The following is a 460,885-nucleotide window of genomic DNA, read 5'->3' on the forward strand; positions in this document are numbered from 1 at the left end:
AAGAGTGTCAATTTCCAACATGGTTATAAAAAGTTTTAAATGATATACCTAAAATTAAAATGTCAAGTCATGAAACATCTAGTCTTTACATTTTACCTCCTTCTTCCACGAATAAAGCCTTTTCCCCAACTGGTAGTTTCTCTGGTTCATGGCCTGTATGTGCTATAAACTTTTCGTCCTTGAAAAATTCAGTTTTACATAAGCATTGCATGCATAAGACAAATTATATGTTAAACAATTTTTCTTATATAACTCAAACAAAAGTTTAAAAGATTAATTTTTCTTTTTACTGCATAAAAATTCTTTATTGTTAGTTTATCTAGCTACCTGGCTAGCTGTCTAGCCAGCTATCTAGCCATCTGCATACCTACCTACCTACCTACCTACCTATCTAAAGTTAGGAAAGGGTTCATATACTCTAGACATATGATTGATTTATTCATAACTGGCAACTTGCCATGTGCCAATTTGGCACTATTTTAAATGCTTTTACACATTTTAACTTAAATCTCAAAAACAATACTTGACATGACTATAGAATAATGTACTTCATTTTCTCCTGTAGCTTATCAGTTTTCTAAAGGCAATTTCAACAGCCCCAAAAATGTTTTAAAAGCAGCAATGTTAAAATAAATATCTAGCCTCCCAAGATAGTACATATGTATTTATACTGATCCTCCCTAAAAGCAGAAGAGTCATTGCACCTTCTCTACAAAGCGGTATGCTTTATTTTAAGCATTTTAGACAAAAGCAAATGAAAGTTGGCCCAGTAAAATATCAACAAATATTCCTTTAAATTAATAAATTTTAAAGCTGAAAGGGATTCGCATGATTTTATAGTAATAAATTCCACATCTCACAGATGAAACTATTCCCTAAGAGGCATGGTGATTGCCAACATGGTTAGCAAATTAGTGGCAGAGCCAGGAATAGAACCCATGGCTTTTGTCTTCTTCCAACTTGTGTCCCTTCTTATCAGTGGTTAAGATACTACTATCCTTACCTGTGGTTTAAGAATAATACCAAAAGGGAGACATGGATTCATGTTTTCCAAACACTTTAGAAAAATCATCCTCTAATCTAGGGTATGTAATTTACTGCTCAGTCACCGATTAACTAAGAAAACATACACTAGGTGGGACCTATTATATCCCAATATTTAAATGAATAATTTAAGTATCATTGAATTGTGCTTAGAGTCATATGCTATAGGAACAGATAAACTGTATTAAAACTAAATGCCACCAAAATAAAAGCATACATATGCATATATAATAACTTGAGTATCCAAATTAATGTAAAATATCTCTAATTCTGGGAATTTTGGTTTGAAAATAGACCACACAACTTGAACAGCTCATAAAATTTCAATTCAAACCACTCACAAGAAATCCAAATGTCCATTGAATAACAGGATGTTTCTTAAAAAAAGATTAGTGAAGGTATAGAGCATCTTTTATAAACATTTTGGATCAAAGTATTCATTCACAAAAACATGAGCCAAAATTCACATAAAGGCTTATTACTGTGCTGTGCTATAAGGGAATGTATTTCAGCTGCAGTTATGTATTTGGGTTTGCTTACCAAATTTATATATCTCAACATTTGCATAATTAAAACTTTTATGCCAGAACATGTCATTTTCCCTCATGATAATGAAGCTAAATAATTAGAATTGAAATTTGGGAGTCATTTGTCCTTTTTTAACTTCATATAAAGTACTTTATAATCTTGGTTTTGGTTTGTCAAACAAAAAAATATGAAAAATTTTCAATTAAAAAATGCATGCTGCTTTCTTCCTTACCTATTAATAGGCAAGTTTAATAGGGAAATAAGTTTTTCAATGTAACATCTGATTACTAAAATACCTCAAACTGGCATCAGGTAAAAATCTATAGTGAAACATGGCTGAGATATGACTAGATTAGACTGCTATTAATTTTATATATCAGTAAGGAAAAAAATGGATGAAGAGAACTACAAAATACAAGTACTTACGTGAAATTTCAAGTGCCCTAAATATCTTTCAGATTGGATAATTTTAAATTGCATTTAAAGATGACTTGTTGGAGGAAAATATTTTGTACAAATCACTTCATCAAAACTCAAGAATAGTAAAACTTACTTTTCAGACCATCAAATAGATTTTTTTTTAAAATCTGATGACATGAATTAAAATGAAAGAACAATCTCAAAATTTTAAAAGTATACCACTTATCATCAAATATATAATTTATTATTTACAATAGAGTTTAATATAATCACGACAACATATTTTTACAGCTTGTCAGATAAGTATTATTACCTAACACTAGGGAACACACCTTTTATTTTTGGAAGGTAACTGCTGAACATCCTTTATGTCCATATCATGAGTTTTTCCCAGTTCCAATTTGTTTATACTAGTTCTTGTTTTTACATTACCATCAATGTCAATGAATTTTATTTTCTTCAGTACTCATGATTGTATTCAACTTTGTGTCTGTGCAATCTTCAGCTTTCATTTCTCTGATTGAATCCACTCCTTTCACAGTTCTAATCTCAAAAAGGTCTTCTGCTAAAATGTAATTTGATTTATTAGTCAATCTGTTCCCCATTTCAGTTTCAACTAGTTCATTTTTCTCTTCATTGGTATCTTCAGGATCATAAAGTTCAGGTGTAAAATAGATAGATTCATCTTCTGCTTCTGTTTCAAAGCTCCCATGTGAAGTGGAAAGTTGAACTTCTTCATTGACTAGAGACAACTCAATGTCTGGATCCAAGGCTTCTTCACAGCAGAGCAGCTGTTTGGAATGATTTTTTTTAGTAAGAGCAGTATCAAGCTGCATTGATGAAACAGTAGTTTCTGATTGAGGGCATGGTCCAAATGATGTGTTTATAGTCAGAGATGGGGACTCACATTGATCAATGAGTGGCAAAACAGTTTTACTTTCCATCGTTTGTATTTTGAAAGTGGAAGTACTAGAGGGGCAGTCTTCTGATGACCTGAGCTCTGGTGTTACAGTTAGTATTTGACCAGGAAAATTCTGTCCCAGAGAATTCAAGATAGACCAACTACCTTTCTTTGTTTGTTTGCTGAAGGTTGGGCTTGTGGATCTGGAAATCGCAATTTTTTCTCCATTCATTGCCTGGATGGATTCTTCCAATAATATTGGATCATCTATGAATATAAAAATTTAAGAGCTTTAATATCCTGTTGCTAGCTAACATAATAATTGTTATATTAAAATGATTATTCATTAAAATATTTAAATATAGGTATAGGACACATAATCTACAGTTCATAACCAGTAGTAGTAGGACTTCCATCTTAAGACTTAAAACTTATTATGTTAACTCGAAAAATCTTAAGTCTCCAGTGTTTCCTAGCCTAGGTTTTAAAGCTGTCTGGTAAACTATCATATTCCACACCAGGGACCTCAGGACTGAATGAGAAGTGGAGGCAAAAAGGAAGAGGAAGAAAGCTGAGTAATGAGGGAAGAGGCTATAAAAATTTGCCTGGAAAAGCCACTAACCAGTGATTAATAAATAAGGAAACTGACAACCAGAAAGGTGTAGTTATTTGCCCAAAGTTATAAAACTGGTTAGTAGTCAGACCAGGAAGAGACCTAGGTTTCCTTACTACAGTATAATGGCCTCGAATTCACTATGAAATTTATTTAGAAGTATATACTACAAAATAAATATTTTTTTAAAAAATCAATATATAAAGCTACCATGATATATGAATTAAAACAATCAAAAATATTTTCAATGATACAGACCAGGGGTTAGGCAACTTTTTTTTTTTTTTTCTGTAAAGGGCCAGACAATAAATATGTTAGGCTTTCCTGGATGTATTGTCTCTGTTGGAACTATTCTGTTCTGGTTCAATACATACAACAAATCAACTCTGCTGTTATGTAAATAAATGGGCATAGTTGTGTTTCAGTAAACTTTAGTTCAAAAACAGCAGGCTGTATTTGGCCCATGGGCGATAGTTTGCTTACCCCTGATATGGCCAACCATTATATTCTAATATATTTTTTTAAAATACTACATTTTATCATTTAGAATAAATCACTCTCACTTCTCAAATTTAAGAAATTCATTTAAGATAAGTATCTATAAATTAGATCAATTAAAAAAATAGCCTTTAGAATAACACCTACAATCTACGTAGTACTTTACAATGCCGTCACATTTGTTATCTTACTTGATCTTCACAACCTGGAGGGATAGCTATGTAAATATTACTTTTTATTAAGACTCAAAAAGGTTAAATGATGATACTGGTCACAAAGCTAGTTGGTGGCAAAGCAAGTTAGTGGAAAAAACCCTGAAAATATGCACAGGTGTTTTGAAAAAAGTATGTTCTAATTCCAATACACCATATTACATCATAATTTTATGACAATACCTTTTATTAAAAATCAACATATTTAAGTAAGTTAATCTATACCAAAATATTTCAGTAAACATAATGAAAAACTTCTCTATCAAATTTAAACACGCAGAACTTTTCATACTTTTCTCCTTTTTGGAGATGATGCCACTTGGTAGAGATGGATTTCTAGTGATTATTTTAGGACACTGATGTTCCTGGACACATATTTTTGCTTTGTCTTCCCTAGGATTTTCTGGTGATAGATGACTTGCTGCTTCCAATAAAGAAGTTGGGGTGTTGTCCTTCAAATGGGTCACTTCAAGTATAGACTCATTGCTCTGTGTAGACTTTCTGTCCTCTATGGATATATCTATGACCTTTTGGTGCTTTTTGGAAAATTCAGCCAAGGACTGCAGTGCACTTTCAAAAGATGAATGGTGTTGAATCTGCTGCCGTACCCATTTAGAAAGTCCTAAGGAAAAAGTAAAGCCAGGGAGGATATTTTGATATCTTAGTTATTAAGATATTATATATTAAGATAAAACTTAGATAAGTTTTTCTAATAAAGTACTCTTCATTTAAAGTATATAGAATCGTTCTCAATGTTTTTCCTGCCTTTTTACCTTCATATGTACAATATGCTAATATATCAGTAACATTTCTCTTTACAACTGGAAGGAAGGAAGGAACAGTGAGAGGAGATTAAAGAGGGAGAAACATATTATCCAGTGGAGAATAACTGGGAAGTATAGCAATTTTAATCTCATCATTATTCTCCACAAAAGTTGTCTGTCTTTTTCCTGTGGGGAGACTAGAAGTAATAAACAACACAATCTTTTATTCCAACTTTCCAAATTTGACTCCTTTAACAAAAATAAATTTAACATTCCAGTCTCAGTTTTTTGTTGTATTCCCTTCAAATTCCAAACATATCTTAAACTGTTCCAGGGGTAAAAGAAACAGCACTATTTTATGGACAAGACAGGTCCTATCTGAATTTCTATTAAATAAATATTTTTAATATATAAATAGTCAAGTTGTAAGGGACATGATTTGACCTTTGGTGCATGGAAACTGCTAAAAATGAACCATATTAAGAGTATACAGTATTTGATAGTATGGCTCTCTTCAGACTGATATTCAGAATCAGATATTTGGATTCTTACAACATAAATATTCCCTATTGATGCTGCTAAAACTATCCTCACCTTTTGGAATAATTAGTTTTAAAACTCCCTATGGTATTATAAGTTCAGAGATAGATAAAATAGGGCTTCAGGTGACTTGAACTACTAAACTTTCATATCAAATACACTGCTTTAGCCTTTTTTATGGTGTTTTTCTATTGATCTAAATTTATTCAAATTGAATGTAAACAAAAATTAGACACCAGGCATTTGTAATTTAGGCCCCACTCCATCAAGATGGCAGAGGGAGACACTCCAGGGTTCTGTCTCCACACAGGTTTGAACAATAAGCAAGATAAGACAATTGAAATCATTCAATCTGAGCAGAAAGAAAAAATAATGAAGAAAAGTGAACAGAATCTGAGAGATCTGTGGGACACCATCAAGCTTACCAATATATTGCATTGTGGGAGTCCCAGAAGGAAAGAGAGGAAATGGTAGAAAGAATATATAAAGAAATAATGGCTTTCCATTTTCCCAAATTTAATGAAAGGCATGAATAGACACATTTAAGATGTTCAGTGAACTCCAAAGAGATAAACTCAAATAACTCCAAGACATATTATGATCAAACTGTTGAATGCCAAAGATAAAGAGACTCCTGAAAGTCACCACAGAGAAGAAACATATCATATATGAGGGAGCCTCAATAAGAGTAAATGCCAGATTCTCATTGGAATGAAGCAGTAGAATTAGCAAGAAGGCAGTGGAATGATATATTTAAAGTGCTGAAAGGAAAAAGTTGCCAACCAAGAATTCAATATCTGGCAAAACTGTCTTGAAAAAATGAGGGTGAAATTAAGACATTCCCAGATAAACAAAGCATAGGGAGTTGTCACCACTAGACTGGGTCCTATAAGAAATGCTAAAGGAAGTTCTGTGGTTTGACAAGACAGTACAGTAGACAATAGATCAAAGCCACAAAAAGAAAGTTCTCTGGTAAGGGTGATGACATGGGTAAATATAAATGCCAGTACTATTGTATTTTTGGTTTGTAACTCCACTTTTTACTTACTACAGGATCTAAAATACAAATGTGTTAAAAGTAAAGATAAATCAATGTTTGGACTCACAATGTATAAATAAGTAATCTGTGACAAGAACTACATAAAGATGGGGGGATGGAGAAGTATAGGAACATAATTTGTATATGCTACTGAAGTTAAGCTGGTATCAATGCAAATGAGATTGTTACAGATTTAGGATGTTAAATTTAAGCCCCATGGTAACCACAAAGAAAATATCAGAACAATATGCACTGAAGGAAGTGAGGGTTCACTACAAAAGATCAACTAAATACAAAAAATGGGTAGTAATGGAAGAATTGAGGGAAATACAAGACTTACACAAACCAGAGTAAAATGGCAGAAGAAAGTCCTGCATTATCAGTAGTTACTTTAAAAGTAAATAGGTTATATTGTTATATTGTTAGTGGGAATGTACAATGGTGCAACCACTCTGGTGGTTCCTCTAAAAGTTAAACATAGAATTACCATATGATCCAGCAATTCTACTTCTAGGTGTATACCCCCAAAAATTGAAAACAGGGACTCAGACAGACACTTGTACACCAACATTCACAGCAGCATTATTTATAAAAGCCAAAAGGTGGAAGCAACCTAAATGTCCATCAGCAGATGAATGGATAAACAAAATGTGGGAAATAGAGACAGTGGACTATTACTCAGTCTTAAAAAGAAATGAAGTTCTGACACATACCACTACATGGATGAACCGTGTTGAGTGAAAGAAGTCAGACACAAAGGAACAGATAATGTGATTCCACAAATATGAAATAGCTAGAATATGCAAACTCACAGAGACTTGAAGTAGAGTATAGGTTACCAGGGGTGGGGTCGGGGGGACAGGGGGAATGGGTTGTTAATGCATAATTGGTGTGGGGTTTCTGTTTGGGGTGATGGGAAAGTTCTGGTAATGGATGGTGGTGAGGGTAGCACAACACTGTGAATGTGAATAATGCCACTGAAGGTATGCTTGGAAGTGGCTGAGATGAGAAAGTTCATGTTGTATATATGGTTTCCACAATTAAACAAAAAAAGAAACTAAGAGACAATGACAACTAGATGCAATACATTATGCTGGAATGGATCTAAGAATGGAGAAAAGGCTCAAAAGGACATTATTTGGACATGTGAAACAATTGAAATATAGACTATATGCTTTATATCTGTTAAATTTCTTGAACTCAATAACTGAACTTAAAAAGTGACTACTTAAGTGAATATCCTTGTTATTAGGAACTGTACATGAAACTATTCAAGAAGCATTATGTATACAAACTACTCTCAAATATTCAGAGCTAGACAGATAGATGGATCAATGGATAGACAGAATGATACGGCAAACGGAAAAATGTTAAAATTGGTGGATCTGGGTAACTGGGGGGAGAGGTGGCATTTGCTGGAATTCTCTATGGGTTTTGTGTTATTTTTACAACTGTCCTATAAGTTTGAAATTATTCAAAATAAAAAGTAAAAAAAAAAAAAAAATAAAAAGGTATTTGTGTGTTGAAGTGCCAGTATTACAAAGATAAGGAAAGATCACACACTTTATGAGTCTCAGAAAATTTAAATGAAAAGCTTACATAAATAAAATGCAAAATATTTAATTCAAATCTAAACCATGGGTTACATTTAGATTCTAGATTTTTAAGCAAGAAAAATAATTTTAAGTAAGCATTTCCTTTAAAATTCTTTGCTTTGCCTTTTTTTTGGGGGGGGAGAGGGAAGAATAATTACACCAAACAAAAACATGAAATTCTCTAAAATTGACAAGCGTTAGTATTATAGTTACCATTTAGTTTCTACTTTTTTGTAGTCAAAGAAAAAGCCTTTTCAGTTGAAAATGTCATTATCTGCTTTTTTTTTTTTTTTTTCATTATCTGCTTTTGAAAACTTGAAAGAATCTGAGCTCCATTTGCTGACTAAACATTAGCACTTAACATTTTTGCCTTTAAATATGCCTTGATGTAACCAACTTTTACATGGAAAGGAAAAAAAATAAGCAATATGTTTAGTTTCAGTGCATTTGCATACATGTTAATATCAAATGAAATACAGTAATTAAGCTATGAAATGGCTAAGGCAGAGTCCATATCCACAGACAGCTAATCTGAAACAAATTTAAAATTTAGCATCTCTTCATTAAAGTATGATATAAACATTTTAGCTTTAAAAGTAATAGTAGAGATGCAAATGTATTCCTCAGCTCTTTGATAACATATGGATTCCTGGTATTGATTCTGAAGGGACTATGTTACTGATGGATAAAAGCCATAGGCGCATAGTATTTGCTGATTTGAGTGGGGAAAAAAACACACCATCTACTTCATCTTGCCATGTGCAGTGGTGCCCTTTCCTTTCAGAAAACACTATCACCAACTAACATAACTTCTAAAACAACTGAAGCATTTCTAAACAAAGTCACAAACCTAAACATAAAAAAAAAAAAAAATGAATAATGAATCCTAAGCAACCAAAAGAGATGTCCTTGTGTGCTTAACTGTAAAAGCTTCAAACTTCTTGGGAAATTCATTTCTGTGGAATAGCTTTTTCCCTGGCAATGCAAAATAAGTGTTACTATGTTAGTGTATAATCCCACATTCTATGAAATTGAAGGATTTTAATTAATTTAATATTATTTTGATAAATACCCAGATTCTTCCCTTAAAGTTTGTTTTTGTAAACATATAAGCACTAAAATGCTAGATTTCTACAATGTAAATTTTTCATGTTTGATCTAGCAATTCCAGTTTCCCTGTTACCTTATCTTTTCAGCTAATAAATACCAATGACTGTTACTAGTTCTTACTATGAGCTCAGGTGAGATCTTACCAGATATATAGCGACTTGGGTTACTTCTGAAGCGATCATCTACTAGAATAAGAGCTCCCCAATCATTTTTATGTCGAATACACCTGTAAGAAAATAGAGGGAAAATCAATTAAAAATAACATTGGAAAAAAGCCAGATAGAAAATTGAGACAAATCAATGATGTGTCAGTTATATGTTCCTTTAATCATAGTCATTATTATGAGGAGGGTTATAGAAGCTACTCAATACTTTAAAAGTAGGTGTACCAAAAAATCCCCCAATCCTACCAACTGTTAATAACATATATCCAAGAATGTTATATACATACCACTTTCAAGATTATTATGGAAGAAATATTTACCAAGGTGTACTTCCTTCACACAGACTTTTTTACCTTAAATATTACATTAGTTGTAGGTGTAACATAGATTCCCTCTGTTCCTAGAGGATGGGTTTTTAAAATCATGGATGTATGTTGAATTTTGTCAAAATCGTTTTTTGCATAATAGATATGATCATGTAGTTTTTGTTCTTTAGACTAATATGGTAGATTACTTTCAAATATTGAACCAGCCTTGCATTTCCTAGAATAAACTACCTGGGGTCTTGGTGCATTATTTTTATCGGTTGCTGGGGTCGATTTGCTAGTATTTAAAACATTTTTATAGTAAAGTTATTACTATTATTTAAAAAGATTTGAAGTGTATAATAGTGTTTTTTGTATATTTACAAGGTTGTGTAATCTATACCACTCTCTAATCGCAGAACATTATCATCACCTCAAAAAGAGGCCCTTTACCCATTAGCAGTCACTCCTCATTTCCCCTTTCCACAGCCCCTAACAACCATTAATCCACTTTCTGTTTCTAGAGATTTGCCTATTTTGGGCATTTCATATAACTGGAATCATAATATGTGGCATTTTGTATCCACTTACTTTCACTTAGCATTATGTTTTCAAGGCTCACCAATATTGTGCCATCAATCAGTACTTTATTCCTTTTTATTGCCAAATGTTCCATTCTATGTATATTACCACATATTGTTTATCCATTCATAAGTTAATGGACATTTGGGTTGTTTGCACTTTTGGCTATTATGAATAATGCTACTATGAACATTCATGTATAAGTTTTTGTGTGAACACGTTTTCAATCCTCTTGGTATACACTAAGGAGTGGAATGCTGTGTCATATGGTAACTTCTTATTGAATTCTGAAAAACTGCCAAGATGTTTTCCAAAGCAGCTGCACAATTTTAATTCCCACCAGCTATGTCTAAGGGTTCCAATTTCTTCACATCTTCACCAATACTTGTTACTATCCATATTTTTTATTGTATCTATCCTACCTAGGTATCTCACTGTGGATTTGATTTCCATTTCCCTATCTTTTTGGAGAAATGTCAGTTCAAATTATAGGTTCAATTTTAAATTGCATTTTTGTCTTTTTATTGTTAGGTTGTAAGAGTTCTTTAAGTATGCTGGAGACTAGACTCTTATCAGATGTATGATGTTCAAATATTTTCTCCCATGTGTGTTGTCTTTTTCTTGTTAGTGTCCTTTGAAGAACAAAAAGTTTTGACTTTGGCAAATTCAAGTTATCTAATTTTCTTTAAATACTTGTACTTTTGTTTTCAGATCTAAGAAACCACTGCCTAATATAAAGCCAGGAAAATTTACATCTCTGTTTTATTCTAAGAGTTTCATTTAGGTCTTTGACCTATATTGAGGTAATTTTTATGTATGCTGTGAGGGAGAGATCAACTTTATTCTTTTGTGTGTAGCTACATGTTCCAGATCCATTTGTTGAAAAGACTTTACCCAATGAACTGTCTTGACACTCTTGTCAAAAATCAATTCACCATAAATGTATAGGTTTATTACAATTCTATTCCATTGATCCATATTTCTATCCTTATCCCAATACAACACAGCATTGATTACTGTAGCTTTGCATTAAGTATGAAATCAAGAAGTATCAATTCTCCAACTCTGTTCTTTTGCAAAATTGTCTTGGATATTTTGGGTCCCTTGCATTTCCATCTGAATTTTAGGAAGAGGTTGCCAATTTCTGCAAGAAAGGCAACTGGGATTTTGATCAGGATTGTGCTGAACCTGTATGTCAACTTGGGGAGAGTTAATATTTCAACAATATTGTTTCCAATCCATGAATATAGGATTCTATTTACTTAGAAATTTCTTTCCACAATGTTTTGTAGTTTTTAGTGTGAAGTCTTGCATTTCTTTTGTTAAATTTAGTCCTAAGTATTTTATTCTTTTCAATGCTATTGTAAATGATATTGCTTTCTTAATTTCATTTTTGGATTCTTCCTTGCTAGTGTATAGAAATGCAAATGATTTTTGTATATTGATCTTATTTCCTGCAAACTTTCTGAACTCATGTATTAGCCCTAATTGTTATTTTTTAGGAATTCAAGATACTCTGTGTAGAACATAATTTCATTTGCAAATAGTTTTATTTCTTCCTTTCCAACTTGACACCTTTTATTTTTTTTCTTGCCTAATTGTCATGGCTATAACCTCCAATACAATGTTGAATAGAAATGGTGAGAGTGGACATCCTTGTCTTTCTTCTGATCTTAGGGGAAAGCTTTCGGTCTTTCATGTTTCAGTATGATGTTAGCTGTGAGATTTTCATAGATGCCCTTTTGAAGGTTGAGAAGATTCCCTTTCATTCCTAGTTTATCAAGTGTTTTTATATTGAAAATGAGTTGGGTTTTGTCAAATGACTTTTTTGATCACATGCTTTTTGTCTTTTATTGTATTAAATGGCATATTATATTGATTTTCATATGTTGAACCAACCTTGCATTCCTGTGATAGATCCCACTTAGTTATAGTGTTTATTTCTTTTAATATATTGTTGGATTCAGTTTGCTAATATTTTGTTCAGGATTTCTGTATCTATATTAATAAGTGATATTGATTTGCAGTTTTCTTTTTTTGTGGTATCTTTGGTTTTGATATCAGGTTATACTGACATCATAAAATGAGTTGGAAAGTTTCCCCTTCTGTTGAAAGAGTTTGTGAAAGATTGATGCTAATTCTTCTTTAAATGTTTGGTAGAATTCACTAGTGAAGTCATTGGGTCTTATGATTTCCTTTGCGGGAAGTTTGATTACTAATTCTGTGTCTTTACTTGTTATAGATCTATTCAGATATACTGTTTTTTATTGAGTCAGTTTGAGTTTTTTTGTCTTTCCATGAATTTGTCCAGTTCATCTAAGTTATTTAACTTGTTGCCATGCAATTGTTCAACGTATTCTCTTATAATCCTTTATATTTTCTCTAAGATTGGTAGTAATGCCTCTTCTTTCATTCGTAATTTTAGTAATTTGAGTCCTCTTTGTATTTTTCTTGGTCAATTTAGCTAAAAATTTGCCAGTTTTGTTGGTTTCATTGCTTTTCTTTATTGCTTCACTATTCTCTATTTCACTCATTTCCATTTGTTCTAGTTTGCTAATGCTGCCGGAATGCAAAACACCAGAAATGGATTGGCGTTTATAAAAGGGGATTTATTTGGTTACACAGTTACAGTCTTAAGGCCATAAAGTGTCCAAGGTAACACATCAGCAATCAGATACCTTCACTGAAGGATGGCCAATGGTGTCCGGAAAACCTATTAGCTGGGAAGGCACGTGGCTGGCATCGCTCCAAAGTTCTGGTTTAAAAATGGCTTTCTCCCAGGATGTTCCTCTCTAGGCTGCAGTTCCTCAAAAATGTCACTCTTAGTTGCACTTGGGGTATTTGTCCTCCCTTAGCTTCTCCAGAGCAAGAGTCTGCTTTCAACAGCTGTCTTCAAAATGTCTCTCATCTGCAGCTCCTGTGCTTTCTTCAAAGTGTTCCTCTTGGCTGTGGCTCCTCTTCAAAATGTCACTCACAGCTGCACTGAGTTCCCTCTGCCCATCAGCTCATTTATATAGCTCCAATGATCAAGGCCCACCCTGAATGGGTGGGGCCATGCCTCCATGGAAATAATCTCATTAGAGTTATCACCTATAGTTGGGTGGGGCTCATTTCCATGCAAACAACCTAATCCAAACATTCCAACTTAATCCCCAGTAATATCTCTGCCCCACAAGATTACATCAAAGATAATGGTGTTTGGGGGACATAATACTTTCAAACTGGCACACCACTCTAATCTCTATTCCTTCCCAGCATCTGCTTGCTTTGGATTTCATTTGTTTTTCTTTTCCTAATTCCTTAAGGTGTAAGGTTAGATTACTGATCTGAAATCTTCCTTTTTTTTTAAAATTAAATTCAGTTTTATTGAGATATATTCACGTACCATACAATCATCCATGGTGTACAATCAACTGTTTGTTGATATGAAAGTAAAAAAGAACATCCAAATCATCCCCCCATCCCACCCTATTTTTCATTTAGTTTTTGTCCCCATTTTTCTATTCATCCATCCATACACTGGATAAAGGGAGTGTGATCCACAGGGTTTTCACAATCACACTGTCATCTCTTGTAAGCTACACTGTTATATAATCATCTTCAAGAGTCAAGGCTACTGGTTTAGAGTTTGGTAGTTTCAGGTATTCTAACTATTCCAATATATTAAAACCAAAAAGGGTTATCTATATAGTGCGTAAAAATGTCCACCAGAGTGACTTCTTGACTCCATTTGAAATCTCTCAGCCAGTGAAACTTTGTTTTAGTTTGCATCCCCCTTTTGGTCTAGCAGATGTTCTCAATCCCACATGCCGGGTCCAGATTCATCCCCGGGAGTCATATCCTGCGTCGCCAGGGAGATTTACACCCCTGGGAGTCAGATCCCACGTAGGGGGGAGGGCAGTGAGTTCACCTGCCAAGGTGGCTTAGCTAGAGAGAGAGGGCCACATCTGAGTAACAAAGAGGTACTCAGGGGGAGACTCTTAGGCACAATTGTAAGCAGGTTTAGCCTCTCCTTTGCAGTAACGAGCTTCATAAGGGCAAGCCCCAAGGTAGAGTGCTCGGCAGTCAGTCCTCAATGTCCGTGCGAGCATTAGCCAGGTGAGGAAGTCCAACACTTCCGCATTTTCCCCCAGCTCCTCAGGGGGGCCATGCATATATATTTTTATTCTCTGCCCAAATTATGAAATCTTTCTTTTTAATATGGGCATTTACAGCTATATATTTTCTTCTAAGCACTGCCTTCAGTGCATCCCCTAAGTTCTGGTATGTTGCATTATTGTTTCCAATCATCTCAAAGTATTTTCTAATTTCCCCTATGATATCTTCTTTCACCAATGGTTGTGTAGGAATGACTTGTTTTATTTCCACAAATTTGTGAATTTTCCAGTTTTCCCTAGTTTACTGATTTCTAGTTTCATTTCACTGAAGTGAGCTCTTCTGGTTGGTAATATTTCACATGTGGTGTCACAACTCATTGCTGGGGGGAATTAAGCAATTAATTACTGTGTGACTTCAATGGAAGAGTACCTTTGGAAGCTTACATGTGGTTTCTCCTGGATGTTGTCTCATGCCTCTTTTTCTCTTTGTTGATTGTGCTTGGTATCCTTTTGCTGTAATAAATCTTAGTCACAAGTAGGACTATATGCTGGATCCTGTGAGTACTCCTAGCAAATTAACCATCCTGCTGGTGGTCCTGGGGACCCCCAAGGAAATGCCCTTCACTACAGATTTATAATTATTGCTTTATGCAGTTTTTTGTTTTTTAAAAACCAACAGGAGAAAAAAGAGTTATAAACTTGTCTAATACGGCATTAGACATGGTTTCCTTAGTTCTTTGAACATATTTAAAACTGCTGATTTAAAGTCTTTGTGTAGTAGGTCCAATGTCTGGACTTCCTCAGGGACAATTTACAGTGATTGTTTTTTTCACATACATATGGTCCACACTCTCTTTGTTCTTTCCACGTGTCATGGTTTTTGTTGAAAATTTGTTATTTAAAATAATATTGTGTAGCAACTCCACAAATCAGATTCTTCTGTCTCAAGGTTTTTTGTTGTTGCTGTTTGTTGTTATCTGTTTAGTGACTTTTCTGAAATAATTCTGTAAAATCTGTATCCTTTGCAATATGTGGTCACTGAAGACTCTGCTTGGTTAACTTGATAGTCACCTAATGAACGGAAAGAGATATTCTTAGATGTCTAGAACCAGTAAGTTGTGCCTTCTTTTCTGAGGGGCTGTGTGTGTGTATTGGGACACGACTTCAACTCTTAGCCAGGCAGGTAACAACTCAGTCTTAGTTATCACATCTTGTTTGTACAGAGCCTCAAGGTCAGCCAGAAGTGAGAGCTTAGGGCTTTCTCAGGTCTTTTCTGAGTATATATACATCCTGGTCATGTGCACAGTCCTACACGTACACATGGCCCACTCTGAGGAATATGTCACAGCTTTTCAAAGCCCCCTGTGGACACCATTTCCCAGATTTTCCTTTTAAGCATTTTTGGTTAGTCTGTTTTTTGTCCCATTTTCATCCTTTGTCTCAGACAGCCATGAAGTTAAACAATTGCCTCGGTAAGATCTGAGTTAGGTCAAATAAAGAAAATTTTGCAACTGGGGTCTTCCAGGAAAGTACCAGACAGGTCAAATGATGATAATTCTCCAAAAATGAGCTCCAGTCCCATTCTGGCCCTCCAGTGGCTGCCAGGTTTCTAGTGTTAACTGTGATTGCAGGCTTTTGGTTTTCAAGGCTACCTTGAACCTGGAGAGAGGGTTATGGGAATAGGGCAAGTTAAAATACTGCACAGCAAACAGTTCTTACTAAGATTCAGCTAGTTTTCTTGAATAAATGCTTCCAAGAATGCTGCAAGCCATTGGTTAACTTCCAGAATTTTAAAAAAAGTTGATGTTGACAATATTTGCTTATTTTTTCATTGCTTTTATGGAGAAAATAATTTTCAGAGGTCTTTACTCCACCATTTTCACTGACCTCACCCAATTTGCTGATCTTTTGTTGAGGATATGTTCACCTATATTCATGAAAGATACTGTCTGTGGCTTTCATATTTTTTCTTCATTTTTCTCTTTTCTCTCTCTTTCCTTCTTTCCTCTGTCTCTTCCTTTCTTCTGTCTTTGTCTGGTTTTGGTACCAAGATAATGCTAGCCTCATAAAATTAGTTGCAATGGAGTTCATCCTCTTCATTTTCTGGAAGAGATCAGGCAAAACTGGTGTTATTTCTTCTTTATATGTTTGGTAATATTTGCCAATGAAACCATCTGGGCCTGGATATTTCTTTTTTGGAATGTTTCTAACTATAGGTTCAATTTATTTAAGAGATATAGAGGTATTCGGGCTACATATTTCAACTTGGGTGAGTTTTGAGAAATTGATCCATTTCATTTAAGTTGTCAAATTTATGTATGTAGAGTTGTTCACAGTATTTCCATATTATACTTTTAGTACCAGTGGGGTTTGTAGTAACATTATCCCTATAATTCTTAATATTAGTAATTTTGCATTTTCTCTTTTATTCTTTGTCAGTTTTGCTAGAGGCTTATCCATTTTATTGATCTTTTCAGAGAACCTGCTTTAAGGTCCATTAATTTCCTCTACTGTATGTTTTAAGTTTCACTGATTTATACTCTTATTTTTATTATTTCCTTTTTACTGTTTTCATTGGCATTGGATTTACTTTGCTTTTCTTTTTCTAACTTCTTAAAGTAGCTTACACTATTGATTTGAGATCTTTCTTTTCTAATATAAGCATTTAATGATATAAAATTTCCTCTGAGCCCTGCTTTAGCTGCACCCACAAATTTTGATATGCTGTATTTTCATTTTCACTCTGCAAAATATTTTATTTTCCTTGAGACTTCCTAGTCAACTAATGAATTATTTGGATGTATGTTGCTCAATTTCCAAATATTTGGAGATTTTCCTCTTATTGATTTCCAGTTTGTGTTTATTCCCATTATGGTCAGAAAACATACTTAGTAGGATTTCAATTCTTTTAAAATTTCAAGGTTTGTTTTATAACCTGGGATATAGTCTATTTTAGTAAATGTTCCACGTGCACTTGAAAAGAATGTGTGCTGTTGGGTAATCTATAGTGTTAATTAAATTCATTTAGTTGTTAATATTCAAGTGATCTATATCTTTATTGGTTTCCTGACTACTAGTTCTATCCATTACTGAGAGAGGAGTTTTGAAATCTTCAACTAAAATTGTGGATTTGTTTCTCCTTTCAGATCTGTCAGTTGTCACTTCTTCATGTATTTTGAAGCTGTTTTTAGATGCATACAAATTTAGGATTGTTGTCTTCTTAGTGACTATCATTATGTAATATACCTCTTTATCCCTAGCAATTTTCTTTGCTCTGAATTCTACTTTGTCTGATATAAAACTACTCTGGCAACTTTGGCAGTATTTTGAATTCTGGTCTTCTTCAACAATCTGCTTGCTACGGTTTACTTTTCACAGTCTTCATATAGATGCTTTATGTACACTGTCTAAAAGGTTTGATACTTTAATCAGTGGGAGGGACAGTATAGGGTGTGCTTATTCCATCTTACCTGGAACTGAAACCCCCACAGTATTTAAAAAATAATTTACTTTTTATCAAAATAATATACAAACATAGTTTAAAGTACAGTAGTATTAAAATACTTTAACAAAAAAACAGAACTCTCTTACCTACCCACCCCCATCTTTAATTCCCATTCCTCAGAAACAATTACTTTTATTTTATTTATTTATTTATTTTGTGGTAAAATTGAGCATGTATTTTTTTTTCCTTCTTTTTTTTTTTTTTTTTACCCTTTTTTCCTTTTTAAATCAACTGTATGGAAAAACAAAAACAAAAACAAAAAAGAAAAACATACAAAAAAAGAACATTTCAAAGAGACCATAACAAGGGAGTAAGAAAAAGACAACTAACCTAAGATAACTGCTTTACTTCCAACCTGTTCCTGCTTTACCCCAAGAAAGTTACATAATACAGCAACATTTCTGTGAACTTGTTCCTACTATATCCATCAGAAATTAACAGACCATAGTCATTCCTGGGCATCCCCAGAACGTTAAATAGCATATCTGTTCTTCTTGGATTACTGTTCCCCCTTCCTTAATTGCTCTCTATTGCCAGTTCCCCTACATTCTACATTATAAACCATTCGTTTTACATTTTTCAAAGTTCACATTAGTGGTAGCATATAATATTTCTCTTTCTGTGCCTGGCTTATTTTGCTCAGCATTATGTCTTCAAGGTTCATCCATGTCGTCACATGTCCCACGAGGTCGTTCCTTCTTACTGCCGTGTAGTATTCCATCGTGTGTCTAAACCACATTTTCTTTATCCACTCATCTGTTGAAGGACATTCGGGCTGCCTCCATCTCTTAGCAATTGTGAATAATGCTGCTATGAACATTGGCGTGCAGATATCTGTTCGTGTCACTGCTTTCCGATCTTCTGGGTATATACCGAGAAGTGCAATCGCTGGATTGAATGGTAACTCTATTTCTAGTTTTCTAAGGAACTGCTAGACTGGCTTCCAGAGTGGCTGAACCATTATACAGTCCCACCAACAATGAATAAGAGTTCCAATTTCTCCACATCCCCTCCAGCATTTGTAGTTTCCTGTTTGTTTAATGGCAGCCATTCTAATCGGTGTGAGATGGTATCTCATTGTGGTCTTAATTTGCATCTCTCTAATAGCTAGTGAAGCTGAACATTTTTTCATGTGTTTCTTGGCCATTTGTATTTCCTCTTCAGAGAACTGTCTTTTCATATCTTTTGCCCATTTTATAATTGGGCTGTCTGTACTATTGTCATTGAGTTGTAGGATTTCTTTATATATGCAAGATATCAGTCTTTTGTCAGATACATGGTTTCCAAAAATTTTTTCCCATTGAGTTGGCTGCCTCTTTACCTTTTTGAGAAATTCCTTTGAGGTGCAGAAACTTCTAAGCTTGAGGAGTTCCCATTTATCTATTTTCTCTTTTGTTGCTTGTGCTTTGGGTGTAAAGTCTAGGAAGTGGCCACCTAATACAAGGTCTTGAAGATGTTTTCCTACATTATCTTCTAAGAGTTTTATGGTACTTTCTTTTATATTGAGATCTTTCATCCATTTTGAGTTAATTTTTGTGTAGGGTGTGAGGTAGGGGTCCTCTTTCATTCTTTTGGATATGGATATCCAACTCTCCCAGCCCCATTTGTTGAATAGACCATTATGACTCAGTTCAGTGACTTTGGGGGCCTTATCAAAGATCAGTCGGCCATATATCTGAGGGTCTATCTCTGAATTCTCAATATGATTCCATTGATCTATATGTCTATCTTTGTGCCAGTACCATGCTGTTTTGGCAACTGTGGCTTTATAATAAGCTTCAAAGTTAGGGAGTGTAAGTCCTCCCACTTCGTTTTTCCTTTTTAGAGTGTCTTTAGCAATTCGAGGCATCTTCCCTTTCCAAATAAATTTGATAACTAGCTTTTCCAAGTCTGCAAAGTAGGTTGTTGGAATTTTGATTGGGATTGCATTGAATCTGTAGATGAGTTTGGGTAGAATTGACATCTTAATGACATTTAGCCTTCCTATCCATGAACATGGAATATTTTTCCATCTTTTAAGGTCCCCTTCTATTTCTTTTAGTAGAGTTATGTAGTTTTCTTTGTATAGGTCTTTTACATCTTTGGTTAAGTTTATTCCTAGGTACTTGATTTTTTTAGTTGCTATTGAAAATGGTATCTTTTTCTTGAGTGTCTCTTCAGTTTGTTCATTTCTAGCATATAGAAACATTACTGACTTATGTGCATTAATCTTGTATCCCGCTACTTTGCTAAATTTGTTTATTAGCTCTAGTAGGTGTATCGTTGATTTCTCAGGGTTTTCTAGATATAAGATCATATCGTCTGCAAACAATGACAGTTTTACTTCTTCTTTTCCAATTTGGATGCCTTTTATTTCTTTGTCTTGCCGGATTGCCCTGGCTAGCACTTCCAGCACAATGTTGAATAACAGTGGTGACAGCGGGCATCCTTGTCTTGTTCCTGATCTTAGAGGGAAGGCTTTCAGTCTCTCACCATTGAGTACTATGCTGGCTGTGGGTTTTTCATATATGCTCTTTATCATGTTGAGGAAGTTTCCTTCAATTCCTACCTTTTGAAGTGTTTTTATCAAAAAGGGATGTTGGATAATTTCAATCTTTTTAAATTTACTGAGGCTTGTTTTATGTCCCAGCATATGATCTATTCTGGAGAAAGTTCCGTGAGCACTAGAAAAGATGTGTATCCTGGTGATTTGGGATGTAATGTTCTGTATATGTCTGTTAAATCTAATTCATTTATCAGATTGTTTAGGTTTTCAATTTCCTTATTGGTCCTCTGTCTGGTTGATCTATCTATAGGAGAGAGTGATGTGTTGAAGTCTCCCATAATTATTGTGGAAACATAAATTGCTTCCTTTAGTTTTGCCAGTGTTTCTCTCATGTATTTTGTGGCACCTTGATTGGGTGCATAGACATTTATGATTGTTATTTCTTCTTGTTGAATTACCCCTTTTATTAATATGTAGTGGCCTTCTTTGTCTCTCAAAACATCCCTGCATTTAAATTCCATTTTATCTGAGATTAATATTGCTACACCTGCTTTCTTTTGGCCGTAGCTTGCATGAAATATTTTTTTCCATCCTTTTACTTTCAATTTCTTTGTGTCCCTGTGTCTAAGATGAGTCTCTTGTATGCAACATATTGATGGTTCATTTTTTTTGATCCATTCTGCGAATCTATATCTTTTAATTGGGGAGTTTAATCCATTTACATTCAATGTTATAACCATGAAGGCATTTCTTGAATCAACCATCTTATCCTTTGGTTTATGTTTGTCATATATATTTTTCCCCTCTCTATTAATATCCTTTATTGTACCCATACCGAATCTCTTTAGGACTGAAACATTCTCCAAGTCTCTCTGTCCTTTCTTTGTTTCTCTGTTTGTAGGGCTCCTTCAGTATCTCCAGTAGGGCAGGTCTCTTGTTAGCAAATTCTCTCAGCATTTGTTTGTGAAAAATTTAAGCTCTCCCTCAAATTTGAAGGAGAGCTTTGCTGGATAAAGTATTCTTGGTTGGAAATTTTTCTCACTCAGAATTTTAAATATATTGTGCCACTGCCTTCTTGCCTCCATGGTGGCTGCTGAGTAGTCACTACTTAGTCTTATGCTGTTTCCTTTGTATGTGGTGAATTGCTTTTCTCTTGCTGCTTTCAGAACTTGCTCCTTCTCTTCCGTGTTTGACAGTGTGATCAGAATATGTCTTGGAGTGGGTTTATTTGGATTTATTCTATTTGGAGTTCGCTGAGCATTTATGATTTGTGTATTTATGTTGTTTAGAAGATTTGGGAAGTTTTCCCCAATAATTTCTTTGAATACTCTTCCTAGACCTTTACCCTTTTCTTCCCCTTCTGGAACACCAATGAGTCTTATATTAGAACGTTTTATATTATCTATCATATCACTGAGGTCCATTTCGATTTTTTCAATTTTTTTCTCCATTCTTTCTTTTATGTTTTCATTTTCCATTCTGTCATCTTCCAGGTCACTGACAGGTCCTGTAGTCTTGTACTATGAGTGTCCAGAATCTTTTTAACTTGGTTAACAGTTTCTTTAATTTCCATAAGATCATCTATTTTTTTTATTTAGTTTTGCAAAGTCTTCTTTATGCTCTTCTAGGGTCTTCTTGATATCCTTTGTATTATGTACTATGGTCTCATTGTTCATCTTTAGTTCTTTGAGTAGCTGCTCTAGGTGCTGTGTCCCTTCTGATCTTTTGATTTGGGTGCTTGGGCTTGGGTTATCCATATCATCTGATTTTTTCATATGCTTTATAATTTTCTGTTGTTTTTGGCCTCTTGGCATTTGCTTAAATTGATAGGGTTCGTTTAGGATGTGTAGACCAATTGAAGTCCTTATCTCTAATTTATCAGATCTACAGCTTCGTGGAGTACACTTTCTCTAACTAACTAGCAGGTGGCGTCCACGAGCCACCTGTTCTCCACAAGCCAGTTCTTCCCTGCTTTGCCTTTGTGGTGAGTGGGGGAGTGAGTCTTGTGGGGTCCAATTGGTGTACCAAGCTTGCATGTGTAGTTGGTGTTGCCCACCCTGTATATGGGGCGTGTTACTGGGCAGTCAGGGAGTGGGGGTGGCTGTAACAATCAAATCTCCCTGGTGATCCTGGAGTTTTAAAGCTGCTGCAATAGTCTAATCCTTCAGTTCAGTCCTGCCACAGTTTGTCTCTGCCACTGACCCAGAAGTCCTTGGTATTGGCGTATGGCTCCTGAGACTTGCGAGTGGGTCCCTCTTCCAGGTCGTGCACCCGCTGGTCCTCTGTTGAGGGATGACTGTGCTATGTCACAGGTGAGTGCCGTCCCCCCAGGGCGGTTCTGGGCTCCTGGGCTTTGTAGGGAGGCTCCCAGTCTGCTGAAATGATGGCTGAATGGGGCTTTGTTAATTCACACTGCTCCACCTTCCCAAGTCTGGGACAATCAGCTGAGGTTGCAGGGAAGGCTAATGTCCACGCCCAGTTTTGTGGAGTGTGCCTGTTATTTGAAGCACTTCTGTCACACTGGGTTGTGTGGGGCAGGTCTGGGCTATGGGGCTGGCGATGGGCAGGAGTGTTTCCTGTCCACCAGGATGGTGGCTGTGAGCGGACACCTCCCTTTTCTTGGGAAGTTGTGGTGTTTAGTAAAATTTCTCAGCCACTGGATTATTGCCTTTTGTCTCAGAGCTCTCTTAGTTCTGCTCTTGTCTTGACCTGCCCAAATTGCAAGTCTTTGAAGCTTTCTGTATTGGGCTTCTTAGAGTAATTGTTTTAGAAAAAGAAAAAAGGATTAAAAAACAAAAATGGGCCCTCCTCACAGATCTAATGGGTTATTGAAATGCTAAGAGACAAAGCAATTAGGGCCATTAAGGAAAGGTCCACAGGGCAGAGAGATCAGCTTTTCTTCGGGATTTGCATATGAGCCTGAGGGCCTGAGCTCTGCCCTTCCCCTTTCTATGTTCACCAGAACTCCAAAAATCCTCCGCTTTTATTTTGGAGTTTTTCGTGTTGTTTTTTTTTCTCTATGCCTGTCTCCTCTCTGCTGGGCTGGCTGCTCTCAGATTCTCTGGTGTCTGGTCTCAGTCTATCTATGGTTGGAGTTTGGATCAGTAGAATGAGTTTCCGATAAGGGCTGCCACTGCAGTTCTCCCTTCTCCTTCCCGGAGCTGACAGCCCCTCCTCCCACGGGACTGAGCCTGGCAGGGAGGGGCGCGGGTCCCCTGGCTGCAAAAACTTACAGATTTCGCTGATCTCAGCAGTTCCACGTTTTCATGAGTGTTGTATGAAGTATGCCCAAAGTCAGATTGCTCTGTGGTGTCCAGTCCACGTAGTTCCTGGCTTTCTACCTACTTTCCTGGAGGAGTAACTAAAACATACAGCTCACCAGTCTGCCATCTTGCCCCACCCCACAATTACTTTTAAATATTTTAGATTGTTCTTCTGGTTATTTACCTCAATATTTCTAAATAACATTTACATCACTCCTACTTCTTGAGTTTCCAACTTCAGAAATTATGTATTGTCTTCCTACTGTGGAAGATGTTTATTTCTCTTATACCACTGATATTTCACCATTACCTCCACCATTCTAATACAGTTTCACCACAGTTCTTACGTAAATCAGTATTCAGTGGAATACCATTTAAATCTGAGCCACATTGTGCTGGTTTGAATCTATTATGTCCCTCAGAAAAGCCATGTTCTTTAATGCAATCTTGTGGGGCAGACTTATTAGTCTTTTGATTAGGGTAGAATCTTTTGATTGTTTCCATGGAGATGTGACTCACTCAACTGTGAATGAGACCTATTGATTAAGATCATTTCCATGGAGGTGTGGACCCTGCCCATTCTGGGTGGGTCTTAATTGGATCAAAGGAGCCCTTTAAAGAGAGCTCACACAGAGAGCCAAAAAAGAAAATACGCCCTGAGAAAGAGATTTTGGAGAAAAGCTAAGCTATGTAATCCCCAGTTTGCTCCTGGGAGAAGCTAAGAGCCAACAAAGATCCTGATGCTTGTTGCTGCAGACAGGAAGACGTCTGAAGATGCTAAGCTACAAGATGAAGCCCAGAGTTTGTCCCTGAAAAGCTAAGGAGGGACCCACAGATGCTTAGAGAGAAACACCCTGGGAGAAAGAAACAAGGGCACACAGGAGCTGAGAGAGAAAATTTCAATTTTATTTTCCAAGCCCTATTCTGCACTTAAATTTATTACTGTCATGTTAATTTCCAAAAGCTTTTTCTTATTTTCCTTAGGCAACATGTTACCTTCCTACGGATATTACTCATACATTTTTGAAGTTTTCGTCTAGTCATGGGTTAGCAAATTACAGTTCACATGGCAAATCTAGCTCATATCTTATTTTCGTACAGTCATAAGGTAAGGATAGTATTCCTGTTTTTAAAGGGTTAAAGAAAGAACAAAGAAGAATATATACAAAAGACTGAATATGGCCTACCAAGCCTAAAATATGTACCACCTGGCTTTTACAGAAAAGTTTGAGTCTTCTTCATCTTCTGAGTTTTTCATCCTGTTGTTTTCTTGTTGGTATGGTTTTGTTATTGTTGTCTTCCTGTCTTTCATGTTAGAGACTTTCATCAACTATCTGGTGAAGATTCTTTGTGCTAAGGCACCAGCAGACGCCAACACCTGCCACCACAGTCCTTCACCTGCCACCACAGTCAACCCCACTGTGTTCTTCGACATTGCCGTTGATGGTGATCCCTTGGGGCTGCATCTCCTTCAAGCTGTTTGCAGACAAAGTTCCAAAGACAGCAGAAAGTTTTCATGCGCTGAGCACTGGGGAGAAAGGGTTTGGTTATAAGGTTCCTGCTTTCACAGAATTATTCCTGGGTTTATGTGCCAGGATGGTGACTTCACATGCCACTAACAGCACTGGTGGCAAGGCTGTCTATGGGGAGATGTTTGATGATGAGAACTTCATCCTGAAGCACACAGGTCCTGGCATCTTGTCCATGGCCAATGCTGGACCCAACACAAATGGTTCCCAGTTTTTCATCTGCACTGCTAAGACTGAGTGGTTACATGGCAAGCATGTGGTCTTTGGCAAGGTGAAAGAGGGTATGAACATTGTGGAAGCCATGGAGCACTGTGGGTCCAGGAACAAGAAGATCACCATTGCCAACTGTGGACAAGTCTAATAAATTTGATTTGTGTTTTGTCTTAACCACCAGACCATTCCTTCTGTAGCTCAGGAGAGCATCCCACCTCCCCTGGTCTGCTCTCAGTATCCTATCATGTTTGTGTTCTACCTTATCCTCCCCCTTCCAAATCTAGCTAGATTGCAGAGTTAAGTTTATGATAATGAAATAAAAAGTTCAACAACAACAACAAAAGAGTAAGGCACCAAAACATTGATTGGCAGCACTGTATGTATGGTTGTGAGGGAAGGGAGCCTTATAGACTGGCAGGCTTCACTGTTCTAAAAGGAACAGAGTCACTGTGTTGCTATATGTTGGACCTTTCTCTTGGGGTGGTCAGTTTCACTAGAGAGGAATACTATACTTTCCTGTCTTGGAGATGTAAGAATGTCAGCCTACTCAGAGCTGAAAAGAAAAGGGGGATGAAGATCTCACATGTATGGAGAATTTGTTTTATCCCCCATCTTTAATACAGCCCTAACTGTGCCTTATGTTGAAGAATACAGAGCCTCTGTGATTCAGTCCCTCCAGAGTAAAAGCTGGGTGGCAGGAAAATGTCTAACTGCTTCTCACACTAACTTGCAATCAATCTTCCAGTTTCTAACCCTTTCTCCACTGACACTTTTAGAGAGCCCTCAAATCCTAAGATTTTCTAGGCAAGAAAATGGAAGCTTCTTGTGGCTTTCACCAGTGTAAGTTTAAATTTCAGCTTTCTCTTGCCTGCTAAGTCATTCATTCATTCATCTGCTTTCTAGCTTTCAAAAATTTGTTGTCCTCTCTTGTCTGCTATTTTCTCTTTTCCCATGCTTTTTATTTTGTATGTTTGACATTTTTATTTCTTTACTACAGTGGTATTTGGGGGTGGGGTTGGAGATCAACAAATGTGTTAATTTTTCCACAGAGATTATAAAACTCTAAATTTAAAGTAATCTGTAAGTTCCAAGGTATCAGACCATAAAATTGGACAGGACAGGAAGATGGATATTGCCAGCATTATAGAACACTGTTGAAAAGCAATAGAAAGTTGTGGTATTACTCTATTTTGGCCCCACCTTGGTTTATATTTAAAGTGTCTTATGGAAGAAAGGCATTTAAGTTAACAAAACAGTTAACAGAAAAAATAGTTTTACCTTTTCTTTTTTTCCATTGTTTTCAGACTGCCTGGCTCAAATGAATTATGTCCACTTGAGAAAAAGATTATATTTTTAGTGGAGCAGACCACTTAGAAAATTCCTAGTACAATTGAAACCTGGTCACAAAACCATCTGGTATATTCCCAAAGGTTGTTATTACATTACATAAACTTACATTACTTCAGATACTCTGAACAGTCCCACATCAGCTTAAAAAAAAAAAAAAGATAAAAATTTTTTTAAACTCATTTTGTTTCTTCATACTTTATACTTTCTAGATGTAGGCCTCATAACAAGAGTAAAATCAGAGTACAAGCACCTTTTCTGCCAATCAATACATATTATGAGTTTTATCAAATGTTGTAAAACATCTGTTTGACTTTAAAAATGATATACTCTAGGGCGGGGCAAGATGGCGGAGTGGGGAGGAGCAGAATTTCGTCTCTTCCCTAGAGCAGCTGGCAATTACCCAAGAACTATATGAAACAGTGTTTTCAGGGTCTCCAGTCACCAGTCACACATTGGACGCAAGTTTGGAATTGGAGGAAAAGCTGAGATAGCAGTGAACATTGTAAGTTCCCCGGACCAGGGGTCTGGTGCCCTTCCCCACCCAGACCTCACAGACTGTCTTGCTGCCAGCTCCCTGAAAGGGGGGGGTGGGGACCCAAAAAACAGCAATCTGCTGAGGGCAAGAAGGGAGGCTCAACCCAGCCTCAACTGCAGAATTAATTAACAAATTAATTAACTAATTTTGGGAGCTGGGTTGCTAAAGAAGGGCTGGGCTCCGAGAAGTGGGGGCACGTAAAAGCGAGCACCCATTCCCAGACTCCAAAAAAGCCATTTTTTTTTTCCCCTACATTTTGTCCCTTCTGGCTTCTCACTGATCCCTTATCTTTTTGCATTTCAATAGAACCAGGCAGGGGTGGAACTGAAGCTGTTGGAGAGTAATTATCAGACAATAGCCCAAAGCATATCTTTAAATGCTCTCTTCTGACACTGACAAAACTTCCAGGCTGGGGAAAGACTTTTAAAAGAGACTTTTTTTTTTTTCTTTTTTCTTTATCTTGTTTTTCTTTTCTATTTCTTTTTTTTTTAATCTAAAAGTAATATATGTGGTTATTTTCTATTGGAAAGCCCAGGTTGAGGGACTAGGCTGGGCTTGGGGGGAGACAGAGTACCCACAGTGTCTTTGAGTTCCGTACTCACTACTGAAGGCCTCCACCCCTGTCTTTAATTGGCAACTCAGGCTGACCAAGGAATCTACCTGCAGAGGCCCCAAAGAGGAGAGGGGAGAAGGGAATAGTGCCCCTGAGAGACAACTGGAGTTCTGAGGATTGGGAGAGTGGAGGGAGGTCCAGCTCAACTGGCAGTCCTCCTTCTGGGAACTCAGACCCCAGGGGCTGGAATTCAGATTCCGGCTTCAGTCAGCCACGCCCCCGACAGGATCAGAGTCACCAGGAGAACTAAAGTCTACATACCTCCTTACACTGGTGGGGGAGCTGCGGGCTGGCCAGCGCCACCTGCTGGACAGAAGAGGAAAAGCACCAATTCTAAAGGCCTCATAGGAGGGTCTCATTCTCAGGAAAACTCCATACCCTCCCAATGAGACCTGGGTCTCACTAGACTGGGAAAATCTGACTAGGGTCGACCATATCTGAGGAAACCCCCTCACAAAAAGGTTACACAGAGGCAGAGCAAGAAACAGAAAAAACAAGAGGGGAAAAATTCTGATCAAGTAAATAGAACCTAAGTTAGAGGTCTAGAATAAGTTGAACTGAATAACAGAGGCCAGAGAACAAAGCCAACCAGCAAGAAAACCACTAGGTAAAAGATAGAAGAGAAGCTCCAAAATAAACTAATCAAGAAAATCAGATGCCTAGACAACTTAAGATAACAAGCCATACCAGGAAACATGAAAACATGGACCAGCCAAAGGAACAAACTAATAGCTCAGCTGAGACACAGGAGTGGGGGCAACTAATGCTAAATAAATTCGATGAAATGAAGGAAGATATAGCAAAAGAGCTGAAGGATATAAAGAAGACACTGGATGACCATAAAGTATAATTCATAAACTTAAAAAAACAAATGGCAGAACTCATGGGAATGAAGGCCACAATGGAGGAGATGAAAAACACAATGGAGGGACACAACAGTAGATCTGAAGAGGCAGAAGAAAGGATCAGTGAACTGGAAGACAGGTCATTCGAATTCATACACACAAAAGAACAGATGGTGAAAAAAATGGAAAAATATGAGCAGGGTCTTAGGGAGCTGAGTGACGAAATGAATCACACAAATATACGTGTTATGGGTATCCCAGAAGGAGAAGAGAGGGGAAAAGGGGCAGAAAGAGTAATAGAAGACATATTCACTGAAAATTTCCTGACTCTTATAAAAGACAGAAAATTAGAGATTCAAGAAGTACAACGTACCCCAAATAGAACAGATCCCAATAGACCTACTCCAAGACACTTACTGGTCAGATTGTCCAATGTCAAAGACAAAGAGAGGATTCTGAAAGTGGCAAGAGTTAAGCAATCCATCACATACAAGGGAAGGTCAATAAGACTATGTACAGATTTCTCCACAGAAACCATGGAGGCAAGAAGACAGTGGCATGATATATTTAAGATACTGAAAGAGAAAAACTGCCAACCAAGAATTCTATATCCAGCAAAACTTTCCTTCAAAAATGAGGGAGAGATTAAAACATTTTCCGACAAACAGACACTGAGAGAGTTTGTGAATAAGAGACCGGCACTACAAGAAATACTAAAGGGAGTGCTACAGGCTGATAGGAAAAGACAGGAGAGAGAGAGTTGGAGAAGAGTGCAGAAATGAAGATCATCAGGAAAGGTAAAAGGAGAGGAAAAAATAAGATATGACATATAAATTCCAAAAAAACAAAATGGTAGTAGAAAGTACTGCCCTTACAGTAATAACGCTAAACGTAAATGGATTAAACTCCCCAATAAAAAGACGCAGACTGGCAGAATGGATTAAAAAACAGGACCCATCTATATGCTGTCTACAAGAAACTCACTTTAGACACAAGGACAAACATAGACTGAAAGTGAGAGGTTGGAAAAAGATATTTCATGCAAACAACAACCAGAAAAAAAGCGGGAGTAGCTATATTAATATCAGACAAGTTAGACTTCAAAAGCGAAACAAAAGAGACAAAGAAGGACACTATATATTAATAAAAGGGTCAGTTCATCAAGAAAACATAACAATCATAAATATTTATGCACCAAGCCAGAATGCCCCAAAATTCATGAGGCGAACACTGTGATCACTGAAAGGAGAAATAGATACCTCTACAATAATAGTTGGAGACTTCAATACACCACTCTCATCAATGGATAGAACATCTAGACCGAGGATCACTAAAGAAACAGAGATGTTGAATTGTATGATAAATGAACTAGACTTGACAGACATTTATAGAACACTACATCCAACAACAGCAGGATACATTTTTCTCAAGTGCTCATGGAACATTCTCTAGGATAGACCACATGTTGGGTCACAAAGCAAGTCTCAACTAATTTAAAAATACTGATATTATACAAAACACTTTCTCAGACCACAATGGAATGAAGTTGGAAATAAATAAAAGGCAGGGAAAAAAAAAAAAAAAGGCAGAAGGTCATAAAATTCACAAACATATGGAAGCTAAACAACACCCTCTTAGAAAACCAGTGGGTAAAGGAAGAAATTACAAGAGAAATTAGTAAATACCTTGAGGCAAATGACAATGAAAACACAACTTATCAAAACTTATGGGATGCAGCAAAAGTGGTGCTGAGAGGGACATTTATTGCCCTAAATGCCTATATTAAAAGAGAAGAGAGAGCAAACATCGAAGAGTTAACTGCTCACCTGGAGGAATTAGAGAAAGAACAGCAAACTAACCCCAAAGCAAGCAGAAGGAAAAAACTAACAAAGATTAGAGCAGAAATAAATGCAATTGAGAACAGGAAAACAATAGAGAGAATCAAGAAAACCAGAAGTTGGTTCTTTGAGAAAATCAGTAAAATTGATGGACCACTGGCTAGGCTAACAAAAAAAAGAGAGCAGATGCAAATAAATGCAATCAGAAATGGGAAAGGAAATATAATTACCGACCCTGCAGAAATTAAGGAGACAATGAGAAGATACTATGAGCATCTATATGCTAATAAACTAGACAACTTAGATGAAATGGACAACTTCCTAGAAAAGCATAAACAACCAACATTAACTCAAGAAGAAATAGATGATCTCAACAAACCAATCACAAGTAAAGAGATTGAGTCAGTCATCAAAAAGCTCCCAAAAAGGAAAAGCCCAGGTCCAGATGGTTTCACATGTGAATTCTACCAAGCATTCAAGAACAAATTAGTACCAATCCTGCTCAATCTCTTCAAAAAAATTGAAGAGGGAAAGCTACCTAACTCTCTCTATGAAGCCAACATCACCCTAATACTAAAACCAGACAAAGATACTACAAAAAAAGAAAATTATAGACCAATTTCTTTCATGAATATAGATGCAAAAATCCTCAACAAAATACTCGCAAATCGAATTCAGCAGCACATTAAAAGAATTATACATCACGACCAGGTGGGATTTATTCCAGGTATGCAAGGCTGGTTGAACACAAGAAAATCAATTAATGTAATACACCACATCAATAAATCAAAGCAGAAGAACCACATGATCATCTTGATCGATGCAGAAAAGGCATTTGACAAAATTCAACATCCTTTCCTGATGAAAACACTTCAAAGGATAGGAATGGAAGGGAACTTTTTGAATATGATAAAGGCAATATATGAAAAACTCACAGCTAACATCACACTCAATGGGGAGAGACTGAAAGCTTTTCCTCTAAGATCAGGAACAAGACAGGGATGCCCACTATCACCATTGTTATTCAACATTGTGCTGGAAGTTCTAGCTAGAGCAATTAGGCAAGAAAAAGAAATAAACGGCATCCAAATTGGAGAGGAAGAAGTAAAACTTTCACTATTTGCAGATGACATGATTCTATATGTAGGAAATCCAGAAAAATCTACAGCAAAGCTACTAGAACTAGTCAATGAATACAGCAAAGTAGCAGGCTACAAGATCAACACGCAAAAATCTGTAGTGTTCCTATACACAAGTAATGTGCAACAAGAGGAGGAAATCAAGAAAAAAATCCCATTTACAATAGCAACCAAAAGAATCAAGTATTTAGGAATAAACTTAACCAAGGACACAAAAGACCTTTACATAGAAAACTATAAGAAACTGCTAAAAGAAATTGAACAAGACCTGAAAAAATGGAAGAACATACCATGTTCATGGATGGGAAGACTAAATATAGTTAAGATGGCAATTTTACCTAAACTGATTTACAGATTCAATGCAATACCAATTCAAATCCCAACAACTTACTTTACAGAAATAGAAAAACCAATAACTAAATTTATTTGGAAGGGTAAGGTGCCCCGAATAGCCAGAAATGTCTTGAGAAAGAGGAGTGAAGTGGGAGGTCTCACACTACCTGACTTTGAAGCATATTACAAAGCTACAGTGCTCAAAACAGCATGGTACTGGCATAAGGACAGATATACTGATCAATGGAATCGAATTGAGTGTTCAGAAGTAGACCCTTACATCTATGGACAACTGATCTTTGATAAGGCAGTGAAGCCAAAGCAACTGGGAAAGAGCAGCCTGTTCAATAAATGGTGTTTGGAGAACTGGATATCCATTTCCAAAAGAATGAAAGAGGATGTCCATCTCACACCTTATACCAAAATTAACTCAAAGTGGATCAAAGACCTAAACATTAGCACCAAGACCATAAAACTCTTAGAAGAAAATATAGGGCAATATCTTAAAGATCTTGTGATAGGAGGTGGTTTCTTAGACCTCACACCCAAGGCACGAGCAACCAAAGAACAAATAGACAAATGGGATCTCCTCAAAATTAAACACTTTTGTACATCAAAGAACTTTGTCAGAAAAGTCCAAAGGCACCCTACACAATGGGAGATGATATTTGGAAACCACATATCAGATAAGGGTTTAATATCCCGAATATATAAAGGAATCCTGCATCTCAATAACAGAAAGACAATCCAATTAAAAAATGGGCAAAAGACATGAACAGACATTTTGCTGAAGAAGAAATACAAATGGCTCAAAAGCATATGAAAAAATGCTCAACTTCACTGGCTATTAAGGAAATGCAAATCAAAACCACAATGAGATACCATCTCACACCTACCAGAATGGCCATTATCCAAAAAACAGAAAATGACAAGTGCTGGAGAGGATGTGGAGAAAGAGACACACTTATTCATTGTTGGTGGGAATGTGGAATGGTGGAACCACTCTGGAAGACAGTATGGAGGTTCCTCAGGAAGCTAAATATAGATTTTCCATATGACCCAGCTATTCCATTGCTAGGTATATACTCAGAGGAACTGAAACGTAAGACACAAACAGACGTTTGTAAACCGATGTTTTTTGCAGCATTATTCACAATTGCCAAGAGATGGAAACAGCCCAAATGTCCATCAAAGGACGAGTGGATAAACAAACTGTGGTATATGCACGTGATGGAATATTATGCAGCTGTAAGACAGAACAAAGACATGGATCATGTAATAATGTGGATGAACCTTGAGGACATTATGTTGAGTGAAGTTAGCCAGAAACAAAAGGACAGATTCTGTATGGTCTCACTAATATGAACAGACATTAATGAACAAACTTTGGGAGTTAAAAGCTGACAACACAGGCAACCAGGAGATAGAAAGAGGGCAGAGATCAGCCATTTGATGCTGAAGGACTACAGAATGTTTAGGATTGATTGCATAGATCCAGAAATAGATAGCATAGTACTGTGTGATGGTAGCACGGTATTGTAAGTACACTGAACAAAGATGTCTGTGAGTAAAGCTGAAAGAGGTGGGGTAGGAGAATGTATGACACCAGAGGTAAAGATAGATGATAAAGACTGGGACTGTATAACGTGGCAAAAACTGGAGTGGCCAATGACTGTTACTAAATATACAAATATAAAAATGTTTTTGCATGTGGGAAAGCAAATGAATGTCAACCATGTAGAAATTTGAAAAGGGGATGGTATTCAGGAAAAAACATAATCAAAGCAAACTGGAGTCTATGGTCAACAGTAACATTGTAATATACCTCCAATAAATGTAACAAAGGCAATATGCCAATGCTAAATGTATATGAGAGGGGGATATAGGGGAGGAATATGGGATCTTGGTAGTGGTGTTATTTGCTCTCCTTACTAGTATATTGTATTGTATGACATGTCATTTTTGTTTTAATCATTTTTTTCTTATTGCTAAAAAAAAAACAATTTTTATTGTAATCAGTATGTACAAGTGCTGATTGTGGTGATAAATGTACAACTTTACGATGATACCATGAACAACTGATTGTACACTGTGGATAAATGTATGGTATGTGAATATAACTCTAAAAACTTGTAGGAAAATATATATATAGGAGTAAAAGTGTTGGAGAAAACATGGTGAGAGGGATGATGCCTCACCAATATGGACTAACTACAATGTGTAAACTCAGAATTGAATCTTAGAACATAGCCTAACGTGGACATAATAATTGTAATAGTCCCTAGATTGTAAGCTCTTACAGCAGTTAACTTTATCCCTGAATTGTAAGGCCTATCTCTAAACTTTGAGATGCTGATCCCCTAGCATATAACCTGATTGGTCTCTGGAACAATGCATATCTTGGAGACACCTGAAACTCAGAGCTAGAGCTCGGCAGATATATATGTCAGTATTAGTGCATACAGCCACTGTCAAAAAAAAAAAGCTGAAAAAGAGCCCAGACTTCAATTAGTGATATGAATGAAGCAGGTCTGGTTAAGACCAGGGCAAGCCAGGCCAAAGGGTAAAGGCTGAAACTGATTGTGTTTTAAAACTTCAACTTACATATGAGACCAAGGGAATAGATATCTATTTGGTACAGGATCTAAATTTTCTAAACGGTACAACTCTACAGTCGATTTGTTCAAACACCACAATTGCATGGAACTTTGAATAGGAAGTGAGATACGGTAGGTTAGTATAGGCTGGAGTGAAATAGTGACACATCCCAGAGTAATTTGGGCAGATAATAAAAAATATATTTATAGCCTCCACCTCTCCAGCCCCGAGGATCTGGGGGAAGGTGCGGATATGTTGGACATCCTCACCTGGACTGGTGTTGATGTTGTCACAAACATTGGGACTGGTGGTTTGATGTGCTGAGCCCTCGAGCATGGGACTTGCCCCTATGAAGCTCATTACCACAAAGGAGAGTCTAAACTTGCATGTAATGGTGCCTAAGAGTCTCCCACTGAGTACCTCTTTGTTGCTCAGATGTGGCCCTCTCTCTCTCTAACTGAGCCATCTCGACAGGTGAACTCGCTGCCCTCCCCCCTATGTGGGACCCGGCTCCCAGGGGTGTAAATCTCCCTGGAAATGCAGAATATGACTCCCAGGGATGAATGTGGACCCGGCATCGTGGGACTGAGAGTATCTTCTTGACCAAAAGGGGGATGCAAAATGAGATGAAATAGTTTCAGTGGCTGAGAGATTTCAAATGGAGTCAAGAGGTCACTCTGGTGGACATTCTTATGCACTATATAGATAACACCTCTTAGGTTTTAATGTATTGGAATAGCTAGAAGTAAATACCTGAAACTACCAAACTCCAGCCCAGCAGTCTGGACTCCTGAAGACAATTATAGAATAATGTAGATTACAAGGGGTGACAGCGTGATTGTGAAGACGTTGTGGATCACACCCCCTTTATCTAGTGTATGGATGAATAGAAAAATGGGGATAAAAACTAAAGGACAAATGGGGTGGGATGGGGGGATGATTTGGGTGTTCTTTTTTCACTTTTATTTTTTATTCTTATTCTGGTTCTTTCTGATGTAAGGAAAATGTTCAGAGATAGATTGTGGTGATGAATACATAACTATGTTATCATACTGTGGACAGTGGATTGTATACCATGGATGATTGCATGGTGTGTGAATGTATTTCAATAAAACTGAATTTAATAAAAAAAAAAAAAAGTGACCTGGAAAAAAAAAAGTAAATAAGAGGTTGCTTCATTAAAAAAAAAAAAAAGATATACTCTTTAAATAACAAGTTCACAAATTTCCAAATGTTGATACTGTTTCCCTGATAATCGGTCAAATTATATTTGGATCTAAATATTTTGAAAATGTCATTAATAAAATAAGTACAATATTATTTATCAATATAACAATTACTCCTTATTAAATTCTAAAAGAGCAGCATTTGAAGCTCTAGAAGCTATCTGGGCAATGTGGTAAAGTGGGAAAAGAAGTGAACTTGGCATTTTTCACTAATTTGACATGCATTTATTGAGCACCTATGTCCCAAGCACTTTGCTTGTTGCAAATGCAAAAAAGCATAACATATGTTTAGGAAGGGAGAAAGAGATATAAACAGACTGTAATAACATGAGATATATTATGATCAAGATAATGTGCAAAATGCTATGGGCTTGGTCACTCTGGTGGGCACTCTTATGCACAATATAGACAACCCTTTTTAGGTTCTAATGAATTGGAATAGCTAGCAGTAAATACCTGAAACTATCAAACTACAACCCAGAACCCATGAATCTTGAAGACGATTGTATAAAAACGTAGCTTATGAGGGGTGATATGTGATTGGGAAAGCCATATGGACCATACTCCCCTTTGTGTATGGATGGATGAGTAGAAAAATGGGGGCAAAAAAAACCCCACCCAGTGTTCATTTTTACTGTAATTGTTCTTTTTCAATTTAATTTTTATTCTTATTATTTTTGTGTGTGGTAATGAAAATGTTCAAAAATTAATTTTGGTGATGAACGCACAACTATATAACGGTACTGTGAACAATTGAATGTATGCTTTGTATGATTGCATGGTATGTGAATATATCTCAATAAAAATGAATTAAAAAAATGCTGTGGGCTTACTAAAAAGTAAATAAGTCTAAAAAAATAAAAAGTCCTCCCAGAGGTCATGAGCTTCAACTAGGGGTGTGTGTGTGTTTAAAGCTTTTATTGAGGTGACATACACATACACACAGCAATATTTCCCATTTTACCACTTTCATGTGTACAATTCAGTGATATTAATTACATTCATAGTGTTCTGCTACCATCACCAACACCCATTACCAAAACTTTTTCATCATCCCTGACAGAAACTCTATACCCATTAAGCAATATCCCATCCCCTCCTTCCCAGCCCTTTGTAACATGTAATCTACTTTCAGTGACTATGAATTTGATTATTTTAGGTATTTCATGTAAATGGTATCATACAATACATGGCTTTTTTTTTGGTGTGGCTGATTTCATTCAGTATGTATCAGAACTTCATTCCTTTTTATGGCTGAATAATATTCTACTGGTGGAATAATATTCTACCAAATTTTGTTTATCTAGTCATTTCTTGATGGACATTTAGGATGCTTCTACTTTTTTGACTGTTGTAAATAATGCTACTATGAACACTGATGTATAAATATTGTTTGAGACCCTGCTTTCAATTCTTTGGGGACATTACCTAGAATTAAAATTGCTAGGTCATATGATAATTTTATATTTAACTTTATGAGGGAATGCCAAACTTTTCCACAGTGGATGCACCATTTTAAATCCCACCACTAGCCATGTATGAGGGTTCCTATTTCTCAAATCCTCACCAAGACTTATTTTCTGTTTTGTAAAAATAATGGCCATCCTAGTGGGTATGAAGTGGTATTTCATAGTTTTGAGATGCATTTACCTAATGGCAAATGATGTTGATTATCTTTTCATGTGCCTATTGGCCATTTTTGTATCTTCTTTAGAGAAATATGCATTCAAGTCCTTTCTTGACTTCTGAATTGGGCTGTTTGCCTTTCAGTTGTTGAGTTGTAGCAGATCTCTATATATTATATATGATTTGCAAATATTTTTTCCCATCCTGTAGGTTGTCTTTTCACTTTTTTTGATAGTCTGTTGATACACAACAGTTTTTCATTTTGATCAAGTACAATTTTTTTTTTTTTGCTGCTCATGATTTTGGTGTCATATCTAAGAATGCCTAGCCTAATACAAGGTACTGAAGATTCCACCACACCCCGCCCCATTTTCCATCTAGGGGTTTTATTGTTTGAGGTCTTATATGGCGTAAGGATACACTTTCATTGTTTTGCATGTGGATATCCAGTTTTTCCAACACCATTTGTTAAAGAGATATTCTTTCCCTATTGAATACCCTTGGCACCCTTGTCAAAAATCAATTGGCCATATATGTGGCTTTAATTGTGAACTCTAAATTCTATTCCATTGGTCTCTATATCTTTCCTTATGCCAATAACACACTGTTTTGATTAGTATAGCTTTGTAGGAAGTTTGCAATCATGAAATGGGAGTCCTTCAACTTTCTTAATCATTTTTCAAGATGTTTTTGGCTATCTGGGGCCTCCTCCCTTTCCATATGAATTTAATGATGGGCTTTTCCATTTCTGGAGGAAAAAAAAGGCTGCTGGAATTTTGGTCAAGATTGCATGGAATCTGAAAATTGCTTTGGATAGATGACACCTTAACAATGTGAAGTTTTCTAATCCATAAACATTGTATGTCTTTCCATTTATTTAGGTCTTCCTTCACACTGTACATGTCTTTTACATCCTTGGTTAAATTTATTACTAGATATTTTAATCTTTTAGATTCTATCATAAATGGAATTATTTTCTTGAATTCCTTTTTGGATTGTTCATTGCCACTGCATAGAAATGCCACTGATTTCTGTGTGTTTATCTTGTAGCTTGCAACTTCACTGAAGTCATTTATTAGCTCTAGTAACTTTCTTGTGGATTCTTCAGGATTTCCTACATATAGGATCATGTCATCTGAGAATAGACATAATTTTACTTCATCTCCAATTTGGATACCTTTTATTTCTTTTTCTTCTTAATTGCTCTGGTTTGAATTTCCAGTTTAATGTTGAATAATAGTGGTCAACATGGGCATCCTTGCCTTCATCCTCATCATAGGTGGAAAGCTTTCAGTTTTTCACTGTTGTTCATGATGTTAACACTGAGGTTTCTTTATCATGTTGAGGAAATTCCCTTATATTCCTAGTTTTTTTGACCATTTTTATCAAGAAAAAACGTTTGTCAGTTTTATTGATATTTTCAAGAACCAGAGTTTGGTTTCACCAATTCTATTGATTTTGTATCCTCTATTTCATTTTATCTCAACTCTAATCTTTAGTATTTACTTGCTTCTGCTCACTTTGGGTTTAGTTTGCTCTTCTTTTTCTAGTTCTTCTATGTGTGAGGTTACTGATTTCGATGGTCTTCTTAAAAGTAAGCATTTATAGCTGTAAATTTCTGTCACCATTGCCTTTGCTGCATGCTATAAGTTTTGGAATGTTGTGTTTTCATTTTCATTTGTATCAAGGTATTTTCTAAATTTCCTTTTGATTTCTTCTTTGAGCCACTGGTTATTTAAGAATGTGTTGTTTAATTTCTACATATTTGTGAATTTTCCAGCTCTTCTTGTTATTAAATTCTAGCTTCATTCCACTGTGAAAGAAGATGCATTGCATGATTTTCATCTTTTTGAATGTATTGATACTTTTTTTGTGACCTAACAAATGGCTTATCCTGAAGAACGATCTTGAGGAGAATGTGTAATTTGCTGTTGTTGGCTGAAGTTGTTACTATATATGTCTGTTAGGTCTAGTTGCTATTTGGTATTGTTCAAATCCTATTGATCTGCTGTCTAGATGGTCTTCTATTATTGAAAGTGGTGTATTGAAGTCTCCTATTAAGGTACTGCGGTCTCCTATTATTAATGTAGAACCATCGATTTCTTCTTACAAATCTGTTAATATTTTCAATTATTTTAGGGCTCTGTTGTTAGGTACATATGTATTTACTGTTGTTAGGTACATATGTATTTACAGTTGTTATATCTTCTTTATTCATGTAGTGCCCTTCTTTGTCCCAAGTAACAGGTTTTAACTTAAAGTCTACTTGAACTTATATTAGTATAGCCACCCCCACTGTTTTTAAAATGTAGTTTTATTGAGACATATTAACACACCACACAAACCATCTGTAGTGTACAATCAGTGGCTCACAGTATCATCACATAGTTGTGCATATAACCCCATGATTGATTTTAGAACATTTTCATTGCTCCAGAAAAGAAAGAAAAAAGGAGATCTAAATCCTCCCATACCCCTTATCCAGCCTCCCCCCATTATTGACCCATTGTATTGTCGAAGTACATTTGTTCCTGTTAATGAAAGAGTATTAAAATACTACTGTTAACTCTAGTCCATGGTTTGCAATAGATATGTATTTTCCATATACCCCTTGAGCTGGTTTGGATGTATTATGGCCCCCAAAATGCCATTATCTTTGATGCAGTCTTGTGGAGGCAGATATATTAGTGTTGATTAGGTTGGAACCCATTGGTTCAGTGTTTCCATGGAGATGTAACTCAATCAACGGTGGGCGAGACCTTTCATTGGATTATTTCTATGGAGGTGTTGCCCCACCCATTCAGGTTGGATCTTTATTGGATCACTGAAGTACTTTAAAAAGAGCCATACATGTGAGTGACATTTTGGAGAGCAACTGAGAGACACATTTTGAAGATGGCTGGGAAGCGGACACTGACATTTTGGAGAAAGCCATTTTGAAACCAGAACTCTGGAGCAGACGCCAGCCATGTGCCTTCCCAGCAACAGAAGTTTTCTGGATGCCACTGGCCATCCTCCAGTGAAGGTACCCAGTTGTTGATGACTTACCTTGGACATTTTATGGCCTTAAGACTGTAACTGTGTAACCAAATAAACCCCTTTATAAAAGCCAATCCATTTCTGGTGTTTTGAAAATGGCAGTATTAGCAAACCAGAATACCCCTCTATTATTAACTCCTTGTGATAGTGTTATACATTTGTTCTATTTCATGAAAGAACTTTTTAAAATTTGTACAGTTAATTATAGACATTGTCCATCAGAGGATTCACTGTGTCATACATTCCCATGTTTTAACCTCCAACTTTCCTTTCGGTGATATACATGACTAACTTTCCTCTTTCCTCCACATTCACACACCATTCAGCACTGTTAATTATTCTCATATAATGTGCTACTGTCACCTCTATCCATTTCCAAACTTTTAAGCTCAACCTAGTTAAACATTCTGCACATATTAAGCAACCACTCCCCATTCTTTAGCCTCATTCTGTATCCTGGTAACCTATATTCTATATTTTATGTCTATGAGTTTACATATTATAATTAGTTTACATCAGTGAGATCATACAATATTTGTCCTTTTGTGTCTGAGTTATTTCACTTAATATAATGTCCTCAAGGTTCATCCATGTTGTCCTGTGCTTCCTTCTTACTGCTGAATAATACTCTATTGTATGTATAGACCACGTTTTGTTTATCCATTCATCTGCTGACGGACACTTGGGTTGTTTCCATCTTTTGGCAATTGTCAATAATGCTGCTGTGAACATCGGTGGGTAAATGTCTGTTTGCATCCCTGCTTTCAGATCTTCTGGGTATAACTCGAGTAGAGGGATTGCTGGGTTGTAAGGCAACTCTATACTTAGCTTACAGAGGAACCACCAAACCATCCTCCACAGTGGCTGTACCATTTTTTTTTTTTTTCCCAATCCCAGTGTCTACTGATTTACTCTGTGTGCATCAGGTGAGGATTCACTTTTGAGCTACAAGTTGTAGGTTTACAGAAAAATCACGTGGAAAAGACAGAGTTCCCATATAAACCTCTATTATAAATACCTTGCATTCGTGTGGTACATTTGTTACAATTGATGAAATCAATATTATTTTTTATTTTTATTTTCTAAATTTTATTTTGAAATAAATTCAAACTTACAGGAACAGTTGCAAAAATAATACAAACCCCATACACAGAACTCCAGCATACCCTGACCCCCCTCCCCTGATATCCCATCCATCAACTTTAACATCCTGTCACACCACCATTTCTTTCTTTCCCTCCCTCCCTATCATCCATCATCTATTGCTCTGTCCTCTGAACATGAGAGCAAGCTGCACACATCCTTGAACAAACAATATAATTCACATATACCTTTCCCATGAAAAAGAACATTCTTTTATGCAGTTCCATTAAGCACAGCTAAGAAGTTCAAGAAATTCAACATTGATACAAAGCTTACATTCTATATTTCCTCTTTTTTTTTCTTATGTCCCATCTGTGTCCCTTTGAGCCTCCTCTACTCCATCCTTAGATCCCATCCAGGATCATCCTTGGCATTTAATTGTCATCTATAAAGATTGTCTTTTTTTTTTCAATTGTGGAAACATATCTACAGCCTAAATCTTCCCATTCCACCCCCTCCCTAGCATTCCATTAGTGGGATTAATCACATTTAGAATGTTGCAATGCTATCACTTCCCACCATCTATTACTAGAAATTTCCCTTCACCCTGAACAGAAACCCTACACTCATTTCTTAACTCCCCATTGCCCCTTCCCCCACGTCTTGTAAACCCTACGCTAGTATTCATCTCTACGGTCATATTCTCTGATACTTTCTTTGTGTTTACCATGGGGCTTAAATTTAACCTCTTAAATCTATAACAATCTTGTTTTTCTTTGATACCAACAACTTCAACAGGACACATGAACTATGTTCCTATACTCCATCATTCCCCCACCTTTATGTAGTTCTTGTAAAAAATTACATATTTTACATTGAATCCAAAACCACTGATTTATCATTACAGTTTATGTATTGTAGATCCTGTAGGAAGTAAATAGTGGAGTTACAAATCAAAAATACAGTAGTAGTGGTATTTATATTTACCATGTGATCTTTACTGGAAATCTTTATTTCTTCATGTAGTCTTAGTCAATTGTTTAGTGTCCCTTCTTTTCAGCCTGGTCAACTCCCTTTAGCATTTCTTATAGGACTGATCTACTGGTGAAGAAGTCCCTCAGCTTTTGATTATCCATGAATGTTTTCATCTCCCCCTCATTTTTACCCTCCAGGTGTTTGTGAATTCTCCAAGTCTCTGATGGTTATTGACTTCTATTTGTATTCCATTGTGGTCACAGAATGTGCTTTGAACAAATTAATTTTTTTTTTTTAATTTATTGAGGCTTGTTTTATGTCCCAGCATACGGTCCATTCCGGAGAAAGATCTGTGATCACTAGAGAAGAATGTGTGTCCCGGTCACCTGGGATGTAATGTTCTATACATGTCTGTTAAAATTCTCTATATCTCTCTCTCCTTTCTTTGTTTCTCTGTTGGTAGGGCTCCCTTTAGTTTCTGAAGTAGGGCAAAATCTCTCAGCATTTGTTTGTCTGTGAAAAATTTAAGCTCCCCCTCAAGTGTGAAGGAGTGTTTTGCTGGATAAAGTATTCTTGGTTGGAAATTTTTCTCTCTTAGTGTTTTAAATATGTCATGCTACTGCCTTCTTGCCTCCATGGTGGCCGCTGAGTAGTCACTACTTAGTCTTATGTTGTTTCCTTTCTATGTGGTGAATTGCTTTTCTTTTGCTGCTTTCAGAACTTGCTCCTTCTCTTCAGTATTTGACAGTCTGATCAGACTATGTCTTGGAGTGGGTTTATTTGGATTTATTCTATCTGGAGTTCGCTGCGCATTTATGCTTTGTGTATTTATATTGTGCAGAAGGTTTGGGAAGTTTTCCCCAACAATTTCTTTGAATACTCTTTCTAGACCTTTACTCTTCTCTTCCCCTTCTGGGACACCAATGAGTCTTAAATTTGGATATTTTATTTTATCTATCATATCCCTGAGATCCATTTCGATTTTCTCAATTTTTTTCTCCACTCTTTCTTTTGTTCTTTCATTTTCCATTCTGTGGTCCTTGAGGAGGCTGAGTTGTTGTTCAACTTCCTCTAATCTTGTATTGTGAATATCCAAAGTTTTTTTAATTTGGCCAACAATTTCTTTTAGTTCTATAAGATCTTCTATTTTTTTAATTTACTCTTGCAATTTCTTCTTTATGCTCTTCTAGGGTCTTCTTCATGTCCCTTTATATCTTGTGCCATGCTCTTCTTTATGTCCTTTATATCCTGTGCCATGCTCTTGTTGTCTGTCTTTAGTTCTTTGATTAATTGCGCCAGGTACTGCGTCTCCTCTGATCTTTTGATTTGGGTGTTTGGGTTTGGGTTCTCCATATTGTCTGGTTTTATCATATGCTTTAAGATTTTCTGTTGTTTTTGGCCTCTTGGCATTTGCTTTACTTGATCTCTAATTGTCAGAACTACAGCTTGGTGGCATACACTTTCTTTAACTAACCAGCAGATGGCGTCTGTGAGTCACCTTCCCCTCAAGTCTGTTAACCCCACCTTTGTCTTTGTGGTGTGTGGGGATCTGATTCTTGTGGGGTTCAATTGGTGCACTAAATTTGGGTGTGTTGTTGGTGCTTTCTGCCTTGAATGTGGGGTATATCTGGGTGGTTAGGGAGGCAGGGCAGCTTTAATAATCAAACCTCCCAGGTGTTCCCAGAGATTTAAGGCTGCTGTAAGAGCCTAAGCCTTCATTTCTGTCTTGCTACAGATTGTCTCTGCCGCTGACCCACAAGTCGTTGGTATTGGCATAGGGGCCCTGGGATTTCCGAGTGGGTCCCCCTTCTCAGCCCTGCTCTTCCGGGACCTCTGCTGAGGGAAGGTTGTGCCACATCACAAGTGCATGCTGGCCCACCAGGGAAGGCCTGGGCTGCTGGGCCATGCAGGGGCATTCCCAGCCTGCTGTAAAGATGGCTGAATGGGACATGTTAATTTCCCCCTTTTCGCACAGCTCCGCTTTCCCAGCTCCAGGACACTTAGCTGTGGATGTACTAAAGGCCGCTGTCCACGGCCAATATTGTGGCGTGTGCGCGGTGCTGCAGGGAAGACTCCCTGTCACACTGGGTTTCTTGGCGCGGTTCTGGGCTGTGGGTCCAGCCCTGGGCGGGAACGACCCCAGGCTGCCGGGGAGATGGCTGCAAAGGGCGCAGTTTCTTTCTCCTTTTGGCTCCCCTTTGCTCCCCTGGCTCTGAGACAATCAGCAGCGGGTGTGGGAAGGGCTATCTTCCATGCCAGACACTGAGGCGTTGGCCCAGCCCGCTCCTGCCGTGTTTCACTGCGTGGTTCTCCCAGTCATATCCGCAGTCACTCCCGGGTTTTTTGGTTTTTTTGTTTAAAAGAACTAGTCCATCTCCAAACGCCAACCCACCGTTTCCCCACACCGCAGCATGGCCATCAGACTTTCAGCCAGCTCATTCACTCGTTTCAGGATGCAGACTCCCAGTTTCACCAAATGCACGGTCCGTGTGGATTTAGCAGACCTTGTCTGGCTGGTGCATTGCTGGAACTGGTGTTCTGAGTCACTTTCTGGTTTTTATCTAGTATTTTTCACGGAGGTGTTTTTTTGCCCTGTCTCATCTAGCCACCATCTTCTGCCCTTCCAATATTATTTTAATGGTACGTTAATTATAGTTTCCATGGTACTTTTAAGTCCACTGCACAGATGAGGCAACCAAGACTCAGAAAGGTTGGTTAGCTTGTCCATGGTGAGCAAAGCTAGTACAAGGGGGAGAAAGGATTCAGACCCAGGCCTGTCTGATGCATGCCTTGGTCTCTGCACTCACACCCTCCATAGCAACTTAGTTGTATCAGCTACGTCTTGACCTTGAAAAGGTGTTGGCTGTACCATTTTACATTTCCACAAGCAGTGAAAGAGTTTTCCTATTTCTCCACATCCTCTTCAACACTTGCAGTTTCCTGTGTGTTTAATATGGCCATTCCGGTAGGTGTGAGATGTTATCTCATTGTGGTTTTGATTTGCATTTCCCTAGTAGCCAGTGAAGCTGAGCATCTTTTCATGCGCTTTCTAGCCATCTGTATTTCTTCTTCAGAAAATTGTCTATTCATATCTTTTGCCCATTTTTAATTGGGTTGTTGTATTTTTTTGTTGTTGAATTGTAGGATTTCTTTATATATTCTGGATATCAAACCCTTATCAGATATGTGGTTTCCAAATATTTTCTCCCATTGAGTCAGTTGTCTTTTCACCCTTTTGACAAAGTCCTTTGAAACACAGAAGTATTCGATTTCGAGGAGTTACCATTTATCTATTTTTTCTTTTGTTGCTTGTGCTTTAGGTGTACAGCCTAAGAAATTACTGCCTATCGCTAGATCTTGGAGATGTCTCCCTACATTTTCTTCTAGGAGTTTTATGGTTACTGGTTCTTATATTTAGGTCTTTGAGCCATTTTGAGTTAATTTTTGTATAGGGTGTGAGATAATGGTCCTCTTTCATTCTTTTGGTTATTATACCCAGTTCGCCTAAAATGAGTTATTGAAGAGACTGTTCTGTCCCAGTTGTGTGGATTTGGGAGCCTTGTCAAAAATCAACTGACCATAGATATGAGGGTCTACTTCTGAACTTTCAATTCAATTCCATTGATCCATATGTCTATCTTTGTACCAGTACCAGTTGCTGTTTTGACCACTGTGGCTTTATAATATGCCTTCAAGTCAGGAAGTATGATGCCTCCCACTTCATTCTTCTTTTTCAAGATGTTTTTAGCTATTCGAGGTCCCTTCCCCTTCCAAATAAAATTGATAATTAGTTTTTCCAAATCTGCAAAGTAGTCTGTTGGAATTCTGACTGGTATTACACTGAATCTGTAGATCATTTGGGGTAGAACTGACATCTTAAAAACATTTAGCCTCCCAATCCATGAATGCAGAATGTCTTTCCATTTATTCAGGTCTTCTTTGATTTTTCTTAGCAAAGTTTGCAGTTTTCTGTGTTGGTATGTCTTGGAGTGGGTCTATTTTGATTTATTCTATTTGGACTACACTGGGCTTCTTGGATTTGCATATTTATGTTTTTTTTTTACAAGGATTGGGAAATTTTCAGTCATTTTCTCCTCAAATATTCTTCCTGACCCTTTACCCTTTTCTTTTCCTTCTGGGACCCCCCCATAATGCATATAATTGTGCATTTTGTGTGTGAATCATTTCTCTGAGACCCAGCTCAAATGTTTCCATTTTATTCTCCATTCGTTCTTTTGTGTGTTTGAGTCTGGTTGCGGTTGCTCTATCCCCTCTAGTTCCCATATCCCTTCTTCTGCTTCTTCAAGTCTGTTGTTGGGTGTCTGTAGTATATTTTTAATTTCACCAACTGAATCTTTCATTTCTATAAGATCTGCCATTTTTCTATGTAATCTTTCAAATTCTTCTTTATGCTCTCTTAGTTTCATCTTAGTATCCTTTATTTCTTTAGCCATCTCACTGAAATTATTTAGGAGAATTTGTTTGATCATCTTTGATTAGTTGTTCCAAATTCTGACTTTCCTCAGAGTTTTTAATTTTATAATTTGATTTGGCCATATCTTCTTGTTTCTTAATATATCTTCTTGTTTCTTAATGTGCCTTGTAATTTTTTGCTGGTTTTTGGGCATCTGGTTATCTTGGTAAGATTATTTTGAAAGTTGGTTTCCCTGTTGTCTAAGATTTTATATTGGGTCGTGTTGAAGGTTTTCTTTGGCACTAGGTTTCTTTGGCACAGTATTTCACAGCCAAACCAGGGCCACTATCCCATGCAGCAGGTGCAGACCCATACCAAAAGGCCACACAGATAAAGGGTTAGGAAAGTAGCTTCTCAGACTGCATGTTCCCAGCCTTCCCAGCAAATGGCGCTTTTCAGTGACCTATTCCCCACAGTCCTACAAAGGTAAGTTATTTTTTTTATCCCTCTGACCCCTGTTTCTACAGTGAGGGGGATAAAGGACCCGCAGTCCTGTGGGCACCCCTCCAGAGGGGCTCAAGACTGTGCCCCCGCCCTCCTGCTGTCCTATTTCACTGGCCAACAGTTGAGACATGGGGCCTCCCTGTCTCTCCCAGACCACTGCAGCCCACTGGACAAGATTTAGGCACACTTGGGGCTGCAGTGGAGCTCAGTCACTTGCCACAGCTTCTCTGTTTGTGGAAATAGTAGGGATGCGAGTGCTCTGGGTCCCCCTGTGTAGGCAGGTTCAAAACTGCAAGACCCAGAGTGCTACTCTCTCCGGAAGCAGCTGGAACAGGGTTATGCCGTGCCCCCCACTTTTCCTGAGGGTAAGGCTTCCTTGTCTCTCCCGCCCACTACAGCCAGCTGGATAAGAGCCAGACTCACCCACATTTGCTAGCATCTGGGGTGGAGGATGGGTTCTGGACCCTCTGGTGCAGATCAGTATCTTGCCATGTGGTGTTTCTGTTTGTGGAACCAATGGAGCCATTGGCTCCTTAGCTGCCATGTGGAAAAGTTCTAAGCTGCGGGACCAAGAGGGTCAACTTCACCAGCCAACAGCATGCCTGGTACTGCATCAGCTGTTGGTCTTCAGGGTGGGGGATGGGTGACGGGAAACATAGTGGAGACCGGTCCCTCACTGTAGACTCTCAGCTCATGGGATCAATGGAGCTGCAAGCTTCCCAGCTCCTGCATGAAAAGGCTCTAGGCTGCGGAGTCAAGAGGGCCACCTCGTTGACCCTCAGAGCAGGACTGTGCTGTGTCTCACCAGCTGGTGAGAACAAAGCTGTCCCACAGCCGCCAGGCTCAGTGGGGGAGAAGGGTTGCTCAAGTGCCATGGTTGAGCTCACTCACAATTTCTCAGTCATGTTTCTCAGTTTTTTGTCCAGCTCCTCTTCATATGTTGCAGGGGTCCTTCCTTGGTCTCCTGAGCCCCACAACTGCTGCTTTGGATCATTCCTGCTTGTTCTCTAGGTGCCTTTGACAGAGGAGTGACGTTTGCCTGTCCTTATTCCACCATCTTACCAGGAGTCTCTTCCTACTGTTTTTAAGTTGCCTTTTTCTTGATTTGGTGGTTGCTCAGTTATTGCAACCCTTTGTTTTCCAGAGCTCTGATAAAGTTGTTCTGCCACTTTATACCGGTTGTCCAATGTTGTTGTGGGGGGGATGGAATATGGGATTTTCTCACTCTGCCATCCTACTCTCATAAATCCCAAGATCTGTTCTTCTTTCACCTAGGTTTGATTGGTAAATTTGCCAAATGAAGTATATGGGAACATATGTGCAAAGGAAGAGAATAATGAACAAATATGGTATGTTTAAGGAATAGTGAGAAATTTAATGGATAGAGCGTAGGATATAAGAGTGAAAGAGCAGATTGTGAGGTTTTAGAATAGGTGGGGCCAAGCAGACAACTAATTTAATCTCTCACAGACTTTTTTTTAAAAAGCAATCAAGTAAAACATAGAATACTGATGTGTTGCTTTTGGAAGTGACCAATAGAGGTAACATATGAGATAATATGTGAGAGAGGTTTATAAATGACACAGTAGGATACAAATGCAAATAGGCTAATGTGAGTGCACAAGATACAAAATCTAAATTCTCGATTTAGTTAGGGTAGATCATGGTTAGTTGGGGGTGGGGGTGGTTCCTCTGGCTTAATTGCAAATATGTCAAATGGTCATGTTTTCATGATTTTAACTCTTAATCTGTGTTCTTTTCTTTGAATTATCCGAATGCCTCATACTTTCACTGGGAAATAATTATTAAAATGTTAGAATCTGATTATTGTAGTGTTTAAATAAATTGGATGCTGATGTTCTACAATATGAAATTATGGCATAAAATGTTTAAAAAACTGTTCAATAGAGAACAAATCTTAATGCACCAGAATTCTTGGAAAATGGAATATTATAATTAATTTTATGGTTTTTCTTTAGCAAGACCATGGTTTATTTTAACCCTTCTTGAATCATTTGCTAAAATACTTTACTCTCCATTCCTACTTTTAAAAAAAGTAATTATTAATTTATCTTTTCTTTCTTAAGTTGTTCAGTATCATTCAGTTTCAATATTATCCATTAGCAATGATCATTATAGGGTAAAATAAATGTAGATGGCATTGGAAATTATGGATTACAGTCATACTTATCTAGACCTTAGAAGTGACATTAAAATGAAAATGATACAACTTTTTTTGTTATTTGCTTTCTTTATGTAGAAGTAGAATAAAAAACTGTAAATTTGCAAGACTTCACAGGGTAGTATAATAGATTTTGTTTGTATTTGGTATAAGTAATTTCACAGATAATAGAATTCCACTCACCTTCAGTGACTGAAAGTACACTTTGCAAATAGAATATCTCCTCACACTGACTGGTATATCTTTTCTGTTTCCTGACTTCTTTTTGGGTAGGAGGAAGGTATCAATCATCTGAGTACCGATGTTCACAAGAAAAAACTTTCATGGTTTGGTGATGAACTACCTTCAGTAAACACCTACTGAGCACCTTTGTGCGCCACTCATTGTTCGCTACATTTTAAAGAAGAGTTATGATTGGTCAAACTTTGTGTTTCGTTCTGGGTCTGATTTATTCTCATTTCTTTTTTCAACTTTCCCTTATGACATCTGTCACTGAAAATATACCAGTTCCTATGGTTCCAGTTAAATAAGGTATTACACAAGTTATTGTAAGGAGTAAAATACCCAGATTAGCTCTACATGTAACCCTGGCCACAGATAGAACAATATCATTATATTAATTTCACTTACCTACCTAGGGCCTGGTTTAAGGCCCTGTATGCTTGAATTTCATACCATTGACGACCAGGTAAAAGCCCTCTCAATTTTGAATGTTGGTCATTGTAGTTTCGTTTTAGTTCAACCTAATAATTTAAAAAGATAGAAATATTGCAAAGTTATTAGTTTTAAAAACCATACTAATTTCTATTATACTGAATATCATTTTATTACAGTAGAGGAATTTTATTTAGTTTTTTAGTACTGAATTTCTTTCAGTTCACTTAAAACATTTTAATTCAACCTTAGATTCACTAAATTTCCTCATGCATATAATTAGCTGTATAATTATTCCAATCAGTTTTATTGGTGTATAACTTACTGTGCCAGTTTGAATATATTATGTCCCCCAGAAAAAGCCATATTCTTTGATGCAATCTTGTGGGGCAGATGTATTAGTGGGGATTAAGTTGGAATGTTTTGAATAGGTTGTTTCCATGCGCCCCACCCAAATGTGGGTGATAACTCTGATTGGATAATTTCCATGGAGGTGTGGCCCTGCCCATTCAGCATGTGCCTTGATTAGTTTACTAGAGCATTATAAGCTCAGACAGAAGGCGCGAGCTTGCTACAGCCAAGAGGGACACTTTGAAGAATGCACTGGAACTGAGAGAGGAGCTTCAGTTTATAGACATTTTGGAGACAGCCTTTGAAAGAAGACTTGTGTTCTGGAGAAGCTAAGAGAGGACAGACACCCCAAGAACAATTAAGAGTGACATTTTTGAGGAGCTGAAGCCTAGAGAGAACGTCCTGGGAGAAAGCCATTTTGAAAGCAGAACTCCAGAACAGACACCGGCCACGTGCCTTCCAGCTAACAGAGGTTTTCTGGATGCCACTGGCCATCCTCCAGTGACGGTACCCAATTGTTGATGTGTTACCTTGGACACTTTATGGCCTTAAGACTGTAACTGTGTAACCAAATAAACCCCCTTTTATAAAAGCCAATTCATTTCTGGTGTTTTGCATTCCAGCAGCATTAGCAAACTAGAACACTTACCTGTAATAATTTAATAAAATTCATAAATTTTTAGTATTCAAGATGAGTTTTAACAAATGTATAGTCATGTAACTACCACCACAATCCTAATATAGAATCTTTTTATCACCACAAAAAGTTCTTTAAACTTCTTGAAACTGTGGGCTAGTAGTTTCAGTTAGCTTGGGATTTTTTTAAGCTATTATTTCTTTGAATATTTTATTTCTGCTTCCATACACCCAGTGACTCATTCTGGAATTCCAATTACACATTTATTAGGTCACTTTTTATTGTCCTACATGCTAAAGATGCTCTGTTCATTTTTTCCACTTTTTTTCCTCTGTTTAATTTTGGAAAATTTTTATTGCTATGTTTACAAACTCACTGAACTTTTTCTTCTGCTTTCTAATCTACTACCAATCCTAATCAGTATATATTTTGTTTTATATATTGTACTTTACTAAAAGTTCCATTTAGGTTCTTTTTTAAAAAAAAATTTTTTTCTGTTTTTCTCATTGTACTCATGTTTTCTTCTATTTTCTTGAAATATGGAATGTTAACCATAGACATTTTAACATCTTTGTCTGCTGGTTCTAACATCCCTGTCATTTCTGGCTTTTTTCCTATTGATTGATTTGTCTCCATGTTAGGGGTCATATTTGTTTACTTTCGCCTTCCTGCTAATTTTTGATTAGATGCCAAGTACTGTGAGTGTTATGTTGATGGCTACTGGATTTTGTTCTATGCATTCAACTAGTGTTATATTTTGTTCTGCAGTGCAGTTAAGTAACTTGAATCATTTGAATTCTTTTGAGTCTTGTTTTTTAAGCTTTTGTAGGACTGGCTGAGAGAAGCCTTTAGGCCAGGGCTAATTTATCTCCATACAAAAGTAATACTATTCTGAGAATTATATCTGTTGCCACATTTATTATGAGGTATTTCTACTCTCGCTGGTGGGAACAGATACTAACCACAGCCCTTTGTGAGCTTAAGGTTGTTGTGCCTACTCATTTTCTTGATCTTGGGTAATTTCTGCTCATGCATGTTCCAGTCAGTACTCAACTAAAGACTCAATACTTGGAGATTTCTCTTTGAGCAGCTCTATCCTCTGCATTACTCTGCTTTGCAAATTCTACCTGTCTTGGCCTTTCTTAACTTTTATCTTTGTCTATTCAACTCAGTGAGACTGCCAGGCTGTTTTGGGGCTTGCTCTCCTCTGTGGCCTCAAAAGTGCCTTCAAGCAATAATCTGTCATAATTGTAGGGCTCACCTTGTTTCTTTCTTTCCTCTCAGGGATCTGAGTTGAATCTACCTAATATTCAATTCTGAAAACCACTGTTTCATAATTGTGTCCAGTTTTCTTGTGCTTTTAAGCAGAAGGGTAAATCTGGTCTCTGTTATTCCCTCAGTATTGAATTATATTTTCCAAAAATGTTTTGTTATGGAAAAATTTACATATAAATAGAAAGAGAAAATTGTTTAATGTACTTCCATTGGCCAAATATTGTCAATATTTTGCCAATCTTGTTTAATATTTATACCTACTCATGTTTTCTCTATGTGTATGTATGTTAGGGAGAAGGAACAAAGAACCAAATGGAAATTCTACAACTGAAAAGTACAATAAATGAAATCTGAAAATTATCATTGAATAAGGTTAACAGTTGGCTGAAGGGGCATTAAAATTAATGAGTAAATCTTAAGAGTGATCAATACAAGTTTCTCATTCTATAGTAAAGAGAGAAACAAAATTGAACAGAGGTTTTGAGACATGTTGGACCATATCAAATGGTCTAACATATGTAACTAGAGTCACAGAAGGAAAAGTGTGTTAATGTGGCAGGAAAAAAAAATATCTGAAGAAATAATGGTTCAAAATTTCCAAATTTGTTGAAAAACATAAACCTCTAGATCCCAGAATCTCAACAAATTCCAAGAGGATAAAATACAAAAGAAACTACAGCTAGGCACATCAAATATTCAAACTGTGAAACCAAAGATAAAGAGAAAATCTTGAAAACAGAAAAGTTATCTTATGGATGGTGGACTAATGATAACCATCAAGTCTGACTTACAATTGGAAACTATAGTGGTCAGAAAACAATGGAATGACACCCCTAAAGTACAGAAAGTGAGGAAAACCCTTTAACTCAAAATTCTACATACAGCATATATATCCTTCAAAATGAGAGTGGAATAAAGACATTTTCAGATGAACAAAAGCTGAGTACTTGTTACTAGCAGGCAGGCACTACAAGAAGGATGTTCTTCAGGCTGAAGGGAAATTATATCAGATAGGAATGAAGAATATTAGATATGGTCAATAAGTAGGTATACATAAGATTTTATTTTTCTTCTCATAAATGTATGGAAAGACTGACTATAAAATTGTAAGGTGGATTTATAACATGCATAAATTAAGGACATGACAACAATAAGCACAAAGGTGGGAGTGGGTGTGAAGTATGAAGTGCAAAGTGCAGGTATGAAGTATAAATAGAAGTGTAAAGTGTAGGTATGAATGTGAAATGGTACAATATTGAGTTTAAATAAACTTTGATAAGTTAAGGATATACCTTGTTAGCTGTAAAACAACCACTGGAAAAAAGGAATAAAATAAGCCAACAGAGGAAATAAAATGGAATACCATAAGTAATTTCACTTATCCCAGAAGACAGTAGGAAAGGAGCAACTGAAGAACAAAAACCTGAAGAGATGTGAATAACTAGAAAGATAGTAGACTTAAACCCAACCATATCAGTAAGTACTTTAAATTTAAAAGAACAAAACATTCCAACTAAAAGGCACAAATTTTCCAACTAGATAAAAAAGTAAAACTCAACTAGATATTGACAGCAAAAGAAGCACTTTAAATAAACAACAGTAATAGGTCAAAAATAAAAGAGAAAAAGATATATTACGAGAATAGTAGCTTTAGAAGGCTGGCATGGCTATATTAATCTCAGACAAAGTATCTCAAGAAAGAGTGTTACAGGAGATAGAGTAATATTTCATGATGATAAAAGGGACAATTTATCAAGAAAGTGTAATAATCCTAAATCTATAAAAGAATAATACTTTCAGATGTGAGAGAAAATGGAAATAAGATGCCTACATTGTAGCAGGGTTTTGCAATGTCTATTAAAATTTTAAATGCTATATCTGTAGACCTAGAAATCTCACCCAGAATTATCATAGATGCAGAAAGATACACATATAAAATGTTCACCATACTGAATGTTTGTAAAAAATCATAACAACCCAAATATCACACATAGAGGACTGGTTAGATAAATTATGATACATCAATGGAATAATATGCAGCAGTTAAAACTCAGGGAGGAAATGCCTGTCTTTATCCATGGAAGATAGGATCCCTTCTGAAACTCTAGGGGAACAAAGCCATGGATAGATTCAATATTTTCAAAACCAATTTTTCTTCTTTCTACCAAAGGTAATATAATTAGTCAATCATCTAAGACCACAGTTTCTCTCTACTTTTGGAACATTTTTCCAAGATCCTTTATACTAGTAACTACTGCTTGATATAAATCCTTTTTTGGATATATATTTACAAATGTACACATAAATTTATATCATTTCTAGTGGAATCATACTGAGATGATATCAGTATTATATTGATATAGAAAGACAGCCAAGATATATCAAGTGGAAAGAACAAGTTGAAGCATAATGCATGTAGAATAATTTAAATAAAAATTATGTGATTTATAAAGGCCATGAGATTCATTTAGATTAATATTCTAAGAGAGTGACTGCAGAATATATCTTGATATATATACTAGATTATCAACAATGATGGAATGGAGTAAGATAACTCTTTAATACTGAATGAATGTTTGTTAGGTGCTAAACTCAATATTAAGACGCAACTGCTGATAGAAAAAAAAGTATTCATGGCCAGTGTACTTATAATGAAAAGGAAAACAGTTTTTTCTTGTCCTGGGGAAAACGCCTTTATAAGTCTAGTAGAAGCTGAGACTCCAAAGCTGGATGTCAAAGTAGCAGGGATGCAGAGGAAGGGGGGCTATTTAAAATAATAAAGGTAGGCATTTACAGTTGATGTATGGGAGGGGGAATGCTGTGAAGAGGAGACTGAAGTTAAGAAAGGGACAGTGAGAAATCTGAAACCTCCTAGGCCTCTAAAAATTTTCACTTAAATCAATAAAATACTTGGTGTCATTGGATTTCTTATGGAAAGGCTTGAACAGACAGACTGAGTTTTGCATCTGGGCTGACAAAGAGGTGAAGCTGGGATGTATGACTCAACAGAGAGACCCTAAGGTAAGCCCATGGATATTTATAGAAATCTTGTGATGAAAATATTCTCATGCCATGAAAACTGGGGATAGTTGAGGGCAGACAAGGAGACATTCAATGAAATTTCATCTGTAATGCAGGGATCAGGAAAATCTTTCACTGGCTTAGAGTTACATCAAAAGGGGTAGCTAAAATACTTAAAATAAAAGGGAATATAACACATTGATAACTTCATACACATGAAAGACATTGATGCCAAATAATTAAAGCATATAAAAGCATTCAGTGATTATCTAAACAAATATAAAATTCAGAGTTGGGAACAACTAATAAACAACCAGGAACTAGTAAATAATCTGGAATAACTGCGGGGGGACAAACGTGACTCTCCAATCATCATACAACAACCTGAATTGGGAGGAATGCCCGAGATCGCAGCATAAAATCTGTAACTAAAAACTGCGGATCCAAGCCGGGAGCACCCTCCCCCCATGGCCTGAACTACAAAGCCTCATGGTGTTAGAGAGCAGCACTCTCCAAGCAAGTGAATATAGCTCAGCTGAGCTCCAACTGAGGTTTTAATTAACAAATATGGACTGCTCAATAAAAGTTACTAATCCCCAATAAGCAGACAGAGGCTTTTGATGATGACTGACCTTGGAAAGCTGGAGGGTGGCCGTGGACTGGCCCTGAGGGGGGCTTTCTGTCCCTTTTTCAGCTCAGTGGAGAAAGCCTCAGCCGTTTTCAGTTCCCAGCGCTCTGACCCAGACAAGGGTGGGTACAGCACAGGCAGAGAGACTATTCAAATGTCAATGACCTCTCCCTAGGGGGTGTATCTTCCCTAAGAAGAAGGTGGTGCCAAGCTATATTACCCGCCTTTCATTCAGAACCAGACCCCACAGCCTGGGGGAAAATAGCCACGGGTCACACCTCCTTACACCAGTCTGGAGTGACAGGCTGACAGGTGCCACCTACTGGGCAGAAAAGCACAGTGACTTGAGTCCACACAGGGTGTACCAATCTTCTAAGACAAACCCCCAGGGAGATGTGATCCTATTGCCTCATTCAGAGACCTGAGACCATTCTGGTCTGGGAAAATCTGATTGGGGTAACGAAGGAAATCAGATGCCTAGACAACAGAAAACTACAATCTACACTAAGAAAAATGAAGTTATGGCCCAGTCAAAGGAACAAACTTACACTTCAACTGAGATACAGGAATTTAATGATACTAAACAAATTCAAAAAGTTTAGAGAAGATATGGCAAAACAGATGAAGCGTATAATAAAAAAACACTGGGTGTACATAAGGTAGAAATCGAAAGTTCAAAAAACCAACTGGCAGAATCTACGGAAATGAAAGGCACAACACAAAAGATGAAAGACACAGTGGAAACATACAACAGCAGATCTCAAAAGGCAGAATAAAACACTCAGGAACTGGAGAACAAGGCACCTGAAAGTCTACGCACAAAAGAACAGATAGAGAAAAGAATGGAAAAATATGAATAACATCTCTGGGAACTTAAGGACAAAATGAAATGCAGGAATGTACGTGTCATTGGTGTCCCAGAAGGAGAAGAGAAGGGAAAAGGAGCAGAAGCAATAATAGAGGAAATAATCAACGAAAATATCCCATCTCTTATGAAAGACATAAAATTACGGACCCAAGAAGCACAGCATATCCCAAACAGAATAGATCTTAATAGGCCTATGCCAAGACACATAATAATCAGATTATCAAACGTCAAAGATAAAGAGAGAATCCTGAAAGCAGCAAGAGAAAAGTGATCTATCACATACAAAGGAAGCTTGATAAGACTATGTGTGGATTTCTCAATAGAAACCATGGAGGCAAGAAGGAAGTGGGGTGATATATTTAACATACTGAAAGAGAAAAATGACCAACCAAGAATCCTATATCCGGCAAAGCTGTCCTTCAAATATGAGGGAGAGCTTAAAATAGTCTCTGACAAACAGACAATGAGAGAGTTTGTGAACAAGATACCTGCCCTACAGGAAACACTAAAGGAAGCACTGCATACAGAAAGGAAAAGACAGGAGTGAGAGGTTTGGAAAACAATTTTGGGAGACAGTAGCACAGCAATGTAAGTACACTGAACAAAGATGACTGTGAGTATGGTTGAAAGAGGAAGGTTAGGAGCATGTGGGACACCAGAACAACAGACAAAAGCTGAAGACTGGGACCGTATAGTTCAGCGAAACCTAGGGTGCTCAACAATTGTAACGAAAGGTACACATATGTTTTTCCATGAGGTAGAACAAATGAATGTCAATGCTGCGAGGTGTTTAAAATAGGGTGGATTGGGGGGAAAATACAATCAATGCAAACTAGAGACTATAATTAACAGAAACATTATATTAGCTTCCTTTATTTTTTTTTAACTCTATTGTTATTTTTATTTTTTTAACTTTATCAAAAAATTAAAACAACCAAACAAAACACATTTTAAACAAAACAAAGGATTAAGAAAAACAAATAACCTAAAGTAACTACTTTGCTTCCAACATATTCCTACCATACCACAAGAAAATTAACAAACCATAATCAAACAAAGGTATAAAAAAAAACCCAAATAACCTAAAATAACTACATTGCTTCCAACATGTTCCTACCATACCCAAGAAAGTTTGGAAACCATAATCATTCCTGAGCATTCCCATAACATTGAGATTACCCTCAATAGCTTATCTGTTCTTATTAGATTATCACCCCCCTTCACTAGTTGCTGTCTATCTCTATGGAAGAACATTCTTATATTTGTACTATTAACTGCACTCATCGTCCACCACAGGGTTCACTGTGTTGTACAGTTCCTTGTTTCATCCTCTAGCTTTCCTTCCAGTGACATACACAACCCTAAAATTCCCCTTTCAACCACAATCACACCCACAATTCAGTGCTTTTAATTATGCTCTCAGTAATGTGCTATCATCACTTCTATCCTTTTCCAGCCATTTACAATCAACTATTAAACATTATCCTTTGCCTACATTTAACTGGGTCATTAGTCTTTTTTTTTTTTTTTAAGTAAAAGGAAGTAATTAATATAGTCAGAAATCAATGAAAGAAAATACAAAAAATAGAGTTGAGCAATACACAAAAAAACTGCTTCTTTGCAATGACCAACAAATTAGACAAATGTTCTTTCTGATAAAGAGAGGGGAGACATAAATAATGATAGGAATAAGCTTCAGCTCCAGATTAGATTTTTTAACAAAGAAATTTTCAAAACAGAAACATAATTATTTGGTAGGCAATCATAAATTACCAAAATTGTGTAAGAAAAGGTATAGAACTAGTATGGACCAATAGCCACAGAAGAAAGTGGAAGGGTAGTCAAAGATCTACCTTTAAAATTTGTTGCAGGCAGCCTACAAAATAGCCCATAATAGCACCTACTGTTATTCACACCCTTGTGTCATCTCCCTTTGAGGGTGGCTGGACTAGCAACTTGCTTCTTCTAACCAAAAGACTGCAGCAAAAGCGATGGGATATTACTTTCAAGGTTAGGTTACAAACAGTCACTCCAGTTTTGCGACATGACTGTCTCCCTTAGTGAAGCCAGTTGCCAAGTTGTGAGCTGTCCTGGGGAGAGTTCCATGTGTCAAGGAACTGAGGGAGCCTCTGGCCGATAGCCCATGAAGAACTGAGGTCTTGAATCAGACAACCCACAGGGAACTGCACCTGGCCAACAGCCATGTGAGTGAGGTTGGAAATGTATCCTCCCTGTAAATAGCCCTAAGATGACTGAAACCCAGCCAACACCTTGATTGCAGCCTGTGAGAAATCCATGCTTAGTTTCTTGATCTACAGAAATTATGAGGTAATAAATGTTCGTTGTTTTAAACCATTAAGTTTTGAGGGGTAATTTGTTATACAGCAATATATAGCTAATACAAAACTAGGTCCTAGGCCCAGATGATTTTCTATATTATGTAAACACTTCCTGAGCATAGAAAAAGATGGACGGCTATTCACCTCGCTTTTGGAAATTAGCCAAACCCTGATACCAAAGGTGGACAAGAACAGGATATATAAAGATGATGATAAGCGAATCACTTCACAAACACCAAAGAAAAAGTCATAGACATTTAACAAGTGAAATCTAACAACATGGTAATTGAATACTGAATTGTAACCATGTAGCATTTACTTCCAAGCGAGGAATACTTTAAAAAATATATATTTAGTACTTATTATGTATGAGGCTCTGTCATAGGTGCTTTACATGTATTAGTGGTTTAACCTGCATAATAACCTAATGAGGTAGCACCTATTGTTTAAACCCAATTATATATCTGATGAGACTGAAGGGGAGAAGTTACACAAGTCCCAGCATTACCCTGATGATAAAACCAGATAAAGACATTACAAGAAAGGAAAACTACGAACGAATATCTCTTATGAATATAGATGCTAAAATTCTCAACAAAATATTAGCAAATTGAATCCAACAATATATTACTGAACCTTTCTCCATCTCTCTCCTTTCTTGTTTCTCTGTCAGTAGGGCTCCCTTTAGTATCTGAAGCAGGGCAGGTCTTTTGTTAGCAAAATCTCTCAGCATTTGTTTTTCTGTGAAAAATTTAAGCTCTCTCTCAAATTTGAAGGAGAGCTTTGCTGGATAAAGAATTCTTGGTTGGAAATTTTTCTCTCTCAGAATTTTAAATATGTCGTGCCACTGCCTTCTCGCCTCCATGGTGGCCACTGAATAGTCACTACTTAGTCTTCTGTTGTTTCCTTTGTATGTGGTGAATTGCTTTTCTCTTGCTGCTTTCAGAACTTGCTTCTTCTCTTCAGTATTTTTCAGTCTGATCAAAATATGTCTTGGAGTGGGTTTATTTGGATTTATTCTATGTGGAATTCACTGGGCATTCATGCTTTGCGTATTTATGTTGCGTAGAAGGTTTGGGAAGTTTCCCCAACAATTTCTTTGAATATCTTTCTAGACCTTTACCCTTCTCTTCCCCTTCTGGGACACCAATGAGTCTTATATTTGGATATTTTATTTTACCTATCTTATCCCTGAGGTCCGTTTCGATTTTTTTAATTTTTTCCCCAGTCTTAATTTTGTTCTTTCATTTTCCGTTTTGCCCTCCTCCAGGTCACTGATGCGTTGTTCAGCTTCTTCTAGTCTTGTACTATGAGTATCCAGAATCTTTTTAATTTGGTCAACAGTTTCTTTTATTTCCATAAGATCTTCTATTTTTTTATTTACTCTTGCAATTTCTTCTTTATGCTCTTCTAGGGTCTTCTTTATGTCCTTTATATCCTGTGCCATGCTCTTGTTTGTCTTTAGTTCTTTGATTAATTTCTCCAAGTACTGCATCTCCTCTGATCTTTTGATTTGAGTGTTTGGGTTATCCATATTGTCTGTTTTTTTCATATGCTTTAAAATCTTCTGTTTTTTTTTTCGCCTCCTGGCATTTGCTTAACTTGATAGAGTTCTTTTAAGATACGTAGGCTAATTCAAAGACAAATCTCTAATTTGTCAGATCTACAGTTTGGTGGTGTACAGTTTCTCTAACTAATCAACAGGTGGCGTCCGCGAGCCACCTATTCCTCTCAAGCCAGTTCTCCCCAACTTTGTCTTTGTGGTGTGTGGTGGTCTGATTCTTGTGGGGTTTCAATTGGTGCACCAAGTTTGGGTGTGTTGTTGGTGTTGTCCGCCCTGAATGTGGGGCATGTCTGAGTGGACAGGGAGGTAGGGCAGCTTTAATAATCAGACCTCTTAGGTGCTCCTGGAGATTTAGGGCTGTTGCAAGAGTCTAAACCTTCAGTTCAGTCTCTCCAGATTGTCTCTGCTGCTGACCCACAAGTTCTTAGTATTGACATAGGGTCCCTGGGATTTCCGAGTGGGTCCCTCCTCCAAGCTGCGCCCTCCTAGGGCTTCTGCTGAGGGAAGGCTGTGCTACATCACAGATGAGCGCCATCCCCCAAGGGAAGTTCTGGGCCACCGGACTGTGTAGGGGCATTCCCAGCCTACTGTAAGGATGGCTGTATGAGGCATGTTAATTTCCCCCTTTCGCACAGCTCCGCCTTCCTAGTTCCGGGACAGTTAGCTGTGGGTGCGCGAAAGGCTATTGTATTGTCCATGTCCAATATTGTGGCATCTGTGTTGCCGGAAACATTTCCTGTCACCCTGGGTTTTTGGCGCAACTCTGGGCTGTGGCCCCAGGACCAGGCAGGAGCGTTCCTAGCCCGCCGGGAAGATGGCTGCAAGGGGCGTGGTTATTTCCCCCCTTTTGGCTCACCTCTGCCTGCCTTGCTCTGAGACAGTTAGCAGCGGGTACATGAAAGGCTATTGTCCATGCCAGATAGTGAGGTGTTGGCACAGCCCGTTCCTGCTGCGCTTCACTGTGTGGTTCTCGCTGCCGTATCCGCAGCTGCTTTTTGGTTTTTTAAGAAAGAACTAGTCCGCCTCCAAAACGCCAACCCACGGTTTCCCCACACCGCAGCGTGGCTGCCGGATATTCAGCAGACTTACTCACTCATTTCAGAACGCAGACTCCCAGTTTCACCAAGTGCACGGTCCTTGTGGATTTAGCAGACCGTGTCCAGCTGGTGCATCGCTGGAACTGGTGTTCTGGGTCACTTTCTGGCTTTTTTCTAGTATTTTTCATGGAGGTGTTTTTTTGCCCTGTCTCTCCTAGCCACCATCTTCCGGAAGTCTATGCTTCCTTTAATATAACAAATGCAATATACCAAAGCTAAATGCATATGGGGGAGGGGGGACATGGGGGAAGGGCATGGGACTCCTGGCATTTGTGATATTGTCTGACTGTTTATTCTACTTTAGTTTAATGCTATCTTTCCTTTTGTTGCTTTCTAGCTGTCATTTTTCTCTTTCTTTTAACTTTTTCTTTTGGCTCTCTACCTTCTTTGACTTTTCATCCTTCTTTGTGGAAGAAATGGAAATGTCCTTATATAGATAGTGGTGATGGTGCTGAATACATAAATACGTGACTATACAGGGAAACAATGATTGTTTTCTTAGGAGGATTGTTTTCTTAGGACGGAATGTATGGTGTGTGAACAAAACTGTCTTTAAAAAAGTGGGTTGATGAAGAAACTTTGAGGGCACTATATTGAGTGAAATAAGACAGACACATAAGGACTAATATTGCAGGGTCTCACTGATATGAACTAATTATAATATGTAAACTCACAGACATGAAATATAAGGTACCAGGATAAGAATGAGGCTAAAAAATGGGGAGTCGTTGCTTATTATGAGCAGAATGTTCAACTAAAGTGTATTAAACGTCTGGAAATGGACAGAGGTGATGGTAGCATGTTGTGAGAATAACTAACAGTGCTGAATGGTGTGTGAAGGTGGTGGAAAGGGCAAGCTCAGAGTCACGCATGTCACCAGAAGGAAAGATGGAGGTTAAAAGATGGGAATGTATAAAACAGTGAATCTTGTTCAATGTCTGTGATTAACTTCACAAATATTATAAATCTCTCTCACGAACTAGAACAAATGTATGTCACTATAACTAGAGGTTAATAATAGAGAGGCATATAGGGAAAAAATATATACCTATTGCAAACTATATACTACAGTTAGTAGTATTTTAACATTCTTTCATCAACAGTAACAAATATACTACACCAAAACTACGAATCAATAATGGAGGGGTGTGTGTGGTTAGGGGTATGGGAGGATGTGTTTCCTTTTTATTGTCTTTGTTTCTTTTCTGGAGTAGTGAATCTTTGGTGGACAATGTCTGTGATTAACTGTACAAATATTAGAAATCCCTCTCATGACCTAGAACAAATGTATGATACTATAACTAGAAGTTAATAATAGAGGGGCATATAGGAAAAAATAAATACCTATTGCAAACTATATATTACAGTTAGTAGTATTTTAACATTGTTTCATCAACAGTAACAAATGTACTATACCAAAATTATGAATCAATAATGGAGGGGGGTAATTAGGGGTATGGGAGGATTTAGTTTCCTTTTTTTGTCTTTATTTCTTTTCTAGAGTACTGAAAATATTCTAAATATTCTAAATATTGAAAAAAAAAATTGTGGTGATGGATGCACAGCTGTATGATGGTACCGTGGGCAACTGATTGCACACTTTGGATCTTTGGATAGTTTTATGGTATGTGAACAATCTCAATAAAAACTAAAAAAATTTTAAAAATTCAGAGTTGAAATTCTACCAATGCATTTGCTATGCAGATTAATATTTAATGTCTCAAAGGCTCCACTTTTAAAGGATGCCAATAATCTCACTTTTTCAGCTATTAAATCTATATTCTTTTTCTATCTAAGTACTAACACAGAGATACTGTATTAAATTAAACATCTACATGTTTGCTGGAAAAGAAATAATAACAAAGTCTGTTATCTAGTCATTAAGTTAGATATAATCATATCCTTCCAGTCTTAGTTCCATAGGCTGCTATGCCAAATACCACTCAATGGATTGGCTTAAACAATGGGGATTAATTGGTTTACAGTTTCAGAGGCAAGGTTTACTTCCTCCTTGGGTTGGTAATTTTCTGGCTCATTAGCAATCCTTGGGTTCCTTGGCTTTCCCATTACATGGCAGTGTCCTCTCTTTTCTCTTCTTGATTTTGTTGACTTCGAGCTTCCGACTCCTCCCTGTGGCTTTCTCTTTATAAGGACTCCAGTAATAGAATAAGAATCATCTGGATTCAGTTAGCCACATCTTAACTAAAAATAATCTCTTCAAAGAGTTCTGTTTACAATGCGTTCATACCAATAAGAATGGGATTAATATGAAGAACTTGTTTCTTCTGGGGTATATAACTCAATCTACCAGCATCTACATTAGAACCCAAAAAGGCTTGTTCTTCCCACATGCAAAATACATTCACTCTACTATAACATCCCCAAAGCCGAAAGCCAATTTAGACCACCTCTAAATCCAAAGTTTCATCAAAATCAGCTTTGGGTATGGTCTTTCCAAGGGCAAAATTCCTCTTAAAACACAGGAAACAAAGTATCTGCTTCCAGAAAACAATGATGGGATAGGTGTAGATAGACATTCCCATTCCAGAAGGGAGAAACTGGAAAGAAAACAAGTCCAAAACCCAGCAGGCAAATTCCATTAGATCTAAGAATCATCTGTGGATCAATGCTTTGTCCTCTGGGCCTGCTAGAGTGGCAACCCCATCCTTAACAAGCACTTTCACAAGTAGACATGCTCTCGCTGAATGATTCGATCTAGACCCCAACCTTTCTGAACAATGGAGTAGTGGCCTTGTTATTCTTAAAAACTGGAGTGTAAGCCCCCTTCTCTCAAAGCATTGGGGTAGTAGCCAAACTTTCCCCAACATGAGGCAGTGAAGCCTGCTCCATCCAAGCACTGGGGCAATTTGACTGCCCCCTCCAAGCAAGAGGTGGACCTGCCCTTTCCACAAACAGTGAGCCAGTTCCCTTGCCTGGGATCTTTTTGGTCTAGATATCAGCTTCCATGGTTCTTCCCTTGAAGTCATTCTTCCTTCAATTCATTCCTTCTCTGTTCCTTTCAACTCAGATGGCAGTGGTTCTGCTCACACAAATTTTGCAAAAATCCTGTCGGCTTTGTGTGCAGTTTAAAGGGGTCCAAACCATCAGCTAAAGGATTTCCTATAGATCCTTCCTGGATATCTGCATTTTCAATTCTGACTTCCTCTGAAATGGCTGACTGAATCCATGTTCAGACACACTATCTTTTGCAAAGGATTGTTTAGTTAAGCCCTCACAAGGAACTCTGTTCTCTGGCAACTCACTTCCTGGAAGCTTTAGGAGGGACCTACTAAGAACTGCTTCTGGCTGAAAATTTTCCAAATAATCAATTACTGGTTCCTTTGTGCTTAAGAATTTAATTCTCAGCTAATTCCTTTCACCTCACATTTTTACTATAAACTGAAAGGAGAAACCAGGCTGCACCAGCTTGGAAATCTCCTCAGCTAAATATCCAAGTTCATCACTTGTAAGTTCCACTTTCAATCCAACATTAGGACACAATTTAGCCAAATTCTCTGCTACTTTATAAGAAGTTTCACCTTTCCTCTAATAATGCTTTCATCATTTCCTTCTAAGACCTTATCAGAGGTACATTTAACATTCATACTTCTAATGACAGTTTCTTCAAAGCAATCCAGGCTTTTACTATCAAACACTTAACAATTTTTCCAGCCTCTACCCACTACACAATTACAAAGCCATTTCCATATTTTTAGGTATCTGTCATAGCAGCACTCAACTTTCTAGTACCAAAAATTGTCTTCGTTTCCCAGGCTGCTATGACAAATACCACATGATGGGCTGGTTTAAACAATGAGAATTTATTGGCTCATGGTTTCAGAGGTTAGAAGGCTTACTTCCTCCCCCAGTTAACAGCATTCTGCTTGGGGGCAATCCTTGGTTCCTTGGCTTTCCCATCACATGTTGATGTCCTCTCCTTATTTTCTTGACTCGTTGACTTACAGTGTCCAGCTTCTCCCCATGGCTTCCTATCTATAAAGCCTCCAGTCACATGCCTAAGACCCATCCTGATTCAGTTGGCTACACCTTCATTAAAAATGTTATCTTCAAATGGTCCTATTTACAATGGGTTTGCACTCACATGAATGGGATTAAGAACATACTTTTCACTGTGGTGCATAACTCAATTTATTGTATCTCCCCAAAGAGACTCACAATTATAAGGCATAAAATGATGGTATTCCTATTAAAACCAGTGCCACAATAAAGGGGACTACATGCCAACCTTTATCTAGTCTTCAGAAAAATCTTTATTGTTACATAATCACCAAGGGTGAACTTTTATACTAGGGCAGAAGGTATGGCATATTTAATATGACCTATTAAAATACATAAGTTGAGTTTTCCAAAAGTACTTTATACAGGAGTAAAAAGCACTCCTGTATAAAGAAAAATGCAAATACTAAATGAAAGTTAATAGTGTATTATAATTTTAGATTTTCACACTAATTGAATGGAGATATGTAACTTTACTATAAAAAAATTCATATAATGGGAAGAAGAAAATTTGAGTAGCTTAAAGAAACACTATATATATTAGGTTCAATATTTAGAGTTTGTACTAGGAATACAAAGATGAGTTAAAAATTTGTTCTGCCAGGAAGAGTTTACAATGAACAAAAAGGATTATGAACACAAATAGCAATCAAATAATTTAAAGTGTCAAAATAGTAACTCTGACTACACTGGTGGAAGTGCAGGGAGCTCAGGAGTTAAAACATACTATGAATTTGGTGGAAGAGTAATAAGGACCAGACCTGGAGAGACAAAGAGAATGGAAAGGAGGCTGAGTTTAGAGCATATTATGGAGCTACAGGACTTGATTGACTAAGTAAATGTGTGGCTTATCAAAGAGGGAAAAGCTAAAAATGATTCTAAGTTGCCAGCCACTGTGAGACGGAGTCTAGTAATCAAGCCACTGAGAGAAGACAAGAAGGGAAGTAGGTTTTAGGAAGATTATAATTTGTCTTGACCCATGTTAAAGAAATAATTTCTAAACCCAAAACAGGAATTGATAACCAAAGATCTTATTAATAATAACATTTACTGAGCTCTTATAATATTCCATGCACAATGCAGTGCTTAACAGTTATTATCTCATTTAATCCTCACAACAATCCCAAGAGAGAGATATTATTATCCCATTTTAGTGATAAGAAAATTAAGATATGAAGGATTAAGTAGGGCCTTCCCCAATCAAGATGGTGGAGTGAGAAGCTCCAGGGCTCTGTCCCCAAACAGAAATTTTGACAACAAGCAGAACTCCCCCCAAATCCAAAAATCTTTCTCATAGCTCCTGAAAACAGCAAAAACATTGCAGGAACAGGGCAAGCCCAGAATCAAGAAACAGGCAATTTAAAAACAGTAGGATCTCCCAGCACCCTCGCTGGCCTATCCTCCATTCCCTCACTGGTTGTCATGGAGGTGGCATGCCCTTCCAGTGTGGGTCCCTGGACCTGGTTCCAGAGGGAGCACAGTAACAACTGTGCACATATTTGGGTAAATGTATGTTGTGCAAATCTATCTGAGTGTAGCCTGAAGGACTGAACCAGGATATCATTGCAGGCTTGTCATCCCAAAAATTGCCCTATGCCTACAGCCAGCTCCTGGAGCACTCCTACAGAACACTGTAGGAGAATAGTCAAAATGCAGCTGCCTGCGATAATGGAGTGCCAGCTGTGGGAAATACAATGTAGCACTAAGGAACATGACAGAACAGTTTCCTAAGGAAATTTGGACATTTATATCAGTGTGAACAGGGGAATTCATAGGGCCATATGCACATGCCCAAGACAAGATACATGCACAGAAAAGAGTGGGGTGCCCTACACTTTTGCCTTAGGCTGTTTTCTAAATTCAATTAATGGCTAATAAGCTTTGAAGGAGAACACTCACACATGCCAATATGTAAAGACTGGGAAAGGCGGTGTTCTTTTCTATCCTTTTTGTTTTGTTAGCTCGTGGCATTCAAGGAAATCTCTGTTATAACACTAGCTGGATACAATCTTAAGGAACAGAAGCCTCAGAGTCTAAATCACAGCAATATCATATTAAAATATCAAAATGTCTACCTTGTGACAAAAGATTACAAAACATACAAAGAAACAGGAAACAATGGCTGATACAAAGGAGAAGATGAAAACATTAGAATCCATCAACAAGGAGGACCAGACCTGACATTTATCAGGCAGACTTAAAGAAAAAGGGGGGTGGCTAAATATGCCCAAAAAGCTAAAGCAAAACATGACAAAGTGACAAAGAAGTAAAGGACATTAGGAAAACAATAGATGAAAACAAAGAAAACACCAATAGAGACAGAAATAATGAAAAGGAACAAGAGCTGAAGACCACATAACAGAAATGAAAAATTCCTTAGAGGACTTCATCAGCATATTGGAACTGAGAGAAGAAACAATCATTAAACTTGAAGATAAGACTATTAAAATTATTCAATCTGTGAACCAGAAAGAAGAATGAAGAAAAGTCAACAGAGCCTGAGGAACAATGAGATACCATCAAGTGTACCAATATATGCATTGTGGGAGTCCCAGAAGGAGAATAAAGAATGAAAAGGGCAGAATGAATATTCAAAGGAATGATAGCTGAAAACTTCCCCAATTTAACTCAAGACATGAACAGACATATCTAAGATGCTCAACAAACTCCAAACAGGATAAACTCAGACCTTCACTGTACCATGTTACAATCAAACTTTCAAATGTCAAAAAGAGTTCTGAAGGCTGCAAGAGAGAAGTAATGTGTCACATACAAGGAAGCCTCAGAAACCCCAGAGCCAAGAAACAGCGGGAGGATGTTTAAATTGCTGAAAGCAAAAAATTCCCAATGAAGAATACTTACATCTGGCAAAATAATCTTTCAAAAATGATGGAGCAATTAAGACATTCCCAGATAAACAAAAGCTGAGGGAATCTGTCACCACTAGCCCAGGCCTACAAGAAATGATAAAGGGAGTTCAGCAGGTTGAAAGGAAAGGACACCAGAAAATGGACTGAAGCTGCATGAAGAACTAAAGATCTCTGGTAAAGGTAATGACATAGGTAAATATAAATACCAGTACTATTATATTTTTGGTTTATAAAGCACCACTTATTACTTCCTACAAGAAGTATGCAAATGCTTAAAAAGTAATCATAAATCAATGGTTTTAGACTCATAATGTATAAATATATATTTTGTGACAGAACTACACAAACGTGGCAGGGACAGAGAAGTATAGTAACACAGTTTGTGTATACTATTGAAGTTAAGTTGGTATCAAACCAAACAAGACTTTTATAGATTTACAATGTTAAACTGAAGCTCCATGGTAACCACAAAGAACATACTGGAAAAAATATGTACAGAAGGAAGTTAGAAGAGATTCTAAAGAGTTCACTACAAAAGTCAAACTAAATATAAACACAGGCAATAAGGAAGGAAATGAAGGACAAAAAAAGAGATGATACTTACAAAACTAAAGAGTAAAATGGCAGAAGAAAGTATTACATTATTATTAATTACTTTAAATGTAAATGGGTTAAACTCTCTATTAAAAAGGCAGAGACTGGCAGAATAGATAAAAAAGCATTAGCCAACCATATGCTGTATACAAGAGACAAGAGATGCACCTTAAATTCAAAGGCACAAGTAGTTTGAAAGTAAAGGATGGAAAAAAAAATCCCATACAAATAGTAACCAAAAAGAGATTACTATCAGACAAAATATACCTTAAGTCAAAAATTGTAAAAAGGGAAAAAGAAGGGCACTATATACTGATAATTATAAGGATCAATTCATCAAGAAGATAAAATGATTATGCATCCCTAATAAGAGAACACTAAAATATAGGAAGCAAACATCAATAGAATTGACAGTAGAAATAGACGGTTCTGCATTATTAGTAGGAGAATTCAATATACTACTTTCAATAATGGACAAAATATCTAAACAGAAGATCCATGAGAAAATAGAGGACAGCAACTAGACAGAGTAGATATAAACAGAACACTTCAAATAACAGCTGAGTGCACATTCTTCTTCAGTGCAAACAGATCATTCTCTAGGATAGAGCACATATTAGGTCACAAAACAAGTATCAAATATTTAAAAAGATAAGACTCATACAACATATCTACTCCTACCACAATGGAAAATTCACATATATGTGAATATTAAACAATACACCCTTAAACAACACTTGGTCAAAGAAAACACAAGGGAAATTAGGAAATATTTTGAGAGAAAAGAAAGTGAGAACACATCATACCAAAACTTATGGTATGTGTGCTGGTTTGGATATAGTATGTTGTCCTCCAGAAAAGCCATATTCTTTAATGCAATCTTGTGGGGGCAGATGGATTAGTCTATTGATTAGGGTGGAACCTCTGATTGAATTATTTCAATGGAGGTATGGACCCTGCCCATTCAGGGTGGGTCTTAATTAGATCACTGGACACCTTTAAAGAGAGCTCACACAGAGAGCAGAGAGGACAAAATGCCCCAAGAGAAGCTGAGAGAGACATTTTAGAGATGGCCATTGAAAGCTGATGTTTGGAGATGCTTGGAGATGCAGACAGAAGGACATTTGGAGATGCTAGCCCAGAGTTTGCACTGGAGAAGCTAAGTGAGGACCCCCAGATGCTTAGAGAGAAATGCCCTGGGAGGAAGAATCAAGGACACACAGGCGCTGAGAGGAGCTGAAACACAACTTGGGACCAGCAGATGCCAGCCATGCACCTTCCCAGTTGACAGGGGTGTTCTGGACGCCATGGGCCATTCTTCAGTGATGGTATCCTCTTGTTGATGCCTTAGTTTGGTCACTTTTATGGCCTTAGGACTGTAAATTTGTAATCTAATAAATCCCTTTTATAAAAGCCAATCCATTTCTAGTATTTTGTATAAAGCAGCATTAGCAAACCGGATCAGTATGCATCAAGACAACTGACACGAAAATGTATAGTTGTAAATGCCTACATTAAAAAAGAAGACCTCATGTAAGTAATCTAACCACACAACTGGAGGGTCTAGAAATAGTATAGCAAACTAAACCGGAAGTGAGCATAAGGAAGGAAATAACAAAGATTAGAGTGGAGATAAATGAAATAGAGAATAAAAAAAGAGAATCAACAGAATCAAAACTGCTTTTTGAAAAGATCAATAAAATTGACAAAGCTTTATGTAGCATGACAAAGAAAAAAAGAGGACATAAATAACAAAAACCAAAAATGAAATGGGGTCATTACTACTGACTTTCCAGAAATAAAAAGGAGTTTAAGAGGATATTATGGACAATTGTATGCCAGTAAACTACACAATCTAGATGAAATGGAGAAATTCCTAGAAACACACAAACTGCTTAAACTAACACAAGATGAAGTAGATCTCAAAGGACCAATAAAAATGTTAGAGATTGAATCAGTGATCAAAAACCTCCCAACAAGTAAAGTCCAAGATCAGATGGCTTCGCAGGTGAATTTTATCAAACATTCAAAGAATCAATACAATTGCCTCTCAAATTCTTCCCAAAAATTGAAGAGGAGGGAAGGCTTCCTAATCCATTTTGTGATGCCAGCATCACCCTGATAACCAAAGCCAGATAAAGATATCACAAGAAAACAAAACCACAGACCAATATCCCTTAAAAAAAAAAAATATATATATATATATGTGTGTGTGTGTGTGTGTGTGTGTGTGTGTATATATATGTGTATATATATATGTGTGTATATATATATGTGTATATATATATACAACCTTCAACAACATACTAGCAAACAAAATCCAACAGCACATTGAAAGAATTATATACCATGATCAAGTGGGATTTATCCCAGAAAATGTGAGGGTGTTTCAACATAATAGAATTAGTGTAATACACCACACATTAATAGAATGAAAGGAAAAAAAATACACTAATAATCTGAAATGACACATAAAAGGCATTTGACAAAATCCAGCACCCCTTCTTGATAAAAGTGCTCAGAAAAAATGAGAAATTGAAGGAACTTCCTCTACATGAAAAAACTCACAGCTAACATCATACTCAATGATGAAAGGCTTAAAGCTTCCCCCCTAAAATCAGGAAAAAGACAATGATGCCCATTTTCACCACTGTTATTCAATATTGTACTACAAGTTATAGCCAGAGCAATTAGGCAAGAAAGAGAAATAAAAGGCATCCCAATCAGTAAACAAGTAATAAAACTTTCCATATTGGCAGATGACACAAGCCTGTATGTAGAAAATCCTGACAAACTGACAACAAAGCTACTATAGCTAACAAATACAGCAAAGTGGCAGGGGACAAGATAAATAAGCAAAAATTAGTGATATTCCTAAACACTAGCAATGAACAAGCTTAAAAGGAAATCAAGAAAATAATTTCATTTAGCAACTAAAAGAATAAAATATGCAGGGATAAATTTTACCAAGGATGTAAATGACATTTTGGCTTCATTGGCTGCTCAAGTAAATGGGTGGGCTTAAACAACGGGGATTTATTGGCTTACAGTTTCAAGACAGGAAAAATCCAAAGGTGATGCTTTCTTCCTGAAGACTGGCGTTCTGGGGCTGGCTCTTGGTGATTCTTGATCCTGGGCTCCTCTATCACATGGCAATGAACATGGAAGCCTCTCCTGACCTCTCCCTTCTCTTCTAGATTTCACTGACCTTCACCTTCTTGCTTCCTGTGGCTTTTTCTTTATCTGTCTGAATCTCATTCTGCTTATAAAGGACCCCAGTAATAGGATTAAAACCCATCCTGATTGAGTTGTGCCACACCTTAACTGAAGCAGTCTCATCAAAAGGTTCTACTAACAATGCATTCACACCCATAAGAATGGATTAAATTAAGAATATGTTTTTCTGGGATACATCACTCTAAATCACTACAAGGTGTATACAAAACATTACTGGAAAAAAAAATTAAAGACCTAAATAAATGGAAAAATCCTCTGTGCTCATGTATTTATCAACTTCAAGATGTCAATACTTCCCCAAACTACAGATTTAACAGAATTCCAATCAAAATTCCAATACCCTTCTTTACAGAAATATAAAAGCTCATCAATTTCATATGGGAGGGTAAAGGGACTCTGAATAGCCAAAACCATCTTGAAAAAGAACAGCAAAGCTGAAGGACTCATATTTCCCGATTTTGAAACCTACTACAAAGCTACAATAATCAAAACAGTATGATACTGGCAAAAGGACAGATATAGAGAAATAGAATAGACTGAAAACATAGAAATAAAGCCACACATCTAGAGCCAATTTTCTGACAAGGGAGCCAAGTCTACTCAATGGGGAAAGAATCGTCTCTTCAACAAATAGTGCTGGGAAAACTGGATACATGTGAAAAAGAAGGAAAGTGGACCCCTATCTCACATCATATACAAAAATTAACTTTAAGAGTTAAAACCATAAAACTCTTAGAGGAAAATATAGGAACCTGGGTTAAGCAATGGAATTTTAGACTTCACACAGAAAGCATAAGCAAGAAAAGAAAAAATAAGTGGGATTTCATCAGAATTAAGAACTTAATTTATCCTTTGTGCATCAAAGGATATTATCAAGAAAGTGCAAAGACAACCCACAGAATGGGAGAAAATATTTGGAAACCATGTCCCAATGGAAAGCAGTTTGTTCCTCAAAAAGTTAAACATACAACTACCATATGACCTGGCAATCCTACTTATAGGTATATGTCCCTAAAGAAGTGAAAGCAAGCACTCAGACACCAATGTTCATAGTAGCATTATTCACAATAGCCCAAAGGCAGAAGGAAACTAAATGTCCATAAGTAGATGAATGGAAAAATAAATGTATATATACTCAATGGAATATTACTCAGCCTTAAAAAAGGAATGAAGTTCTGACATTAGCCACTGCATCAATGAAACTTGAAGACATCATGTTGAGTGAAAGAAATCAGACACAAAGGGACAGGCAGTATAATGACTTTACTTATATACAATAGCTAGAATATGCAAACTCATAGAGACAGAAAGTAGAGTGCAGGTTTCCAGTGCAGGGGCCAGTGGTATGGGGTGTTAATGCATAATTGGTGTAGGGATTTTGTTAGGGGTGATGGGAAAGTTCAGGTAATGGATAGTGGTGAGGGTAGTGCTACATTGTCAATGTGATTAATCCCACTGGATGGTATGCTTGGGAGTGATAGTATATATGTATATATGTTTCTACAATTAAAAAAAATAAAAAACTAAAGAAGCAAATATAGTTAAATATATGATTCTGGATAGGAGCTAAAAATGAAAAGGCTCAAAAGGACATTACTGGGACATAGGAAAAAATTAGAATACAGACTGTAAGCTTTGTATCAATGTTAAACTGCTTGAACTTGATAATTTTACTTTAGGTGGTTACATGAGGGAATATTCTTGTTTTTAGGAAATGTACACAGTATTATGTATTAAAGGAACATTATGTATACGTCTACACTCAGATGTTCAATAAACAGGTAAACAGATGGACAGGCAGGCAGAAGGACAGGTAAAGGGATAGCCAGAATGATACAACAAATGTGGGAAAATGTTAAAATTGGTACATCTGAGTATTTGGGATGGTGACATAGTTTGAGTTCTCTGTATGGGTTTTGTATTATTTTTGCAACTGCCTTGTAAATTTGAAAAGATTTCATAATAAAAAGTTTGAAGAAAAAAAATTAAGTAAAATATCTAAGGTCAACTAGCTTGTCAGGTGTAGAGCTGGGATATGAACTCATGGTTGACTGACTCCAGAGCTTGGTCTCTTAAGAGAGTGAAAACTCTGGAGTCAGGCACTAGATAGCTTCTAAATGACCTTGGGCAAGTCAATTAATCCTGCTGTGCCTTACTTTCCCTGTGTAAAAATGGAATGGATAAGAAAATATTCTAATTAAGTGAAAAATGGTTCTCAAATTCAATGACACCAATTTATCCATCTACAACAAACTGCAAGTATTGGAAACTCACAGAAATGGATTATGATTCCTAGCAATGAGGAATCAGTCTTTATCTTTCCTCTTTCCTTCTGGTGTCTCACATGCTCCTAACTTTCCCCTTTCAGCCATACTCACAGTCATCTATGTTCAGTGTACTTAAATTGCTGTGTTACCATCACCCAAAACTGTGTTCCAGACTTCTCACTCCTGTCTTTTCCTATCTGTCTGTAGTGCTCCCTTTATTATTTCCTATAGAGCAGGTATCTTGTTCACAAACTCTCTCATTGTCTGTTTATCAGAGAATATTTTAAACTTTCACTCATATTTGAAGGACAGTTTTGCCAGATATAGGATTCTTGGTTGGTGGTTTTTCAGTTTCAGTATCTTAAATATATCACACCATTTCCTTCTTGCCTCCATGGTTTCTGCTGAGAAATCCACATTTAGTCTTCCTTTGTATGTTATGGATTGCTTTTTCCTTGCTGCTTTTAGGATTCTTTGTCTTTAATGTTTGATAATCTGATTATTAAATGTCTTGGCATAGGTCTATTCCTGGAACTGTAATTTTATGTCTTTCATAAGACATGGGAAATTTTCATTGATTATTCCCTCTATTATTGCTTCTGCCCCTTTTCCCTTCTCCTCTCCTTCCTGACACCCATGGCATGTACATTCATGCGCTTCATGTTGTCATTTAATTCCCTGAGATGTTGCTCATATTTTTCCATTCTTTTCCCTACCTGTTCTTTTGTGTGTAGGATTTTAGGTGTCTTGTTCTCCAGTTCCTGAGTGTTTTCTTCTGCTTCTTGAGATCTGCTGTTGTATGTCTCCATTGCGTTTTTCATCTCTTGTGTTGTGCCTTTCATTTCCATAGATTTTGCCAGTTGTTTTTTAAAACTTTCAATTTCTACCTTTATGTTTGCCCAGTGTTTTCTTTACATCCTTTGTCTCTTTTGTTGTCTCTTCCCTGAACTCATTGATTTGGCTTTTGATTTGATTTAGCATATTTATTTGAAAATCTTTAATAGATTGTTTCATTAAAGTGAAACAATATCTCAATTGTATCTTGATTGGGGTGTAAGTGTGTTCCTTTGACTGGGACATGTCTTCATTTTTCCTAGTATAGATTGTAGTTTTCTGTTGTCCAGACATCTGGTTTCCTTGGTTACCCCAGTCAGATTTTCCCAGACCAGAATGGGTTCAGGTCTCAGAAAGGGGTTATATTCAGGTATATCTTAGAGGAATGACAGACTTTCCTGTGAGGTTTCCAGTCGCTGTGCTTTTGCTAACCTCCCCAACAGGTGGTGCCTGTCAGCCTGTAGCTCCTGACTGGTATAAGGAGGTGTGGCCTCCTTAGTTTGTTTGGCTATTTTCCCCCAGGCTCTGGGGTCTAGTTCTGAAGGGAAAGCTGGGCCCCACATCCTTACTCTTAGGGAAGATACACCCCTAGGGAGTTATCATCTGCATTTGAATAGTCTCTCTGATTCTGTTATCTCCACCCATCTGGGTCAGAGTGCTGTGAATTGAAAATGGATGCAGCTCTCTCTTCTGAGCCCTTCAGGTTGAGAGAGAGCCCTTCAGGTTGAGAGACAGAAAGCCCCCTTTTAGAGTCAGTACACGGCCCCTCAGTTTCACTCGTCAGCCAGAGGTAACATCTGGTCTTTTGGGCTTACCCTCCCAAAACAGATGAGTCTTCAGGTTCTTTAAGGTCCGTCGTCACTAAAAGCCTCTGTCTGCTTGTTGGGTGTTTGTAGCTTATAATCAGCAGTCCACATTTGTTAATTAAAACCCCAGTTGGAGCTCAGCTGAGCTATACTGGCTTGTTTGGAGAATGCTGCTAGTTTCTACCACAGTGAGGTTTTGAAGTTTAGCTTGCTGGGGGAGAGGGGGCTCTCAGCGTGGTTCCGCAGCTTTTACTTACAGATTCTATGCTGCAATCTCAGGCATTCCTCCCAATCCAGGTTGGTGTATGATGTGTGGACAGTCATGGTTTTCCCCAGCAGTTATTCCAAGTTATTTACTAGTTGTTCCTTGTTGTTTATTAGTTGTTCCAGGGGACTGACTAAATTCCATTCCTCTCTGCTGCCATCTTCCAGAAGAATACACTTTTGACAAGTAGCTTTTTATTATTTCATATCATCTCAAAAGAACCTATCAAATTTCTAAATTAAAACTTTATAACTAGAATATGAAGGAAATAAACTTTCCTTTAAGTGTCATAGATGATTTTTGAAGTAATACAAATAGTAAATAATATGGCACCATAAGAAACATTAGTTAATAATTTTTTGACAATTCAATTTAAAAGCATGTTAAGGAGAGGCGGGGCAAGATGGCAGACTGGTGAGCTGTAAGTTTTAGTTACTCCTCCAGGAAAGTAGGTAAAAAGCCAGGAACTGCGTGGACTGGACACCACAGAGCAATCCGTCTTTGGGCATACTTCATACAACACTCATGAAAATGTCAAACTGCTGAGATCAGCGAAATCTGTAAGTTTTTGCGGCCAGGGGACCCGCGCCCCTCCCTGCCAGGCTCAGTCCCGTGGGAGGAGGGGCTGCCAGCTCCGGGAAGGAGAAGGGAGAACTGCAGTGGTAGCCCTTCTCGGAAACTCATTCTACTGATCCATACTCCAACTATACAGAGACTGAGACCAGACACCAGAGAATCTGAGAGCTGCCAGCCCAGCAGAGAGGAGACAGGCATAGAAAAAAAAAAAACAACACGAAAAACTCCAAAATAAAAGCAGAGGATTTTTGGAGTTCTGGTGAACACAGAAAGGGGAAGGGCGGAGCTCAGGCCTTGAGGCGCGTATGCAAATCCCGAAGAAAAGCTGATCTCTCTGCCCTGTGGACCTTTCCTTAATAGCCCTGGTTGCTTTGTCTATTAGCATTTCAATAGCGCATTAGATCTCTGAGGAGGCCCCCCCCCTTTTTTTTTTTAATCCTTTTTTCTTTTTCTAAAACAATTACTCTAAGAAGTCCAATACAGAAAGCTTCAAAGAAGTGCAATTTGGGCATGTCAAGTCAAGAGCAGAACTAAGAGAGCTCTGAGACAAAAGGCAATAATCCAGTGGCTGAGAAAATTCACTAAACACCACAACTTCCCAAGAAAAGGGGGGTGTCCGCTCACAGCCACCATCCTGGTGGACAGGAAACACTCCTGCCCATTGCCAGCCCCATAGCCCAGAGCTGCCCCAGACAACCCAGTGTGACGGAAGTGCTTCAAATAACAAGCACACACCACAAAACTGGGCGTGGACATTAGCCTTCCCTGTAACCTCAGCTGATTGTCCCAGAGCTGGGAAGGTGGAACAGTGTGAATTAACAAAGCCCCATTCAGCCATCATTTGAGCAGACTGGGAGCCTCCCTACACAGCCCAGCAGCCCAGAACTGCCCTGGGGGGACGGCACTCACCTGTGACATAGCACAGTCATCCCTCAACAGAGGACCCGGGGTGCACGGCCTGGAAGAGGGGCCCACTTGCAAGTCTCAGGAGCCATACGCCAATACCAAAGACTTGTGGGTCAGTGGCAGAGACAAACTGTGGCAGGACTGAACTGAAGGATTAGACTATTGCAGCAGCTTTAAAACTCTAGGATCATCAGGGAGATTTGATTGTTAGGGCCACACCCCCTCCCCGACTGCCCAGAAACACGCCCCACATACAGGGCAGGCAACACCAACTACACACGCAAGCTTGGTACACCAATTGGGCCCCACAAGACTCACTCCCCCACTCACCAAAAAGGCTAAGCAGGGGAGAACTGGCTTGTGGAGAACAGGTGGCTCGTGGACGCCACCTGCTGGTTAGTTAGAGAAAGTGTACTCCATGAAGCTGTAGATCTGATAAATTAGAGATAAGGACTTCAATAGGTCTACAAACCCTAAAAGAACCCTATCAAGTTCAGCAAATGCCACAAGGCCAAAAACAACAGAAAATTATAAAGCATATGAAAAAACCAGACGATATGGATAACCCAAGCCCAAGCACCCAAATCAAAAGACCAGAAGAGACACAGCACCTAGAGCAGCTACTCAAAGAACTAAAGATGAACAATGAGACCATAGTATGGGATATGAAGGAAATCAAGAAGACTCTAGAAGAGCATAAAGAAGACATTGCAAGACTAAATAAAAAAAAAATGATCTTATGGAAATTAAAGAAACTGTTGACCAAATTAAAAAGATTCTGGACACTCATAGTACAAGACTAGAGGAAGTTGAACAACGAATCAGTGACCTGGAAGATGACAGAATGGAAAATGAAAGCATAAAAGAAAGAATGGGGAAAAAAATTGAAAAAATCGAAATGGACCTCAGGGATATGATAGACAATATGAAACGTCCAAATATAAGACTCATTGGTGTCCCAGAAGGGGAAGAAAAGGGTAAAGGTCCAGGAAGAGTATTCAAAGAAATTGTTGGGGAAAACCTCCCAAATCTTCTAAACAACATAAATACACAAATCATAAGTGCTCAGCGAACTCCAAATAGAATAAATCCAAATAAACCCACTCCGAGACATATACTGATCACACTGTCAAACACGGAAGAGAAGGAGCAAGTTCTGAAAGCAGCAAGAGAAAAGCAATTCACCACATACAAAGGAAACAGCATAAGACTAAGTAGTGACTACTCAGCAGCCACCATGGAGGCAAGAATGCAGTGGCACGATATATTTAAAATTCTGAGTGAGAAAAATTTCCAGCCAAGAATACTTTATCCAGCAAAGCTCTCCGTCAAATTTGAGGGAGAGCTTAAATTTTTCACAGACAAACAAATGCTGAGAGAATTTGCTAACAAGAGACCTGCACTACTGGAGATACTCAAGGGAGCCCTACAGACAGAGAAACAAAGACAGGACAGAGAGACTTGGAGAAAGGTTCAGTACTAAAAAGATTCGGTATGGGTACAATAAAGGATATTAATAGAGAGAGGGAAAAATATGGCAAACATAAACCACAGGATAATATGGCCGATTCAAGAAATGCCTTCACGGTTTTAACGTTGAATGTAAATGGATTAAACTCCCCAATTAAAAGATATAGATTCGCAGAATGGATCAAAAAAAATGAACCATCAATATGTTGCATACAAGAGACTCATCTTAGACACAGGGACACAAAGAAACTGAAAGTGAAAGGATGGAAAAAAATATTTCATGCAAGCTACAGCCAAAAGAAAGCAGGTGTAGCAATATTAATCTCAGATAAAATAGACTTCAAATGCAGGGATGTTTTGAGAGACAAAGAAGGCCACTACATACTAATAAAAGGGGCAGTTCAACAAGAAGAAATAACAATCGTAAATGTCTATGCACCCAATCAAGGTGCCACAAAATACATGAGAGAAACACTGGCAAAACTAAAGGAAGCAATTGATGTTTCCACAATAATTGTGGGAGACTTCAACACATCACTCTCTCCTATAGATAGATCAACCAGACAGAAGACCAATAAGGAAATTGAAAACCTAAACAATCTGATAAATGAATTAGATTTAACAGACATATACAGGACATTACATCCCAAATCACCAGGATACACATACTTTTCTAGTGCTCACGGAACTTTCTCCAGAATAGATCATATGCTGGGACATAAAACAAGCCTCAATAAATTTAAAAAGATTGAAATTATTCAAAGCACATTCTCTGACCACAATGGAATACAATTAGAAGTCAATAACCATCAGAGACTTAGAAAATTCACAAATACCTGGAGGTTAAACAACACACTCCTAAACAATCAGTGGGTTAAAGAAGAAATAGCAAGAGAAATTGCTAAATATATAGAGACGAATGAAAATGAGAACACAACATACCAAAACCTATGGGAAGCAGCAAAAGCAGTGCTAAGGGGGAAATTTATAGCACTAAACGCATATATTAAAAAGGAAGAAAGAGCCAAAATCAAAGAACTAATGGATCAACTGAAGAAGCTAGAAAATGAACAGCAAACCAATCCTAAACCAAGTAGAAGAAAAGAAATAACAAGGATTAAAGCAGAAATAAATGACATAGAGGACAAAAAAACAATAGAGAGGATAAATATCACCAAAAGTTGGTTCTTTGAGAAGATCAACAAGATTGACAAGCCCCTAGCTAGACTGACAAAATCAAAAAGAGAGAAGACCCATATACACAAAATAATGAATGAAAAAGGTGACATAACTGCAGATCCTGAAGAAATTAAAAAAATTATAAGAGGATATTATGAACAACTGTATGGCAACAAACTGCATAATGTAGAAGAAATGGACAATTTCCTGGAAACATATGAACAACCTAGACTGACCAGAGAAGAAATAGATGACCTCAACCAACCCATCACAAGAAAAGAGATCCAATCAGTCATCAAAAATCTTCCCACAAATAAATGCCCAGGGCCAGATGGCTTCACAGGGGAATTCTACCAAACTTTCCAGAAAGAACTGACACCAATCTTACTCAAACTCTTTCAAAACATTGAAAAAAATGGAACACTACCTAACTCATTTTATGAAGCTAACATCAATCTAATACCAAAACCAGGCAAAGATGCTACAAAAAAGGAAAACTACCGGCCAATCTCCCTAATGAATATAGATGCAAAAATCCTCAACAAAATACTTGCAAATCGAATCCAAAGACACATTAAAAAAATCATACACCATGACCAAGTGGGGTTCATTCCAGGCATGCAAGGATGGTTCAACATAAGAAAAACAATCAATGTATTACAACACATTAAAAACTCGAAAGGGAAAAATCAATTGATCATCTTAATAAATGCTGAAAAAGCATTTGACAAAATCCAACATCCCTTTTTGATAAAACACTTCAAAAGGTAGGAATTGAAGGAAACTTCCTCAACATGATAAAGAGCATATATGAAAAACCCACAGCCAGCATAGTACTCAATGGTGAGAGACTGAAAGCCTTCCCTCTAAGATCAGGAACAAGACAAGGATGCCCGCTGTCACCACTGTTATTCAACATTGTGCTGGAAGTGCTAGCCAGGGCAATCCGGCAAGACAAAGAAGTAAAAGGCATCCAAATTGGAAAAGAAGAAGTAAAACTGTCATTGTTTGCAGATGATATGATCTTATATCTAGAAAACCCTGAGAAATCAACGATACACCTACTAGAGCTAATAAACAAATTTAGCAAAGTAGCGGGATACAAGATTAATGCACATAAGTCAGTCATGTTTCTATATGCTAGAAATGAACAAACTGAAGAGACACTCAAGAAAAAGATACCATTTTCAATAGCAACTAAAAAAATCAAGTACCTAGGAATAAACTTAACCAAAGATGTAAAAGACCTATACAAAGAAAACTACATAACTCTACTAAAAGAAATAGAAGGGGACCTTAAAAGATGGAAAAATATTCCATGTTCATGGATAGGAAGGCTAAATGTCATTAAGATGTCAATTCTACCCAAACTCATCTACAGATTCAATGCAATCCCAATCAAAATTCCAACAACCTACTTTGCAGACTTGGAAAAGCTAGTTATCAAATTTATTTGGAAAGGGAAGATGCCTCGAATTGCCAAAGACACTCTAAAAAAGAAAAACGAAGTGGGAGGCCTTACACTCCCTGACTTTGAAGCTTATTATAAAGCCACAGTTGCCAAAACAGCATGGTACTGGCACAAAGAAAGACATATAGATCAATGGAATCGAATTGAGAATTCAGAGATAGACCCTCAGATCTATGGCCGACTGATCTTTGATAAGGCCCCAAAAGTCACTGAACTGAGTCATAATTGTCTTTTCAACAAATGGGGCTGGGAGAGTTGGATATCCATATCCAAAAGAATGAAAGAGGACCCCTACCTCACCCCCTACACAAAAATTAACTCAAAATGGACCAAAGATCTCAATATAAAAGAAAGTACCATAAAACTCCGAGAAGATAATGTAGGAAAACATCTTCAAGACCTTGTATTAGGCGGCCACTTCCTAGACTTTACACCCAAAGCACAAGCAACAAAAGAGAAAATAGATAAATGGGAACTCCTCAAGCTTAGAAGTTTCTGCACCTCAAAGGAATTTCTCAAAAAGGTAAAGAGGCAGCCAACTCAATGGGAAAAAATTTTTGGAAACCATGTATCTGACAAAAGACTGATATCTTGCATATACAAAGAAATCCTACAACTCAATGACAATAGTACAGACAGCCCAATTATAAAATGGGTAAAAGATATGAAAAGACAGTTCTCTGAAGAGGAAATACAAATGGCCAAGAAACACATGAAAAAATGTTCAGCTTCACTAGCTATTAGAGAGATGCAAATTAAGACCACAATGAGATACCATCTAACACCAGTTAGAATGGCTGCCATTAAACAAACAGGAAACTACAAATGCTGGAGGGGATGTGGAGAAATTGGAACTCTTATTCATTGTTGGTGGGACTGTATAATGGTTCAGCCACTCTGGAAGTCAGTCTGGCAGTTCCTTAGAAAACTAGATATAGAGCTACCATTCGATCCAGCGATTGCACTTCTCGGTATATACCCGGAAGATCGGAAAGCAGTGACACGAACAGATATCTGCACGCCAATGTTCATAGCAGCATTATTCACAATTGCCAAGAGATGGAAACAACCCAAATGTCCTTCAACAGATGAGTGGATAAATAAAATGTGGTATATACACACGATGGAATACTACACAGCAGTAAGAAGGAACGATCTCGTGAAACATATGACAACATGGATGAACCTTGAAGACATAATGCTGAGCGAAATAAGCCAGGCACAAAAAGAGAAATATTATATGCTACCACTAATGTGAACTTTGAAAAATGTAAAACAAATGGTTTATAATGTAGAATGCAGGGGAACTAGCAGTAGAGAGCAATTAAGGAAGGGGGAACAATAATCCAAGAAGAACAGATAAGCTATTTAACGTTCTGGGGATGCCCAGAAATGACTATGGTCTGTTAATTTCTGATGGATATAGTAGGAACAAGTTCACAGAAAGGTTGCTATATTATGTAACTTTCTTGGGGTAAAGTAGGAACATGTTGGAAGTTAAGCAGTTATCTTAGGTTAGTTGTCTTTTTCTTACTCCCTTGTTATGGTCTCTTTGAAATGTTCTTTTATTGTATGTTTGTTTTCTTTTTAACTTTTTTTTTTCACACAGTTGATTTAAAAAAGAAGCGAAAGTTAAAAAAAAAAAAAAAAGAAAAACAAGGAAAGAAAAAAAGATGTAGTGCCCCCTTGAGGAGCCTGTGGAGAATGCAGGGGTATTCGCCTACCCCACCTCCATGGTTGCTAACATGACCACAGACATAGGGGACTGGTGGTTTGATGGGTTGAGCCCTCTACCATAAGTTTTACCCTTGGGAAGACGGTTGCTGCAAAGGAGAGGCTAGGCCTCCCTATATTTGTGCCTAAGAGTCTCCTCCTGAATGCCTCTTTGTTGCTCAGATGTGGCCCTCTCTCTCTGGCTAAGCCAACTTGAAAGGTGAAATCACTGCCCTCCCCCCTACGTGGGATCAGACACCCAGGGGAGTGAATCTCCCTGGCAATGTGGAATATGACTCCCGGGGAGGAATGTAGACCCGGCATCGTGGGACGGAGAACATCTTCTTGACCAAAAGGGGGATGTGAAAGGAAATGAAATAAGCTTCAGTGGCAGAGAGATTCCAAAACGAGCCGAGAGATCACTCTGGTGGGCACTCTTACGCACACTTTAGACAACCCTTTTTAGGTTCTAAAGAATTGGGGTAGCTGGTGGTGGATACCTGAAACTATCAAACTACAACCCAGAACCCATGAATCTCGAAGACAGTTGTATAAAAATGTAGCTTATGAGGGGTGACAAAGGGATTGGAAAAGCCATAAGGACCAAACTCCACTTTGTCTAGTTTATGGATGGATGTGTAGAAAAGTAGGGGAAGGAAACAAACAGACAAAGGTACCCAGTGTTCTTTTTTACTTCAATTGCTCTTTTTCACTCTAATTATTATTCTTGTTATTTTTGTGTGTGTGCTAATGAAGGTGTCAGGGATTGATTTAGGTGATGAATGTACAAGTATGTAATGGTACTGTAAACAATCGAAAGTACAATTTGTTTTGTATGACTGCGTGGTATGTGAATATATCTCAGTAAAATGATGATTAAAAAAATAAATAAATAAAATAAAAAATACAAAAAAAAAAAGCATGTTAAAAACTTTAGAGACTCTAAGAAAAAATATTTTAAAAGTTGTATCCAATTGAGAAAAAATACACATGTCCTACTTATCTTTCAAAATGTAACTAGAACAGTTTCTTTATATTCTTAAACAGTATTTTCCTCAAAGAAAGTGGCACCCACCTTTTGTGAGACATAATATCTTAGGAGTTTTCAAAATTTTCTATAACATGGATGGATTAATACTTAATAACTATCATTCTTCCTTTGATAATAGTTGGTGTAAGAAGTATTACTCATAAATGAAGTATTTTGAGATAAGATAGCAACTACTAGATGAAATAGTTCCCTCTCATTGGTCTCTTGCTTTTCATTAAAATAAGTTACCCTTTGTGTATGACTAAATAATTTCAATTTCTTGCAAATTTTCAAATACATTTTTTACAATCCAAATGGCTTTTTAAATACTGCCAGTATTTTCCCCAGGGGAATTATGTTAGGTGAGGGTTACAAAAAAAAAAAAAATCATTTGAAATAATGTTTAAAGGTTATCTTTTAAATATATTTTATTATATAAAGAAACAGATTTTTTAAAAATAAAGAATAAAAAATTATCTTTGGGGAATCATTTAATTAGGGAAAACAAAACTAAGGGTTTAGAAAAGGTAGAAAGCCAGTACACCTCATTTTAAAGATCTCAGAATCTATTTCCTTGTACACTTAGGGATTATCAGGCATGAAAATCCATACCCAATTAAAAATGACATATAGCATATTTGAAAAAGCCAGTTTTCCCTGCCAGCAAATAGCTTAAATATTAAGTAAACCAAAGGCTGGAAGGGATTAGCTGAAATGTCAAAGGACAACCTTTTACTACTTACTCATCCTTAAAAACACATTCTTATCCCTCAGGCATGCTTTTCAAACAAGTAGTTTCAATGTGCAGCAGCAAAAACGCCCATGGCAAGCTCTGCCATATTGTAACTGTCAAAAAGGTTTGTCTTTGATCTATTTGGGAGGTCACGCCCACATTCACATTAGCTACCTAGTCTATCTACATTATACCTGTTGCCCAATGCTTCTTTAATGCCTAATGAGACAGACATTTTTTATTATGGAAGTTAACTGTTAATGCTTTTTCTAAGTTTTGACAGAAAGTAAACACCATAAACCAAGCTCAAGTGTGGTTTGGAAAGATGATCTTTTAGACCAGTTACATTACTTTTCAAAAACATTTTACAAGGCTTTCTCAAAATAGAAAGCTATATTTAATTGTACATGCTGGAAGGAGTTTAAAACCCAATAAATTAGCATATGTTCAATTTTGGAGGGGTGTGTGAACATCAGGAGGAGGCAAACTATTTTACCAGAGGTTGCAAATTGAAGGGCTACAGTTGTGTTTTGTGTGGCCCTTACTGTGGTCTAAAATGTGGCTATTTCACAAATGTCCTTAACTAGCTCATTCATTTAAATTAACTTTAGTCCCTAAAGTTGTTTGAGATTGCAACCCATCAGTTCAGATATTGCATTGATTCACAAAACTTCTTTTCATAATTGGAGGTCAAAGATCACACAAAATGAAAAGCACCCTGAATATGGTAGTTTCTAGACAATTCAAATAATGTAGATCAAAAGCTAACCTGACTGACATAAGTTTAAGTGAGATCCTGAGTAGCACAGACACAATTAATCAAAGCTGAGGTGGTAGTAGCACAACACACTGAATTATATATTTGAATGTGGTTAGAAGGGGAAAATTTAGGTTGTATATATGTTACCAGAATAAAAATTAAAAATATTTGGGATGGTACAGGTCAAGCAGTGGACCCTAAGGTAAACCATGGACTAAATGCTATCATCGTTACAAATGTACCACACTAATGCAAGGTGTTAATAATAGGGTGGTATAGGGGAACCCTGTATTTTAAGCATGATTTTTATGTAAAATCACAACTTCTCTAATATTAAAAAAAAAAAAAAACCCACAAAACTGAGGTAATATTTATGGAATCCTATAAAAATAACTGGTAGATAACATTCAAGCAGAAGGTATATGGTTTTGGATTCTGATTTTACCATCATATTGTAATATACTTCAGATCAAATAATAAGTTTCTTACGTCCTCCATGCCTCAGTTTTACTGGAGAAAATAATCTTATCCTACTTATAGCACTAATAGAAGACATAAAATAAGCAAAAAGATTATACTGTATATGTCAACAAGAAATATAGTTCACAATTTTGAATCTTATTTTTTCAACTTAGGCAAACCCAACAGTGTTGGTTTTCATGTTGTTTAAGAATAGCCTTCCATAAGTTTTGTAAATAGCTTCTGAAGAAATAATTGGTGTGATAATTAGCTAGAACTATGACAAAAGTTTAAGCCTCCAAAGAAGACTAAGAACAAATAATCAGCTGAACTTACTAATTAAAAATATTAAGAAAACTTTGCTCTATTAAAAATAAACACACTGCCTAGCAAACACTCATGAGGAATATTTTTATCTTTAAAAAAGGTATGGGGCCTAAAACCTAAACATTACTAGCAATCCAAATCTGGAAGACAGTGTGCACTAGAGACATATACTGCTTCATATCACCATGGTGTAAACACTTTTATCAGAGTATCACAATATAAATTCCAATGGCTAGCGTTCTAAACTCAGTATAAGATCTTGTATGTGAAATAACTTAGCTAGATAAAAGGAATATAGCTAGTTTTACTTCATCTGGCATATTTTCAAGGTTTCTGAAACACCATGTTAGCCAAATATAGTATAATTTTTTTTTTAAGTAGGGAAAAATGGGTTTCTGCCAAGACTTAAGAAGCCAGACTCTCTTTAAAATTTTTTTTTTTAAAAAAAGCACATTAGAAATGGTTTTCAATTGTTACATACTTTCTCTGCTACGTTAGGACTAGACCACAATTAATCTACCAAGAAATGAGAATCATGACGTAGAAACTGACACAGTAACAGTGATATAACTTATCTCTCATATGCTTTAAGGGTGCTTTAGATTATACATTTGTTGTTTAGAAATCTATATTAAACTTTGTGTTGTAAACTGTTAGGGTTTTAAAAGAAATAGCCTGAAATCTTTGATTATAAGAAATAGAACAAAATATATTGACCTCAAATCAGGTATCTACTGCTTTCAACATGTTCAACCTCAGCTGGTTTTAATAATTTAGCTTGTAGCTACTACCCAGTATAGCAGTTTGTCTTAGTAATATTTAAACACTCCTGAATAAATGCTTTAGATAAAAAAACAATGTGAAAACATGCCTTTGTGAGTATAAGAGACATTAAATCTTAGTTGGTTTTAATTGTGAAAACAGTTTGGCAAGGTAAGAAAAGAGCAAAAGAAATAAATAGAAATTAACATTTTCCTTTTAAAAGAAAACAGTGCAAGAAACCTTAACTTTATAATATGTTTACTCTGTAAAGAGCTAAGTTTTTAAAGAGTAAATAGGTTTCATGGTAATTTAGTTAGGCTATCTATGATAAAATATTGTTCAGATAAGTCTGAAAATGCTTAAATTATCATCTTTAGGAAGTGCCACCATTCATGCTATGCATGGAGGTCTAGTGGGAAAAGCACATGGCTTGCAGTCAAGGCTTTGACACTTATCAGTTGTGTGACCTTGGACAAATCACAGTATCCTCATTAAGTTTCCCTTTTCAGTTTCCTGTTCTGTAAAATGAGGAAAATAATTTCTGCCAACATTACCTTATAGAGCTGGCTGGAGAAATAAAGGACAATGAACATGAAGCAGTAAGGATCATATATTAGAAGTAAATAGGCTGGAAAGGCATTACTTATGCCATATTATTATTCCATATTTCTAAAACCCGATGTAGGTTTGGGTAGGCTTTACATGCTGTCATAATACATTGTTGCATTATGTGATAAAAAGCCATAGGACTGACAGATTAAGTGGGTCATCTAGCCATGGCTTTAGGCTCTTTACCCCAAATCAGGGTTTTTACACCTGGACTAACTCTTTCTGAAGGCTCTTTGACTATACTATTCAATACACAGGCACACTATTTTAGGAGACCCATAAAATATGTTTCTTCTGTTAATGGAGTGGCTACTTTTCAATCAAATATCAATGAAAATATGTAGATTGGCAGGACATACAGAGAACAGTGTTCAAACAGTTTAGAAACAAATCTTATAGGTAACTTCTACACTTTATCTTAAATGTTCATTTTTTTTTTTATACTAACATTTATACTCTTGAATATCATTCAAAGTACTCTTTGGTCACTTTGCAACCTATGAGCTGTTTTTGAAAGCAGAACTATTATATAAAATATGTCAGTGTATAATCCATGAGAACTAGTGCATGACTGGGTCCCAATTAGTCTAAATATTATTTCATTCAAATATCTTAAAATTTAGAACTTCCCTTGTTAAAGTTGCATACCAAGGTCCAATAACTACAAATAAACCCTTCTAGCAATAGCAACTAACAAAATGAAATATACTTAATGGTAGAAATCAGTATGAGTCTATAAATGGAACCACAGGTCCTTAAAGGAATAAGTCAATATGAAAAAGCTTTGTTAAGGGGACTGCGTTATACCGTTTTCAGGTAATTGACAAAGACTGGTACCTTCACCTATATAGCCCTAGAATATGGCAAAATCTCTCATAGAAGAGGCTTGTGGATGCTGGGAGATACAATGGTAAGCACGAGACTACATAGATGAACCTTGGGGACATAATGTTGAGTGAAATAAGTCAGACACAAAAGAACAAATATTGTATGATCTCACTAATATGAATTATTTATACTATGTAAACTCAATAGATATAGAATCTAGACTATAGGTTACCAGGAGATAGAATGAGGCTAGAATATGGGGAGTGGTTGCTTAAGATGCACAGAATTTTCAATAGGTTGAATTTAAATGAGGGGAAATGGATAGAGGTGATGGTAGCACATCATTATGTATATAATTAACAGTGCTAAATAGTGTATGAATGTGGTTGATAGGGGAAGTTTAGAGTCATGTATGTCACCAGAAGGAAAGCCAGAGGTTAAAACTTGGGACTGTATAACTCAGTAAATCGTGTGGTACATGATGACTGATTAACAGTACAAAAATAAAAAACTTCTTCCATGAACTAGAACAAATGAACGAAACTATTACAAGGAGTTAATGATAGACGGTATATGGAAAAAAAAAACACCTATTGCAAACTATGGATTATAGTTAACACTAATATCTTAATATTCTTTCATCAGCAATAACAAATATACATACCAATGCTAAGGATCAATGATGGGGGGGGATAAGAGGTATGGGATGTTTTGGGATTTTTTTCCCTTTGGTGTCATGAAAATGTTCTAAAAATGATTGTGGTGATGAATGCACAACTATGTGATGATACTGGGAGCCACTGCTTGTATATTTTGGATGGTTTGTATGGTCTGTGAATTTATCTTAATAAAATTGCATTTAAAAAAGAAGCTATCTACTGTATTTAGTATGTATTAGTCTTAAATCTTTATTGGACTTTTTTCAACTTGATATAAATAACCTAAAAATAAATGCAAATTTTTCATTTTAATTGTGACATACACTTATGTCTTACTATAAAGCAGCAGTTTTCAACTGAAAGTGATTTTGCCCTCCATGGGACTTTGGCAATGTCTGGAGACACTTTGATTGTCACAACTGGAGAATGGGGATGCTACCACCCATCTAGTGGGTAGAGAGGCCAGGATTCTACTAAATATCTTACAATGCACAGAACAACCCCTTACAACAAAGAATTACTCTCCTGAAAATGTCAACAGTACCAAGTTTGAGAAACCCTGCTATAAAGTAATTTTAAGCCACAAATTTGGTAAATTTGATGCAGTATGAATATACATTATGATTTATGTAGCTTATTACTATGTAATAGTATTAACTATTGCTCCCCCCCCATAACTTCTTGCACAGTTAGAAAGCATAAACTGAACTCATTCCCCAAGGCATTAAACCTTTAATCTAAGTTAAAAATAAACAGGAAAAGGCTGATGTCATAAACACTAAATAGAGAGGTCTTCTGACCTTGAAGCATTATAATTGGAAGAATCAAGTGACACACTCACCAGAAGCCAATTCATCAACCCTGTGACCTGTAGGCTTTAAGGGGATCTGAATAAGTAAATTGATTAAAATCCACTGTGCCAGTTTGAATGTATTATGTCCCCCAAGAAGGCATTATCTTTGATGTAATCTTGTGTGGGCAGATGTATTAGTATTGATAAGATTGTAATTCTTTGAGTGTTTCCATGGAGATGCGACCCACCCAACTGTGGGTGATGATTCTGATTGGACGGTTTCCATGGTGATGTTGTCCTGCCCATTCAGCATGGGCCTTGATTAGTTTACTAGAGCAGTATATAAACACAGACAGAAAGAGCAAGCTTGCTACAGCCAAGAGGGACACTTTGAAGAATGCACAGGAGCTGAGAGAGGAACTGCAGTTTACAGAGACATTTTGGAGATGGCCTTTGAAAGCAGACTTTTGCTCCGGAGAAGCTAAGAGAGGACAAATGCCCCAAGAGCAAGTGGAAGTGAAATTTTGGAAAGAAGCTGAAACCTGAGAGAGGAATGTCCTGGGAGAAAGCTATTTTGAAACCAGAACTCCGGAGCAGATGCCAGCCACGTGCCTTCCCCACTAACAGAGGTTTTCCCGGACACCACTGGCCATCCTCCAGTGAAGGAACCCGATTGTTGTGTTACCGTGGACACTTTATGGCCTTAAGACTATAACTGTGTAACCAAATAAACCCCCTTTTATGAAAGCCAATCCATTTCTGGTGTTTTGCATTCTGGCAGCATTAACAAACTAGAACATCCACTATAACTAATAAAATTCTCTTTGAAGAAAAATAATAATTTTCAGAGAAGTTAAAAAATAACACCACTACTTCCCTAATGATTATGCTCTGTGCTAACAGAGGTAGTTAAGTGTCAATCAACTTTACAAAATGGTGGTCATTTCACTTTTAAAACCTTCAACCTACTTTGAGAGCAAAACTATAATTTAAAGTTATCAAAATTCTTTTTGACAAAAACAATATCAACATAAGAAAATAACTTCAGAAATTTTCAAAAATCAAAACAAAATTTTTATTTGTTTTATTAATTATCCAAAGGTTTAATTTGTAGCTATATTCAGGCATGGCTTTCTTTCTAAGGTAATTCAATGGCATGAATATTGGGATAAAAAAGGAAAAAGGCTAACCAAACTTGCTTAAAATTTTGTGATTTTAAATGTTTCCTCCCTTGATTCTAAAACATGGGGAATAAAAAATAGGGGGATGGGAACAAAGAATTTAAGTGTCTTATTTTTCACTGCCCAAGACAAATAAATTTATCAAATTTGTCAAACCAAACAGCTTAGTAAGGTTTAAATCAGAGTTTAACTTTGCAATTTCAAAATGTACTTAGAACCTTCTTTTAATAATACTTTTGGCCAAACTATCTTTTTTAAAAAGCTGAAAAGTATTCCGAGGAGGAAAAAAAGTTTAAGTAATTGAAGATGAACTGATTCTAGACCTTTCAAGGTAAAGGTGACAAGGTTTTCCTTCCATATCTGTGATTCAGCCTAAGTGTTTCCAACAATTCCAACAGGAAGTTGCTGGACTCCTAAGTGGTAAAGACTTTAGTATTACAACCCTTTAAGTTTATATATAAGGCTGTTTACTCCAGGTAACCAAATGTTATGAGGGCTAGACCCAGGTGGGATTCTGTGTTAGATGCTATACTAATCTCTACTCCATTCTGACCTCAGGCTTTCTTCCTAGGCCTGGTTTCCCACAGTTTAGAATAAAGTCCAAAATCCTTAACATGATGTTCAGGATCCTAAATGATTTGGCTCATCCATACCCTCTTCTAGCCTCTATTCATGCCATTTTCCGCAATTCACTCTCTATCTACCTTTGAATTCCTGGAACCTGCTATCCTCTTTTTTACCTCAGGGCCTTAGCATATGCTGTTCTTTCTGCTGAGAATACTCTTAACTAATCTGTTCACCTACTTACTCCTAGCCTCTTTTCTGTGTCAGCTTAAATACCACATTAGGAAGCCTTTTTTGACCCCAAAGGACTAGATCAGGATCCTATTATAGACTCTCATGGTTCCTGTGATTTTTCTTATTGCCTTCATCACAACTCTAATTTTTTCTTTATTACCTCAATATCAATACTCCTTGCTAGACTGTCAGCTCTATGAGACAAATGGCTCTAATCTATTCAGTGTATCACTAAGTCTCCAGAGTCTATCATAGTACCTGGTACTCCAGACAGGTACTCATAAGAATATTTGTTTGTTGTTATTCTGAATAATCTGAATAGTCTTGTTGTATATTTGGCCTTTGATAGGGTCATTCCATTTTATCAAATGTTTGTATATTTGAATCTTAATGCAAACTAGATCAGATCTCATGTCTCTGGTCCCCCCATCTCTTTCAGGCAAATCAGTGAAAGTAAATGGATACCTGGATGGGAAGTAAAAGGTGTTGCTCTACTTCATTTTCCCTAAGCTTCTGAGCACCCAGATTCTATATTCCACCAAAACACCCTGTTACATGTTCATGTCCTTCACTAAATTATAGATACCACTGTTGTGGACAACATGTTATTCATTTTTGCATCTACTGTATTTAGTACTAATTAGGCTCTTAGTAAAATTCTATTAAATGAATTAATAAACAAATGCTGAAACACACAAGATCATTAATATAATTATGACATAAAAGTAATTAAAAAGGTGTTATTGGGAAAGCCATATGGACCACACTCCCCTTTGTCGTGTGTATGGATGGATGAGTAGAAAAATGGGGGCAAAAAAAAAAAAAAAAAAAAAAAAGGCACTCAGTGTTCTTTTTTACTTTAACTCTTCTTTTTCACTTTAAATTTTATTCTTATTATTTTTGTGTGTGTGGTAATGAAAATGTTCAAAAATTAATTTTGGTGATGAACGCACAACTATATAATGGTACTGTGAACTGAATGTACGCTTTGTATGACTGCATAGTATGTGAATATATCTCAATAAAATTGAATTTGGAAAAAAAGTAATAAAAAGGAATATATGAATCTCCTCAAAATAATTTTAAAAGGTTTTTGTTTTTAAAATCAAGTTTCTCTTGATATATTCTAGCCTTCTGCATTCCTGAGTTTGTCTTGATATTCTATAAACTTATGCATTCCTACTCTTATTCATCTGCTCATGAATATTCACATTGCTATCAGAACAACAGGAATAATGAAGGAACAACATCATTCTCCTTAAGAAATCTGTCTGTTGGCCTTAAGAATCCCAGTACTTCCGTTATCTGATAATATTGTGAGAACTGAAAGCACCAGCTTATTGTGATTTAATGTGCACTCTATTTTAAAAGTAGTGTTATCCTATAGAGCAAGAACCCTATCTTTTTCTGTGGTTTATAAAATGCCAACTATGCATGGGAGCCTATAAATTTAAATGTGTGGTTGCTTTAAAGTCATTAATATAACAAAACTAATATTTTTCAATCATGGTTCAGTACATTTAGAGCAAAATGAAGTTTCCTAAAAAAAGACAGGAATTCACAATAGTTACTGTGTGCCAATACTAAGATAGCGAATTACATTACTACCTGAATTTTGAATAGTTTCAAAATGAAATCTCTTGTGGTAACTCAACATACTCATCTACTAAAGGGAAATAATACACAAATATTAAATTTATTATCTTAATAAATTATTTTAATCGTAAGAACACTTCTAACATGGAATATTATGATCAAATTTTATTAAACCAATTTTTAAAATATAACATCACTTCAAATATTTTGAAAGTTTAAAAATTTTTACATCTTGGTTTTATGAACTTTTCCTCAGAAGAGTAAAGGACCAAAACCCATGAAAGGCAAATATTTTTACATACTACTCAGCTATGGTAAGGAATACAGAGAAAAAGCAATTTTAAAATATAAAATATTGTACTTCATTATGTTTCATGAACTATGTCCTTGCTACCAATGTGAGATGTTGATGCCTGAATTATAAAGCTGAAGGCTTCTGTAGTTATTAGATCATAGTAATTGGCCAAAGGATTTGCTTTAGCTATTCATAAAAAGGGCAGCCTTGTTACACTGTAACTTCATTAACTGCCTTAAACGAAAGCAACTTTTTTTTGGTTACACTCTTCCTCCAGTGTCTAGTCACATAAAGGACTCAGTTCACTTTAACACCCCTCACATAATTTGGTGTAGTATACAGAGTTTTGTTTGTTTGTTTTTCACTATTACACGATTAAGTATGTCTTTATAGAATGATCAGAAGCATCTGGGAAAGGTGGAAGTGGGGGAAAAAAAAAAAAAAACCTCACTGGGAAAGTTAGCTTAATATTTGCCCTTCAGAGTGGCCCATTATCAACATTTCATAGTGGGTTTCTTTATTTTCAGGTCCCTGAGGCATGTGCAATAAATTACGACTTGAACTGAACAAGTCGCACTTGGCTCCAAAATGAAATTTTCCTACCTCTACTTTCTAGTCCCCAAGGTGGGAAAAGGAAATCCTGGTCACAGCCAAAGAAGTCATTTTTTTGGCTCTAAAATACATTTTCCTGTTTCTCTAAAAGCCAAACTCTGTTATTCCAAGAGAAGAATCTTAAATTAGTATTTTAAAATGTATTTTAATATTTACTCCTATAATCTGTTTCTCAAATTCAAGAAACAATTTTAGTACCATAAAATTAATGTCACTGCCCCCTTTTTGCCACTCAAATTACTTCTCTAACTTTGACATTGATCTTAATCTCTTAAAATATGAATTCAATTGAAATAGAGAAAATGATATAGAAATAGATTGTTTCATGTCTTTAAAATAGAATAAAGTTTTCATTTATAAATAACTTCTACTTATTCCTGCATGATAGATTGGGTATTAATATGAAAGAAACATATAAACTAATTAAAGGTACAGTAATTTAAAACACAGTTTTAGTTTTCCAACAGTCATTTATGGCAATCATTTAACCTATCATCTCATTTTAGAAGACAAATAAAGCAGACACACCCTGTGGTGACCACAGAGAATAAAGCCCTTTTATAATCCTCTTCCCCTGAGTGTGGGCAGAACCTATGACTTGCTCCTAGCCAAGAGAATATGGCAAGGGTGATAGGATAGTCATCCCCTTGATTATGTTACATTATACAGCAAAAGTGAGGGGACAGTTACTCCCATGATTATGTGAATAGCCTCTAAGAGTCAAGAGTGGCCCATGGCAGAATCAGCAAGAAAACTCAATTCTACAATCATAAGGAAATGAATTCTGCCAACAACCTAAATGAGCTTGGAAGAAGACAACACGCTCCAGAAGAGAACACAGCTTGGCCAACACCTTGATTGCAGCCATGTGAAACCCTGAGCAGAGAATCCAGCTGAGCTATAACCATACTCTTGACCCATGGAAACTGTGAGATAATAAATATGTGTTGTTTTAAGTCTCTATGTTGTGGTAACTTGTCATGCAACAACAGAAAACTAACACAAAGAATGACAGCTAGAATAATCAATCAGAGACACCTCCTCCATTTATTGTGTTCCACTGTGTATTAGGTAGAGTGTAAAATGCCACTGGGGATTGAGCATTTCCTTATAACTCTGTAATTTCTATAAATCTATGACCCAGTTTTGGCCAATGCGATGTGAAGGAGAGGTGTGCAGAGGGGCTTTTTAGGGAAGGCTTCCTTGCTCTTAAAACAAGAACCTTTGGAAGAAATGGATTCTTCTTCCCTCAGATATTGCCATTTCTGGTTGTAGTACTTGGAACTGTGGAAGCTATTAAGTGAGTAAAAGGAAAGTTAATAAAAACTAAACTGATACGTCCATCTATAGCATGGGGCCAACAGCCTCCAATAGAACCCTAATTTAGAAGTAGTTTCACATCATAGCCACTGTCTTCCATTTTAAAATAAATTCCTAAACAGCCTTAATTAATTCTATCTCTGGCAATGAATTTTCAGACAAAAGGTGTCATTAGGTTATACCTTCTGCCCAACAGAGGCAGGATTATATTTTGTCTTATACACAAAATAGAAATACAAATAGAAATTTTCAATAACTTGTTTGACAAACATTTATGAATATTTTAAGACATCATCCATAACTGGTATATCCTGTTAAGATGATGCTGTCATATGTCAGATATTACCTGTTATATTTTGGCCATTTCCAAATGATAAAAGGCCTTCTTTATCTTTATAATAGCAGGATACCTACACTCATTTTTTTAAAAATTAGTTTTATTGAGATAAATTCACATACCGTACAGTCATCCACAGTATACAGTTGTTCACAATACCATCATATAGTTGGGCATTCATCACCACAATCAAATTCTAAACATTTTCATTACTCCAAAGAAAGATAAAATTAAGAAAAAAAAAAAAAAAAAGAATACTGTAAACATCCCACCCCATTTTTCATTTAATTTTTGTCTCCATTTTTCTACTCATTTGTCCATAATGATGGAAAAAAGGAAATGTGAGCCACAAGGTTTTCACAATCACAAAGTCACACCGTGTAAGCTACAAAGTTTTACCATCGTCTTCAAAAATCAAGGGTACTGGGTCCAACACTTCTTTGCATATGGTGTTTGATCTGCCTCTAAGCCTTCTAAAATCACCTGTAAAACTCCTCCTTAATCCTTTTGAAACTCAGCTGGGTGTTGACCTCATTGATCTTTTTTTTTAATTGAGATTGTTCACATACCATATGATTACCCAAAGATCCAAAGTGCACAATCAGTTGCCCCTGGTACCATCATACAGCTGTGCATCCATTACACAATTAATTTTTTTTCAATTTTTAGAACATTTTCAGTACTCCAGAAAAGAAAGAAAGACAAAAAAAGAAAACTCAAATCCTCCTATACCCTTTTCCACACCCCCCCCCCATTATTGATTCACAGCATTGGTATAATACATTTGCTACTGTTGATGAAAGAATGTTAAAATACTACTAACTGTAGTATATAGTTTGCAATAGGTATATATTTTTTCCTATATGCCCCTCTATTTTTAACTTCTAGTTATAGTGTCATACGCTTGTTCTAGTTCATGAGAGAGATTTCTAATATTTATACCATTAATCACAGACATTGTCCACAAGATTCACTGTTTTATACATTCCCATCTTTTAACCTGCAACTTTCCTTCTGGTGACATACGTGACTCTGAGCTTACCTTTTCCACCACCTTCACACACCATACAGCACTGTTAGTTATTCTCACAACATGCTACCATCATCTCTGTCCATTTCCAAACTTTTAAGGTTACCCTAGTTGAACATTCTGCTCATAACAAGCAAACCACTCCCCATTCTGTAGCCTCGTTCTTTATCATGGTAACTTACATTTCATGTCTATGAGTTTACATCTTATACTTAGTTCATATCAGTGAGACCCTGCAATATTTGTCCTTATGTGTCTGTCTTATTTCACTCAATATAGTGCCCTCAAGGTTTCTTCATCAACTCCTTTCTTTTAAGACAGTTTTGTTCACATACCATATATTCTGTCCTAAGTAAATCATTGCTTCCCTGTATAGACACGTATTTATGTATTCACCACCATCACCAGTATCTATATAAGGAAAACTTCATTTCTTTCAAAAAGACGGAAGAGAGAAAAAAGACAAAGAAAACAGAGAAAAACAAAACAAAACAAAACATGACAACTAGGAAGCAACAAAAGGAAAAGACAGCATTAAACTAAAGTAGAATAAACAGAAAACATCACCAATGCCAAGAGTCCCATACACTCCTGTATGTACCCCCCTCCACATGCATTTAGCTTTGGTATATTGCCTTTGTTACATTAAAGGAAGAAAAATACAATGTTTCTGTTAATTATAGTTTGCATTGATTGCATTTTTCCCCCAAACCCACCCTGTTTTTAACACCTTGCAATGTTGACATTCGTTTGTTCTCCCTCATGTAAAAACATATTTGTACCTTTCATCACAACTGTTGAGCACCCTAGGTTTCACTGAGTTATACAGTACAAGTCTTTATCTTTCCTCTTTCCTTCTGGTGTCTCACATGCTCCTAATCTTCCTCTTTCAACCATACTCACAGTCATCTTTGTTCAGTGTACTTACACTGTTGTGCTACCATCACCCAAAACTGTGTTCCAAACCTCTCACACCTGTCTTTCCTTTCTGTCTGCAGTGCTCCCTTTAGTGTTTCCTGTAGAGCAGCTATCTTCTTAACAAACTCTGTCATTGTCTGTCAGAGAATATTTTAAGCTCTCCCTCGTATTTGAAGGACAGTTTTGCCGGATACAGGATTCTTGGTTGGTGGTTTTTCTCTTTCAGTATCTTAAATATATCACACCACTTTCTTCTTGCCTTCATGGTTTCAATTGAGAAAACAGCACATAGTTTTACCAAGTTTCCTTTGTTTGTGATGGATTGCTTTTTCTTGCTGTTTTCAGGATTCTCTCGTTATCTTTGACGTTTGATAATCCTATTATTAAGTATCTTGGCGCAGGCCTATTCAGATCTATTCTTTTTGGGGTAGGCTATGCTTCTTGGAACTGTAATTTTATGTCTCTCATAAGAGATGGAACATTTTCATTGATTATTTCCTCTATTATTACTTCTGCCCTTTTTCCCTTCTCTTCTTCTGGGACACCAATGACACATACATTCCTCCATTTGATGTTGTCATTCAATTCCTGGAGATGTTGCCCATATTTTTCCATTCTTTTCTCTATCTGTTCTTTTGTGTGTAGGCTTTCAGGTTCTTGTTCTCCAGTTCCTGAGTGTTTTCTTCTGCTTCTTGTGATCTGCTGTTGTATGTTTCCATTGTGTCTTTCATCTCTTGTGTTGTGCCTTCCATTTCCATAGATTCTGCCAGTTGTTTTTTTGAACTTTCTATTTCTACCCTTATGTACGCCCAGTGTTTTCATTATACACTTCATATCTTTGCCATATCTTCCCTAAACATTTTGAATTGATTTAGCATTTGTTGTTTCAATTCCTGTATCTCAGTTGAAGTGTAAGTTTGTTCCTTTGGCCATAACTTCATTTTTCTTAGTGTAGGTTGCAGTTTCCTGTTGTCTAGGCATCTTGTTTCCTTGATTACCCTAATCAGGCTTTCCCAGACCAGAACGGACTCAGGTCTCAGAAGGAGGCAATAGTATCAGGTTTCCCTGAGGGTATGTCTTAGAAGATTGATATACCCTGTGAGGCCTCAAGTCACTGTGCTTTTCTGCCCAGCAGGTGGTGCCTGTCAGCCTGTCACTCCAGAGTGGTGTAAGGAAGTGTGGCCTGTGGCTGTTTTCTCCCAGGCTCTGGGGTCTGGTTCTGAATGGAAGGCAGGTAGTAGAGCTTGGCACCACATCTTTCTTCTTAGGGAAGATACACCCCCTGTGCATCTGCTATGTCCACCCTTGTTTGGGTCAGAGTGCTGGGAACTGAAAATGGCTGAGGCTTTCTCCACTGAGCTGAAAAAAGAACAGAAAGCCCCCTGTGCCAGTTTGAATGTATTGTGTCCCCCAAATGCCATTATCTTTGTGGTTTTGTGGGGCAGAAGTTTTGGTGTTGGTTGGATTTGTTTGGAGTGTGCCCCATCCAGCTGTGGGAGATGATTCTGATGAGATGTTCCCATGGAGGCGTGGCCCCGCCCATTCAGGGTGGGCCTTGATCGGTGGAGCTATATAAATGAGCTGACTCAGAGAGAGGGAACTAATGGAGTGCAGCTGGGAGTGATGTTTTGAAGAAGAGCAAGCTTACTAGAGAGGAACGTCCTGGGAGAAAGCTGTTTTGAGGCCAGAGCTTTGGAGCAGACGCTGGCTGCCTTCCCAGCTAACAGAGGTTTGCCGGACGCCGTTGGCCATCCTCCGGTGAAGGTACCCGATTGCTGATGTGTTACCTTGGACGTTTTGTGGCCTTAAGACTGTAACTGTGTAGCGAAATAAACCCCTGTTTTATAAAAGCCTATCCATCTCTGGTGTTTTGCATTCTGCAGCATTAGCATACTAGAACACCCCCTTTCAGGGCCAAAGCATGGCCACCCTCAATTTCACCCATCAGTCAGAGTTAGCACCCCATCCTCTGGGCTCCCCCTTCCTCCCAGAGCTCCTTCTCAGAGAAGTTCTCTGGCTCTTCAAGGTCAGTCGTCACCAAAAGCCTCCGTCTGCTTATTGGGGATTTATAGTTTGTATTGAGCAGTCAACATTTGTTAATTAAAGCCCTAGCTGGAGCTAAGCTGAGGTATATTCGCTTGTTCACAGCAAGGCTTTGAAGTTTGGGCTGCCGTAGGGAGAAGGGCTCTCAGTGTGGGTCCACAGTTTTTACTCACAGATTTTATGCTGGGATCTCGGGCATTCCTCCCATACACATTGGTGTATGATGTGTAGACAGTCACGTTTGCCCCCCAGCAATTATTCCAGATTATTTACTAGTTGTTCCTGGTTGTTTATTAGTTGTTCCATGGGGACTAACTAGCTCCCACTCCTGTCTATGACACCATCTGCTTCCTTCTCCAACCTACACTCTTAAAGCTTATAAACATCAGTGTTATGGATAGATAACTTACAAATATCCTTTAGTTATTTTAAAAAAAATGTAATGAGTAGGGACTACTTTTGAGTCCTGGTTCTAAGTCCTTTGCCACATGATTCCACAATTCCTCTGCCTCAATTGGTGGGAATACACCCCCACCCCCTTGACTTTGGGCTTGGGCAGGTGATACATTTTGGGCGACTGAGTCCAACCTAGACCAGCCAACCCATAGCAGGGTGAATGAGCCCAGGTGAAATCAGCAGAACTGTTAAGACAAAGCTAGCCAAGATCATCGACCTCCCAGCCACCCCGTAATAAATGACTGTTGTTTTAAATCACTGAGTTTAGAACTGTTTATTATGTAAGAACTGATACATATGCAGGGCAACAGGAAATAACCTTCTTTTACATCTGCTGTTCCCAATAAAGAATTTCTCATTTTTTATGTCCTTTCTCCCTGCAGATTGGAATACTCCTGGGCACCCCCACCCCCTGCTTTTGCACCTTTTGGGAACCACTAGGGAAACTCCTTTAAAACTACTTTCCTCCTCTCTAACCAGAATGATTTGACACTTTTGTTATTTTGTTTTTTTTTTTGCAACTGGAACCATTGGGATTCAGACAAGGAGAACTTAAGACAAGCAGGAATGTGACTTCCAAGACAAGAATGCCCACTGTCACCATTTTTATTCAACAATGTAGTGGTATTTCTAGCCAGAACAACTAGACAAGAAAAATAAATAAAAGACATCCAAATAGGAAAGGAAGAGGTAAAAGTCTCCCTATTTGTAGATGACATGACCCTATAAATAGAAAATTGTGAAAAATCCAAAGCAACACTTACTAGACCTAATAAATGAATTCAGCAAAGTGGCAGGGCACAAGATCAACACTTAAAATCAGTAGTGTTTCTATACACTAGTAAAAAACAATCCAAATGGGAACTCAAGGGAAAAAAATGTATTTACAATAGCAACTAGAAGAAACAAATGTCTATGAATAAATTCAACCAAGGATATAAAAGGACTTGTACATGGAAAACGATAAAGCATTCCTGAAGAAATCAAAGAAGACCTAAATAAATAGCATGGCATTCTGTGGTCATGGACTGGAAGGTTAACTATTGTTAAGATGTCAGTTCTACCCAAGGCAATATACTGATTTAACAGAATTCCAATAGACTTCTCTACAGGAAATGGAAAAGCCAATCATCAAATTTAGATGGAAAAGTAAGAGGCCCCCGTTAGTTAAAACGATCCTGGAAAGAATAATAAAATTGGTGGACACACACTTCCTGATCATGAAATTTTTCAAAAAAATCAAAACAGCATGATACTGGCAAAAGGAAGACATAGACCAATGGAATCAAATTGAGAGGTCAGAAATAAAACCCCACATCTTTGGCCAATTGATCTTTGACAAGGGTGCCAAGTCCATATAGTGAAGAAAGAATAGTCTGCTCAACAAATGGTGCTGAGAGAACTGGATAGTCATATGCAAAAAATGAAGGTGAACCTCTACCTCACACTCAAAATGGATCAAAACACAAAAAGTAAACTACAGATCAATCTCTACAATGAATATAGATGCAAATATCCTCAAGAAAATACTTGAAAAGAGAATCCAACAGTACAGTAAAATTTATACACCATGACCAAGTGGGTTTTATTCCACGTATGCAAGGGTGGTTCAACACAAGAAAATCAATTAATGTAAAACACCACATTAACAAATCAAAAGGGAAAAACCACACGATCATCTGGATTGATGTATCTTGATAAAAACACTTCAAAAGACAGGAATAGAAGAAACTTCCTCAACATGATAAAGGGCATTTAACAAAAACCCACAGTTAACATCGTACTAAATGGTTAGAAACTGGAAGCTGTCCCTCTAAGATCGGGAATAAGACAAGGATGCCCACTGTCACCGCTGTTATTCAACATTGTGCTGGAAGTTCTAGCTAGAGCAATTAGGCAAGAAAAAATAAATAAAAGGCTTGCAAATTGGAAAGAAATAAGTAAAACTTTCACTCTTTGCACACAACATGATCCTATATTTAGAAAGCTCCAAGAAAACTATGACAAGGCTACTAGAGCAAATAAATGAGTTTAGCAAAGTGGTAGGAAACAAGATCAACATGCAAAAATCAGTAGGGAAGATGGCGGCTACGAGAGACAGAGCCAAAAAACACCTCCATGAAAAATACTAGATAAAAGCCAGAAAGTGACCCAGAACACCAGTTCCAGCAATGCACCAGCTGGACAAGGTCTGGTATATCCACAGGGACCGTGCACTTCGTGAAACCAGGAGTCTGTTTTCTGAAATGAGTGAGTAAGCCTGCTCAATATCCGGCAGCCACGCTGAAGTGTGGGGAAACCATGAGATGGCATTTGGAGGCTGACTAGTTCTTTCTTAAAAAAACCCAACAGTGGCTGCGGATACGGCAGCAAGAACCGCACAGTGAAACGCAGCAGGAATGGGCTGTGTGAACGCCTCAATATCTGGCATGGAAGATAGCCTTTCATGCACCCACTGCTAATTGCCTCAGGGCAAGGAAGGCAGAGGTGAGCCAAAAGGGGGAAAATAACCACGCCCCTTGCAGCCATCTTCCCAGTGGGCTGGGAACGCTCTTGCCCGGTGCTGGCACCACAGCCCAGAGCCATGCCAAAAAACCCAGTGCAATGGGAAGTGTTTCCAGCAACACACACACGCCACAATATCGGGTGTGGACAATAGCCTTTCACACACCCACAGCTAACTGTCCCGAAGCTGAGAAGGCGGACCTGTGTGAAGAGGGGGAAATTAACATGCCCCATACAGTCATCCTTACAGCAGGCTGGGAAAGCCGCTACATGGCCTGGCAGCCCAGAACTTCCCTTGAGGGACGGCGTGCACTTGTGACGTAGCACAACCTTCCCTCAGCAGAGACCCTAGAAGGGCACGGATTGGAATAGGTACCCACTCGGAAATCCCAGGGACCATACGCCAATACCAAGGACTTGTGGGTCAGGGGCAGAGACAATCTGTGGTGAGACTGAAATGAAGGTTTAGACTCTTGCAACACCCTTAAATCTCCAGGAACACCTGGAAGGTTTGATTTTTAAAGCTGCCCTCCCTCCCTAACCGCTCAGACACATGACCCACATTCAGGGAACAAAGCATCAACAACACACCCAAACTTGGTGCACCAATTGGATCCCACAAGAATCAGACCCCCACAAAACACAAAGAATAAGTGTGAGAACTAACTTGAGGGGAATACGTGACTCGTAGATGCCATCTGCTGGTTAGAGAAAGTGTACGCCACCAAGCTGTAGATTTGAAAAATTAGAGATTCGTCTTTGAATAATCCTACATTTCCTAGAAGAACCCTATCAAGTTAAGCAAACGCCAAGAGGCCAAAAACAACAAAAAATTTTAAAGCATATGAAGAAACCAGACGATATGGATAACCTAAACCCAAACACCCAAATCAAAAGATCAGAGGAGACACAGTACTTGGAGCAATTAATCAAAGAACTAAAGACAAAGAATGAGAGCAAGGCACAGGATATAAAGTACATGAAGAAGACCCTAGAAGAGCATAAAGAAGAAATTGCAAGAGTAAATAAAAAAATAGAAGACCTTATGGAAATAAAAGAAACTGTTGACCAACTTAAAAAGATTCCGCATACTCATAGTACAAGACTAGAGAAAGCTGAACAACGAATCAGCAACCCCAAGAGCCACAGAACGGAAAAGGAAAGAACAAAAGAAAGAATGGGGAAAAAAATAAAAAAAATCGAAATGGACCTCAGGGTTATGATAGATAAAATAAAAGGTCCAAATATAAGATTCATTGGTGTCCCAGAAGGGGAAGAGAAGGGTAAAGGTCTAGAAAGAGTATTCAAGGAAATTGTTGAGGAAAACTTCCCAAACCTTCTACACAATATAAATACACAAAGCATGAATGCCCAGCAAACTTGAAATAGAATAAATCCAAATAAACCCACTCCAAGACATAGCTGATCAGACTGTCAAATACTGGAGAGAAGGAGCAAGTTCTGAAAGCAGCAAGAGAAAAGCAATTCACCACATACAAAGTAAACAACATAAGACTAAGTAGTGACTACTCAGTGGCCACCATGGAGGCGAGAAGGCAGTGGCATGACATATTTAGAATTCTGAGAAAAATTTCCAACCAAGAATACTTTATCCAGCAAAGCTCTCCTTCAAATTTGAGGGAGAGCTTAAATTTTTCACAAGCAAATGCTGAGAGATTTTGCTAATAAAAGACCTGCCCTACTTCAGATACTAAAGGGAGCCCTACCGACAGAGAAACAAGGAAAGGAGAGAGAGATATGGAGAAAGGTTCAGTACTAAAGAGATTCAATATTGGTTCATTAAAGGACAATAAGAGAGAGAGGGAAAAAATATATCTGACAAACATAAACCAAAGGATAGGATGGCTGATTCAAGAAATGCCTCCACAGTAATAACATTGAATGTAAATGGATTAAACTCCCCAATTAAAAGATATAGATTGGCAGAATGGATCAAAAAATATGAACCTTCAATATGTTAAACACAAGAGACTCATCTTAGACACAGGGACACAAAGAAATTAAAAGTGAAACGATGGAAAAAATATTTCACGCAAGCTACAGCCAAAAGAAAGCAGGAGTAGCAATATTAATATCAGATAAAACAAACTTTAAATGCAAGGATGTTATGAGAGACAAAGAAGGCCACTACATACTAATAAAAGGGGCAATTCAACAAGAAGAAATAACAACCATAAATGTTTATGTACCCAATCATAGTGCCACAAAATACATGAGACAATCACTGGTTAAAACTAAAGGAATCAATGGATATTTCCACAATAATTGAGGGAGACTTCAACACATCACTCTCTCCTATAGATAGATCAACCAGGCAGAAGACCAATAAGGAAATTGAAAACCTAAATGATCTGATAAATGAATTGGATTTGAATTTGATTTAACAGACATATATAGAACATTACATCCCAGATCAACAGGATACACATTCTTCTCTAGTGATCACAGAACTTTCTCCAGAATAGACCATATGCTGGGACAAAGAACAAACCTCAATAAATTAAAAAAAATTGAATTATTCAAAGCACATTCTCTAACCACAATGGAATACAATTAGAAGTCAATAACCATCAGAGACTTAGAAAATTCACAAGCACCTGGAGGTTAAACAACACACTCCTAAAATAAATGGTTTATAATGTAGAATGTAGGGGAACTAGCAATAGAGAGCAATTAATAAAGGGGGAACGATAACCCAGTAAGAAGAGATAAGCTATCGTGGGTAAATTTAACATTCTGGTAATGCCCAGGAATGACTATGGTTTGTTAATTTCTGATGTGTATGATAGGAACAAGTTCACAGAAATGCTGCTATATTACGTTATTTTCCTGGGGTAGAGTAGGAACACGTTGGACTCCCTTGTTAAAGTTTGTTTGAAAAATTTTTTATTGTATGTTTTTAAAAAATTTTTTTATATACTTGATTAAAAACAAAGAGTTAATTAAAAAAAAAAAAGAACAATGAAAAATATGCACAGCTCCCTTGAGGGTTTCTATACAGTAGTAATGAGCTAATCAAGGAAGTACTTAAGGAAAACATTCCATTCACAATGGCAACTAAAAGAATCAAATGCAGGGGTGTTGGGCTCCCCGACTTCAGTGGTTGCTGATGCGCTCACAGACATATGGGGACTGGTGGTTTTGTGGGCTGAGCCCTCTATCACAGGACCTGCCCTTGGAAAGACTGTTGCTGCAAAGGAGAGGCTAGGCCTCCCTATAATTGTGCCTAAGAACCTCCTCCCGAATGCCTCTTTGTTGCTCAGATGTGGCCCTCTCTCTCTACCTAAGCCAACTTGAAAGGTGAAATCAATGCCCTCCCCTGCTATGTGGGATCTGACACACAGGGGAGTGAATCCCCCTGGCAATGTAGAAGATGACTCCAGGGGAGGAATCTAAATCTGGCATCGTGGGATGGAGAACATCTTGATCAAAAGGGGGATGTGAAAGGAAATGAAATAAGCTTCAGTGGCAGAGAGATTCCAAAAGGAGCTGAGAGGTCACTCTGGTGGGCACTCTTACGTACAATATAGAGACCCCTTTTTAGGTTCTAATGAATTGGAATAGCTAGCAGTAAATACCTGAAACTATCAAACGACAAACCAGAATCCATGAATCTTGAAGACAATTGTATAAAAAAGTAGCTTATGAGGAGTGACAATGTGATTGGGAAAGCCATATGGACCACACTCCCCTTTGTCTAGTTTATGGATCGATAAGTAGAAAAATGGGGGAAGAAAAAAAAAAAGGCACCCAGTGTTCTTTTTTACTTTAATTGTTCTTTTTCACTTTAATTTTTCTTCTTATTATTTTTGTGTATGTGGTAATGAAAATGTCAAAAATTAATTTTGGTGATTAATGCACAACCATATAATGGTACTGTAAATAATTGAATGTATGCTTTGTTTTGTATGACTGCATGGTATGTGAATATATCTCAATAAATATGAATTTTAAAAAAATCAGTAGGGTTTCTATACAGTAGTAATGAACTAATCCAGGAAGTACTTAAGGAAAACATTCCATTCACAATGGCAACTAAAAGAATCAAATATCTAGAAATAAACTTAACCAAGGACTACCATGCCTTGTGCTTAAAGTCAATAGAAAAGTGCTGCAACCCAATCCAGGCAGGATGAACAATGGCCAAGAAACTTCAGGAATGAAGGTTTGGGTCATCCCACCAGGCAAAGAACCATGGCCAGCTGAAGTGCTTGCTGAGGGTAAAGAGAACATGGAATGGGAAGTGGAAGAAGGCAGTGATAAACATGAACTACGACCATGTGACCAGTTACAGAAATGAGGACTATGATGGCATGAATATTTCCTCATTTTGTTATGAGTATGTTTATATTTGTCTGTAAAGCAAATATCTTTCTTTTCTTCTCTATCTTATCCCCTTATCATAGGACATAAACTGTATTGTTTATTTTGCAGTATTTAAGTTAAAGGAAATCAAGTTTAAGAGTTCATGTCACCCAAGAATTTGTACCCTATTCTGGAGAGATTTAGTGCATTTCTGGTTGTACGCAGGACAGCTGATTTAATCCAATCAGTTGAAGACTTAAGGGAAGAAAGATAGAGGACCTTCACTACTTCATCTAGCCAATGAAGCGTTTCCTGAGGAGTTCACTGAACACCTTCATCGGAGCTGCCAGTTCGCTGCCTGCACTACAGAATTTGGACTTGTGCATACCCACAGTTGTGTGAGACACTTTTATAAAATTTTATAATTATAGATATCTCTTGTTGATTCTGTTTCCCTAGAGAACCCTGACTAATACAGATCTGTACACAGAAAACTGCAAAACATTGCCAGAAGAAATCAAAGAAGACCTAAATAAATGGAAAGGCATTTCCATTTATGGGTTGGAAGGCAAATGTCATTAAGATGTCAATTCTGCCCAAATTGACATATAGATTTAATGCAACACCAATCAAAATTCCAACAGCTTACTTTGCTGAAATGAAAAATCTAATTATCAAATTTATTTGGAAGGGTAAAGAGTCTTGAATAGGCAAAAACATCTTGAAAAAGAGGAACAAGTAGGAGGACTCATGCTTCCTGACTTTAAAGCATATTGTAAAGCCACATTGGACAAAATAGCATGCTACTGGCATAAAGAAAGACATAATGACCAATGGAATTGAATTGAGAGATCAGAAATATGGTCAGATCTTATGGTCCAATGATTTTTTTTTAATCACAATTGTTGAACACTCTAGATTTCAACAAGTTACACAGTCCCGGTCTTTATCTTTCCTCCTTTCTTCTGGAGTCTCACATGCTCCCAACCTTCCTCTCTTAACCATATTCATAGTTATCTTTGTTCAGTGTACTTACATTGCTGTGCTACCATCTCCCAAAATTTTGTTCCAAACCACGCACTCCTGTCTTCTCCTATCACTCTGTAGTGCTCCCTTTAGTATTTCCTGTAGGGTGGGTGTCTTGTTCACAAAGTCTCTCATTGTCTGTTTGTTGGAAAATATTTTGAGCTCTCCCTCATATTTGAAGGACAGCTTTGCTGGATATAGGATTCTTGGTTGGTGGCTTTTCTCTTTCAGTATCTTAAATATATCACACCACTTTGTTCTTGCCTCCATGGTTTCTGCTGAGAGATCCACACATAGTCTTATTAAGCTTCCTTTGTATGTGATGGATTGCTTTTCTCTTGCTGCTTTCAGGATTCTCTCTTTGTCTTTGACATCTGATAATCTGATTATTAAGTGTCTTGGCGTAGGCCTATTCAGGTCTATTCTTTTTGGGGTACACTGCGCTTCTTGGATCTGTAATTTTATGCCTTTCATAAGAGATGGGAAATTTTCATTGATTATTTCCTCTATTAGTGCTTCTGCCCCTTTTCCCTTCTCTTCTCCTTCTGGGACACCAATGATATGTATATTCTTGAGTACTTTGTTTCATCCGTAAGTTCCTGGAGAAGTTGCTCATATTTTTTCATTCTTTTCTCCATCTGCTCCTTTGCATGTAGCCTTTCAGGTGTTTTGTTCTCCAGTTCCTGAGTGTTTTCTTCTGCTTTTTGGGATCTGCTGTTGTATGTTTCCATTGTGTCTTTTGTCTCTTGTGTTTTGCCTTCCATTTCCATAGATTCTACTGGTTGTTTTTTTGAACTTTCGATTTCTGCCTTATGTATGCCCAGTGTTTTCTTTACAGCCTCTATCTCTTTTGTGAAATCTTCTGTAAACTTTTTGAATTGATTTAGCATTAGTTGTTTAAATTCCTGTATCTCAGTTGAAGTGTTCCTTTGACTGGGCCATAACTTCATTTTTCTTGGTGTAGGTTGTAGTTTTCTGTTGTCTAGGTATCTGACCTCCCAGGCCACTCCAATCAAGTTTTCCCAGACGAGAACAGGCTTAGGTCACAGAAGGAGGAAATATTCAGTATCCGGTTTCCCTGATGGTTTTTCTTAGAGGGCTGACACACCTGTGCTTTTCTGCCTGGCAGGTGCACCTGTCAGCCTGTCACCGGCTGGTGTAAGAGGGTATGGCCTGTGGCTCTCCTCCCCCAGGCTTTGGGGTCTGGTTCTGGAAAGGCGGGTGGTAGAGCTGGGCCCCCCCTTTTCCTCTTGGGAAGCTATGCCCCCTCCAGAAAGGTCATCTGCATATCAGTAAGTTCTTTGTTTCTCTGACTCTGCTGATCAAAGTGTTTTGATTTTAAAATGGCTGAGGGCTTTCTTTACTGCAAAGCATTGTGGGCTGAAAACGGCTGAGATTTTCTCCACAGAGAGATCCTCTGGGCTCCCCATCCTGAGACAGATATGTCCCCCAACTCTCCCACGGCCAGCTGTCACCAAAAGCCTCTGTGTGCTTGTTGGGGATTTGCTGTCTATATTGAGCATTTTAATATTAAAACCCCAGTTGGGGCTGGGCTGAGGCCCACTTGCTTGCTTGGAGAGTGCTGTTGTCTAGCACCGCAAGGCTTCCATGAGGGAGGGGATCTCGGTTCTTGGCTCTCAGTGCGGGTTCGCAGTTTTTACTTACAGATTTTATGTTGCGATCTCAGGCGTTCCTCCTAATTCAGGTTGGTGGATGATGCGTGGACAGTCACGTTTGTCTCCCCGCAGTTATTCCAGGTTATTTACTAGTTTTTTGGTCATTTATGAATTGTTCCAGGAGGGACTAACAGTCTTCCACTCCTGTCTATGCCGCCATCTTAGCTCCTCTGGTCCACTGATTTTTGACAAGGCAACCACATCTACTCAACTGGGACAGAAAAGTCTCTTCAATAGGCGGTACTGGGAGAATTGGATATCCAAAAGAATGAAAGAGTACTCTTATCTCACTCCCTATACAAAAATTAACTCAAAATGGATCAAAGACCTAAATATAAGAAGCACTACCATAAAACTCCTAGAAGAAAATGTAAGGAAACAGCTTCAAGATCTAGTGATAGGCAGTAGTTTACAAGCCCTTACACCCAAAGCACAAGCAACGAAAGAAAATATAGATAAATGGGACCTCCTCAAAATTGAATACTTCTTTGCTTCATAGGACTTTTTGTCAAAAGGGAGAAAAGGCAACTGACTCAATGGGAGAAAATATTTGGAAACCACATATATGATAAGGGTTTGATATCCAGACTATACAAAGAAATCCTACAACTCAACAATAAAAAGACAAACAATCTAATTTAAAAATGGGTAAAAGACATGAATAGACATTTCTCCAAAAAGAAAATACAAATGGCTAAAAAACATATGAAAAGATGGTCATCTTCACTAGTTATTAGGGAAATGCAAATCTAAACCACAAGGAGATATCATTTCACAACTATTAGAATGGCTGTTAAACAAACAGGAAACTACAAGTATAGGAGAGGATGTAGAGAGAATGTGAAGAACAGAAATACTTATTCATTGCTGGTGGAAATGCAGAATGGTACAGCTGCTATGGAGGATGGTTGCCCTACGAACCAGCAATCCCACTACATGTTATATACCCAGAAGAACTGAAAGAAGAGACACAAACAAACATTTGCACACTGATGTTCATACAGGCGTTATTCACAATTAGCAAAAGATGGTCACAATCTAAGGGTCTATCAACCGATGAATGGAGAAGACAAAATATACCTATGATGGAATATTAATCAGGAGTAAGAAGGAATGAAGTCCTAAAACATGGCAACATGGATGAACCTTAAGGACACTATGTACCAACAAGGCAGACACAAAAGGACAAATACTGTATCACCTCACTAATACAAACTACTTATACTATGTAAACTCATAGACGTAGAATCTAGAATATAGGTTACCGGGAGATAGAATGAAGCTCAAGAATGGGAAGCGGCTGCAAGATACGCAGAATTTTTGACTAGGTTGAATTTAAACAAAGGGAAATGGATAGAGGGCATGGTGGCACATTAGTATGCGTATATAATTAACAGTGCTGAATTGTGTACAAATGTGGTTGACAGGGAAAATTTAGAGTCATATATGTCATCAGGAGGAAAGCCAGAGGTTAAAACATGGGACTATATAACTCAGTAAACCTGTGGTGGATGATGACTGTGATTAACAGTACAAATATAAAAAATTTCTTCTATGAACTAGAACAAACGTACAATACTATTATGAGGAGTTAGTTAATAATAGAATGGTATATGGGAAAAATGCACCTATTGCAAACTATGGATTATAGTTAACAGTGATATCTTAATATTCTTTCATTAACAGTAACAAATGTACCACACCAATGCTAGGGATCAAGGATGGGGGCAGATAAGGAATATGCGATGTTTTGGGTTTTCTCTTTTTTTTATTTTCTTGGAATAATGTAAATGTTCAAAAAATGACTGTGGAACAGATATTTGCACACTGATGTTCATAGCGGCATTATTCACAATTGCCAAGAGACAGAAACAATCTAAATGTACTTCAACAGATGAGTGGATAAGCAAAATGTAGTATATACACACGATGGAATACTACGCAGTGGTAAGAAGTAATGAGGTTGTGAAACATATGATAACATGGATGAAACTTGAGGACATAATGCTGAGTGAAATAAGCCAGACACAAAAAGGGAAAGATTTTATGTTACCATTAATGCAAACTCTGTGAAAAAATGTAAAATATATGTTTTATATTATAGAATGTAGGGGACTTAGAGATAGACAGCAACTAGTGAAGGGGGAACAATAAGAAGAACAGATAAGATGTGGAGAGTAATCTTAATGATATAGAAATAGTCAAGAATGACTATGGTGTGTTAATTTTCTTGGGGTATGGTAGGAACATGTTGGAAGCAATGTAGTTATTTTAGGTTATTTGTTCTTATTTCTTTGTTTGAAATGTTTTTCTTTTACTGTTTGATAAATAAAGTATAAAAAATACACATCAGATTTCAAAGATTTAGTATGAAGAACATAAACTATTTCATTAGTATTTTCATATTGATTATATGTTGAAATGACAATATTTGAGATGTACTAGGATAAATAAAACCTATTATTAAAATTAAAACAATATTGATTGTGGTGATGAATGCACAATTGTGTGATGATACTGTGAGCCACTGATTGTATATTTTGGATGGATTAGTATGGTATGAATAAGTCTCAATAAAATGGCATTAAAAAAGAAAAAAAATGGGACCAAAGACCCAAATATAAGAACTAAAAATATAACTCTCCTAAAAGAAAACATAGGGAAACATTTTCAGGACCTTCTGTGTAGGCAGTGGTTTCTTAGACTTTATACCAAAAGCATGAGCAACAAAAGAAAAAAATACATAAATGGACTTCATCAAAATTAAAAACTTTTGTACATCAAAGGACTTTATCAAGTAAGCAAAAAGACAACCTACAGAATGGGAGAAAATATTTGGAAACCATATATGTGACAAAGGGTTTAATGTCACAAATATATAAAGAACTCCTAAAACTCAACAACAACAAGACAAACAACCCAATTAAAAAATGGGAAAAGGACTTGAATAGACATTTCTCCAAAGATTATATACAACTGGCCAACAAATACAAGCAAGACGTTCAACATCATTAGCTATCAGGCAAATGCAAATCGGAACCACAATGAGATACTATCTCACACCTACTCGAATGGCTACTATTAAAAAAATAAAAAGAAAACAGCGAATGTTGGAGAGGATGTGGAGAAATAGAAACACTTGTACATTGTTGGTGGGAATGTAAAATGGTGTAGCCACTGTGAAAAACAGTTTGGTGATTCCTTAGAAAGCGAAGTATAGAATTACCATATGACCTGGTAATTCCACTTCTCAGAACTTTTTAGTTCAAAATATTTGAAAATGATAAATGCATAAACAAAATGTGTTATATACATACAGTGGAATATTATTTGCCATAAAAAGGAATGAATTTCTGATGCATGCTACAACATGGATGAACCTTGAAGATATCATGTTGAATGAAATAAGCCAGACACAAAAGGACAAATACTATATGATCTAACTTGTATGGAAAAAGCAGAACATGCAAATTCATAAAGCCAGAAACCGGCATATAAGTTACTGGTGGACTGGGTGGGGTAGGGGAGTGGGGAATTAATATTTAATTGGTATGGAGTTAATTCGGGGTAATGGAAAAGTTTTGGCAATGGATGACAGTGTTGGATGCACAACTTTGTGAATGTAATTAATACCTTTGAATTGTATATTTAAAAAGGGATAAAAAGGAAAATTTTAGGTTGTACATAAGTTATCACATGCACACACACAAAAACCACATAGAACTTACCACCTGAAAGTTGTAATCCCAATGTAAGCAATGGGCTCAAGTTAATAGCATAATTATAATAATATTGTTTCATCAATTGTAACAAATGTATAACACTAATGCAAAATGTTAATGATAGTGAAAACTGTGTGTGAGAGAGGGATATGGGAATTTCGTACTTGCTGCATGATTTTTCTGTAAACCTATAACTGCTCAAAAAACAACAAAAACCAAAAACCCTAGATTGTGCAATAAGAATGGCCAGAATCATAGCTGGTAGGAATGGGAGCGGAGAAAGTAGAAGGCAGTATGATTTTTTTTCTTCACAAGTAACTTACTTTTAAAATTTTAAGAATTTAAAGCCAAAATTAAAATAACAAAGAATAACATAATAAGCATCTATTTTCTCACATTTTCTTAAAGCTTATTTTTACCTTAAATTAAAACATGAAGGAAAAAGTTAAAGTCCCTTTTGATAACTACTCCCAATATCATTCCCTTCTCTTCTCTTCAGATGTAAGCACTATTATGATTTTGATATGAATCCTTTCAGGCTTTGTTACTTTGCGAGTGTACTATTTAACACATTCTGGTATTAGTCATGAAGTTTATCTTCTCTTTCAGCTGTCAAAAACATGTCTACATCCAAGAAAGAGAAAGGGTACAAGTAAAAATTGAAAGAGCTAATTTTAAGGGAAAAATTTACATATGACATTAGAAACAATGCAATAGAATATGGTAAAAAGAGGGGAAAAGGGATTGTCTCCACTTTAACAAAGCAGCATTAGTATAATAATGTAGGCCGAGGGAAAAAGGACAAAACATCAAAAGGAGACAGTACCAGTGTCAACAGGAGTGCCATCCGCTTTGGTGGAATGCAGCATAAATGCTGCTGATGGGGAACACAATAGTTTTTCTTGAATGCATCTTAACTGTTTCAGCAGTAGCAGTAGTCAGAGGCAGCATAAGTCATTTTAGAATAGGTGACAAGGCCCTGAGAATGGCATTCAGTGCCCTGAAGAAATTTTTAAAATTGTGAAGAAGTCTAGAGTTTATAGAAAGAGGTAGTGGCTAACCAAAGAATACTGCTTATTACTGTTAATATTAATGATACCCAAATACTGCTAAAATCTAGACAAATATAAGTGAAAATTATATAACTCACAGTGCCTAGTAAAACACTGATAATTAAAGCTGATAATTGCCAAGTGAAAGAACTCTTGTCTGGAATGAGACCATAACAGGTTGCACCCTGGGAGGAGAGATATGGACTGTATTTACTGGGGTGAGCTTAGTTGCCAGAAAACCTCAAACTTTGGTTGCAGATGGATAGCACTTTCAAATGCCTGGAACAAATAAAAGAAAATCCTTCCTATTTATTTCTATAAATAGTTTTTCAAATATAATATTTAGAGACAATCAGCAATAATGAGGCATAAGTCCTGTTTCTGGCCAAGATAGTATAACTGGTTCCGGAATGATTTCCTCCTACTATAAATAACTGTAAAATTGGACATAACAAATAAAGCAACTGCTTCCAGAGTGTAGTTAACAGGCAGCACAACAGAGTATAGTCAACAAGACTGCAATTCTGGAGATAAGGGAGATTCATTAGGTGAACTCCATGATTCGCAGCTGTCTGCCTGAGTATACTTTCTTGACAACATTGCAGAGAGTTGGAGTATAAGCAGAACAGAGGGGTCCTGCTGAGCTGAGGTAGAAGAGTTCAGAGTTTGGAGCTACTGAAATGGCTGACATCTGCAGAGTAGGGCATTGTAGAGAAGGGTAGAGAAGGACCCTAGAATTTCCTAGGGGATCTCCATGGGTCTGTGGCTGAGAGCTTGATACAACACAAATTGCTGGACTCAACCTCTAAAGTTTCTGATTTAGTAGGTCTGAATGGAGCCCAAATATTTCATTTCTATAAGTTCCAAGATGATGCTAATGCTCCTGACCATGGGACCATACTTTGAAAATCACTCTTCTTGAGTAAAATATAGGGTAAGTTAAAAATAAAATGAGCCTATATCTGCTAAACCTTTCTCACTCATTCAGATTCAGCAAAGGTTTAAAGTAAAATATCTCAGGATACAAGGAAATGTATAATTAACTTTACACAAAATCAACAACTTCTGTGATAAATAAAATTTCGTAAGGCTTTGATGACTTACTTACCTGTAGATCTTTCACATTTGGAAAAGGAATTCCTACTGTTACGACTGCACGGGCATTGTCATCTGAGAAATCCAGGCCCTCACTCACTTTACCACGACATACTGCTACCAGGAGGGCTCCATCTTCAGCAACAGAAAATAAATAAGTTCAAAAGTACAATTGAAATTCCCAGAAATTGCTTATTCTTATCATTATGAAAATACTTGATTAAGTAATCATAGTAAATTTGAAAAATCAAAATGTGTGTAAATAAAATTTTTAAAAATCAAAATATTTATTTGCATTATGAGACAAAATTTTTAAAGTTAATGTCTTTAAATAAACCAACGAAACAAATTATATTTAGATGCAACACAGTAGTAAACAAATGTATAAACTGTGAATCTCCCTAATAACTTGACACAATAAGGCAAAAAAAAAAACTTACATATGAACAGAATAAATATGAACCAATGGTTTTATCTTATAAAAACTGAAACTTCAGTCTTTACCTATAACACAAGAAAGTAAAGACGACTTAATTTAAATAGCTTTAATTTATACTATATACCATATTGAATCAATATTACATTCCCATGTAAGCTTCAGCTAGATATCCCAAATGGCCACGGTATGATAAGCCCAAGTCAACAGTAGTCCCCAAAACCCTAAAGAATACCTGGGTCCCTATCTGAGACTTATAAAAGTTTCATTCACTAATTTATTCTTCAGAAACTTAAATCTTCTAGAGAGCTCCTATGCCAGCTAAGTCCCCAAACCCAGAGGAAACAGCCTCTACAAGAACATCAACGAGTCGCATCCCCTTTTCCCATGTTGACACCCCTTCTCTTTTTTTTTTTTATAATAAATTTTATTTTGAAATAAGTTCAATCTTACAGGAACAGTTGTAAAAACAGTATAAACCCCATACATACAACTCCATCATACCCCGACCCCCCTCCCCCGATACCCCGATCCACCACCTTTAAGATCCTGTCACACCACTGTCTCTTTCTTTCCCTCCCCCTCTCCCTCCCTAACACCCATCATCTATTGCTCTGTCCTCTGAACATATGAGAGCAAGCTGTACATATCTTTGAGCAAACAATATAATTCACATATACCTTTCCCATGAACAAGAACATTATTGTATGCAATCTCATTAAATGCAGCTAAGAAGTTCAAGAAATTCAACATTGATATAAAGTTTACATTCTATATTTCCTTTTTTTTTCTTTCTTGTGTCCCATCTGTGTCCCTTTGAGCCTCCTCTCCTCCAACCTCAGATCCCATCCAGGATCATCCTTGGCATTTAATTGTCATCCATTTAGACTGTCTTTTTTTTTTTTTTTTCAATTGTGGAAAGAAAAATATAGCCTAACACCCCTCCCTAGTATTCCCTTAGTGGGATTAATCACATTTAGAATGTTGCAATGCTATCACCTTCCGACCATCCATTTCTAGAAGTTTCCCTTCACCCCAAACAAAAACCCCTACTCTCATTTCTTAACTCCCCATTGCCCCTTCCCCCACTTCTTGGAACCCCTACTCTATTTTTCATCTCTTTGGTCATATTCTCTGATACTTTCTTTGTGTCTACCATGGGGCTTAAATTTAACATCTTAAATCTATAACAATCTTGTTTTTCTTTGATACAAACTTAACTTCAATAGGACATGTAAACTGTGTTCCTATAGTCCTCCATTCCCCCACCTTTATGTAGTTCTTGTCAAGAATTACCTATTTTACATTGAGTCCAAAACCACCGATTTATCATTACAGTTTATGTATTTTAGATCCTGTAGGAAGTAAATAGTGGAGTTATAAATCAACAATACAGTAGTATTGGTCTTTATATTTACCATGTGATCCTTACTGGAAATCTTTATTTCTTCATGTGGTTTCAGTTAATTGTTTAGTGTCCCTTCCTTTCATCCTGCTTAGGACTGATCTACTGGTGATGAAATTCCTCAGCTTTTGATTGTCCGGGAATGTTTTCATCTACCCCTCATTTTTATCCTTAAGGTGTTTGTGAATTCTCCAAGTCTCTGATGGTTAATGACTTCTATTTGTATTCCACTGAGGTCAGAGAATGTGCTTTGAAGAAATTCATTTTTTTATTTTTTATTTTATTCAGACTTGTTTTTATGTCCCCGCATACAGTCCATTCTGGAGAAAGATCTGTGATCACTAGTGAAGAACGTGTGCCCCAGTGACCCGGGATGTAATATTCTATATATGTCTGTTAAAAGTCTCTATATCTCTCTCTCATTTCTTTGTTTCTCTGTCAGTAGGGCTCACTTTAGTATCTGAAGTAGGGCAGGTCTTTTATTAGCAAAATCTCTCAGCATTTGTTTGTCTGTGAAAAATTTAAGCTCTCCCTCAAATCTGAAGGAGAGTTTTTCTGGATAAAGTATTCTTGGTTGGAAATTTTCCTCTCCCAGAATTTTAAATATGTCATGCCACTGCCTTCTCACCTCCATGGTGGCTGCTGAGTAGTCATTACTTAGTCTTCTGTTGTTTCCTTTGTATGTGGTGAATTGCTTTTCTCTTGCTGCTTTCAGAACTTGCTCCTTCTCTTCAGTATTTGACAGTCTGATAAGAATATGTCTCGGAGTGGGTTTGTTTGAATTTATTCTATTTGGAGTTCGCTGGGCATTTATGCTTTGTGTATTTATATTGTGTAGAAGGTTTGGGAAGTTTTCCCCAACAATTTCTTTGAATACTCTTTCTAGACCTTTACCCTTCTCTTCCCCTTCTGGGACACCAATGAGTCTTAAATTTGGACATTTTATTTTATCTATCATATCCCTGAGATCCATTTCGATTTTTTCAATTTTTTCCCCATTCTTTCATTTTCTGTTCCATGCTTCTCAAGGAGGCTGAGTCGTTGTTCAACTTACTCTAATCTTGTATTATGAGTATCCAGAGTCCTTTTAATTTGGCCTACAGTTTCTTTAATTTCCATAAGATCTTCTATTTTTTTATTTACTCTTGCTATGTCTTCTTTATGCTCTTCTAGGGTCTTCTTTATGTCTTTTATATTCTGTGCCATGCTCTTCTTCAAGTCTTTCATATCCCATGCCATGCTCTCATTGCCTGTCTGTAGTTCTTTGATTAATTCTGCCAGGAACTGTGTGTCTTCAGATCTTCTGATTTGAGTGTTTGGGTTCGGGTTCTCCATGTCATCTGGTTTTATCATATGCATTAAGATTTTCTGTTGTTTTTGGCCTCTTGGCATTTGCTTTACTTGATCTTTAATATGTTAGAATTGCAGCTTGGTGACATACACTTTCTCTAACTAACCAGCAGATGGTGTCCGTGAGTCACTTATTCCCCTCAAGTCAGTTATCCCCAACTTTGTGGTATGTGGGGATCTGATTCTTTTGGGGTCCAACTGATGCACTTAATTTGGGTGTGTTGTTGGTGCTGTCTGCCCTCAATGAGGGGCATGTGCCTGAGCAGTTAGGGAGGAAGGGCAGGTTTAACAATCAAACCTCCCAGGTGTTCCCGGAGATTTAAGGCTGTTCTCTGCCGCTGACACAAAAGTCCTTGGTATTGTCGTAGGTTCCCTGGGATTTCCGAGCAGTTCCCCCCTCCCTGCTGTGCTTTTCCAGGACCTCTGCTGAGGTGGGGAGGGCTGTGCCATGTCACAAGTGAGCGCCGGCCTCCAGGAAGCCTGGGCCACTGGGCTTTGTAGGGGCGTTCCCAGCCCGCTTCAAAGATGGTTGAAGGTGACGCGTTAACTTCCCCCTTTCCGCACAGCTCCGCTCTCCCAGCTCCGGGATGATCAGCCGTGGGTGTATTCAAGGCCACTGTCCACAGCCGATATTGTGTCGTGTGAGCGGTGCTGTGGGAAAGACTCCCTATCAGGCTGGGTTTCTTGGCTCGGCTTTGTGCTGTGTGTTCGGCCCCGGGCAGGAGTAGCCCCGCCTGCTGGGGAGATGGCTGCAAGTTGTGCGTCTCCCCTTTGCTTCCCTGGACCTGAGACAATCAGCAGTGGGTGTGGGAAGGGGTATCCTCCACCCCAGACACCAAGGCGTTAGTCCAGACCACTCCCGTCTTATCTGCAGCTGTTCCCGGGCTTTTTTTTTTTTAAAAAAAAAAAACGCCAACCCACCGTTTACCCACACCTCAGTGTGGCCGAGGGATTCAGCCTACTCACTCACTCATTTCAGAATGCAGACTCCTGGTTTCACCAAACGCACGTTCCCTGTGGCTTTAGCAGAATTTGTCCGGCTGGTGCTACTCTGGAAGTGGTGTTCTGGGTCCTTTCTGGTTTTTTATCTAGTGTTTTCCACGGAGGTGTTTTTTCTCTGTCTCACCTAGTCGCCATCTTAGGTTTCTCTCCCCAACACCCCTTTTCAACATGAACAAGTTAGGGTGGTCACTGCCTAGACATCCCTGAAGATAGGGAAAGTGATTAAACTGGAAGAACGGGTAGTGTTCTAGTTTGCTAATGCTGCAGAATGCAAAACACCAGAGATGGATTGGCTTTTATAAAAAGGGGGTTTATTTGGCTATACAGTTACAGTCTTAAGGCCATAAGGTGTCCAAGGTAACACATCAGTAATCAGGTACCTTCACTGGAGGATGGCAAATGGCGTCCAGAAAACCTCTGTTAGCTGGGAAGGCACGTGGCTGGCGTCTGCTCCAAAGTTCTGGTTTCAAAATGGCTTTCTCCCAGGACATTCCTCTATAGCAAGCTTGCTCCTCTTCAAAACGTCACTCACAGCTGCACTGAATTCCTTCTCTTTGAGTCAGCTCATTTATATGGCTCCATTGATCAAGGCCCACCCTCAATGGGTGGGGCCATGCCTCCAAGGAAATATCCCATCAGTTATCATCTACAGTTGGGTGGGGTGCATCTCCATGCAAACAACCTAATCCAAACGTTCCAACTTAATCCCCACTATTATGTCTGCCCCACAAGACTGCATCAAAGAATATGGCTTTTTCTGGGGGGCATAGTACATTCAAACCAGCACAGGTAGCAACAGACAAGATAGAATTTAACAAAGGATTATGAGGCCCAGGCAGTCACTGGGGAACAGGTAGCCAGAGCCACAGACAAGCAGGTGAGTGTTCAGCCCAGAAAGCCACCAGGGAAGAGGAAGCCACAGCTGCAGATGAGTGGGTAAGTGTTTGGTCTGCAAAGCTGCTGGGGAATAAGCAGCGAGAACCACATATGAGGGACCCCTGGCCAAGAGCCCCCATGCCAGAGACTGGCCCTTGCTGCAAGCAGACAAGCATGGAATAGGGTAGCTTTCCACATCCTGTGCAGTCCTCTTTGCGCTTGAATGGGAGACACCCTTCACAGCATCACGGCCGAAAGCTTCCTTGAGGGAATTTGGGATTTGGCAGGCTTGTGATGGCGTCCGCCCCCCATCAACAGATGCCAGTGGTGTGCACAGCCTAGAGAAAGGGGTGCTGCACAAAAGTGCCAGGAACCCTCCCCCAATCCCAGGGACCCATGGGCAACCTACAGAGAGGGACTGTGGGGCATTTGAACTGGAAGGGGAGACATGCAGGTTGGCCCCAGGTATGCTACCTGCAGCCCTGGCAAAAGCTGGGATCACTGTGTCCTGGAGCAGTCTCCCTGCCAAGCTGCATAGGACACGTCCCCCATCTACAGGGCTGGTGGTCCCCACACACATGGAAAATTGGTGCACTGATAGGCCTTCCATATGGTTTGGACCCCCACTTAGTGCATAGATGAAGTTGGGGAGAACTGGCTTGAGGATAAGAATTGGCTCAGGAGCACCATCTGCTGATGGGTCAGGGAAAGTGCACTCCACCAAGCTGTAGCTCTGTCAAATTACAGATAAGTGTTCACATAAGCCTGCATATCCTAAAAGAATGCTATCAAGATAAGCAAATACCAAGAGACCAAAAACAACAGAAAATTGTAATACATATGAATAAGCCAGAAGATATGGATAATCCAAATGTCCAAATTAAAAAGCCAGAGGAGACACAGAATTTGGAGCAATTACTCAAAGAAGTACTCACAAAAATCAATATCATAGCTCAGGATATAAAGGATATGAAGAAGACCCTAGAAGAGCATAAAGAAGAATTTGCAATAGTAAATTTAAAAAATAGTGGGTCTTATGGAAATAAAAGATTCTGTTGATAAAATTAAAAAGATTCTTGAGACACATAAGACCAGATTTGAAAAGGTAGAGGAAAGAATGAGTGAACTTGAAGATAGCGTGACGGAAAGTGAAGGCACAAAAGAACGAATGCTGAAAAAAATGAAAAAATTTGAAGTAGATCTCAGGGTAAATGACAGACAACATAAGGCATACAAATAAAAGAATCATCAGCGTTCCAGAAGGGGAAGAAAACTGTAAAAGTCTAGGAACAGTATTCAAAGACATTGTTGGGGAAAACTTCCCAACCCTTCTAAACCAACATAAATGTGCAAATCATAGTTGCTGAACGAACTCCAAATAAAATGAATCCAAAAAAATCACTCCGAGACATTTTGATTAGATTGTCAAATGCTGAAGAGAAGATGGCTGATTCAGCAACTGCCTTCACAGTAGTAACACTGAATGTAAATGGATTAAACTCCCCAATTAAAAGATATGGATTGGAAGAATGGATTAAAAAATATGAACCATCAATACGTTGCTTACAAGAGACTCATCTTAGACCCAGAGACACAAAGAAATTGAAAGTGAATGGATGGAAAAAAATATTTTACGCAAGCTACAGCCAAAAGAAAACAGGGGTAGCAATATTAGTATCAGATAAAATAGACTGTAAATGCAAGGATGTCATAAGAGACAATGAAGGCCACTATATACTAATGAAAGGGACAATTCAACAAGAAGAAATTACAATCATAAATGTTTATGCACCCAATCAAGGTGCTCCAAAGTACATGAGAAAAACATTGACACAACTGAATGAAGCAATAGATATTTCCACAATAATTGTGGGAGACTACAATACATCATTCTCCTATAGATAGATCAACCAGACAGAGGACCAATAAGGAAACTGAGAACCTAAACAATGTGATAAATGAGGTAGACTTAATAGAAATATATAGAGCATTACATCCCAAACCACCAGGATACACATTCTTCTCTAGTGCTCATGGAACTTTCTCCAGAAGTCATATGCCGGGGCATAAAACAAGCCTCCATAAATTTAAAAAGATTGAAGTTATTCAAAGTACATTCTCTGATCACAATGGAATACAACTAGACGTTAACAACCATCAAAGATCTAGAACATTCACAAATATCTGTAGGTTACACAACATACTTCTAAACAATCAGTGGATTAAAGAAGAAATTGCAAAAGAAATTGTTAAGTATCTAGAGGATGAATGAAAACAAGAGCACAACATATCAAAACTTATGGGATGTAGTGAAGGCGGTATTGAGGGGGAAATTTATAACTCTAAATGCATACATTAAAAAAGAAGAAAGAGCTAAAATCAAAGAACTAAATGAACAACTGAAGAAGCTAGAAAATGAACAGCAAACAAATCCTAAACCAAGTAAAAGGAAAGAAATAACAAGGATTAAAGCAGAAATAAATGATTGGGAGAACAAAAAAAAAAGAAAAAAGAAAGTAAACAATAGAATAAATAAAACCAAAAATTGGTTCTTTGAGAAGATCAACAAGATTGACAAGCCCTTAGCTAGACTGAAAAAATCAAAAAGAGAGAAGACCCTAATAAAATAATAAATGAGAGAGGGGACATCACTGTGGATCCGGATGAAATTTTTTTTTTTTTTAATCATCACTTTATTGAGATATATTCACATACCACGCAGTCGTACAAAACAAATCGTACTTTCGATTGTTTACAGTACCATTACATAGTTGTACATTCATCACCTAAATCAATCCCTGACATCTTCATTAGCACACACACAAAAATAACAAGAAAAATAATTAGAGTGAAAAAGAGCAATTGAAGTAAAAAAGAACACTGGGTACCTTTGTCTGTTTGTTTCCTTCCCCTATTTTTCTACTCATCCATCCCTAAACTAGACAAAGTGGAGTGTGGTCCTTATGGCTTTCCCAATCCCATTGACACCCCTCATAAGCTACATTTTTATACAACTGTCTTCGAGATTCATGGGTTCTGGGTTGTAGTTTGATAGTTTCAGGTATCCACCACCAGCTACCCCAATTCTTTAGAACCTAAAAAGGGTTGTCTAAAGTGTGCGTAAGAATGCCCACCAGAGTGACCTCTCAACTCCTTTTGGAATCTCTCTGCCACTGAAGCTTATTTCATTTCCTTTCACATCCCCCTTTTGGTCAAGAAGATGTTCTCCGTCCCACGATGCCGGGTCTACATTCCTCCCCGGGAGTCATATTCCACGTTGCCAGGGAGATTCACTCCCCTGGGTGTCTGATCCCACGTAGGGGGGAGGGCAGTGATTTCACCTTTCAAGTTGGCTTAGCCAGAGAGAGAGGGCCACATCTGAGCAACAAAGAGGCATTCAGGAGGAGACTCTTAGGCACAAATATAGGGAGGCCTAGCCTCTCCTTTGCAGCAACCATCTTCCCAAGGGTAAAACTTATGGTAGAGGTCTCAACCCATCAAACCACCAGTCCCCTATGTCTGTGGTCATGTTAGCAACCATGGAGGTGGGGTAGGCGAATACCCCTGCATTCTCCACAGGCTCCTCAAGGGGGCACAACATCATTTTTTTTCCTTGTTTTTCCTTCTTTCTTTTTTTTTTTTTTTAACTTTCGCTTCTTTTTTAAATCAACTGTATGAAAAAAAAGTTAAAAAGAAAACAAACATACAATAAAAGAACATTTCAAAGAGACCATAACAAGGGAGTAAGAAAAAGACAACTAACCTAAGATAACTGCTTAACTTCCAACATGTTCCTACTTTACCCCAAGAAAGTTACATAATATAGAAACCTTTCTGTGAACTTGTTCCTACTATATCCATCAGAAATTAACAGACCATAGTCATTTCTGGGCATCCCCAGAACGTTAAATAGCTTATCTGTTCTTCTTAGAATATTGTTCCCCCTTCCTTAATTGCTCTCTACTGCTAGTTCCCCTACATTCTACATTATAAACCATTTGTTTTATATTTTTCAAAGTTCACATTAGTGGTAGCATATAATACTTCTCTTTTTGTGCCTGGCTTATTTCGCTCAGCATTATGTCTTCAAGGTTCATCCATGTTGTCATATGTTTCACGAGATCGTTCCTTCTTACTGCCGCGTAGTATTCCATCGTGTGTATATACCACATTTTATTTATCCACTCATCTGTTGAAGGACATTTGGGTTGTTTCCATCTCTTGGCAATTGTGAATAATGCTGCTATGAACATTGGCATGCAGATATCTGTTCGTGTCACTGCTTTCCGATCTTCCGGGTATATACCGAGAAGTGCAATCGCTGGATCGAATGGTAGCTCTATATCTAGTTTTCTAAGGAACTGCCAGACTGACTTCCAGAGTGGCTGAACCATTATACAGTCCCACCAACAGTGAATAAGAGTTCCAATTTCTCCACATCTCCTCCAGCATTTGTAGTTTCCTGTTTGTTTAATGGCAGCCATTCTAACCGGTGTTAGATGGTATCTCATTGTGGTTTTAATTTGCATCTCTCTAATAGCTAGTGAAGCTGAACATTTTTTCATGTGTTTCTTGGCCATTTGTATTTCCTCTTCAGAGAACTGTCTTTTCATATCTTTTGCCCATTTTATAATTGGGCTGTCTGTACTATTGTCATTGAGTTGTAGGATTTCTTTGTATATGCAAGATATCAGTCTTTTGTCAGATACATGGTTTCCAAAAATTTTTTCCCATTGTGTTGGCTGCCTCTTTACCTTTTTGAGAAATTCCTTTGAGGTGCAGAAACTTCTAAGCTTGAGGAGTTCCCATTTATCTATTTTCTCTTTTGTTGCTTGTGCTTTTGGTGTAAAGTCTAGGAAGTGGCCGCCTAATACAAGGTCTTGAAGATGTTTTCCTACATTATCTTCTAGGAGTTTTATGGTACATTCTTTTATATTGAGATCTTTGGTCCATTTTGAGTTAATTTTTGTGTAGGGGGTGAGGTAAGGGGTCCTCTTTCATTCTTTTGGATATGGATATCCAACTCTCTCAGCCCCATTTATTGAAAAGACCATTATGGCTCAGTTCAGTGACTTTGGGGGCCTTATGAAAGATCAGTCGGCCATAGATCTGAGGGTCTATCTCTGAATTCTCAATTCGATTCCATTGATCTATATGTCTATCTTTGTGCCAGTACCATGCTGTTTTGGCAACTGTGGCTTTATAATAAGCTTCAAAGTCAGGGAGTGTAAGTCCTCCCACTTCGTTTTTCTTTTTTAGAGTGTCTTTAGCAATTCGAGGCATCTTCCCTTTCCAAATAAATTTGATAACAGCTTTTCCAAGTCTGCAAAGTAGGTTGTTGGAATTTTGATTGGGATTGCATTGAATCTGTAGATGAGTTTGGGTAGAATTGACATCTTAATGACATTTAGTCTTCCTATCCATGAACATGGAATATTTTTCCATCTTTTAAGGTCCCCTTCTATTTCTTTTAGTAGAGTTATGTAGTTTTCTTTGTAGAGGTCTTCTACATCTTTGGTTAAGTTTATTCCTAGGTACTTGATTTTTTTAGTTTCTATTGAAAATGGTATCTTTTTCTTGAGTGTCTCTTCAGTTTGTTCATTTCTAGCATATAGAAACATTACTGACTTATGTGCATTAATCTTGTATCCCGCTACTTTGCTAAATTTGTTTATTAGCTCTAGTAGCTGTATCGTCGATTTCTCAGGGTTTTCTAGATATAAGATCATATCGTATGCAAACAATGACAGTTTTACTTCTTCTTTTCCAATTTGGATGCCTTTTATTTCTTTGTCTTGCCGGATTGCCCTGGCTAGCACTTCCAGCACAATGTTGAATAACAGTGGTGACAGCGGGCATCCTTGTCTTGTTCCTGATCTTAGAGGGAAGACTTTCAGTCTCTCACCATTGAGTACTATGCTGGCTGTGGGTTTTTCATATATGCTCTTTATCATGTTGAGGAAGTTTCCTTCAATTCCTACCTTGTGAAGTGTTTTTATGAAAAAGGGATGTTGGATTTTGTCAAATGCTTTTTCAGCATCTATTGAGATGATCAATTGATTTTTCCCTTTCGAGTTTTTAATGTGTGGTAATACATTGATTGTTTTTCTTATGTTGAACCATCCTTGCATGCCTGGAATAAACCCCACTTGGTCATGGTGTATGATATTTTTAATGTGTCTTTGGATTCGATTTGCAAGTATTTTGTTGAGGATTTCTGCATCTATATTCATTAGGGAGATTGGCCGGTAGTTTTCCTTTTTTGTAGCATCTTTGCCTGGTTTTGGTATTAGATTGATGTTAGCTTCATAAAATGAGTTAGGTAGTGTTCCATTTTCTTCAATGTTTTGAAAGAGTTTGAGTAAGATTGGTGTCAGTTCTTTCTGGAAAGTTTGGTAGAATTCCCCTGTGAAGCCATCTGGCCCTGGGCATTTATTTGTGGGAAGATTTTTGATGACTGATTGGATCTCTTTGCTTGTGATGGGTTGGTTGAGGTCTTCTATTTCTTCTCTGGTCAGTCTAGGTTGTTCATATGTTTCCAGGAAATTGTCCATTTCTTCTACATTGTCCAGTTTGTTGCCATACAGTTGTTCATAATATCCTCTTATAATTTTTTTAATTTCTTCAGGATCTGCAGTTATGTCACCTTTTTCATTCATTATTTTGTTTATATGGGTCTTCTCTCTTTTTGATTTTGTCAGTCTAGCTAGGGGCTTGTCAATCTTGTTGATCTTCTCAAAGAACCAACTTTTGGTGATATTTATCCTTTCTATTGTTTTTTTGTTCTCTATGTCATTTATTTCTGCTTTAATCCTTGTTATTTCTTTTCTTGTACTTGGTTTAGGATTGGTTTGCTGTTCATTTTATAGCTTCTTCAGTTGATCCATTAGTTCTTTGATTTTGGCTCTTTCTTCCTTTTTAATATATGCGTTTAGTGCTATAAATTTCCCCCTTAGCACTGCTTTTGCTGCATCCCATAGGTTTTGGTATGTTTTGTTCTCATTTTCATTCGTCTCTATATATTTAGCAATTTCTCTTGCTATTTCTTCTTTAACCCACTGATTGTTTAGGAGTGTCTTGTTTAACCACCAGGTATTTGTGAATTTTCTAAGTCTCTGATGGTTATTGACTTCTAATTGTATTCCATTGTGGTCAGAGAATGTGCTTTGAATAATTTCAATCTTTTTAAATTTATTGAGGCTTGTTTTATGTCCCAGCATATGATCTATTCTGGGGAAAGTTCCGTGAGCACTAGAAAAGTATGTGTATCCTGGTGATTTGGGATGTAATGTCCTGTATATGTCTGTTAAATCTAATTCATTTATCAGATTGTTTAGGTTTTCAATTTCCTTATTGGTCTTCTGTCTGGTTGATCTATCTATAGGAGAGAGTGATGTGTTGAAGTCTCCCACAATTATTGTGGAAACATCAATTGCTTCCTTTAGTTTTGCCAGTGTTTCTCTCATGTATTTTGTGGCACCTTGATTGGGTGCATAGACATTTACGATTGTTATTTCTTCTTGCTGAATAGCCCGTTTTATTAGTATGTAGTGGCCTTCTTTATCTCTCAAAACATCCCTGCATTTGAAGTCTATTTTATCTGAGATTAATATTGCTACACCTGCTTTCTTTTGGCTGTAGCTTGCATGAAATATTTTTTTCCATCCTTTCACTTTCAGTTTCTTTGTGTCCCTGTGTCTAAGATGAGTCTCTTTTATGCAACATATTGATGGTTCATTTTTTTTGATCCATTCTGCGAATCTATATCTTTTAATTGGGGAGTTTAATCCATTTACATTCAACGTTATAACCGTGAAGGCATTTCTTGAATCAGCCATCTTATCCTTTGGTTTATGTTTGTCATATTTTTCCCCTCTGTCTATTAATATCCTTTATTGTACCCATACCGAATCTCTTTACGACTGAACCTTTCTCCAAGTCTCTCTGTCCTTTCTTTGTTTCTCTGTCTGTAGGGCTCCCTTGAGTATCTCCAGTAGGGCAGGTCTCTTGTTAGCAAATTCTCTCAGCATTTGTTTGTCTGTGAAAAATTTAAGCTCTCCCTCAAATTTGAAGGAGAGCTTTGCTGGATAAAGTATTCTTGGCTGGAAATTTTTCTCACTCAGAATTTTAAATATATCGTGCCACTGCCTTCTCGCCTCCATGGTGGCTGCTGAGTAGTCACTACTTAGTCTTATGCTGTTTCCTTTGTATGTGGTGAATTGCTTTTCTCTTGCTGCTTTCAGAACTTGCTCCTTCTCTTCTGTGTTTGATAATGTGATCAGTATATGTCTTGGAGTGGGTTTATTTGGATTTATTCTATTTGGAGTTCGCTGAGCATTTATGATTTGTGTATTTATGTTGTTTAGAAGATTTGGGAAGTTTTCCCCAACAATTTCTTTGAATACTCTTCCTAGACCTTTACCCTTTTCTTCCCCTTCTGGGACACCAATGAGCCTTATATTTGGACGTTTCATATTATCTATCATATCCCTGAGGTCCATTTCGATTTTTTCAATTTTTTCCCCATTCTTTCTTTTATGCTTTCATTTTCCATTCTGTCATCTTCCAGGTCACTGATTCGTTGTTCAACTTCCTCTAGTCTTGTACTATGAGTGTCCAGAATCTTTTTAATTTGGTCAACAGTTTCTTTAATTTCCATAAGATCATCCATTTTTTTATTTAGTCTTGCAATGTCTTCTTTATGCTCTTCTAGGGTCTTCTTGATTTCCTTTATCTCCCGTACTATGGTCTCATTGTTCATCTTTAGTTCTTTGAGTAGTTGCTCTAGGTGCTGTGTCTCTTCTGGTCTTTTGATTTGGGTGCTTGGGCTTGGGTTATCCATATCGTCTGGTTTTTTCATATGCTTTTTAATTTTCTGTTGTTTTTGGCCTCGTGGCATTTGCTGAACTTGATAGGGTTCTTTTAGGATTTGTAGACCAATTGAAGTCCTTATCTCTAATTTATCAGATCTACAGCTTCGTGGAGTACACTTTCTCTAACTAACCATCAGGTGGTGTCCACGAGCCACCTGTTCTCCACAAGCCAGTTCTCCCCTGCTTAGCCTTTTTGGTGAGTGGGGGAGTGCGTCTTGTGGGGTCCAATTGGTGTACCAAGCTTGCGTGTGTAGTTGGTGTTGCCTGCCCTGTTTATGGGGCGTGTTTCTGGGCAGTCAGGGAAGGGGGGGTGGCTCTAACAATCAAATCTCCCTGGTGATCCTAGAGTTTTAAAGCTGCTGCAATAGTCTAATCCTTCAGTTCAGTCCTGCCACAGTTTGTCTCTGCCACTGACCCACAAGTCCTTGGTACTGGCGTATGGCTCCTGAGACTTGAAAAGTGGGCCCCTGTTCCAGGCCGTGCACCCTGGGTCCTCTGTTGAGGGATGACTGTGCTATGTCACAGGTGAGTGCCGTCCCCCCAGGGCAGTTCTGGGCTGCTGGGCTGTGTAGGGAGGCTCCCAGTCTGCTGAAATGATGGCTGAATCGGGCTTTGTTAATTCACACTGCTCCACCTTCCCAACTCTGGAACAATCAGCTGAGGTTGCAGGGAAGGCTAATGTCCACGCCCAGTTTTGTGGTGTGTGCCTGTTATTTGAAGCACTTCCGTCACAGTGGGTTGTCTGGGGCAGTTCTGGGCTATGGGGCTGGCGATGGGCAGGAGTGTTTCCTGTCCACCAGGATGATGGCTGTGAGCGGACACCCCCCTTTTCTTGGGAAGTTGTGGTGTTTAGTGAATTTTCTCAGCCACTGGATTATTGCGTTTTGTCTCAGAGCTCTCCTAGTTCTGCTCTTGACTTGACCTGCCCAAATAGCAAGTCTTTGAAGCTTTCTGTATTGGGCTTCTTAGAGTAATTGTTTTAGAAAAAGAAAAAAGGATTAAAAAAAAAAAAAAACAAAAAAAAAACGGGCCCTCCTGAGAGATCTAATGGGTTATTGAAATGCTAAGAGACAAAGCAACCAGGGCCATTAAGGAAAGGTCCACAGGGCAGAGAGATCAGCTTTTCTTCAGGATTTGCATATCCGCCTCAGGGCCCTTCCCCTTTCTATGTTCACCAGAACTCCAAAAATCCTCCGCTTTTATTTTGGAGTTTTTCGTGTTGTTTTTTTTTCTATGCCTGTCTCCTCTCTGCTGGGCTGGCTGCTCTCAGATTCTCTGGTGTCTGGTCTCAGTCTATCTATGGTTGGAGTTTGAATCAGTAGAATGAGTTTCCGATAAGGGCTGCCACTGCAGTTCTCCCTTCTCCTTCCCGGAGCTGACAGCCCCTCTTCCCCCGGGACTGAGCCTGGCAGGGAGGGGCGCGGGTCCCCTGGCCGCAAAAACTTACAGATTTTGCTGATCTCAGCAGTTCCACGTTTTCATGAGTGTTGTATGAAGTATGCCCAAAGTCAGATTGCTCTGTGGTGTCCAGTCCACGCAGTTCCTGGCTTTCTACTTACTTTCCTGGAGGAGTAACTAAAACATACAGCTCACCAGTCTGCCATCTTGCCCCGCCTCTGTGATTACTTTTTGGAGCTGGGGATGGGCCACCTTCTTTGGGCAATTGGGATGATAGATATCCAAACAGAATTATAGGTCTCTAGCAAGAAAGAAGAGTAAGGAAGGAATATTGAGTAGGGAACCAGCAGTGTTTGCTGCAGGGATTCATTGAAGCATTTTGATCAAGGGACTAAAAGGATTAGATTTGTGTGCCATAGCACTCTGGTAATGGTATAAAGCAGGGATCAGCTAGCTCTTCTTGTAAAGGAAAGACAGTAAATGTTTTAAGCTTTGTGGGCTTTACAGTGCTTGTCGCATCCACTCAACTCTGCTGTTGTCATGCAGAGTTAGTCAGAGACGATACTCAAATGCATGGGCATGGCTGTGTTCCAATAAAATTTCATTTACAAAATCACATGGCAGGCTGGATATGACCTGCAGTGCTAGTTTGCTGACCACTATATAGAGGTTAGATGGAAGGAAACCAAGTCTAGAGCCTGATAGAAAAAGGAGGCTTTGCAGTCTCCAAGGCATAGCTTCCTCATCACCAGTCCTTGGACCTGTAACAGTCCATTTCGAACTGTTCATCCATTCTTCTGAAATTGGTAAGTTAGGAAGATAAATTTTTTCAATGTAAAATACTGATCCTTTTCTTAGCATTATGTCTTTTTCATTGTTTTGCTTAAAAATATTTTCATCAAGTAAATCACAATAGTGGTTAGTGTTTCTTTTTCCTGTGAAAGTCATCAGTTAAGGATCCATGTTTAACTGTGGAATTGGCAGTGGAAATATAAAGCAGAGACAGAGGAACAAGGTGCAGTCACTGTGATGTATTGCTTATTGAATAGAAATCTAAGGTGGTTTATAGGTTTCCAGTTTGTGCATGAGCGTTTAAATTGGACATAAGGACAAGTAGGAATTAGTTGGCTGAATAGGGAACAGCAAGATCACAGGGAAGACAAGCTTTTTTCTAGATGTGTTGAGAAATATCTAGAAGTGTTCTTTTTTCTAAAAGTGTTGATGGAATATCTAGGTAGAGATTTTGAGTAGGTAATTGTATAATAGAAGTTTATATCTGGAGGCAGAGCCCTTAGGTTGAAGATACAGATTTGAAATAATCCGATTATAATTATTAGGCAGAGTCATAGGCCTGAATGAGGTTATCCGTGATGGGGAACATGGAGAATGAGAAGAACAGTGACAAAACCCTGGGGAATATCAACATTTAAGAGTTAGACAGAGGAAAAGGACTTAATAAAAAAAATTGAGGACTGGCCAAAGAGAAGTAGGAGGGAATCAGAGGAAATGATGTTGCAAAATTTTAAAAAAATGTATTTCCAAGAGGAAGTATCAACTGTGTCAAGTAACATTACTGAAAAGTAAGTTGCATTTTTCTTTTAAAAGTTCTTTGTTGATAACCTTTTGAAAAGAACAATTTGAGAGTCATTGTAAGTTCTCTCATTTATGTGATTGGTCCCTCTGATGCCCAAATATGGAAAAAATAAATCACATCACATCTAACTAGGTCTTGCCTAACTTTTTTGTAAATCAACACATAGGTATTTGGACATAAATTCATGTGGCAATATTAGGTAATTATAATCTGTCCTTTTTATGTGATTAATCTTAACGTACAATTTTGGGATAAATAGGCCCATGCACATTAATCTCTGATTTAAAACTAGAAGAAAAATGGTTGTTTATTTTAATTATAGGGATGTTGCAATATTGATTTATATTATGCTGAATTCTTATTTATAAAACATGATAAGCTAGTCAGTCATTTTTATCAGTTTTGATCTTGCCTAAGTATGCAATTACAATTACTAGCTTTATGTATTTTCATACACTTAAATTTTGTCAGTAATGTACATAATTAAAGATAATGCCTTGATCTTTAATTGTCTTTAATTTTCAAGGTAACTAAGTCTTGCTAATTTATTATTACATTATATGGTAATAGCAAGTTCTGTGGCTACCTTTTTGAAATTTAAAAAATTATGAACGTTCCAAGATAATTAAATGTCATCATTTAAGATGTTAAAAAAAAAACTTTCTCTCTCATAATTTTAATGCCACTGCCTTCTAGCCCCCATGGTGGTCCCTGAGTAGTCACAACTTAGTCTTACGTTGTTTCCTTTGTATGTGGTGAATTGCTTTCCTCTTGATGCTTTCAGAACTTGCTCCTTCTCTTCAGTATTTGACAGTCTGATCAGAATACGTCTCGGAGTGGGTTTATTTGGATTTATTCTATTTGTAGTTCACTGGGCATTTACGCTTTGTGTATTTATATTGTGTAGAAGGTTTGGGAAGTTTTCCCCAACAATTTCTTTGAATACTCTTTCTAGACCTTTACCCTTCTCTTCCCCTTCTGGGACACCAATGAGTCTTAAGTTTGGACATTTTATTTTATCTATCGTATCCCTGAGATCCATTTTGATTTTTTCGATTTTTTTCTCCATTCTTTCTTTTGTTCTTTCATTTTCTGTTCTGTGGACTTCTACGACACTGAGATGTTGTTTAGCTTCCTCTAGTCTTGTATTGTGAATATCCAGAGTCTTTTCAATTTGGCCAACAGTTTCTTTTATTTCCGTAAGATCTATTTTTTTATTTACTCTTGCAATGTCTTCTTTATGCTCTTCTAGGGTCTTCTTTATGTCGCTTATATCCTGGGCCATGGTCTTCATGATGTCCTTTAAGTCCTTTGCCATGTTTTCATTCCTTGATTGTAGTTCTTTGATTAATTGTGTGAGGTACTGTGTCTCTTCTGATAACTTGATTTGTGTGTTTGGAGTTGGATTCTCCATATCGTCTGGTTTTATCATATGCATTGAGATTTTCTGTTGTTTTTGGCATCTTGGCATTTGCTTTGCTAGACAGGGTTTTTTCCAGTTGTAAAAAAAAAATACCAATCTAATTTTTCAGAAACACAGTTTGGTGGCATACACTTTCTCTAACTAACCAACAGATGACGTGTGTGAGTCACCTATACTCCTCAAGTCAGTTCTCCACCTTGTCCCTGCGGTGTGTGGGGAAATGATTCTTGTGGGGTTCAGTTGGAGAACTCAGTTTGGGTGTGTTGCTGGAGCCGTCTGCCCTGAATGTGGGGTGTGTGCATGGGTGGCCAGGGACGAAGAACAGCTTTAATACTGAAATCCCCCAGGTTCCTGGAGATTCAAGGCTGCCGCAAGAGTCTAAGCCTTCATTTCATTTCAGCCCCAGACCCTCTCTCTCGCTGTCCCACAAACCACTGGACTTGGCATAGTGTCCCTGGGTTCTCCGAGTGGGTCCCCCTGCCCAGCCGCTATCCTCCAGGACCTCTGTCGAGGGAATGCCGTGCTACGTCACCAGTGCGCGCCGTCCCTCAAGGGAAGCCCCGGGCCACCAGGCCATGTCAGGGAGCAATCAGCCTGATGCAAAAATGGCCGAACGGGGCGTCTCAACAACCCCTCCTCGCACAGTTCCTCCTTCCCAGCTCCAGGACAACTTCTGGGGCTCTGGGCTGTGGGCATGGCCCTGGGCAGGAGTTTATCCAGCCCTCCAGGGAGCCAGCTGCGAGCAGCGGGGTTTCTTTCTGCTTCCGGCTCTCCCCTCCCTTCCCCCGGCCCCAAGGGTATCTGCAGTGGAGTATCCTCCAGGCCAGACACCAAGAGGCTGGCCCAGCCCCCTCTTGCTGTGTTTTACTGCATGGTTCCCACTATCACAGCTGCAGACGCTCCTGGGTTTTTCTTTTCTTTTTTTTTTTTTTAAAAGAGCCCATCGGTCTCCAAACGCCAAACCCTGGCTTCCCCAGACCGCCGCGCGGCTATGGGTCTTCCAGCCAGCTTACTCACTCATTTCAGAATGCAGACTCCTGGTTTCACCAAGTATACGGCCCCTGGGAACTAGCAGAACTCGTCCAGCTGGCACATCGCTGTAACCGGTATTCTGGGTCTCTTTTTGGTTTTTATCTAGTGTTTTTCACGGAGGCATTTTTTGCCCCGTCTCACCTAGCCGCCATCTTAGTTTCTTCTATATAATTTTATAAAATGATATTGACAGTTATATAACAGTAGCTTTATGATGTTGCATGGCTCATAAATTATTACTATTAGCCCCTCTATAAAACTTCGTGGACATTTTCTAACTTTAAAATTGATTTTTCAGTTATTTTTTGGGAAAGCTCTAGTTTACCTTATCCAGCTAGTAGAACATGATATATTCTATAGAATATATAGCAATAGAATCTGAGCACAAAGGATATTATTTGCATAAAAATATACAGCTCCTCTTACTAGTAAGGAAGATATTTATGCATATACCACCTGTCATCTTCAACAAAATATTTCAGATAGTGTTAAGAAAGACTGTGGGGTAACACCTGATTGCACGCCATCAATGTTGAATTGGCACGCTGAAGTGAAAACATTCATGGGAGAACTCTTAATAGAAGAATTCCTTCAGCTAACATTTTCTTTTCACCTAGGATTCTAAAATACAATTTTTCTCTTAAGTGCTATTCATTTAAAAAGATGACATAAATAGAATTCTGACAGCACCAAACTCTTTTTACTTTATAATAAAAAATGTTTTCATTGGCCATGAAATAATTTCTAATTACCTTTCTCTTTGTACTTGATTGCGTCATAGTACACCTGTAGTAATTCATCAAAATCAGTTTTGTCTCCTCCCTGTGGTTCTACAATGATCGTCTTCACCAATTCCAGATTATGCCATAAACCAGTGTACAGCCAACGTTCTTTTAATTTTTCTAATAACTAAAAGCAGGAAAGAAAAATTATTTTTGAATTAGAAACAGATTGTTGATTTCTAAAAAATGTCAACAGCAGCACTGTTTAAATGGCAAAACATATACAGAAACAAGAAAACTAGAAGCAACCCAAGTATCCATTAAAGGGAATATATAAATTGTGCTATATTCATATAATGGGTTATTACAATAGCAATGCAAATAAACACACTTCAGCCATGGATTAAGTGAAAAAAGCAAATGGCAGAAAACTACAGAAAGTATCATACCATTTTTCTAAAACTCAAAAAGAGGTAAAACTAGTATCATATTGTTTAGGAATACATGTATATCTGTGGTAAATCATTTTAAAAATATCAGTGATAAACACTAACTGAAGGCCAGTGGTTACCTCTGTGGGGGGGTATGTAAGAGGATGAGATTGAGAAGGGGCACCCAGACAGCTTTAACAGTAATATTTAGTTATTAAGTTGAGTGGTAGTGTGCCAGTCTGAATGTATTATGTCCCCCCAAACGCCATTATCTTTGATGTAATCTTGTGTGGGCAGAGGTATCAGTGTGTGGATTAGATTGTAATTCTTTGAGTATTTCCATGGAGATGCACCCCACCCAACTGTAGGTGATAACTCTGATTAGATAATTTCCATGGAGGTGTGGCCCCACCCATTCAGGGTGGGCCTTGATTAGTGGAGCCATATAAATGAGCTGAGAAACAGAAGGAACTCAGTGCAGCTGTGAGTGACATTTTGAAGGGGAGCTACAGCCAAGAGGGACACTTTGAAGAAAGCACAGGAGCTGCAGATGAGAGACAGTTTGAAGACGGCCGTTGAAAGCAGACTCTTGCTCTGGAGAAGCTGAGAGAGGACAAATATCCCAAGAGCAACTAAGAGTGATGTTTTTGAGGAACTGCAGCCTAGAGAGGAACGTCCTGGGAGAAAGCCATTTTGAAACCAGAACTTTGGAGAAGACATCAGCCACATGCCTTCCCAGCTAACAGAGGTTTTTCAGACACCATTGGCCATCCTCCAGTGAAGGTACCTGATTGCTCATGTGTTACCTTGGACACTTTATGGCCTTAAGACAGTAACTGTGTAACCAAATAAACCCCCTTTTATAAAAGCCAATCCATGTGTGGTGTTTTGCGTTCTGGCAGAATTAGCAAACTAGAACAAGTAGTTTCACTATGTTCATTTTATTAATATACTTCATAACACACATGTGACAATGATCTTATGTAAGTACAAAATATGTTCATGCAAATGGAGCAACGTTTATTACTGGTGAATGTTTTCAGCAGTACCAGCACGTGCTGTTAGAGGGATGAAGGTAAGGAAAAACAGCAACAGCAGAAGACGGCGTAGTGGATGAGGCAGAGTGGGCTTCTCCTCCATGAAAGAAACTAGAGAGGGGCTAGAGGACCCAGGTAGGCAGTTTTCCCTACAGTACATGGTGGGGCCATGGTGAAAAAAAAACAAACAAATGTGGAGAGATGGCACCTGGAGGGATGGGGTGAGTTTGATTGGCAGGACTGCCTCCTGGGGCTGGCATTGGCCAGAAGTCTGCTGGGCAAGGGACTGAGCAGCAGCTCTCCACTCCTATGTACCCATCTTGGCAATTAGCCGGGGAGGTAATCCTCCACAGCCATATGGCCAGGAGCTCCTATAAGGGAACCCAAAAGGCAGTATTTACTCTTCCCCCATGAAAGTCCAGGGTGTGCACCAGCAAGAAGTGGGAATAGGAGAGGGTGCCATACTGCAGGCATCAGGAAAGCCTCCCACACCCTAGAGGCTCATGGGCACATACCAGGCAGGGAGCATGGCACGTCTGTGCTGGAGGGTACCCTTGAGTGGTCTCCCTACCAAACTGCACAGGGCCCACATTACACTCTCAGGGCAGGCAGTCTCCAGTGCACACAGAGAACTGGTGCACTGAATGTTCCCCACCTTATTTAGAAACCCCCACAACACACAGGAAAAGTTAGGGGAAGGACGGCTTGAGAGTAAAAGGTGGTTCAAGGGTGACACCTGTTAGTTGGAAAGGAAAATTGCACTACAGCAGCTGTAGCTCTGCCAAATTATATATAAATGCTTAAATAATCCAGCATTTCCCAAAATAACCTTATCAAGACAAGGAAATGCCCCTAAGTCAACATAAAATCACAAAGCACTTGAAGAATCTAGAAGATATGGACAAGCCAAACGAACAAATTAAAAAGCCAGAACAGAAACACAACTAGAGCAATTAATTAAAGAAGTACACACAAATCTCCAAAACAGTTTCAACAAGATGGCTAAACACATAAAGGACATCAAGAAGACTCTAGAAGAGGATAAAGAAGAATATGAAAGAGTAAATTAAAAAATAGCAGATTTTATGGAAATGAAACACAGGATCATATTAAAAATATACTAGAGACACATAACAGATTTGAAGAGGCAGAAGAAAGAATAGATGAACTAGAGGACAGCAACTGAATGCAAATGCACAAAAGAAACGGTGAAAAAAATCGAAAAATTTTAAGTGGATCTCAGGGAAACGATGGAGGACATAAAGTACACAAATATAAGAATCAATGGTGTCCCAGAAGGAGAAGAGAAAAGGGCTAAGAATAATGTTTCAAGACAGAGTTGGGGAAAATTTCCCAACCCTTCTAAACAACATAAATATGCAAATCAAAGATGCCCAATGAACTCCGAATAGAATAAATCCAAATAAACCCACTCTGAGACATTTACTGATTGTCAAATGCTGAAGAGAAGTAGAAAGTTCTGAAAGCAGCAAAAGAGAGGCGACTCACTGCATACAAGGGAAACCACATAAGACTAAGTACTCAGCGGGCATCACGGAGGCAAGAAGGCAGTGGAATTACATATTTAAGATTCTGAAGGAAAAACATGTTCAGCCAAGAATTCCTTACCCAGCAAAACTCTCCTTCAAAATTGAAGGAGATTTTAAAATTTTCACTGACAAACAAATGCTGAGATAATTTGTTAACATGCCCTGAAAAAAATACTAAAGGGAGTTCTACTGGCTGAGAAATAAAGAAAAGAGAGAGAGGTCTGGAGAAGTGCACAGAGCTGAAGAGTATTAGTAAGGTACTTAAAGGAAAAAGAGGGAGGGAATAAGGGAGGGAATAAAAACAACTAAAAACCAAAGGATAGCTGGTTCAAGAACTCTATTCACACCAATAACTTTGAATGTGAATGGATCAAACTCTCCAATTAAAAGATACAGACTGGTAGAAAACGAAAACACAACATATCAAAACCAATGGGATGAAGTGAAGGTGATGCTGAGAGGGAAATTTATAGCTCTAAATGCATACATCAGAAAGCAAGACAGCTAAAAGCAAAGACCTAACTGAACAACTGAAAAGGCTGGAGAATGGTCAGCAAATTAACCCTAAAGCAAGCAGAAGAAAAGAAATAACAAAGATTAAAGTGGAAATAAATGAGCTGGAGAACAAAGAAATATAGAGAGAATAAACAAAACCTAGAGTTGGTTCTTTGAGAAGATCGACAAGATTGACAGACCCTTAAGCTAGACTGACAAAGTAAAAAAGAGAGAAGACCCGAATAAACAGAATCAGAAATGACAGCAGGATAATTACTATGGATACCGAAGAAATAAAAAAAATAAGAGGATACTATGAACGGTATGTCAACAAGCTAGATAATTTACAGGAAATGGACAACTTCCTGGAAACACATGAATAACCTAGACTGACCCAAGAAGAAATAGAAGACCTCAACAAACCAATAACAAGCAAAGAGATCCAACCAGTCATCAAGAATCTGCCTTCAAATAAAAGCCCAGGGCCAGATGGCTTCACAGGGGAATTTTACCAAACTTTCCAAAAAGAATTGACACCATTCTTGCTCAAACTCTTTGAAAAAGTTGAAGAAAAAGGAACACTACATAACTCATTTTATGAACCTAATATCACTCTGATACCAAAACCAGATAAAGATACCACTAAAAAGGAAACATAATGGCCAATCTCCCTAATGAATATAGATGCAAAAATTCTCAACAAAACAGTTGCAAAGTGAATCCAAAGGCACATTAAAAGAATTATACATCACGACGACCAAGTGGGGTTCATTCCTGACATGCAAGGGTGGTTCAACATAAGAAATCAATCAACGTAATACAACACACTAACAAATGAAAAGAAGAAAATCAAATGATCTTCTCGATAGATGCTGAAAAAGCACCTGACAAAATTCAACATCCTTTTTTGATAAAAACACTTCAAAGGGTAGGAGTTGAAGGAAACTTCCTCAATATGATACAGGGCATATATGAAAAACCCACAGCCAGCATAGTACTCAATGGTGACAGGCTGAAAGCCTTCCCCTTAAGATTAGGAATAAGACAGGATGCCCACTGTCAGCACAATTATTCAACATTGTGCTAGAAGTTCTAGCCAGGGCAATTCACCAAGACAAAGAAATTTAGTTATCCAAATTGGAAAGGAAGAAGTAAAACTGTCATTATTTGCAGATGATATGATCCTATATTTGGAAAATCGATGACATATATATTTGAAAATCGATGACATATATATTTGAAAATCGATGACACAGCTACTTGAGCTAATAAATTCAGCAGAGTGGTGGGATATTAGATTAAAGCACATAAGTCAGTAATGTTCTAACTGAAGAGGCAATCAAAAAAATATTCCATTCACAATAACAACTAAAAAATCGAGTACCTAGGAATAAACTTAAGGATGTAAAAGACCTCTACACAGAAAATTACAAAACTTTTCTAAAAGAAATAAAAAGGACCTAAATAGGTGGAAAAATATTCCGTGCTCATGGATAGGAAGGCTAAACGTCATTAAGATGTCAATTCTACCCAAACCGATCTACACATTCAATGTATTTCCAATCAAAATTACAAAAACCTACTTTGCAGACTTGGAAAAGCTACATATCAAATTTACTTGGAAAGGAAAGGGGCCTTGAATTACCAAAAACATCCTAAAAAAGAAGAATGAAGTGGGAGGACTTGCACTTCCAGACTTTGAAACCTACTATAAAGCCACAGTGGTCAAAACAGTATGGTACTGGCACAAAGATAGAAATATTGATCAATAGAATCGAATTGAGAGGTTCAGAAATAGATCCCCAGATCTGTGGCCAACTGATTTTTGATAAGGCCCCGAAATCCACTGAACTGGGACAGAATATAGTCTCTTTAACAAATGGGGCTGGGAGAATGGAATATCCATAACCAAAAGAATGAAAGAAGACCCCTACCTCATACCCTATACAAAAATTAACTCAAAGTGGATCAAAGACCTTAATATAAGAGACAGCACAATAAAACTCTTAGAATATAATATAGGGAAACATCTTCAAGACCTGGTAATAGAAGGTAGTTTCTTAGACCTTACACCCAAAGCACAAGCAACAAAAGAAAAAATAGATAAATGGAACTCCTCAAATTCAAAAGCTTCTCTTCCTCAAAAGACTTTGTCAAAAAGGTAAAGGGGGCAGCCAACTCAATTGGAGAAAATATTTGGAAACCATTTATCTAATGAGACTGATACCATGCATATATAAAGAAAGCCTACAACTTAACAACAACAGTACAAACAGCCCAATTATAAAATGGGCAAAAGATATGAAAAGGCATTTTTCCGAAAAGGAATACAAATGGCTAAAAAACACATGAAAAAAATGTTCATCTTCACTAGCTATTAGGAAAATGCAAATCAAAACCACAATGAGATACCACCTCACACCAATAAGAATGGCTGTCATTAAACAAACAGGAAACAATAAATGCTGGAGAGGATGTGGAGAAATTGGAACTCATTCATTAATGGTGGGAATGTATAATGGTATAGCTGCTGTGGAAGACAGTTTGGTAGTTTCTCAGAAAACCAGATACTGAATTACCCTACCATCTGGCAATTCCACTTCTCACTATACATCCAGAAGATCTGAAAGCAGGGACACGAACAGACATTTGTACACCGATGCTCACAGCATTATTGTTCACAGTTGCCAAGAGATGGAAACAATTCAATTGTCCTTCAACAGATGAGTAGATAAACAAAATGTGGTATATACATATGATGGAATACTAAGCAGCAGTAAGGAACAAGGTCCTGAAACACATGGCAACATGGATGAACCCTGAAGATAAAATGCTGAGTTAAATAAGTCATACCACTACTATGAACTCCCTGAACAATGTAAAATCAATGTCTTATAATGTAGAATATTGGGAACCTAGTGATAGACAGAAGCTAGTGGAGGGGGAATGATAAATCTAATAGGTTCAGATATATTAATGAGGGTGAATTCAAAGTTATGGGAATGGATAAGGGTGACAATTTTTTGTTAATGGGATTATAAGGGTCAGAGCTGTATTGATGGCGGATAGGATTGAAAGGGGTTGTTAAAGGCATATATCCCTCAGATCAGCACTACAAATATAGATAGGTGTTTGCGTGATACATTTCTAAGGTATGACACTAGTACAGAGAATTGATAACAGAATGGTATATGGAAACAATCTATCTATTACATATTAGGGACAATAATTAATAGGAATACCTTACTAGTACCACACAAATACTTGGGACAAATAATTGAAGGCCGAAAAGAGCTATGGGGTGTTTTAGGTTATGAGAATTGTTTAAAACGGAGAGTGATGAAGATTGTACAATGAAGTGATGATATTGTGAGATATGGATGAATTATTGTGGACATAACATTATATTATGTGAATTTACAAACTCCCTACTTCGAAAGTCAAGCCCTCGATCATGAGGCTTGCTCTTGTGAAACTTATGGTTGTAAAGGGTTGGCTAAACCCACCTATAATTATGCCTAGGAGTCACCTCCAGAGAACCTCTTTGGTGCTCAAATGTGGACTTTCTCTAAGCCCAACTCTGCAAATTAATTCATCACCCTCCCCCCAAGGTGGGATTGTTCCCTTAGGTGAATGAGTCTTCTGGGAAACGTGTGACACGTTTTCCAGGAATGAGCCTGACCCTGGCATCAAGGGGTTGAGAATCCCTTTTTGACCAAAAGGAGGAAAAGAAAGGCAACACAATAGGGTGTCAGTGGCTAAGAGAATTCAAAGAGTCAAGAGGCTGTCATGGAGGTTACTCCTAAGCAAGCTCCAGCTAGATACGCTAAATGGCCACCGTATGATAAGCTCAAGTCAACAGTAGTCCCGAAAACCCTAAAGAATACCCGGATCCCTAACTGAGACTCTATAAAAGTTTCACTCACTAAGTTTATTCTTCAGATACTTAAATCCTCCAGAGAACTCCTACGCCTGCTCAGTCCTAAAACCCAGAGGCTGACAGCCTCTTCAAAAACATCAACCAGATGTATCCTTTTCCCATGATGGTGACATCCCTTTTCAACATGAACAAGTTAGGGTGGTCACTGCCTAGACATCCCTGAAGATAGGGAAAGTGATTAACCTAGAGGAAGGGCTGAAACTATGGTGCTGTAATTCATAACATTTTTGGAAATTTCCTATATAACTACTTGTTAAATCGTACTTTGAAAGTTATTACCTTTTTGCATATGTATTTCACACAAGGAAATAACTGGAACTGTAGACCTGTAACCCATAACACTCTTTGTAATTTGCTCTTTACTTGTTAATTTGCACTTGGAAAGTTATTGCTTCTATGTATATGTGTTACATTCCAAAATCCACAACAACAACAACAAAAATATTCATTAATCCCCTACAATGTGCTAGAATCAACATTAGGACTCTAGAATAAAGCAGGGAACAGCATTGAAAAAGTCTCTTCCTTAATAGCTTATATTATAGTGGGAGAATACTATATTCCCAAAAGATACAAAATACATAAGGCCTGAAGCTTCCAAATTTGTATCTGTTGCCCAGATCTATACCCATTTGTCCAATGTCTTAGTCAGGATAACATATCTCAAAGGCACCTGAAATGTCTTATACAAAACCATATTTAAAATATTCCCTTAAAAACTAGTGCTTTTCTGGTATTTGCTCTCTCAGTAAAGGATATCACCATTCATTTAGTTACCTTTGCTAGAATCCTGAGTCATCCTTAATGATTTCCTTTGCTCCCTCTCCCTCCGTATTCAATCTATTACCAAAACGTGTTAATTTTTATCTTTAAAACATCTTTCCATCTCTAGAGCCACCATACTAGTCCAAGCCTTCACAACCTCTTGAAATTCTAACTGAATTCCTTGCTTTTTATCTATAACTCTTAGGTCCTCACATTTCAGCCAGAGCAATATTTTCAAAATACACATCTTATCACATCACCCCACTCACACCCTAACCTTAAAAATTCAGTGAGTATCTGATGCTAAGATTTAAATCCTTAACACATTGTATGAGACAATGCAAGGTCTGGCGTAGGTATCCAGTCTCAAATCATACTTCACGTTACAACGACTCGGGTCTTCTTTCAAACTCTCTGACATGCTAAGCTCCTTCCTGATACACTGCTTTTGCACCTAATTTCTCTTCTGGAATGATCTCCATTATCATACCCCACCCCCATCATGGTTAATGCCTAATCATTTTTCAGATCCCAGCTCAACTGACACTTCCTGAAACATATTAACAATAGCAGACCAGCTCAGGTCCCCCTAATGTACACTGTATCTTTCCTTCATACTGCTAAACTCAGCTTATTATATTATACATTCACCTTTCTGTTTATTTGATTAATATCCCTTTCCTGTAGTAAACTATTTAGAAGGGGACTAAGGCTGTGTCTGCTTTTACTCACTCCTATATCCCTGCACATAGTAGCATCTGATATTTAGTGAGTGAATGGATGGGTGTACAAATCAATGACTGATTAAATGGAAAAGGCATAGAACACTTAGGTTCAAGGCAGCCTGTCTGACTCTTAAAATAAATTTTACTTTAGAATAATTTTAGATTACAGAAAAGTTGCAAGAATATTAAACAGTTCCACATAACCCATACCCAGTTCCCCTTATTGTTAACATTACTCTGGTACATTTCTCACAACTAATGAACCAATACTGATGCACTATTATTAACTAAAGTCCATAGTTTATTCATGTCTCCTTAGTTTTTACTTAATGTCCTTTTTCAGTTCCAGCTTCCCATCTAGAATACCGTATCACATTTAGTTGTCATGTTTCCTTATGTTTCTCCAGACTGTGACAGTTTCTCAGCCTTTTCTTGTTTTCTGTGGTCTTGACAATTTTGAGGAGCACTTGTCAGATATTTTGTAGAATGTCCTTCAATTTGAGTTTGAAGTTTTTCCAATGGCTAAATAGGGGCAAGTGGTTTGGTGAGGAAGACCACAGAAGTGAAGTGCCAGTTCTCATCACATCATAGCAAGGGTACATGCTATTAACATTAATTATCAGTACAATGCTAACATTAATCCCCTGATTGAGGCAGCATTTGTTTCTCCACTGTAATGTTACTCTCCTCATCCCCTTTTTATAATGTATTCCTTAGAAGGAAGGGTGAGGAATTACGGCAATTATTTGGAGTTCCCTATTCCAGATATTAGTCTATTTTCACCCATTTATTTATTTATCCAATCATTTATTTATATCAGTATGGACTCATGAATATTTAAATCTCATACTTTGGGTTATAATCCAATACCACATTATTTTGTGGCTCAAATTGTTCTAGCTTTGGCCATTGGGATCTCTTTCAGTTGGCTCTCTTGTTACTTTGATATGCCTCTATCATTTTGTGTTTTCAATACTTCCTTACTTTATGGCATTTCAAGATGTCTCAGGCTCATCTTGTATATTTCCTGTCCCCATCTTAGAATCAGCCATCTCTCCCAGGAGCTCTGGTTCCATTTACTGGAGAATAGTATTAGAAACCAAGACCTAAGCACTGGGTGTGCTCATTGTTACTAGAATGTTATTGTATTGCTCTGGCTCTCTTGGCAGAGCTAGGAAATATGTGTATATACTACCCTGTGAATACACACACACACACACACATCCATCTGTACACTGAGCAAAGTATGAGTCCATACTGATGTCTCCAACTTTCATCCAACACCATATGGATTATTCAAGTCTTCTCCTCTAGCCTGTCTGTAATCTCCCTTTCCAACAGTGATAAACCTGGCTCCCACCATCCATCATCCATTTCTTGAATATTCAGTTCCAGCATATGTGGATAATGGTTTCAGAGATATTAACCTGTATCCTCATGGGAAATAACTTCATCAGTTATATACGGCTCTTTTCTCAACTCATTTCCAAAGTTACTTAGGTCAGTACCTTTCATCCTCACTTCCTTCAGTGAGGTATGCCATAATTCGTAATACAGCTAGGGTCTTTTGCATAATCTGCATTCCATCCTGGGGTCCCAATATCCTAATTTTTAAAATTTGTATACATTTATGATTCACTCTTTGTGCTGTACGGTTCTTTGGGTTTTGACAAATGTATGGTGTGGGGTGACAACACTACATTATCCTACAGAATAGTTTTACCACCCTAAAAAAAATCTGCTATGGAATGGAGTCAGTGGATGGCAATGCAGCCCCTCCTCCTCAGACCTGCAAAGTACCTTCCTATTGAGTGACCTAGGGGAGGTGGTAGAGCGGGTGCTCACATTTTTGCCCACCAAGGCATTGCTAACAGTGGCCAGCATGTGCTGCTTTTGGAGGGAGTCTGTGCGTAGGGTATTATGGACCCAGTGGAGTGTAACCTGGATCTCTGCTGGACTGGAGGAGGCCAGCCATCTGGAGGGGCACTGCTTTGTCTGCATGGTAGCAGAGGAGCTTGAGGCAAAGGAATTGGGTCTTCCATGCTCAGTGTCACACAACCAGAAAACAAAGAGCCAAAACAAACCTAAATATTTCAAACCCTGATTCAGTTCTCTTGTTTGCTTCTCTGGGCCCCAGTTACAAAACGCCGTGTAATGTTTCAACATGTACTGTTGAAACAGAAGGACGGCATCTTGAGCACAAAATATTTACATCTTTCCACGGACAGTTCTCTCTGATTCAGAAACTTTCATTAGTCTAGAAAAGTGTCGTGGCCACAAGAGAGCAAGGTAAAGAAGCAGTATGGAAAGAGCATTTGCCCCTGAGAAGCAATGCCAAGTCCTTGGAATTGTGACCTTAGGAACTGTAGTGACTCCAAAGGGATCAGGCAGCAATCGAACTCAAGAAATAGAGATCAGAGAATCTGGTTTTGCTCTTTAATTTCCTCAAATTGAAGGAATAAAATTATAGTCCTTTCATTTTATTATGGATCCAAAGAATGTAACACTACAAAGGCATCAACTGACTGAAGTGGGTCTTTTAGATAACCCTGAACTTTGGGTGGTCCTTGTATTTGGCTATCACTGCTGTAAGGTGGGAGCCAGTAATTATCTGCATCATGTAGTCAGCACTTTCAGTGATATGAAGATCATCTTGGCTAAAGGCCAGGTGGACAATCTGTCATCATTGACTTGGGAAAAGAACTCTTTGGATACTGATATAACCACTGGTGTGATTAGACTGTCATTTAGTGGACACTAATACAGAGTGCTACAGTGTTCTTCAACAAGGATGTCAATGAGAGAAGACTGCTGAGGCTATGATGCAGTGTCTCAAAGCAGCCAGCATTCCAGAACCATTGGCTTCGTGTTTGTATGCATTGGTAGGGACTTTTAACATTACCGAGTGAAGGAGAATGTTAAGGCTGGTCCATTTAGAAAGTTCTTTCCTGGTGTTCCCTTATTTGGCTTCTTTGGAAATGGAGAAACTGGATGTGACTGGATAGTCACTGGGAACGTTATATTGAGGAAATGTAACAAAGTAAAGGATGATGATCTGTTTCATAGCTATACAACAACACATTAATCTTGGGTTATCTAAGTAAAGCCACTTTAAAGTTGTCTTTCACCACATATAACTTTTGGGCTCTGTTTTTTCCAGAAAATGGAAACTTGGGATCAAACAAAAATTACTTCAGATGTATCTGTTTTGTAGCTTTGATTAGTGCTCTATAAGATCATATTCGAGTAGTTTTTAATAAATTAGGTGGACAACTTTGCATGTTACAAAATGCTGACCAAGAGTTGAAGGCTTCTGCGTCAGACACAAGCAAGGTGATTATGGTTATATTCCACTTAGACTGCTTAGCTGCTGTGTAATGTGACTGTAAAAGTCTTCCTGCATAGGAATATTGAAAGGAGACTCATCAATGGAATAGAGATTTAAGACATTCCACTACTACCTCTTTGCATTGTTAGGTGACCTTTTAGCAGAATCATGAAGACTTTTTTTCTCCCTTAATAAAGGAGAAAAATATGCAGATAGTTTGAGAAATTTGTCTCTGCTTTTCAATTTTACCAGTTTTTTCAGAAGTCACAATAAAGTTATTAAAGAACTATTTTTGTTTTAGTATGCAAAAAGTTGCTCAGTCAGATAAACTGCAAATAGTATCAGGATTTTACTACTTTTTAAGTAAAAAATTTTCCCTTTTTTCACTAATAAAATTGTAAGAGGAAATTTTTTTTTTCACTTAGTTCTGTATAGCTAATTGGTGACAGAGAATTATGCCACCCAATTTTATTTTTATACCAATAATACACACCTTGGGAACTCGAAAAAGAAAAAGAAAAAGAAAAAAAGAAAAAGAAAAAAAAATCTACTATGCTATTTATTCACCCCTCTTTCCTCCCCATGTTCATTCAATTTTAAGAAATGTTTATTGATGATGATGGCTATGATAACTAGTCACCAGAGAGATCACTCAAGAAATTTGGGTAATTATGCAAATCACCAAAGAGAAGAGATATACTTTTTGTATGATCATGAGGTACTTATTTTACCAAAATTTCAAAATACTTTTGAAAAAATTTGAAAGCATCTTTAATTTAAATTTTATTGAGATAATTGTAGATTCACATGTACCTATGAAGAAACAGCACAGAAATTCTGTATATACTGTATCCAGTTTCCCAAAATGAGAATATTTAGTAAAACTACAGTATAATATCACAACCAGGATACTGACATGATTCAATCCACTGATCTTATTCTGATTTCCTGTTTTATTTGTACTGATTTATATTTAGTTCTAGACAATTGTATCATGTAGATTATTATATCCACCACCAGAGTCAAAATACTGAACATATCCATCATCATAAGGAGCCCTTGTATTGCTCTTTTACAACCAAACCCACTCCCTTCCCCATTCTCTCTTTCCCTCAGCCCTTGAAACCACTAATCTGACCTCCATTTCTAAATTTTGCCATTTCAAAAATGTTATATATATGGTATCAAATTATATAACATTTTGAGATTGTTTTAATTTGTTGTCTTTTATTACTGAGTAGTATTCCATGGTATGCATATACCACAGTTTGTTTAACCATTCATCTACAGAAGGACATCTGGGCTGATTCTGTTTTTTGGATAACAATAATTTTTTTAAAAAGTTGCTATGAACAGGTACAGGTTTTTATACAAACTTAGATGTTCATTTCTATGGGATAAATGTCCAAGACTATATTTGCTAAGTCATATGGTGATTGCATGTTTAGTTTAAGAAACTGACAAACTATTTCCCTGAGTAGCTGTTTCACTTTATATTCCCACCAGTAATGTATGAGATCCAGTTTCTCTGCATTCTTTTCGGTGTTTAGTGTTGTCATTATTTTTTTATTTTAGTCGTACTGATAAAAGTGTAGTGATATTTCATTGTGGTTTTAATTTGCATTTCCCTGATGGCTCCTGATGTTGAACATCTTTACATGTGCTTGTCATCTGTATATCTTATATGGTGAAATGTCTCTTCAGTCTCTTCCCCATTTTCAATTGGATTGTTATTTTTCACTGTTGAGTTTTGAGAGTTCTTTATATATCCGAGATACTAGTCTTTTGTAAGATATGTGCTTTTGCAGATATTTGTCCCAGTCTGTAGCTTATCTTTCCATCCTTTTCATATGGGCTTTCACAGAGAAAAAGGTTTTAATTTTGATGAGGTACAATTTATCAGTTTCTCTATATGAATCGTGCTTATGGTGTCAAGTCTAAGGACTTATTGCCTAACTCTGGACCCTGAATTTTCTCCAATGTTTTTTCCTACATGTTGTATAGTTTTAAGTTTTATATTTAAGTACATGATCCATTTTGAATTCATTTTTGTATAAGGCATGAGATTTATGTCAAGGTCCACTATTTCTGCCTATGGATGACCAATTGCTCTAGCATTTGTTGAAAGCAATTCATTCCTCCATTGAACTGCATTTTCAAATTTGTAAAAAAATCAGTTGAGTACATTTATGCGGGCCTATTTCTGGATTCTTTGATCCATGTGTCTATCTTTCCAGCAATTCCATACTATCTTGATCATTGAAGTTATAAACTAAGACTTAATACTGAGTAGAGTGATTCTTCCCACTTGATGTTTCTTTTTCAAGATTGTTTTAGCTATTCTAGGGCCTGTGCCTTTCCACATAAACTCTAGAATTCTTTTAAAGCATTTTCCATCAAACATTTTAACTCCTTCCCTCACATGTCTCATACTGGGTTACCTAAGTGGGGCTCTTGATGTCACACTGCGTTGACAGCACAAGAATGCTATTGGCCTAGACCAATTAAAAAAAAAAAACACCACTTTACCCATAACTACTTTCTTTTTAAGTTTCTATATAGTACAGAAGAAAATATAACAGCTATTATTTTGAATAGATTATAGTCAACTTTTCTGTTACAATCTAGGTGTGACCAAAGGCCAGAACTTAGACTAAACAGTGATCATCCATGCAAAGTAAACAATTTAATGGATTTTGAAATGGCCTCATAAGTTTCTGTCCAGAATATATAAAAATCACCTATGCATCAATAAAAAAAAGAGGCAACACTCAGAAAATAGGCAAAGAATTCATGATACTTTACAAAAGGTGATATCAAATAGCCAATTAATGTAAGAAAAGGTGCTTGTCATCAGAGAAATGGAAATTAAAACCAGTATGAGATACCACTACATACCCACCAGAATTGACAACACCAATGTTGGTGAAGATGTGGAGCAACCTGAGGTTTCCCATATTGCTGATGCTAAATGTAAATTGTTACATACAATTTGAAAATCGTTTGGCAGTATATCATAAAATTGTGCATGTAAATACCCTTTTATCCAGCAATCCCATCATAAAGAGACATACATATATGTTTACTAATAGACATGTACAAGTATATTGACAACAGGACTATTTTTAAAAGCCCCAAAGTGGCAGATAATTCAAATCATATCTAAAATTGAGTGAATTAAAAAATATAAAATATACTTATATAATGGAATACTATTCAGCAATAAGAATGACTTAACTACAACTACACACAACATGAATGAATCTCACAAACTTAATGTTGAATGGAAAGAAACTAGAAGTAAAATTCCACTTATATAAGAAATAAAAACAGATAAAACTAGTATACTGTGGTGTTGGATGTTAGGATAGTGAAACAATAATGGGAAGAGGTCAATCCCAATGAGTACTTTTGGGATGTGGGTAATATTTTGTTTCTTAATTTGGATGTTGATTATATGGGGATTTACTTGGTGAAAATTCCTTGAATTGTGCATTTATGATTTACATACTTTTCCTTATGCATGCTATAATCCAATAAAAAAGTTCAAATAAAAATGTAAAAATTAAAACATGACCCACTATTATAGAAATAACACACTCCCACACACAAAGATAGTAATGCATAACCAGAATCTAATCATAAGGAAACACCAGACTCATCACAGTCTATAAAATAAATGACCTGTACTTTCCAAAATTCAAGTTTTACAGCCAAGATGAATATCTGTCATTTTAAAAAACTGAGTTATTTCTTCTTCTGATTTTTAAGTCAGAAGCCAACTGTCATCAAGAAAAAGTCCCTCAGAGGGCAACATAACACATATATGTGAAGACATTCTTCAACACAATATACACTTTGATTTATTTTTCAGGCTCTTGCCCTGCCTCTGCCTTGAGACAAGCAAATTATATTGTTGAGATGGATGCTTGGGCAGAAATACACATTGACCGCTTTGGTCTTATCTGGTTGCTTTAACTTAGAAAATTAATTAATGTGATTTACCACATTTACAAATTAAATGAGAAAACTCATATGCTTATCTTAATAGATGTAGAAAAGCATTTGATAAAAATAAATATTCATCAGTTTAAAACAAAACAAAACAAAACAGCTAAGTAGGAAAAGAGGAGAGCTGACTTATCCTAGTAAATACTACAGAGGAAAAAAATCCTAAAGTAAGAATAATATTTCTGGATGAAATAACAAAAGCATTTTCTTTAGTATCAAGAACAAGAAAACAGTGCCCACTACCACCACTTCAATTTAATATTGTATTGACGGTCCTAGCCAGTACAAGATAAGAAAAAAAATTATGATCAAGGATTGTAAAGAAACAAACAAACAAAAAAATCTCTTAGAGATGAGATGATTTTCTACACAGAATAATCTAAAAAAATCTACAGATAAATTATTAGAATTTTGGAGGATTTTGTTGTTACAATATTTAGAAATATTACACAGATACACATCCACACACTCCCACACACAAAGATAGTAATGCATAAACAGAATCTAATCATAAGGAAACACCAGACTCATCACAGTCTATAAAATAAATGACCTGTACTTTCCAAAATTCAAGTTTATGAAAGACAAAGATAGAGGAACTGTTAAAGGAGACTAAACTAAATGTAACATGTGATCCTGGATTTCATTCTGGACCAGGAAAAAATACAAACATTTTTCTTTTACTCAAAACATTAGTGAGATAATTGGTAAAATCTGAATAAGGTAAATAAAATAGTAGTGTTGTATCAATGTTAACTCTTGATTTTGAAAACTGTACTGTGGTTATATAAGAGAATGCCCTTGCTTTTAGGAAAGTATATGAAGCATTTAGTGGTAACGGGGCATTTGTCTGTAACTTACTCTCGAACAGTTTTAAGAGGAAAACAGTACTGGTGCTGAAAGACTAACACAAATATAGCAAATGTTAATATTTTGAGAACTTACAGAAATTCTTCATACTATTTTTGCAGCTTTTCTGTAAATGTAAAATTATTTCAAAATAAAAAGTTTGAAAAATATACAAAAATAAATTGCACTTTCAAACAACAGAAACACCAGTTTTTAAAAAGTTACCATTTACTGACTCTTTCTAGGAATAAATATAACAAAAGATTGGAAAAGCCCCTGTATGGAGCAAAGTATAAGGCTTTATTGAAAAAGACTGAAGACCTAAGCTCTATGTTCATATATAGGTAGATTGTTTATAGAAAAGATGTCACTTTACTCCAAGTTATTCATAGATTCATTGAAACTGTAATAAAAATCCAAAGATTTCAGAACATGGACAAATTAATTCTGACATTTATATTAAAGAGCAAAGGGGTCAAGAATAGCACAACAATCCTAAAGAATGTGAGAGGACTTGAATTTCCAGATACCAGGAGTTATCATAAAATTATAATTATTGGAGCAGTGTAGTACTGGCCAAACAGAGATAAACTGACCAATGGAAGAGAACAGAAATTCCAGAAACATACCTTTGCATACATGGGAACTTTAAAAGAATAATTAATTTAGATCTCTGTGGAAGAGTGAATTACCTGTTCACCGAACAGTGAATTACCTGTTCATCAAACAGTAAACCTGATTAACCACATGGGAAAAACTAATTGGATCTCTACCATAAACCATACACAAAATTCAATTCCACAGATTAAAAATGAATATTTGGAAGAATATAACTTTTTTAAGAAGACAAAAAAAGCACTACCCATAATAGAGAAAATGACTGATGAATTCAACCACATAAAATTAAGAACTTTGTTCATCAAAAGACATCATGGAGGAGGATCTAAGATGGCAGCATAGAGAGGAGTAGAAACTAGTTAGTACCTCTGGAACAACTAATAAACAACCAGGAACAAGTAGTAAATAATCCAGAATAACTGCAGGGGGACAAACGTGACCATCCACTCATCATACACCAACCTGAATTGGGAGGAATGCCCAAGATTGCAGCATAAAATCTGTAAGTAACAACAGCGGATCCAGGCCAGAAGACCCCTCCCCCCACAGCCCAAGCTTCAAAGCCTCCTGGTGCTAAAGAGAAGCTCTCTCCCAGCAAGCAAATAAAGCTCAGCTGAGCTCCAACTGGGGTTTTAATTAACAAGCCTGGACAGCTTGCCATGAGCTATGAATCCCCAACAAGAAGACAGAGGCTTTGGGTGACGACTGACCTTGGAGAGCCAGAGGGTGGCGGCGGACTGGCCCTGAAGAGAGCTGTCTGTCCCTGTGTTGGCTCAGTTGAGAAAGCCTCAGCCATTTTCAATTCCCAGTGCTCTGACTCAGACAAGGGTGGAGACAGCACAGGCAGAGTCTATTCAAATGCTAGTGACCTCTCCCTAGGGGGTTTATCTTCCCTAAGAGGAAAGGGGTGGGGCCCAGCTCTACTTTTCCCACCTTCCATTCAGAACAAGACCCCAGAGCCTGGGGGAAAACAGCCACAGGCCACACCTCCTTACAACAGTCTGGAGTTACAGGCTGACAGGCACCACCTGCTGGGCAGGAAAGCACAGTGACCAGAGGCCTCACAGGCTGTACCAATTTTCTAAGACCCACCCTCAGGGAAACTGCATACTGAATATTCCTTCCTTCTGGGACCTGAGCCCGTTCTGGTCTGGGAGAAGCTGATTGGGGTAACCAAGGAAACCATGCCTAGACAACAGAAAACTACAACCTACACTAAGAAAAACAAAGCTATGGCCCAGTCAAAGGAACAAACGTACACTTTAACTGAGATACAGGAATTGAAACAACTAGTGCTGGATCAATTCAAAAAGTTTAGAGAAGATATGGCAAAAAAGATGAACTGTATAATGAAAACACTGGGCGTACATAAGGTCGAAATTGAAACTTCAAAAAACCAACTGTCAGAATCTATGGAAATGAAAGGCACAACACAAGAGATGAAAAACACAATGGAGACATACAACAGCAGCTCTCAAGAGGCAGAAGAAAACACTCAGGAACCGGAGAACGAAGCACCTGAAAGCCTACACACAAAAGAACAACAGGGAAAAGAATGGAAAAATACGAGCAATGTCTCCAGGAACTTTAGGACAAAACAAAAAGCAAGAACGTATGTGTCATTGGTGTCCCAGAAGGAGAAGAGAAAGGAAAAGGGGCAGAAGCAATAATAGAGGAAATAATCAATGAAAATTTCCCATCTCTTATGAAAGACATAAAATTACAGTTCCAAGAAGCGCAGCATATCCCAAACAGAATAGATCTGAATAGGCCTACGCCAAGACACTTAATAGTCAGATTATCAAACGTCAAAGATAGAAAGAGAATCCTGAAAGTAACAAAAGAAAAGCAATCCATCACATACAAAGGACATTTGATAAGACTATGTGCAGATTTCTCAATAGAAACCATGGAGGCAAGAAGGAAGTGGGGTGATATATTTAACATACTGAAAGAGAAAAACCACCAGCCAGGAATCCTACATCTGGCAAAACTGTCCTTCCAATATGATGAAGAACTTAAAAATATTCTCAGACAAACAGACAGTGACAGAGTTTGTGAACAAGTTACCTGCTCTACAGGAAGCCCTAAAGGAAGCACTTCAGACAGAAAGGAAAAGACAGGAGTGAGAGGTTTGGAAAACAATTTTGGGAGATAGTAGCACAGCAATGTAAGTACACTGAACAAAGATGACTGTGAGTATGGTTGAAAGAGGAATGTTGGAACCATGTGGGACACCAGAACAAAAGACGAAGGATAAAGACTGACACTGTGTAACACAGGGAAACCTAGGGTGCTCAAGGATTGTAATAAAAGGTACAAAAATGTTTTTCCATGAGGTAGAACAAATGAATGTCAACATTGCAAGGTGTTAAAAATAGGGTGGGATGAGGGTAAAATACAATTAATGCAAACTAGAGACTATAATTTATGGAAACATTGTATTATACTTCCTTTAATATAACAAAAGCAATATACCAAAGCTAAATGCATATGGGGCGGTGGGGAATAGGGGAACGGTATGGGACTCCTGGCATTGGTGATGTTGTGTGACTTTTTATTCTACTTTAGGTTAATGCTATCTTTCCTTTTGTCACCTTCTAGCTATCAAGTTTTTGTTTGTTTGTTTTTCTCTTTCTCTTGCCTTTTTCTTTTGCCTCTCTGCCTTCTTTGACTCTTCTTCCGTCTTTGTGGAAGAAATGTCCTTATATAAAGAGTGGTGATGGTGCTCAATACATAAATACGTGACTATATGGGGAACCGACGATTGTTTACTTAGGACAGAATGTATAGTGTTTGAACAAAACCATCTTAAAAGAAATGGGTTTATGAAGAAACCGTGAGGGCACTTTATTGAATCAAATAAGACAGACACATAAAGGCAAATATTGCAGGGTCTCACTGATATGAACTAATTATAATATGTAAACTCATAGACACGAAATATAAGTTACCAGGATAGAGAATGAGGCTAAAGAATGGGAAGCAGTTGCTTATTATGAGCAGAATGTTCAACTTGGGTGAACTTAAATGTTTGGAAATGGACAGGGATGGTTGGTAGCATGTTGTGAGAATAACTAACAGTGCTGAAAGGCGTGTGAACGTGGTGGAAAGGGTAAGCTCAGAGTCACGTACATCACCAGAAGGAAAGCTGGAGGTTAAAAAATGGGAATGTATAAAACAGTGAATCTTGTGGTAGACAATGTCCGTGATTAACTGTACAAATATTAAAAATCTCTCTCACGCACTAGAACAAATGTATGACACTATAACTAGAAGTTAATAATAGAAAGGCATATAGGGAAAAAATATATACCTATTGCAAACTATATACTACAGTTAGTAGTATTTTAACATTCTTTCATCAACAGTAACAAATGTACTATACCAAAACTATGAATCAGTAATGGAGGGAGTTGTGTGGTTAGGGGTATAGGAGGATTTGTTTCCTTTTTTTGTCTTTATTTCTTTTCTGGAGTAATGAAAGTGTTCTAAAAATTGAAAACAAAATTAATTGTGTTGATGGATTCACAGCTGTATGATGGTATCATGGGCAATTGATTGTACACTTTGGATCTTTGGATAGTTGTATGGTATGTGAATAATCTCAATATATATATATAAGACACCATGAAGAGTTAAAAAAAAAAAAAAGATAAAAAAGAAGATGAGCCACAGAGTAGAAGAAGATATTTGTAATAAATATAACCAATGAAGAAATAATATCTAGGGTAAATAAAGAAATCCTAAGAATGATCAAGAAAAAGACAAGTAATCTATTTGAAAAATGGGTAAAAGACATGAAAAGGCATTTCACAGAAAAGGAAACATGAAGGGACTTTAACATAAAAAGATACTAAATACAGAAAGAAAAAAGGAAAAAAGAAAATGATATTAAATAACATAAAATTACAAATACAATAATCCGTAAAAATTAAAGTAAGGAAATACCAAGTATTGGTAAAGATATTGGGAAATGGTGGGAGTGTAAAGGGTTTCAGTATTTTAGAAAACTGCTATGACATTACCTAGTAAGGATGAACATATGCATTCCTTAAGACTCAGCAAATCCACTCTGAGTTACATATCACAGAGATATGTACATTTGCATAAGGAGACACAAACAATGAATGTTCATAAGAGCATTCTTTTTCATAGCCAAACAATGGAAACAACCAAAGTCCCATCAACATAGATTGAATAAATACGTTGTCACATATTCACAAAAGCAAACACTACATAGTAGTAAAAATGAGTAAATTAGTACCACATCTACCATTAAGGATGATCAGAAGATATTGAGTAAAAAAAGCAAATTACACATGAATTACACATGATTCCACTTATTTAAAATTCAAAAACTTGTTAAGAATACATATATAAAAATTTTTAAAACAAGCAAAACTAATATCTCTAGGGATGGGAAATGTGATTGGTGAGAGGCACACAGGGACTTCTAATATACTTAATGGTAATGTTCTATTTTTTAAGTTATGTGGTGGATATTCATATCTATTTTATTATTTAAAATGCTCATACTAGTTTTATATACTTATACACACATGTATCATATCTCACAATTTAAAAATTTAAAGATTAAACAGCCTTGCTCTAATATTAATATGGATGAATTAGAGTAGGTACATTTAGGCTACTAAATCCAGAAATGGAGATAGCTTGAATTAGAAAATGGTAAAAAATATTATCCAAAACTTAAGAATAAGGCAAAACCAAAAATACACACACACAAAAATAATAAGGCAAAAAAGTAGGTAGCACAATCTTTCAATTTCATATGGAGGCAAAGGCACACCCCAGGATTATTTATGGAAATGCATTGTGTTCAACTGACTATTAACTCATGATTAAGGTTTCAGATTTAGTAAGATTACATTTTAATTTGTATATTTTTTAGCCCAGTAGAAATGCAAATAATTTCAATCCAGGAGAAAAGATAACCCCAAAGGTTATGGTTTATTGACCTATCATACTTTTGCCAGATTTGTAGCCAAGCCAGCAATCTTATCTATATTCCTTTATTAATCGCCTATAAATACCTATCTTTTTAAATGCACTCTGAGTTGACCATGATGTCATACTTGCTCCCTCATTAATTAATGAGTTGAATAAAATCTTTGACAGGTGTACATTTTTATATTTGTATGTAAGTCATAATTTTGCCTCCTTGAAAATTATACTGTAGGTAAAGAAAAGTGAACAGATTATAAAAATATTTAAAATTTAAAATGAACAAGGTGTAGCATATTGGATATGACAAGAAAGGGATAAAAAGGTTAAAAAAATGCCCCCTAAATAAATGATAAAGTCCATAAATGGATTATGGTACCATTTACTCATATAGGCAACACTGGAAAAGGATCATGATTGGAGCAAAGACTACAAGTTTGTTGCCTATGAGATATCAAAATTGAAATGTCAATCTGACAGTTCAATATGTGGGTATGGTACTTAGAGAAGAGGTCAGAATTCTATTACAAATTGGAAAATCAAGACGACAGATGTAACTGGAAGAATGCATATAGATGAGATTGACTAGCCAGGGAATACAAGTAAAGAAAAAGGTCCAGTAAGAAAACCTTACTTCCTCTTTCTTCTGTCATACTGTGCATCCAATCCATCAGCAAATCTTGCCAGTGCTACTTTCAAAATATTTCTAGACTCCAAACATTTCTCACCATATTCACTACCACCATGGTGGTCGAAGCCACCACCATCTCTCACCTGGATTTTTTACAATAGACTCTTAGTCACCTTATTTCTTTCTGTGCTCTCTAAGACCCACTTTACACATAGCAGCCAGCACAATCCTTTTAAAATGAAGTCTGATGTCTCCAATGACTTCCTGTTGCATTTAGGATAAAATCCAAATCCTTGAGGAGGATCTAAGATGGCAACATAGAGAGGAGTGGAAGCTAAGTAGTCCCCCTGGAACAACTAAAAAAAACCAGAAACAACTAGTAAATAATCTGGAATAACTGCAGGGGGACAAACATGACCGTCCACTCATCATACACCAACCTGAATTGGGAGGAATGCCAGAGATCACAGCATAAAATGTGTAAGTAAAAACTGTGGATCCAAATCTGGAGAACCCTCCTCCACAGCCCAAGCTACAAAGCCTCCTGGTGCCAGAGAGAAGCTTTCTCCCAGCAAGTGAATATAGCTCAGCTGAGCTCCAACTGGGGTTTCAATTAGCGAGTGTGAACTGATCACTACGAGGTACGAATCCCCAACAAGTAGAGGCTTTGGGTGAGACTGACCTTAGAGAGCCGGAGGGTCACCTCGGACTAGATCTGTTCCTTTTTCGACTCAGTGGAGAAAGCCTCAGCCATTTTCAGTTCCCAGTTCTGTGACCCAGACAAGGGTATAGCACAGGGAGAGAGAGACCATCGAAATGCTAATGACCTCCACCTAGGGTGTCTATCTTCTCTAAAAGTAAAGGGGTGGAGCCCAGCTCTACTACCTGCCTTTCATTCAGAACTTGGGGAAAGAGAGCCACACCTCCTTATAACAGTCAAGAATTACAGGGTAACAGGCATCACCTGCTGGGCAGAAAAGCACAGTGACCGGAGGCATCAGAGGGGGTACCAATTTTCTAAGACACACCCTCAGAGAAACCGGATACTGAACATTTCTTCCTTCTGGGACCTTAGCCCATTTTGGTCTGGGGAGGACTGATTGGAGTAACCAAGGAAACCATGCCTAGACAACAAAAAACTACAACCTACACCAAGAAAAATGAGGTTATGGCCTGGTGAGGGGAACAAACTTGCAATTCAACTGTGATGCAGGAATTGAAACAACTAATAATAAGTCAATTCAAAAAGTTTAGGGAAGATATGGCAAAGGAGATGAACCATATAATGAAAACACAGGACCTACATAAGGTAGAAATTGAAAGTTCAAAAAACCAACTGGCCGGAATCTATGGAAATGAAAGGCACAACACAAGAGATAAAAGACACAGTGGAAACATACAACAGCAGACCTCAAGAGGCAGAAGAAAACATTCAGGAATTGGAGAACAAGGCACCTGAAAGCCTACACACAAAAGAACAACAGGGAAAAGAATGGAAAAATACAAGCGACATCTCCGGGAACTTAAAAACAAAATGGAAAGCAAGAATTTACATGTCATTGGTGTCCCAGAAGGAGAAGAGAAGGGAAAAGGGGCAGAAGCAATAATAGAGGAAATAATCAACAAAAATCTCCCATCTCTTATGAAAGACATAAAATTATGGATCCAAGAAGCGCAGCGTACTCCAAACAGAATAGATCTCAATAGGCCTATGCCAAGACACTTAATAATCAGCCTATCAAACATCAAAGATAGAGAATCCTGAAAGCAGCAAAAGAGAAACGATCTATCACATACAAAGGAAGCTTGATAAGACTATGTGTGGATTTCTCTATAGAAACCATGGAGGCAAGAAGGAAGTAGGGTGATATATTTAAGATACAGAAAGAGAAAAACCACCAACCAAGAATCCTATATCTGGCAAAACTATCCTTAATATATGAGGGAAAGCTTAAAATATTCTCTGACAAACAGACAATGACCGAGTTTGTGAACAAGAAACCTGCTCTACAGGAAACACTAAAGGAAGCACTGCATACAGAAAGGAAAAGACAGGAGTGAGAGGTTTGGAAAACAATTTTGGGAGATAGTAGCACAGCAATGTAAGTACACTGAACAAAGATGACTGAATATAGTTGAAAGAGGAAGGCTGGGATCATGTGGGACACCAGAACAAAAGACGAACGATAAAGACTGGGACTGTGTAACTCAGGGAAATCTAGGATGCTCAATGATTGTAATAAAATGTACAAATATGTTTTTCTATTGGGGGGAAAATACAATCAATGAAAACTAGAAGCTAGAATTAACAGAAACATTGTATTATGCTTTCTTTAATGTAACAAAAGCAATATACCAAAGCTCAATGCATATGGGGGGGGGTGAATAGGGGAAGGGTATGGGACTCCTGGCATTGGTGATGTTGTCTGACTCTTTATTCTACTTTTGGTTAATGCTATCTTTCCTTTTGTCACCTTCTAGCTATCAGGTTTTTTTGTTTGTTTGTTTGTTTTTCTCTCTTTCTCTTGCCTTTTTCTTTTGCCTCTCTGCCTTCTTTGACTCTTCTTCCTTCTTTGTGGAAGAAATGTCCTTATATAGAGTGTGGCGATGGTGCTCAATAAATAAATACATGACTATACAGGGAACCAATGATTGTTTACTTAGGACGGAATGTATGGTGTTTGAACAGAGTCGTCCTAAAAGAGAGGAGTTGATGAACAAATCTTGAGGGCACTATATTGAGTCAAATAAGACAGACACATAAAGGCAAATATTGCAGGGTCTCACTGATATGAACTAATTATAATATGTAAACTCATAGACACGAAATATAAGTTACCAGGATAGAGAATGAGGCTAAAGAATGGGGAGTGGTTGCTTATTATGAGCAGAATGTTCAAGTAGGGTGAACTTAAATATTTGGAAATGGACAGGGGTGATGGTAGCATGTAATGAGAATAACTTAACAGTGCTAAAAGATGTGTGAACGTGGTGGAAAGGGTAAGCTCAGAGTCACGCATGTCACCAGAAGGAAAGATGGAGGTTAAAAGATGGGAATGTATAAAACAGTGAATCTTGTTCAATGTCTGTGATTAACTTCACAAATATTATAAATCTCTCTCACGAACTAGAACAAATGTATGTCACTATAACTAGAGGTTAATAATAGAGAGGCATATAGGGAAAAAATATATACCTATTGCAAACTATATACTACAGTTAGTAGTATTTTAACATTCTTTCATCAACAGTAACAAATATACTACACCAAAACTACGAATCAATAATGGAGGGGTGTGTGTGGTTAGGGGTATGGGAGGATGTGTTTCCTTTTTATTGTCTTTGTTTCTTTTCTGGAGTAGTGAAAATGTTCTAAAAATTGAAAAAAAAAATAATTGTGTTGATGGATACACAGCTGTATGGTGGTGCCGTGGGCAACTGATTGTACACTTTGGATCTTTGGATAGTTGTATGGTATCGAAAAATCTCAATTAAAAAAAAAGAATCCAAATCCTTACTGTGGTATGGTTTTACCCGAGCTACTCCTCTGATCTCATATTCTAGTACTACCCACCCCACCCCAACTCTGCTTCAGCCACACAAGCCACCCTGTTGCTCATAAACAGGTACTCTTCTACCTCACGGTTCCTTCTGTCTGAACATTTCTCCCTCAGAAATCAGAATGATTTGCTTCCTGCTCTCCTAATTTAGGCCTTTGTTCCATGTCACCTTCTCAGAGAGGGCTTCCATAACCACCCAATTAAAATTCTAAACCACCTCTCTCCACTTCTCCAGAATTTGCCTTTCCCTGTTCCTTGCTTTATTTTTCTACATGGCACTTATCATCATCTAGAATATTATCTATCTTTCTTATATATCTGGTTTATTTTCTCTCTCTCGCTCTTGGAATATAATCTCCATGAGGACAATTATTTTTGTGTTTTTCTCACTGCTGTCCAGTGCCTAGAAGAGTATACAGCCCATAGAATGTACCCAATAAATATTTGTTGAATGAATTTAATAAGTGAACAAAGAAGGAAAGACCAAAATAATGTAAGGGGGGAGGGTGACTTAAAATTAAGTACCAAAGCCTTTATAAAAGAGTAATCAGGTGGGTTGTAAGATGGCAATAAAGATGAAGGTAACAAGATATGATTAAAAGACATGAACTCAAGATACTAGGGTTATTTGTTGGTGAATTGGTTTCTTTCTTTTTCTTTCTTTTTTCAAGCACAAAATGGAGAGGTAAAGGTTTAGAAAGAGTGGTGGAAAGCACACAAGACACCAAACCTGAGGTACTATGGAATAGGAAAGAAAAAACAATCACAGCTTCAAAGGGCTGACAAGACAGTGGCATGTCCTCTGGTTATATCCAGATTATAGTTCAGTTAAGGAGGTACAGGGAACCCTGAAAAGGGGGGGAATTGGGTGATTATGAGACACAATTTCCACAAAATACAATATGTTTATTTTAATCTCTTAAGTGGAGATTTTAAACAAGTACCTTAAAAGCCTTCGGTTTTATATTATACACTGGCTATGTGCAAATTTAGAGTGTACCCCTATAGCAAAAACTTACTTATTATTTTAGTGAAAATAGTCTGCACCAAACTTTCAATTTAAAATAACAAAATATTTAGGTCTGCAGCTTTTCTATTTTCATCGCAGGTGACACTCAAATTGCACATTTATACTTTATTATTTCCACCTTCCTAGAGAAATATCACAAATAACAACCAAATAAGTAAACAGATATTTACATTCTCTTAAGTAAAACCAACTAAACATCTAAATATCAAGTATCTTAGAGGAAAGTACACTGACACAAATCCATCTCCCAGGTTTTAAAGCTTGCTTGTATGAAAAATATGAGCTTTCTCCATTATAAAACATTTTACTAAATAGTTCATAAAGGGCACATATTCACATACAGAAGTCTAGTTCACATATAGTGACATAGATTATTTAATTATTATTTAATTTACTATTTGCCATTTGCATCACTTAGATTTGTTAACCTCAGAGATAATTTTTTTCAAGTCATATCGCATAAATTAAAAAACACTTTGGAATGTTTATGCCTTATCTGGATATTGTCATTTTACTTTTTCAAACTTTCAAAGCAATATCTCACTAGGGAGGCAATCAGTAAGAATGCAACCTGGTGGGGAAATCCTGCATTTGCTCAATGTCCATAGCTTTTACACAGTTCCAGATGTTCAGTACGTTAATAATGCACTAACTCAAAATCTCTTTTTGAAACTTTAGAAAGTGCAAATTGCATTAAGAACTCTTTTCCCTCATTAATGGTATTGTTACAATCCCAGTCCACTGGAAAATGTTTTTGGGCATGTGTTTAACTTATCATAGTGCCATTTACTAACTTTAAGAGCCAGTTCTCAAATCTTAATGCTTTTAATAGTCCTGTCTAAACAGACTACCATCTTTTCTAATATTACTCACATAATTTATTTCATAGGTAAAACCTGTCACATTTTTCCATCTGAAGAGGTTTCTTCACTACAAATCATCTTAGTACATGAAGTATATTATTTTTTAAATGTTTACTTTTTTCTGTTGATATGTACCTGCAAGTATAATATATTAGAAATAAAATAAAGTTCCTCTTAAAGAGTAATAAAATGGAAAATAAAGTAGTAGTAGTGTTTTCATAATCTTTTTAGTTATAGTAAAAATGGGTATACCCTTAATTCTTGCTGTATTCAAACATAAAATATGAGAAAACCAAAAATATTAATTTCTATCGAAACAACTTTCTATACTTTAGTTATTTGGTAATGTCTGACTCAGTAACTTCACCCTCAAGAGGCGAGGTTATATTTCAGAATAAAACTTGCAACCAATATAGATATAGTCAGTAGTGAACTTTGGGAAATATTATTAAGGAATACTATCCTGAAGTGAAAGTAAGATCCCTTGGGGTAGCTGGCTATCTAAATGGAAATGAACGATCTTATTGACCTTTCTAAAAAGGAGCATTTTGTCTCAATAAACTGGTTAAAAGATTAATGACTCTATGAAAACGTTAAAGCTGCACTACTGATAACGACACAATGTTCCAACCCAGATTAGCCCCAAGACCAAAGAACATGCCTGGGAGAGAGATACCCGTGAGTTTAATTAGGGACTTAAACACAGGAGACAAATCTTCCCAGTTACAGTGGTTCAGGAACAGTGAAGTCAATGTTCTGCACACACACACAGAGAGAGAGAGGCGTGCCAAAGCAGGGCTTTATAAAGGTTTGTAACAACCCACGTGATTTGGATATGACAAGGTCTCATGAGGTTAGGTTACAACAGGATCTCGAGAGATTTGGTTACTAACAGTGATTAGGGGTGGGAAGTTTTAATGCTTTCCCCCCTGAGATGGGGGGGCGCCTGTTGCCTTCTCATGTAAGTGGCTGTGTGTATCTCAGTAATGTAGGAGGCGGCGGGGCTCTTGGCCCTGGGTCCTCACATTCATTTACATAGGCAAAGACTAATATTCTGATAAAAATACACAATATATTTACGATATAAACATTTCAAATAAGAAGGAATTTCAGAAATAATGCATACATTTCTTCATGACAATCTACTTTGTTGAAGTCCCTTGAAAACAAAATAAGAATACCCAATAGGTATTTACATATGGAACAAATTCTTAATTCTTTGAAACATGAATTCTAAACTTTGTGTTGACTGATCATTGTCTGAAGTACTATTTAGATAAAATGTATATGTTTGACCATTTTTTGCTGTTTCAGAATCAAGAACTATTGATTTAGTAAATGTTGCCTGAATGAAAAAATATATTCACACAAATTCACCTGTATGTTTCATTCCTTACCTGAGATTAACTGTAGGCAAAAAAAAAAAAAGGCGGCTCAATTTCTATATTTCTGTAACAAGGTTATTTATTAAAGTAACTGTACTATAATGAGATCAGTGCACTAGCACTATTAAAACCTAGGGAGAAACTAGGCTGAGAGAAGCAAATGAATAAAAAGCAACCACTATAATGTTTCCTAAAAGTTATTACTACTTTCAAGTATTGCCAATGTGAACCTGTTGTAAATCTCTTGCTGTAAAATTTGAAGATGAAACACTTTGAAAAAGTAACACTTCACAATCTAGTGGAAGACCCAAAAGAAAAATACGTAAAATACAATGGTAAGGGCTCTTGTAGATGTAACAGAAGTTAGGATGTAAACTTCATGAAACCGAGAAGTTAGGATTTAAGGGATGATTACGACTGCTGAATCATAAGATAGATATTCCTTTTTGCTTTCTGGTATACTGGAGTAGACAGAGGGAAATACCTGAAATCTTTGAACTGTAACCCTTGATCTCTGATAATCATTGTAAAGCCTTTATCCTGTGTCTTTTTGATTGTAAAAGCCTTTTGATGGACCTTCACTTATACCCATTTTATCCGTTGTTTTTGCCTTTGGAGTTCTGTGATCACTAAAGACAGCCCCTAATGTTTATTAATGAAGGGCCCTGAGTCAGTCCAACACTAAACCATCCAATTCCAAAGTTGTCCTGATAACCAAAACTGTATCTAACCAAAATGGGTCCACTAACATGCACAGTAGCTTAGAGTTTAACCTATATGTGACCTATACTCCAATACAGTACTAAAAATCATGCCCATCATCGTATCAAGGCGGCCCTTTTCTTACAGTGTGACTAAGCATGTTATCAATCTGCGCATGCTCAATAATTAGATCACCTCTAATTACATCACCTAGTGCCACTGTGCTTATTATCCAGAAACCTGCCCATCTTTTGGTACTATAAAACGATCAGAATTACTGCAGTACAGGGAAACAGATTTTTAGGCCACTAGGCCATCTCCTCTCTTGCTTTGCACTTAGCAATAAACTCTCTCTTTGAAGCCCCAGTGTCTCAGGAATTGGTTATTTGAGCACACTGGACAAAAAATCCAATGCCTTTGTCCAGTAACAGTTAGGTAGAGGAGAGAGTGACTAACTTTTGCCTGAGGGTTAAGGATAGCTTTATAAAATAGAAGACCTTTGAGCTGGAATATAGAGTACAAAATTTCTGCATATTAAAAACGTCAAGATTGGGGTCAGGGCAAGATGGCAGAGTGGTGAGGTGTGGGTTTTAGTTACTCCTCTGGGGCAGCTAGTAGGTAGCCAGGAACTGCGTGCAACAGACATCACAGAAGAATCTGTGTTTGTACACCCGTCATGAAACAGTCTCGAGTCCGTGGAGTAGCTAAGATCAGCGAAATCTGTAAGTTCTTGTGGCCAGGGGGCCTGCACCCCTCCCTGTCAGGCACAACAGACTGTTTTGCAGCTGGTTTCCTGAGAGAGGAGGGGCCATCAGAGCTGGGAACCAGGAGGGAGAACTGCAGTTGCAGAACTAATTAAAAACTCAGGCTGCTGAACAAAAACTCCAACCACAGATAAACTGAGACCAGACATGAGAATCTGGGAGAGGTCAGTCTAGTGGAGAGGAGACAGAGCTAGCAAAAACATCAAAACAAAAACAAAAACAAAGAATTTTAGAGTTGGGGGTGAATGCACTATGGAGAAGGCCTGGGCTCAAACAGAATCAGGCACATATGCAAACCCAGGGGGGCACGGCCCTTCTCTGAAAGGCCAGTTTTTCTGGTTCCTTATTCACTCCTCAGTTGTTCTCCAACTCCTTGTCTTTTTCTATTTCAATACCCATCAGAACTGCAAGCACGGAATTAAAGCTCTTTTTCTAAATAGTCTATACTGACAAGAGATGGAAACAACCCAAATGTCCTTCAACAGATGAGTGGATAAATAAAATGTGGTATATACACACGATGGAATACTACACGGCAGTAAGAAGGAACGATCTCGTGAAACATATGACAACATGGATGAACCTTGAAGACATAATGCTGAGCAAAATAAGCCAGGCACAAAAAGAGAAATATTATATGCTACCACTAATGTGAACTTCGAAAAATGTAAAACAAATGGTTTATAATGTAGAATGTAGGGGAACTAACAATAGAGAGCAATTAAGGAAGGGGGAACAATAATCCAAGAAGAACAGATAAGCTATTTAATGTTCTGGGGATGCCCAGGAATGACTATGGTCTGTTAATTTCTGATGGCTATAGTAGAAACAAGTTCACAGAAATGTTGCTATATTAGGTAACTTTCTTGGGGCAAAGTAGGAACATGTTGGAAGTAAAGCAGTTATCTTAGGTTAGTTGTCTTTTTCTTACTCCCTTGTTATGGTCTCTTTGAAATGTTCTTTTATTGTATGTTTTTTTTTTTTTAATATATTTTTTTCATACAGTTGATTTAAAAAAAAAAAAAAAAAACAAGGAAAAAAATATGTAGAGCCCCCTTGAGGAGCCGGTGGACAATGCAGGGGTATTGGCCTACACCACCTCGATGGTTGCTAACATGACCACAGACATAGGGGACTGGTGGTTTTGATGGGCTGAGCCCTGTACCATAGGTTTTACCCCTGGGAAGACGGTTGCTGCAAAGGACAGGCTAGGCCTCCCTATAATTGTGCCAAGAGCCTCCTCCTGAATGCCTCTTTGTTTCTCAGATGTGGCCCTCTCTCTCTAGCTAAGCCAACTTGAAAGGTGAAATCACTGCCCTCCCCTCTACGTGGGATCAGACACCCAGGGGAGTGAATCTCCCTGGCAACGTGGAATATGACTCCCGAGGAGGAATGTAGACCTGGCATCGTGGGACGGAGAACATCTTCTTGACCAAAAGGGGGATGTGAAAGGAAATGAAATAAGCTTCAGTGGCTGAGAGATTCCAAAAGGAGCCGAGAGGTCACTCTGGTGGGCACTCTTACACACAATTTAGACAACCCTTTTTAGGTTCTAAAGAATTGGGGTAGTTGGTGGTGGATACCTGAAACTATCAAACTACAACCCAGAACCCATGAATTTCGAAGACAATTGTATAAAAATGTAGCTTATGAGGGGTGACAATGGGATTGGGAAAGCCATAAGGACCACACTCCACTTCGTCTAGTTTATGGATGGATGAGTAGAAAAATAGGGGAAAGGAAACAAACAAACAGACAAAGTACCCAGTGCTCTTTTTTACTTCAATTGCTCTTTTTCACTTTGATTATTATTCTTGTTATTTTTGTGTGTGTGCTAATGAAGGTGTCAGGGATTGATTTAGGTGATGAATGTACAACTATGTAATGGTACTGTGAACAATCGAATGTACGATATTTTTTGTATGACTGTGTGGTATGTGAATATATCTCAATAAAATGAAGATAAAAAAATAAAATAAACACACACACAAAAAAGTAGTCTATACTGAGCCTTTCTTTTTCCTTTTTCTCTTTTTCTTTCATATATATATATATTTTATTGAGATTGTTCACATACCATACAATTATCCAAAGATCCAAAGTGTACAATCATTTGCCCATGATACCATCATATTGCTGTGCATTCCATCACAACTTTTTTTCAATTTGTAGAACCTCTGCATTACTCCAGAAAAGAAATAAAGACAAAAAAAGGAACACAAATCCTCCCAACCCCTAACCACCACCCCCATCATTGATTCATAGTTTTTGTATAGTACATTTGTTACTGTTGATGAAAGAATGTTAAAATACTATTAACTGTAGTATATAGTTTACAATAGGTATATATTTTTCCCTATGTACCTCTCTATTATTAACTTCCAGTTACAGTGTCATACATTTAATGTAGTTCATGAGAGAGATTTCTAATATTTGTATAGTTAATCATGGACATTGTCCACCACAAGATTCACTGCTTTGTACATTCCCATCTTTTAACCTCCAGCTTTCCTTCTGGTGACTCTGAGCTTACCCTTTCCACCACATTCACATACCTTTCAGCACTGTTAGTTGTTCTCACAACATGCTACCACCATCCCTGTCCATTTCCAAATGTTTAAGTTCACCATAGTTGAGCATTCTGCTCATAATAAGCAACCACTCCCCATTCTTTAGCCTCATTCTCTATCCGGATAACCTATATTTCATGTCTATGAGTTTACATTTTATGATTAGTTCATATCAGTGAGACCCTGCAATATTTGCCTTTATGTGTCTGTCTTATTTGATTCAATATAGTGCCCTCAAGGTTTGTTCATCAAACCCTCTCTTATAGGATGGCTCTGTTCAAACACCATACATTCCGTCCTAAGTAAACAATGGTTGGTTCTCTGTATAGTCACGTATTTATGTCTTCAGCACCACTGCCACTATCTATATAAGGACATCTCCATTTATTCCACAAAGAAGGAAGAAGAGTCAAAGAAGGCGGAGAGACCAAAAAAAAAAAAAAAAAAAAAAAAAAGAAGAGAGAGAGAAAAAACAACAATAACAAATGACAGCTAGAAAGCAACAAAAGGAAAGATAGCATTAACCTAAAGTAGAATAGAGTCACACAACATCATCAATGCCAGGAATCCCATATCCTTCCCCTATTTCCCTCTCCCCTCCCATATATATTTAGCCTTGGTATATTGCCTTTGTTATACTAAAGGAAGCATAATACAATGTTTCCGTTAATTATAGTCTCTAGTTTGCATTAATTGTATTTTACCCCTATCCCACCCTATTTTTAACACCTTGCAATGTTGACATTCATTTGTTCTACCTCCTGGGAAAACATATTTGCACTTTTTACTACAATCCTTGAGCACCTTAGGTTTCCCTGAGTTACACAGTGTCAGTCTTTATCCTTTGTCTTTTGTTCTGGTGTCCCACATGGTTCCAACATTCCTCTTTCAACCATACTCACAGTCATCTTTGTTCAGTGTACTTACATTGCTGTGCTACTATCTCCCAAAATTGTTTTCCAAACCTCTCACTCCTGTCTTTTCCTTTCTGTCTGAAGTGCTTCCTTTAGGGCTTCCTGTAGAGCAGGTAACTTGTTCACAAACTCTGTCATTCTCTGTTTGTCTGAGAATATTTTTAAGTTTTCTGTCATATTGGAAGGACAGTTTTGCCACATGTAGGATTCCTGGTTGGTGGTTTTTCTCTTTCAGTATGTTAAATATATCACCCCACTTCCTTCTTGCCTCCATGGCTTCTATTGAGAAATCCACACATAGTCTTATCAAACGTTCTTTGTATGTGATGGATTGCTTTTCTGCTTTCAGGATTCTCTCTTTATCTTTGATGTTTGATAATCTGATTATTAAGTGTCTTGCCATAGGCCTATTCAGATCTATTCTGTTTGGGGTATGCTGCGCTTCTTGGAACTGTAATTTTATGTCTTTCATAAGAGATGGGAAATTTTCATTGATTATTTCCTCTATTATTGCTTCTGCCTTTTCCTTTCTTTTCTCCTTCTGGGACACCAATGACACGTACATTCCTGCATTTCATTTTGGCCCTAAGTCCCCTGGAGATGTTGCTCGTATTTTTCCATTTGTTTCCCTATCTGTTCTGTGTGTAGGCTTTCAGGTGCCTCGTTCTCCAGTTCCTGAGTATTTTCTTCTGCCTCTTGAGATCTGCTGCTATATGTTTCCATTGTGTCTTTCATCTCTTTTGTTGTACCTTTCATTTCCATAGATTCTGCCAGTTGGTTTTCCAAACTTTCAATTTCTACCTTATGTATGCCCAGTGTTTTAATTATATGGTTCATCTCTTTTGCCATATCTTCCCTAAACTTTTTGAATTGATCCAGCACTAGTTGTTTCAACTCCTGTATCTCAGCTGAAGTGTAAGTTTATTCCTTTGACTGGGCCATAACTTTGTTTTTCTTAGTGTAGGCTGTAGTTTTCTGTTGTCTAGGCATGGTTTTCTTGGTTACCCCAATCAGGTTTTCCCAGACCAGAATGGGCTCCGATCCCAGAAGGAAGAAGTATTCAGTATCTGATTTCCCTGAGGGTGTATCTTAGAAAATTGGTACACCCTGTGAGGCCTCTGGTCACTGTGCTTTTCTGCCCAGCAGGTTGCGTCTGTCAGCCTGTAACTCCAGACTGGTGTAAGGACGTGTGGCCCATGGCTGTTTTCCCCCAGGCTCTGGGGCCTGGTTCCGAATGGAAGGCGGGTAGTAGAGCTTGGCCCCACCCCATTCCTCTTAGGGAAGACAACCCCCCTAGGGAGAGGTCATTAGCATTTCAATGGTATCTCTCTGTCTGTGCTATTTCCACCCTTGTCTGGGTCAGAGCACTGGGAACTGAAAATGGCTGAGGCTTTCTCCACTGAGCTGAAACAGGAACAGAAAGCCCCCTTCAGGGCCAATCTGTAGCCACCCTTCAGCTCTCCAAGGTCAGTCTTCACCCAAAGCCTCTGTCTGCTTGTTGGGGATTCGTAGCTTGCACCAAGCAGTCCACACTTGGAGCAGTCCAGGCTTGTTAATTAAAACCCCAGTTGGAGCTGAGATGAGCTATATTCACTTGCTTGGAGAGAGCTTATCCCCACACAGTTATTATGGATTATTTACTAGTTGTTCCTGCTTGTTTATTAGTTGTTCCAGGGGGACTAACTAGCTTCCACTCCTCTCTAGGCCACCATCTTAGATCTCTCTTTTTCTCTTTTTTTTAAAAATAACTGCTATAAGGAGCCCATTACAGAAAGCCTCAAAAACTTGCAATTTGGGCCCAGGCAAGAGCAGAGCTAAGATAGCTCTGAGAGACAAAGCAATAAGTCTAGTGGGGGAGACAATTCTCTAAAGGCCAAAACTTCCCCAAGAAAAGGGGGATGTAGTCCAGCTCAAGTGACAACCCTCCTTCGGGGAACTCAGACCCCAGGGGCTGGAATTCGGAAACCAACTTCAGTCAGCAATGCCCCGAGAGGGTCAGCGTCACTCGGAGAACTAAAGGCTCCATACCTCCTTACACTGGTCAGGGAGCTGTGGGCTGGCAAGTGCCACCTGCTGGACAGCATAAGAAAAGCACAGAATCTAAAGACCTCACAGGAGGGTCTCACTCTGAAGGAAACTCCATACCCTCCTTCTGAGACCTGGCCCTCTCTGGACTGGGAAAACCTGACTGGGGTTGACCATATCTGAGGAGACCTCACACAAAAAGGCTACATAGAGGCAGAGTAAGAAACAGAAAAACAAGAGGTGAAAAATTCAGATCAGCTAAATAGGACCAAAGTTAGAGGCCTAGAATATGCTGAACTGAACACTACAGGTTAGAGAACAAAGCCAAGCAACAAGAAAACCCTAGGTAAAAGAGTGAAAAATGAGCTCCAGAATAAAGTAATCAAGACAGTCAGATGCCTAGACAGCTTAAGATGATGAGCAATACTAGGAAACACGAAAATATGGACCAGCCAAAGGAACAAACTAATAGTTTAACCAAGATCCAGGAGTTGAGGCAATTAATGCTAAATCAATTCAATGAACTGAAGAAAGAACTAATTAAAGATGTTCAAACAAATTTCCTAAATCAACTAAAAAATCAAGTCAATGAACTGAGGGAAGATATAGCAAAAGAGATGAAGGATATAAGGAAGGCACTGGGTGACTATAAAGAAGAATTCATAAATTTGAAAAAGCAAATGGCTGAACTTATTGGAATGAAGGGCATAATGGAGGAGATGAAAAAAACAATGGAGGGATACAACAGTAGATTTGAAGAGGCAGAAGAAATGATCAGTGAATTGGAAGACGAGACATTTGAATTCACACACACAAAAGAAGAGACGGTGAAAAGAATGGAAAAATATGAGCAGGGTCTTAGGGAGCCAAGTGACGACATGAACACACAAGTATACGTTTTATGGGTGTCCCAGAGGGAGAAGAGATGGGAAAGGGGCAGACAGAATAATAGAAGAAATATTCACTGAAAATTTCCCAACTCTTAAGAATGACGGAAAATTACAGATTCAAGAAGTACAGTGTACCCAAACAGAGTAGATCCCAATAGACCTACTCCAAGACACTTACTGATCAGATTGTCCAATGTCAAAGACAAAGAGAGAATTCTGAAAGCAGCAAGAGAAAAGTTATCCATCACATTCAAGGGAAGCTTGATAAGACTATGTACAGAAATCTCCACAGAAACCATGGAAGTGAGAAGACAGTGGAATGGTATATTTAAGATACTGAATAAGAACTGCCAACCAAGAATTCCATATCTGGCAAAACTGTCCTTCAAAAATGAAGGAGAGATTAAAATACTTTCAGACAAACAGACACTAAGAGAGTTTGTGAATAAGAGACCAGTGCTATAAGCAATACTAAATGGAGTGCTATAGGTTGATAGGAAAAAAACAGGAGAAAGAGGTTCGGAGAAGAGTGTAGAAATGAAGATTATCAGGAAGGGTAAAAGAACAGAGAGGAAAAAATAAGACATGACATATAAAATCCAAAAGACAAAATGATAAAAGAAAGTACTGCCCTTACCGTAATAACACTAAATGTTAATAGATAGCAGAATGGATTAAGAAACAGGACCCATCTATAGGCTGTCTACAAGAAACTCACTTTAGACACAAGGACAAACATAGACTGAAAGTGAAAGGTTGGAAAAAGATATTTCATGCAAACAACAACCAGAAAAAAGCGGGAGTAGCTATATTAATATCAGACAAACTAGACTTCAAAAATAAAACAATTAAAAGAGAAAAGGACACTATATATTAATAAAAGGGTCAATTCATCAAGAAAACCTAACGATCATAAATATTTATGCACCAAGCCAGAATGCCCCAAAATTCATGAGGCAAACATTGAGAACACTGAAAGGAGAAGTAGCTAACTCCACAACAATAGTTGGAGACTTCAACACACCACTCTCATCAATGGACAGAACATTTAGACAGAGGATCAATAAGGAAACGGAGACACTGAATTGTATGATAAGTGAACTAGACTTGACAGACATGTATAGAACACTACACCCCACAACAGCAGGATACACATTTTTCTCAAGTGCTCTTGGAACATTCTCTAGAATAGACCACATGCAGGGTCACAAGCCTCAACAAATATAAAAATATTCATATTATAAAAAACACAATCTCGGGTCATAATGGAATGAAGTTGTAAATAAATAACAGGCAGAAGATTGTAAAATTCACAAACATATGGAGAATAAACAACACACTTAGAAAACCAGGGTAAAGGAAGAAATTACAAAAGAAATTAGTAAATACCTCAAGGCAAATGACAATGAAAACACAACATATCAACACTTATTGGATGCAGCAAAGGTGGTGCTCAGAGGGAAATTTATTGCCCTAAACGCCTATATTAATAGAGAAGAGAGAGCAAAAATTGAGGAATTAACTGTTCACCTGGAGGAACTAGAGAAAGAACAGCAAACTAACCCTAAAGCAAACAGAAGGAAAGAAATAACAAAGGTTAGAGCAGAAATAAATGAAACTGAGAACAGGAAAACAATAGAGAGAATCAACAAAACCAGAAGTTGGTTCTTTGAGAAAGTCAACAAAATTGATGGACCCCTAAGTAGGATAACTAAAGAAGAAAAAAAAAAAAAGAGAGAGAGAGAGAGAGAGAGCGAGAGAGGATGCAAATAAATGCAATCAAAAAACAGGAAAGGAAATATAACTACTGACTCTGCAGAAAGGAGAAAATGAGAAGATACCATGAGCAACTATATGCTAATAAACTAGACAATTTAGACGAAATGGATAACTTCTTAGAAAAGCATAAACAACCAACATTTACTTGAGAAGAAATAGACGACCTCAACAAACCAATCACAAGTAAGTAGACTGAGGCAGGCACCAAAAAGCTCCCAAAAAAGAAAAGCCCAGGACCAGATGGTTTCACATGTGTATTCTACCAAGCATTCAAGAAAGAATTAGTACCAATCCTGCTCAAACTCTTCAAAAAAATTGAAGTAGAGGGGAAGCTATCTAACTCACTCTATGAAGCCAACATCACCCTAATACAAAAATGAGACAAAGATACCACAAAAAAAGAAAATTATAGACCAATCTCTTTAATGAATATAGACACAAAAATCCTCAACAAAATACTCTCAAATTGAATCCAGCAGCACATTAAAAGAATTATACACCACAACCAGGTGAGATTTATTCCATGTATGCAAGGCTGATTCAACACAAGAAAATCAATTAATGTAATACACCACATCAATAAATCAAAGCAGAAGAATCACATGATCATCTCGATCAATGCAGAAAGGGCATTTGGCAAAATTCAACATCCTTTATTGATGAAAACACTTCAAAGGATAGGAATAGAAGGGAATTTTCTTAATATGATAAAGGCAATATATGAAAAACCCACAGCCAACATCGTACTCAATGGGGAGAGACTGAAAGCTTTCCCTCTAAGATCTGGAACAAGACAGGGATGCCCACTGTCACCGTTATTCAACATTGCACTGGAAGTTCTAGCTAGAGCAATTAGGCAAGAAAAAGAAATAAAAGACATCCAAATTGGAGAGGAAGAAGTAAAACTTCCACTGTTTGCAGATGCCATGATTCTATATGTAGAAAATCCAGAAAGATCTACAGCAAAGCTATTAGAACTAATCAATTAATACAGCAAAGTTGCAGGCTACAAGATCAACACGCAAAAATCTGTAGTGTTCTTATACATAAGTAATGTGCAACAAGAGGAAGAAATCAAGAAAAAAATTACATTTACAATAAAAAACAAAAGAAACAAGTGTTTAGGAATAAACTTAACGAAGGCCACAAAAGAAAACTACAAGAAACTACTACAAGAAATCAAACAGGACCTAAAAATAATGGAAGAACATACTGTGCTCATGGATTGGAAGACTAAATATAATTAAGACGGCAATTCTACCTAAACTGATTTATAGATTCAAGGCAATACCAGTTAAAATCCCAACAACTTACTTTGCAGAAATAGAAAAATCAATAACCAAATTTATTTGGAAGGGCAAAGTACCCTGAATAGCCAAAAATATCTTGAGAAAGAGGAACGAAGTAGGAGTTCTCACACTACCTGACTTTGAAGCATACTTACAAAGCTACAGTGCTCAAAACAGCATGGTACTGGCATAAGGATAGATATACCAACCAATGGAATCAAATTGAGTGTTCAGAAATAGACTCTCGCATCTGTGAACAACTGATCTTTGATAAGGCAGTCAAGCCAAAGCAACTGGGACAGAGCAGCCTCTTCAATAAATGGTGTTTGGAGAACTGGATATCCATTTCCAAAAGAATGAAAGAAGACTCCTATCTCACACCTTATACAAAAATTCACTCGAAATGGATCAAAAACCTAAACATTAGCGCTAAGACCATAAGAGCCTTAGAATAAAATGTAGGGCAGTTAATTAAAGATCTTGTGATAGGATCTTACACCCAAAGCGCAAGCAACCAAAGAACAAATAGACAAATGGGATCTCCAAAATTAAACACTTTTGTCCATCAAAGGACTTCGTCAGAAAGGTAAAAAGGCAGCCTACACAATGGGAGACAATATTTGGAAAGCACATATCAGATAAGGGTTTAATATCCTGAATATATAAAGCGATTCTACAACTCAACAACAGAAAGACAAACAACTCAATTAAAAAATGGGCAAGACATGGACAGACGCTTTTCTGAAGAGGAAATACAAATGGCTCAAAAACATATGAAAAAATGCTCAAGTTCACTGGCTATTAGGGAAATGCAAATCAAAACCACAACAAGATATCATCTCATACCTACCAGAAAGGCCATTATCCAAAAAAACAGAAAATTACAAGTGCTGGAGAGGATGTGGAGAAAGAGATACACTTATTCACTGTTGGTGGGATGTAGAATGGTGCAACCACTCTGGAAGACGGTGTGGTAGCTCCTCAGGAAGCTAAGTATAGATTTGTCATATGACCCAGCTATTCTATTACTAGGTATATACTCAGAGGAACTGAAAGTTAAGACACGAACAAACAATTATAAACTGATGTTTATTGCGGCATTATTCACAATAGCCAAGAAATGGAAACAGCCCAAATGTCCATCAACGGACAAGAGGATAAACAGACTTGTACATACACATGATAGAATATTATGCGGCTGTAAGACAGAACAAAGACAAGGAATATATACTAATGTGGATGAAACTTTAGGACCTTATGTTGAGCGAAGTTAGCCAGAATCAAAAGGACAAATACTGTATGGTCTCACTAATATGAACAAACATTAATGAGCAAACTTTGAGAGTTAAAAGCTGATAACACAGGCTACCAGTAGATAGAAAGAGGGTAGAGACTGGGCATTTGATGCTGAAGGACTACAGAATGCTCAGTAGGATTGATTGTATAGATCCACAAATAGATAGCATAATATCGTGTGACGGTAGCACAATATTGTAAGTACACCAAAGATGTCCATGAGTACAGCTGAAAGAGGTAGGCTAGGGGCATGAATGGCACCTGTGGTAAACACAGAAGATAAAGACTGGGACTGTTTAACTTAACAAAAACTGGAGTGGTCAACGATTGTGACTAAATATACAAATATAAAACTGTTCTTGCATGTGGGAGAACAAATTACTGTCAACCATGCAGAGTGTTAGAAGCAAACTGGAGTCTATGGTCAACAGTAACATTGTAACATGCTTCCATTAAATGTAACAAAGGCAATATACCAAAGCTAAATGTGTATTAGAGGGGGATATAAGAGTGATATGGGATTCTCGATCGTGGTGTTGTCTGACGTTACTATTACATTGTATTGTATGATATTTTATTTTTCTTTTTATTATCTTTTTTATTAGTTGCTTAAAAAAAAACTTTTTTTTCGCAGTAATCAATATGTTCAAGTGCTGACTGTGGTGATAAATGCACAACTTTATGATGATACTGTGAACTGAGTTTACACTGTGGCTAATACATGGTTGTGAATATAGCTCTAAAAAATTGTATGGGAAAATATAAACAGGTATAAAAGTGCTGGAGAAAACATGGAGAGAGGGATATATGTATTTACTGTTGGTTAGGAGGCAGAATGGTGTAGCCTTTCTGGAGGACACTGCGCTGGTTCCACAAGAAGCTAAGTATGTGGGTGCCATAAGGTCCTGCAACCTCATTGGGGGCACTTACTTGGAGGATCTGAAAGCAGGGACATGAATGGACATTTGCACACTGGTGTTTATGGAAAGAGTATGCATGATCTGCAATGGGTGGAGGTGGCCTAAGGGTACATCTACTGAGGAACAGGATGGTGAACTGTTGTGTGTGCATACAGTGGAATATTGAGCAACTTCAAGGAGTGAAGCTGTGAGAACACAATGAGGTGAATGGAACCTGTAGACAGCATTTTGAGTGAACTACGCCAGAAACAAAGGCAAACACTATAATGCCTCATTATATAGATTAACTACAATGTGTAAACTCAGAATTGAACCTTAGAGCACAGCTTATCAGGGGAACACTTATTATAACGGTTCCTAGACTGTAAGCTCTTACAGCAGTCACATCTATTCCTGAATTGTAATGGCTATCTACGGATTCCGAGATGCTGAAACCTTTGTGTATAACCTGATCAATTCCTGGAACTTTGGGTATCTGTGTGACACCTGAAACTCAGAGCCAGAACTCAGCAGATATGAATGTCAGTATTAGCACATATAGCAACTATTTAAAAAGGCTGAAAAAGAGTCCAGACTTCAACTAGAGACATGAATGAAGCAGACATGGTTAGGACTATGGCAAATTGGGCCAAGGGTAAAGGACAATACTGACTGCATTTTAAAACTTTAAATTCCAAGTGAGACCAAGGGAAGAGATGTTTAGTTGGTGCAAGATCTATATTTCCTAAACAATTTAACTTGTACAGTTTGTTCAAATACCATAATTACATGGAACTTTTAATAAGAAGTGAGACCTGGTAGGTTTGCATAGGTTAGTGTGAAATACCAACACATCCCAAAGTAAATTGGACAGAGAATAAAAATATATATGCAGGGCCCTCTAAGGAGCGGGGGGAAAATGCAGAGGTTTTGGGTTTCCTTGCCTGGATTGTTGCTGATGTTCTCACAAACACTGAGGACCGGAGGTTTGATGTGCCGAGCCCTCTATCAGGAGACTTGCCCTTATGAAGCTCATTACTGCAAAGGAGAGGCTAAACCTGCTTATAATTGTGCTTAAGCATCTCCTCCTGAGTACCTCTTTGTTGCTCAGATGTGGCCCTCTCTCTCTAGCTAAGCCACCTCAGCGGGTGAACTCACTGCCCTCCCCCCTACATGGGATCTGATTCTCAGGGGTGTAAATCTCCCTGGCAACATGGGATATGACTCCCAGGGATGAATCTGGACCCAACATCATGGGATTGAGAACATCTTCTTGACCAAAAGGGGGATGCAAAATGAAACAAAATAGTTTGACTGGCTGAGAGATTCCTAATGGAGTTGAGAGGTTACTCTGGTGGGTATACTTATGCATTATATAGATAATACTTTTTAGGTTTTAATGCATTGGAAGAGCTAAAAGTAAATACCTGAAACTATCAAACTGCAACTCAGTAGCCTTGACTCTTGAAGACGACTGTATAGCAAGGGGTGACAGTGTGATTGTGAAAGCCTTTTGGATCACAATTCCTTTATGCAGTGTACGGATGGATGAGTAGGAAAATGGGGACAAAAACTAATTGAAAAATAGGGTGGGGGGTGGATGATTTGGGTGTTCTTTTTTACTTCTATTTTTTATTGTTATTTTTACTTCTTCTGATACAAGGAAGATGTTCAAAAAATAGATTGGGGTGATAATGCACAACTATATGAGGATACTGTCAACAATTGATTATACACTTTGGATGACTGTATGGTATGTGACTATATCTCAATAAGAAAAAGTCAAGAGAATGGATTCCAAGCATACAGAACATTATGAGCAAATGCATAGTATTAGTTTTCTATTGCTTTGAAACACAAACTTAGTGGTGTAAAACAACACCCATTTATTATCTCAGTTTTTGTAGGGCAGAAGTCTAGACACAGATGGATTCTCTGCTCTGGTTTTCACTGGACGGGAAATCAAGGTGTCAGTCAGGGCTGCAGTTCCTATCTGGGACTCTGGGTTCTCTCCCAAGCTCTTGATTGTTGGCAGAACTCATTTCCTGTTAGTAGGACGAAGGCCTACTAGCTGTCGGCCAGGGCCTACTCTCAGCTCTAAAGGCTACCTGCAATTCCTTGCCAAGTGCCTCCTCTCTCCAACACTCATGCACCAGTCAGTTCACAACATGGATGTTTGCTTTCTTCCAGGCCAGCTAGCACCTGTATCTCCCATTTCCACTTCCGCAACCAGCCTGAGAATACACACTGCTTGTAGAGGGCTCATGTGATTAGGTAAGGCTCAACTGAATAATCTTAAGGTTAATTGATTTCATATGCAAAATTTATTCACAGAAGCACCTAGATTAGTATTTGATTGAATAAATGAGAGAAGGGGCATGTACATAAGGGGCCAGGAATCTTGAGGGAACATTTTAGAATTTTGCCTACCACATATATGTAGGTGTGAAAATGCACGGCATGCTTAAGGCACTCATAACAACACAATATACTTGAAAAACAGGTATACAGAAAATGGGGGAATGTTAGGAATGAGGCCAAAAGGTAACTTGGGCTTCTAGGTAATCCAAGGATTTTAGGTTTTATCTTTTAGATAATAAGGAATCCGTACAGGATTTTATCCCTTGGTATACTATTAGGGACCAATGAATCCAATTTTCATTTTGAGTTTCTGTTTTGAATGGTTCTTACTATCCATAAAGATTTATATTTCATGACTTGTATGTCTTTCTTAGAGGTCTTCCAAAGAACAGAGAGAAAATCTACTTTAAAAAAAATACAATAAAATACATTCTCTCTTGCAATTACCATATGGGTCAACTGAACTTTTATAATCCTAAGATAAATTATGGGCTCTTACTGATATTGTTTTTCCTATATCTTGAAACATTTGGATATTTCAATATCCTATTATTCATCAATTATTCCCAATTACACAAATGTGAAAATGTTAAAAGTTGATGTATCTGAGTGGGGGAAATATTGAAGTTGTCCCTATGGATTTTGTATTATTTTTGCAAATGCCCTGTAAATTTGAAATTATTTCAAAAGGAAAAGTTAAAAAAATAGGAAAAACATTTTAATAGAATTTCCAACACTTATTTTATTTTGTTATTGGTATTAATGTATATAGTTCAATGCTATTAACTGTTCACAATGTTGTGCTACATCGCCACCATTCATTACCGAAACATTTCCATCATTCCAAAGAGGAACCCTGTACATTTTAAGCCTTAACTTCCCATTCCCTATTCCTACCCTGTCTCCTGATAACCTATATTCTAGATTCTGGCTCTATGAGTTCACTTATTCTAATTATTTCATATCAGTGAGATCATACATTTGTCCTTTTGAGCCTGTCTTATTTCACTCAACATAATGTCTTCAAGGTTCATCCATGTTGCAGCATGTATCAGAACTTCATTCTTTTTTATGGCTGAATAATATTCCATTGTATATATACACCACATTTTATTTATCCGTTCATTGGTTGATGGACAGGAATTGCTTCCATCTTTTGGCAATTTTGAATAATGCCATTATGAACATCGGTGTACAAATATCTGTTTGAGTCCCTGCTTTCAATCCTTTGGAGTATATACTGAGTAGTGGGATTGCTGAATCATGTGGTAAGTTCTATCCTCAGCTTTCTGAGGAACTGCCAAACTGTCTTCATAGCGGCTGCACCATTTTACATTGCCACCAGCAACAAGTGAGCATTCCTATTTCTCTGAATCCTCTTCAACACTTGTTTTATTATGCTTTTTTAATAGCAGCCATTCTAATGGGTGTGAAATGGTATCTCATTGTGGTTTTGATTTGCATTTCCCCGATGGCTAACGATGTTGAGCTTCTTTTCATGTGCTTTCTGGTCATCTGTGTATCATCTTTGGAGAGCTATTTGAGTCTTTTGCCCATTCTTAAAATTGGGTTGTTTATCTTTTTGTTAAGTTGAAGGATTTCTTTATATATTCTGGATGTTAAACCTTTATCAGACATGTGGTTTCCAAATATTTTCTCCTGTTGGGTATGCAGGTTGTCATTTCACTTTTGTGATAAAATCCTTTGAGGACCAAAGTTTTTAATCTTGATGAGGTCTCATTTATCTATTTTGCCTTTTGTTGCTTGTGCTCTGGGTATAAAGTTTAAGAAACCAATGTACCTGGCCATTTTTTACTCTAGTTTAATTTTAACTTCCCTGCATTTATTCTCACTGTATTTTGCACCCAAAAAATTATAATCAATATATTTTTACAAGGCTTTTTTTGGCATCAGATATGGTACAAATGTATGCATGCTATTTGCAGATAAGGGATATGAATGATTATATACATGTATACATATATGCAAAAACAAAATTAAATTTTAAAAAACCAAAAAAATAGCTACTTTCCAAATGCCCTACTAATTTTCAGAATATTCAATCACTCACTCATCAAAGCCAGCTTTTCAGGATACCCCTTCAGAGTAGCTCTCACATCTATCTTCCTAAAGATAACAATTTAGCTCACAAGCAAAAACAAAATTTGGAAACAAAACATAAATACAGATATACCAATATATAAGTATTTGTATATATGTGTATATTCTTTTAAACAAATATAATAGATCGACCATATTTCATATAATAAACCCTAGAATGCTATTATGAAGATAGCATTGGACTAGAAAATCAGGAGTTCTAAGGCAAATATTTTTATTAAACACATGACCTTGAGCAAGTCATTTGGATTGTCTACCAAAACATTTACAGTGCACCCAGTAAATGTATGAATGAACAAATGAATTAATGCCTATTGTTTAATCACAAAGGCAGACGTTTTCAAGAACTACAGCTAACTTCTCAGAAATGTACAACCTCCCTACCACAATCCCAGAGGCCTCAGTGCCATGAAATTCCTTCTACTTAACATTGTAGAGAAAATGCTCCTTGAAATGACTCAGTTGAACACTTCAAATAAGGCAAATCTATAATCTATGGAAATTTCAAGCCTCTAAATAAAAAAAGAAAAATCTTTTAAATGTAGCAATTTAATTTCTCCTTTAAAAAAAGGGTAGTATAGCTTAAATATGACAAACACATCAAACCAGTAGCATGGCAAATTTCTCAACATACAAAATTAATTCTGAATAATACTTAAGAAAATTGTAACTAGAGACTGAATGGTGGAAATATTGCATTTTATTCCTTATCTGACATTCAGTAGTGAATGCATTGTTCCCTTAGGGAAAATGGTCTATGCATTTTAGTCATAAAAATAAAAAAGAAAATCAGAGTCTGAAATGTACAAACAAAAAGATTCAAGTTGCTGCTTTGGCACCAGACATTCTCTTTTCAAAATGACTTAATGGAAACTTTTCTATCCATAAGAACAGTTCAGAAACTCTTCTACCCATAAAAACGATCTCTCAGAGAGTGCTAAAGAAGTGCTACTAATTACATGACAATAGTCAAAATCAAATTTATCTTAATGGAGGAATGGCATTCCTGACAAAACTATTACAATTTATAGTAACTTTAGAAGGTTGTGAAGAAACGTGTGTGGGGGGGATCTACAACGACAGCTTTCTCACTTTTATCCTTACACAATTGTTGCAGTTCGTAACAAAAGGAAATTAGTTTTATTTCTCTCGGTGAGAAGAAAGTTTTAGTAAATCAGTCATTCTAATTATCTAGAAATAAAGGGAGAAAGGATACTTAACATTGAAATGTCTGGTTAGAAATCTTTATAATTCATGCTATGTTCCTTTTATGAAAAGCTACAACCTAATTTCCAGTTGTATTACCCATTATGTTCTTTCACACAAAATAAGCTCAACTCGCTGTGACTATAAAAATATTTTGTTCCTTTGCTAATATGGTCCCCTCCATCTAGAATGCTATACTCCTCACTCTCATACCTACCAATGAAATCTACCTACCTTTCTTCAACACCTGCTGAAATGCTAAGAAGTGTTAGCATTCATCCATTCATGTGTTCATTCAACAAGCATTTATGGAGGGCTTATAATATGCCAGTCATTATGATGCCTTTCCTACCTGACTACATTTCAGAAATATCATTCCACTTTTATTAATTTACCTTCCCTCATATACTACAGTAGCAAATCTTTATTGTAGTGGTTCTTAATAACTGTCTTACTCTGAAAATTAATCTTTGTGATATGCAGAATTCTAAAATTGCCCCCAATATTTCCCCCTCCTATGTGCATCTTGTATAATCTCCTCCCCTTAAGAGTGAGTGGAATCAATGAAAATGATAAGACTTCATGCCCAAGATTTGGTTATGTTATTGTAGCAACGATGAAGGGGTTTTGCAAATGTAATTAAGATTCAAATCAGTTCATTTTTTAGTTAATCAAAAGGAAGATTATCCTGGGCAGACTTGACTTAATCAACTAAAAGCCCTTAGAAGACAGACTGGCATCCTCCTGAAAAGAAATACCCTTGTTGGCACTGAAGGAGTTGCTATGTTGTTGAGAGGGACATGTGGCTAGGACCTTAAAGCAGCCTCTAAGACCTAAAAGCAATTCCTCACCAACAGCCAGTAAGAAATTGGGTTATCTCAGTGCTACCACTGCAAGGAGATGAATTCTGCCAACAAACTGAGGGAGATTGGAAGTAAAACAAGCTTCTAATGAGAATGCAGCCCCAGCTGACCCTTCATGGCAGCTTTGCAAGACCCTGAATAGAAAACCTAGCTAAGGAGTACCTGGATTTCTTATCTGCTTAAAAAGTTAAGATACTAAATATGTGTTGTTTTAAGTTGCTATGTTTGTAGTAATTTGTTATGCAACAACAGAAAACTAATATAACCTCTCTATTTATAATTCAGTCCTGGTACCTAGTTTCTCCCTGAAATAAATTCTAATGCAGATTATTATGAATTCTAACTGTCCCATGTCAAACCCCTTCAAAATTAAAAACAGATTACATGAAAAATTTAATAACTCCAGTCACTGTGTAAGAGTTGACAATGGTAATCACAAAAGACTATTATAATATATTGGTTGCTATATCAAGTAAATTATATATTCATTCTAGATTCATTAAAATACATTTTTAAATATAATAAAATTAGGTGTTCCAGTTTCAGTTACAACATGTAAAGCATTTGTAAGTCATCACTTCTGTCTTACAACTAGAAAAAAGCAAAATGAACTAAAAATCAATTGAAAACAAAGAGAAAAGTCACATAGGAGTGACTTTGCTTGGACTCAGAGAATAGAGGTTACAGGGCAAACCACTCTGAAATCTGGAGAGACAGGTGAATACAGAGAATAACAGCCAAGATCTTTCTGTTTACCAGGAGCAGAAGAAACTACTACAGACATAAACTTTAGTAGAATACTTAGAAAACATCTTTGACAAATTACTAGAGGCAAAGGTAGGCTGGGGTGAATGTGAGAAACTCCTGGGAGCAGCAGTCTTAAGGAATCTCACATTTTCATGGGTTTTAGGTCCAGGAACCCCACTAGGTTCTCACAGTGAAGAGCCAAGACAAACCCTCCTTTTACTGGCAAGGGGAGGGAGAAATAATCATTTTGAAATATGCTCAGAGTCTTTTACATAACAAAGGAAGGGTGACCCAGCCAGGGAAAAAACTTTACCAGAATCTCATCTGATGGAGAAAGGGAAATTACCCAAACTCTGGGCCCCTCTAGCCTCCCATACTCACCTAAGCGCAAACATAAAAAGCATAGAAATACTTGTGAAGTTCACAGTCCAGAGACATGGGCCCACTAAAAAACTTAATCAAAGGATAGGGGACCTCCTCTGTGAAAAAAACCTAGAGAAAAGGCAGAAAATGCCAGGGTCAGCAGTTACAGAGTACAAGCAGCCAGAGAAGGACCTCTACAATACACAGTGGGGACTTAGATGAGAAAGTAAGTCTGAAAGGACAGGGTGAGCTTATTCAGCTGGAACCACCACAGGGAGGCTGGCAGTTGCAAGCCAGCCGCCAAGCGGGGGGTGCAGTTCTCCACTCCTGCGCATCCATCTCAGCAATTAGCTGAGGAGATAATCTTCTTCAGCCCCTTGGCCGGGAGCTCCCATGAGAGAACTCGGAAAACAGCGGACCTTTGTCGAACCCATTTACTCTTCCTCCACGAAGTTCGTGGTGTGCACAGGCAAAGAGGTGGTGATAAGCAAAGGCGCCACACAAAAACATCAGGAGCCCCTCACCTACCTCAAAGGCTTGCAGGCGCAAGCGGTAGGGGACTGGGACACATTTGAGCTAGAGGGTGTGATGCACAGCCCAACAGCAAAAGAGTGATCCACTCGGAGGCCTGGAAATCACCAGAGCTTCTGTAACCTTAAGTGGACTCCCTGCCGAACTACACAGGGCCCACCCCCCAATCCTGGGGCTGGCAGTCCCCAATGCACAAGGAGAATGGGTGGGTCGACGGAATTTCCACCTGGTTTGGACCCCAGAGCTCAGATTCAGTTGGGGAAAAGCTGCCTTCAGGGTAAGAGGTAGCTCAAGAGAACCATCTACTGGAAGACAGGGAAAGTGCACTCCAGCAAGCTGTAGTTCTGCCAAATTTAAAATAAGTGTCCATGTAGTCCTGCATTTCTGAAAATAACCTTACCAAGAGAAGGAAATGCCAAAAAGTCAACAGAAAATCACAAAGCAAATGAAGTCCCAAGAACATACGGACAAGCCAAAGGACCAAATTAAAAAGCCAGAGGAGACACAGAACTAGGAGCAATTAATCAAAGAAGAAAATACACATCTCTAAAACAATTTCAATGGGTTGGATAAAGACATAAATGACATCAAGATACAGAGATCCAGTTCTCCCAGCACCATTGTTGAAGAGGCTCCTCTGTCCCAGTTAGGTGGACTTGGCAGCCTTGTCAAAGATCAACTGACCACAGATGTCTTTGTCTTTGGCATGTGACAATTTGGTTATAATGTGAAACTCGATGAGTTTATCCTGATTGGAGTTAGTTGAGCTTTTTAGATGTGTATATTCATGTCTTTCATTAAATGTGGGAAGTTTTCGGTCATTATTTCTTTGCATATTTTTTCTGCCCATCTCTCTTTCTTCTCCTTCTGGGAATCTCACAATGAGTATATTTTTTTCATTCTTTACTGAATGATTTCAATTGTCATATCTTCAGGTTCACTGATTTCTTCCTATGCTGTTGAACCTTTCTAGGGAATTTTGAAATTCAATTGCTGTGATCTTCAGCTCCAGTATTTTTGTTAGCTCCTTTTTATACTTTCTATCCCTTTATTGAAATTCTTTTTTGTTCATCTATTGCTTTCCTAATTTCCTTTAGTTCTTTGTGAATGTTTTCATTTCTTTTATCTCTATGGGCATATTTTAGACGATTTTTAAAAATTCTTTGCTGGTACATCCAAAGTCTGTTCTTCCTTATTGATGGTTTCTAACGCTGTTCTTGTTCTTTGCATCAGCCATTATTTCCTTTTTCTTTGCATGCCTTGTGATCTTTTATTGCACACTGTACATTTAAATATTTTAATATGTTACCTCTGGAATTTAGTCACTAAGGTATCTGTTCCTTAAGCAGTATTCAGCCAGTATTATATGGAGATCTTCTTGAATGCCGGGTGCTAACAAAGAAAAAAGACCTTTCCCAGCCTGTGCAGATTGCCCTATTCAAGTGCTTTCCTTTATAACTTGGCCATCCTAACAGTGAGTCTAAAGAAGAGCCTGAGGCAAAAGTATAGAGTCCCCCCAGTCTTTTCTGTGTAGTTCCTGGACATGCTTGCATGGTCTTAAGAATTGCCCCATTTACAAGAATCTGAATGTACTTTCTTCCCTTAAGAAATAGTCTTTCCTCCTGGTTCTGGGTACTTATATTGCACATCTTAAAACTGGCAATCATTTGTCCCAAGCAGCTATGACTTGACTGCTTTCTTATAGCGTATTAGCTGCTCTGCAGGCCACTTCTATGTGCTGTGCAAATTCTGGAATGGTGAGCCAGCAACAAGAGTTTTGCTTCCATCCTTCTAGCTGCCACCAGGTTAGCAAAGACATACATGTACCCTAATATGTGCCTAAGAGTTATTCTGCTTCCTCTGGAATTGGAACCAGTGTTCTGCTCTGAGAGTGTAGGCCAGCTCTTCACTGAGCTGGGAAGGGTGTGCAAGAAGGGCCAGCATGGATGTCACAAGATTTTTCTATCATTTTTAAATTACCTTTTCCTTGATTTGGTGTTTGCCCAGTTCCTGAAACCCTTTAACTGTTTTCTGGAGCTCTGAAAAAAATGATCCTGCCTGTTTTTGTTTGTTGTTTAGAACTTCTGTGGGGAGGGGCAGAACCCTGGAACATTTTAGTCTGCCATTTTGGTTACAATGGTTGATTTATGAAGCCTGAAATAATCTTGACTTCCTGGGAGGAATCCCACTTGGTCATGATGTTACCATGGATCCAATTCATTAATTTTTTGTTAACATGCCTGCCTGGTGTTCCCACTGCCTCTATTTTCCAAGTGTGTACAGGATTGTTGTTTTTTTTTCTCTTGTAGAATCCACCAATGAAGCCATCTGAGCTTGCACTTCTCTTTGTTGGAAGGTTTTTAATTACTACTAAATTTGTCCAACAGATGTAGGTTATTTGAAGCTCTTAGTTTCATTGATTTTTCTATAATTAATCTGCTTTCTATTTTATTGATTTTTGCTCTTATCTTCATTAGTTTCTTCCCTTTGCTTACTTTATGCTTTTTTTTTCCTTATTCTTTGTCTACCTTCCTAAGGTGGAAACTTTGATTATTGAATTTAAGATCTCTCTTTTTTAGTAATTAGCAATATAATCATTAAAAGCTATAAATTTCACTTTAGGCACAACTTTAGCTACACTGCAAAAATTATTATATTTTGTATTTTCATTAAGACTTGATTCAAAATATTTTCCATTTTCCCTGTGATTTCTTCTTTTATCCATGGGTTATTTTGAAGTTTCTTGTTTGCAAATAGTTAGAGAATTTCCATGTAGCTTGGTACTACTCATTTCTACTTTAATATCATTATACTTAGAGAAAACTGTACGATTTCCATTCTTGTAAATTGTGTGAGGCTTATTTTACAATCCAACATACGGTTGTGGAATGTTCCATGTGCAATTGAAAAAAAAAGTGCATTCTTCTATTGTTGGGTGTAGTGTTATATAAATGTCAATTAGGTCAAGTTGGTTGTATGAAACCTCTTTATGTTTAAAGTAGGTTTCTGCAGATAACATATAATTAGATCATACTTTCTATCCTCTCTAACAGTGTTCTGCCTTTTAACTCAAGAGTTCAGATCATATACAATTAAAGTTATTATTGATATGGCTGATTTTAAGTGCTACCTCCTTGATATTTATTTTCTGTTTGTCCAATCTCCCCCAGCCTTTTTTCCTATTTTCCTGGTCCTTTCGGATTTGCTAAATGTTGTGGTTTTTGTTTTTTCAAGTTTTTCTGATTATCTGCACTATGCTTATTACCTATATATTTTTTTAAATGGTTGCTGTAGAGTTTAAAATATGAATCTCCCCAACTTATCAGTGTCTACTTTCAAATAATTTTAAACCACTTTACATATAATGTCAAAACCTTACAACAGTGTATTTCCATTAACCCCCAGGATTCTTTGTACTATTATTGTCATACCTTTCACTTCTACATAAAAGGCACAAAGTACACTTTTAATATTTTTGCTACAAATAGTCAACCATCCTTAAAAGAAATAAAAACACAGGAGAAAGAGCATCTCTGCTACTTACCCACACATTTAGCATTTCTACCATTCTTCATTCCCTTGTGTGAATCGAAGTTTCTATTAAGTATCATTTGCCCTCTGCCTGAGAGCGTCTTTTAACGCCTGTGGTGCAGGTGTTATGAATTCCTTCATCTTTTGTTTGTCTGAAAATGTCTTCTTTTCTCCTTTATTTTTTTATTGTGCTAACATATATGTAACATAAAATCTATCATTTCAACCATCTTTTAATGTACAACTCAGAGACATTAATTACATTTACAATGTTGCACTGCCATCAACACCATTCATTATCAAACCTCTTTCATCCCTCAAACTAGAAACTGTATACCATAAAATAATAATTCCCCTTTCTCCCTTCCTCCAGCCCCTGGTAACTTCTAACCTACTCTTTGTCTCTATGAATATGCTTATTGTAGATATTTCATATAAGTGGGATCATACAATAGTTGTCCTTTTGCATCTGGCTTATTTCATTTAGCATAATGTTTTCCAGGTTCATTCATGTTGGAGCATGTATAAGAACCCCATTCCATTTTATGACAAAATAGTATTCCACTGTACATATATAGCACATTTTATTTATCCATTCTTCTGTCAATGGACTCTTGAGTTGTTTCCACCTTTTGGCTACTGTGACTAATGCTGCTATGAAGTACAGATATCTGTTTGAATCACCACTTTCAGTTCTTTTGGGTATATTCCTATGAGCATTATCTGATTAAATTTCTTCCTAAAACAATTCATTTAATTTATCTACAGGAGGAATAACTGCTTTAGTGCATCTCTGGCTAACAAAGTATGCATATAGGTAGAAAGATGGTAGGAAAGTAGAACACTGTCATTCAAATGTATTACTTATTCTTTGGTGCTTAGATGTACAACTTCCTGTGAAAACAGAAAAGGGAATGCCACTTCTCTATGTCAGAATTTAGCTTAGATTTTGAGAAAGCAGTACATTACTCTAGGAATTACATGTAGTTTCAATGCTTTAGTATCAGGAGGACCATAAAATAATAAATAATTTCAGTTTAACTCAAGGAAATATTAAAAATCAGAGTGACTAAAAAAAACAAGAAAAAATATTTTTTTTCCTGGCCAAAAGCATGAAGCAAAAAGAGAGGCAACAAAAAAAGTAGGGCTTTGGATTCAGATTACTGAAGTATTCCAAAGTATTTATGAAGTGAAGAAGAATGTTCCTTTTAACTTCAACTATGAAAATATCAAATTACTTCTAAGAATAAAAATCATGTACATATAGGGTCTGTGTGCATGAGTGGGAGGTGGCAGGCTTCAGACTCAGGCCTTCCCTACTGACTGTTCCCGTGTTACTTCTTCAGTCGTGAACTGGTTTAGTACCTTGTTGGTGGGAGCCATGGCAGCTCTGCCGCCACCACCAAAAACCGCCACAATGCAAATTTTGACAAAATCAGTACGTCTTTCAAGGATATAATCAAGTTGAATTGAAAAGAAATAAAGCAACAGAATTTTCCAAGACTAAATAGAAGACTTTAACAAAGCAGAACCCGGAAATTCAAGATGAGAATATGATGGGAAATCCAGCAAGAATTCTGGTTTTGTTAAGAATAGTCTGAGCCATAGAGGAAGAGGCATGCCTGGAAAGAGACATCCTTATGGGAGTATCAGTGGACTTGCAGCAAGGAAAGCAAGTGGAATTCAAAAAGGAATTAGTTCTATGAATCAACCACCTCTAAGTAACAAGGATATGGAGCGATATATTTTTGTATTAAAAAGGAAGGCAGGAGAACCTAAGATGGTGGCTAGGTGAGACAGGGCAAAAAAACACCTCCGTGAAAAATACTAGATAAAAACCAGAAAGTGACCCAGAACACCACTGCCAGCAATGCACCAGCTGGACAAAGTCTGCTAAATCCACAGGGAATGTGCATTTGGTGAAACCAGGAGCCTGCATTCTGAAACGAGTGAGTGAGCTGGCTGAAAGTCCCGCAGCCGTGCTGTGGTATGGGGAAACGGTGTGCTGGCGTTTGGAGATGGGCTAGTTCTTTAAAAAAAAAAGCCCGGGAGTGGCTGCAGATACGACGGGGGGAGCCGAGCAGTGAAGCATGGCGGGAACAGGCTGGGCTAACGCCTTCGTGTCTGGCGTGGAGGATACCCCTTCCCACACCCGCTGCTGATTGTCTTGAGACCAGAGGAGCAGAGGTGAGCCAAAAGGATAAAAAAACCCGCATTCCTTGCAGCCGTCTCCCCAACGGGCGGGGGACGCTCCTACCTGGGGCCAGACCCACAGCCCAGAGCCACGCCAAGAAACCCAGTTCTTCTTTCCCGCAGCACTACACACAAGCCACAATATTGGCCGTGGACAGTGGCCTTTAATACACCCACAGCTGATTGTCCCAGAGCTGGGAGGGCAGAGCTGTGTGAAAAGGAGGAAGTTAACGCGTCCCATTCAACCATCTTTGAAGAAGGCTGGGAGCACCCCTGCATGGCCCAGCGACCCAGGGCTTCCCTGGTGGGCCAGCACGTACTAGTGACGTGGCACGGCCCTCCCTCAACAGAGGTCCTGGAAGCACACAGCTGGGAAGGGGGAACAGCTCGGAAATCCCAGAGACCCTACACGAATACCAAGGACTTGTAGGGTCAGTGGCAGAGACAATCGGTGGAAAGACTGAAATGAAGGCTTAGGCTCCTGCAACAGCCTTAAATCTCCAGGAACACCAGGGAGGTTTGATTATTAAAGCTGCCCTGCCTGCCTAACCACCCAGACACATGCCCCACATTCAGGGCGGACAGCAACCAGCAACACACCCAAACTTGGTGCACAAATTGGACCCCACAAGAATCAGACCCCCACACACCACAAAGACAAAGTGGGGGAGAACCGACTTGAGAGGAATAGGTGACTCACAGACGCCATCTGCTGGTTAGTTAGAGAAAGTGTATGCCACCAAGCTGCAGTTCTGTCAATTAGGGATCAAGTAAAGCAAATGCCAAGGGGCCAAAAACAACAGAAAATCTTAAAGCATATGATAAAACCAGATGATATGGAGAACCCAAACCAAAACACCCAAATCAGAAGACACACAGTACTTGGCACAATTAATCAAAGAATTACAGACAGGCAACAAGAGCATGGCTCAGGATATAAAGGACATGAAGAAGAGCATGGAACAGGATATAAAGGACATAAAGAAGACCCTAGAAGAGCATAAAGAAGAAATTTCAAGAGTAAATAAAAAAACAGGAGATCTTATGGAAATAAAAGAAACTGTTGGCCAAATTAAAAAGACTCTGGATACTCAAAATACAAGATTAGAGGAGGCTGAACAACAACTCAGCCTCCTCGAGGGGCACGGAACAGAAAATGAAAGAACAAAAGAAAAGAATGGGGAAAAAAATTGAAAAAAATTGAAATGGATATCAGGGATATGATAGATAAAATAAAACGTCCAAATTTAAGACTCATTGGTGTCCCAGAAGGGGAAGAGAAGGGTAAAGGTCTAGAAAGAGTATTCAAAGAAATTGTTGGGGAAAACTTCACAAACCTTCTACACAATATAAATACACAAAGCATAAATGTCCAGCGAACTCCAGATAGAATAAATCCAAATAAACCCACTCCAAGACATATTGTGATCAAACTCTCAAATACTGAAGAGAAGGAGCAAGTTCTGAAAGCAGCAAGAGAAAAGCAATTCACCACATACAAAGGAAACAACATAAGACTAAGTAGTGACTACTCAACGGCCACCATGGAGGTGAGAAGGCAGTGGCATGACATATTTAAAACTCTGAGAGAGAAAAATTTCCAACCAAGAATACTTTATCCAGCAAAACTCTCCTTCAAATTTGAGGGAGAGCTTAAATTTTTCACAGACAAACAAATGCTGAGAGATTTTGCTAATAAAAGACCTGCCCTACTTCAGATACTAAAAGCAGCCCTACCGACAGAGGAAAAAGCTGAGGGACTTCACCACCAGTAGATCAGTCCTATAAGAAATGCTAAAGGGAGTTGAGCAGGCTGAAAGGAAGGGACACTAAACAACTGACTGAAACTACATGAAGAAATAAATGGTACCACTAAAGATCACATGGTAAATATAAATACCAATACTACTGTATTTTTGATTTGTAACTCCACTGTTTACTTCCTACAGGATCTAAAATACATAAACCGTAATGATAAATCAGTGGTTTTGGACTCAATGTAAAATATGTAATTTTTGACAAGAACTACATAAAAGTGGGGGAATGAGGGAGTATAGGAACATAGTTTATATGTCATATTGAAGTTAAGTTGGTATCAAAGAAAAACAACATTGTTACAGATTTTAGATGTTAAATTTAAGCCCCATGGTAAACACAAAGAGAGTATCAGAGAATATGACCATAGGGATGAAAAGTAGAGTAGGGGTTCCGAGAAGTGGGGGAAGGGGCAATGGGGAGTTAAGAAATGAGTGTAGGGTTTCTGTTTGGGGTGAAGGGAAACTTCTAGAAATGCATGGTGGGAAGGTGATAGCATTGCAACATTCTAAATGTGATTAATCCCACCAACGGAATGCTAGAGAGGGGGTGGAATGGGAAGATTTAGGCTGCATATATGTTTCCACAATTGAAAAAAAAAGGAAGGCAAACCTTCTGAGATAAAATGAAGTACAGAGGAAACTAGCTGCAGTCTCAAGAGACCTAACCAGTTAAACAGAAAAAATAACATTCCAGCCAATTTTGCCAGAAGTGGAAATAAATTAAGCCATCAGAAAGACAACTCTTCTTTTCAGTAGAGGCCTGAAGGTTCAGACCCAGTTAACACAGAACAACTGCTAGACAATGTAATAGCAAAGAGAACCTGTCAATAGTGGACTTTCCACCAGAATTGGAGGAGTTTTAACTGTATCCATTGACAATCCTGGAGCAGTACAGTGCCCAGTAACTCAGAAATCAGGACTAATGCATACTGCTGTATCCTCATTCTTGGCAAAGCAGGAGCAATCAGATATAAAGAAAGTTCCTAAAGGTGTACCCCTACAATTTGACACAAACAGTGTGGAAAACAGACAGGAATGACTTTTGACTGAGCAGTTTGGGATCCTGAAGGACAAGAGCCACTCTCACATTCAACAAAGGAGGAAGCCGCTTTGTAACAATGTAATAGAACCCATGTCAAAAGGACTTTTGAGTGACGTCTATCTGAAAAGTTGTATTGCTTGAAGAGTTTATTATAGAAATTCAAGGAACTAATGCAAAATATTCACAAGGCTAAATAACTCTATTATTTTTATTTTTGAAGTTTTTTTTTAAAACATGTAAAATAATGCCCTGAAGGAATATATCTATCGGTTCTTAAAGTTTTCATAGTTGGCTCAGCAGAACAATCCTCTATTTGACTTCTTTGGTTCCTCATGGAACAGAAGAAAGACAAAGATAGAAACTGATTATTTTTATGATAGTGGTATTTGGTATCACATCTCCTTTGTCTGTTTTTTAGATCTTGCCATGGTAAATCTTGGTCTTTGGAAATATAAGTAGGTCCCTTTGTTGGTGTCACTTACACTTCAATAGTGTTGATGTAATAAGTGCAGTTGCCTTTTTTTTTTTTTCAGTAGAAATAGTTTTTTAAAAATTCATTAGAATTCCAGTTAGGGGTTTTACGATTTACGGGAATATCTGTAACTCGGTTATTTTTTCAGGTAGTGTTACGTTAATCCTCCAAAATGGTAAATCTTTAGTGACAAACTTTTAACAAGAATATGGCTCTAGTCATTAGTCGCAGTTTAAGATTTTGGTGTTTGAAGACTGTAAATGCACATTTGCAGACTTATCTGATAAGGCCCTGGAGGAGAAGGTCCAATGTAAAAAACCGCACAGTTTGTGTCTAGTAAATTAAGAAAGCATGAGAGGAAGTAGCACGTTGAAGAATGGATAATTGAGGTGATAAACTTCAAAATCGGGGTCATACACCCAGGGGAGTGAATCTCCCTGGCAACGTGGAATATGACTCCCGGGGAGGAATGTAGACCTGGCATCGTGGGACGGAGAACATCTTCTTGACCAAAAGGGGGATGTGAAAGGAAATGAAATAAGCTTCAGTGGCAGAGAGATTCCAAAAGGAGCCGAGAGGTCACTCTGGTGGGCACTCTTACACACACTTTAGACAACCCTTTTTAGGTTCTAAAGAATTGGGGTAGCTGGTGGTGGATACCTGAAACTATCAAACTACAACCCAGAACCCATGAATCTCGAAGACAGTTGTATAAAAATGTAGCTTATGAGGGGTGACAATGGGATTGGGAAAGCCATAAGGACCACACTCCACTTTGTCTAGTTTATGGATGGATGAGTAGAAAAATAGGGGAAGGAAACAAACAGACAAAGGTACCCAGTGTTCTTTTTTACTTCAATTGCTCTTTTTCACTCTAATTATTATTCTTGTTATTTTTGTGTGTGTGCTAATGAAGGTGCCAGGGATTGATTTGGGTGATGAATGTACCACTATGTAATGGTACTGTAAACAATCGAAAGTACGATTTGTTTTGTATGACTGCGTGGTATGTGAATATATCTCAATAAAATGAAGATTAAAAAAAAATAATAATAAATAAAGCAGATATAGATCTAGCAAATAAAAAAAGAAAAAAAAAAATCGGGGTCATAGGTATTCTGTTTTTAGTATAGTCTTGGGTCTAAAAAGACTTTTTTAGTGTCCAAAAGAACTTTCCAAATGATATTTAAAAGAATTATAATTACTAAAATGTATTGAGCCCCTTAGATATTTTGGTAGTAAAAGTAATAACCATAAAGTCCTAGACTTTTTTCTTATTCAAAAAATTAAATTTTATAAGCTTTTAAAATTGCTAAGTTAAGCAGTATCCAACACCAAAAACAAAAATATACTTGTCTATGTCACAAATGAAAAACATGCAAAAGTGATAAGAAAGTTATATTATAACCTTGTTTTATACTTCTTACTCTGATTTATTTTATGGTATAAAGCTCAGGCATTTGTGGGGAGAAAATAATTTGGGTTTTCTCCTTCTGAGGTGGTAAGGGGAGTTAGTTTGTTATGCCAAGATCTAAGAGTCCTCAGAGTTGTATACAATATGTTATGGTACAGCGCCAAAATGCAGCAAAATATTTCAGCCACAAGTTATAACTTTGGTCATTATGAAGTGTGACCTTTTGGTTTGCTATGATGTTCAAAACCTCCTTTAAAAAGCTATTACTTTCTATAGAGTATAATATTAGAATTGGCTTTTCTTATTCAAAAGAAACACTTTATTACTTTTGCCTGCCTTGCACTGTATACTAGATTTCATTGTCACTCATGCTCCTTTGGTTTCTTAAGAAGCCAGCCACAGAAAGCTGAAAATAACAGTTTCATGCTTACACCAAAGAAATAAATCTGATCCTCAATATCTGGTATTTTGCTAGTACTTCTGATAAGGGACTACTGGAAGTCAGTAACAGTTTTTAAACAACTCTAGTCTCTCTCCTTAGCTATTTTATGCTTTTTGTAGAGACTGAGGTACCATTGTAAAACATTTTTCAAGTATGAATGTTTGCATTTGGTCCAGGAACAATACATTTTAAACTGTTTAGAATTACTGGTAGCTTATTTTAAAGCAAAGGAAAAAAACAACTGAACATGAGTTTGCTGTGAAAATATGATATAAAGATAGTTTTCATTTTCCTATGGAGTTATTTTAAATATTATTGTACAACTATTATTAATGCCCTTTTTTTAAAAAAACTCTAAAAATCACCCCACATATTGACATTAAATGCATCAAAAACAAAATGTCTTTGGTATATTAGATTTTTGTTCTTTGTGCATTTGTAATTTAATTTTCTTTTTAAATATAAAACTTTGCCTTTGTTACAACTAAATTAAAACTGAGTGCTAATATGTATATATAACCAAAAGAATATGCTTTGTTGGGGGAAAAATTTCCTTTCTTGGAAGTTTAGCTGCTAATGTGGTTGCAGTCATCATTTTATAGTTCTTAAAGTTTTTTTGTTTTTGGTTTTGTTAAACAGGATGCAACTTAAAATTCCCTTTGCATCAAGGAGAGGCTAAACTTGCTTATAATTGTGCCTACGAGTCTCCCCCCGAGTACCTCTTTATTGCTCAGATGTGGCCCTCTCTCTCGCTAACCCATCTCAGCAGGTGAACTCACTGCCCTCCCACCTACGTGGGATCTGACTCCCAGGGGTGTGAAACTCCCTGGCAATGCAGGATATGACTCCCAGGGATGAATCTGGACCCGACATCATGGGACTGAGAACATCTTCTTGACCAAAAGGGGGATGTGAAATGAAACAAAATAGTTTCAGTAGCTGAGAGATTCCAAATGGAGTCGAGAAGTGGGCACTCTTACTCACTATATAGATAATCCTTTTTAGGTTTTAATGTATTGGAATAGCTAGAAGTAAATACCCGAAACTATCAAACTGCAACCCTATAGCCTTGATTCTTGAAGACTACTGTTTAACAATGTAGCTTACAAGGGATGACAGTGTGATTGTGAAACCTTCGTGGGTCACACTCCCTTTATCCACCGTGTGGATGGATGAGTAGAAAAATGGGGACAAAAACTAAATGAAAAATAGGGTGGGATGGAGGGGATGGTTTGGGTGTTCGTTTTTACTTTTTTTTTAATTCTTATTTTTACTTTTTCTGGTATAAGGAAAATGTTCAAAAAATAGATTGGGGTGATGAATGCACAACTATATGATGATACTGTGAACAGCTGATTGTATACAAAAGATGACTGTATGATATGTGAATATATCTCAGTAAAACTGAATTTTAAAAATTCCCTTTGCATCAAGGTGCATGCAAAACATTGATGCAGTGCATCACAAAATGAAAGTCTGTGTTTAATGAGGAGGTGCTTTTTATACTGCACTTTTTGATGTTTTCTGGAAAAGTTACATTTAGATATATTCTGAAGCTGTTCATTTTAAAAAAATAAAACGTTACAGGTTTCACATGATTTATTCTTTAGAAAACCATGTACATATAAACAGTACTTTTATATAACATTGAAGACTTTTAGTCTTTTAGACTTTTAACTAAAGCTGATAGAAAAATCAAACAATATCTTAGTAAATAAGTAAACAATATATGATGTTTAGAAAACTGTAATATCCCCTTATTGCTTCTGAACCTAGGAAGCTTATCTTGATAATTCCACTATTTTTTTTCTTTTTTAAATGTGATTTATTGAGATATATATACACAAGCCATACAATCCATCCAAAGTATACAATCAGTGGCTCATAATATCACATAGCTGTGCATTTATCACCACAATCAATTTTAGAACACTTTCATTATCCAAGAAACAAGAATTAATTAATTAATTTAAAAAAAAAAAGAAAAAGAAAAAAAGAGAACACCCAAAACATTCTGTTCCCCTTATCCCCATCATGATCCCTAGCATTGGTGTAGTTCATTTGTTACTGCTGATGAAAGAATTTTAAGATATTACTGTTAACTATAGTCCATAGTTTGTAGTAGGCACATTTCTTCCCATATACCACTTTATTATTTTTTTTTCAGATGATTAAAGCATTTATTTATGTAGCAAATTTGCATCTGAATTTCTTTGTCTCTGCCTTGATCTCGGTCTCTTGCATGCATACAAAAAGAGGGCCATTAATGGAAACTACCATTAATTACCCAGGCACAGTATTTGCAATAGAAGCAGAAAGATAGAGGCAAAGTCTCTTGAATAGGATTGTTATTTCAGATACAAGGTGAATGGAAACCTCCAGATGTTACAAATCACCACAAGCCATTGAAATGAAATTGGCTACCTACAAAACAACTTGTAAATAAAAACCTTTTCCCTCAGAAAGGGGAAACAAGATGCAATTATTTATCTTGAGTTGCTCTTAGGTCAGCTGATAACAATTCCAAGGTCTTTTTTTTTTTTTTTTTTAAATTCATTTTCATTGTACCACTCTATTATTGACTCCTTGTAATAGTTTCATATATTTGTTATAGTTCATGGAGGAAATTTTTTACATTTGTACTGCTAATCACAGTCATCATCCACCACAAGATAGTATTACTGAGTTATACATTCCCATGTTTTAACCTCTGGCTTTCGTTCTGGTGACATATATGACTCTGAACTTCCCCTATCAACCACACGCACATACAGTTCAGCACTGTTAACTGTACTTAAATAATCACCTCTATCCATTTACACTCATTTAAATTCAGCCTAGGTAACAATTCTGCATCTCTTAAGCAGCAGCTCCCCATTCTCTAGACTCATTCTATCTCCTGGTAACCTATATTCTAGACTCTATGTCCATGAGTTTACATAATGTAATTTGTTCATATCAGCGAGATCATACAACATTTGTCCTTTTCACATGATTTTTTATAGGCAAAAGAAACAATAAATTCCCTTACCTTGTAAGATGGCAGGAAACACAAAATTCCTTGGCTCACAGTCTGGCACACAGATAACAAAATTGCTCCCACTTCATCCTGGAACTCAAATGTTTCAGTGTGCTGGAAGGTAGCACAGAGATTCCGACCCTTGGGGCCTGACCCAATGGTGCCAACCCAAACCTAGAATATGAATATTCAATATCAGAGTTAGGCAGATAAATTAGCACTTAGCTGGGATCATTAATTATATATTTGTCACATAATTAAAAGATCAAGTAGCAAGTTTAAAAGAAATCTATTTAAAAATTGCTAGTATTTTTCCTTTTACCTTTAGAAAATTTTATACAGATTTAATTTACAGAAGTTTTGCTTTACACAGATCAAGGAATTCTCTTAGTATGAAAGTTCTTTGAGGGCAGAGTTTTACTTTATCTCTATTTCCTCAATAGTTTTGCAAAATTAACCATGTAACAAATTTTTCTTGGATGAATAAATGGACAAACAAAATGTATACATTGGGTCTATATACCAATAGCAGAATCAGGTAATTATACAATGTTAGGGGGTAGAGTCAGTATGATCTGCTAGAGATAAGTCTCCAAGCTTCCACAAGGGCAGGAACTACTTTTTCACAAATTCACTCATGCTCAAAGATCTATGCTAACTAGTTACAGAAAACAGATTTGCCAAAATTTACATTTATTTGCCATTCTGCTATATTCATACAGATCTAGGCTTAGTCTAGTTAATTTGACTAGGAGAAAGAACAAACTGTATAAGAAATCTACAGACAATGGAAATTCTGCAGATCATTGAAAAAATATAATAGCCCTATAGTATTTTGAAGTGTTTTGAAAGATTGACTAAAACTTTGCTTTCTATTAGAGATACACTTAGTTGCAGTCAGTTTTATCACTCTAGAAAACATTCTGGTCTCTGAAAATCCCTTAATAGAACCACAAATTGAGACAATGAGAAGACTATTTTCACAAACATTAGCCAATGTTGGCAGAAAGTTTAACCTTATATATTTCTCTCTGTAGCTACTTTATATTTACATATACAGAACTCCACAGGACTCTGACTGAATGTAAATAAGGGATCCTCATTTGTTTTTATTACATGCCGAGCAACTGGACTTAGAGGTCATAGCACAGAGTTGGGGAATATTCTTTTCACTTCATTTGGGCAGACAGAAGGCTAAGCATATATCTTAGCCACATCAGTAAAATAAATATTTCCTTTGCTGCCCTGTTCCTGATCAGGGGGAAAATTTGTTTCCAAAGAAATGTTAATTTAAAAATCCTATATCAAGTAGAGATTTACAGATGATCCACATATCTCACTTCTAGGTATATATCCAAAAAAAAAAAAAACTGAAAACAGACTCAAACAGATATTCGTATACCAAGGTTCATATCAGCATTATTCACAATTGCCAAAAAGTAGAAGCAACCTAAGTGTCCATGAACAGATGAATGGATAAACAGAATGCGGTAAATGCACAGAATGAAATACTATTCAGCCAAAAAAAAAAAAGAAAGAATGAAGTTCGGATACATGCTATAACATCATTCAACTTTGAAGACGTCCTATAGAGTGAAATAAGTCAGACACAAAAGGACAGATATTGTATGACTTCACTTACATGAAATAAGTGGAATAGGCAAATTAATAGACAAAGAAAATAAGAGTATTGGTTACCAGAGGTGGGAGGTGAAGAACGGGGAGTTCATGTTTAATGGGTACAGAGTTTTTGTTTAAGGGGATGGAAAAGTTTTGATAATGGATGGTGGTGATGATAGCACAACACTGTGAATATAATTAGTATCACTGAATTGTATACTTGAAAGTGATTAAAATGGATGTTTTATGTTGTACTTACGTTACCACAATAAAGTTTTAAAAACAATTTTAAAACCTAGAGCAAAGGGACAAGAATGGATGTGAGATTTTCTTGAATATACTTTTTAATATCGTTTTTACTTCTGAAGCACATTATGACTGAGGCATTCAAAAAACATACTTTAATGAAAATGGATGAAAAAAGTAAACAACGAAAGAAATTATTTGCATTGTACATCCAATTAATTACCTAATCACATAGGGAAAAAAATTCAAGTAACTTTTGAACACTGTTTTGTTTTGTTATTTTTTTATTGTAGAATATAACATATATACATAAAAGTGACAACTTTCCAAGTGCAATTTAACAAGTAGTTAGAGAACAAATTTCAAAGAATATTATGGGTTACAATTCCAGTTTCAGTTATTTCCTTATTTTGAAATATAACATATATAAAAAAGGTAGTATCTTTCAAGTAATATCTTAACAAGTAGATACATAGGAAATTTCCAAAGTTATTTTCAGTCATAATACCATAGTTTCAGTTATTTCCTTATTGTGAATTACAAGATATATACAAAAAGGTATAGCTTTCAAATTACTATTTAACAAGTAGCTATAGAATAAATTTCAAAGGATGCTATGGGTTACTGTAACACCATTTCAATTCTTTCCTAACTATTCTAATACCCTAGCAACTAGGAAAAAGAAAATTATATAAATATTCAGTATTCATAGCCTTTGATAAATTCCATCTTATCTGTTGCTACCCCTTCCTCTAGTTCAGTCACTTTCCCGATCTTCAGTGATGTCTAGGTAGGGACCCCTGCTCAATCTGCTGATGTGAAACCAAGTCTGGTATCGTGGCACTTCTTTCAACTGCCAGTGCTTGATACATCTGTATTGCCACAGCTTAAAGTTCAGTTCCTCAAAAAGTTCTTCCCTGCAAAAAGTTCTCAATCTCAACTATCCCTCTTGCCCTCTGTCACACCCTCTCATGGCACCCTCTTTTTTCTGTCATAGCACTTGTCACAGTTAGAGACGGTATTTATATTTTTATTACTTTTTGCTTAGTATCTTTATACCCTTCCACATCCTGGATGACTTTAAACTAAATAAAGGTAGGATTTACCTGTTTTCTTAACCCTGGTGATCTAGAATCCAGCAAAAATGCTGGGATACACTATTACTGCTACTAATGTCTAATAAATACTATATTTATGTGCCAGGTACTTCAAATGTGCTTTTCATAAATCATCTCACATTACCTTCATGTCAACTTTAATTTTTTAACTTTATCAAAAAATTTAAAAACACATTTCATACAAAACAAAACAAAGGAATAAGAAAAACAAATATCCTAAAATAACTGCATTGCTTCCAATATATTCCTATCATACTCCAACCAAATTAACAAACCATGGTCAGTCCTGAGTATTCCCATATCATTAAAGATTACCCTCAATATCTTATCTGTCCTTATTAGATTATCATTCCCCCTGGACTAGTTGCTGTCTGTCTTTAGGTCCCCTATATTCTACAATATAAGACATATAACCTCCAGAATGACCTCTTGACTCCATTTGAAATTTATCAGTCCCTGAAACATTAGTTCATTTCATTTCTCTTCCCCCTTTTGGACAAGAAGGCTCTCTCAATCCCACAATGCTGGGTCCAGACTCATGCCTAGGAGTCATTTCCCACAAAGCCAGGGAGATTTACACCCTGAGGAGTCATGCCCCACATAGAGGGGACATTGTGTTTCTGACTGGCATTTCCCTGATAGCTAGTGAACATTTTTTCATGTTTTTTTAGCCATTTTAATTTCCTCCTCAGGAAAATGTCTTTTCATATCTTTTGCCCATTTTATAACTGGACTGTTTGTACTATTATCACTGATCTGTAGGATTTCTTTATATGCTGGATTTCAGTCTCTTATCTGATATATGGGTTTTTTTGTTTGTTTTGTTTTTTGCCCTAGTTTTTCTACCCATCCATCCATGCACTAGACAAAGGGGAGTGTGATCCACATGGCTTTCCCAACCACATTGTCACCCATCATAAGCTACAGTGTTATACAACTGTCTTCAAGATTCAAGAGTTCTGAGGTGTAGTTTGATAGTCTCAGGTATTTACTGCTAGCTATTCCAATTCATTAGAACATAGAAAGGGTTATCTATATTGTGCGTAAGAGTGCCCACCAGAGTGACCTCTTGGCTCCTTTTGGAATCTCTCAGCCACTGAAACTTATTTCATTTCATTTCACATCCCCCTTTTGGTCAAGAAAATGTTCTCCATCCCACGATGCCTGGTCTAGATTCCTCCCCAGGAGTCATATTCCACATTGCCAGGGGTATTTACACCCCTGGGTGTCAGATCCCATGCAGTGGGAGAGGGCAGTGATTTCATCTGCCAAGTTGGCTTAGCTAGAGAGAGAGGGCCACATCTGAGCAACAAAGAGGCATTAAGGAGGAGACTCTTAGGCACAATTATAAGCAGGCCTAGCCTCTGCCTTGCAATAACAGTCTTCCAAAGGGCAAGTCCTGTGATGGAGGGCTCGGCACATCAAACTGCCAGTCCCCAGTGTCTGCAAGCACATCAGCACATCAGCAACCATCAAGGTGGGGAAGCCCAACACCCCTGCATTCTCCATCACCTCCTTAGGGAGGCTCTGCATATTTTTTTCATTGTTTTTTTTTTAATTAACTATTAACTGTATCAAAAAATTTTTTAAAAATACAATAAAAAAACATTTCAAACAAACCAAAACAAGGGAATAAGCAAAAGACAATTAACCTAAAATAACTACTTTACTTCCAACATGTTCCTACTCCACCCAAGGAAATATACAGACTATAACCCAGCAAAGGAATAAGAAAGACAGATAACCTAAGACAGCAACATTTCTGTGAACTTGTTCCTACCATACCCACCAGAAATTAACAAACCATAGTCTTTCCTAGGCGTTCCCAGAACATTAAATTTACCCATGATAACTTATCTGTTCTTATTAGGTTATCATTCCCCCTTCACTAATTGCTCTCCATAGCTAAGTCCCCTACATTCTACATTATAAGCCATTTATTTTACATTTTTCAATGTTCTCATTAGCGGTAGCATATAATATTTCTCTTTTTGTGCCTAGCTTATTTCGCTTAGGTCTTCAAGGTTCATCCATGTTGTCATATGTTTCACGACTTCGTTCCTTCTTACTGCCACATAGTATTCCATCATGTGAATATGCCACATTTTATTTATCCACTCATCTGTTGAAGGACATTTGGGTTGTTTCCATGTCTTGGCAACTGTGAATAATGCTGCTGTGAACATTGGCATGCAGATATCTGTTCGTGTCACTGCTTTCAGATCTTCTGGGTATATACCAAGAAGTGCAATCACTGGATCGAAGGGTAACTCTAGTTTTCTAAGGAACTGCCAGACTGTCTTCCAGAGTTACTGTACCATTATGTACATTATACCAACAATGAGTAAGAGTTCCAATTTCTCCACATCATCTCCAGCACTTGTAGTTTCCTGTTTGTTTAATGGCAGCCATTTTAATTGGTGTGTGATGGTATCTTGTTGTGGTCTTAATTTGCATCTCTCTGATAGACAGTGAAGCTGAACATTTTTTCATGTGTTTCTTGGTCATTTGTATTTCCTCTTCAGAGAACTGTCTTTACATATCTTTTGCCCATTTTATAATTGGGCTGTCTGTACTCTCGTCATTGAGTTGTAGGATTTCTTTATAAATGCAAGATATCAGTCTTTTGTCAGACACGTGGTTCCCAAAAATTTTTTCCCATTGAGTTGGCTGCTTCTTCACCTTTTTGACAAATTCCTTTAAGGTACAGAAACTTCTAAGCTTGAGGAGTTCAAGTTATCTGTTTTTTCTTTTGTTCCTTGTGCTTTGGGTGTAAGATCTACAAAGTGACCACCTAATAAAAGTTCTTGAAGATGTTTCCTATATTATCTTCTAGGAGTTTTATGGTACTTTTATACTGAGATCTTTGTCCACTTTGAGTTAGTTTTTGTGCAGGGTGTGAGGTAGGGGTCCTCTTTCATTCTTTTGGATATGGATATCCAACTCTCCCAGCCCCATTTGTTGAAAAGACTGTTATGTCCCAGTTCATTGGCTTTGGGGGGCTTATCAAAGATCAGTCAGAAGTAGATCTGGGGGTCTATCTCCAAATTCTCAATTCAATTCCACTGATCAATATGTCTATCTTTGTGCCAGTACCATGCTGTTTTGACTACTCTGGCTTTATAATAAACTTCAAAGTCAGGGAGGGTTAAGTCCTCTCACCTCATTTTTCTTTTTTAGAATGTTTTTAGCAATTTGAGGCATCTTACCTTTCCAAATAAATTTGATAACTAGCTTTTCCAAGTCTGCAAAGTAGGTTGTTGGAATTTTGATAGGGATTGCATTGAATCTGTAGATGAGTTTGGGTAGAATTGACATCTTAATGAAATTTAGCCTTCCTATCCATGAATATGCAATATTTTTCCATCTTTTAAGATCCCTTTCTATTTCTTTTAGTAGAGTTATGTCGTTTTCATTGTATAGGTCTTTTATATCTTTGGTTAAGTTTATTCCTAGGTACTTGATTTTTTTAGTTGCTATTGAAAATGGTATCTTTTTGTTGAGTATCTCTTCACTTCATTCATTTCTAGCATATAGAAACATTACTGACTTATGTGCATTAATCTTGTATCCAACTACATTGCTAAATTTGTTCATTAGCTCTAGTAGCTATATCATTAATTTCTTAGCGTTTTCCACATATAAGATCATATCTGCAAATAATGTCAGTTCTACTTCTTCCTTTCCAATTTGGAACCTTTTATTTCTTTGTTTGCTGGATTGCCCTGGCTAGCACTTCCAGCACATGTTGAATAACAGTGGTGATAGCGGGCATCCTTGTCTCATTCCTGATCTTACAGGGCAGGCTTTCAGTCTCTCGCCATTGAGTACTATATTGGCTGTGGGCTTTTCGTATATGCTCTTTATCATATTGAGGAAGTTTCCTTCAATTCCTACCTCTTGAAGTGTTTTTATCAAAAAGGGATGTTGGATTTTGTCAAATGCTTTTTCAGCATCTATTGAGATGATCATTTGATTTTTCTCTTTTGATTTATTAATGTATAGTAATATATTGATTGATTTTCTTAATGTTGAACCATCTTTGCATGTCTGGAATGAACCTCACTTGGTCATGGTGTATGATTTTTTTAATGTGTCTTTGGATTCAATTCGCAAGTATTTTCTTGAGAATTTCTGCATCTATATTCATTAGGGAGATAGGCCTGTAGTTTTCCTTTTTTGTAGCATCTTTGCCTGGTTTTGGTATTAGATTGATGTTCGCTTCATAAAATGTGTTAGGTAGTGTTCCATTCTCTTCGATGTTTTGAAAGAGTTTAAGTAAGATTGGTGTCAGTTCTTTTTGGGAAGTTTGGTAGAATTCCCCTGTGAAGCCATCTGGCCCTGGGCATTTATATGTGGGAAGGTTTTTGATGACTGATTGGATCTCTTTGCTTTTGATTGGTTGGTTGAGGTCTTCTGTTTCTTCTCTGGTCAGTCTAGGTTGTTCATGTTTCCAGGAAATTGTCCATTTCCTCTACATTATCCAGTTTTTTGGCATACAGTTGTTCACAGTATCCTCTTATAATTTTTTTAATTTCTTTGGGATCTGCAGTAATGTCACCTTTCTCACCCATTATTTTGTTTACTTGGGTCTTCTCTCTTTTTGATTTTGTCACTCTAGCTAGGGGCTTGTCAGTCTTGTTGATCTTCTCAAAGAACCAACTTTTGGTGTTATTTATCCTCTCTATTGATTTTTTATTCTCTATGTCATTTATTTCTGCTTTAATCCTTGTTATTTCTTTTCTTCTACTTGATTTAGGACTGGTTTGCTGTTCATTTTCTAGCTTCTTCAGTTGTTCCATTAGTTCTTTGATTTTGGCTCTTTCTTCCTTTTTAATATATGTGATTAGTGCTATAAATATCCCCCTCAGTACCACTTTTGCTGCATTCCATAGGTTTTGGTATGTTGTGTTTTCTTTTTCATTTGTCTGTCTACATTTAGCAATTTCTCCTATGTCTTCTTTAACCCACTGATTGTTTAGGAGTGTGTTGTTTAACCTCCAGGTGTTTGTGAATTTTCTAAGTCTCTGATGGTATTGACTTCTAATTGTATTCCATTGTGGTCAGAGAATGTGCTTTGAATAATTTCAGTTTTTTTAAAATTTATTCAGGCTTGTTTTATGTCCCAGTATATAATCTATTCTGGAGAAAGTTCTGTGAGCACTAGAGAAGAATGTATAACCTGGTGAAATGGGATGTAATGTTCTATACATGTCTCTTAAATCCAATTCATTTATCAGATTGTTCAGGTTTTCAGTTTCCTTATTGGTCTTCTGTCTGGTTGATCTATCTATAGGAGAGAGTGATGTGTTGACGTCTTCCACAATTATTGTGGAAACAACAATTGCTTCCTTTAGTTTTGCCAGTGTTTGTCTCATGTATTTTGTGGCACCTTGATTGGGTGCATAAACATTTATGATTGTTATTTCTTCTTATTGAATTGCCCCTTTAATTAGTATGTAGCGGCAGCTTGGTGGCACACACTTTCTCTAACTAAAAGCATGTGTCATCTGCGAGCCACCTATTCCCCTCAAGCCAGTTCTCCCCAAGTTTGTCTTTGTGGTGAATGGGGGTCTGAATCTTGTGGGGGTCCAGTTGGTGCAACAAGTTTGCGTGTGTAGTTGGTGCCGCCCACCCTGAATGTGGGACGTGTGTCTGAGCGGTTAGGGAGGGAGGGCGGCTTTAATAATCGAACCTCCCAGGTGTTCTGGAGATCTAAAGCTGTTGCAAGAGTCTAAACCTTCAGTTCAGTCTTGCCACAGATAGTCTCTGCCACTGACCCACTAGGCCTTGGTATTGGTGTATGGTCCCTGGGACTTCCAAGTAGGTCCCTCTTCCAAGCCGTGCCCTCCTAGGGCCTCTGCTGAGGGAAAGACTGTGCTATGTCACAAGTGAATGCTGTCCCCCAGGGAAGTTCTGGGCCACAGGGCTGTGTAAGGGTGTTCCCAGCCTGCTGAAAGGATGGCTGTATGGGGCGTGTTGACTTCCCGCTTTTTGCATACCTCTGCCTTCCTAGCTCTGGGATAATTAGCTGCAGGTGCACAAAAGGCTATCGTCCACGCCAGATATTGTGGTATGTGCGCGTGTTGCTGGAAACACCTCCCGTCACGCTGGGTTGTTTGGCGCAGCTCTGTGTTGCGGCGCCAGTGCCAGGCAGGAGCATTCACAGCCCGCCGGGAAGATGGCTGTATGGGGCATGGTTATTTTCCCTTTTCCCTAACCTCTGCCTTCCTAGCTCTGAGACAGTTAGCAGTGGGTGTGCAAAAGGCTATCATCCATGCCAGATATTGAGGCGTGTCCACAGGTTGTGGGGACGCAGTTCCCACCACGCTTCACTGTGCAGTTCTCACTGCCATTCCCGCAGCCACTTTTGGGTTTTTAAAACTAGTCCAACTCGAAACGCCAACCCCGTTTCCTCAAACTGCAGCGTGGCTGCCAGTTATCCAGCAGGCTCACTCACTTGTTTCAGAACACAGACTCCCAGTTTCACCAAGTACACAGTCCCTATGGATTTAGCAGAGCTTGTCCAGCTGGTGCATTGCTGGAACTGGTGTTCTGGGTCACTTTCTGGCTTTAATCTAGTATTTTTCAAGGAGATGTTTCTTTGCCCTGTCTCTCCTAACCACCGTCTTCTAGAAGCCCCAATACTGTGTTTTTTAACATACCCTTAAAGAAATAAAATTTATGAATGAACAAGCAATAAGCTATAAAGAACTTAGATTTGTATTAGAAGTGGTATGGGTGTTAATATTGGTGCTATATTGGTGTTTTGTATATAATTTAGGATAGAAAAAATAAGTAAGTATATTGACGATATGAGGAACCCAAGTTCTTACAAGGGAGAAAAGAGGCAGAAATCTGGAACAGATGGAGATGAAGAAGGAAGTTGTTATGCTGGATTTCAATTGGCACTCTCCATGATTTAAAATAATATATATATTTCCTAAACCCGTCCACTGAACAAACCTAGAAGCAATGACACCATAGTAGCAATGAGTATTCCTACCACATAGATCCTGGTTTCTAAATACCATTTGTAATGGCTGAATGTATGTGTCAATTTGGATATGTTTTGGTGTCAAGCTGTTTGGTCAAGCAAGTACTTGCTTGATTGTTAATTTGAGGAAATTTCATGGATTTAAATAATTAGTTGATTGCATCTATGGCTGATTACATCTACAATCTAAGGAGATAAATTATGTTCAGCAATGAGGGAAGTCTTATCCAATCAGTTGAAGAAGGCTTAAAGGGATAACTGATAATTTCAGCAGTCAGAAAGAAGAGTTTCTATCTCTACTTCAGCCAGCTTCTTCTGGGGAATTCATTGAAACCTTCACCGAATTCCCAATTTGTGACCTGCCCTGAAGAATTCGGACTTGCCAATCCCAACAGTCATGTGAGCCAATTCCTATAATGAATCTCTTAATATTGACACAAACACACGCACACACACACACACACACACATTGGTTCTGTTTCTCTGGAGAATCCTAATTTACTATTCCCCATTAAAAATAACCAAGGCTCTTTAGAGAAACGGCTGATTCTCCAGCATCAGGGACAGGGAAAAATAGAAGACAAGCCTTTCTTGTAGAGAAAGTAAAAAAGTTCTCAAAGACTAAGAAGGACATGTCAAAAAGACACAGGAGCTTTTGTGAAGGAAATCCCAGTGACCAAATTTAGGACATTTTCTAAACAACCAAACTTTTTACAAAATCATGATAGTGGATTATAATATTTTGAATAATAATAAAAAAAACAAACACAAAATTGTGAAGCCCTACTGGTACTTATAAAAAGAGAACAGCATTTTATGTGTGATTAATCCCACTGAACGGTATGCTTGGGAGTGGTTGAGATGGGAAAATTTATGTTGTATATACATTTCCACAATTTTAAAAAAACAGAGCAAATAAAGAGACAATGACAATTAAATGCAATACATGATCCGGGACTGGATCTAATAATGGAGAAGAAAAATGCCCAAAAGGACTTTATTGGCGCACATGAAAAAACTGGAGTATAGACTGTAAGCTTTATATCAAAGTTAAAGTTCTTGAACTTGATAAGTCTATTTATGTTGGTTAGATAAGTGAGTATCTTTGTTTTCAGGAAATGTGCATGTAAGTATTATGTGTTCAAGGAGCATAATATATACAACCTACTCTCAAATGTTTAGAAAATTGATAAATAGATACACAGATAGATGGAATTAATGGATGGACAGACAGAATGTAAATGTGGCAAAATGTTAAAACTGGTGGATCTGGGTATTAAAGGTGGGGGTGTACTGGAGTTCTTTGTATGGATTTGTATTATTTTTGTAACTTTTTATTGTAAGTTTGAAATTATTTCTAAATAAAAATTTCAAAAAAGAGAGAAAGTAGGAGAGAGAAGGGGGCTTTTCCTCACATAAGAATGCCAGATAGATGTAGAAGGAACACAGGCAGAATGATGGAATTAGAAAATTACCACTTTGCAACCATCAGCGTAATAAACAATACAGGTGTGGATCATCAATGGGTAAAAGGATATTCACATGGTCTCAAAGTATCAACCCACAGAATACTTACAAATTACAAAGGGAAAAATGTACCTTTACATTACAGAGATCCGACTGATACCACCTTAACCAAATAATCAACCAGTAATGGGACAAACTGATATTATATGTCTCCTGATAGGATGCAACGGAAAGTTACCATATCATCTATATAATACTCCTGCCAAACTGTATAACCTGAATCTTACCATGAGGAAATAAACAGACAAATTCAGATTATAAGACAACTCGTGACTGGGTTCTTCAAAAACATCAGTCACTAAAGACCTGAAAAATAGGGCAAGAAAACAGATTCAAGACTAAAGAGATATGAAAACCAAATACGCAGTATGATTTTTGATTGAATCCTTGATCAAAACTAAGAAAATAAATAGCTAACAAGGACATTTTGGCAAATATGAATATTTTCTATTGTATCAATATTAAATTTCTTGGGTGTGATCATAATATTGTAGTGATGTACAATAATGTCTTTTTCTTAGGAGAGACATGCTAAAGTCGTGAAGGGCAAAGTGTAATGATGTCTATAAATTACTTTCTAATAGTTTATCCATGCATACATGCATACATATAAATATACATGGAGAGAGAAAGAGAGAAGGAAATATTACAAAATGTTAACAATTCATCAATCTCAGTGAAGGGTATTAAGATGTTCATTACAGTAATACTATTCTTTCACTTTTTGTAAAGTTTATAATTTTTCAAAATAAAATATTAGTTGGGGAAATATTACAGTATAACAGAATACAGCTGAATAACTGGCATTATGATTATAATTCAGTGCATTACAGGTTAATTTGCCTTGAGAACACAATTATAGCCTATAATAACATTCTTTGGAGAAAATATATGTTGAAATTACAAATAATTTCCCATATTTATTTTTACCTCTAAAGAAAACAAATTGAAAATGTGGAATATGTATTTTTCTTTCACTATTGTTTATAGAAATGGTTCTCAACAGAGCACTTTGGCATTTGGGGAAGCACAATTAAGTTATGTAAGAAGTCTGAGAGCCCTCTTAAAGCACACTAACCTGTGAATTATTAATGACATGATTAGCCTCCAGTTGGATAGTAAATGTAACACCAAGTTCTGATGAAAAGGATTTCATTGGTGATAATGTACCAGATGTCAAAACAATTGTCCGAACTTTGCCATTAATATCTGAAAAGGCCTAAAAAGAAATATCAGATACATAAAATCATGTATAAAGAGTCAAATACATTCATTTAATTATTGGTATTGAGCAAAGAGAAAAAAAATTTCATTTACAACCTAATAAGCTTACCACAGCTGGATTTAAGCACCAGAAGTGTAGCACATGAATTGCAATTTTCTGTTGAGAACGTTTCTTATTTTTGAGTAGAGCCAAGAACCCATTTTTATCTAAAATATCAGTCTGATTTGTCCAAGAATAAGTCTGTTGAATAGCAACTTTATAATCATCAGCAAATCTAGATGAAAATAAACGCTAATTAAATGGCGAAATTTTATCACACAATAACACCGCAACTACGTACAATATAAAAATGGATTATTTTAAAACTCAATTGAGAGTGCTGATATCTTCCCACTCAAAGATAGCAATCTTCCCATCAATGACCGTCAAAACTAATTCAGTTCAGTAATTCTGATATAAATTAAGATATTAAATCATAGAATCAACCTATTCTTATAGGGAATATTCGAAATCATCTCTCTAACCATCCTCACCACCCACCTCCCATCCCCATTTTGAAACATTACATGAATCATGGCAGAGGCAGAATTAATATCTAGGCTTCCTAACTCTGAGTCCAGAGCTCTACTATTACATGATTAGTTATACAGTAGAAACGGTATTATTGTTAAAGAAACTAAAAAGTGGATTATACTTTTCTATTACATGAGGAAATGGAATTTTTATGGAAAGTTAAGAAAGTATTAAGAACTAATTATAAAATTTTAAAGTTCTTCTAAAATCTGTGCCTCAGACTTAACTATTTTTAATGAAAATGCTGAACCAGATGATCTCTATAATCCCAACCAACTCAAAACTTATTTTTTTATTCCAAGACTACCAGTTGCGAAGACTTAAACCGAATAAATATGGTATTTTATACTATATCTTCAGTACAATATTTTACTGTAAATTTCACCTCTGAAATGATGAGATATCAATGTTCAAGTCAGAGACCTAACAATCTGTGGAGAAATTTTATGAAAATACTAAAACCAGGTAGTATAATTTAACAAGAAGTAAGGAGGGGGAGCTGACTGCTTTTCATTTTCCACTTCACTAAATAGAAGCTTCATATAATAGGAAAGACACTTGCTGACAATAGTAGAAACATAGCTAAGCTATAAGAAAAAGAAAATTTATAGTCTCAAATGCTTAAATTTAGTACTGAAGGACCACAAATTTTATGCTGAATTAATTCAAAGTTTAATTTGATGATTTCAATACTCATTTTCATTAATAAAGACCAACTCCAATTGATCTGAGTCTGTGCCAATAAGCAGTAAAATACATCATAATATGTGTACTACTTGCTTATGATTCTCCTATTTACTCAGCAACAATCAGTATGTTTTACATACATACTAGCATCCAATTAGGCTAATATTTTTAAGAAGAAAAACACAAACCAGATATTTTCACTTACCTGCTATTTTGCCTAAAAAGATAGTCAAGCACCATAAAAAGTCCTTTGAGCACTATCTGAGTTGAAGCACTAATAACAGGTATTTCTCTCGCTTCTACTTTACCATGAATTGGTGAGACTTTTTCCTCTTTTTGAAGGACAGCAGAAAAATGTCCCTTTAAAAAATTACCATATTAAGTAAAATTGGAGGAAAGGAGAAAGGGAAACTTTTCAAAACTATAATGAAATATGCACTGAAATTTTAGGTGAATATTATTAATAGACAAGGGCCAACACTATATTTTTGTATCCATATAAGCCAAACTCTCCTTAGAGTCAAAGACTTTAATAATAAGTTAAGACATTTAGGAGTTTCATTCCCTTTTCAAGCAATTAGGGTATTATTTAGTGCCCTTCAAAAGTAATAAACTAAACAAAAATGTATCAAATTGTTTCTTTAAGGGACTTAAAAGAGTTCAAGTTCCTTCTAAATGTCTGAATTATATCCAGGGAGTAACTCTGATACTGAGAACAATCTGATTATATGACAAGGAAAATGAAAACAAAGACTCAAGGAAACAACTGAATGCTAAATACAAAATGTATGCTATCTGGCTCATTACTTTTTACATGGCTCACAAGTTTTCATATGGTTGGAAGTATGGACTTTAAGACAAATAAGAGAGAACAGAAAAGTATGCTTCCCCACATAAAGGAAAAAAATTCTGAAGAAATAATAGAGATTGGCAATTTCTCTGGTGTCTGACAATAAAATGTATTCAATGAAAACAGAATGGGGAAATAGTTAAGATAAATAAGCCAAATATTCAGATATATTATGAATTTCACTGTCCACTGAAAGAATACAAGCAGGAAGATTTTTCTAAAGAAACGAAGAACAAAAGAGAAAGAAACAAAATGAACTTGGAAAAACATTCAGTCCTGCAAATTATTAAAGAAATACACATATTCTTTTTTAAAATATCAAGTCCCCCAGAAATACCTTACATCCAGGTTACTATTTCTTTCCAATACTACTAGAATTGGCAAAACACTGCAATTTACTCATTCAAAACTACACAGACTCTGAACCACTGAAGGTGAGGCATTGTACTGAAAACATGACTAAACGAAATTCTACATAATGAGTCATAAGACTATCCCTAGTTCTCTTCCAGCTAGATTGGCAGTTGGATTGGAGTGTAGGTAAATAGAAAACAAAGCACATGAAACAATAACAGCAGCTAATTATTACTCCATAGGAAACATAAGACTGTATTAAAAACATAATCAAGTAAGTTACATTATATCACAATCATGAGCTATGGTGATATATACACATGATAATATATACATTCCAAATACTGATATAATTTCAGCTGAAAGAATGAAGAGTGGAGAAAAGGAAGGAGGAAGGGAAAAAAAGACGGACAGAAAAGAGGGAGGATAAGAGAGAGAGAATCTGTATGTGTGTGTGTGTGTCTCCATGGAAGCTAAATCATCATCAGCCTTAATAGGGAGTCAATAGAGAACATCTAAAATTGAAAACTCAAAAATAGTGGAACCTATGTGTGATTTATAGAAATAGGGATAAATCCTAGAAAAAAGCACTTAAAGAGTTAAAAGTGCCACTTAGGAAGTAAGAATTGGGAGTGAAAAACAGTAGTGCAGAAGAATGCTTTTCTCATTAGAACCGACTCTTTAAATTATATATATATATATATATATACACCTCACTTTGGAAAAAATAATATTTTGAAACTTCAATAATCACAATGATAAATGAAACCTAGGATTAGGGAAATTTCCTTAACTTAACAAAATAAGTATAAAAAACCTGTAGCACTCACAGAACATGAGAAAGTACCTGCAAATCATATATCTGATAAAGGATTTATATTCAGAGTATATATATAGAACTCTTACACTCCACAATAAAAGACAACCCAATTAAAAACTGGGCTAAGGACTTGAATAGACATTTCTCCAAAATATACACAAATGAACCCTATGCATATGAAAACATGCTCAACATCATTAGCCATCATGGAGATGTGAATCAAAACCATAATTAGATATCACTTCACTCAATTAGGAAGGCTATAACAATAAAAAAGACAGACAATGACCAGTGTTGGTGAGGATGTGGACAAATCTGAACCTTCATACATTGCTGGTAGGATTGTAATTGCTGGTAAGGCTATAATGGTGCAGCCTCTTTGGAAAACATCTTGGCAGTTCCTCAAAAAGTTAAAGATAAACTTATCATATGACCCAGCAATTCCATTCCTAGGGACATACCCAAGAGAACTGAAAATACGTGTTCACACAAAAAACTACATGAATGGTGAGAGCAGCATTATTCATCATAGCCCAAAAGTGGAAACAACCCAAATCTCCATCAACTGACAAATGGATAAACAAAATGTGGTATATCCATACAATGGAATATAACTTGGCAATAAAAAGGAATGAAGTAATGATATGACTTGGATGAACCTTGAAAACATCATGCTAAGTGAAAGCCGCCATTCAAAAAAGGCTGCATATTATGTGTTTCCATTTACATGAAATGCCCAGGATAGGAAAATTCATAGACACAGCAAGTAGGTTAGTTGTTTCCTCGGGCTAGAGAGAAATGGGGAAATAGGTATGAGGTTTCTTTCTGAAGTTGTGGAAATGTTCTGAAATCAGATAGTAGTGATGGTTGTACAATTCCATGAATAAACTAAAACCACTGAATACTGTATACTTTAAAAGGATGAATTTTATAGTATGTGAATGTCTCAATAAAGCTGTCAATAAAAAATAAAAGTAAAACCTAAAGCAAACATCTTAAGGGTGTAACATTAGTAACATTCCGTTTAATTCCCATTAAAGTGAGTAACAAGACCAGGACATCTGATTCACACTGCCTGTGATCAACATTATACTGGAACTCTTAACTAGCACAGTAAGGAGTAAATTAAATGTAAAAGAATTAGAAAGAAAGAAAACGATGAGTATTCATAAACAATATGTTTAACAGGAAAGAAAACGGACACTATTCATAGACAATACCATTATCTACACAGAACATTTAAGGTAATCTATGAACAAACTTAATCTATGAACAAACTTATAAGACCAGCAAGATGGTTGACTACAAAATAAATTAAAATCAACTATCTTATATACCAGTAACAATTAAAAAGTCTTTAAAATATACCATCTGTAGTATCAACAGAAATTTTAAGTTACCTAGGAATAAATCTAACCACAAACATTCAAGACTTTCAAAAATAACATTACAAAATTTTATTGAGTGATAATAAGAAAAGTTAAATAAATGGAAAACTATATCTCATTCATGAATGGGAAAGCTCCATATTGTAAATACATCAATTCTTCCCCCAAATTAATCGAAAAATTCAATGGAATTCCATTGAAAACTCCAACAGAAGTTTTCATGTAAATTTACAAGGTAATTCTAAAATTTAAATGGCAGAGTAAGGCCAAGAATAGACAAGATAATTCCAAAGGAAAGAACAACGTGAGGAGATATGCCCTTCCAGATATTAGCATTTTTCTAAAGCTACAGTAATTACCAAAAAAGACAGCTTAGTACTGGCAGAAGGATAGATGAACAGATCCTTGGAACAGAATACAGTCTAGAAATAAATCCACACATATATGAAAATTACATAGTGGCAGGGGTAGCTTACAAATTAGAGAAAATGGATGGAATATTTAGTATATAGTGCTAGGATAATTCATTATTAATATAAGGGGAAAAAAACTGGATTCTTTACCCACAACATAACAAAAATAAATCACAGGTTGAATGAAAATCTTTATTAAAATTAAATACTTTAAAACTTTTAGAAGAAAATATAGCCCAGGGTAAGGAAAGATTGCCTAACTAAACTCAAAAACCACAATCCAGAAAGTAGGTAAAAAGCCAGGAACTGCGTGCACTGGACACCACAGAGCAATCTGTCTTTGGGCATACTTCATACAACACTCATGAAAACGTGTAACTGCTGAGATCAGCGAAATCTGTAAGTTTTTGCGGCCAGGGGACCCGCGCCCCTCCCTGCCAGGCTCAGTCCCGGGGGAGGAGGGGCTGTCAGCTCCAGGAAGGAGAAGGGAGAATTGCAGTGGCTGCTCTTATCGGAAACTCATTCTACTGATTCAAACTCCAACCATAGATAGACTGAGACCAGACACCAGAGAATCTGAGAGCAGCCAGCCCAGCAGAGAGGAGACAGGCATAGAAAAAAAACAACACGAAAAACTCCAAAATAAAAGCAGAGGATTTTTGGAGTTCTGGTGAACACAGAAAGGGGAAGGGCGGAGATCAGGCCTTGAGGCGCATATGCAAATCCCGAAGCAAAGCTGATCTCTCTGCCCTGTGGACCTTTCCTTAATGGCCCTGGTTGCTTTGTCTATTAGCATTTCAATAACCCATTAGATCTCTGAGGAGGGCCGTTTTTTTTTTTTTTTTTTTTTTTTTTAAATCCTTTTTGCTTTTTCTAAAACAATTACTCTAAGAAGCTCAATACAGAAAGCTTCAAAGAATTCAAATTTGGGCACGTCAAGTCAAGAGCAGAACTAAGAGAGCTCTGAGACAAAAGGCAATAATCCAGTGGCTGAGAAAATTCACTAAACAACACAACTTCCCAAGAAAAGGGGGGTGTCCGCTCACAGCCACCATCCTGGTGGACAGGAAACACTCCTGCCCATCACTAGCCCCATAGCCCAGAGCTGCCCCAGACAACCCAGTGTGACGGAAGTGCTTCAAATAACAGGCACACACCACAAAACTGGGCGTGGACATTAGCCTTCCCTGCAACCTCAGCTGAATGTCCCAGAGCTGGGAAGGGGGAGCAGTGTGAATTAACAGAGCCCCATTCAGCCATCATTTGAGCAGACTGGGAGCCTCCCAACACAGCCCAGCAGCCCAGAACTGCCCTGGGGGGACGGCACTCACCTGTGACATAGCACAGTCATCCCTCAACAGAGGACCCGGGGTGCACAGCCTGGAAGAAGGGCCCACTTGCAAGTCTCAGGAGCCATACGCCAATACCAAAGACTTGTGGGTCAGTGGCAGAGACAAACTGTGGCAGGACTGAACTGAAGGATTAGACTATTGCAGCAGCTTTAAAATTCTAGGATCATCAGGGAGATTTGATTGTTAGGGCCACCCCCCCTCCCCGACTGCCCAGAAACACGCCCCACATACAGGGCAGGCAACACCAACTACACACGCAAGCTTGGTACACCAATTGGGCCCCACAAGACTCACTCCCCCACTCACCAAAAAGGCTAAGCAGGGGAGATCTGGCTTGTGGAGAACAGGTGGCTCGTGGACGCCACCTGCTGGTTAGTTAGAGAAAGTGTACTCCACGAAGCTGTAGATCTGATAAATTAGAGATAAGGACTTCAACTGGTCTACAAACCCTAAAAGAACCCTATCAAGTTCAGCAAATGCCACGAGGCCAAAAACAACAGAAAATTATAAAGCATATGAAAAAACCAGACGATATGGATAACCCAAGCCCAAGCACCCAAATCAAAAGACCAGAAGAGACACAGCACCTAGAGCAGCTACTCAAAGAACTAAAGATGAACAATGAGACCATAGTACGGGATATGAAGGAAATCAAGAAGACCCTAGAAGAGCATAAAGAAGACATTGCAAGACTAAATAAAAAAATGGATGATCTTATGGAAATTAAAGAAACTGTTGACCAAATTAAAAAGATTCTGGACACTCATAGTACAAGACTAGAGGAAGCTGAACAACAAATCAGTGACCTGGAAGATGACAGAATGGAAAATGAAAGCATAAAAGAAAGAATGGGGAAAAAAATTGAAAAACTCGAAATGGACCTCAGGGATATGATAGATAATATGAAACATCCGAATATAAGACTCATTGGTGTCCCAGAAGGGGAAGAAAAGGGTAAAGGTCTAGGAAGAGTATTCAAAGAAATTGTTGGGGAAAACTTCCCAAATCTTCTAAACAACATAAATACACAAATCATAAATGCTCAGCGAACTCCAAATAGAATAAATCCAAAAAAACCCACTCCGAGACATATACTGATCACACTGTCAAACACAGAAGAGAAGGAGCAAGTTCTGAAAGCAGCAAGAGAAAAGCAATTCACCACATACAAAGGAAACAGCATAAGACTAAGTAGTGACTACTCAGCAGCCACCATGGAGGCGAGAAGGCAGTGGCACGATATATTTAAAATTCTGAGTGAGAGGAATTTCCAGCCAAGAATACTTTATCCAGCAAAGCTCTCCTTCAAATTTGAGGGAGAGCTTAAATTTTTCACAGACAAACAAATGCTGAGAGAATTTGCTAACAAGAGACCTGCCCTACTGGAGATACTAAAGGGAGCCCTACAGACAGAGAAACAAAGACAGGACAGAGAGACTTGGAGAAAGGTTCAGTACTAAAGAGATTCGGTATGGGTACAATAAAGGATATTAATAGAGAGAGGGAAAAATATGGCAAACATAATCCAAAGGATAAGATGGCCGATTCAAGAAATGCCTTCACGGTTTTAACGTTGAATGTAAATGGATTAAACTCCCCAATTAAAAGATATAGATTCGCAGAATGGATCAAAAAAAATGAACCATCAATATGTTGCATACAAGAGACTCATCTTAGACACAGGGACACAAAGAAACTGAAAGTGAAAGGATGGAAAAAAATATTTCATGCAAGCTACAGCCAAAAGAAAGCAGGTGTAGCAATATTAATCTCAGATAAAATAGACTTCAAATGCAGGGATGTTTTGAGAGACAAAGAAGGCCACTACATACTAATAAAAGGGGCAATTCAGCAAGAAGAAATAACAATCGTAAATGTCTATGCACCCAATCAAGGTGCCACAAAATACATGAGAGAAACACTGGCAAAACTAAAGGAAGCAATTGATGTTTCCACAATAATTGTGGGAGACTTCAACACATCACTCTCTCCTATACATAGATCAACCAGACAGAAGACCAATAAGGAAATTGAAAACCTAAACAATCTGATAAATGAATTAGATTTAACAGACATCTACAGGACATTACATCCCAAATCACCAGGGTACACATACTTTTCTAGTGCTCACGGAACTTTCTCCAGAATAGATCATATGCTGGGACATAAAACAAGCCTCAATAAATTTAAAAAGATTGAAATTATTCAAAGCACATTCTCTGACCACAATGGAATACAATTAGAAGTCAATAACCATCAGAGACTTAGAAAATTCACAAATACCTGGAGGTTAAACAACACACTCCTAAACAATCAGTGGGTTAAAGAAGAAATAGCAAGAGAAATTGCTAAATATATACAGACGAATGAAAATGAGAACACAACATACCAAAACCTATGGGATGCAGCAAAAGCAGTGCTAAGGGGGAAATTTATAGCACTAAACGCATATATTAAAAAGGAAGAAAGAGCCAAAATCAAAGAACTAATGGATCAACTGAAGAAGCTAGAAAATGAACAGCAAACCAATCCTAAACCAAGTAGAAGAAAAGAAATAACAAGGATTAAAGCAGAAATAAATGACATAGAGAACAAAAAAACAATAGAGAGGATAAATATTACCAAAAGTTGGTTCTTTGAGAAGATCAACAAGATTGACAAGCCCCTAGCTAGACTGACAAAATCAAAAAGAGAGAAGACCCATATACACAAAATAATGAATGAAAAAGGTGACATAACTGCAGATCCTGAAGAAATTAAAAAAATTATAAGAGGATATTATGAACAACTGTATGGCAACAAACTGGATAATGTAGAAGAAATGGACAATTTCCTGGAAACATATGAACAACCTAGAATGAACAGAGAAGAAATAGAAGACCTCAACCAACCCATCACAAGCAAAGAGATCCAATCAGTCATCAAAAATCTTCCCACAAATAAATGCCCAGGGCCAGATGGCTTCACAGGGGAATTCTACCAAACTTTCCAGAAAGAACTGACACCAATCTTACTCAAACTCTTTCAAACATTGAAAAAAATGGAACACTACCTAACTCATTTTATGAAGCTAACATCAATCTAATACCAAAACCAGGCAAAGATGCTACAAAAAAGGAAAACTACCGGCCAATCTCCCTAATGAATATAGATGCAAAAATCCTCAACAAAATACTTGCAAATCGAATCCAAAGACACATTAAAAAAATCCATACACCATGACCAAGTGGGGTTCATTCCAGGCATGCAAGGATGGTTCAACATAAGAAAAACAATCAATGTATTACAACACATTAAAAACTCGAAAGGGAAAAATCAATTGATCATCTCAATAGGTGCTGAAAAAGCATTTGACAAAATCCAACATCCCTTTTTGATAAAAACACTTCAAAAGGTAGGAATTGAAGGAAACTTCCTCAACATGATAAAGAGCATATATGAAAAACCCACAGCCAGCATAGTACTCAATGGTGAGAGACTGAAAGCCTTCCCTCTAAGATCAGGAACAAGACAAGGATGCCCGCTGTCACCACTGTTATTCAACATTGTGCTGGAAGTGCTAGCCAGGGCAATCCGGCAAGACAAAGAAATAAAAGGCATCCAAATTGGAAAAGAAGAAGTAAAACTGTCATTGTTTGCAGATGATATGATCTTATATCTAGAAAACCCTGAGAAATCAACGATACACCTACTAGAGCTAATAAACAAATTTAGCAAAGTAGCGGGATACAAGATTAATGCACATAAGTCAGTAATGTTTCTATATGCTAGAAATGAACAAACTGAAGAGACACTCAAGAAAAAGATACCATTTTCAATAGCAACTAAAAAAATCAAGTACCTAGGAATAAACTTAACCAAAGATGTAAAAGACCTATACAAAGAAAACTACATAACTCTACTAAAAGAAATAGAAGGGGAGCTTAAAAGATGGAAAAATATTCCATGTTCATGGATAGGAAGGCTAAATGTCATTAAGATGTCAATTCTACCCAAACTCATCTACAGATTCAATGCAATCCCAATCAAAATTCCAACAACCTACTTTGCAGACTTGGAAAAGCTAGTTATCAAATTTATTTGGAAAGGGAAGATGCCTCGAATTGCTAAAGACACTCTAAAAAGAAAAACGAAGTGGGAGGACTTACACTCCCTGACTTTGAAGCTTATTATAAAGCCACAGTTGCCAAAACAGCATGGTACTGGCACAAAGATAGACATATAGATCAATGGAATCGAATTGAGAATTCAGAGATAGACCCTCAGATCTATGGCCGACTGATCTTTGATAAGGCCCCCAAAGTCACCGAACTGAGCCATAATGGTCTTTTCAACAAATGGGGCTGGGAGAGTTGGATATCCATATCCAAAAGAATGAAAGAGGACCCCTACCTCACCCCCTACACAAAAATTAACTCAAAATGGACCAAAGATCTCAATATAAAAGAAAGTACCATAAAACTCCTAGAAGATAATGTAGGAAAACATCTTCAAGACCTTGTATTAGGAGGCCACTTCCTAGACTTTACACCCAAAGCACAAGCAACAAAAGAGAAAATAGATAAATGGGAACTCCTCAAGCTTAGAAGTTTCTGCACCTCAAAGGAATTTCTCAAAAAGGTAAAGAGGCAGCCAACTCAATGGGAAAAAATTTTTGGAAACCATGTGTCTGACAAAAGACTGATATCTTGCATATACAAAGAAATCCTACAACTCAATGACAATAGTACAGACAGCCCAATTATAAAATGGGCAAAAGATATGAAAAGACAGTTCTCTGAAGAGGAAATACAAATGGCCAAGAAACACATGAAAAAATGTTCAGTTTCACTAGCTATTAGAGAGATGCAAATTAAGACCACAATGAGATACCATCTAACACCGGTTAGAATGGCTGCCATTAAACAAACAGGAAACTACAAATGCTGGAGGGGATGTGGAGAAAGTGGAACTCTTATTCATTGTTGGTGGGACTGTATAATGGTTCAGCCACTCTGGAAGTCAGTCTGGCAGTTCCTTAGAAAACTAGATATAGAGCTACCATTCGATCCAGCGATTGCACTTCTCGGTATATACCCGGAAGATCGGAAAGCAGTGACACGAACAGATATCTGCACGCCAATGTTCATAGCAGCATTATTCACAATTGCCAAGAGATGGAAACAACCCAAATGTCCTTCAACAGATGAGTGGATAAATAAAATGTGGTATATACACACGATGGAATACTACGCGGCAGTAAGAAGGAACGATCTGGTGAAACATATGACAACATGGATGAACCTTGAAGACATAATGCTGAGCGAAATAAGCCAGGCACAAAAAGAGAAATATTATATGCTACCACTAATGTGAACTTTGAAAAATGTAAAACAAATGGTTTATAATGTAGAATGTAGGGGAACTAACAGTAGAGAGCAATTAAGGAAGGGGGAACAATAATCCAAGAAGAACAGATAAGCTATTTAACGTTCTGGGGATGCCCAGAAATGACTATGGTCTGTTAATTTCTGATGGATGTAGTAGGAACAAGTTCACTGAAATGTTGCTATATTATGTAACTTTCTTGGGGTAAAGTAGGAACATGTTGGAAGTTAAGCAGTTATCTTAGGTTAGTTGTCTTTTTCTTACTCCCTTGTTATGGTCTCTTTGAAATGTTCTTTTATTGTATGTTTGTTTTCTTTTTAACTTTTTTTTTCATACAGTTGATTTAAAAAAGAAGGGAAAGTTAAAAAAAAAAAAAGAAAGAAAAAAGACAAACAAGGAAAAAAAAAAAAAAGATGTAGTGCCCCCTTGAGGAGCCTGTGGAGAATGCAGGGGTATTCGCCTACCCCACCTCCATGGTTGCTAACATGACCACAGACATAGGGGACTGGTGGTTTGATGGGTTGAGCCCTCTACCATAAGTTTTACCCTTGGGAAGACGGTTGCTGCAAAGGAGAGGCTAGGCCTCCCTGTATTTGTGCCTAAGAGTCTCCTCCTGAATGCCTCTTTGTTGCTCAGATGTGGCCCTCTCTCTCTGGCTAAGCCAACTTGAAAGGTGAAATCATTGCCCTCCCCCCTACGTGGGATCAGACACCCAGGGAAGTGAATCTCCCTGGCAACGTGGAATATGACTCCCGGGGAGGAATGTAGACCCGGCATCGTGGGATGGAGAACATCTTCTTGACCAAAAGGGGGATGTGAAAGGAAATGAAATAAGCTTCAGTGGCAGAGAGACTCCAAAACGAGCCGAGAGATCACTCTGGTGGGCACTCTTACACACACTTTAGACAACCTTTTTTAGGTTCTAAAGAATTGGGGTAGCTGGTGGTGGATACCTGAAACTATTAAACTACAACCCAGAACCCATGAATCTCGAAGACAGTTGTATAAAAATGTAGCTTATGAGGGGTGACAGTGGGATTGGGAATTCCATAAGGACCAAACTCCACTTTGTCTAGTTTATGGATGGATGTGTAGAAAAGTAGGGGAAGCAAACAAACAGACAAAGGTACCCAGTATTCTTTTTTACTTCAATTGCTCTTTTTCACTCTAATTATTATTCTTGTTATTTTTGTGTGTGTGCTAATGAAGGTGTCAGGGATTGATTTAGGTGATGAATGTACAACTATGTAATGGTACTGTAAACAATCGAAAGTACCATTTGTTTTGTATGACTGCGTGGTATGTGAATATATCTCAATAAAATGATGATTAAAAAAAAACAAAAAAAAAACAAAAAAAACACCACAATCCATAAAGGAAAAATCCTGGTAACTTTTAATGCAATTAAATTAAAACCTTGTAAAAATCATAAAAAAGCAGACAAACCATATATACAAAAATGTGCATGCAATGCAATAAACGACCAAGTATTAATACTGAAAATACATAAAGGAAATAATCAGAAATAGGTACAAAGATATACTTTCAAGGATGCTCACATCAGAACTGCTTATTATATTGGGAAAACTGGCAAAAACCTGTTTCAAATATCAAATTAATAAGATAATTTAGAGTATGTACACTCACAAAAATACTACAATGCAATTAAAAATCAGATGAAAGAATGTTTATAAAATAGGAAAGTACTCATATTGTTAAATGAAAAAAGGCTACAAATAAACATGTATCATATATAAATAAACTTATAATAAGCAAACATATGCATTGAAGGCATTGGTAGCCATATATCAAAATGTTAATAATGATTGTCTGGGTTTATGAATCATTTCTTTTCTTTCTGCCTTTCTGTATTTTCCAAGTTTTCTCCTTTGAACATAAGTTTAATTTGTACATTTTTATTGAAGTAGAATATATCTAATAGAATGCAATAATCGTTAAGTGCACAATTCACTAAACATATACATAAAACACATGTGTGTGCACACACACACACACAAATATCTCCCATGTAACTAACATTCAATCAAGATATAGAACATTCCAAGAATTCTGTATGGTTCCCTTGTGCCCCTCCCAGTCCAAACTGTCCCTAACCCCAGTGGTAACCAGTACTCAGAATTCTATCACCATAATTATATTTGTCTATTCTTGCACTTCATGAAACTGGAATCATACAGTTTGTACTATTTTCCTTCTGATTTCTTTCACACAACAATATGTATGTTAGATTCTTCCATATTGTTATAATGGCAAGTAGTTCATTTTTTATTGCTGTGTGCTATTCCACTGTATGAATATACCACAGTTTATCCATTTCATATCCATGTTGATACCTTTTCACGTTTTTTCACAATCTTTTGTGAAAAGATGTTACAATATGGAAAAATACAGCTGATACCATAACGCAGGGCAAAAGTTTTAAGTAGAGTCTAATTAAAAAACATTTTTTAATATTCACATGCCCAAAATGCTAGTAGTGATCATGTTAGTAACAGTTCTTACCATTTTGGTCTAATAATCTCTGAAAATATGATGAAAGTTGTGAAACCTTTACCCAGAATAATGTACAAAAGTACATACATACTCATAGAATTTTACGTAAAACTTCTGACAAAGCCCACTTAAGATCTCTGTCCATGAACCTGCTTTATAATTACAAAACTAAGGTTAACAAAATACAAATGTCTTATCTGTTTTATTTTCCAAAATTTTAACATACCTTTTTAACTGACAAAATAAATTTACAAACTAAAATATTGACTTCTCTTAACTCTGAAAAAAGCAATTAATCTCTTTAAGCATTCTTAAAGATTAACAAAAATAATTCCTACACTTTTTTTTCTCTGGATTAACATATTTTCTAGTAAAATCACTTCCAAATCATTTGAATGAATTTTACTTGTGGAAAAAGAAATCTTACCTGTAAAATGGGAAAAGTAGCAGTGGTGATGCCCATTTTGTGTAAATTAAAGACCATTTCATTTCCACTCCATATTTTACAGGATGATTCATAATCCCTTTCTACAAGTTGTTCAGTGTTTGCTTCTAACCAACTAAAAAAACAAAATGAAACAATTCCATCCACTAGTATCATCCTTACGTGCACTATTTAAAAAGAACATACAGAATTGTCATTATTGTCATATATTGCTCTGTATTTCTTAAAGCTCTTAGAACATTCAACATGGATTAAGACAACTTTTAAAAAGCATGCGTGTTTTATATTGTAAAATAAACCCATATATAGTAAAAAGGTTACTCTTATTCAGAAAGAAGAAACATGCATATGATTTCCCAACTGTGTTTTGTGGATTCATACTCTTTAACTCAATGGAAGTATCCCCAAAATATCTCAGATGCATATAAAAGGAAATGCAAAACACCCTAGTGAAAAAATTAAAATATTACATCTTAACATGAAAAATTACTAGAAAATATATACATTCATACATATACATACATACAGTCAGTATGTGTTTGTGTCTCTATTTTATGATAGACAGTATTCTGGGGGTGGTGGAAATACAGCAGAAATTAAAATAGGGACAGTCCCTATTCTCATGGAAATTACATTCTATAAAATAAGAGACAAATAAATATAGAAAGAAATAAACAAAAAACCATTAGGTTTCTTGAAAGCAAATTAGGTTAATATAACCTAGTTGCTACTTTAATTTGAACGTCAAGGATGCTCTCCCCAAGGTGACATTTATTTATTCTAACAATCAAATGCATAAAAATGCCAGTAATAGAATGTTGAGTGAAGTATGCCAGAAACCAAGGCAAACACTGTAATGCCTCATCAATATGGACTAACTACAAAGTGTAAACTCAAAATTGAATCTCAGAGCACAGCCTACCAGGGAAATGATTATTGTAATGGTCCCGAGATTGTAAGCTCTTACAGCAGTGAAATCTATTCCTGAATTGTAATGGCTGTCTCCAAACTCTGAGATGTTGATCCCTTAATGTATAACCTGATTGGTCTCTGGAACATTGGGTTATCTGTGTTACACCTGAAACTCAGAGCTAGAGCTTGGCAGATATGAATATCAGTATTAATGCATACAGCAACTGCAAAAAAAAAAAAAAAAAAAGCTGAAACAGAGCCCAGACTTCAATAAAGCAGATCTGGTTAAGACTAGAACAAATTGGGCCACAGGGTAAAGGTTGAAACTGACTGTGTTCAAACTTCAAGTTCCATGTGAGACCAAGGGAAGACATGTTTATTTGGGGTAGGATCTGTATTTTCTAAACAATATAACTTCTACATTCAGTTTGTTCAAACACTACAATTACAAAGAACTTTGACTAGAAAGTAAGCTATAATAGTTCTGTATACATTAGAATGAAATAGCAACACATCCTAAAGTAATTTGGGTGGAGAATAAAAATATATACTCGGGGCCCCTCTGAAGAGCTGGAGGAGAATGCAGAGGTGTTGGACTTCCTCACCTGGCTTGTTGCTGATGTTCTCACAAACACTGGGGACTGACAGCTTGATGTGCTGAGCCCTCTGTCTTGGGGCTGGCTCCTATGAAGCTTGTTGCTGCAAGGAGAGGCTAAACCTGCTTATAATTGTGCCTAAGAGTCTCCCCCTCAGTGGCTCTTTGTTGCTCAGATGTGGGCCCCTCTCTCTAGCTAAGCCAACTTGGCAGGTGATCTCGCTGCCCTCCCTACTACGTGCGACCTGACTCCCAGGGGTGTAAATCTCCCTGGCAACACAGGATGTAACTCTCGGGATGAATCTGCACCTGGCATCGTGGGATTGAGAACATCTTCTTGACCAAACAGGGGATGCAAAATGAAACAATATAAAGCTTCAGTGATGAGAACCTAAGATGGCAGCGAGGTGAGACAGGGCAAAAAAACACCTCTGTGAAAAATACTAGATAAAAACCCGAAGGTGACCCAGAATATCAGTTTCAGCAATGCACCAGCTGGATAAGGTCTGCTAGAACCACAGGGGCCATACGCTTGGTGAAACTGGGAGTCTGCATTCTGAAAAAAGTGAGTAAGCTGGCTCAAAGACCCGCGGCTGTGCTGCGGTGTGGGGAAGCCAGGGTTTGGCGTTTGGAGACGGACTGGTTCTTTTAAACAAAAAAAAAAGGGAAAAACCCAGGAGCAGCTGCAGTTGCTATGGTGGGAACCATGCAGTGAAGCACAGCAGGCGCGGGCTGAGCCGGCCTCTCGGTGTCTGGCGTGGAGGATAGCCCGCTACAGATTCGCTCAGGGCCAGGGAAGCAGAGGGGAGAACCGGAAGGAGAAAGAAACCCCGCTGCTTGCAGCTGGCTCCCCGGCGGGCTGGAGACACTCCTGCCCAGGGCCGTGGTTGAGATGCCCCCTTCAGCCATCTTTGCATCAGGCTTAGAGCACCCCTGTATGGCCCAGCGGCCCAGGGCTTCCCTTGAGGGACGGGGTGCACTTGTGACGTAGCACAGCCTTCCCTCAGTAGAGGTCCTGGAAGATCACAGCTGAGAAAGTGGGGCCCACTTGGAAAACCCAGGGATGCTACGTCAATGCCGGTGGTTTGTGGGTCAGCAACACAGAGGGTCTGGGGCAGAACTGAAATGAAGGCTTAGACTCTTGCAGCAGCCTTGAATCTCCGGAACACCTGGGGGGTTTGAATATTAAAGCTGCCCTGCCTCCCTAGCCACCCGGACACACGCCCCACATTCAAGGTGGATGGCTCCAGCAACACACTCAAACTGAGTTCACCAATTGAACCCCACAAGAATCATTTCCCCACACACCACAAGGACAAAGTTGAGGAGAACTGACTTGACGGGTATAGGTGACTCGCAGACGCCATCTGCTGGTTAGAGAAAAGTGTATGCCACCAACTTGTATTTCTGAAAAATTAGATTGGTATTTTTTTTTTTACAACTTGAAAGAACCCTATCAAGCAAAGCAAATGCCAAGAGGCCAAAAACAACAGAAAATCTTAATGCATATGATAAAACCAGACGATATGGAGAACCCAATCCCAAACACCCAAATCAAAATATCCGAAGAGACACAGTACTTGGCACAATTAATCAAAGAACTACAACTGAGGGACGAAAACATGGCAAAGGATTTAAAGGACATGAAGAAGACCATGGCACGGGATATAAGCGACATAAAGAAGACCCTAGAAGAGCATAAAGAAGACACTGCAAGAGTAAATAAAAAAACAGAAGATTTTATGGAAATAAAAGAAACTGTTGGCCAAATTAAAAAGACTCTGGAAACTCATCATACAAGATTAGAGCAAGCTGAACAACGACTCAGTGTCCTAGAAGTCCACAGAACAGAAAATGAAAGAACAAAAGAAAGAATGGAGAAAAAAATTGAAAAACTCGAAATGGATCTCAGGGATATGATAGATAAAATAAAACGTCCAAATTTAAGACTTATTGGTGTCCCAGAAGGGGAAGAGAAGGGTAAAGGTCTAGAAAGAGTATTCAAAGAAATTGTTGGGGAAAGCTTCCCAAACCTTCTACACAATATAAATACACAAAGCATAAATGCTCAGCGAACCCCTAATAGAATAAATCCAAATAAACCCACTCCGAGACATATTCTGATCAGACTCTCAAATACTGAAGAGAAGGAGCAAGTTCTGAAAGCAGCAAGAGAAAAGCAATTCACCACATACAAAGGAAACAACATAAGACTAAGTAGTGACTACTCAGCGGCCACCATGGAGGTGAGAAGGCAGTGGCATGACATATTTAAAATTCTGAGAGAGAAAAATCTGCAACCAAGAATACTTTATCCAGCAAAACGCTCCTTCAAATTTGAGGGAGAGCTTCAATTTTTCACAAACAAATGCTGAGAGATTTTGCTAATAAAAGACCTGCCCTACTTCAGATACTAAAGGAGCCCTACCAACAGAGAAACAAAGAAAGGAGAAAGAGATATAGAGATTTTTAACAGACATATATAGAACCTTACATCCCAAATCACCAGGACACTCATTTTTCTCTAGTGATCACGGATCTTTCTCCAGAATGGACCATAAGCTGGGACATAAAACAAGCTTCAATAAATTAAAAAAAAAAAAAAATTGAATATATTCAAAGCACATTCTCTGACCACAATGGAATACAAATAGAAGTCAATAATTTTTGAATTGTTACTCCACTATTTACTTCCTACATGATGTAAAATACACAAACTCTAATGACATCAGTAGTTTTGAACTCTATGTAAAATATGTAATTTTTGACAAGAACTATATAAATGTGGGGGAATGGAGGAGTATAGGAACATAGTTTATGTGTCCTATTGAAGTTAAGTTGGTATCAAAGAAAAACAAGATTGTTATGGATTTAAGAGGTTAATTTTAAGCCCCACAGTAAACACAAAGAAATTATCAGAGAATATGACCATAGAGATGAAAAGTAGAGTATGGGTTAAGAGAAATGGGGGAAGGGGCAATGGGGAGTTAAGAAATGAGTGTAGCATTCCTGTTTGGGGTGAAGGGAAATTTCTAGTAATGGATGGTGGGAAAGAGATAGCATTACAACATTCTAAATGTGATTAATCCCACCAATGGAATGCTAGGGAGGGGGTGGAATGGGAAGATTTAGGCTGTAGATATGTTTCCACAATTGAGGGGAAAAAAAAAAAAGAGTCTAAATTGATGACAATTGAATGGCAAGGATGACCCTGGATGGGATCTGAGGATGGAGGACAGGAGGCTCAAAGGGACACAGCTGAGACATAAGGGGAAAAAAAAAAAAAAAAAAAAAAAAGGAAATAGAGAATGTAAGCTTTGTATCAATGTTGAATCTCTTGAACTTCTTAGCTGCATTTAATGGGATTGCAAAAAAGAATGTTCTTGTTCACGGGAATTGTGTATGTGAATTATAGTGTTTGTTCAAGGATGTGTGCAGCTAGCTCTCACATGTTCAGAAGACAGAGCAATAGATGATGGATGATAGGGAGGGAAAGAAGTAGCAGTGTGACAGCATGTTAAAGTTGGTGGATTGGGGTATCAGGGGAGGGGGGTCAGGGTATGCTGAAGTTCTGTGTATGGGGTTTATATTGTTTTTGCAACTATTCCTATAACTTTGAATTTATTTCAAAATAAAATTAAAAAATCAAAAAGCCTCAGTGGCTGAGAGATTTCAAATGGAGTCGAGAGGTCACTTTGGTGGACATTCTCACGCACTATATAGATAACTTTTTAGCTTTTCATATATTGGAATAGCTAGAAGTAAATACCTGAAACTACCAAACTCCAACCCAGTAGCCTTGACTCTTGAAGACAATTGTATAACAATGTAGCTTACAAGAGGTGACAATGTGATTGTGAAAACCCTGTGGATCGCACTCCCTTTATCCAGTGTATGGATGGATGAGTAGAAAAATGGGGACAAAACCTAAAGGAAAAATAGGGTGGGATGGGGGAGGTGATTTGGGTATTCTTTTTTATTTTTATTTTTTATTCTTATTCTGATTCTTTCTGGTTTAAGGAAAATGTTCAAAAACAGACTGGGGTGATGAATGCACAGCTGTATGATGGTACTGTGAACAGCCGACTGTATACCATGGATGACTGTATGGTATGTGAATATATCTCAATAAAACTGAATTAAAAAAAAAAAAAGCCAGTCATGTAAGAATCAGGAAAAAGAGCATTCCATTCTGAATGAATAGCTAGTACAAAGATCCTGATGTGGTCAAGAAATTTTGCTTATTTGAAGACCTTAAAGAAAACCAGTGTAGTTACAGCACAATGGGCAAAAAGAAATCACTATCCTTTTATATATAAAATGTTAGAGTGAAAAGCAGGAAGCACATCATGTAGAGCCAGGATAAGAAATTTGAATTCTAGTGAAAGTGTAATGGGAAAGTTTTAAATGGTTGTCACAGTTTGCCACGGCTGCTATAACAAAGTACCACAATCTAGTTGGCTTAAATTCATTGTCTCACAGTTTTAGAGGCTAGAAGTCCAAAATCAAGGTGTCAGTCATGCTTTCTCTGAATTCCTTGGTGTTTTGGTGGTAGATTGCAGAAAATCCATAACTTAATCTCTACCTCCACCTCCATCACACGGCTGTCTCTCTTCCCATCTGTCTTCTAACCATGTGTCCAAATTTCTTCTGATTATAAAGACTCCAGTCATATTGGATTAAGGGCCACCCTAATTCAGTTTGTCCCACCTAAACTAATAACATCTTCAAAGATCCTATTTATAAATGGCTCACATCCACAGGACTGTGGGTTAGGACTTGAACATATCTTTGCGGGGAACATGACTCAATCCATAACCATGAGGGGTTTTAATAAAGGGAGAGACAATCTATTTTAAGTTTGTAAAAGATGACTCCAACTTCTAAGCCAGAATGGATTGTAATAGAAAAGCAAGAGTGAAAGCAGGGATACCTATTCTAGGTGAGAGATGATTCTAAGAAAGATATGGAAATTGAAATAAACTGATGGGCTTGGGATATAATGTGCAGGTGGCATCTCTGACACTTACCGATGAATTGAATGTAGTGAGATAGTAATCATGGATAACACAGATTTTTTCTTTGAGCAATTGGTACTATCTGCTTAAATGGCAAAGACTGGAGGAAAACAATAGATAGGGGAAGAGAAGAGTTCTGTTTTGAATGTAAATGAAATGTCTATTCAGTGTCAAAATAGAGATACAAAGTAGATAGGCAGATATGTAAGAATGGCAATCCAGGGGGAGGTTGAGGCTATAGACAGAGACTTGCGTCTTGCCAGTACTGCAGATTATGTTCTAGGCTATGGTACTGCATTATGTAATTCAGGAAAAGTGCAGAGATAGAGAAGAAATGAGGTTCCAGGACCAAGTCCTGAGAGACTCAAGGGACTCCAATATTTATACATCAAACAAAAGAAGAACGATCAAAAGAAATTGAGAAAAGAACTGCCTGTGAAGAGGGAGGAAAATCAGAATATGTCATGGAGCCAAGACAAAATTGCTTTTCAAGGAAGTAGTAGTCAATAATGTTCAACAATGCTAAGAAGCTACATAAGAACAGACAAATAACCTTTGATTTTGGCAAAATAAAGATTGTTGGCAACCTTGATAAAACAGTTTTGGTAAAATCGTACAGACAGTAGCACTACTGGGATGGATGAGGAAAGAACGTGAACTGACAAAATAGAATCAGCAGCTACAGACAACTCTTTCAACAAATTATGCTTTGAAATAAAAAAATGACAAACTTATACATGGCAAAAACACATAAAGACAAAAGACAGATGGCAAATAAGGAAAAAAGTATTTGCAATTCTTATCATTAGGCAAGGAGCTTTCACAAATGAAAAAGAATCGTAACAATAACAACAAAAAAAGGGCAGATATATCAACACACAGTTGCCAGAAAAGAGAAACACAAACGGTTCTTAAAGATGTTTAATTTCACTCATGTTAAGAGAAATGTAAATGAAAGCCATACTGGGATACCACTTTTCACAGGCCAGGAAAAAACAATTTTCATATTCTCATATACTGTTCTTAGAATTATAAATTCCTCACCCACATATGGTATAAATTTTAACACTATTTATCAAATTATAAATACATCCATGCTTTGCCCAATAATTCCACTTCTACGAATTTTCCTATAAATTCAAATACATATGAAATGGCATATATTCAAAGTTATTCATTATGATTCAATATCTATTATCTATTAATATCTATTAATCTCTATTAATAGAGGCTGGTTAAATAAAAGACTTTATGTCTATACTGTGGAATTCTGGGCAACGATTTTTTTTAATTGAGAAAGCTTTTTAGGTCTTAATATGGAAAGATCCCCCAAGATACATTGTCAAGTGAAAAAAAGCAAGATACAGAAATGTATGTATGTATAGTAGGCCATCATTTGGGTAAAAAAGGAAGGAAAAGAGAACACATCTATATTGGCTTATATATACATAAAAATGCACTGAATGATAAGCTTGTTCAGGAGGACAGGAACTAAGCACATGGTGGCAGAGGGGTGAGAAGGAGGTTTTTTTTTGTTTTTATATATATATTTTTAATTGAGATTGTTCACATACCATAAAATTATCCAAAGATCCAAAGTGTACAATCAATTGCCCATGGTACCATAATACATCTGTGCATCCATCAACACAATTTTTTTTTTCAATTTTTAGAACATTTTCATTACTCCAGAAAAGAAATAGACAAAAAAAGGAACACAAATCCTCCCATACCCCTAACCATGCCCCCCTCCATTATTGATTCACAGTTTTGGTATAGTACCTTTGTTACTGTTGATGAAAAAAGGTTAAAATACTACTAACTGTAGTATATAGTTTGCAATAGGTATATATTTTTTTCCTATATGCCTCTCTATTATTAACTTCTAGTTACAGTGTTATACATTTGTTCTAGTTCGTGAGAGAGATTTCTAATATTTGTATAGTTAATCACAGACATTGTCCACCAAAAGATTCACTGTTTTATACATTCCCATCTTTTAACCTCCAACTTTCCTTCTGGTGACATATGTGACTCTGAGCTTACCCCTCCACCATAAGAAGGAGGTTTTTACTGTATAAATTCATACATATTTTATGTTCAAACTATGTAAGTGTAAAACATTCAAATTTTTAAAATTATTTTTTAAAAGTATACTGTGAAGGGAATACAAAAATGCTGTAGTAAATGGTATGGGATGTCAGCTCAGGGCAGGTTTCCAACTTATTGACTAAAAAGGGAAAATAAAGTAACTTTTTAATTAAATTAGTACTAAATCTATTATTTTAGATTATTGAGATCTTGATTAATTGAAACCCATCAAACCAGATTCCTACTTCAAACTGGAAGATAAGGCAATAAATTAAAGCCACAATCCAGAATTTAAAAATACATTAGGTAGAACTATGGTTAGTTTATATTCAATCCAATGTCCCAGGCACATTCTATGAGGCTGTTAAATTTTCCTTCTAAATTATTAGATTCACAATTATCAATAAAGAAATTTAATTATGTTCATTATATTGTTTTGAACAAAACAAAAAGCAAGACTGGCCTTTTTAAAAATGTTTAACTAGAAGGAAAAACTCTTTTCCCAAGTAGCACAGTTAATCGAAGTTTACTAACTTTAAAATACTCTAACATAATAAAGCATGTTTTAATACAAAGGCAGCACAAATGACACTTATAGACAAATATTCTTACTTAATGAGGCTATAGCATACAGCTCGCAAAGGTTCATGGTTTTTCTTCCTTATATTATTGTTGACCATACTATCTAGTTCATCCCGAGCAAACCGAAGCTGAACTTCTGTTACATTGTAACTTGCTGATTCCCGAGCACAATCCTCAATGTTATGAGCTTCATCTAAAATAACAACCTGTTCTTTCAGATTGATATCCATCTGGAAGACAAAAGAATTTTCCTGTAAAACATTCAGCAGACTGCCTAATTGAATAGCAGCAAACAAGCTATTTCATTTTTTTTAAAAAATCACACTACAGGCCAATACTGCAAGTCCAACTATGTAGAAACTGATTTTAGGCCTTAAATAAGACTTCTGAAGCATTAAAGCCAATCAAATAAGATCAGCTCTACATTACAGAGTTTGCCATATTTTACTCTCAAAATACTTTGCAAACCTGTCAGCCAAAACACATACTAAGTAAACCTGAGTCAAGGCACTGCTGACTACACATAAGTATAAATCATACTATGAAGGAGTCTCCAACATCATTTTAAAAGCACAGTAAAAACCTTTAAAACTAAAACAACAAGATTCAAATGATGCTCAAAATACTAATACAATGTACTATATATCTGTTTCATTTTAGTCTGTCCTGCAACCCTTCTTTTTGAGAATCGCTCTTCCTCAACTCACATGTGATGCTGGTAAAGCTGTTAATCTGTTAATCAAGGGACATGCCACTTTCACAACAGGGTAGATTCTTTAATCCAGGCTTGTCAGTAAAATTAAGTATTCTATCCCTTTGTGGTCACAGTGACTAGTCCAGGAATGGATATGTGATCCAAGCTAGGCGAATCTGAGTAATTTCAGGGGACTAATATGGGATCATGTTCTTTTCCAGGTTAGTTAACTGCTCATATTGTCTTTGTTCCCACATTGAAAAAACCTGCCTAAGAATAAAGCCATCACAATGAAAGGAGAGTAAAGTATTTTTTCTCAAGCTCTTTTAAACTGGGTTTGTGTTACTTGCAATTGAAAGAGTTCTGACAGATACAAGGAAATGTCACAAAGCAATTACCAATAAGTTATTTTGAGGAAGTCATAATACATAGACATATAAAGATGATTGAGAAAAACCACAGAAGAGTAGGAAATATACTGGGATTTAAAAGATAAGTAGGATTTGGATCTGAGAGGGCAGAGCATTCCAAACAGAGGTGTTACTAAAGGCAGAGAAACAGGAAAGGACAAGGTATTCTCAGGGACTTTGAAGTAATTTTTAAAGAGTTCAAGTTGGGGGATGAAAAAAAGCAGAGTAAGGTCAGGCTACTGTGCACCTTGAGTGTAAGCTTAAGAAATACAGACTTCAGGGGAAAGATATAATAAAAGTAATACTAGGAGGACTACGTGTCATGGAGGGAAGCAACCTCATTAAGCTACAACCGAATAGGAAGTAGACAGTATGGATAGTAAATAAAATGCCTATTAATATTGAACTTAAAAAAACAAAAAGCTAATGAGAGTTGTGTAGTCAGTACGGAGTATACTCCAATATACCAAGTTTCTCACTTTTTTTCTTATGATGTAACAACTGATGTCTCTAAGAAGAACAAGTCAAACACATATCAGAAGTTCACTTCTCAAAAACTCACAGGCATAATTTACATATGTAAGCATACACTCCCAACATAAGTTCTTCAAAACATAGTTTCTTCAGGGAAATGTTTTTAAATAAGTCTTTCTAACTATTTATAAATGGAAAGAGTGATAGCTATAGTCCAAGGAGTCTTACTCAGGAGAGATTCTGCCCCCCAGGAGACATGAAGAGACATTTTTGATGGTCACTATTGGCATCTAGTAGTATGCTAATAAACATCCCACAATGCAAAAACAGTTCACCACAACCAAGAATTACCCAGACCAAAATGTCAATACTGCTGAGATTGAGAGGTTGCCATAGTCCCACTTCAGTCACTGGGTCCCTAAATGTACTTATAACTTTGGAAATTAAAATGACTAGGTGTAAAATTCAGTTTGTAAATACACCTTAGAATATGTTTTCAGTAATCCATTTATAAATATGTATGTATGTACACACAAATTAAATATAAAGGAAAACATAAAGTAAAAGACATTAAAACATCTAAAAGCATTTACTTCACACTTATATCCCAATAAGAAAAGTTCTCCTGATTTATATATACATATACATATATACTCACACTTTCCCTTATTTGTGCATCTAGAAGATAGTTGTAGGGACAAAATACTATGTCAGCATCTTCTAATAGTTCTCGTGCTGTGTAATATGGACATGCTTTTAATTTCTTCCCCAGGCTGACAAGTTCTTCTATATCCCATGCCATGCACTTCCCTTGGAGAGTCTGGAATGTGTGTTGATCACTCATTTTATGAACACCATGATAAAAATAGCAGAATCTGCCCTAAAAACAAACATGCAAAACTGAAATGCAAACCAACACTGAAATGGAATAAAACAAGCTTATCTCTCTTAGAGTTTTAGGAATATGATTAAAACCACAAGGCAAAAATTTTACAGAGGAGACATTACACCACATCTTTAATCACAACAATTTTAAAGCAATTGTATTCGTTCACTCAGACAGAACTCCAGATTAAGTTGGGAAAAATATTTTTAAATTATGTTTGTTGTAGCTTTGTTCTGATTAAAGAGATGTTGTGTATAAAATATTTCTTGAAGGAGTCACAAGAGCATTAAGTAACAAGTAACTTAGGGACAGGAGTGGGAGAGATTTTTCTCTAGAGACTTTTTGAATTGCATGTGACAGTATTACTTATTCTACTCATTCAAATATACATAAGTGAAAAAGGAAAAAGAAAGGAAGATTGGAAGGTCCTGGGGAGGTAGAAATAAAGTAAAAATGTTCACTACAGAAAATTTGGAAAATACAAGGTGTGGGGGGGGGAGGGGTACTAAATTACTTACACATCTATCACACAGAGAATGTACATTTTAAGTGTTTTGGCTTTCATATTTTTTCTATGCATATGTATTTATGGATTCTCTCTACAATGTGACCCAATGTTAAAATAATGAGAACAAAACCAATTTTTCCCAGGCACTGAGGATTATTAACAATCCGGTCACAATAAATAAAGTTTTTTACAAAACTGGGATGACTTTTTTCCCCCCTCTGGCTATTTTATTAAAAATCATATCAGGAACATTTTCTCACATCAGTAAGTATTCTTTTCATGACTGCCCATATATTTACATTGAATTAATGTGCCAAAATTGATGAGACAATTTCCTTATTCTTAAGCATTTGGACTGTTACCAATTTTTACTTCATAAGTCATGCTGCAGTAAACATTTTTATGCCCATTTCTAAATATTTTCTTAGTATACATTTTTAGAAATGGCATTAGGGGATCAGAGAATATAAAATACTTCTAAGGTTCTTGCAAACAAACCACCAAATTATTCTCCAGAAAGTATATACCATTTTATATTGCCCCATTTTCCAGACCTTTATCAACATTATCTCTTTTATCTATTTTAAAGGTGAAAAATAGAATCTTCTTGTTTTAGTTTATATTTTTTATACTTTCTAACCAGGTTCAAAAATATACTGTATGCATTCAGTAACTTTCTTCTTTTATGAATTATTTACTAATTTTCTTTGACATTCTAGTATGGGAAATAAAAAATTTTATTAACATACATTAATCCAAAATTAAGACATTTGCAAAAACCCAGTCCTAACAAGGGTGTCTCATATACTATTAGAAGATACATAAAAATTAGTAGAAATATAAACATAAAGTATAAATATCTACTTCTACTAGAAGTATACAGGCAATTTGTCAATAACTATAAAATTTAAAATTTTCACCATGAACGCAAATATATATACACACTGCACTGTTTGTAATAGTCAAAAGATTGGCAATAACCCAAGTATCTACCAACAGAGGATATGTTGAGTAAATTACAGAGGATATGTTAAACATTCACAAAAAAAAGATGCAGCCCTTAAAGAGTTAGATCTGCCTGTGTGCTGATGTGTTAAGCTCTCTAAGATATGTTAAACTAGAAAAAAAAAAGATGTTGAATAATGTGTACACAATGATTAATTTTATCTAAATTGCTTTTTTAAAAAGATACATACCAGAGAGCTGCTCACTGCCCAAATCAAGATGGCAGAGTCAGACACTCCAGGGCTCCGTTGCCTCACAGAAACTTTGAACAGGCAGCAAGAACTGGCAAAAATATCTTTCTCAAAGCTCTAGAAAGCAGTTAAAGGACTACAGTAACAGGAAGAATGCCAAATCAGGAAAAAAGCTACTTAAAAATGATAGGATCTCCTGGTGACATGTCTGGTCCCTCCACCATCCCCTCACCAGCTTCCCTTTGGTCCCAGTTCGATCCCAGTTTGGGAGGGAATAGAGTAACCCTCAAGCACATACTGGGAGCATGTATGTCTGGCTCAATCTGTCTGGTGGTGGCCTGGAGACTTGCTGCCCCCCGAACTTGCCCTGAGCATAGAAGGTGGCTCACAGAGCTTTCCTACAGAACACTATAGGAGAGCACTCAAGCCATGCTGCCTAGCACAAGGGATTGCTGGCTATATAACATTCAGTGCAATGCCAAGACAGTGAAAAAAATTGTTTCCTAGGGAAGAGGGATCATATCTGTGTAAATAGGGAAATTCCAAGGGCCACACATACATGCCAAAGACAAGAGGCATGCTCAGAAAGAATCAGGGAAGCCCCTACACTTTGACTTAGAACTATTCTCCAAACTCATTGTATGGATAAGCCCTGAGGAAGAGCATTCTTCACAGGTCAGTCTGCAAAGACTGGGAAAGGTGTCTTCTTTTGTGGTTTCTTTTGTTGTTGTTAGCTCCTGGCATTCAAGGAAAGCTCTGTTATAACTAGCTGAATACAAGCTTAAGAAACAGATGTTTCAGTCTAAATTCCAGTGATAACACACTAAAATATCAATATGATCAGGTTTCAACAAAAGATTACAAAACATATGAAGAAATAGGAAGCAATGGCCCAGGCAAAGGAGAAAATTAAAGCATAAGAACCCACCAATGAGGAAGATCAGACTGGGACATACTGGACAAAGAGGTTTAAAAACTGGTTCTTAATATGCTCAGAGAGCTAAAGGAAACCATGGACAAAGGACTGAAGGAAATACAGAAAATGACAGGTGGAAACTTATGACAAGGTACCAAACACAGCTGAAGACCACAGTTAACAGAAATTTAAAATTCCCTAGAAAGGTTCAACAGCAGTTGGAGCTGGCATAAGAAAGAATCAATGAACTTGCAGATAGAACAGTTGAAATCATCCAGTCTGAGGAGGAGAGGAAAGAATGAGGAAAAGTGAACAGAGACTGAGGACTCTTTGGGGTCACAATTAAGCATACCAATATACACATTGTGTGAGACTCAGAAGGAGAAGAAAGAGGTAGAGAATATATTCAAAGAAATAATGACTGAAAACTTCCCAAATTTAACAAAGACATGAACACACATATCCAAGATGCTCAACAGACTCCGAACAGGATAAGCTCAATAAAACCCATACCACACGACATTATAGTGTTGAATGTCAAAGATAAAAAGACAATTCTGCAAGTCACAAGAGGGAAGCAATGTGTCCTCAATAATATTAGATGCCAGTTTCTCACTGGAAACCATGGAAGCAAGAAGGCAGTGGGAAGTCATGTTTAAAAAACCGAAAGCAAAAAACTGCCTATGAAGAATTCTATATCCAGCAAAACGATCTTTCAAAAATGAGGGAGTGATGAAGACATTCCCAGATAAAAACTGAGGGACTTTATCACCACTACACTTGCCCTACAAGAAATGCTAAAGAGAGCTCTGCAAGTTCAAACAAAAGGACACTAGACAACTGACAGAAACCATGTGAAGAAATAAAGATCTCTGGAAAGATAATGATGGGAATAAATATAAATACCAGTACTACTGTATTTTTGATTTGTAACTCCACTTTTACTTCCTACAGGATCTAAAGGGCAAATGCATAAAAGGTAATGATAAACCAATGGTTTTGGTCTCATAATCTATAAATATGTAATCTGTGACAAGAACTGCATAAAGGTTAGGGGTCGGATGGGTAAAGAAACATAGTTTATGTATGCTATTGAAGTTAAGTTTGTATCAAAGCAGATGAAATTGTTAAAGAATTAGGATGTTAAATTTTAGCCCCATGGTAACCATAAGGAAAAAAACAGAGAATATGCAAACTCATACAAAGTAGAGTACAAGTTACTGGTGGGGGGTGGGGGGTGTTTGTGATGGTGAGTTAATGTAAAATGAGTATAGGGTTTCTGTTTGGGGTGATGGGAAAGTTCTAGCAATGGATGGTGGGGAATGTGATTAATCGCACAAATGCTGTCAAGGAAGGAAGGGAGGGGGAGGAAAGGAGGGGGAGGAGGGAGGCAGGGAGGGAGGAGAATCTAAAGAGATAATGAAAATTAAATGCAATACACGATATTGAATAGGATCTAAGAATGGAGGAAAAAAGGCCCAAAAGAACATTATTGGACATAAGAAAAAAATTGAAATATAGACTGTAAGCTTTAATCAACAATAAATTTCTTAAATTTGATAACAGCACTTAACGTGGTTACACAGCTAGCCAAGGCAGATGAAGAGAAGGGAGCAACCTGAGTGGGTCTAGCCTGGCATGCACTCCGCACCTCAGGAACATTATTGCACGTGGAATGGCTGCTTTTGGAAGACTATCGCCCAGAAGAAAAGATGTTTGGTTTTCACAAGCCAAAGATGTACCAAAGCATAGAGGTCTGCTGTATTTGCAGGGCTAAGTCCTCCAGTTCTCAATTCACTGACAATAAACACTATGAAAAAAGACTTCCAGAGCTGTTTTGGGTTGCATGAGACTCGTTCAGGAGATATCTGCAATGCTTGTGTCTTGTTTTGTAAAAAGACGGAAGAAACTGCCAGCAGGATTTAAAAAAAAAAACAAATAAAAACTGGAATCACGTGGTAGATCCAAGGGCAGGACCCAGTCTAAAGACTACACTGAAACCAAAGAAAGTGAAAACTCTGTCTGGTAACAGGATAAAAAAGCAATCAGTTCAGAAAACTGCAGAAAGAATGTAAACGTCAAAATTCTGATGCTCAAAGTACCACCTCAAGGGCCTCCCCAGCCCAATCTCCTGAGCCAGTCAAATGGCTGAGATACTGAGATGGCTTCTGGTTCTAACAGAATACCAGTCTTTTCCTTTTTAGATCTCACATACTGGAAAAGACAAAAAATATGTCTTTATCTATAAAGGCTGTTTTGGGGAAGTCCTCATTGACACACATCTGTTGAAGCCTTGCTGCAGCAGTAAGAAAACAATTGCTGAGAAGCGGGAGCAGGGCCAGAGCCTCTACCAACTCCACTCAGGAGTCGTGACTGAGGTTTGTGTAGAAGGAGAACAAAAAAAATAATAATTTTGGAAAGACAACAAAGCAACAAAGTAACCCTCCCATTTTTAACTTGGATACTTGCTATCCTGCCAAAAGACAACTTTTAGAATGGTTTTGAATGGTTATTTTTCCCCCCAGTTTCACAAACTCTGAAGCCAGTGTCTAGCTTACTAAAAGAAAAAGAGAAGTGTATATAATATTTAAGATGCTGAGTATTTCATAGGAAAGCTGAATGCTGCTGTAAAGTGCTCTTTAAGTCTTTTTTTAAAATCCCCTTCTCATAAATGAAAGTAGGGGAATTTCAGAGGACAGAAATGGGATTTGCTGTAAGATAAACCATATATAGTTTTAGTCTTTTCTATATTGAGAAGTAGTGGTTGGGGCATTTTTAAAGATGACTGGCTACACTTTGTTTTCCCTCATGATAGTAAATTTGTCATAATTCAATAATATAGGCCTGCCCCTAGAGGAACTGGTTTATAATTTTGAAATATTAAGGTCTTGCCAAGGTTCTGATGATTCAACCTGTACTACTGAAATATTAAACAGGACAGACTAAGCTTTCTGGTGCAAATACCTTGAAAGAAAAACTAATTACTAAATATACAGAGAGGTAACTTGACTGTTAATGTTGCATCCTGTGTCATCTCCCTTCATATTAATATTTGATAAAGATTTTAATTTATATGAAACTTCTAAAGCAGAATCCAAGCTCCTCTTAGGGAAATGGCAAGGCTTCAGGATAAGTGATCTTATATGAATAGTACCAAAGCATTACCACATGGTAGAGAACACACACTATTAAAAATGTCTGAAGAATAAAGTGTACAGTCTTCAAGATGGCACAAAACAAAGCTTAATTTTTCTTGGGGCACATTTCTTAGTGTGTATATAATTGACTTTTGTTTGTGTTATAGGAATGTTTGGTGACTTCATTGAAAATCTGCACAATTCAGTTTTAGCTCTGGATTACTTCAGTTGACCTTTGTGAAGGTTTTATCCGTGTAGAGTGGGTGTTAGACTTGTTTAAACCTATTAGGGTTTTTTTTTTCTTTTCAACATTTAAAGTAAAATTCTACTAGAAGAAAAGAGGTGTGTGTTAATGCTGAGTGGGTTGGTTTTTGGTTTGGGTTCTTTTAGTCAGGCTTTCTAAACATTGACGTGTTAGGTGATAAATAAATCCTGAACATGGAGCTCTTCAATTCTAAAATCTCTATCAAAAGCCTCTTATTTGAATCCAAATCAGAGTACTCTCATTGCCTCATTTCTAAAATTTCAGGAAAAAAAAAATCACTTTTTATGAGGGGAGGAGCATTTTTGCTTATCTTCTTATAATAACATGACTCAGCGCTTATTTTTAAAACTGGATTTTAAAAATTGGACAGTATGAATAACAAGGAATGAGCCACTGTTTACAGACACCCTATATTTTTATAGTTCTTAATCTAAACTTAAGATTCTGTATTTCTTCCTTTTGGAAAAACCTACATGCTACATGCCACCAAATGCACAGACTACACAGTGAGTTGGGTCGGCTCTCCCACAGCCTTTGAGGTTATTACAAGAGTCCCAGCCATTATCATCTTCCTCCTGAGTTATATTTCAAATGTTTTTTTAAAATATTTTTTGTACATTTTGACTGCAGTATTGGTAGTAGAATATATTATAATATGGATCATCTCTACTTCTGTATTTATTTATTACTAGACCTCAATCACAGTCTTCTTTTCCCCCTTCAACCTTTCTTTGCCTGTAGGATGTACTATATGTATGCAGTCATGCACTTTATATTAATATATTAGAAATCTACAAATCTGTTTTTTACTTTTTATATTGCTGGATACTTATAATCAAAACTTTTACTAGGTACTGAATAAATTTAGTCTTATTAGAAAATTTTAAAAAGGTGGTTACATAAGTGACTATCCTTGTTCATAGGAAATGTACATGAAAGTATTATGTGTTCAAGAAGTATTATGTGTGCAACCTGCTCTGAAATGTTTAGAAAACAGATAGATGATAGAAAGATAGAATGATACAACAAAGGTGGTAATATATTAAAATTGGTGGATCTCGGTATCTGGCGGGGAGGAGGTTGGGGATATGTTGGAGTTCTTTGTATGGGGTTTGCATTATTTTTGTAGCTGTCCTGTAAGTCTGAAATTACCTCACAATAAAAATTGTTAAAAGGATATATATATACATATTATAACAACTACATTTTTAAAATGTTCTAGAAGAATTCACATAAAAGTTTATAGTATGTAGTTTCCTTGAAGGATTAGGTGTATGGAAGAGGCTGGAAAGAGACAGCTTCTCTTTTCATTCTATGCTTTTCTGTAATTTTGAATCTTCTAACTATGTATCTGTATTTCTTTTCTTTTTCAATTGTCATTTGGGACTAATAGGTAGAATAATTGGCCATTTATTTTCATTAATTCTATGTACCAAAAACACAATGTGATTTTGAAATCAAGATATTTATTATTCCCAGTTTGCCGTTATAGTCCTCAACAAGTGAAAAAATTATATATATACACCTATATATATATGTCCTATATATGTATATATATTTGTACTTTTACATATTACCTAGAAGAAGAATCTGTTTTCAAAACATACATCACATGCACAAATGTATTTAGAAATTGCTAGAAACAGAGTAAAACACAAAAGGTTCATAACCTATAAAAGAATACCAACAAATCAAATCAAAGGACAGGCATGATCAGCTAAGGACTACTCGTTTCTGCTAAAACTTTCTATTCAGCCCTCAGGCTCACCATACTTTATTTAGTTCATTTTCTACATTATTTTCACTTACTTTGTCTATTCTCTACTATTCTCTTTTAACCTTCCATGCTGCATTAACTTCCCCATGCCATAATGCCATCTTTTGTTTTTGTTCCTAGAATAATCAAAATAGCAATGTATGAGGAATGAGATAACTTGGGTTCTGGTCCCTCCTCCTTCCTTGCTAATTAGTTATCTGACGTAAGGGAAACTTGAGGGCTCATTTTTCTCATGTGACTAAGCCTTATAGGATTCCTTCCGACTCACTGACTATACCATCTCTAAGGTTTCTTCTAACTCTAAAATTCTATGATTCTAGAAGCCAGAGACAGGTAGATATGAGCCAAGTATCTTTTATAAATTATCTACATTGAGTTTAACAATATGACATGCACCATTTCCATTTCTTCATTCCAAGCATTTTCCCAGTTGCTTACTGTTATTGAAGCTTATCTTTGTACAAAATGATCACTAGGATGCCTTCAGAGTCTATAATGATGAACCTTTAAGTCTCATTTTAATTAAAAAATAGTTATTCTTCTATATCTAATCTTTTAGATTTGTCATTTATGGCTCACAGATATTTTTAAATTGAAACAAATTAATTTTTAACAAATAAGTGCATTACTTTTCAAGTATAGGTCACTTTAGTAAAAGAAATGGTAAACAGAAACACATGTGCCTTCAGATCAAGCCAAAAAATCAGAAAGTTTACACTTTAAGAGCACTCAGAATGACACCACTGTACAGACTGATAGCAAAACCAGAAAGCTCATTTTAGCTGTGTAACAGAACCCTAAAGGGAGTCTGTCAGTTGAAAGCGTTATCACACTTTAAGCTCTTCCCAAACTGTCAGTTATCTATCATTTCGCTTTGATAATTCAGCCTCCGTAAACATAGACGCCTATGGTGACTTTGTAATTGGCCCTCATTACAATACCAAATTACCCCAAGGGCTTGGAAACAAGAAAAAGAATTTTCATGTAGGCCCATGATGTAAGCATTCTAAGGCAACAAATAGGTCAAGACAAACAACCACAAGAAGATATCTTCAATGATTTATATCACTAACATTCAAAAATAAAATCTTAGTCACTTTAAAATTGAAACTGAAGGCCAATGAAAAATTCTGAACATTCAAGTCTATTGAATTATTTTTATTTTTACACAGTCTACACTTGTGACATTAAAGACCAATGAAAACACATGACCAACTCTGCAAGATTCTAAAAGATTGCATAAAGTAAGACTATTTATGCTTAATATACAATCTTCAATTATATAATTGCCTTTACTAACAGGATGAAAAATAGATAATAAATTTCATAATAATTTTCCCAATAACAAGTTATAAAAAGATAAAAAGATAAAGACACAAAGACAATGCCCGCACCATCTTCTTGTATAGACTATACAGGCAAAAGCATTTTAAGAATTTGAGGAATTCAGCAGATATGTTACCCACTTGTGAAAAGAAGTCTACTAAGCATAAAATGTCTAGGCATGAAGAGCTTTTCTCTATTTCATTATTATTTTTTAACATTTTGACTTTTTAATGTTTTTATCTTTCTTTGAAGAAAACTTTTTAAATCTATTCCTCAGTTAGTTACAAAGAACTCATAAGGAAATAAATATGACCATATAATTTCAACAACAGTTTGGATTCAGTAATTTTGTATTCTCCTCCCGGCTCTAAACAAGTCACTTAAGTTTTTCCAGTGGCATTCCTTAGTACCTATACTTCATTATTCTCATAATGTTTGAACATCCATTAAAGTGTCTTTTGAATATCCCCAATTTAAGCTTGAATAAATTCTCATCTAATAAAAGAAAGCATTGAGAAAGAAAAGTATAACACAAAATACTTTATTCACCTTACATGGTAATGAGGTGATAAATCAATGATATGAAATTCTAGGGACTACAGCTCATAGTCTCTTGTGTAGAACCAACTCTGCTAGATATTTAAAATACTAGTAAAAGAACTTTAAAAAATTGATCATTTCACATATTACCAATTTATAGTTCACTAATGATTTCTGGGTATAATTTCAGACTTGAGACTTTAATTTTAAATTAGTTATCATCCCAGTATACAGTTTCCGAAACCAATACTGCCAAATTACCCAGTCTGAAAACATTATTCTAGATTTCTTAGACAAATTTCAAAACCTCCAATGACATCTCTTTAAAGTTAATAATTTAATACAATGTTTTGAAGGAAAAGTTTATAGTAATCAGAATTAAGAAACGATAATCATTATATTTCTCATTCAAGTAAAAAACATTTCAAAATTTGCTTGGAGTCTAAACTATCTTCATTTAAAGATTTTATGTAAAATATATTAATTAGGTCTCTTCATATGACATGTTCCATATGACTATTTCTGGTAAAGGGATTTAAAAGAAGAAAGTAAGAAAACATTTTTCTACAATGAAAGTTTCAAGGAATTAAATATTCCCAAGCTTTAGAGCCAAACTCATAATTTCATACTTGAATAAAGATTTTTGTATGATAAATTATTTCTCAAAAATTAGCAATACTAGCAGTTATTTTGATTTTCATAAGCTAATTATCACTGAAAGTATACATATAAAGTAAATATTGTGTAATTTGAATCTTTCCAGCTTTATTTTCTCTAAAACAAAATAACTTTACTCACATTTTTTCCATCTAGAAATTCCATGCACTTTTCATTTCTGTTGAAGTTACCAACTACTTCAGGATGGACACAAGTATGATCCCTGCTGGAAAGAATAGTCATTGGGACTCCCGAGTATGCTGTTCTCCGGAGCTCTTTGGTAATCTGAGCAATCTGCTTGTGTGTGCGTGTTCCAAAATATATTTTGGGTATCTTGGAATTCCCCCCATTATCCTTCTTAACAGTATTTGAAGAATCTTGACTGTTTCCTTGTTTAGTAGAACAGCAGCACCTAGAACAGTGGCCAGGGGGCTGTGGCAAAGGAAAGAGAAGATAATGCTTGCATTACCATAAAAAATGTTATCAAATCTTTCACAGAATCAAGACCAGTAAGTTATGAATCATAAATGTCAAATAAAGAGAAATTTCAAAATATTACAAGTATTTTAAATCTGCCTTTTAAAAAAACACTATGAATTACATTTCAAATTGGTTTTCTTTTCATGCTTTTAAAAGCTATAAATGATGTTTCTATGTTTGCAATGCTTTCTAACATATGAGTCCCATTCACAATACCTAATTTTAGCTTTAAGGACATTTCAACTCTCCCATTTCATAAATTATAAAAATTGTAAGAAAAGGGGTGATTTTAATTTTTGCTTAGGCTTCATGTGAATTTTTTGATCTTATACTGTAGTGTTGATAGTGCTATTTTTGTTCACAGGATAGCCCATTTATATCCTATAACTTATAAATTAAAAATACTTTAAATATAGTTTTGCAAAAAATATAAATTTCAAGTTGAATCTAAAGTATTACTAAAAAATGAGTAAAGAAAAGAAAATTCTTCCCTAGCAAAGGTAAGAAAAGTAATGCAAACTATTAATATTTACTATGACGGCAGATTGCTTGTGTGAAACAAGTATATCTGAAATTCAATTTCCTGTCATGGAATGCAAACCCATCAGTGAAATTATCATTGCGGATAGCTTTTCCTTGACAATTTTGCCCATAACTCAGTTCCATAATTGAAATAGTTATATAAACATCACCTAAAACACCATATGGAACATCAGGAATATAGTCTAATATTTACCTAGATTTTTCTCTGCCACTTCTAAATTCTAAAATAAAAAAAGCTTAATACTATATATTGGAACCCACAGATTCTTAATAATTACTCCTTTCTCAGCCTTGATTATTATACAAAATTAGACAGAATGAATCCTCATTTAAAAGAAATACTGTGAAATAATAAGTTTATAGGAGTGGTCATTGATGGGAAAAAAGCTAAATATAGTACAGTAGCTTAAAACAATTTGTACTGGAGAGTTTTAGTTTAGTAGAACAAATACTCTACTTGAATGAAGACTTTTTTTTAAAATTGTAATCAGTAATATTAGCCTTCATAAACAAATGCTAAGTCATAGCATGTTACACCACAATACTGGGGACCAAGCTGTCTTTTAGCCTCAGCTCAGTAGAAAAGCAAGTTCAAATTACTCTCAGTCCCATTCAACCTTGTCCACCATTAAATATTACAATACATGATAGAATGGATGTAAATGTGACCCTTCTGGAGCTGTCACTCACTGGGATAAAAGGTTCACTGATGTGCCAAATAAACAGTCAGTCAAAGCAGGTAAAGTTACAGCCATGCTGGAATTGTTACATTCCCCTCTCAGGTTGCCAGTAACAGCAGATTTCATTACTGAGTGCTGCCACTTTAAATAGCTAGTTCCAAATATCCTGCCTTCTATATTGAATAATTACTTATTCACTGAAAGGATAAAAAGAAGAGTTATGAATGGGGCTCTTGTCAACAGTAAGGTAGGAAACAGCTGACATGTGGTGTATGTTACATATGTTGCAAAATCCAAAAATGTATAGTCACAGAAAATGGAGTTCAAATTATATCACATTTCTGACTAAATTTATTTTTGACCTTTGAAATCACATTAATTAACAAAACTAAAAGAATTAACATATCTAGGTAGTAAAATTAGTTTACCTTATTATACTCCCAATATTTTCATTTAATTACACTTTTTGTCTTCCTCATGGTATAGTTAATCCTGAATATTAGACTGCTAGGGCCCAAGGCATCATATATATGGAAATATATCTGAGCAAAAAAGCAATCCCAATTAAATAGTCTTTTTTCAAGGCTTGGAAAACCTACTTTTTGATGCAATACTTTCGACATCAATTACGTCTAATTATTTTTCCACAGTCTTTTTATTTTAAGTATACTATTTTCCCCGAACAAAAACTTCAAATGAAACAAATACAAAAACAAATCAACTGTCTACAATAAATAAGCGTATGACTGAAGACCTTCATACATATGCTTTCAAATGAAAAAGGATACTACTCGACAATTTTATAATCAACTACTTTGTATTTAAAACTTAATAAAGTGAATTTGGCACTAATATAATTTAAATGAGGGATCTGCTGATCTTAAAATGTTATGCTAGTAGCTGTACTAACAAAAACAAAAGATCAAGAATTAGTTTCAGAAAACTTTTCCCACTAGAGCAGCTTTATCTAGGTAACTTACATTTTATTTTTCATTCCATAGTTGAGATAATTATAAACCATGGCAGATTTTATATTAAACATATTTTGGTTTGGAGTGCTCTGAAGTAATTACGCCATTTATAAATTCAAGAGATACTTCTCAAGGCAGTGGTTTTTCAGTGGGGGGTTAGGAAAATAGAGTAGAAGATGGAAATTAAGAAAATTGATTTCTTTTTCCTTTGCACTATTAAAGAAAAATTACTTCTTTGGAACGGGATCTTCTATTGAAGTTTCCATTTAAAAGGGTTGGTACAATCATATTTAAAAATGGAATAAACTGAATATGGCAGATAGACCACAGCTTCAAAAATTTTTTCATATAATAACAAAAGAGAAGTATTTGTTCCAAAAACAGCAACTTTCAATGCTGGAGAAAAACTAGAGAAACAATCCTTTTGAAGTAAAGACAGGAGGTCAGAATACTCCCTAATCCAATTAATAGGTTAACACTTTATGGCCTCTCTGTCTCTCTGTGAAACCCTTTGACCTAAGGGCTTGAAACAATTAGATGAATTAAATTAAATAATTTTATACCTCTCAGAAGTTCTCCTGGTCAATAGCACCTATTAACAAATGATGAAGTTTATCTTTTATATCTTTTATAGAGATGTTTTTCTTTTGTTTCTGTTCTTTAAATTTACAGTGATTAGATGAGGACACTGGAAACAAATTGAAAAGTATTCCCTCTTGGTCAATATATCAGAAGGTCAAGAGAGATAAAACACCTGGCCTCCCCCAAACCTGTGATTTCTTAGAGCTATGCTGAATAGCAGAATCAAACTCTTTTTAGAGATGGTTTCCTCTTGGCAACCTAGACTATCTAAAGTGCTTTTATTTCAACAAAAGGCAAAGAAACTCAATCAAAGAACAACAAAACACATCATCTTTTAAAGAGAAACACGAGGAATACATGTTGAGACTGCTATATTATTTCCATATATAAGAGTCAGTCGTTTAAAATACATTTCAAATCTACAGTAGCCAAACTGTTCTTAAGTCAGCAACCAAGGATTTTTAGAATATTTTCCTTATGTTTAATAATTTCTACTCTATAGGAACAGATATTTAATTTTTTGAAAGGATAAGGATTAGAAGATTTGATCTCGAAAAAAAAGTCCAACTGCTGAGTCCTTGCCACTGTTCCTTTTATAAGCTATAATTAGAAGTTCAAATAGATTAAATACTACAATGTCAATTTCTAAAGTTTCGTAACTTTCTCCAACCTTTCCCTACCACACACACACACACAAATTATTATGCCTAAATACACTTGAAAAATAAAGTGATCATGATACTTACATATTTTTTTAAATTGGAAAATGATAAAGGAATAGTTAGAAACTAATTTCATTGCCAGAGAAGAAGTTATTTTATTAATCAGCAAATCAGGAGTACTTCTAAAAGGATATGAATTGAATTCTGAAAGCAGGCATAAAAGAGTATATTTAATATGACAAAGAAGTATATAAAGAAGTTGACAGGAAAAAAAAAAAACTGAAAAAAAGAAACCTAATTTCATCCTTTACATGGAATAAGGAGAAACTAGTTTAATGAAATAGTAACTTGTACTTTCCCTTAACTTTCCATATGTAAATGTATTATCTTTTCAAACAAACTGCAAATTCCTTAAGGACAAAAATTATGTTTTACGTTTCTTTATATAAGCCATTCATTGAACATGAAATTTACATAACTGTAAACTAAATTTTTGAAACTGATGGATTGTGACTAATGACACTGAACCAACAACTGTACCCATGTATCACATTTTATTTATCTGATAGATGCTTAAATGATGTCTTGATTTGAAGTTCTTCACATTTCAAAAAAAGTTACTTCAAAAACAAACCTTTAAAAGAAAAAGTACAGGACAATTTATTTTTCCAGGCCCAAAAAAATCATTTTGTTATGCTAGTATCTAGTCATGTTAGCTATGACAAACACATAGTCTGATACATATGCTATTAATAATAGCTATGACTTATTAAGGTTGTCCTTGTGCTTAGCATTTTATATGCACTATCTTCATTCATTCATTCATTCATTCACTCATTCAAGAAACATTAGAATCTAGAATACAACAGGCCAGGTAGAAGGCAATGACAAAGTCTCTCATCACCCACTGACAAAAGTCGCTTCACTTTTTAATTGTCCTACAAAGTAGTTTTTGGAGTTTATCACTATGAATTTCTCTCCTGAATTAAGGAATTTTTTTTAACATTAGTACTCTAAGTACATTATTTTCAGAATGCAATTACAAAATATTCCTAAAGGCAAAATATATATAAACTTTACTTCATAAAAACTATTTCAACTTACTATTAGTTAACCTTTAAATCAAATATTTTCTAACAAGATTCATGTTATATCACACTAGGGAAAACAAAACAAAATAAAGCAAAACTCAATTAAGAGACTCTTTAGAGCAAAAGTCAGCAAACTTTTTCTGTAAAGGGCTGGAAAGTAAAAATTTTAGGCTTTGTGGGCCAAATGGTCTTCACTGCTGTATAGGAAAACACTTTTACAATCTAAAAGGAGGGAAAGATTTCTTAAACAATACACCGAAAGCACAAACGACTGAAAACATAACCTCATTAAAATGTAAAACTTTGATTTAAAAAGACTCCTGTCCAGAAAAAAAAAAGGCAAAAAGAACAAAGATCTGAGAGAAGATATGGACAATGCATTCAACCAACTAAGAACAATAACCATAACATTTAAAGAACTCCAAAAAAGATCAATTTTTAAAAGACAAACCTAACAGATGACCAAAACAGGCAAAGGGAAAAGATGACATGATGTTTGACCTCATCAGTAATTAATAATTAGGAAAATTAGAGGAAAAGTTAGGAAAATGCAAATTAATATCATAATTAGACTCCATTTACATGCAGCAGATTGGGTTTTGGAGATGATATGCAGCAACTTTCACACTGTTGATCCAAGTGTAACCTGGTATATTCACTTTGGAGAGAAAATTGGTAATCCAGTAAAATCAAAGATACATACACCGTTTGATCCAGAATGCCAATGCTGGTAATACATGCTAGAGAAACACTTGCATGTTAAGACAGACACAAAAGGACTATTCATTGAAGCATTTTTTATGAAGAAAATATAAGCTAGGTATCTCAACAGAAGAATAAATTGTGGGGTTTATTTTTTCAATCAATGGAATATGAAAAAATACAAACCAGAGTTGCATATATCAGCAGAGATAAATACCAAAAAACAATGTTGAAAAGGATAAGTGTGACTTAATATTTTATTCTCCTCATAAGATCCCAAACAACTTGAGGACAGATATAAAAATACGAAAACTTTAGGCAATTAGAAATTCTCACTATGGTATTGTGCCAGTTTGAATACATTGTGTCCCCCAAACGCCACTATCTTTGATGTAATCTTGTGTAGGCAAACGTAATCAGTGTTGATTAGATTGTAATTCTTTGAGTGTTTCTTTGGAATGCACCCCACCCAGCTGTGGGTGAGGACTCTTAATTGGATAATTTCCATGGAGTGTTGGCCCGCCCATTGGTTGGGCCTTGATCAGTGGCGCCATATAAATGAGCTGATTGGCAGAGGGAACTCAGTGCAGCTGTGAGTGACATTTTGAAGAGGAACTACAGCCAAGAGGGACACTTTGAAGAATGCACAGGAACTGAGAGACGAGCTGCAGATGATGGGACAGTTTGAAGATAGCCGTTGAAAGCAGACTTTTGCTCCGGAGAAGCTAAGAGAGGAAAAACGCCCCAAGAGCAACTAAGAGTGACATTTTTGAGGAACTGCAGCCTAGAGAGGAACATCCTGGGAGAAAGCCATTTTTGAAACCAGAACTTTGGAGCAGACGCCAGCCACGTGCCTTCCCAGCTAACAGAGGTTTTCCGGACGCCATTGGCCATCCTCCAGTGAAGGTACCCGACTGCTGATGTTACCTTGGACGCTTTATGGCCTTAAGACTGTAACTGTGTAACCAAATAAACCCCCTTTTATAAAAGCCGATCCATCTCTGGTATTTTGCATTCTGGCAGCATTAGCAAACTAGAACAGGTATATAATCCTTGAAGCTAAGGGTTACAGCTAACAATGTACTTGAAAAACGCTAGATGTACTGCAAAAAAAACAAAACAACAAACATACTCTATTCTGGTTTCTCTTTAGCTGCTTAATGCCCAAGATAAAACAGATTAGCTCTCATCTTAATCCCTCCATACCAAAAAATTTCAAGCTACCTATTAGGACAGATGTTCCTAAATTAGGGTCCATGGACCACTACAAAGGGTCTAAGATAACCAGAAACTATACACACGAGTTTGTATGCCCTTCTAGAAAGGGAGTACATAACTTTTCAGGTGCAAAAAGGGTATAATGACTGATTTTGGTCAGGAATTTATTCCAGAATTTGTCAGATTTTATACTGGGAAACAGCATTTTTAAAAAAATCTAACTTGACCAGAACACATTTATTCTGTGAAGAAATAAACAAGCTGATAGTCAACAGAACCTAATTTTATAAAGGTTCTTCCATGATTGTAAACTCATTTCTACTTAAATGTTTGTTAATTATCTAATATTAACGTAAGGCTAAAATACTTAGATAGTTCACAAATTTTTATTTCTAACTCCACTTTACAGATTTTAAAAAGCAAAACCTAAAAAAGTTCTTCAAGTTTCCACAAAATACATGATAAATTTGAGGAGAAGTTGAAACTCATAACCATAAATCTTTGAAACCAAAGCTGTAACATTTTCCTCTACCATTTTACTAGGCAAAAAGGGCAAAATATAGCTCTTTTTTTAATTCAAAAGTCATGGACATAAAGAACTAATGGTAAAAAGAAAATGAACATACAATTTTATTATGATCTTTGAGGAATAAAAAAAGGTTTTATTGTTAATCTGTATCAATCATTTGCTATTGTTCAAGCCATCTAATAGGTACTGAACACCTATTGTGCAAATTCTCACATAAACACACACTCCAGTAAGATAGCAAAAGTGACATAACTATAGCTTTTCAACTATTGTTTTTTAAAAATTGAAACAGTAGTAGTACTCTGCCACAGTTTCATGATTCAACTACACAAAGCAGCTGTTTATCCACTCACAGCAACCAGCAGGTGAACCTGATTCAATATTTATCACAGGCTTTCACAGATCACTGCTAACCAAGCAAACGTTTTAATTAAGCTGGAACTGCCTTCAAAGAGCTCATTCAAGATGTCAATCAGCAGGTAAGGGATCAGATACAGTGTCAGGTGAGAGTATGTAATACAAATCCACAACTTACTTCATCCCATCGCTGTAAATTAGCCTGCTGTAAAGTTCAGACTCTGATTGTAACAGACTGCCAGTCTCCTGGAATGTGTAACTGAAGTCACTCAAATTCTATTGTGAAGGTTGTAAGCAATATGTTAAACTGCAATGGCTAGCACATTAAGACAGATCCTTTTCACGGTTGTTTTTTGATACCATAAGTGTTTGTTACCCTACTCTCCACTTACTGTTTACTTTCTTGCCTAGTGTAAATGGGGGATTCCTTAACATAGTTACCCCAGTTTCTGAAAAGTTTATGTTTCAGTAAAATTAATCAAAAAAGATCCAAAGTGGTATAATTTTCAACAAAATTTATACTAAAGCAATCTCAGTCTATAAGAATTCTCAGTTTAAGAACATATAGATGATCAACTTGCTATAAAACAAAAAATTCTCCTGGTAGAATAGCACTATACACAGATGTTATTACAGCAATCAATCTCGAAGTGTAGTGATGAGTCACACTAAACAACTTCATGAGAAACAGCTGGGGTGTTTAAGCCAGAAAAAAAGAAAAAGAATCAAAGAAGGGAAAGGAAGGTGGGGAGGAAATTTCATTCTTAAAAAAGACTGCCAGCTAATAAATGTAAACAGAATGACAGAAACTTTTAACTTACCATTTTACAACTCCTATGTAATAACTGATTCAGGCAAGTTGTACAAATGGATGCTAAAATCATTGGGGAATAGGGTATTCACATAGTCTCCAAATATCACCCCACAAATTACTTATTAATTACAAAAAGGAAATGTGCCTTTACCATGAAGAGACTGCCACTTTAACAAATGATCAAACTTAGCATTATAAGTAGTGGGACAAACTGGCATTATGTGTCTTCTGATACGATGCAAAAAGAGATATACTTATGTGTCCTTCTTGAACAAAACTCCATAATTATGAAATCCTGACAAAAGAATGAATCAAGAAGAACGAGGGATAGAGAAACTGTGGTAAAAAAATATATATATATTTACACACACACACACACGTTTTATTTAGTTGGCGAAAACTAATCCAACTGTACACCTATGTACACTTGTATAGAATACCTCAGAGGCTTTTAGAAATCCTATTCTTTGGTAAAATTTTTAAAAAAACTATAGGACTGTACAACACAGTGAACCCTAATGTAAACCATAGATTACAGTTACTAGTACAATTATAATATTGTCTTATCAAATGGAACAAACATACCACAGTAATGCAAAGTGTTAATAATACGGAAAACTGTGTGTGCAAGGAGTGGGGAATATGTGGGAACTCAGTATTTTCTGCATGATTTTTCTGTAAAACTACAACTTCTATAATAAAAAAAAATTTTTTAATCCTATTCTTTGAGATTGCTGATGGATTTTTATTTTCTCCTTTATGGTATTTTGGTATTATGGCATTTTCAACCTTTCTTCAATGAGTCTAATTTTTAAAATAAGAAAATAAAAGTTATCTTCCACATATTGACCAGAATGCTATTTTTAAAAACCTATATAAAATAGAGGTTTTTACTTCTTTCAGGAGCATTAAAAATCCAATAACTAAATTATATTAACATACAAGCCTTGAAGCAGATCTAACCAGTAGAACTTTCTGCAATAATGGAAATGTTCCATATACGCACTATCTAATTTACTTGTCACTAGCCGCATGTGGCTAATGAGCACTCAAAATGTGATTAATGAAACCAAGAAACTTAATTTTTAATTTTAATTTAAATAGCCACATGTAGCTAGTAACTACCATATGAAACAGCATAGCTCTAAGGTATTACCAGAGGTTCTCAATTCAATAGAGTCGCAAAGGCCACTGTGAGTCTGTGTGGGAGAAATGTTTATCTTAACTCTCTTGTTAAATTCAAAGTACAGAAGATATAGCATAAGTATACTATAAAAGTCAGGTTGTATGTTAAACAGGCTCCTCAGGAATACAGCTTATGAAAACTAGGTCCACAGTTTTTGTAGATTAGAAAACTTTTTTCCCTAATCTTTGTCTGAATTCCAATCAGAATACCAGAAAGATTTTTCTTTTTTGTAATCTAAAAAAATGTTTCTGAATTTTATCTAGAAAATAAACTAGTGAAAATAACCAAAATTTTTTAGAAAAAGAATGCAGACAAGGAGGGTGTTTATTCTTACATATTCAGAATTTAGTACATATGATAAAAATGCTGTATTAGGTACCTCTTCAGCCATGTGCTGAGACTTTACTCTAAAAACAGCTCATCATCTACAGGCCCTGCTGAAAGGGTGGGCCTAATATCCACATTAATAACACATGATAACATTGGTCCAATCATATTCCCAGGAATAGCTGACTGGAACAGGAAAGGATACCTTCCTGCTAAGACCAATTAGATTCACTTTCCTAGAATTTTTTTTTTTTTTTGCCTACCCCTCTCTACTCCATCACCTTCTCTCTGTTCCACATCCAGCTCCTCCTAGTCTCTTTTTCTCCATTAACAATCATCCATGCCGTTTCTCCTGCCTAGAATGGCCCCTCACCTCTGCCTCAGTGGTTCTCAAACTCTGTAAGTGAAGGGCCAGTTTTTATTTCCAATCCATTCGTCTTAGACTGATACTTCTATAAAAGACAATAAAACTGTCATGGCATTGTTAATTGCTACATGAATTTCTAAACATTTAACCTCAAATTTTGCAACTCTTTCCAGACTAGTCCTGACTAGTCTGCAGACCAGCACTGGTCTCCAGCCCACCCTGGAGCCTATCCTAGGTGTGTCCTCAAAGTCCCTTGACTTCAAGATCAACAGGAACACATAGAACTTTCCCTTTTTAAACTTTTGCTCTAAACAGTCGATACTATACAATTTAACATTTTACATTTCTCAGTGTTTCCTCTATGCTAACATCACCTAGAAATTTGTTTTTGAGGCATTTAAACTGTGTTGATTAACTACAGGAAACAGACATAGAACATTTTGTATACTTTAAAGCTTTCATTTTGAAATGTCATAATAAGGTCATATGAAAGAGGACAAGCAAACAGAAAGAACTATGCAGACAGAGGCAGAGGTAAGACACAAAGTACCAAGTAGCAGAGAAAAACTGCTTAAAAACTTTTGAGATCCCAAGACGACAGTTGTATCTCCTATTCCATCTTTCTTTTCTTTTCTAGTTCTTAAAAGAAAATCACCCCTGATTAAGTCAGGTGGATTTTAAATCAGTGGGGAAATAAATCAATTAATACTTAAACAACTGAACTATTTGGGGAAAAAATTAGTTAGCTCTTGCCTCCCACCTTACATAAAAATAACTTACAGATGAATTAAAGATTAATACATAAAAACTGAAACCATGAGTCTTCCAGTCCAATATGGCAGATATACGCACAAACATTTGCCTTCCATCCCACTGAAAGTACCACTAAAATAAAATTACTTTGAAGCTGAATTGGCAGCCCACAATCCATATCTAGTTGACAATCATGTTTTAAGTGGCTGCATAGTGTTTTATAAATTTGAACCACTTAAAACTGTGAGATGAAAATCCATAGTCTTAGCTTCTTTGGGGAAAACAGATAATCAACAACACAGGGCCCATATTCACACAGGTCAGCAATCAGCCAATGCTAAGTAGACTGCTATCTTTAAACAGGGCATATACTCTCCAGATATCATAGTCCCTCCTACCTCTTAAACAATGTAATCATATGCACTTATACTTAACCTCCTTAATTCATTAATGCCCCCTATCTGGTAGTCATTTAAGTTACCAAACCTTGGTATACAAGTACAAAAAGGAATAAAGCCATAACAATAAGGAGTATGGAAGAGGGGTTCACCAATAAATGAAAGAGTTAAACAAATATCTGGAAATCTGGAGAGCAGATGACAGACTGATAAAACAGGTAAAAAAACCTACAGCAAAGAATCCATGACAAGTAGGCCAAAGGGGAGCTGGGAGCCAACCTGCCCAATGGAATGCTACTCAGTCAGCAGGTACAACAGAAGAGAGTGGTGAGTTGGGCTGAATTCACCAGGATCATCACAGATTTGAAAAAAAAACAAGACAACTGACCCAATCAGCATCTATATTCATTTCTTCCACTGAATACAAAAAGAGATGCAGATAGCAGACACCAGATGCCTCTGCTCTAAAGAAAGTGAATAAAATATGTGGAAAAGCTACACTTTCTAGGGTGCACGCAGACTTAGATGTTGGATTCTCTGAGTAAAGTCCTCATTCTGATTTGTGACAGGCACAGAGCCTCATAGCCAGCTCCCTGCCCAACGAAAGAAGGTCTTTCCCCTCACCAAACCCAATACTTAGATAGAAAACATTCAATTTACACATAAGCTGAAAACCCACCGCTTAAAAGGGTGAGCAAAATAAAAAAATGAAAATTGACTATGGAAGAAACCATGTAATTTAGGGGTCATTATAAAAATAACTAAACTTGCATCCAAGAAAACAGTACATTCTTTGAAAAGCAAACAATCATAGTATAAGAAAGAACTCTTTGAGACTAAAACACTAATTGCTGAAAACAATAAAGGGGTTGAAATTATCAAAGAAATAATAAAAGAGAATTTTCCTAAATTGAAGAAGGCCCTGAACCTTCGATATTATAAAAATCCACTGAGTAACTAGAGTAGTGAATGAAGATGACCCTCACCTAAACATCTGGCCACAGGAGATTAAAACCACAGAATTACAGAACAATCACACAATAGAATGCAGAGCAGTCATGTAAATTATTAAACAACATAAAAACAATCCTGCTGTGTTATTACTAAGAGAGTCAATTGAACATTATTTACCTCCTGAGTGATGCAACAGTAACTATATACCACCATCTCCAAGTTATTCTTGAAAACTACAACAATAACAAAATCAAAGTTGAATCTAAATTCAACCTCTAGATCTAACTTCCTTTACTGAAAATATGGCAATAGAGGACGATCTTAAACAACACTATAAGGATACATTCAACCAAACCTGCATATGGGAAATTCTACAGGATAAATAATGCAGTTTTTTTCCAACAAATGGATAACATTTCTCTTGTTAGAAATATAAGGCATGGACTTGGCTGGATTCAGATTTTTTTAAACAGCTAACTGTAAAATAACACTTTTGAAACAATCAAGGATGACTGTACAAAGACTGGGTATCACATAAATCAAAGAAATGCTGTTAGAAGGGGCAAGATGGTGGCATTAGAGAGGAGTGGAATTTAGTCAGTCCCCTGGAACAACTAATAAACAACAAGGAACAACTAGTAAATAATTTGGAATAACTGCTGGGGGACAACTGACTATCCACACATTGTACATCAACCCAGATTGGGAGGAATGCCTGAGATTGCAGCACAGAATCTGTAAGTAAAAGCTATGGAACCAGGCTGAGAGCCCCCTTATCTCACGGCAGACTAAACTGCAAAACCTCTCTGTGGTAGAAACTAGCAACACTCTCCGAGCAAGTGAATATAGGTCAGCTGAGCTCCAACTGTGGTTTTAATTAACAAATGTGGACTGCTGAATACAAGCTACAAACCCACAACAAGGAGACAGAGGCTTTTAGGGACAACTGACCTTAAAGAACCAGAAGAAACATCTGTCCTGGAAGTGGGGGTCCAGAAGACCAGGTGTTACCTCTGGTCAAAAAGTAAAACTGGGGGGCCGTGTACTGGCTCCAAAAAGGGGCTTTTTGTCCCTTTTTCTCTCTCTCAACCTAAGAGGCTCAGAAGAGAGAGCCGTAGCCATTTTCAGTTCACAGTACTATGACCCAGATAGGGGTGGAGATAACAGAGTCAGAGAGACTACTCAAATGTAGATAATTCCCTAGGGAGTGTATTTTCCCTAAGAGTAAGGAGTGGTGCCCTGCTTTCCCTTCAGAACCAGAACCCAGAGCCTGGGGGAAAAAGCCAAAACAGAAACTAAGGAGGCCACACCCCCTTACACCAGTCGGGAGCAACAGGCTGACAGGCACCACCTGCTGGGCAGGTTAGGAAAAGCAAAGCGACAGGAAACCTCACAGTAACGTCTGTCATTCTTCTAAGATACACCCTGAATATAACCCCATTCTGAGACCTGAACCCATTCTGGTCTGGGATAACCTGACCAGGGTAACCAAGGAAACCAGATGCCTAGACAACAGAAAACTAAATCTATACTATGAAAAATGAAGATATGGCCCAGTGAAAGGAACAAACTTACAACTCAATTAAGATACAGTTGAGATATTGTTTCATTTTAATGAAACAATCTATTAAAGATTTTCAAAGAATTATGTTAAATCAAATAAAAAACCAAATCAATGAATTCAGGGGAGATATAACAGAAGAGATGAAGGCTATAAACAAAACACTGGGCAAAAAAAAGGTAGAAATCAAAAGTTTGAAAAAACTGACAGAATCTATGGAAATGAAAGGCACAACACAAGCAATAAAAAAACACAATGGAGACATACAACAACAGATCTCAAGAGGCAGAAGAAAACACTCAGGAACTGGAGAACAAGATACCTGAAATCCTACACACAGAAGAACAGATAGGGAAAAGAATAGAAAATATGAGCAATGTCTCAGGGAATTAAATGACAACATGAAATGCATGAATGTACGTACATGTCATGGGTGTCCCAGAAGGAGAGAAGGGAAAAGGGGCAGAAGCAATAATAGAGGAAATAGTCAATGAAAATTTCCCATCTCTTATGAATGAAAGACATAAAATTGCAGACCCAAGAAGCGCAGCATACGCCAAACAGAATAGATCTGAATAGACCTACACCAAGACACCTAATAATCAGTTTATCAAACATCAAAGACAAAGAGAGAATCCTGAAGGCAGCAAGAGAAAAGTAATCCATTACATACAAAAGAAGCTTGATAAGACTATGTGTGGATTTCTCAGTAGAAACTATGGAGGCAAGAAGGAAGTGGTGTGATATATTTAAGATACTGAAAGAGAAAAAACGCCAACCAAGAATCCTGTATCTGGCAAAATTATCCTTCAAATATGAGGGAAAGTTTAAAATATTCTCTGACAAACAGACAATGACAGAGTTTGTGAACAAGATACCTGAGCTACAGGAAATACTAAATGGAGCACTACATACAGATAGGAAAAGACAGGAGTGAGAGGTTTGGAACACAATTTTGGGTGATGGTAGCGCAGCAATGTAAGGACACTGAATAAAGATGACTGTGAGTATGGTTGAAAAGGGAAAGTTAGGGGAATGTGGGACACAAGAAGGAAAGAGGAAAGGTGGAGACTGGGACTGTATAACTCAGAGAAACCTAGAGTGCTCAACAATTGTGATAAAATATACAAACATGTTTTTACATGAGGGAGAACAAATGAATGTCAACCTTGCAAGGTGTTAAAAATAGGGTAGCACTGGGGAAAAAATACAATCAATGCAAACTAGGGACTATATTAACAGCAACTTTGTATTATACTTCCTTTAATGTAACAAAGGCAATATACCAAAGCTAAATGCCTATAAGACAGGAACATAAAGGAGGGGTATGGGACTCTTGGCATTGGTGATGTTGTTTCTTTTATTCTACTTTAGTTTAATTCTGTCATTCCTTTTGTTGCTTTTTAGCTGTCATTTTTTTTTCTCTCTTTCTTTTTCTCTTGTCTCTCTACCTTCTTTGACTCTTCCTCCTTCTTTGTGGAAGAAATAGAGATGTCCCTATATAGACAGTGGTGATGGTGGTGAATACATAAATATGTAACTATACAGGGAACCATCAATTGTTTACTTAGGATGGAAAGTATGGTGGGTGAACAAAACCGTCTTAAAAAAAAAACAGGTTGATAAGAAACCTTGAGGGCACTATGTTGGACACATAAGGACAAATACTGCATGGTCTCACTGCTATGAACTAATTAGAATATGTAAACACATAGACATGAAATATAAGTTAACAGGATATAGAACGAGGCTAAAGAATGGGGAGTGGTTGCTTATTATGAGCAGAATGTTCAACTAGATTGAATCTACGTGTTTGGAAACGGACAGAGGTGATAGTAGCGCATTACTGTGAGAATAACTAACAGTGCTGAATGGTGTGTGAATGTGGTGGAAAGAGGAAGCTTAGAGTCACATATGTCACTGGAAGGAAAGCTGGAGGTTAAAAGATGGGAATGTATAAAACAGTGAATCTTGTGGTGGACAATGTCTGTGAGCAACTGTACAAATATTAGAAATCTCTTTCATGAACTAGAACAAATATATGACAGTATAACTAGAAGCTAATAATAGATGGGTATATAGGGAAAAACATATACCTATTGCAACTATGTACTACAGTTAACAGTATTTTAACATTCTTTCATGAACAGTAACAAATGTACTGTACCAATACTATGATTCAATAATGGAGGGGGGGCTGGTTAGGGGTAGGGGAGGAAGTGAGTTTTCTTTTTTGTTTTTATTTCTTTTCTCGAGTAATGAAAATGTTCTAAAAATTGGGGAAAAAAAAATTAATTGTGGTCACAGAGTATAGCTGCATGATGGTACCGTGGGCAAATGATTGTACACTTTGGATCTTTGGATAATTGTATGTGGTATGTGAACAATCTCAAGAAAATAAAATTTTTTAAAAAAAGAATTGCTGTTAATTTTCTAAGCAATGACAATGTTATGTTTGAAATGACAATGTTATGTTTGAAAAGGGTGGGGAAGTGAGACCCAGATGGAGGGGTAAAAAAGAAGATGGAAGATCCTGGCTAATACTATGAATTGGAAACCAATTCTCTTAGACACCAGAGATACAGACCAAGGAAAGTGGTCTCGTCTCCCTTCCCCCCCTCCTTCCTCTCTTCAGCCTTACTCATGTCTGAGGTAGTGGCCTGTGAAAACAGCCCCAGTCAGGGCCTAATCATCAAACTTGGGAAATGAAAGCCAGAGAAAAAGGTGGAATGGTCAAGTGACTCTGTGGTCAATAGCACATGGGATCGCTACTCATCAAAATGTTGCTGTAGTGCTTGTTTCGGCGGCACATACACTAAAATTTGAATGATACAGAGAAGATTAGCATGGCCCCTGTGCAAGGATGACATGCAAATTTGTGAAGCCTTCCATATTTTTAGAGGGAGGGGTAGCAATAGACAAGATGGAATTTAACAGAATTATGAATACTGAATCTTTATATAATTTGCTTTTTCTTGGTTGCTAGGGTATTAAAGTAGATAGAAGGAAAGAACTGAAATGGTAGAACTGTAACCCATAACATCCTTTGAAATTTGTTCTATAGCTCCTTGTTAAATTGTAATTTCAAAGCCATACCTTTTTGTATATATGTTATATTTCATAATAAGGAAATAACTGAAACTATGGTACTATAACTCATAATAACTTTGGAAATTCTCTATATATCCACTTGTCAAATCACACAAAGATTTTACTTCTTTCTATATATATTTAATAATAAGGAAATAACTGAAACTGCAGAATTGTAACCTAATATTATTTGAAATTTGCTAACTACTTGCTTAATTACACTTGGAAAGTTATCACTTTTATGTATATATGTTATATTCTACAATAAAAATATATGAGAAATAAAATGCTGAGGTATTTATGAGGAACCTCGCACCTTTGAGTGAGAACTCCATAGGGAGTAATGAGGAAGAGAGCTATCTTCATATATGCAGTGTCTGACATAGCTGTAAAGGATGGTGTCCTGCAACCCTGAAATCGAGCCCCACTATCCCCTCCAACCTAATTCCTCTTTCCTCCACTATACTTTGTCTGTCTGACCCTGAATGTATCCATGTCGCTACTTGGGGATTAAACCCATGGTTTGATGCTTTATCCAGTCCCTCTCCTTCCCTCTCCTCTACGTTAAAGAGGGAAGTGGGAAAGAAAGGTGGACAGAGATCCTGGAATTCTGACTTGCTGCTATTTCAGAACGCTGGATTCCATGTTTTTTCTCCTCATTTCTCCTCCCTATATACATCCTTCCCTCTCAAGGCATCAAGGTACCTTGTCCTAGTCTCTTCCCTTTGTTCTCACTGCCAAACTCCCTGTCCTGGGATCCAGTTATCCCAGTCCCTTGCTTTAACTACTTGAGTCCCAAACACTTAAACTGGGTTTCCAAAAACGCCAGCTTTCACTGCCAGGGTCCCAGTCAGATTCCAGGGAATCTTGCCCCAGCTATGTGGGTTAATACTGCCTTAGGGCTCTCCCACTAATGTATTTATACAACCCTGATTCTTAATAATTACCTGTGGGATGTAAGGTCTTGTGGGAGACCTCAGGCCTCCCAGCCATTCCCTTCCCTTCCTGCCCACACCCTTCATACTCTCAAGAGGAGCTAAGAGAGATCTTTGTCATCCTTACTCTAGTGGAAAATGGAACAAGAAATAGCCATGTCCTCCTTCCCCACCCTTCTTGTGTCATCTAGGATTTCTGACAAAGCTGTCTTGGAAATGTTCAGTTAGAGCCAACTATCTCCTCAGTCTTTGGTCTTTCAGCTTCCAAGATCTAACACAGTCTCAGGAGCCTGGGTCCCTGAGGGAAGAAGGAAAAGAGAAGAAGCAAAGAGATGGAGGTATGTTCCTACACTCTTAACCAACTTCCCTCCTAGGCTTTGATGACTCTGCCAACCCAGACACCCAGCTCTCTCAGCCTTCCCAACCCTTACAGGGATCTGGGTATCTATCATTTCCCAGACCTCTTGCCATACAGTTGCAGAGATCAGTTAAATCCACACCATTGCTGAGATCTCATTTATTGCCACAGATGCACAAAGTAAGTAATCCAACATCACAAAAAAAAATATTAAAAATTTTTTTAATTCATTGCTATTTTTTTTAAAGCTTTATCGTGTGTGTGTGTGTGTGTGTGTGTGTGTGTGTGTGTGTGTGTGTGTATAAGTATTTATGGGTGAAATGACACGTATGATACTTGCTTTAAAGTACATCAGACCCTATTCTCTCCACCCTTCGATCGCTCTCCATACAGAAGAAGAAGAAAATTGGCTGGGGGTAAATAAAACAAGTACGGGAGGTTAAATGATAGAATATTGATAATTGTTAAAGTTGAGTGATGAGTACAAGGGGGATTCATTATATTGTTCTCTCTGCTTTTGTGTATGAATTTCCTAGTAAAAGTTTTCTAAAATAAGGAAAGCTTACAAATACTTTTTTATAAAGCAAGCATAACATTGATCCAAAACCAGACTTAGACAGACTTTCCCTCACCAAAAATATCAAGGCAGCAATCTTATTAATGAATACTGAAATGACAAATTCTAAATGTACTAGCAAGACTCTTGGAAACACACACACAAATAATCAAAAAGCCAAGATCAAAAGGGTAATTCATTATTAGGACATCTATTAATATAATTTAATATCATTAAAAAGAAAAAAAATCGTATTTATCCCCATAATTCACCATTTTTTTTTGAAATAAATTCAAAGTTACAGGAACAGTTGCAAAAACAATACTAAACCCATACACAGAATTCCACCATACCCTGACCCCCCTCCCCCGATAGCTCAATCCACCAACTTTAACATGCTGTCACATCGCTATTTCTTTCCCTCCCTCCCTCCCTATCTAACATCCATCATCTATTGCTCTGTCTTCTGAACATATGAGAGCTAGCTGCACACATCCTTGAACATACACTATAATTCACATATACACTTCTCATGAACAAGAACATTCTTTCATGCAATCCCATTAAGCGCAGCTAAGAAGTACAAGAGATTCAACAATAATACAAAGCTTACATTCTATATTTCCTTTTCCTTATGTCTCAACTGTGTCCCTTTGAGCCACCTGTCCTCTATCCTCCAATCCCATCCAAGTTCATCCTTGGCATTCAATTGTCATCTATTTAGACTGTCTTTTTTTTTTTTTCTTCAATTGTGGAAACATATATACAGCCTAAATCTTCCCATTCCACCCCCTCCCTAGCCTTCCATTAGTGGGATAATCACATTAAGAATGTTGTAATGCTCTTTCCCACCAGCCATTACTAGAAATTTCCCTTCACCTCAAACAGCAACCCTACACTCATTTCTTAACTCCCCACTGCCCCTTCCCCCATTTCTCTTAACCCAAACTCTACATTTCATCTCTACAGTTATATTCTCTGATAATTTATTTGTGCTTACTGTGGGGCTTAAAATTAAGCTCTTAAATACATATCAATCTTGTTTTTCTTTGATACCACCTTCGCTTCAATAGGACACATAAACTATGTTCCTATACTCCTCCATTCCCCCACATTTATATAGTTGTCTAAAATTACACATTTTACACTGAGTTCAAAACCACTGATTTGTCATTAGAGATTGTGTATTTTATATCATGTAGGAAGTAAATAGTGGAGTTACAGTTCAAAAATCATTGACTTCCATTTGTATTCCATTGTGGTTGGAGAATGTGCTTTGAGCATATTCAATTTTTTTTTCTTTTTAATTTCTTGAGCCTTGTTTAATGTCCCAGCTTATGGTCCCTTCTGGAGAAAAATCCATGATCATTAGAGAAAAATGAGTGTCCTGGTGATTTGGGACGTAAGGTACTATATACGTCTGTTGAAATTCTCTATATCTCTTTCTCCTTTCTTTGTTTTTCTGTTGGTAGGGCTCCCTTTATTAGTATCTGAAGTAGGGCAGGTCTTTTATTGTCAAACTCTCTCAGCATTTGTTTGTCTGTGAAAAATTGAAGCTCTCCCTCAAATTTGAAGGAGCGTTTTGCTGGATGAAGTATTCTTGGTTGCAGATTTTTCTCTCTCAGACTTTTAAATATGTCATGCCACTGCCTTCTCACCTCCATGGTGGCCACTGAGTAGTCACTACTTAGTCTTATATTCTTTCCTTTGTATGTGGTGAATTACTTTTCTCCTGCTGCTTTCAGAACTTGCTCCTTCTCTTCAGTATTTGAGAGTTTGATCACAATATGTCTCGGAGTGGGTTTATTTGGATTTATTCTATTTGGAGTTCGCTGGGCATTTATGCTTTGTGTATTTATATTGTGTAGAAGGTTGGGGAAGTTTTCCCCAACAATTTCTTTGAATACTCTTTCTTTTTTTTTTTCTGTTTTTTTTTTATTAAATCTTCATTTTATTGAGATATATTCACATACCATGCAGGCATACAAAACAAATCGTACTTTCGATTGTTTATAGTACCATTACATAGTTGTACATTCATCACCTAAATCAATCCCTGACACCTTCATTAGCACACACACAAAAATAACAAGAATAATAATTAGAGTGAAAAAGAACAATTGAAGTAAAAAAGAACACTGGGTACCTTTGTCTGTTTGTTTCCTTCCCCTATTTTTCTACTCATCCATCCATAAACTAGACAAAGTGGAGTGTGGTCCTTATGGCTTTCCCAATCCCATTGTCACCCTCATAAGCTACATTTTCATACAACTGTCTTCGAGATTCATGGGTTCTGGGTTGTAGTTTGATACTTTCAGGTATCCACCACCAGCTACCCCAATTCTTTGGAACCTAAAAAGGGTTGTCTAAAGTGTGCGTAAGAGTGCCCACCAGAGTGACCTCTCGGCTCCTTTTGGAATCTCTCTGCCACTGAAGCTTATTTCATTTCCTTTCACATCCCCCTTTTGGTCAAGAAGATGTTCTCCGTCCCACGATGCCGGGTCTACATTCCTCCCGGGGAGTCATATTCCACGTTGCCAGGGAGATTCACTCCCCTGGGTGTCTGATCCCACGTAGGGGGGAGGGCAGTGATTTCACCTTTCAAGTTGGCTTAGCCAGAGAGAGAGGGCCACATCTGAGCAACAAAGAGGCATCCGGGAGGAGGCTCTTAGGCACAACCATAGGGAGGCCTAGCCTCTCCTTTGCAGCAACCGTCTTCCCAAGGGTAAAACTTATGGTAGAGGGCTCAACCCATCAAACCACCAGTCCCCTATGTCTGTGGTCATGTTAGCAACCTTCGAGGTGGTGTAGGTGAATACCCCTGCATTCTCCACAGGCTCCTCAAGGGGGCACTACATCTTTTTTTTTTCCCTTGTTTTTCTTTTTTTTTTTTTTTTTAACTTTCCCTTCTTTTTTAAATCAACTGTATGAAAAAAAAAGTTAAAAAGAAAACAAACATACAATAAAAGAACATTTCAAAGAGACCATAACAAGGGAGTAAGAAAAAGACAACTAACCTAAGATAACTGCTTTACTTCCAACATGTTCCTACTTTACCCCAAGAAAGTTACATAATATAGCAACATTTCTGTGAACTTGTTCCTACTATATCCATCAGAAATTAACAGACCACAGTCATTCCTGGGCATCCACAGAACGTTAAATAGCTTATCTGTTCTTCTTGGATTATTGTTCCCCCTTCCTTAATTGCTCTCTATTGCTAGTTCCCCTGCATTCTACATTATAAACCATTTGTTTTACATTTTTCAAAGTTCACATTAGTGGTAGCATATAATATTTCTCTTTTTGTGCCTGGCTTATTTCGCTCAGCATTATGTCTTCAAGGTTCATTCATGTTGTCATATGTTTCACGAGTTCGTTCCTTCTTACTGCCGCGTAGTATTCCATCATGTGTATACACCACATTTTATTTATCCACTCATCTGTTGAAGGACATTTGGGTTGTTTCCATCTCTTGGCAATTGTGAATAATGCTGCTATGAACATTAGCGTGCAGATATCTGTTCGTGTCACTGCTTTCTGACCTTCCGGGTATATACCGAGAAGTGCAATCACTGGATCGAACGGTAACTCTATATCTAGTTTTCTAAGGAACTGTCAGACTGACTTCCAGAGTGGCTGAACCATTATACAGTCCCACCAACAATGAATAAGAGTTCCAATTACTCCACATCCCCTCCAGCATTTGTAGTTTCCTGTTTGTTTAATGGCAGCCATTCTAACCGGTGTTAGATGGTATCTCATTGTGGTCTTAATTTGCATCTCTCTAATAGCTAGTGAAGCTGAACATTTTTTCATGTGTTTCTTGACCATTTGTATTTCCTCTTCAGAGAAATGTCTTTTCATATCTTTTGCCCATTTTATAATTGGGCTGTCTGTACTATTGTCATTGAGTTGTAGGATTTCATTATATATGCAAGATATCAGTCTTTTGTCAGATACATGGTTTCCAAAAATTTTTTCCCATTGAGTTGGCTGCCTCTTTACCTTTTTGAGAAATTCCTTTGAGGTGCAGAAACTTCTAAGCTTGAGGAGTTCCCATTTATCTATTTTCTCTTTTCTTGCTTGTGCTTTGGGTGTAAAGTCTAGGAAGTGGCCGCCTAATACAAGGTCTTGAAGATGTTTTCCTACATTATCTTCTAGGAGTTTTATGGTACTTTCTTTTATATTGAGATCTTTGGTCCATTTTGAGTTAATTTTTGTGTAGGGGGTGAGGTAGGGGTCCTCTTTCGTTCTTTTGGATATGGATATCCAACTCTCCCAGCCCCATTTGTTGAAAAGACCATTATGGCTCAGTTCAGTGACTTTGGGGGCCTTATCAAAGATCAGTCGGCCATAGATCTGAGGGTCTATCTCTGAATTCTCAATTCGATTCCATTGATCTATATGTCTATCTTTGTGCCAGTACCATGCTGTTTTGGCAACTGTGGCTTTATAATAAGCTTCAAAGTCAGGGAGTGTAAGTCCTCCCACTTCGTTTTTCCTTTTTAGAGTGTCTTTAGCAATTCGAGGCATCTTCCCTTTCCAAATAAATTTGATAACTAGCTTTTCCAAGTCTGCAAAGTAGGTTGTTGGAATTTTGATTGGGATTGCATTGAATCTGTAGATGAGTTTGGGTAGAATTGACATCTTAATGACATTTAGCCTTCCTATCCATGAACATGGAATATTTTTCCATCTTTTAAGGTCCCCTTCTATTTCTTTTAGTAGAGTTATGTAGTTTTCTTTGTATAGGTCTTTTACATCTTTGGTTAAGTTTATTCCTAGGTACTTGATTTTTTTAGTTGCTATTGAAAATGGTATCTTTTTCTTGAGTGTCTCTTCAGTTTGTTCATTTCTAGCATATAGAAACATTACTGACTTATGTGCATTAATCTTGTATCCCGCTACTTTGCTAAATTTGTTTATTAGCTCTAGTAGCTGTATCGTCGATTTCTCAGGGTTTTCTAGATATAAGATCATATCATCTGCAAACAATGACAGTTTTACTTCTTCTTTTCCAATTTGGATGCCTTTTATTTCTTTGTCTTGCCTGATTGCCCTGGCTAGCACTTGCAGCACAATGTTGAATAACAGTGGTGACAGTGGGCATCCTTGTCTTGTTCCTGATCTTAGAGGGAAGGCTTTCAGTCTCTCACCATTGAGTACTATGCTGGCTGTGGGTTTTTCATATATGCTCTTTATCATGTTGAGGAAGTTTCCTTCAATTCCTACCTTTTGAAGTGTTTTTATCAAAAAGGGATGTTGGATTTTGTCAAATGCTTTTTCAGCATCTATTGAGATGATCAATTGATTTTTCCCTTTTGACTTGTTAATGTGTTGTAATACATTGATTGATTTTCTTATGTTGAACCATCCTTGCATGCCTGGAATGAACCCCACTTGGTCATGGTGTATGATTTTTTTAATGTGTCTTTGGATTCGATTTGCAAGTATTTTGTTGAGGATTTTTGCATCTATATTCATTAGGGAGATTGGCCGGTAGTTTTCCTGTTTTGTAGCATCTTTGCCTGGTTTTGGTATTAGATTGATGTTAGCTTCATAAAATGAGTTAGGTAATGTTCCATTTTCTTCAATGTTTTGAAAGAGTTTGAGTAAGATTGGTGTCAGTTCTTTCTGGAAAGTTTGGTAGAATTCCCCTGTGAAGCCATCTGGCCCTGGGCATTTATTTGTGGGAAGATTTTTGATGACTGAATGGATCTCTTTGCTTGTGATGGGTTGGTTGAGGTCTTCTGTTTCTTCTCTGGTCAGTCTAGGTTGTTCATATGTTTCCAGGAAATTGTCCATTTCTTCTACATTATCCAGTTTGTTGCCATACAGTTGTTCATAATATCCTCTTATAATTTTTTTAATTTCTTCAGGATCTGCAGTTATGTCACCTTTTTTCATTCATTATTTTGTTGATATGGGTCTTCTCTCTTTTTGATTTTGTCAGTCTAACTAGGGGCTTGTCAATCTTGTTGATCTTCTCAAAAACCAACTTTTGGTGATATTTATCTTCTCTATTGTTTTTTTGTTCTCTATGTCATTTATTTCTGCTTTAATCCTTGTTATTTCTTTTCTTCTACTTGGTTTAGGATTGGTTTGCTGTTCATTTTCTAGCTTCTTCAGTTGATCCATTAGTTCTTTGATTTTGGCTCTTTCTTCCTTTTTAATATATGCGTTTAATGCTATAAATTTCCCCCTTAGCACTGCTTTTGCTGCATCCCATAGGTTTTGGTATGTTGTGTTCTCATTTTCATTCGTCTCTATATATTTAGCGATTTCTCTTGCTATTTCTTCTTTAACCCACTGATTGTTTAGGAGTGTGTTGTTTAACCTCCAGGTATTTGTGAATTTTCTAAGTCTCTGATGGTTATTGACTTCTAATTGTATTCCATTGTGGTCAGAGAATGTGCTTTGAATAACTTCAATCTTTTCAAATTTATTGAGGTTTGTTTTATGTCCCAGCATATGATCTATTCTGGAGAAAGTTCCATGCGCACTAGAAAAGTATGTGTATCCTGGTGATTTGGGATGTAATGTCCTGTATATGTCTGTTAAATCTAATTCATTTATCAGATTGTTTAGGTTTTCAGATTCCTTACTAGTCTTCTGTCTGGTTGATCTATCTATAGGAGAGAGTGATGTGTTGAAGTCTCCCACAATTATTGTGGAAACATCAATTGCTTCCTTTAGTTTTGCCAGTGTTTCTCTCATGTATTTTGTGGCACCTTGATTGGGTGCATAGACATTTACGATTGTTATTTCTTCTTGCTGAATTGCCCCTTTTATTAGTATGTAGTGGCCTTCTTTGTCTCTCAAAACATCCCTGCATTTGAAGTCTATTTTATCTGAGATTAATATTGCTACACCTGCTTTCTTTTGGCTGTAGCTTGCATGAAATATTTTTTTCCATCCTTTCACTTTCAGTTTCTTTGTGTCCCTGTGTCTAAGATGAGTCTCTTGTATGCAACATATTGATGGTTCATTTTTTTTGATCCATTCTGCGAATCTATATCTTTTAATTGGGGAGTTTAATCCATTTACATTCAACGTTATAACCGTGAAGGCATTTCTTGAATCAGCCATCTTATCCTTTGTTTTTGTTTGTCATATTTTTCCCCTCTGTCTATTAATATCCTTTATTGTACCCATACCGAATCTCTTTAGTACTTAACCTTTCTCCAAGTCTCTCTGTCCTTTCTTTGTTTCTCTGTCTCTAGGGCTCCCTTTAGTATCTGCAGTAGGGCAGGTCTCTTGTTAGCAAATTCTCTCAGCATTTGTTTGTCTGTGAAAAATTTAAGCTCTCCCTCAAATTTGAAGGAGAGCTTTGCTGGATAAAGCATTCTTGGCTGGAAATTTTTCTCACTCAGAATTTTAAATATATCGTGCCACTGCCTTCTCGCCTCCATGGTGGCTGCTGAGTAGTCACTACTTAGTCTTATGCTGTTTCCTTTGTATGTGGTGAATTGCTTTTCTCTTGCTGCTTTCAGAACTTGCTCCTTCTCTTCCATGTTTGACAGTGTGATCAGAATATGTCTCGTAGTGGGTTTATTTGGATTTATTCTATTTGGAGTTCTCTGGGCATTTATGATTTCTGTATTTATGTTGTTTAGAAGATTTGGGAAGTTTTCCCCCAACAATTTCTTTGAATACTCTTCCTAGACCTTTACCCTTTTCTTCCACTTCTGGGACACCAATGAGTCTTATATTCGGACGTTTCATATTATCTATCATATCCCTGAGGTCCATTTCGATTTTTTCAATTTTTTTCCCCATTCTTTCTTTTATGCTTTCATTTTCCATTCTGTCATCTTCCAGGTCACTGATTCGTTGTTCAACTTCCTCTAGTCTTGTACTATGAGTGTCCAGAATCTTTTTAATTTGGTCAACAGTTTCTTTAATTTCCATAAGATCATCCATTTTTTTATTTAGTCTTGCAATGTCTTCTTTATGCTCTTCTAGGGTCTTCTTGATTTCCTTTGTCTCCCGTACTATGGTCTCATTGTTCATCTTTAGTTCTTTGAGTAGCTGCTCTAGGTGCTGTGTCTCTTCTGATCTTCTGATTTGGGTGCTTGGGCATGGGTTATCCATATCGTCTGGTTTTTTCATATGCTTTATAATTTTCTGTTGTTTTTGGCCTCGTGGCATTTGCTGAACTTGATAGGGTTCTTTTAGGATTTGTAGACCAATTGAAGTCCTTGTCTCTAATTTATCAGATCTACAGCTTTGTGGAGTACACTTTCTCTAACTAACCAGCAGGTGGCGTCCATGAGACACCTGTTCTCCACAAGCCAGTTCTCCCCTGCTTAGCCTTTTTGGTGAGTTGGGGAGTGAGTCTTGCGGGGTCCAATTGGTGTACCAAGCTTGTGTGTGTAGTTGGTGTTGCCTGCCCTGTATATTGGGCGTGTTTCTGGGCAGTCAGGGAGGGGGGGTGGCCCTAACAATCAAATCTCCCTGATGATCCTGGAGTTTTAAAGCTGCTGCAATAGTCTAATCCTTCAGTTCAGTCCTGCCACAGTTTGTCTCTGCCACTGACCCACAAGTCCTTGGTATTGGCGTATGGCTCCTGAGACTTGCAAGTGGGCCCCTCTTCCAGGCTGTGCACCCCAGGTCCTCTATTGAGAGATGACTGTGCTATGTCACAGGTGAGTGCCGTCCCCCCAGGGCAGTTCTGGGCTGCTGGGCTGTGTAGGGAGGCTCCCAGTCTGCTCAAATGATGGCTGAATGGGGCTTTGTTAATTCACACTGCTTCACCTTCCCAACTCTGGGACAATCAGCTGAAGTTGCAGGGAAGGCTAATGTCCACGCCCAGTTTTGTGGTGTGTGCCTGTTATTTGAAGCATTTCCGTCACACTGGGTTGTCTGGGGCAGCTCTGGGCTATGGGGCTGGCGATGGGCAGGAGTGTTTCCTGTCCACCAGGATGGTGGCTGTGAGCGGACACCCCCCTTTTCTTGGAAAGTTGTGGTGTTTAGTGAATTTTCTTAGCCACTGGATTATTGCCTTTTGTCTCAGAGCTCTCTTAGTTCTCCTCTTGACTTGACCTGCCCAAATTGCAAGTCTTTGAAGCTTTCTGTATTGGGCTTCTTAGAGTAATTGTTTTAGAAAAAGAAAAAAGGATTAAAAAAAAAAAAAAAAAAGGGCCCTCCTCAGAGATCTAATGGGTTATCGAAATGCTAAGATACAAAGCAACCAGGGCCATTAAGGAAAGGTCCACAGGGCAGAGAGATCAGCTTTTCTTCGGGATTTGCATATGCGCCTCAGGGCCTGAGCTCTGCGCTTCCCCTTTCTATGTTCACCAGAACTCCAAAAATCCTCCGCTTTTATTTTGGAGTTTTTCGTGTTGTTTTTTTTCTATGCCTGTCTCCTCTCTGCTGGGCTGGCTGCTCTCAGATTCTCTGGTGTCTGGTCTCATTCTATTTATGGTTGGAGTTTGGATCAGTAGAATGAGTTTCCAATAAGGGCTGCCACTGCAGTTCTCCCTTCTCCTTCCCGGAGCTGACAGCCCCTCCTCCCACGGGACTGAGCCTGGCAGGGAGGGGCGCGGGTCCCCTGGCCGCAAAAACTTACAGATTTCGCTGATCTCAGCAGTTCCACGTTTTCATGAGTGTTGTATGAAGTATGCCCAAAGTCAGATTGCTCTGTGGTGTCAAGTCCACGCAGTTCCTGGCTTTCTACCTACTCTCCTGGAGGAGTAACTAAAACATACAGCTCACCAGTCCGCCATCTTGCCCCGCCTCGGTCTTCCTGACTGTTTTTGCTGCTGCACCAACCCAAGCTTTGGCAGCTCTGACCTCATGAATTAAATATTGCAATTTAGAAACCCCTAGAGTCTGCCTGGGTAATTACTTTTCCTTCATGTATGTGAGAATAGCACTACAACTCCCCACAGTAGCTAATGGCTCAGGGAAGCTGGTCACAGTTGTTTGCTTTTGTTAAGAGCTGAATACTCTTTCTAGACCTTTACCCTTCTCTTCCCCTTCTGGGACAGCAATGAGTCTTAAGTTTGGATGTTTTATTTTATCTATCGTATCCCTGAGATCCATTTCAATTTTTTCAGTTTTTTTCTCCATTCTTTCTTTTGTCCTTTCATTTTCTGTTCTGTGGACTTCTAGGACACTGAGACATTGTTCAACTTTCTCTAGTCTTGTATTATGAATATCCAGAGCCTTTTTAATTTGGCCAACAGTTTCTTTTATTTCCATAAGATGTTCTATTTTTTTATTGACTCTTGCAATGTCTTCTTTATACTCTTCTAGGGTCTTCTTTATGTCGCTTATATCCTGGGCCATGATCTTCCTGATGCCCTTTAAATCCTTTGCCATGTTTTCATTCTTCGATTGTAGTTCTTTGATTAATTGTGCGAGGTAGTGTGTCTCTTCTGGAATCTTGATTTGTGTGTTTGGAGTTGGATTCTCCATATCGTCTGGTTTTATCATATGCATTAAGATTTTCTGTTGTTTTTGGCCTCTTGGCATTTGCTTTGCTTGATAGGGTTCTTTCAATTTGTAAAAAAAAAAATACCCATCTAATTTTTCAGAAACACAGTTTGATGGCGTACACTTTCTCTAACTAACCGGCAGATGGAGTCTGTGAGTCACCTATATCCCTCAAGTCAGCTCTCCACCTTCTCCCCGCTGTGTGTGGGGAAATGATTCTTGTGGGGTTCAGTTGGAGAACTCAGTTTGGGTGTGTTGCTGGAGCCGTCCGCCCTGAATTTGGGGAGTGTGTATGGGTGCCCAGGGAGGAAGGAAAGCTTTAATATTCAAATACCCCAGGTTCCCGGAGAGTCAAGGCTGCCGCAAGAGTCTAAGCCTTCATTTCACTTCAGCCCCAGACCCTCTCTCTCTCTGTCCCACAAACCACAGGACTTGGCATAGTGTCCCAGGATTCTCCGAGCGGGTCCCCCCGCCCAGCTGCAATCCTCCAGGACCTCTGCCGAGGGAATGCCGTGCTATGTCACCAGTGCACGCCATCCCTCAAGGGAAGCCCTGGGCCGCCGGGCCGTGCTGCGGCGCTTTCAGCCTAATACAAAGATGGCTGAACGGGGCGTCTCCACACACCCCTCCTCGCACAGTTCCTCCTTCCCAGCTCTGGGACAACTGGCGGGGCTCTGGGCTGTGGGCACGTCCCCGGGCAGGAGTTTATCCAGCCCTCCCGGGAGCCAGCTGCTAACTGCAGGGTTTCTTTCTGCTTCCGGCTCCCCCCTCCGTTTCCCCGGCCCCAAGGGTATCTGCAGTGGGCTATCTTCCAGGCCAGACACCGAGAGGCCAGCCCAGAGCCCTCTTGCTGTGTTTTACTGCGTGGTTCCTACTATCGCAGCTGCAGCCGCTCCTGGGTTTTTCCCCTTTTTTTTTTAAGGGGCCAGTCCGTCTCCAAACGCCAAACCCTGGCTTCCCCAGACCACTGCGCGGCTGCGGGTCTTCCAGCCAGCTGACTCACTTGTTTTAGAATGCAGACTCCTGGTTTCACCAAGTATATGGCCCCTGTGGAACTAGCGGACCTCATCCAGCTAGCGCATCGCTGTAACTGGTATTCTGGGTCACTTTCTGGTTTTTATCTAGTGTTTTCCACAGAGGTGTTTTTTGCCCTGTCTCACCTAGCCACCATCTTAGTTTCTCCCCCCATAATTCACTTTCTATTCTTCATGAGAATGCTAAATAGGAATAGATGGACTCTTCCCTAGCATGATTAAAAAAATATCACACACTCAAAGGTCAGTATCACACTTATTGTAGAAGTACCAGACTATTCCCATTAAGGTCTCAAACAAGGCAAAGATGACCATACTTCCCCACACAATTCCAATTTGTACCTGGTGTTTCAGCTTAATTATTAGTAGTGCCATCCCTCAACCATTATCACAAAAGTGTACTGGTTTGACCAATACATTATATGGTCATTCTATCTATTACCGTAATGACCTAACATTTTTTCCTGGAGATGTTATCCAACACAATCCAAACTGAAAATTAGAGGCATAAAATTACAAGGAGGGGGTAAAATCATCACTACTTGCAGAATATATGATTATATACTTGGAAACCCTCCCCCCAAATTATTTAAAACTATTACAAGCAATAAAAGAATTCAGTAATATGGCTAGGTACCAAATGAATACCCAGAAATTAATATTCTTCATATATAAAACCACAGCTAATTAGAAAATATACTAGAAGAAAATTCCAATTACAATAGAAACAAAAGATAAAATATCTAGGAATAATCTTAAAAATAAACTAACAAAATCCTTATTAAGAAAACTTGAGGGGGGGGATGGTTGTGGGAAGACGGCAAAGTAGGAAGCTCCAGGAAGCAGTCATCTACCTATTAAACAGGAAAGAAATGTCTGAATCAACTATTTCAAAACTCCGGAGTCCAAGAGAAAACCATACAGCATCCAGGAAAGAGCAGGAAGAAGAGGCTGGTAAATTACTGTAAATACCAATAAATTGCTCTTTCCATGTAGAAGTTACCAGCACCCGTCTGATACTCTTGCCATAGGCAGCAGTTGGGTCTGGCCCCTGGAGTACCTTGCAGGTGCTAGAGAAGGAAATAAAAATCTACTTCCCCTAGGGGGCAGAGGTGGATGGGTGGCAGTGGTTTTCAGGCCAATTGCTGATCTCTGTTTTTGATTAGCTACGTTGGATCACTGATGGCCCAGCTCTAAGGGCAGGCATTGTTCCAGCCAGCCCCAGACAAAGGCAGCAGAAGAGGCTTCAAGAAGGTACACTTTGTCAGAGCTGTGCAGGACCTCTGTAGACTGTGTTGGTTGGACAGGGGCCAAGTCAACAGAGCAGAGCTTTGGGGAGCCATGGAAGAAAAGCTACTGGCCTCCTTCATGGCCCCTCCCTAATCCCCTCCTCAGGGCCATTTGGAGCTGGACAGCATTCCCTCTGTGGGTCCCTGGACTTATTCCAGCTGGGAAAGACTGACTTCAGGTTGACAGACACTTAGGGTGCTTCCATCTTTTGGCAAATGTGAATAATGCTGCTATGAATATCAGTATGCAAATGTCTGATCACATCCCTGCTTTCAGATCTTCTTGGTATATACCTAGTAGCAGGATACTGCCAAACGGTCTTGCACACTGGCTATACCATTTTACATGCCCACAGGCAGGAATATGTATTCCTATTTCTCCATATTCTCTCCAACACTTGTAGTTTTCTGTCTTTTTAATAGTGGCCATTCTAGTAAGTGTGAAAGGATATCTCACTATGGTTTTGAGTTGCATTTCCCTAACAGCTAGGTATACTAAGCACCTTTTCATGTGCTTTTTACCCATTTGTATTTCCTCTTTGGAAAAATGTCTACTCAAGTCTTTTGCCCATTTTTAAACTGGGTTGCTTGTCTTTTTATCATTGAGTTGTAGGATTTCTTTATATATTCTGGACATTAAACCCTATCAGATATGTGGTTTCCAAATATTTTCTCCCAATGAGTAGGCTGGCTTTTCACTTTCTTGACAAAGTCTTTTGAAGCACAAAAGTATTCAACTTTGATGATGTTCCATTTATCTATTTTTTTTTTCATTACTTGTGCTTTGAGTGTAAAGTTTAAGAAACCACTGCCTACCACAAGATCCTCAAGATGCTTCCCTAAATTTTCTTCTAGGAGTTTTATGCTCCTGGCTCTTATATTTAGGTCTTTGATCCATTTTGGTTTAATTTTTGTATAAGGGGTCCTCTTTCATTGTTTTCAATATAGGTACCTAGTTCCCCAACACCATCTGTTGGAGAGACTGTCCTATCCAGGTTGAGGGGTCTTGGCAGACTTGTCAAAAATCAATTGACCACAGATCTGAGTGTCTGTTTCTGAACTCTTAATTAAATTCCATTGGTCAGTGTATCTATCTTTATGCCACTACCATGCTGTTTTGGTCTGTGTAGCTTTGTAATATGCTTTCAAGTCAGGAAGTGTGAGTCCTCCAACTTCATTCTTCTTTCTCCAGATGTTTTTGGCTATTCGGGACCCTTTACACCCTTCAAAATAAATTTGTTAACTGGCTTTTCCATTTCTACAAAGTAGGCTTTTGGAATTTTGACTGGGATTGAACTGAATCTGTAGATCAGTTTGGGAAGATTTGATATCTTAACAACATTTAGTCTTCCAATCCATGAATCTTTCCATTTCTTTAGATCTTTTTCATTTCTTTAAGCAATGATTTGTAGTTCTCTATATACATGTCCCTTACATCCTTGGTTAAATTTATTTCTAAGTATTTAATTCTTTTAGTTGCTATTGTAAATGGAATTTTTTTTCTTGGTTTCCTCCCCATATTGCTCATTACTAGGGTATAGAAACACCACTGATTTTTGCATGTTGATCTTGCATCCTGCCACTTTACTATATTTGTTTATTAGCTCTAGTAGTTTTGTCACAGATTTTTCAGAACTTTCTAAATATAGGATCATGTCATCTGCAACAGTGAAAGTTTTACTTCCTCCTTTCCAATTTGGATGCCTTTTATTTCTTTTTCTTGCTTAATTGCTCTAGCTAGATATCTAGCACAATATTGAATAACAGTGATGACAGTGGGCATCTTTTTCTTGTTCCCAATCTTAGAGGGACAACTTTCTGGCTTTCCCCATTGAACAGAATGTTAGCTGTGGGAATTCCATATACGTCCTTTATCATGTTGAGAAAGTTTCTTTCTATTTCTACTTTTCGAAGTATTTTTTATCAAGAAAGGATGGTGGATTTTGTCAAATGCCTTTTCTGCATCAATCGAGATGATCATGTGGTTTTTTTCCCTTTCAGTCTGTTAATGTGGTGTATTACATTAATTAATTTTCTTGTGTTGAACCACCCATCCATAACAGGGATAAAACCCATTTGATCATTGTGTACAATTCTTTTAATGTGCTGCTGGGTTTGATTTGCAAGTATTTCACTGAGGATTTCTGCAACCATATTCATTACAGAAACCGGTCTGTAATTTTTTCTTTTAGTGTCTTTATCTGGCTTTGGTATTAGTGTGATGTTGCTTCATAGAATGAGTTAGGTAGTGTTCCTTTTTCTTCAATTTTTTGGAAGAGTTTGAGCAGGAATGGTATTAATTCTCTTTGAACGATCAGTAGAGTTCACCTGTGAAGCCATCTGATACTAGGCTTTTCTTTCTTGGCAGGTTTTTGATGGCTGATTCAATCCTTTTACTTGCAATTTGTTGAGGTCTTCTATTTCTTCTAGAGTCAGTGTAGGTTGTACATGTGTTTCTAGAAATTTGTCCCATTTCATCTAAGTTGTCCAATTTGTTAGCATACAGCTGTGCACAGAAACTTCTTGTGATCCTTTATATTTATGGGGGGGGGTCAGTAGTAACGTACCCCCTTTCTTTTCTGATTTTATTTGTTTGTATCTTCTTTTTTTCTTTGTGAGTCTAGCAAAGGGTTTGTCAATTTTATTGATCTTCTCCAACAACCAACTTTTGGTTTTGTTGACTCTGTTTTCAAATTCTCAATATCGTTTCTGGTCTAATCTTGGTTATTTCTTTCCTTCTGCTTGCTTTGGGATTAGTTTGCTGTTCTTCTTCTACTTCCTCCAGGTGTGCAGTTAGGGCTTGTATTTTAAATCCTTCTTTTATAATGTAGGTATTTATGGCTATAAATTTCCCTTTCAGCACTACCTTCGCTACGTCTCAGAAGTTTTGATATGTTGTGTCCTTATTTTCATTCATCTTGAGATTTTTACTGATTTCTCTTGTAATTTCTTCTTTGACACTCTGATTATATCAGAGTATGTTGTTTAACCTTCGTATATTTGTGAATTTTCCAGCTCTCTGCCTGTTGTTGATTTCCAGCTTCATTCCATTATGATCAGAGAAAGCACTCTGTATAATTTCAATCTTTTAAAATTTATTCAGAACTGTTTTGTGACCCAACATGTGGTCTGCCCTGGAGAATGATGCATAAGCACTTAAGAAGCAAGTATATACTGCTGTTTTGCCATGCTATGTTCTGTATATGTCTGTTAGGTCTAATTCATTTATCATATTATTCAAGTTCTCTTTTTCCTTATTGATCCTCTGTCTAGATGTTCTATCTATTGATAGCAGTGATGTATTGAATCTCTAACTATTATTATACAGTAGCCTATTTCTCCCTTCAGTTTGCCAGTGTTTGCCACATATATCTTGGGGAACCCTGGTTAGGTGCATAAATATTTATGATTGTTATTTATTCTTGGTGGATTTCCCCTTTTATTAATATGTAGCGTCCTTCTTTGTCACCTTTTCTTATAGGAATATAAAGTGTATTTGTTCATATGTACTTCATGCATCCAACACTCAAAATATAAACACAAACACACACGCACACATACACACACAGAGTATTCTCTCAAGTTTAGAGTCACCTTCACAAAAAACTCCCATTATGTTATCTGAACACATGTACCAGACACATACAGGAAATACATGTAGAGAGTACAATTTTCACTAGTGAATAATGTATTTATATAAAGGAATTCTGCCATTGCTAAAACATTCTTAAGAGTCAAAACTTTTTTTAAAATTAAACTGTTTGTCCTACCATCACCACTGTTAGTCAACACTGTGTTGGAGGTTCTAGCACAGCAATCAGGCAAAGAGAAAGAAATAAAAGGCATCCAAATTAGAAAGGAAGAATTCAAATTATCCCTATTCACAGATGACATGATCCTATACATAGAAAACCCCAAAGAATCCACAATTAAGCTGCCAGAACTAATATACAAGTACAGCAAAGTTGCAGGACACAAGATAAAGACGCATAAGTCGTTTGAGTTCCTATATACCGGGGTAATGAACACTCTAAAAGGAAATCCATTTACAATAGCACCTGAAAGAATAAAATATCTCACAATAAATTTAACCAAGGAGGGGGAAGATCTGCACATTGAAAACTACAAAATATTGCTGAAAGTAATTAAAGAAGACCTAAACAAATGGAAAGACATCCCATATTTATGGATTGTAAAACTTAATGTTGTTAAGATGTCAATATTGCCTAAAGTGATCTACAAATTCAGTGCAATCCCTATGAAAATTCTAGCAGCCTTTTTTTGCAGAGATGGAAAAGCTTATCATCAAATTCATATGGAATTGCCGGGGCTATGAATAGCCAAAACAAGCTTGAAAAATAAGAACAAAGTTGGAAGACTCACACTTCCTGATTTCAAACTTACTACAAAGCTACAGAAACTAAAAGGATGGCATTGGCATAAGGATAGATTATAGACAAATAAAATAGAATTGAGAGTCTAGAATTGAATCCCCACATCTATGACCAGTTGGTTTTCTACAAGGGTGTAAAGTCCATTCAATGCAGAAAGAATAGTCTCTTCAACAAGTGGTGTTGGGAAGACTGAAAATCCACATGCCAAACAATAAATGTGAATCCCTCCCTCTCACTATATACAAAAATTAATTCAAAATGGATCAATGAACCAAATACAAGAGCTAATGCTATAAAACTCTTAAGAGAAAACACAGGGAAATATCTTCAAGATCTTGGAGGATTTTTGGATTTTACACCAAAAGCACAAGGAACAAAAGGAAAAGAATAGATAAATGGACTTCATCAAAATTAAAACCTTTTGTGCATCAAAGGATGTAAGAAAGTGAAAAGACAATCTACAGAATGGGAGAAAACATGTGGAAGCCATATATCGCATAAAGGTTTAATATCCAGAATACATAAAGAACTCCTGCAACTCAAACAAACAAACAAAAGACAACCTAAATGATAAATGGGCCAAGGATTTCAATAGACATTTCTCCAAAGAACATACTGAATGGCCAACACGCACATGAAAAGATGCTCAACATCAATATCCATCAGAGAAACGGAAATTAAAACTATAAGGAAATACCACTTCATACCAACCACAATGGCTATTATTTATGAAAAAAACAAAATAACAAGTTTTGGCCAGGATGCTGAGAACAGGAACCCTACCTAGCACATTGTTGGTAGGAATGTGAAATGGTGCAGCCACTGTGGAAAGCTTGGTGGTCCCTCAGAAATTAAACACAGAATTACCATATGACCCGGCAATTTCACTTCTAGGTATATACTCAATAGAATTGAAAGCAGGAACTCAAACAAATATTTGTACACCAATGTTCATCACAGCATTTTTCACAATAGCCAGAAGATGGAAGCAACCCAAATGTCCATGAACAGATCAAATAAACAAAATGTGGTCTATGCATACAATGTAATATTATTGTATGATTTCTCTCATATGAAATATTTAGAATAAGCAAATTCATAGAGACACAAAGTAGAATAGTAGTCAGAAGGGGTGGCAGGAGGGAGGAATGAGGAGTTATTGCTAAATGAGTATGAGTTTTGGGTTAGAACGATGAAAATAGGCTAAAAATAAATAGTTGTCAAAGTTACACAGTATTGTCAGTGTACCTGATGTCAAAGGTTGCCCATAAATGTTAAACTGATTTTTAATGCTACGTTTATTTTACCACAATAAATTTTTTTTTAAATTCCAAACTATTTGTAATGGTGAAATCTTTCAAGATACAGTTTGTTGGGGACTGAACCACGTCCCACACAAAAGACATATTTAAGTCTTAATATGCATTCCTGTGGGTGGGAATACCATTTATAAATAGGTCCTTTTAGAGATATTATTAATAAAGATGTGGACAAATTGAATCAGGGTGGGTCTTAATCTCTACGACTGCAGGCCTTGGATAGAAAGCAAACTGAAGGCAGTCAGAGAAATCAGAGGTCAGCAGAAACTAGAAGAGCAGAAACATGGAGAGAGAGATCATCATGTGACAGAAGGTAGAGATGCAAGCCAAGGAAACCCTAAAAGAGGGGTAAGCCAGAACCAGAATACTACAGACTTCAAGAAGAAAGCATTCTGCTTTGCCAACACCTTCATTTTGGACTTCATTAGCTCCTCAAAGCATGACCCAATAAATTCCCGTTGTCAAGCCAAGTCATTGTGTAGTATTTGTTATACTGGCCCTGGAAAACTAAGACATTCATTTATAATGGCTACTGATAATTGCTATTTATAATAGCAAAAAAAAAAAAAAAAAGAAAAGAAAAAGAAATGCCCTAGGTATCCAGCAATAAGGAAGAATTACTGAAATTATATACAAGGGGAGAGGCGGGGCAAGATGGCAGACTGGTGAGCTGTATGTTTTAGTTACTCCTCTAGGAAAGTAGGTAGAAAGCTAGGAACTGCGTGGACTGGACACCACAGAGCAATCTGACTTTGGGCATACTTCATACAACACTCATGAAAACGTGGAACTGATGAGATCAGCGAAATCTGTAAGTTTTTGTGGCCAGGGGACCTGCACCCCTCCCTGCCAGGCTCAGTCCCGTGGGAGGAAAGGCTGTCAGCTCCAGGAAGCAGAACGGAGAACTGCAGTGGCAGCCCTTATCGGAAACTCATTCTATTGATCCAAACTCCAACCACAGATAGACTGAGACCAGACACCAGAGAATCTGAGAGCAGCCAGCCCAGCAGAGAGGAGACAGGCACAGAAAAAAACAGCACGAGAAACTCCAAAATAAAAGCAGAGGATTTTGGGACTTCTGGTGAACATAGAAAGGGGAAGGGAAGAGCTCAGGCCCTGAGGCGCATATGCAAATCCCGAAGAAAAGCTGATCTCTCTGCCCTGTGGACCTTTCCTTAATGGCCCTAATTGCTTTGTCTCTTAGCATTTCAATAACCCATTAGATCGGCGAGGAGGGCCCCCCCCCCTTTTCTTTTTCTATTTCTAAAGCAATTACTCTAAGAAGTGCAATACAGAAAGCCTCAAAGACTTGAAATTTGGGCAGGTCAAGACAAGAGCAGAACTAAGAGAGCTCTGAGACAAAAGGCAATAATCCAGTGGCTGAGAAAATTCACTAAACACCACAACTTCCCAAGAAAAGGGGGGTGTCTGCTCACAGCCATCATCTTGGTAGACAGGAAACATTCCTGCCCATCGCCAGCCCCATAGCCCAGAGCTGCCCCAGACAACCCAGTGTGACGAAAGGGCTTCAAATAACAGGCACACACCACGAAACTGGGCGTGGACATTAGCCTTCCCTGCAACCTCAGCTGATTGTCCCAGAGTTGGGAAGGTGGAGCAGTGTGAATTAACAAAGCCCCATTCAGCCATCATTTCAGCAGACTGGGAGCCTCCCTACACAGCCGAGCAGCCCAGAACCGCCCTGGGGGGATGGCACTCACCTGTGACATAGCACAGTCATTCCTCAACAGAGGACCAGGGGGTGCACGGCCTGGAAGAGGGACTCACTGGCAAGTCTCAGGAGCCATACGCCAATACCAAGGACTTGTGGGTCAGTGGCAGAGACAAACTGTGGCAGGACTGAACTGAAGGATTAGACTATTGCAGCAGCTTTAAAACCCCAGGATCACCAGGGAGATTTGATTGCTAGAGCCACCCCCCATCCCTGACTGCCCAGAAACATACCCCATATACAGAGTGGGCAACACCAACTACACATGCAAGCTTGGTACACCAATTGGACCCCACAAGACTCACTCCCCCACTCACCACAAAGGCAAAGCAGGGGAGAACTGCCTTGTGGAGAACAGGTGTCTCATGGATGCCACCTGCTGGTTAGTTAGAGAAAGTGTACTCCACGAACCTGTAGATCTCATAAACTAGAGGAAAGGACTTCAATTGGTCTACAAATCCCAAAAGAACCTTATCAAGTTAAGCAAATGCCAAGAGTCCAAAAACAACAGAAAATTATAAAGCATATGAAAAAACCAGACGATATGGATAACTCAAGCCCAAGCACCCAAATCAAAAGCTCAGAAGAGACACAGCACCTAGAGCAGCTACTCAAAGAACTAAAGATGAACAGTGAGACCATAGTACGGGATACAAAGGATATCAAGAAGACCCTAGAAGAGCATAAAGAAGACATTGCAAGACTAAATAAAAAAATAGATGATCTTATGGAAATTAAAGAAACTGTTGACCAAATTAAAAAGATTCTGGACACTCATAGTACAAGACTAGAGGAAGTTGAACAACGAATCAGTGACCTGGAAGATGACAGAATGGAAAATGAAAGCATAAAAGAAAGAATGGGGAAAAAAATTGAAAACATCGAAACGGACCTCAGGGATATGATAGATAATTTAAAACGTCCGAATATAAGACCCATTGGTGTTCCAGAAGGGGAAGAAAAGGGTAAAGGTCTAGGAAGAGTATTCAAAGAAATTGTTGGGGAAAACTTCCCAAATCTTCTAAACAACATAAATACACAAATCATAAATGCCCAGCGAACTCCAAATAGAATAAATCCAAATAAACCCACTCAGAGACGTATTCTGACCACACTGTCAAACATGGAAACGAAGTAGCAAGTTCTGAAAGCGGCAAGAGAAAAGCAATTCACTACATACAAAGGAAACAGCATAAGAAAGTAGTGACTACTCAGCAGCCACCATGGAGGCAAGAAGGCAGTGGCACGATATATTTAAAATTCTGAGTGAGAAAATTTTCCAACCAAAATACTTTATCCAGCAAAGCTCTCCTTCAAATTTGAGGGAGAGCTTAAATTTTTCACAGACAAACAAATGCTGAGAGAATTTGCTAACAAGAGACCTGCCCTACTGGAGATACTAAAGGGAGCCCTACACACAGAGAAACAAAGAAAGGACAGAGAGACATGGAGAAAGGTTCAGTACTAAAGAGATTCAGTATGGGTACAATAAAGGATATTAATAGAGAGAGGGGAAAAATATATATGACAAACATAAACCAAAGGATAAGATGGCTGATTCAAGAAATGCCTTCACAGTTACAACGTTGAACGTAAATGAATTAAACTCCCCAATTAAAAGATATAGATTCGCAGAATGGATCAAAAAAAAATGAACCATCAATATGTTGCATACAAGAGACTCATCTTAGACACAGGGACACAAAGAAATTGAAACTGAAAGGATGGAAAAAATATTTCATGCAAGCTACAGCCAAAAGAAAGCAGGTGCAGCAATATTGATCCCAGATAAAATAGACTTTACATGCAGGGATGTTTTGAGAGACAAAGAAGGCCACTACATACTAATAAAAGGGGCAATTCAGCAAGAAGAAATAACAATCGTAAATGTCTATGCACCCAACCAAGGTGCCACAAAATACATGAGAGAAACACTGGCAAAACTAAAGGAAGCAATTGATGTTTCCACAATAATTGTGGGAGACTTCAACACATCACTCTCTCCTATAGATAGATCAACCAGACAGAAGACCAATAAGGAAATTGAAAATCTAAACAATCTGATAAATGAATTAGATTTAACAGACATATACAGAACATTACATCCCAAATCACCAGGATACACATACTTTTCTAGTGCTCACGGAACTTTCTCCAGAAGAGCTCATATGCTGGGACATAAAACAAGCCTCAATAAATTTAAAAAGATTGAAGTTATTCAAAGCACATTCTCTGACCACAATGGAATACAATTAGAAGTCAATAACCATCAGAGACTTAGAAAATTCACAAATACCTGGAGGTTAAACAACACACTCCTAAACAATCAGTGGGTTAAAGAAGAAATAGCAAGAGAAATTGCTAAATATATAGAGACGAATGAAATGAGAACACAACATACCAAAACCTATGGGATGCAGCAAAAGCAGTGCTAAGGGGGAAATTTATAGCCCTAAATGCATACATTAAAAAGCAAGAAAGAGCCAAAATCAAAGAACTAATGGATCAACTGAAGAAGCTAGAAAATGAACAGCAAACCAATCCTAAACCAAGTAGAAGAAAAGAAATAACAAGGATTAAAGCAGAAATAAATGACACAGAGAACAAAAAACCAAAAGAAAGGATAAATATCACCAAAAGTTGGCTCTTTAAGAGGATCAACAAGATTGACAAGCCCCTAGCTAGACTGACAAAATCAAAGAGAAGACCCATATAAACAAAATAATGAATGAAAAAGGTGACATAACTGCAGATCCTGAAGAAATTAAAAAAATTATACGAGGATACTATGAACAACTGTATGGCAACAAACTGGATAATGTAGAGGAAATGGACAATGTCCTGGAAACATATGAACAACCTAGACTGACCAGAGAAGAAACAGAAGACCTCAATCAACCCATCACAAGCAAAGAGATCCAATCAGTCATCAAAAATCTTCCCACAAATAAATGCCCAGGGCCAGATGGCTTCACAGGGGAATTCTACCAAACTTTCCAGAAAGAACTGACACCAATCTTACTCAAACTCTTTCAAAACATTGAAGAAAATGGAACACTACCTAACTCATTTTATGAAGCTAACATCAATCTAACACCAAAACCAGGCAAAGATGCTACAAAAAAGGAAAACTACCGGCCAATCTCCCAAATGAATATAGATGCAAAAATCTTCAACAAAATACCTGCGAATCAAATCCAAAGACACATTAAAAAAATCATACACCATGACCAAGTGGGGTTCATTCCAGGCATGCAAGGATGGTTCAACATAAGAAAATCAATCAATGTATTACAACACATTAAAAATTCGAAAGGGAAAAATCAAATGATCATCTCAATATATGCTGAAAAAGCATTTGACAAAATCCAACATCCGTTTTTAATAAAAACACTTCGAAAGGTAGGAATTGAAGGAAACTTCCTCAACATGATAAAAAGCATATATGAAAAACCCACAGCCAGCATAGTACTCAATGGTGAGAGACTGAAAGCCTTCCCTCTAAGATCAGGAAAAAGACAAGGATGCCCGCTGTCACCACTGTTATTCAACATTGTGCTGCAAGTGCTAGCCAGGGCAATCCGGCAATACAAAGAAATAAAAGGCATCCAAATTGGAAAAGAAGAAGTAAAACTGTCATTGTTTGCAGATGATACGATCTTATATCTGGAAAACCCTGAGAAATCGACGATACAGCTACTAGAGCTAATAAACAAATTTAGCAACGTAGCGGGATACAAGATTAATGCACGTAAGTCAGTAATCTTTGTATATGCTAGAAATGAACAAACTGAAGAGACACTCAAGAAAAAGATACCATTTTCAATAGCAAATAAGAATAACAAGTACCTAGGAATAAATTTAGCCAAAGATGTAAAAGACCTCTACAAAGAAAACTACATAACTCTACTAAAAGAAATAGAAGGGGACCTTAAAAGATGGAAATAATCCATGTTCATGGATAGGAAGGCTAAATGTCATTAAGATGTCAATTCTACCCAAACTCATCTACAGATTCAATGCAATCCCAATCAAAATTCCAACAACCTACTTTGCAGACTTGGAAAAGCTAGTTATCAAATTTATTTGGAAAGGGAAGATGCCTCGAATTGCTAAAGACACTCTAAAAAAGAAAAACAAAGTAGGAGGACTTACACTCCCTGACTCTGAAGCTTATTATAAAGCCACAGTTGTCAAAACAGCATGGTACTGGCACAAAGACAGACATATAGATCAATGGAATCAAATTGAGAATTCGGAGATAGACCCCCGGATCTATGGCTGACTGATCTTTGATAAGGCCCCCAAAGTCACTGAACTGAGCCATAATGGTCTTTTCAACAAATGGGGCTGGGAGAGTTGGATATCCATATCCAAAAAATGAAAGAGGACCCCTACCTCACCCCCTACACAAAAATTAACTCAAAATGGACCAAAGATCTCAATATACAAGAAAGTACCATAAAACTCCTAGAAGATAATGTAGGAAAACATCTTCAAGACCTTGTATTAGGAGGCCACTTCCTAGACTTTACACCCAAAGCACAAGCAACAAAAGAAAAAATAGATAAATGGGAACTCCTCAAGCTCAGAAGTTTCTGCACCTCAAAGGAATTTCTCAAAAAGGTAAAGAGGCAGCCAACTCAATGGGAAAAAATTTTTGGAAGCCATGTATCTGACAAAAGACTGATATCTTTCATATATAAAGAAATCCTACAACTCAAGGACAATAGTACAGACAGCCCAATTATAAAATGGGCAAAAGATATGAAAAGACCGTTGTCTGAAGAGGAAAAACAAATGGCCAAGAAACACATGAAAAAATGTTCAGCTTCACTAGCTATTAGAGAGATGCAAATTAAGACCACAATGAGATACCATCTAACACTGATCAGAATGGATGCCATTAAACAAACAGGAAACTACAAATGCTGGAGGGGATGTGGAGAAATTGGAACTCTTATTCATTGTTGGTGGGACAGTATAATGGTTCAGCCACTCTGGAAGTCAGTCTGGCAGTTCCTTAGAAAACTAGATACAGAGTTATCATTCGATCCAGCGATTGCACTTCTCGGTATATACCCGGAAGATCGGAAAGCAGTGACACGAACAGATATCTGCACGCCAATGTTCATAGCAGCATTATTCACAATTGCCAAGAGATGGAAACAACCCAAATGTGCTTCAACAGATGAGTGGATAAATAAAATGTGGTATATACACACGATGGAATACTACATGGCAGTAAGAAGGAACGATCTCGTGAAACATATGACAACATGGATGAACCTTGAAGACATAATGCTGAGCGAAATAAGCCAGGCACAAAAAGAGAAATATTATATGCTACCACTAATGTGAACTTTGAAAAATGTAAAACAAATGGTTTATAATTTAGAATGTAGGGGAACTAGCAATAGAGAGCTATTAAGGAAGGGGGAACAATAATCCAAGAAGAACAGATAAGCTATTTAACGTTCTGGGGATGCCCAGGAATGACTATGGTCTGTTAATTTCTGATGGCTATAGTAGGAACAAGTTCACAGAAATGTTGCTATATTAGGTAACTTTCTTGAGGTAAAGTAGGAACATGTTGGAAGTTAAGCAGTTATCTTAGGTTAGGTGTCTTTTTCTTACTCCCTTGTTATGGTCTCTTTGAAATGTTCTTTTATTTTATGTTTCTTTTTTTTAATCTTTTTTTACATATAGTTGATTAAAAAAAAAAAAAACAGAGAAGGCAAAAAAATATGTACAGCCCCCTTGAGGAGCCTGTGGAGAATGCAGGGTTATTGGCTTACCCCACCTCGATGGTTGCTAACATGACCACAGACATAGGGGACTGGTGGTTTGATGGGTTGAGCCCTCTACCATAGGTTTTACCCTTGGGAAGTTGGTTGTTTCAAAGGAGAGGCTAGGCCTCCCTATAATTGTGCCTAAGAGCCTCCTCCCGAATGCCTCTTTGTTGCTCAGATGTGGCCCTCTCTCTCTGGCTAAGCCAACTTGAAAGGTGAAATCACTGCCCTCCCCACTACGTGGGATCAGACACCCAGGGGAGTGAATCTCCCTGGCAACGTGGAATGTGACTCCCGTGGAGGAATGTAGACCTGGCATCGTGGGACGGAGAACATCTTCTTGACCAAAAGGGGGATGTGAAAGGAAATGAAATAAGCTTCAGTGGCAGAGAGATTCCAAAAGGATCCGAGAGGTCACTGTGGTGGGTGCTCTTAGGCACAATTTAGACAACCCTTTTTAGGTTCTAAAGAATTGGGGTAGCTGGTGGTGGATACCTGAAACTATCAAACTACAGCCCAGAACCCATGAATCTCGAAGACAACTGTATAAAAATGTAGCATGTAGCTTATGAGGGATGACAATGGGATTGGGAAAGCCATAAGGACCACACTCCACTTTGTCTAGTTTATGGATGGATGAGTAGAAAAACAGGGGAAGGAAACAAACAAACAAACATACAAAGGTACCCAGTGTTCTTTTTTACTTTAATTGCTCTTTTTCACTTTAATTATTATTCTTGTTATTTTTGTGTGTGTGCTAATGAAGGTGTCATGGATTGATTTAGGTGATAAATGTATAACTATGTAATGGTACTGTGAACAATCGAATGTATGATTTGTTTTGTATGACTGCGTGGTATGTGAATATATCTCAATAAAATGAAGATTTAAAAAAAAAAAAAAAAAAAGCACTGCATCCCTTTATACCACTGGGGAGCTCTGGGCTGACAAGCGCCACCTGCTGAGCAGGACAGGAAAAGCACAGAGTCCAGACACCTCACAGGAACGTCTGAAAACCTGCTGGATCTCACTCTCAGGGAAACTTGAAACTGATCACACCCTCCTCTGGAGACCTCGAGCCATCTGGTCTGGGAAAACCTGATTGGAGTAATCAAGGAAACAAGATGCCTAGACAACAAAAAATTATGACTCACACTAGGAAACATGAAGATATGGGCTAGTAAAGGAAAAAATTTAGACTTCAAATGAGATACAGGAGTTGAAACAATGAATTAAAGATGTTCACACAAGTCTTCCAAACCAAATCAAAAAGCTGATGGAAAATGTGGCAAGAGAGATGATGGATAAAAAGAAGACACTAAGGGACCATAAAAAAATTCATAAGCTTGAAAAAACAATTGGCAGAACTTATGGGGGAAAAAGGCATAATAGAAGAGATGAAAAACACAATGGAGACATAAAACAGAAGATCTGAAGAGGCAGAAGAAAGGATTCATGAACTGGAGGACAGAACATCTGAAATCCTACACAAAAGAAGAGATAGGGGAAAGAATGTAGAAATATGAGCAGCGTCTCAGGAAACTGAATGACAACACGAAGTGCACAAATATACGTGTCATGGGTGTCCCAGAAGGAGAAGAGAAAGCGAAAAGGGCAGAAATAATAATGGAGGAAATAATCACTGAAAATGTTACATCTCTTATAAAAGACATAAAATTACAGATACAAGAAGCACAACATATCCTTAACAGAAAAGATCTGAATAGACCTACTCCAAGACAATTAGTAATCAGATTATGAAATGTAAAAGACAAAGTGAGAATTCTGAAAGGAGCAAGGTAAGCTCAATAAGACTATGTGCCTATTTTTCAGTAGAAAGTATGGAGGTGAGAAGGCAATGGTATGATATACTCAAGATAGTGAAAGAGAAAACTGCCAACCAAGAATTCTATATCCGGCAAAACTATCCTTCAAAAGATGAGGGAGAGTTTAAAATATTTTCAGACAAAGAGACACTGAGAGAGTTTGTGAACAAGATTCCTGCTCTATAAGAAATACTAAAGGAGCACAACAGGGAGATAGGAAAAGACAGGAGAGAGAGCCTCAGAGAAGAGTACAGAAATGAAGACTATCAGCAAGGGTAAAAAGAGAGAGAAAAAAATTAAAATAAGGTATGACACATAAAATCCAAAAGAAAATGGTAGACAGTACACACAATGTTGAGTGAAATTAGGTAGAAACAAAAAGACAATATGAACTCACTAATATGAACTAACATTAATGAGTGAACCTTGAAAGTTAAAGTTGAGAACACAGGATATCAGGAGATAGAAAGAGGGAAGATATCAGGCACCTGATGCTGAAGGCGTACAGAATGTTCAACAGGATTGATTGCATAAATCCAGAGATAGATACCACAATAACATGTGATGGTAGTCCAATATTGTAAGTACTCTGAACAAAGAAGAGTTTGCGTAAGGGTGAAAGAGGAAGGCTAGGGGCATATATAATACCAGAAAGAAAGAGGGTAAACACTGGGACTGTATAATTAGTGAAACGTACAATGGTCAAAATGGTGATTAAGTGTACTAATATTAAGACTGTTTTTACATGAGGGAGAACGAATGAACATCAACATAGCAAGGTGTTGAAACTGGCTGGTATAGGGGAAAATATACAATCAGTGCAAACTAGAGTCTACGGTTAACAGTAACATTATAATATGCTTCCATTAACTGTAACAAAGGCAATATACCAAAGTGAAATGATTATGAGAGAGGGATATAAAGGAGTGATATGGGATTCTTGGCAGTGATGTTATTGTCTGACCCTACAATTGTATTGTATAATGTTTTATTTTTCTTTTTATTATCTTTTCTATTATTCATTAAAAAGAAAACCTCTTTTATTTTGTAGTAATCATTATCTTCAAGTGCTCACTGTGGTGATAAATGCACAACTGTATGATGATACCATGAACAACTGATTGTATTCTGTGGATAATTATATGGTATGTGAATATAGCTCTATAAAACTGTATGGAAGGGGAGGCGGGGCAAGATGGCAGACTGGTGAGCTGTAAGTTTTAGTTACTCCTCCAGGAAAGTAGGTAAAAAGCCAGGAACTGCGTGGACTGGACACCACAGAGCAATCCGTCTTTGGGCATACTTCATACAACACTCATGAAAATGTCGAACTGCTGAGATCAGCGAAATCTGTAAGTTTTTGCGGCCAGGGGACCCGCGCCCCTCCCTGCCAGGCTCAGTCCCGTGGGAGGAGGGGCTGCCAGCTCCGGGAAGGAGAAGGGAGAACTGCAGTGGTAGCCCTTCTCGGAAACTCATTCTACTGATTCAAACTCCAACCATAGATAGACTGAGACCAGACACCAGAGAATCTGAGAGCTGCCAGCCCAGCAGAGAGGAGACAGGCATAGAAAAAAAAAAAATCACACGAAAAACTCCAAAATAAAAGCAGAGGATTTTTGGAGTTCTGGTGAACACAGAAAGGGGAAGGGCGGAGCTCAGGCCTTGAGGCGCATATGCAAATCCCGAAGAAAAGCTGATCTCTCTGCCCTGTGGACCTTTCCTTAATGGCCCTGGTTGCTTTGTCTATTAGCAGTTCAATAACCCATTAGATCTCTGAGGAGGGCCCTTTTTTTTTTTTTTTTAATCCTTTTTTCTTTTTCTAAAACAATTACTCTAAGAAGCCCAATACAGAAAGCTTCAAAGAATTGCAATTTGGGCAGGTCAAGTCAAGAGCAGAACTAAGAGAGCTCTGAGACAAAAGGCAATAATCCAGTGGCTGAGAAAATTCACTAAACACCACAACTTCCCAAGAAAAGGGGGGTGTCCGCTCACAGCCACCATCCTGGTGGACAGGAAACACTCCTGCCCATCGCCAGCCCCATAGCCCAGAGCTGCCCCAGACAACCCAGTGTGACGGAAGTGCTTCAAATAACAGGCACACACCACAAAACTGGGCGTGGACATTAGCCTTCCCTGCAACCTCAGCTGATTGTCCCAGAGCTGGGAAGGTGGAGCAGTGTGAATTAACAAAGCCCCATTCAGCCATCATTTGACCAGACTGGGAGTCTCCCTACACAGCCCAGCAGCCCAGAACTGCCCTGGGGGGACGGCACTCACCTGTGACATAGCACAGTCATCCCTCAACAGAGGAACCGGGGTGCACGGCCTGGAAGAGGGGCCCACTTGCAAGTCTCAGGAGCCATACGCCAATACCAAGGACTTGTGGGTCAGTGGCAGAGACAAACTGTGGCAGGACTGAACTGAAGGATTAGACTATTGCAGCAGCTTTAAAACTCTAGGATCATCAGGGAGATTTGATTGTTAGGGCCACCCCCCCTCCCCGACTGCCCAGAAACACGCCCCACATACAGGGCAGGCAACACCAACTACACACGCAACCTTGGTACACCAATTGGGCCCCACAAGACACACTCCCCCACTCACAAAAATAAAGGCTAAGCAGGGGAGAGCTGGCTTGTGGAGAACAGGTGGCTCGTGGACGCCACCTGCTGGTTAGTTAGAGAAAGTGTACTTCACGAAGCTGTAGATCTGATAAATTAGAGATAAGGACTTCAATAGGTCTACAAACCCTAAAAGAACCCTATCAAGTTCAGCAAATGACACGAGGCCAAAAACAACAGAAAATTAAAAAGCATATGAAAAAACCAGACGATATGGATAACCCAAGCCCAAGCACCCAAATCAAAAGACCAGAAGAGACACAGCACCTAGAGCAGCTATTCAAAGAACTAAAGATGAACAATGAGACCATAGTACGGGATATGAAGGAAATCAAGAAGACTCTAGAAGAGCATAAAGAAGACATTGCAAGACTAAATAAAAAAATGGATGATCTTATGGAAATAAAAGAAACTGCTGACCAAATTAACAACATTCTGGACACTCATAGTACAAGACTAGAGGAAGTTGAACAACAAATCAGTGACCTGCAAGATGACAGAATGGAAAATGAAAGCATAAAAGAAAGAATGGGGAAAAAAATTGAAAAAATCGAAATGGACCTCAGGGATATGATAGATAATATGAAACGTGCAAATATAAGACTCATTGGTGTCCCAGAAGGGGAAGAAAAGGGTAAAGGTCTAGGAAGAGTATTCAAAGAAATTGTTGGGGAAAACTTCCCAAATCTTCTAAACAACATAAATACACAAATCATAAATGCCCAGAGAACTCCAAATAGAATAAATCCAAATAAACCAACTCCAAGACATATTCTGATCACACTGTCAAACATGGAAGAGAAGGAGCAAGTTCTGAAAGCAGCAAGAGAAAAGCAATTCACCACATACAAAGGAAACAGCATAAGACTAAGTAGTGACTACTCAGCAGCCACCATGGAGGCGAGAAGGCAGTGGCACGATATATTTAAAATTCTGAGTGAGAAAAATTTCCAGCCAAGAATACTTTATCCAGCAAAGCTCTCCTTCAAATTTGAGGGAGAGCTTAAATTTTTCACAGACAAACAAATGCTGAGAGAATTTGCTAACAAGAGACCTGCCCTACTGGAGGTACTAAAGGGAGCCCTACAGACAGAGAAACAAAGACAGGACAGAGAGACTTGGAGAAAGGTTCAGTACTAAAGAGATTCGGTATGGGTACAATAAAGGATATTAATAGACAGAGGGAAAAATATGGCAAACATAAACCAAAGGATAAGATGGCCAATTCAAGAAATTCCTTCACGGTTTTAACGTTGAATGTAAATGGATTAAACTCCCCAATTAAAAGATATAGATTCGCAGAATGGATCAAAAAAAATGAACCATCAATATGTTACATACAAGAGACTCATCTTAGACACAGGGACACAAAGAAACTGAAAGTGAAAGGATGGAAAAAAATATTTCATGCAAGCTACAGCCAAAAGAAAGCAGGTGTAGCAATATTAATCTCAGATAAAATAGACTTCAAATGCAGGGATGTTTTGAGAGACAAAGAAGGCCACTACATACTAATAAAAGGGGCAATTCAGCAAGAAGAAATAACAATCGTAAATGTCTATGCACCCAATCAAGGTGCCACAAAATACATGAGAGAAACACTGGCAAAACTAAAGGAAGCAATTGATGTTTCCACAATAATTGTGGGAGACTTCAACACATCACTCTCTCCTATAGATAGATCAACCAGACAGAAGACCAATAAGGAAATTGAAAACCTAAACAATCTGATAAATGAATTAGATTTAACAGACATATACAGGACATTACATCCCAAATCACCAGGATACACATACTTTTCTAGTGCTCACGGAACTTTCCCCAGAATAGATCATATGCTGGGACATAAAACAAGCCTCAATAAATTTAAAAAGATTGAAATTATTCACAGCACATTTTCTGACCACAATGGAATACAATTAGAAGTCAATAACCATCAGAGACTTAGAAAATTCACAAATACCTGGAGGTTAAACAACACACTCCTAAACAATCAGTGGGTTAAAGAAGAAATAGCAAGAGAAATTGCTAAATATATAGAGACGAATGAAAATGAGAACACAACATACCAAAACCTATGGGATGCAGCAAAAGCAGTGCTAAGGGGGAAATTTATAGCACTAAACGCATATATTAAAAAGGAAGAAAGAGCCAAAATCAAAGAACTAATGGATCAACTGAAGAAGCTAGAAAATGAACAGCAAACCAATCCTAAACCAAGTAGAAGAAAAGAAATAACAAGGATTAAAGCAGAAATAAATGACATAGAGAACAAAAAAATAGAGAGGATAAATATCACCAAAAGTTGGTTCTTTGAGAAGATCAACAAGATTGACAAGCCCCTAGCTAGACGACAAAATCAAAAAGAGAGAAGACCCATATCAACAAAATAATGAATGAAAAAGGTGACATAACTGCAGATCCTGAAGAAATTAAAAAAATTATAAGACGATATTATGAACAATTGTATGGCAACAAACTGGATAATGTAGAAGAAATGGACAATTTCCTGGAAACATATGAACAACCTAGACTGACCAGAGAAGAAATAGAAGACCTCAACCAACCCATCACAAGCAAAGAGATCCAATCAGTCATCAAAAATCTTCCCACAAATAAATGCCCAGGGCCAGATGGCTTCACAGGGGAATTCTACCAAACTTTCCAGAAAGAACTGACACCAATCTTACTCAAACTCTTTCAAAACATTGAAAAAAAATGGAACACTACCTAACTCATTTTATGAAGCTAACATCAATCTAATACCAAAACCAGGCAAAGATGCTACAAAAAAGGAAAACTACCGGCCAATCTCCCTAATGAATATAGATGCAAAAATCCTCAACAAAATACTTGCAAATCGAATCCAAAGACACATTAAAAAAATCATACACCATGACCAAGTGGGGTTCATTCCAGGCATGCAAGGATGGTTCAACATAAGAAAAACAATCAATGTATTACAACACATTAAAAACTCGAAAGGGAAAAATCAATTGATCATCTCAATAGATGCTGAAAAAGCATTTGACAAAATCCAACATCCCTTTTTGATAAAAACACTTCAAAAGGTAGGAATTGAAGGAAACTTCCTCAACATGATAAAGAGCATATATGAAAAACCCACAGCCAGCATAGTACTCAATGGTGAGAGACTGAAAGCCTTCCCTCTAAGATCAGGAACAAGACAAGGATGCCCACTGTCACCACTGTTATTCAACATTGTGCTGCAAGTGCTAGCCAGGGCAATCCGGCAAGACAAAGAAATAAAAGGCATCCAAATTGGAAAAGAAGAAGTAAAACTGTCATTGTTTGCAGATGATATGATCTTATATCTAGAAAACCCTGAGAAATCGATGATACAGCTACTAGAGCTAATAAACAAATTTAGAAAAGTAGCAGGATACAAGATTAATGCACATAAGTCAGTCATGTTCCTATATGCTAGAAATGAACAAACTGAAGAGACACTCAAGAAAAAGATACCATTTTCAATAGCAACTAAAAAAATCAAGTACCTAGGAATAAACTTAACCAAAGATGTAAAAGACCTATACAAAGAAAACTACATAACTCTACTAAAAGAAATAGAAGGGGACCTTAAAAGATGGAAAAATATTCCATGTTCATTGATAGGAAGGCTATATGTCATTAAGATGTCAATTCTACCCAAACTCATCTACAGATTCAATGCAATCCCAATCCAAATTCCAACAACCTACTTTGCAGACTTGGAAAAGCTAGTTATCAAATTTATTTGGAAAGGGAAGATGCCTCGAATTGCTAAAGACACTCTAAAAAAGAAAAACGAAGTGGGAGGACTTACACTCCCTGACTTTGAAGCTTATTATAAAGCCACAGTTGCCAAAACAGCATGGTACTGGCACAAAGATAGACATATAGATCAATGGAATCGAATTGAGAATTCAGAGATAGACCCTCAGATCTATGGCCGACTGATCTTTGATAAGGCCCCCAAAGTCACTGAACTGAGCCATAATGGTCTTTTCAACAAATGGGGCTGGGAGAGTTGGATATCCATATCCAAAAGAATGAAAGAGGACCCCTACCTCACCCCCTACACAAAAATTAACTCAAAATGGACCAAAGATCTCAACATAAAAGAAAGTACCATAAAACTCCTAGAAGATAATGTAGGAAAACATCTTCAAGACCTTGTATTAGGCGGCCACTTCCTAGACTTTACACCCAAAGCACAAGCAACAAAAGAGAAAATAGATAAATGGGAACTCCTCAAGGTTAGAAGTTTCTGCACCTTGCGGGGACTGAGCTTGTGCCTCGACTTACCAGGCCTGGGCCAGGGGACCTGATCACCCCCTGGGGAGGGTAGTAGGTACGGGCGTGAGTGCCCTCTGCAGCCCCCCCCGAGCCTGAGGAGCGAGGTCAAGGCAGCTCCCTTTTCCTCACCCAAAATGCCACTGGCAGGGGAGGCTTGCCGGAGGAAACCGCCTTTCTCCCAACTGCCCTTTCCCCACTTCCTTATCTTACCCACATACTCCCTGGTGCCAAGGCCACTCCTGCCACCGCCAGCGCGCATGCCCCATGGCCAGAACAACCCCCGCCCGCTGCAACGGCTCCTGCGTCCTCTCAGAACCAATCCTAGCCCCTCTCCCTTCATTATTGCCATTTTAGGCTACTTCACCTCCTTTCCAGCCCTGCCCCTCTTACCAGCCTATATAACCTGAAATCACCCCTGAATAAATCTCTTTGGCGCCTACTCCTACTGGATGAAGAGTGTTTTTTGTCCTTATCGCCGCCCTCCACACCTTGCACGCCTCTCGCCGAGGACCTTGGCCACGTCCTCCGCCTCGCCCTCGCCTCCGGGAAAGAGCCCCCGCCGCCGGTACCCTTTAAGCAGCCCCGAGAGCTGAGGGCTCGGCTACCGGCCGCCACTCCCCCTAGAAGCAGTAACCCCGACCGCAGCACCTCAAAGGAATTTCTCAAAAAGGTAAAGAGGCAGCCAACTCAATGGGAAAAAATTTTTGGAAACCATGTATCTGACAAAAGACTGATATCTTGCATATACAAAGAAATCCCACAACTCAATGACAATAGTACAGACAGCCCAATTATAAAATGGGCAAAAGATATGAAAAGACAGTTCTCTGAAGAGGAAATACAAATGGCCAAGAAACACATGAAAAAATGTTCAGCTTCACTAGCTATTAGAGAGATGCAAATTAAGACCACAATGAGATACCATCTAACACCGGGTAGAATGGCTGCCATTAAACAAACAGGAAACTACAAATGCTGGAGGGGATGTGGAGAAACTGGAACTCTTATTCATTGTTGGTGGGACTGTATAATGGTTCAGCCACTCTGGAAGTCAGTCTGGCAGTTCCTTAGAAAACTAGATATAGAGCTACCATTCGATCCAGCGATTGCACTTCTCGGTATATACCCGGAAGATCGGAAAGCAGTGACACGAACAGATATCTGCACGCCAATGTTCATAGCAGCATTATTCACAATTGCCAAGAGATGGAAACAACCCAAATGTCCTTCAACAGATGAGTGGATAAATAAAATGTGGTATATACACACGATGGAATACTACGCGGCAGTAAGAAGGAACGATCTCGTGAAACATATGACAACATGGATGAACCTTGAAGACATAATGCTGAGCGAAATAAGCCAGGCACAAAAAGAGAAATATTATATGCTACCACTAATGTGAACTTTGAAAAATGTAAAACAAATGGTTTATAATGTAGAATGTAGGGGAACTAGCAGTAGAGAGCAATTAAGGAAGGGGGAACAATAATCCAAGAAGAACAGATAAGCTATTTAACGTTCTGGGGATGCCCAGAAATGACTATGGTCTGTTAATTTCTGATGGATATAGTAGGAACAAGTTCACAGAAATGTTGCTATATTATGTAACTTTCTTGGGGTAAAGTAGGAACATGTTGGAAGTTAAGCAGTTATCTTAGGTTAGTTGTCTTTTTCTTACCCCCTTGTTATGGTCTCTTTGAAATGTTCTTTTATTGTATGTTTGTTTTCTTTTAACTTTTTTTTTCATACAGTTGATTTAAAAAAGAAGGGAAAGTTAAAAAAAAAAAAAAAAGAAAAACAAGGAAAAAAAAAAAGATGTAGTGCCCCCTTGAGGAGCCTGTGGAGAATGCAGGGGTATTCGCCTACCCCACCTCCATGGTTGCTAACATGACCACAGACATAGGGGACTGGTGGTTTGATGGGTTGAGCCCTCTACCATAAGTTTTACCCTTGGGAAGACGGTTGCTGCAAAGGAGAGGCTAGGCCTCCCTATATTTGTGCCTAAGAGTCTCCTCCTGAATGCCTCTTTGTTGCTCAGATGTGGCCCTCTCTCTCTGGCTAAGCCAACTTGAAAGGTGAAATCACTGCCCCCCCCCCACTACGTGGGATCAGACACCCAGGGGAGTGAATCTCCCTGGCAACATGGAATATGACGTCCGGCATCGTGGGACGGAGAACATCTTCTTGACCAAAAGGGGGATGTGAAAGGAAATGAAATAAGCTTCAGTGGCAGAGAGATTCCCAAAGGAGCCGAGAGGTCACTCTGGTGGGCACTCTTACGCACACTTTAGACAACCCTTTTTAGGTTCTAAAGAATTGGGGTAGCTGGTGGTGGATACCTGAAACTATCAAACTACAACCCAGAACCCATGAATCTCGAAGACAGATGTATAAAAATGTAGCTTATGAGGGGTGACAATGGGATTGGGAAAGCCATAAGGACCAAACTCCACTTTGTCTAGTTTATGGATGGATGTGTAGAAAAGCAGGGGAAGGAAACAAACAGACAAAGGTACCCAGTGTTCTTTTTTACTTCAATTGCTCTTTTTCACTCTAATTATTATTCTTGTTATTTTTGTGTGTGTGCTAATGAAGGTGTCAGGGATTGATTTAGGTGATGAATGTACAACTATGTAATGGTACTGTAAACAATCGAAAGTACAATTTGTTTTGTATGACTGCGTGGTATGTGAATATATCTCAATAAAATGATGATTAAAAAAAATAAAAAAAATAAAAAAATAAAAAAATAAAAAAAAAACTGTATGGAAAAATATAAACAGGGATAAAAGTGCTGGAGAAAACATGGAGCGAGGGATGTATGTATTTACTGTTGGTTAGGAGGCAGAATGGTATAGCCTTTCTAGAGGACAGTGGGGTGGTTCCACATGAAGCTAAGTATGTGGGTGCCATAAAGTCCTGCAACCTCATTAAGGGGCACTTAGTTGGAAGATCTGAGAGCAAGGACATGAATGGACATTTGCACACTGGTGTTTATGGAGACAGTATACATGATTTGTAATGGGTGGAGGTGGTCTAAGGGTACATCGACTGAGGAACAGAATGGTGAACTGTTGTGTGTGCATACAAGGAAATATTGAGTAACTGCAAGAAGGAGTGAAGCTGTGAGACACACAAGATGAATGGAACCTGTTGACAGTATTCTGAGTGAACTATACCAGAAACAAAGGCAAACACTATAATGCCTCACCAATATGGAATAACTACAATGTGTAAACTCAGAATTGAACCTTAGAGAACAGCTTATCAGGGGAATGCTTATTGTAATGGTTCCTAGATTGTACGCTCTTACAGCAGTCACATCTATTCCTGAATTGTATTGGCTATCTCCAGATTCAGAGATGCTGATCCCTTTGTGTTTAACCTGATTGATCCCTGGAATTTTGGGTATCTGTGTGACACCTGAAACTCAGAGCTAGAACTTGGCAGATATGAATCTCAGTATTAGCATATATAGCAACTGTTAAAAACGCTGAAAAAGAATCCAGACTTCTACTAGAGATATGAATGAAGCACATGTGATTAGGAATAGGGCAAATTGGGCCAAAGGGTAAAGGACAATACTGACTGCATTTTAAAACTATAAATTCCATGTGAGACCAAGGGAAGAGATGTTTAGTCGGTGCAAGATCTATATTTCCTAAACAATTTAACTTGTACAGTTTGTTCAAATACCATAATTACATGGAACTTTTAATAAGAAGTGAGACCTGGTAGGTTTGCACAGGTTAGTGTGAAATAGCAACACATCCCAAAGTAATTTGGACAGAGAATAAAAATATATATGCAGGGCCCTCTGAGGAGCTGGGGAAAAATGCAGAGGTGTTGGGCTTCCTCACCTAGACTGTTTCTGATGTTCTCACAAACACTGAGTACTGGCGGTTTGGTGTGCCGAGCCCTTTATCACAGGACTTGCCCTTATGAAGCTCGACACTGCAAAGGAGAGGCTAACCTTGCTTATAATTGTGACTAAGAGTTTCCCCCTGAGTACCTCTTTGTTGCTCAGATGTGGCCCTCTCTCTCTAGCTAAGCCACCTCAGTGGGTGAACTCACTGCCCTCCCCCCTACATGGGATCTGACTCCCAGGGGTAAAAACCTCCCTGACATCACAGGGTAAGACTCCCAGGGATGAATATGGACCTGACATCGTGGGATGGAGAACACCTTCTTGACCAAAACTGGGATGCAAAATGAAACAAAATAAAGTTTCAGTGGCTGAGAAATTCCAAATGGAGTCGAGAGGTCACTCTGGTGGGCATTCATATGCACTATATAGATAACCCTTTTTAGGTTTTAATGCTTTGGAATAGCTAGAAGTAAATACCTGAAACTATCAAACTGCAACCCAGTAGACGTGACTCTTGAATATTATCATATAGCAAAGTAGCTTACAAGAGGCAGCAGTGTGATTGTGAAAGCCTTATGGATCACACTCCCTTTATCCAGTGTATGGGTGGATGAGTAGAAAAATGGGGATAAAGGACTAAATGAAAAGTAGGGTGGGGGGGTATAAAGTTATTCTTTAATTTTATTTTTTATTCTTATTTTTGCTTTTTCTGGTAGAAGGAAAATGTTAAAAAAAATAGATTGGGGTGATGAATGAACAACTATATGATGGTATTGTGAACAACTGTTGTATACTTTGGATGACCGTATGGTATGTGAATATATCTCAAAAAATTGAATTAAAAAAATTGATTGTGGTGATGAATCCATACCTGTATGATGATACTGTGAACAACTGTACACTTTTGGATGACTGTATGGTACATAACATATTTCTGTAAAGTTGCATTTAAAAAATGCCAACATACTACTTGATCACAGAGAGAAGGAGAACAAAAGATGAATGTTATCATCTTACTTCTACAAATCAATTGAAAAGAAAAATTCACTGGATGAGATTAACACCAAATTAGACACTGCAGAAGAAAAGATCAGGAAACTTGAAGAAATAGCAATAGAAATCACACAAAACAAAGTACAGAGAGAAAAACTGACATGAAAATTAACATAAAGCCAGTGATGTGTACATCAATTATTACTTTAATTAATATAAATGCAATTAAAATCCCATAAATGAAAGGGGAAAAGGGAGACAGAAAAAATCTTTTAAGAAATAATGGCCTAGTTTTTTCCAAAGTTGATGAAAACTGTAAATCCACAAATTTGAGAATCTCAATGGACCTCAAGCACAGTAAACACAAAGAAAACTACAGCAGGACACATCATATGGAACTGCTGAAACAGAGCTAAAGATAAAATCTTAAAAGTTGTCATGCACTACTCTTCAGAAACCATGCAAGGCAACACATTAAAAAAACAACTTTGACGTGCTGAAAGAAATTGTACATATAAAATTCAATAATCAGTGAAAATGTCATTCAAAACTGAAGGTGAACCAAAAGGTGAGAAAATGTGTTGCCAGCAGGCTTGCACTATAACAAATGTTAGAGCTCTTCAAGCTGAAAGAAAAAGTATACAAGATAGAAATTTGAATCTACACAATGGAACAAAGGGCACTAGAAATGGGAGATTGGAGGGTTAGGGAAGAATTTTCCTCAGTTGTACATTTATTTAAATGATAAATGATTGTTTAAGACAAAACTATTAACAAAGTATTATCCCCAAGTGACATCATCAACATGAAAACCTCTACTGCAAACCTCGCCCAAGCAATTCAGTGAAAGAAGGCTAAATCGCACTTGCTTAGAACTCTGGAGGAATGTAAAGACTGGAGAAAGACCACATAAACATTGAATCAAAGAAAGAGAAAAATATCAGGTAGGAAATTTCTGTGCCAAAAGAGGCAGTACCCTCCCCTCCCCCTCATTCCATCCCATGCAGCTGGGAAAGGGCCCAGAGACAGAGGCCAGAAGGCATTCCACCTCCCACCAGGGGCATGGACTATAAAATATGTCACAGCAGTGAGACAGACCCCATGTATATCCAGACACAGAGATGCAAGTCCAAACCCAGGAGAGGACACAAGACACAGGGGAGTGTGAAATACAAAGGGCCCCAAGGAGGAGCTTCCAAAGTGGACGATGAGGGAGGGAACAACATAACCTACTTTCCCAAAAGCAGCAAGGAGCCAGGAAATAACTATCAGAATCAACTGTTTGGGGACCCAAGGGACAGGGAAGAACACTGCAACACATAGGTCCATGCAGGACAAAGGAACTGAGAAAACATGGGAAGAGACCATAAATCCGGCTGAGCATCCTGGTGTCCAACCTCAACCCTTGAGAAAAGCAGCAGTGGGTAGCTCAATCCTAGTCTGGGGAATGGCGGTAAACAGGGGTGGCTGTGGGGCTGTGGGGCCCTTCACCCCAGGTAAAGAGGAGACACAGCACAACATTGAGCTAGGTACTGGCAGGAGAAATGAGAAAACAGAATACCTGCAGTTTCAGGCCCACCCGGTCAGATGTTTCGAATGTCCAAAGAGTGCCAACTGTTCAGCAGGAAGGAAAACACAGGGGGAGAAACAGGCCTTTTTGTAGCTTCTCTAGACCCTATCTGCAGCCATCAGAGCTGCTCTACACCCACTGCAAGGGTACATGACCCTGTTTCAGCTGGGAAATACTGACAATCCAACTGCTAAGCACTGCCCTAATACAAACCCAAGCAAATAAATTCGAGGCAAGGGTAAAGTGACCTTCAGAACAGACCCATCGAGATAACGAGATGACCAGATATCAGCAAAAAATCACAAGGCATGCTAAAATGTAAGAAGCTATGGCCCAGTCAAAGGGAAAAATTGAAAAGTCAAAGGAGAAATGGAATTTGGAACAACTAATCAAAGATGTTCAAACAAATCTCCTAAATCAATTCAAGATGAAGACAAATATGCATAGAGAGATAAAGGATACTAAAAAGACACTACGATGCTCAGATGTGGCCTTTTGCTCTCTAACTCGGCAAATAAATTCATGCATTAACCTCCCACCCACCTGGGACATATCTCCCAGAGGAATGAACTTCCCTGGCAATGTGGGAAATGACTCCCAGGAATGAGCCTAACCCTGGCAGCAAGGGACTGAAAACACCTACTTGACTAAAAGGGGGGAAAGAAAGGTAACAAAATAAGGTTACAAGGGCTAGGGGAGCACAGAGTCAAGAGGCAATCCTGGAGATTTTTGTTATGTAAGATCCAGCTAGATATCCCAAATGGTAACAGTATGCCATGCCTTGATCAACAGTAGTTCCAAAATCCCTACTTGAGATTCTATAAAAGATTCACTCATTAAGTTTATCTCTCAGAAACTTAAATCCATCAGAGCTTTCCTATGCCAGACAAGTCCCAAAACCCAGAGGCAATAGCCTCTTTAAGAGCAACAATCAGATACAGCCCCCTTCCCCATAGTATCAACAACCCTTTTCAATATAAACAAGTTAGGGTGGTCACTGCCTAAACACCCCTAAAGATAGAGAAAGTGATTAAACGAGAGGAAGACATAGCAACAGATATGATTTATCAAAGTATTACGAATACTGAAACTTTACATAAACATATAAATATGGAGAACTTACACCAGTCAAGAATTAAAGGCTAATCTTTGCATCAGGCAGAGAGCACCCCTGCACGGCCCAGGGGCCTGAGCCTTCCCTTGAGGGACGATGCGCACTACTGACATAGCACAGCCTTCCCTCAGCAGAGGTCCTGGAAGATCACAGCTGAGAAGGGGACCTGCTGGGAAAACCCAGGGACGCTACATTAATGCCAGTGGTTTGTGGGTCAGTGACAGAGAAAATATGGGGCAAAACTGAAATGAAGGCTTAGACTCTTGCGACAGCCTTGAATCTCCGGGAACACCTGAGAGGTTTGAATATTAAAGCGGCCCTGCCTCCCTGACCACCCAGACACACGCACCACGTTCAGGGCAGACAGCTCCAACAACAAACCCAAACTGAGTTCACCAACTGAATCCCACAAAAATCATTTCCCCAAAAAACCATACAGAGTTGGGGAGAACTGACTTGAGGGGTATAGGGGACTTGCAGAAGCCATCTGCTGGTTAGTTGCAGAAAGTGTACGCCACCAACTTGTATTTCTGAAAAATTAGATTGATTTTTTTTTTACAACTTGAAAGAACCCTATCAAGCAAAGCAAATGCCAAGAGGCCAAAAACAACAGAAAATCTTAATGCATGTGATAAAACCAGATGATATGGAGAATCCGATCCCAAACACCCAAATCAAAATATCAGAAGAGACACATACTTGGCACAATTAATCAAAGAACTACAACTGAGGGATGAAAACATGGCAAAGGATTTAAAGGACATGAAGAAGACCATGGCATGGGATATAAGCGACTTAAAGAAGACCCTAGAAGAGCATAAAGAAGACATTGCAAGAGTAAATAAAAAAAATAGAAGATCTTATGGAAATAAAAGAAACTGTTGGCCAAATTAAAAAGACTCTGGAAACTCATCATACAAGATTAGAGGAAGCTGAACAACGACTCAGTGTCCTAGAAGTCCACAGAACAGAAAATGAAAGAACAAAAGAAAGAATGCAGAAAAAAATCAAAAAAATCAAAAAGGATCTCAGGGATACAACAGATAAAATAAAACGTCCAAATTTAAGACTTGTTGGTGCCCCAGAAGGGGAAGAGAAGGGTAAAGGTCTAGAAAGAGTATTCAAAGAAATTGTTGGGGAAAGCTTCCCCAACCTTCTACACAATATAAATACACAAAGCATAAATGCCCAGCAAACTCCAAATAGAATAAATCCAAATAAACCCACTCCAAGACATAGTCTGATCAGACTGTCAAATACTGAAGAGAAGCAGTAAGTTCTGAAAGCAGCAAGAGAAAAGCAATTCACCACATACAAAGGAAACAACATGAGACTAAGTTGTGACTACTCAGTGGCCACCATGGAGGTGAGAAGGCAGTGGCATGACATATTTAAAACTCTGAGAGAGAAAAATTTCCAATCAAGAATACTTTATCCAGCAAAACTCTCCTTCAAATTTGAGGGAGAGTTAAATTTTTCACAAACAAATGCTGAGCGAGTTTGCCAATAAAAGTCCTACCCTACTTCAGATACTAAAGAGAGCCCTACCAACAGAGAAACAAAGAAAGGAGAAAGAGATACAGAGAATTTTAACAGATGTATATAGAAGCTTACATCCCAAATCACCAGGACACTCATTTTTCTCTAGTGATCACAGATCTTTCTCCAGAATGAACCATATGCTGGGACATAAAACAAGCCTCAATAAATTAAATATGTATATATATATATATATATATATGTATGTATGTATTTTTTAGATGCTAGGGTATTAGAATAGCTACAAGGAAATAAGTGAAATGGTGGAACTGTGACCCATAACACTCTGAAATTTGCTCTATTGGGCTTTGAAATTTAGCACCTTTTTGTATATATCCTAAATTTCACAATAAGGAAAGAACTGAAACTGAGGAACTATAACCCATAATAGTTTTTGAAATTATCTATATAACTGTTTGTTGAGCTGTACTTCGAAGGTTAACAACTTTCTGTATATATGTTATATTTTACAATAATGGAAATAACGGAAATTGTGAACCATAACCCATAGCATTCTTGCAAATTTGCTCTCTAACTACTCAGTGGATTATGCTTTAAAAGTTATCACTGTTATGCATATATGTTAAAGTTCACAATTTAAAAAATGACTAAAAAATTTTAAAAAGGCGACATCAGGAGAGCATAAAGAAGAATTTGAAAGAGTACAAAGGAAAATAACAAACCTTATGGAATTGAAAGACATGGTAGATGAAATTAAAAACATACTAGAGGACTTCTGGGAAGATGACAGAACAGAAAAGGCAGACAAAACTTCTCCCTTGTGAAATAACTAGAGAAAAGGCAGAAAACTACCAGGAAAGCAGTTCCAGAGTATGAGCAGCTGGAGAAGGACCTCTACAAAATACAGTGGAGAATTGGTTGAAAGAGCGGAGTACTTACATCTGAAAGGACAGGGTGAGTTTATTCAACCAAGAATGGAACCAGCTGCTAAGCAGTAGATGGAGCAGTTGTCCACTCCTGAGCACCCATCTCAGCAATTATCTGGGCAGATAATCCTCCTCAGCCCCACAGCCAGGAGCTTCCATAAGAGAAGTCAGTAAATAGTGGACTTGTGTGGATCCCATTCACCATTCCTCCACAGAAGGCCATGGTGTGCATGGGTAAGAGGTGGAGATAAGCGAAGGCACCAAATGGAAATACCAGGTAGCACTCCCCCACCCCAGAGACTCGCAGGCACAGGCAGGCAAGGACCAGGGCAAATTTTAGCTGGAGGGTGTCACATGCAGCCCCACAGCCCGAAAATGATCCACTCGGAGGCCCAGGAATCACTAGAGCCACTGCACACATAAGCGGCCTCCCCACCAAACTACACACAGCCCACCCCCACCCTCTGGGATGGCAGTCCCCAGGGCACACAGAAAACTGCCACACTGATTGAATTTCCACCTGGTTTGGACCAGTGCACACACGTAGGCAGGGAAAAGCAGACTTCAGGGCAAGAGGTGATGCAAGAGTGTCATCTGTTAGGAACAAAGGAAAGTGCACTACAGCAAGCTGTGATTCTCTGCTAAATATATGAATGTCCAAATAATCCTGCATCTCTCAAAATAACCCTATCAAGACAAGAAAATGCCCTGAAGTCAACAGAAAATTTCAAAGCATATGAAGGTCCAAGAAGATATGGACAAGCCAAAAGCAAACTTACAAAGCCAGAAGAGACCCAGAACTTGGAGCAATTAATCAGAGAAGTACATAAAAATCTCGAAAACAACTTCAATGGGTGGGCTACAGACATAAAGAACTTCCAGAAGCCTCCATAAGAGTATAAAAAAGAATTTGTAAAAATAAATAGAAAAATAGCAGACCTTATAGAAATAAGAGACTGTAGATCAATTTTAAAATATACTAGAGACACACTAGCATATATGAAGAAGCAGAAGAAAGAAAAAGTGAACTATAGGACAACGCAATTGAAAGCGAACACACAAAAGAATAGATGAAGAAAAAATCAAAAAATTTGAAATGGATCTCAGGGAAATAGTGGGCAAAATAAAGCATCCAAATATAAGAATCATTGATCTTCCAGAAGGAGAAGGAAAGAGTAAAGGCCTAGAAAGAGTATTCAAGGAAATAGTTGGGGAAAACTTCCCAACCCTTTTAAAATGCATAAATATAAATTGAAAGAAACTGAATGAACTCCAAATAGAATAAATCCAAATAGATACAGTCTGAGACATATACTAATCATATTGTGAAATGCTGAAGGAAGGAGAAACTCCTGAGAGAAACAAGAGAGAAGTGATTCAACACATATAAAGGAAACCACATAAAACTAAGAACTGACTGCTCAACAGGCATGATGGTGGTGAGAAAGCAGTTGTATGACATATGTAAGATACTGAAAGAGAAAAATTGCCAGCTAAGAATTCTTTATACAGAAAAGCTCTGCTTCAAAAATGATGGAGAGTTTAAAATTTTCAGAGACAAACAAATGCTGAGATAATTTGCTAATAAGACCTACCCTACCAGAAATACTAAAGGGATTTCTACTGGCTGAAAATAAATAAAGGAGAGAGAGTTCTGGAGAAGGGGCTAGAACTGAAGAGTATTCAGAAAAAAAGGGGGGGGGGGGGGAGTAGATCTGACAAAAAAAATAACAAAAACAAAACCAAAGGATAAGATGGTTGATTCAAGAACTGTCTCTACAATAATAACTTTGTGAATGGATTAAACTCCCCAATTAAAAGATACAAACTGGAAAAATGGATTAAAAAGTATGATCCATCAATATGCTATTTACAAGAGACTCATCTTAGACCGAGTGACACGGAAATTGAAAGTGAAAGGATGAAAAAACATTATCCAAGCAAGCTGCAGCCAAAAGCAAGCAGCGGTAGCTATAGTAATATCAGACAAAATAGACTTTAAATGCAAAGATGTCATAAGAAACAAAGAAGGACACTGTATTTTAATAAAAGAGGCAATCCACCAAAAAGAAATAACAATCATAACTGTTTATGCACACAGTCAAGGAGCTCCAAGTACACGAGACAAACAATGACAAAACTGAAGGGAACAGCAGACATTTCTACAATAATAGAGGGAGATTTCAATACACTACTTCTATAGATAGAACAATTAGACATATGACCAATAAGAAAACTGACAACATAAACAACATGATAAATGAACTAGACTTAACAGACATATATAGATCACTGCATTCCAAATTACCAGATTATACATTCTTTTCTAGGGCTCATGGAATGTCTTCCAGGATAGATCGTATGCTAGGGGCACAAAACAAGTCTCAACAAATTTTAAAAAACTGTAAATCAATAACCACCAAAGAACCAGAACTTACACAAATATATGGTGGTTAAACTACAAACTCCTAAACACTCAAGGGTCAAGAAGGAAAATGCAAGAGAAATCAGTAAGCATCTAGAGATGAATGAAAACGAGGATACGATATATGAAAACTGATGGGATGTAGTGAAGGCAGTGAGAAGAGGGAAATTTTTAGCTCTAAATGCATACATTAAAAATAAAGAAAGAACTAAAACCAAAGACCTAAGTGAACAACTGAAGAAGCTGGAAAATGAACAGCAAAATAACCCAAAAGCAATCAGAAGAAAAGAAATAACAAAGATGAAAGCAGAAATAAATGATCTGCAGAACAAAAAAAAAAAAAAGAGAGAGAGAGTAAATAAGACCAAAAGTTGGTTCTTTGAGAAGATCAATGAGATTGACAAACCTTTAGCTACACTGACAAAAGCAAAAAGAGAGAAAACTCAAAGAAACAAAATCAGAAATGAAGGGGGGGGGGGTCATTACTGTGGATCCCAAAGAAACTTAAAAAATCATAAGACCTTTTTTCTTGAAGACAAGTGTATAACTATATCACTTATACTGTGTGACTCTGTGACTGTGAAAACCTTGTGGCCCACACTCCCTTTATCCAGTGTATGGACAGATGAGTAGAAGAATGGGGACAAAAAGTAAATGAATAATAGGGAGGGATGGAGGGATAGGATTTGGGGTCTTCTTTTTTACTTTTAGGTTTTATTCTTATTTTTTTTTTGCAGTAATGAAAATTTTCAAAAATTAATTGTGCTGATGAAGGCACAACTATAAAATGGTACTGTGAACAACTGATTTTACACTTTGGATGACTGTATGGTATGTAAATATAACAATAAAATTGAATTTAAAAAATTATAAAAGGATATTATGATCACATGTACGCCAACAAACTGGACAACTTAGAAAAATGGACAATTTCCTGGAAACACATGAACAACTTTGACCCAAGAAGAAATAGAAGACCTCAGGAAACCAACCACAAGTAAAGAGATCCAATCAATCATCAAAAATCTTCCTAAAAACAAGAGCCCACGGCCACATGGCTTCACAGGGGAATTTTCCCTAACATTCCAAAAAGAACTGACACCATTTCTGCTCAAACTCTTTCAAAAACTTGAACAGAACACTACATAACACATTTTATGCAGCCAACAACACTCTAATACAAAACCAGATAAGGATACTACAAGAAAGGAGAACTATGGGCCAATCTCCCTAATGAATATAGATGCAAAAATTCTCAACAAAATACTTGCAAAAGGAAGCCAAAGACACATTAAAAGAATCATACACCATGACCAAGTGGGGTTCAGGCATGCAAGGGCGGTTCAACATAAGAAAATCAATCAATGTAATACAACACAATAAAAATTAAAGGGAAAAATCAAATGATCATCTCAACAGACCCTAAGAGAGCATTTAACAAAATTGAGCATCATTCACTTCAGAAGGTAGGAATTGAAGGAAACTTCCTCAATATGAAAAAGAGTATATATGAAGTAACCACAGCCATAGTACTCAACCATGAGAGACTGAAAGCCTTCCCCCTAAGATCAGGAATGAGACAAGGATGCCCTCTGTCTCCACTATTATTCAACATTGTGCTGGAGGGAGGGAGGGAGGGAAGGAAGGAAGGAAGGAAGGAAGGAAGGAAGGAAGGAAGGAAGGAAGGAAGGAAAATTAAAGGAAGGAAGGAAGGAAAATTAAAGGCATCCAAATTGGAAAGGAAGAAGTAAAACTGTCATCATTGCTGATGATATGACCCAATATTTAGAAACTCCTGAGAAACTGGCAACAAAGCTACTTGAGCTAATAAATTCAGCAAAGTGGTGGGATACAAGATAAATGTGCAAAAGTCACTAAAATCCCCACACACTAATAATGACCTAACTGAAGAGGCAATTACGAAATAAATTCCATGTACAATAGCAACTAAAAGAATCAGTAACTAGGAATAAACTTAACCTAGGATGTAAAAGACCTCTACACAAAAATTACTAAACTTTACAAAAAGAAATCAAAGAGGACCTAAAGAGGTGGAAAGATATTCCATATTCATGGATAGGAAGACTAAACGTCATTAAGATGTCAACTGTATCCAAACTGATGTACAGATTCAATGCAATTCCAATTAAAATTCCAACAACCCACTTTGCAGACTTGGAAAACAGAGTTATATTTATTTGGAAGGGAAAGGGGCCTCGATTACCAAAAACATTCTAAAAAAGAAGGATAACGTGGGAAGACACACTTCCTGACTTTAAAGTAGTCAAAACAGCACGGAAGTGGCAGAAACAGAGACATATTGATCAAAGGAATCAAATCGTGAGTTCAGAAATAGACCCCCAGATCTATGGTATACTTATTTTTAATAAGGCCCCCAAATCCACAGAACTGGGACAGAACAGTCTCTTCAACAAAATGGGAATGGGAGAACTGGATATTCTCAACCAAAAGAATTAAAGAGGGCCCCTACTTCACAACCTATTCAAAAATTAACTCAAAGTGGATCAAAGACCTCAATAAAAGACACCATGTACCATAAAACTCCTAGAAGGTAAGGTTGGGAAACATTTTCAAGACCTAGTAATATGAGGTAGCTTAGATGTTAAACCCAAAGCACAAGTGTGCCGGTTTGAATGCATTTTGTCCCCCAAACGCCATTATCTTTGATGTAGTCTTGTGGGACAGACTTTTGGTGCTGATTAGATTTGCTTGGAATGTGCGCCACCCAGCTGTGGGTGGTGATTCTGGTGGGATACTCCCATGGAGGCATGGCCCTGCCCATTCAGGGTGGGCCTTGATCAGGGGAGCCATATAAACATGCTGACTCAAAGAGACTGAACACAGTGCAGCTGTGAGTGACGTTTTGAAGAGGAGCAAGCTTGCTAGAGAGGAACGTCCTGGGAGAAAGCCATTTTGAAACCAGAACTTTGGAGCAGACACCAGCCACGTGCCTTCCCAGCTAACAGAGGTTTTCCAGACGCCATTTGCCATCCTCCAGTGAAGGTACCTGATTACTGATGTTTACCTTGGACACTTTATGGCCTTAAGACTGTAACTGTATAGCCAAATAAACCCCCTTTTTATAAAAGCCAATCCATCTCTGGTGTTTTGCATTCCGCAGCATTAGCAAACTAGAACAGATTTTGGTACCAGAAGTGGGGTGCTTTTGCTGCTGAGTCTGCAAATACCAAACATGTTGGAATGGCTTTTTAAATGGATAAGGGGAAGAGTCTGGAAGAATTGTAAGGAACTTGATAGGAAAGGCCAAAACTGCTTTGAAGAGACTGTTTATGGAAATATGGACTCTAAAGATACTTCTGACGAGGACTTGAGCAGAAATGATGAATGTGTTATTGCAAACTGGAAGAAAGGTGATCCTCGTTTTAAAGTGGCAGAGAATTTGGCAAAATTGAATCCTCATGTCAGACGGAAGGAAGAATTTGAAAGTGACAACCTGGAATACTTAGCAGAGGAGATCTCCAGACTACATGTGGAGGAGGTACCCTGGCTTCTTCTTGCAGCTTATAGTAAAATGAGCTGAATCGGGGGGAGGAAATGGAGTGCAGCTGTGAGTGACATTTTGAAGAGGAGCAAGCTTGCTAGAGAGGAACGTCGTGGGAGAGAGCCATTTTGAAACCAGAACTTTGGAGCAGATGCCAGCCATGTGCCTTCCCAGCTAACAGAGGTTTTCCGGACGCCACTGGCCATCCTCCCGTGAAGGTACCTGATTATTGATGTGTTACCTTGGACACTTTATGGCCTTAAGACTGTAACTGTGTAGCCAAATAAACCCCCTTTTTATAAAAGCCAATCCATCTCTGGTGTTTTGCATTCTGCAGCATTAGCAAACTAGAACAACAAGCAACGAAAGAACAAGTAAATAGGAACTCCTCAAAGAAATGTTTTTGTATCTCAAAGGACTTTGTCAGAAAGGTGAAGAGGCAACCAACTCAAAGAGAAAAAATATTTGGAAACCATATATCTGATGAGAGACTGCTATCTAGCATATATAAAGAAATCCTTCAACTCAATAACAATATACAAACAGCCCAATTATAAAATGAGCAAAAGATATGAAAAGACATTTTTCTGAAAAGGAAATACAAATGGCTAAAAAACTCAGGAAACAATGGTCATCTTCACTAGCTATTAGGGAAATGCAAATCAAAACCACAATGGGAGCTTTTCCACCCACTCTCCCCGTTGGTGCTGCTCCGGCTGCTCTGTGCTTGCTCCGAGTTCCGGACTCCTGCCACGCCAGTTCCACCACCACCTCCCTCCAGCCGCCATCATGTTCATCTACCAGGACCACATCAGACATAATGAGATATTCTCTGACATTTTCAAGATCTGGGAGATCGCAGACGAGCTGTGCCTCAAGGTGGAGGGGAAGATGGTCAGTAGGACAGAGGGTAGCTTTGATGACTTGCTCATTGGTGGAAATGCTTCAGCTGAAGGCCCCAAGGGTGAAGGTACTGAAAGTACAGTTGTCACTGGTGTTGATACTGTCATGAACCATCACTTGCAGGGAACTAACTTCAAAAAAGAAGTTACAAAAAGTACATCAAAGATTACATGAAATCAATCAAAGGCAAACTTGAAGAACAGAGACCAGAAAGATAAAACCTTTTATGACAGGGGCTGCAGAACACATCCTTGCTAATTTCAAGAACTACCAGATCTATATTGGAGAAAGCATGAATCCAGATGGTATGGTGGCTCTCCTGGACTACCATGAGGACGGTATGACCCCATATATGATTTTCTTTAAGGATGGTTTAGAAATGGAGAAAGGTTAACAAATTGGAAAATCCTTGGATCTATCACCTGTCATCATAAGTGGCTGCAGCTTTTCATCCACACAATACCAGGACTTAAGACAAATGGACTGATGGCATTATGAACTCTTCATTTATTTTGACTTTAACTTATTTGGAGCAGAGACATTGTTTTTAAGAAAAACATGTCATGTACGTTGCCTAAAAATTAAAATGTATTTAAACTCATTTGAGAGAATGCCTCTTAGTTTAATATACTTAAACTAAATTCATCCTGCAGTGTTCCTGGAGAAGCTAGAGCCTGACTGTAGATAACTGCGATGCAGCATAAGACTGTCTTCAGATGGCATCTACAGTTAACTTCCTTCTGGGACTGGAATATTAAAGACAAGAACCAAGAGTCTTAATTCTGTGTTGAAGGGAGGAGACCATGTTCATAGCAGTGCTAGCATTTGAAGTGGATCTTTATACATTTCATCATCTACAAACATAAGTAGTTAACTCTAGAAGAGTTTTAGCAAAAGAATAAAGAGACTATAATACAGTTGGAAGCTAACTATTGTCTAAATTTATTTATCATAAGTAGAATCAAGTGCTAGAAAAATCTAGAAATCTCCTGTAACGAATGGCAAACTCCCTGGCACTGGAACAAGGATCAGGTAAACTGGCCTGTCCTACCACCTATTTTTGTGCAACTTATGAATTAAGATGGATTTTATATTTTTTAGATTGTTGAAACAATCAAAATACCTTGTGATGTGAAAATTATATGAAATTTAGATTTAAAAAAAAAAACATAAAACACAATGGGGTATCTACTCATACCAGAAGAATGGCTGCCAGTAAACAAACAGGAAACTACAAAGACACAATGGAAACATAAAACAGCAGATCTCAAGAGGCAGAAGAAAACACTCAAGAACTGGAGAACAAAACACCTGAAAGCCTACACGCAAAGGAGCAGATGGAGAAAAGAATGAAAAAATATGAGCAACATCTCCGGGAACTTAAAGATGAAACAAAGTACAAGAATCTACATATCATTGGTGTCCCAGAAGGAGAAGAGTAGGGAAAGGGGGCAGAGGCAATAATAGAGGAAATAATCAATGAAAATTTCCCATCTCTTATGAAAGACATAAAATTACAGATCCCAGAAGCACAGCATACCCCAAACAGAATAGATCTGAATAGACCTACACCAAGACACTTAATAATCAGATTATCAAATATCAGACAAAGAGAAAATCCTGAAAGCAGCAAGAGAAAAGCAATGCATCACATACAAAGGAAGCTTAATAAGACTATGTGCAGATCTCTCAGCAGAAACCATGGAGGCAAGAAGGAAGTGGTGTGATACATTTAAGATACTGAAAGAGAAAAACCGCCAACCACGAATCCTATATCCAGCAAAGCTGTCCTTCAAATATGAGGGAGACCTCAAAATATTTTCCGACAAACAGACAATGAGAGACTTTGTGAACAAGACACCTGCCCTACAGGAAATACTAAAGGGAACACTGCAGAGTGATAGGAGAAGACGGGAGTGCGTGGTCTGGAACACAATTTTGGGAGATGGTAGCACAGCAATGTAAGTACACTGAACAAAGATAGCTCTGTATATGGTTGAGAGAGGAATGTTGGGAACATGTGAGACACCAGAAGAAAGGAGGAAAGATAAAGACTGGGACTGTGAACTTGGTGAAATCTAGAGTGTTCAACAATTGTGATAAAATGTACAAATATGTTCTTTTACAAGGGAGAACAAGCAAATGTCAACCTTGCAAGGTGTTAAAAATGGGGAGGCATTGGGGGAGGGATGCAATCAATGTAAACTAGAGACTGTAACTAACAGAATCATTGTATTACGCTTCCTTTAATGTAACAAAGGCGATATACCAAGGTAAATGCAGATAGGAGGGGGGGATAGGGAAGGCGTGTTGGACACTTGACACTGGTGGTGGTGTCTGACTGTTTACCCTGCTTTGATTTGGGGTTGCTTTTCCTTTTGCTACTTCCTGGCTGTCATTTTTTTCCTCTTTCTTTTCCCTCTCTACCTTCTTTGACGCTCCCTCCTGCCTTGTGGAAGAAATGTAGATGTCCTTATATAGACAGTGGTGAAGGTGGTGAACACATAAATATGTGACCATACAGAGAACCATCGATTGTTTACTTAGGATGGAATGTACAGGGTGTGAACAAAACCGTCTTTAAAAAAAAAAAAAAAATGGGTTGATGTCAAAATCTCAAGGGCAATATACTGAGTGCAATAAGCCAGACACATAAGGACAAATATTGCAGGGTCTCACTGATAAGAACTAATTATAATATGTAAACTCACAGACAAGAAATATAAGGTACCAAGATATAGGATGAGGCTTAAGAATGGGGAGTGGTTGCTTAATATGAACAGAATGTTCAACTAGGATGAACTTAAATGTTTGGAAATGAACAGAGGTGTCGGTAGCAAGATGAGAGAATAACTAACAGTGCAGAATGGCATGTGAATGAGGTGGAAACGGGAAGCTTAGAGTCATATATGTCACCAGAAGGAAAGTTGGAGATCAAAAGATGGTAATATATAAAACTGAATCCTATGGTGGGCAATGTCCATGATTAACTGTACAAATATTAGAAAACTCTTCCATGAACCAGAACAAATGTATGACAATACAACTAGAACTTAATAATAGAGGGGCATATAGGGAAGAAATATATACCTATTGCAAACTATATACTACAGTTTATAGTATTTCAACATTCTTTCATAAACAGTAACAAATGTACTATACCAACACTCCGAGTCAACAACTGAGGGTGGTTGGTTAGGGATATGGGAGGATTCGAGTTTCGTTTTTTTTGTTGTTGTTGTTTTTCCATCTTTCACTTTATTTCTTGTCTGGAATAATGAAAAGGTTCTAAAAAATTGAACAAAAATTAAGTGTGGTGATGGATGCACAGCTGTATGAGGGTACCAGGGGCAACTGATTGTACACTTTGGATCTTTGGATAATTGTATGGTATCTGAACAATCCCAATAAAAATTAAAAAAAAAAAAAAGTGAAGGGAGTAATAGCTGTCTCTAAAATAGTAGCAGGAGACTTCAACACACCTTTCTCTTTAATAGGTAGAACATTTAAACAGACGATCAAAAAGGAAACTGAGGGCTTGAACTAGACCTAACAGACATATAAAGAACACTGCACTCCAAAACAGCAGGATATACATTTTTCTCAAGTACTCATGGAACATTCCCCAGGATAGATCACATGCTGGGGCACAAAATTGGTCTTAAATAAATTTTAAAAAGACTGAAATTATACTGTGGGAAACTGAGTCTTCCATGTTGCCTGAGGCATATCTAGGGTGGTGGCTTGGAATGCTAGGCTGCAGGCCTGAGTGCAGGCCCGCCCTGTAAAGATGCCTGTGGTGTGACTATGACGACAACGTTTACCATTGTCCTAAACCTAGATTGTTCCTTCTGATATGCAACAGGATGTAAACATAGGTACCTGGTGGGCTCTCCCAAGCCTGAGGACATTTAGCATATACTCCCTGATCTTCTGAAATAAATAACTGGAGCAAAGGTGCATTACTGTCCACTTAACATGAGATGCCGTGGGCCCCCTGCTCCCTTAATTCTTAACTTTGTGTCTGTATCTCATTCCTGCGCTGCCCTGTCAGCAACACTGTACCAAGCACTTTCTCTGATCTTAGTGGAGTGAAGCTAGAAATCAATAACCATCAGAGAATGGGAAAATTCACAAATATAGGGAGGTGCAACAACACACCCTTAAACAATCAGTGAGTCAAAGAAGAAACCGCAAGAGAAATCAGAAAATATCTCAAGATGAATGAAAATGAGAACACAACACATCAAAACTTATGGGATGCAGTGAACGTAGTGCCTGAGAGGGAAATTTATAGCCCTAAATGCCTACATTAAAAAGAAAGAAAGAGATAAAACCAAAGACCAAAATGAACTACCAGAGAAATTCGAGAAATAGCAGCACGCTATTTTTTTTTCTTTTTTTAAATTTTATTTTGAAATAAATTCAAACTTACAGGAACAGTTGCAAAAACAATACAAAACCCATACACAGAATTCCAGCACACCCCGACCCCCCTCCCCCGATACCCCAATCCACGAACTTGAACATCCTGTCATATACCACCATTTCTTTCTTTCCCTCCGTCCCTCCCTCCCTATCTATCATCCATCATCTGTTGCTCTGTCTTCTGAACATGAGAGGAAGCTGCACACATCCTTGAACAAACAATATAATGTACATATACAATTTCCATGAACAAGAACATTCTTTTATACATTCCCATTAAACTCAGCTAAGAAGTTCAAGAAATTCAACATTGATACAAAGCTTACATTCTGTATTTTTTCTTTCTTTTTTTTTTTCTTATGTCCCCACTGTGTCCCTTTGAGCCTCCTCTCCTCCATCCTCAGATCCCATCCAGGATCATCCTTTGCATTTAATTGTCATTGCCTATTTAAACTTTTTATTTTCTTTTTTTTTTCTCAATTGTGGAAACATACATACAGCCTAAATGTTCCCATTCCAACCCCTCCCTAGCATTCCATTAGTGGGATTAATCACATTTAGTATGCTGTAATGCTATCACCTTCCCACCATCCATTACTAGAAATTTCCCTTCACCTCAAACAGCAACCCTACACTCATTTCTTAACTCCCCATTGCCCCTTCCCTCCACTTCTCATAACCCATACTCTATTTTTCATCTCTATGGTCATATTCTCTGATATTTCTTCGTGTTTACTGGGGGCTTAAATTTAACCTCTTAAATCTATAACAATCTTTTTTTTCTTTGATACCAACTTAACTTCAATAGGACACATAAACTATGTTCCTATACTTCTCCATTCCCCCACCTTTATGTAGTTCTTGTCAGAAATTACATATTATACATTGAGTCCAAAGCCACTGATTTGTCATTAGAGTTTATGTATTTTAAACCCTGTAGGAAAAAACAGTGGCGTTGCAAATCAAAAATTATTGACTTCTATTTGCATTCCATTGTGGTCAGAGAATGTGCTTTGAATATATTCAATTGTTTTGTTTTGTTTTTTTAATTTATTGAGGCTTTATGTCCCAGCATATGGTCTATTCTGAAGAAAGATCCACGATCACGAGAGAAAAATGTGTGTCCTGGTGATCTGGGATGTAATGTTCTATATATGTCTGTTAAATTTTTCTACATCTCTCTCTCCTTTCTTTGTTTCTCTGTCGGTAGGGTTCCCTTTAGTATCTGAAGTAGGGCAGATCTTTTATTAGCAAAATCTCTCAGCATGTGCTTGTCTGTGAAAAATTTAAGCTCTCCCTCAAATTTGAAGGAGAGCTTTGCTGGATAAAGTATACTTGGTTGGAAATTTTTCTCTCTCAGAATTTTAAATATGTCATGCCACTGCCTTCTCGCCTCCATGGTGGCTGCTGAGTAGTCACTATTAGTCTTATGTTGTTTCCTTTGTATGTGGTGAATTGTTTTTCTCTTGCTGCTTTCAGAACTTGTTCCTCTTCAGTATTTAAGAGTCTGATCAGAATATGTCTTGGAGTGCATTTCTTTGGATTTATTCTATTTGAAGTTCACTGGGCATTTATGCTTTGTGTCTTTATATTGTGTAGAAGGTTTGGGAAGTTTTCCCCAACAGTTATTTGAATACTCTTTCTAGACCTTTACCCTTTCACTTCCCCTTCTGGGACACCAATAAGTCTTAAATTTGGACGCTTTATTTTATCTATTGTATCCCTGAGATCCATTTCGATTTTTTTTATTTTTTTCCCCATTCTTTCTTTTGTTCTTTCATTTTCCATTCTGTGGTCATCAAGGACGCCAAGTCGTTATTAAACTTCCTCTAATCTTGTATTATGAGAATACAGAGTCTTTTTAATCTGTCCAACAGTTTCTTTAGTTTCCATAAGATCTTCTATTTTATTATTAACTCTTGTAATTTCTTCTTTATGCTCTTCTAGGGTCTTCTTTATGTCCTTTATATCCTGTGTCATGCTCTTCTTCATGTCCTTTATGTCCTGTGCCATGCTCTCATTGTTTTATTTTAGGTCTTTGATTAATTGTGCCAAGTACTATGTGTGTCTCTTCTGATTTTTTGATTTGGGTGTTTGGGTTTGGTTTCTCCATATCGTCTGGTTTTATCATATGCTTTAAGATTTTCTGTTGTTTTTGGCCTCTAGGCATTTGCTTTACTTGATAGGGTTCTTTCTGGATATAATACTGATATCTAATTTTTCATATCTACAGCTTGGTGATGTATACTTTCTCTAACTAGCCAGCAGATGGCGTCCACAAGTCACCTATTCCCCTCAAGTCAGTTCTCCCCAACTTTGTCTTTGTGGTATGTGGGGATCTGATTCTTGTGGGGTTTAATTAGTGCAGTAAGTTTGGGTGTGTTTTTGGTGCTGTCCGCCCTGAATGTGGGGCGTGTGTTTGGGTGGTTAAGGGGGCAGGGCAGCTTTAATAATCAAACCTCCCAGGTGTTCCCAGAGATTTAAGGCTGTTGCAAGAATCTAAACCTTCATTTCAGTCTTGCCACAGATTGTCTCTGCCACTGACCCACAAGTCCTTGGTATTGGCATAGAGTCCCTGGGATTTCCGAGCGGGTCCCCCTTCCCAGCTGTGCTCTTCCAGAACCTCTGCTGAGGGAATGCTGTGCCACATCACAAGTGCACGCCAGCCTCCAGGGAAGCCCTGGGCCACTGGGCCATGCAGGGGCATTCCCAGCCTGCTTTAAAGATGGTTGAATGGGGCGTGTTGATTTCCCCCTTTTCGCACAGCTCCACCTTCCAGCTCCGGGATAATTAGCTGTGGGTGCACTAAAGGCCACTGTCCACAGCTGATACTGTGGCATGTGCATGGCACTGTAGGAAACACTCTTGGCGCAGCTCTGGGCTATGGCTCCGTCCCCAGGCAGGAGTGTCTCCAGCCTGCCGGGGAGATGTCTGCAAGGGGCACAGTTTCTTTCTCTTTTTGGCTCCCCTCTATCCCCCTGACCCCGAGACAATAAGGAGCAGGTGTGGGGAGGGCTAGCCTCCACACCAGACATCGAGGTGTTGGCCACAGCCTGCTACTGCAGGGCTTCACTGCATGGTTCTCACTGCCGTATCTGCAGCCGCTCCCGGGTTCTGTTTTATTTTTTTAAAAAAAGAACTAGTCTGCCTCCAAACGCCAACCCATGGTTTCCCCACACCACAGCACAGCTGCCGGACTTTTCGCCGGCTTACTCACTGGTTTCAGAATGCAGACTCCTGGTTTCACCAAATGCACAGTCCCTATGGATTTAGCAGACCTTGGTGGATCGCTGGAACTGATGTTCTGGGTCACTTTCTGGCTTTTATCTAGTATTTTTCACGGAGGTGTTTTTTTGCCCTGTCTCACCTAGCCGCCATCTTAGGTTCTCCTGAGCAGCATGCTATTTGTTTATTTTCCTTCAAAGCAAGCAGAAGGAAAGAAATAAAAAAGATTTGAGAGGAAATAAATGAAACAGAGGAAAAAAGAATCAATAAAACCAAAAATTGGTTCTGTGAAAAGATCAATAAGATGAACAAACCCTTAGTTAGAGTGACAAAGTCAAAAAGAGAGAAGATACACATAAATAAAATCAGAAATGAGGGTGGGGTCATTACTATGGAACTTAAGAAATGAAAAAGATCATAAGAGGTTTCTATGAACAACTCTATACCAACAAACAAGACAGCTTAGATGAAATGGACAATTTCCTAGAAACATACGAACAATCTACACTGACTAGAGAAGAAATAGAAGAGCTCAGCAAATCAATCACAAGAGACTGAATCAGTCATCAAAAACCTCCCAACAGACATGACTCCCAGGGGTATAAGTCTCCCTGGCTAATGAGACAAGACTCTCATGGATGAACCTGGCCCTGGCATCATGGGATTGAGAATGCCTTCTTGCCGAAAGGGGAAAAGAAATGAAACAAAGTTTCAGTGGCTAACAGATTTCAAATAGTCAAGAGGTCATTCTGGAGGTTGTTTTTATGCATTATATACATATTTCTTGTTAGTTTCTAGTGCATTAGAATAGCTAGAAGGAAATAGCTGAATCTTGTTGAACTGCAATCCAGTAGACTTGATTCTTGATGATGACTGTATAACTATACAGCTTTTATCATCTGACCATGTGATTGTGAAAACCTTGTGACTGACACTCCCTTTATCCAGCGTACAGGCAGACGAATAATAAAATAGAGACAAAAAATATATAAATAATAGGGCGGAGTAACGCATATGGAATGTTTTGGGTTTTCTTTTTTATTTTTTTTTTTATTTTGGAGTAATGAAAATGTTCTAAAATTGATTATGGCAACGAATGCACAGCCACATGAATGATACTGTAAGCCACTGATGCTAGACACTGGATGAATTATATGGTGTACGAATATATCTCAATAAAATTGCATTTAAAAAAAAAAAAAAAGAACTCCAAACAAAGAAAAGCCTAGGACCAGATGGCTTCCCAAGCAACTTTTACCAAGCATTCCAAGAAAATTAATACCAATCCTATAAAATGCTTCCAAAACAAAATTAAAGCTAACATAATCCTAATATGAAAACCTGATAAAGATACTATAAGCAAAGAAAATTACAGACCAATCTCTGTAATGAACACAGAATCAAAAGTCCGTAACAAACTACTTGCAAATTTAATCCAACATGACATTAAAAGAATTATATACCATGACCATAATGGTTTTATCCCAGGTACACAAGTGTGGTTCAACACAAGAAAATCAGTTAATGTAATACACCTGATTAACAAATAGAAAGGGCCAAAACATGGTCATCTCGATTGATGTGGAAAAATATTTGAAAAAAATTTAGCATCCTTTCTTGATATAAAACACTTCAAGACATAGGAATCAAAGGAAACTTTCTCAATATGATAAAGAGCATATATGAAAAACCCACACCTAACATCATACTCAACAGCAAGAGACTGAAAGCTTTCGCTCCAAGATTGGGAACAAGACAAAAATGTTCACTGTCACCGCTGTTATTCAACATTGTGCTAGAAGTTCTATGTAGAGCAATTAGGCAAGGAAAAGAAATAAAAGGGACCCAAAGTGGAAAGAAAGAAGTAAATCTCTCATTATTTGCAGATGACATGATCCTACAATTAGAAAATCCTGGAAAAAAAAAAAAAACGACAAAGCTATTTGAGCTAATAAATGAATTCAGCAAAGTGGTGGGATACAAGGTCAACACCCCAAAAATCAGTCGTGTTTCTATATACTAGTAATGAGTAACCAGGAAGCAATTAAGAAAGGTACTCCATTCACAAAAGCAACTGAAAGAATCAACTATCCTGGAATAAACTTAACAAAGGATGTTAAGGATCCGTACACAGAAAACTACAAAACACTGTCATAAGAAGTCTAAGAAGACCTAAAAAAATGGAAAGATAGTCTGTGTTCATAGATTGAAGGCTAAATGTTGTTAAGATATTGGTTCTACGCAAACTGATCTACAGATTCAATGCAACACCAATCAAAATTACAACAACCAACTTTGAAGATATGGAAAAGCCAATTATCAGATTTATTTTGAAGAGTGAGGGGCCTCAAATACCCAAAAACATCTTGAAAAAGAAGAATGAAGTGGGAGGTACCACTCTACCTTACTTTAAAGCATATTACAAAGCTACAGTGGTCAAAACAGCTTGGTATTGGCATAAAGACAGATATTCTGATCAATGGAATCACACTGAGAGATCAGAAATAGACCCTCAGATGTATGGTCAACTGATTTTCGACAAGACTCCCAAGTCCACTCAACTGGGACAAAACCGTGTCTTCAATAAATGGTGTTGGGAGAACTAGATGTCCCTATCAAAAAAAACGAAACAGGAACCCTATCTCACACCTTATTCAAAAATTAATTCAAACTGAATCAAAGACCTAAATATAAGAGACAGTACCATAAAACTCCCAGAAGAAAATGTAGGGGAACATCTTCAAGATCTAGTGATAACAGTGTGACTGTGTGATTGTGAAAACCTTGTGGCTCACACCCCATTTATCCAGTGTATGGACAGATGAGTGGAAAAATGGGACCAAAAATTAAATGAAAAATAGGGTGGGATGGGGGTGTGATGGTTAGGCTCATGTGTCAACTTGGCCAGGTGATGGTACCCAGCTGTCTGATCAAGCAAGCACTGGCCTAACCGTTGCCGCAAGGACATTTGTGGCTGGTTAATAAACCAACAGGCTAGTTTATTAAATCATCAATTGGCTGCAGCTGTGACTGATGACATCAACGAAGGGCGTGTCTTCCACAATGAGAGAATGCAGTTGGCTGGATTTAATCCAATCAATCAGTTAAAGACTTTTAAGTGAGACAGACAGAGAACCTTCACTTCTTCTTCGGCTGACCAGTGAAGTATTTCCTGAGGAGTTCATCAAAGTTGCCAGGTAGTTTCTTGAGGAGTCCATCAAACATGTTCGTCGAAATTGCCAGTTCGTTTCCTGAGGAGTTCGTCGAAGTTGCCAGTTCATTTCCAGAGAACATCTTCATTAGGGTTGCCAGTTTGCTGCCTGCCCTACGGAATTTGGACTCGTGCATACCCATAGTTGCATGAGACACTTTTATAAATCTTATATTCATAGATATCTGTCATTAATTGTTTCACTAGAGAACCTTAACTAATACAGGGGGGATGGAATGCTTTAGGTTTTCTTTTTCACTTTTATGTTTATTCTTTTTTTTGGAGTAAGGAAAAAGTTCCAAATTGATTTGGTGATGAATGTCCAACTATATGATGCTACTGTGAACAACTGATTGTACACTGTGGATGACTGTATGGTATGTGAATATATCTCGATAAAACTGAATTTATAAAAAAAGATCTAGTGATAAGAGGTAAGCTTCTTAGATGTTACACCTAAAGCACAAGCCACGAAAAAGAAAAAGATAAATGGGACCTCCTCAAAACTGAGTACTTCTTTGCTTCAAAGGACTTTGTCAAAAGGGTAAAAAGGCAGATGACATGATGGGAGAAAATATTTGGAAACCACATATCTGATAAGGGTATGATAGCCAGAATATATAAAGAAATCTTACAACTGAACAAGAAAAACACAACCCATCTTAAAAATGGACAAAGGACATAAATAAACATTTTTCCAAAGAGGAAATATAAATGGCAAAAAAGTACATGAAAAGATGCTCAGCTTCACTAGCTATTAGGGAAGTGCAAATGAAAACAATGAGATATTTCACACTACAGAACTGGCCACTACTAAACAAACAGAAAACTACAAACGTTGGGGAGGATGTGGAGAAATAGCAACACTTATTCACTGCTGGTAGGAATGCGAAATGATACAGGTGCTGTCGCAGACACTTTGGCTGTTCCTCAGAAAGCTAAGTATAGAGTTGCCTTAGGACCTGCAATCCTGCTACTCGGAATACACCCAGAAGATCTAAAAGCAAGAATGCAAACACACTTTCACACCGATGTTCATAGTGGCATTGCTCACAATTCCCAAAAGACAGAAACAACCCAAGTGTCCATCAACCAATGAATAGATAACAAAATGTGGTATATACTTATAATGGAATATTATTCAGCAATAAGAAGGAATGAAGTCCTGATGCATGCAACAACATGGATACACCTTGAGGACATTATGTTAAGTGAAATAAGTTAGACACCAAAGGACAAATATTGTATGATCTCACTACATGAACTGATTATAATATGTAAACTCATAGACATAAAATCTAGACTGTAAGTTACCAGGAGATAGAATGAAGCTAAAGAATGGGGTGCAGCTGCTTAATAGGTGCAGAATTTTTAACAAGGTCGAACTTAAATGTTTGGCAATGCATAGAGGAGATGGTAGCCCATTTTTGTGAGTACAATTAACAGACCGCATATGGTGGAACAGGGAAGATTAGAGTCGTGTATATTATCAGAAGGAAAGCTGGAGGTTAAAACATGGGAATGTATAACACAGTGAATCTTATGGTGAATGATAACTGGAATTAACTGTAGAAATATAAAAAAGTTTTTCATGAACTAGAACAAATATATGACACTATTACAAGGAGTAAATAATAAGAGTGGTATATAGGAAGAAATGTACCTGTTGCAAACTAGAGTTCACAGAAATAGCTTAATATTCTTTCATCAACAGTAACCAATCCACTGATATTAGGGGCCAATAATGGGGGGGATAAAGAGTATGGGATGTTTTAGGTTTTCTTTTTATTTTTATTTCCTTTTTTAAAATAATGAAAATGTTCTAAAATTGACTGGTGATGAGTATACAACTATGTGATAATATGTAAGCCATTGACTGTATACTTTGGATGGACTGTATGGTGTGTGAATATATCTCAATAAAATTACACATTTAAAAAGTATTGTGAGGTTTATAACATCTGTACAAGTAAAATCTATAACAAAAAACAGCATACAATATGGGAAAGTTGAAATGGAAGTATATTGGTAGAAGGTTCTTATACATTATTCATGAAGTGAAATATTATTTGAGAGTAAACTGTGATATGTTAAAGTTGCAATTATAAACCCTATGACAACCCCGAAAGTAAAATAAAACTAAGTAGCATAAAATCTGTAAGTAAAAACTGTGGAACGTGCCAGAAGGCCCCTCCCTCAATGGCAGGCTGAGCTGCAAAACCGCACTGTGGGAGAAACCAACTGTCCTGGAGTAAGCAAATATAGCTCAGCCCAGCACCAACTGGGTTTTAATTAACACATGTGGACTGCTGAATACAAGTTACAAACACAAACAAACCCCTAACAAGCAGACAGAGGCTTTTACTGACAACTGACCTTAAAGAGCCAGAAAACTCCTGTGTCCTGGGAAAGAAAGCCCAGAGGATCAGGTGCTATCTCTGGCTGATGGGCGAAACTGGGGGGTCATGGAATGGCTCTGAAAGAGGCCTTTCTTTCCCTTTTTCTCTCTCTCAACCTGAGTGGCTCAGTGGAGAGAGCCTCAGCCATTTTCAGTTTGCGACGCTCTGACCCAGACAGGGGTGGAGATAAGAGTCAGAGAGACAAAGGAGCAATCCAATGCTGAAGATAACTCCCTAGGGAGTATATCTTCCCTAAGAGGAAGGAGGTGGGGCTCAGCTCTAGAGCCAGCCTTCCTGTCAGAACTCAGACCCCAAAGCCTGGGGGAAAATAGCCAAAACAGAAACTAAAGGGGCCACATCTCCTTACACCAGTTGGAAGCGACAGGCTGACATGAGCCACCTCTGAGCAGGTTAGGAAAAGCACAGCAGCTAGAGACCTCACAGGAAAGTCTGTCAATATTCTAAGATACACCCTCAGGGAAACTTGAAACTGAATGTAATCCCATTCTGAGATCAGAACCCATTCTGGTCTGGGAAAATCTGATTGCAGTAACCAAGGAAACCAGATGCCTAGACAACAGAAACTACAAACTACACTAGGAAAAATGAAGATATGGCCCAGTCAAAGTAATAAGTTTACAACTCAATTAAGATACAGTTGAGATATTGTTTCAGTTTAATGAAACAATCAAAGATTTTCAAAGAATTATACTAAATCAAATAAAACACCAAATCAGTGAGTTCAGGGAAGATATTGCAAAAGAGATGAAGGATATAAAGAAAACACTGGGTGAACATGAGGTAGAAATTGAAAGTTTGAAAAAACAACTGGCAGACTCTATGGAAATGAAAGGCACAACATGAGATGAAAAACACAATGGAGACATACAACAGCAGATCTCAAGAGGCAGAAGAAAACACTCAGGAACTGGAGAACAAGACACCTGAAATCCTATACACAACAGAACAGATGGGGAAAAGAATGGAAAAATACGAGCAACAGCTCAGGGAATTGAATGACGACATTAAGAGCATGAATGTACATGTCAAGGGTGTCCCAGAAGGAGAAGAGAAGGGAAAAGGGGCAGAAGCAACAATAGAGGAAATAATCACTGAAAATGTCCCATCTCTTATGAAATACATAAAATTACAGATCCAAGAAGTGCAGCGTACCCTAAACAGAATAGATCTGAATAGACCTATGCCAAGACATTTAATAATCAGATTATCAAACGTCAAAGACAAAGAGAGAATCCTGAAAGCAATCCATCACACACAAAGGTAGCTTGATAAGACTATGCGCTGATTTCTTAGTAGAAACCATGGAGGGAAAAAGGAAGTGGTGTGATATATTTAACATACTGAAAGAGAAAAAACGTCAACCAAGAATCCTATATCTGGCAAAACTGTCCTTCAAATATGAGGGAGAGTTTAAAATATTCTCTGACAAACAGACAATGATAGAGTTTACAAGCAAGATAACTGCTCTACAGGAAATACTAAAGGGAGTATTACAGACAGACAGGAAAAGACAGGAGTGAAAGGTTTGGAACACCGTTTTGGGTGATGGTAGTACAGCAATGTAAGTACACTGTATAAAGGTGACTGTGAGTATGGTTGAGGGGAAAGTTAGGGGGAATCTGGGACACCAGAAGGGGAGAGGAAAGATAAAGACTGGAACTGTATAACTCAGTGAAACCTACAGTGCTCAGCAATTGTGATAAAATGTACAAATATGTTTTTACGTAAGGGAGAACAAATGAATGTCAACCTTGCAAGGTGTTAAAAATGGAGCGGTATTGGGGAAAAAATACAATCATGCAAACTAGAAACTATAGTTAACAGAAACAATGTATTATGCTTCCTTTGATGTAACAAAGGCAATAGACCAAAGCTAAATGCCTATAAGAGGGGGACATAAGGGAGGGGTATGGGCCTCTTGGCATTGCTGATGTTGTCTGACTCTTTTGTTCTACTTTAGTCTAATTCTATCTTTACTTTTCTTGCTTTTTAACTGTCTTTTTTTTTATTTGTTTCCTTTTCTTTTGTCTCTCTACCTTCTTTGACTCTTCCTCCTCCTTTGTGAAAGAAATGGACATGTCCTTATATAGATAGTGGTGATGGTGCTGAATGCATAAATAATTGATTATGCAGGGAACCATCTATTATTTACTTATACCAGAATGTATGGTGGGTGAACAAAACTGTCTTAAAAAAAAATAGGTTGGAGGCGGGGCAAGATGGCAGACTGGTGAGCTGTAAGTTTTAGTTACTCCTCCAGGAAGCTAGGTAGAAAGCCAGGAACTGCGTGGACTGGACACCACAGAGCAATCTGTCTTTGGGCATACTTCATACAACACTCATGAAAATGTCGAACTGCTGAGATCAGCGAAATCTGTAAGTTTTTGTGGCCAGGGGACCCGCGCCCCTCCCTGCCAGGCTCAGTCCCGTGGGAGGACGGGCTGTCAGCTCCGGGAAGGAGAAGGGAGAACTGCAGTGGTAGCCCTTATCGGAAACTCATTCTACTGATCCATACTCCAACCATAGATAGACTGAGACCAGACACCAGAGAATCTGAGAGCAGCCAGCCCAGCAGAGAGGAGACAGGCATAGAAAAAAAAAAATCACACGAAAAACTCCAAAATAAAAGCAGAGGATTTTTGGAGTTCTGGTGAACACAGAAAGGGGAAGGGCGGAGCTCAGGCCTTGAGGTGCATATGCAAATCCCGAAGAAAAGCTGATCTCTCTGCCCTGTGGACCTTTCCTTAATGGCCCTGGTTGCTTTGTCTATTAGCATTTCAATAACCCACTAGATCTCTGAGGAGGGCCCTTTTTTTTTTTTTTTTAATCCTTTTTTCTTTTTCTAAAACAATTACTCTAAGAAGCCCAATACAGAAGGCTTCAAAGAATTGCAATTTGGGCACGTCAAGTCAAGAGCAGAACTAAGAGAGCTCTGAGACAAAAGGCAATAATCCAGTGGCTGAGAAAATTCACTAAACACCACAACTTCCCAAGAAAAGGGGGGTGTCCGCTCACAGCCACCATCCTGGTGGACAGGAAACACTCCTGCCCATCGCCAGCCCCATAGCCCAGAGCTGCCCCAGACAACCCAGTGTGACGGAAGTGCTTCAAATAACAGGCACACACCACAAAACTGGGCGTGGACATTAGCCTTCCCTGCAACCTCAGCTGATTGTCCCAGAGTTGGGAAGGTGGAGCAGTGTGAATTAACAAAGCCCCATTCAGCCATCATTTCAGCAGACTGGGAGCCTCCCTACACAGCCCAGCAGCCCAGAACTGCCCTGGGGGGACGGCACTCACCTGTGACATAGCACAGTCATCCCTCAACAGAGGACCCAGGGAGCACGGCCTGGAACAGGGGCCCACTTGCAAGTCTCAGGAGCCACACGCCAATACCAAGGACTTGTGGGTCAGTGGCAGAGACAAACTGTGGCAGGACTGAACTGAAGGATTAGACTATTGCAGCAGCTTTAAAACTCTAGGATCATCAGGGAGATTTGATTGTTAGGGCCACCCCCCCTCCCCGACTGCCCAGAAACACGCCCCACATACAGGGCAGGCAACACCAACTACACACGCAAGCTTGGTACACCAATTGGGCCCCACAAGACTCACTCCCCCACTCACCAAAAAGGCTAAGCAGGGGAGAACTGGCTTGTGGAGAACAGGTGGCTCGTGGACGCCACCTGATGGTTAGTTAGAGAAAGTGTACTCCACGAAGCTGTAGATCTGATAAATTAGAGATAAGTACTTCAATACGTCTACAAACCCTAAAAGAACCCTATCAAGTTCAGCAAATGCCACGAGGCCAAAAACAACAGAAAATTATGAAGCACATGAAAAAACCAGACGATATGGATAACCCAAGCCCAAGCACCCAAATCAAAAGACCAGAAGAGACACAGCACCTAGAGCAGCTACTCAAAGAACTAAAGATGAACAATGAGACCATAGTACGGGATATAAAGGAAATCAAGAAGACTCTAGAAGAGCATAAAGAAGACATTGCAAGACTAAATAAAAAAATGGATGATCTTATGGAAATTAAAGAAACTGTTGACCAAATTAAAAAGACTCTGGACACTCATAGTACAAGACTAGAGGAAGTTGAACAACGAATCAGTGACCTGGAAGATGACAGAATGGAAAATGAAAGCATAAAAGAAAGAATGTGGAAAAAAATTGAAAAAATCGAAATGGACCTCAGGGATATGATAGATAATATGAAACGTCCAAATATACGACTCATTGGCGTCCCAGAAGGGGAAGAAAAGGGTAAAGGTCTAGGAAGAGTATTCAAAGAAATTGTTGGGGAAAACTTCCCAAATCTTCTAAACAACATGAATACACAAATCATAAGTGCTCAGCGAACTCCAAATAGAATAAATCCAAATAAACCCACTCCGAGACATATACTGATCACACTGTCAAACACAGAAGAGAAGGAGCAAGTTCTGAAAGCAGCAAGAGAAAAGCAATTCACCACATACAAAGGAAACAGCATAAGACTAAGTAGTGACTACTCAGCAGCCACCATGGAGGCAAGAAGGCAGTGGCACGATATATTTAAAATTCTGAGTGAGAAAAATTTCCAGCCAAGAATACTTTATCCAGCAAAGCTCTCCTTCAAATTTGAGGGAGAGCTTAAATTTTTCACAGACAGACAAATGCTGAGACAGCTTGCCAATAAAAGACCTGCCCTACTTCAGATACTAAAGGGAGCCCTACAGACAGAGAAACAAAGAAAGGACAGAGAGACTTGGAGAAAGGTTCAATACTAAAGAGATTCGGTATGGGTACAATAAAGGATATTAATAGAGAGAGGGAAAAATATGGCAAACATAAACCAAAAGATAAGATGGCCGATTCAAGAAATGCCTTCACGGTTATAACATTGAATGTAAATGGATTAAACTCCCCAATTAAAAGATATAGATTCGCAGAATGGATCAAAAAAAATGAACCATCAATATGTTGCATACAAGAGACTCATCTTAGACACAGGGACACAAAGAAACTGAAAGTGAAAGGATGGAAAAAAATATTTCATGCAAGCTACAGCCAAAAGAAAGCAGGTGTAGCAATATTAATCTCAGATAAAATAGACTTCAAATGCAGGGATGTTTTGAGAGACAAAGAAGGCCACTACGTACTTATAAAAGGGGCAATTCAGCAAGAAGAAATAACAATCGTAAATGTCTATGCACCCAATCAAGGTGCCACAAAATACATGAGAGAAACACTGGCAAAACTAAAGGAAGCAATTGATGTTTCCACAATAATTGTGGGAGACTTCAACACATCACTCTCTCCTATAGATAGATCAACCAGACAGAAGACCAGTAAGGAAATTGAAAACCTAAACAATCTTATAAATGAATTAGATTTAACAGACATATACAGGACATTACATCCCAAATCACCAGGATACACATACTTTTCTAGTGCTCACGGAACTTTCTCCAGAATAGATCATATGCTGGGACATAAAACAAGCCTCAATAAATTTAAAAAGATTGAAATTATTCAAAGCACATTCTCTGACCACAATGGAATACAATTAGAAGTCAATAACCATCAGAGACTTAGAAAATTCACAAATACCTGGAGGTTAAACAACACACTCCTAAACAATCAGTGGGTTAAAGAAGAAATAACAAGAGAAATTGCTAAATATATAGAGATGAATGAAAATGAGAACACAACATACCAAAACCTATGGGATGCAGCAAAAGCAGTGCTGAGGGGGAAATTTATAGCACTAAACGCATATATTAAAAAGGAAGAAAGAGCCAAAATCAAAGAACTAATGGATCAACTGAAGAAGCTAGAAAATGAACAGCAAACCAATCCTAAACCAAGTAGAAGAAAAGAAATAACAAGGATTAAAGCAGAAATAAATGACATAGAGAACAAAAAACAATAGAGAGGATAAATATCACCAAAAGTTGGTTCTTTGAGAAGATCAACAAGATTGACAAGCCCCTAGCTAGACTGACAAAATCAAAAAGAGCAAAGACCCATATAAACAAAATAATGAATGAAAAAGGTGACATAACTGCAGATCCTGAAGTAATTAAAAAAATTATAAGAGGATATTATGAACAACTGTATGGCAACAAACTGGATAATGTAGAAGAAATGGACAATTTCCTGGAAACATATGAACAACCTAGACTGACCAGAGAAGAAATAGAAGACCTCAACCAACCCATCACAAGCAAAGAGATCCAGTCAGTCATCAAAAATCTTCCCACAAATAAATGCCCAGGGCCAGATGGCTTCACAGGGGAATTCTACCAAACTTTCCAGAAAGAACTGACACCAATCTTACTCAAACTCTTTCAAAACATTGAAAAAAATGGAACACTACCTAACTCATTTTATGAAGCTAACATCAATCTAATACCAAAACCAGGCAAAGATGCTACAAAAAAGGAAAACTACCGGCCAATCTCCCTAATGAATATAGATGCAAAAATCCTCAACAAAATACTTGCAAATCGAATCCAAAGACACATTAAAAAAATCATACACCATGACCAAGTGGGGTTCATTCCAGGCATGCAAGGATGGTCCAACATAAGAAAAACAATCAATGTATTACAACACATTAAAAACTCGAAAGGGAAAAATCAATTGATCATCTCAATAGATGCTGAAAAAGCATTTGACAAAATCCAACATCCCTTTTTGATAAAAACACTTCAAAAGGTAGGAATTGAAGGAAACTTCCTCAACATGATAAAGAGCATATATGAAAAACCCACAGCCAGCATAGTACTCAATGGTGAGAGACTGAAAGCCTTCCCTCTAAGATCAGGAACAAGACAAGGATGCCCGCTGTCACCACTGTTATTCAACATTGTGCTGGAAGTGCTAGCCAGGGCAATCCGGCAAGACAAAGAAATAAAAGGCATCCAAATTGGAAAAGAATCAGTAAAACTGTCATTGTTTGCAGATGATATGATCTTATATCTAGAAAACCCTGAGAAATCAACGATACACCTACTAGAGCTAATAAACAAATTTAGCAAAGTAGCGGGATACAAGATTAATGCACATAAGTCAGTAATGTTTCTATATGCTAGAAATGAACAAACTGAAGAGACACTCAAGAAAAAGATACCATTTTCAATAGCAACTAAAAAAATCAAGTACCTAGGAATCAACTTAACCAAAGATGTAAAAGACCTATACAAAGAAAACTACATAACTCTACTAAAAGAAATAGAAGGGGACCTTAAAAGATGGAAAAATATTCCATGTTCATGGATAGGAAGGCTAAATGTCATTAAGATGTCAATTCTACCCAAACTCATCTACAGATTCAATGCAATCCCAATCAAAATTCCAACAACCTACTTTGCAGACTTGGAAAAGCTAGTTATCAAATTTATTTGGAAAGGGAAGATGCCTCGAATTGCTAAAGACACTCTAAAAAAGAAAAACGAAGTGGGAGGACTTACACTCCCTGACTTTGAAGCTTATTATAAAGCCACAGTTGCCAAAACAGCATGGTACTGGCACAAAGATAGACATATAGATCAATGGAATCGAATTGAGAATTCAGAGATAGACCCTCAGATCTATGGCCGACTGATCTTTGATAAGGCCCCCAAAGTCACTGAACTGAGTCATAATGGTCTTTTCAACAAATGGGGCTGGGAGAGTTGGATATCCATATCCAAAAGAATGAAAGAGGACCCCTACCTCACCCCCTACACAAAAATTAACTCAAAATGGACCAAAGATCTCAATATAAAAGAAAGTACCATAAAACTCCTAGAAGATAATGTAGGAAAACATCTTCAAGACCTTGTATTAGGCGGCCACTTCCTAGACTTTACACCCAAAGCACAAGCAACAAAAGAGAAAATAGATAAATGGGAACTCCTCAAGCTTAAAAGTTTCTGCACCTCAAAGGAATTTCTCAAAAAGGTAAAGAGGCAGCCAACTCAATAGGAAAAAATTTTTGGAAACCATGTATCTGACAAAAGACTGATATCTTGCATATACAAAGAAATCCTACAACTCAATGACAATAGTACAGACAGCCCAATTATAAAATGGGCAAAAGATATGAAAAGACAGTTCTCTGAAGAGGAAATACAAATGGCCAAGAAACACATGAAAAAATGTTCAGCTTCACTAGCTATTAGAGAGATGCAAATTAAGACCACAATGAGATACCATCTAACACCGGGTAGAATGGCTGCCATTAAAAAAACAGGAAACTACAAATGCTGGAGGGGATGTGGAGAAATTGGAACTCTTATTCATTGTTGGTGGGACTGTATAATGGTTCAGCCACTCTGGAAGTCAGTCTGGCAGTTCCTTAGAAAACTAGATATAGAGCTACCATTCGATCCAGCGATTGCACTTCTCGGTATATACCCGGAAGATCGGAAAGCAGTGACACGAACAGATATCTGCACGCCAATGTTCATAGCAGCATTATTCACAATTGCCAAGAGATGGAAACAACCCAAATGTCCTTCAACAGATGAGTGGATAAATAAAATGTGGTATATACAGACGATGGAATACTACGCGGCAGTAAGAAGGAACGATCTCGTGAAACATATGACAACATGGATGAACCTTGAAGACATAATGCTGAGCGAAATAAGCCAGGCACAAAAAGAGAAATATTATATGCTACCACTAATGTGAACTTTGAAAAATGTAAAACAAATGGTTTATAATGTAGAATGTAGGGGAACTAGCAGTAGAGAGCAATTAAGGAAGGGGGAACAATAATCCAAGAAGAACAGATAAGCTATTTAACGTTCTGGGGATGCCCAGAAATGACTATGGTCTGTTAATTTCTGATGGATATAGTAGGAACAAGTTCACAGAAATGTTGCTATATTAGGTAACTTTCTTGGGGTAAAGTAGGAACATGTTGGAAGTTAAGCAGTTATCTTAGGTTAGTTGTCTTTTTCTTACCCCCTTGTTATGGTCTCTTTGAAATGTTCTTTTATTGTATGTTTGTTTTCTTTTTAACTTTTTTTTTCATACAGTTGATTTAAAAAAGAAGGGAAAGTTAAAAAAAAAAAAAAAGAAAAACAAGGAAAAAAAAAAAGATGTAGTGCCCCCTTGAGGAGCCTGTGGAGAATGCAGGGGTATTCGCCTACCCCACCTCCATGGTTGCTAACATGACCACAGACATAGGGGACTGGTGGTTTGATGGGTTGAGCCCTCTACCATAAGTTTTACCCTTGGGAAGACGGTTGCTGCAAAGGAGAGGCTAGGCCTCCCTATATTTGTGCCTAAGAGTCTCCTCCTGAATGCCTCTTTGTTGCTCAGATGTGGCCCTCTCTCTCTGGCTAAGCCAACTTGAAAGGTGAAATCACTGCCCTCCCCCCTACGTGGGATCAGACACCCAGGGGAGTGAATCTCCCTGGCAACGTGGAATATGACTCCCAGGGAGGAATGTAGACCCGGCATCGTGGGAGGGAGAACATCTTCTTGACCAAAAGGGGGATGTGAAAGGAAATGAAATAAGCTTCAGTGGCAGAGAGATTCCAAAACGAGCCGAGAGATCACTCTGGTGGGCACTCTTACGCACACTTTAGACAACCCTTTTTAGGTTCTAAAGAATTGGGGTAGCTGGTGGTGGATACCTGAAACTATCAAACTACAACCCAGAACCCATGAATCTCGAAGACAGTTGTATAAAAATGTAGCTTATGAGAGGTGACAATGGGATTGGGAAAGCCATAAGGACCACACTCCACTTTGTCTAGTTTATGGATGGATGTGTAGAAAAATAGGGGAAGGAAACAAACAGACAAAGGTACCCAGTGTTCTTTTTTACTTCAATTGCTCTTTTTCACTCTAATTATTATTCTTGTTATTTTTGTGTGTGTGCTAATGAAGGTGTCAGGGATTGATTTAGGTGATGAATGTACAACTATGTAATGGTACTGTAAACAATCGAAAGTACAATTTGTTTTGTATGACTGCGTGGTATGTGAATATATCTCAATAAAATAATGATTAAAAAAAAAAAAAACAAGTTGATGAAGAAACCTTGAGGGTACTACATTTAATGAAATAAGAGACACGTAAGGCCAATATGGTATGGTCTCACTGATATGAACCAATTATAATATATAAACTCATAGACATGAAATATAACTTAACAGGATATAGAATGAGGCTAAAGAATGGGGAGCAGTTGCTTATTACGAGCAGAATGTTTAACTAGGTTGAACTTACGTGTTTGGAAGTGGACAGAGGTGACAGCAGCACGTTATTGTGAGAATAACTAACAGTGCTGAATGGTGTGTGAATGTAGTGGAAAGGGGAAGCTTAGAGTCATGTATGTCACCAGAAGGAAAGTTGGAGGTTAAAAGATGGGAATGTATAAAACAGTGAATCTTGTGGTGGACAATGTCCGTGATTAACTGTACAAATACTAGAAATCTCTTTCACAAACTAGAACAAATGTATGACACTAAGAAGTTAATAATAGAGGGGTATAGGGAAAAAATATACCTATTGCAAGCTATGTACTTCAGTTAGTAGTATTTTAACATTCATTCATCAATAGTAAGAAATGTAATAAACCAATACTATAAGGGGGGTGGTTAGGGGTATGGGAGGATTTGAGTTTTCTTGTTTTGTCTTTATATCTTTTCTGGAGTAATAAAAAAGTTATAAAAATTGAAAAAAAGTTAATTGTGGTGATGGATGCACAGCTGTATGATGGTACCATGGCCAACTGATTGTGTACTTTGGATCTTTGGATGATTGTATGGTATGTAAACAATCTCAATAAAATTAAATTTAAAAAAAAAATGAAATCAACCCTTACCCCAACTATAAACAAAAATTAACTCAAAATAGATCATAGACCTAAGCATTAAAGGTATAACTATGAAATTTCTAAAACATAAAGAAAATCTTTGCAACACTGAAGTAGGCAAAGATTTCTTATATTTGACACGAAAAACATGAACCATAAAAGAAAAAAATTCACAAAATGAACTTAATGCAAATTAAAAGCAAATAAAATTATTAAACTACTGCAAAAAAGACACCATTAAGAAATAAAAGTAAGCCACATACTGTGAAAAATATTCATAAAACATATATAAGAAAAAGAACTTCTATCCATAATAAGCAAAGATCTCTTACGACTCATTAGAAGACCACCAACCCAGTAAAAAAAGAGGGGGGAGGGTGGTAAAATATATAAACTGACATTTCCCAAAGGCAGATTTACAAATGACCAATAAGCATTCAAAAACTTGCTCAACTTCATTTGTCATAAGGGAATGCAAACTAAAACCCCACCAAACATCCACCAGAATGACTGCAATTCAAAAGTTTAACATTAGCAAAGTTGGCGAAGATGTAGGCAATAGGAAGTCTCATACACTGCTGGTGGGCATGTTAAATGGTACAAACCCTATGGAAAACAATTTGGCAGTGTAAAATATATTTTTACCATGTGTCCTAGCAATTCTACTCTTACGTATTTACCCAAGAGAAATGAAAACATATGTCTATACAAAAGCTTGTACATGAATGTTCATAGCAGCACTGTTCGTAAGAGCTAAGAACTAGAAACACTCTGTGGTAGACTATATTTTACAAAGATGGCTACATATGCTCTTCTCACAATTTAACACTGACATACCTTCCATTGAGTAATGAAGCATATATTCCCTAGACAGATTATTTTTGTAACAGCTTCAGCCACGAGGGCATAGCAGAAGTGATACTAAGTTACTTCCAAGGCTATGTTAAAAAAAAATGCTACATACTTCTGCTTTCTTTTCTTGAGACACTTACTTCTGGAACTAGCCACCACCCTGTGAGAAAGCCAAGCAGTCACATGGAGAATGTAGGTATTCCACCTGACAGGCCCAGCTGACAGTCAATGACAATCACCAGACATGGTTCTGAGCAAACTTTCAGATAACTGTAACCCCGAGTCTTCAAGCCACCACAGTTGATATAACATGGACCTGAGGAAGACCATCCCGATGGATTCCTGACCAAATTGCAAATTCCTTAGATGAGAAAATGAAAAATGATTGGGTGGTTTGTTATGCAGTAATAGTACATGAAACAAACCCAAAAGGCCACTAACAAGAAAAGAGATAAAGTGTTGTATATACACATAATGGCATACCATATGGCAAATAAAATTTAAGAACCAGGGATACAAGCAACAATATGGATGAAGCCCAAAATACTATACTGACTGAAAAAAAAACGAGACACAAAGGAGAACATACTGTATGATTTCATTTATATTAAATTCTAGAAAAGACAAACATAATTTATAGTGATAGAAAGCAGATCAGCAGTTGCCTAGGGCTGTGGGTTGGGGGGAGGAATTAACCGTGAAGAGGCATAAAGGAACTTTTGGGGGTGTAGAGTCTCCTAAATCTCGATTATGGTGATGGTTACACAGGTATAAACATTTGTCAAAACTCATCAAACTGTACATTTAAAATGGGTTCATTCTATTGTAAGAAAATTATACCTCCATACAGGTGACTTTTTAAAAAAAATCTATAAATATTCTCTCCTCTTCTGCTTCTTTTTGCTTACTCCTTCCTCTTCTTGCTTAATTCAGTCCTAGAGTCATTAGGTGGGGCAGAAGAAAGTAGACGTGAGGGAAGGAGGGGGCACCTAGGCTGCGAAAATACAAAGCAGGGTGTCAGGGCTGAAAAAGGGTGAGAAACGCATTCCCCCCATGCCATGAAGAGCAGCCTGGCATGAGATATCAGAACCTGCTAAGAGTGAAGAGGGAATCTACACAGAAAGGTCCAACCCAGTATAGAAATCAAAGCCAGAGCAAGGCGGGATAAGCATACACATGGGTAGTGCAGGGGGTCAGAGCCCAAGTATGGTGAGGAGGAAGTCCATGCACAAGGTAAGCCCAGGGTACGGTATCAGGACCCAAACAGGGTAAGGCAGGTGTCCATGTCAGGGAACAGCCTGGAATAAAGAGTAAGAAGCTGAGCAGAGAGAGTTTGGTGTCTCTGTGGGAAGGAGTGGCAAAAGAAATGAGATATTGGTAACATACAAGGGATGGCTCAAATAAGTAAACATATTAACATTCATGGGAGCAAGATTTTTTACTGTCAGCGAAGGGATTATAAATATGGAAAGGAATACATTTAAAACAAGCCCTCTGACATTAGATGACAATTAGGTGTATGTGTATGAACTCATAATTTTCAATGTACAGACAGGGAAAAATATATATCTAAATGTGTGTATCTGTATTTGTACATGTGTGTATACACATTTATTGTATGATTACCCCTGCCTCTGTCTGCTGAAAGGAACTGGAACAGCAACCCCAACAGCAATGGTCAGAGCTAATGCTCAGAACTTGGCTTCTAAATATTATTTTCCACTAAAAGAAACCAGGGTTCCTTGAAGAAATTGCTGAATCCAGGACTGGGACAGGGAAAGGACAAGATGAGCCTGGAATATCTTGTGCCAGAAAGGAAGTACTTCAAGAATGATTGATTCATATCAGAAGGACATAAGCAATTTAACTGGACTCTCATGAGAGCATCAAAACACTATCATTATAGTAATAGATTATAATTCACTGAATAAAATGGGAAACCAGTCTAAAGAGATATAAATGAATATACTGACTGTTTGACAAGGACAAGCTATTTATTTAGACTCAGAGTTCCTCTCCACAAAATCCTTACTAATTACAAAGGGGAAGAGAGAACTTTACAGTGAAGCCCAGCAAAAATCACATTATTCATGTGTTCAACGTGATCATCAGCAATGAGAAAAAAATGAAACTATTTCCCACTTGATAGGAAACAATGAGTAGAACACAGCATTTTCTGTGACTTCCTGCCAAATAAATATAATTTCAATATAATCATGAGCAAACCTAAATTGAGAGATAGTTGAAAAAATAACTGGCTATAAGCTTCTGAAGTGCCAAGGTCATGAAAGTTAAGGAAAAACTGAGGAGCTTTTCCAGACTGAAAAAGATAGCAAAATGACAACTAAATGAAATATGATTTCAGTGATTCTGAACTAGATTCTTTTGCTATAAAAGATTTCACTGAGACAACTGGCAAAACTTGAACAGTTTCTAAGTACTGTATGGTAACAATGTATCAATTGTTTCCTGATTTTTACAGGTATCTAGGAAATAGACACTTGTTTGTAGGAAATAGGTCTTGCTTACAGAAAACAGACATTGATGTAGTCTAGGGTAATGGGGCATCAGGTCAACAACTTATTCTCAAATGACTCACGGAAAAAAGATATTTGTATTGTAGTTCTAACATTTCTGTAACTTGGTGACTGTCAAAATTTTAAAAAGCTAAAATAAATAAATAAATCTACTGGCCAGACAACTGGTGAATTAATAAAGTAATTACTAAGGTAAAGTTATCTTTCTATACCCAGTATGTATGAGTGAAAAGCCCCTACATGGCAATTATAGATTCTACTATCACTAGATATTTACATCCACGTCAGCTGAAGTGCTATACATATTTCACTAACTTAGAAAAATAATCGTCAACTCTTTCAGAAACATTCACCAAGTTTACCCTTCAAGATAAAGGAGATCTGAAATTTTTGAGAATTATTCTTTCCAATTTCACTACAGAGGACACTATTTTGTTTTCTATAGCTTTCAAAATATCATAATTATTAGAGCTGAAGGAAACTCACTCAAACAGTTACTCATCCATTCTATCATCCTGCCCTTAAGTAAACTTGCAGACAAGGCAAGAGACTTCACACTAATCCCATTAACTTCTGGCCTCACTTACCAATATTAAAATAGCACAGAATAGGCACTGGCAAACTTTTCTGTTAAAGAGCCAAAGAATAAACATTTTAGGCTTTGTGAGCCAAATGGTTTCTGTCTCAACCACTCAATTCCACCATTGTGGCACAAAAGCAGCCACAGACAAAATGTAAATAAATGTAAACTGTGTTCCCAAAATACTCGATTTATAAAAACAGGCAGTAGGCCATATTTGGCCTATGAGTCATAGTTTGCCAATCCTTGGCATAGAAAAAAATTTTTAAAAAGGTTAGATCAAAAAGTATATAGCAAAAGACCAGTTAAAATTTGAATTTTAAAATTTTTAATTTTTAAACTTAGAAGCCTTTGCCATGAAATATTGGATGAAAAATTAAAACTATACATTATAATTCAAAATTTATTTATTTTGAAAGTATTCTGAAATATACACAAGCAAAATACACAAAAACAGCCACAAATCTTCCCATATCTGTATAAGTCCCTTACAAGGTGACTGTGCAGCTCCTCCAACCATGAGGTAAACTCCATCCTTGGAATCTGAGTTTGGCCACGTGACTTGCTTTTTTGCAAATGAGACTTTAGAAAGTCTGACATAAACAGGCTCAAGAAGCTTTTGCAAATTGAGACTTGCTCTCCTGCTGCTCCTAGAACCCTGGGGCTACCAGATACATAAACCCAGATTAGCCTGCTAGATGATGAGAAATATCTACCTCATCAGTCTCAGCAGACCACCAGCCAACCCCCTTAAGCAGAGCCACCTTGCTGACTTGCAGCTGACCTGCAGCTGACCACAGACACATGAGTGGCCCAGCTGAGATCAGCAGAAGAAATGCCCAGCTGAGCCCAGCCTAAATTGCTGATCCCCAGAATGCTAAGCTAAATAAATGGTTGGTTTGTTACATAGCAATAGATTACTAATTGGGGCGGGGGGGGGGGGGGGGTGTGTGTGTGTGTGTGTGTGTGTGTGTGTGTGTGTGTGTGTGTGTGTGTGTGTGTGTGTGTGTGTGTGTGTGTGTGTGTGTGTGTGTGTGTGTGTGTGTGTGTGTGTGTGTGTGTGTGTAACAGATAGCAAGCAAAATATCATGAAGACGTAGAACTTTTTTACTTTGACTATGCACATATATATTTTGAAAAAAATTAAACTTTAAAGAAAAAAGTCCATGAGCCAATTCAAGTATATGTAAGAGTTTAATATACAATAATAGCAGATCTTCAAATCAAGAAAATCATTATTAAGTGACACTAGAATAACTGATCATCTATTTGGAAAAATAAACAGTTAGAGCCCAGCCTCATACATACAAAATAAATCCTATAAATAAGAGGATTAAATGTAAAAACCGAAAGAACTATGAAAAACATCTATTGTAAATTAACAGAAAAGGGTCTAGAAAGATCATCATGAAAGTGTTCATGTTGTTTTCTTCTGGGAAGCAGAAAGGGGTTAAGGATATATTATAAAGAATAACACTTTACTTTGTATTCTGTATCTGTTTATAATGCTAAATGTTCTTCAAAGATCATACATGACTCTTGTAATTTTTTAAAAGCTGGAGTTTAAAATTTCCTTTAACTCTCCAGTAAATAAAAGAGACAAAATGCTGAAGGAACTTAATCTTTCCTCAACTGCAAATCAACTTTTTTAAAAAATGTATTTTAATGCCAAATGTAATTGAAAAATAAACCTATTTTCTCTTGCATAACTGCATTTTCCTCTCTAGCCAACAAGGAAAAAAAATTTCCAAGCCATTCCTTTCTCTTTTCCCTCCATTTATAATCTATGAATCTCTATTCACTCAATTTTAAACAGAAAAAAAAAAAGGATTTAAATCATGGTTCAACCATTTACCTGCAATATGACCATGGTCAAATCATCGAGTATCTTTGGGCTTCAATTTTCTTACCTGTAAAATGAAACTACTATCTGGTCTATTTTTATCCACAGTGTTCACGTAAGGTTCAAATGAAAGAAAATTAAAAATGCCTGTCATAAGTATATATTCCAAAAAAACTATCATCATATCATTGTTACTATCAACTCTTTAAGAAATTTAGGCTATTATTATGAAAGTGGCATATAATAGGTTTCAAAAAGTTTGCTGCCTTGAATAAATTATACTTCAACTAGTTGGTAATATTATTTACCATCTTATTCCATCTTATTCCTACAGTAACTAGAGAAATCAAAATATGTTTCTAATCTTTTGTCTTTTTTATTTTATATTAAAGATCCATTTACATCTTGGTCCCTGAAGTCAGTTTTTGGCCTTTAATTTTTGGTGCTAGTATATAAGAAACTACAACCATGAATGAATTGAATTAATCTGCTCTGCAAAAGAAAAAATATATTTTAAAATCTGCTTTAAGTCACCTATATTAATATTATCATATCCCATTAAGTATATGGTCAGAATGAAAGTTGTAAGCAAGAAGAAGCAGTGGAGAATCACCCATTTCTTTAACTTTGGCCATTTTTTCATTCATTTATTCAACAAATATGTGAGTACCTACTAGGCACAGGCCCTTGCCAGATGCTGGTTATAAAAAAATGAACAAGGGGCATTTAGAAAGGAAAGCAAACAAAGCAACACAAAATAAAACAACCCTACAAATAAACATATAAGTATGAACTTGGGTAAGCACTGTGAAGAAAAAGAACAGGGTTTTGAGAGAAAGACTAAAAGAGGAACTAATCTTGAATGAATTATCTACATGGTAGTGTATATATATGATCCCTGACAGTATAAAAATGAAATATTTTTCATTCAGACATTATCTGGAAGATTAGAATCAGAGGCAGAACAGTGAGGTTATTAAAAGGGCAGACTCTAGGAGCCACACAGTCTGAGTTTTAATCCAGCCTCTACTCATTAGCTTTATGACACTGAACAAGTCACTTTCATTCTTTGTGCCTCACTTTACTCATCCATAATTTGGGAAAATATTAATACCCATAGGATTGTTAATCATTAAACCTACAAAAAAGTTAAAAGAACTGTACAATAAGTATGAACTCTGTGAAGTAGTATTTGCCAAATGAGTTCATATTTAAGTGCTTAGAAGAGATCTGGTACACAGCAAGCACCATATCACCATATAAACAGTTATATTAAATAGTTACACCAAATAAAAGTAAATTTAAAATATTAGAAAATGACTTGTAAAATACTTTTCTGAGAAAATCATCTAGTCATTTCCTCATGAACTACCAGAGAGCATTTTAAGTATTAAAACAAACAACAACAAAAACGCAGGCAGGCGTGTGGGAGGAAGAAAAGGCAGCAACAGACTTTATCTGAACATCAACAGCGCACTCTGCTGGCCCCAAGTATCTTCTACACACCAGGCAAAAGTAATAAAATAATAAAAAATGCAATTACTGCACTAAATAGGAGAATATAAGTACCTTTATTAAAGTACATACAGAATGTTAGTATTGTTTAATGGATAAATAAAAATCAAGAATGTAATAATGCATCTGTGAGAACATCTTGCTGCAATTCCAGAGAAAATGATTTTGAAAGGTAGAGCAAATACCACAATGGTAACATGCTAAAAAGTAGAATCATATTCTTAACTATATTAATCATGTAGAAACTGATAAATCAATAGGCCTTTTACATGTGAGTTGTCAGGATAAGAAATGAATCTAAAATGTAAAGAAAGTGAACAAGCTGGACACTGATAGGTAATTCATAGGAGAGAAGGAATTGGCATCATTTCCTCACTTGAAGAGACAGTGAGAAGAGTGGAGATGACAGGAAGGTAAGGAGACACCTACCCAATTCTCCAATCCATAGGTCAGAAACTAAAGTCTTTTACTGAAAACTAGGAAAGTTTGAAAGAAAATCCCAAAAAGTTTAATGACAAATTCATGAGAAAACAGAAATCAATTTATTATCTAATGTAGGGAGAAAATTTTGTCAAAAATAACAGAAATGCAGGTTTTAAAAGTATGAAAACTATACCTCATACCTCTGTAAGGGCAAGAGAACTAAACCACTAATTATTAATCCAAATAACCAATCTTATTATCTTCCCTAATATCTATTAAGAACCAAAAAGGTAACAACCTTAGAATTTAGAGGTGTTAGAGCTAAATGGGATATAAGTTACTATTAAATCTATTCCTACCCTCTCATGCTTCCCATATGAAGGAACAGGTCCTAAGAAGGAATGCTTTTCAAGTTCCTCATTTACCTTATTCAAGATATATTTACACAATCTAAATTACAATATGATACATACAATGGGGGGCATATGATCTGTCAACATAAGAAAGGTTCTGAAAGATGAATTCTATTTTTCCAATTACTTCACCTAAAGGTTTTGGTGATAAATTAATTCAGAAGCTGTTGGACAGTAAATATCAAATCTTATGAAATTACTATGCATAGAACTATGTAGTTTTCTTCTACCACTTTACAAAACTACCTATTCTATAATTTACAGAAAATACTTTTGTTATTTATAATAAGCCTCCTTATAAAAACTAAGCAATGCTACACCAGGAACCAAATATTTATGTTCCTTTACCATATCCAAAGACCCCTTTCTTTAAATAAATTACCTCTATTCATATCCCTATTATTCTTTTCTATATTTCATTCATGGAGATGATTAGTCCTGGTTCTCTAACAAACTGCATGTATTGTTTAATGTTAAATAGCCATGAGATTGGCTAAAAATGTCACCAAAGGCTATTAATATTAAGATGATAGCCAAATTCACAAAACTACCAGTTTTCTTAACAATTTACCAAAATTCACTAAATTTACTAACAATTTACTAAAATATAAAGGGGGGAAACATTCACATTCATTACAATTAAACATTTTGTACTAATTATATTTCTATTGTAATTACCTATTCTGTTTTTCAATTAATAGGAAAAAATCAAATTGAAAATGTTTATCATTTTACCTATGGAAGGTAGGGGGAGGTTTCCTAACTATTCAAAAAGTATGTAAAGTTACTATAAATATTCATGCTGTTCACTATAAATTACCCCAAAAAGAACAAATATTAAAGCTCAACCACATGGTCTTTCTGTCATTGCAAAAGTGCTTTGATGAGTGATAAATTTACTTTATGCATGTTAAATTAGCATGGCATATATCATTTGTATCTTTTTACAAACAAAAAGTCTGTCACACTAGTGAAATGCTATTTGAGTTACTAGATTTAATTGAAAGATTTAGCTAGTTCAATAAATCTTGAAACTTACAACTGTCAGAAACCCATACATTTAAAGTTGAGTAACAAATCACCCAACTAGAAACAATTATTACATTTCTAAATAAATACAGTTATACCATCTATAGCCAAGAAAAAAAACATTAATTTCTGGTTTCTATATATAAATGCATAGATATGTATATAGTTATACTTTACCAATAAGAATACGATCACATATGATCAACATACTATATAACCAAGAGGAGAAATCAAAATAGTTGGCTTAACATTAAATTACTCAGCCAAAGACATGGTAGCTTTGCTTCTGATCAAGAGGTCTGGACTTTAAACAGGCAGGCTTCAGGCATAAACATTAACTTTTAATGTAATTTTAATTTTAAACATTACTCCTCAAAAATCAATATTTTTATTAATCAACATTATATAATACCTTTTATCAGCAGCTTTTAAAGATAAGAACTATGAATGTATAACTATTTTCTACTACTACAAATACTACTACTGCTACTTCTACCACTTACCACTTAATAAGCTGTAAAGTAAGCCAGATATATTCTAAGTACTTTACAAGTATCAACCTGTTTAATTCTCCTAACAGCCCTGTGAGACAGGTAGTACTATTATCCCTATTTAACAAAGGAAACTGAAGTAGCAGACAGGGGAAGGGAAGAAACGGTAAAAGAATGCAAAAAGCTTATAAAGGTCTAAAGACTATTCAGGTAAACAGTAGCTTTATTAGCCATCTAAGAACATTTGGCATTTGCCCCCAGGGTTAATGAGTTTTTTCATTTCCTGCATAGAAAGCTAAAAATATAGACAAAATATATGAAACTATAGTTTTTAAAGCATTGGACATCAGATAAGGAAAAGTGACCCCTAAGAGATGGGAAACAGAGGTAGACCCTCTGGTTACCCCCATCTTTTCATCTTCAGCGAGTCCCCAGACTGTGGCACAGAGAAGGAGAACCCGTGTGGAGCCCACTGCATCCTCAAGTTGAAAAAACAATGTTGGGCGTCCAGGGAGATCAAGATAAACAGAGTCCATGAGGAAAATTCCACAGTGGAAGCAGCTACACAAAGAACGAACTCCAGAGATCTACAGAGGGTCCCTCAAGCATCTAGCGGAGTACTGATTAGAGTGTACCGGTAAGGAAACTATCCAAGACAGAGGAAAGAACCACCAAAAATGATTAAGTGCTAACACAAGGCCTGGAATGGTGCCTGTTCTTACCAGCCAGACTAGAAAACCTCTTAATTCATTTTGGAGGACTCAAAATGGTTTTGCCTTAGTTGTGGTAGCTCAGAACCAAACACTGCTAAGGTCCTGCCTAAGAAACTTTTAAAAACTAGACCCAAAAGAATCAAACTGATTCTAAGTAACTTAACTGAATCCCAAAACAAAACTCAAGAGTATTTATAGAAATATATTAATATCATCCAGCACCCAAAAAAGTAAAATTCACAATGTCTGGAATCCAATAAAAAAATTACCTGGCATGATTCCATTTATACAAAATTCTGGAAATGGAAACTAATTTGTACTGCCTGAAAACAAATCTGCAGTTGTCCAGGAGCCTGGGGATTGGAGAAGGCGGAGGCATACAATGGTGTATCTTGCATTTAGAACTCCAGGCAGGAGTTTATAACATCATACACCGTTCATTTAGAAAATGTTTGGTTCTCTGAGTTTACAGATCTTACAAATGTTGACACATTTCATTACATAATAAATACCAAAAAGCCACATTCTGGAATATTACCACCAATCTCATCAGAAAAGTCTAGAAGTATTAGCAAGCTGTCAACCTCACAGTGGTATATACAAGTTTTTCAAAATTCTTTCTCCTGAAAGCTCAAATTTTACTTTGTTCATTTTCAGGAATTACCAAAATTAGCCTGTCAATCATTCTTTCAAGTGCAAGTCATGTTCCATGAAAAAAAAGTGGCTAGTGCAGCTGACAATTCAAACTATCCAATAATTACTTTTTCTATCCAATAATTACTTTTCTTGAGACAACTACCCCACTTCTATATGCAAAAGTGTTTTCTGGGTACTTCTCTTTTTTCACACAGAATGTTAAAAATCTCAATGGTTGAGATTCAGTAAAATCAGTAATTTTTACCACTTCACCAAGAGCATTAAGTGGAACTGGCTTTTTTTTTAACTGTGAATTAATGATGGTAAAGAAAATAATGACTACTAATAGTAGTCAAGGCAATAGTAATTAAGGCAACAGCAGTTTTATTCATCATTGCTTTTGCACCCATCAGAGCAAGCATCAAGGCAGTAAAAAAGGCAAACAAGGTCTTAATATCCCTATGAAAATAGTTTTGACATCATGGATCCCCTGAAAAAAATCTCAGGAACCTCCAAAACTCCCTGAAATGCTTCTTGGTAACTGCTGTCCAAAAGCACACTGAAAGAACTTTAGGCAAGTTAAGTTCACAAACATGAATGTAGAACAGGAAAAGAACTTCCAGATCTCTCCCATTTTATAAATGAGGAAATTGAGGATAGGGTATTTTGCTATCTCACACATTAATAGCAGAGCTGTGACAGTACTTAGGACTTCCATGTTGTTTTCTAGTTTTCTTTATATTATACTATCCACCTTGTCTCAAAAATGAATTTAGTAAATTCTACATTTTCTTTAAAAAACTGAAAAATGGCATGAATACATACAGTATGTGAAGAAAAGGAGTTTTTCTTTCCTAATGGAGAGTTGAGTTTTATGGTTTTTCCTGAAGTAACTTCTGCATCCAAATGCTGTACTTCCTTTTCAAAACAATGACGTTTTCTAATCTGTAAACACAGAACCAAAATGAAGTTTAATATAAACTGAAAAAGTCTGAGCAGGCCAGTTGTTCTCAAAGGTCAAAATAACTCGATACATGCTTTCTGCATTTAAAAAAAAAAGTGTTTATTTCTAACTGGCAATAAGTAATTTTTAAAAACACAAAAAGGCACCTCATTAAAACACCTAAATGAAACAGAATATAGCAATACCTCTTGCATTCTAAACAAAATAGCTTTAGTGACAACAAAATTATGAAACCAGCACCTGCTAACCCACTTTTCAAAGGAGCCTTTCTCTTACTGGCTTGTAAAAGTTTTCACTTCCCTTTCTTCAATCTCCTCCCTCCTCATGTTTATTCATAAGAAGTTTGCTTCACCACAAGATAAGCTCTTGTTTTGCAGCACCTGCTAAAGCATGTTCTGATCAGTTTTAGCCACAGTGGCATGTGATTAAAGTTTGACCTAGTTACCTTTACCTAACTATTATAGTAAAATCACACCCCATAATGCTAAGACATTTTTTAACATGCGATGCATGAACTACCATGATTCATAAAAGCGCATGCTCCACTTAGACCTTTGACCCATGTCATCTCACCCCATCATATGTCCCACCCCTAGCACAACCCCCCCCTAACCACATAAAATCTCCAAATCTCCGTAGTTCAGGGAGACAGATCTGAGCTCCCCTAAAGCTCCTGTCTCCTGCTGGGGTAGCCTTGCAATAAACTCCCTCTTTTCTCGAAATCCTGGTGTCACAGTACTGGCTTCTGTGTGCATCAGACAATGAGCCCATGTGGGTGGTGAGAATTATCTTCCTATAAAATTGTCCCACAATTTATATGGACATCAAGTATATTACTATAGCAAAGTCTATTACATATATAATTGAAAAATAAAAGGAAATGGAAATTTAAAGCCTTTCTACAATGAAAAAAACAAACTTTTAAAATGTAAATATTCATGATTTCCTACATGACAGTATAAACCACATTGTTACTGCTATTATTATTACTTACTAGATATCTGATAACCTAAGTTGTCTTTTACTTAAATTTCTTTAATAATTATCATTAAGCTTTCTTTCCAAACTTGCTTGTTCCTACTTGTCAAAACCTATTTACTTGAGTTACAAGAAAAAAAAAAAAAGCATTTGTACTGATAATCCTATTCTTAACAAAAAAAAATGAATGCCAATGAACTCAGGGAAAAAATATTTTATGTTGAGCTGTATACCTCACAACATTCAACTCTATGTACACACTTAGGGGAGAAAAATCTTTATAGATTCATGCTTCTTTGGAAGTGGTGCTTTTAAAAAAGTAAAGAAACTAGTTCATTCTATTTCTAAACACCAGGTTTAAATATGGAAATTAATATAAAGACTGTGAATGGAATACTTAAAACTACATAAGAATGCAAACATCTTTTGAGTATATAAATTAAAGTATCCAATTAGTTAACTACATGCGACATGCTAATTAATAATCATCTTTTTTATTTGTGACTAATTTTATTAATTGTTCAGCCTCCTCCTACCTCACCTCCCTGCACACTAAGAGAAAACATTGTGTCTATCTATGGAAAGAGTAATTCATTTAAAATATCTGGTCATTCAGGTCTTTTAATAAATATACATATTTTTACCATGTACCGATATTAAACTCAATAAATAAGAGTAAACCCTGTCAATATGCTAAAACTATCAATATCAAAAATACCCATGACATGAAGACTCATATAAAAGGTATCTTGGCAAAAAGAAAAATATATGTAAGGGTCTTTCATTTTCTGCCATAAGTAACCATTTACTGTCAAATTCCTCATGTATAAACAAGCACTATGCCATTTCACTCTAATGAGTGGTTAATGTAAATAATCACCTATAGTAAAATACTCCTTTGTAACAAGTATCTGTACAAAATGAAGTTACAATAAATTACCATTTAATTTATGGCTTTGACATTACCCAACTAATCTTCACAGCTGCCACTGAAAATTTGACTGTTACTTGACTACCTTTTTCAGCTATCACTAACTGAATTATTTCATGGCCAATAAAATGTTACCTGCTTTGTAGTTTCTAATGGTCGAATTCTTTTCTTGTCTACTTGAAAATCATCACTTTCATCTCTATATAAGGATGCCTGTTTCTTGGCAGATAACTTTGCAGCCAGCGTTGTTTTTTCAGGAGAGTCTTACATAAAAAGTCATTAAAAATTAGCATAAATAACTTACATTTAGGCAATTTTTATAGAATAAAATTAAAACCAAGATATAAGACTTATTGCTCAAATTTTATAAGATAGTTTAAAACATGAACCTAAACATGTTTAAAAGCACTTCTTTACCATTCAGTTTATTTTAACAAAAATACGATAAACATTTTGAGAAATATGTTTTTGATAAGAAAGATATAATATTGATTTTTCAATAGAATTATGCTTCCATATACCATTATACAACATCAATATCATGGTTTAAGTAATATAATTGAAAGATTCTCTCAAGAAAATGTATTTCCTTTCTATAAAAATCTTTCATTACAATGTTGCATTACTTCTTTCTTACTCTGCTTCTCAATGTTCTTTAGGCAAAAAATGTAATGGAATTAAACTCCTTCCTCTTTTTTTTTGTTCCCCATACATGTCTGTCTGTATTTTATTACTCATCTACCCATACACTGCATAAAGGGAATGTCAGTACAACCACATGGTCACATAATAAAATATATAGTTTTACAATGATTATCAAAGATCAAGTCTACTGGACAGAGATTAACAATGTCAAGTATTTCCTTCTGTCTATTCTGATACACTAAAAACTAAAAAGAAATATCTATATAATGAGTCAATAGTCATAATAATTTGTTAAAACCTAATTTCTCAGTTACACCTCCTCCCACTCATTTGATCATTCTCTCAATCTTCAGCAATATCAGGGCAATGACAATTTTAGGTTCTTCATGCTAAAAAGGGGTATCATTACCCCCTATTATTTATTTATTTGTTTGTTTGTTTGTTATTTGTTATTAGGAACATGAAAGGCCAAGTGGTTGATATTCTCCAGAGAGGCCTGCTTTATTTTTTACTAGCATTTCAGTCTGGTAACATCAAATAACAGTCTAATTACCAACTAAGTCTGTACCTCTGAACATTCCATTCCTCTACACTACCTCCTACATAGAACATGACTCCCAGGGAAGTGAGTCTCCCTAGTGACGTGGGACACAACTCCCAGGAATGAGCCTGGCTCTGGCATCAAGGAATTGCGAATGCCTTCTTGATCAAAAGGAGGAAAAGAAATGTAACAAAATAAAGTTTCAGTGACTTAGAGATTTCAAATAGAGTCAAGAGGCTATTCTGGAGGTTACCCTTAGGCATGCTTCAGCTAGATATTCCATATGGCCACAGTATGCCAAGCCCATATCAACAACAGTCCCAAAAATCCTAAAAAATACCCAGGTCCCTATCTGAGACTCCATAAAAGTTTCACCTACTAAGTTTATTTTTCAGGAATGTAAATTCTTCTAAGTGTTCCTACACCAGAAAAGTCCCAAAAAACGGAGGCAACATCCTCAAGAACACCAACCAGATGCATCCCCTATGCCAGTTTGAATGTATTGTGTCCCCCAAATGCCATTGTCTTTGTAGTTTTGTGGGACAGACGTTTTTGGTGCTGGCTGGATTTGCTTGGAATGTGCCCCACCCAGCTGTGGGAGATGATTCTGATGAGATGTTCCCATGGAGGCGTGGCCCCACCCATTCAGGGTGGGCCTTGATCAGTGGAGCTATATAAATGAGCTAACTCGGGGGGAGAAAACTGAGTGTTGCTTGGAGCGATGTTTTGAAGAGGAGCAAGCTTGCTAGAGAGGAACGTCCTGGGAGAAAGCCATTTTGAGGCCGGAGCTTTGGAGCAGACACCAGCTGCCTTCCCAGCTAACAGAGGTTTTCCGGACGCCATTGGCCATCTTCCAGTGAAGGTACCTGATTGCTGAGGTGTTACCTTGGATGCTTTGTGGCCTTAAGACTGTAACTGTGTAGTGAAATAAACCCCCATTTTATAAAAGCCTATCCATCTCTGGTGTTTTGCATTCTGCAGCATTAGCAAACTAAAACATCCCCCTTCCCCATAATATCAACACCTCTTTTCAATATGAATAAGTTAGGGCAATCACTGCCCAGATATCCCTAAAGACTGAGACAGTGACCAATTAAGAGGGACAAGCACCAAAAGATAAGATAGGATTTAACAAAGGATTATGAACACCAAATCTTTATATAAAATTTTTTTTTAGTCTCTAGGATATTACAACAGCTAGAAGGAAACAATAAATTATGGAATTGCAGCCCATAAAAATCTATATCTTTTGGTTGGGAAGTTTAATTCATTAATATTTAATGTGATTACTGTAAAGGGAGTACTTTCTTCCACCATTTTGTCCTATGGATTTTATATTTCATATCTTATTTTTTCTCTCAATTTTTTACCCTTTTGGTTAACCTTACTGTAAATTTTCATTTCTACTTGCTTCTCCAAACCTCTCTCTACCGTCTTTTCCTATCTGCCTGTAGCACTCCCTTTAGTATTTCTTGTAAAGAAGGTCTCTTGCTCATGAACTCTCTCAGTGTCTATTTATCTGTAAATATTTTAAACTCTCCCTCATTTTTAAAGGACAGTTTTGCCAGATATAGAATTCTTGGTTGGCAGCTTTTCTCTTTCAGTATCTTAAATATATCATACACTGCCTTTTCGCCTCCATGGTTTCTGCCGAGAAATTCAAGCTTAATCTTCTTGAACTTCCTTGTATATATAAATCAATTTTGTCTTGGGGCTTTCAGAATTTTATCTTTAGCATTTGACAATCTGATTGTTAAGTATCTTAGAGTAGGTCTATTTTGGACCTATTCTGTTTGGAATATGCCGCACTTCTTGGACCAGTAATTTTCATAAGAGTTGGGAAATTTTCCCTAATTATTCTTTCTCCCCTTTTCCTTCTTTTCTCTTTCTGGGACACCCATAACATGTATCCTCATGCACTGCATGCTGTCATTAAATACCTTGAGACCCTGCTCATATTTTTCCATTCTCTTGCCTACCTGTTCTTTTTTGTGTAGGATTTCAGAAGTTATCTCCTCTAGTTCACTAATCCCTTATTCTCCCTCTTCAAATCTGCTGCTGCAGCATGTCTCCATTGTGTTTTTCATCTCTTCTATTGTGCCTTTCATTCCCATAAATTCTGTCATTTGTTTTTTCAAGCTTTTAAGATATTCTTTATAGGTCGCTCAATGTCTTCTTCATATCCTTCATCTCTATTGCCATATTTTCCTTCAACTCATTGAAATGATTTAGATTTGGTTCAACATCTTTAATTAGTTGTTTCAACTCCTGTATCTCATTTGAACTGTTAGCTTTTCCCTTGGACTGAGCCATATCTTCGTGTTTCTTAGTATGACGCATGATATTTCGCTGGTGTCTAGGTATCGATTTTCTTGATTACTTTATTAAGGAGGTCGTTTTCTCTCTTTTGCCTAAGGTTTTCTTGTTGGTTGGCTTTGCTTGCTAACTGTTCTTTGACATTCAGATAAACTTATTCTAGACGTTTACCATAGCTTCAATTTGATCAGAATTTTTTAGCTCTTATTTTTCTGATACTTGCCCTGCCTTTATGGAAGTTTTTGAGGTTGCCCTTTTTGTGTGTACAGTTGTATCACCACCAGGAACATCAACCTGCTGTTTGTTTCATTTTGTTTTGTTTTTTTGCCTCTACATGTTTTTAATTTGTTTTGTCTTTTGTCTTTTACCTCTATATGTTTGCAATTGAATGCAAACAGACAAAATAATAAATGATGAAAAAGACGGAAAAATTTGAATTGGATCTCAGGGAAATGATGGATAACATGAAGCACACAAATAAAAGAATCATTCGTATCCCAAAAGAAGAAGAAAAAAGGGCTAGGAAGAGTATTTGAGGAGATAATTAAGGAAAACTTCCCAACCCTTATAAAAGACATAAATACACAAATAAAAGGAGCTCAATGAACTCCAAATAGAATAAATCCAAATAAACCCACTCCAAAACACATACTTATCAGATTATCAAATGCTGAAGACAAGAAAAAAGTACTGAAAGCAGCAAGAGAAAAGCAATTCACCACATGCAAGGGAAACCACATAAGACAAACTACTGACTACTTAAAGGGCACCATGGAGGCAAGAAGGCAGTGGTATGACATATTAAAGATTATGAAAGAGAAAAATTTCCAGCCAAGAATTCTTTATCCAGCAAAGCTGTCCTTCAAAAAAAAGAAGAGTTTAAAATTTTCACAGACAAACAAATGCTGAGAGAATCTGCTAACAAGAGACATGCCCTGCAAGAAATGCTTAAGGCAGTTCTGTTGGCTGAAGAAAAAAGACAGGAGAGAGAGGTCACAGAAGGACACAGAACTGAAGAGTATTAGTAAATGTAATTTAAATGATAGAAAGAGAGGGAGAAAAAACAGATCTGACAAATAAAAAACAAAGGATAAGATGGTTGACTCAAGTACTGCCTTTACAATAATTTTTAATGTGAACAGATTAAACTCCCCTACTAAAAGATTGTTCTAGTTTGCTAATGCTGCTGGAATACAAAACACCAGAAATGGATTGGCTTTTATAAAAGGGGGTTTATTTGGTTACACAGTTACTGTCTTAAGGCCATAAAGTGTCCAAGGTAATGCATCAACAATTGGGTACCTTCACTGGAGGATGGCCAGTGGTGCCCAGAAAACCTCTGTTAGCTGGGAAGGCACCGTGGCCAGTGTCTGCTCCAAGTTCTGGTTTCAAATGCCTTTTCCCAGGACCTTCCTCTGTAGGCTTCAGTTCCTCAAAAATGTCACTCTTAGTGGCTCTTGGGGCATTTGTCCTCTCTTAGCTTCTCCTGGAGCAAAAGTCTGCTTTCAAAAGCTATCTCCAAAATGTCTCTGTAAGCTGAAGGTCCTCTCTCAGTTCCAGTGCATTCCTCAAAGTGTCCCTCTTGGCTGTAACAAGCTTACTCCTTCTGTCTGATCTTATGTAGTGCTCCAGTAATTTAATTCAGACCCACCCTGAATGGGTGGGCCAACATCTCCATGGAAATTATCCAATCAGAGTCATCACCCACAGTTGGGTGGGGCACATCTCCATGGAAACATTAGAAGAATTACTATCTAATTAACACTGATAGGTCTGCCCACACAAGATTACATCAAAGATAATGGCGTTTTGGGGGACATAATACATTCAAACTTGCACAAAAATACAGACTGGCAAAACGGATTAAAAAGTATGATCTATTGATATGCAACTCAAAAGAGAATCATCTTAGATCCAGCGACACAAAGAGATTGAAAGAAAAAGGATGGAAAAAAATATTCCACACAAGCTGTAGCCAAAAGAAAGCAGGAGTAGCTATACTAATAACAGACAAACTAGACTCTAAATGCAAAGACATCATAAGAGACAAAGAAGAACATTATATATTAATAAAAGGGACAATCCACCAAGAAGAAATAACAATCATAAATGTTTATGCACCCAATCAAGGAGCTCCAAAACAGGAGACAAAGACTGACAAAACTGAAGGGAGTGATAGACGTTTCTACAATAATAGTGGTAGACTTCAATACAGTGCTCTCTTTGATAGATAGAACTAGACAGAGGACCAATAAGGAAATTCAGAACCAAAACAATGTGATAAATGAATTAGACTTAACAGACATATATAGATCGTTGCATCCCAAATTACCAGATTACACATTCTTCTCTAGCACACATGGAATGTTTTCCAGGATATATCATATGCTGGGACATAAAACAAGTCTCAACAAATTTAAAAAGACTGAAATTTGAAGCAGGCTGGGAGACATTCCTTCGCAGCACTGCAGCTGAGAGCTTCCTCAAGGGAACTCGGGATTCAGCCGGCTTGTGAGAACACAACTCCTCCTCCGCAGAAGCACCCAGGGTGCACAGTCGAGGGGCACAGGAGCCACACAGAAGTGACAGGAACCCTACAACAAGCCCAGGGACTCCTGGGCCCACGGCAGAGAGGGACTGAGGGGAGTCTGAACTGAAGGGGTGGACACCTACCACAACACTAGGGTATCACAACTGAAACCCCACAGGGCACAAACCCTATCCACAGGGCTGGCGGTCCCCACTGCACACGGAAAATTGTGCACTGATTAGACATCCACATGGTTTGGACCCCCACTTGTGTATAAACGAAGTTGGGGAGAACTGGATTGAGGATAAGAGGTGGCTCGGGAGCACCATCTCCTGGTAGGTCAGGAAAAGTGTGCTGCATCAAGCTGTAGCTCTGTCAAATTATAGATAACTGTTTAAATAACTCTGCATATACTGAAAGAACTCTATCAAGATAAGCAAATGCCAAGAGGCCAAAAACAACAAAAAATTATAAAGCATATGAAGAAACCAGAAGATATGGATAATCCAAATGTCCAAATTAAAAAAAAGATACAGAACTTGGAGAAATTAATCAAAGAAGTAATCACAAACACCAACTACCATGGTTTAGGATATAAAGAAAATCAAGAAGACCCTAGAAAAGCATAAAGAAGAATTTGTAAGAGTAAATAAAAAAATAGAGGACCTTATGGAAATAGAAGAAAATGTTGATCAAATTAAAAAGATTCTTGTTACATATAATACTAGATTAGAGAAAGGTGAGGAATGAATAAGCAAACTGGAAGACTAGGTTTGAAAGTGAAAGGTCAAAAGAATAAATGGTGAAAAAAAATCGAAAAAGTCGAAATGGATCTCAGAGATATTACGGGCAACACGAAGTACACAAACATAAAAATCATTGGTGTTCCAGAAGGGGAAGAAACGAGTAAAGGACTAGGAAGAATATTCAAAGGCATTGCTGAGGGGAACTTCCCAACCCTTCTAAATGACATAAATACACAAATCATAGATGCCCAATGAACTCCAAACAGAATAAATTCAAATAAACCTCCTCCAAGACATATTCTGATCAGATTGCCACACACTGAAGAAAAGGAGCAAGTTCTGAAAGCAGCAAGAGAGAAGTAATTCACCACCTACAAGGGAAAACACCTAAGACTAAGTAGTGATTACTCAGCAGCCACCATGGAGACAAAAAGACAGTGGTATGACATATCTAAAATTCTGAAAGAGAAAAACTGCCAACGAAGAATTCTTTAACCAGCGAAACTCTCCTTTAAATTTGAGGGAGAACTTAAAATCTTCAAAGACAAAAAAAATGTTGAGAGAATCTGCCAACAAGAGACTTACCCTACAAGAAATACTAATGGGAGCCCTACTAGCTGAGAAAACAAGAAAAGAGAGAGAGGTCTGGAGAAGGCAAATAGAACTACAGAATTTTTGTAAGGATACATTAAAGAAAATAAAGAGAGAGAGAAGTAAAAATATATCTGACAAATAAAAACCAAAGGATATGATAGCTGATTCAAGAAATGCCTTCACAGTAGTAACACTGAATGTGAATGGATTAAACTTCCCAACTAAAACATATAGATTGGGAGAACAGATTAAAAAATATGAACTATCAATGTGTTGCTTACAAGAGTCTAATCTTAGACCCAGAAACACAAAGAAATTGAAAGTGAAAGGATGGAAACAAAATAGTCCATGAAAGATACAGTCAAAAGAAAGTAGGAGTAGCAATATTAATCTCAGATAAAACGGACTTTAAATGTAAGGATGTCAAAAGAGACAAAGGACACTATATACTAATAAAAGGGACAATTCAACAAGAATAACCGTCATAAATGTCTATGCACCCGATCAAGGTGCCCCAAAGTACATGAGACAAACATTGGCAAAACTGAAGGGAACAATAGATGTTCCCACAATAACTGTGGGAGACTTCAATACATCACTCTCTCAAATAGATAAACTAGAGGAACAATAAGGAAATTGAAAAACAAACAATGTGATAAATGATTTTGACTTAACAGACACATATATAGAGAATTACATCCCAAATCACCAGGATACACATTTTTCTCTAGTACCCATGGAACTTTCTTCAGAATAGATCATATGCTGGTCCACAAAACAAACCTCAATAAATTTAAAAATATTGAAATTATTCAAAGCACATTCTCTGATCACAATGGAATACAACTAGAAGTCAATAACCATCAAAGATTTAGAACATTCACAAATATCTGGAGATTAAACACCACACTTTCAAACAATCAGTGGGTTAATAAAGAAATAGCCAGAGAAATTGCTAAATATCTAGAGACAAATGAAAACAAGAGCACAACATATCAAAACTTACGGAATGCAGCTAAGGCAGAAGGGGAAATTTATAGCTCTAAATGCAAACATTAAAAAGGAAGAAAGAGCTAAAACCAAAGAACTAATGGAACAACTGAAGAAGCTAGAAAATGCACAGCAAACTAATCCTAAACCAAGCAGAAGAAAAGAAATAACAAGGATTAAAGCAGAAATGACATACAGGAAAAAAAAAAAAAAAACAGAATAAAAGTTGGTGCTTTGAGAAGATCAACAAGAATGACAAGCCCTTAGCTAGACTGACAAAATCAAAGAGAGAAGATCCAAATAAAATAATAAATGAGAGAGGTGACATTACTGCAGATCCCAAAGAAATTAAAAAAGAGGATACTATGTACAACTGTATGCCAACAAACAAGATAATGTAGAGGAAATGGACAACTTCTTGGAAACACATGAACAACCTAGACTGTCCAGAGAAGAAAAAGAAGAACTCAACAAACCAATCAGAAGCAAAGAGATCCAATCAGTCATCAAAAAGCTTCCCACAAATAAATGCCCAAGGCCAGATGGCTTCAAAAGGGAATTCTATCAAACTTTCCAAAAACAACTGACACCAATCTTACTTGAACTCTTTCAAAAAACTGAAGAAAATGGAACATTACCTAACTCATTTTATGAAGCTAACATCACTCTAATACCAAAACCAGGTAAAGATGCTGCAAGAAAGGAAAACTACAGGCCAATCTCCCTAATGAATACAGACACAAAAATTCTCAACAAAATACTTCCAAATCGAATCCAAAGACACATTAAAAAAATCATACACCATGACCAAGTGGAGTTCATTCCAGGCATGTAAGGATGGTTCAACATAAGAAAATCAATGTATTACAACACATTAAAAATTCAAAAGGGAAAAATCAAATGATCATCTCTGTAGATGCTGAAAAAGCATTTGACAAAATCCAACATCAGTTTTTGATAAAAACACTTCAAAAGGTAGGAATTGAAGGAAACTTCCTCAATATGATAAGGAGCATATATGAAAAACCCACAGCCAGCATAGTACTCAATGGTGAGAGACTGAAAGCCTTCCCTCTAAGATCAGGAATGACACAAGGATGCCCCCTGTCACCACTGTCATTCAAAATTCTGCTGGAAGTGCTAGCCATAGCACTCCAGCAAGACAAAGAAATAAAAGGCATCCAAATTGGAAAGGAAGAAGTAAAACTGTCATTATTTGCAGATGATATGATCTTATACTTGGAAAACCGTGAGAAATCAACGACACAGCTACATGAGCTAATAAACAAATTGAGCAAAGTAGCGGGATACAAGATTTACCTCACACAGGACCATAAGGTTCCTATACACTAGAAATGATGTAACTGAAGAGACACTCAAGAAAAAGATTCCATTCTCAATAGCAACTAAAAAAATCAAATACCTAGGAATAAACTTAACCAAGGATATAAAAGACCTATATAGAGAAAATTACATAACTTTACTAAAAGAAATAGAAGGGGACCTAGAAAGATGGAAAAACATTCCATGTTCATGGATAAGAAGGCTAAAAAAAAAATTAAAAATAAAATAAATAAATAAAAAGATAGAAATTATTCAAAGCACATTTTCTGACCACAGTGGAATGCAGCTGGAAATCAATAATCACCAAAGAAACGGAGCTTTCACAAATATATGGAGGTTAAACAACATACTCCTAAACAATCAGTGAGTCAAAGGAGAAATTGTAAGAGAAATCTGTAAATATCTAAGGATGAATGAAAACAAGAATACAACATATCAAAACCTATGGGATACAGAAATGCTGGTGCTGAGAAGGAAATTTACAGCTCTAATACAAACATTAAAAAGGAATAGTTAAAACCAAAGACGCAGCTGAACAACTGAAAAAGCTGGAGAATGAAAAGCAAACTAACCCTAAAGCAAGTAGAAGAAAAGAAATAATAAAGATAAAAGCAGAAATAAATGATCTGGAGTGGGGGGGGAGAGGAGGGGGGAGGGGGGGAGAGAGAGAGAGAGAGAGAGAGAGAGAGAGAGAGAGAGAGAGAGAGAGAGAATAAATAAGACCAAAAGTTTGTTCTTTGCAAGGATCAACAAGATTGAAAAACCCTTAGCTAGAATGACAAATCAAAAGGGGAGAACACCCAAACAAACAAAATCAGAAATGAAAGGGGGTCATTTCCATGGATCCCAAAGAAGTTTAAAAAACATCATATAGGATATTATGAACAACTGTATGCTAATAAACTAGACAATTCAGAGGATATGGACAATTTCCTGGAAACACATAAACAACATCGACTAATCTAAGAAATAGAAGAACTCAACAAACCAATCACAAGAGAGCCAATGAGTCATCAAAAATCCCTCTAAAAAGAAAGTCCAGGACCAGATGGCTTCCCAGGGGAATTTTACTAAACATTCCAAAAACAACTAACACTATTCCTTATAAAACTCTTTCAAAAAACTGAAGAAAAAAGAACACTACCTAACTCATTTTATGAAGCTAACATCACTCTAATACCAAAACCAGATAAAGCTACTACAAGAAAGGAAAACTACAGGCCAATCTCCCTAACGAACATAGATGCAAAAATTCTCAGCAAAATACTTGCAAATCGAATTCAAAGGCACATTAGCAGAATTATATACCACAACCAAGTGGGGTGCATTCCAGGCATGCAACCGTGGTTCAACATAAGAAAATCAATCAATGTAATACAACAGAATATCAAATCAAAAGGGAAAAATCAAATGATCATCTAGATAGACCCTGAGAGACCATTCAACAAAATTCAGCATTTTTTTATAAAAACACTTTAAAAGGTAGGAATTAAAGGAAACTTCCTCAATATGATATACAAAAAACCCACAACCAGCAGAGTACTCAACAATGAGAGATTGAAAACGTTCCCCCTAATATCAAGAACAACACAAGGATGCTCTCTGTCGCTATTATTTAACATTGTGCTAGAAGTTCTTGCCAGAGCAATTAGGCAGAAGAAGGGGAGGGGAGGGGAGGGGAGGGAAAAGGAAGGGGTGGGGAAGGGAAGGGAAGGGAGGGGGAAGGGAGGAAGGGAAGGGAAGGGAAGGGCATCCAAATTGGAAAGGAGGAAGCAGAATGTCATTATGGCTGATGACATGATCTTATATTTGGAAAATCCTGAGAAAATGGCAAAAAAGCTACTTGAGCCAATAAATAAATTCAGCAAAGTGGCAGGATATAAGATTAATGTGCAGAAGAGTCAATTAAGAAAAAATTTCCATTCACAATAGCAACTAAAAGAATCAAGTATCTAGGAATGAACTTAACCAAGGATTTAAAAGGCATCTACACAAAAATTACAAAACTTTACTAAAAGAAATCAAAGAGGACCTAAATAGGTGGAAAGATATCCCATGTTCATGGATAGAAGTCTAAACATCATTAAGATGTCAATTCTACCCAAACTGATCTACCTATTCAGCACAATTCCAATCAAAATTCTAACAACCTACTTTGAAGACTCTGAAAAGCTAGTTATCAAATTTCTTTGGAAGGGAAAGGGGCCTCTAATAGCCAAAAATGTTCTAAAAAAGAAGAACAAAGTGGGAGGACTTACACTTCCTGACTTTAAAGCCTACTATAAAAACACAGTAGTCAAAACAGCATGGTATTGGCACAAAGAAAGACATTGAATAATGGAATCAAATCGAGAGTTTGGAAATAGACCCCCAAATCTATGGTCAACTGATTTTTGACAAGGCCCCCAAATCCACAGAACTGGGACAGAATAGTCTCTTCAACAAATGGGGTTGGGAGAACTAGATATCCATATCCAAAAGAGTGAAAGAGGACCCCTACCTCACACCATACACAAAAATTAACTCAAAGTGGATCAAAGACCTCAATGTAAGAGGCAGTACCATAAAACTCCTAGAAGAAAATGTAGGAAAACATCTACAGGACCAAGCAATAGGAGGTAGCTTCTTAGACCTTACACCTGAAGCACAAGCAACAAAAGAAAAAAATAGATAAATAGAAACTCAGCAAAATCAAATGCTTCTGTGCCTCAAAGGACTTCATCAAAAAGGTAAAGAGGCAGCCAACTCAATGGGAGAAAATATTTGGAAACTATATGTGCCAGTTTGGATGTATTATGTCCCCCAAAACACCATGTTTTTTAATGCAATCTTGTGGGGCAGACATATTGGTGTTGACTAGGTTGGAATCTTTGGATTAGGTTGTTTCCATGGAGATGTGACCCACTCAAATGTGGGTAACAGCTTTGATTAGATTATTTCCATGGTGGAGTAGCCCTGTCCATACAGCATGGGTCTTAATTTAATCATTAGAGTCCTATTTAAGACTCAAACAGAATGAGCTAGTAGCTGCAGCTTAGAGAGACATTTTGGAGAACACCATTTTGAAACGCAACCTAGGAGCAAGCCGATGCCAGCCTCGTGCCTTCCCAGCTAACAGAGGTTTTCCAGACGCCATCGGTGTTCTTCAGTGAAGGTACCCTACTGTTGATGCCTTTGTTTGGATATTTGCATGGCCATTAGATTATAACTTTATAACCAAACAACCCTCCTTCATAAAAGCCAATCCATTTCTGGTATTTTACATAATGACAGCATTAGCAAACCAGAACACTATGTATCTGATAAGAGACTGATATCCAGCATATATAAAGAAATCCTACAACTCAACAATAGCACAAACAGCCCAATTATAAAATGGGCAAAAGATATAAAAAGCCATTTTTCCAAAGAAGAAATACAAATCACTAAAAAACATATGAAAAAATGTTCATCTTCAGTAGCTATTGGGGAAATGCAAATCAAAACCATAATGTGATATCGTCTCACACCAGTAAGAATGGCTGCCATTAAACAAAAAGGAAACAACAAATGCTAGAGAGGATGTTGAGAAATTGGAACTCTTATTTACTGCTGGTAGGAATGTATAATGGCACAGCCACCGTGGAAAACAGTTTGGCAGTTCCTCAGAAAACCAGACATCGAGTTACCCTAATCTGGCAATTCCACTTCTCAGTATATAACCAGAAGATCTGAAAGCAGTGACATGAACAGGTATTTGCACACCAATGTTCACTGCGGCATTGTCCACAATTGCCAAGAGATGGAAACAATCCAAGTGTCCTTCAACAGATGAGTGGATAAACAAAATGTGTTATACACGTACAATGGAATACTATGCAGCAGTAAGAAGAAATGAGGTCCTGAAATATAGGGCAACATAGATGAACCTTGAAGACACAATGCTGAGTGAAATGAGTCAGACACAAAAGGAGAGAGATTATATGTTACCACTTCTATGAACTCCCTGAACAACGTAAAATCAGTGTAGAATAATGTAAAATGAAAATAATGTAGAATATAGGGGACCTAGAGATAGTCAGAAGTTAGTGAAGGGGGAATGATAACCTAATAGGTTCAGATATGTTATTGAGGGTTTATTTAAAGGTATAGGAATGGACAGGGATGATGATTGTTCGTTAATGGGATTATAAGTATCAGAACTGTATTGAAGGCATACATGATTGAAAGGGGTTTCTTAAAGGCATGTATTCCACAGATTAGCATTACAAATATAAATAAGTGCTTGCATGATATAGTTCTATGGTATGACACTGTCACAAAGAGTTAGCAACAGAGTGCCACATGGGAAAAACTACCCATTGCATATTATGGATTATATTTGAGAGAATATCTTACTAGTACCACACTAATACCAGAGATAAATAATTAGGGGGTGATAAGAGATTTGGGGTGCTTTAGGTTATGACAATTGTTCAAAATTCAGAGTGATGATGATTGTACAACTAAGTAAAGATAATGTGAGACACTGATTGTTTATCTTGGACCACATATATGCTATTTGAAATTAAGATCCCACCATTTAATAAGTCAGGCCCTCAATCTTGACTCTTGCTCATAGCAAACTTATGACTGTAAAGGGGAGCCTAAGCCTACCTATACTTATTCCTAAGAGTCACTTGCAGGGATCTTCTTTTATTGCTCAGATGCGGCCTCTCTCTCTAAGCCCAACTATGCAAATAAATTCATTGCCCTCCCTGCTACATTATATATGACTCCCGGGAGAGTGTGTCTCCTTGGCAACATGGGACACAACTCCCAGAAATTAGCCTGATCCAGACATTGAGGGATAGGGAGTGCCTTCTTGAACAAAAGGAGGAAAGGAAAGGTAATAAAATAAGGTTTCAGTGGCTAAGAGATTTCAAATAGAGTTGAGAGGCTATCCTGGAGATTACTTTTATTCAAGTTCAATTTTCCAAATGGTCACAGTATGGGCCAAACCCAAATTAACAGAAGCCCCAAAAATACTAAAGAATGCCCAGGTCCCTATCAGAGATTCTATAAAAGTTTCACTCATTAAGTTTATTTCTCAGAAACTTAAATCCTCCAGAGGGTTCCTAAGTCCCAAAACACAGAGGCAACAGCCTCTTCAAGAACATCAACCAGATGCATCTCCCTTCACCATAATGTCGACAACTCTTCTCAATATGAACAAGTTAGGGTGGTCACTGCCCAGATATCCCTGAAGACTGAGAAAGTGATCAAATGAGAGGGAGAAGTAGCAACAGACAAGATAGGATTTAACAAAAGATTACAAATACTGAATCTTTATATAAAAATAAACCTTTTTTTTTTTTAGTCTCTAGGGTATTAGAACAGCTAGAAGGAAATAACTGAAATGGTGGAACTGTAACCCATAACATTCTATGAAATTTGTTCTATAACTACTTGTATCATAATTTGAAAGTTATCACTTTTCAGTTTATATATTTCATAATAAAAAATATTAGAAATAAAATAAGAGATTAAGACATTTTGAGATGAACAAAAGCTGAGGGAGTTCATCATTACTACCAGCCCTACAAGAAATGATAAAGGAACTTCTGCAGGTTGAGAGTAAAGGACACTAGACAATAGATTCAAGTTGCATGAAAAAAATAAAGATCTCCAGTAAAGAATATGATGTGGGTAAATACAAATGCCAGAAATATATATAAGTTTTTATAACTCAACTTTTTACTGCCTACTGTATTGAAAATGCAAATGCATTAAAAGCAATGATAAACTTATGGTTTGGGACTCAATATATAAATATGTAATTTATGATATGAACTACATAAAAATGGGGGATGGAGGATATAGGAACATAGTTTGTATATGCTATTAAAGTTAAGTTGGTATCAAATCAAAAAAGATCGTTAAAGACTTAGGATGTTAAATTTGAGCCCCCACGGTACCACAAAGATAACATGATTACAATATGTACTGATGGAAATGAGAAAGGATATGCGCCAGTTTGGATGTATTATAATCCCCCAAATGCCACATTCTTTGATGCAATCTTGTGGGGGCAGATGTATTAGTGTTGATTAGGTTGGAACCTATTGATTCAGTGTTTCCATGGAGATGTCACTCAATCAACTGTGGGCAAGACCTTTCTTTCGTTGGATTATTTCCATGGAGGTGTTGCCCCACCCATTCAGGGTGGGTCTTAACTGGATCACTGGAATACTTTAAAGAGCCACACAGGCCCAGACGCTGCTGCAGCTTACAGAGACATTTTGAAGATGGCCACTGAAAGCAGACTTATGCTAGCTCAGAGTTTGATCTGGAGAAGCTAAGAGAGGACAAAATGCCCCAAGAGCAACATTTTGGAGAACACTATTTTGAAACACAACCTGGGAGCAAGCAGAAACCAGCCACGTGTCTTCCGAGCTAACAGAGGTTTTCCAGATGCCAATGGCCATCCTTCAGTGAAGGTACCCTGTTGTTGATGCCTTACTTTGGACACCTTATGGCCTTAAGACTGTAACTTTGTAACCAAAAAAACCCCCTTTATAAAAGCCAATCCATTTCTGGTATTTTGCATAATGGCAGCATTAGCAAACTGGAACAGGAGACTAAAGGGTTCACTACAAAAGATCAACTAAATAACAAAATAAACAATAATGGAAGACTTGTGGAACAAAAAGATATGAGACTTTCAAAGACTAAATAGCAAAATGGTACAAATATGTGCTGCATGAGCACTAGTTATTTTAAGTGTGAATAGGTTAAGCTTCCCAGTTAAAAGGCAGAGATTGGCAGAATGGTAAAAATTATGATCCAACTATATGCTGTTTACAACTGACTCACCTTAAATTCAAAGACACAAATACACTGAAAGTGAATGGATGGAAAAAAAAACATTCCATGCAAAAAGTCACCAAAAGAGAACGGAGGTAGCTCTATTAGTATGAGACAAAATGGACTTTATGTCAAAAACTGTTTTAACTATTATTTCTAAATTCTGAGATGCTGTGCTCTTTGTGTATAACCTAGTAGTTCCCTGAAACTTCAGATATCTGAAGTTTAACTCAGAGCTAGAGTTCTTCAGTTCTGAAAGTAAGTATTAGTCCATACAGCAACTGCTAATGAAGCTGAAAAAGAGATCAAACTTCAATTAGAGATATGAATGAAGCAGACCTGGTTAGGACTAAGGTAAATCAGAATACAGGGTAATGGATGACATTGTCTCTGTTTTAAAACTCCAAATTTGTGGAAACCAAAGGAAGAGATTTTATTTTGTCCAAAATTTAAATTTTCTGTAGCACACTATTGTATCTAACCTCTCTGGTCAGTATATTTAAACAACCTAATTACGTGGGACCTAGAATAGGGAATGAGATCTTGTTACTCTATACAGGTTAATGTAATACCCTCATACATTCCTGAGTATTTCAGGCAGAAAATAAGAAGTATTTGCAAAGTTCCCTTGAAGGACTGGGGGAAAAATGTGGAACTATTAAACTTCCCCACCTGGGGAATTCCTAATATTCTCTCAAGCACTAGGGACTCCCAATTTAATAAGCCAAGCCCTCAATCTTGAGACTTGCCCTTATGAAACTTCTGCAATGGCAAAGCTAAACCATTATAATTATAATTATGCCTAAGAGTCACCCCCAGAGAACTCCTTTTGTTCCTCAGATGTGGCCTCTCACTCTAAGCCAACTCTTCAAATAAGCTCATTGTATTCTCTCCTACGTGTGGTGAGTACGTCACCCTGGCAACGTGGGATATGACTTCAAGAAATGAGCATCATGGGATTGAGAATGTCTTCTGAACCAAAAGGGGGAAAAGAAATAGAACAAAATAAAGTTTCAGTGACTAAGAGATTTCAAATAGAGTCAAGAGTTCATTCTGGAGGTTACTCTTATCAAGCTTCAACTAGATACTGCAAATTGCCACACAAATGCCAAGTCCCAACCAACGGTATTCCTGAAAACCCTAAACAATACCCAGGGGTCCTTCTACACTCTAAAAATGTATTACCTAGTATGTTTATTTTTTCAGAAACTTATGGCTTCCAGGTTGTTCCTAAGCCAGATAAGATCAGAGGTACCAGTCTCTCCAAGAACATCAAACAGTTCCATTCCTCTACCCCATAAGGTCAACACCCCTTTCCAGCAAAAAGAACCTAAAATGGTCACTGCCCAGATGTCCCTGATGATTGAAAGAAAGATCAAATGAGAGGAAGAGGTGTAAAGGAGAAATAAAGATTTGACAAATGATTATGACTACTGATTCATTATATATAGTTACTTCTTTTTAGTTTCTAGTGTATCAGAATAGCCAGAAGGAAATGCCTGACTTTGTTAAACTGCAGTCCAGTAGATTTGATCCCTGATAATGACTGTGTAACTATATAGCTTTTATCATGTGACCATGTGATTGTAAAAACCTTGTGACTGACACTCCCTTTATCCAGTGTATGGATAACCTTGTGACTGACACTCCCTTTATCCAGTGTATGGATAGATGAGTAATAAAATAAAGACATGCATGAGGGAGAAAAAAAAACTGTTACAAGTGGCAGAGAAGTGCAGTTTATATTGATAAAAGGGTCAATTCTTTTGGAAGATATAATTATAAACATTTATGCACCTCACAGCAGAGCTCTAAAACATAGGAAGCAAACATTGAGATTTGACAGGAGAAATAGATAGATGGTTCTACATTACCAGTAGAAGACCTCAATAAACCACTTTCAATAATGGATAAAACACCTAGACAGATGATCAATAAGGAAACAGAGGACATGAACAATACTATAAACTAACTAGATCTAACAAACATATATAGAGTACTTCATCCAACAACAGAACACACATTCATCTCAAGTGCAAATAGGTCCTTCTCTAGGAAAGACCATATATCACAAAACAAGCTTCAATAAATTTAAAAAGATTGAAATCAGACAAATTATCTTCCCTAACCATAATGGAATGAAGCTATAAATTAATAACAGAGGGAGAACAGGAAAATTCACAAATATGTGGAAATTCAACATACACTCTTAAACAACAAATGGGTCAAAGAAGAGATCTACACTGAGATACTACTACATGTCTATTAGAATAGCCAAAATTGAAAAAGACAGACTATACCAAGTGTTGGTGAAGAAATGGAAAAACTAGGTCTCATTTATTCCTGGTGGGAATGTGAAATAGTTCAACCACTTTGAGAAATAGCTTGGAATTCTCTTAAAAAGTTAAACTTATACCTACCATATGATCCATTCCACTCCTAGGTATTTACAAAAATGAAAGCATATAAAAAAAATTTATACACAAATATACATAACTTTGTAATACCCCCAAATTAGAAACAACCCAAATATACATCAACAGGTCACTGGATAAACAAATTGTGGTATACCTGCACAATGGACTCAGCAATAAAGAACAAACTATTAATACACACAGCAACAAGGATGAATTTCAAAATAATTATGCATGTGAAAGAAGCCAGACAAAAAAAGGAGTACACACGATCCCATTTATATGAGTTCTAGAAAATGCAAACTAATCTACAGTGACAGAAAGCAGATAAGTGGTTATTTGGGGAAGGTGGGTCATGGAAGTTCAAGAAGGAGGGATAACAAAGAGGCACAAGGAAACTTCTGGAGGTGGTAGATACATTCACTATTTTGATTCTGGTGAGTTTCATGGTATACACATATGTCAAGATTCATCAAACTATATCATTTAAATATTTACAGTTTATTCTGTGTCAGTTATGCCTCAACAAAGCTGTTTTCAAAAAAATACAAGCTGTGAAATAAATACTATAAACCAAAGTTTATATAGTTATGTCAAAACCAATTCCATTCATTCATCTATTCATTCATATAATAAATATTTATTTAGCATCTACTATGTGCCAGGCACTCTGCTAGATTCTAGAGATACAATAGTGAACAAACTGACATGGTCCCTGACCTTGTCTAGAGTATATAGTCTGCAAAGGAAGCAGATATTAATAAAAGATGCAAAAGGCATATAATACAAACTGCGGCAAGTGCCATGAAGGAGAGGTACATAGTTGAGATGATAGCATATAACAAGGAGACCAAATCTAATCTGGCTGAATAGTCAGGGATGGCTCCTCCAAAGAAGTAACATTTAAGCTGAGAACTTAAGTAACAGAAGGATAACAAGCTGAAGATGGCACTTTGCTCAGAAGAGAGACTACCACATGTATGGGCTTTTAGGACAAAGCATGGTCCTTTGAAGGAATTAAAAGAAAGCCAAAAGGGTTGAGGTTCAAAACGATATAGATAGCACTATTGGTCACCTATCCAACATCTATTCTAACTTCTCTTACGTATTCCTAACAGAATCCCACTCTAGTTCACACCATTTGACCTCCTGCATTCAGTCATGTGCTTTCGAAGAAGCTGACCCTATCCTCAATTTTAGAACATGAATACTGTTTACACGGAAGTAAATTATGATAACCTTTTTTTCCATTAGTGATTAAAGCATGGCATGAATAAACATAGGGAAAGCAGTTATTTTACGTTCTAAACAAGTGATAATGGTTGTTTGGACTAGGCAGGTATCAATGGAGATGGAGATTTGCATGGAGGAATAAGGAAATACAAAGTGTCCAGAATGTCTCCTAGGTTTCTGGCTTAGGCAAATAATGGTTAATCCTTTTCATATAGTCAAAGGCAGAAGATAAAAACCACATATAATCTTAGGTTATTCCTAATACATTTCTCTTAAATAAATCTATTATCCACTATTAAAGGATCATATTTAATAAAACCACCTGATCTTCACGTAGGATATTGGCCTCAGAAAGTCAAACTTATCAAGAATAAATGAATGAATGAGGCTAATTAGATCTTGTCTTACTATACAAATGATTATACTTCATAATATTCTAACTAATTCATAGTGGCTAGAAACAACATCAATTTCTAAATATAATTTATTTTGTCCTGACTTTTTCAAAAAATGATTTAAGCTAGCAAAATATCCAAATAAATTAAGTCAAATCAAGAATAAAATAATTTGAGGGTTTCTGACATTGTTTTAAAATAATTCCAGAGAAATCAGCTGAAGATACAAAATCATCATGCTAACCCAATTTATTTAACTTAGGTCTCTATCAGCAATAATTAAGGCTTTTTTACCCAGACAGTAAATTACCTTGACAAGTTGATGAAGTGCTATTTCTTTCAAAAGATGTAGTACTTGGACTGTTGAAATGGTGTGAAGTCTCTTGGTTCACAATGTTGTCATTTGCAAAATTGTTTGAATGGCATGTACAACAGCATGAGAAAGGTACTTCAGTCTTTTTACTTAGGCCTTCATCTACTGGCTTCCCTAAAAATGAAAGAATTCTCTATTTATAATATCTCTAATTTTTAAAAAATCATCTTTGTCTGCAATTATGGTAACTAACCACCTGAATCTGCCCAGGACTGAAGTGTTTATTAAGAGGCAGGATTTTCAGTGCAAAAATCAGTAAAGTACCAGGCAAACTGGGACAAGTTGATTATCTATCTATAGCACCAAATTAGGATAGGAAAGAAACATTTATGCCAGAAACATCTATAGAGAAGTTATCATCTATTTATTTAATCTACAAAAATCTAATAGTCAAATGATAATGTAATCAAAATATAACCAATATTCAATATTTGCATATTGAGATTTACTAAAAACTCAAGCAGGAATGATTGAAGTAAATACCTAAAAAATATTTTAATTATTGCTATTTCCCTAAGGGGAGAACTTGAAAGTTCAGTATATTAAATAGTAATGTAAATCACATGAGAGGTTAAAACATTCCCCACATTATACTTCTATTTCAAGTAGAAACACATTCTATGATATATCAATTCTAATACAAGTATCACAATACATTTTAAAGTTAATATTTAAATTCAAAAAAACAGGTAATTTTTGATAGCTAAATATTATACAGAATTGTCATATATCTACTTTGTGTCTGACATTTTATATATACCAAAAAAGTTGAATAATTTATTTTTCATAAATTCTATTGACATTGTTTTCCCTCTACAGCACAAAAATACTATAAATCTGTCTGACATTTCATATATACCAAAAAATGTGAGTAATTTACTTTACTTTTCACAAATTCTATTGACATGGGTTTCCCTCTACAGTACAAAAATAGTAATTCTCTTTTCCAGACATCTGTCATTAAAATTTTTAAATTAACTGACAATCTCATCATCAAGGATCAAAATGGACAATCAAATGCTTAGAAAATATTGACTTATTTTTAATACATTTGTATCAGTAGCACAAACATTTCCTTTTTTTTAAAGTATATACATACCCACAGTTAACTTCAAATTCTCCTAATACTTTTTAAAGTATAGAACAACCATATGCCCCAGCAATCCTAAGTCTAGACAATTGGAATATGCAGATTCACAGAGTCAGAAATTAGAATACAGGTTACCAGGAGCAGGGGAATGGAGAGTTAATGCTTAATTAGTGCAGAGTTTTTGTCTGGGGTGATAGAAAAGTTTTGGGAATGGATGGTGGTGACAGTAGCACAACTTTGAGAATGTATTTAATGCACTGAATTGTATACTTGAAAGTGGTTAAAATGATTAATTTTAAATTGTATGTATGCTACCAGAATAATAAAAACAAAAATAAAAAAACCAAAGAACTGTACAACAAACACAAAGTGTGGACCCTGATATAAACTATGGGACTATAGTTAATAATTTAATTATAATTACATTGTTTCATCAATTGTAACAAAGGTACCACACTAATGCAAAATACTAATAATAGGGAAAACTGGGATTGGGGGGATGGGAGATGGGAACTCTGTAATTTTCCCTTTTTTTTGGTAGGACTACAACTGTTCTAATAAAAAAATAAATAAACAAAAAAAATCTCTTAATATTTCGGGTCCAAGCTACCTAGTTATATAACTAAAATGTATCCAATACTATATTTTTAATTCATTTTTGTAGATTATGTCATTTTTAAGTAAAAGTAAATATTACCAGCCATTTGTTAGCAAATAAAGTAAAAGCAATGGGAAAAAATATCTATTTATACAAATGATATTGTAATAAACTTCTGCTTATCTGATTTCCAAACAAATAGAAGCTCAACTACAATGTTTTCTTTTTTTATATTCCATGCTCTAATGTTATAAGGAAGGGACAAACAAGCAAATATATTAAAGGATTTACTCAAAAAAAGCAACTTTTAGTATGTTATATTGTTACAGCACCATCTCTTGCATCTTTTACATATAAATTATTATTATTTTCAAGTGATGATGCCAAGGATTCCAATATTCTTACGTACTATCTGAATCATGTAACAAAAGACTAAATTATGTTCAATAGTTTCAAGATTAAATACATTTTGCTATATTGAAACCCTTTTGGAAGATATATAACCTATTACAAAGAAACATTATTAAAAGAAAATATTTAATTAACTAGGACATGACTGAACCTTTCTGGATAAAGAGTACTTTATTATTATTTTTTTGAGGTCCCAATGAGAAACCTGAAGATAGCAACCATCTACTTACCACTAAGAGACTGCTGCCACGCTAAAGCTGAACAAAGTAAGGCCAAGCTTTTCCCACTTCCTGTGGGGCTCTCCAATAAACAATGTTGCTTACTGTTTAATCCTCTAACAATCTATGAATACCGAAACAATAAAAAAATCAATAAGCATTTTATTTTATTAGGGATTTTCCATCAGAAGTACAAATAGGACAGCAAGAAGAAATGAGTGAGACTACAGTCCAGGGAACAACAATATGAGAAGGAAGAACTAGTATTTAGTTAAATCTAGGCTTTATTCCTTTATACCTCTCCCTAAAATTAAGTTAGTCTTACCACTGTATCAAGCACACAAGAAGAAATGAAGAAGGAAGCACTTTGTATCTTAGTTATGCAAGCAACATCATTTCTGCAAAAGTGGGATATACTAATACCTATGAGTATCTTAAATGAGAACTTAACCGAGGATAATGCTAGTGGAAGTGTAAACTGTTATTACTACTTTATACAGAAATTAACAATTTCTAATAAAGTTGAAGATGCTGAACCCCAGCAACTCCAAACCTAAGTATATTCCTGAAACCATTTCCGTATGAGCACTTGGAAACATGCAACATTGGTTGCAATTCCAACAACCAGTGTTCTTAGCATCATTGGTTGCATTTGCAAAAGAATTTAAACAAACCAAATGTCCATCAATAGAAAAATGGATGAATAAATTCTGGTATATTCATACAATGGAATACTATAAAGCAATTAAAATGTATCAACAATCAACAAGGCTACATCTTAAAAATAATGTTAAACAAAAAAGTTCTGCAGAAAGATAGGAACAGTATCATATCATTATGCAAAACTTAAAAAACAGAAAATGATATATAGCTTATAGATACATATATATATGTAATAGAAGTCTAAAAGTATAAAACATGGGTAGGAAAGATAAACACCAAATTCTGGATACTAGTAATCTTGTTACTAGTAAATAAGATATGAAGTAAATTTGACAAAATATTAAGATTTAGCAAAGCTGGAAAGTTGGTTTAATCAAGTTTGAAATAATTCCAAAAAATGGTTAAGAAATACAGTATTCTGTATAAAAGAAAGTGAAGACTTTTTGGAGAGCAGTTGTTCAGTAAAATAAAGAGAAGCTCCCAATGAACTGAAAACATTTTTTACAATGTTCTCCCTTCCTCCTAATTACGGACATATATGGGTTAGTAGTGATAATATTTAGTGTCCCAAAGGTTAGATTTTTATTTTCGTGTTCTTCCAAATAAACCCCACAAAAATTCTCAATCCATTTACTATCTGAGAAAACAAACGCAATCTCAGACACAATGTATGATTATAAGCATATGTATCTTAATAAAGACCTAAAATAATTTCTGAACACTACTTACAGAATTCATCATAGCAAGCTGTGATGGGTAAGCTTTACAAGGAAAGTTAATCTTCACCCCGCCAATTGTATATTCAGACCACATTGAAGACATCATGCTTTCTCGTATACTTCAGATTCCTTACTGAAACAAAAATGAAAATCAATATTGAAACAATGCCATTCAAAGAAAACCAGATGCCCAACACCAGAACAGAAGTCTGGAAACTAAAACTGGAATAAATGTATAAACAAAATAGATGGAAGCAAAAGAATTTCCCATTCTTAAAAATCACACAGTGGTTGAGAACATGTGTCTTGGAGTCTGACAAAACCAGATTTACATCCCCATTCCACCAAGTATTAGTGGCATGACTTTGAGCATGTTACTTAACCTATCTAGGCCTTAGTGTCCTCACCTGTACAATAAAAATAGTAATAGTATCTACCTCATAGGAGCATTGTGAAGATTAAATGAAATAATGTGCAAAAAGGATATAATGCCTGATTGAGCTCTTATTATAAATCAAATCAGATATAAATTACCTATAGTAACAAACAGGTTCCTGAAGCAACTCTCTCTATAACTCCATAGCACCACTATTTATCTTCCTATGCTGTCCCTTCCTGTTTCCCTTTCAGCAGTCCTCCAGTAAGAAGGAAAATGCTATGGACCAGAAGACAGGATGCATAGGTTCTAATTCAAGTTCTGACAGCAAGTTAGATGTATTACCTTTAACATGTCTCTTTACGATCCTTATACGTAAAAATTTAAAGACTGTTGTAAAGGAGAAGTGCCTAGGCACATAGTAGGTGCTCAATAATTTTTTTTTTTTTTTTTAATTTTGACCATAAAGACTTTTGTTTCTGAAGTAAAATAATTCTTATTTAAAGGTCGGTAGGGTATCAAGGAAAGAGGATGGGCTTTGGAGTAAGGCAGGTCTAACTTTGAACTCCACTGTGTGAATCATTAAACTTTCTAAGCCTGTATCTTCATTAGCAAAATGGAAGTAATACTACCCATTAGGTAGGGTTTTTATAAAAATACTACTTACTTGATAGGGTTTTATAAAAATTAATAACAATTAATAATCATCCAGGCACTGGGCTAAGAATTAAATAAGGGAATGTACAGAATGTATCTAACCCAGAGAAAGTCATCCACCTGTTAAACTACTGGTTTTTAACCTAGGATCCATAGATATAATTCAGAGACTATGTGACCCCTTGAAACTACATGCAAAAGTTTCTGGGCATGATTGAATTTTTCTGAAGAGAAAGTCCAAAGATTTCTCACTTCCAGAAAATGTCCTAAGGAAATAACTAAAAGTAGACAAAAAGTTATATACCCTGTTACCTATGGAAGCATTGTTTTCAATAATGGAAAAAATAGTAAATTCCACCTGAGAATGAAGGGATGATTAAATCATGATATAGCAACTCAACAGATTATGTAGTCAATAATAACGGTAACTTGTGTGTTCTAAAAGAAGAACCATTACTCTAAGGCATTTTCCATTTCAAACATTTTGTAATTCTATCTATAAAGCTCTGAGAATGGTCTTTGGTATAACCTAATATCTTAATCTGAATTAACAACTCAACGCCATCCTAATTACTCAGAGTCTAGATATCAATCCCTACGCCTTCCCGGTGGTGACAACATGTATCTCAAATTAGGGTAGCTCCCCCCGCAACACTGCATAAAGGAAAACAAACTGCCTCTCACAGCCCACTCCCTCCAAGAGGCAACACAGAGGCGGGGGCTAATCACAGGCCTGTGCTCCACCGAGTTGTGGAAAGCGTTCCCTTTTCCCCAAGTTCTCTTTCCCACACATTCTCCTTTCACGGCCAGCTGTGCTCCCCGAAGCCCAGGTGATTTATTCCGCACAGATTGGATTGCAGAGCTACTCGGGCGAAGGCAGAACGCACCCCTCTGGCGGTTTCGCGCCGAGTACAACAAATACTTTTGCCCGTCCTGAGGAAAAACTGGCCTGGCTCCGATTCACGGAAGAAAAGGAAGCCGATTTCTGAGGACAAATTAAGCGGAGCTTTGACAGGGAAGAAGAGATACAGTCCTTACCAACTCTCTCTTTCTGAGCTACTACTCTCCTCGCCTGCTCCGCGGCTCCGCGCAGCGTTACCTTTTTTAACTTCCCGCTCTCGGCAATCCTCTCAACAACGCGCTAGCTGACAAATTCCCGCCTCCCACCCACCCCGACTCACAGTATCCAATCACCCACCGAGACCAGAAATCAAGCAGCCAATCCTGGCTCAAGGATAGGCGGCTAACACTCTGGCGCTGAATCGAAGCCTCCGAAATAAGAACAATCCCAAGATACTTGGCGGCACCGGAAGGCAATCACCCGAAGAGTAAACGGGCTAGCACAAATCCCGGGGGATTTAAAGGGAACGCGTCTTTTCCACTTGGGTTCTGAAATGGTACTTTAGCCCATGCATCACTCTCCTTGGAAATTCTTAGTCTCTCATTCGAGCAACGAAGAGGCAACGCCTTTAAGCTTTGCCATTTTGTTCTCTGAGCATTCATTAGTGCCACTAAATTTAAATTACCGAACTTGTACAGAAGCGGAGGTATGAAAAAGACTGTCCGGTGAGAACTGCCAGACCACTGAGCCAAATAGGGTGAACTTCTATGACAACTGGCTAGGGTTTTTCTTGTAATATTCAGGGTTTTCCCAGATACCAAAATCAGCCGAAGATATGCTCGTGATGTTTCCAGCACTAGATCACTTCTATCTCCATTTAGGTTTTGTCTACCTTCCATCCCTCTTCTTCTTGCCAAGTACACCGGTTTCCTCAAAGTTACGTGGGTAATCCTGATCATGGCAAATAATTACTTTTTAAATTGTATATTAGCCTAAACGTATTTCAAATGCTAGTGTCCCCAAAAAGGAAAGCCTGAGACACCTCAAATTCAAGTAACAAGAGTTTGGAGATAGGAGGCTTGCTGGGAGGAGGGGATGGTGGGGGCGAGTTTATTTGTTTGCTTCACTTTCCTTGTTTTACTACATCTTCTCCAAATGTCAAAACTTGTAGTCATAAAAATAAAATCTTCTACCTAAGTAATCTCAATCCCAGAAATTTATCCTAAAGAAAAAATCTACAAGAAAGGAAAATTTGTAACACCTCAGTTGGTAACACTGCATATTTATAATACTGAAAAAATTATAAACTTCACCTAATGATAAGGAGATGGTTAAACTATGATAACTCAATTCATGAAGCCAATAAAATAATCATATATGCTTAAAAAACTTGCAGGAAAAAAATTCCATATGATGTTAAATGGAAAAAAAACAAACTCCAAACTGGGTATTATGAATTCAGTCATGTGAAAATATGTATGCATAAGCAAAGATGAAGGGAAAGTATGAAAATGTAATTTACTGTTAGGACAGTGGAGTGAATAACTTAGAAAAATAAATCATTAAAAATATTCTGAATTTTTTTTAAATATCAAATCTTTTAGTGTAACTGCTGCAGGATAATTACTCCAAGTTAACTCTCCTATATTCCTGAGGCTGTCAACTTGCTCTAACTTTGTTTTTCCATATAATGTATGTGGCAAAACAAAGAATTTACACAGACAGTCCTGGATTCCAGTCCTCTGAACTGTTCCTTTCTGGTAACATTAGTGGAAAGAAACAAGAAACGGCAAGTTCTTTTGATAAAGAATATGAATGTTTATAAACCAATATTCAAAATAGCTGCACACATCTGTTTTCACTTGATTTAAAAAATTTCACATTGTGATAAATTTTATAACCTTAACTTAAAATACATGAATATTAACATTTACTAATATATTTACATATTTTATTTACATCAACAAATCTGATGAAAAACAGCATATGTTATTGTAAAACAGCAGGTTCTGACCAGTCTTTGAAAATTGATCCAGAATGTGCACTACATTTAGTTAGAAAACATACTTCAACTTTTTCCCATTAGAGGACACCAACTCACACAAAATATTCCAAGGCCTCAGTTTAAAAAAAAAAAAAACCACACACACACACACACAGGAGGAGTTGTATTTCATGTTCAGGGACTATAAAACTGCCTGTTTTAAAATATGAAAATTTTTATGGTATTTTTTAAGTGTATGTTTTTATTTTTTCCCATCAAAATTACTTAATTGAACATTAAGAATCTTAATAAAAGTTATAAATATTTTATCATGTATTATACTATGCACTTCATGATTTGAAACATCTACAAACTAGTTTTTATACATAATACCCTTATGAGGTAGGGCCAGTAATGATCTCATTTTACAAAGGAGGAAAATGAGATGTGACTATTTGCTAGTGAAAAGGTTGATGTTAAACTTCTTTTCTTAAAAACTATACTTTCTTACTAACCTGCCTGACTTTTTACAACTGAAGAGGTCTATTTTTGAGTGGAAGAAAATAAAGTATGTCATTTATGTATATATAAATCAGAAGGCAAAGAAAAACCTACACTGGATATTTAAAAAAAAAAAAAAAAAAGAATTATGAGTTACCTGAAAATAGCTAATCAATAAAAGTTATCAGAAGACCACAAGATCCTACATCAAGACAACATTTTCTGCATTTTAATTTTTCCTGAGGTTCAAACACTATGTATTTTCTTACTCAACGATCTTCTCAAAGTAAGATATGAATTATAATCCTGGTGAAAAACCAAGAGTTCTATTCCAGTGGGTTGTATTGCCTTAAACTTTGTTTAATTAAATACCAATGTATTTTCCCCCTCTGAGCATTAGATAACTGAGTAAAACATTATAAAAATAACTCTTAAAAAAAAAAAAAAACTGAATGAGACCTCCTTTCAGGTTCTTCTCTGCACAAAGATGTTTCTGTAAACACTTTTAAACCAGTATCTTAAAATTTCAAATTATTCAAGTATTTCTTTAAACATATGGCTTCATATATTAGTAAAAATTGAAGCAAATATGTAAAATCTTTAAGTCCTCACCTGTAATCCCGTGGAAATCATTTACAAAAGCTATTTGCCTTCTTTAAAGTCTTCTTAATACTACTACTTAAGAACTGGAATTCAATCTTGTATTATTATTACTTGCCTTCCAAGTCTTCTATTGGGGTATTGAACTCCTAATTTTTCCTGAATTCTCCCTCTCCTTGATCCCTTTTTCTCCCTGCCATCATTACACCATTGAAGCACTCTATTACAAGCTGAAAGTTAAAATAAACACTAGGGTCCCCACGGATTCATTTTTGTAAGAAATTAAATTAAAGGCATGGCAGTGTTTCTTCACTTCAGAAGCTAATAAACATGATGCCAGATTCCCTTTCCAGGAATGAGTTTCTTAAATATGCTCCTTATGGGAAAAAAAATGCTCAGTTGCTACAGTTTAAACAGCAAGCTAGATCCAAAGAACTATCAATCAAATACAGGCAAGCATAATTCTCAGAATTCTAAACTGTATTCACGTTGAATTGAGTCATTTTAGTGATTCCAAAACATACTGCTCCCATCCAGTTTAACAGTTGTTATACGATGCCAATTCATGTTGGCCAACAGCTTCATTTTTGTCTTGAATTTTTTTTTTATATTCCACCAACACTCATGTTTATTATTTCAATTATTGTGCTTTCAATACAATGACAGAGCTGTACATCAGGATCCATGCTTCCAGTGTCCCTGGATCCATTTTTAAAATATGGATCTTTACAGATTCCAGACCATCCACTTGGCTTCTCCTTTATTTGTTGAAGACCTAAAAACATTAGGAAAGAAATATAAATTAAGGCAAGAAATCTGGAAAGGGTTTTGGCTTTTTTTGTCTGGGATATTAAGAAAATTCCTGAGACTAAGTAACTACTTACGTGTAATAATTGGATCAATGTCTCTGGTCTGAGTGGCAACATCAGAGGCACAGACTTGCCCTATTTGGATCAGCAAAGACATAATATCTTCATATAGTGGAGGAAATGCTCGACAGAAAGAGATCAAACTTGGCAGAGTTGGCATGAAAAATGCATACCGCTTAGCTTGTGTTAAAACTGTTGGAAAGAAATTAAATAGAATGTTTGAATTTATAAATTCAACATATACTGGATCTATACAGTATACTTAAGCATCATGCTCTGTGCTAGAGATACAAAGTATTCTAAGACACAGCCAGCCCCCGTCTTCAGGGAGCTCACAATCTAGCAGTCAATCACCATCCAACATCTGAATTCTTATTTTATCCAAGCACTGTAATTAGTGCATTACATGCTTTATTTCATTTAATTCTCACAGTCTTATGAATGAGGAAAGTACTATTATGCCACTATATATAAAATGGTAAATAAACCTTAGGTTTAAATAAACTTTAGGTTAAGAAATTTGTTCTAAGTGGTGTGGAGTAAAACTGGGATTTTATTCAGGCAGTTCAAGCTTTTAACAATTACAAATAATTATAACATGAGATGAATACAGTGAAAAGAAAATGAACAGGGTATTAAGGGAGCATTGGGAAAGAATATTAATTTAACTAAACCATGACTTTAAAAGTTTAAATGATAGTTTATATCTTTTAAAGTATTTTTTTTATACCATCTTACTCTATAAACCAGAAGGTGGTTAAAATATGCTAGAATGTCTTAGAATTTGAAGAAATAACACATTTATCTCTTATTTAAACATTTGATTATATTTTTCTGGAACTCTAGACATTTGTAATAAATCTTAACTTGTTTTTTACTGACACAATTACATACAGAAAGTAGATTTGGTTTTCAGTTATAAATTGTGAAAAACTTTTATATTTACTCTAAATCTATAAATATTCATCCAAAAAACAAGAAATGTAATTGGCCTCTCCATCACCTCTACCCTATAAAGCACATTCATATACAGGAAAATTTTCAAAAGAAAAAGAATACAAAAGATGGTATGCATTAAAGTAGTAATTACAAAAACATATTGTCATTAAATTCAGAAAATAAACGTATTAATTTATATTAGAAATTTTTGTTGTTGATGTTGGTTAGCTACACACCTGTTAGCAAAGTTCCCATGACATTGACAGCTAAGCGAGCCACACTGAGTGACTTTGGTAACGCATACTGGATACACAAGTGAGAAAGTAACTGTATAGCAAATATCTGCAACACAAAATACAAATATTATATGTTCGTAAAGAATATTTTTAAGTATTAAAAATTATAAAAATATTTTACATAACTAGGAAGACTGGAGGGAGATCAACAATTTCCTAATGGTCCAATGGCTTATTACCTGTTTTTCAAGTTCTGGCTGTGCAATAAGTTCAGGTATGAAATCCAGACAGATGTGCATAGATGGAATACCTGCGACTGTCAGAGGCAAAAGTTCACATGGATAACCCTATCTCAACAAGAAAGAGAAAAAAGTTTAAAAATAAAACTATACATCAAATATAGATAAAAACATAAATGAAGGTTCATACTTTCTGTAAAAGTTGCTCAGAAGGCTACAGGGTCCTACATATTTTCCTGGCATTTCACTTTTCTGATGCAGTAGAATAAGTTACCTGAACACTTTACTGGGTTGGAAAAAAAAAATCTAAAACATCTGGATTTTTCTCCATATTGCAAAGAACCGTGTTCATTTGTATTATGTCCAGTTTCTAAATGACCCCTACTAACTTAGTACTCAAAGCCCCCAAGAAAAATAAAGATCAGTCACAAAGCATCATTCCTTGAAAACAGACCTGAAAGTGAACAAGCTTAGCTATGTTGGGATCCGCAATGTACATTTGGTGCAACAGACAACAGATAAGGCACTGAACTTCTCGAAGGTTACAGAGAAAATTGTCTTCTCCTTCCTCCATTCCCTTATTGGGAGTGCTGGTAGTAATAACACCTTGAGTATTCCTTAGCAAGCTGTCTGGATTGACACCCTTTGCTTTCTCCTCTTCAGTAGGTAAGCAAATCTCTAAGAGAATCTGGACAGCTGCACTATCCTACAAAGAAAACATAGTGAATATAAGAAGTTACTGAGAAATTTGTTTGAAAATCAAATCTGATCTTGTTCTCACATGAACAGAAATGACAAAACAGCTAGTTTCTTACAGAAAAAAAAAAAAAAAGGTACTTCTAAGAGCAGAAGTGAGCAACCTACAGGGAAATGGTTCTCACCTTTTTAGGTCATGAACCCCTTTAAGAATCTAAGGAAAACGATAGACTGTGTCCCCACAAAAATAAACATATGCAGGTAAACAAACAGTGCATAATTTCAAGAAGGTCACATATCTCTAAGGCAGATCCAAAGACTCTAGTTTAAGAATATCAACTAGACAGGTGTTCTGATTCAGTGGCATCCAAAACAAGTTCTAGGCAAAAATGACTTCTACCACAATCTCCTTTCCTTCCTCTTAATCTCCCACTTCTCCCAGGATCCTACTGTGCTCCACTCTTTTTCTCTCCTGGCTACCAAATACTTAATTCCTCTGAAGGTGGCAGCTAATAATTAATGTATAAAAGTCACTTCCCATAGCAGTCTCCCTTTTAATTTGAAGTCGGACTCTTTAAAGCCCTGGTTTTGCAAGGAAAAATTCTACCTTACCATCCATTCCACCTGCACAACTCATTGTTGCTCAGTCTACAAGCTTGAGTGTTATTTCATAGTAGCTTCTTGAGGGGTGATCTACTGGAAGCCCCTACATACAAAGGAGAGCTATAATTACTCTCATCCCACAGGATGGAGTAAAAAAAAAAAAAAGAAAAAGAATATATGACCTGCATGTCTGAAAGAAAGCCATTGCTGGGCCAGAAGAAAACAATTACTTGATCTAAGTGTTTAAGAACTTGATGATTATAAAGTAAGGTTAACCTTTCTTTACAATCAACATTCTTGCATTAGGGGTTTTTAGTTGTCATTGTTATTGTTCTGTTTTCATTTACAGACTCTGGAGCCAGACTGCCTAGGTTTGAATCCTAGCTCTGCTCTGCTACTTACTAAATGTGTAAACTTGAGCAAATCACTTTACCTCTTTAGGTCGCAGTTTCCTAATCTGAGAAACTGGAGATGATAATACCTCATAGGTAGTGGTAAAAATTAAATGAGTTGATATACCTAAAGAATCCAGCATATAGTAAATGTTATACAAATATTAACTATTATACTGTCCTCAATCCCTTTATCTGAAGCTCTTAGGGCCACATTTGTTTTAGAATTCAGAATTTTTTTAAGTGTAATATTAATCAATACCCCCAGCAGAGACCCCCAGTATCACCCTGTAATCAGACATTTATTTCTGCAGCAAAACATATCAATATTTACAGTAAGTGGGATAAAGATCATAAGTAGCTTCACATCAATTCAGATTAAGTTTGCCACCAGAGTTCACATCAGTTCAGGTTTTTCTGCTAACTAGGTTACAAAAAAAATGCTTCCATCTCCAAAACTTTTTGGCTTTCTGTTTCTGTATTAGGTAAGAGATTGTGGACCTTTATTGTTACTCTTAAGTTCTCTTATTGAAAAGATTTCAGAAAACATATTTCACACTAAGGAAACATTTCTACTTTGAAGACCTCAAATTGCTTAACATTTTATCATCTCACATCTCCTGCATTATTCAAAAATGACTACTTAAGGCTTCAGTAAAATTCTACATTGTTACAATATTTTTCTAAATATGAAGTTGAACTGATTGTATTGTTTAAGTATTTATCACTGCTTGACATTATACGTGTACTTGTTTTTCTGTTTCTCTGTCTCTACCATTTGATTTGAAGAAACAAATACCCAAGGACTTTGTCTTCTTCACTGCTGTATCTCCAGTCCCTCAAACAGTACTTGGCACATAGTAGGTGTTCAATAAATATTTGGTAGATAAATGAATGAACATCTAACCAGACAGTTAAACTCATATTTTGTTAAAATTTAAATGGCTATGAAAATAACATTGTGAGGATTATTTCTGATTTTACTAATATAATCCATCTGAAATTCAGAAGCAAAAGTAACACCATTATAATAGGTTCTGTAATAAAAGGAAGGTGTAGTATGTCATCCTGGTACATAAAGGGCATACCAAGTCATCTATTTAATTGATTTCATTAATAGGGAAGCCTTTGCCCCTTTTTTTTTTTTATTAAATTTTATTTTATTACCTGAGCAGCCAGTAATGCATTTTTCAATTCTTCTCTGGTAACTTCTGGGGCATCAGTTTGTCCAACTAAGCCTATTGTATTATTCTGGGAGGGTCTATCTTGCTCTGCTGTTTCCTTCAGATGAGCATTAAGGTAAGCTTTAGAAGCAAGAAGATATCCATTCAACATGTGTAGAGTGATATCCATCAATGGGGGGCATCTAAACACAGAAAAAAGAAAAGAAAATACATGAGAAAGGATATAAATTTATAAATTAACCAGAACATGATCAATCCAGTTTAAACATTAGAAAAACTTGAAGAGTACAACATAGTAACATTTTCCCACTAAAATATTCATCCTCAAAAATAAGAGTATTGTGTTTCTTCTGTATATGTTATCTATTTCATCTTCTCAGCTAAATAAAATATAATGTATACCCTAGAGAAAAGACTTTCCTTTTTTGCAGAAAATGGCACTATCAGTAAATCTCTTAGATATGAGCCTGCAAATCAGCTTTCCTCAAAGGTGAAGGTGATTAGAAAAAAATATTTATTCTTTGTACTCCTAACTGTTCCTTCTTAGTTTCTATGAAGCACAACTCTGTATTACAAGAATGATTCATCCTTTTTATTTGGAGAAGTTACCAAGCCTTAGTTTCCCCTCTGAAAAATGGCTATGGAGTTATACCTTCCTCAGAGGTTGTTACAGATTAAATTTAAATGAGATTAAAAAAATAGAAATAGAAAAAATTTTAATGAGATACAAACATATATAAAAAATAAATGTAAAAAAGGAAACAACCAAAAAAAGATAAATTAGTAACCACTAAAATTTTAAATGCCAAGACCATAGGGAAAAAACACAACTCCACTTCTCAGTGTCTATCACAGAGCGAACTAGCACATGTGCATAAATAGGCACCACCACTTTGTTTATAACTGTGAAACACTGAAATCAACCTAAATATTCAACAATATGTAAACAGTTAAACCAACTATTGCTGTGTTTCCCAAAATAAAAAATAGGAATCACATGGAGAGCTTGTTTTGAAACAAAAAGAAAAAAAAATTCCCAAGCTCCATCAAAGTTTCTGGAGGATAAGCCTGGTAATGTATATATGGACTACCATGCATCAGTGAAGGCACATGAGGTAGAATGATGTATACTAATATAGAAATAAAGAACAAAATAATGCCTACATATTATTTTACTTACATATATATTTTTTAAAACCACCCAAAACAAAAAAACTAAATATTTCTAAGTTTGTAAATACCCAGAAAAATAAAGCTACACACATACATTACGATAACAAAAGTTTCCTCTGGATACGGAACTGGCCATTGGTCAAAAGAGACCAAGGAAGAATTTTGTATTAGCAATGACAGAATGGTAGATATGAGATCAAGGCTTTTCACAGTACACCTTTTCTTGTTATATATTATTATATGTTACGAAATATTTACTTATTAATGTATATTATGAAAAATTTCATACATATATTATCTATACATGGCCAGTCTTGTTTTATCTATATCTCAACCCACTTTCAACCTCCGCCACTGTGTAACTTCAAAGCAAATCTTGGGACATCATGTCATTTTATATGTGTATATCTTTTTAAAGTGTTTGATATTTTTTAAAACCGCATGAATGATCACTTGGTAAAAAAAATTAATTTTGAAAAATGAACAAAATTAAAAGACAAAACAATAAAGCTATAGGGAAAAAACTGTAATATATGTACAAAGAACATATATCCTTTATAAATGAGCTCTTTAAATCAATTTAAAAGGTAAGCATTCCAACAGAAAACTGGGCTAAGATATAAAGAAATACCAATAGCCAATAAATATATAAAAATGTTCAATCTAACAAAAATATAAAGGAGAATGGGAATCCATTTTCTACCTATCAAATTAGAAAATATTCTATAAAATAATGTAGGAGGATATGAATTAGTGTACAGTATCAAACACTTTTTGATATAGGACCAGAAACTGGATGACAATGGAAATATGAATGAAAAGTCTTGAAAATGAGTGTGTTACTCTGCCCCAATAGTTCCATTTTAGGAATCTGTTCTAAGGAAAACCACAAAAGTATGGAAAATGTACATAGAATAGTCAGCATAGCACTATAATACTAGCAACTACTGGAAATAAATAAATTATCCAACAATAGGAATTGGGTTAAGAATTGCATATCTATAAAATGGAATTCTATGTAGCCATTAATATAAGAATATCTATTAATATGAGAAAAGATTCACAAGTGAAAAATTCAGGATACAAAAATTATATACATAATAGCATAATTTGAATAAATAAAAATATATAAATATTATACATGAGGCCTAATGAACCAGTTTGAAATACAGGTCTGAGAAAATATTCAGATACCAAATTTTAAAAATCAGGTTCTCACATGTGCTTGATTTTCAATTCCTTTATGCAGGGAAAATAGACAATAAGTATTATGACTCAGTCTCATACCTTCAAGATGGGCCAATGGACTAACATTCAGAGAGGAATTCTGTTTATTCTTTCACCCTCTCAATATGTGACTAGCTGACTAAGCCCAGAAAAACATGTTTTTAAGCACTGCTACACTTTGTGAAAAGACTAAGCACTTTGTCCAGGCTTGTGAAAAGAAAACAAAAAATGATGCAAGGACAAAAGATATCAAATTTCAAAACAATTCAAAAACCTAAAAAAAAAATAAAAAATACATTTTGCGTAATACAAAACTTATGGAAGAATCTACTTCCTGAATACCTGGAGGTGAGCCAGGTGGAAGGTTACCTCCTTAGCATATTTTTAACATGAATGGAATCATTTGTTTTAGAAGCGGCTATTTTCTAAAAGTGTTATTTACTGTGGTTTTATTTTCAATTATATACTAAATGTCATTTATACTGTTTATTCTTCTTTAAAGTGATTAAAAGGACCCTTGATTTGTATATTTTTGCATTGCTTCATATAGCAACTAGAAAGTCAATATTAATGAAATTAATTAATGAACTCTGCCTGTTAAGGTGAAGTCACTTCAAAGCAACTGCTTAAGTTCAGCAATTGGCAAGGAATTACAGCCAAATGTGGAATCAATGCAACTAACATCACAATTCAGAATGTTAAAAAGTCATTGTTTTAATACCTGTAAATGGTTCACAATGAACTAATTTTTTAAAAAACCTTTTTCAACAAGACTAGCATAAACAGTGCTATTCTTTACTGATCCTGACTCTGAGAAAGAAAACAGCTACTACTAATGGCTGCCAACACCAAGAATGACATTTCTCTAAGGCTAAGTTTTATTAATCATATATTAAATATTAAACTAAATATATAGTTCATGATTATCGACAACTAAAAAAAAACAAAAAAAGCCCACAAGTCATACTGCCAGTTATCTGCAAAACACTAAGATATAAGTTTAAATCAGTTTATTCTTCAATTTCTTTTGACTCTCCAAGGCATATAATCAAAATGAAACTCAAATGACACATACCTATGAACCCTCTGATCACATCTTAGGACAATGAGAGGATCTATCATCAGGTCATTCTGAGTATACTTTTGTTGTCGAACAAACTTTATTGAAGGTTGAAGTGCATTAACTGTCATCACCCAAAGCCTGATGAGAAAATAATCAAGTGCTCAAAAACAACTATATTACAATTGAAACACATAGATTTCGTTTAGCCAGCTAAACCTTTCTAACTTAGAAAGACAGATTCAGGAAAAAATAAGAAAACAGATGTGAATGAACTTTGAAAAATTAAGATCTATAGAAATCTAACCTATTATTGTGTCTTTAAAACAAACAAGATAAAACAGTAAACACAAAGTAGTATCAAAATATTCACAGGTGCAAAGGAATTCCAATGGCATATAAAATTAAAAGTTGAATTAAAATTTGCTATGCCTATATGAACTATATTTGCTATATGACTCTAAGTAACTTAGCCCCTCCAAACTATTTCCTCACCTGTAAAATAGGAATGATACAATACCTGGAAATGAAATAACACCGAAACACCTTTATTCTATATTTATCATAAAATCTCAATTTGAGATGGCCACTTTGAGATAAGACATTAATACAGTAACCAACTGGTTACCAAATTGAGTGCACATCAGAATTGCTAACAGATATACCAACATGGAAGGTGCTTGATCTCTTATAGTGAAGTCCAGGAATCTACCAGTCCTACTTCACACAAGTGCTTGCCCTGCTCTTAAGTATAAGCGGACAGCCAAGGATCAGACATTTAAGAAAGCTTCCACTTTGAAAAAGTTTTTAAAAATGCAAACAAAATAAGGAACTCAAAAGAAACGCAGAATGTAGATCAGAGGAAAACTTTTCTAAAACTTTTAGATTTTTATTATGTTTTATTATATTTTTTTTATTATAAAACTATTTATACCTTAAAGGATAAACTATTTCATCCATGAAACAAAAAAAGCTCTTAGAAATTAAAAATAACAAATTTTTAAAATTCAAAGGACTGGTGAGAAGGTAACATTGAGCAAATATACAGAAAGTACATTCAAAAGACAAATGAAAAAATAGAGGACAAAAATGAGAAAATCAGAAAATCTAGGAGGTCTAAAATCCAAATTACAAAAAAAACAGAAAACAGAAAGATAGAAATTACTAGAAATAAAGGCATTAGTCCCCAGACCTAAAAGGCCAACTAAGTGTCCAGCACTATGAAATAAAAAAGATCCACACCAAAATACATCATCATAAAATTCCAGAAAACAGTGAAAGAAAAAAAGTCAAAAGTTTTTTTAAAAGAGACAAAACACTGGTCATATACAAAGGACTGGGAATTGGTATAACATCCGATCATTCAGTAACAATAATGGAAGCCCTAAGTAAATAGGATGATGACTTCAAATTTGAGGCTGAAAAAATGTTTTAGAATTCTGTATCACGGCTTATATCATTCACATATGAGGAAAATAAAAACCTTTTTGGTAATGAAAGTTCTCAAAAAAATTAAGTTTCCCACACACCATTTCTCAGGAAGCAACTTGAGTGTGTTCTGTTCTTCACTGAACATGAGGAAGTAAACCAAGAAAGAAAAAAACAGGAAACCCTACAAAGAAGGGAGATGATGGTAATTCCAGGATAGCACTTGTGCATGTCCCAGATTAGAATATGAAGATGAAAGTCTCTAAAAGGAATGTTTCTAAGAAAAAAAAAATTATATTTCCCCTCAATAATAGAGTTTGAGGATGAATTAATTATAGGTAGCAAAAAACAAGCAAAAAAAACAAGCAAGTGGAAAAGAGGCAGGTATTAACTTCAGGTGTGTGTGTCGTATGTGTGGGTGGGGAGAGGGCTGCACCTGCATAACAAAATATAATCAAAGGATATTACATAGCTCAACTATAAATAACACTTAAGTAATCATAATATTATGGCTAAATAGTGATTTAAACAAAATTTATTGATGTAACTGTTGGGATAAATGGAAGAAGGGGCAATAGGGTAATGGGAAGAGGAGACAAGAAGTAAGGGAAGAAGGACAGGAGTGCTAAATCTTTACCTTGTAGGAAGACAACAGACAATTTCTAAAATCAGAATATAAGGAAATCATAGTTATTATAAGCATGGAAGAAGGGTATAAATGGCAGAACAAAAAAGAAAAAAACAGTTGAAAAAATAGTTGTCTCTGGGGAATTAGGCTCTAAAATGGGAAGGTGTGGGGCAGGAGACTTATATAATCTTTAACTTCTTAAGTTAAATACATTTATTTGATATAAGTAAAAATTAAATTTAAAAAGTATAACTATTTCCAGACCTCATCCTAGACCTACTGAATCAAATCTCAAGTAGTAGGGCCTAGTATTCTGGTTTTTAGAGTTGACCAGGTGTTTTTGATTCAATCTATGGACCAGCAGAGACCCATTTGACTAAAGAAAAAATAATCCAGTGTTTTCCAACTTTGCTGTACATTGGAATCACCTGGGGAATCTTTAAAACATACTGATGCCTGACTCCCACCCACAGACGTTCTGATTTAATTAGCATGAGATACAATGTGGACATCAGAAGTTTTTAAAGCTCTTCAGGTGATTTTAATGTACAGCAAAGTCTGGAAACCACTGCAATGATGCAAGACAGGACGGTGACCTAAATCAAAATTAGCCATAAACAGCTATAAATGAGAAACCAGTTTCTCAAGTTGGAAATACTTTAAGGTTTATTTTTCTTTCTTAAGATAAAGTTTATTCTTTTCCTTAAAATTATAACAACTTTTTAGTTGGTAGTCTTCAGAAAGGAGTTATATTGTCAAATGCTCAACAAATACTGATATTAGTGGTCTTGGGAAAAACTTTTTCAACAATTAAGTTTAGATTATTGTATATTATCACTGCTATATATTTATCTTTTACATGTAACAATACACTAAAATTACCTTCTAGGCATCACAGTATTAAGAACCATCCACAGTTTATTGACTGTTTGAAGAATTCTCCTTGGAACCCCTGAGTTCAACAGCTGGTTCATATTGGATGTTAATACTTCTGCATATGGTATAAGTTCACTGGCAGAGAGTAGAGTCAAGTGTTCCAGAATCTGCATCACTTGTGTGTAACTTACTGGGACAGCTGAAAATGCTAAAAAGAAAATTTAGGAGTCACAATCTAAATTAGGTGGAAATTACTATTTCTCTCTCAGACTACAGGCCAAACAAATCAAGAAAACAAGTTGCTGAAAAGTAAAACTTTCAATCCTAGACATTGTTTTATTCTTTTCTTTTTTTTTTTAACGTTTTCTTTTGAAATAATTTCAAGTTTAGAGGACAATTGCAAAAATAATACAAACCCCACATAGAGAGCCTAGAAGTAGTTTTGACTACACCTACAAATAAGAGTCTTAAGAAAAATCCATGTAAGTACAGTTGTTATTTCATAAAGAACAAAAAAATAAAATCTCATTTTTAAAAACACCTCATTGACCCCAAAACTAGTATGTCATTTTCTTGGTGATTCAGACTGATTTAAAAATTAACTGAAATAGGAAAATATACCAGAGTATTGTATTTAGTAGTAGCTTTCATTTGCTTCCTGATATCTTCCTCCAGGTGGCCTCCTTTATATACTATAAGCACCCAGCAAATTGCTGTTAGTGAAAAATATCTACAACTATGCTCTCCAATACAATAGCCACTAACCACATCTGGCTACTGAGCACCCAAAATGTAGCCAGTCCAAATTGAGATGTGCTGTAAGTGTAAAATGCATACCAGATTGCAAAGATGTGGTATGAAATAAAGAAAGTAAAATATCCCATGATTTTTTTATGTTGATTACATGTTAAAATGATATTTTTTGATATATTGGGTTAAACGAAATATATGATTAAAATTAATTTCACCTGTTTCTTTTTAATTTTTCAATGTGCTACAAGAAAGTTTAAAATTATATGCGTGGCTGGCATTCTATTCCTATTCAGCAGCACCATTCTAGAACACGATCCATTGACAACAAGTACACTGCTGTATTCAATTGCTCTATTCTTATTTCTGACCAGTTTAGGGCCTTCCTAAAGCCACAATTATCTGTTTAGTGATACCACATAACACTTTTGAGAGAAAAGTTACAAGTGTATTAGAAAGAAATGGTTAAAGCTCCTTAAACTCAGAGAAAATAACTTAAAATCTATTTCACCAAAATATATCCTCTAGAAAATTCTGCATGATTTTAAGATGTCAATGAGCCTAACATCTCTTTGGACTAATAAAGGAGTAAAAGGAATACTATAAGGAATAAAATAAGTAACAATTTACCGTACCTTCTTGGAGTTGTTTAGGAGAGTGGTTTTTGGCATTATTAGTCAGGAGCATTCGTCTTAATAGAGCATCAGTCCCTGTGATTTCTTCTTCACAGATCCAGTCATCCACAATACATAAATGTGGGTAGTTGGTTGCAAGGAGACGCAGTAAAGCAGAATGCAAGCCTTGAAAATTTATAAGAAGTCAATTGGACTCCCCATTCTTAAACACCAGCAGCTTTCCCACTTCTCTCTCTCATTTTTAGCAGGCCAACAGCACATAAGGAAATGAGCTTATGCTCTGAAGCAGGGTTTCCCAAAGTATGATTAGAGCACCACTGGCACCAGGATCACCTGAAAAGCTTGTTTCAGGTGTAGAATAATGGATGTCATCCCAAATAACATCCCAAATAACTCCAAATAGCTTTGGAGTGTATGCCTAGGAATTCATACTTCTTATGCATGCATACTACCATTTGAGAACTTACGTTCAGTAGTTTGAGCCAAGGAATTTGCTTAAAGATCCCCAATACATCTGATACAAAGTGAATTGATAACCACTATTTATATCAGAAGTCCTTAAGCTGGTTTCTATCCCATCTCAACATAAAAGTCTCCCATTCATGAAAAGTAGTTTAACATAGCAGTGGTTTAAGAGTTGAAAGGGAAGGAAAGAAAAAGAGAAGAGACTGTTCATTTGTGGGGAGAGGGGTGTGGATTATATAGAGTTGGGAAAAGACCCCACTCAGGAATTCTAATAGACCTCTGGGAGAGAACATGCCCTGTCCTACAACCCATTTGAGAACTGTTGCTAAATATGGATAAAATTAAAGTCATCTTTAGGCATTTGATGTATTTTCTCATTTTACCCTAACATTCCTAAAAGGTAAGCAATATTGTCTCCATTCTATTGTAAGCAAACTGAGGCTGAAAGATACTTATTAACTTTCCCAAAGTCACATGGCTAAGCACGGCAGCCAACAAAGGCAGTACTGATATCCACAAGAGGGTACATTTGTAATGTTTCAAGAAGGGCAAAAAAAGATCAAAAGGAATAGAAAACCTTCCTTTTATTAAATCAAAAGCCTCATTTCTAACATTTTGCTTATATCATGGTTTGTTCACAATTATTACTGTGCATTATCATTGAGAAAGTAAATGATGATACCACAAAAATGCCTATTTAGTTATATTAAGTATCACTGTGTTAAATGCTTAGTACATAAATACACAATAAAAGTTGTTTCCACAGCATCGTCATCGTCAGTCCTAACAGTATTAACACTAGCAGTAGTAATGAAAGTACTTTAAGATCCAATCATCCTCTTATACAACTTAAATTATACCACTGCTTATCTTACCTGCTTCCTTTCTCAAAGAAACTGCTTAAACATTAATGTTTCTATCTTTGAAAAGATACTGCAACAATTTTTAAAAACAATTTTAACAATTATTTTTAAAGTTTAACCTCTGAATGCACACAGAAATATACAGTTCAGACATCACAAAATGATCACAAAAAAGAATGCTTAAAATAATGAAGATTAATCTGTGTTTCAAAATCCTTTCTATAAAGCATGTTAACTGCCAAATGTTGCCAAATATAACATCAGTTTTTTGGAAATAGATTATGCAAATAATGCAAATAAATGCAGATATTTGGTTAAAGATGAACAAAGAAGACTCAATCTCCTTGAAACCAACTGAAACAAAGAAAAAGAAAATTCCAACTTCAAATAGAAAAAATCACTCTGAAATATTATAAGACGTTTAAAGAAAAACAAATCTAAATTCCAAAAATATTATAGACTACCTATACTACTGATATTAAAAATAAATTAAAAGCAAGACGGATCTACTTGTATTGATATGGAAAAATCTCTAAGACTCCAAGTGCAAAAAGCAAGTCTCAGAAGAGGTAGGATATAATACCAGGTATAATTTTTTTTAATTTTACTTATGTGTGTATCTATTAAGTTCAACCATATGAAACTGCTGTTACTGTAGGTCAAAAATAGTTGAATACTTATAATTTCACATAGTTCAACTTATGCTAAAAAGATACACCAAATGAAAAAGAGCTGAGGTTTTTTTGGTAGGTATGGGACTTAAGGAAGTAGATTTTAGTGAGGGAGAACAGGCGTTTCACTCCTCAATTGTCTAAATTTTTAACACTGAGCATTATTATACTTTATAATGTTATAAACAGTGAGGCTTTTTTTTTTTAATAATAAACTTTAGCAGTAAAAAGTAAATAAAGCAAATACCTCCCAGCTCTTGCTGCAGCCCTTGAGCCTGTCGAATAAGGAATTTGATAGGAATCTGATCCATCAACGAAGAAGAATATGATTTGGGCTTTCTTTGCATGGCAGCTGTCAGTCAAAGATAAAAAGTGTGAAGTAAACAAAGTGTCAGAAACAACAGAAATCTTACTTTTCAACCCAAATGGGGACAAAACCAATGTCAAATTATTTTTAATTCTCTTAAGCTGTGAATTATAGCTCATCGAGGATAAAGAATCACAACCAAAATTGTGGATACACAGGAAGAGGAACAACATACTTAGGGGCAAGATCAGGAAAATGCCCTGAAATTGAAACTATTGGGAGAAAAATCATGGTAGGCAAGAAAAGCCATCTGCTGAAATGCCCTACACTGAAAGAATCTGTGAGTCAGGACACACCCAAATTGAATCAGGAGACCAAATGCAGTCATGGCCACATGGCTTAGAGCTTCATGATTCCAATATAACTTATAGAAAGAAGCCTTAATTTAATCATAGTATATACTACAGTGGTGACTGACTCAAAGAAGTTGGGCAATATGAATTTGACTTCCTTCCCTCACACCTCCAACCTTCAGCCAGCCAACAAGTCCTTCTTAACTTTGGGGTTTTGTTTTTGTTTTCTGCTATCCTAATTCAGTACCTTCTCATCTTTTGTTTAAATATCTACTATGGCCCAATTTCCCTGCCTCTAATCTCTCATTTCTTTTAACCACCCTCCACACTGCTGCCATAGTCCTCTATTGGGCCAGATCATGAGTAAAGGTCCTTGCCAAACAACACTCTTTCTGTCTCATCTCCTACCACATTCTCTATGTCTAGCACCCTCATCTCATTCCAAGGTCCTCTGTACAACACAGGGATATACAAGAATCTCAGTCAGGGTGTGATCAGTTTAAAAGTCATATCCAAAATACTGATTCTTTTTCAAATACAAATCACGAAATATAAAGCTCAACAAATTTTGGAGGGTTGAGAACAAGAAGAAACATGTAAGTGCAAGTGTCCAAATAAAGTTTGAGAATCACTGCCTAGAGAAACCATAAACCTCTTGATCCCCTCAAAATAATCCCCTCAAAATTTAATAAATTAGCATTCTAGTTTTCCACACCAATCTTAAAGAGCACAGGTTCCAGTGATAGTCTGCCTGTGTTCAAATCCTGTTTCTAACACTTTAGGGAAGTTACTTAACTTCCCTGTGCCTCAGTGGTCTCACCTATAAAATAAATAAATTGTTAATACTTAGTTTCTAAGTATTGTTTATAACTGTTGTGAGGCTTTACATGAGTTAACACATGTAAAGTGCTTATGGTAGTCTAGCACATAACAAGCACTCAATAAATGTTAACTAGTATTATTAAGATCTAGAGTCTCCAAGATCAGCTTAGGATGAAGGATCAGTATTCAAGTTTCTGGACCTATGAAATTTAAGACAAAAGCCTGAATACATTTTAATGATTAGCAGTCCATGAAGCCCTGCCTAAGGCAACTGTTTCTCTTTAACATCTCTGCAAAATACAACTATTGAGAATATCCTTAATCCTGCCATAAAGGACTAAACTGCAGTTATGAAAAGCATGTATTTCTTCTGGAATATGGTTCTCAAGGTTTCAAATCTAACATCTAACCTCGACCTTAACAAACCTGCAGCAATGTTTTCAATACTATTTACATTGCCCATTATTGGTTTGGGGGCATTTTGAACCCGAAAAAGATGGGAAACTTCCTAATTATTTCTAAAATAAGCATAAACTGATGCCAAAGTCTGAAACAAAAGAAAAACAGAAGAGTTTGAAAAAAAAGGTCAATTTCACTTGCTTAAACACAGATGGAAAAATCATATAAAAAAAAAAGCAAATCAAATCTAACACCATACTAAAAGAATGATATATCATGAGCAAGTAGTGTTCATTCCAGGAATGCAAAGATACTAATTATACAATGAACTACAAAAATAGACAAAATTAATTATGTTGATAAATGCCAAAAAAGTATTTACTATTAATTAAATTTTCTTTTTAAAACAGTACTCCTATAACAACTTGTAACTTAACAGAATAAAATGACACAGAACCTATACAAAGTAACTATAAAAGTTTACTGACATAGAAAATGACTTGAATAAATTCACTCATCTGACAAATATTTTTTACTTGATTACTTGTTATCTAAGATACTAGAAATTAAAGAGTAAAAAAAAGGACAAAAAGCAGCCTTCATTAAGCTTACTTTTCAATAATGAAAAAGTTATTTCATATTCCTACATGGGAAGACTTAATACTGTAAAGACATGAATTCTCTCCAATATAATTATAATTTTAACATAATTCTGATCAATATCCCAAAATAATATTCTTTTGTGGAACTTGACAAAATTCTTACAAAGTTAATTCTGAACAAAAACAGTAATGGTGAAAGGCACAGGAAATGTCAGATATACAAAAGAAAATCCAGAAACAGATACAGATTTGTAACAAAAGTATGAATACATTACAGCGAACTTCCAAAGCAGTAGGAAAATGGTGGATTATTCAATATGTAATGTTGACAAATGACCATTATGAAAACCTAAAACTGGATCTCTACCTCATACTTCACACCAAAATAAATTCCAGACAAACTTAAATTTTAAAAATAAAATAATGTCATAAGAAAAAATACAGGTGAAAAAAATATACATATATAGATGACTGATTAGTTATATAATGCTGGTATTCTGGTTTGGAAAATTTTCCTCCCCATAAAATGCTATAATTTAAAAGTACCATAAACAAATGATATCACTCAATATTGGAAAAAGTATGGGAAATTATCATTCCTATCTTACATAAATATGGGAGTCCATATTGGTATAACTTATCTGAAAGCAATATGGTATTTCCTTTTTTAAATCATAATTTTTCATAACCTTTGACTTAGTTCTGTATCTAGGAATCTATCTTGGGGAAAAAAATATCATGCTGTGTACCGAGTTATCTCTAAGGATATTTACTCCTCCACTGATATTTACTCCCCAAAATTTGGGGATAAATTAAATGTCTGATTATAATGAATTTGTTAAGCAAGTACTAGTACATATTTATGATGAAATACCATGCAGCTATTAAAGATCATGTTTTAGAAAAAAATTTACTATAATAGGCAAATGTTTAAAATGTATTAAGCAGAAAGGGTAGATTAATACATTATGATATCGAGTTTATGAAAGCTATCATAAATGTAAAGACTGAAGGATTTTCTAGAAAATTCTTAATAGGGATTATCTCTGGGCAGAAGAGTATTTCTGGATGGTTTATACTTTGTTCTTTGTATCTTTCTCATTTCCTAAATTTCCTCCAATAAACACACCTATTATAAATGTTTCTATTTTTAAAATCAGGTGTTTTACATCAAGTAATATGTAAATAATTAACTAAGTAATGAAATAAGTTCAAAATTCATGTAACTATTAGAACCCTTTTTTGTCAGACTTAATTTAGCTCTAGGCTTAAACATTTCTGCATTTCAAAAAGAGAAAATTGGGTTAACTTTCTTCTCACAAGGAAAAAATATCAAGTGCAAAAAAAAATTTCAAGTTCAGGAATTTAGAGCCAGTAAACATTCCAAGTATCACAGGATGTGCTTGTTCTGCTGATGACCAAGAAGGAAATTTCACACATCACATAAGGACAGAAGCAAAAAAAAAAGGCCAAACTTTGTTTTTAAATAAGGTTACGCTTGAGAGTAAATTAAGCAAAAAATGCTTTTAGGTACTTAAGAATGGGATTGCATTTGGGATCACAGTGGCTGCTTTAGGAAGAAATAAATAATTCCTTATATGTATGATATTAATTAATTACTTTGTCTTTAACTTCAAAAGTATCTTTAAAAAAAAAAAAAAAAAAAACCTGTTTATATGACTCCCAGGGGTGTAAATCCCCCTGGCAATGCAGGACATGACTCCCAAGGATGAGCCTGGACCCAGCATTGTGGGATTGAGAAAATCTTTTTGACCAAAAGGGGGAAGCAAAACGAACCAATATACAGCTTCAGTGGTTGAGAGATTTCAAATGGAGTCGAGAGGTCACTCTGGAGGGTATTCTTATGTGCTATATAGATATCCGTTTTTAGTTTTTTTGTGTGTTGGAATGGCTAGAGGGAAATAATTGAAGCCACCAACCTGCAACCCAGTAGCCTCGATTCTTGAAGACGATTGTAGCTTACACGGTGTGACTGTGTGATTGTGAAAACCTTGTGGCTCACACTCCAGTGTATGGACAGATGAGCAGAAAAATGGGGACAAAAAGTAAATGAAAAATAGGGTGGGATGGGGGGATGGAATGTTATAGGTGTTCTTTTTTACTTTTTTTGGAGTAAGGAAAATGTTCAAAAATTGATTGTGGTGATAATGCACAACTGTATGATGGTACTGTGAAAAACTGATTGTACACTGTGGGTGATTACAGGGTATGTGAATATATCTCAATAAAACTATATTTAAAAATAAACCTGTTTTACCTAATAAAGTTTTCAGATGTAATATATAGGAAACTTTTTTTTTTAGTATAAAAACTTCAAATGTAAAGGTAATGTTCAAATTTTTAATCAGGCAGTAGCCCACAGGAATTTATTATTCTTTACTTCTTACACATATTCTTTCAATAATACAATATTTTATTAAAATTAATAAACATTTATTATGTTTAAAAGCAAACCAAAACTGTGTGTATAAATATACGTATTTTTTTAACAGCTATGGTATTCTAATACTTGGCTGTATCTCAAATTTCCGAATTCCATATTTGAACCTCTGCAGCTATCTGATGGCTGCTAATAAAGTTTATTATAAGGGGCCAAAACCACAGAACAGTTAAACAAGTGCTAAAACTACCATACAGCTTCACAGGTAGGAATAAAATGTGACAGAATAATTTTCTGTGGAAGAGCAAAATTCTCTCATGTTATGAGTATTCTGCATTTACTTATACCCATTGCAAATGAGAAGGAAAAATTTTTTCTAAACCAGGGGGAAAAAAATCTCCAAGGAAAGTCCAATCCCTCCATTTGTCCTCTACATTTCATCTCCTCTCACCAATCAAGGGTGTAACTCATCACTCCTCACCCCTTTATCATCAAACCTGTTATGGATTGAATCATGTCCACCACAAAGACATATTCAAGTCCTAATCTTCAGTCCTGTAGATGTGAATTCATTTGTAAATAGGATGTTTGAAGATCCTATAAAGATGAGGCCAAACTGAATCAGGGTGGGTCTTAATCCAATATGACTACAGTCCTTATAAGCAGAGGAAATTTGGACACAGTCAAAAAGAGGAGAAAAGAGGAGACATAAAGGTAACGACTGGAATGCTGGCAAGCCGCCACCAGAACACTACACACTTCAGAGAAGGCATGACTCTGCCAACATCCTGACTTTGTATTTCTAGCCTCCAAAACTGTGACAATAAATTCCTATTATTTTAGCCAACCAGTCTGTAATCTTTTACAGCAGCCCTGGAAAATTTCTTTCTACTAGATTATTCTCAATAGCATGTAAGCATTCTTTTATCTTTTCCTTCTTAAAAAAAAAATCCTCTCAACCTCATTTTCCTCTCCATTTACATCATTTCTCACCTTCCCCTTACAGCTCCTCAAAATGGCTATCTCTACTCATCTCCAATATATCTCCTCTGTTTTTCTTTTGGACCCACAACAATCAGGCTTTCATCACACCACTCCAGTAAAATTGTGAAGGTCAAATAATGTCCAACAAGCTATATCCAGTCATCAGCTGAGCCTTGGTCATAATCTTACTTGACCTATCAAGATCATCTGACATAGGTGATCATTCCGTTCCCTTTGAAACACTCTTCCCTTGACATCCAGGGCACCATATCATCCTGATTTTCCTCTTATACTCCCTTCTTTGTTGATCTTATTTAATGTCATGATTTTTTAAGTATCATATAATGCTGAAGAGTCTCAAAGCTACAGTGTAGCTATCTTCCCTTCATTCCAGATCAGTATATATAACTACCTCCTTAACATCCCTACTGGAATGTCTAACGCACATTTCAAACTTAACATGTCCAAACTGACCTCCTGATCCTACAAACTACAAACCTACTCCTCTTCCAGTCTCTCTCTCATTTGTTGATAGCCAACTATCCTTTAGACTCCTCCAAGTCAACCTTGACTCCTCTCTCTCAAACTCCAGGAATCCATCAGTAAAACCTCTCAGTTATATCTTCAAATAATATCCACTGCTACATCTAAACCACCATCACATTTTGCCTAGAATCTTGTAAGAACCTAGTAACTCCCCTCTAATCTCCCAATACCTTCTCGAAGACTCAATTCAGGCTGAGATATACTCCCAACCTAAAATCCCTAACTTGACTATAAACATCTATCAGATAATTGTAGAAAGAATAGCAGATTCACAGTCAGGCGTCCTGGGCAGGACTAAGCATGTCACTGGAAAGAGTACACTACATAATCTCTCAAGGACTTCCAGTTCTAAAAATTCAGAGTGACTTGTTCATTCTGCCTGGTGTATACACAAAAGTTGTAGCTATACTCTTCTTTGCAGTTTTCTGCATTTTTTTAAATTTTGCTAAACATTAATTAAAATAAAAACTAAGGGTGTATCTTGGTCTCCTGCTACAGTATTAATGGTCTGAATTCTCCCTCAAAATATCTCCTACTTGTTCCTCCACTACCTATTTATTAAATCACATGTGTCATATTCTTTAACTGAATTCAAAAAATATGTGGATACAAGTGGGATACTATTACCTAATGCTCGTTATTAGTTCACCTTTTCCCTAATATGACAAAGACAACAATCACAGTTAAGGGATATCATCTATATAATTCTAAAAATGTAGTTAGAAAGAAAGCAGTTGAGAAATTCACAGTATGTTTAAAAAACAATCTTTCAGCTAAATTAAAAAAAAAAAAAAAAACTGATCTGCCAAACACTGAAAAGTGACTTTAATTTACAGCTTTTCTAAAAGTAAAATCACTCAACTGTGGCTAAGTAACCAGACACTTAGAAGAATTTTCCCTGCCATTATATATTCAATGCCTACAATTTGTTAACGACACTCTTTTTGTTTCAAATATGAAAAATAAATTAAATACTACATATAGTTAATAAGCCTAAAATACAGTTGAATTTTCTTTTCAAATATAGAGCATACTACTTTTGCTGACATCTTGTATGCTAAATCTGACATTCTGATAGTATATGAAAAAGCTAACTTTGAAAGCCCAGTACAATGATAATTTTAACGGGAAAAGGCAAATCTTCTAATGTTTTGTTTTCCTATGCTTTTGACTAGATTGTTTCTCTTCACCATAATGGAAGGAAGATAGGGCAAAGACTGAAATCAAGTAAAAAAATTTTCAATTACAGCTCCTACGGGTTTATTTCATAATTTATATTTAGTTTCTACAGTAAGTTCACTAAAATTGTTAAAAATAGAGGTGATTCAGTTATTTATTAATTTATCCTCCTAAAAAGAAAATTGGGCCACAAGAGGTGGTTATGTAGTCACAAAAGCATGTATGTATGCTTCAGAGTATACACTGCCTATATTGCAAAGAATATAAAATGATGCTGGGGGTTTTCTCATATAGCAGCTTGGAAAAGAACAAAATACAAGCAAATAAAATGAACTCCACTAGAACCACTCCCCTATGCACAACTTACCTAAGGTCTTAGTGTTTGCTAGGAGAGCTTCCTCATAAGACAGTACATAGTAGAGTACCAAAAGCTGTGCTGTGATACTGAAACGCTGATGAAGGTGAATGTTGTCACCCTAGAGATAATGTTATAAACACTTTAAAACACTATCAAATTTCATGAGTGCTTTTTTGATAACAAATGCATTCAAAATAAACTATTCAGTGTTCTGCTTCCATGCTCAGAAAAAATGGAAGAAATGTTGCTTTGTTTGCGTTAAACTCAAAAAGACTGCTTGAAGTTTAAATGAAATTTGAGATGGCATGGAAGATGAAAGTACGCATGCCTACTTAGTCTTTAAGATGGGAAAAAAAAGACTTTAGCTGTTACTCAACAGCAATACCATCAGGCTGCATCTGAAAGGCTCACAGGAGTCTCAAGTATAATCAGAAATCACCACAAAGAAAATAAGTCCTAAAAAAATGACACTATATATTTACCTAAAATGATGAAAAATGCAACTGTTTTTCCCTTCTAATGAATGAGGGAAAAAGGGTTCTCATCAAATTCTCCACAAATGAATCTAGGTATATGTTAGATTCCCAGGAAGCGAAACAAAGCTGTGTTGAAGGTGATAAAATGCAACACAGTCCTTTGTCAAATGCACAATCTGGAGGTACTCCTTAGACTTTAAAATGGAGCTTTAAAAAAATTCCTCAAAAAGTGCCTGTATGAATAACTACCTGGAACTAATACCACTATTTTAATTTTTATAGGGGATCTAAGGAAATTTAATTCTACTTTTAAATCTGAACCACCTGGAAGTCTTCTAATAGTCCAGGAAAAAAATTACGGAATAAGAAGAACAAACTGAAAGAAAAATATACCTAATAGGTATAAAAGAACCACTTATTTTACCCCAATGACTCCTTGGAAAACATTGAGTATCTCCTGCTCTGTGACTGGCTGATTTGTGGCTTCTGGATTAGATTTAGATGCAGGAGTAAGTATAGAATTTATGTACACATCAATCAGAGGAAGTAACTGAGGATGGAGTGGAGTGGAAGTTTCACACAGCTGTCTATAAATCCAGTCCTAAAAAAGAGGGTTATAGGCACTGAATCAATTATACAATAAGAGAAAGCAAGGGAAATTATTAAAATGCATACATATTGTTACATGATTTATGAATCAGTGAAGCTCATTATTAATGCTTAGGAATTTCAAAAATATTATCTAGTTTCATCATTGTCTTTGATTTTAAAAACATGAACTATCTTCATTACATCCCAATCGAGAAAACTGTGCCATAGAAGATGAACATTAACTAAAATGAAAAGCTTTGCTCTGAATTTTTTTTAACCTATCAGTTTTTAAGAAATGGAAAAATATTTTAAATTCTTACTATATCTGCAGAGAACCATATGTTTTGTGGCAGAAGACTCCACAACAGAGAAGAATTTGGGAAGAGGGATAGTTCCTTACAACAAACCCTCAGGCAGATTAAGAAAGTGGCTACTGGAGACTATCATTTAACTATCTTCAAATAGAGGACATGTAGTAATGTTGGGCATACAGTTGGACACTTAATTCTTATCTATTTCACTTGTTGAAAATACAAACAAGCATTAGATGCAATCTAGCTGGAAAATAATTTCACTGAATCATAAAACAAAGACAGTTTAAAAAAAGTGACGTATCATGTATATACTGCTCACCATTCTTTGTAAATAAAAGAACTTCTAGATAAGGTTCAAAAGATTTTTTTTACCTCCTGGGTTTCAGTCTTTTCTCTAGAGGGCCATTTAATCGTTTGATATAGCTGACTATAACAAATTGAAAACATATCAAAATACGTAAAAGTTAGGCATTAGGTGTCCTTGTGACAAAACTACAAATGCTGGTCATATCTGAACAGCAACTTTCCCAGTTTGGTGAATAAAATCAAAGTATAGAAAAACAACAATTACCTTACTAAGGTTCAATGAACTATGTTATCACTGAGAATTTAGATGGATTACTAATACTGTAGATTTTGTAAATAACTTTACAATTATATTGTCAAAAAAAACCTTAAATTAGTTTCCTAAGTATAACTATATAAATGACCAGTAGTTTAATATTACATATTTCCTACACAAAACCCAAAGGAAAGGCCTCCAAACTGACATAGAACTGAGAAAAAGCATTAACTTAAGTTGTAGCTTGAAATATAAGTTCAAGTTCATACTTTTATTGATACTTTGTGCTTGGTAAAGGAACGACTCCTGAGAAGCTGGTAAATACAATGAATAGGCAAAAACCCAGTAATGTTGGCACTCAGGTTGCTGGTGACAGGAACCCGAACTGCATGAGCTGTGACAACCTAAAAGGAAAAAAGAGTATTAATACCAAAGGAGGACTCATAGATACATAGTCAATACAAGTGTGGTCCTTAGGAATGAATGATGAAAATCAATTACTACATGTTTTAATTATTTTTGAATGTTGAGGTAACAAACATTTAGCTATCTGTAAAGTTCTCTAATTTTTTTATTTGTTTTTAAATATATATATTCAAGGTGATTTTTTTTTTTTTTTGGTAAAGTAAAATAGAAAATTTGGATTCATAAAATCTGGGATCAATAGCTTGGATAAGTCACTTTATCTTCTGAATACATTTTTACATCTTTAAAATGGGATAATACCGCCTTTCCTACCTCAAGAATTATGAGAAAAAAAGTGTTGAAAAGCATTTGTGAATTATAAAGTACTTCATAAATGTAAACAGGAATTTTTATTGCTATTCTTAATATGTCTTGCATGGACCTCTGTCTTTCAAGGACTCTCCCCAAAGTTGTTTCCCAGTTGCCTCAAATTTAAAGACATAAAAAATAACTTATAAATCCCCTATGGTGTGAATGTTTGTAATCTGGAGTATATCTGTGTAAGTGTTTTGGTGGATGACAGGGAAAGTTTGGTGTAAGAATGACGATATTAATTACCCTTAAAAAAAGCAAAAACTATAGATCTATGAGTATTTTCAAGTATTTTGTTTTTTAAGACATATATAAAATGAACCTTATAGCATAAAGTTTTAAATAGGTATCTATTTTATTTTTCTCCTGACAAATGCAAATTGTCACCCCATGTGAGAATCCTATCATTAATATCTAAGGCTATACTCTTAAGGATCTACTCAAACTCTCCAAAAATATGCAAATGTAAAGCATGCTCTAGTATGTAATGAGCAGCTTTAAAAGCATACTTTAAATGGATTATTTTTTACAGAAGTTTCAAAGATGAAAAAAATCATATTTAGAAACTGAAAAGGCATAGAAAAAGAATGTATTATTCTCTTTTGGTGAGATATACACATTTTCCCAAAGAATGCTGTAAAAGAAAGTTAAATAAATACCTAAGAAAAAAAGAAGTACCTGCTCAGTAAAAATTTCCTGTGTGAAGATAGTCTTCATTCTACTCAAGGAGCTTGGTTTAATTACTATCTGAAATACCAAAAGAATTGCAACAGCATGTGAAAATATTATATATGAGGCACAAAATTTTCTGCTAAATTTATTGTCTAAAATGGCTCTAATACATAAAATTAATATCCAAATAGGCTAGCCTATCTTAAAAGTAGCTTCTCAAACCCAACAATAAAATGTGTTTTTCCTCAGAAACAGAACCAATATAGAAAAGTATTCAGTAAATGTTATTATTGGCATTTCAAGTCAGTAGGGGAAAATGGATCATTCAATAAATGGAGCTGGGATAACTACATTTTAGAGGGAGGAGCGAAAAAATATATATAAATTTGCACATATGACACTATACACCAAAATAATTTCCAAATGGATTAAAGATTTAAATGTAAAACATGAAGGACCAAAAGAAAATATAGGTAATTATTTATATTAAGCTGAGGCAGGAAAACCATTTCTAAGCATAACCACCACAAAAGAAACAATTAATATACTACATAAACAAAAAAACAGCAGTTTCTACAAGGCAAAGTTAAATGACCAAAAAAAAAGGGACTCGGAAAAATCATTTGCTACATATTGTACTTCTTCACTTTTAAAGACACTAAGGATTTTAAGATGCATCACTTATTTAAGAGTAGCTTTTCAAGGAAAAAATACAAGGAACCACTTCCACATTAATGTAACATATGAGCTGTAAAATGAATCCCAGTTTCAATAATCATTAAAATATGTGTCTTGAAATCTGTGAAACATGGTATATAAAGCATAATGGTATATATTTTATATATAAAGAGCCTCTTCGAATCAACAAAAGGAAAAAAAAAAAAACATAAAAATCCCTAGAGAAAATTGGGACATTGATTGGCCTTGCACAAAAGAAATAAACCATAAAAGACACATAGATTTTTACAACTTCAAAATTTCATTAGAGATCAAAGAAATGCGAAATAAATGAAACATGTTTCATCAATCAAATTTGTAAAAATTAAAAAGAAGAGCAATGACCACTGATGGTGACAGTTTAGGAAAATAGGCACTCTCATTCATTAATGATAACAGTTTAAACTTGTATAATCTTTCTGAGAGATAATCTGGTAATACTTATTAAACAACCCTAATATAATCAAATCAAACCATTTTACTTACTAACTGTATTTATAGGACTTTATACTAAGGAAATAATCAAAAAAGTGTCTGAAGATATAAATGCAAGTGCCTTTGTATTGTGTATGTATTTACACAAATGAGGATATCCATCTAAGCATTATTCAGAATTGCAAACAATATAAGTCGCAAATAATAAACAACCCATTAAGAAAATCATGATCAAGCCATATAATGGAATATTATGCAGCCATTAAAAATTACATTGCATTAAAATATTTATTGATTTAAGAAGATGCTCACCATAAATTGGTGATTTTTAACAATTACAAAATATTTATATTCTTTTAAAGAAAGAACAGACACCAGAATACTAACAGAAGTATACTTGATATCTCTGAATGATGGAATTATAAAACATTTTTCCCATCTTTTCTGTGTTTTCCATACTTTCTGAATTATCTATTATTTTTGTAAATAAATGTTTTCAAAACGCATGTTTTTCCAAGAACTACTAACACAATTTCAAACTATTAAATTACTAAAATTACTTCAAAATGGAAACAATCTATTTACTTTATCCTATAAGATGTCCAGCTTACAACCACCTTCTTTTAGAAAGAAGATAAAAGAAAATTACCTTCATCCCCAAAGTGGAACAGACCAAGTCAATGATAGCACTAAGTTGGTTGCTATGAAAGTACATAGCCACCAATAATAGCATCTCCCCAAAAGAAGCAGACACGCCTGAAGTACTGTTGAAACAGAAAAGAAAATGTGAATTTCCAAAGAGAGAATAAGAAAAGTTTTCTCAGTGAATTGAACCATATGAAGTCATCTTACCTCTCAAAATAAGCTTCTTCTTTTATCATCCAGCTTAGCCACACCACCATTAGCTGCTCCTGCTCAGGTGTACTATATAAAAAATATCAGAATGTCACTGGTTTAAATCAGATGTACTACCATATGAATAAAAAGCATTTTTAGTGGAAATTATTTTTCCTTCCCTATTTTGAAATATCAAGTCAAATTAACTGCTTGCCAAATTGGGCCATTATTGTCATTGAGATATGCAGTAGTTCTAGAGTGCAAGAATGAGGACCTTTGCTTTTCTTCAAGAATCTAACCACACAGATCCTCTCAAGGACTTTCTGTAGTTACAAAGTAGTTACTACATTCACAAATTGGAGAGAGGAAGCCTCACCTCCCCTCATTTCTGGGAAAAGTGAAGGCTCTTTGGGATTAAAATGTTAGAAGAATCAGTTTATATAATAATAGCTTATATTTATTTCACACAGGAAAAAAAAAAGACTCTTAAGCATCAAAAAGTCACAGAATTCGAACTGCAACCCAGTAGCAACTAGGTAGCTTACATGGTGTGATTGTGTGATTGTGAAAACCTTGTGGCTCACACTCCCTTTATCCAGTGTACAGACATATGAGTGGAAAAATGGAGACAAAAATTAAATGAATAATAGGGGGGGGATGGAGGGATGGAATGTTTTAGGCGTTCTTTTTTACTTTTTTTTTTGGAGTAAGGAAAATGTTCAAAAATTGATTCTGGTGATGAATGCACAACTACATGATGGTACTGTGAACAACTGATTATACATTGTGGATGACTGTAGGGTATGTGATTATATATATCTATAAAACTGTATTAAAAAATAAAAATAAAAAGTCACAGACCGAATATTAGGTCAACAAAATGTTATTCCATCTTTCACCTGAAAAATTAGATTTATAGGAACCTTTTGAGAAAAACTCAAAATCAAACAAAATCAAAGAGAAATGAATGATCATGATTCATTAAAAAAAAAAAAAAGAACAGCTATTTTCTCACCAGATATGAAAACTGGTTGCAAAAATATACCAAAGACAATGATTTTTTTAAACGGAATTCCTCATTTTGAGATTGAGCAGTACAAGATGACTTCAACTTGTCAAAATAATTTTCATTTATTTCTTTCTAATTCACTGCAGTGAAAATAGGTAAAGCAAAAAGCAACTGAGAAGTGTTTCGCCTGCTACCTCAAGTTACAAAAATTAAAAAGGGCATTCTCAACCTTACCTAAATCATTCTACTATAAAAGATGGTGTTATGTAGTAGAAAAATTACAGACTTTGCAGACTGCCAGACCTGAGTAAGAATTCAATCTCTAACAACTACTGATGGTGTGACCTTGAACAAGAAATTTAATTAATCTTTCTGAACTTTAAGTTCTCCTACCTATAAAGAGGAATAAAAATACCCACCTAATAGAAGTAATGAGGATTAGAGGTAATGTTTAGAAAGTACTTCAGGTAAAGAGAATAGAAAGCACCTCATTTTATATACCTAATTTCATACCCTTTTGCAATCCCACTAAAACTACACTAAAGGGATTTTATTAAAAGACATAAGTGCATAAGGATTATGAGAAGAATAACAACAAAAAATTCTTGAAGCTAGAGAGCATGCAAATGAGTGTTAACTGACTTAACAGACCTGAGAAAGCAGAATACTAAACTGGCAGAAGGGAAAATCAATCCACTTTATACCAGAGAATTCCCAAAGGGCTCAGGAATTAGTAGCTCCAGGAAGTTGCAGGAGGAAGACAGAGCCTAAAATTGAAAGGCTAATAGTCTATTTAAGTAGTAGACCTCCAAATCACTTTCATCATTCTACCCAACTAGATGACTACCCTGGCCCCAGTAGAGAGAAGACTAGACAGCTATTCTCTGGAGATGGTATAATGGAGTGTTTCTGAATTTAGGGATTACCAGGTATATCTGGAGCACCACTTTGAAATTGGAAGAATCAAGTGAATGATTATACTGCAGGCTGAGATCTCCCAGCCCTTAACCCTAACTCTTTCACTATGCTTAGAGGTTTCCTATCAGGCCCCAGGCAAGAAAATAGTCTTCCTAGGAATATGATCAGCCCTACTTTTCAGTTTCCCACTTAAATATGGGACAATCAACAATTATCAAATACTTATGGAAAACTTCTAACTTGGAAAAAAGAGACTAAAAAAAAAGCAACTTAGAGGACAGAAAAGAACAAATAAAATCATTGTGATTAATATCAGAAAAAATAGATAATGAAACAACAGATACTAGGAAGGAAACAGTAACAAAATAAGGAAGAAAATAACAAACTGACAAAAAAAAAAAGAAACACTAACAAAATTTTAAAAAGAGCTCTTAGAAATTAAAAACTGAACAGAATTAGAAGATAAAAGTCGAGGACAAATCCTAAAAAGTAGAATGAGCAGTTTCCTTTTGGAGTGATGAAAACATAAAATTAGATTGTAGGGATAGCTGTATTAATCTATAACTATAATAAAAACTATTTAATTGTACTCTTAACATGGGCAAATTTTATGGTATGTAAAATTATAACTCAATAAAGTTATTTTTTTTAAAGTAGAACAAGACAAAGATAAGGAAAATAGAAATGGATAAGAAACTTAGATGACCATTTCAGGAAGTCCATTATTCAAACAAGAGGAGGTTTTAGATGGAGACAACAAAGAAAATCCAAGGGGAAAACATTACCAACAAAATAATTCAAGAGATTTTCCTAGAACTGAAGGATACAAGTTTCTAGGTTGAAAGGGCTTCCTGAGTACCTAAGACAAAAGATGAAAACAGACTCATACTAAGACATATCAACCAGAAATTTCAAAACTCTAGGGACAAAAAGCTAATTCTACAAGTCTCCATATTAAGAAAGAACAGGCCATGCAAAGGATCAGGAATCAGAATGATGGACTTCTCAAAAGCAACACTGGAAGCTAGAAGACAATGGAGCAACACCTTCAAAATTCTGAAAGGAAATTATTTCCAACCTAGAAAGCTATACTCCACCAAACTATCAATCAAGTCAAAGTAAAATAAAGACATTTTCAGAAATATCCAATCTCAAAACAATTTACCTCCCATATAATTTCTTTCAAACAAAATGAGGGAGTAAATGAAAAAAGATGAAGACATGAGATACAGGAAACAGGAGATCCAACATGAAACTTTCCAAAATGATGAAAAGCAATTTCAGTATGAAAGCTCTATACCAGGTATAGCAGATAACCAACCCAGATTGGAGCAGGTCAAATGTCCCAGATGGTGGAAGAAAGCTCCAGGAGAGATTTCTTGAAGATGAAGAAGATGAAATTGATAGAATATCTAAGAGTCTGAACATCTTAAGAAGAGATTTAGATTGGCAGGGTTTGAGGTTGCATTAATGTTGCATATAAAACATCAAGCAAATTTTTTTAAAACTACAAAATAATAATAATTAATGCAAAAAAGTTTTGCAGGAAAGGAAAAGTAAGCATATATTACATGGTTGAACTCTTAATACTGTTTACATAATCATAACAATATAAACAACTATACATTGATCTAACCAAAATTATAACTATACTGGGGGGGGGGGGGATAGGAAGAATATGTAGATGTGTTGGGGACAGAAAGAAGAAAGAGAACTAATTCCTCATCTTCTATAGTGGATAGTCAACAAATAACACCTAAATTGAAAACTCAAGATGTAACAATACAAACACGTTATTTAAAGTTGTAGTAGTAAAAAAAAGAACTGAAAGAGGTCTCCTCTAGGGGAGGGGAAATAGGGAGGAGAGGAGAAAGGACTGTTCTTTATCCTCATAAATCTTGAAGAACTATTTTGACTCTTTTAAACAATGTGCACATGAAACTTTTATAAAGATAAATAAAATGACTAGCACATATAGTAGGTGCTACTGACACCCTTTTAGTTAAAAGATATTTATTTAAAAGATATTACCTAGAGCCCAGTTTTTGTAGCTCTAATCTAATATTATACATGCATTTAAATAAATTAATTAAAACAGAGAAACTTATATAGTAAGGTACCTGACAAGTGTAGAAAAGGCCAGTAGCATACAAAAGGAAAGTGAAACAAAGCGAACCCCAGCTGGTGTAGCAGGAGGACGGCTTGTCATCAACTGTAGTAACTGTTCAGCTTCTTCCTCAGTTGGTCTAAAAAGGAATGCATTATTAGGCTCTACTTTTTTAGCTGGGGGAGGAAGGAAGAAAGTGAGCTTCCCAAAACTTTAATCTTTTCTGATACACATTTTTAACTTTATAATGACACCTCAGTTTGCAATCTTTAATATCTTGTGTCAAAAATAAAACTGTTGAAATTTTACATATATAGCGTTTTTCCTCAAACCCAAATACAGGTAGTCCTCACTTTCCACTGTAGTGTGGGACCATAAAAATGACCATGCAAGCTGAAACCACTCAACATGATCTTAATAATCAATGGGAAAAATTACAGTTGTTCCGTGACCTCTAAAATTTTTTGTCCAAAAATTTCTCAGAGGAAGTTATTTCCAACCTGGAACGCTAACCCCACCAAACTATCAATCAAGTGTCAAAGTAAAATAAAGACATTTTTAGAAATACCCAGTATCAAAAGATTTTATAGAATTTGACAAAATTTTTTTGTCAGTTATTGCATAGGGAAATGAAAAGATAGTAATAATATTTATTTAATATAGTGTAATGGAAAACTTAGAAACATTGAGATTTTAAAGTTTTATTTCTTTGTTAAAAACTTATCAAGAGCAATTTGAACAGCCCTTCCCACTTCCTTGTGATCGTATAACTCATGATACCAAGCAAGAATCTTTTCTGTGACTTGGTGAATTGTCAGACTTCCTTCTAAGTTTGGATCAGCTTCCAACATTTTATGCTTTGTGCTTTCACTAGGGAAATATCTCTGAGAGTTCATTCAATGTGAAGAGTTTTACCAGCATCACTTACCCTGGCACATCTTCAACATTTTTGTCCTCATCACTTTCCTCATTTATGTCAACAAGTTTGCCTTCACTATCTCTGGCTATATATCTAGAGCCTTTCAAATGACAGTAGTGTCAACATTTCTGTAGTCAGCTGTTTCTTCTACTTATGTGTGGTTCAAATGTTACTTCCAATGTTATCACTTTTTTTTCTTTGCTGAATTTTCATTTATTGGTCAGTTCCCTCTTTCAATTATCCGTTTTTATATCATGCGGGTTTATAACTGGGAGACAAGGAGGCAATACAACTATGCTTTGCTGTCTGCATATAAACTGAATAATGGATATGCAGTGTCCAACCACAGATAATCTTTTAAAGAAGTGACATGAATGGTCACTGATTATGAATTGCACCTGTTATCCACACAGTAACCTGTGGCCTGAAGAGCTCACAGTAGTTTGTGCCTTATGCAATTACTGTACTGTTGGGGGATTTGTATTATTTAACTAAACTGAAAAGTAAGGACTGTATGTATAACAGCTGAGGACATTATTCAAAAGGATACAGTACAGTCATTAAATAAGAAAGCTTTGCTTAATAATCACATCTTATCACTTTGAAATAATTTATGCTCTCAGTTGTAAAAGGAAATATAGGAGAGACTTCAACTAGTTGCACAGGCCAAGTAAAATCTCACAGATCATTCAGTATAATCTTGTCAAACTATGGGGACAAGAAATGGCTGAACTGCTCTGGCCCCTCTAATATTTCCATAATTCTATTTAAGATCAGACTAAAATAAATGGATATGCCCCAGCTAGAAATACTTTGTCTTGAGACTTCATTCTTGATATAGGCCAGCCTATATCTGGGCTCAGTAGAAAACTCAAAACCTCTGAATAAAAGGCCTTGGCTCACTTTCTTGGGAGTAGAAATAAGAAAGTAAAATGATAAAAAAGTAAAATATTAAACTCTTGAATACTTGAGTCCAGCGATCCCCATCAAAGCACAGTACAGACGTAAGAGTGCACTGGCTTTCACAACATGCTCTTCTTTCAGCCCCGAATACACAGACACATTGGGCTCCAACTCCACATCAGCTTCTTCCACAATGCGGGTACTTCTTACTGTGGGGAGAATGCCCATCAACTCCAGAAGAAGCTGCCTTCTCATTTGCCAAAGGACAGAACTGCTGGTCTCTCTTTTTCTCTATAACAAATATAGACCACAAAAGGAAAACAGCATGGGACACTTACTAAATTAAAAGAAGTTCAAACAAAGCTCCCCAGTTAAAACACCTGAAACTGATCCATGTGGTGAGGCTATCATAACTGCAGAATCTCTTTTAACCAATTAAGCAAACTCAAAATCCAATTTCACTGATTCCTTTGAAGAATATTCTAGTCACCCTAATTCAGATTGGTTGTAAAGGAAAGACTAAATCATTGACAATTTGAATTGCAGAATATTTTTTAAATAGTACTTTTAAGTACATAATGACTAACAAAGTGATATGTGGTATAGTAGAAAGTGCTCAGATTCTGGAGACCGAAGATCTTGGGTTTAAATCACAACTCTGCTATTAACTGATTATGTACTTTTAGGCACATTATTTAACTTCTCTGAACCCCAATTTCCTAATGACAAGGAAATGAATATTTTATATTATTTACCTTATAGGACTGTTGTAATTTAAGAGTTTACAAGTCTGTCACCCCACAGTTCTTCAGACAAGGGTAACATCTTAATCATCTCTCTTTCTGCAAGGCCTAACATTGTGCCTGACATATAGCAAGCATTCAATGTCTGTTAAATGTATGAATGAATGAACAAAGAAAGCGTTTCTAAACTGTAAAGGGCTTTGCAAATGCTAATTACTGTTTTTAGTGTTTCCAAGTAAAATATGGCAAACCTGCTGTAGCAATAACATTAAACTTAGAGAAGAAAAATGTACTACATTCGAATGACAATTACAAACAAGATGAGCAGGTCAACTGCTTAACACAGTTTCTGACACATAGAAGGAATATGATAAAAGCTAACTTCCTTTAAAAGAGTAAAGTTTAAAATCGGCTTTAAAGGAGCTAGAAATAGAGTAGAACTTGAATATAGAATTGTGTGGTGATTCAGTAGCATAAAAAATAGTCTGGAGGATCCAAGCTGGACACATGCTACTGCCTAGCTGAGTGAAACTTAACAAGTAAAAAATCCGTCTTCATGATTGTGTAGCTGTGTGGTTTGCACTGTGTGACTGTGTGGTTATGAAACCTTTGTGAAAGCCACTTCCTTTGTACAGTCATGGACATATGAGTAGAGGGGTGGGGACAAAGAGTAGGTGAATAATAGGGAGGGATGGGGGGATGGGATGTTTTTAGTATTCTTTTCCACTTTAACTTTTATTCTTATTTTTTTTTTGTGTATAGTAATGAAAATGTTCAGGGATCAAATGTGGTGATGAATGCACAACTGTATAGTGGTGCTGTGGACAACTGATTGTGCACGGGGGGTGGTTGTATGGTATGTGAATATATCTCAAAAAATTGAATTAAAAAAAAATCAGTCTTCATTCACAGAGTTATTATGAAATGTTTTTTGAAAAAGTAAATATTTTGCAAGTTAAAAACTATTAAAAAATAAATATAATAATAACTTATTTTAATGATCTAATGCAGCAGTTCTCAGACATGGGAACCCTGGGAGTTCCAAGAGTATTTAAGAGTGTTTCCTTAAAAATATTAAGACATTATTGTCTCTTTTACTCTCACTCTCTCATGAGTATATAGCACTGTTTTCCAAAGGCTTGTAATAAGCAGACATTAAGGAAATTTGCAAAAATGTAAAATGATACCACTCCTCACAAAATCATTTTTGCTTTTTTTCCATAAAAAATGCATTATGTTCAAATTTAATGGGGCTATTATTGTTATTCTAAAATGAATTAAACACATATTTCAAAAATTTCCATTTTAATTTCTAAATGGCAAATATCAACAAATAAAAGCCACATACACAAAAGCTCTTTGGTATCCTCCATGATTTTTAAAAATGCAGAGATCCTAAGACCAAGAAGTTTGAGAACCACTGATCTAATGATATCATCCGAAAATTGTTTCTTACTCTTTTAGTAATTGCCAATACCTCCAGACCATTAGCCTATAAAGATATTCATCCCTTACCTGCTGTCCATTTCGGATAAAAGTTCCAAACCAAGTCCGGACTTTCGCATTTGTTCCAAGAAGCAAACCACTAACAAAACAAACCAAATCACTCACTCCATCTTCAGACGCTTCATTTTTAGTATGATCTAATGTCAAAGCTACTCCAAGGCCTGGCAAGTGACATTCTTCCACCTAACACAGCAAGGAAAAAAACTGAACTCAATGTCATAAGGAAAAATGCCAGGATGCTTTAGAATGACATGAGCTTTCACAAAACATAAAAACCAAAATAAGAAGGTAACACAATCTAGTATATCACTATAATTCCCAAGCCCTACAAGATTCTCAAGTGAACATTCTTGATCCTAATATAAAAGCCTATGTCTCATAAAAATAACAGGATCCCTTACCACCATGCCTCGGACCTTGAGGGCCTGGGAAGGATTCATTTTACATAAGAAGCGTAAGGCATCTGTCCTACGCCTTCCTCCAAGACTTTCCTCATCTTGTCGTTCTCCATTCTTGATCAGGCCCCTACAAACTGAATATTTAAGAACCTCTATTACTTTAAGCTTTGAAGTAAGACATAAAGTATAATTTATGCAGCTTTGAGAATCAATTTATGCAAATTAGACACTACAGAAGGAAAGATCAGGGAATGAAAACATAGCAACAGAAATTGGCCAAAATGAAGCAAAAGGTAAAAAGAGGTTTAAAAATGAACAGTGACCTGTGGGATAATATCAAGCAGTAAAATGTACAGTACTTATAACTAGAGTCTCAGAAGGATGGAGGGAGGGGATCAGAAAAAAATATCTGAAGAAATAAAACGTGAAATTTTTCCAAGTCTGATGAAACAATGATATTCCATGATCCAAGGAGGATAAACACAAAGAAACTCATACCAAGACACATCATAATCAATAAAACTTCTGACAAAGAAAAGTCTTAAAGGCAGCCTAAGGAAAAAAGAAATGTTATACACAGAAAAGTAGAGATGAAAATTACCACAAACAACAGAATGACATTTTTAAACAGCTAAAAGAAAACATTAACCTAATATTTCACACCCAGTGAAAATAACTATCAAAAATGAAGGCAAGCTCTCTTCTGCCGCCATTTTAAATCCAGCTCCATACAACTCTCCGCTGCCGCGGCTACCAGGCCTCAGTCTACGCACCAGCACCCCCCTACCGACAATTCCGCCACCATGGAGGACATGAACGAGTACAGCAACATAGAGGAATTCGCAGAGGGATCCAAGATTAACGCGAGCAAGAATCAGCAGGATGACGGTAAAATGTTTATTGGAGGCTTGAGCTGGGATACAAGCAAGAAAGATCTGACTGAATATTTGTCTCGATTTGGAGAGGTTGTAGACTGCACAATTAAAACAGATCCAGTAACTGGAAGATCAAGAGGATTTGGATTTGTGCTTTTCAAAGATGCTAGCGTTGATAAGGTTTTGGAACTGAAAGAACACAAACTGGATGGCAAATTGATAAGACCCCAAAAGGGCAAAGGCTTTAAAAGGGAAAGAACCCCCTAAAAAAGTTTTTGTGGGTGGACTGAGCTCAGATACTTCTGAAGAGCAAATAAAAGAATATTTTAGAGCATTTGGAGAGATCGAAAATATTGAACTTCCCGTGGATACAAAAACAAATGAAAGAAGAGGATTTTGTTTTATCACATATACAGATGAAGAGCCAGTAAAGAAATTATTAGAAAGCAGATACCATCAAATTGGTTCTGGAAAGTGTGAAATCAAAGTTGCACAACCCAAAGAGGTATATAGGCAGCAACAGCAACAACAGAAAGGAGGAAGAGTTGCTGCAGCTGCTGGACGAGGTGGTACAAGGGGTCAAGGACAAGGTCAGGGCCAAAACTGGAACCAAGGATTTAATAACTATTATGATCAAGGATATGGAAATTACAATAGTGCCTATGGTGGTGATCAGAACTATAGTGGCTATAGCAGATATGATTATACTGGGTATAACTATGGGAACTATGGATATGGACAGGGATATACAGACTACAGTGGCCAACAGAGCACATATGGCAAGGCATCTCGAGGGGTTGGCAATCACCAAAACAATTACCAGCCATACTAAAAGAGGACCTTGGAGAAAAGAGGAGGAAATACTAAAGTAACCCATCTTGCAGGACAATGTTGAAGATTGGTCTTCTGTTGATCTAAGATGATTATTTTGTAAAAGACTTTCTAGTGTACAAGACACAACTGTCCAACTGTATATAGCTGCCAATTAGTTTTCTTTGTTTTTACTTTGTCCTTTGCTGTGTTATGCCTCAGTGTGGATTTGTGTTTATACAAATTTTATTTGTATGATTTCATGTTAAACCTCAAATAAATGCTTCCTTATGTGAAAAAAAAAAAAAATGAAGGCAAAATGAAGGTTTCTGTTCAGACAAACAAAAGCTGGGAAGATCTGTTGTCAGCAAACCTGGACTACAAGATATGTAAAAGGAGTTCTTCAAATTAAAGGGAAATTATACCAGATGGAACTGTAGATCTACACAGAGGAATAAAGAAAACCAAAAATGGTAAATAAGTGGGTAAATAAAAAGACGTTCTCCTCATTTCTTAACTTTTTAAAACATAACTGTTTAAAGCAAAAATAATAATGTAGTGTGGGACTGATAACACATGTAGAAGCAGAATTTATGACAATGGAACAAAGAGAAGGAGAGGAAAAATAGAAATATATTACATTATATGTGAAGGGGCATAAAATCATTTGGAGGAAGACTGCCATAAGTTAAAGATGTACACTATAAACCTTAGAGCAACTCCTAAAAAATAAAGCAGAAAAGTTAGTGGAGATAAAATAGAATTCTAAAATAATTTCAATCCAAATAAAGAAAGGAAAAGAGGAAATAGAGAACAAACATGAAACAAATAAAAAACAAAAAGGAAGATGATAGGCTTAAACCTAACCTTCACCATAAGCATATTAAATGTAAGTGATCTAAGCACAGAGATTTCACCTAGATTTAAAAAAATTAAGACCCAACTATATCCTCCAACAAAAAATCTACTTTAAATAAAAGACACAGATAGATTAAAAACTAAAAAATGGAAATATATACATGCCATGCAAACACTAAGCATAAGAAAGTTGATGTGGCTGTATTAATATATAAGATAAAGTAAACTTCAGAATGAGGAATATTACCAGGGATAAAGGACATTTCATTTTTCAAAAAAGGCTCATTTCATCAAGAAGAACATAACCCAATGAAACAGTTTCAAAGTACATGAAGCAAAAAAAGGTAGAACTGAAAGAAGAAATAGACAAATCCACAATTATATTTGAGGACAACACTCCTCTCTCAGTGATTTTTAGAACAGGAAGGCAGAAAATCAGCAAGGACACAGTTCAAAAAGTGCTTTCACATATCATGTGATATTCAATAAATCTTTTATAAAAGGGGAATATTAATATCAATATCTCCATTTAACAGAGGAGATGTCAAGTATCTTGAAAGAGATCACACAACAAGTGAGTGACAAAGCTAGGAATTTTGATGCCACATCAGTGCTTTTGCATCCCTGGCTCTCATTTCACAAATCACCTCACTCAACAAATGTGTACTGTTTTTAGTGCTTTTGCATCCCTGGCTCCCATTTCACAAATCACCTCACTCAACAAATGTGTATTGTTTTTATGTTTATATCACTCAAACCCAAATAAACAATCTTCATCACCAATAATATGAAATAGAGTTTAAAATTTTTAATTTATTTTCCTCAATTTCTACCCTATACTTTTCTGTAAACTGGCAGCAATAAGGCTAAAATACAAATGACTGATCACAGGCACTTCTGATTCCACATATCTCATTACTCTGGCTATGTCACAGATGGATGGTCTTCTACTTTGCTCCCTGAGCAGAAGGATCATATTTTCTATTCCTTTAGTATTTTTTATTGTCCTAGAATAGTACTGGTGACTGACAACAACAACAAGAAAATCTACACACTCACTGTATTAAATTTAAAATCTCAGTACAATTGTGAAATCTATAAACTTGATATTTCTACAATGGATACTCACTAATAAACTTCCAAAAGATAAATCTCAAATAAATCCCATAATTATTTCTTCAAAGTTCAAAAACATAGGTCCTATACATGCCCAAGCAAATCTCTTCAATATCCCATTTTTATTTACCTTCATTAAAACTATCAGGAACATTGGCCACCAATAGACATAAAAACCAGGCACCATTTCTAACATGTAACAAGGCTTCAGCTACATCAACTATAGGAAGCAGGGAAGGGAGCTCTATAAGAAAACAAAGTCAATATTACTACTAAGGGTAGATATTTCATTGTATACATTAAACATCTTTTCATATTTCACAGATGTCACCTAAAATCGATTAAATTAAAGCACTTAGGTTTCATAGTCGAAAATTAAGCTGTCCAATAAAATAGCCATTAGTCACATGTGGCTAATTAAATTTAAACTTATATTAATCAAAATTAAATTTAAAATAGTTCATTTCCTCAGTCCACAATAGCCACAATTTAAGTGCTCCATATCCACACATGCCTAGTGGCTACTGTATTGGACAGCACAACATAGACCATTTCCATCACTGCAGAAAGTTCTAGTGGACAGAGCCGGTCTAAAGAGTTATTTCCATGAAAATCTTCTTTGCTTTTTTACGTCCTTTATCTTTGAATTCTGATCATACATGCCTATTAGAAAGTGTACTGAAAATACAAAAGGTGCAAAGAAGGAAATTAAAATCAGCTCTAACCCCATAACTCAGAGTTGATAATTTCAAATACTTTATTTTTATCCTCCCATGAGTAATGTTTATGTTTTAACTTTTAACAAAACCGGGATTATATTCTACTTTCTACTTTGCCCTTTGCTTTTTTCTTTAATATATCATAAACATTTTCCAAAATCATGTAAATTTCTTCAAATACACCAGTTTAATGGTTACACAATATGCCATACTATAATATAATTTACTTGATCTTTGTCTATTATCAGTTATTTTGACTTAAAACATTCAAGATACATTTTTGTTAGGTGATCCTTAAAATAACACCATGTTCCAGTTTAATAATACAGTTTCATTTAACAAGCAACTATATCTGAAATAAATCTTAGCACTTAGTACAGTACCTGCTTGTAAAATACAAAGCACATCTGCAGCTTCCTCCAAATAGACAGGACTTTCAAAGAGTTCAGAAGACTTGAAAAAAAATTCTCCATTGGACTCAGATACCTAAAAAAGAAGAAAGAAAAAAGAAAAGGCAAGTGATGAATTCTATTAATTTCAGTAAATGAATTAAATTAAATCCCTTACTGTTTTTTAAATTATTTATTCGGCTCATATCACTAATATACTACAGCAATAAATTGCAACCAATTTAACCCCAATTAGCAGTCCTATTAATTACTATTCAGACGTAAAAGTTATCAGTCTCGAGAACTGATTTCTATCAAAATATTTGGAGAGAGCAGGAATTAAGAGATAAAACAAGCCAAAGAAATGAAGTAAGAACGCTACCAAAATAAATTGTTGCTCAAAAAAAGCCAAAAAACTGTAAACTGAATAACAATTCATGTTTGATTCTGGATAAACTGTGGGAAAAACAAAGAATTAAAACTTAGGTCAACAAAAGCACCTGCTTTCGATTGGTCACCACATTTCCCATACGCTAAAAAATGCCAAACTGAAAAACTGGAAACCTACCACAAGAGAAAGTTCACTTACTTTATTAGAGCCAAGTAAGAAAAAAATGTAAGGAAAATATTGGTTGAAATTAAAGAGTATCAGTTTAGTAGCCAAGAGTAGAAGGAAATAATTGTTTCCACTTGAAAGAAGTTTTACATAGATTTGTCATATATCTTAAAAACTTTATCTAAAACTGGCTAAAAACCTCTCCCAGTATTTTCTTTGGAAACAGAATTTAGTCTTCTTTGTCCACAATACAAAAAACTAAATTTATTTACTACAAATTAACAGACCCCAAAATTCTACCCTGAGTAATTTGCTTCTGAAACTCTGGGTCATCTTAATATGAAGATTCAATTCAGTCCTTTTATGGTAGACCCTTGACATTCACAAATTTAAATTTCAGAGTTTCAGTTAACCATAATTCAAATAACCATAAATAAAAGGTTCATGACATAACATAATCTATAATTTTGCTGAGAAAAGAAATTGAATAGCCTTCATTGGTACACAGAAGCAATTCAGTCAACTAGTGAGTAAAGCTAGCCAATTATCCTACATCTAATTCAGCTTTGATACTCTCACTCACTGTATACATGAAGTAGTTAGTACTCATTCAGGGTCTATAAGAATAATATACTCATTCAGAGTCTAAAAGAATCAGTTATACTTGGCTATACTTTATGGGGGAAATTATATCCCATAAAGAGTCTATCAAATTTCATAATTTGTACAAGTCTTGAGATATATTCCTTTCCAAATGTCATGACCTCACTGTACATGTCCAAAAGAATGGACTTTTTCCATGTATTTTAGAGAATACTTGGTTGTAATAAAGTATATAATTTATTATTTCATGTACATAAATAATATCTTCTCAAAATCCCTATAATAGAATATAGAATAGATACAACACAAAAAATAGTTATAAAGAAAGTCTTTAAGGCAAGCATTTAAGATCCTTTTCAGCCTTTAAAAGGAAAACACTTGTATAACAAATGGAAATATGTAGAAGAAAATGTAACCTGCCTGCCTTCTTGCCTCTGTTTTTGTCTACCTTCTATGTTTAGATATCAAATCATGACATATTTTATGCTGTGATTAAAGGAAAGTCACCTTATTCATAATTGCCAACAGTTCACTAAGCACAAGACGCAATCGACGAGGTGAATCACTATGTTCGAACTCTAATGTCAGTCCATGCTGAAGCTGTGAAACCAGGATGCTCTCTCCACTGCCTCCTCCAAGTTTATGCCTGATAAAGTGCAAACATGTAAAACAGCAATTATGAGAACACTGGTATGGAAATAACAGAGTAAAAATTATCTTTTATTGAAATAATCTACAAAAGAATAGATGAATTTTAAATGCTCTCTATTATTTTCTGAAATACTAGTTTGCCCATCTATTTTGGTGTCACAACCTTCATAAAGAATACATCACAACTGACAATTAACATTCACTTATTAATAATTCTGGATTCACAACGGACAGGGAAGGAGCAACATCTGCCCAGAATCTTTGGGAGTCAATTTAAGCTTAGAAAGCATTCTAGGTGATTCCAAGAAATCCTTTTAATCTAGGGGAATTTATCCTACCCACTTCCCACTGACAGTAATTGCCCTAATCCATTTAGCGCAGATATACAGTGTACATGGCCACCTTCTCGAAAGAACATTTTATAGCAGGGATTCAAAAGAACCTAAATATTAAATCTAAATACAAAAGCTCTAAACAAAACGCTCTTCAAAGTTCAGATTTTCATTATTCTCTTTTCTAGAGGTGTGTATACAATAAAAAGCACCAAAAGCTCTGGAAAATTTTTGATTCCCTGTCCTTTGGTAATTCCAAGTAAAACCTAATTCATCTATTAAATAACATAACATTACCTAAGCTGCTGTTCTTTGCTGGCATCCTGTTCTAAAGCATGAAAGTCGACAGACAGCAATGCAACAATGGAGTTGACAGCTTCCACTCCAGAGAGAAGGCGAAGGATAAGTTTTTTATCCTGAGCCCAGCTTTGGCTCTGGTCAGCAGGAGCACAAAGTGCCATCCGCACTAAGCAGGGCAGGAGAAGTCTTAATTCTGGGTCACTTAAAGATGCCAGACGAACAACATCCACTTTTTGCATTGCCTCAAAGGCAAAAGGGCTGACAAACTGAAGACTTGTACATTCAGTCATTACCACTGTTGATCCTAATGGTAAAACGAAAAAGAAAAAGAGAAAAAAAGAAAAAAAAAGAAAGCAAGGATATGAATCCCACATATAGGAACAGCCCTCTTTTTAAAAACTCTGAAAAACACGGTGCTTCTTTTAAAAGTCCCTAGGTTGGCACAGTTGCTAGCACAATTAAAGGCAAGGCTTTTCTCTCTCCCTATGTTTCTTACTACCATCTGGAAAATGAGAAAAAAAAAACAAAGCAGAGTATATTAAGTTCTCTTCCAGCCTTACAAAATCTTCTGCCCTAATACTCTTATTTTACAAAGAAAGAATATGAAATCTGGATACATTAAGTAACAGGCCCAAAGTAATATTACTACGCTCAACTACTATATCTCCATTCCGAAAACTTCACCAATTTACCAATCAATGCAGTGATAGATAACATTTGACCACCTTACACTATATGGATCATTATTAAAAATAAATAAATAAGGATGAAATTGTGTCTTTTGCCCATTTTGTGATACCAAGCAAAGGGCAAGTAAAGTTCTTTCATATAAACTTCAGAAGACATGTAAATAAGATTAAAGGAATGGTCATAGTTGTGAATGCCCTATTTACCCTAGATCTTCAATTTCACATGGCTACCTGACATACGCAGAGAACAGCTAGGCTTCTCTCTCACATTCTGAATGAGTCAGTAAAAGCATTGCGAAATTACTGCATTGGCCAGAAGCAACTCCAGACTCAGTCAAGGATGTAGCGGCCCCAACACTATCCCATGTCCCCTGTATTACTGGATAAAAAGCAGCTGTATACGTGCTGTTAGCTATGGGAGAAAGACTAGTACCAATTGATCACTTCTCCGTCTTTGGTAGACGGGGGGGGGGGGGGGGGGGGGGAAGCAATGAGTCAGTAGCCAAAGCTATCTCAAGACCTGCAAACAAGCAGAATCGTGAGTAGCTGAATCGTGGACAGGAAAGTTGCTCTCAACCTAAGCAGGAGCAGTTGGCCATTTAACAGAGGGGCGGGCTGTTAGAACAGAGACGCCAAGACCTAAATGCTTAAAGGTCTCGCTCCGGGCGTTAACTAGAACCAGTCCCTCAGGCGGAGAAAAGTCAGGCCGGCTGCTAACAAGGGACGGGTAACGCGCTGAGGCCTGAGACACAGATGCTGCATACCTTAAGATCTACCCACCAGCCTCCCAGGACCCCCCCGCCCCCGGCCTCCCAGTCTAGAGGCGGGACGTGGCATAAATCGAGAGCGCGGTCCGAAATTGGGCCTAGGCAGTAATACGGATACCCCAATTCTAGCAGCCCGGGAGTCGACCCGGGAAACCAAGAACCCAGACGCCGGAACTAACCGGGTCGGTGATGCACTGAGGGTAGAATAGGGACACCGCACAGGGCCGGAACCGGGACTGGAGGCAGGGGAAAGCGAGAGAAACTGCTTCAACCAGCGCGCAGCACCTTCATTCATCTCCAGCGTCTGACTCCCGTCGGCCACCGTACTGAACTGAGAAGCAGAGTGGCAGCTAGAGGAAACCCAGAGACGTCGGCGCTGACGCGCGATCCCGCCCCTTCCTCTTCCCTGTTTGTCCTGCCCACATTCACCCCTGAGTATTTTGAACAGTAGTTCCAGCCTCTTTTCCTGAGTCTGCCTTCCTTGTTGTTTGGACAAAGCACTAAATCCCTCAGAGCTTCAGTTTCATCATCACAGAGTTATTGTGACATTTAAATGACTTATCGTATGTGAAAGAAATGTTAAAGTTGTCCTCACTGTTCGTTGACGAGAACACTCTAATGGAACCAGACTGTGATCTTTTCCTTCTATCTTTACCTGTACATTCCCACCACCATAGTTGTAGAGTCCCAGAATTTGTTAGAGACCTTAAAAAGAAATCTATTCCCGACCCTTCTTCCGCTCTCTACCTAACACACCCACCGTCTACAAGTTAAGTATCTTCCTTTCATGGTTCTTAATGTAGGTGCATAGATCCTTAAAAGGACCCTGAGTGAGTAGGGTTTCAGGAATTCTCTGGAATCTGCAAAATTTGACTGCTCGACAGAAATTTATCAGATATTGTGCTACGAGTGGGAAACAAAAATATTTTACAGGGATATAGTACTTTATAGTTTCCAAGGCTTTGATGGAGGGAATAATCTCTTTAAAAATTAAGTCTGGCTTTCAACATGGAAGATCAGCAAAGGAAGAAAAGAACTATTATGTGTTGCAGTGCTTCTCAAACTTTTTTCTACTTGACTCACAGTAAGTAATATATTTCACACTGTGATCTAGAACATGCTTATGCATATATACCCACATATATAAATATATATAATATGTATAATAAATATAAGTGTTATATATTATAAAATATAAAATGGTATACATTATGAACATATGTAATGTAAATATATAGTATATATCATATAAATGAAACAAACCTTTTATGCAATAATACTCATATGTTCTATTTCACTACATATGAATAGGATTGAAAGGGGTTGTTTAAAGGCACGTTTCCCACAGATCAGCACTACAAATATAGATAGGTGCTTGCATAATATACTTCTAAGGTATGACACTAGCACAGAGAGTTGAAAACAAGAGTATATGGGGAAAATCTACCTATTGCATACTAGGGACTATATTTAATAGGAATATTTAACTGGTACCACACAAATACTAGGGACAAATAGTTAAGGGCTGACAAGAGGTACGAGGTGTTTTAAGAGGTACGAGAATTGTTTTAAATGGAGAGTGATGAGGATTGTACAACTAAGTGATGATAATGTGAGATATGGGTGGATAATTGTGGACATATGTTATGTGAACTTAGGAACCCCCTACTTTATAAGTCAAGCCCTTGAATTTGAAGCTTGTTCAGGTGAAACTTACGGTTGTAAAGGGGAGGCTAAGCCCACCTATAATTATGCCTAGGAGTCACTTCCAGAGAACCTCTTGTTGCTCAAATGTGGACTCTCTCTCTCTCTCTAAGCCTAACTCTGCAAATAAGTTCATCACCCTCTCCTTGATGTGGGACATGTTTTCCAGGAATGAGCCTGGCCCTGCTATCAAAGAATTGAGAATCCCTTTTTGACCAAAAGGGGGAAAAGAAAGGCAACAAAATAAGGTTTCACTGGCTAAGAGAATTCAAATGGAGTCAAGAGGCTATCCTGGAGGTTACACCTATGTAAGTTTCAACTAGATAACGCCAAATGACCACAGTATGATAAGCCCAAGTCAACCATAATCCTGAAAACCTTAAATACCCGTATCCCTATCTGAGACTCTATAAAAGTTTCACTCACTAAGTGTATTCTTTAGAAACTTAAATCCTTCAGAGAACTCCTATGTCAGATATTCCCAAAACCCAGAGACAATAGCCTCTTCAAGAATATCAACCAGATGAGTCTCCTTTTCCCATAATGTCGACACCCCTTTTCAAAAATGAACAAGTTAGGATGGTGTTCTAGTTTGCTAATGCTGCTGGAATGCAAAACACCAGAGATGGATTGGCTTTTATAAAAGGGGTTTATTTGGTTACACAGTTACAGTCTTAAGGCCATAAAGTGTCCAAGGTAACACAACAGCAATCAGGTACCTTCACTGGAGGATGGCCAATGGTGTCTGGAAAACCTCTGTTAGCTGGGAAGGCACGTGGCTTGGCGTCTGCTCCAAAGTTCTGGTTTCAAAATGGCTTTCTCCCAGGACATTCCTCTCTAGGCTGCAGTTCCTCAAAAATGTCACTCTTAGTTGCACTTGGGGTATTTGTCCTCTCTTAGCTTCTCCGGAGTGAGAGTCTGTTTTCAACAGCCATCTTCAAACTGTCTCTCATCTGCAGCTCCTGTGCTTTCTTCCAAGTGTCTCTCTTGGCTGTAGCTCCTCTTCAAAATGTCACTCACAGCTGCACTTGGGGAATCTGTCCTCTCTTAGCTTCTCCAGAGCAAGAGTGTGCTTTCAATGGCCATCTTCAAAATGTCTCTCATCTGCAGCTCCTGTGCTTTCTTCAAAGTGTCCCTCTTGGCTGTAGCTGCTTGCTGCTTCTGTCTGATCTTATATAGTGCTCCAGTAATTTAATTCAGACCCACCCTGAATGGGTGGGCCAACACCTCCATGGAAATTATCCAATCAGAGTCATCACCCATGGTTGGGTGGAGTGCAAAGAATTACAATCTAATTAACACTGATAGGTCTGCCCACACAAGATTACAGCAAAGATAATGGCATTTGGGGGGACATAATACATTCAAACTGGCACAGATGGTCACTGCCTAGACTTCCCTGAAGATTGGGAAAGTGATTAAACTAGAGGAAGGGGAAGCAACAGACAAGATGGAATTTAACAAAGGATTATGAATAACGAATCTCTATATAATTGTCTTTTTCTTAGTTGCTAGGGTATTAGAATATCTAGAAGGAAAGAATTGAAATGGTGGAACTGTAACACATAGCATTCTTTGAAATTTGTTCCATAGCTACTTGTTAAATTGTAATTTGAAAGCTATCACCTGTTTGTATGTATATTTCACAATAAGTAAATAACTGAAACTGGTACTGTAAACTTATAACAACTTAGGAAATTTCCTATGTGACTACTTGTTAAATCAATCTTTGGAATATATTATCTTTTTGTATATGTATATTTCACAATAAGGAAATAACTGAAACTGTGAAAAAATACACTGTATGGTAATTGAAAAATATTTTAAAATTAAAAAAAAGAGACAATGACAATTAAATGCAAGAAGTGATCCTGGATGGGATCTAACAAGGGAGGAGAATAGGCTCAAAGGATATTTTAGGGACGTATGAAAAAATTGAATATATAGACTGTAAGTATTAAATTTCTTGAACTTGAACACCACATAAGTGAATATCCTTGTTCTTAGGAAGTGTATGTGTCAGTATAAGTGTTCAAGGAGCATGATGTATAAAACTGACACTCAAGTGTTCAGAAAATGGATTGAGATAGTCAGATAGATGGATTGATAGAATGAGACTGCAAATGTGGCACTATGTTATAATTGGTGGATCTAGGTGTCCAGGGGTGTAGGGGTATGTTGGTGTTCTCTTTATGGGACTTGCATTATCTCTGTAACTCTCCTGCAAGTTTGAAAGTATTTCAAAAATAAAAACAGCCCAAGGCAAAGTCGCAGGGTCCCCTCTTGTCTTTTCTGACCATGTGTCTTGTCTTGGGCAGGTAATTGTGGCTTTAGGAATACCCCTGTCTACATGCATTTGAATGCCCCCACTTCTCCCTATGAAAATAGTCTTTTGTGCCAGTCCTGGGCCCTCTATTTATGTCTTAAAGCCAGTAATCCTTTGCCTCAGGCCACTGCAATTTTGAGGTTTCTTATACTGATTTAGCTGTCTACAAACTACTTATGTAAGCAGGGCAAGTTATGGGATGACAAACCAGAGACAAGTGTCCCGATTCAGTCCTTCAAGCTGGTACCAGATAGATTGGCACAATTATACATGCACCCCGGAATACACATAGCGGTTACTCTGATCCCTACTGAACCGGGACCAGGGACCCACACTGACAGTGCAGGTTGGCTCCACAGTGAGTCAGGGAAGGGGGGAGGGGAAAGGCCAGCAAGAGCAACAATGAGGATTTCCTACTTTTGTTTTGCAAGAGAAAATATACTTTACTGTGACAGCATGTGCACACAGTGCTGTAAGTAAGGCATGCTACTAGGAATCTGCATATCATCAAAGACCAGTATATGAAAATGAATGGGGATAAACCCCAGTTTCTTTTCTTTTCTTTTTTTTTTTAATTGAGATTGTTCACGTACCATACAATTATCCAGATCCAAAGTGTACAATCACTTGCCCCCAGTACCACCACACAGCTGTGCATCCATCACCACAATTATTTTTTGTTCAATTTTTAGAACATTTTCATTACTCCAGAAAAGAAATAAAGACAAAGAAGGAAAAAAAAAAAAAAAAAGGGAAGGAAACTCAAATCCTCTCATATCCCTAACCACCCCCCCCTCCATTATTGACTCGTACTATTGGTATAATACATTTGTTACTGTTTATGAAAGAATGTTGAAATATTACTAACTGTAGTATATAGTTTGCAATAGGTATATACTTTTTTCCTGTATGCCCCTCTATTATTAACTTGTAGTGGCATACATTTGTTCTGGTTCATGAAAGAGATTTCTAATATTTATACGGTGAATCTCAGACATTGCCTACCACAAGGTTTACTGTTCTATACATTCCCATCTTTTAACCTCCAACTTTCCTTCTGGTGACATACGTGACTCTGAGCTTCCCATTTCCACCACATTCACGCACCAGTCAGCACTGTTAGTTATTGTCACAACGTGCTACCATCACCTCTGTTCATTTCCAAACATTTAAGTTCATCCTAGTTGAACATTCTGCTCATACTAAGCTAGCACTCCCCATTCTTTAGCCTAGTTCTATATCTTGGTAACTTATATTTCATGTCTATGAGTTTACATATTACAATTAGTTCTATCAGTGAGACCCTGCAATATTTGTCCTTATGTGTCTGGCTTATTTCACTCAGTATATTGCCCTCAAGTTTTCGTCATCAACCCATTTTTTTTTTAAGCTGGTTTTGTTCACATGCCATGCAGTCCATCCTAAGTAAATAATCGATGGTTCCCTGTATCATCACGTATTTATGTGTTCACCACCCTCACCACTATCTATATAAGGACATCTACATTTCTTTCACAAAGCAGGAGGAAGGGTCAAAGAAGGTAGAGAGGCAAAAGAAAAAGAAAAAATAAAGAGGAAAAAAAAAACATGACAGCTAGGAAGGAGCAAAAGGAAAGATAAATTTAGATCAAAGTAGAAAAGAGTCAGACAACACCACCAATGCCAAGAGTCTCACACCCCTCCCCTATGCCCCCCTCTTATCTGCATTTACCTTGGTATATTGCCTTTGTTGTATTAAAGGAAGCATAATACTGTTAATTATTAAATTAAAGAAGCATGATTCTGTTAATTATAGTCTCTAGTTTACATTGATTGTATTTTTCTCCCAATACCTCCCTATTTTTAACACCTTGCAAGGTTGACATTCATTTGTTCTCCCTCGTGAAAAAATATATTTGTACATTTTATCACAATTGTTGAGCACTCTAGGTTTCACTGAGTTATACAGTCCCAGTCTTTATCTTTCCTCTTTTCTTCTGGTGTCCCACATGCTCCTAACCTTCCTCTTTCAACCATATTCATAGTTATCTTTGTTCCATGTACTTACATTGCTGTGCTACCATCACCCAAAATTGTGTTCCAAACCTCTCATCTTGTCTTTTCCTATCAGTCTGTAGTGCTCTCTTTAGTATTTCCTGTAGGGCAGGTGTCTTGTTCACAAATGCTCTCATTGTCTGTTTGTCAGAGAGTATTTTGAACTCTCCCTCATATGTGAAGGACAGTTTTGCCAGATATAGGATTCTTGTTTGGTGGTTTTTCTCTTTCAGTATCTTAAATATATCATACCACTTCCTTGTTACCTTCATGGTTTCTGCTGAGAAATCCGCACATAGTCTTATTAAGCTTCCTTTGTATGTGATGGATCACTTTTCTCTTGCCACTTTCAGGATTCTCTCTGTCTTTGATGTTTGATAATCTGATTATTAAGTGTCTTGGGGTAGGCCTATTCAGATCTGTTCTGTTTGGGGTATGCTGTGCTTCTGGGATCTGTAATTTTATGTCTTTCATAAGAGATGGGAAATTTTTATGGATTATTTCCTCTATTATTGCTTCTGCTCCTTTTCCCTTCTCTTCTTCTGGGACACCAATGATACATACATTCTTATATTTTGTTTTGTCCTTAAGTTCCCAGAGATGTTGCTCATATTTTTCCATTCTTTTCTCTATCTGTTCTTTTGTGTGTAGGCTTTCAGATACCTTATTCTTCAGTTCCTGGGTATTTTCTTCTGCCTCTTGAGATCTGCTATTGTATGTTTCCATTGTGTCTTTCCTCTCTTGTGTTTTGCCTTTCACTTCCATAGATTCTGCCAGTTGTTTTTTTGAACTTTCCATTTCTGCCTTATGTACGCCTAGTGTTTTCTTTATAGTCTTTATCTCTTTTGCCATATCTTCTCTAAACTTTTTGAATTGATTTAGCATTTGTTGTTTAAATTCCTGTATCTCAGTTGAAGTGTAAGTTTGTTCCTTTGACTGGGCCATAACTTCATTTTTCTTAGTGTAGGTTGTAGATTTCTGTTGTCTAGGCATCCGACCTCCTTGCCCACCCCAGTCAGGATTTCCCAGACGAGAACAGACTCAGGTCCCAGGAGGAAATGTTCAGTATCTGGTTTCCCTGATGGTGTGTCTTAGAGGATTGACACACCCTATGCTTTTCTGCCCAGCAGGTGGCGCCTGTCAGCCTGTCACTCCAGACTGGTGTAAGATGTGCGGCAGGGGGCTGTTTTCCCCCAGGCTCTGGGGTCTGTTCTGAATGGAAGGGGGGTAGTAGAGCTGGGACCCACCTCTTTCCTCTTGAGAAGATATGCCCCCTAGAGAAAGGTCATTTGCATATAAATAGATTATTTGTTTCTCTGACTCTGCTATCTCCACCCTTGTCTGGATCAGAGTGCTGCGAGTTTAAAATGGCTGAGGCTTTCTCTACTGTAGAGTACTGCAAGCCGAAAACGGTTGAGGCTTTCTCCACTGAGCCACCCAGGTTGAGAGAGAGAGGAAGAGACAGAAAGCCCCCTTTCAGGGTGAGTCTTTGGCCCCCAGATTCACCCATCAGCCAGAGATAGCACCCGATCATTTGGGCTCCCTATCCCAAAACACATAGGTCCCCTGATTCTGCAAGGTCAGTTGTCACCAAAAGCCTCTGTCTGCTTGTTGGGGATTCGCAGTCTATATTGAGTGGTTAACATTAAAACTCCAGTTGGAGCTGGGATGAGGTGTGTTTGCTTGTTCAGAGAGTGCTGCTCTCTAGCTCCATGAGGCTTCTGTGAGGGTCTCTCGGCTTGGGTCCGCAGTTTTTACTTACAGATTTTATGCTGTGATCTTGGGCATTCCTCCCAATTCAGGTTGCTGTATGATGAGTGGACAGTCACCTTTGTCTCCTGGCAGTTACTCCAGGTTATTTACTAGTTGTTCCTGTTGTTTGTTAGTTGTTCCAGGGGACTAACTAGCTTCCACTCATCTCTATGCCACCATCTTAGCTCCTTCTTTGAACGCCAGTTTCTTAATGCTTGAAGATTTAGTTATTGGTAAAGGAGGATGAAAAGAATTTATGTCCACTTATCTCAAATGCAGTATTACAGTTACTGAACCAAGAGAGCCCAAAGGTAAATAAGAGGAACTTCTAAGTTCCTGTACTATACTCAGAAGTCATTTCTAAAACTGAAGACAGAAGATTCCACTAATTAAATTGGGGCAAATTTCCTTACTAGACAAAGACCTAGAAAATGACCACTAAAAATTTCATTCATTTATTTAAATTAGCCAATCTTAATGCCATTTATTCTGTCAGAAGCAAATACTAGAATATCTAAAAGTATTTGGGTAAAGAAACATTTACATTTTAATACTTTATAATGTCATAAATTTGGGGCTGAAATAATACCTAGTCAAATTTGATCCCTTTGTACTGAGAGGACCAAGTACAGTCAGTTTCAATAGTTGAACTTCTAAGGGAAGATCTGAAAAAATAATGCTAATGAGAGATCTAATCTTTCTTGAAACTTTTAGGCCTTAAAGACTGTCAAAATCAAAGCAGAATTGTGGAGGAAATGCTTTGTAAAGTAGTATTTTTAGAGAGGCTGCTTCATTTCCCCCCTTCTTTTAAAACAGATGCAGGTTAAATGCTTCCTGCATGAGTGCACATCAGCATTCTGTTCAACTGTTTTCTAAATGCAACACCATAGGTTTTAAACAGTATGCCTTAATTTAAACAGAGCAGTATCTTATACATGGTCAATTTAGCTAAGAGAGGAAAAGAAACACTACTATGAAAATTACTTCTCAAATACTCCTCTTTTAAAAAGTGATTTTATAAGTAGCACAGGACCAAGAACATCCAACTATTACTTTATTTATATTACTATGCTTATGTAACATGAAAAAAAGACAACCAGCAGTTCTGCCCCATTTCAGAAAAATTTTCTAATCAACACCAATTATGTGGTGACAAATAATTAGGAATGGTGACATCTTTGGGTCAAGACTGACAAGGAAGAATGGGCTCTGGTGCTATGGTTCATCTCCAACAAGAATATTGGCACAATGACCAGCACAAGCCATATTAACACTGACCCTTTAGTACTGGTTACAAATTCGGATCTCCTCTCTGAAGCTAGCAAATCAGGTGAAATAACTGGCTGTAAAAAAAAAAAAGTTTTAAAATGAGGCCCCAGTTAAGTTTTAAAAGCATGCTCTTGACATATTTTCCTCTCAAAATTTACTCAAAACATAGTTTTTCACTCTAATAGCCTAGATTGTTTCCTCACATACCCCACAATGTAGCTGCATATAGACTATTCTGCCTCAAGATGTACACATAGAAAAGAAAAACAATAATGGCATCTGCATAATATTCTTTCCACACACAGCTGTTGAATGGAAAATAGAAAAAAAAATTTAACGAGAAGAAAGTTTCCATCTTAGACTGTCACAACCTCTTGTCCCACAGTTCATGAATCCAACTCTGATGCTAACTAAGGTGACAGTGTATGTAAGTAGATTTTTGTCTTTAGTGAAGAAGCCCTGGGGAAAGATGGTATTTATCTCTTTTTTTTTCCCAAAAGTAATCACTCTCTCAAACTAGAGCATGTTCCTTGTAACACTGGCTGTCTTACATGGCTAACTCATAGATCCAGTTTGCTATTGCAGTTTTACAGCTCACATCTCGAACCGTGTGGCAGCCAGTGAACATGACCCTGTCTTGAAGTTCACTGTACTGGAGATTAGCACCTTGTTAAAAAGAAATGCTCTGCCAGTGGTGCCTGTGAAACTAGCAGAGATGAGTTCTGAGCGGTTGGTCAGGATCGTACCACAGTTTGTACAACAGAACAGATAGGTCCCACAAATAAGATCAAGGAAAATTCTGCTCATTGTTACAGTTCTAAAGACCTTGCTTGGATTCAGGGGTGTTTCAAAGCTCTTCAGTCACATATTTCTAAAGTATCTTGAGAGTGAGCTGCTTTTACAGATGGCTGTTACTCTGTCCCCTGGGAAGCTGAGATCCGCGGCTCCCGATGGCTCTTTGCTCCAAGGCTGAGAGGAAGCCCCTCGGCCACCCAAGGATTCAGGTTTAGCCCTCCTACCATTTTTAGAAGTTGTCTTTCCTTGATTCAGTGCTCATCCAGTTACTGCAACCATTAACTGTTTTCTGAAGCTCTGAGAAAGTTGGCTCTGCCGGTTCTTGGTAGCTGTTCAAAGATTCTGTGGGGGAACAGAACCCTGAAGGATCTCACTCTACATCTTGGTCTTTTGTAATTCATTCTTCAATCTTCCTTTTCTCTTTATCTTTCCACATCCAGTCAAACACAGGTCCTGTCCGTTCTGCTTCCTCACAAATCTCAAGTTGATCTACTTCTATGATTGCCATCTCTTTAGTAATATTCTTTTATCTGATTTCTTCACTTTTCTTTACTCTGCAGCCAGTGATCTTGCAAAAATAAAAATCTGATCTTGTCCCTCCTCTCTTTAAAACCAACCTTTCAGTGGTATCTGTTTTTAGGATTACATTCCAAATCCTCAAAATAGTATGTAAGGTACCAACATCCACATGGTCTAAGTCTGCATCTGAGGATGTGTTTCATTAGCAAAGAGCTGTAATTTATTGTTTGTTTTTAGTGAAATTGGGTTGCATTATGACAATCTTGGCCCTAATTCTAACTATTGCCTTATACTCAGCACTTAGGTAATCCATCTGACCTCTGAACCTCTTTCTCTCTAGCCTCATCTTGGGCTTCTATCTTCCTCCACTCTTACTAAACCATACTAACTAATGTCTAACATTATGATTTTCTCTCCTCAGGTATTTTCCAATAAGAGCCATTCCTTCTGCTTAGAACACCCTTCTCCTCTTGTTGACTGATATTCTTTAGTAAGCTTAAGTATCATTTCCTTAGGGAAGCTTTCCCTAATCTCTCGGAACTTTTAAATTAAGCACTCCCGTTAAACCCTTCTTTGAAACCCTCATCTGTCTTGAAATTGTCTTGTTCAGTATCTGTCTTCGCTGGTTAACAGAATATTAAAATGGAAGTTTAGGCTGAGGTCCCTGGGCAAGAGAAACTATATTTCAAAACGAGGTATTCCCAACTACATGCAGGACTCAAAATAAAAGGAGGTAGGAGAAAACTGATTTGGAGATTCTTAAACTTCTTCCCATAAGGATTTTGAGTTTAGAAGAAGATTACTTTGGAGAGAGCTCTACTGAGAACTACCTCCATTATTAGGGGTGCAGGAGAGTACTATTTCTTAATCCTAAACCTAGTAAGAGGAGCTTTAAGAAGACTACTTGAAGCTGGCTTAATACGTGGTCTCTTTGGTTTGGGGGACAGAGTTGATAGGTGTCTTAATCCCACCTGGAAAATCTAGAGGGCAAAAGGCAGGATGGCCAATTACTTTGATACGTTTATTCTGATAAAGGAACTGAAGGGGAGGATCCTTGGCAATGGGGAAATGGAGGATCCCTAGTGAATCCATGAAAATGTCCAAGAGGCAGTCTGCTTTAAGTACCTGCCAACTCCAAAGAGAAAGCTTGAAGCACGATCACCAGGACCATACCAGTCAAGTAAGAACTTTCTTGCTCCTGTTTCCTCTTCTCCTTCCCCACTTTTTGGGTCTGAAGAAGGTCAGAAACTGATATTAGCCCCCAGAGGGAAGAGGAGTGGAAGTCTATACCTCCCTTCCCTGACTTCATACTTCAGTCCTACAAGAGGCCAGAGCTGGGGAAGGGGGAAAAAGCCTCACCTTTATGTAAAATTGATGTTATTATTAATTAGGGTTTAATTACTATTTTAGTTACTAAATTGAGACTGGTGTTGTGTCTGGAAATAATTCGATAATTGGTGGTATTATCTAAGAGTGACCAGAAAATTCCTAATGCCTGATTAGAATAAATTTAATGGGATAGTGAGACTAAAATAGTTACTTTATAATTACAATCTGAAGTCCTGTTTTTTCAACATACGGGTTGCACCTGCTAGACAACATGAAGTCTGAACTTCTCAACCCAGAACTGCTTTCCTCACCCAACCTTATTTATTTTCCTTTCCCCAAACCTTGTGATCCTTTCAGGGCAGACATCTCCCACATCATACAAATCCTTAAATATTGTCTGATATGCTACCTCGCATCCATCCATTCAGGCCCAGTAAAAGCCTTCCTTAGAAATCCAGTTGTAAAATGTATAAGGTGCATAGTCTTTCCAAGACCCCAGAGATTCCTTGTTCTCCTTCCTAATCAATAGCCTTCCAGAGGTAACCACTATTCTGATTCATATCACCAACTATAAGCTGTTATTAATATTAATAATTAATATTAATCATTACTAATTGCTCTCAATTTTATTTTTGCACATCTGAGGCTGCCAATTTCTAAATTCAATGCAATGTTTGTATTTACCCTTAGCAGCTTTCAGTGGCAAACACCAAATAGCAGCCAGGAAATGACTGGTTTCAACTTTGCTGACTGTAAGACCAAGAAATGAAAAAACTTTTACATTTATTCTCAAGGCTTATTCACTCACCACCTACTTCACAGCAGGTATTATACTAAGCTTCAGGGATCCAAAGAAGACCCAGTTGCTGTCTTTGTGGAGATTATAATATAGTAATCATTTAAATTTTTTGATAACTCAATTTAATCCATGGTAACAGATAAAACATCTTCATCTCTTTAGGTATAATCATTCAATCAATTATGAATCAACCCAACTATAAAAACACTTCCCTGGTTTGGGATAAAGTTCAGTTTCCTTAGGATTATATTCCAAGTACAAACCAATTTTTTTGTGGTCTGGCCTGTAATTCTCTAGCCTGGACTCCTACTACATCCCAACATGGCCCCTTTATTTTAGCCAGTTTGAACTCCTTGCTTCCCAAATCCTTCATGCTATTCCCCACTGTTCCTTCTGTCTGGAATTGCTTTTATCTCTTGCTTTACATAGTAAAACTCCTATATGTCCTCTAAGTCCACCTCCAGCTTTCTCTTGCTGGCAAAGTTTTTCCTGCAAACCACCTACTTCCTTGCTAGATTAGGTATCCCTCCTTTATGCTCCCAAGCCTCTGTTTCCTTCTAGTACTTCACTTATTGCACTGTAATTGTTAGTACTCACTTATCTCTCCCACCAGAAAGTGACTATATTTTGGGCAGGGTACATTTTGTTGCTTTATGCCTGGCAGAGTAAGACAACTTAATATTGGTTTCTTGAATTAATGACTCAAAAGAATAAGAATAGGAGGCGGGGCAAGATGGCAGACTGGTGAGCTGTATGTTTTAGTTACTCCTCCAGGAAAGTAGGTAAAAAGCCAGGAACTGCGTGGACTGGACACCACAGAGCAATCTGTCTTTGGGCATACTTCATACAACACTCATGAAAACGTGGAACTGCTGAGATCAGCGAAATCTGTAAGTTTTTGCGGCCAGGGGACCCACGCCCCTCCCTGCCAGGCTCAGTCCCGGGGGAGGAGGGGCTGTCAGCTCCGGGAAGGAGAAGGGAGAATTGCAGTGGCTGCTCTTATCGGAAACTCATTCTACTGATTCAAACTCCAACCATAGATAGACTGAGACCAGACACCAGAGACTCTGAGAGCAGCCAGCCAGCAGAGAGGAGACAGGCATAGAAAAAAAACAACACGAAAAACTCCAAAATAAAAGCAGAGGATTTTTGGAGTTCTGGTGAACACAGAAAGGGGAAGGGCGGAGATCAGGCCTTGAGGCGCATATGCAAATCCCGAAGCAAAGCTGATCTCTCTGCCCTGTGCACCTTTCCTTAATGGCCCTGGTTGCTTTGTCTATTAGCATTTCAATAACCCATTAGATCTCTGAGGAGGGCCGTTTTTTTTTTTGTTTTTTTTTTTTTAAATCCTTTTTGCTTTTTCTAAAACAATTACTCTAAGAAGCTCAATACAGAAAGCTTCAAAGAATTGAAATTTGGGCACGTCAAGTCAAGAGCAGAACTAAGAGAGCTCTGAGACAAAAGGCAATAATCCAGTGGCTGAGAAAATTCACTAAACAACACAACTTCCCAAGAAAAGGGGGGTGTCCGCTCACAGCCACCATCCTGGTGGACAGGAAACACTCCTGCCCATCGCCAGCCCCATAGCCCAGAGCTGCCCCAGACAACCCAGTGTGACGGAAGTGCTTCAAATAACAGGCACACACCACAAAACTGGGCGTGGACATTAGCCTTCCCTGCAACCTCAGCTGAATGTCCCAGAGCTGGGAAGGGGGAGCAGTGTGAATTAACAGAGCCCCATTCAGCCATCATTTGAGCAGACTGGGAGCCTCCCAACACAGCCCAGCAGCCCAGAACTGCCCTGGGGGGACGGCACTCACCTGTGACATAGCACAGTCATCCCTCAACAGAGGACCCAGGATGCACAGCCTGGAAGAGGGGCCCACTTGCAAGTCTCAGGAGCCATACGCCAATACCAAGGACTTGTGGGTCAGTGGCAGAGACAAACTGTGGCAGGACTGAACTGAAGGATTAGACTATTGCAGCAGCTTTAAAACTCTAGGATCATCAGGGAGATTTGATTTTTAGGGCCACCCCCCCTCCCCGACTGCCCAGAAACACGCCCCACATACAGGGCAGGCAACACCAACTACACACGCAAGCTTGGTACACCAATTGGGCCCCACAAGACTCACTCTCCCACTCACCAAAAAGGCTAAGCAGGGGAGATCTGGCTTGTGGAGAACAGGTGGCTCGTGGACGCCACCTGCTGGTTAGTTAGAGAAAGTGTACTCCACGAAGCTGTAGATCTGATAAATTAGAGATAAGGACTTCAACTGGTCTACAAACCCTAAAAGAACCCTATCAAGTTCAGCAAATGCCACGAGGCCAAAAACAACAGAAAATTATAAAGCATATGAAAAAACCAGACGATATGGATAACCCAAGCCCAAGCACCCAAATCAAAAGACCAGAAGAGACACAGCACCTAGAGCAGCTACTCAAAGAACTAAAGATGAACAATGAGACCATAGTACGGGATATGAAGGAAATCAAGAAGACCCTAGAAGAGCATAAAGAAGACATTGCAAGACTAAATAAAAAAATGGATGATCTTATGGAAATTAAAGAAACTGTTGACCAAATTAAAAAGATTCTGGACACTCATAGTACAAGACTAGAGGAAGCTGAACAACGAATCAGTGACCTGGAAGATGACAGAATGGAAAATGAAAGCATAAAAGAAAGAATGGGGAAAAAAATTGAAAAAATCGAAAATGGACCTCAGGGATATGATAGATAATATGAAACGTCCAAATATAAGACTCATTGGTGTCCCAGAAGGGGAAGAAAAGGGTAAAGGTCTAGGAAGAGTATTCAAAGAAATTGTTGGGGAAAACTTCCCAAATCTTCTAAACAACATAAATACACAAATCATAAATGCTCAGCGAACTCCAAATAGAATAAATACAAAAAAAACCCACTCCGAGACATATACTGATCACACTGTCAAACATAGAAGAGAAGGAGCAAGTTCTGAAAGCAGCAAGAGAAAAGCAATTCACCACATACAAAGGAAACAGCATAAGACTAAGTAGTGACTACTCAGCAGCCACCATGGAGGCAAGAAGGCAGTGGCACGATATATTTAAAATTCTGAGTGAGAGGAATTTCCAGCCAAGAATACTTTATCCAGCAAAGCTCTCCTTCAAATTTGAGGGAGAGCTTAAATTTTTCACAGACAAAGAAATGCTGAGAGATTTGCTAACAAGAGACCTGCCCTACTGGAGATACTAAAGGGAGCCCTACAGACAGAGAAACAAAGACAGGACAGAGAGACCTGGAGAAAGGTTCAGTACTAAAGAGATTCGGTATGGGTACAATAAAGGATATTAATAGAGAGAGGGAAAAATATGGCAAACATAATCCAAAGGATAAGATGGCCGATTCAAGAAATGCCTTCACGGTTTTAACGTTGAATGTAAATGGATTAAACTCCCCAATTAAAAGATATAGATTCGCAGAATGGATCAAAAAAAATGAACCATCAATATGTTGCATACAAGAGACTCATCTTAGACACAGGGACACAAAGAAACTGAAAGTGAAAGGATGGAAAAAAATATTTCATGCAAGCTACAGCCAAAAGAAAGCAGGTGTAGCAATATTAATCTCAGATAAAATAGACTTCAAATGCAGGGATCTTTTGAGAGACAAAGAAGGCCACTACATACTAATAAAAGGGGCAATTCAGCAAGAAGAAATAACAATCGTAAATGTCTATGCACCCAATCAAAGTGCCACAAAATACATGAGAGAAACATTGGCAAAACTAAAGGAAGCAATTGATGTTTCCACAATAATTGTGGGAGACTTCAACACATCACTCTCTCCTATAGATAGATCAACCAGACAGAAGACCAATAAGGAAATTGAAAACCTAAACAATCTGATAAATGAATTAGATTTAACAGACATCTACAGGACATTACATCCCAAATCACCAGGATACACATACTTTTCTAGTGCTCACGGAACTTTCTCCAGAATAGATCATATGCTGGGACATAAAACAAGCCTCAATAAATTTAAAAAGATTGAAATTATTCAAAGCACATTCTCTGACCACAATGGAATACAATTAGAAGGCAATAACCATCAGAGACTTAGAAAATTCACAAATACCTGGAGGTTAAACAACACACTCCTAAACAATCAGTGGGTTAAAGAAGAAATAGCAACAGAAATTGCTAAATATATAGAGACGAATGAAAATGAGAACACAACATACCAAAACCTATGGGATGCAGCAAAAGCAGTGCTAAGGGGGAAATTTATAGCACTAAACGCATATATTGAAAAGGAAGAAAGAGCCAAAATCAAAGAACTAATGGATCAACTGAAGAAGCTAGAAAATGAACAGCAAACCAATCCTAAACCAAGTACAAGAAAAGAAATAACAAGGATTAAAGCAGAAATAAATGACATAGAGAACAAAAAAACAATAGAGAGGATAAATATCACCAAAAGTTGGTTCTTTGAGAAGATCAACAAGATTGACAAGCCCCTAGCTAGACTGACAAAATCAAAAACAGAGAAGACCCATATAAACAAAATAATGAATGAGAAAGGTGACATAACTGCAGATCCTGAAGAAATTAAAAAAATTATAAGAGGATATTATGAACAACTGTATGGCAACAAACTGGATAATGTAGAAGAAATGGACAATTTCCTGGAAACATATGAACCTAGACTGAGCAGAGAAGAAATAGAAGACCTCAACCAACCCATCACAAGCAAAGAGATCCAGTCAGTCATCAAAAATCTTCCCACAAATAAATGCCCAGGGCCAGATGGCTTCACAGGGGAATTCTACCAAACTTTCCAGAAAGAACTGACACCAATCTTACTCAAACTCTTTCAAAACATTGAAAAAAATGGAACACTACCTAACTCATTTTATGAAGCTAACATCAATCTAATACCAAAACCAGGCAAAGATGCTACAAAAAAGGAAAACTACCGGCCAATCTCCCTAATGAATATAGATGCAAAAATCCTCAACAAAATACTTGCAAATCGAATCCAAAGACACATTAAAAAAATCATACACCATGACCAAGTGGGGTTCATTCCAGGCATGCAAGGATGGTCCAACATAAGAAAAACAATCAATGTATTACAACACATTAAAAACTCGAAAGGGAAAAATCAATTGATCATCTCAATAGATGCTGAAAAAGCATTTGACAAAATCCAACATCCCTTTTTGATAAAAACACTTCAAAAGGTAGGAATTGAAGGAAACTTCCTCAACATGATAAAGAGCATATATGAAAAACCCACAGCCAGCATAGTACTCAATGGTGAGAGACTGAAAGCCTTCCCTCTAAGATCAGGAACAAGACAAGGATGCCCGCTGTCACCACTGTTATTCAACATTGTGCTGGAAGTGCTAGCCAGGGCAATCCGGCAAGACAAAGAAATAAAAGGCATCCAAATTGGAAAAGAAGAAGTAAAACTGTCATTGTTTGCAGATGATATGATCTTATATCTAGAAAACCCTGAGAAATCAACGATACACCTACTAGAGCTAATAAACAAATTTAGCAAAGTAGCGGGATACAAGATTAATGCACATAAGTCAGTAATGTTTCTATATGCTAGAAATGAACAAACTGAAGAGACACTCAAGAAAAAGATACCATTTTCAATAGCAACTAAAAAAATCAAGTACCTAGGAATAAACTTAACCAAAGATGTAAAAGACCTATACAAAGAAAACTACATAACTCTACTAAAAGAAATAGAAGGGGAGCTTAAAAGATGGAAAAATATTCCATGTTCATGGATAGGAAGGCTAAATGTCATTAAGATGTCAATTCTACCCAAACTCATCTACAGATTCAATGCAATCCCAATCAAAATTCCAACAACCTACTTTGCAGACTTGGAAAAGCTAGTTATCAAATTTATTTGGAAAGGGAAGATGCCTCGAATTGCTAAAGACACTCTAAAAAAGAAAAACTGAAGTGGGAGGACTTACACTCCCTGACTTTGAAGCTTATTATAAAGCCACAGTTGCCAAAACAGCATGGTACTGGCACAAAGATAGACATATAGATCAATGGAATCGAATTGAGAATTCAGAGATAGACCCTCAGATCTATGGCCGACTGATCTTTGATAAGGCCCCCAAAGTCACCGAACTGAGCCATAATGGTCTTTTCAACAAATGGGGCTGGGAGAGTTGGATATCCATATCCAAAAGAATGAAAGAGGACCCCTACCTCACCCCCTACACAAAAATTAACTCAAAATGGACCAAAGATCTCAATATAAAAGAAAGTACCATTAAACTCCTAGAAGATAATGTAGGAAAACATCTTCAAGACCTTGTATTAGGAGGCCACTTCCTAGACTTTACACCCAAAGCACAAGCCACAAAAGAGAAAATAGATAAATGGGAACTCCTCAAGCTTAGAAGTTTCTGCACCTCAAAGGAATTTCTCAAAAAGGTAAAGAGGCAGCCAACTCAATGGGAAAAAATTTTTGGAAACCATGTATCTGACAAAAGACTGATATCTTGCATATACAAAGAAATCCTACAACTCAATGACAATAGTACAGACAGCCCAATTATAAAATGGGCAAAAGATATGAAAAGACAGTTCTCTGAAGAGGAAATACAAATGGCCAAGAAACACATGAAAAAATGTTCAGCTTCACTAGCTATTAGAGAGATGCAAATTAAGACCACAATGAGATACCATCTAACACCGGTTAGAATGGCTGCCATTAAACAAACAGGAAACTACAAATGCTGGAGGGGATGTGGAGAAATTGGAACTCTTATTCATTGTTGGTGGGACTGTATAATGGTTCAGCCACTCTGGAAGTCAGTCTGGCAGTTCCTTAGAAAACTAGATATAGAGCTACCATTCGATCCAGCGATTGCACTTCTCGGTATATACCCGGAAGATCGGAAAGCAGTGACACGAACAGATATCTGCACGCCAATGTTCATAGCAGCATTATTCACAATTGCCAAGAGATGGAAACAACCCAAATGTCCTTCAACAGATGAGTGGATAAATAAAATGTGGTATATACACACTGATGGAATACTACGCGGCAGTAAGAAGGAACGATCTGGTGAAACATATGACAACATGGATGAACCTTGAAGACATAATGCTGAGCGAAATAAGCCAGGCACAAAAAGAGAAATATTATATGCTACCACTAATGTGAACCTTGAAAAATGTAAAACAAATGGTTTATAATGTAGAATGTAGGGGAACTAGCAGTAGAGAGCAATTAAGGAAGGGGGAACAATAATCCAAGAAGAACAGATAAGCTATTTAACGTTCTGGGGATGCCCAGAAATGACTATGGTCTGTTAATTTCTGATGGATGTAGTAGGAACAAGTTCACTGAAATGTTGCTATATTATGTAACTTTCTTGGGGTAAAGTAGGAACATGTTGGAAGTTAAGCAGTTATCTTAGGTTAGTTGTCTTTTTCTTACTCCCTTGTTATGGTCTCTTTGAAATGTTCTTTTATTGTATGTTTGTTTTCTTTTTAACTTTTTTTTTCATACAGTTGATTTAAAAAAGAAGGGAAAGTTAAAAGAAAAGAAAAGAAAAAAGACAAACAAGGAAAAAAAAAAAAAAAAGATGTAGTGCCCCCTTGAGGAGCCTGTGGAGAATGCAGGGGTATTCGCCTACCCCACCTCCATGGTTGCTAACATGACCACAGACATAGGGGACTGGTGGTTTGATGGGTTGAGCCCTCTACCATAAGTTTTACCCTTGGGAAGACGGTTGCTGCAAAGGAGAGGCTAGGCCTCCCTGTATTTGTGCCTAAGAGTCTCCTCCTGAATGCCTCTTTGTTGCTCAGATGTGGCCCTCTCTCTCTGGCTAAGCCAACTTGAAAGGTGAAATCACTGCCCTCCCCCCTACGTGGGATCAGACACCCAGGGGAGTGAATCTCCCTGGCAACGTGGAATATGACTCCTGGGGAGGAATGTAGACCCGGCATCGTGGGATGGAGAACATCTTCTTGACCAAAAGGGGGATGTGAAAGGAAATGAAATAAGCTTCAGTGGCAGAGAGATTCCAAAACGAGCCGAGAGGTCACTCTGGTGGGCACTCTTACGCACACTTTAGACAACCTTTTTTAGGTTCTAAAGAATTGGGGTAGCTGGTGGTGGATACCTGAAACTATTAAACTACAACCCAGAACCCATGAATCTCGAAGACAGCTTGTATAAAAATGTAGCTTATGAGGGGTGACAGTGGGATTGGGAATGCCATAAGGACCAAACTCCACTTTGTCTAGTTTATGGATGGATGTGTAGAAAAGTAGGGGAAGGAAACAAACAGACAAAGGTACCCAGTGTTCTTTTTTACTTCAATTGCTCTTTTTCACTCTAATTATTATTCTTGTTATTTTTGTGTGTGTGCTAATGAAGGTGTCAGGGATTGATTTAGGTGATGAATGTACAACTATGTAATGGTACTGTAAACAATCGAAAGTACAATTTGTTTTGTATGACTGCATGGTATGTGAATATATCTCAATAAAATGATGATAAAAAAAAAAAAACTAGTTAGCTCATTTATAGCTTAAAACACTCAATATCGAATATTCACCTAGGTATAATAGACAATAAGTAATATATTAATGTATAATAGTTTCTTAAATGACTTAAAATCATTTTGCAATAAATTTTTTCATGTCAAAATTAAAAAAAAAAAAAAGAGTAAGAATACAATGAAATCTTACTAAATAACTTGCTTAACATGCATTCCCATGTTTATCAATTATATCAAAAAGTAATGAGATTGACTTTACTTACTCCCTCTTGTGTGTGCATTGCACTGATTTATACCATTTTAGAGGGTCTGTCCAACTGTTCACACAAATATGATTTCCAGTAGACTGAGGGCTTAAGATCAGATTTGTATCTCTTAACTAGTGTTTATTAGATGATCAACTATTTTACTGAACGAATAATGCCTTAGTGAAACTATGCTGGCTTTTAGTGGTTTTGTTGGTAATGTCAAGTAAATTTGTTAATTTCAGGGACCTACCATTTTAAAACCTTAAAAACTGGGAAAGATGCCTATTTTCACTCTTCTGGGGCCAATTTTCTACAGCATTTCTGAAATTCTATCTGCAAGTTCTTTCAGTACCCAGAATATAATTCATTTGGCTCCTTTAAATCATTTAACTATTTCAGGTTTGAATTCCATCATAAGCAAATTATTTTACATTTTTGAGTTTGAAGACCTTTCAACCTGATTTTTTTTTACTGTGGGGTGGGTTGGGACAGAAGGGAAGTAAAGCTAAATATGTATTAAAAACTTTTTTCTTTGTACCTTACCTGCCCTTACTCTTGCTACAAATATATTTAAACATCATTTTGTTGCCTTTAGCATCTTCTCTCTCTTGCAAACCATAGTTCATTTTGGATTTGACTCTGCTAGAGAACATTAGTGTTTCATTTAACAGTCATCTCTAACATTTTTATTTTGTAATTTTCAAAGTGCTTTATTTGCTTTTTGTTGTTATTTTGCAGTTTCCTTATGGAGGTTTCTAAATCCAGTTAAGAAACTATGGTTATCATTGAGTTCATTTTACAAATAAGCAAACTGAGGCTCTGAGAAGTTCAGTGTTTTGCTTGAAGTCACAAGCCCACAAAGTGGCAAACCTAATTCAGTGGAATTCTAATCCAGTGATCCTATTTCTACTAGTACTGAAATGCAAGAGTCCCAAGTAAAGAATTTTATAACTTCATTTAAATTATTGGTAAAAGTCACACTTCAGCAAAGTTCTATAGTTTTAAGTTTTGTCACAAAAGTCAATTCAAAACATTCAAAAAAAACAATTTGAGTGCCTTACCATAACATGCTAGGTGTTGTGCTAGCTTCTGGAAATATGATGATGAGCAAAATAGACTTCTGCCTGCCCTAATGGAGTTGTTGGGGGGGGGGGGCGGAGGACAAATAATCATACAAATCATTATAAACAGTGAGAATATATAAGAACATATAACAAGGGAACCTGATCTGAGGTGAAGGATTGTGTGGAAAGGCAAAGATGACCATGAGGCTTTCAAGAAGCTGGAAGAACACAGAGCAGAAGCCCATTTTGAGGATGGAGAGGTAGGCAGGGGACAGACAGATCATGTAAAGCTTTTGTCCCTAGGGCAAGAAGCAGCCACTGATGTATTTTAAGCTACCAAGTAAAGAACACACTAAAAGTGTGAGACGGAGTTAGGAGTCTATTGTTGTAGTCCACCCCTGATAGGGCAGCTCTAATATCTTATATGGTATTGGATAGATGATGCAAGTTTAGAATAAGGTCAGGTCAATAGGGATAAAAATGGACAGATTTGATAAACAGCCAATACACAAGACTGACAGTTTTTGTTGACTGGTTATCAGGAAGAACGTTTGTGGCTTACACAACTGGATGGATGGTAGTGCCATTCATAATGACGAGGAACACCACTAGAAGAACCAGGTTGTGTTTTTGGAGGAAGAGCTTTAGTTTTGGTAGGAAGTAAAGATTTGCCACAAAACAAAGAGAATGACAGAATGAAGACAAACTCAGGCCAACAGCATGCAAGTCTGTAAGACACGATGTGGCTTGGGGACTGTTTAAATTTATATAAGAAGTCAGTATGACTTTTTTTCTCTATAGTATGTAGTGGCAAAATACTTAAATCTTTAAAACACCAACTGTTTAGCTTCACAAAAATTGAAGTTTGCAAATTTCCAAATAATCAAGAATATTGCTTTTTTGGCAGGCCTTAGGGAGATCATTCTTGTCACAATTCTGTGGGTCACTCTGGAAGGAAAAAAAAGAAAGCTCAGCTCAGCTCAAACAGTATTAATTTCTACCAATCCCAAACAGAATTTCTGGTTATAGCTATAGGACTCTGAGAAGTGTAGGTTCTTTAATTTTGGGTCCAGGATTGATAACTCTCCTAGGAGCACATACACAGAAAGATTTTGGAAACTACAGAATAACAGATGTTTCAGAAATACACTCAAGACAGTTAAATTCATCTTTTGCCACAACAAAAACACAGATTATTATTCTTTGTTTTTGCTTATGTAGACTCTTTAAATAACCTAGTGCCCTTCAGATTTTTGTACTCTTAATCACATGTTCAGGGGGAGGGTGGAGCACATCTTTACTTACCTGAGCTACTGGAGCAAAACTCCCTTAATAAATTCCCACTTAATGTTCAGGCTTCTCTGGAAACTATAACAATTTTTTTTTTACTCATCTTTTTTTTTTAATTTGTATGATACTCAAACAGACTTTACAGATTCTCTAACACCATTTTCACTGTATGAAGTAAATATACGCAATAGATATTTTGCATAGTTGAAATCAGTGCTTATGTACTATTTGTAATGTTCTTCTTTTAAAAAATTCAGTTTTATTGAGATATATTCACATACCATACAGTCATCCATGGTGGGAAACTATAAAATTTTAAAGGTTATTTACCCCAAATCATTTGACTATGGTAAAAACTGCACTTCTAACTTTATTCTGAGGTGGATTCTCTACTTTTAGATTTCTTAAATACCTACAATGACCACCATATGTCCCAGATATCCTTGAACAATTCTAACAATTTCATATCGGGCATTTTTTTAATAATAAAATCACTAAACAGAAAAAAAAAGTCAAAACATGTTGCAATTCTTAAAATGTGGTAAATGTATTGTAATTATTTCAAGGCACGTCACCAATTTAACAAATACATACATTTATGTACATAAATAATGTGCTGGTAATAAGAAGTCAAAATAATTTCATTTGCAATTTATTAATTCCTTTTACAACATTTCAGAAGGTTCACCACATTTTACATATTACCTTTCCTGTAGTTCTTCACTTTGACGGAATTCATATATAGAACTCTGGCAAGAAAAGATTCTCAGTGGAGGGACTGACTGACATTGTGGGCTTTCAAGTCTTGGATTTCACCAAGATTGTGCACATTGGGCCACAATGTAAAAAGTAAAAACTGAATTGCTTACAGTAGGGAACATGTCTATCTCTAAGAAGCTTGAATTCTTAAAAGAGTATCAAGACGTTATGCATAGTATAAAAAAGCACTTGAATTAAGTTTTTAAAAATTTCATTTCCTTCATTAAATCATTCAATAGAATTATTCAGACTGGTTTTCAATACTGAAAACTACAAATAATGAAGAAAGATTGTGTACAGTTGTGCAAGTGAATTTTTTAAAAAAGCTTGATTTGCACAATTATTTTTAGTCATACATAATACTATAGTAGAAAGGACAGAAACAACTCAAAGGTAATATAAA

At 36.9% G+C, this 460,885-nt stretch overlaps 2 protein-coding genes, 1 non-coding gene and 4 pseudogenes across 4 annotated transcripts; 5 read left to right on the forward strand and 2 right to left on the reverse strand.

Moving 5' to 3' along the window:
- Positions 1-2,219: 2,219 nt before the first annotated feature.
- On the reverse strand, positions 2,220-387,838 carry BRIP1 (BRCA1 interacting protein C-terminal helicase 1). The gene is given in 21 exon segments (XM_037809614.1): positions 2,220-2,434; positions 2,436-3,160; positions 4,509-4,838; positions 9,408-9,490; positions 50,338-50,450; positions 117,308-117,429; positions 137,436-137,592; positions 202,854-203,015; positions 215,428-215,568; positions 215,683-215,848; positions 217,040-217,194; positions 230,320-230,452; positions 239,566-239,765; positions 241,772-241,993; positions 252,463-252,753; positions 358,967-359,086; positions 361,150-361,277; positions 381,898-382,074; positions 384,290-384,401; positions 385,670-385,792; positions 387,731-387,838. Coding segments are annotated over 20 exon segments (3,756 nt in total). The 5' UTR covers positions 385,766-385,792; positions 387,731-387,838; the 3' UTR covers positions 2,220-2,311.
- Positions 141,234-149,452, forward strand: LOC119513767 (annotated as a pseudogene).
- LOC119513769 lies at positions 189,113-197,576 on the forward strand (annotated as a pseudogene).
- LOC119515055 lies at positions 269,288-269,394 on the forward strand. Its single transcript, XR_005212951.1, has one exon. It is a non-coding gene; the product is annotated as a U6 spliceosomal RNA (small nuclear RNA).
- On the forward strand, positions 322,896-323,403 carry LOC119513770 (annotated as a pseudogene).
- A 1,542-nt stretch (positions 387,839-389,380) lies between the features above and the next one.
- Positions 389,381-436,369, reverse strand: INTS2 (integrator complex subunit 2). 2 transcript variants are annotated; one of them, XM_037809520.1, is made up of 25 exons: positions 436,232-436,369; positions 434,594-434,900; positions 433,821-433,959; positions 432,149-432,251; positions 431,177-431,290; positions 427,391-427,521; positions 426,999-427,172; positions 424,805-425,031; positions 422,932-423,057; positions 418,900-418,971; positions 418,697-418,811; positions 416,902-416,970; positions 415,716-415,850; positions 414,404-414,580; positions 413,513-413,621; positions 405,800-405,904; positions 403,554-403,718; positions 402,175-402,376; positions 399,252-399,377; positions 395,760-395,958; positions 393,356-393,607; positions 392,902-393,009; positions 392,663-392,768; positions 391,503-391,679; positions 389,381-391,393 (listed from the first exon to the last, which is right to left on the reverse strand). In XM_037809520.1, the coding sequence occupies exons 2-25, from the start codon at positions 434,884-434,886 to the stop codon at positions 391,224-391,226; spliced, it is 3,594 nt and encodes a 1,197-aa protein (XP_037665448.1). In that variant the 5' UTR covers positions 434,887-434,900; positions 436,232-436,369; the 3' UTR covers positions 389,381-391,223. The 2 variants fall into 2 exon arrangements, with proteins under 2 accessions (XP_037665448.1, XP_037665449.1); XM_037809521.1 differs by lacking the exon at positions 393,356-393,607.
- LOC119514009 lies at positions 428,157-429,109 on the forward strand (annotated as a pseudogene).
- Positions 436,370-460,885: the final 24,516 nt, after the last annotated feature.

This window comes from Choloepus didactylus, chromosome 18, assembly GCF_015220235.1.
Source record: "Choloepus didactylus isolate mChoDid1 chromosome 18, mChoDid1.pri, whole genome shotgun sequence".
In the NCBI taxonomy this organism is placed as follows: domain Eukaryota; kingdom Metazoa; phylum Chordata; class Mammalia; order Pilosa; family Megalonychidae; genus Choloepus; species Choloepus didactylus.

Coding starts and splice junctions, on each gene's coding strand:
- INTS2 (XM_037809520.1), bottom strand. CDS start 434,886: ATGACTGAATGTACAAGTCTTCAGTTTGTCAGCCCTTTTGCCTTTGAG. Junction 425,032..426,998: donor TTATCCGAAATGGACAGCAG/GTAAGGGATGAA, acceptor TATTTGTTATAG/AGAAAAAGAGAGACCAGCAG. Junction 391,394..391,502: donor CATTGATCCAATTATTACAC/GTAAGTAGTTAC, acceptor TAATGTTTTTAG/GTCTTCAACAAATAAAGGAG.